We start from the raw sequence: 576,716 nt of genomic DNA, 5'->3' as shown, positions 1-576,716 counted from the left end.
CATAAAATTGCAACTTTTTTTGATTAAAAAGAAGCTGCCTGCATTTGCTTTATGGATGATGCAATCATTGCTTGATTGTCAACAGGCTCGGCCAATAGCATTAGACGACCCGCCCCTTTCTCGCTCTCGCAATCTGGCGCGCAGGAAATGAATTTGCTTGGGTGGTGTTTGGTCGTCCGCATTAAGCCGATTAACCTCGATAACGCGCGGCATGCTAATCTCATTAAAGCTCGGCTTATCGTATGAATATCGGCCATTATTCTTTTTAGGGCTCGCTTATGTAAGAGCGCGGGTTCCGCAAAGGTCCCGTTCCACTTTACGGACGCTTGACCTTCTTTCAACTTTCAACTGACGCTCATGCAATTCAATTTGCAGCGCCACGAGCTAACATGCTAATGTAGCTTTGGCTAGTTTGGTTCCAGTCACATGATCCCATTCTGCTTTAAAAAAAAAAAAAGTTGCTTTTTCCTAAAAAAAAAAAACAAAATAAATAAATAAAATATGGGAGAGGGGGCCTTCTTAAACAATCTTTGAGTTTTAAAATGAATGTTTGTAAAAGAAAACTCCCAAGACTTTTTCCCTTCAAAAAGCTCCTTTTTGGTGTGGACGACTCGATTCAAAACATGACGTTTACCCTCAAAATTATCTTTCTTAATACAAATAAAATTTTGTAATGTTTTTATCATTTTAAACAAAGTGTCTTTGTAAAAAAAAAAAATATATATATATATTTGTCTTATCATTTACTGGAAAACAAGAATATTTATTAAACAAGTCCCTAAAAAAATGAATTAAAAAAATCGGAATTTTCCACTGTTAAAAAAGAAGCTGTTTTTGTAGAAACCTTTCAAAGAGAATCTGTCTGACTTTTCATTTGGGCTGAAACTCTTCTCTCACTCCTGCCACTTTTCTCCACCTGTTCCAGCCTGCCTCGTTACGCTTCTTCATTTCTTTCCCGCGCTCTCCATCGCTCTGGACTGTTGAGCCTCAATATTTCAACTCGTCCGCCATCTTGGTCTCTTCTCCCTGTAACCTGCGGCGAACCTTCATTTCCGTCCTTTCCAGGGCCAACGCCTCATTAATCTTTTTTTTTTTTTACATTTCAAGGTGTTATTTAATCTCTCTAAAGAAAATGACTTTTCCCCTCCAAAATTGCCTTTTTCTAAAAAATTTTTTAAAATATACACTTTAAAAGAACTATTTCCACTCCCCAAAACGACAACTTTTGAGCCAAAATCCGATTCTTGTGTGTTTTCCACATGAAAGAATCCCTTTTGTGTGAGATTTCAAAAGTGCGTTTGTGTGAGCTCGCATGACTTGTAATGTTGTTCATCCTATTATGATAATCATAATAACAATAAAGATGAGGCCGGGCTCATCCTGATGAATCACACATGAGGCTACGGTACATTACAATCGCACGCGCGCACGCGCACGCGCACGGAAATCCCATTTGATGTCGTTATCCCGAAGCGTTTGGGAATTGGACGAGCGTCGCTCGACGTCTTTCGTGATAAAGCGACGTCGTTGAGCTTTGACGTTAAATGACGACGTGACAGAAATCAAATGAAAGGAATGAGAATGTGTCTTGAATGGCTTCTGGTGATGTGAACATTGAAGAAGAAAAAAGAAAAGCTTTATGCATATTTGTAGGCAAAGGAGGATGCAACTGCGTTGACGTTTTGTTTGGAGTGATGTCATTCATGTACATGAAAATGTCTCCAAAAAAAAAAAAAAATCATAGTCAACGACACTAATATGCAAATGAGAACGCAGACAGACAAAGCAAAGTAGGCCGTATTGTGTGGACGTGGACGAGTTTATGATGTGGAAAGAAAGTAACGACGTGAAGACGCGTCCGTCTTTGAGATTCGCGAACTCCGACGACCGCCGCGTGATTCGTGACGAGCCACCAGACGCCATCTGAGAGAGATTTGAGTTGCGCAATCGCACGTATGTCAAGTTGACACAACAGTAAAGCAGCGAAAACATCGCATTTCAAATCAAAACACTCACAGGGGAGAAAGCCAGAAAAAAAGTGGCCCGTTTGTCTGGTTTCAGGAACACAAAAAGCCCATCAAAAAAAAAAAAAAAACACGTCGTGTAAGAAAAGCACTTCACTATTTCATGAAACATTATGACTTTTTTCTTGAAAAAAAAAAAATTGACCACTACTTTTTCCTCCATTTTTATGTAAATAGATTTTTTTCTCAAAAAGAGGTCAGAACAATATTCCTTTAAGAAACTTAATTTAAAAAATATATATAAATTGTATAAATTAGAAATCCCAACAATAGACTAACTTTTTAAAGAAAGGTTTACATTCCCCCCCCCCCCAAGTACTACTTGGTTTCTAAAAAATAAACTAAAATTAAAAAAACTTTTAATCTTTAATTATTTTTCTATAAAAACAAGTCTAAAAAAATGCAGCGCCATTTCCAGTAGGATTATTAATTTTTCTCAAAATAACAAAACATTTTCAAGATTACTTTTCCCCCAAATACAAAATAAGCAAAAAAAAAATCAAAAAAATTACAACAAAATCAAATATATCATTCTTGAAAACGTTTTTTTCTAATCTTTTTCATTTTTGAAAAAAAAAAACTTTCTTAAAAAAAAACGCACACAACTCATGTGAATGTAACATAAACGTTTAAGTTTTAACTGCACACGCCCGTGTGTGTGTGTTTGTGTTATGCGGCTCGTTTCCAGGGTGGTCTTGGCAGATCTTGGACCTCACATTGGAACCTCCAAACCACTCGCTGACTCTTTTTTTTTTCTCTCCACATTATTCACATCATATACAAACACAGGAGTCAGTCAAAATGGCTGCCAGCCAATGAGTTAAAAGAACTACCAGCGGCCGCAGGTCATGAAACGCGACACTGGACAAACTCAACGACTTTGAATTGAACGGAAATAGCCGAGACTCGAGTGAGCATGCCGCCACGTGTGGTCATGCCTTGGTGACGCAGCATGTGGCTCATTGCCCAAGGTTATTCTTGTGTGCTGAGTAACAATTGAATGTTTGCGATGTCCTATTCCAAATCGACCCTGAAGTGGCCACTTGTAAACAAAACGGTAGACCTCAAACAACCCCCCCCCCCCTCCTTCCCATCCCCCCCAACTACCTCGCATGGGGTGGAATGTGTGCCTCCGAGGTCACCGTGACGACCCCCCAGTCCCTCTTTTGGCAAGTGAGGAATGTCTGCTGCCCCTCAGGCCTGTTTTTTTTTTTCTCTTTCTGCTGGTAAACCGATCCTGACCACACATGGAGGAGATCTCCTGTGGACCCCCTTTCTACTACCTTGTCTGGTCCTGAACTATTCCTCCTTACTGGCCTAAGGTCTGGGTTGTGACACTTTTCCTGGGCCAGACCTTCATCCTGCCAATGTCCTCATCCTGATCTCATGCTGGTCTGCAACTTGCTGGTCCTGATCTCTGTCATGGTCAAAGCACAGATCCTAATCTCAGCTTTGGTCCCAATTGAGGCCTGGTGCCGTTATATGCCCTGGTCCTGCTCTAAGACCTATCCCTAGTCTATACCTAAACCCTACTTTAGGCCCTGGTCCGAGTGCATCTTGCTGGTTTTGGTATCGGGATCTTGTTTTCTCTGTGCCCTCATTCTGATCTATGCCTTGTTACTGGCCTAGGTCCTGGTCGAGGCCCTGATACTGGTCTTATGTTGGTCTCAGCCTTGGTCCTCATCCTGTCCATATCCTGGTGCCGTGCTGGTCCAGGCCCAGGTCTTATGTAATCTTTGGGGTTGTTTGTGCCTCCTAATCCTGATCTATGTCCTGGTCCTGAGCTCCGTCCTGCGCTAGCTGCTGATCCAGACTTTGGTCCTAGTTGGTTCCTAGACCCTTGTCCAAACTATGACTTGATCCTGCCATTGGCTCTGGTCCCGTTCGAGGTCTGGTACTGTTCTACTTTAGTCACTTGTTCTAGTCAAGGTCCTGGTTCTGTCTAGGATCTGGTCCTGCTGTTAGTAGAGGTTACTGGATTCAGTGTTCTAGGTCACTTCGCACACTTTACCACTGAGAACTTTGACTCGTTTGTGGCGTCCTGCTATTAGCAGGAATTCTGACCTCTGGCTACTGATGGAATGTGCCGACCTACATTCCTTATTCACGTCAAGGCTATTATGTAAGAAACAATCTTTGCCTCCGAAGCAAAGACCAAACATGGTCAGTTTCGGTGCCTGGTGTGTAAATTTAGAACGTTTGATTTCCACTTTTAGCCTCTTAAAGTGCTTCCTGTTTTCAGCACATGAGGAAGTGAGACGTTAAGGTGGAAATTCCTATACGTAGTCTTCCAGACGAGGTGTGTTCGTGTGTGTGTTCGTGTGTGTTCGTGTGTGTTCGTGTGTGCGTGTGCTTGTGTGAGAGACGAGGGGTGTGCAGTCTAGTATTTAAAGCTTTGTTCCCGCTGCCTAATGAAGATGTGAATTTCCCGCCTTTTTCCTTTGTAGTCCTGAGTGAATATCTGTGACATTAATTGTCCCTTCAAATAATATAATATAATATAATATAATATAATTTTGTAAAAAATTGGAGTGAGAATCTTTGACCGTCTCACAATTCAATTCGATTTCGATTTTTGGGTCTGCGATTTGATTCAGAATCAATTTTCAATTCAAAGAACGATTTTTGAGTCAAAATTATTTGATTTAGCAGACAGCAGTCAGTCCTGGTATCTGTTTCACCCTGTTCCATTTCACCAGAGGTGGCAAATCAAATCCAGGTCCAGAAAGTCAAAACCCTGCCACAGTTTGGCTTTAGCCCCTGATGCTAGCTAGCTAGCTAGCTCCCTAGCAGGTAAACGAGCACCATGGGAGCTAGCTAGGGCGCTCGCTAGCGCCTGAAAGTAAAAACCCTGCCACAGTTTGGCTTTAGCCCCCAATGCTAGCTAGCAGGTAAACGAAAACCATGGGAGCTAGCAAGCTAGCACCGGAAGCTAAAGCCAAACTGTGGCAGGGCTTTTACTTTCTGGACTTGGATTTGCCACCTCTGGCGGTGTGAAGTTTAACACCTGACAGTTTCCGAACCCGACCAATGCACTTGACACCTGTTCAGAGCTTGCTTTTCATGGGCTCTGTGGCGCAACTGTGTGGCGTCACTTTTATTTATTGCAGATTAATAGTCGCTAGTGTGAAAAGTCACAAGTTTTGAACGTAGCAAACACACTTTGAGTGTTAAAAATTCCGCAGTTGTCAAGTTTTTAGCAGCTGTTGCGGACAGTTGCTTTTCTCAACTCTGAACTCTCGCATTTGTACAAAGAAAAAGCACAGCAGGAAATCTGGATTGGAACCAGAGACGTCCGGATCTTTGCCACAATGATGAGAAAAAAAAAATGACCCTGACGTGATTTGAACACGCAACCTTCTGATCTGGAGTCAGACGCGCTACCGTTGCGCCACAGAGTCAGTGAAGTTGTCGTGTTGGGATCTGGAAGAGTTGCAAAGCCGCTGCAGGTCAGGCCCACAAAAAGTGATAGACATGAACAGTCGACAGTCTCGAGTTTTCTTTCTTAACTAACTGTGAATTCATGTTTTCATTACAACTATGGAAAAAAGAGACATAGGGGGCATCCGGATTTGAACCGGGGACCTCTTGATCTGCAGTCAAATGCTCTACCACTGAGCTATACCCCCACGCTCTCATTTGTGCATAATGGCAGATTAAGTTGATAGGACAGGAAGTGGAAAAGCATTCTTGATGACCGGCCACAATGTAGTGAGGAAGTACACGTTGACATCAGCAACACCACAATGAAAAGAGAAATTGAACACGCAACCTTCTGATCTGGAGTCAGACGCGCTAACGTTGCGCCACAGAATCAATAAAAAGTCTTTTGTGGTCAAGTATCAAGTGCAATTGGGTACATATTGGATGACTGGAATTGACTTATTGAATAATAATAATAATAATAAAATAAAAAGTTATTGATCAAAATGCTCACTTTTTGTATTTTCCATTTTTATGTACTTTAATGTATACCATATTATCCTTTTTTTAATTTTACTTTTGATTTTGTAGTTCCCCCTATTTTAATTATTTTTTATGTTTTTTCTCTTTTACTGATAGAAAAATTTAAAATATTGTTTTACTTCATTTTTCATTGTTTGATTTTTTTTATTCGTAAACATCTACACTCTAAAACTATTTAGCTTTACATCATTTATTTAAGTGATTACATCAAACATGAAATGTAATTTTTTTGGCAGAATGTATGTTTTGGTTTTCATCTTAAAGTAAATCCGGGCCTGGCAAGGAGACGTCACTTCCCCTGTAGATTACAATTGCCTTGTGGTGTTGCCTTATAATTTAACTTCACTCGTTCATGCGGTTTGGTTAAGCACATGAAAGTGTTTCATATGAATTTTTTTTTTTAATGTAGATTCTCATGCTGATGATTGACATGTCAAAGGTCAGCAGAACAAAAGCTGAATGGTAAACATGCAAATGTTCCAGCAGGAGATCAGACATGCCTGCACCCCCCACACACACACTAATTGGGTGTGGAAAGAAGGGCTTGCTTTGGGGGGTTGTGATGCTGCAAGTAGGGGGTCGCAGCAGACGGGGACACGTCTCAGAAATCTGAGACAACCTGGAGGAGACGTTTCCTCCGCGCGTTTCCTCCCTTGATATTCAAAATACACATTCTGAAGTGCAGGCATGCATTTCACACAAAGCAATGTCAATACACGTGGCTGGCATCGTTGTGGCTCTACACTGGAAGTCATTTCCTTCCTGAGAGATGTCTGTAAAATTTTGACAATAATGTATGAGAAAGAAAAAGCTGAATTTTCTCATCTGTCATTTTCTCATCTTATTGCATTCTGCCTACAGAATGACAACTAATTGCAACTGCATTTTTTTTAGTTACATGCATTTTAAAATATATTTTATTGAAATAATGCATTGGTTTTATACAAATATATTTATATTATATTATATATTAAATATATTTTACATGTGTACCTTTAACATATTACAACGCAATTTAATATACACTAAATAAACTATATTATAATTTATGCTGAACAGTTGAACAAAGTAAAGCGTGAAATATATTAAACACGAAACAATACAAAATATGGCATGACGATTTGAAAAATGCCGAAAGAACTTTAAAAAAAATAAAATAAAAAATAAAAAATACAGGTTTCCTGTTTGTAAACTTTTAAGCAGAGATGAATACTGATTTATGAGAAACATTTTTGTATGGGTGTGCGATGTTTTCTGGTCCCGTCGCCCGTTTGATGACGTCAGATGATCGCCGCCCTCACCCGGAAGTGGCTGCGCTGTTTACATTCCTCGCAGCTCGCAGTCCAAAAATGAATCTGCCGACCATCAATTCCACAACTTCTGTGTCCACCACGAGACGTAAGAATGCTTTTTATTATTATTGTTATGATTGTAAACCTTACACTTTGTTTGTACTGCCGACTTATATGACGCCAGCTAACCATGCTAACAACAGCCAGCACCGCCACTTCCTGATTAGTTTTCTTGACATTTTGTGATAAATATTGAATCATTACACCGCGAACGCTTTATTTAACGCGTTCGAGTGCTAACTTAACTCCGTGTTTGATGAAGTTTGAAGTGGGTGTTTTCCTTTGAAAAATGTTTGCGAATACTGTGCTAAATTACTTGGCTCGGAGTTGTCAGCAGCTTGCAGAACAATTCGTCACATTTGGAATAATGTCCACATTATGATATGGCATGAGTGCGAATATTTACATTCCGGTATTGCAGCTGTTTGGTCAGGTCTTGTTTATTATATTGAACTAAGGGTGTGTAGTCATGACTTATTGTTCACGTGAGAGTGGAGATGCGTTTCACAGCATCACTCGAAAAAACGTTTCCTTAACGTTGTCTAAGTTTTGACCATAGAATGAACAAATGACAGCACACCTACTTAGTAAAAGGTAAAACGACGGCAACAATTTATGAAACAGTGCACAACTGACTGTTAGGTAGAATGCGATCAGAAAACGACCTAATGATCTGTGGGTTAGAATGTACTTTTTTTTCATTAGATACATTTTTTAACAATCCTATATATTTTGACAAACACAATTGTTGAAAATTTGAAGCCTTTCCAATGCTAGTCAATAAGATGTTTTGAAACTTTTGAACGGTACAGCATGCAAATTCTCAGCTGAGTACTTCTATTATATTAAATTAGTTGACTTGATTAGTGAACAGGTTTTTTTTTTAGTTGAGAAAAGGCAGCAGTCAAAAGTCAAGAGACGTTTCTCATAGAATAACATGGGAAAAAGTTTTTAAACTGACTTCTCACAAATGTTTAGTCAAATATTTAGAGACACCATTTTCTATTCGTTCCATTGTTTCTGTAACAAACATTTAGAAACATTTTTCCATTGACTAACATGGAAAAGAGTCCCTAAACTTTGGACCATTGTGTATTGTAAATGTCATTCCGTAGTCTGGACATATCGACTTTGAATTCAAAGAAACGTATTTGCATCCAATTTGAAAATGTATGTTTTATTCCCTTTTCATTGTTCCACCCCCTTCTTGCCAAGGCAAGCGGGAGGCCGAGCGCTCGGTCAACTGGACGGCAGAGGAGACGCAGGTGCTGCTTTGCGCCTGGAGCGACCAGCGCGTCCAGAAGAGTTTGTCGGAAAACCTGCGCAACCGCCACGTCTTCAAGCACCTGTCGGCCCGCATGAGCGACGCGGGCTTCTCCCGGAGTCCGCACCAGTGCCGCCTTCGCGTCAAAACCCTCAAGGCCAACTACGCGCGGGCCAAACTGCAGAGGAGCTCGGACGCATCCCGGATGTGCACCTTCAAGTATTTTGAGGAAATGGACGCCGTGTTGGGGAGGCCGGCGGACGGTTCGCCGGTCGCTCCTCGCTTCCGGGCCCCCATGGCGCAATTTGGCAAACGCATTTTAATCTCAGAGGGAAGAGAGCACCCGAGCTCCTCCGAGGAAAATGGAGGCCGCCCTCCATGGCCGTTGGACTTCCACGTCAAGATGGAGAACTGCGAAGATTCAGAATTGAGCGACGGCGGATTCCCGGAACCCTCACCAGAGAGACGCCAGGATCATTCTTTGACTGCCGGTACGTCTTCCTATGCTTTTGTGAAAAACAAACAAACAAAGAAATTATGTTAAAAAAGGAGATGCAATGATGATGTCAAATCAAATGAACAATACTGAGCTCTAAGGGGGAAAAAAAAAGAAAAAAATTATGTTAAATGTTAAGTTAATAATTAATCAACTAAGTAATCATCAAATTAACTCAATCAAACCCCAAAACGTATAAATACTTTTTTTTTTAATACTTTGTCCTTCACTCTCAAAAAGGTATTTGTTATTGTTTTGTTTAAAAAAACATTTTTTTTAATGCTAGAGCATACAGAAGGCTTTGATGCAGGCTCTGACCTGAAGAGGTCGCTTAAAGCAATGGTAGTTATGACAAAAAAACGGCCAGCGGGTGGCAGCAGAGTATAAGAGATCAACCAGGGCCATGTTGCAAACAAGCTCTTTTTGACAGTGTTTTCAACAGGTTTGTGAATAATGATGACACTTAGCAATATTCTAATGCTAAATAATTGCTGCAAAACGGAAACAGATACAAATATACTTTTTTCTTGATGAAAGAAGAAACTCATCTTTCTTTTGGTTCCATGTTTTTAAAGAAATAGAACACAATATTCTGTGGGCCTTGTAAAATCAGTCAAAATCCAGTAAAACAGCCGGGAGCGAAGGGGGTTTGCTTCAGAAAATGGCTGGGAATGAGTTAATCTATAATTATTGTCCAGAATCGAGTAATTGCTTAAAGACCTTGTGGACTAAAAAAAATTGTCCACATCCTCGGAATTTCAGCTTCTCAACCGTAAATATGCTCTGATTTTTTGAGTCGTCCATGAAAGCACACAGATTATTGTTGTGTTGTATCAAAATAAAACATTAGCCAACATCTGCTTTTACTTTGGAAAATGATGATGGAAAATGTGTGCCTGTTTTCTGACATGTTATGGGCCAAACAAGTAACTGAATCATAATTATTTTTGTTAATTCGTTCTCTCCACTACCAGTTTTTCAATAAAGGGATGGAATCAAATTCGATTAGATTTATTTCCAAAATAATTGACAGATTTAGTGATTATTAAAACAATTGTTTGATGCAGCTCTATTTATGACCCTTTAAACAGCGGACATCGAAAACATTTCAACCGTACTTACTGGCATTCTTTGTCCTCTGTGAAGAGCAACATTTAAATTGAGATTCTGCAACATCTGGACCAGTAAAAATGGTGAGGCGAAGGTTTTGCGGTATGTTTGCGGTATGTGACCTTCTCAATGGCAACGTGACACATTTGATCCCAGAAGAGACTCTGGGCAGCAAAGTGGATCGTGCGGATCCTAAATCTCCAGCAGTGTCCGGTGCACAAAGCGCCGACGGACCGGGTTAAGGAAAACGACGGTCTACTTACTGTTACTTGGAACATTTGCTGGACATGACCTGTTTAACGAATAGCCAACGTACAAGGCTCTGTTGTCGATGACAACATTCATAACAAATGATGTCATCAGTTTTGTTAGCGATGACGTTTCTGTTTAGGAAAGAATTAAAGCACTCATCATACTTATAAATAGCGTAGCCATTACAAATCCGTAGGAGTAGCATGAGGACGACGGACATGATCAGAGCTAAGGCGAAAAAGCTTGGAGCCGGCACTGGTACGTGATGACCATTTAGTCGTAATGTCGACGTTAACTGTGTTGGTGATTGGTCGCGTGACACGAGAACCTGATTAAGCTTTTATCAATCGACGTTGCCACTCTCACTGCGGGCTGAAAAAAACAAGATCACGCATACCAGCCACCAAAATTGTGTAGCGGGTTTTCAAGAGGAACCTTGTGTCAAACTCCGGTGTTCGAAGGCCGCATTCCTGATGTTTCCCTAATCCAACACTCCTGATTCAAATGATCAGGCTCCTGCAGAGCTTGCTGGCCAAGCTGATCATTTGAACCAGGTGTGTTGGAGGACGGAAATATCAAGAGCATGCCTGATAGGGGCCCTCGAGGACTAGAGTTTGACACCTGTTCCTTAGAGAAATCCATTCAAGGGGGCTCAGACTACAGCCACTGCTCCTCCGCATCGAGAGGAGCTAGATGAGGTGGCTCGGGCATCTGGTTAAATGCCTCCTGGGTACCTCCCTGGTGAGGTCCTCTGGGAAAATCCATCCCATCATCATTTTATTTTCCACGAACGCCCCATAGAGACAACCTAGGGGTCCCCTCTGGAAGAGTTGGATGAAGTGACTGGGGAGAGGGAACTCTTTGATTCCCTGCTGCCAAGTGAATAAGGTTAATAGGCAGAGGTGGCAAATCCAGGTCCAGAAAGTAAAAACCCTGCCACAGTTTGGCTTTAGCCCCTGGTGCTAGCTAGCTAGCTCCCTAGCAGGTAAACGAGCACCATGGGAACTAGCTAGCTAGCTAGCACAACAACTGAAACAATTAGCGATAAGGGCTAACGTCAAACTGGCAGAGTTTTTACTTTCTGGACCTGACCTGGATTTGCCACCTCTGTTAATAAGCAAGAGAGAGGACAAGCATTTGTCCTTAGTTGAGGTCGTTTACACAAATAAACAAGGTAGTTAAGATCTGCCTTATGCAACTGCTTTGCCTCACTGGGAAGCGATACGAGAATATCAACTAACGACCCGACCCGTTGGTAACCTTGGTATCCTGTCGCAGTGCCAACCCTGGAAGTTGCCAGCTCTCCTCCACCATCTTCACACGTGGCTACCACACTCGACGACGGCGCGGCGGCCTCGGCCCACCTCGGCGATGACGCCTCCGGCCGCATCGACCCCGCCCTCCAGCACCTGGCGACCTGCTACCAGCAGCTGCTTTCCGAGACGCGGGCCCTCCTGGCGCAGCTGGAGAAGCAACGGCAGGAGCAGGCCACCTGGCACCAGGAGCTCCTGGGCCAGTGGCTCCAGCGGCAGCGCGAGTCGGCCGAGAGGGAAGAGAGGCGCGAGAAGGCCCACATGGAGCACCAGATCCAGGTGCTGGAGCTGCTCACCTGCCTGGTCCGGGAGCAGTCGTCGTGCAAATGCGGAGGCGGGGCCATGACCACCAGCGCGCGGGCCGCGGAGGTGTCCACTGAACTGCATCACATTTTCACCAAAGGCGAAAATTAACATCTGAATTGCAATTGTGAAGCCAAAAATGTCAACGTCAACACTTTTATGGACATTAAACAAAAACAAGTTCCACTGTCTGTTCCTGTGGTTTTGTTGCCATCGTCATGACTCGATCTGGATCGGATCTGGATCGCACTTGTGTCATGTAAACACGTACTGGTCGGTTTTGGCCAGGTGTCAGCAGATCCGGTTGACAAGACACATTAAGTCTGCCATTTTGGTTTGCGGCAGCCATGTTGGGGTCCTTTTCAGGGGTCCTACAATGACAAAGCTCATTGGGAGTATTTGAAAATTCAGCCCACCATACATAGCCAGTTTCATGAAGCAACTTCAAGTTTGTTAGGCGTGTCTGTCATCAGTAGACTCACAAAAGTCGAGAATCCATGTCCAAAAACAATTGAATTGGTTTATTTTCATCTGTTTCCAGCAATCCTTACTGACGAGAGGACTTACATTTGTTACGTGTGGCTCACATGACATTCGGTGGTGAAGCCTGTGTGGTCATTCCAGACGGATTCATGGCAAAACTTCCATCTTAATCCCACTTTATGTAACACGTACACTAAATGCATGAATGCTCCTCTTAAATATGAATGAGATGTGTCAAAATTAGGATTAGGATGGAAACTAGAAAAAGTTAACCATAATCAACATCAACTAAAAGTATCTCACTGTCTCTTTAAGAAAAATGCACTTTCACGCACACACATTTGCAAATCATCACATTTGTTTTCCAAAGCAATAACAAAACAAACATGGCTTTTTCATTTTATTTATTGGAATTATTACCATTTTGTAGATTGAGTCTTTCAGAAATCAAATTCATTTTCTGTGAAACAGAAACTCGTACGTATAGAAAAAGGGTGTTGCGAGAGTGGTGGAAAAACCAACTGGGGGGGAAACGAGACAATAGAGAGAAAGAGAAACCAACTGGAGACAAGAGGGGGCGTGGCTGGGCCGCGCGCCTCTCTTCTGATTGGCTGCCGGCCTCGCACTTAAAAGTCGACATCTTCGCGCTGAGCTCCGAAGCTCAGACGGAGCCTGAGAACCGAACAGGGAACGTCGCTCACTCACGCCGGAGATCACGCGCCTTCAGCGGCTTCCACTTCGCGGTCACCCCGCTGTCTTGTCTGGATCTTTCTGGTTGCATTTTCGACCTCTCAAGTTCTTTGACGCTGACGTGAGGCGGACAAAAAGTATTGGGACGCTTGGAGGGATTTTTTTTTTTTGTGTGGGAAAGAACGCACGCGCACCTGGAGCGGAGGTAAAATTAATACAAATGTGTGTGCGTGTTCGTGCGTGTAAAATGATTTGGAGGCAAGAAAAACGGCAATAAATTGAATGTAACAGAGTGGAGGAAAATAGAAATAATAGACTAATAATAAAAAAAGAAAATTGTGGAGGAAAATAATTAAGAGAAAATTGTGACAATTTATAGTCTATACTCATGCTGTTTATTTCCCTTTAGTTTATTTAAAAAAAAAATCCCTGGTTGGTACATGCTTTATTTTATTTTTTTATCTAATTAATTTCTATTTAAAAATTAACTAAAGGTAAATAAACAGCAAGAGTGGAGGGGAAAATGTAACAAATAAAGAATGATAATAATAATTATTATTTTAATAAGCTAAATCAGAGTGTGAAATAAAAAAAAGTGTTTTTGTTTTGTTTTTAAGCAAAAGCCAATTTAGTAGCATGTACAAGATTGTAGGGGGAAAAAACAAGTCCATAATCAAATCATGGATTTTAAGCACCAGGTGGAATTAAATAAATAAAGGGTTTTTATGTGCATTTATGTATGTTCATTTATGTTTATTTTTCATTTTTTTCCCCATACAATAATAGTAGATATTATAAAGTGCTTTTTTGTTGACTCAGGGCCACCGTAGTGATCGCAACTCACTCTCCCTACGCGCAATTCACTTGAACTGATCGACCAACTTCACACTTGTACTGTAATTTGAATCAATGGCCGTGTATTTTCAATGCTCGTGATTGTTTGGCGCCACACACACATTTACACACACATTTACACACCTTATGGCTAAGAGGATTCCCGCCGCCTCTCTTGCAACTTAATCGAGTTAATCCCTAACGTCCTCTTGACTTGGCCACATTTCATTTTTGTGGTTGCAAAATGCTCAAGATGTGATCGTCCACCTCCGCATTTCTGGTTTCGGTTGTCAAAAGTTAGCATTTCTATATTGCACGGCATTAAAAAAGTGCCATAGGCTGTACCTAATGTTGTGACCTGCTGAGCGCCACGTTGTCATTCACCAATCACCATGTTCCAAAACAAGGATCGGAATCGAACTTTGAACGTAATCCAAATGTGCAATGAGCCCAATGCATCATATTTGTCTTTGTATGCAACGCGATGGCTCAACACACAATGTAAACAAAGTCCCCGCTAGCTTGTTTGTTTGTTGACTCTCATTCTGACACTCAATCAACGGCAGTGTGCCAAAATCACACTTCAGTCAATCTGGCTCTCCCTACAGAAAGCCGCTCACCCCACCAAGCCCACGACCTCTTCCCGAACCACTACAATAGACACCGGGCACTTGCATGCTAATTAGCTCTCGTCTATTTATTTGATTTTACTGCCAGTTGTAATTTTTCTTTTTTTTTTCTCCTTTTACTGCATAAGGTTTGAACGAGCATCAATTTGTCATTAGCACAAAATATCAGTCTTTTATTACTGAATTAATTGACTCGGCGCTATTGATCTCCACTCTCTGATCCATTGGATCAAAGTACGACACCTGATCCAATCCAAAAAGCCCTTTTATCGTCCCATGACATCATCTCACCTCAGGCCTTTTGCGATTGTTCCCGTTTGTTGTCCGGTGATGTCACACACCACATTCCCGTTTGGGTTGCTTCACTCGGCCTGATTAAACGAGCGGCGAGCACCTGACACCTCATCCCAGAAAGCATTTGGGTCCGAGAAAATTCCGTCCCCGGGGCCAGTTTCACTTGGCAGCATGAGATTCGTTTGGCATCGCAAAAGTCTCAGGAGACTCGACGCAAAAGACGCAAGAAGTCTGATCATTTGCTTTGAAGCGGCCATTTTACACTCACTTTTAGAATTTCAAGGGCTCCTTTGATTTGAATGTTGAAAATTCAACCCTTGAATCTACTGTTGTTTCCGTTAGAAACAGGACATTTGGTAGAATATCTATCATGAGTAGATGCACAAAAAAAAAAGTCTCAAGAAGCCGTGCTCTAAAAAACACAGGAAGTCTTAATATTTTAGTTTGAAGTTACATTTGCTTCAAAAACAACTGAACCTTCAACACAAACAACGTCATGAAACAAAGCAACACACACACGCGACTCACATCTTTAGTTTCACACACGCGCCCTCACAAGGAGTCCACGTGCGTCGCCGCTATTCATCACAAGTGCGGGACATTTCCATGAGAAAAGAGAGCGAGGCGGCGGGAACATCTGCCACGCCATGTGGCAGCCACCATCACACAAAAAGATGAAAACACTTCATGCAAAAAAAAAAGAAAAGAAAAGGTCCATCTTTGTTTACATCCTAGCTTTTAGCATGTTAGCATAGCCAGATCACAGACAGGGTTAACTTTAACAAAAACAAAAAACGCTAGATGCTCATTGTTTATTTTTTTTTAGCTAGCTAGCAATAATTGCGTCTTCCTAATGTTGCTTATAAAGGCCAGTTTTGTTTTCTTCTTTGCTTTGCTAGCGATCAGCATTACATACACATAAAAAACAGAAGAGGAACCGATTTCACAAACTTTTAGATGTATTTTTTGTGGCGCAACTTTAGAGAAAAACATTATTAGCATTTTCTTTTGGTGTGTTTTAGGTTCCATAGCAACAAGTAACAAACGGTGCTAATTAGCCGCACTGTTGTCGGTCCTGATTTTCCATCTTGACTGTTTTTTCATCTTTCGTCTTCAGCCTCCTCATCTGTTTTGTCTTCTTTCGGGGCGTCGGCTGCCTTTGGCTCGTTTAGCTCCCTGCGGTTCTCGGCGAGGTCGTGGCGGGTTCAGTTTAGCAGCGCGTCTCCGAGGCGTAAACGTGCTCATCTGTAATCCGGTGCGGCATTCCTTGCTCTTGCAGACCGCGGTTTTCCTCTCCAGCGCTCGCGTCCAAACAAAGCAAAGGCGAAAGGCCGTTAGCTTGAAAACGCTGCGCCGTGCGTCCCAAACCAAAACGTCGACGCTGGCTTTTCATTTTTGGACCGTCCTTGCGTCAGCGTCTGCGGTTCTGACCCGGCTTGTCTCGCTTTTGCAGGACAACAACAACATGCCTCAGACACCGCACAGCGCCGGAGGCTACAACAAAAACTTGTACCAGGCCAAGGAGGAGGTCTACTCTGGACTCTACTACCATGACAACAACTTGGCGTCCGGATCCTTGGAGGCCCTCATTCGACACCTGCTGCCCACCCTCGACTATTATCCAGATGTGAGTATGGAAGATTGTTTGAAAATCCAGCCGCGGAAGCCTGTTTGATTTAAATAAAATACATTTAGAAAAGACAAGGGAGGTCTGCCATCTTGATCTGAAATTAATGAATGGAGTCCTTTTCAGGATTTGTTGATGTCGCCCCCACATAGCATCATGATGTTTGCTAGGCTTGCCTATCATGAGTAGATCGACAAAAAAGTCTGAAGAAGACACGAGAAGGCGGCCATTTGCCCTGTTTGTGACCCCATTTGTGTTTCCCTCCACAGAGGACGTATACCTTCACATTCCTGCTGAGCTCTCGCCTCTTCATCCGCCCGCACGAGCTCATGTCCAAAGTGTGCCACATGTGCGTGGAACAGCAACGACTTTGCGACCCGCAAGCCGACAAGGTGGGCAACCGCGCGGACATTCCCGTTGAAGCAAATCCGACACTCACGCAACTTTTTGCCGCCATTCCAGATACGACTAAGGAAGATGGCGCCAAAGATCCTGCAGCTGCTAACGGAGTGGACAGAAACCTTCCCGTACGACTTCCGGGACGAGCGGATGATGCGCAGCTTAAAGGAGCTCACGCATCGGCTCTCTACCGGAGATGAGGTGGGGACATGAAAAGATAAAAACGGATGCTAATGCTAAGCTAGCCTGCTCACCTAATGTCTTATAGCCCTCTAAGAAACCGTATTCTTTCCTAGCTTCAGAGTAGTAGCAGCGGTGAGCCACCTGTGGGTCAGCTGTTAGCATCGTGCTACTAGTTAGCATAAGACCCGCTGGTGTGTTTCTATCTTGGGAACCGCTTGTTTGTTTATTGCGTGTGTTTCGGGGGTGTTGGATGCTAACAATAAAGCAGCAGGAGGAGCTTGTAAAGAGCAGATGGGGAAGGCAAACATCCATCTGTCCAAACGGGAGGCCCCTCCCCCCCCCCACGCCCCACACCCATTAGCACTGCCAAACTCGCCCCCTCCCTCCATTGTTTGCCGTGCAGGTTTCACATGACTCGCCATTCGTATGGATCCCCGTTTAATCTCGAAATCAATACGTGACACATTAACAGTGATGTCATGAGATTGACTCGCATTCCCTAAAACGCCAAGTTTGTCTTTCTACATTTCACGTTTTTATCATATACATTTGAGTTATACATTTACATTGTATTTGATTGATATATTTTTTGTTTTTAAAAATATTTTTACTTTTGTCGTAAACTTTTAATTTTTCCAAGCTTTTAAATTGTGATTTATTCTCATATTATTTTAAGTCCCCATCCCCCCAACTCACATCTTTTAATTATTATTTTGTCTATATAATTTTAATGTAACTATTTTTACTTAGTAGAAAATCCTATTTTTTTTTTTTACCTTTTTGGCACATTTAAACATAATCCATCTTTAAAATAAAAAAAAGAGTTATACTACATTTTATTTGATATAATTTTAATTTATGTATTTCTAAAAAAAAAAAACTATGAATTGTTTGTATGTTTCATATAATATTTAACAATTTAGCAGAATTGCATTCACTTTAATTTAAAACTGAAACATGTATTTATTTTTTTTAAATACTTTTAAGTATTATTTTCACATATTGTCTTAATTCCTCCCCTTTATATTTCATATATATATATATATATATATATGGATAAATAATACAAATTCCGCCAGCACATTGACTGCAATGATACTTGAGGTCCGTCCAATCAGGCGTTCGTGGAAAAGTGATGCAGCTTAAAAAAAAAAAAAAAGTCTTGTAGTCACAAGACAAGTAATCTGAATAAAATAAAGGCGCCTTTTAGAAGACGCGCTCCACGGACGCGAGACGTCCCTAGAGTTCAAAGTTAGCCTGGAGCAAATCCAGCACATCACATTTGTGCTTGTTGTGAACTTTTTGGAACATTTTGTGCATCTTGCGGAGGCGAAGGAAGGATTGCGCAATCCAACATCTGCTGCCGCTGGCATTGCGGCCTCGTAATCGTCTGTCATTAGCGACGCAGAAAGGCAGAAGGCAAAGGAGAAGATTGGCGCTCCGTTGGTGGCGTTGCTCCACACACTTCCTACTTCTTTCTTTCAAGTCAAAGAAACCCACGTGTACACTTTTTGACTTTGACTAATCTTGTTTTCTGGGACCGTTGGTAGCCATTGATAGGATTTTAAATTTCAAATCTGACTCTAATCTTGTAATATTCTGACTGTCTTAAATACGGCCACGCCTCCTTAAAAATACAACATTAATATTGGAAAACAAAAACATGAAAAAATATTTTAACATTACAAAATGAAAACATTCAAAAATTATTTTAACATAACTTTTTTTCTTGGAAAAATAAGATTTTAATTCTGTAATATTGTGACTTTTTTTTTTTTTTTTACTTTTATATAATGACACAACTTTTATTTTCTCTAAATAAATAAAATGTTAATCTTTTTTTTTTTTGATATAATCCTGACTAAGACATAAAAAAAAAAAATCTTTTCTGTGGAGTTCAGCTGGAAGTCATCGATTGTTTTGATTCACGGCACTGGAATGGCTTCTCACCGCGCCCGATTACTGGCTGAAAATGTCATCACATGGTCGCACCCTGGAAAAAAGCTGCGGCGGTTCCTCCCCGGTGGAGGTTGTTGTTGTTGCAAGGGTTTGTTTTTGCAGACTTTGGAAGCCTGAAACTTGGAACGTAAAGTTGTGCAGGATGTGGTGGTGAGAAATCCACAAAGTCCAACATATGTGCGCCCCCACCCTTTGGTTTTTTTTTGGACCGCCCCCGTTATGTAACCAAGTTAAGTGTGTCAGTGCGGGATTGATTATCTAATGTTGGCCTCTTCAGAGTCCAGGCCAGCGGAGCCTGTTTGGCCCCCGAGGCCAGGAAGCCAAAGGTTCCGTCTGTCCACTGGAGAGGCCGAAGCGATCTCGACGGGAAGGAGCTTGCGTAAGCGAACCCGAGGACGTCGTTAAACTGCACAAACACGGGCGGCGGCGTGTTGTGCAAGTGTTTTTTGTGGTTTTGGCCCAGTTCGGTTCACATGTCAACGCTCTCAGAGTAGTTGGGGGGGGGGGGGTTCAAGGTTCTTTAGCAAGCTTTTACCATTAGTCTAAAACAGCTCGGACGAACCAACTGGCTGCCGTCTGAAAAGGTTTCGGATCAGCGCAAACAGAAATACAACCTTGCATACATACACGACTCGCCAAAAGGTTTACATCCAGTCAACCTCGATTTTGCGCAAAAGCAAATTGTCTTGGTCGTAGTTATTTTTTATTTTTTTTTTAAGGGACTTGATGAACGAAATTTCAGCTCTTGTATCCTGCCATCTGTTTTCCCGACGCTTCCTGGGCAGTGACGGGTGATCCATGGAGGGCGCTAGCGTGCCCCCCCCCCCCCCCAAGTCAAAACCCTGCCACAGTTTGGCTTTAGCCACTGTTGCTAGCTGGCTAGCAGGTAAACGAGCACCATGGGAGCTAGCTAGCTAGCACCTGGGGCTAAAGCCAAACTTTACTTTCTCTACTGGATTTGCCACCTCTGCGACAGCCAGTTAATAATGTGTAAAGTTCTTTCGATCATCTTTGTTGTCTGCTTTCATGACGCACTTGCGGTTCTTCTTCCAATGACCGTCATCAAAAGTTTGACAGTTGCGACGAATCGGACCACGGCTCGGCACAAGCGCTTGACGGACTGCATGCGTTTTGCCCTCTGTCAGATTTACAGGAAGGCGGTGAGCCAGCTGAGCCAGGGTTTGATCCGGAGGCTGACGGTCCTCAGCCAGTACCAGGAGGCTCTGGTCAAGATCAACGCCACGGCGGCCGAGCGCCTCGCCGTCCTCAAGGCCAAACCCCAGGCCGCCATCCACAGGGACATCATGTCCATCTGCAACGATCCCTTCACCGTGGCGCAGCAGCTGACCCACATAGAACTGGTGAGAACCAAAACCGGAACACAGCAGACTATCAGTTCCCATCTAGAGCCGTGGGGGGGGGCAGTTGCCTTCAAAGTGATCATTTTGGCGCAATTTCTGTGGTCTGGACACTTGTCACGTCCTGAAGTTGTCCATTCAGTTCCTGACCCAGAAAACCACCAAAATGGCCATCCAAGGTTCTGTTGTGGCCCTTGGTTTCCCCCACATGATGTTCCTGTTTTCTGTAGTCCAGAGGCTGAAAACAAAAATCTTGTCTAGTCCATTTTGGGAAGCCTCGGATCACCAAAACCCAAAAGGTAACTGGCCACCATTTTTGTCTCCGGTCTTAGCCACGGTACCACTGCTGGTTTTCGATGACCTCAGGAACAAGTTGGTCACAAGTGGCCTAAAACTTCTGAATGCTGTGATTGGGACCTGGAACCACATCCAATCACTAAGTTGAGCTCTGAGACCACCGATGCCCCTCTAGTACCTTCTAACCCAGACTTCCCCAATCCTGGTCCTCGAGGTGTCCGTCTTCCAACAGACCTGATTCTAAAGATCACATCTAAACATCTAAAACCTGCAGGACTCCGGGAGTTCTCGAGGACCAGGATTGGGAAAGCCTGCTCCAAACCTAATCCCCTAAATGTTGCCCTGTTTTGATGGGTTCTGTCAACACCCCCCGTCCGTGCCTCTCTTTTGGACCTCCCAACACAACCGCACACCGTTCTCGTACCCTAATCGCGATGCTTTGAAACCATCGCTTTTAATGCCTATTTTGCTACAATTCGCTTTAGAAACCGAATGGGAAACAAATACAAAGACCTTTTAGATGTTTGTGTTTTATAGAAGGATTTTGGTTTCTGTGTCGAAAACGTTCTTGACCTGGAAAACCAACACAAGATGGTTGATCCGTTTCCTGGCTGTCCTGAGGCTGAAAACAACCCAAAATCGTGAACCCACTTGGAACCGCCTCCCAACCCCCTCCCGCCCTCATTTTTTTTACCTCGAGCTTTCCAGCAAGACTACGCATGCTTCTTTCTCGTACCCGAACCCTTGACATCAACAGGGAAAAAATGAGTTCCCAGATGTGACTGTGGCTTTGGTTTTAGCACCAGTTTCAAATTCCTCTTGAAACAAACTGAGATACCCATAAAAAGACTTTTGTTTTTTTTTATTTAAGAATTCAGGATGTTGTTCTTCCTTTTCTCAGGAGAGACTCAGCTACATCGGACCCGAGGAGTTTGTCCAGGCATTCGTCCAAAAAGATCCGGTGGACAACGACAAGGTAAAAAAAACAAAGTCTTTCCCTGAATAAATCAGCAGATAAGGCATCCATTATGCAATGTTGTGGCTGCGGTTTGACCCACTTGTCGGGGTCCAGACGGATTTGGCGTTTACACAACGCGGGGCGACCGCCTCGGGTTCACGTCGGGGTCAGGTGACACCAAAAGACAAAAGAAATATCCGCTGCTGAGCTCGTAAAAATAGAAAAACACAAAAGCAATTTCCTTCAAATCCCGGCGGGATCTCGGATTCGATGATGCATCGCTTAGCAACCACAGTTGCCGCTGGACGTGGACGGGGGGGACGGGGGGGGGCGCTAGTCTGGCTCAGGCTCTCAGGCTGCTAGGCAACAGGCTGATTTGGGATGCCAGGTAATGAGGGAGGAGGCAAGATTGCCATTGTGCCTCGGGCCAGCCTGCCACGTACCTCAATGGGCCCAAAAAGTGGAAGCCCCCCCCCCCCCCAAGAAGAGGTGAGTGGCGTGAGGCCAAAGGAATGTGTGGAATTAAATCAAGCGGCGACCTCACACAAAGGAATTACACTGTTCTCTATTGTTCCTCTGATTGCACTCGCTAATGCTAAGCTAAGTAGCTTAGCGGAAATTCAAAGTGTTTGTTGTCGTTTTTGATCCAGAGCCACTTCAGTGACCACAAGAAGGCCGCCAACCTGGAAGCCTACGTGGACTGGTTCAACAGGCTCAGTTACCTGGTTGCTACGGAGATTTGCATGGTGAGTAGCTTATAGTGCTAACACTCAATGCTAATGGTCAATGCTAACTCATTGAAAATCTTTTTTTCCACCTCCCAAATTCAAATTGGTGTTATGTGACCTTGTAAGTTGTGGCTAGTGTTAGCACATGTTTCGCATTACCTTTGAGATGTTTGCCTTGGAGCTAACGGTCAATTGCGTCGCTAAGTAGCCCAAAAAACTTTGATTCATTCAGACTATAACATTTTAAATTGGACTTTTTACCCGCTTAAATGTCTTGTATTGACATATCAGTCATGGTTAGCATTAGCAAATAATCAACATAAAGTCTTGGCATTAGCTTTGAAGCTAATTACAAACTTGATTGCTCAGTAGTCGAACAAAGGCTTTATTTTCAAAAAGCATTTTTTAAAATGTTGCTGTTTTCACACTTAATTGTTTAATATTGACATTGACTTCAAGCGTTATCAAACATTTAGCATTAGCTATGAAACATTAGCTTTAAAGCTAATGGCTGAATCCAGTGTTTTAAATATGATTTTGTTTGTGCTTAAATATCTGGTTAGCATTACCGAGCATTTAGCATTAGCTTTGGATTGTTAGTACAGTATCGCAGTTTAAGGTGGTTTTATATTCGGCAAGTTGAAAACCAACCTTGAAATATTTCAACGTTAACTTTATTTCTCCTGCTATGTCTCATATTGACGTATCAGGTTGTAGCGTTAGCAAACGTTTAGCTTTGAGACGGTGACTTTGATTGCGAAGGTTTGTCGCTAGCATGCTAGCTCTTCCTCTGTTCAGTGTTTTTGTGTCGTTTTCTCGACAGCCCATGAAGAAGAAACAACGCGCGCGGCTGCTGGACTTCTTCATCGACGTGGCGCGAGAATGCTTCAACATCGGCAACTTTAACTCCCTCATGGCCATCATTTGTAAGTTTTGCTTGTTTGGCATCTGGTCAGCCTGTGCTATGTGGGGTGGGGGTGCGCAAACAATCAAAGCAGATGGTCAACACTGCCCGGAGAAAGTCCGATCACATGGAAGAAGGGGTCAAGATGTTTTTCTTTTTTGGGTGTCGAGTGGAGGCGGGGCCATTCGGACCCCAGCTGTTGTCGGACCATTCGTGGCCGAGTGAGCGAGACGCAAGCAAAATGTCCCCTGGGTTCCAGGAAGTGTTGAACAAAATGTGTGCCAATCGGTTTTGCCCCAGACTCTAAATGTTTGAAATTTATTTTGTATATATTTTTTAAAACGGGATTACTGCAAGCGTTTGACGCGCGGTTGCCATTTTTCCTTCCAGCCGGCATGAACACGGGTCCCGTGTCCCGCCTAAAGAAGACGTGGAGCAAAGTCAAGACGGCAAAGTTTGATATCTTGGAGGTACGTCGTTTTTGTCGTTGGGGGGGGCGTCCCAAAACTTTTGTCGACAAAGTGCATTTGTCACGCATCCCCGCAGCACCAGATGGATCCTTCCGGAAACTTCTACAACTACAGGACGGCGCTGCGTGGTGCCACCCAGAGGTCCGTCACCGCCAACAGCAGCAGGGAGAAGGTGAGGACCGCGTTTACACGTCACTTTCAAAATAAATAATACAGAGCAAACGTTACGGGGGTCCCTTTTAAGTGTCCCCCTTTGGGATCGTAGTCAAGCTCTGTTCTCAAAAACGGAATTTTAAATAAAGTTTTCAAGGTGATTCTCGGCTGCACATGACAAGTTGGGCCGAACCATTCTGGTATGGGGGAGACGCTGGCTTTTTAGGAAACTGAATTGAAAAGTCTTCGGAATATAGGGTGGGACATTTTTGTATCTGGCCTTTTGAATCAGCTATTTTTTTTTAGTTTGACATTTTTTTAGGGTGCGCGTGAAAAGGGGTGCGCCATCTCATTAACCTGCTTTGAAATAGGGCAATTTTGCTTTTTTTTTTTGCTTTTTCAAGCTGTGCAAAGGTTCAGGGGTGTACACCATCTGTATTTTCCTCCCTGACTTAGACCCGCCCCCCCACCCCCCCACTATGAAATGAGTGTTTTTTGTTCTTTTGCTTGTAAATGGACTTATTTGATATATTTGTGAGCATGTGCGAAGTGAGGGAATATCGAGTGGGCGAGGGGGCGCGCTGTGCCGTTCTCACCGCCATCGTTCTCGTCCGGAATGTCCCGCGCGAGGACAGCAGCATGACATAAGTTTTAACAAACGGGTCACGCTGCGCTTGGTGTGGGAAAAACAAACATGGCCTCCCTCCGGATCACGTCGCCTTCTCCGGCGCCCGCGACGTGATTTCGATATCCCCCCCCCCCCAAGAATGTGAGATGGGGTTATGCAAGCAGGACAGAGGTCAAGGGTCGTCAAGTGGAAAGTTCCAGCATGTGTGGTATGTTCCTGTTCCCGAGGGAGGGGGGAGGGGGGGGGGCGTTATGGGGTTCAGTGGACAGTTGTTGTTTTCTTCTTCTCAGTTGGAAGTACAATTAAAAAAAATGTAAAGAGAAAAAAAAGAAGTTATATTTTAGAATAATGCTGTTTTGTTTTATAATTAAAGACTTTGATTATTATTTTTTTAATTATTATTATTCCTAATATTAATGTTAATCACATCCATATTTTTTCAATGTTTACCAATCAGGGGGGAAAAATTCTAATGCAAATTTTCCCCAAAATGTTGATTTAGTGTAGAAAGCAAAAAATGCTAAAAGGAAAGTTTTGTGACGTTAATGCTTACTTTTTCTCGTCTGCGCTTGCCGACTTTCGACAATCCGCACTTGCTCTGTTTGTCGCTTGTTTGTTCGGTCGTTCGGCAACGGCAGGACGGCCGCTCCGCTTATGCAACGCGCTGTCCTGTCAAGCTGCCTTTTCGTCATAACAACAACAACAACATGGCTCTCAAACACGCACGCACGCACGCGCACAACGCCGCGTGACAGACCGCGTGACTTCAAGATTTCAAGCTGGACACTTGATTCGATCTTTTAGTTTTGTTTTGAGAACATCGTGCACTCGCGGAGCGCAACGTAGCCCACATGCTTTGCCGTTGATGGTTTGTTGCTGCATGTGACGATTTTTTGTTGATTTGTGCGTCCAGATTGTCATCCCGTTCTTCAGCCTGCTCATCAAGGACATCTACTTCCTCAACGAAGGCTGCGCCAACCGGCTGCACAACGGACAAGTCAACTTCCAGGTGGCTACAAATATATATATATATTAAAAGGGGGACTTTTATTTTGGCGGGTGGTGGTGGGGGGGGGGGTACTCCAGTTTCTTGAAATGTCAACTTCCCTAAAGAGTGTCTTGTAATAGAAAAGAGAAGTAGTTGAGTCACACTTTGGGTATTTTCCGCTCGTTTTGGGGTTTTTGTGTCACTTGTCGTCATGTTGCTAATGCTAATGCTAATTGCTGCAAAATGGAAAACAGATACAAATCGACTTTTTTTTTCTCCTGATGAAAGAAGAGACTCTCTTCTTTGTTTTGGTGGGTTCCACGTGTTCATAGCAATAGAACACAATATTCTGTGGGCCTTGCAAACTCAGTCCAAATCTAGTAAAACAGCTGGGAGCGAAGGGGGTTGCTTCAGTGAAAATGGCTGCGAGTGAATGAGCTTATTATAGAAACCAGTGAAAATACGTTGTCACTTACAAGGTAGTTAAATTAGTAAAATTATGAGCAAAATGTTCTATTTTTATGAAAAACATTTTTTTACAAGACAAACGTCTCTTTGTAACCAGAGGAGTTGTGTTTATTATTCTGTGCGATTGTTCTGGATTTGTGACTTTGCAGAAATTGTGGGAGTTGGCCAAGCAAGTAAGCGAGTTCATGAGCTGGAAGTCCGTCGAGTGTCCTTTTGACAAGGACCGCAAGATTCTGCACTATCTGCTCACGGCGCCCGTCTACACCGAAGACGGTACGCGAGCGCACACACACACACACATAAAAAGTCTACACACCCCTGTTTGTGTGATATAATTCAAAGAAAAGAAAATCAGCAATTGAGTCTGGAAAAGCCTCCTAGAACAACTGACGTTGATTTGGCGTTGATCGGAGGCACTCGAAGTGGTGTCCGGCGCGTGCTGACATTTTCTTGTTGTCGTTTGTAGCGTTGTACCTGGCGTCGTACGAGAGCGAAGGTCCCGACAACAACATGGACAAGGACAGATGGAAATCGCTCAGGTAATTGCGATTACAGAGTTTTGATGTCATTTCATTTTTTAAATACAATTAAATGCCATAGTAACGTCTACTAAAAATGTGTAGCACTTATTTGTTGAATTTAGCTGGATTTTTTTTCTTTTTCTTTTTGCAGATCCACGCTGCTAAATCGAGCATCAACATGAAGAAGACACAAGACATTGTCTATAAAGCAAAAGTATCCTCCATGTCTGCGAGGAAACCACAAAAAAGCTACTTTTTGTGTTAGCATGTTTTGCTACGACGCTAACGGCGGCTTTTTCCACCTCTTTGTAAGACTTTTCTAGTCTTCTTTTCTACATTGTTCTCTCTTTGAGTTGGCTACACGCTAGCTGCTGGTTAGCTAGCACGCGCCACATCGCTAAGCTAAAACTAAGGCTAGCTGTTGTTTTTTTTTTTCTTTCTCAGTTTTTTAATGAACAAAATGCGCGGGCTGCATTGCAAAGACGCCTCGGATGCTAACTTGGCATGTTAGCATTACAACACAGTGGATAAGCTACATGCTTTAGCATCTTATGCTAATTGTAATTGTCATGTTTTCACCTGCTCGTTGAGTTGTTGAGGAAACATTCTTAATGTATGTAAAGTTGTATTTATGTGGACTCACCATGTTATTGTTGCCCTTATTTAATTATGACCTCAATGAAGAGATTATGATTTCACGGTCAAATTCCTGTGAATCTTTCATGTTTGTGATGTTTTCATCTTTATAATGTGTAATTTTTCCCTTGATTATCCTCACAAATGTATAAATGTGATTTTGTTGTCACCAAGAGCGAGTTCATTAAAATGATTTCATTCATTAAATGTCATTGATCGTTACAATAGGCCAATTTAATTATACAGCCTGTGTTTTGTCAGCAAATTGTTTCAGAAAATAGAATTTATAGCTAAGTATTATTCTTACAATAGTCACAACTTCAAGACAGTTATTTAATTGTGTATTATGTGCAGTGCATCTTCATTCCATTTTATTTTATATATTTAAAATTCCTATTTTGGTATTTATAATTAGAACATAAATATGTAACATTCTCAAAAGTAGGTTTCTTCTTGTATCATAGTTTACGCTAAATCCACATCTTATTTGATAGATTTAAAACACATTGAAATGTTTGTTAATTATGTGAATACTGCGAATGTAGAATTTCTTAAAAAAATAATTAAAACAACTTTGAAATAGAAGCGAGAGTATAGGTTTGAACTTTGAATAGATAGACGGCTATCTAGCGCCCCCTGTGAGGCCAAATGTCGTCACTGCAACAGTCTACTCGCCACCGGTTCCCAGTTGAAAGATGTCGCCGTCTGCTCCCCTAACGTTACTATGGCGACGATGACGTCTTCACACATCGGCACATATTTAGTTTGAAAAGTCTCAAACACAAGTGGGGCTCTCAGGTAGGAACCAGGGGTCAAAGGTCGACAAGCGGCTTACGCGCTTCAAGACACGACCTTTAAAAAACAGACGAATAATATTTAAAAAAAAAAAAATATATATATATATATATATTTGAAATAACATTAAACTGACATCCAGCCTGCTGACCCGCGCTAAATGTCACCTCACTTTCACATGTAGCAAACAAGCTACATGCTTGTTCTTGTTCCTGACACGTGACTTCAATAACTGTTCCTTTCCCCAACATTCGAGGTCGTTCGTTCTTCAACGTTCACAAACTCCTCACAGTTCTGACAAGCGATGTGAGCAAATCAAGTTGCTCAACATTCGCCTTGCTGGCCTGCCGCTGTTCAGGCAGGCAAGTATTGATGAGCTCCTCACATTTGGACACCTGCCAGCTTTGGTGGCCTCAGCCAGGGAAATGTCTGCCGGGCACACACACAGGCAAACACACACACACACACACGCACACACAAATAGATAAACACAACGCAATTGTCGTGAGCGCCTCAAATCCGAAATACTGACAAAGTTCTGTTATTGTTCCTGGACGTTCTGCTTTTTTTTTTTTTTCTGGAGAGCTCAGTATTGTTCATTCGGTAATTTTACCGATTTGACATGTTCTGCTTCTAAACGCACGTGAACATCCAGGCATGCGCGCGGGTGCGCGCGCGCGTGAGCGTGTGCAGCCCCGGCACGCAGTGAGCATGCGAGCGGAGTAGAAGAGGAGAGAGAGAGAGAGAGAGAGAGAGAGAGAGAGAGAGAGAAAGAAAGGAAAGAGCCTTACGCCGGTGGAAGGGGCGCACCGGCTTGTAGCGGCCGGGACTCGAACTTGGATCTCGTCACTGGTCGCAGGTAAGGCTTCCGGTTGCCGTCACGTCGTTTTAGCGACACTGTGTACATAAATTGCACGCGTGACGTCATCAGATGGTGGAGGCTCACGTGCATACTGAGCGGGAATCACTTGGCAGGAACAACACTCTTATTGTTTCTGTGGAATTCCTAATTGTGTACGCGTGTGTTGGTCTGTGTGTAGGTGTGTGCAAGTTTTGTGTAATTCTGCGTGCGTGCGTGTTCGTCTATGTGCAAATGGGGCGTGCGAGCGCGCGCATCTGTGCGTGTATAAGTCTGGCTCTTATTTTGTCACTGTAAGTGTGCGTGTATTTGTGTGTGTTTTATTGTGTGTCTGTGTGTGTGTGTGTGTGTCAGGATTTGTGAATACGTGTATATCTGTGCGTTTTGTTGGGGTGTCTTTGTGTGTTTCTGTATCTGTCCGACTGTGTGTGATCGTGTGTGTGACAATTTGTGCATCTGTGTGTGATCATTTGCCGTCCCCGAAGATGACATCACAGTTGCTCAGGGCACAGAAAACGGCCAATCACGGCTCACCTGTTGATTTGGGTCATGTGACGATGGCAAGCTGAGCCCGTCCGGCACTCGTGATGTCATTTTCAGTGGACATGCGGCAAAACGTGTACGTGTGTGTTTGTGTGTGTTCGCAAGTCCTGATTGATTGTGTAACCGAACACAATTATGAATGACAGCCACGCTCCTCTTCTTCGACGGCTTTCTCCGATCCCGACGTTCCTGTTCCTGCTCTTCAAGGATGGGCAACGGCTCGGCCAAAGGCAAGCGCCACAAGCGGCCCTCGCCGGCACCCCTGAGGGCGCGCGTGGAACAGCTGGAGCAGGAGGTGCGCAGGAAGGACCAGGAACTGGCCGCCCAAGAGCAGCTGCTCAAAAGTCTGCAGGAGAAGCTCGCTGCGCAGGAACAGGCTCTGTCGCACCTCAACCCGGAGCTGCGGAAAAAGCAACAGGATGAGGTCAGGAACGTGAATGAGAACCGAACAGCTGTTGGTGTCCTGGGGGTCCACAACAAAGAGACGCTCAATAAGAGGAAGGGCGCCAAAGCGGGTGTGTCTGCGGAACCGACATCCCGAACCTACGACTGCAGCCACCTGCCAAAGTTCTCCTTTGACAAGGCCCAAGTACCCAAAGAGTCCAGGTGAGACGCGTTCATCAACACTTTACAGAAGTTCTTGGAGATTTGAGCAGAATTCTTTTTCCAAACAGTAAACCTTCGCAAAGTCCTTGTTCCTGACAAGTGACTTTACCGCAGTTCTTGTTCCTGATAAATAGTTCTGCAACAATCTTGTTCATGACACTAGGCATGAGCTAAGTCCTTGTTCCAGGCAGCTTATGTTATCGCATCCTTTGCTCCAGACTTAAGGACATTTTCCTAACACACGACTTCCCCAATGTCCCTGTTCTGGACAAGTGATTTTTGTAAAGTTCTTGTTCCTGGCAGGGGACTTGAATAAAGTAGTTTGTGACACACAACTTCCCCAACGAGCTCATTCCTGCCAGCTGATTTTTCGAGAGTTCTTGTTCCTGATGTGTGACATTGGCAAAGTACTTGTTCCTGCCAATTGAGGTTTACAAATTTCTTCTTCCTGAGAAGTGACATTAGTGAAGTTCTTGTTCCTGTGAGGGACAGCCATAGTTCCTAACTGGTGACTTTTATCAGCGTTCTTAGTCCTGACAGTTGACTCTGCAGTCAGGTGAATTTAGCAAAGTTCTTGTTCCAGACAGATGATGGAAATCACGTACTTATTCCTGCAAGAGAATAATCTCAAAGTCTGTGTTCCTGATGGTGATTTTAGTAATGTTCTTGTTCCTGACAAGTGTTTTCCCCAAATTGTGGTTCCTAACACACGACATGTCCAAGATAGCGGCGCACCTGCACGTGAACGCAGGTTGCGTTATCACGCAGGAAGTGACGTCACACAGGAAGTGACACCTTCCTCCCACCACGGCTGTGATGACTTTTTAATTTGAATGATTGTTTTCTTTTTTTCGTGGTCGTGGGTTGTGTGTGTGTGTGTGTGTGTTTTCACAGCAGACCAAATCTTTTCTCCAGCGCCAAAGAAATGTTGAGTCACAGCGACGTGGGCGACCAATCAGTCGCCAACGACATCCAACTAACTCCTCCGTGTTTGTTGCGCACGTTTTTTTTTCTATGTGTGTGTGTGTGGCAGTGTGAAGAAGCAGCTGGTGGAGGCCCTGAACAGGAACCAGTACCTGAAGCGTTTGGAGCCGCAGCAGCTCCGAGACATGGTGGAGTGCATGTACCTGCGCAAGTACCAGCAGGGGGATTACGTGGTCCAGCAGGGAGAAGCTGGCAACCATCTCTTCATCCTGGCAGGTAACACTCCGTTCTTGTTCCTGACTGTGCCCAAAAGCTAGGGTGGCTTCAGCAGAAAACCTGTTCCTGACAGATGCTTCTGTCAACGTTCTTGTTCCTGACAGGTGACTTTCTAAAAGTTCGAATTCCTTACAAGTAACTATACCCAAAGTTCTTATTCCTGGCCCCACTATGTACAAAAACAAGATCACACACACATGCACACAAACACACACACACAGGTTTTTTTTCCTATCTTTGTGGGGCCATCTCATTAACATAATGCATTTTCTAGCCCCTCCCCCTAACCCCAACCATGAAAAATGATTCCTATTCCTTACCCTAACCTCAACCATAACCCAATTCAAACCAAAACTCCAAAACCAAGTCTTGACCCTCAAAAAGAGGTCTCAACTTGTGGGGCCCACGTGGACGGGTGGGCCCCACAACTCTGTGAAAATCTCGAAAAGTTGGCCCCACTATGTGACAAAAACAAGATCACACACACATGCACACAAACACACACACGCACACACACACACACAGGTTTTTTTTCCTATCTTTGTGGGGCCATCTCATTGACATAATGCATTTTCTAGCCCCTCCCCCTAACCCCAACCATGAAAAATGATTCCTATTCCTTACCCTAACCTCAACCATAACCCAATTCAAACCAAAACTCCAAAACCAAGTCTTGACCCTCAAAAAGAGGTCTCAACTTGTGGGGCCCACGTGGACGGGTGGGCCCCACAACTCTGTGAAATCTCGAAAAGTTGGCCCCACTATGTCACAAAAACAAGATCACACACACATGCACACAAACACACACACGCACACACACACACACACACAGGTTTTTTTTCCTATCTTTGTGGGGCCATCTCATTGACATAATGCATTTTCTAGCCCCTCCCCCTAACCCCAACCATGAAAAATGATTCCTATTCCTTACCCTAACCTCAACCATAACCCAATTCAAGCCAAAACTCCAAAACCAAGTCTTGACCCTCAAAAAGAGGTCTCAACTTGTGGGGCCCACGTGGACGGGTGGGCCCCACAACTCTGTGAAATCTCGAAAAGTTGGCCCCACTATGTCACAAAAACAAGATCACACACACACGCACACAAACACACACACACACGCACGCACGCACGCACACACAGGCACCTGTTATATAAAAGCATGACTATGATGTGTAATGTAACGTGTGTGCAAGTGTGTAATACAATAGTTTATTGTCTCTCTCTCTGTCTGTCTCTCTCACACTCGCAGATGGAAAGTTGGACGTGTTCCAGCAGGACGCGCTGGTGTCATCGATGGCGGCGTGGACGGCGTTTGGCGAGCTGGCCATCCTCTACAACTGCTTGCGTACGGCCTCCGTGCGAGGTAAACACGCTTTCAAGCTCCCTTTTAGCTAACGCTAACTTGCTACCGGGTGACGTGCGTAAAGATCCCCGTTCCAAATAAAAAGTACAACGTAATTCTGTCCACAAAAACCTGCCAAAACCGGCTGAGTGTCTTGTGTAAAATGCTGAAACAAAAGTCTTCACGTCCTTCCGAGTGATAAGCTCATGGGATCGTTAGCGGTTAGCACAAGATGCTAGCAAACAGTTAGGATAAATTCAAATCATCAAGTCGTTTCTTTCAAAACCAGTCAGACGTACGTTCCCTGTCAAAATCCTGTCATAAAAAAGTGTTCCAAAACCGCTCGCACAAGATTTTCCAATCATGGTTCGAATCCAAATCAAATGATTTTATTCGCAAGTTTTTTTTGCACAAAAGTTTCAAATATACCGTTTTTTGTATTCACAAAAAGTGTTTCCATTTAAAATCAGGATTTAAAATTGAGTGTCCTTTATTCAAAAAACTGCTGACTTTCAAAAGTCTGGAGAGATCTCAATTAAAAGCAGATACAGAAAATCGAGATCATTGTTCTTTGTTCCCCAAAAAAGTGTTTGTTTGTTTCCCGTCTTTGTTTCCACGGCAGCTGTGGACAAAGTGTGCACGTGGGCCCTGGACCGCGAGGCGTTCCAGAACATCATGAGGAGAACGGCCGAGACGCGCCACCACCAGTACAGACACTTCCTGCGCAGGTTGGTTAGCGCCCCGGGGCTAAAAACATCCACCTCGGTATGAAAAATATGACCTCATGTGACAGACGCATGAGTTTCTGTACATTACGTTCACACTGCCGCTAAATCTGAATCAGATCTGGATTCATCTTGGTTGCAGTAGGGTTTTATGGATTGAAATGAGGGTTTTATACATGCTAGTTAGCTTGCTACGTTTAGGGTTGTAACCAGTTGTTCAATTGGCTTTTACATGCTACAATGCAATCTGGATCAGATCTGGATTCAATTTGGTTGCAGCAGGTTTTTATGGTTGAAAATTAGGATTTGGAAACAAGGTTTCTATTTAAGGGTTGTTATCAGGTGTTCAATTTACACTGCAGCTAAATCGGGATCAGATCTAGATAAAACTTTGATATTTTTGTGGTTGTATTTCCATCAGTGTGTCACATTTACCAGAGTTACGGGATTCAAATTAGGGTCCTGGATTTAAGTGGGGGATTCAAGACTGTTTGGGGTTTCAAGTCTGTATTAGGGTTTCAAACAAATTCAAGTTTTAATCAAGGATGGAAAGCCATCTTTAAGGTTTAGTTAACTTTTCTAACTAGGATTCCAAGCCAGGGTTAAGGTTTCAAAGTAGGGTTTCAAACAATTTGAGTGATTCGAGGGTTAGGTTTTTAGGCCACGTCATGGTTTTAAGTGAAGGTTTCAAGTTTGCCTGAAGAAATCAAATCTTTTTCTTCCTTTTTTTTAAGTTTTAAAGATTGAAATTCTAGATTAGCGTCATTACAGGTTACAGATACAATGTGGCCAAATCGGAATCAGATGTGGATTGAATTTAGTTTGACATTTTGTGTGTGTGTGTTTTGTCCCCGTCAGTGTGTCACTTCTGGCTAACCTGCCTGACGACAAGCTCAGCAAGATCGTGGACTGTCTGGAGGTGGTAAGGTTCTCACGCAGCATCAACAAGTGCTTCACGTTTGACCAATGAAGAAATCGCACCTGCTAACGGAACAGAAACCACATTTTTAATCCAGAATTAGAATCCCAACATGGGTTAGCGTTTACAAGGGTTAGGGTTCCAAATAAGGTTTTCCAACTGGGTTAAGATATTCAAATCAGTGTTCAGGTTTTAAATTGGGGTTAGTGTGTCAAACAAGGGTTACAATCCCAAATTAAGGTTTCAAGCAAGGGTTGGGGTTCAAGGAAAAGTTTCAAGCTTGGGTTCAAGTTTCAAAGTATGGCTTCAAGACAAGGTGAGGCTTTCAAACAGTGAGTCGATTTTCAAATTAGGGTTTCAAGCCTGGGTTGTGACTTCAAATTAGGATTGGCGTTTCAAACCAGGATCAGGGTTTCAAATTCAGGTTGCACATTTTTGGTAAGAGTTACAAAGTAGGGTTTCAATTTGTGGCCTAGGTTGGTGCGTGAAACAAGGGTTAGGGTTTCAAATAAGCTTGTAGTTTCAAGTTGGGGTTTACGTTTCAATTTAGGGTTAGGGTCTCAGACTTGGATTAAGGTTTCAAAGTAGGGTTGTTGGTGTTGTTTTAGTCTTGATTCCTGACCTTTCCCTTCCCGTCAGGAATACTACAACAAGGGTGACTACGTGATCCGCGAGGGCGAGGAGGGCAGCACCTTCTACATCATTGCTCAAGGAAAGGTAAGGCGTCTACTGCTTCTGCTAGCAATTTCCTGTAAACACCCTAGCATTACTAAAAGCTTCTTTTCAGGTGAAGGTTACCCAGACCACGGAGAACCGCAAGAGTCCTCGGGTCATCAACACGCTGGAAAAGGGCGACTACTTTGGGGAGAAGGCGCTCATCAGGTAGCTGTTAGCTTCCACGTGCTAATCACTAATGCTAATACTAACGCGATCGTTTGCTTTAGCGACGACGTCAGGTCCGCTAACATCGTTGCCGACGACGACGGCGTCGAGTGCCTCCTCATGGACAGACAGTGAGTCAAAGTGCACGACATGCTCAGGTGGTAGGGTTTCAAATTGGGGTCTACGCATAACGTTAGCCGTTTGAAACTAGGGTTTGAGCTTTGGTTTTAGAGCTCGGGTTAGGGTTTCAAATTTGGCTTTCAAACCATGTTGGGGTTTCAAAATAAAGTTAGAGTTTCTTTCTATATTACGATTTTTTGGGGTTAGGGCTTTAAAATAGGGTTAAGTTTCACATCTGGGTTTCAAGCTAGGGTTAGGGTTTCAATCCAGTGTTAAGGTTTTGAATTAGTTTTTAAACCAGGGCTAGGGTTTCATATTAGGGTATAAAGCCACAGTGAGTGTTTCAAATCCTGTTTTAGGGTTTCAAACTAGTGTTTTAAACAAGGCTTTTAAATTAGGTTTTGAGTTTCAAGACAGTTTTAAGGTTTCAACTAACGGTTTGGACTTAGGGTTTTTAATTAGGGCTAGGGTTTCAAATTGGGGTTTTAAGCCAGGGTTGGGGTTTTTAAATTAGGGTTCCATTTAGAGTTACGGTTTCAAGGTTATCTTCAACAAATGAAGGTGATAAAAAATGTATACTTCGATTTATCATAGCGACTGCTAGTAAGCATGTCCGTTAGCGTGCTAGTTAGCGAGCATAATGTTGTTGGTGGTTCCAGGACTTTCAATCAGACGGTGGGAACCTTCAACGAGCTCCAGAAGTGCCTCCAAGACTACGTGGCCACGCTGGACCAGGACGACATGAAGCGACACGCCAGGTACGGCGCTCGCTCGATCCCTCGCGCGTTTGTTTTACCGCCGCGCCCACGTTAGCTCAGCACGGCTGCCGTCCCGCGCAGGAAGTTGTCGTGGCGGCGCCCCAGTCAGACGCTGCACCCCGACGTACGACGTCTGAAGGAAATGGCGGCCGCCTTCTCGCCGTCCAGACCGCTCGACCACATGGACGTCGTGGCCACGCTCGGCGTCGGCGGATTCGGTCGAGTGGAACTGGTACAACCGCACGCAACGAGCGCACCCATTGGGAATTTTACGTTAGCTACAGTCGGGTTTTTGGAAAGAAAAAATATTGTTTTTAAATAAAAAATAATAGAAGATTGATCAAATAATAAAATAGTAATCTTACAAGATTAAAGCCGGTTTAGGACAATATGGCAACAATAAGATAAATTTTTTTTTCAATATCATATTTTTCAGTATAATTTTTCAGTGAATTTTGGGGCATTTTAAATATGTTTTTTCAAGGATTTAAAAAATGCTTGCAAATACTGTTGAAATATACAAAGATTAAATTCTGAGAAAAAAAAGTAAGATTTTTTTTAATCCCAAAAGAAGTCATCTAAAAAATTTGAAGGAAAAAAAAAATTCCAGCAAAAATTCCGGTTTTTAATTTTCTTTAAACAATATTTTTTTTGTGTGTGTATTTCTAGTCTTTTACGTCGATGATAGTAAAAGTTGTCTTTGGTCATGCGTCAGGTGAAGGTGAAGGGCGAGGACGTGACCTTTGCGCTGAAGATGATCAAGAAGAAGCACGTGGTGGAAAACCGGCAGGAGGAGCACATCCACTCGGAGCGCCGCATCCTCGCCGAAGCCAGCTCGCCCTTCGTTGTCCGGTCGGGATCGCGTCGCAATTTTCGCACTCGCCAATATTTGCACTGGCAAAATTCAGGAGCCAGATGGACATGTGGTCCTTTTTAATTGACACTACATTGGTGCCTTGATCGACATCTTCAATTTATTGTATTTAGTTCATTTTTTGTTTTATTTATTATTATTGTATTTATTATTTGTATTTTTCATTGGTTATTAATTTTATTTATTTTAATTGAACAGTTAATCGGTACATATGAGCTTTTTTTTTTTTAAATGGGCAAAAGATGTGGATTTTTGTTGTTATTGCCAATGTACATATGAACACATTCAAAACACAAGGCAAAGATAACAACATTCAACCAGTAAAAAGCCAATCAAGGACGCCAGCGTCACCTTTAGCGCCATCTAGCGAGCCGACAGACTTTGACTTTGTGATTCTTCTGCCCCAGGATGTTCCGAACCTTCCGAGATGACAAATACGTCTACATGCTGCTGGAGGCGTGTCTTGGAGGGGAAGTCTGGAGTCTTCTCAGAGACAGGTAGGCTCGCAGGTAGATGGTCTTTGTTGGCCCTTTGATCCAGTCGGTCTCCACCGGGACCCTCTTCAGGGGGAGCTTCGACGAGACCACCTCCAAGTTCTGCGTGGGCTGCGTCACCGAGGCCTTAGAGTACCTGCACCGCAGGTCAGTCCTCTACCGAGACCTTAAGCCGGAGAACCTCATGCTGGACTGTGAAGGCTACGTCAAGCTGGTGAGTGGACTGCGCGGATTGGATCCGAGAGGAGACTGCGGGCAAAGTTGAGAAGGTGGAATAGCATCCAGAGCTAAGGCACAGCCACAGCCTAAGAAAACATTGATGTTAAGAGTGGTTAAGGAGACACATTGTTATCCAAGTGGAGAGTGAGGGCAAAGTGCAGCCAAGTGGAGACTGTGGATGAGCATCGAAAGCCAAAGTACAGCCACATGATAAGCTAATGTTAGCATGCGTTGCCATTAGTAGACCCCAAGACACATTGTTATCCCAAAAGAAAGTGAGGGCAAAGTGCAGCCAAGTGGAGACTGTGGAGAAGCATTCAGCCGTAAGGAACAGGAACTCTGGACTAATGAGTAACCAGTAACAGTTAACGGGGGGAGACAGAAGGCGAAATACAGCCTAGCGGAGACTGTGGAGCCTAATATTAGCACGTCTCTCTAGGTGGACTTCGGCTTTGCTAAGAAGATGCGCGGGGGTCAGAAGACGTGGACCTTCTGCGGGACCCCCGAGTACGTGGCCCCGGAGATCATCCTCAACAAGGGCCATAGTCTCAGTGTGGATTTCTGGTCCCTGGGCATCCTGGTGTTTGAGCTTCTGACGGGCAGGTGAGGTGCGCACCTCCAAACGGCCCCGCCAAGCAAACCCCCAAAAATGAGTTTGTGCTGTGCGCCGCCAGCCCCCCCTTCACGGGAAGTGACCAGATGACCACGTACACCGTCATCCTGAAGGGCGTCGACAACATGGACTTCCCCAAGAAGATCGCCAAGCGGCCTGAGGACTTCATACGCAGGCTGTGCAGGTCCCCCGCGACACGCCACAACCACCACAACAACACGCGCAAACGCGCACGCACGCACGCACGCCAACCAGCCGCTTGTTCTTCTTGCTCGTTCGTCCTCAGGGGGAATCCCGCGCAGCGGCTGGGAAACATGAAAGGCGGCATCGGGGACATCAACAAGCACAGGTCGCACACGCACACGCACATTTGGTTGAAGAACAAAATTTGAATGTTGTGAGAGTAAAGTTGTAATATTAAAATATTTTAAGAAATGAAAATTGTAATTTACAAGATTAGAGTTTTTTTTTTTAAAGTAGTATCACTTTGTGACATTTTTATTAATAAAAACAACAACACATTTTTTTTTTTGGGGGGGATGAAATGTGTATTTTTTGCAAGATTTAAGTGTTTTTTGGGTGGGGAGTATTATTTATTTATTTATATTTTTTTTTCTGATTTTTTTTCTTTTCGGGATTTAAGTGAGTTTCCAAAATATTTTTTTTTCAGAAAAATTAATACCTAATAAAAAAAAATTGTGATTAAAAATTAATATGAGATTACTTTTTTTTTATTTTTTGGGGGATGAAATGTGTATTTTTTGCAAGATTTAAGTGTTTTTTGGGTAGGGAGTATTATTTATTTATTTTCAATCAGAAATGTGATTTTTTTCAGATTTTTTTTTTTCGGGATTTAAGTGAGTTTCCAAAATATTTTTTTTTCAGAAAAAATAATACCTAATTAAAAAAAATTGTGATTAAAAATGAATATGAGATTAAAGTGTTTTGAATAGAAAAAGTTATCTATTTTTATACTTTTTTAAAAATGAAAATTGTAATTGACAATTTAGTGGTATTTTTGTTAGAGAAAAAACGTAAAATCACATTTCAGATTTTCTTTTTGAAGAAAATAGGTATAAAATAAGTGTTTTTTAAGAAAAAGTAAGGATTTTTTTTAAAGTGAAAATTGTACTATTACAAGATGAAACAAGTGTTTCTCTTTTTATGTACAAAAAAACTAATCACATTTTTTATTAGAACTTTTTGATGAAAATTGTAATTGACAATTTTTATGTGTTTTTTAAAAGAGAAAAAAAGAGATACGTGGTAAAAACAGTAACATTACAAGATGAATGCTTTTTTTTTTTAAAGAAAAAGTAAAGTAACATATTTTGAGAGAACAGCATGATAAAAAAAAAAAGTTATATTAGGAGATGATTTAATTTTTTTTATTAGTCATCCTGATGAAAGTAAGCTTGTGTGCAGGTGGTTTAACGGTTTCGACTGGGCGGGGCTAAAGGCTCGGACCCTGGCGTCGCCCCTCAAAAGACACGTAAGTTTGCCTTTCTCCGTTTTCAAAACTTATCATGTACTCATAAGGTGGAGAAAAGTTCCAACTAGTCGTCGGTGTAAGCACAAACTTTCTGGATTCCGCTCTGGAAAAATAAACAGCTGAACTTTGACATGCATCCCAGGCACTCGAAAGTGTGGCAGGTGCGCTCGTACTGACACTTAAAAACACTCAGAATGGGCTTGCTGACACCCAAAAGGGAAGTAACTGTAATTAAATAAGTACACGAAGCCGTAACAAAGTAGTCGAGTAGATAACGAGACAAGAGTGGGCCAACGAAGGGCAAGCTGACCTCTGCTTGATGCGTTTCAGGTGTCGGGTCCTCTGGATCACAGCCACTTTGACGTTTATCCTCCCGATGACAAAATCCCCCCCGACGAGCTTTCGGGATGGGACGCCGACTTCTGAGCGCCGACGGTCGTCCTCACCTTCCTTTGCCAAAAAGTCAAAAAAAAAAAAGGGTTATTTTTCTTTTTGCAGATAAATGACTTTTTTTCCACAATAAATACAACTTTTTCCTCCCATTTTTGAGCAATTCGACTAATAGTAAATCTTTGATAAAATACATTTTTGGAAAAAGAAAAAAAAAAAAGCACACAAAACAAATAAAAAAAAATCTGAATTTTTTGGGGGAGCAACTTCCTCCACGAACACGCACACATGCACGCGCACACACAAGGATTTGAAAGTGTGGTCTTTTGCATCCTTTAATTCCGTTGCGAGTTGGCGGAGTTGCCCGTGTTGGGAGGTCATGGGTCAAATGTCCGTGACGTGTGAAGACCCCGCCTTCCTCTTTTGTAGGCCACGCCCCCTCCACCAAAAAGACCAAAATAAATAGTTTCAAGACATTTCCATATACAAATATACTTAAGCAAGCTTATTGTACAAGCCTTTTCTAACATTTACAAAAAAAGAAAACAAAAAGCTTGCATGCATCGCTAACAAAAAAAGTACAAAATGTATAAAAAGTACCCCCCCCCCCCAAAAAAAAAAACCAAACCATCTATTGACACAAAATAAATGTCTCTGAAATATCAAAATTATTTGAAATATATTTCTATATTTTTGAAGAATAAATTCCACAATATCTTTTTATTACAAAGTTTCCCAAGATTTGGAAACAAAAGGCACTTGTCAACAAACAGTGGTCAGCTGCAGTATATACACCAAAATGTACACCACGGCAAAGGTTTGGTCTGCATAAATACTTGTTTTGGTTCTTCAGCTTTCAATTCAACCTGAGGATGTTTTGTTTTGATAAAAAAAAAAAACAACACCACCTCAGAACCACACGTCCGGTTGAAGTTGCACAATTAAGTTACATAACAATTAACAGTCGCGCCAGATATGAGGAAAATTGAGGTGTGCGCGCACCTCCAGAAATTGACTTTGTTTTGACCTTTTTTGAAGGCGGTGCGTGGCTTTAGAAGTTAACAATCATGGAAAAATGGTTTATTTTGATCATGTCAAACGTGATAACTTTAATATTTTTTTAGGGGGTGTGCCAACTCTGTGGCTAAAAGGGGTGTGTTGTTTCAAAAGCTTAGGGATGGAAATGAATTTGTGACTTTGGGGAAAGACTGACATAGCTGATATGGTGGAGCGCACCCCCTTAGCGGCATCGGCTCACCTTTTAGGATCAATAAAGTTACACGCTAAAGTTATGTCGTGGAAATGCACAGCAACAGAGGGATAACTGTGGTACGCGCACCCCCGGAGGTGCGTATGGAAACATCGTCATTTTAATTCCATTCAAACACATGATTAAACACGATGCCTTTGAATTTGCTTTTTTTAAGAAGGGGTGCACGGCAGACCAGGTGTCTTTTAAGGTGGTGCGCCAACTCTGTCCATTGTGGTGAAAAAGTTTAGGAATAAAAAAGGGTGTGTGGCTTGTAACGTTGAAGATGGAAGGAGGTGCATATTTTCAAAGGTTTGGATAAAAGCTGTCATGGCTGATGAGAAGAGGTGCGCCCCGTCAAAGGGATTTATCCTTCAGTGTTCCTCCTTCATGTGACCACAACTTCCTGCCGTCGCACCCCCCCCATCATCTGGAACTACATTGTGCACCCCCTTCCAGTGCCCAGTCCGTCGGGTCCTGTGTCGATGTGAGCGATTTCAAAAAACAGAAGAGCAAAGCATCTTTTCTGGACTTGCTTCCAAAAAAAAAAGGGGGGGTGCGCCAAGGGAACTATCGGCATGCGCACGAATCCACCGTCATGTTGGGGTAGACCTTGAGCACCACGTTTTTGTCCTCGTCAAAGAAGAGGATGCTGAGGGAGGACATCTTCTCCGGGACGCAGCACGGCTCCGGGATGCCGGGCACCACGCCCACCGCCCGCACGATGCTCTGGATGGTGGCGTGGTTGGAAGGCTTCAGCGCCTGAAAGCAAAGCGCACCCCCAACAACAACTTTAGTGACAGGAAATTTCACACACACATTTTGTTCTTTGTAACAACTCAATAAAAAACCTTTCTGAAAATAATTGAAATACAGCCTCGAATGCAGGGACTTCCGCACTGGGATGGTGCGAATGCCCTTCAGGGGGTGCGTAAGATTAAAAGTGGAATGATGGTGTGGTTCACGTTAAAAATCCAAGGGTACTATTAGCTGAACTTTGAACTTTAATGAATACTTTGGAACTAAATGGTACTCAAAACGGTCTTGCGCGCACTTCTGGGGGTGCGTTTGAAAATGTCCTCCAAACAAAAAATGCTACTTGGTCAGTGGCATCTTTAAACATGACACCTTTAAAAGGACTTTCTGTGTGCCCGGGAGAAGGGGTGCGGCAATTCTTTCAGGACGTTGAAGGGGGTGCGCAGCTTCAAAAGTTTGGTTTTTGCTTCAGACTACAGTACAAAATTTTGTTTTTGTCAGTTTTGCGTGGTCAAGAAGGAGTACGCCAACTCTGTTGAGATGTTAAATTTTGAGCAGATTAATTATTATTATTTTTTTTAAAGATGTGCAAGGAAGAAGGGGTGCAAAAACTCTGTTGGGATGTTTCAGGGGGTTCAAAGGTTTGACATCTAAACTTTTTTTTAAAAGGTGTGTTTAGGGAACAAGGAGGTGTGCAATCTATCGAAGGGGGGTGCACAGATTCCAAAAGTGTTCGGACTGAGACAAGTCATAGCAGACTTGTTTGTTGTGGACTGCGTTGTAATCTGCTGAAAATCGGTGCTGTTATTACACATCGTTCAAACATTTAGCATTTTTCACGTGTTCTTGCATCGCCACAATTCCGATCAATGTTGCAGAATGCTGCAAGTGAATCTCGCCGTCTTTTCCCGCACTTTGAAGGGGGTGTGTCCACCCTTTGAAACAGCAACCCCTGCAGGCGAGGAGGAGTGCGACGCCTCAGGCCCCTCCTGGGAATAATTAGTGCGCACTACAAAGGCTGGGAATGCCAAGAAGGAGTGAATTGAGTGGTGCACATTCCGGCCACGTTTCGAATGTTTGCCTTCTTATCAGATCGGAAGCAAGTTTGCGTTTTTTTGACATACCTTAAATAGAAACATGACATGATGCCTTCAAGGAGCTTTCGACTACGTTGATAGCATCTTTGCTGTTTGCATAATTTGAGCCACATTGGCTATAGGAAGGCTGTTACCGTTAGCATGATGCTACGTGCTACTGGATCAGTGAAAGCATCAACTAATGTTGATCTGAGATTGAATTTTTTGTGCGCAACGCTGGTGGGAATGGTCCAATATGGCAGCATGAATATATTGTTGTTTTGTACAAAATGCAAACATTTCTGATCAAATGTGTGACACGCATAATGCTTTTATGTAGCTACGTAGCATCGTGACATTGTCCCCTGAAGGTTAGTTGGCGCAACTTTGACCTACCTGCCAACCTACCCACATAACTCCGTAGCTACTGGACTGTCTGACTGAACAAACCGCCTTCCTAGTAAACTAGCTAGCAAGCTCCCCACCTACCTGCCTATCAAATCTACCCGGCCGCCGTCATGTGACATCAGCAACGCAATCATGTATCCACGAGCATTACGACGTAAGGTGACGGTAGGAATTTAGCAACGCTCGGTACCACCTTTAGACTAACCTACCCACTTGCTAACCACCTACCGACTCAAACGGAAAACTATCGAGCTACTCTGGACACCGCTAACGTTTACGTCCCTCTTGTTATTGTCACGTATGTTTCTGTAGTTGTTTCCTTTTGTCAAATTCGTTACACAACCGCCGCACACTGAGCGCTGCTTCCCGATAACAACACCAGGACTTGCCGTTTTTTCGCTGCAGAAAGTTGGTAGGCGCGCGACGGTATTTGTTTGCAATGGTCTCGTTCAGCCGAATCGCTCGGTGTGTGGCAGCTCTTAAAAAAAAAAGACATCGTCGGTAGACTGTTAAATAAATCCAATCTAGACAATAAATCAGACAGGCAGGCAGACGGGTCCCAACAAGGCGTACCAGCAGGGACACGAGGAACAAGCAGGACCCGCAGCATCATTAGTAGGAGTACCGAACTACCCACTAAGCTACTCAAGTACCTACCTACACCAAACAAGGGTTCGAGCAACTTTTGGATCTACCAAGAACTCCTACCACGCCTTTTGGACCTCTCTAGACACCGACTGACTGATGGACCTCGACGGTCATCCAACAAGCATTTTAGGCACAACAATACCAGGTCTAGACACTAGAAGGGATGTTAGATCCAGAAAGATCCCGACCTTGGCCATGGGGAACTGGCAGGATCCGGCACAGTAGTAGGCGTCAAAAGACTTTGGAGAAATAATCCACTCGCTCCAGCCGATGTCAGCAAAGTCCACCTTGAGGTAGCGCCGCGCGCAATTGCGAGGCTCGTTCCACTGCTTCTTGCGAGCCTTCTTGATGGTGTGCTCATCGAACTGCAGCAGAGGCATTTTGTGCCTCGGGTTCTTGCGGCTCTTTTTGCGCGGCGGCCGGCGGGCTTGCTTGCTCTGGAAGGGCTCGTAGGGACTGGACTCGTCCCAACCGGTGGTCTCGTAGGGATACTCCGGGCCAGGGAGCTCGTTGTTCTGCAGGGGGAGCAGGACATTGACAGAGCGTTTGGGCCTGGAAGAGCTCCTCTGCTGCCCCGTGGCATTCTGCCCAGGTTGCCCCAACGTGGGGTCCCCCGTTGAGGGGTTCCTCCTGAGGGTGGCCACCACGCTCTCGGGCTCAGAGATGGCCGAGTCGTTGGCGTACACCAGGATGTAAGGGGAGCGGTCAGCCAGGAGCTCCTTCCAGGGCCGGGGTCCCCGCGAGGCCACCTCGATGCCGATAAGGAGCTGGTGGTGCGCCTTGGCCTGGTTGACCACCCGGGTGACGTCCTTCCACTGCCAAGAGATAAAGTCCCGGTAGTGCGTGGACACGTTGATGCGGAACTGGCCCAGAGTCCTCATCCGGTCCACCTCGGGGGCGAAGCTCCAGATGACGGCGTGGATGTGGCTGTGCCTGCGCGGGCCGTGCAGGACGCAGCCTTGGGTTCGGGAGCAGGACCCGCTGCCGTTGTGGAGGTCCCCGATGTAGTAGTGCAGCGTGGCAGAGAGGACGTCCTCGGACTTGGTGAGGGACGTCAGGTTGAAGATCTGAAGCTGCTTCTTGTTGATCACGCCTGAAAGTACAAAGCAGCTGATAAGAGACGACAGCCAGGACTTCAAGCAAGCGACTTCAACTTCAAAAATGTTGTGCTCCTGGATGACGACCTACCTACTACCTGTACACAGAGTGCTGACCAACTACTCCTACCTTCTTATCTGGCAACCAATTTTAGGACCAACCAAGCACCAACCGACCTACCTCATACCTACATTTCTACCCATATATAACATTACAAAATCAAGACAAGATTATGACTATACTAATAATGACCATAATAATGACTTTGTGTTATTAATGATTGGAAATTGGTATCTTAATTGTCAGTGAACAAGACAAACTTACATTAGTATTACCTTTAAGAGGACACTTTTCCCCCATAATTGGATGTTAGAGAAGCAGCTGTCCCTAATGAAGTGGCTGGCGGGTGCATGTCTCCTAACGTTCAACAGGGGGCAGCAAAAGCCCACAAAAGCAAAATGAGCTTTCTCTACTGACTGACTGTCACAAAACGCAATATCGTAACAAAATATTTAAAAAAAAGATTAAATCCAACTGAAGTCAATTATTAAGCAGAAACATTTGATTTAATGTTTTGCAGGGGAAATAACATGAAAGTCTTTGATGAAAAAATGAGAAAGGTTTGCTGGCTCGACAGTTGTGCTGAAGGCAACAAGCTGCAACAGGTGGATTCACGTCCATTTCTTCAGACTTCGTGCACGTTTCAGGAAAAGTCAACTTTTTGAGCATTTGCGCACCGCAAAACAATTGCATGGCGTGTGTGCGTCAAAATGAAGCTTGTGCCGTACGTACCCCAGTGCGCTTTGAAGCTGCGTACCGTGTTGCCGTCCTTGAAAGCGAATCCCGCCTTGTTGTACTTGTCGTACAGCATGTGCATGTGCTCCGTCACCGTGTCCTGGGACAGACGCTGGCGATCTCCCGCCACCGCCGCCTGCGTCAAACCCTCCTCGGACCGCAGCAAGGCGCAAAATCCGAAACGCGCGCAGCAGCTCCACGCCGACAGCACGAGCAGAAGCAAAAAAGACATCCTGAAGCACTTTCTAGAATCTTCAGACAAGTTCCCACAAGCGCTTCCTATCTCCGGCAGGATCGGGCATCACCCGAGTGGGGAAGCATCACAAGCCGGGAGAAGGCACGGCAACGTCCAGTGCAGGTGGCCGCAAAAAGAGACGCGAGGCTCGGCTGCGAGGAGCAGGCAGCTGCGCGCTGATTTGTGAGGAGCGGCGAGGCGGGCAACAGGTCCGAGGCTGTCGAGCTCGCTATTATAAGGCTGCTGGAAGCAGCCGGGTATTCCTCTCCCTCTCTGGCACACACACACGCACGCACGCACGCACGCACACGCACACGCACACACGCACGGAAAGAACGCGGGTTTCCTGTTCAGGAGAGTTTTACGCACAAGCACGTCAAAACCATGGAAAAAAAAAAAAGCAGCTGATTCCTTAAGTTGAATTCCATGACATTCCATACATCACTCTTTCCAGGATGCACACCCCTTTCCAAGAGTTGGCGCACCTCCTTTCCTATCTATCCACACACATTGTTGTGCAATTTTTTTAAATCTTAACAAGAGTTGGTGCACCCCCGTGTCTCCACACACCCTTGCAAACATTTGGCGCACCACTTCTCAATCTTCTATAAACACCGTTCAACTTCTTACAGAGTTGGCACACCCAACTCCCCCCTGCACACTCTCGCAAACATTTGGTGCACCACCTCACATCTACCATTTACACAGACCCTCAAAAGTGTCTTTTGTGAATCCCCTTTAACATCCTGACAAAGTTGGCGCACCTCTTTTCCTATCTCTCCCCACACATTATTGTGCACACAAAAAAATCACAACAAGAGTTGGTGCACCCCCTTGTCTCCGCACACCTTTGCAAATATTTGGTGCACCACTTCTCAGTCTTTTATAAACACCATTCAACTTCTTACAGAGTTGGCACACCCAACTCCCCCTGCACACCATCTCAAGAATTTTGATGCAACACCTCTCAGCTACCATTTACACAGACCCTCAAAAGTGTCTTTTGTGAATCTCCTTTAACATCCTGAGAGTTGGCGCACCCCCTTGTCCACCCTTGCAAACATTTGGCGCACCCCCATTTCCCCGCACGCAACCTCGAAAAAATGTTTGGAAGTTTTCTTCCAAACTGTTCAACTTCCTGACAGAGTTGGTGTAGCCTCATTTACACTGCGCACCCTCCATATAACATTTTTTGAAGCTGTGCACTCTCTTCAACATCCAAATACAGTTGGTGCACCCCATCTCCTGGCACACACCCTCAAACTCAACAAAAGTTCGAAACAAGGATCTTTATAGGCAAAAATCATGACATAACGTAACAAAAGTCGCATGTGTTACACCAGACTGACAATACACTTCTAATCTCTCATTATGGCCCCCCTCCCCGCCATGGATGAGTCTTACATTAAGAGTACGAGCCTGCAGACAGACCCCCTCGCCCCCCACCGCCCACTCCTGACGCGTGTGAAAGCTGTAGCTTATTATCCGCATTAAAGGCTTGGATTCCCATTTAACGCACCTCAATGGCGTTAAGCACACACATCCTGTAGCATCACGCTCCCGTCCGGATGCTGCCCCCCCCCCCAATACAAGCCACCTCCCACCCCCCACGACATGGCGATCTCTTTCAGGGGCGCTGGGGAGGAAACGATTGAGGCCATTTCTCCGCCTCCGACATCTGATCGCAATAATTTGAACAAGCGACGTCGTCCACACACTGAACGCGTTTAGGACCCTTGCATGGGGGGTGGGGTGGGGTGGGAGGGGGTCCAGCTGGAGCAACTCAAGAACATCCGTCAATGTTGTACAACAGCGGAAAGCCACTCAGCTTGTGGAAAATATGCCTGAAAATGTCACAATAAAGTACACATGATGTCACCACGAAGGCTCGAGTTCACTTCAACGATCAATTCTGCCTGGGTGGTTTTTGTTCTAAATTTTTTAATTGCAAAGATGAGACAAGGCCAACTTGGCTTTCAAACTAACTGGTAAACTGACAAACTAACCATGGAACAACTAGATAACTGACAAACTAATAAATTAGCAAAGTAACAAACTAGCCAACTAAGCCACCAATAAACTATTGAACTAACGAGCTGGCAAACTGACAAACTAACTGTTGACCTAACTAGCTAACATAATTAAATAGCTAGTAAATATAAGAATGACAAACTAACACACTAGCTAACAAAAGAAAATAACAAACTAGCTAGCTAAATAATGAACCAATTTATTAAAGAAAGAAATGACTGATGAAGTAATGAAGTCACTAATTGACGGAAAAAAACAACAGACTAAAGACAAAGCAACTAATGATTAACTCGTAAACACACTGCTGGTTAACCAATTAGGTAGCTCAGCAACAAACAAAGAAAGTGACAAACTAGCAAACAAAATAACTACAATGAACCAAAAAACAGATGAAGTCAAATCGAATCAAGTGAAAAGGTGAGTTTGTCTTGAAGAGAAGCTAAAGTATGCGTACGGCATTTGTCATCTTGTCATTAGCATCACCTCGTCAAAAAAAAAAAAAAAAAAAAAAAAAAAAAAGGTGATAAAAGCAAAACATGTCAATGACTTTATTGTCCAATCACGACTACTTACAGACACGTGAGACACGCTTTTTATGAGAAAACAACGCTAACGACCTGCCGACGCCTGTTAGCCACACCGGCGCGGGATTTACAAAATGCCCAACAAGGAAATGCCAGCACGGACGAGTCCTGTTGCTGCAGTTTGCCGCGTTATTCACTGAGATTGCGAAAAGCCGTTGAATGCAAGATCTTGAAAACCTCAAAGGACAGAGGAGAAAACCACTAGAAAATGATGTCACGCAGCCCATATATATAAATATATATATATATTTTTATATATATATATATCTAAAAATATATATATATTTTTATATATATATATATATAAATATATCTATATATATATATATATAAATATATATATATATATATATAAATATATCTATATATATATATATATATATAAATATATATATATATATATATATATATATATATATATATATATATATATATATATAAATATATATATATATATATATATATATATATATATATATATATATAAATATATATATATATATATATATAAATATATAAATATATATATATAAATATATAAATATATAAATATGTATGTATATAAAAGCTTTCATTTGAAATTGAAAGCACGTGAATGCTGTGGAAGTGTAGATGTGCTCCGCAGTGCATGCTAATAACATGCGGAATGCTTCAACATTCTTCTTATATCAGGCCAGAGGCAGCCTGGGGGGATAGGAGTGAAAAGTAGACAGACCCCCACCTTGCCCATTTAGCCAATCTCACAAACGTCTTTAATTTGTTTAGACAATTTAGCGGAACACGGCAGGACGGAAGAACAAGACAGACGGGACGGAGGAGACGGATCATTGCGCTTGCAAGTCACACACACACACACACACAAACACACACGCAGGCACGCACGCACGTTATCGATTTTAATTATTGGCATTAAGAAATCTACTCAAAATTGAATGACACTCATTTTAATTGCATTGCATAGAGTCATATTAAACAATGACATTATAATGAATGAAAAGGTTGAATGGAGTTGTATAATAAAAAAGAAATAGAAATAAAAATGCAAATTGAAGGCATTACTAATAACAATTTCAGAGTGGTAATGATGTCTTTTCTAGTGGTCCTTCAAAGATGGCCGACTCTTTGATACTTTGCTACCAAATTGGAACTGCATATACGCTAGACAGATTTACAAAGCAAAATTGCCAAGGTTGCTCATTTTTGTCATTTCATAAGCTCGGAGCGTGGTGGTGAAGTCGATCAACTTGAAACACTAATAAGTCAACCACAATCTTTTTTTGTAACGAAATTCAGACCCGTAAACCTGTTTTCCATCGGAACATGACATTTGGTAGGCAAGTCTATCATGAGTAGTACCTCAAAAAAAAAGTCTCAAGAAGCCAAGCCTGAAAAAGGAATAGGAAGGCAGCCATTTTGGGGTCACTTTGAGCATTTTCAGTGGTCCTTCAAAATTTTGGGGGGAAAATTCAGCCCCAAAGCCATTTGATCATAGTAACATGAATTTTGGATTGACATGTTTATCATGAGCAGATGCACCAAAAAAAAAAAGTCTCCAAAAGCCTTGCCTGAAAAGACAGAAGAAGTCCGCCATTTTGCTTTGATGGGGCCATTTTGTGGTCAACTTGACGACATTGATTTAACATACCTGAAAAGACACACAAAGTCTGTCTTTTTTTGTTTGAAGTAGCCATTCCAGGGGTCCTGCAAGGACAAATGTCCTATAAAGATTGCTACTAAATTGGAGTGTCGCGGGGGAGCTTTGATGACTTTCTATAAAACACACAAGCTAACTCCACAGGGTCAGATTGTGACTAAAATAGATAAATTGAGCTAAAAAGGGTGAAAAGATGAAAGGCAAGCAAGGCCGATTATAACTTCTGACATTGTGGAAGCAACACTGTTGATGATTACGTTGATAAGCAAGTTAAAAAGGGAATGTTGATGCGCCTCCGCCCAGATGGCAGACGTGATACGTTGGCTTCCCCGCTGCACTTTGTTGCCCCCATCAAATTACAGCGAGAGAGTGTGTGTGTGTGTGTGTGTGTGTGTGTGTGTGTGTGTCAGACATTTGCCATGTAGTGGTCCAGGATGACAGCGTGCCTGTAAAGGCTGGACTGCACCGCGGTCCTGCGCGCGTCCTGGCCGTGATCGACCTGAAACGTAAACAGGAACGACGAATGGAAATGAATTCAAACCAAGCGTAAACGGTTTGCAGTCGCACGATTGCTGTACTAAAAAACGCCTGCAGATGACAAACATACAATTGTTGTGCGGAAACAGCTTCTTGATCAAACGTGTACCTAATCAAGTTTTTGGCTCCAGAACACCCCCCCCCCCCACCCCACACAAATTAATAAATACATATTTTAAAACCCTAAACTTGATTTAAATAATTATGTGCTATTAAAATGATAACATTTTATTTCTTATCACTGCCACTATATTTATAGTCATTAAAATAATGCATGGATGAATAAATGTATTTGTGAGGGTTTAGTTTGAAACCCTATCTTTAGGCTGAAGCCCTAATACAGGCTTGGAACCATAACTTGAAACTCTAACCCTATTTTGAAACCACACTTTAAAACCGTCACCCTGGTCTAAAGCCCTAATTCGAAGCCCTTGCTTAGGCCTTAACCCTATCCCTGATTTGAAATCTTAGCTCTTTGACTGCCAGACGTTTTCAGAAAAGGGATGCCGTGGGTGCCAGCCGATTTAAGCATTTTGACTGATCTTTCAAGGTCCACAGAAAATTATGTGTTTGGACTATGGAAACACACATACTACCAAATGAAAGATTGGACTCTCATCTTTCATCAGAAAAAAAAAGTTTGTTTCTACCTTATTCCGTTTTTAATTTCACCTCTGTTTTGAAACAAACGTCTTTTAACGTCTTTGGCACTCCTCCCTAGGATTTTACTAAACGTTATTTAACGTTTTTGGCAGTCAAAGAGTTAATTTTAAACTCAAAACCACATTTTAAACCCTAACCCTAGTTTGGAACCCAAACTAGGCTTGAAACAATAAAATTGGCTTTAAACCCTACTTTGAAACTCAAACCGTGCTATGAATGAATAAATAAATAAACAAATACATTCCTAAAATGAAACGCTAACTTTTAACACTCTAAAAACAGGTTGGGTCCAAAATAACCCAACCTGGGACCAACCCGCTACTTGGGTCAATTTGAGCCAACTTTATGGGTCGTTATGTACGACCCAAGTTGTGGATTGGTCACTTTTTCATCTAATTTGGGTTATTTCTGACCAACTGTTTGTTGATTTGAAACCCTAATTTGAAACCCGAATGCTAGTTTGAAAGGTGGCACGAGTTGCGTCTCATTCACTGCCATTGACGACGTCAAAGATCCGTTTGGACTGAACTGGCAGTGAATCACTTTTTAAAGAAGCATGCGGGCCACCAGCTGATGCTAAGGAAGTTAGCATTAGTGTGTGTGTGTGTGTGTGTGTGTGGCATGACAGCCACCTGCGGGTCCACATTGAGGACGTTGCCGTCCGTCTTCCTCTTGAAGAGAAGAGCGTCTGGCTGCTCGTAAACGACGTCGTAGTTGAAGCTGCAAGTGGAAGCTGACATCTGATTGGTCCAATTGTAGTAACTACAAGCAAGTAACAAAACAAACACTCACTCGAAAAACGAATCTAGTTTGAAATCCGAATGTAAACCCTAACTTTGGCTTGAAACCTTAAAAGGAACCCCGACTGTCATGACAAGTTAATCAATATTATTTAATTGGTTGTTACTAACATAACTATGAGATTCTTTTTTCAACAATTATTTCCAGTTGAATACATTTTGTAGAAACTTTCTTTGGACGTACGCTGCCATTGTTATTTACGTCGCAACGCATTTAGTGCGTCGTGACGTCGAATGGCGGCGGCTCGCAATGCGAAATGGCTATAAAGAAATTAAAGTAAGCCTCGTAGCGTTCCTAAAGAAACAACATGCGATGGGGAGAGTCACCCTCCCCCACGCCGTGCTCGCGTCATTCAACAGACGCGTTCTGATCATCCCTTGCTCGAGTTGAAACCATTTTGAAACCTCAACCTAGTCTCTTCAGATTGCAAACTGAAACCCTACTCCAGGCTCGGGACCCTCATTTGAAACCCTTAACCAGCTGGGCTTTAAAACCCGAACACAGGTAACTTAGAACACAGGTTTGAACCATTTATTTTGGGAACTCAACTTTGACACCCTAAACCCTGTCTTGAAACCCAAATTTGAAAACTTAAACTCATCTTTGAAACCCAACACTGCAATACTTCTTAATCTTTATTTGAAACTTTAATTTTAAATCTGAAAACGTTTTTTTTTTTTTTTTAACCTTGATCTTTTACTGAAATCTGACCCCAAAACCCAAACTCTAGTTTGAAGACCCTACCCCTCATTGGAAACCTAGTTAACATGGTTTTTGCCTGCGTGCGTCTCAAGTTCATGCCCGTGTCAGTCGGCCGATGGCGAGCCGCGTGAACTGCCGACCTCGCACGTGTCAGCTAAAAAATCCCGTCAGGTGGAAATGCTCGAAACTTCGAAACATCTTTTTTTTTTGTTGCGAGGACGAGCCAAAAAGCGTCCGACACATTCCGCACGGGAACGCAGAGCGGCCCGACGCCAACATCTCGCTAACCTGCTAAAAATCCCACCGAGGTCGAGTGCCAGTTGACGGCTCAGAGTTCAGCCAGACGACAGGCACGCACACACACACACATTTAGCAGTTAGCCGCTAGCCAGACCGCTGTTGATTTTGGATGAGGTCGCTGCTGCTGCTTTTTGTCCACTAGAAGAGTTACATGGTTCTCACTGTTTCGCAAGTATCCCTTGATACCCTAACCTTTGTTTGTAACCTTAATTTCAAACCCAAAACCTGTCTCAAAGTTCTAACCCGGTTTGAAACTGTTGACTCACTTGAAATCCTAATTCCAAACCCTAACCATGTCTTAAAATCCTTACCGTGGTTGAAATCCTCACCCTTGTTTAAAACCTAACATTGAAAACCCAACCCAGGCTTGAAACCCTATTTTCAAACCATAAGCCAAGTTCACCCTTCTTTAAAACCCTACGTTAAACCTTGTCCAGGGCTTGGAACCCAGGGACGATACCCTAATTTAAAACCTTATCTTAAACCCCAAAACTTAAAACCCTACTTTGGAACTTAAACCTTAACCCTAGTTTGAAACCCTCATTTGAAAGTGTGGTTTAAATCCCTAAATCTAGCTTGACTCCCAAAATTGAATCCAGTCTTGAACCCTAATGTTCCCATTTGTTTGAACCCAACTTTAAAACCTCATCCTTGGCTTGAAACCCAGACATAAAATCCTAATTTAAACCCTACCTCTTTTTCATACCCAGTTTAAAATCTTATTAACCCCCCTGCAAACGATACCAGTACTCAATTTTATATCTATAGATACAGTGTACCGATACCACAAGTACTTGATGCACAAAATTGAAATCAACACAATGACAGGTACTTGTAAACAACGTCTCCTCGTCCTTTGTGACGCACATGACGATTCACCAACGAGTCAAACCGCTGCAGTGTCGCCCCAACTACTGCTGAGGAGGACTTCCTTGACATCAGATTTTTTTTTTTTTTTTAAGTATCGTGAGTGGTATCAAGCAGCCTTCACGAGTACCCGATACCTTGAAATAAGGTGTGTAACAAGCTGGTGTCAAACAACAAATTAATTGTGGAGAAAATGAGGACATCTCTCAAATGTTTTGAAATTGAGTTAATCAACATTATTGATCGTGAAGTCGATGAATTGTGGGAAATGTTTAGTCATCATTCTTTCTTCTCCACCTTATGTTCTGTCCTCTTTCCATCACTCCCATGTTGCCCCCCCTCTACGACAACCCCCCTCTGTGGGGAACAATAACAGGCAGTGTGGTTGGCGCTAAGAGGGAGCAGATGCTGCTGGATATGCTGGAGCTGCTGCCCACTCGCTGCACTAAACTCCACCAAACCACACACACTCGCAATCCTGTCCTCCTCCTCCTCCTCCTCCTCCTCCTCCTCCTCCCGCTGCCACTAAGAACACAGAGCGGTAGCCACACCGGCGCGGTGGAAGGCTGGATCGCTTCACCACCGACAAGCGCATTGCCAGCTCGTTAGCCTGAGAAGCTAACGTAGCAGTGTTCAACTCGGCTCGTAAGCGGCTAGTGGATCAAGCTAACTCCATAGCAACAGTTTTTCCAAGACAACAGGTACGAAAGTAAGCGGTCGCAGCTCAAGGTATGACTACGGAGCTTGAATGCACAAAATCAGTCGAAAAAGAACCCACAATCTAAGTCTAAAAAGCTGCTCCACATACCAGCTGAGAATTCTATTGTACAGTATGTGGCTAGCCTGAAACGCTAACATACAGTAGCACTGTACAACTTGACTTGCTGCTCCTTCTTTGATGAACATCACTGACAAGATGGACTCCAAATCACCACCAACATCGAAATTGATGTTCTTAAGTTCACAAAAAGTGGATTCCACATACATTGTAAGCGGCTAGTGCATCAAGATAGCAAAAAGTCAGAGTTTTTTCAAGCTAACAGGTACGAAAATAAGAAAGGTCACAGTTCAAAGAATGACTCAAAATGCACAAAATCAGTCGAAAAGAACCCACAATCCGAGGCCTTTGTTCACAAAAAGCTGCTGCGCTTATCGGCTCAGAATTCTATTTTAAGTGGCTAGCGTGAGAAGATAACGTAGCACTTTACGACTTCATTCGCTCTTCCTTCAAGATCAAGATGAACTCAAATGCATCAAACCGCTCACACAAGATCCAAACCAGTCACGTGGTGTCATTTTTTTCTTCCCCAATTGTGAATCTTTTTTGCATATGTAACCGTAAGCCATTTTGTCTCCAGCCTGCCGAACGCAAGTGCTCCTCTCATGACTTAGTATGTGTCTATCATCAGTGTTGTGTCGTCGGTGTTTTCTGACCCTCTAGCCAGCCAGTGGGCAAGCGGCGGGTCACACCCACGTGGTTGTGCTGCGCTTAAAACCGTTTCTTTCTGAGCAAACAATCGCACCGCCGAGTATTTTGGTCTCGCTTTGAAAATTCTGCCAAGCAAGCAAAGAAAAACAAAGCAAAGTAAAGCGATCTCTATGAGATTTCTCATATCTCTGGGTTGTCGGGAGTGGTGGGAAGTAACTGAGTACACATACTTTATTACTATCAAATGGTACCTTGACTTACGACCAAGCTCATAACAGTTTTCATATATCCCAAATCAATTCCCATTGAAATGAATTGAAATGCTACGAATCTGTTCCAGGCCTTCAAAAAGCATTTTCCTGTTTTGATAGTCTTTCACTTAGGAGCATGACATTTGGCGGACATATTGATCATGAGAAGACCCACAAAAAAAGTGTATAGAAACCATCATTGAAAAGATACAGGGAGGCAGCCATTTTGTTTAAAGTGGCGATTTCTGGGCATTTCTTTGTCAAATTTAGCGCCAGTTTTATAAAGAAACATGAAACTCAGTAGGTCAATTGTCAATTGTCTACCATGAGTGGAACCACAAAATAGTTTTTAAAATCCATGCCAGATAGACACAGGAAACTTGAGTACCACCAGACGCCACCTCTGGCTAACTTTGGGCCACTTACAGCTCTAAAAGCTTTGACATCATCAAAACTCAACTCAAATAAAGTCCATCGTTATCATCTGTACAGTGCGGTGGTGAGCAAACACGGTCCTCGAGGGCCGGAGTCCTGCAGGTTTTGGATGGTATATGATCAGCTCACCAGCAAGCTCTGCATAAGCCGGAATCAGCTTGTGTTGGAAGAGAGAAACCTCCAAAACCTGCAGGACGCCGGCCTTCGAGGACCCCTGGTAGATGGGTTATTTTTAACAGCGAGTTCAGTATTCTGAATCAGAAATAGTTGGAAATCATTTCTAAAACTGGCAATGGATTTTATTTCCTATTGCAAATCTGTTGGACAATTTCATGAACATTGTTTTGAAATTCTCTTGGATCCAAACTCGTCTGATTTTGGGGGGGAAAGTACTTGAGGTGGTTTTTAGAGATGTTTTTAAAAAAAAGAAGCTTGAGCCAGTGGGGGGTACATACCCGTGCCACTGATCAGTTTGGGCCCACCTCTGCCTCAATTCGAGCCGGGAAAAACTTTTGCTACTCTATGACAGTGAAAATTGGATGTTGGCCTGCTTGAATAAACGGGACTTGACTACCTGCAAACGGGTTGAATCGATATTTCTACTTTTTGTATCAAACTGTTCTGCTTTAGCGTGTGAGTACTTTCGCCACTTGTGGTTGTTAGGATCGGTCGGGGGTGTGGGGGTGGAAAAAAGGAAGGAAGGCAGCTCACTTGCTCGGCGTGAAAGTTGGCCGCTGCCAAAGAGCACACGGCCGCAGTGCACCTGCGTGCGTGCGTGCGTGCGTGCGTGCCTGGCTTCGTTGCGCGCTGTGAAAACATTTGCAGCGCTGTCCTCTCGCATTAACGTCGCAAGCCATCCCGGATCCCGTGGGACCCCGGCGTTGTGCCACGGCATTAATGGGAACTTGCGGCCCACTTTGTGGCCCCCGGACTGATAAATATTTGCCGGGGAGGTGTAAATATTCCACATGCGGAGGAGCCTACGAGTTTTGCCTTTGAAGGCGAGTCATCAAACTTCGTGCCATGCTCCGTTCACACGACACGATGAAAAGTCAACAGTGTTTGTCATTTACTATTGTCCATCCGTCTAGTATGCGCGGTTTACATTTGGTAGCAGCCTTTGAAGGATACTTGGAAATGATGGCTTCAAACCAAAACGACAGATGTCCAGTGTCTTTTTGAGCACGAGACTTTATTGTGGCCCGACTTATGCTGCATGAATCAAATTTCAGTTTTGGCATTTTCAAAATCTTCATAGCTTGGTTTTGTGGGACTAAAGGGGATGACTGAGATATCGTAAAATGGACACTTCAAACACAAATTGGGGACTTCCTGTGTCTTTCCAAGCATGGCTTCCTGAGACTTTTATTTGTATCGCTTTGTGATAGACATTTCTACCAAATGTCATGGTGGTAAATGAAACTGAAAAAAAATAATAATAAATGCGGCCGACGCTATTGACCCAATTATTTCCAGGCACTAATAATAGCCTTAGAAGCTCTGGTCAAAAACTACATGAACATAACCCGATACATTTTTTATACCATTTATGATTCATTTGTTTGACACCATCCAATAGTTGACATTGGCTGCTAAAAAAAAGCAGTGAAATAAATTTGTCCTGGCATTTGAAACGATAACGCTTAGGAATCCTTTGCGTCAATGTTTCCGCCGAAACGTTCGCCTCACTTTTTTTGACTGCCGCATGTGTACCGGGTGTGTCACCGCTCAGCCGCCGAAGCGTTCCGGTGGTTGCCAGGGCAACACACCGTCCGTCCAAATGCCTTGCGTCGCCAAAGCGGTTGACCGTAGAACAAAAGTAGTCGGCCAGAAAAAATGTGACATTTTGGTAGATTGAATGTAGAAGTATGCGTGCATCCGTGGATTAGTCACAGACAATATAATTTTCCTTTAAAAGGGGAAAACCTTAATTAGTGTTCCGCAATTGGGCCGGTGCAGTGCAAGCGTTCTATTCCCAAGCCACCCGAGCGAGTGCACCGGCCGAGCCAACTTCTGCTAGCTTATAATTTAACGCATCAGTGTGCTGTGTCAGCATTCTGCGTCCTTGCCATGTTTTAACATTCTGTTTCAGCTTTCTTGGAGTTCCACTGGCTGGAGGAATCTGGCCGTGTGGAGTGGACTTGTTCGGGCTTTGCTGTTTTATGCCGAGTCATCAAGCTTTGCCGCCATGCGCTGCGACCACAAACAATGACAAAAACTCAACGATTTTTCATACTTTAAATGTGCTAGCAATTGGACAAAGGTCTTCATAGGACCACTGGAAATGACCACCATGACCGTCATACGGCGGCTTCAAACTAAAATGGCTGACGTCCTTTGTCTTTACAGGCATGGCTTCCAGAGACTTTTTTTGTGGGTCTCTCTGGTATAGAAATGCCTGCCAAATTTCATGTTTCGGAGTCAAACTAACATCTATTTGCATTACTATGTTCTCTGTTTTTATTTAACTATAGGCTACATAAGTATTTTTTGTGATACATATTATTTAAATATGATGTGTGATGACGTGTATTGCTGCTGGTAACGCTGTGAATTTCTCCACTGTGGGATAAAAAAAAGGTGTGTCTTATCTTATCTTTGGGGTGGCATTTTCAGAACCTCTGTAGGACCCAGCAATGATGTGTCTTCCTCTGCTGTGTCGCCAAATGATGAGAAGGTTCCAGAAACAAAAGTGGACGAGAGGGAGAAGAAGCCTTTCATCTTTCAATAGTCCCCGCAAGACTAATACAGTTTTCTTGAAATGGATCCAGTTTGGTCGTACAGAGATGATGAAACGATGAAGCAAGATGGAGGCAGTCCAGAGAGCAGCTGGTTATTTCTTTTTATGACCATGTCTGATTTGTTGCATGGACCTCATTGTCGCCAATGGGGCTGTGTGCGAGTATTTTTTGGGTGTTGTGAGGATGTTTGGGATATTTTAGGAATGCTTTTAGGGTGCTTTGAGGATTTTTGGGGGCGTTTGTGTTTTCACAGATGTTTTTGGATGCTTTGGGAATGTTTTCAAGGATATTTTTTATATTGTTTCTGGATGTACAGTGGACCTCCATAATTAGCTCATTTGCTCCCCAAAACGTATAAAAACGTTCTATTATTTATAAGTTGTTGTTTTTTTAAATGTGAAAAAAAATAATAATTATGCTAGCGCATACAGAAGGCTTTGATGCAGCCTCTGACCTGAAGATGTCGCTTAAAGCAATGGTAGTTATTACAAAGAACGGTCAGCAGGTGGCAGCAGAGTATAAGAGATCAACCAGGGCCATGTTACAACAAGTGTTTTCAACAGGTTTGTGAATAATGATTAAACTTAGCTATATTCTAATGCTAATTGCTGCAAAACGGAAACAGATATAAATAAAAAAAAAAATCCTGATGAAAGACGAGACTATAGCAATAGAGCACAATATTCTGTGGGCCTTGCAAAATCAGTCAAAATCCAGTAAAACAGCCGTGAGCCGTGAAAATTGCACGCTTTGCAATTTGAAAATCACATTCTACTAATTACACTGTCGATTTGAAGTTGATGAATTGTTGGGCCCTACTAGCAGGTTTCCAGCGGCGGGCCGTAAACTCCAGGCCAGTTTATTGAGCAATGGGAGCCTTTCTTTGGTTTCATGCGCTTATTAGCCGCAGCTTAGCTTTAATGCTCGCCGCGCTCCGGCACCAAATTGGAAGCAGACCACGTTGTGACCTCTCCGTGCAACCGAGCGACCTGCCGCTGCGCCGTACCTCTGCGCCGTACCGCGCCGCCGTGCCGCCGGCCCCTTGAATGAAAAGCGCAACCAGCGGCGCGATGAGGTAACGGCGTCACGCTGAGACACGAGCGCTCCTTCGCTTTTACTGCTTCAAACAAGCGTGAACTCAACATGAACTCACATGGGACGCCATTAAAAGAACGTGTACACATCCACACATAAGTTTTGAGTTTCGGAGTAGGGTTTCAAGCCACATTACGGGTAAGAGTTAGTGTTAAGGTTCCAATTTCCAAATAAGGTTTCAAGACAGTGTTATGTTTTCAAATGAGGGTTGCAAGACAGGTTTATGGTTTCAAAGTAGGGTTTCAAGACAAGGTGAGAGATTAAAATTAGGATGACAAATCAGTGGTTCCAAGACTGGGTCAGGATTATTTTTAGTGTAGGGTTTCAAGCCATGAAAAGGGTTTGAAACCAAGGTTAGGGGTCACATTAAAGTTTCAAACCAGGCTTTCAAAGTTGGGTCTCTAGCCAGTGTTGGGGTTTGAAATTGGGGTTTCAAAGACAGTTTTTGAGTTTCCAATTGGCGTTTTAAAGACAGAGCGTGGAGGTTTCAAATGTCAAATCTATGGTTACGGTTTCAAATGTTGCTCCAACGCAGAGTTAGAGTTCCAAGACAGGGTTAGCTTTTCAAAACAGTTTAAGCATTTGAAGTTACTGTTGAGACATGGTCAGAGATTCAAATTAGTTTCAAGATATAAGCTTTCCAGCTAAGGTTAGGGTTTCAAAGTAGGGTGTCAATAATGACCAGAGATAGGGTCACATTTTTAAGAACTCCTCTTTGTGTTTTCTCAGTGCCGAGGCCGAGCGCTGTCCAATCCTTCCTTCAAACTGAATCCTGACTAATAAGATTTCCTTGCTTCCCTTCAAAGTCCACTCGCCACCCACCGGCCCCTGCGGACCCCCCCCGTCCTCGTCCAAGCAGGACTCACCATAAATCCCGGGGTCCTGGCACCAGCTTCTTTCTCCCGCTGAAATATGGCGCAAAGTCCTGCATCTGCAGTCTGTGGGCGTAGTCGATATAGCCAGACACTTCCTGTCCCGCGGCGTTCATGTCCCGGATGAAGATCAGCGACTGCCGACACGACACGCAGCACAATCAGAACGTTAGGAGGGGCAAGATGGGACAAGAAAAATGACAAAAAGACGACCACGGGACAAGAAAAGTGAAAAAGGATGATTAAAGACGCAAAAAGGAAAGGAAAACGTAAGACGGGAGATGAAAACAGAAATAAAGAAATACTGTATGGGGGGGGGCAAAAAGAAGATGGAAGAAGAAAAATCTAAAGGAGAATGAGGATGGAAAAAGTAAAAAAAGAATCACAGGAGAAAAAAAGAAACAAAATACGGGAGAAGAAATGGGAAAAATAAAAAATAAATCATAGGATAGAAGAAGAAAGACAGAAAAAGGAAAAGACAAATAAGAAAAGGAAAAAAGATGGGAAACGAACAGAACAAAAAAGAAATACGGGAGAAGAAAAGTTAGAGTAAAAAAGAAAGCTGGAGAAAAAGGATAAAAGAAGGAAAACACAAAAAATAAAGAACAAAAGAGAAGAATAGATGTGGAAAAGATGAAAAGCTGTAGAAGAAAAAGACAAAAAAAGAAGACAGAAAACGTCAGAAATGCGTCTGTTCCCGAACGTCTGAGGAAAACCTGAGAAAGAACCCGCAGGCCCACGATGGAACATCGCGAAGGACGTGAAGGAAAAACGATCCTTCCCTTCCTTCCAATACGCCCACCTGCTAACAGGCATGGCATTTATTAAAGGCCCTGCTCGTCATCACCGAACCCGCTTCAAGACTGTCAGGACTGCGAACAAGGGCGAAAGTCTCACACAAAAGTCAAGGGATGCGATTTCAAGTTAGGGGTTCGCACAAGGGTTAGGGGTTCTAATTTAACTACTGACCATTAGAAATGGTAGAAATTGAAGTTGGCCCACTCTTGGTGGCCAAATTAGGGTTTCAAACAAGGGTTAGGGTTTTGAACTGAGCCAAAAAGAACTAAAATGGATTTACTATATTTATGGTGTCCATTAATGTATGCCAGCCAGACTTTTCCTGCAGTTTTGCAGTCTTCTGCAAAAACGACAAAAGTGGAGTTAGCCCACTCGACTGACTTGTCAGCGGCTCAATTTGTGTTTCAAATGAAGGTTTGAGTTTCAATTTAGTGTTTCAAGCCTGGGTTAAGGTTCCAAAGTCGGCGTTCAAGCCACAGTTCGGGTCACGGATTTAAGCTTCGTTTAGGCCCAAGGGTTGAAATAGAAAAACATTTACAAAATGGATTACCGTTTTATGAACAAATGCAGCTAAAGGCCTCACTAAGAATATTTTGGAGTCATTCCCTGTTTTCTGGAGCTCGTCGGGACCAGTCTGGCTCGCATATGATGACTTTTCAAGACGGGAGTATCCGTCCTTCAATCGTCCGTCCGCACGTGCGTCCTTGCGTAGCTACGCTCATAGCATCTGTTGTAAAGGACGGACGGCTCGTGTCGGCCAGGCTTCCGCACGTGAAGCGCCGCCATTTAAAAAAAAAAAAAAAAAAAAGAGGATTGTGGGGGTGTTTAAAGGTGTCTAAAGTGTGTTGTGGGGCAGATTTAGGGATGCTATGGGAATGTTTTATGGGATTTCTTGGGAAGTCATGCACCTTTATATTTGCCGATGTAAAATAACCCGACATTTTCAAGGGGATTTTGGTGATTTTGTGTGGGTGTTTTGAGGACATTTTAAGGGAGTTTTTAGTGGGGGGGCAGTGTTTTGGGGATTTTTTTTTTGGGGGGGGGGGGTGGCTTTGCTTCCCATGATGTTTTCGGGGGGGTTTTCGGAATGTTTCCAGGATTTGGGGGATGTTATAACGGTTATTTTGCACATATCATAGATTTGTTTTCAGTGTATTTCACTAAGGTTTTTAATCTGAATTGATCAAAATCGCAATCAGAAGTTTTTGTTTTTTAAATTCTTGCTCAGAAGTCTTACCAAATTCACATTTGTCATCCAAATTCACACTTCACAAGTTTTTGTTACCCACTCAAGCTTACAAAAGTGTACAATTGGGTGCTGATCCCAATCAGGATTTTTTTTTGTTGGCCTTGGCTGAGGTCCGCAAAGCAAAACAACAGGTTGGGATTGTACACCCCCACCCCCCTCCACCCCCAGCCATTGAGGAGGACCCCCGCCCATCACCACGGCAACAACCCTTACGTCACCTGGCAGCAATTAACCCAAACAGGTGCAGTGACCTCACAGAGAACAACCCCCACCCCCACCCCCTCGCCCCTCCCAAGGCAGATGCGTGTGGACTTCTTGCTCTTTGTGATACCCAATACAAGATGGCCGCTCGTCTTACACGCCACGGGGCCGTGACCTTCAAGATGAAGGTTACGTAAACCCGAGAGACAGAAAGAAATCCTACACTGTTGATTTGTGAGGGGGGATAATGGATAACAAAAAGTTATTCATTCTGATAACAGTCTTGTGAACTAAATTTGACATGAAACCTTCTAAATTGACCTGTAGAGAGCAAATTTAGATAAGAAAAAATTTGATAACAAAAAGTGTCATTTCAGATACAAACTTGTAAGCACAAATGTAGATAACAAAAGGTCTTAGATATAAAACAATTTAGATAACTGACCCGTGAGTGTTATATATATAAAAAAAAAAAATCCTTATACACGTTTTGTTATCTGAACTCACACTATTGGTGGTTATCTAATGTCACACTCACAACTTTTTGTTATCTAAACTTGCCGGAGAAGAGGATGGCTCTCTCGGGCTGACAGAAGCGTCAAAGAATTCAGAGTGAGTCTTTTGTCAACACTATGTTGTGTTAGCCTCCACATGACTACACAAGCAAGTTTATTTTTTACATATACAAACAAATACAAGAATGTGGCTTGCATTGTTTTACTCGCAGCAAAAAAAAAAAAATCTGGTCACTCTAAAAGAAAAGAATTCAAGTATTTGAATGACCATCGAATGTATTCTGCTTGTGTGCGCTCGCCGGGAGTGCGGAAATAATGGGAAGCCATTTTTAGCCGGGCATTGGTAATTACAGGGTGTGTCAGTAGACAGATGTCTTGGCAGCGTGCAGAAAAAATGCGGACAAAAAAAAAAACGGACACTTCAAAAGGACCTCGTTGCTCGCTGCAATGCGGTTGCCATACGTTTTATCTGCTTTCCGCGCGCGCGCAAACGCACGCACGCACGCACGCACACACAAAAACTTGCACACAAATATTCAAATGTGATCCTTTCTTGTTTACATCAAGACAAGCAACACTACTTGTGGCGGGGCCTTAAAAGTTTTGGGGATAGAAAATTATGCAAAAAAATAAAATACAAATCTGCTATTTTATTTAACAAATTTTGGTTAGCAAAATTCACAAGTTTTTAATTAAAAAGCATTCCCACAAATATGTTACTTAAATTGACAACTTTCTGTTCGCTAAATTCACATGCTTTAATATGTAAATTAGTGCTCACGCCAGGAGTTTTTCTTTTTAAATCTTTGTATTTATCTAAACACACATTTTATTTCCCAAATTGGTCACACACTCATTTTTATTTAAATTCTCAAGTTTTGGTGATGCAAATTGTTTAAAAATTGTTATCTAAATTTGCACTGGCAAATCTTGAAGACCTAAATTCAAGTTTTTTTTATATCTAAATTCACAATCCCAAGTCTTTGTTATCTAAAGGCTCAAGTTTTTGTTATCTAAATTTAAGACTAGATTTAATATAAACAAAATTGTCATTTACAGGTTGTTTTTTGCAAACTTGCAAGTTCTGGTCAAAATCCAGGCCCACAAGTCTACTTAACTCACAAATCTGTTATCTAAATTCACACGGAATTTTTTTTAAAAATCTAAATGTACACATGACTTTTAACTAAATTCTATTTTACTAAATACATACTCCGGTTTTTGTTATCTAAAATTGTGCTTGCTAGTGTTTATCTCGAGTTTTCTTATCTAAATTCTCTCACTCAAGTCTTTGCTAGGCAAACCGACACTTACAAGTTCTGACCAAAATTCTATCTAATCTAAATTGACGTTTTTGTTGTCTAAATTCAACAAACTGCGCTCGTCCTTTTAATGACAACATAATAGATCCGCTAACTTTATGGTAGCGTGTTTTGGTAACCGGTAGCGCACTTGTGTTGTCCATGTGTTGCGTCTGGCGGGCAGGTGTCCGCCTCATGAGGTTGCTTTGCCTGCAGGGCCGTCGCCGCGCATACCAAAAAAAGCCGCTCGGTGCATCAGGACCCGGTCCTTGCCTTTGAGCGACCCATCAAGTCGCGGTCAGAAAATAAGAGGCTTGAACCCACGCACTCGAAATTACAGGCCACTCGCAATCACTAATTTCAAGACTGCCTTTTTTTCTTTTTTTTGCTTTGCAATTTCCAATAAAACTTCCTTAAATCCTTCCTCCACCTGTCTTACGTTTTATGGGTCCACTTGAACAATTATGATAATTTCGTAAATCCATTTTATTACAACACATCAATACAGTACTCTTGCAATTGATGTCTTAATAGATTTAGTATTTGATGACATCATATCAATACGATAACCTTGTAAGTCCACTTTATGTAAGCGTCGATATGATAACGTAAATCCCTTTTGTGACAACATATGTCCACGTTTGGATCATCTCATAAATTCACTGTATGACAACAGCAATAGGATCTCGTGAATTTATGGAAACATATTCATATGATAACCAAGTCAAACCTCCTTGTGCAAACATATGAAAATGATAACCACGTAAGTCCGCTTTATCACAATAAATCTACCTATTGACAAAATATTATAATCTCACGAATCCACTTTATAATGTTAAGAACATGTCAATGTCGTAATTCCACTTTTGTAAACATCGATATGATAACCACGTGAATTATGGCAACTTAACCGAAATGCCAACCTCGTAAATCCACTTCAGGACCACATATGATAATCTCATGAATCCACTTTTATGAAAACGTATTGTTATGATAATAAAACCCCTTTCTAACTACATATTACATACGACAACCTTATAAAAAACACTCATGACTACATATGAAAACCTGCTAAGTGTTTTTTAGTTGCCGAATAAGCTGTCACGCTGACAGGTGGCCTCATTTCCATTCCAGCACTTCACAAAAATAAAAATAAATAAAAAAAGAGGGTGAAAAAACTGTTCCCGCTGCAGTAAACGTGTGGCATGCCTGAGTCGGGAATAGCAGGCGGCGCTGGCGCATGCGGTCCCTGCGCAAATGCGTCCTACGCCATTCGCCGCCGTATCTTTTTTCCCCCCCGCCTCCAACAATCATTCCCACATTCCGCTGGCTTTTAAATTACCAGTGGGAAGCCGAATACGAGTCCAGGGACCAAAATACCCGCTCCGCGGAAAAGGGAAGGGAATTATGGCGGACTTTTTTTCAATGGATTTTCCCGACGTGTGACCGGGCCGCGCCTTTGCCTTTGAACTTGGCGGAAAAGAGCGGGAAGCGCGCCTTTGTCCCGCATGCGTGTCTGCCACAAACATGCAGCGCAAATACCTCTGCCAAGGCCAAATGAAAGACATGCAGTTTGTCACTTTTTGGGGGGTCGAAAAAAGGCCTAAAAATGGAAACTGCCCCGGGATCACAAACGTACAATTGTTACTTGCAACAAGGATCACAAACATTTATTATGGAAATTCAATAGGTTTGGTTCCCTCAACTCATGCTCACAAGGCTTTATCTAATTCGTGCTAGGGTTCAACTTTTTTTCCCATGAGATTTTGGCGTGCTCACACAACTTATGTGTTTTCTGGCTCCTTCCACCCTGGTACATGCATGTGAAAAAGGGGGCGTTGCCAGGCAGGTGCCGCGCTGCGGTTTTTGACGTCGGCGTCCGTCATCCCGCGGACCGAACTTCCCAGCACACGTGGACGACAGGAGCGGTCGCGCCGAGACAGAGAGAGAGAGAAAGAGAGGACGACTGGACCTCGGTCGTCTTTCCTGGCTCGCAAACTTTATTGACCCTGCGAGGGTTTCAAGTGGTCTCTTCCTACACATTCTTTCCTTGACGTGTAGCTGCATTAGTTTCAGTGCTGTCGGTTTCCACGCAACTCAAATATTCTCACACAAAAGAAGTCGCTTAGGATATTAAAAGAGAAGATGGCGGCATTACTTTCAACACTTTCTGCTATCAATAACCTTCACATGATGCAACTTTTACCTACTTGAATCAATGCACCTTGTCATAGGTCCTCTTGAGGTCATTTAGGACATTAGAAATGGTAAGATTACTCTTATTGACAGAATGAAGTTCAACACAGGTCCTGTTAATTTGTACAACATTATTTTAAAGTAGACATAAATACTGAATGAATAATACTGACCTCTAAAAAAATAAAATAAAAATAAAAGTAGAGATAAAACTTTTCCTTTTTAATTATAAATAAGTGACTAAATAAAATCAGTAAGACCTTCCCATGCAAGTCAACTCAACTACGCTACAAAACACAAGTTAACTACTCTTATTTTGGGTTTTAAAACAGTGTAACCGCTCAAAAAAATAAAGAAAAGGAAAAAAAAAAACTTTGGATGTACATTTCAGAATTCAAACTAAAGTTGCGCAAAACCTCATGAACGATGATGTCCCACTTGGGCTTCTTGTGTCTTTTTTGGGGTGACATTCCAGAACGAACTGTCTTGAAATAACTTGTTTGTTACGCATGTCAGTGTCACCTCATGGACAACACGCTCATAAAGCCATCAGTTGCACTTACCCACAATGCAGCAGGGCACAAATTACAAGGTGGCACCAACACACACACACACACACACACACGCACTCACGCACACACACCGCAAGCAGTGCACTCCCTTCCTGTTGTTGCAGCAGCAGATGTTTTGAGGCAGACAAATAGCCGCTAGATTGTTAGCCGCGGCGCTAAAGCTCGCTAACGCTCGCTAACTTCAATGTAAACACATTCCAATCGGCGACCAAGAATTGTTTAAAAGCGTGACCTATCAAGTGAGGAACTCCAATTGGGAAGGTCACCTGGGAGCAGTCGCCGCAACTCAGGAAGTTTGTCACTTGCGGGATAACTGAATTGAGTCGGCTATGACACATCAAAGACATCCATTAAAACCAGGAAGCTTTAGCCAACTAACACCGATACAGTGCTCCTCTATTTTAACAGTACATGTTAGCGTTAGCTAGCTAACATGACCACAGTGTACCTCTATTTTGCATACCGTATGCTTTGGCCAGCTAATATACCCACGACACACCTCTATTATACACAGACTAGCATTAGCTTTAGCCAACTATAATCCATTTCTCGATATCAAGAACGCAAAGTACAGTCTGGTGAACTTAGCGAGAACATTATTGGCAAGAACGGTCTGAAAGAGCGTGCTTCCTATGAACGCTAGTCTCGTAATTGGAACGGCTACGTACTTGCGAAAACGTTAGCATTAGCGAGGTAACATGACCACAGTGCAACTAATTTGAATTCAAAGCTAGCACTCGCCATGTAGCAACCATGGTGCACCTCTACATTACATACATGTTAGCATTAGCTTTAGCCAACCACATGACCACAAAGCACCTCTATTTTCACCTGTCCACTGTTAGCATTAGCCGTAACTGCTAGTCACTGTGACCGTTCATCTTTGAAACACGATGACCTTGCACATTTGTGGCATTTTCCAACGATGATGTTCTGATGACATGATGTTATTACGATGACAGCAACTTTTCTGGCATTTGCCATCTTGTAGCGAAGGTGCAAAAGCCTCCAAACGTTGGCCAAGCGTAGGCGGACCGCAACAGTTTATGTGAGAAAATGTAGGACAAACAGTGCAACAACGTGAGGAAGGCAGCCAAGGTGTAAAAATCTTCCCTGGAGCTCAGGTGTGGAAAACAGAAGCAAAGAGAAAGAGGGGGAAAAAACAGCAGCAGTGATGGGAAGGAGTTGACCCGCGGTTGACCCGCGGCTGACCTCTGTTCAAACACGGGCACTACAAAGCTCCGCAAGGTGCGCTTCTTTGTCTTGGACTGCGTTGTGCGTCAGTCAAGACTTTCAGGATTTAAGGACTTGAGTTCACTTTGTTTTTACTTTGTAGATGACTTAGAAGCTCAACATGGCCTTTCATTATTTTTTATTACAAAGTCGTATCTGTATGAGTGCAAACACACAAATACAAAATGAGAGCACGCGTAAGGAGAATGGAGCAGAGGTGAGAAATGGCCAACCGGGCTCCTGATGTCGCTCACTAGGCCATGCAATGTAAAGGCAGAAAGGCAAACTTGGTCTAAAGGCTTGTGATCCAAAGACTATTGGACCAACCACCAGGTCGAGTGATAAACTGCTTGCTCCATAGACTCTCCATTTGGCCTGTACAGACATCCTGGAGTCCAAGAAAAATGACCAGTTTTGTCCAAAGACCGATCCTCTGGTCAGAATACTGATCCCCTGGATTCAAAGAGCAAGTATTGGGTTTGTAAATCCTGCCGTGACCCAAAACAAATCCGACTTCAAAGAACGTGGGCTTGGTCAAATTGCAGAGTGAATGTTTTGGAGATTATCCAGATGATTTCAAATTGACCGAAACATCATTAACACATCAAAGTGGCTAGCTTAGCACGCGCTAACTTTTCACACTACATAACGTGTCTCTCTCACAGACACACACAAAAAATACATACATACTTCATTGATTACCACTTCATCACTATGGAGGACCAAAACTAAAATTCCAAAATTCAAAATAAATAAATGACTACAAGTGAAAATAAAAACAATACGAGATATGAGAGGGAGAGAGAGAGAGAGAATTATTTTTCTTAACGATAACTCAAAATCGGTCTTCTTTTTCCAAACCAAACTATTGTACAGTTTTAAAACATAAATAAATTATTTCATAACAATAGTGCTATTCCTTTTTTCAACGTATATGGAAGAAGAGACAATACCCAACTTGAATGAATGAGATTTTCAGAATAAAACTCTCATCATTACTGCAACCTAAAATAAGGTCACCCTTGTTAAAAAACAAAAAAGAATTTCCAAACTAAAGTCTCATTTAAAAAGAAAAACAATAAATGTGTGAAAAAATATTTATAGCTGCACAATAAAAGCATCTGCATTTTTACAAAACAAAAAATGCAAAAAACAAAAACAAATTAAAAAAAACCCATAAATAATTCATAATAAAAGTACGCTCTTTTTTGCCACCCAACTTGTGGTCACACTTGTTGAAAAAATGTGAATTTCAAAATAAAAGTGTACGCCCTGTAAAACAGCCTGCAGCGCGGTGGCACTGGTGAAAGCAAAAACAAACAAAGCGTGAAAGAATGCTAAGTGTCCTTTTGCGGACAAACAAGGAAATGTCAAACATACCAAAGCGAGCTGCCCAAAATCAAGTCAAGTGTGGGCGGCGCCTCAAAACAAAGGCACTGAGCTCCAGGTTAATTCTTTTGACCTGTCGCTATGGTGACACACGCATCTGCGTTGACAGATGCTTTAGCTTTAGCCTTAGCATTGCAGGCGTTACGCAGCAAACAAGTCACAACATTGACAAAAATCCAAGCTCGGACCACCAAGATGTGGAGAAAAAGACGTCTTTATATTACTCAACTGCAGACGGGAAGGCCTTTCTATACATAGGGAATCACTGGAATAACAACGTCAGCTTTGATGCTTAAGGGAAAAAAAAGGAGGCTTGGTCCCACTTTGGCATTGGAGACAAAATTGTCTTTGATGTTTACACAAAAGCAGACTGTATCATGAGGGTTCGTTACCCCCAAAGAACTCCCCAACGGACATGGTCGAATGCCTTCTCCAAGTCCACAAAACGGGGGGGGGGGGGGGGGGGGGGTCGAAGTATTCTTTCCAATGATTCACAGCGTCCCAAATCAAGGTCAGCAGCAGAGCATCTCTACTGTACTCAGCGTCGGACGGTGGACCAGAATTTCCTTACAGTTGTCTGGAATTCGTTTTCCATGGCCTCACCAAAGTCCTCCCATGCCCGAGTGTTTGCTTTTTGCAGACGATGAGGCACGGACGGCTTCATCAGGCCGTGATCTCCAACACTCACTGGAGCAATTCGCTGCCAGATGAAAATCAGCACCTCCAAATCTGAGGCCATCGTCCTCCATCAGAAATAGGTGGAATCATAGGTTGGGTTTCCATCCACCCATTTTTATTCAAATTTTCAAGAAACGCGAAAATAAAACTGAATGGAAACGTTGAAAATTCGAAAAAGGGCTCAAAATCCCCCAAAAGGTTTATACGCTTAGATTGGATTTTGAAGCATATCGAAAAAAGGAAAATGCGATTTTTGGTAATGGAAACAGGTTTTGCAAATAACCGCTGACAAGACCGGATGTCAGACGATAAAGTAAGTTATGTTTGAGGGACGATGAAACGGAAATCTTTTTGAAATTAATTAAAGAAGCGAATATTAATGCTATTTTAGATGCAAAAAAGCAAAGAAACGATCAAGAATTACAAAAGAAAACTCATACGACGTCATCACACGGTGCAGTCGCTTCCTGGTCTTCTTTTTATCTTTTAAATTACTGGTGAATCACATCTCTGTGGTGTATAGCGCCACCTACAGCGGCGGTGTCCCCCTCTCAATATTCGCAAAAGAAGTTACATGCCCATTTTGAAAATTTTCAGTGAATTTGCTTAAAAAAATCAAAACAATTGGATGGAAACCTGACTATAGACTGTAAATTGTATTTAGTATTTGTCTTTGATGTTTACAGTAGTTTAAGATTCTAAATCTTCCTTGACGTTACCATAAACGTAGATCCGGTTCATTTAAGACCATCGAATTGTCCAGGTCATGTTTGTAAATGAGAAGTAGCTCCCATACATTGTAACTGGTTAAATAAAAACAACAAAAAACAATTATTTTTTTAATTTAGGTTAGATTTTTTTGTGTGAACAAAAACATTCATTGATGTTCACCAAATAGATTGTAGGAGGAGTGACGCTTCACTTAAAACACAACACGACTTGAGTAATGCGACGACTCATGGAAGATCACGCCGCTCAGCTAGCCTTTTAGCTACGACTGACGCCATTTTGTTTTAAAGCAGCGGAATGTTTATTTGGAGTAGCCGCTATTAGCGGTGTTTATCCGAGAGCCCCCCCCCCATCCCTTCTCCTCTTCCCCAGAGTTAAAACGTTACATGGCTGGTTGAACTCCCTCTTAACATGGGGCTTAAGTTGCAGCGGAAACATTTGCGTAACAAACATTTGCGTAACAAGCTCCACGAGAGCGAACACCAACTGGAGCTCTCTGGACGCCGTTGTTTATCTTAGCAGAGGGAAGTGAAAGCAGTCAATGACAAACATTTGCACATTTGAGTAACGGACGGCTCGCAGCTGAAGTCTGGAGAGGGTGGAAAAAAGGTGATCTCAAAAGTTAAAAAATAATACGATTAAATGAAACTCGTTGGATGGGTTTTAAGCATCTTGTAGACTATAATTCATATATAGCAATAGACTTTGTGATTATAATTAGTCGAATGTTAAAGACTGTCAATTGTCATTAAGGTTTACAAAATGTTTGTTATTTTTGTTGAAAACTGTCAGTTTGCGAAAATGCGTACAACAATAGGTTTGTCATCTCTAAATGTTCTTTATAGACAAACACGCATGGGTGCTGAAGACACTAGATTGTCTTTGATGTTTACAAAAACACTAGTTAAGTTTGGGAGCTATGGCGATCATCTTGTCTAGTTTTTATTTTTATTTTTTTACTTGTTCATTGTAGACAAAAAGATGGGACTCAAATTTTATGACATGACTCGAATGAATTTGCATTTGATGAGGTTCATTGATTGTCTGGATCTTACAAAAACACATAAGTTAGCTTTGGTGAAGCCTCTAAATGTTGTTTTATGATGGTGATTAAAAAAAAAAAAAAAGTATTTGTTTACAAAAATAACTGTCTTCATTGTGAGCAACGAGCAAAGCAACAAATTGTTGCTGAAACTCCTGAGTGACGTCCACTGATGGACGGCCGTAAAGTGAGTGTAAACAAACGCGTGGCGGCCATTAATGAGCGGCTTAAAATTCTTTGGGGATTTGACCCGACGGTGCCGTGTCAAGTGGTCCCACCTCTTGAGCAAACACAAGATGGCCGCCCCTCAGCGTGACACAAAGCAGAGCGCCTCGACTCGACGCCGCCACCCTCGTAAATTCTCTCGTCCGGCATCATTTTATGATCGGCTACGAGTCGGCTAATGAGTGTCAGCTACGAGTGTGTCGGGAAAGGAAACACGGCCTTTGCGGTGGGCCTGCTTAATGTAGCTTAGCTCTTTGATGATCTACGTCAGGAAGTGTCAGCTAAACCTGATTCTCCATAATGATCCACAGGAATTTTTAATATTCACATTGTATTTTTTGTTTTTGATGTTTACAAATACACTTCCATGAGCTTTGATTTGTAAGAACAAAAAAGGTTGAAGTTAGGTTCTTTGAAGACATTATTATTAACATAGCGTTAATCATTATTAGCAGTTGTCTGTGATGATTACATAATACACACGTCGTGATTCTTGAAGACAAAATTGTCTTTGATGTCGACAAAAACACGCATGTTGGGTTTATTGGAAACTATCTCAGATTTTTACAACATGCATTAGGTTCATCGAGATGAGTGGTCGGGTCGCGGTCCGGACTGACGACTATCATCTTTGATGTTTATGAAAACAGGTATTAGGTTCACTGAACACGCTATTGTTTGAAGGCTAATAGGATTTAAGGCTAAATGGTCATTGATGTTTACATAACGCACTGGTGTTCGGCTCATTTAAAACCCCTCACGTCTTTGAAAAAGAACATTTTCATCTGTGCAGTAAAAAGCAGCACTTTTCTGCACTATTGCGGAGCACTCGGGCATGACGTGCCAGGCAGGAGGCCTGCAGTGGGGGCCTCTCTCGCACGGAACGCCGCCAAGGCAAATATTGTCGCCTTTACACGGCTAAGGGGGGGGGGGGGGGACCCAGCCGGCCGGGCAAGGACGTCTACTCTGCTGGTTGTTTATTGGCATTGTCTTGATACCTCTATATTGGAAAAGTAGCATTAAAAACGGAGATGTGAGTGAGCCAGTAAGAGGATAGCGTCTTTATGTGAAGCCTGGTGTCCAAACACAATTAGCTCAGCCAAGCACCAAGCGAAGAAAGCATTATGCAACTATTACTCATAAACTGCTAGCAAGAACTAGCCTGACAAGTAGCACTTTAATTCTGGTAAAAATAAAATAAAAAAATATAAAATCATCAAAGACCGGAAGTAATTTTTGGGGGGTTCCAATCAATTAGCGCCAACATTTTACGAACACGAAATACAATTTAATTCAAACCACATCATATATGAACATGCAAATATTTTCAAACATCAATGTTAGAATCTTCAACAATCTTACGTCAAACTTTTTGTAAACATCAAAGACTATTTGGTCTTCTTGAATGACTCAAATTTATCTTTTTTTAACCACTGATGATTGATGAACGAAACAAGCATTCTTGTAAACGTAATTTGATAAATGTAAAATTGAAGGCCTTTTGTTTTTTAAGTAAACATCAAAGTTTATTTTGGGTCTTCGACAAAACAAATAAACACAATTTAAATGAATGAATTTTGTCCTGTGTGGTCTAGCAAAATAAAAGACAAGCATAGTCGCTCGCTGATGCTAAACTAACGACAAAACCTGATATAGCTTTTTGTAACGACTAGCATAAAGCATATCTCTCTATCTCGCTCTCTCTTTTTTTTTCTTATCAAACACAATTCTGCTTCTTTAAGCATACATGATTTTGAAAGCGTAAACAGCTTTTTATCTTGTCCTTCCTGGTCTATCAGCATTCGGATGGGGCGAGCAACGCACAGAGATAAACGTCGGTCGGGATTTCCATGCCGCGAAGGGCTGCCGCCGTTCTGCTATCAGCGAGCCCAGATGCCGTCTGGAGCTAACGCTGCTGATAAATTTGATGGAAGCAGGACAGATGAGAGGTGGGAAGCGCTCAGGGCTTTATCTGGAACGGCAGGTGGCTTGTGGGAGGGAAATTGGCAGCTTTTCGGTGTCAGAAGTGGGGAAATATCAAAGGCGAGGACAGAGCTGCGGTCCAAATATTCGCGCAAATGTCCAAGATTGCACCAAAGTGCAGGACTTCCTGTTTGAGGATTCCTGACAGGATGTGTTTGGAGCAACGCGTAAACACCACATGAGAGCATCTACAGATGCACTTTTTTTTTAAGTATATTTTTGGCTTTTTAGTCTTTAATTGACAGGACAGCTGCTGTTGACACAGAAAATACAAATAGATTTGTGTGGTCTTATATAGCCTTTTAGTGAACAAACATGATGTAAATGGCTAGATATGGTCTGTATTCCTGGAACTAGCCTGTTTGGGGTAAAATATGAGTCTTTTCAATCTCATTATGACATTTTATGTGGTCAAATAAATATTTTTTTGTGAGCAAATTGTGTTATAATGGCAAACGATGGCCTTTTGTGAAAGAAAGACAAAATATACAAATCAATTCACAGAACACTATACCACCACATGCTATTTTTCATATTATTGGCAATAATCTTGTAAAACTAAATGTGTTTTTTTGTGGTCAAGTGTGTTTTTAGTCCAGAAACTACACTAATAGAGCAGAAATCAAACTTTGTTATAACAGAATTTGATCATTTCTAATGCACAATATAGTAAAGTCTTTGTTGACCAGTGTTTTTTTTTTTGGTCTTCCATTATGGCCTTTTGTGACCATAGCCTTGTGACCAAATGTCGTTTCCCCAAACGGCCGGTCCATTTTTGGACTGGTCGCACTCAACCACCCAGATGTCGGGATAAATATTTTCCCGGGCGCAATTTTGTTCCCAATCCATCCCCGATGGCAATATTGCCCATGTATATCAAACGAGTCATTTTGTTCTTAAATCCAGTAAGCCTAAATATATGTTTTTGTGGTCTAAAGAGTTTTTGTGTGATATACAGAGTGCACACATGATTTGGTTTTGAAGGACTAGATAAATAGGTGACACATTGTTGCGGTGGCAAACACAGGCGTGCGCGATTCCAGCCTTATCACAGCTCATTGGAAGTAGATCACTTTGAAAACTCTACTTCAAACATAACCTGTAAAGCCAATGTCCTTTTGTTCTCAAACACAATGCAAACAATGACAGAGGCTAACGTAGCAAAGAGAGGCTAACACATGGCAGATTGAAACGCAGCTAAGCAAGGCTAGCATAAGGTTAATTCTCTTCACCGTGTTTTCACCCATTTTAGCCTCATGTAAGCCTCTTTTAGCAGTGTTACAATGTGCGACCAGTGCAAGGTCAACGGCGCAGCTACCTTCGGGACAGAGCAAAAAAGTTGGGATAATAGTGAGTGCATGGACTTAAAATGAGGTGAAATTTATTTTTAAACATGCCGGGTTTTTAATCTTCAAAATCTGGTCACCCTAACTACAATCTATGTTTCAATCTTTTGACTATGCTTAACCACGTTAGCAGCTCTTTGCTATGTTTTAACCTAAATTAGCCTATTTGAGCTATGGTTTTAGCCAATGTTAGACTGCCTCAGCTGGACTTTAGCACGTTAGCCTCTCTTAGGTGTGTTTAAACCATTCTAGCCCCAAGTTAGCCTCTTAGCTGTGTTAACCCAGGTCAGCTTCTCTTAGCTATGTTTTAGCCTACCTATGTTAGCCTCTCTTCGCTATGTTTAACCCATATTTGGCATCTTTCACCTTAGCTTCTATTAGCTGTGTTTGAGCCTGGTGTCACTCTAGCATGGCCTGTGCTTGAGTTTCGCAGAGTCATGGCGGCTGAGCAAGTTGAAACCTATGAAGGAAACCATTTGGGGTGAAAACATTGACATCCAATCTGCCACCTGAGCCGCTGTGGACAACATATGGAGTGCATTCTTGGGAATCCTCTTTGTTTTATCACCGCACGCACACGCGCACTGGAGTGTATTATTCCACCTGAGTAAATAGTGCACAGCACCGCTCTCTCTTAAATACACTCGCTCATCTCACTAAAAACACACACACCTCTCTCTCAAAACACACACTCGACGCGCGCCCGCACACACCTGCTACTGACGTTGTCAGGTGAATGGCGGTGCACTTGTGCTGAAATACCAAAGATTTGAGCTAATGGTTTAGCTTTCAGATTCCCGGCGCGTTTGCTCATCACCGTCATGAACGCTAACATGTGGTCGTGAGGCAGATGGTTTCGCTCCGCTGATAAATAAGACATTCCTCCATTTAGTTTTTTTTTTTTTTTTTTTTGGGGCAGTCGTCTACTATGTACATGGGTGCTTAATTACACTACGTGTTCAAACTGTTTGCCTTTGGAACCAATCATTTGCCATGAAAAAAATACAGGAATAATCTGTTAATCGGTGTCATTTAAGAGGTCAAAATGATATGCACGTCCAGGAAGGAGTGCAAAGCAGAACATCAGGAAGAGAGCTCATCGAGGAACGCCAAGTGGCGTGTCGGGCAGGGCAAAGTGGCCCTCGTCGAGGATCGTAAAGAGGCACCAAAGCATATAAAAGCACCTTTAATGACATATGCTAATCCGTAGCATATTGAAAGTGAGTGTAAATGAAAGGAAGGCTAAAGATAACAAGAGGCTAAACGATGATGGATTGCACCAACAGAGGATTTAAGACTACATCTGCAAGCGACCTTTATGCGTCCGGGGAAAACGTTCCGCCAAAAATACGTCGCAGGCAAGCCTCCATTTTCCCTTCAGTTCCCGAGGACACCTGAACTTGCGGGCCAGATGCACATCAAGAACATTGAAATCTCTCAAGGTGGAAACACACAATCCACAATCACGGAACACTTTTTTTCACCCCTGTGGGACATCATGGAAATGGAAATAATTCAATCCACGGTCAAACTATGGCCACATGCATTCACTGTACGGGACAGGCACGGAGTTCACTCACATTTCAGCATTTATGTTATATTCATGTATTGAATAGTTTTTGAAAGCTTTTTGCCCTGAAAACTGTGACTTTACTATCCTTTTTTTCCTAATAATAAATATTTCTATCTTGTAACGTTCTAACTATTTTCTCTGGTGACTACTTTGAAATTATTAAATTTTCTTGAAAAAATCTTGTAATTGTGCGACTTATTCTCTAGAGATATGACTACTTTATTCTTCCAACGTTGTTTACAACTAATGCTCGAAACATTTGAATTAAATCTAGAATAAAATAAAAAAAAACTCACAAAATTATAAATTTGGTATATTTTTAATATTTGTACTTTCCCCCTCAAAATAATACTTAAAAATTAAGCAAATAATTCGATTAAAATATTAAAGAATTAATATGAAAAATTATTCTAGAAAGGATAAAAAAAAGAAAACTAAAATTGTAAACAAAAGAAACCAGAAATTACAATTATTACATCACATTGAAAAGATAATTGAAAAAAAGAAATTCATATAAAAAAGAAAGCTAAACCATGAAAAAAAGTTATGATAAATTTAAAAATATTTATATATAAAACAAAAAGAAAACAAATGAAAAGTCAATAAAAACTGAAAAAGACAATGATTATTATTTGTTAAATTTTAAAGTAAAAAAAAAAAACTCATGAAAATAGAAGAAAATAATACAAAACAAAAAAAAAACTAAGTAGGAAAAAGAAAACAACAGAAAATGAAATGAAAACAACAGAAGATGATTTTAAAATGTGTTTTTGTTGTTGAGCGGACACGATGCATCCCGCTGCATTTCTGCCCCCCCCCACTCTCCTCTCTAGGGTGACTTCTTAAAGCCATTCGAGTCAAGGTCACATGATAGCTCAGCACCTTCTCGCCTTTGAAATCAAACTTGCCCATTGTTGATTTTTTTTACTGCCCGTGGCCGCCACAAAGGACACACACACACACACACGCACGCACGCACACACACACACACACACACAGGCAGGGGCGTGTAATGCAATAGCTCTGGGAATTCCTCTTTAATTTCAATGCTACACTTGATCTGCGGGCCGCATGAGCGAGCAGCTTATTATCTATAGTGACAGGAGCTTATCAATACACGACTGGCCACCGGGCGCACAGCCTCCCCCAAAGACAAACACTTCCTTTATGTGCCGCGTCCCCTCAGGGCACGGGACGCGCTGTGCAGGCATGGCCGACAAATTCCTCGACGGGAGACCAAAAATCACTGCATTGGCCCGAGCAGAACACGATTGCGGACCAGGCTAAAATACATTTTAACTGTAGAGAAATTGGCACCAACCAGGATTTTTGGAAAATTCTGTCCCTGATGCCAGATAGCAACATGAAATTTGGTGGGCATGTCTATCATGAGTACACCCACCAAAAAAGTCTCAAAGAGCTGCGACTGAACAGGCAGTGTGACGTTTTGTTTAATGCAGCCATTTTAGGCTCATTTGATGACCATAAAATTTGGTATGCGCAAATAAACGTACAATAAAGTCTTCCACAAAACTCAGAGAAAGTCTTCCGTTTTAGGTTAGTGACAGCTTTTCCAGGGGTCCTTCTAAGATGAACATGTCCAAGAGAGATTTTGAAAATTCAGCCCTGGAAGCCAGTTTCACCAGCATAATGAAATTTGGTGCACATGTCTATTATGACTAGAACAACCCCCGCCCCAAAAAAAAGGTCTCAAAGACATATGACTTATGACACATGAAGTCTGCCATTTTGGATTGCAGCAGCCATTTTAGGCTCATTTTGGCAGTTTTCAGAAGTCATTCAATGACAACCTCCAGCAGAGATTCTTAAAAAATGTTTCACACAGCACCATGAAATTTGTTGCTCATGTGTATCATGAGTAGACCTTTAATAAAGTCTCAACAAGTTATGCCCAGGGAAGCCTTCAATTTTGGGTTAGAAAGCAGCTTTTCCAGGGGTCCTTCTAAGACGAACATCTACAAGAGAGATTTTGAAATAGTGTTACTTGACTTGAGGAAATTTGATAAAAATGTCGATCAGGAATAGACCCAGAAAAAAAAAGTCTCAAAAAGCCCTGCCCCGACAACTGTGACAAAACACAAGAAGTCTGCCATTTTCTTTTTAAATTGCCATTCTCAATGTTTGGGCCTCTTTCGGGGCCCTTTGAAGACGAACTCTTCTATGTGAGTTTTTAAAAATCCATTTAGAGTAGTAGAGCCGCACACACAAAAAAAAAATAAAATAAAATGTCTCAAGGAGCCTTGCCCCAAAATAATTTTGGTTTGAGGCTGAGCTGCTGTTCAGGTGTTTTTCAAAGAAATGGGTTTCTGAAAATCCCGTTTGACTTAGCAACATGAAGTTTGGTGCGCATGTCTATCATGAGTAGACCCACAAAAAAATTCAATGAAAGAAGCCATGCTGGGAGAGATAGAAAGGCAGCCATTTAAGGCTCAATTTACATGTGTTGACCACACTTTACTAAGGCTATTCAGTGAAGTCGAACCAGCTTTCAATGTGTCGCTCTGTGCTGCTGGGCGAGCACACCTTCAGTTTCACACGTGCACCCCCGACAACAATGAACTGCCCCCTCGGGCGCCCTGTGCAGGTGCAACCTGAATTGATTTTGAGAAAAGTAGCGGGGGGGACTTCTTTTTTTAAAGTAACTTGTCAACTTGCGCAAATAAAACCGATGCTACACAGGTGCATCTTTTGTTTGTGTGAGACTTTCGCAAGTGAGTCAAAAATAGTGGCGGCCGAAGAACATTGATTATGATACAGTATGTACATTAGATATCATATTATTACATATGATGCATATACATACATTAGTGCCCACAGACCAGAATTATGTGCTAGATATCAAAAACCCTGGATTAGAAATGATCAAAGAATCTTAAATGCATACATTAGTGATCATTCACCATTAGATTTGATGTCGATTTGTACATCAGAGATTATAGCCCATTAATATGAAGTAGATGTTTGCATGAATCTTTTACCAGGAATGAGGAGGAGGGTGCGGGGGCTGCACTGAGGCGACAGGTGAACTAACAGGTGTAATTTCAAGCCATCTTGTTGAAAGGCAGCGGCACAAAAGCGTGACGAATGACACGCAGCGGCACAATAGAAATGTCCTCAGCTGCGAGGAAAGACAATCATTGTGCTTCAAAGTCCTTCTTTGTGGACACTCAAATGGAGGCTTCATCTCACTCTGTCACTCCCGTGAGTGACGGATGGAATGGACACTCGACACGCTCGCCGCTTGGAATTTACGGAGGTGAAGATGGGGAATTTGAAAATCAGAGAAAATTGTTGGAGAGAAAAAAGAAAATGATTACTTAGATTATTAAAAACGAAAATAAAAGCAAATCTATAAACGACCTCTTTTACATCGACGGGTTTACACTGGGAACATCTAAACAATGGTGGGAAGGTGGGGAAGGGTGTGTGGGGGGGGGGGGCGTATTCAGTTCACCTCTTTTGTGCACTTCAAGTGAGCTCATCATTGCAATTTCCACAGGGGCAAATGAACACGTGAAATATCACAGACACCTTGCAAAATGAGAAGGGATACGACGACTTCACACACGAATCCACACACAAACTAACTCAAACTAAACTAAATCTAGGCATTAAAAAACAACCTAAAACTAACAGAACCAAGCTGAAAACTAATTAAAACTAACTAAATTTAAATAACAAAACACAAAGCAAAAATAAAAACTAACTAAAATGAAAATTCCCAAACTACAAGAACCTTGGTGGTAACCACCACTTTATAGAATAGAAATAGGGAAAGTTACTCAAAATAATTAACAAAGTCAAATAATAAAACATAGTTAAAGAGAATAAAATTCACACTGCAGAATAGAAGTTAAAAAAAATGTATCCAAATAAACTCTCACTTGTCAGTTAACGGCTACGCTTGACTTGCGTCAGGAAATCTCCCGCCACCCGGGAATGTTTCCGGAATGTGCGGCGCGTACCAATAAGTGGCAGGCCACCTCTAATGTCCCGTGGCTCGTCCTTGTCCCAACAGCAGCTTTTCAATGTTATTACTGGCCGCCTCAAAATATGCGCCGCCCCCGCCTCTCGCGCCCGACATTCCGCCTGGACCATTTCCTCCAGTTGGACGCGTCCCGGACATCCCGAGCGGCGCACCAGAAGCGGCACGCCACAAGTGTTTCCTTTAACGGGACGGGAAGTTTGCGACCGCGAGGTGACTCCACCTCCCTGCTACCAACGCGCTCCAATGCTAAGCTTGCATAGTTAGCACTGAGGCTACGTCGGCCTTGGAACCGCGCTTGAGCCTAGCACATACGCGGGGCTAGCATGCCTGTAGAATTCAAATCAAGATGATGACAGCAAATAATCTTCACTTTCGGCACACGCTTATTCACTTATTTTCTTTTTAGGGATGTTTGATATCACTTTTTTTAAGACCGAAATTTTACTCACCAATACCGACACCAGGTGCCGATACCATTAGTACTTTTGATACATAAAATTTCCACACAAAAAAAACAGACAGATTTTTTTAAAGCCCTATATATCCCAATTATAGCAAAGTTCCTTAAAATTGCTTGACAGTAGAAATTATATTCTTTGCTCATAAAAGTAATTTTGAATAGAGCACACAATTAAAATTATTTTTAAAAAAAAATAGATAAATAAAATGAAACATAACATCCCAATCAAAATATGTGGTTGTACAACTTTCTTTTAAAGAATACAGTAGGGCTGCAACTATAGAGTATTTTAGTATTTGAATACTCGACAAAAAATTATAAGGGGATTTCACATTCAATATTAAAGATTTCATATTCAGCAAAAACCACACTGAGCTTGAAATACTTCCCGTTTTCACTTTTCTACTTTTGAAATATGCACCATCTAGTGGCCAACAGTGAAATTATACCCAAAATAAAATAATAGTGAGAAGAAAACAATCTTTTTAGCAACCCCACACGCCCAACTCCCCAAAAACAATCTGAAAAACGAAAATGGTGACATACAGTTGAATGCTATATCTCAAAAATGAAATGCTACATAGTTTAAATAATCAAAATTTTAACAACAACAAAATATCTAAGAATACTAATATAAATGCACTCACTGTCATTTTCCCAGTACGGTTGGCTTCCTCACGCTCGGCTAGCGCTCCGAGAAATTTGTCCTGGATGTCACATCCCGAGCTTGCGAGCGTCCTGGAAGGAGTTAGCATGTTAGCACTTGATCAATTCTCACATGATAGTAAAGATAGTAAGCAGCTGAATGCTCGCCCTCCTCACAATTATGGTGACACAGCATGTGGTTCGTCGTCGCTCACGGTAAATATTACAACTGTGACTGCATGTTTTTAGCATACGTGTGACAGCTGCTGTCCTACACCTGCTTATTCAACTTGTCATTCTTGTATTGGAAAGAAGTTCAACAATTAATACATTAAATGTTAAAAAAAACATTTTCAAAATGATGGCTCATGAATCAATTTTCCCTTCCAAGTCTTGTCTAAAACAATACCTATATGCTGCATTTTATGAACCATAATAGATAACAGACATGCAAATTGAAATACCCACATTTGCATTAAACTTTAGCACATTAAATCAATGCATTCGGAGTTATAAATAAATTTAAAAAAAAAATTGGGGTGGGCATGTTGAATTTTGGGGCAGCTATCTTGGAATTTTGCATGGCCAATAAAGCTTCAAAAGGAACAGATTATTTGTCCATGTGTGTTGCAAGTCTCAGGCTGGTTAAAAAAGTAGAAAGAAAGAAAGAAAAAGTGCAGGAATAGCTTAAAGTTGCAGGCTGCATGCGTACGCCATTTTGTTGTGGGTCACATGGGGGCTGGTGGGGGTGCGTCGGGTAGTGCTCCAGCGGCCCCAAAGTAAACACAGGTGTTGAGGAGGCATTGGGTGCGGGGGAGGGGGGGGGTGGTTACACACACACACACACACACATAAAGTCACGGCCAGTGAATGCCACTGGAGCAAAACCGCCTTTGTCTTTTTTCTTTTAAAGCCAAGCTCATTTAGGCCCGTTTTGTTGTTATTAGCATTATTAGCAGCTAACGACTTGCTAATTAGCTTGCGCCGCCATGCCGTTAAAGCAGATGGCCCGTGAAATTATTACGAGAGGGGTGGAAAAGTGAAGTGAAGTCAACTGAAGTCGACGCCATCTGCTAGTCTTCACAAGTGTGCAGGTGCCGTTCAGCTTGAGGTGGCAATAGTGACAGTTTTCCAAGAATTATTCAAGAAGAAGAGAAATCCTGTTCCCTTGTCTGTGAACTACCGAAATTTTGTTTCAAACTCTAATTTGAAATCCTAATCCTTACGTTGGGTTCAAAACCTTCCTTGAAATCCTAAACATTCTAAACCTTAAAGCTGGCTTGAAACCCTAACACTGCATTTTTTTTCTAGCACTGACATTAAACAACTGTGCTCATCGGACTGAAAGTGAAAACCTTCCCAAAGTTTCTTCAATCTTTCCTTTTGAGTTGATGATTTGACTTTTGAAGAAACAAATCTGATTTGGAGCAGATATGCGGCGGCCATTTTGTCCCCACAATCAGTAGAAAACAAAAAAGGTAAATATTAATCAACCCACAAAGCCAGTCAATCACAGCAACATCCAATCCAATCCAACCAACAATTTAACCAGACAAAACCAACCAAATGGCCAAACAATCGTCCAATCAACACCATCTGATCCAACAAAACCATCCAAAAAAACAAAAACAAAAAAACAATCAAAATATCGAACGAACCAAACAAATCAGTCAGAACTTCCAACCAACCAACCAAAACAACATCCAACCAACCATCAACGAAACCAAGCAATTGGCTAAACTATACACCAAAACAAACCTCCCAAGCCAACCAACCAATGAAAAGTTTTCTTACCCTAACGTAGAACAATTGCCTTTAAAATAAATTTGTTAAACCTTATTAAGTAAACATTTCTTGAAATTTTCCATTTACTTTAATTTCACTGACGTTTTGTCTTTTCAAGATCTTTGAAGAACCAAACAGGATTTACGGTGTACGGTAAAACTGAAAAAAACCCAAAATGCCACTAGATTTGAAAGATTTCAAGTCAGGATTTGAAGTGTAACCCTGACAAAGTGACGCGGCCCCACGTAAAAGTGGAGGCTGCCTCACAGATGTTATCTTTGCGGTTTTGCTCCTCGTCGGCTCGTTATCTGGCGAAACACATGATTTCATTTAGAGCCTGATTAAAAAAAAAACGGTCTTTTATTGGCGGTCACCCCCCACCCCTTGCCCCAAAAGGCCAACACTTGAAAACCAATAAAACAACAAGGTGGCAATAATTACGCACGACGTCAATCCGTCATACGCCATCAGCAGCACTTGAAAGACAAAACGCAGAAGAGGCCGCTGACGCTCGTCCATTATAAAGATGTGGAAACCGCTTCCTGCCCTTCATCCAGACCGCTGAGGCCGGCGCGGGCTTGCGGGGGCGCGCGGGGTGCGGGGCTTTGGATTCTGCTGATTTAGGAGGCAGGAGGATTTGAGAGCCATAAAAATAATCCCTGCTAAATCACTACAGAAAAAGAGGGGGAGAAGAAATGGAGACGGACAAGTGGAAATATGACAAAGGACCTTGAAGAAACACAGATGGAACAATCTTGCCGACCATTCAACATGTTATTGTCAATCATGAGGAATCTGCTGCGGGAGCTTCTTGACAGACCTGCCGGAGATTGTAAGTGGAACATCTCAAATTGAACCCCATCGAGAGTATTCTGGGTCACAGTTTGGATTTTGTGTCAATGACATAACGATTACGACTTCCAACGAAACGTGAACTGATTTCACCACTGCCTGTTTTACTGCCACTTCTCCTCTCTCCTCCCCCTCCTCCTCCTCTCTAGGTGGGCTCGGGTGGCTATGATCAAAGTGAGGCTGTTAAGGATTCCGCATCGAAAGACTGACACAAGATTTAAGTAGGATTGCTTCCCCAGAGGAGGAGGGTCAGCCGAGAAGTCCAATCTCGGATTGAGGAGGAGCAGTGTGGTTTTCGTCCCGGCCGTGGAACAGTTCTACACCCTCAGGAGGGTCCTCGAGGGTGCATGGGAGTTCGCCCAACCAGTCTACATTAGTTTTGTGGATTTGGAGAAGGCGTTTGACCTTGTCCCTCGGGGAGTCCTGTGGGGGGTGCTTCGGGGGTACGGGATACCGAGCCCCCACCGATACAGGCTGTTCGGTCCCTGTACGACCGGTGTCAGAGTTTCGTCCGCATTGCCGGCAGTAAGTCAGATTCGTTCCCAGTGAGGGCTGAACTCCGCCAAGGCTGCCCTTTGTCACCGATTCTGTTAATAGCTTTTACGGACAGAATTTATAGGTGTCGTCGAGGCGTTGAGGGGGTCCGGTTTGGTGACCTCAACATTGTATCTCTGCTTTTTGCAGATGATGTGGTGCTGATGGCTTCTTCAAGCCGTGATCTCCAACTCTCACTGGAGCGGTTCGCAGCCGAGTGTGAAGCGGTTGGGATGAGGATCAGCACCTAGAAATCCGAGACTATGGTCCTCAATCGGAACAGGATGGCGTGCTCTCTCCGGGTCTGGGATGAATTCCTGCCCCAAGTGGAGGAATTCCAGTATCTTGGGGTCTTGTTCATGAGTGAGGGCAGGAGGGAGCGGGAGATCGACAGGCGGATTTGGTGCAGCGTTACTCGGATGGCCTGGGAATGCCTTGGGATCCCATCGGAGGAGCTGGTTGAAGTGGCTGGGGACAGGGAAGTCTGGGCTTCCCTCCTAAAGCTGCTGCCTCCGCGACCTGACCCCGGATAAGTGGTAGTAAATAGATGGATGGATGGATGCTTCCCCAAAGGCACTGCTGTGGCGGAAAGCTGAACTGATTACACCAGTGCCTGTTTTATCGCCGCTTCTCCCCTTCCTTCCCCTCGCCTGTTTTAATAACATTGTAGAGCACCATAACATGCAATCAATGTTGCCCATTCTGCCTCAATTTCAGCCTGGTCTTCCAACTAACCCAAGAGTAACCAAAATAAAATAAAAAATGTAAAACAAAAACAAAAAACGAGTGCATCAAAAATGCTCAAATGAAACAAACACCACAATCCAATCCAACCAACCATCCTACTCGAGGCAAACTAACCCTGGCTAGAAACCAACATTTGAAAACCTACAGGAGGCTCAAATCCCTAATTTGAAAACTTTAACCCTTGTTTGAAACCCTAAAACGGGCTGGAAACCCAACAAGTGACTTGCCCAAAGAGGCGATTATCCGATTATCCTGTGGCAGCCTGCTGGACTCAATTTCCATGACACAGCAAAAAACTGCTGGGGAAGAAACGCGAAACGTCAGTCACGCTAGGTGGTCTCCAGGTTGAACGTGCCTGGATAAAAGTCAGCGGTATTTATTTAATTCCAGCTCCATTTCGGGCTCCCATCCCGAGTCGAAACAGTGGATTCCCGTCGCAGCCCTCCTTCCTTCTTTTTTTTTTGCTAACCAAATAAGCACACAACGACGACTAAGCATCCCATTCATTCCCTGCTATTGAATTTCACTGCACTGGAAGCTTCTTTGTTTTGTCTCTTTTTTTCCTTCTTCTTCCTCCTTTCTTTAGCGCGCTAGCAAAAAAAAACAAAAAAACACACGTCGTCCTTGAGAGGAGAGAAGAGGCGAGCCGGGCCAACGGCGGGGCAACGTCTCCACTCCCCCGCGTATTTTATTACCACAGGTGCAGGGGTAAAAAAAAAAAAGAGGGAGGGAGGAGGGGGCGCGCACGCATTGATCAGATGCACGCTACGGGCCGACTTAATTGAAAACAGCTCTATTTATACACCTGCAGGCACTAAAGGTCTCCGGGAGAGCACGATGGATGGAAAGCAAAGGGAGCAGAAGGAGGAGGGGTAGGAAAAAAACTGTGACAGAATGGTGAGAAAAGACACCAGGCTGGAAGGTGAAAGACGTTCCCCGAACAGCAGGGCGGAGGAGGGCGAGGAGGAGGGGGGGGGTGCTTGTTGGGCTTTGGTGTTTGCAGGTGCAAAACGCTTTACAACAACAACGTGGACGCGCAGATCCATCAGGAAAAAGTTGTCTTTGTGTTAGAGTGCTTAGTGATCCACTTGGCAGGTGCTACGACGGAGCTTTGCTGCGAGGACAATGAAAAAACAGCACTTCTTCCACAATAGGAATACTGTACGGCGAACCCACGCGGTATCGCTGGTGCGGCCGCTTCGGAGCCGTCAGTGCCTGCATACCACTGTGAGAAAGGCGGAAGTGTGAGATGGGGAACGAAAGGGAGAAGTGTAAAAGAAAAAAAGAAAAGAAAATCCTGACTTGACAGCCAGCATGTGGACTGGGCGCGCTGGTTTGGCTCCTTTAGAGCGCCTCGTTGTCTTTAAGTTGATGAATTTTCACAGTGCAAACAGGCAGAAGACAGATGTTGGACAAAGTAGCATCCATTTTTTTCTTAAAAGGTATTTATTGATAGGTGAGCGAGATGTGGTTTCAGTGCATTCAGAGAAAAAAAAAATTAAAGCTTCATTTTACACGCTTGATGATTTCATCAACCATTCAAATTTAGCAGACAACCCTCATCTCTGTGATGTGTCAAATTTACACGATTAGGTGGCTTTTTGAGACTGAGTAAAATTCAGATAACTGATTAATTAAAAATATAGAATGATTAAAATAAAAAAATGTTGGTCCCTTCCAACTTGTATAATAAATATATAAATTACAGGTAGCAGATCTGACAATACTTTGTATATGTTCAACTTTAAACCAGAAACAAATATCTTTTTTTTTTTTAAGTCATTCCTTGTCTTATGTTGCAATGTGTTAAAAGAGCTAATATCGACAGATTAAATTATCCATCTGATTGTTTGGTCCGGCCCTTCAAGACATTTTTATTTTCACTTTACAAGCAATCGTTGTTAATGGATATATTTACAGTTTACAGTAGACTTACGTGTTGAATTCCTTCTGTTAAGTTCGTAACTCGATCTACTCGTATACATCGACCAGCATGTGACAGTTTTGTCTAAAGCAGTTTCTCAAACTTTTTACACAAAGTCCCACCTAGAATAATACTTTGCTCTTCAAGTACCAGCATCATGACCAGCCTTAAAATAAGATGAGCTGGAAAAAAAAAAAAAAGATGATAGGCCCAAGTGTTTTGTTCCAACAGTAAAAGCCCGAATGTGATATGTAACAACGTAAACAGAAAAACTAGAAAATACCCACCATAAGAACTCGCAGTGACAAGTACGCACTTGACTTGGTCCTGTGGTTCTGGCGAGAGAGCGCCACAGCACGGAAACGGCGATTTGCGGCGCCTCCTGTTTAACCAAACAAGCGCTAAAGGCTAATTGATGGTTAAGGTGCAGCTGTAAACCATCGCGCTGATTAAAGAAGCAATAAATTGACTTCCTGTGACGAGTGCGAGCATCTGGAGCTTCATCAGCCTGATTACAGTCGCGGACCAGACACAATGCATCGTGGGAGATGTTAGCTTCTACTCGCACGAATGCCGGCAACTGCTGGCGTGATAAGACCCTAATGTGGACTCGGCATGACTGCAATTTGTGTACATTCGATTGCCATGTTTGATGAGGAATACTGAGTGGAGACTATGTTAGCTTCTCGTGCTAGCTGAAGCTAGGAAAGATGACAAAATGGAAATTAGATCAATTAACCAACTAACCTGAAGAGCCAACTAACTAACTAGTGTACTTACAATCTGAAAACAAAACCACATCGCAAAAGTTGAATTAGAATAATTCTGCTGACTACCAACTAGCTGCGTCTCATTTAGCAAAAAGCTGTAGTCTTTGAACAAATATGTTAATGTATCTTATTGAAACAAAAAACAAGTTAATTATTCAGTTGGTTTACAACTGAATAACTAACCGAAAGATCACCGTGTGAAAAAAAACACTTTTGTTTGTACACTAACTAACTAACTAATGAACTAACAGAACAGAACCATGCGAAAATCTGTAGTGTTTTGACACTTATGCAAAAACTAATTAAATCAACCAACCGGTAAGCCAACTTACTGACTCAACAACTGACTATCTACTGTACCAACCTACCGACATTCTTAACTGACTAATTCACTAATTAACAGACTGATTGACTGTCTGTGAATTAAAACGTTAATAGTAAAAATCTGACTTCACAAAAAGTTGTCTTTGGATCATTTTGATAATAATCTAACTAACTAACTAACTGACTGAACGAACATGAGAACCATGAACCATGTCTCACCTTGTGAAAATCTGTGGTCTTTTGACACTTATGCAAACTAATTCAACAATTCTTACCGATTCAACAACTGACTATCTACTGTACCTTCCTAACTGACACTTAAACAGTCAATCAGTCAGTTGGTTAGTTTGCATATCTGTGAATTCAAAACCGAATAATAAAAATATGACTTTACAAAAAGTTGTCTTTGGCTCGTATTGATAACTAACTAACTAACTAACACTAAGAGACCCAGACTATGTAATAGTTCGTGCATACAAAGGGCCCACAGTCCAAGAGTGTTTTGGGATATTTTGCATTAATGTCAAAATCACTTTGTACGTTTCATGTCGTGCGACTGGATTTGGACGTGAAAACGGTTGCGGAAACTGATACCCGGCAGCTTCCTGCATCCGCCGCCACACACGCACACAGCCGCATAAAGCCTTCAGAGCGTGAAAGCGCTTCCAGATATGTCGAGGGCGGTTTTCCGGGCGCAAGTCACAAGGCGTGCGACGCCTGATGAGAGAGCAAAACTCACGTAGGCTGGTTCCGGTGGCAGTGGGTCGCCGTTGCCGCCGCTGCTTTCTGCTGCTCAAATTCCTGCCGACTCAGCACTGTGCCCTTGTGTCCGTGCTCCACCAGCTTGCGAGCTGACTCCTTGTTCTGGAAGAGCACAACATTGTCCATTTGGGTCTGCAGTTACCAAAACATTATTCTTATTATTTTTAAAATGACTCCACTGAAGCTTAAATCAAAACGTTCACTGATGAACGAGATTGAGGTTTTATTTGGTTGTTGTGGGTTACAAGCGACACTTGGGACAATAGCGCCGGTCGAAGACTTGTCTTGTAATTCCTTTTTGTTCCACAAGAGGTGACAGAGAGTCACAGCATCCTTATCAAATCAAACGGTATTTGTATAGCACTTTTCATACAAATCTAACTAGCTAACTAATCAAATGCAAACTAAACATCTCATCTCACAAATTGATCTATTATTGAATAATTCTGCTAGTTAGTTATCTACTTACTACAGCGTAAGTAAGTAGATAACTAACTAGCTAACTTTGTCCAGGCATTTCTCACGTGTTCTTTGGTGGATTGCACTTTGTAAACCACAGACTGAGTTCCAACAGATGAGTATCGCCACATCGGAGTTTAATTATCGGAAAACATTTGCTCATTTTCAATGTATTTTCCAGAAGTGCTGAACACTGAGCATGACAATTTTTCCTTTTCAGACTGCAAGCACAAATAGCCTTATTTTTCTTAAAAACTGCCCAAAATGGAGCACTTTGTTCGCCATTGGTTGATTTTTCTAGTTGCTAAAGCATCATTGTTTGCAAGTACATTCGAACGTAATTAAATATTTTCGAACGTACTTTCAAATATGTTAATACATACTTGCGGGTACGTTCAAACGTACATGAAGGCTAAATGGTACAAACACAGCATAGTTTCCTATAATGCCAGAGTATTATTTGTGCATGCGCGAGTGGAAAAAACACATGCTTTTTTGGGAATTTTCCCCACATGATTCAGATATGTTTGAAAATGAAGTAAAAACATTGTCTATTCGTAATTTCTATGATTTATTATGTCTGCAGTGGATGATTTAGGTACAGCATTTCCCCCCATAATGCAATAGGGAAAATATGCTGTTTGTAGCCTGTAGCCTACAAGTACGTTCAAACGTACTCGCCAGCCAAAAAATGTTTACTGAACATTGGCAGTTCCATGCTTCTGTAAGTTTGCAAACTACTTTTAAATGTATGTTCTTTGGTCGATTGCTCGAGTTGCTAAATCTTTTTTGAAAAAATATTTTGCCATTTTTGGCTCAATTCATATATGTGCTAAACACACTTTGAGTTTTGCTTAAAAAAAAAAAATGTTAGTTTGTTTTTTTCATAATCCACGCTCAAATAGCGCTATTTTTCGCACAAACTGTACTTTCAAATCCTGAACGGAGAGCTTTGTTAGCCTTTTCGTGCAGGTGTTCTTTGGGCCAAAGCGTCATTGACGTCGGCATCCAAACTGCAAACCGAGCTGTCAGTTCGTCCGCTGCGGCCTGTCAGCTCGCCGCTCACGTCCGGAAACCCCGGAAACCCCGGATTCCCCCCCCCACACCGCTCTTTTGATGCGGCCGGGCAAAAACGATCCCCTCGTCCTAAAGTTGGCCCCAAACCTCCATCTCATCACGATGGACGCGTACCCGCAACATCCATCCTGGCGGCCGAGGTGATGACTTTGTAACGTGACCTCTCCCACCATCTGAAAAGCCCCAAACAGCGGCGGCCAGGAAAAACAGGTTCAGGCATTGGAGCGACGTATCAGAAGCGGGCATTCGTTGGCCTGGTGGTGACCCGGCCCGACCCGAGCCAGTGAAACAGTGATTGACGACAGCTGATTAGCAGGTCAGATATGGCCTGTTGGTGCCCAGTGTGGACACAGGTGTTCAAACAAAGTCAACCACTATATCATTCGCGAGTGCGCTAGCTAGTGGTATTGGGACTGCACTGTAAATGTACTACAAGAGGAAGTCGCTCTATAGTGTTGCTTTTTTGAACGTCACTTGTCGGTTGCTTCCCTCTAGTGTGTGACTCCAATCACTACATCAATAAAACAGAGTCTCGTCGCCAGATTAGGGTAAAATTTGGGGTGATTTTACGTTTGCTTCCAAATTTGTAGCGTGTAACTAATTTACTGTGTACCAGTAAAATAATTGCACCATCTTCTGCCTCCTTTGTTCAATAAAGCATACATTACACGATGATTTCATGCTAATAAGGCAACTAACAATTCTGTTTATCTAGTTCATGCCCAAGGCCTGATGCCGGAACGGAAACACTTGTAATAAATGTCTCGTGTGTGTGTATGCCCCACGCCGAATTGAAGTGGGTGTTTTAGCGAAACGGTCGTGTTAATTTACTGGACATAAGGTGTATGCTGCGGGAGATATTACAAAACCTGTCTTGAATCCGCAGTTTGCTCAACGCAGTTTGGTTTAAGCAAACAAAACAGCATAAAAAAAGAAACACACGCGGCCAACTTGACGAATACGAAGCAAACTTGACTCACTGTAAGGAAAAACAAATCCATCGGCGTCACTTTCGAGTCCAGATATTCTTCGTAGTCTTTAAAGCGGCTCACCGGGTCGTTATCATTAACTTTGTTTGAATCCATTTTACCGGTGTTGTAAAAGTTGCTAGGGCAACACGTTACTTTTTTTTTTTTTTTTTACGACACTTTACCGGAAGCGGAAGTTGTTTTCACCTGTGCTAATCAGAATGCTTGAATGAGGTTTTATAAATGGTCGACTAGCCTGAAACGTTCTTTGGTAAGTTTAATCAAACGATTTTTAAATATATGTTGTTTATTCTGTTCATTAACTGAACTCATATTTATTTTGATATTGTTACATTGTTATCTGCAAATGGCATATGAATAAACTAGTGGATTTTATTTGCGACCGATGGTTAGCATTAATCCAGGCCCTTCTTTATACTAATAAAGAGTAATAATTAATTATCATTTTGATGTTTGTTGTTTTATATAGTTGAATCCAAGAAATATTCACTCTATCTTGAAGAACGTTATTCAACATCTTTCATGTTTCTTATGTCTTTGATACAATGAGTGCCATGGAGGATTCCTGCAGATTTCCGGGTTTTCACCCATCAATTTTGTTTCCGTTTCCGGTTTGCGACGTGTGGGCCGCGTCCAAGTACTTGCGCTTACGCCTTTGTGACCCTCGGTTGCGTGTTCCCGTCGACGGGTGCGAGGCCGCGAGTGTGTAGTGTCTGTCTCAGTGTCCGAAGCATTTCAGATAGCCGAGACGCCCTCCCGCCAATGAGCAGAAGCGCGCGGTTGGGGTGTGCAGGAGTCGGGGTGCGAGTTCCGGAAACGGCGCTGATGTGTAAAATCCGGAAGTCGGAAGTCCGTGGATTCTACCCCATTCACAGAATCCGTTTGGTCTGTTTTGTTTTTAGCGTTAAGCAATTTAAAGGGATACTGGATTCATGAGACCATTTTCATTTGATAACTTCATTATTTTTCATGTAGAATTAATACCTTTAAAAACAATTTTTTCCCCACTTACTGTTGACTGAAGATGACATCACCTGTGCTGAGGAAGTAGGTAACAACCAATCATGGCTCCCCCATTTTCTGGGTCTGGTCAGAACTTTAACTTTAAAAGACATAAAATAGTATTGCTTTTCTCCTTGAGCTGTTTTGTGGCTGGTGGGCGACATTGTGTAGCCAGGAAGACCCTATACAATGTTTTTTAAGGTGATAGCACACTTGACAGTTTTTTTACTCAGTTAAGCAATAAAAATACAAACATGAAATATTTGTAGATAATATACACAAATAACACTTTTACTTCTTGAGGAATCAGTGCAACACTTTTGTTTTCAAATCAGAGCTACAGCACGTTTGGACGCAATCGTGTCCGAACCTTCCCCAGACTGCCGAGAAATCGGAATAATTTTTCGCCTTAAGAATTTGGTACAATCTTATAGTACTACATTTGTCTTGGAAAAATACACATCTTTAATCTTCTGAAATATTACAAAATTAAATTCATGTTTATTTTCTGGACTAAAAAAAAAGTCAGAAATTACATAATTAAGTTGAAAAAAAAGAGTTATAGATGACAGGATTAGTCACTTTTTTTTTTTTTTTTAAGGAAAACAATCACAATATCACATAAGAATATTGCTGCCATACCAGGTAAAAAACAAACAAACAAAAGAGTTAAACATCATAATGTGTTAAGGTTAGCTTCAGGATTTGGCTAAAGAAATTTAAACAATTCCTTCGGGCTTAGGTCACTGGCGGAACGTAAACATGATAAGCCGTATTATTTCAGTGAAAGAGGTGTCACAATCCAAGAATTTTTTTTCTCGCCCAAAAAAAAATCGCCCATTTTTACGATCGGAGAGGTAAATTTCTTGAAATGCAACAAAACACTCAAAAAACATAGCTAGCGTTTAGACGTCAGAAATCCTCAATATGAATTAAGTTTTTTTCCAAAACATTTGAGTTTTTAATCGAAGCTTGAGGATGTCGGGAATGCTGTGAAGTTTTTCTGATGCAACGCGTTCTATCCAAAACGATACTTGGGCCAGTACTTGACCTGTCTGGGCCGCGTCCCCTCCTGGACCTTTGCTTTATGGGTTGGCGGCGCTTTGGGCGGCGGCGCTTTGTGCCGCCCATCGCCTTTCCCGCCTGTGACGGCGAATCCGCGTTCGCCGCCCCCGCGGTCCCCCTCGCCGATCCTGGGCAGGAAGTGCGTGGAGACGTGCTGGGCTTTGACCCGCGGGCTGGAGCCCATCTTGGCTTTGCCTCGCTTGTTGAGGGCCACGAACCACTGGCGGCCGGTCCTGCGGTTCCAGTGGAGTACGGAAGCGTACGTGTTGTAGCTGTTCTCCTGGAAACGCTCGCGGAACTTGCAGTCGTCCGTAAATGACTCCTACGCAAGAAGACAAAATGGGAGTCAAAGTTGTAAACATTAGTTTAGAATCAGATTTTTCAGAGGAAAGAAATAATAATATCAAAGTCACTTTTATCATTGCAATCATTACAAGTAGGCACGGGCTGATTACCGCTTTGCTCTGCCTTTAAAAAGTCAAGTTTTTAATAACCGCTAATACTAGCTGTCACCGGTAATGAGCTCTTTTATTTATTTTTTCTGAGGTGACTTCTAAGTAAGGCACAAAATGGTGCCGGCAGTCACTAGTTAGCCCCAAGGACACCATGAATAGCCCACAGATGAGTATAACATGCATAAATAAAAAAATATAATAGATTGTGTTCAATGAGGACAAACATGATTTTTTTATTCACCCAAATATTTGTAGAGCTGTTATTTTAATATCGTGATACCGCAATATTTTTGCTCACGGTTGTCATACCGTCACAATCAAATATCGATTTATGCCTAAAAATTTGCAAGATTAACAGTTCTTAAGAAAAACAAAAGGAAATCATAGTACTAGACTAGTCCGTCATATTTGTTTTTCCTCTTTTAGTTGTATTGTTTTTAATATTTTTCCAGAAAAGGTATTTGATAAAATCGTAAATTTTTTTTCTGCAAAAATCTTAAGAATTGCAAAAAAAAATCTTGTCTTGCAATTTCACAACTTTTTCTATCAAAGAAATCCATTTTGGAATGTATCGCTTTAAAAAAAATCAAGTTGACTTGAATCATGTAAAATTCAGTTTAAAAAAAAAACTTTGGATTTTTAAATTTGCAGTATTTGCAGTTTTGTTGTTTAAAAATTGTCTTTAATCTGTAATATTCAAACTTATTCTTGAAGGAAATACAGTACAACTTTAATGTTGTATCTTTACAACTTTTTTCTCAAAATAAATGACTTTTCTCTAATATTATGAAATTTTCATTGCAAAATTTTATGGATTAAATCTTGTAACATTATGACTATTTCCTTTCCAAAAAATAACTTGAATGCAACTTTTCTTCTCAGGAATTCAACTTCTTGACTTTTTGTTCTCATCGTCATGTAATCATGTTTTGTTTACACGCCATCTCCAAGTCAGGGAAAGACGACGTCATAACCGGCAAATTTACGAGGACATGTCTGGAAACTACCAGACACACTTGCAAACGTTTCCCACGTAATTAACCCGTATTAGGCTAATTATCTCGGTTTGTAAACTGAAGCTAATTGCACGCTGGGACACGTCAACGACCCGCTTTTAACGCTATTTAATGCTAAAGTGTGCTAACCGCTAACACAAACCGCTAGGATCGTCCTGCCGCACACTAATGTTCACTACGCTCCTTGTTTGGAGGCTAAAAATAGCTCTGGTGGGAACCAAACCAAACTGTGGGTGTTCTTGCCATTTTGTGCCGCTGTTCCGAAACAAAACAAACGTTTCCCGCTCATGTGCAGCGTAGTGGAAAAACTGAAGCCGTGACGGCGGCGGGGAAACATGGCCGTCGCATAAATACTAGCTTTGGCTGCATGCGAGATTTGAAAGAAATTATATCACAAGACTAGATTAACTCTTTGACTGCTAAAAACGTTAAATAACGTTTCGTAAAATCCTATGGAGGAGTGCCAAAGACGTTAAAAGACGTTTTTTTCAAAACAGGTGAAACTAACCATTTTCTATTGTTGATTACTCAAAAACGGAATAAGGTAGAAACAAACTTTTTTTTTTCTAATGGAAGATGAGAGTCCAATCTTGTTTTGGCAGTATGTGTGTTTCCATAGTCCAAACACATAATTTTCTATGGACCTTGAAAGATCAGGCAAAATGCTTAAAATCGGCTGGCACCCACGGCATCCCTTTTCTGAAAACGTCTGGCAGTCAAAGAGTTAAGTGCAATTTCTGCATAAATGCTTTCAGCATTCCCACGCAATGCTAATAGCTGAATGCTAAGATGAATGCTGATGAAGTAAATCAATAGATAAATTATGTGAAAATTCCAAAGTATTAATTGTAGTTGAAAGATAAATAAATAAAAAGAACACTTGAACCTGGAAGGCGTGAATTTTTGAAGCAATTTAGTGAAGTTTGTTTTGAAAATATTTTTTTCCCGTGTTTTTAATGTTTTAAATAACCGGATTAAAAAAAAAAATTCCAAGAAAAAACACACGAGTCACTCTTTTATTTTATGGAAAAGAAAAAGTCGTAAAAAAAAGATGAAATGGTAACATTACAAAAAAGTGTTACAAGATGAAAGTTGTACTTTGTACAAAAAAAAGTGTTTTATAAATAACAAAAAGTTTAATTCATAAAAAATTGTATTATGATGAAGTCATAATATTGCAAATTGTAGTCATTTTTTAAATTCCTAATATCACAATTTCATTTATATTGTTTGGGACCGTAACACATTACAATTACAAGATTTGAGCTTAATATTTTGGAGAGTAAAAACTTACATATTGAAATTGTATTTGAGGGGAAATAAATTGTAATGAAGGATTAGAAGTCGGATTCGAATCACAGCCTTAAAATCAGTTTTAGGAGAGAGAAAAATGCAGCATAAGAAGAAAAAAAAAGTTGTTTTTTTTACATTTCATACCATCCGAAGATAAATGTTACATTTTTAACTCTGGGAAACTGTGTAAAAAAAACAGAACAAAAAAACAATGGCGACGTTGACGTTCCATAAAGTTTGTCCAGGTGAAGTTGCCGTACAAATTTCAATGAGTCGTCGGCTTCATTTCAACAGTTCCAATGACTTTGAATTGTCACTTAACGACTTGACTTCATGCCGAATTGTGACTGGACTGGTCGCCTTTGAAGTGGCCGCTTGGCTCCCGGCTGACGGGATTTGCTGAAACAAAAGCGGGGTCCTCGTAAAGGCTCTTGGGGGGCCCCCCTAATCGCTTTTACTCCGTATTGATTTCCACTTCAGCTGCGCCTTATCAACCATCCCAGACAGGACTTAATCTTTCTCGCCCGCTAATACGCTCTAACCGGGGGACCGCCTCCCTGACAATGTTCCCGTCGTTATGCTACGCTAAGCTACCTTATGTTACATGTGGTTTGAAGCTAAACTGGAACATTAAACATTCATCAATGAGGTGCAGGGATTCCACATTTAGAACACTTTTCTTGGGTTACCGGTCGCGGTGCTAAAAAATGGTTTTAAGGCGGAGTTACAGTTTCAAGTTGGGGTTCAAGGCAGGGTCAGGGTTCCAAAAAGGGGTTTCAAGCTATAAAATAACAAACTAGCGATCAATGTGTTTTCAGGGAATAACGGAGAAAACGATGCAAAAATACATCTTCAGATTTGCCAATGCCAAACAACGAATATACGAGTGGAGTGACTATCTGATGTAGCATGTTAGCATAGCATCGTGCTAGCACTCACAGTGGCGTGGAGACGTCCTTTCTTATTCATGGCCAGGAATCTGTTACTGTACACTCCTCGGATGCCAATCACGCCCTGGGACACGGCAAATAGCTCCAGAACGCCTGCACACACAAACGATTGATTCCTTGATTTATGAATTGATTGATTGACTGACTGATTGAGTGAAGTCACACCACATTATTTCTAGTACGACTGATCAAATGCCACTGCTTGACAATATTGCTCTTTAAACACCTGCCTTGTATTGTACTAGTTTTTTAAAGAAAGATTGCTTTAATTTTACTTTAAAATAAGGATGTTCAATACCACTTTTCCAGACCGAGTACAAGTATTCACTCTTTGAGTACTCACTAAGTACTGATAGCTCGAGTACTTTTGATATATACAATTTCATTTAACACAATGACAAAAGACAAAGACCTTTCTTTCTGATGCAAATAATGATTCGTCAATGTGTGAAACTGACTCAATACAGTGCTAATTTATTTGCCTTAAGTATCGGTTGCTGGTATCAGCAGCCTCCATAAATACCCAATACCTTAAAATAAGGCCAATATCGTCCTGGTACCGATAACTTGCCCATCCCTTGCCTGTACAGTTGCTTAATTAAGGTTGTATGGGATTTTAGGGTTTAAAACAAATATTATGCTTTCAAATATTTCAAGTCTGGATTAGCTATTGAAAACAAGAAGTTAAGGTTTCAAAGTAGCATTTCAAGGCATGGTGAAAACTTCAAATTTAGTTTCAAGCCTGGAATAGCTGTAACTAAAAATTTAAATTTGGGTTTTAATGCAGATGTAAGGCTTTTAAGTAGAGTTTAAAAACAGAATTAGTGCTTCAAACAATGGCTTGGGTTTCAAATTAGGGTTTCAACAATGCAGAGTTTAGAGTTAAAAAATAAACAAACAGTACTGCTATGGATTAGCGTTTCAAATTAGGGTTTGAAATGAGGGTTTCTAGCCTAGGTGAGAGATTCGAATCAGGGTAGGGATGTAAATATGCAAAGGTCAGGTTCTCAAGAACCGCCGTCCTGCCTGTTTTAGACGCCACACACAATTCGAATGATCAGCTCATCAGCAAGAAGTCCGATAACGATCTGATCATTGAATCAGGTGTGTCGGTGAAGGGAAACATCTCAACTGGGCAGGACAGTGGTTTTCGAGGACCATGGTTCGCTGCCACTGCAGTAGGGTTTCAAACAAGGGTTTGGATTTCAATTTCAACTGACTCTGATTCTAAATTCGGGTTTCGATATAGTTAGGGCTTTGAAGTAGGGCTCCAAACCGCTGTTAAGGTGTCAGAGTAACGCTTTCTGCCAGAATAAGTGATTTGAATGATGGTTAGAGGGTTTCAGACTTGATTAAGTGTTTCAAAGTGTCTCGAGACGGGAGAAAAAAATGAGGGTCTCTAGCCTGGATTGGGGTTTAAAAGAAGGGTTCCAAATCCGGGTTAGGACTAAATTGACCCCAACTTCTAGTTTCATATTAGTGTTTAAATCTGGATTATGTTTCATATCTACGCATGCAGAAAAAAAAACACCCGCGGGCGCATGTCAGGCAAATCGACGCGCGTGCACGCGGGCACGTTGCGCGCCGACGTATAGCCGACGTGCATGCACGTAAACTTACTCAGACGGTCGGCCTCATGGCTGCCGTTAACTCTGCCGTCCGGGTGGATCTGCAGGTGGAAGCCGATGCCCACCCTGCAGTAGAGCCGGCACGTCCTGCGCCCCGAGCGGGCTTCCGTTTCCGTTTCGTCCTCCTGCTCGCCCGCCTGGCCCGGGCGACGCGCCGCGGCCACCAAGTGCGCGACGGCGAGCAGGTACAGCCGAACGTTCATGCTCGACCACCCGCCACTCGAACCCCCTCGCATTCCCGGACGAAATCCTACACGCGCGCGCGCGCACGCTCGCCTGACGAGCCGCCGCAGGATATTTTTACCGCCGATGATCTCACCGCTCCGGGCATGCCTCCGACCGCGATCAGCGACCACCGGCGGCCACTGGAGCGACGCAAGGCGCGCGCGTCTGAAGCGCCCTCGCACCCAGCCGGGACGCACGAAGCGCGCCTTTTACGCACACGCCAGCGGGAAGGCGACGAGACCGTGCGCGCCGCTCTCGGTTTCATTCGTCCACTCCTCCGTGTGTGATCATGTATGAACTGTAGAAAGTGCGACTGCAACAATTCGCACTCAATGCGGCACAGGTGTGAAACGCTTGGAGCTATACAACTTAAAGTATAGCCTCTAGCTTTCAGGGAAATTTAGAAAACTTCAAGCATTTTCATTTTCTGCAGTAAATGCTCACAATGAGCATAAGGTGGCAAATGCAACAGAGGTTTGAAGTAATTGCATCAAACTGTGAGCAAATATGATTAGTTCACACAGAAAAACAGAATCATTGGGGATTGGTCCATTTCTGAAGTGTTTCAATTTGTAAAGAAGTGCGATTGATACATGTGTGCCATACAACGCAGGTGTGAAGCAATTACCAATAAAGTGCGCTGATTAGGTCATGAGAAAGCAAAGTCTTCAATATTTGTTTTCTGGTTTGTGCAAAGAACTGCAAACAAACTGCTTCTACAACTAAATATTAGTTCACTTGTTCACAGGAAACCAACACCTGGGAGCATTTGCAGTAAATCTTTAAGTTTGTACTGAGGCAAAAGAAGATAAATGGATCCATGTAACACAAGTGTGAAGCAGTTAAAACAACCCTCATGTGGCTAAATATTAGGCCAAAGGTTCACGGAAAAGCAAATTCTTTATGCATTTGTCAGTTTGTAAAGTAGTTGAGTTTGTAAAGAAGCACAAGTAGATCAATACACGATGCAACGCAGGTTTGAAGCGGTTGCCTATCATTCGTTTTACAACTAATTATTAAAAGGAAGCAAAATCTGTGAGCATTTTTCAGTTTATATAGTAAATACGTTTGTAAAGAAATTCTGGTCACATGTATGGATCCGTGAACTCCATGCAACACAGGTATGAAACACTAAATATGACTTTAAGAAGCATTCAAGCTTTTTTCACATTATACAGTAAATGTCTGAACCCAAACGTCCTAGAGTCCAAGTTGTAGACTGCATGCAACACAGGTGTGAAACAGTTGCAAGAAAAAAGTATGCAACTAAACATGTAACATGTCAAGCAGTTCTCTGAAACTGTTTACTCCCTGTTGTCATGTTTGAAATGATTGCGCAATAGAGTCCATTGGCTCTTGGCTCGGTGATAATTTTGAGGTACCATGCAACACAGGTGTGAAACGGTTGAAAAAAGAAGGTGACAAACCACATCAAGTCATATCTCAAATTAAAGGCAACGACAAATGCTTTCTAGATCTGAAATTAAGTACAACATATGACCTTATATGATGAATTAATCACCAAAAACGTGATTTGCCCCCACCCCTTAACCAAAAGACCATCGTGTAGTTGTTACAAGTTCTTCAAAGTGGGTCACACCAGCGCTTTCACCGTTGCCAGCCAAGCTTCAATCTCCCCCCTGCGGAGGATTATGAGCCACAAAGCTAAGCTAATTGTCTGCAGCCAGCTGAGCTCGGGTCGGGCTGGGCCGGCGTCGCCCGCTGTGTAAACAGCGCGCCACTGTTCCTAATGTAGCGCCATTCCGTTAGCCCACCAGCTAATCCCTCCCCAGTCGTATAAACAAGGAGCGGCGTCCCCGCTTGATCCCGCCTTTTAACACCCTCGCCATCTGAGCCTCTGGTTGATCAGCCAGCTGTGTTGTGCTTTTTCTTTGCCTTGTTTTGTGTGTTGTGCTTTTTCTTTGTCTTGTTTTGTGTGTTGTGCTTTTTCTTTGCCTTGTTTTGTGTGTTGTTGTTAGTGTTGTAATGCTATCGTAGAAAGCTCATGTCGGGGCGTGTGTAAGGGAGAACTTAGAGAATATCATCCAATCACATTAAGTCTATTGATTTTGAAGGATGTTGATGCGTTTCAAGTTGCTTGCCGAATCTTTCCAAGTTAGCAGACTTTTTCTTCCGCTCTATATATATTTAAAAAATGGCACCGTCCAAGGGTTGTCGGAGGGAACAAATGTTACACAAATCTCCCGCCGGCTTTCAACGCCATGCCGGAAATTCCGGAGCAGGAAGCGCAGTGAAGACAGGTAGCATATTTCCCACCACTCGGCATGACGGCTACATCTGTGAGTGGGCGACAGTTCACAGTCTATAAATAGATAAATGCTGCCAGTCAATTTTTTTTTTTACAATCAGGAGAGATTAGGTCATCCATTTAAAGCATTAGGATAAATATCCCATCAAATCCAATAAACAAGTCATCATACTCAAGAAATGATTTGTCATTGTCACTTTTTAAAAAAAAACAACTTACATTTCCTCAGTGGAGTGTGTTTTGTTGGTTTAAAAGGGTCCAAGACATTTTCTAACAAAAGTAAAAAAACATTTTTTTAGATGAGTCAGTTTGGCCCGATGAGTAATTCATGTCTACACACCCCTATTCAAATGGCAAAGTTATGCGATGTAAAAATACCAGAGTAATACAAAGCAAAACAAAAAACATCCACCATGAATGTGATCTATAGCAATTCCAATTAGCAGTCCCTGTTAGCGCAAAAATGTTCAGGCTTATGCTAGAAAGCCTACTAGAACATCAGAACTTTATTTGGGGATAATCAGAGGGACTTTCATGGTGTCAAGTGCATGTAGAATCACATTTAACATAAGTTTGAATGGGATTGGTTGATTTATATAACAGTTATAAGAGGGTGTGCACACTTATGAAACCTGTTATTTATTTTTACTACCCCTCTTTTTTTTTGCAAAAAAGATCCTTCTTTTGAGTTATAGGTCACATAGCGGTTTTTGAACAGGGGTGTGTAGACTTTTTATAACCACTCTAGAAGAAATTTCATACCAAAAAACTATTTTAAAGTTATTTATTTTTCAGTTGTTTTTTTTTTTTTAAATTGAACTTTAAAGTGGTCAGCTTGACCTGGGTCATGTACCATAATCCATTCAGAAACCACAAAAAAAAAAAAAATACCAAGAAATTGTCAGCCAAACAAGGGTAAAAATGTAGCATGAGTGGCAGGGGTCGAGGTGGGCGGGGCCAAATGGAAGTTGCACCTTAGCACAGAAAAGTGTCCTTGTGTTGGCCTGCCCGTGCACGTGCGACCGTGACGCAAGCCACAAGGCATGAGATCGCTAAATGCCACTCATGGTCTGCTCACTCAGTATTGTGTGTCCGTGTCAGTGTGTATTTAAGTGTGTGTGTGTGTGTGTGTGTGTGTATATGCAGTGTGTGTTTGTGAGAAGTTGTTTTAAAGTGCATGTGCATGAGAGCGGCTCGGATTACTGAGCAGTTCGGCGCGTTGACGTGAAATGCGTGAGATGTAAACACACCTTGGATTGCCCCGATCATGTGACCGTCAAGGCCTGGCCTCCTATTGGCCTCTCGTCTCTTTCCCGCGGACTCGACGCTCGCCAAAAACTCAAAATGGCGATATAGGAAATACAACAAGTTTTGTATTGTGTGTGTGTGCATTGAGATGCTGCCATGAGATTGGCTGAATAGAAATTTGCATTACGAGCATTTGGACAGGTGCGCCTAATAAAGTGGCCGCTGTGTGTGTGTGTGTCTCGGGGGGGGGGGGGGGGGGGGGGGGGTAGATCGATAGATAGATGCTAATTGTAAATTGCAGCTTCCCATTGACATTTTTACATTTGCTCTTTGGCAGTACTTCCTTTTCTTGCCACTTGATGGCGGTGTTGATCTGTTTTTCAACTCTTTCCCTCCTTTGCTGAGCTCGCCAAGTCCGTCGGCACGTTTATGCCCTTTTAATGTATCAAAATGTCTTATTATTTTCTTTACGTGCCCCAACGCTGTTTTAATATAGTGCATAAAATTAAACAATGTCTCGATATTATTTATCATAAGTACCAGACGCGACTTTGCATTTAGTTATAATGTGAGGGGAAAAAAATGTGTACTAAGCGTCAGGTATGACCATATTGCATTTTCCTTATAAATAAACATAAACATGGAAATGTTTCATGTTAAGTTGTGCAACCTGCCTTTTATGTTTTTTACGAATATTTAACAATAAAATTATATGTACATATAAAATAATAGTAATAATAATAAATGAAAGCAAGAAATGCAAAAAACACAGACTAAACTGGCACAAACTAAATTGTCTTACGAGACAGAAGGATGCCAAGAAGAACATAATAAACATGTTTAATAGTATAATAAAGACCTGTTTCACTCGCAGATTTTTGACGGAATTTGTATGTGATAAACTCTTCTGTGCTTAAAAAAAATGCTAATGATGCTCAAAATTGAATGTAACGTTTTCAACAAATATTTCATTATATATTTAGATCGAGATTTATTGCATCATCACGTACAATTATATGATCACATTTAATGATTGATCTTTGAAGTCATATTTTTGATATATGATATTTTCAATTGTACATTTTGAAAGAACAAATTGACAAATGGTTGTTGCAACCTCACACTAATTCTCTTTGTCGCAGCCTGTAGAATTGTGATTAAACCCAATCATGATAATATTGTGGGGATTTAAAAAAAAAAACATTTTACACATATATTTTAAATCCCTCCCTTTTTATGCAATACATCTCAAAATGCTTGTAGCTGTATAATTACACCTAATTATACATAATGAACAAATCAAATCCAATGCAACATTTTTTTCATTAGCCCCAAAGACGTGCAGTGTAATTAGCTATAATTAAGCAGCTACAGACTACAACCATTTTCTGATTTTAGTCATTAACAATGTAATGGTTTACCTTGGGAATGAATTGTTTATAGTAAGTCAAGAAGGTGTAATGAATAAGCTGCATTTATATTCCTTGGTACAATAAAAATGAAAAGAAATATCCATAAATGTGGACAAAAGAGGACAAAAGAGCAGTGCCATTTGAAAATAAAGCTATTTTTTTTATTGTCATTGCATTCAACATGATTAGATCAACTGTCATACGTAGTAAATTTCCCCGACAAACGCAAAAGAAACACGAGAACCCCCCCCCCCCCCACACACACACACACACACACACACATGGACACAAAATAGGATTATTGTCATTATTAATATCATTATCACATTTTGTATTTCAAATCAGAAAATTTTGTATTTACACATGGTCGGCATGTGGAGTGGATAAGATTTCTCGTCGTACGCACGCACACACACACACACACACACACACACAGAGTGTCTAGTATATTCGTGTAGGATATAAAATACAACTCACTGTACATTTACACATATTTCCATCTTCCCTTATTACACGTGTAAGTGCTTCATAAATAGATTCATTTCAAACGAGACATTTGTTCTTTGTACACAAAAAAGGAAACTTCCAGAAAAAGGAGTGCAAAGGGGAGAGGGGGCCAGGGGGTCCGCCAGGGGCGCCGTAAGGGGAGCGGTGAAGTCAGTGATGATGACTCTAAGGCAGAGGTTCTCAAATGGAAGTGCCCCAACCCCAACTCGGGGGCCCGACAAAAGCGGACATGCTGAAGCTGAACCAATGACCGTAATGTCTTCAGTGAACCACCAGGGCTAAACTTGGCTCCTTTTTGACTGTTCCCAGAGGTCATTGCAATTCCCCCCACGGCAATTTTTTGAAAATTCAGTCCCTGAAGCTCGCTTTATTTATTAAGTAGCATGACATTTGGTAGACATGTCTATTATGAATAATCCCACCAAAAAGTCTCAAGAAGCCATCACTGAAAAGACACAGGAAGTCGGCCATTTTGGTTTGACGTGGCCATCTTAGCCTTTTGATTAAGGGGTCGTTTTTTTCCCCCCAAGTCAGCCCACAGAGCTCGTTTTTTTAAGCAACATGAAATTTGGTTGGCTTGTCTACCATGAGTAGACTCACAAAAAAAAGTGTCAGGAAGTCTGCAATTTTCCCTATAAGCGACCATTTTAGGCTTATTTTGACTGCTTCTAAAAAAATCAACCCCTGAAGGCCTTTTCACTCAGCAACGTGAAATTTAGTAGCCATGTCGATCATGAACAGACCTACAAAAAAGTCTCAAGAAGCTTTGCTGGAAAAGACACAGCAAGTCAGCTATTTAGCTTCAAATCAGGTTTTTTGGTTTCCTCCTCCAAGAGGTTCTTCAAAAATTCAGCCCCTTTAACCAGATTGTTTTTGCAGTGTAGTCAAACTGGTTTCAGCTGGACGTATGTGCCAGGGTACAGATAAGAAGATACTGAGCCAGGGTAGGCCACAGTGACACAACAATGTGCTAGCTCAAGTCACCTAGCTAATCGTATGTGCCAAAAGGCCTAAACAACAATCCGCGTTAAGGGTTGCGCAACTAAACTTGAGCTCGTGACTAAAAGTTTGTAAATCTGGAGGCTCGTCCGGGATTGGCCCAAGGAAGTACATTGAAACGATATATGTATCGCAACTAGCTTTGTATGTCGGGGGGAAGTTTTGCCTTGGTTGTTAGTAAAAGACATTCGGAAAAGTCTTTGCTACTTGAGCAAATCCAATCCAATCAGATGTCATTTTGAAAGATAATGTTTGAGAAACTCTACTCTTAGGGAACATGACTGACAAGGGGGCCTTTGAATATTTCCGTTATTTTGCCCCCCGCCCCCAATCCCTGACGGCACCCCCCGGCATCAGGGCCCGAGCCCCTGAGTCAGTTGTGCGAGGTCATGTGACGTGACAAATGGTGGCGCTCTCGGAAGGACTCGTTACAGATGGGACACTTGAGTTTCTCCTCGCGCCGCCGCTTGACCAGGGGCTCCATGGCAAACTCCTTCTTGTGGTGCGAGCGCATGTGATACACCAGGTCCGAAGTCATGCGGAAGGAGGCGTTGCACTTGGCGCACCAGTTCTGTGCCGGCAAGCACAGGGACGTGAATGAGGGCGGCAGGAGTGTGAGCGCCGACGGCATCTGCAGCTGGACGCTGCCGGAGTTCTTGGGCCAAAAGGTGGCCGCTGCAGCAGCGGCGGCGTACACGAAGGGACTCTGCTTGGCCACGCCGCCCGGCACGGGGCAGTTGGCGCCCAGTTCGGCGCCATGCAGCTTGGCGGCCAGGTGGTCGGCCTGGTAGAGGCGACTGGACGAGATGGCGTTTCCCACCGCCGGGTGGCAGTCCAGCAGCTTGGGCGGCATCACCAGCGAGGAGATCTGGGAGTAGGCGGATCGGGCCGGCTGGCTGAAGGCGCTCTTCCGCTCGCCGCCGCCGTTGCCGCCGCTCACCGAGGTGAAGGCGCTCGCCATGGGCGGCGTCTGGGGAGGCTGCGTCTCCGACAGAACCTGACGGATGTTCAGGTGCTTGTCCGAGGGGCTGCTGCTGGGACGGTCTTTGTTCTCGGAGTTGGCGGCTGACAAGCTTTTGCTTCCGCCGTGGTTCTTGAGAGTCTGAACCGACTTCTTGACTTCGGTGAAGGCGCTGCACTTGGTCTCCGAGGAACTGGACGAGGAAAGCGACCGGTGGTTCTCCTCCAAGCCGTACACTCCCCGGTAGTTCTGCGCCGATGTGGCCAACTCCTCCTTGGACTTGGACTGCGGCAGGCCGGGTCGTCTGCACTCCCGGTCATCCACCGCAGAGAACTTTCTCTTCCCCGAGCTCTCGCTGCACACCTCCGCCTCCCTGTCGCTCAACGGGCTGCCGGTCCGGTTGTTCTCCATGTCCCGAGCCAGGTTGTGAAAGTCCGTGGAGGGTTTGCTGCCGTCGCCCTCGGAGCGGCCGTGCTTGGGGCTGCTCCTGGTGGGCGTCGCGCTTGGTCGGTCCGGGCTGCGCTCCCTGCCGGGCTCCTCGTCCGCTGCCGTCAGGCTCTGCAGTCTTTTGGTGCACCGGAAGCGCAAGTGCGCCAAAAATGGGAACTCAAACTGGAACCTTTGGCTGCAGTCCGGACACGAGTGGTGGGATGAACCTTTTTTGGGGAGGAAGACACAATCGTTACTTTCTAATGAGACATCATACTTTCACAGACCTAACTTGTAATTTCTCCTCAAAGAAAGCGCTTCTTTTGCCAAAGTAGACTTTTAGAATGCACAGTGATAATCACAAATCTGAGATGAAACTCTTTTACAAGAGGAGACTTTTACAAACACACTGCAGCAACATCCCAAATGTTCTGTGGTGATCCCAAACTCCCAAAACTACGGCCACTGGTATTTTTTGGCTCTCAAAGCTCTAGAGTTTCGACCTCCCAAATGGATTGCATTGACCACAAACAACCACAGACAGAAACCTCCAACTGTATAATTTGAGTGGATCTAAACCAGTTTTCACTCTTCATCTGCAAGAGATTGTTGGTGGCTCCGTATCGCACCTTTGCTCTTGGCGGGCACCCTGGCGGCGGTGAGCAGCAGCAGTTCCACCAGGTCCTTCCCGTACCACACCAGCAGCTCCTCGTCCTTCTCGATGCGCCGGAGCGAACGGTAGAAGAGTTGACCGTTCTTCACGTACGCCTCCAGATTCTGCTCGTCCTTGTCGCGGGCCGACTGCACCAGGCGGAGCCACATCAGGCCTTCCGACGTGCTGTTGGCTGCCGACGTGTCCACCTGACAAAGACGGCGGAGACGTTAGCAACGTCGTTGGGGAAATTCACCTTTTAGCTGGTGGTTTGGGGAGAGGGAATCCGAGTCCCTGTTTATTCATGTTTGTTTGAACTTGACACCCATCTCATTTCCTTTTTCTTTTTTGTCGTTACAAAGAATATTTTTCATCGCGATTTGGGCTGCGCACCCATCGGTGGCGACTCAAATTGAGTAGCACTAATAACAAAGGCCAAATCTGAATTTTTGTATGCGAGTCAAAACACGTCATATTGTCATCGGAGAGAAATGTTTGAATGACACGTCCGGCGAATATGTTGGGGAGTGCACATGCGTGAAAGCTGCGTGAAAGCTGCGTGAAAACTACAAACGCGCTACATTTAAAAAGTCAAATACGTATTTGCGGATTTTTGCTAGTGGCGGTTGTTTTTCTGCCACAAACAGCAGCGGGCTACTTTATTGTTCCAATAGCTTTTAATTCTTATTTTGTGCCAAAATACTGAATAGTACATTTTGAATTTTTTGAAGAAAAAGTTGCACATTTTTAGGAATGAATACACAATTTTATAAAAATCTGAATTTGAAATACATTTTCCAACTGTCAGGTTCTGAGCACAAAAGGTAAAATACATCATCTCTTTTAATAGTCCTCATTCAATATTACTACAGCAATTATTTAATTGTTCGCTATACAAATCATTTTAAAAACAATTTTTTTAAATTGATAAGCGTTTCTACAAAATGTGAAATAACTTCAGTTATCTTGTAACAATTGCAAGAGAATCTTAATTCATTTTCCTTTTTTTTTTTGCACATTTCTTCAGTAAAAAAAAAGTCTTAATTTTCAGTCCAACAAAATGTAAACTTATTTTTTGTTTATAAACTTTAACTACAAAATGTTTTGCATTCAGAGTACATTACACTAAATGTGGAGTGGAAAATTTCACATTTTGTCATTTTCAGAAATTATTTGTGATCCACTTTAGGTTCTGATTAAAATGTCATCAATTCAGTGTGAGCACATTGCGCATGTTATTCAATGACAATGTTATCATTATAATAAATTAGCTTGTATCCAGTAGTCTTTTTTTTTTAAAATAAAACAAATCAGAATACATCCCTTTTTGTGTTCACATTGCTAATTGAAAGTAGATTTGATTATTTTTGGTCCATTTCATTTTCTGACAACTTCTCAGTAGAGACCAACACCGGATCTCGATATTGAAGCTGTTAGCATCTTTTGTGTTCAATATGACACCAATTTTTGCCGTCACTTGTCTTCTGTAGACAAGTATCACAATAGGCCTTCCATGCCCCCCCCCCTCGATATATACAGCATAAATTACTACATAATCACTCTATTGTGATATTGTTGGCAACATATCGCAGTTTCATTCTGTTTCAGATTAAAAAAAATTTTGATAGGTCATTGATGTTTTAACTTACCACGTGAGAACACAAGTTGTCAACAGTTTACGACTGACTTCCGGTTTAGGTGACTGTAGAGTCCTTTTTGTGTCTTAAATCAAAGTTACTAGCTAACTAGCCTTTCTGCTCTTACTGTGAAAATAAAGATTTAGGATTTAATAATAAAAAGAAGACCCACGAAGGAACTGGAAAGAATTGCTTCGGGTTTTTTTTTTTTGTTCTGATGCGGAAGCTGTAGTTATCATATAATTGATCACGTTAGCACGTGAATCTCATCATATTCCATACAATGTGATTGAATTTCATATCGAACACCCCCCCCCCATGACGTCATCGCCATATCGCGTCGTCGCCATCTTCATCAAAGATCTGAAAAATGTTATCTGGCAGTGTTGCTTCTTTTTACCCGGAAGATGTACGGAGCGGTGCGCTTGTCGGTGGCCTTGAGCGCGATGAAGGCGATGCTGTCGTACATGGACGTGTGGCTGAGCACGCACGGCCCGAAGATGGCGCTCTCGGGCACGTCGCAGGTGGTGTACACGCTGGTGAAGATGTCGGTCAGACACTGCTGCACCGCCTTGGCGTCGCCGTCCCACAGCTGCGCCTTGTGCTGCGAGCTCGACTCCTCCATGGCCGAACCCTGCAACGCGGACAACCGCACGGTCATTAAAAAAAAAAAAAAAACTCAACTCAACAAAACAGTAACGTGCGCCTTTGCGCGGTCACGGGCTCCACACAGGAGAGAGAAAACAAATGTATATTACATCTAATTAAGCAGCTAAAAATTGCTTTTATTTCTATTCATGATTTTTTTCTTCTTCTTCATAAAAACAATAATCATAAACGATACATTTAAAGCGCTTTTCAATACGCCCATGACGGCTTTTTCTATTTGTTTTCATATTAAGACAAATAAACGTCATGACGATTTCAACCGCAATATGGATGTAATTCATCTTTTTATCCTATAACAATATTCAACATTAATTTAAAACCATAGTATTATTACTGTCAAAGGCATTGTTTTCTGTTTTTGTACGTTTTAAAAAATTCAAAAATACGCACCTTTGCAAACAAACAATAGGCCTCCTTAAATCACAGATGTAGATTTGCTTCACGTGCGAGGTTGCAAATAATAAAAAATGATTGGAGGCCCACACACACACACACAGTACATATTTTCTACTACATTCAAAACAATATTCTACAGTAGGACAAGACAAACGATTATAAAATAACATTGCATAATTATGGCGTGAAATTCGAAATAAATTGCCTATAGTTGCCAGTGAACAAAACATTTTTCAATTAAATTCCCGAATCCTTTTCTATTTTAATTGTAATATTTTTATGTGTAGGCTATATTATAAAGTACGAGGTTCCGTGCGGTGTTACAAAAGCAGCTCCGGGATTTTAATTCCTTTATTATAATAAAAAGAATACAGCGTATTCTTGATCCCGTCATAAAGTCATCCATTCTCTTTTTTTTATCCTCTTTTCCTCGCTTCTTACACCAGCCTCATTTGCATAATCCGCCACTTTCCACCCGGCATGGGAGAGAGTAATTAAAGCAGCACGAGCGCTTCATTATTATGATGATGATTTATTTCTTTTTCTCGCGCTTTCTCTCCCTCGCGTAAACTCGCACCTGACGCACGATTAAAATGTCATAAATAAAAGGGATTTTTTTTCACCTTTCAAACCAAACAAACAAACGAAAGACGCTTTATTTATTTGGCTCCATTTTAAATGACAACTCATTTGAATTGCGTGAAAAGTATAGAAATAATGCGGTTTGGTGAAATTTGCTGTTTTGAGACGATTTGGGCACTGGTGGAATGTTTTAGGCTGAAAATATGTCTATTTAAAATGCAATGCATGAGTAAATAAAATACTCCCATTAAAAAAAATGCTAATAAGTGTAACCCCTCTCGCCAGCTTTGACAACAAACCAAAATAGTAAAAAAAAAAAAAGGAAAAATATTTGCGATTTTAAATGAGCTCGCACGAGACCTCATTGCGTTTTTCGACTATTTTACGAAAGCTTCTCCGGCGCACCGCAGCCGTGCTCGGCTTAATCGGTCTCGCGGTGGTCGGTGCTCGGGGGCGAGCCGGACTCCTGTTCGGCCCATCTGCCAACACAACAGCAGGCTTTTAAAGCCCCCCTCCAACTCGATCCAACCCCTCCCAACCCCCATTCTCATCACATTATTATCATTATCATCATCATCATTATTATTGTTGTTGTTCTAATTGTGTTGTCTTTAGCTCCTACCTCTTGCGCAGAATCGGAACCAAATAATCCACAAACCGGAGTCACAAGAAGCGACGAATGAGAAAGAAGAAAAGCCCGCCCAAAAAATAGAAAGGCAGAGGGAATGTTGCGTTGTCGCTTTCCTCAAAAATGTGTCAGAAGCAGGACGCGTCCCGCTCCGGCCCGGTGTTGCGCGCGCCGCCGACGTGTTCCGGTGCTGTGGACGACTCGCAGGGCGACGCGCGCGTTTTGTTGGCGCCACATAATCTCCCCAATGAGGCGTGTCACTCCGCGTCTCCTCCTTTTAACTCTTCACTAGCCGACTGCCGCTTGACGACTCTTATTATGGGACCCCCCCGGACCCCCCCCCTCCTTCCCCAAACCACTCACCCATCAAGCCACCTCCCACACCTCATTATTATTGTAATTCTCATCAAAAGCCTTGATGCTTCCTAAAACCCACTTTGGGGAAAATCCATTTTTAAGTCTAATTTCACCCGGGAAATGTCTTATTGCTCTTATTTATTCATGAATACAGACCCAAATAGACCTTTTATCAAATGACTGTACAACAACCTTGTCCTTCGCACCAGCCACCATGGAACGGAAGCCGGCTCAGGTGGCTCGTCAGCCGGCATCGTTCCCGCGGGACTTGATGGCGGAGGTCCACGAACTCGTTTCTATCTCTCGAGTGCGCGCATTACACGTTTCATTCGGTCAAACTGCTTGCCAAGTTCACGGAGTCTTGTTCGATCAAGCTTCTCCGCCTCCAGGTTCCATATCCGAAACCCCGAACCGTGAGCCCGTGAGCAGCAACCGGCTCAGGGGACTCCTTAAGCGGCCCGACTCGGCTCAGCTTCCCGCGGGACGGGAAGCGATGGCGGCGGCTAACTGCCCCCCGTCCTGTTAATTTGTTTTCACGTGATCACTAACAGACCCGATTGGCCTTCGATCACGCTCAATTTGCCTCAAGTCACAACAATCTTCACCTCCAGTTTCCCAGCCGGCCCAGGAGCCTCTGCAGGAGGTGGCGACACGCAGGGCCAAGTTATGTTGGTCCACCGCCTTCCTTAATCGTGACCTCAATGGATGTTTGACTAGGATCGATCAATATGCCCCAACCTCCCCTTGCACCTCATAGAACAGCGGCTCATTCCGCGAGCAGGAGCCGACTCGGACGCTCCTCAGACGGCCTTGCTCACTTCTGCATCTCGACAGTTCCCTGCTCTCTCTAGATTTGTGTTCATGTTTCAGGTCAATGTTGAACCAAATGCACCTTTTATTACACACATCGATGTTCTAATTGCCGAACAACCTTCTCCCCCTTCCCCAGGTTCCACCTCCGCGCACCGGGCACGCCCGCGAGCTGCGGCCGACTGAGGAGGCTCCTGTTGCGGCCTTGCTCGGTTCAGCATCCCGCCGAAATGATGGAAGCGGCGGTCCGCTCTCCGGCAATACCCCGAGGCGCACTCAGGGGGCGCCAGCGTATAAAGCTCCCGGCTGTGGCATGCAGGCGAGTGAGGCTTTTTTTTTTTTTACCTTGATGTCAAGTGCATGATTCATAAGCACTTTTAAAGGCAGGGATATGATGACAAATTGATGATGGTATTAAAGTGTAATCACACACTTTTTTCGCTCAATAATTTCCACTCAAGATCCACTTGAGGCGACTAATGATACAATTTGAAGATGTCTCGTCCTTTTAGGTGTTTGCCCTTGTGCTCCATCATAAATCCATCAGATCAATGGCGGCGCTGTATAAACAAATAAGACCTTCATCTTTTTGGATTATTCTAAATAAATCAAAATGGCCAAACAAACACGAATGCTCCCGAAAGCGACTCGTGTGGTTTTAATTAACTGCTGCATAAAAAAACAACAAAATAAATAAAAATGCTAGTTCATGTACCGACATTCTGTTTCAATTTTTATGATACATTTATTATGAAATAGTAAATTTGTCTTTTTCAACATAAAGTAATTATGAATGTGATTATATTCACCCAGGCCTTTGGAGTTTTTTTTTCTTCTTTTTCTCCAGAGATAAAATGTAATCGGCCTAACCGTGTCAATGTCATGAAATAGGATAAAGGGCCTGGAAGGAACATTATTACTAGCATTCAATATGCAATGCAATAATGTGAAATATAACACACACACACAAAAAGATGCACACACAACAACACGAATACATGCACAATCTCGCACACAAAGATAAAACGCATACACAAACCAACATGTAGCACGCGTTAACAACAAGCAAAGGAACGTTCAAAAACGCAAAGACACAAGAGTAACATAAACACAACACAGCGTACGATAACAAATGATTTCTTTTATATCTGAAACACGCATACACAACGTGTACACTCACGTACAACACACCCCACACAACAGACAGAGTACAACACAGACACACACATTAAACACACACATGCAGTGCAGTCAAAATGCATTTACCCTCATTTTTTTTGCATCGTTTCCCTACTTTAATGTTTAAGATCATCAAATGAGAGACAAAATTAACCCAAGCCAACAATAAATGGCGTTTTTTAAATGCTGATTTGAATTATGCACAATTTGCTTTCCTTCAACAGCACTTTTTACAATTTCAGAGCATGAAATTGAGAGCATCCTTTTTGAAGGTCGTGTCACGACATTTCCTTTGGATCAGTCCAGACCAAAACTTTCATTCACAAGTTGACTTGCCCGTGTGTTTTTTTTTTTTTTGTCCTGCTGCGGGGTCAGCTTGAGGTCACAAGCTGATGATTGTTCTTCAGGCTTTTCTGGTTAAAAAATAAAAACAAGAATGCACAACATCATTAACTGCAAGTCGTCCAGGTTGTGGAGTATCAAAGCAGCCCCAGACCAAAACACATACACACACACACACACCAGCATATTTTATGATGTTCTTTTTCTCAAATGATGATGTATCGAGACACACACGTGACAAAAAGTTCAACTTGCACCTCCACAGTCCTTAGAAAATTCTTCAGAATCATGAGGATGTTTTTTTGTTGTTGCAACAAACACACTCAAAAATGCACATACAACAGACACACGCCCGCACACATCAAACACATACACACAACTCACACATACATTTACTACACACAAAAAACCACATAAACAACGTCGTACAGATTATTATTATTATTATTGTTATTATTTACACTACACACATAAAAAACAAAATCCTTAAAACACACATCGTGTTCATACAGCAGACACACACGAACAACACCCGCGAGGTAGCCGCCTTACACAATCAATTAGTCGAGTACTAATTGAACCAAATGTGTACAATTATGAATTAAGGAGTTCATATCGCCGATTTAACAGCAAACGCTTGCGTTTGTTGTGCGTACAAACAGGATGAATCCACCAAGAGTGACTGGCAGTCGTGTCAGGCAAATAATACCTCAAATACCTCAGATGGAGAAAAAAAAAAAACGGATAACAAAAAAAAAAGATGAATTAATAGTGAGCCCCCCCCACCCCATTTAAAGCGCCAATTTATCCAAAAGGGGGACGATGGCCAAGAAATATTGTGTAGGGCACATATGGCACTTCAGCTGCCATATGTGCCACTTTTCACTCAAATTGGCAAAGATGTCCGTGATGGTCAGCGGCGACTGCCAAAAACACAACCAGGCCCCAGCACGGTGGGGTGGGGTGGGGGGGGGGGGCGCTTGAGGAGTGTGGAACGCTGGCGAGGGTTCATATCACCACAGAAGAAGAAGACGACGATGATAGGAAGGGGGTGGGAATGAAAGATGGTCAACAACCTACGTACAGTAAGAACACACAAATACCACACACACACACGCGCTACACAAATGCAGCACACAAACACACACAGCATGCAAAAATAAGAAAATAAGTAAATACAATTAAAATAATGTACATATTTTCACACTCTCTGACACACATATACAACACACACTCTCACAACACAGACCCAACACTATATATATATATATTAGGGGAGCCCTGAAACCTATCAAATGAAAAAACTAGGGGTGTCTGGCAATTTAAAATTTTAATCTTAATTAATCGCATGCAATAGTTAACTCAGGATTAATTGCAAATTTGATATCTGTTCTAAATGTACAATAAAATGTAATTTTTTTCCTAAATATTCATACTCTTGTTAACATAAAAGTGGCAAAGAAATGTTAAACTAATAGAAATATGGCTGCATCTTTTTGTCAGTGATACCGTCATTTCCTAATAATTAATAAAATAGATTTAAAAAGATGTACTGTATTGTTAAAAAAAAAAAAGGTGTGACATTGATTTGCATTGAGGTTATTTTTCTGCCACTAGATGGCATAATTGCATTTGTAAGACATTGGTGACAGCTCAATACATTTTTCTTTTTATATGAATAGCGATCTAATCTTTAACATGAAATAACTTGTGAAATTCTGCACATTTTTCAAATGGTAAAATACAACTTGACCCCAGTCTCCATAAATATATGCATTATTATTACATTTATGACTGCTAAATTTTGACATGGATGTGTCTGCTGTGTTGCAACTCAAATTCCCCTACTTGGAAAACCTGCTCATTAATCGTGCTTTAAAAAAATGAGTTGTGTTAAAGGAATTTATTAACTCAAAATTAACACACAAATTTTAACCCCTAATAAAAAAAAATGGGTCTATTTGAGACAAAATCACCCATTTTTTTGTGTTGTTTTACAAAACAACCCCATTTTTGTTTTGTTTTGTGCAAATAGTTGGAAAGACAGATGAAGTATATAAAATTGTGACTGCCCGAAACAAGAAAAGTCTACATTTGAAAAATATGAATATGTAACGTTTTTTCAGCATAGTTTGTGGTACATGATGCAAAATGATTGTATCCTATAAAGTCAAGAGTGAACAACGCATATAAGGACCTTTTTCAAGGTAACAAACCAACCCCATTGTCCTCTTTTCGACTTCCCTTTCTTTCTCAAGACCCGAACCTCCATCCACTCCCGTGCATCCCATTTTTCCCAGTCCAGCTGCCAGAGCAGCTCAAGGCTGAGGGGTGCGCTGAGGCGCCGTGGCAACATTTAATGCCTTCAACCCTCTCTGGCCTCGGGCCGTCCTCCATAAAACACACAAAAACACACGCGTGCGCACACACACCCAAAACGCGCACGTCTGCCTATGTCGGGCCGGCCCGACCGGCCCACCGCTGCCGTCCACTCGTCTGGCACAAGTGGGCCGATTCGCTCCGACTGCGTTTCAAACTTTCTTCGTCAATGCCTTGTAAGGGGGCGAGACACCAGTGGTGGGAAGGAACCAAGTACAAATACTTGAGTACATCTTGAAGGGGCAACAGCAGTGTAACCGTAAGTCCTTCATCAAAAGTTCAGCTTTCAAAATAAAAGCATGCAAAAATAATGACACTTTCAATACGCTTTATTTGGCAATTTGATGGCTTTTAGAGCGGTCGCACTCAAAACCATTTGGTGCAACTTTGTTGTGTGCGACTGTTAAATAAGTCACAACATGACCCAGGAAAGTCTGAAGCTGAAATTGTTATTATATCGCATGCTTTTATTTTGAAAATTTGACCTTTTTTTTTACAGGATGTTGCCCAATCTTAGAATTTTGATTAATCACGATTAATCGCTTAATTAACTCATTCACTGCCATTGACGGCTATGGACGTCAAAAATTCCTTTGAACTATTTCTATTAGTTAAACATTTTTTTTGGACTTTTGTTAACAAGAGTATGAAAACCTAGGAAAAAATATTGTACATTTAGAACAGATATAAAATTTGTGATTAATCGTGAGTTAACTATTGAAGTCATGCAATTAATTACAATTAAAACATTCAATCACCTGACGTGATTTTTTAAAAAAAAGAGAAAAGATGATTAAAAATTAGGGGCGTCAGGTGATTAAAAATTGTAATCGTAATTAATTGCATGACTTCACTAAATTTTATCTCTGTTCTAAATGTACAGTAAAAAAAAAATCTAGGTTTTCATATTCTTGTTAGCAAAAGTGGAAAATAAAGTTAAACTAATAGAAATAGTTCAAAGGAATTTTTGACGTCTATAGCCGTCAATGGCAGTGAATGAGTTAAAAAGGCTTTTTTATCAAAAATTTGTGAATAATTGATTACTTTAACTTTGATAGCACTCATTTTATTGTACATTTAGAACAGATACAAAATTGATGATTAATCGTGAGTTAACTATTGAAGTATCATTAAAAAAAATGATAATCACCTGACACTTCTATTATTGATATTTCTTCATAATTGCGACATAACATTGTTGGTAGTATGAGATGCATTCATTTGCATAATTCCCCACTGAAGGCGCAGGTACCAAATGCACAGCCAACCAAAGGTGCAAGTGGAAAAAAAAATGGAAAAAATGGAAAAGCCACGTATTAATCATGGCTGCGGGTGATCAAAACCTGCCAGCTTCTCGTTGTCCCCGTTTTGTGTAGCGTGTCACGTTGCTCGGCTCATTTTCATGACAAAGCCGCTCCCAACGTGTCCGGCAGGACCCGCCCGGCGCGCCAGGGCTTGTTTTTGATGTGGTGCCGGGACGCCGCGTGGCACGTGACGGGCCGGACGGGCCTACGGGAGGGGCTGGCGGCAAGAAGCCCCCCCACCCCCCAAACCCCCCTTAGCATACGACAACAACATCGGCTGCCCCCTAGCCGCACTCCGCCCCTGGTAGCTTACCACCTCGTTCGAACCCGCCGATCACCAAAACAACAAATCAAAGCCAGCAGACACACACACACACACACACACACACACACTAGCTGCTGGCTGTTTGTGGTAGGGGCTTCCTTTACAACAAACAGTGGACCACAGCTGTTAAGTGGGGGTGTGGGTAGAGGGTGGGGGGGGGGGTGCATGGTGTGTGTGTGTGTTTTCGTGTTTGTGCACATCTCCATACAGCTGTTTGTATGTGCGTGATCCGTGTGAACGTGTGCTTGTGAGTCCAAACAGTTCAATTTTGGACTGTAAATAAATAAATAAATGTAAAATGTGTGTGTGTGTGTGTGTGTGTGTGTGTCCCCTCCCAAGCTCCCTGAGCTGTGCAGGTCTCGTCCTACCACAAGCACTTCAGCAAGTTTGATCAGAAAGAGACCAGGAAAAAATGTGTGACAGTGAATTTTCAAAAAAGAAGCAAGAAACATAAAAGAAAAGTAAAAAAAAAAAAAAAAAAAAAAAGTCACAAGGGAGGGCAAAAGTGACACACGCTCACATTTGTGTTCATATTTTGCAATCGGGTGTGCAGGAGTTGTTTTGACATAACCGTGTAGTCCACTGAGGGACTGCATCATTCTTGAGATGTCAACACACACACACACACACACACACACACGCGCACACACACGCGCACACACGCGCACACACACACACGCACACACACACAGCTGCGTTAGCGTGTTCAACGTGAGTCACGCTGCGGTGATTGTGAGCGCATTTCACGAGCTAATTGTTGACGTGCTGACACGATTGTTTTTTTTCCCGTCCGTTGTGCTCCACACGTGTTTCTCTTCAACCGTTTCACATTCTTCCCAGCTGTCGTATTTTTCATCCTTTCTTTTGACTTTCTACCAAAAATCATCAAATCTTCTTTTTTTTTTTATCAACAACAATTTTCTTCATTGCCCGAAAACGATCCTGAGCGATTATCATGCGGTGTACGTTGAGAGATGAACCTGTAGTGTGTGTTTAGCTTGATTATTTTGTGGTGTGGCGTGTGCCAGGATCAATTATTGCATGGGGTGGGGTGCGGAGTTTTAAGATTGATTAACCTGTGGTGTGTTAAAAAAAAAGAATTGTCCTGTGGTGTGGGGTGTGTTAGTTTTATTATCTATTAGTTTGAGTTTTGTTTAGTTGATTATCGAGAGTTGAAATCAATTACCCTCCAATGTGTATTGATCGATTATCCCGTGTTAAACTTGATTATCTTGTGGTGTGGAGTGTTTTGATTGAGCTTCCTGTGGTGCAGACAAAATTGATTATCCTGTGGTGTGGGGTGTGTCAAAACGGATCATCTTGCAATGTGGGATGTGCTGAGCTCAATAATCTGTGAGGTGTTTTTAGGGATTATCTTGTTGCGAGGAGGATTTTAAGATTGATCATCCTGTGGTGTGAGAAAAAGTTACGTAAGTGTCAAACAAAAACCCTCAAATTATGAGATTTGTATTTCTAAGCAGATGATGGACAAACGTGATTAAATGATGTTAATCGATAGAAATCACATTGAGGAAAAATTTAGTAATTTTACATTTTTCACTTATACGTGAATCAAGAAAAGGAATTTAAAAAATGGTCGATTTTTTCTGCTATTTTCATGTTCGTAAAACCATTTTTGGTTCAAATATGTCAAGAAATAAAAGTAGATCTCCGGGAAAAGGTTTTTACCTGAGTCATGATAAATATGAAGTAAATCAAGATGATAAAAGAGTATAAGAAACAAATCAACTTGTGGCCACTTGACATATTAGGCAGTGCAATCAAAAAGGCTCCTATTACATTTTTTTGTTTTTTTTGTGGGACATCTTGAATTGTTTTGGTGTCAGTTGAGAGCCAGAACTGCAATCGGACACTTTCCCGTCATATTTTCCCGTCATACGGCTGACGGGATTGGAAAGCGAGTCAATCCGGAGGGATTTGGGGCTGTTGGTGTGGCTTTAATGGGGGCCGGCAAGGTCAGGTGGCGCGGGGGGAGGAAGGGGGGGGGGGGGGCGGTCTGCGCACTCACCGTCTCGGGACGGGACACGCCGGCAGTCACCAGGGATCCTTTAACTTCTGACCCTGGCCGACATGGATAGCGTCGTCTGATGATAATCGCCCACAATTCCCGCCCCCTTTCCTTTTCTAGCGGGGGTGATCGTGAGTGACCTCCCCCCTCCCCGGAGTCTTAACGAACCCCGCAATAGCCCCGCGGCACTCGGGACCCTCTGGGGGTCGGGCCTCCCCGTGCTCGGGACCACCGCGACCTCATTCCGGGACAGATTTCACAGCAGATTTACCTCACGTGCCGCCGTCCCGCCTCCCGTCATGCCACCCTGCCGTCTCCTTTGTCCCGCTAAATGAGGCGGAGAGTGGCCGAGGATGTGTTAGCGGGAAGGGCGCCAAACCCCGGACCTGCTCCCGATTTTAATTGCCCGCATATTCTCGGCCTCCTCCAAGGAAAGTGTCAGGAAGGGAAGCCTGGGAGTGAATGAGTGAGGCGGGAGATCAGATTCTTGCCGGGTTTGAATAATCACCATTCAACAGTTGGGAAAGAAAAAAAAAATCAGCCCAGCATGAAATTTGGTAGGCATGAGGAGACCCACAAAAAACTCTTAAGAAGCCGTGTTTGAAAAGAAACTCCAAGTCTGCCATTTTGGTTTGAAGGGGCCAGTTCAGGGTCATTTTGGACATTTCCGGTGGTCCTGAATTTTCAAAAATGCAGCCCCCAAAGCAAGATTCTCTTAGCAAAATGAAATTTGGTAGAAATCATGAATAGATCATCGAAAAAGTCTCAGGAAGCCTTACCCAAAAAGACAGGCATTCGACCATTTTTTTTTCAAAAGAGCCATTTCAGGGCCATTCTGGCTATTTCCGGTGGTTTTTGAAAATTTTGAAAATTCAGCCCCCAAAACCAGTTTCGCTTAGCGGTATAAAATTAGGTGGAAATGTCTATCATGAGGAGACCCACAAAAAAGTCTCAAGAAGCCATGTTTGAAAAGATACTACAAGTCTCCCATTTTGGTTTGAAGGGGCCAGTTCAGGGTCATTTTGGACATTTTCAGTGTTCCTTGAAAATAATTTTAAAAAATCCAGCCCCCAAAGCCAGTTTCACTTAGCAGCATGAAATTCGGTAGAATTGTCTATCATGAGGAAACCCACAAAAAAGTCTCAAGAAGCCATCTTTGAAAAGTTTCCGAATTTGTTTTGAAGAGTCCATTTCAGGGTTATTTTGGCAATTTTTGGTGGTCCTTCAAGAGAATTTTCACAAATTCAGCCCCCCAAGCCAGTTTCGCTTAGCGGTATAAAATTTGGTGGAAATGTCTATCATGAGGAGACCCACAAAAAAGTCTCAAGAAGCCATGTTTGAAAAGATACTATAAGTCTCCCATTTTGGTTTGAAGGGGCCAGTTCAGGGTCATTTTGGACATTTTCGGTGTTCCTTGAAAATAATTTTCAAAAATCCAGCCCCCAAAGCCAGTTTCACTTAGCAGCATGAAATTCGGTAGAATTGTCTATCATGAGGAAACCCACAAAAAAGTCTCAAGAAGCCATCTTTGAAAAGTTTCCGAATTTGTTTTGAAGAGTCCATTTCAGGGTTATTTTGGCAATTTTTGGTGGTCCTTCAAGAGAATTTTCACAAATTCAGCCCCCCAAGCCAGTTTCGCTTAGCGGTATAAAATTTGGTGGAAATGTCTATCATGAGGAGACCCACAAAAAAGTCTCAAGAAGCCATGTTTGAAAAGATACTATAAGTCTCCCATTTTGGTTTGAAGGGGCCAGTTCAGGGTCATTTTGGACATTTTCGGTGTTCCTTGAAAATAATTTTCAAAAATCCAGCCCCCAAAGCCAGTTTCACTTAGCAGCATGAAATTCGGTAGAATTGTCTATCATGAGGAAACCCACAAAAAAGTCTCAAGAAGCCATCTTTGAAAAGTTTCCGAATTTGTTTTGAAGAGTCCATTTCAGGGTTATTTTGGCAATTTTTGGTGGTCCTTCAAGAGAATTTTCACAAATTCAGCCCCCCAAGCCAGTTTCGCTTAGCGGTATAAAATTTGGTGGAATTGTCTATCATGAGGAAACCCACAAAAAAGTCTCAAGAAGCCATCTTTGAAAAGTTTCCGAATTTGTTTTGAAGAGTCCATTTCAGGGTTATTTTGGCAATTTTTGGTGGTCCTTCAAGAGAATTTTCACAAATTCAGCCCCCCAAGCCAGGTTCGCTTAGCGGTATAAAATTTGGTGGAAATGTCTATCATGAGGAGACCCACAAAAAAGTCTCAAGAAGCCATGTTTGAAAAGATACTATAAGTCTCCCATTTTGGTTTGAAGGGGCCAGTTCAGGGTCATTTTGACTTTTTCTGGTGGTCCTTCCAAAGAATTTAAAAAAATGCAGCCCCCAAAGCAGGATTCTCTTAGCAAAATGAAATTTGGTAGAAATGTCTATCATGAGTCGATCATTAAAAAAGTCTCCAAAAGACAGGCATTCAGCCATTTTGTTTCAAAGCAGCCATTTCAGGGCCATTTTGACAAGTTTGTCAAGAATGTTTTCAAACTTGGTAACCAAGTGACAAATCAATACAATTTACATGCAATCCATCCATCCATTTTCTTGGCCGCTTTTCCTCACAAGGGTCGCGGGGGTGCTGGAGCCTATCCCAGCTGGCTTGGGGCAGTAGGCGGGGTACACCCTGAACTGGTTGCCAGCCAATCGCAGGGCACACAGAGACGAACAACCACACTCACATTCACACCTAGGGACAATTTGGAGAGTTCAATTAACCTGCCATGCATGTTTTTGGAATGTGGAAGGAAACCGGAGTACCCGGTGAAAACCCACGCAAGCACGGGGAGAACATGCAAACTCCACCCAGGAAGGCCGAAGCCCGGACTCGATCTCACGTCCTCTGCACTGGGAGGCGGACGTGCTAACCAGTCAGCCACCGTGCTGCCTTACATGCAATCGTTTTGAAAAAGTTCCTGCTCTACATCATGACATCATTAGAGAACGCTAAAGGAGTGCGGAATGCTAAAGTGGGAGCCCGTCAGACGCTCACTTTCCCCGCCCGAGTGTCCTCCATCAGCTAACGAGCACCCTCCCGTCCGACTTGGCTCACTTTTCTCCCATCTCGGTCAACTTTTAATGCGATTTGCGCACCACCGAGGCCGACGCCAGGCCGAGGCGGACGCCAGGCCGAGGCGGACGCCAGGCCGAGGCGGCCGCGGCGTCCGTTTTCCCAAAAGCCAACATAAGAGCTTGGGATGGATGGATGGATGGTTGCACCCTCCCTCGCCTCTCCGTGCCCCCCCCCCCCCCGTCTCCAAAGGCTCGCTAATGTCACATTAAGGGTCTGCGACAGTGCTGATGGGTGGGCCCGTGTGAGGGATTAATGGCCGCACTTAACGGTACCAGCACGCCCGGGCCAATCTCAGCAATATTTTGCTGGACGTTGAGCCGCCGCACCGCACACTCAAGTCGCGTTAGCTCAACGACAAACGCCACTCTGCCACGACCAGGGGGGGGTTGGGGGGCAACGTGTGCAGTGTGTGCGCTTGCGTGGTGTGCGGTGGAAGCATTTGCTACTTCCTAAAGTCCTTGGCTGCAACTTCCTCCGGCACTTTGGTCTCTTGTTCGACTTGATGCTTGCTGAAGCAGCATGTGGCTCATTGACTCAGCTCATTCTCACCTTGTTCCGTAACAATTATATGTTTGTCATCATGAGGGGATTTCATATTTTTGTGTAAGTGGAAGTATATGGTTGAATTTTTTTATGGTTAAAAAATAAATATTTGGACATCTGCAAAAGTTCACCCTAAAATATTTGTTTCCAACAAAAGAAATGTCAGGCTTCCTGCTTCTTTTTGGCCACGGCTTCTTGAGACATTTTTGTGGCTCTACTCATGATAGACATTCATTCATTCATTCATTCTCCGTACCATGTTGCTTCATAAAAATTAGTCTGCATGGATTTTACACAAAAATCACAGCATCCTAGGAAATGACCAAAATCAACCTTAAACTGCCGCTTCAAATCAAAATGGTCCCAAAGACGTATTTAAAAGTTAAAAAAATAAAATAAAATTTTTAATGCTAGAGCAGACAAAAGGCTTTGGTGCAGCCTCTGACCTAAAGAAAACGCTTAAAGCAATGGTAGTTATTACAAAAAACGGCCTGCAGGTGGCAGCAGAGTATAAGAGATCAACCAGGGACATGTTGCAAACAAGCTCATTTTGACTGGGTTGTGAATAATGATGAAACTTAGCTATATTCTAATGCTAATTGCTGCAAAATGGTAACAGATACATATATACTTTGTGACTAATGTTTTTTTTTCTTGGTAGGTTCCGTGTTTTGATAGCAATGGAGAACAATATCCCGTGAGCCTTGCGAAATCTGTCAAAATCCAGTACAACAACGGGGAACGAAGGGGGTTGCTTCAGGCAAAATGGCTGCGATTGAATGAGTTTAATGAACCCTTGAAAAGCCTCAAATTTCAAACAAAATGGCTGTTTTCCTGTGTCTTTTAGCTCCGCGTAAATATCACTGTGGGTTCTTGCATGTGTTTAGTCAAGTGCAACGTAGTTGAATGCGAGGTCAGCCGAGAGAAGAACAATGCACCGATGCCGACTTGGTGACAGGCTGGCAAAAACATCGGCGAGATGAAGCTGGCCCGAGGCTCTCGCACTGGAGGTGACGAGCTTCCCAGGATTCTTTGCTGCCCATCCGAGCGCCTCAAAGACTTCCTGCTTGTCTTTAAAAAAAAAAGAAGTCCTCTGGGCCCCCCGGGGGACAGGAGGGGACGGCGGTGGCGGTGGCGGTGGCGGTGGCGGTGGGCCTCCTCAGCAATCAGCCGCCATCAGCGCGGCGCGTTCTTGACACGTGAAGCCACAGCTCATCCGCTTTTTTTCCGCCCGCCAACTCCTCCGTACTCATTCAGTCAAACACACATTTGCGTTTACCAAAGTCTTGCCTTGGTGTGTCTGTGCGAGCCAACTTCAGGCCCGTTGAGGGATAAACGAAGTTTCTGCCTCGAGGCCAAAGCCGCGTCGCTGCCTGTTAGCAAATTTAGAACATAACACTCAATATACACAATGTAACTATTAGGGGTGTCAAAATGTGTGTGTTCATTTAAAGCCACTACATTTTTTAACGCACGATTAATGAGGGCACTTTACTTGGAAAAGCCTGGAGTGGGCGAATTCCATTCGCAACGCAGCAGACACTTCCACGTCAAAATTTAGCAGTATTTATTTCATAATAATGCATATATTTGTGGAGACTGGGGTCAAGTTGTATTTTAAATTTTTTAAAACGTGCTCTTAATATCAAAAAGAAAAATGCACTGAGCTGTCACCAATGTCTTACAAATGAAATTGTGCCATCTAGTGGCAGAAAAAATGACCTCAACACAAATCAATATCACACTCTTTTTTTTTTACAGTACAATACATCTTTTTAATTTTAACTCAATTTGATGAATTATTATGAAATCACTGTATCAACTAGACAAAGTGCAATTTCAGCAGAAATGGAAATGCTGAAAAGCTGAATGCTAAGATTTGAATGCATATGCTTATGAGGTCAATTGAAAGATAAATTACTGAAGTACTAAATTGTGGTCCAAGCTGGGTTTGAACCAGCGGTGGCGGGCAATTGCTCTGAGCACTGTGCTAACGTGACTTGTTCAAATCCATGTCTAATGGCGTATTCATTTGGAAAAGCTAGCATGCATTTAATCATTTCAGTGAAATCTTTATGTATTTCTTGATATGGCAGTCAGTTGGTATACATAGTGTTAGCATAATGGCCATTTGCAATGTACAGTCGAAGGTGGGATTCAAACCCGCGACCTCCTGGTTACTGGACGATGCACTTTACCAACTGAGCAGTATCGGACAGGTGGTAATGATGATCAGCTGTATGTGTGGATGTGGAAAGTGGGACTTGGAAAAATGTCGATGTCCGTCCCATTGAAAATGAATGCGGAAAAGTTGATATTTAACGTTAAATTGTGCTAATACTGTAAGTCATGTGAAATCAGACGACGCGGTATATGGGAGGCGTGAATTTTCGAAGCAAGTTGAAATTGGAAGTATTATGTGGGAGTTGTTACGCGGCAAAAAAAAAGTTTGTTTTTTTTAAAGTGTGGAGAATAAAAATCACAATAACTAAAAGTTAGTTTAACATTTTTTCCATTTTTATGTTAATAAGAGTATGAATACTTAGGAAAAAATATTGTACATTTTATTGTACATTTAGAACAGATATGAAATTTGCGATTAATCATGAGTTAACTAATTGAAGTAGTGATTAATTGTGATTAAAAAAAATTGACACCCCTAGTAACTATAAATAATTATCTCATTCACTGCCATTGACAGCTATAGACGTCAAAAATTCATGTCATGAAATCAATTATGATAAAAAAAAAAAATAATTAATTAATAATTAATTAATTGCCCTCATTTTTAATAATCTTTTCTTAAAAAAAAGGATTAAAAAGAAAGAAAAGATTATTAAGAATTAGGAGCGTCAGGCAATTATTTTTTTTGTAATTAATCGCATTACTTCACTAGTTAACTCACGATTAATCACAAATTTTATATCTGTTCTAAATGTACAATAATTTTTTTCTAAGTTTTCATACTCTTGTTAACAAAAGTGGAAAAAATGTTAAACTAATAGAAATAGTTTAAATGAATTTTTGACGTTTATAGCCGTCAATGGCAGTGAATGAGTTAAGCGTCACCGAGAGGTCAAGATATCCCAAACGGCTTTGACGTGTCAATCAAAAGTGAACAGTATTCGGAAAATGTATTATTTGTCACTTTCCGTGACTTTCGTTTCAATGCGTAGGCTTTTATTTCCGAGTGCTTTCAGGCAAGCATCCGGAGAGGCAACATTTCAGACACTTGTCAATGCGCGGGATCAAATGTTTCCCTAAATCGCTCGTCGCCACGGCAACAGGGAAGACGGTAATTTGGCGACGACTTCATCACCTGTGCACCCCCCCCCCACCCCACACCCCCTCCCTCGTCGGGTATTAAACGGCGCCGACTTCCCTCAAGTCCAATTTATGACGAGCGTGGCTGTCACCGGCGAAGACGCGGGGCCGCAAAAAGAAGCTTCCAGACAGATTAAGGCAAAGTCCGTCCTTAATTTGTTCATCACGAGGCGACCTGTCAGCCAGCGCGTCTTCATCCGCCCGCCCGCCGCCACGTCAGGGGGGAGTCGAGCGTGAAACACAAAGGGGGAATCAAGAGCAATTACGGGAGGGGGGTTACGTGGGGGGATTGGGGGGGGGGGGCGTAGACGTCAGACGGCCACTTTAATGGACGCCGTTTTAGTCCATTCTCCACGCAAATGAAAAGACTTGCCAGGGTTCTTCCGGGGTCAAAATAACACAAGGAGGAAGATTCGCGGCACATTTGTCACCCTCCATTTTGTGGAGGCGGACTCCACTTGTCTCATGCAAAGGTGCCACTGCTCACCTGGCTGGCCGCCCTCCACTGCGGGGTGTGACCGTCAACCTGACAGGTTTTTTTCCCTTTATATTTTTCATCCAATTATATCGATCTAATAGTTTTGTACTATATAATATTTTTGTATTATTGTTTACCCCCCCCCCAAGTGGTTAATCGCTTTTTTACTGAACATTTATATATTATATAATATACTATTACTATATATTATATATTTACATATATTTATATATAATATTTATAATACTTTTATCCTAATAATTATATTTTTCATCATTTTTGTGCAAGAACTGTTTTTTTTCAGCCAATCAATAATTTTTGATAATATTTCTTTTGTGTTGGGATTTTTAAAAAAATATAAATTATTTTCCAATACTTTTGTTGGTGTTTTTTTAAATCAAATATTATTCTTACTTTTTTGTTTCTTTTTCTTTTATTTAATGTGTTTGTATAATTTGTTGAAATGATATTTTTCAATATTTTGGTATTTTTTAGCATGTATTTTTTTTGGGAATTTTTCATGTGATGTTTTTGGATTTGTCTTAGAATCTTTTTTTTTTCAATATTTAGTTGTTTTGCTTGTAATTTTCATTGTGTAATATTTACTTGTCTTTTGTGAAAAATCTAACAGAGAATGGTTGTTTTATGTCAAATGTTGGTATTTTGGTCATTTTTAAATGTCCAGCATTTCTATAGTGTTCCTAAAATTCTGTTGTTGTTTTCAAAAAAAAAATATGCGGAATATCATTGAATGTTTCATCATCATTCTACATTTTTGTTCATATTTTGCACATTCTATATTATTACATGTCGGTTATCAGATAGCGGCGATTCCACTCTGTCAAGCTCATCTGTGCATCCAAGAACACTGCTGCTCTGCTTTGCTCTTTTACTTTGACAAGGGCTGCACTTTGCCTGGGCCGGGTGACGAAAAGTTCTCCGTTCACAAGCGGCGAGGAGTCGCAAAACAAATATTAGCTGCGAGGACAAACCGTAATGACATCCATATTTCATAATTAGCCGCGTGGCCGTTATTTTCCAAGCTCCTTGGAGGAAAACGCTTGTTTGTCGCTAACGACGTCTTTAGTTGAAACAGAAGAGCGCAGTCGACACATTAACGCCATCCATCCATCATATCTGTGCGTGTGTGTTCACCACTCATTAGCAGAGCTCAATGTTGGGTCTGCTGTGCTGGTTGATGCTTCCTTTGCATTCAGCAGATGTTAGCACTCCGCTAACTAGCTTATCAGGCACTAACACTAATGTCAGGATTTGGAAAGCCAGGGGGCGTGGCTTAAAAAGTTGACGTTTGATTTTTCACTTCTCAAATATATAAAATATCATTCAAAAAAATGGTTAAGTGATACCTTTTTAATCAGTCTTTTCATGGTTACATTTTCGTGAAATTACAACTTTTTAAAAAAATTGCAATTTTTTTCAACAAAAAAAGAAATTATTGTTATTTCTTCCCAAATAAATTTCTTTATTTTTATTTTTTTAAAACAAGTATTTCTCAAAAAATATTGTTAATGATGTAAGCATCTTCTATATTCTCTTAACATTACAACTTCAAGAAAAAAAAGCAATTACAAAAAAATTGAAATAGTGTAAGTGAAAAATCGGAAATAAAAACACACTCATTCTGATTTTTTTTTTTTTACAAAATTCTATCTTAATGGAAAAAAATGAAATGCTGAAAATTTTGGGCGACAACAAAAACTGTTTGCAACCATTAAAACTGTTTGTGAATGTTTGCTGATTGTCTTTGCAACCTTTAACAAACCTTGATTAAAAACCAACATTGGCTGCGTTCGCAAACACACGCATCTCTTTGCCGCTTGGTGAGATATCGCCTTAACTAACTAACTTCCTATGTGCTAATATTCTTAAATGTGATCAACTTGGTTGTCATAATTGTTTTTTGGGGTTAAAAAAAAAGTAATAAAAAAAAGATTGAATATATGATTTGATTGTTGTAATATTATGATTCTCTGTCCTCAACAAATAAGGTCAAGTATATCCTGGCTGCTCATTCCAATACAAGCTGAAGCTGCAAAAAAATGGCAGCGCTTGACCTTTGTCAGTGCAAACAAGACACTTTTGAACTACAACTAAACAATTTACAAACACAAAACATTCACTTTGAATTTTGACTTGAATTGAACTCATTTGGCTGCCGTGCCGATCATCTCTTCCGCCAATCGCGTGACACGCTAACACGCTAACACGCTTTGCCATTGTTTTTGTTGACTTTTGCTGTGGTTTTTCCTTCTCAATGAGTTTAATCGGCTCAGCGCTCGCGGGAATTAGCAAAAGGCCGTAAGAAACGCGCGCGCGCACAGGCTAGTTTGTACGGCGGCGCGGTGTCGGCGCTTCCCGCTGAAAGCAAACGGCGTGCAGAGGAATTAACATTGTAATTAACATCCAATTAGACTTTGATTTGCCAGATAATTATACTGCTGTGTTGATGTTCACATTTGATGAGGTGTGTTAGCCGCAATTAGCTGCGGTGGAGGTGCGTGTTGGTGTGTGCATGTGTGTGTTTGACAACTCGGGCGCAGCAGAGAAGAAGACAAAGAAATCTGCAGTGCAAGTGTTAAAAGAAGTTCAGCTAACTGATGCAAAACGCACACGTTTAGCATAATCAAGTCTCATAGGATTTCATGTTTTGGAAATTCCCGCTATTTTCGAGAATTCATTATATTCTCAAACGTTCATTTTTTTACTCTAAGAATCAAATTCTACATGTTTCTTAAAACAAGCTGCTTTTCCCCCTCCAAATTATTTGGCTTTTTCACTTTGCAAAAATCAGTCTTTGTTCTGTAAGATTTCAGCATTCTGAGACCTAAAACATGATTCCCTCACACCCAAAAAACAGACCCAATTCTTGCAATGTTAAACCATATCAAAATCAACGACAAAATCTCACTTTATTCTCTTAAGATTCGGACTCATTTTTATTTATTTAAATAACGCTTACTTTAAATAAATAACTTAATTCTCGTAAATTATGATTCAAAAACATTCTACATGTCCAATGTGATTCTCATAGCCTTTTTACATGGTAATTTACTATTTTCTTTAAAAACAAAACAAAACACTGAAATCTTTTAATTCCATCTAATCTGTAAATGAATTAAAAAAAAACTATCCTCAAATAAAAATTGACTTTAGGAGACGAACTTTGACTTAATTATTGAAACATTACATGTGTTTTCCCTTCCAACCCCCCCCCCCCCCCATACAATTTCTTTAAAAGTAATAATTTGACTTTTTTCCTCCAAAACTTTCTTGTAAGATTCTGCAATTTTCATGAAAAAGAAAAAAATATGTTATTTACCCCCTAATAAATCAGACTTTTTTTTTCACCTTGGACATTTTTTTCCTTGAGAAATCAGTCCACAGTGGATTTGACTCACAAATGTGACGTAATCGAACAATGTGGCCAATGTCGATGTCAATCCAACAGCAAACAAACTTTGTGTTCTTTCACTTCCCCTTTTAGCCACTTGACAGTTCAGATTGAAAGCAGCATCGAATGTGCTTTGAGCTTCCATTGGATGAGCACATACGCACATGTGTGTTGAAATCCGCGTTTTAATTCCGCAGCCTGGAGTCACGTCTTCTTTTATCAGCGTTGCCAACTCGTGTTTCAACAAGATGGACGAGTGATAACATTCTTGGAATTTCCTGTTTGAAAAGCACCTGTGAGGAAAGGTATCTGACTCATGAAGTCGATAACCTGAAGGGATGGATGTTATGCGTACGATAAAACTTGTTGCTGCATAAAACGTCGTGAAAAGTAACCAGGAAGCACATTTGTCACGAATTTCGCCCGCCCCCCCCAAACCTTGAGTAAATAAAAATACAATTCTCAAAAAAAAAAAAAGTTCGTGTGACTAATTAAATTAAATTAAATGTTGTACAATTGGGACTTTGCAAAAATAAAAATAGGAAAGTATTTTTTTCTAAAAAATCCACAACCCAAAACAAAACTTTTTTGGGGTGAAAAAAAGCTTATCTCAAAAAACAAAAAGACTTATCCTCAAAATAAGCGCCCTCTGAGACCTTGAAAGTTGCTATATACCTCCCATTAAAATGTGTTACTTTATTGACATTCGATTGACGATTTTAATGATGGTCATCTTTCCCAGTTTCCATGAAGGGGCTAATCACAAATCCGAGCGTCTCTGAACGCATCACAACTAAGTTCGACTTCATCCAAGTTTTGTTGTGTGTCGTAACGGCTCTTTTCCTCAAATTTGCTCACATTTGCTCCGTTTTTCTCCCAAAGTGAATCTCGGAATTCGTTTGGGGTTAACCGAGTGTGCGAAGTGTGAGTCAACGGCGATGACGCCTTAGCGCTCATTTCCTGTATTTCACATTTCGCCGTGAACTTAAAGCGGTGTTTTTTGACATGTAGCTCGTCACTCGTCACTCGTCGTCGTCTTCCCCTTCCACGCAAACGACTCGAGACGAACGTTGGAAAATGTCCAAAAAGTGTCCTGACTTCTCCCCGGCGAGTCCACTTTTGCCCGGGCAGCGTTGGTGGCGTGCGGCCGCCCTCGGCGTGCTGTTGCTGGGCGTTTTCGCCTCGACGTGCTGGGCGGAGGAAGCATCCTGCCACGGAGCCTACGACCTCTACTTTGTCCTCGACAAGTAAGACAAAGCGCACTCCATCGGCTCTCACTCGTTTCTTGTGTGATGAAATGACATTTCAAGGCGGCAGAAATGTGTTGATTACTAGCCGATACCATAACAACACCAGGTACCATGTAAATATGCCCCAGAGTGCTTGTGACCAGCTGTGGATGGCATAACAATATGGCTTTGTTGAAAAAAAAAAAGTCCAATATTTCCCTTCCAATAAGTGAGTGGACTTGAAAAAAAAAAGTAGTAGCACACCTGTCCTGAACTAGCTAAATGTTCTCCTTTTGATTGCATTCAAATCCGTTAAAAGGTGGAGATGCTAATGCATGCTCAATGTCAATTTGCATAATAGCTAAAAAATGCTCTTGCTTTGATGATTTACCCAAACACAAAATGAATCGACTGCTGGCTAACGTATCACGGCATTTCAAAACAAACCCAAGGTAGCAGACAAATATGCCTCACGATGTAACATTATTACCATTCATTCCTAGATGGCATAACAAAAAAAATAAAAGTCCAATGTTTTCCTTGCATGGACTCCGAAAGGTAGCAGCACACCTGTCCCAAACTAACAACATTTTGTCTTTTGGTTGAGTTCAAATCTGAAGGAGGTACTAGTAAATGCTGAATGTCAACTAAAATGATATCGCTTTGAACGGCCCAAACACAAAATTAATTGAATTCCGCTTAACGCGTCACATCACTGCACATCAAAACAACCCAAAGGTAGCAGGCAAATATGTCCGTGAATAGCCGTGGGCAGTAACATTGCATGCATGGTGGCGGCCGCGGCTCAGGGTGTAGAGACGGTCGTTCAGAAAGCAGAAGGTCGGCTGTTCGATCCCCGCTCGTGTCGTTGGGCAAGGCACTTGACTCACACTGGCGTATGGAAGGTGCGAATGTTTGGGGATGGTGGGAGGGGCCGTAGGCGCACACTGGCAGCCACGCTTCCTTCCGTCAGCCTGCCCCAGGGCAGCTGTGGCTACCTAAGTAGCTTACCGCCACCGCAGTGTGAATGTGTGAGCGCACAAATCATTTGAGTGTCCAAAAATCTCATCGTTTCGACCTGGCGTCAGCCGATATTCCATTTTAACGGTACCGTAACCGTGAGCAAAAAAATATTGCGGTATTAAAATCACAACTCTCTTTTTGGAAATATTTTGGGTAAATCAAAACATTTCCCCCTATTGAACACAACCTATATGATTTTTAAACAAAGTCTAGGATGTTAGTACAGAAAAAATGTGTATCGTGTCATATCTGTGTTTGCAGTATATTGTATTGTTCAGCGTCACTTTTTAAAACCACGGTAAACCGTCAAACCATAATCGGCCCGTGCCTAATTTAGACTGATTTTCATTTTCTGCCATGTAACTTCCCAACCCCCCTCGCCTCCCCAGACCAGCCGCCGAAAAACATATTTCCTTTAAAAAAAAAAGTGATTATTTTCTAGAAAACAACCCCAACAACTTTATTTACTGTACTAGTCTTTTTTTTCTTTTTTTTTTCCTCCCCCAAAATGGTGTGCTGAAAGTTGGCTTTGTAATTAATTATTAATGAGTCACAGGACAATGTAACTTTGTGAGGTTTCAAGAAAAAAAAGTTGGCACATGGTCGGCATTCTCGGGGCGGGACGGCCAGCTGGCGTCCGTCCACATGGCGACGTGGACGGTCGCTGGGCTCGGCTTTGGCTTTGGGGCCACACGTGATGATGATGATGATGATGATGATGATGATGCAAACACAGGCAGGAAGAGTTGCATCATCATGCAGAAAAGGCTCAACTTCCTGTCCAAGAACTTGACATGTTTTTTTGATTTCATTTGCTGGTGATCTCGCCTTCATGACTTCACAGAGTCGCTTGCGTTGAGCCTTTTTTCTTCTTTTTCTTTTCTCCTTTCCGCAAAATGACAGGACGCTGACACATTTGCTGGACATTATAGTCAGCATGTTTGTAAAATATATTAGTTTTATTTAGTCACTAAGTTTTCGATAAAGGCATATTAAGTCCTAGTTTTTTTTAGATGCATTCTCAAAACATATTTTTCTCCGAACCTAATTATTTAATATGCAAATAATATAATTCATGTGAGTTTTTTTCTGGATGCTTGTGAGTGTTCTCAAAATTGCAAATCAAATTGAAATTCAAGGGGAAAATTTTTTCTTACAAGGGATTTTTTTTTTAGAAATTTTGACTTTTTGATTTAAAAAAAAAACACTTTTTTTTTTCTAAAAAACTTTATCCTTTATTTTTATTTTTCATTGTTATTGTTGTTATTACTATTACTAATATTTAGTTGATTAAAGTAAAAACAACAACATTGACTTTTTTTCTGGTAAAATTACAAATACAAATCATTTTTTTCCCATTTTATCTTAATGTTATGATTTTTTTCCCCACTATTTTGCTCCACCAAAACAAACGGTCTCATGACGTCCAACGTTCTGCCGCTTCCCGTTCTGGTGAATTTCAGCCTCCCTCTCTTAGTCTTCTTTTTACCTTTCTTGGATTTTGCTAAGTTTCTATAACAAATGAGATTTTTGCTGACATGTGCCACAAGATGAGCTGCAGTGTTGTTGTCTCCTTTCAGGTCAGGAAGCGTCTCCGCCGACTGGTTTGAGATCTACTCCTTTGTCCGGAATCTCACCGACAGATTTGTTAGGTGAGTGGCCAAACTCGCACGCTTTCACCAAATACAACACTCTAAAAACAGTTGGGTCAAAAATGGACCAATCTTCTATTTGGGTCAAATTGACCCAACTTTGAGTCAAGAAATGGGTCTTTTCAGTGTAAAACAACACATAAATATTGGTCAGATCCTTTACTTGGCTAAAAAAATGGGGTCATTTTTTATAAAAGAACCTAGAAAATTGGATGGGTCCATTTTTTATCCACAATTTGGTTACTTTTGACCCAAATGTTTTTAGAGTGAACAACAACTTTTCTTTGTTTTCTTGTGTTGTAGTTTTAACTTTGAGAAGCACATTGAGTTACTTTGCGTACGAAAGCCTCAATAAAGTTGCCTTGCCGATGTCCGCCTGAAACAAATCCGACTTAAGGATGAACTTTTCTCCTACTCGATGAAGTCTCGTCAATGTTGCTAAACAATTGGAGGCTGCACAATCCGGCACTTTTTGTTCCCGTTTGGAACCGTGTCACGCTTTCGCACCTTCGCTGGCCTCTGAAAAAAAACGCTGGCGGCTCCTTTCCCGACTTAGGGAGGACCAGGCCGCGCGTCCTCTTCAGACCAAAAAATTGTCCGTCTCCGAGGTGTTAGTGCCGGCTGCCAGCTCAGCTTCAGGACAGACGGCGGCGGCCCCGCCAGAAGCGCCGCTCGCTCTCTCGCTCACTCGCTCACTCGCTCACTCGCTCGCCCGCCTGAAGAAAATAGCAAAGGCAGCAGGTGGGAGTGGGTGGCGGAGTCGGCCGCTCTTATGGGCTGCGAGAACGGCCATTTGCCACGAGAGTGGCCGCCACACGTACACCCCCCGCCGATCACACCCCCACCCGCACCCCCACCCCACCACCAAACTATCTCTGACGGCCGGACAATGTATACAATAAGATCACTGCTGGACAAGCCACTGACTTTTCGCCATGTTCGAATCCTAAAATATAGGAATTGATTCCAGAAATATTGTGACTTTATTTCGAAACATTCTACTGCTTTTTGTTGTTGTTGTTGTAAAATTCCTGTTTTGTACTCCTGCCAGTGAAAAAAATAAATGTATTATTATTTTTTTTAAATTATTCTTAATGTTCTTGTCAATTGAGTTTATTCTCATTTTTTTCTTATAAAACACTTACCTTTTTTTTTTTTTTTTTTTTTTTAATTCTTTAAGGATTATTGTTTTTTAAAATATGATTTGTCATGGAAAATGAAAAATCTGTATTCTCGTAACTTCCAAATTTTTTTTCTCTCAAGTCAAATCACATATACTGTATATATATATATATATATATATATATATATATATATACACACACACACACAGTAATAATATCAAATAAAGATGTCTTAGAAACGGTTTCAAATCACGCCGTGGTCCTTTGGGAGCACTTTTCTGCTGAGCCTTCCCCTGAATGTTTTCGTGTTGAACCCAGAAACTCTAAATACAAGCGCCCCACCCTCCCGCTGCACCGCGACGTACATCAAGACGGCTGCGAGGCGTGGGACAATCTGTTGAAGATTCCCGCACACCGGGAACGCTTCTGTTCCGCCATGTGTGGCTAATAGCTACGCTACGTCTGACCAATCCCGACAGGAAATCATCCATCCCATCCCCCCCCCCCCCCCCGCTGCTGCGCGTATTGGCATCTACTTCACGTATACAATGGCCGACGTCATTTGGTGGATGTATATGCGACTGTTCCGTAGGTTGTCGGATTAGCCGGATTCCGTTGGACGGCGTCCGTGTGCAACTTGACGCCAAATTCAAAGTGTTTGTGGCCACATGCTCAGTTCAAAACACTTCTTGTCTTTCTCTTTGCACCCAATATGTCCCCTGCTCAAATTCAAGAGCATTTTAGGACAAAGGATCACAAAATAGGCGTCTTCTTTAAAGAGAATTGCAAAATGAAGCCCTTGCCGTGCTCCCAAATCTGTCACTTAAAAGCCTTGGAATTTGTATTTATTTATTTCATTTAGATTTCCTATTTTTTAATAATTAAATAAAAGTCATAAGCTTACAAATATCTAAGTTATGTTTTTTCTAGATAAAATGTTCATTTAAAAGGTAACAAATGGATTTTCCAAATAAAATGCAAAATTTTTTTCAAAAATAAAAATTCCAAATGTCTCAGAATAGCTATTTACTAATAAAAAAAAAACTTGTTGATTAAACTTGAAACTTGATTGTAAAGCTTGATTAAGTGTGAAGGAAAGAAAGAAATAGAGGGAAAGAAAATTCTAGAAAATCATTATCATATGAGAACAAAAGTTCTTTTTTTTCTAGAAAGTCATACTCTCAAGCTTGACATTTGTTTTACTTTTTTTTTTTTTTTCAAATGTGTTTTACGAGCTGAATCATTTTGAAGTCTTAATCTCATCCGTCCCAAGACACAGTCCCTTAAAAAGTGTTTCTATGTGTTTATTCCAATATAAAGGCCTTCTTTATCCTCACAAGTGAGATTTTACATCCGAACAACAACAATGTTGTGATGTCGGGTTGAGGAAATGAGGAAAAAGTGTGCAAAACCAAAATGTCCAAACTTAAAATGGAAGAAGTTTAAAAAGTGAAAGCGAGTGCCAAACGTGTGTAGCTTATGCTCCCACAAAGGCCTGTGGGAACACTGCAAGTTGGCCGCTGTGCTTTGCGACTTCACGCCCGGCCGGCAAAGCGAAAGTCTCACATTTTGTCTTTCCACCCAATATGTCCTCATTTGAAATTCCCTTTTACACTTTGAATACAAAGGAACAAAACATACAAGCGGACCCTACTTTACGACATTTCCAAGACACTCATTTATTTATTTGTGTTTTAAAGGGACATTTTTGGTCCCTAAACCTGAAATACTCCATGCACTCTTTGCTTTATTTTCTTTGGACATCAAAAATAATAATGACAAAATTGGCAAAGGATTTGTGTCGAAATGACAAATATTGCAATATAATATTGAGCCCCGCGTCACTCGCTCCCCAAAATTTGATCGTCACCAGGAAAAAATAAAATAAAATCTGGTGCACTTAAGCCTGCAGATAACATGCAAAGAACAACTAAATAAACATTTTAAACATCCAACTGAATAAAAAATTGTTCACATTAACATGAAATATGGATCAAATAAACTATAGTTAAGCTTTAAAGCAAAAAAAATTGGAAAACAATACTTTGTAGTTTCAATTGATATTAGCATTTAAAGCATACCGGTATGCACACTTTTGTAGAATTATAATATGCTCAATTCTTCCAATCTACTTGGCTTTAACTTTTTTTTTCTACTGCCGCTACTTCTAGTACAAATAACTTCACTGTTATTTTTAGAGCGGAAAACTAAAATAAATAATTTTTTTTCCACATATGTAAGGTCACGAAAATGCTTAAATTTGATGGCAAAAAAGGTGTCGGAACAACTTAAGCTGCATGATCTAAATTTGGCAAATCCCAAGATCCTCTTTCCAAGTACAACTTGCCATTTGTCACCTTCCAACGTGTGAATGTCCTTTAAAAAGTAGTAAAAATGACATCAAAATGTAGTATGTACACATACGTATGCAACGGACTTTATTTCTCTGGAGGTGGAGGTTTTAATTTATACAATTTAGTCAGCAAATGCAGCTCGTGTTGTCATTAAAAGTGTCAGTTCCAGATTTGTGTCCAGGACGTGACTCATATCGCAGCAACATGTTAACTGCGACTTCCTTCAGTCAGACACAAGCTGCGTATACAAAAAAAAAAAAAAAAAGACGCTAAATTTAGTACTATGCTTACATCACGTGTAAAAAAATATTGAATTCATAACCATCTGACACTGCAATTGGCCTAGCCATCACACTGCCTGATAATAATCATAATCATAATAATAAACCAAGCCACCCGCCCAAATGCTTTTTTTACCGTTAAGAAAAGCAACCAAAATACTTTCGCTGCAAAAAATCTTTGCCAGCCCTAAAATAAAAAAAATGAAAAATCCCACTCAAGAATGTGCTTCTGCCCAAAAACCACCATAAATATTTTTTTGCTTCATTAAAAATCCCCCCAAAATGTTTTTTCCACACCAAATACCCCCACCTGTATTATATATATACATATTATATACATATATATATATATATATATATGTATGTATATATATATATATATATATATATATATATATATGTATGTATATATATATATACGTATACGTATATATATGTGTATATATATATATACGTATATGTATATATATGTGTATATATATATATACGTATATGTATATATATGTGTATATATATATATACGTATATATATATATATATATATATATATATATATATATATATATATATATACGTATATATATATATATATATATATATATATATATATATATATTTACGTATATATATATATATACGTATATATATATATATGTATATATATATATATATGTATATATATATATATGTATATATATATACGTATATATGTATATATATATATATATATATATATATATATATACGTATATATGTATATACGTATATATGTATATATGTATATACGTATATATGTATATATACGTATATATGTATATATACGTATATATGTATATATACGTATATATATACGTATATATATATATATATATATATGTATATATGTATATACGTATATATGTATATACGTATATACGTGTATATATATGTATATGTATACGTGTATATATATATACGTATATATATATATATATTTATATACGTATATACGTATATATATATATATATTTATATACGTATATACGTATATATATATTTATATATTTATATACGTGTATATATATATGTATATGTATATATATATTTATATACGTGTATATATATATGTATATGTATATATATATATATATATATATATATATATATATACACGTATATATATGTATCCCCTTTAAAAATATTTCCTCTTCACAAAATATTACCCCCAAAAAGTATTTATCCCACTAAAAAATACCCACAAAAGCTCCCCCTCAATATTTTTTTAGCACCAAAAATCATCCCGTCAGAAAATGGATTTCCCCTTACAAGAAAATCTTCACCTAAAAGTTTTCACCCCAAAAAAAACAACAACCTTTTTCTTGTTGAAGTTTTTCCCACCCTGAGCAATAAACGCAAATTATTGATCAAATCAATGAATTGCTCAAACCAAATTGTTAACACGTTATCAAAACTTTCACATCACATCTTGAAAATTCTAAATTCGTATTAGTTGTCCATTGTAGTAGCAAAAATGTTAAATCATGTAATGATGTTTTTTTTTTTTTTTTTTTTTTCCACTCTTCAGTCCCAGGATGAGAGTTTCCTTCATTGTGTTCTCGGCCCAAGCTCACGTCCTCCTCCCGCTTACTGGCGATCGGTAAGTTAGCAGTCTGTTGCTAGCATGTTAGCATTTCAAGCTCCGGTGCCTGCCGTATCAGCGGTAGCTTGGCATCCAAAAAGCATGTTTTTGTGTTTCTCAGGTACGAGATCGAAGAAGGCCTGAAGAAGCTGCGTGCCGTCAATCCGGCCGGCGAAACGTACATGCACGAGGGCATCAAAGAAGTGAGCGTACTCTCTCTCGCGGCGCTGCGACAAATGAAACTGACCTTTTTTGTGTGCATGTTTTCGCCCCGTAGGCCACCGATCAGATCCAGAAGCAAACCATAAAGTCGTCCAGCATCATCCTGGCGCTGACGGACGGGAAACTGGATGTGTTTGTTCACGAGCTCACCGTCAAACAGGTCCCGTCTTTGTCCTGTTCTTTTTCCAGGCTGAGATTTTGCTATGCCGTCATTTATGTTTTTTTAATATTTAAAAAAAAAAAAAATGTTTTTGGGGGTCCTGAAGGCGGAGGAAGCACGGAAGTACGGCGCTCGCGTCTACTGCGTGGGCATCAAGGACTTTGACGAGCAGCAGGTGAGAGAACAATGAGCTCACACAAAATACAAAATGCCGTAGATGGACAAACAGCACGGCTGTCATGGTTATTCTAATGCAAACAGCGTTCCACAAGAATCACGTTTTTGGGGGGGATCACATTACACAGTGGGCTTGCCTCTTGGCCCCATAACAAAATGGCCGCTTTTTGCTCGGTACCAGCACTGGCATCAGCTCAGTGTGAAAGGGTCGATGAAAAGAGCCTCCAGTAGGTTCGCTCCCTTGCCGCTCGGGTGGCCTCCCTGACCCACTTCCACGCACCCCGCCCTGCTCTAAATGGGCTGAAATTGCAGGATGTCACGTGAAATCATTAAGGCTCGCTTTCTTTGCTTCCCACCGCAAGATCGCAGAGAAGAGAGATTGAGCTTTCATTCACTCGTTAGCTCAGGCGTTGCCTTCAGGGATGCTCTGAAATTGTAGATTTTCTCACAAAGCACCCCGAGCGGTTGTTCCAAATATCCGAAATTGTTTGTTACATTTCCTACTTCTGACCAACCTACTTACCTACGTACAGTATATATCGTACCTACCCATTGACTTTCTTACCTACCTACAAACCTACCCGCCTAATTACATGCCCACCTACCTAAAGATTCACCAACCAACCTACTTGGCCTAACTTCCTAATTTTGTAACTATTGACATATGACTTTGCTACATAGCTAGTATCTACCCATTCCTACAACCTATTGACCCAACTAACTAACTAACTAAAAGTGTCATATAAGTTTGATTCTATTATTATTATTATTATTATTATTATTATAGCTAACTACTAGTACTGACTGACCAACTGTCTGACCGATCTACTTACTTAACTACCTAGTTACCAAACTCATTTTGACCCATCTCACTCTTTACCTCGCTAGTTACTAACGGACCAAGTGTCTAACCTAGCTACCTAGCTACTACCTAACGGACTTACCACCATCTTGCAGACTGACCTTAAAGCTACTTGCATGTCTACTACCCGACGGACGAACTTACCTACCTAACTACCTACCTCCTTCCTTCCTTAATAACCCACCGACTGACTGCGTTCTCAATGTAACCTTTTCCACTGTCCAGACATGACTGAGCAAGAACTTGATTGATTTCATGATTTTCTTTCCGCTGACTGGGGCCAAAGGTCAAATGGGCACATTTGGACCCAATTCTTTTGAAGATGCCCGATTCATTCAGCGGCAGGCGATCTACAAAGTAGCAAACCCTGCTGGCCACACTTGGCCAACGCGGGGCCTCCGACGCGGCGTCCTGTGCCCCCCTCCGTAACCACGGCAACCATTGCTAACCATCCGGCGCCTGTTAAGTCCCAAACAAAGGCAACATTAGTCTCCCTTTGCGCCACCGTCGAGCGTTTGCCACAGTTGGGCCATCTGCTCCGTCGCCTGCCGCCGCCGCCCGCCCGCTCGCTCGCTCCAAAGCTCGGCTCAGTCCAAAACGGACGGTTCCATTCTCCTCTCAAACCGTTTCTCCCACTTGCGCATGCAGCTCGCCGACATCGCCGACACCAGGGACCAGGTGTTTCCCGTCAAAGATGGCTTCCACGCGCTCAAAGGCATCATCAATTCAGTAAGTTGGGCCTCCTGCTTCTTCTTCTTCTCTGTTTTGGTTCTTGTGTTTTATTTCAAAGTCGGAAACGGCTCATTTCCTGTATCTGACTGCACGCTGCGAAAGGAAAAGCCAGAGTGAGGCATCAAACACGCACACATTTGTTTCTGTAGTGTCTGTGTGTGTGTGTGTTTGAATAGTGTTTGTGACAGCTAATAATTTGCGTGTGTCAAAGTGTTTCAGGAGTGTGCGTGAAAACATTGAAGTGGTGTGCATGAGACTGTTTCGATATCGTCTAAGAGTATTTGGGAAGTGTGTGTGAGCGTTTTTACTACTTTATGTGTGAGAACGTTTCAGTTGTGTTTGTATTCGTGAATAGTTTTTAGTTATGTGTGAGTGTGTCTGCGAGAGTAACAGTGTTCAATGTCGTAAATGTGTGAGTGTTTCAATAGTGTGTACGTGTGAGCTATTTTGTGTTTTTTTGTGGGGTCAACATTTTTAGTAGAGTGAATGTGAAATAATTTTCAGTAGGCTGTGAGAGGTTTCGTTTGTGCCAATGAATAATTCAGTAGTGTGTTTGTGAGGTTTTTAGTAGAGTGTGAGAGCCTTCAGAAGTGTCAGAATATTTCAGTAGTGTGTGTTTTTTTTATATTGTGTGAGCAGATTTTTCAGTTGTGCGTGAGCAGCAGTAGTTTGTGTGAGCAAATAACTTCTCAATTAGTGTTTGTGTGAGCAAATATTTTGTGTGTGAGAGCATTTAAGCAGTTTGTGAGAGCAAATCATTTTTCAGCTTGTGTCTAAGAGCGTAACAGAGTGATATATGAGAGTATTACCGTCTGTGTAAGTGTTTCAGTAAGCTGAAATTGAGTGTGAATGTGTTTCAGTAGTGTGTGAGAGCATTTCATTCATCAATAGTTTCGTGTGAGTGAATAAGAGGTAGAGAGAAATAATTTTGTGTGGGGTAATTTTTGTGTACGCGTGTTTGAGAATAATTTTTCACTTGAGTGTGTGTGAGAGCAATTTGAGGTACAGCAAAATACAGGCACGGTTGTATTTGGGGCCGCAATTTGTTGCTCACTCTCACACACACGCACACGCACAGGCAGAGGCAGACTTGGTTTCTGTGCTGTGTTGGAGGCGAGGCCAGAAGGAACATCTGCTGGAGATGTTGCAGCTGTGTTTAGGCCAGGACGGACGGACGGACGGACGGACGGACGGATTTGCCACGTGTGCAGCCGGGAAGACGCGAGGCCAAAACGCTTCTTTTGACTTTTGTGACCGCAATCTGAGAGCGTTTCTAAACTACTTTTCGGGGTGAAATTGTGACGCTATACGGGAAAAAAAGTTTGAAAAAAAAAGTGTCAAAATTTGTGTGTTCATTTTGAGTACATTTCAAGTTCCTTTAACAGCACAACTTTTTTTTTTTTTTAACGGCCCTTACTAGGGAAGCCTGTACTGGAATTCCAGTGGCGACACAGCAGACTCGTGCACGTCCAAATGGAGTCCTAATAAATGTCATAATAATGCGTACATTTGTGGAGACTGAAGTCAAGTTGCACTTTACAATTTAAAAAAATGTGTAGAATTTCACAAGTGACTTCATGTTAAAGATTCGATTGCTCTTAATATGAAAAGAAAAATGCAATGAGCTGTCACCAACGTCTTACAAATGCAATTATGCCATCTAGTGGCAGAAAAATGACAGATTTAAACTTTGCGATGAGTCGTGAGATAACTATTACGATAACGAGGTCATGCGACTAATTACGATACATTTTTTTATTTCATTATTATTACACCCCCTAGTAAAAAAAATGTATCTGACAAAATCACAAATTATTGTTGTAACTTTAATGCTGAAGCTGTCAGCTGTCATGATTTGTATTTATTAAGAGTGAGTGATAGTTTGCAAATCTGTAATTATTTTTTGTATGTATATTTTTTAAAATACGTACTTTTAAACGTTAATATTTTAAATGCATTCATTTGGTTAGTTAGAGCCATCAAATTTAATTGCTTTTCTGGTAAGTTAGGAAAAGATGGCAAGATTTGTGGAGGAGGAACTGCTGGCATGTTTAGGAAAGTGGCTTGCTGAAATATTTAGAAAAAATTGAAAAATTTAGGACAGGGTGATTGCTGGTAAATGTATAAAAGGGAAGATTACTTGTCATATTAGGGAAGGGGGGGTTTCTAGCACATTTAGGAAAGCAGATATTATTTTGTTGCTGGCATGTTTCGTAAAATGGGGGATTGCTGATACGTTGAGGGAAGCAAGCTAGCTCGCTGCTAAGCATTCCTGACAAATGCAGTGGGAAGCTTCCACCTGACGGCAAACAAGGCCGACATCTTTGGTCTTCATCTCCACTCTGCCAAGGAAGTCATTACCCGAAAATAAACGCCGCACTTCCTTTTTTCTTTCCCCCCCCCTCAAATCGTCTCCTTTTTTTCTTTTTTTTTTTAATGCTTCCATATCCCGCTGTCACATTTATTTGCCACACTTGGCAGTAAATACTCGCCGCTCGTCAGATGGAAGCCGCGAGCAAGCTGTGCTGAAAGGTCCGAGCGCGCGCGCCCGATCTGCTTCTTTTGAACCAGGCGCCATTTGCATACTTTGTCCTTTTGTTGATTTATTGGACGGCGACGGCGGGACCCTCGCAAGCCTCTTTATATGTTAATGGCGCTTTTTCAATACAAGCGGCGGATGTCATCGCCTCGCATAATTCCCCCATAAAAGCCGGCGCGCACCCTCCCGAGTCGGACCCGAGACGTTTGTCAGGTGTTGCGCCGAAATGTGTTTTCCAAAGCTGACGCGGTCGATAAGTGACGTTCTTCTCCGCCGGCAGATTTTGAAGCGGTCCTGCACGGAGATCCTCACGGTGGAGCCCTCAAGTGTCTGCGTCAACGGTGAGTGCATTTCAACCCCACTCACTCGCTAGCGCCCCCTGGATGGCTGGAGCCATTTCAGCATGTTCAACTCGAGGATTATGACGATTTTTCGGAACCTTCCTTACCGGTAAAATTACTAAAAGGTTAAAATGCCGGCAATTGTCGGAAAAGGTGGAGATTGCTGGTAAATTTAGGAAAAGGGGGAGAATTCTGTTTAGTATAAGTGAGATTATTGGTAAATTTAGGAAAGGCGGAGTTTGCTGGTATGTTTAGGAAAGTGACAGTTTTGCTGGTAGCTTCAAGAAAGGGAAGATTTCTGACATGTTTAGGAAAAGGTTCAATACTGGCATGTTCACAGGTAGTTGAGCCAAATGCTGGTCAAATGACTGAACTGTTCCCACTCCAGAGTCGTTTGACATCGTGCTGCGCGGGAATGGCTTTGCGCTGGGCCGCAGCAGCGAGAGCGTACTGTGCAGCTTCAGCGTGGACCAGCAAACCTTCAGTAAGTGCGCAGATCAATAACAGCACAACATGCTCGGGGCCACGCCCATTTCAATAGCATTTCAAAGAAAAAATGCAAATCAGCAAAAATGAGTTGATTTTTTGGGGTCTATTTTTTATGTTTGTCTAAATTCCGTTATTGTCTTATGTCGTGTGTGTGTGTGTGTGTTTGTCATTATTTTTGTCTAATGTTATGTGTTAATATGGAAAAGAAATTGGCAAAAATTGGCCGATTATGTTGTAATGTGTTAATGTTAATTTCCTCAATCGATTCGATTTTGATTGAGAAGAGTTGAGTTTAATTCGATTTAAATTTTTCTCGATTCGGTTCACTTTAGTTCAATCCAATATCGATTAGTTGCGGAACATCAATTCTTCTTAAATGTCAAGGATACGATAAAAACTCTACAAATATTAAGTTCCAAAATAAACTTTGCGGAGGCAGTAACTGTTCAAATGATTTTAGTTTATTAATGAAAGTAACACATGTTATAACCAGTTAAGTTTTATGTTAAGGTTTTATGAATCGACATTGGGCTAGAAAAGGAAAATTGATTGATAATTCGATTTTTTCTTATTATTTTTTTAACCCAGCCCTAGTGGAGGGAAAAAAAATCTGAAAAAACAACAACTGCGGGTTAAATTAGATAGCCGATTAATCGGTTGGGCCACAGCATACCAAAAGAACTTCATTTAGAAATTCATCATGGATGAATGAAAACCAAATAATCCGATGCGATCAAGTACAATATGCAGCGTCTGCAGGTGCGCGGCGCTTCTTATTTTGGGCTGCAATCTGTTTCCGCCGCGCTTGGCTCATCTTCTCAAACACTCGTTCGGCTCCTTGTGCCAATGCCAACAAGTTATTTTCTGACTCTTGACTGAAATACTTGTACAGCATATTTTCTCTGCTTTTTTCCTTTTTTTTTCTTTTCTTCTAAAGATTCAACTTGTCGTCAGCAGATGTCCTCGTGCGTGTCCTTTCTCAGTTTCCGACGCCCACTCGGGGGGAGGCCCGCCGTTCCCTCTTTTTTTTTTTTTTTTTTTACATTTATTTTTGGCTCCCCGCATGTGTTACTGATGACCTTTTTGACAGCGGGGACCACATTTTTAATTACGGACGGTGGCGGAGCGGGGACGGGTGGGGCGTCTCGACGGCTCTCGAACACGCGCCGCATATGCCGGGCAGATGCCACCGTCTTGTCCGTCACCTCGGCAGTCGGAGGGTCAAACAAACGACCTCGGTGGCCGGAGACTCAAACACACGCACGCAAAATGGCGCAATTAGGGTAGTGTCATGCCTTGGAATGTGGGCAAGGAGAGCAACAACCGATACTTTGCACACACAATGCAGCAACACATACAAACACAGCATGCAACAATTCTCCCATGTAGGGATGGGCAACTACCGATACCAGGTATGCGCATCGGGCTTTATTTGAAGGTGTCGGGTATTCATGGAGGCTGCCGATACCAGCCACCGATTTGTATGTCTGTTCTTAATTTTCTGTTTCAAAAGTGCGAGAGGTATCGGTAAGTACTCGAAAAGTGAATAGTCATACTGGTGTCCGTCTGGAAAAAAAAGTGCTATAGAACTTCTTAGTGATCTAATAAATGTAATGTGAACGTACGTCTCTATTTATTTTTCCCCCGTCAAGATCACAAGCCGAGCGCCGTGCGTAACGACTACCTGCTCTGTCCTGCGCCCAAGCTCGACTATGTGGGACAGTAAGTACGCCGCCATGATGCTCTTGTGCTTGTTGACAATTTACAAGGAATCGCTGTTATTTTTGGCATATAAAATAGACGATTTTTTTCATTTGCGACACTGGAGATTGTTAGTAATAGTTGGAGATTGTTGAACAGCAAAGTTTTGGAATGTAGTGCTTTTTTCCTTCTTTTTTTTTTAAACCCTCCTCCGATGTTGATTATTGGCAACAGCACAAAAATGGCTTGTGGGTCATTGTGATGATCAGAAAAATTCAATCTTTTTGCAGATTTAGAATCCATTATTTTTCAAATATTTTTTCCAGGCGGCACCAATTGGCAATGTTCATGGAAAATGCTTATTTGAAAAATTCTGAACAACAACAACAAAAAACAGTCTTGTATTGTGGGTCGACGATGGCACATATTATGGCAAGCCACAAAATAAATCGGGAGTGGACATGTTTTTTGTGGTCTCCGGTGCTAATCCCCAAAGTCACCGCAACGCACCGTTGAGTGCAATCCAATCAAACGCGTATGATTGTCAGCAGGAATGCCCGATTATCTCTCATATTTATACTTGCCGTTGAGTATTACGCAATAATCCTCTGATCTTGAGGCCTTCTGATTCGGAGAGAAATGATTGGATGAAAAGGGATTTGCAGCAGCCATGTGTTTACAGCACAGGTTACATTTTTTAATTGGAATATGTTTGTGTTGTATTTTAGCGCAACGTGGAACCAAAAACAATTTCAGTGTCTTAAATTGTTCAACAAAATGATGACATTTTGATCTTTTTCGCGCCGAACGACTTTGCCGTACAAATCGGGCAAGCGCGTTGACGTTGCGGGCTATTAAAGTAGCAAACCAACATCTGCCGCGCGTCCGCTCGCTCACCAAGGATGCCGTAAACCTTTTTTTCCTGGAGCGCTGACATCTGTAAAGCTGCTCTTTCCCGCCACGCCGCCGCCCGCCGCTTAATTAACGCTCAGCGGCCCCATTAAGGCGCTAACTAGTCGGGGGGGGGCTGACGCTAAACACATCTGCTGGTGGGGCTTGAAAATGGTTGGGAGACAGATGCCACCTTTTTTTTCTTCCTCTTGCATTCTCTTCATTAGCTTGTTAGCACAGCAGATGCTAACCACAAGCATACAACCACATAGAATTATCCAGGGGTGAATTTCAGAGACAAATGCAGGCGGCCATATATTTATATTTGTGAATAACTACATAGCTTTATTCCAAACCAAATTGTTATACAGACAACAACCACATAACTTAACCCGGAGCTAAAGGCTATGTGAAAAACGGAATGGCGTTACCCCAAGCCAAATGGTTATGCGGATGGTGGCATAGCTTTATCCAGAACCCCAAAAAATATTATGCAGACATCCACATTCACATGTGGATAATTTTGGGCCAAATGTGGGCATCCGTCCACATAGTTTTAACTAAAGCCAAATGCAAATGTACGCATAGCTTTGTCCTGATGTACGCATAGCTTTGTCCTGTGCCAAAAAGTACGCGGACAACCTCATGAACTATGCGGACAATCACACAGCTTTATCCCAAGCCATAATAACTATGCAGACAGTTGCATAGCTTTATCCATAATGCGGATTGCTGCATAGCTTTATTAAAAGCCAATTCTATACGGATGGCTGCATAGCTTTTTTCAGAGCAAAATGCCATATCGGTGTCCTGAACCAAATGACTTTGTATGACCGCATAACTTGACCCAGGCTAAAACAACTATGCGACAATTGCATAGCTTTAAACCGAGCCAATTGCTAACAAATGCGAAGCTTTAGGTTGAGCCAAATGGCTATGCGGCCAAGCTAACCAGTCTGGGAGCTGTGGCGTAACCACACGAGCTGGCTTACGGTTATCTTTTCAGAAAGTTAAGCTTGCCAGATGCCAACCTTTCACTCTCTCTTTTTTTTTTTTTTAACTAAATAATTGAGTGCTCACAATCCCGGCAGTGTCCACGTCCTGCTTCCCGCCCGTGCCGGCACCGCCGCCCATCTGTCGACCGGCGTCAGCGCTGCCTGTAAAGTCCAACTCCAGTCATGTGAAGGAACATGCCGTTTTCTCCCGCCCTTTTTCCCCGCATTCCCGGGGCGTCACTTTGGACCCGCCCTCTGCCCCAACAGTTGGCGGCCCCACCTCCAAACCTCCCGTCTGGGGACCACGGAGCGCCCGTTTGGAGGGAGGGGCCCCCCCGCTCTCGTGTCCTCACTCGGCGTTTTCACAATGGGGGCACAGAGTAAAAGATAACAGAGGGGCGCCTTTGACACCTAGCGGATGCAATGCTAATGCTAACGCTAGAGCTTGTCAATTATTTAGAATGCCGGCTTTGGGCGAGGGATGGACAGCTGCTCCCATCTGCTACGTGAAGACATTTTCCGTTCATGTGTGTTCTCCTTTGTTGTCATTCCGAGCATCTGTGCTGTGCAACTTCGATTAAACGACAGGAGCACTTAGCTAGTTTTAGCCATCCGCAGAGTTGCTTTTTCTGGATAAAGTTATGCGATTGTTTCCATAGTCATTTGGGTCCCTATAAAGCTATGCGGCCGTGCCCGTTGGGCACTAAATACAGTAAAGCTATGCAGTTGTCTGCATAGTGTTTGATCTCTGTGGACGTGTATAAAATGGATAAAGTCAGAGTCAAAGGACTACGGACGACCGCATGGCTTTATACAGAGTCAAATGATTATGCGGACATTAACCACATAGACTTTTTCCAGCACTAAATAACTATGCAAACAGCTGAATGGTTTTATCTGAAGCCAAATTACCATGTGGATAACTAGTTAGCTCTAGCCACAGGCAAAAGACTATTTGGACCACTGCATAGCTTTATCCCTACCCCAACTCTGTGGATGACCACATAGAGTAGTCTAGTAACAAATAACTATGTGGACGACAGCATAGCTATATCCTTATCTTGAACCAAACAACAATGCGGTTGATCACATAGTTTTAATCCGGAGCCGGCTTAAGCGAATGACCGCATGGCTTTATCCCTGTCATGAGGAGGAACGTGAGTGGTTGAGGGAGGACGGACCCCAAATGCAGGAAAACAGGAATCAAGTGCAAGGCCTGGTATTTTATGAACCATAGCAGACAGACAGAAAGGTGAGCAGACAACCATGACTGGACGGGACGCGAGTGGACTGGTCACCACGACTGGAACGGAGCGTGACGTGACCTGCTTTGCTTTGCCGTGACTTGGCTGGGGCAAGGACGACTTGGCTAGCGGTGACTTGACACACAAACTTAACATAGGAAATGCACCGACTGGACAAACACAACAGACTAAATACACTAATGAGACACCTGAGGAAAGGAAGACACACACAGGTGGACGTGGTTAGACATAACGAGACAAGGGAAGAAACCAGGAACACAAGACAAAAAACACCAACCTCAGACAAAAACCACAAGAACACCCGTGACAAACAAAAACATGACAATCCCACAAACTGTAGTCGTAACTTTATGCCGCATAGCTTTGTCCAGATCTAATGGCCTTGCGTTTGTTGCGTTCCAAGTCGTTTTTTGTTGTTGTTGTTTTTTGAAACATTTGAAGCAGAGGCACTCCAAGTGCGGCGCATGTTCGACACTGCTGAGCGCCGTACCATCTGTCAGGAGTCCAAAGCGCACGTCCGTCAATCGGGAACATTCTGGAAGTTCTCCCAGCTGTCAGCAGAAGTCTCTGCCGAGTGACGCCTGCCGACGGCTCCCGCATATGCTCCGCCGTCAATTATTCAGCCTCCTCCATTTTCCCGTCTTTACGGGAAACTTTGAAAGCCATTAGCGCGTTCCCGATCCCTCGTCGCGGTGTCCAGATGGACGCCATCGGCGAGGCTCAGCGTCTTCCCCGCCGTCCCGATCGTCTCCTGTCGCCTTCTTGACGGATCCCTCGGCGGGCCGACTGGGCCGACATCGCTCAAAAACACAACCTTGCAGCTGTCGTCTTCCTGCGCCACGCTCAATTATTGACACTGTTCAGAAAGAGTCTCTCAATATAAATGTGCTTATGTCACATTCGGAAATGAAATGCTACACCGATGTAGGACAACACCAAAAAAAAAAAACCTCGATTTTAACTCGGACAGCGGTAATGTGCGGGGATCACTGAAACCCAAAAAGTCTGCATTAAAGCACATTGTAATTGAAAGTGTTTCCATTAAAGCTAGCTCGAAACTGTAGTATACCAAAATGGGAAAGAGTCCGTATTAAACCACACTATAGAGAAAGCTCGCCAAAATTTGAAGGAGTCCTCATTAAAATTGAAACAGTCCACATTAAAGCTCTCAGAAATCAAGAGTCTAAACAATACATTAAAGCTTAAAGAAACAGAAAGAGCCTGCATTAAAGCTCACCGGAATAGTAAGAGTCCACAATAAAGCTCCCCGGATTTGGAATGAAATTAAAAAGACTTGACTTGAACATGTACTTAAATCACAACAATCCACATTAAAGTGTGTTAAAGCTCACCCACAAGTAAAAGTAAAGATTTAGATCACCCAAATCGAAAGAGCCTGCATTTAAGTTCACTAAAAACCCAAAAAGATCACACACCTCAAAATCTGCGTTGAAGCTCACATTAATTGGAAAAAGAGTTTGCTTTAAATTCCAAATACCGTCTATGTTAAAGCTCATGGAAATTGAAAGAGTCTACGTTAAAGCTCATGGAAATTGAAAGAGTCTTAATCAAAGCTCACAGAAATTGGATTGAGACCTCACTGAATAAAGCTCACCAAAATTCTGGAGAGTGCATTAAAAACTTGACTTGAACCAGGACAGTCCATATTAAAGCTCACAGAAATTTGAATTTGAAAACAGTTTGGATTAAAGCTCACCAAAATTGGGAAAAAACTTTGCATTCAAGATGACCAAAATGAAAGCAGCCTGTATTAAAGCTAACAAAACTCCAGACAGTGTTTGGTTCTTATTCCACAATTATTATTTTTTATATATATTTTTTTGCAAACCCGTAAATGTGAAAATGAATTTCAAATGATGATTGCATTGTTGTTGTTTTTCTAAACACGCACGCGACATGAGAGCATGTTCAAGTATTCCAAATGATTCTGCTTGGATTTCTTACAGCATCTCGTAAGGTTGCAAGAAAAATAGGATTGCAGGTGATGCTTGCGTTTCGGATTTCCAGCTGTGACGGGAGGAGGTGGTCTTTCGTGTTGAGGGGGTCGGTCGGGGGTGGCAGGGTTGTTCATCAGTGTTTCTCGCATGGGAGCCCCCCCCCCCCCCCCCCCCCGCCTGATTAATAACCCGCCCGCCATTATCACCCATTCAACTGAAATTGGCTAAATGAGCTTCTGCTGTCACGTCCAACACGGAGAGCTCAGATTTGCTTTGCATGCCACAAAGGGACGTTCACCTCCTCCTACACTCTTTTGGATGATCTGCCCGTATGTCCTCAAATATACCATTATATATTTGTCTTCAATCTACTGGTCAGTTTGACATGCAGCGTAACAGGACGATTAAATAACAATCAGATGCGTTAGAAATAACTCTTTTATCCTAAAATGCTAATATTTTTTTTTCAATGTTATGTCAGGATTTTTTTATACTTCAAAATAGGTTGACCTGCCTTGGCTGCCATATGTCATGTATACTGCTTTTTATTTTTTACATTTATAAAAAAACATTTATCAAAATTCCTAAACTTAAAAAAAAAATTTCTTCAAAATTTTAAAATGTATTCAATATTTTTAAACGTTAAAACAGGCTAATCTAAAAAACAAAATGCTAAAAATAAAAAATAAAAAATAATAAAAATAAATAAAAAATGGGCTGAAAAAAATATAAAAAAGAAAAAATAAAATATCATAAAAATATAAATATAAAAAAGATCCTATCATTTCGTTATAAAAAAAATGTTTTTCTAGTAAGCAAGCTGTCTTCACTGGTATAAAATCATTGCAAATGTTTTAACATGTTAAATATTGATAATGTGGTAAATATGGACAGTGATGATGCTGAAGCAAACTTTTTAACCTCATTGAGGCATTTGGCATTTATTTTGCTTCTTTATGTCACTTGATTTGCAAAGCCAAGCGCGTGAAAAAAGCCAGATGTTAACGTGGTGCGCGGTACCGAGCCTCCTTCTTTAGCTGGGTGGGGGGCGAGCGGCGTAATGGCCCGCAATTAAAACCCTAATGATGAACGGCACCGCAATTTCCATATGTCTATTACGGCCCGTCCAATTACCGCCGCCTTAATGAGAATTCCGGATCGCTCGGAAACGCCTCAAATCCTCCGCCTGACAAAAAAAAAAAAAAAAAGGCCGAGCGGAAGAAGCCGAAGGAGAAAGAAGGCGTGCTGTCGGACGGCGAGGGCCCGGCCCGCCTGGCGTGCGGAATACTAACAAGGAGAGGTCTCTTTGCTTTTGGATTTGGCCCGAGGCGGCCAATCCTCTCGTGGATCCCAACAGATGAGCCAGCAGACCATGTGTCCATTATGCCCCCCCACCCCATAAATATTCCGCTGCCTTCTTGGCACCTCGCACCTTATTTACCCGCTAAATATTTAAGCAGCGCGCGGCATCCTGACCCCCACACCCCCCCTCCCCCCCCTGCCTTCGCTTCCCAATGCACTCTGGTGATTATTCTTTTTTTTTTGATTGGCTCAACTTGTTGATGCCTTTCAGTACTTCCTGTAAAATGAACCTTAGGAGGGTAAACCCGATTCTCGATTTGGCATAAAATGCAAAATATCTGCCGATCAGATCCGTGTAAAGTCAATTTTTTTTATTCTATCAGCTAAAAGATTATTTTATTTTTTTTAATATTTGATATACTGTATTTAAAAAAAGTGACTTTTTTTTCTCTCCTAGCACCGAAAAGGAACAAATCCACCTTAAATGATCACTAATTTTCTTCATATATTGATGTCATTTTTTTAATTGTAAGGTGGTGCTGAAAAAAGTTTTTTTTTTTTTTCCCTCCCCTCCCAAGTATGTACTAATTTGTGTGTTCGCAGGACGATGGACGTGCTCATCAGCTTGAACGACGGCAAGTCGTTCATCTCCAGCGCGTACACCGTCACCGCCTCCACTTGTGTGAGTCACTTCATTTCATCATCACACAACAGTTTAACACACGTTTAAGAAGAAATGGATTATCATGTTGGAATAAATAATCAAGAATAAAAAAAAAAGAAGTCAATTTTGCCAAATGATGTCAAATTTAGGGTTAATTGGATAACAGAATAAATCTGCTATTACCCTGTTTAAGATCACTTGCCAAACTTTATGCTGACTTAACCAGCCGTTGCCCCCTGGTGGTTGGCTGACTACTGGTTGTGAAGTCCTCTTATTAGATATGCAGCAGAGCCTGCATTCAAATGCAAACACAGTTAATTGAATTATAGCTGGCAAAATCGGGATCATGATTTCTATCTTTTTTTTCCTGCCACCTGAAAGTATAAAAGCGCAAATGGCCTGTGCCATGTTTACAGTCCAACGGTCTGGTGGTGGCCATCGTGTTCCTGGTGCTTTTGGCTGTGGTGGCTCTGGCCCTCATGTGGTGGTTCTGGCCTCTCTGCTGCACTGTGGTGAGTCGAAAACGAAACAAAAAAAAAAATCATTATGTACTGCTGGCGCGAAAGGGGCTGAGGGCATTTTCATCCTGCAATCACGTCAATCTCCTTTTGAATAATACCTCCAAAGGTGGAAAATTGTTGGCTTGACGTTGATATAACGCATCAACGTTGGGAAAAAAAAGTAGAAAATGTCGGCAGGTGGGGTGAAAAGGGGCTTTTTGCTGGGTCACATTCATTCCACTATTTCCGTCTTGAAGCCTTTCACACAGAGTAGCGACAACTGGGAAGGAGAGGTAAGTCTGAGGTGTTAAATAATACTGTGTACCGTTTAAAAATATTTAGACTTCTAGGGCCCGGTTGATTAATCTGCCGCCGATTATTTATTGACACATAAATCTATACAATAACCTTGTATATTTCATGGAATGTGTTGATAAGGTCAAACTATGGACTTGTCATTCAAAGCAGAAAATCTTAATAGCAAAAGTTTGTGCCTAAATGACACCCATTGAGAATATTTTTTTGGGGGGGGGGTAATTGTATGTTTTAAATAATCGGCAAAAATTGGTATCGACATCGGCCTCAAAAAAATGCATATCGGTCCGGCCCTAGACTTCATGTGAGAAAACGATGACAAATACGGCTGCCCCTTCATTGAAATAATAGACAGCATGAAAGGGGGTTTTCTGCCCAGTCATATTGGTCTCCGTGTTCCATGCCAGTGCCTTTCACACAGAAAGGGACAACTGCTTTCGACACAACAAGATGGCTGTCGGTCAGTGGCGTTTACACCCGATAGTTTGAAAAGCGTAAAAGAAGCCGCATCAAAGTGTCTTTGGTTTCTCTTGTCCTCGCATTGCGACCGAGAAGGTGCGAATGGCGGGATTAGCAAACACACTAACAACACAACAGCGTAGCGGCGGCTGCAAATCCGACAAAAAGCACCAGCAATCTCCTCGCTTATTATTAATCGCATCGGTCCCCAGGTAGTGCCGTGACGCCGGCGCCTCGCAAACAAAAGATTTTCTTCACTTGTGCGCAATCTGTCGCTGGCGGGCCGCTGCCATCTTCACTTCCTGTTTGAGCTTCTTTGTGTGCCGTTGCTAAGCGATTTTAGCGGCCAGCCGGCTGCGCTCCAAACAGAGAGGCCATTTTGTTTCCCGTGACCTGCTTTGCTGTGGTTATTGGGTTTGACTTGTGCCTCAGTCGATCAACTGACCAAAATTTGGAGCAGTTTTGCTCGCCAAGGATTAACACGGCTTGTGTGCTTGCTTGGAGAAAAAAAAAGGCGCAATGACGATTGAAGCGACTCATCGATGTGATGACGATTATTACAGAAGAGGGTTCGGGCCAGTGAAGAGAGAAAAACAAGTTTGGCAGGATTCTGACTATTCTCAGAATTCTGACTTTAAAGTTAGAATAACGAATAAAGTCAGAATTCTGAGAATAAAGTGAGAATCCTGCCAAACTTTTTTTTTCTCTCTTCACTGGCCCGAACCCTCTTCTTCCGTAAGATTATGTTTTGAAGTCAATTCAGTCTTTTTTGGGTGTCAACAACATGGACGCCTGACTGAAATCAGCAGGTGGTTGAAGAACGCAAAAAGCTATCCGGAAATATTTTGCTTACAGAACATGATGATAGCTAGTTGGCTAACTGCTAGCTAGAAATGAGGCAGATGATCTCAGCCAGTGAGTATTTAAGGCACCGAAAACCATCCCGGGTTCTACCTTTGGCCACGGTAGGATGGCTTGATGTGTCCGACTTGCGGGTTTCACACATCAGCGTCGTTTCCGGCCACTGATGGCCGCGTTACAACCCCCCCCCCAAAAAAATACCCGCCCATCGGCACTCTCTGAAATGCTTCGGACAACGGAGACACACACACTACACATTCGCACCCGTCGACAAGAAGGCGCAACCGAGGAGCACAAAGGCGGAAGCGCAAAAACTAGGACGCGGCCCACACGGCGCAAACAGGAAACGGAAACAAAGCTGATGTGTGAAAACCAGGAAGTCGGAAGTCCCGCCTCCTCCGTGGCATATACCCCTTTGCACACGAAAATAATAATTATAGTCTAAATATTATCCTCTTACTGCTGAAAATGGCTAAATGAGTCATGTATCCCTTTAAAAAAAAAAAGAAGAAGACCTTAATAGGCGAAAATCACTTGCCACATTTTTGATGCGGAGAGTCTGACAGTTGGATTTTGTTTAACAAAGCAGCCTTTTACACAAATGTGTTGTTTTAGCCGGCAAAAGGGTTACTGTGGTTCTGACGTCGCTTCTTCCCACAGCCCAAAATCTCACCGACTAATGTTTTGGGTCGGGCTGCGCATCTTTCCAATAAAAGGCAACACGCACCTTGATAGCGTTCTTTTTGAAGTGAAACGATTCAATATGGAGAGATGGACGGAGACAGACATAGAGACAAACAGAGAGAGACATAAGAGAGGTTCGATATGGTATGTAGCAATGAGTTTCCTGTTGCCATTTTCGAATGAACTTGTCCGTACTGTACATGTGGCATTTACGCAGGATCAGGAATCTGGATTTCGAGAGCGATCAAGTGACATCCCATCAAGGCCTTTTTTTTTTTGCCAATTCCAAAGTTGCAGCTCGCCGCCCCCATTTTGGGCAGCGTTGACTTGCGTCGTCGTCATTTGTGTGCGAGTGCGGCCTCAGTCCTCCATTGTTGTCTTTGAGAGCGGCTCGTACTTTGTGCGAGAGCAAACTCTCGCCGCACCCTCGGGCCCTTTGGAAAACACTCGCAGCCACTTTAGCAAAATCCACAACAGATTACCGGGGACGGGGGCCCGGGGGGGGGGGGCACAGATGGCGCTCTTTTCTCCCCGGGTCCCTGCTTCTTTCCGTGCCACCGCCGCAAAGCCCCTTCACCAGAAATGATAGACGTCACCTGGCGTGGCTGGAACCTGCAGGGACGGCGTCCAGCATGAGACGCAAGCATATTTTGGAGCGGCAACAAAGGCATTAAAATGTAAACCCCCTGCAGCATGTCTGGCCGGCGCCGTGTTTGTCTTGGTGCGGGGAGCTGCTGTCGCCTCGCACCCGGGGAACGCCGCACAAGAGGAGGGCCATGTGTGCCTTGTTAATATTTAAACCCGCATCCCCCACCCACCCCCCGCCCCCTTTCCTTTCTCGCCCTCGCCAGTCTGCCAGGCTGCGGAGAGTCGGGATGAGACGCAAAATCCCGGCTGGGCTCGGAGCCAGCCGGGGGGTCGTGCTGATTTTCTTTTGTTGGTCGTTTGTTTGGGGAAACGACAGGCAAAATGGCGGCGGAATCAAAAGCTCAGTCCGCTCGGATTGCAATTGGAGACACTTTTGGAAATGTTTGATGAGTTGATGGCGGCCTTACAATGTCTGTGTCGCTGCTCGGTGCGGTTGATTGAAGTGTTTGCCAGGATGCTATCATTGATGCTAATTTCTGTTAGCATTAAGCTAATGTAGACTGAATATAAAGGTGCTACGATTAGTCCACTATTAAGTGGCTATCAAATTAACTGAGAATTATTTGTGATAATCGAGGAATTGTTCCGATCTTTTTTGCAATTGTCAAAAACGTCTTAACAGTAAATATTCTCCAATTTCTGTAATCCTTTATGAAAGTACGCTTTGTGTTGAAGCAAAGAAAATCATTTTCTTTTACTTTGGAAAACAACGATCAACTTTTTTGCCTATTTTTCCGACATGTTACGCATACGGAATCGTACGTAATTATGTTTGAGCATTTTCTGCTCTGTCAATTTGAAATAATGAATTACAATCCGTTTTATTAAAGTCGTATTCATTGACGAATTGACCACATAATCAACAGATTGTTCCGTTTCTAAAATGGTTGTTACTGATGGTTGTGAATATTTTGGTGTTGAAATATTTGGGCTGTAATAATGCACCGATGTTAAGATTCCATTTGTATCTGAATTTCTGACCCAAGGTTTGATACACGATTCGATTTTTATAAGAGATCAATTCCTATTAATCATTTAGAGTAATCGCACAATGTATTTATTTGTTAGGAATGTTTCATGATGAATGATTGACGATTGGCGTAGCCTATTGAGTGTGCACTCTGAACTCTCTTTTAATCCAGATCCAATCCATTTTCAGGCTCGGTGTGAAAACAGTGATGAGAGTTGTGTCTTTAAGTGTGACATAACGAAATGTGGGGAAAAAGTGAACGAGGTGCGTCAGAAAGTATTCACAGGGCTTTGCCTTTACAAACGGTAAGAATTTAGCCAATTCGTCCCCTGCGTGTCTCTCGGTTTTTTGTTGCCCATTAATTGAGCGCCGCATCTGTCCAGCAGGTATAGCCGGGAAAAATATTTATCCCACAATATGCCCCGAAAATCTGCTGGTGTAATTACTCGGGAGGAGCTAATCCGGCGAGCGTACGGCGGCGCTGGGAACGACGCCGGGCAGCGTATGGAAAGGTCGCGGGATTTACCGACGAGCGTGTCAGAGAGGAATTAATGAAGCCCAATTGATGACTTTCTTTCATTATGCTAATGACGGCACCGTCCCGCCGTTTTAAACGCGATGAGCAAAACAGCTGTTAGGGTCGATGCTAACTTTTTTTTTTTTTTTTTTTGAAAAATTCCATTTCAAGCCAGGAAGAAGAGTGAGTTTGAAGCCTTTGTTAGGGTTTCCAAACTTGGGATAGGCTTTCAAAAAGGAATTTCTTGGAAAGGTTAGGATTTCAAAGCCGGGTTTTAGTTTTCCGATCAAGGCTTGGGCTTTTAAAATAAAAAAGGGTTTTAAGTGAGGTATGGGTCTCAAACAGGAGTTGGATGACCATGTTGGAGTTTCAAGACAAACTCAGGCTTTCAAGTGAAACTTGGGACGATCTCAGTTTTTCAAACCAGATTCGGGTTTTAACTTGTGGCTTCAAGCCAGAGTTGGTGTTTTCTAGATTTTCTAGGATTAGGGTTTCAAGACAGTTTTATTGTTTCATATTAGTGTCTTAAGCCTGGGTTAGGGTTCTAAATGTGGGTTTCAAGCCTGTGTTAGGGTTTTTAAAAACAAATGTGGGGCTTTCTAGACATGCTCCGTTTCCAAGTTAAGGTTTCAAGGCATGGTTGAGGTTTCACAATAGTATCCCAAGACTTTTTTTAAGGCTTTAAACAAAGTTTATGGTTTCAAAGTAGGGTTTGAAAGGAGGTACCGGGTTTGACAATAGGTTTTTGAGAGGATTTCGAGTCTGTGTTAGGGTTTCTAGTTGGTCGTTTAATTTCAAGTTAGGATTTCAAGATTGGGTTTTGAAATTTGTCTTTGAAGCCTGTGTTAGGGTTTCCGAGCCAAACAGGAATTCTTTAAGCATCATTGATGAGATTTGTTCTTTTCCACTCTGCTAATGAAAAACAGCTGTTCGTGTCTTCCTTTCCCGCCCTGCAGAACTTCATCTCGTAAATACCGTCTTGGGTGACTCGGGGACAAAAAGGTGCGACTCGCATTTTACGGCCTCGCTGACGAAATGGAGAGCACTTGAAAAGATGTGCCGAGGTTGCGCGACGGACGTCCTCCACACCAACAGGGGGCAGCGCCTCAGCGCAAGACCCGTTTGGCCAGCGCATCGGAACGCTTGCGTCCGCGACGGAGGTTTTTTCGCCGCGTTGCAGCGCAACAAAAGAAGTGCGAGCGGCGGCGCGCGACATTTTTGGCTTGCATGGACACGAGTCAAATCTGATAGAGGGGAGGAGCAACTCTTACTCCTTCTTTTTCTACTCGTCTTCCTCATCCTGGTCATCCTCCTTTTCCTCTCCCGCCTCCTCTTTCTTTTCCTCCTCATTGTCTTCATCCTGAGCCTCCTTTTTTCATCTGCCTTCTCTTTCTCCTCCTCCTAGTCTTCCTCATTCACTTCCTCCTCCTTCTCCATCTCTCTCCCTTTGCTTTCTTTTCGCACATCTTCGTCCCGCTCCTCCTCTTCCTGCTTTACAACCTCTCCCCCCACCTCTTCCTTTTGATCCACCTTTCTCTAACTCTTCCTTTTCTTTTTCCTCCTCCTTTACCTCCTCTTAATCTTCCTCATTCTCCTCCTCTCACTCCCCTTTCCCTGATGATCCTCTCTCGCCCACTCATCATCCTCGTTCTTCTCCTCCTCCACGGCCCTCTTCCTCATCTTCCATTTGCCTCCACCTCCTTCATCTCCTCTTTTTTGTCATCCTTCTCCGCCTCCCTCATGCTCATTCACCTCCTCTTTCCAACCCACCTCATTTTCCCCCCTTGACCCTCCATCTCTTCCTTTTTCGTCTTCCTTTTCCACAGCTTGCTCCTTCGTCTCTTCCTCCTCCTCTTCCTCTTCCTCCAACTCCTCTTGGTCTCCTGTCTTATCGGAGATAATTAACTCGTCAGGACTTTCGGTCCGCTCGGGTGCGTTGAACCTCGTCCAATTAATTGAAGACGTTTCCCCCGTCAACAAGTTGATTGTTCATTTTTCACGGGGGGCCCTCATGTTGCAAAACAGGAGCACTAATCAGAGTCAGCGGGTTGGGGGGGTGGGTATGGGGGTAAGATATGGAGGTGGGGGAGGGGGGTATTCTTTTTGACTCCGTGACCTGTCAGCCGTCAAGCTCCCGTCACGGCGGTGGTGGACGTCATCTCCTGACAGACTTTCTGCTGACATATTTTTTTTCTCTTCCTGCTTATCCAGGTCATCAAGGACCCCCCGCCACCGCCTCCCCCGTCAAGACCGCCACCACCTGTGAGTACGCTTTCAAAACAGCGTTGCGGCTCCAAACTAATGATAGACCGATATGTTTTTTTCAAGGCCGATACGGTTATTAGTTGTCAAGGACATTGATAACCGATATTTTAAGCCGATATTTTAAGCCGATATTTTAAGCCGATATTTATTTGCGATAAAAGAGTAAATATTTAAATTTGTCTTTCAAGCCTTGTTTATGTTTTCAAGACAGTTAGCATTCCAAAGCTAGCATTTGCATTTAGCCTTTTGCATTTAGTCTGTTAGCTTTTCAAGGTACAGGGTTTCAAGACTGGATTTCAAGCTTGGGTTGAGGTTTTATACCAGACTTAAGGTTTCAAGCACGTGCTAAAGTTTTAAGCAATATTGGGGAAGACAAGTTTAGGCTTTCAAATGAATCTTTCAAGCCTTTGTTAAGTTTCAAGGTCGGGTTTCAAGACGGTTAGTGTTTCAAATAAGGTCTAATGTTTGAAATGATGGTTTCAAGCCTGGTTTAGGGCTTGAATCGAGGATTTAGGCTTTCAAAGTCCGGTTTTGAGATGAGATGAGCAAAGTTTGATTTTCAAGGCAGTCAGGGTTGCAAACGTGGATTAAGGTTTGAGAAGCTTTTGAAGGGCGTGAAGGTTCCATTGTGTGGCGAGAAGGTGCGGCCTCGCTAACGGCGTTTCCATTTCAGGAGCCCGAGCCAGCGGGCAAGAAGAAATGGCCGACCGTGGACGCCTCCTACTACGGAGGAAGAGGAGCAGGAGGCATCAAACGCATGGAGGTCAAACAGCACACACTTCGTAGAGAGAGACCTTCCTCCGCTTTGTCTTCCTCCGCGTGCTCCTCCCTCCTTTTCTCCTCATGATGTTCTTTTTCCTCCGCCTCCTCATTTTTTGTCTCCTCAAACTCATTTCCCCCCTTTTTCTCTTTCTCCCCTTTTTTTTCTCATCTTCTGTTTCTCTCCCTCCTCCTCCTCATCTTTCGCCTCCGCCTCCTGCTCCTTTCCCTCCTTTTTCTCATCTTCCTCCTTCTCTTTCTATTCCTTCTCATCTCCCTTCTCCGCTTAGTCCTCTCCTCCTGCTCCTTCTCATCATTCTCTTGCTTCAACCAAAGTAGTGACCTCATATAAAAGTCCGACGGTGGTGTTGGAACGCGACGTACGTGTCATCGTGTAAACGCAAAGCGGGACAACAGAAAAGCGCTTACGCTCGTTTTTTTTTCTCACTCCATCCGTCTGTCCATCCGTCCGCCTTTCCGGCCGTCAATCTGCGCCTTGACAACTCTGACGTGACAGGCTGTCCTTGGTCGTCCCGTCCCGACGCCGTCACGTCATCGCCGCTGTCAACATGTCTGCCATCCTTACCGCCACCCCCCCCATCCCCCTCCCCCACATCATCTGTAAATCATCACAGGGATTTCACAGCATCCTCGGGGAGCGCCTACCTCGTCGCTCGCTCCCCCGCGAGGACGCCGGAGCGGCGGGCGCTCGATACCTCGCCTCTAGTCTTAGCGTTGCCTCTTGATTAGCCTTGTCAGGCCACGTCGGCGCTTCTCCTGTAAGGGAAGCATCCCTCCCCCGCCAAGGTCTCAAGACATCTGCCTTGAAACATCCTTTCAAGTCTTCCAACAGTCCGCTTTCTCATAAAGATGACATTGGCTCACAAAAGTGCCATGTTTTTGCAAACTTGTTGTATTCTGCTACAAAAACAGCAACATCGGGTCTATCAAACTTGTGTTACTCCGGAGGTACACTTTAACCCAAATTAGAGCTGTCAAAATTCATCGATTATCAAATTAATCGACAGCTATTGCTATTGCTATCAAAGATGAGAGTTTCTTCCCTCACCAGGAAAAAAAATAATATTTCTATCTGTTTCCATTTTGCAGAAATTAGCATTAAAATCTATTATTCACAAATCTGTTTAAAACAGTGGGGAAAGAGCTTTTTTGCAACATGGCCCTGTTTGATCTCTTATACTCTGCTGCCACCTGCTGGCCGTTTTTGTATTAACTACCATTGCCATTACCATTCTCTTCAGTTCATGGGCTGCATGAAGGCCTTCTGTGTGGTCTAGCATAAAAACAAATAAAAAATAAAAATAAAAGCATAAATACGTCTTTGGGAGCATGGTAATAATTAAAATAGAACGTATTTATTTTTATGTTTTTGGAAACAAATTAGTTAATAATCGAGTAATCGTTTGGAGCCATTTTTTAATTTAAAATGGTCTAAATCCAAGTAATTGTTCACTGGTTTTTGAGTTCTTAAGGAAATCATAATAATACATTTACAAACATCGTTTTTTACCTTAGAAAACAATGACCGAACTGGTAACATAGTACAACATCAATCCACCTTTTTTTTTTATCGCTATACAACTGCGAAGTACGAAATAGCCACCAATCACTGGTTGGAAAGCAGCAATCTAGTAAAAAATTGCTTTTGTAATACACTTGAATTCAAAATTAAAATCAATCTGATTCGTCGATTAACCGGTTGATGAATCCATTTTGAAAATATTCAACAGTGACAGCACTAGCCCAAATGTAAAAGTGATGTCGTCGTTCGTGTCTTGCTTACCTGGCGCCCCCGCAGGTGCGTTGGGGCGAGAAGGGCTCCACCGAAGAGGGCGCCCGGCTGGAGAAGGCCAAGAACGCCGTGGTGTCCATTCCCGAAGATGTGGAGGAGCCCCTGGCGAAGCGGCCCACTGCCAGGTCCGCCGCCGCCTCCTGCCAGCGCACGGACAACAAGTGGTACACGCCCATCAAGGTGAAGATTTGATTTTGAGGGCGCTTTGCAAGTGAACCGCAAGAGTTTCCAACGCTTCCGTTTGTCCATCAGGGTCGTCTGGATGCTTTGTGGGCGTTGATGCGACGGCAGTACGATCGAGTGTCCCTCATGCGGCCCACCTCTGCCGAAAAGGTGCGTTTGTTCATTCACAATAGTGTTATCTTGTTGCGTTGGGATTTTAGTTGTGGGGGGGGAAAAAAACAAGAAAAAGAGCCAGAGGTGAGTGAGTCAGTCACTGCGTGGATGGAAAACTTCTTCTCGACTGGAAGTGAATGCGGCACTCGATCCCAAACAAGTCAAGCGGCATCAAATGAACTAAAAATGGCTTTAGGTCAATCCGATCCACTGCGTAAACCAAAGTAAAAAAGAAAAACGACACGGGTCGATATGAGCCGCAACAGCCACGAGAACGGAAACTCGCGCCATTGCGGTCAAACCGAAGACGAGGCCAAATCCCTTCGGAGCAACAAAAACCAAACCACACAAAGCGACTTTAGCCAGATGGCCTTCTCGTACGTCAGCGGGAGACGTTCAGCAAACAAACCGCAGCGGCTGCTTCCATCTTCCATCCTTATTTTTCTTGTGAAAATCCTTTCAAAGTTAAAGTGCAACATTTTTAGGGCCTAATTAACACACTTTGTGAGCAAATGTCGTGTTTTAATGGCAGAAATATCAAATTTACACCAGAAAAGGATCTGTTTGGGAACAAATGTAGTGTTTTACAGGCATTTTCATTTTCAACCCCCCAAAATTCTGTTTGTGGTTTAATAATACAATTTTTCTTAGCAAAATGTCATTTACACTGAAAACTAGCTAGCTAACAAAAACACCTGAAAATTAGCCTAAATAAAAAATTGCCTTTACACTAAAACTAGCCTGTTTAATTGGAACATTTTATATGGCTAACTTGTGGTGCAACGGATCACAAAAGTCACGGTTTGGATTGGATCACGGATTTGAGTCTTGGATCGGATCGTTTTTTCAGATCAGCCCCCGCCAAAAAAAGGGTTTATTTTGTAAAGCGCTTTTTCCATTAAATAAAGAAAAAAAAAAGTCTAATAAAGCCGTGTAGCATTTAGCGTCTTCATTTATTTTGCTAAACGCCTTTTCCTCTTAAATTTTTTTTTTTTTAAAAAAATCAATACAAAATGTCTAATATAGACGATTAGTATTTAGGAGCACAACTTTAAAGGGCAATATGAGGCAGAAAACATTCTTATTTTTTCATGGTTCATGTGTAAAATAACAAGGTATTAATGACTTAACATTGTTTTCCTATAATTTAAACAGCTAAGTTTGACATTTTGAGTTTTTTTAATGGGCAAAAGTGTTTTATAAAATAAAGACAAAGTTCTATTTATCTTTTATTTATTTTTTAATGAAAAGACATAAACGTGCAATTTAAGGCACTTCCCTTCCTTTAAACACGGAGAGTGAATTACAAAGTAGCCTGCAGGTTCCACAATATTGAAAAATAATTCAATTGAGATGTCAAACTTACTTAGCAGCCGGCAGCCCGACAGTCGTTGGTCATGCTAACAGCTAGCCGCTAGCCACTTGCGTCGGAGACTTCTGCCGTGTCGTACGATGACGATGTCATTAATTAGCGGTTTCTTAGCGTCCCTAAATTAGCGATTGAACATGAGTTTGGGAAAGCGTTGACGTTGGTCGCAACTACAACGTCACTCAAAGAAACGACGAAAAGGGAAGTCAAGCAAGCCATCACGCCACGACGTGGGCCAACTTCAAAGTAAAAGTCTACTAAGGCTATTTGCTTTGCGGTCAATGTATTACCGTATTTGGTCAACTTTATTGTGAAATTAGGCTTAGCGTTGAGTATGTTTCAGCTTCCTTGACATGTCAGAATGGACTGTGAATGCGCACTTTGTTTTGTTTTTGTGGTGGCGTGATCCGAACCGAGCACGGATCAATGATGAACCCGTTGCACCACTATGGCGGCCATTCCATTTTTGTGGCCTATTAGTGGCTTTTGTGTGACGAAAATACGGTCATTTTCCGATGGCTACATGATCACATTCACACGTTCTCTTGCTTGCTTCATTGACATGCGTGTCGTCTCGCCAAAATGAACACGGCGGGATCAAACGGGCGGCACATTGATGGGAGGTCGCAAACGGACCTCTTGTAACTCATCCAAGACCTTTAACTCGCAATCCAAACGGGAATGTTCTTCTTATGCGACGCAGCAGGTCACAAATGTGAAGAAAAAAGGACAACCGCCTCAAGGACCCACCCGGCGGGGTTGGGGGTTCAAGTCTGATTTCACTCAGTCTGCTGTGGGTGGTTGTCCTTTTTGGGGGGGGGGGACATTTTGGTTCAACCCCTTTTTTTGTTACCTGTCTTGAGTGGACATGAGTCGTACAGATGCGATCAAAGCGGCAGGAGTTGGCGATGGCGAGGGCGGACGGAAAGCCTCTTGGGTCATAAATACTTTAACAAACGTTTGTCTGGTACTTGTCAGGTATAAGGAAGTAAATGGCTTTATTTTGTTGTTGTCTCTGTAGCGCCATCTACTGGATAGCGCGGCCCTCACTTGGCACCTTTTTTATCAGGTTGGCGGACAGGAATCGTAATTTCAACAAATCGACTTCTCTTTGTTGTTGGATACCATACATAGTTGCGCCATCTACTGGATGGTGCGGCCTCTGCGCTTGGCCCCCGATGCAAGGGGACTGTAACAGCTCAATATGAACACGACAATAACGTGACATATGGCCAAGCCTATTTCTTTGTCACTGCTATTGTCCTTTCTCCAATATAAGTTTTTTTTTGTCTACTATATCGTGAGATTAGCTTTTATTTTTATTTATTTATTAATTTAGCTTTTATTTTAATGTATATTTTATTTGTATTAATTTTTTATATCGCCAACCTCCCCACAATATCGTGCTAATTATCGGATGGTGAAGTTCATACCATGATATTTAGCAAATCGTGATGTTTGGTTATCGTTACGTCCCTAAAAACAAAGGATATTTTCACTGTAATTGTAGTGAGTTTTAGTTTTGCAAATGTAGTAAAATGAGTTTGAGTTAAAAAGCTAAAAGAACCTCGTTTGGTCCGCGATGTCGTTGGTGAGGCCTGTTTTTGATTGTGAGGAATTGCGACCGTTTCAAGTGCCAAAGGTTCGCCCGTCGTTATCGATTCGTCTGCTCTGCAACGTCAACCGCCTCAAAGTACTCGCGAGCAAGTTTTGCGCAATAGCAGTTCATTAGTTGTGATTAGTTTTCGTCACCCCAACATGCCGACTCCTTTACAGGTGGCTGTCAAAGGTGGGAATCGGGTGGGCGGGGGGGGGCTTTTTGATGGCGGACAGGAACCCCCCCGGGTCATGAATGTTTCAGCGAATGTTTGCTCGGGTTTCCGTGCAGGTGTAAGGAAGCAGGTTGTCAGCGACATCTGTTCGGCGCGGGTCACCACCCTCCAACCGCTCCCACGGCGGTAATGAACACCCCCCAAACTCCTAACCCCCCCCCCCCCGCAACGCACACGCACTGGCAAAGTCCAATTCCGTGGCGCCGCCCTGAGCCACTGCTGCATTTTCCAGCAGATGCAGATGAGCGAGACAGGAAATGAGAGGGAAACTGTTGTTTTTTTTTCCGGGGGTCTCACATTTAGCGCCCGAGGGCCTTCGACACTAAAGGTAGGTGGCGGCGGCGTGGCGGGGGGCGGCCACAGCTGCGGTGCCGAACTGGCCCCGGGCGCAAATAAAGAGATCTGATGCGTTTTGACTGTGTTGTCGGGCGAGCGCTGGGAAGCGGGGAGGCACTTCAGAGCCAACTTGGCGCTCGCAACATCTGCCGCCAAGTTTTGCCGGCATCGGCTGGGGACGGCAGGTACAGCAAGATGGCGGGATGGGGGGAGGGGGGTGGCGGGAGATACTTATTCTGGAAGCCCCTAGCAGCTGTGTGTTTAAACATGGCGGCTCTAGCGCGAAGCAACCTCTCCAATGCCGGCCGACAGGAAGCTGAGCGCGAGTAGGCGAGTTGCGACCAAACAGGCGGCGTGCGTGCGTTTGTGTGTGTGTGTGCGTGCGTGCGCGTGTTTGTGAGTGGGCTTCCAGTTGGATTTCCATTTGTTCCTCTCGCTTCGCATCTGTTCCTCACCAGGGGGACGAGTGGGCCGAGTGCTGGTGGAGGTTAACGGTACGAGCTGCCGGACCTCCACGCTGATAAAATGTCGTTTTTGTGTGTGCGTTTCTGTCCGTACGTGGGAAATCTCTTTATGTAATTGTCTTTTTTTTTCTCTCTCTCCACTGTTTGAAATTGTTCCATTGGTGCGGATCCTTGCTGAAGTTTACATGAGACGGCGGGAAAGTTTCTCGGCATGATTGTAGTGAGCAAAATTCTAAAAAATTTCAAAATGATCTCAAAAAGTCATCTTAAATGTTAACCCAATAAATAGTTTACAGAGCGATAAAAAAACAAAAATGCACCGGATTTGGATTAACCCCAAATAAAGTTGAGATTTTCTTGTAGGCTTTTCCTGACATTTTTATGCTTTTTTTTTTTTTATGGGGAAGAGCTTAGCTTGTGCTGTAAGACGTAACTAGAAAAATGTCAGGAGAACAGCTGAACTTTTTTGTGAGTGTTAATCAAAAGCAGATGTGCGTGAACATGAATTTGACTGTGATCGGTTCATTGTCAGCACAAACACATCCTCACTTATAAGAGGGTGTACACACTTATGCAAAAAACATTGTTTCTGGTGTTTTTCTCTTTTCCTCCCCAAAATTATGTTGTTCAGGTTATAGGTCATACAAATGACAGTTTTGAAATAATCTCCATCTCATTTTTTTAACACACAAAAACCTGGTATTTGAGCATGGGTGTGTAGACTTTTTATATGCGTGCATTGTAAACAGGTTGGTGTTAAAGAGAGCTGTATGTTGGTGGCCATGTTTACACTGAAACTAAGACAATAATCTCATAACGCGGCGGCACGCGACAAAGCCTTGAGACTTGACGGTGGAGAGCTTCGAGACTTTTCCCGTGCAAAGACTTCTGTTCTCTCTCGGAAAAAAAATATGTCCCGCGTTACGGCGGAGGACAAGCTGTCGCCGGGATTTTGTCATCTGCTACCAACGTTCAAATGTGGAGGATCGAAATATGTAAATAGTAGAGTACCAACAGAGGCACGGGCTTGCTAATCAAGGGCTTTTTGTTGCCCTTACAAACAAACAAACAACAAAAACCCCAAAAAACTGACATTTTTTGAAATTAGATGAATATAAAAGAGGAATTGATCATTGATTGAATTGTTCAATTATTAGGTATATTGTGAAACGTGTAATCTGAAATCAATAAAAATGCCATTGATGGCATTAAGCAGTCATATTACATAGGATGTGGTCTTGGTCTAGGGCCTTGTCCCAGTCTAGCCGCTTCGGTCTTTGGTCCTGACTGAGGTCAAGCCCTTTAGAACTTGGCCTTGGTCTTGGTGTAGGCTCTAATGTCCTAGGCCTTGGTCCTGTCCACCCCTGGTCTTGCTCTAGGCTTTAGTTATGTTCCGGGCCTGTAGACTGGGATCTTGGACTTGGTCTTGGTCTAGTCTCTGGTATTGGTGTAAGCCTTTGTCCTAGATCTGGTCTAGTCTTTTACGTCAATGTCTTGGCCCCCCCTGATCCATTTCTAAGCCTTAGTCATGAACTAGGTCTTTGTCATGGTGCTACTGCAGCCTTTTAAGACCTGGTCTAGACCGTTGTCTGGTGTCCTTGCCTACAAACAAACTGGGATTTAGATAAGGACCAAATGATCTAGACCGGAAACATAGTCTAGAAATGGATTTAGAAATTGACCAGTTCTTAGATGTGGACCAGGGTGTAGAACTGGCCCAAGAACAAGACTTCTAGGCCCAAACAAGGGGTTAGGGTAAGACCAAATGGTCAATTAGGGCCTACAGTAGATTTGGACCAAACGTTTTACCCGCATCAAGTCATGTACCAAGACATAGACCAGGGCCAGGACCTAGAAATTAAAAGGTTTAGTCCTGGACAAAGACCAAGATCAGGACCTATAGAGCTGAAGGCCATAGACCAGGCCCAATTCCTAGGCCCTGACCAGGGGCTAAACCCGGCCTAATGACTAGAACAGGACAGTTGCCAGAGCAGGCTACCCTATGTGATCAGATTATCGTGTCTTGAGACTTGGTGAAGCAGCATGCGGTTCATTGCCCAAGCTTCCAAGCCAACAACACGCGTCTGTTTGTTTGTGATGACGTTTTTACATTTTCCACCTCTCAGGACTGGTCCGTGGTCTCCCGACGCTTTATTATCTGTGCCGCTGCAGTTTAGTAGCAATTAGTCCCGTTAATTATGGGATGTCATGCTCTCTGAGCCATAGGTGCGTCATTAGCTAGCTTGTTTACTTCCCATTAAAAGCCTTTTATGGGGGAATTAGCGCTACGCGGGCTTCACGCGGAGGTGCGCTCACTAAACACCTCGCCGCCACCACCGCTCGTGTTTTTGTTGTACGTCAACTCTTTCTTAGAGCATAAATTAGCACCGCATTAGCATATTGTCTCCTCACACGTGTAGCTAGCTAGCTAAAGACGTGGGCGAAACCTTTAAGATGTGTCATCTGAAACAATGGCACCTTTTTTTTAGACAAAAGGCGTGAAAGGACCACTACATCTGTTAGCGCTTGGTGCTAACAGTAGCCAGCAAATGTTTGCATTTGGAGTTCATATCATTTGCATCCAGGCGTTAAGATGCTGGTAGCACTTGCAGTGTTCATGAGGCTATCATTATTATTATTGTTATTGTTATTATTAAGAGTGCTTTGCTAGCTAAATGGGTCCAAGTGTGTAATTAGCTGTGAAATTGCTATTACAGCATTGTGAATTCCAAAAAGAGACGCACATTACCTTTAAACGATGACCTTTTCAAGTATAACAAAGAATTCAGGAATTAGCATAGCAGTTGTCGGTGATCCTGGTCCAGGACCACTTGTCTTGACCTAAGCCCTAAATTGGACTCGGCCCTGGTTTTGGTAGACTGCAGCTTAGTTGCAACAGTCTTCGTTTTTCATCATTAATCTATATGAGGGTCACGGCTGAGGGTTCAAGACCCATGAACAGTGAAAATACAAAAAAAATCAAAAAATAAAAATGCTTAGAAATATACAAAAATATATATAAAATCTGAAACTGGGTGAGTCCGAAAGTGCCAAACTATGACTATGCAGGCATCCGCGCCACTGTATTTATATTGTACTGCCCCCTGGTGGCCAAGGTTTGCACACCTGAAGGAGTAGCTCAATGCCCATTGAAATGAAGCTTGAATTCATCATCCCAATTTTTTTAAAATTGTTACTGTATGTTTTCATACAGTACAATACTTAAGTGTGACATTTTTGTTATTAAAAAGCATGTTTAAGTGTTTTGTATAACGGATGTCTTTGAATTTGTCCTCCTTAAACCTGCTGTAAACAAACCACAAATTGCTAATTGTGGAATGATGTGAAAATGTGATCGTTGAGCCTTCAGTGCGGCTCTCGTCGCCACCCAATAATGCGGCTTGACCGGCTAGCCATATCGCGGCGGCGTGCTAGCGGTGCGGCAAGCCCTGGGCCTCATTAGTTCTACGAGTGGACCTGGGCCTCATTAGTTCTATCAGCGGACGTCCTCGTTAGCGCTAACAAGTAGCCAGCTGACAGCTCCGTTCCGTCGCCCCCACCCCCCCGCCTGCGCCGTGACAGCTTTCACCGCCACGGAAAAAGCAAGCGGCCGTTTACGAGCGCCGACCGCTCTCTCTTAACCAGATGACTTCTTTTTACATGAAGCCAGCAAAAGTAGGGCAGATGTCTGTGTGACTGGTTGTAAATTTGATAATGACCGCCATGTTAATCCTACCCCCCCACCCCCCCCCCCCCCAGCCCGCCTCCCCTCCTGCTCCGGACCTGGCTGGTAACAGGATTAACCCCATAAAGCAGGAAGCTTTTTGTTATTGCTGACTGCTGATTGGTTAGCCTAGCAAATTAAAATAATACAGCTAACGCAAAAGCCAAGATTTCAGTGCCCAGGCTAATTAGCACAAATGCTAGCCGCTACTTTGTACCAAATCAAGTCAGTGTTGCGCTTGCAGCACTCAAAGTACTGGATATCTACAGTATGTGTTGCAATTCATAGCAGGTCATTCTTGTAAATGTTAGCACCCTTGCTAATTAGCACTAATGCTAGCAGTTATTTAGGATCAAATCAAGTCAGGTTGCTGCAGTAAGTACCGGCTTGTTATGAGTTGCAAACCTGTTTTATAGCACAACACGTCTCTTGATATACGACTCCTTTACACACAATAGTAATAAAAAAAAAATATTGTAGTTTTTTTGCCTTAAAATTCAATGAATTAAAAATACAATCACATGTAACAAATCTAGTTCAAAGTTAAATTCTTTATTCTAGATAAAAATATTTAGGAATGAAATAATGTAAATTAAACATTGAAGTTTACACTCAATTCAAATATACTTAGCATTAAAATGCAAAAAATAGCCAAAATACAAAGAAATTTGAGTTAAATTACAAACAAGACATTGAAATAAAACAAAATTAACAATAAAGGCAGGCTTGAATTTAAAATGTAACTGAAATTAAAATGAATATAAATAAAATTACATTAAGATTAGATACAAAATTACATTAGATTTGATTTTAGAATTTAAAGAAATAATTAAACATTAAAAATGTGAATATGAGAATAAGAAATTAAAATGAAACTAGTCAAATTTTAACTTGAATTAAAATTGCCATTAAAAGTAAAATAAAGAGTAAAGAATGAATGCATTAACATTCAAATAAAAAAGTTTCCCGTGCTCTCTAGATTTTGTTATTCCGAGTTGTTTTCTTACTCTTGTCAGTATTTTATCGTGAGCTTTGCATTTCTCCACTTTGTTGTGTCTTCACGCTATTGCACTTTGGTAAGAATATTTCGACAAAACAAGTTTAGCGAATGTTTTTTCCAAGTTGGGAGCAACAACAAGTTTGATGAATGCCCGTGTTAAACGTTAACATGCATCCAGATTTAATGTCATTTATTTGTGATCCCTTCTTTTGGAGTTTGGGATTACTTCTTTTAAATCTCATTGCTGGCCGAAGGTTTTAATCCCAAATATGTTTTTGGCCTTCTCGTTGTTGTTGTGCTGCTTTTCGGACCGGCGGCCGCCACTCGTCTTTCCTCTCCATTAGCTGATGGCTCTTGTTGTATCTGGGTGGTCTGGGCTGGTACCTGCAGCCCGGACAAAGGCGAGGGGAGGGCGATGTGGTCGGGGGGCTAGTTTGGCGGCCCCCCGGCCTGATCCGATCTGAACTGATGTACTCGCACCCCCCCCCTCCTCGTCCTCGCTCGGACCGCCGCTCCTCTCTTGGCTTCTTTTCTTCATCGCCTATTAAAATCAAAGCGAGGAGGAGCGGCGGCGGATCTTGCCTTTAATTAAATTACATTATTGTTAACGTCAGCGTCGCAGGGGCCGACTCGCTCGCGTGCGCTCTGCCTTCCTCCTCCTCTTCCTCCTCCTTCACCTCCTGACAGACGTATAAAGAAGGAGGAAGGAGGAAAAGGGGGCGGGGGGGGTGTCACACATCCTCTCCGTAATGTATTCTAATGCTCCCCTGCGTCGATTTGAATTTTTAAAAGGGTGGAAGCGGGGACGTCATGTTATGCGGGGAATATGTTCACAGTGAATATTCAATGAGCGCGTCCTTATTTTGTATACATGAATGTAACAAGGTGGCCGCGCCGCTTAATGCGGAGTGAAGGGACCTCGCGTGCACGCAAAAAAAGCGTTTTGAACGCTACCGACACGGCGTTATGAATACACATGCGGACGCCGACACGTTGCCTTCATTGCGTCTACAAGCTTCTGTTGACAAACGCGCTTTGCACTCGTTATGGGAGCAGAAGGCCAAAAGGCCAAAATAAATATCGTTACTCCCATCGTTAAAAAAAAAAAAAAAAAGGAAAAAAATCTGCCCTGAATCTTGATCTACTTAGTAACATGAGATTTGAGTTTCAGTCTCTCGAACCCATGCCTGAAAACACACAGAATGCCTGCCATTTTTGTTGAAAGTAAACATCTGGGCCTCATTTTGGCCATCATGTTTTGATTCCATTCTGCTTTCAAAGCCACTTTTACTTCGCAGCATAACATTTGGCAGACATGCTGATCACAAGAAGGCCCACAAAAAAATATTTTGCCTGTTTTCTTATGACAGAGAATTTTTGAAAATTCAGACCACGAAATCCATTTCACTTCGCAACATGAAATTTGGTTGAGTCGACACCAAAAAAAAAAAAGGCTCAAGGCTAAGTCTGCCATTTTGGTGTTTTGCCCGTTTTCAGTAGTCCCCCAAAGACAAATTCGGAGAGAGAGTTTTAAAATTTAGCTCTCATCACTAGTTGGCTAGCATTGGGACATTTGGTAGAAAAAAAAAGAAAAGGTTATTTTGACAGGAATTTTAGGTTAATGTTGGCTATTTCCAGTTTTCATACAAAGATTACATTTAAAATGCGCCCCCCCAAAACTTTCCCCAAATTTTAGTTAACGAAATGAAAGGAAGACATGTGAATCACAAGTCGACACACAAAGAAGTCCATGGAACCCATGTTTGACAAGAAACGGCAAGTCTGCCATTTTAGTTTGAATCTGGGGTTAATATTGGCCGTTTGCAGTTTTTGAGCAAAGACGGAATTGTGCAGAATTTCCAAAAATCGAGCGCCCAAAGCCTGTTTAGGTTATATTCAGTTTTGCGGACATGTCTCATAAGTTGACCCACCAAAAAGTGTCAACAAGACGTTTCTTAAAAGACGCAGGAATTTAGCTTTGAAGTGGCCGTTGTAGTTTCATGTCGGCCTGTTGAACTTTGCGTTGATTTGACGGTTAGCGCTGCACGTAAACGCCGCTGGTGTTCCGTTCTGGTCCCGTAGCTCGCCGGCCGTCGCTTTTATTTACAGCAAACAAGCTGGTCGTCGCGGAGACTCGATGCCGGAGCAGATGTCGTCTTGAAGGATGTTTCTCTTCTTATGAATAAATCACTGCCGTCCATAATTGATGATGGAAAAAAGATGCAGATGTGACAATAGTTGGCGCGGCCGCTGGTTTAAAACGCCCTTGGAGCCCTTCCAGATGTGCTTGTCGTGATCACCCCCCCCCCCCTCCGACCCCTCCCCCCATTATAACGCCGCATTTCAACTTTAATTCTCTCCATTTGCCTTCTTTTTTGTCTTTGATGGATGCTGGTGGAGTTTGTTAATAACGCAGCTTATTAACCTTAATGACAATGTGATCTTTTAGCATTGATAGCTTGTCTGGGACTTAATTAAAGATGATACACTTTTAATTAAGCGCTCTCGCCGCCGCCGCCGCCGTCACGGCGACCTCTCCTCCTGCGGTTTGTCGTTAAAAAGCCGACGCGGCGAAATCAAGTCGACCGCGACGGATGCGGTCCTCCATTTGCCGTCTTTAGCGAGTTAGCCTGTCAGCCGGCTAGCGTCACGGCTCTTTTGGACTTTTACGCTCGACTCGCCGTAGAACTCGTTTTAATTAGCTTCTCATTCCGCACGGTTCATACAGGAAAATAGATGTATTTATTTATTTGTTTTCGCTCCAAAGATTGTCAACTTGTGTCACCCTGGAACATGCATGTATTGCTTAGTATATAAAAAACAAGCCTATCAAAAGAAAGAGGAGAATCTTCTTTCACCAGAAAAAGTTTTGATTTCACAAACTGAGGAAGAAGCTGTCAAATGAAATTGACGCAAAATAAATAAATGCACTTAAATGCACTACGGAAGAGGATTAGGGCCAGTGAAGAGAGAAAAAAGGGTTGGCAGGATTCGCAATTTATTCTCAGAATTCTGACTTTAATCTCAGAATTCTGACTTTATAGTAAGAATTCTGACTTTGAGACGTAAAGAATGAATTGTGGGGGGGAAGTCAGAAAGTCAGAATTCTGAGAATAAAGTGAGAATTCTCACTTTGAAGCCAGAATTCTGAGAGAGTCAGAATCCAGCCAACCTTTTTTTTTTTTCCCTTCACTGATCCTTCTCCTCTTCTGCGCTGCACAAACTGAAGACAAACTTGAACATTTGGGACAAGCTAAGAACGTGACGAGCGCACATGCAAAAAATCCACCAAATGAAATTGAATATGAAGCCTAGGCCAAATAAATAACGCCACCTCAGCGCGTTTGGCGCGGCGGCCCCGCCGACCGTCCGGGTGGCGTCCGGGGCGGCCTGTCGCAGTGCCCGCGCGTAATTAAGACGTCGGCGCGCGGGCGGCGGGTTTGTGGTGAAGGTTACGCTGTCTGTTGTGGCGGCAAGTCATGAAGAATGGCCGCTTTGATGACATGCGACGTTTTCACCGGGATGATGCAAACCGTCGCTAATGAAGCCGCCGCGATGGGGGGGGGGGCAAGTGTGCGTGTGTGTAGGATTGCAAGTCTATTATATAGTGTGTGTGTGTGTGTGTGTGAGTGTGTGTGTGTGTGTGTGTGTGTGTGTGTGTGTGTGTGTGAGAGTCAAATCAATAGCGTACAAGCAGTTCTGTTTCGTTTGTTGCCAGAGCTTTAAAGCTGCTAAATCCCCCCCCCCCAACCCCTTTCCCGCCAAGCACAAAAGTTGACAATCATCACACAACTTGGTTTCGGTGCGAGCATCTGAGCCGCAGTGTGACACGCTCACACACGCTCACACACGCTCACACACGCTCACTGGGCCATATGCAAGCTTTTTCAATCAGCTTTTCCGTCAACAAACCCAAATTCGTGTTGTGGGAAAAAGTCCGATATTTACATCCCCATCAATGTTTGGCCTCAGAGTGACGAATAATAGCACACGTGCCCCTCGCACGCTCTACATTTTGTTCTTTGATTGCTTTGAAAGACATTTTGGGGAAGTCAAGGACAAATTTGTCAAACACGGCTAATTGTGCTTAATATTGCGTTTGAGAAATATGAATGAAGCGGCAAAATCCAGCTGTTTTTTCTCCATCTCGGGGGAGGCCATTTTTTTTGCCACTTGCCGACGACCGGAAATGGCGTTAACGTTGCGACCAATTTGCGGCTCAGCTTGCCGACATCACATGACCAAACTCTGAAAACGGTTTAGACTCTCGGGCCGAGAACATTATTGTAAAGAACATTTTGGACTTGCTGAATCCAATTCTTCTAAACATTCCGTTGTCTACCAAAAGATCATATCGACGTATTGCCGGGGAAACATTGACGGTGCTAATACATATCGATATGCTATCATGCCATCCAACAGATAAAATGCAAAAGAGAAACATAAAATGACACGTTCTTGGGGGGAAAAAGTTTGATTTTTTTTTTTTAGCCGATACATATTTGGATTCCAAAATCTGTGCATAGATGACACAAATAAACGGTCAAACCGGTTTAGTACGTGTGCGCCTGCTAAAAGATGCTAGTTTCAAGATGAAATGCCAAAATAAGAAATTGATGCCATAAAATAAATCCTTAAAAAAAAAAGGATCGACTGTATATATATACTAGGGTGATATTAATAAATGTAATTTGCAATTTGGATATTTGTGAAAGTGATGTTTGGTATATTTCGTTTCCCACATCAACCACAATACATACTGTATAGAGAAAATATAATCATATTCACCACTACTGAAGCAGTTGTAAAATATACAAAGTTACAAATGACAATGTTGCAATCAAGTACGTTTTGGAACAACACAAAAACGCGCACACGGTGTCTTCGATCTGCAGCATCGCATTCGAGCCAGCGTGCATTATTAACATGCGGCTCAATAAGCATATTCTCCTTTTTTCACATTTCTCTCGCCGGCGCTCGCCAGCGTTGCTTTACAACCTCGTAAATAACAACAACTTTTCTGCATGTCGCAGATTTAAAGCAGCAACTTATCTTGTTGCTTGTTTGTTTTTTTTGCTGCAAAATCACATCCAACGCTGATGTATGACCACGCAAAAGTGAAACGCGAGTTGAAAATGAATGTGAGGACGTTTTCTGTCCCAAAAAAATTCTGCAGTCAGGATTAGGAATGCATATGATCACCAATGAATTGATCGTTTATATATTATTTTGTGTATATTCACTTAGAAATACATATTTTATTTTTAATTACATTAATTGATTACATGTTTTAATGCAAAAATGATTACATTTAATATTTGAAGACAACTACTTCATCCTCATTTTAAAATTCATCTTGTACAAAAACAAACTCAAATGTTTAAAAAAGTGTTTTTATTAAGTTCATTTAATGACATTTTTAAATATATTTATACTTTTATTAATATTCACACAAGTAATTTTTTTTAACTAATTAAATGGTGTCCCTATTGTTCATATTTTCCCCCCAATTATTAAAAACGTAATTTTGTAATAATTTCGCTTTATCAACACGTGTTGCTGTGTTCTGACTTCATGCCAATCAAAAGTCCAACTTGCACGATGATCAACTGCTGCGCATTCCTCATCACGTCCGTTGTGTGTGTGATGATGAGACAACAATCAACTATTAACGCTTTTGTGTGTTACTTTTTTTCCCGACTCATTTCCCCGCCAATCTTTTCATTAGCTAATTGGTTGCTAACATCCGCGCCGAGACGACAACAACAAATGGCGGCAGCTCGCAACGCGTCACGTACTTTATTTACGTCAATATATTTACACGAGCAACTTTTTGGGATCAAATGTACTTGTTGGAGGAGATTTAGTGCAACATACTTGTTAGTAAGACGTTTTTCAATAAGAAAAGTATACAGTAGTTAAAATATGTTGGTAAAATAGTTTGCGCATCCTAAAAATGAAGGATGGGGGCGTGTCGCTACCGGCCTGATATGAGCCTTAATCCAAGGCAACGCGTTGGCACCCACGACTGTCTTGCACCAGCAAAAGAAAACAGCACATGCAGTAAGTCCTCCTCGCCACTACTTGGCGCTACAGTGCAGCAGTTTGACACATCATATATATATGGTGTATATGTCTTCATCTATATCTTTAATTATGTTGGACACATCGCATTTACGCCTCCCAAAAAATAATTTGTAGTGTAAATATTAGATCACATCACAATAATGACACTATTTTACTTACCACCATTAAAGGTGCGTTGTGCAGTTTAAAAAGTTAATATTGTCGCTTTTTGGACATCATGCATGCTCCACCAATGCCCAGATGAGTACAAAGAGCCCTGACTGTTTTACTCTGACTGCACCTACCAGATTTTATCTTCCCTTTTATAGTAGTGTTCGCGAACCCGCACACACTCCGCAGTTTCTTTGGGGACGGGCGGAGTTTTTCTTACCTCATTTGAAGTCACGTCTTCGTTTTGTCAACTGCGGCTCTAAGATCGTGCACGTGCTCGCACACGCGCCATGAACGAGGCTGACACAGATGCTGCAGTTATGCTTTTTTTTTTTTCCAGAGGTGGCAGTCATGAGTACAAAATAATAATAAAAAGGGACAAACTGCACAAAGATCTTTTAAGACAGAAACATATTTTTGGAAAAATTTTAATCAAAACGGTGTGCCGGGATCTACAATTACGATTCATTTAATTGTTTATTTTACACAATTTTCTCCCCAAAAGGGAATACTGAATCATAAGATGACTTATCCGTGATGCCAGAAGAACGTTTTCTGAAGTTATTCATGAGCGATTTTGCCATTTTAGCACAATTAGATCAAAGTAGTAGAATGTTTTGTAATGCTTTATTTTTATTGTACAAAAGTCGCACGTTTGCAGTTTATCATGACTATTATTGTCAAAACTCGCACATTAATGTCACACCCTTCCACTAAACAGCCGTCTTCTTTTGAATGTGTTTCTAATCGTCTTTTCTATTGTATGGCGAGTTCCTGCTGCTATTAGCAGCATGCGGGAATCTTCGGAATATTGTTGAAGAGCTGCAATTGCTTGTCAAAGGTCTGGGAATGCTGAATTGCGTGTTTTTATTAGCACGCCGTCACGACGAGTCTTTTATGGCGCCTGCAGACACGCGAGCTTATGTTTTTTTGCTGCACTTCGCAAGCGCTTGTGACATCTCCGGCGGGGCCGCTTTGTGATGCCCACGCATAATTTAAAAGTACACATGAGCCCGGTGGCCCCCCCCCACCCTCGACGCTGATACGCCCTGGCACCCACGGGGGGGAATTAACAAAATGTCCGCCCGTCGCCGTTTGTGTTTTGTTGTTGTTGTTTGGAGTTGTTGCGTTTTGCAGACGGCGCAGCTTTGGCGACACTGAGCAGCTGCGTGACCTCTGGCTTCATTTCTTTGGGCTGCTGGGAAAAAAAATTTGTAACACATTTGAATATACTTCTTTTTATTACAAATGGGGAAAGGGGAAGTAAATGTGAAAATAATAACATTCACTTGATGCCAGGGTACGAGCGATCATTTTTTATTTCTAATTGCACAGGCGATCATCTAAAGTGATATCATTTGTAATTTGTTGTATTGATTCTCATAAAATTCTGACAATTTTTTGGGACTTTTTTTCTTCATATTTCAAATTAAGTGTCATAAAAAAAAATTCTTGCAATATTTCGCCTTTGTTCTAGCAAAATGTACAAAATATTTTAATATATATTAAAAAATATTATGCAATTACCACTTTTTAATTTCCCTGAAATGAGTACATTTTTTCTCATTGTGACTTTTTTGTTGCAATATTAGGACTTCTTATAATTAGTACTACTAAACAATTATTATTATTTTCAAACAGGCTAGCTAGCCTCCTGCGCATGTAGCGCTAGCATACATCTGCTTGCCAATTAGCCGCTAAGCTACTTGCACGAAATACAACAATCTTTTTTTTTTGTCTGCCTACGCCCGCCTCGACGCCGCATATGATTATTTCATGCTCTTCAATTCTTGATGCGCGTCTCTGCGGCTATCGAAGCGGGAGCATCCGCGTTGGCCCTACGCGGCGTTCACACCGCGCGACGATTTGGACGGCGCGGCGGCGCGGCTCCGCCCGGGTCCCCTCGGTTGGATCCCGCTCGTCCATTAGCGCCATCTGTGCCGTCCCCGCGCCGTCTGCGAGGCCTCCGCCGCCCGCGCCAAAACTATTGGCATTTCTCTGGAACAAGCGCAGGGACGGCGCCCAGAGTGCTTAGCTGCCAATGATGTGCACTTATTCGCACACACAAAAATACAATTTGAAAAAAAGGAGAGCAAGGGAGGCTTGAACTCCAGGGAAGCAGATGGGCACCGAACATCTGCAACCACTACAAAATGGCGGCAAGTGGGCTCCGAGTTTTCGTGAGACGGCGCTGATGCGGGCAGGTCAACATAAGGTGACCACATTTGCCACACCCTGAAATCCAAATTGGCCAATCAGAGATCAGCATATCAACTCATAGCATGTTAGCATTTTTTTATGAAAATGCTATCCAATATAAACTCCATCGATGCAGGTTGCTGTGTGTGCTATGTTAGCATCACAATTGCTAGCATCTTCGCATTTTCTCTATCTTCTGAATGACAGTTTAACAAAATGATCCTAAAATGGCCACTTTGAGCCAAGATGTCCGACTTCATGTATCTTTTGAGCATGGCTGCTTGAGACTTTGCTCATGATTAACCAAATTTCATGTTGCTAAGAAATGAACTGGCTATGGGGGCAACATTTTCAAAATTTTGCTTGGAGGGACCCCTAAAAGAACCCTTTAAACCAAAAATGGCTGACTTTTTCTTCTTCTCTTGCGGTTAAAAAACAAAACAAGTCCACCACCAGCGATTGATCGGTGCAGACGCTGAAGTTCAAAGATGCTTTTTCCAGACTGCTCTGCATATGCTGCTGCCGTTTGCTAACTTTTTAGCGCAAGCTGTCGCCGCTGATCCCGGGTCAGCTGATTACAGCTCCGACGGCGACATTCCGCTCCGTCAGCTTCCCCCGTTCCGAGTGTTTGATACTCACGCACTGCATCACAGGCCGACGGTTTAATACCCGCCCGTAAATTGTGGCGCTAACTCGGGTGCCTGCATCAGCGCTATCTGTTTGTGGTTGCATCTGCTTAGCATGACGCTAACTCAAAAATGACTGACACAAGGTCCCGCCGTGGACATGGACCGTTTTAGCAGTTCTCATTAGAAATGGGACAACAGGGTTACACGGGAAAACCTTTTTATGCTGCATCAGCACTTAAATTTTTTTTATATATATTCAGGTTGTTATCAACTGTTAAAATGTTAGCCTTTGATAACTTCTCATTAACTTTTACCTGACTGCATGATTTTAAATCCTTTAGCACTTTTTCTGCTTAAGTGATCTGATTTTATGATCGCACGTTTTTCTATTAGCACATTAGCATTCTTTCCATTCCCGCTATTTTACGCAACAGTTACGTGCAGCAACAAGCGTTTTTCAAAAGAAGAAATGTCCGAGCGGTCGCTGATTGTGGCGCGTTTGGCCGAGTCTCAGGTGGCTGCCATTTCCCAGCAGGCCAGATGGCAGCGCTGTGTGGGCAGCAGCATGTCGGTGTGTGCGTGTACGACGAGGGGCTAGCGTCAAGATGGCCGGCAGTCTTGTGGACGAGGGAGGATTGCTCACACACGCTGTCCTTTGCAGCTGCGCTGTTTCCACCTCCAAAATCGACTTGCAATCACCGAAACCTCGCAATTGTTCGCTTTAAACCAAAATGGCCGCCTTCCTGTGTCCCTTCACACATGGATTTTTGAAACTTGTTTGTGGGTCTACTCTGACATCTCGACCAAATTTCAAGTAGCTACAAAACAATTTCAATCTACACTTGTAGCCCTTACTATCGCTAAAAAAACAATTCTTGTGAACTGGAAAAATAAACAAACTCTGAATATCGACCAATGGTCTAACCTCCTCATAAATCACATTTTAATGGAAAAAATATCTGCCTCAAATAAAAACCAAATATCAAAATTTATAGAAACATGGTCTACGTATATAGAATTTTTTAACCTAATTCCGGTTACTTAATTCTGTCTGTTAGCGAGAGCCACTACATCGTGACAACTTACATTGATGTTTCTGCATTTGGCAATTTATTATTATATTATATTATTAGTATGGGATTTTTTTTTAATGGGCTTTAGGTGAACTGATGAATACACACACGCTCGCACGCACACACACACACACACGCACATACACATACTCACCCACATACAAAAAAAAATAATATATATATATGTGTGTATATGTATATATATATGTATATGTATTTAAAAAAAAAAAAGAAAAAAATAACATTTATTAAAAAAATTTTAATTGATTTGTTGGATTTTTAAAAAAAAAAAAAAAGGAGAGCAATGATGATGTCAAATCGAATGAACAATACTGAGCTCTATAAAAGAAGAAGAAAGAAAGAAAGAAGAAAAAAACAAAAAACAAATTTCAAGTAGCTCCCCTCAAGAGTAGTTTGTCCCTGTAGGACCAAAATGACCCTAAAAATGGAGACTTTTTTTGTGACGATAATTATGGTAGACATGTTTATCAAATTTCATGTTGTCAACTTTGGAAAATAAATTTTCACAAACACTGTAGAAGGAATTCTTTTTTTTTTTATTTTATTTTTTTTTAGTACCACTGGAAAAATTGAAAATTGCCCAAATTTCTGTATGACTTCTTAAATATGGACATGCCTACCAGGTTTCGTGGGAAATGAAACGGATGTTGCTGAATTTTCAAACTACAAAACAATCTTGGAGGGACCACAAGAAATGATCGTTGGACTCTAAAATGTCAGTTTGGAACCAAAATGGTTGACTTCCTGTGACTTTTCCTGCATGGCTTCACGAGACTTTTTTTTGTGGGTCTACTCTAGCAAATCTACCAAATTTCATGTTGCCAAAAACAATAACAAACAGATTTTTCAAAAAGTCACACGTAATCGTGAATGACCAAAATTGTCCTAATGTGGTCGACTGCTCCCAACTCGTGTCTTTTTGAGCGGGACATCTTGAGACATTTTTGTGGATGTGCTCAAAGTAGACCTGCCAGTGCCTACCAAATTTTAAGAAGAAAATGTCCACTTGGAACCGAAACGGCCAACTTTTTTAGGTCCATTTCGGTATCAGAGCTGGTCGTAAACATGTTGGCCACAGAAAGAATGTTTGCAAAATGAAAATCGCGTTTAGTCAGACAGAGCGTCGCAGTCGGACTTGTTAAATCCCAGATTAGCGCAACTGAAAAGTATCTGTGGTACTTTGTAAAGCCGGCAGCTTATCGCTGCAAAATAAACATCTTGCCACTGGATTACACCTCGATTCTTTCCACGCCGCAGACGGACGATTGTTCCTCGACGATTCCGCCACGCTTTGTTTTGCGATCTATTCGGTGCAAGTAAAGCATCCATCGGTTCACTTGACGCGCCAATAAGAAGCGGGAGGGAAAAAAAAACAAAAAAGCGTTTGGATGGCGTCTAAGTCGCCATCAAGCTGTCGGTGCGGCAAGCAACACATGGCCGGCTAATTTACATTTTGTACTTTTGCTTTGATTTGTCAAGCAGGCGGGATTTGTACGAAAGCAGGAAAGTAACAAAGTTAACTCGACAAAGAATTTGAAGCAAATGTTTCGTTGTCGTGCGCGCTTCGATCGCACTGACGAGCTCGTTTTGACACGGCTCGTCATTAAAAATGTGTCCGGAATATACAAATAATATGTAATAATAAATGAGATATTTTATCTATTGTTTATAGTCAGGGCTGCTCGATTATGCAAAAAATTATAATCACGATTATTTTGGTAATAACTGAAAGGTGCAAATGTAGACATTTAAACAAGTCAAAATTATTATTAATCTTTTTTTGTTGTTGCAATTATGCCGATTTTGTAATTGTGGAGTTTAATCATTGAAATTGTAATTGAATTTCGATTCATTGCACAGCCTTATTAGTATTATTATTGGGTTTATATATATATATATATATACAAAATGTTTTTTGTCTTTAAATTATTTGATTAATTAGTTATGGCTGCTTGAATTTTTTAAATTTTTATTTATGTTAATTTTTAATTAATCACTGCCATGATCTGTAATAAACAACCTATTAATTCATTTTAATTTTAAAATTCTAAATTTGAATTAAGGACTTTATAATTAATTTTATATATTTGATATATATATTTACAGTACTGTATTTATTTTGTCTTTTTTTTCCCCTATTAAGGTCATAGTTTAAAAATTCTTTGGTGAATGCATTTAAATCGAGACACCAAAAGTGACAATTGAAAAGTAAATATTTTCCTAAATAATAAGATTTATTCCTTTCTCTGCTCCTTTTCGTCCACACTTTGTGTTTTCATATAAACATAAACCAAAAATGTTTTTTTTTCCAATTAGCAGTCACTTGTGTTTATTGGAGACACGCACTTGATTCATGAACAAATTCATCATATTCCCATCACCAGCGCAGCCATTTATGATTATTATTGTTTTCATGTTTAAAGTATTGAATGAACAAGTGAAGTAACCAGGGTGGTCCTGGACTCCTCACGTCCCCTCAGCCGTCCCCTCAGCCGTCCATCTCCCGTCCTGACTCGTCGTGCTGACGCCTTTGAATGTTTCAAGTGTGCCGTTAGTTGAGCCATGCCGAACCCGCTACCAGTTCATCCCGACATCTGCCCCCCCCCCCCACACACACACACACACAATTCACTCTGATGGCCTCTGATGTGCCTTATTTGTTGACCTGCCGCCTGCCAAATAGTGAGCCAGCCGTGGAAGATTCCAGAATGCGGCGAAAGCCTCCGCCAAGGCTAAATTGTCCTATTTTGCCCGAGGCTACCGTGAACCCCCGTTTATTTAAATTGTATATTTAATATATTTTTGGGGACTAGAATTTGCACCAGTTAAAGGGATACTCGACTCATTGAGCCATTTTTTAGCAAACTCAAGTTAATATTTTGTCCAGAATGAATTTGACAACTCACCTGTTTTCTGGGTTTGGCCATCAAATGAGCCATGATTGGTCGTTACCTACTTCCTTAGCACGTGATGTCATCTTCCGTCGACAGCAAATAGAAAAATTCACTTTTAAAGGTATTATTTGTACATGAAAAATAAGGAAGTTACCAAATTGATTCTGGACGAAATATGAACTTTTTGCTGCTGAAAATGACTCAAGTTTCCCTTTCAAGAAATGCATCATGAAGAAAGAAAAGAAACAAGTCACGTTTTGGGGGAAACTTATTTGACAAAAATCAAGACCAAGAGCAGTCAAACTTGGACTCGCATCCAAAATTCCCGTCCCATAATTGTGACAAAATCCGGATTGCCGATCGCATTTCTGCCCGTTTTGCCTTCCAACCTTTCGGTCGTCGTCAGGCCGTTTTCTTGCTAGTGATCGCAGCAAACGCGTTCAACCCTCGAACCCGGTGTCTGGTTTTTGCTCACGTGACTTTCTCGATCCAAACGCAAGGGCTGTAATGACGTTCGTTCCAGCCAGCAGCAGAGGGTGACGTCACTCAACTTACAGCCGTCGTCATCTGTAGGCAGGAAAAGCAGGACTGAAGAGGATTTCACATTCAAAAGTCTTCAGCAAAAACGAGGACCAGCTGAAATACTTCCCGTTTTCACTCTTCTGCTTTCAAATTCACATTGTGTCAAACTCAACAGTGACCTCTAGTGATCCAAAGGGGAATTACGGCCCTGATAAACACAAAGTGGAAAAAAATCTGAGTTGTTACAAGAAATGTACAAAAAAGCGTTTGAGGACGGTGAAGATGACGAAACTGTGTTGACTCGACTCGCACAAATAAAGCAGCACGCGTTCATTTAGATGAGCAAATGCCACAAAGTCGTTGTACTTTGTGACTTGCCACCACGAGAACCGATTCCACGTTCGCCTCACAAAATGTCCGCCGTGTGAACCACGACGCGACACCGGGCCGTCCGTTGTCTGCTTCCAAAGTGTGTGCTTGCGGTTCCTGTGTGTGCGCGTGTGTGCGCGCTGCTGAGGGATCGGCAGTGTGAGAGCTCCCTCTTGGTGTCGGCCGGACAACTGTTGGCCAGCGCGCGCACACACATTCACACACACCAAGATCAAGACATTTATGCTTTTCATCAAATATTGTTGGGATGGATTTTGGACATTTTTTTGTCAATAGTTCCGTTGCCTCATGAGCTAAAAGGGAATTTTATTTTCAAATGTATTATCAACAAAATGAATATGCATAAACTATTTAATTTGGTGTTTGTGGATCAAGTATTTGAAATGAATTGAGATGATTTATTTATTTATATCTAGTGATTTCTATATCAGATTGGCTTTATTTGTTCAAATGTATTGTAGACATCTTTTCATTGCCTTTTTTTTTTTTACATAAGAAATTATCTTTATTTGAAGTTTAAATTGGTTTAGACAATTTATAATATACTATTTGTACTATAGCCATTTTGATAATATATCATTTGTATATAATAATAATAATAATAAATGTATAAAATGGTATTACACGGTCTAAATAAAGACATGATTGAGTAATCCAGTTTTTCAATCATATATTTTAAAAATGGTATTTGTTTATAAAATTGTGCATTTATCATATCGACTATTTCTATGTTTTTATAACCATTTTTAAAATCTATTATATATTATAATAATAATAATATATATAATATATTTTTTTAATCATTTACAATCATACTTTAATAATTTGACTATATACCCTTTTTCAAATTCACATTTAATGGTAGAAATATTGAAATGATTTAGTCTGTCCTTTATAATGAACGTTTTTTTTTTTTTTCTAATCTCGTCAACTAAATGTATTTTGTTTGTGTTGCCTTCAGGGTCGCTGCGTAAACTTCAGCCGCATTCAGCGTTAGAGGACGACAATGACGACGACGAGATGTTGTGCGCCGTGAACCAGAGAAGAATTTTACACTTTTTTTCCCCAATATTTATGTTTACTTTTACATTCTGCACCACTTTTAGTATTTTTATTATTATTATTATTATTATTATTATGATCCCGCAATCATTCCGGGACACTGAATGCATCGGCGAGCATATTGCAGGATAAACAAAGAAGAGTTTGCCAGAACAATCTCTCGGGGTGGGGAGGTCACGGGGCGGGGCCTCCCGAGGGGGCGGGGCCTCCCGACTATCCCGCTCGTCTTCCTCTCGGCGACGTCTCGTCAACATGGAACTCGCTGGCGTCTGTTTTTTTTTTTTTTTTTTCCTTTTCACGCATGACGGGCGGACGACAGGACGGACGCCCCCGAGGTTTTCGGACCCCGGCGAGACTTTGCCCTTCCCGAGACACCTTCCCGCCTGCCCGCCCGGCGTCAGGGAATTAATAGAGCGTAGCCCCCACCCCGCTGTAGCGTCGGGGCTGCGGCCAAACCCGGATCATTATTTGTCTTTCTATTGTCCAAAAATCGTTCCAATTGATTTCAAAGAAAGTTGTAAATGCACTTTTTACAGATTTCCGCCTTGAAATCTTTTTACCACCAAAGATGAACTATTGAATGTTTTTTGTATTCGCTTTGGCACACTTGACGTCAACTTCCGCGTCATTTACTTGCCAATCAAAAGAGCATGCGCTGTTATTTTACGACATTGTAATCAGTGGTTTACTTTTCTTTCTTTTTTTTTTATGGAGTTTTGTCATATTTTTATATTACAAAAATATTTTGGAAATAAATATATTTGTTTAGTTAATTACTTTGCCTTTATTTTTTTTCATAAAATGCATAACAGCTTATTTCTTGAAGAAAATTCTATCCTTCCATCCAAGTCCCACATTTTTTTTGGTGTACAAAACTTGACATTTGTATGAATAGTTTTGATTCAAAGAGTAAATATTTATTACAGCATTTTTTTCAAATATTTTTATGTAATTTTATTATATGCTATATAAAGAACAGCATAAATTATTTATATGTTTAGTTATGCATTTTTTTTTAAAAATTCAAATTATGAAAGGAACTAATAAAAATTACTTGCATAATATATTATATTATATAATAATTGTATAATAATTATGCAAATTCTAGAAAGATTATTATTATTATTTTTAAAGTGTTTCAAGTCCGATTTTTTATTCAGAGCGCACTTGTTAGAATAAAAAAAAAAATGTTGGAATGTATTTGAGGACGAGACGTTTGGCCTCTCAGTTTGTCGTCAGGAAATTAATAGAGCATATTTGGGCCGGGGGGGCCGCCCGGCCGACCTGACTGGGCGGAGGGAACGAGCGACCGGGGAGGGCGACGGACGGACGGACGGACGGACGGACTGACGGATGCTTGAGATTTAGTTTTGAAGGATTGATGCCTTGAATTCTCTTGACACGTGCTGGTGCTCGGCAAGGCATGAACTTGTTTTTTGTTTTTTGTTTTTTTTAATGGACAACAAAGAACAGAAATGTTCATTAAAATAATTTGATGCCCGTGAAGTGACTCCTCGCTGAAACATGGGGACGTGTGATAGGGAAAAAAAAAAAAAATCTTATATTGACTATATCTACACACACGCATACATGTGTGTGTATGTCTATATATGTATAAATGCATACATATATTATGTAAGAACAGTATATATGTATACATGCATGTACATACAGTGTATATCTATGTGTGTATATTCTATGTGTACATAATATATATTACTTAATTTACCTTTTGACGACAAATTTAGGACATTTTAGTTTTTCAATTATTTACAAAATATTTTTGACATTCGAAGTCATTTTTATTGCAAAATTTAGAATGTTTAAAAAAAATATATATATTTTTTTACATTGCAGTTTGAGTTATGACCTTTGAACTCCTGGATTTTTGTTTACATTTGAAAACATAAACGTCTTTTTCCGTTCAAAATGGAACTTTTCTTTAAATGTGAAGAAAGCGTTAGAAAGTTCATTTCCAAGCGAAATTTCCAGGGTGCTCCATTGACTTTGTCCGCGTCCCGAAACCTGCACGACGGACAACACAAGCAAACAGATCAAGAAAAAAAAAAAAAAAAAGGGGGCCACGCCTTGTCGTGGAGCGCGTCCGCACCCCAAACGCAAACTCAAAGCAACGGATGCGACGGACGGATAAGTATTGTTCATTTCCAGAAATGATGTAGCCTATTTTTGCTTAGCGATCCCAAATGACGGGGCGGGGGCGAGCCGGGGGAGGGGGGGGGCGCTTGTGCTTGCTTGTGTGTTGGCGGTCGGGGGTTTGGCTTGTTGTTTCTTGGTCATGTGAAGAAAAAAGGCCGAAACGACGCAGTCACTTTGCGATGGGGCCGCGTGGAGATTGGAGTGGAAAAGCTGACAAGGCCGCCGCCCCTTTGACGGCGAGCGCTATGGACAATGACCGGTGGCGGCTGGCCGACCGCCCCCTCGCCCGACCGCCCCCTCGCCCGACCGCCCCCTCGCCCGACCGCCTTGGCGCATGACACCAAAAATAAGTACAAGTGCCGTCAACGCCGACATACCCGTCTAATTATTATTCCTTTGTTCGCCACTCGTCGAGACGCCCCCGACCGGCGTCGGCTTCTACGGCTGACATTTTCTCCATTGTCTATAAAAGTTACAAAATAGACCTTTTTGATAACAACAAAATATTTTTATTTAAAAATTTGTATGAAATATGACATTTTTTTGCAGTTTATATTCAAAAGACTCATTTTGACCATTTTTTAAAAATGGTAGTTTATTCCTGGAATTTTTCTTCGGTAGTCCAAATTCAATTTTTGGGGTAAATGATCAACGCCATTTGCTCAAATTCTCCTTGGATAAAAATCACTATTGACAGTTGTTATTTTTTTCCAAGAAGAAAAAATAACATTTTAAGAATTTTCTGCCGAAATTGCGTGGGAATGCTGAAAGCTGAATGCTAAGCTGAATGCTTTTGACAAAAATGGAGAGATAAATGATGTGAAAATGACAAAGTATTAATTAGTAGTTGAAAGATAAATGAATAAAAAGAACACTTGAACTCGGAAGGCGTGAATTTTTGAAGCAAGTTGAAATTTGTCAACCGGAATTATTATGTGGGAGTTGCTTCAATGCAAAAAAAAAAAGTGAGGAGGATAAAAATCACAATAACATATTTTCCAAACGTTGAATGCCAAAATGTCTTTACCCAAATTCGCTTTCATAATTTGCGACATGTTTTCGCAACTTGCGAGTTCCCTTTTTTTTGCTATTCCATGAAAACGAATGCAAATGCGTCTTAAGGTTTTCAAAGTTTTTTTTTTTTCATGCGGTCCATCTTAGTCACTCAATTAACATTAATCCTACAGAAGAGTGCCTCGTTATATTGTTGCGATACACCAGAGGGATCTGTGAGGCAAGGCAGCCATTTTTCATTCACACAATTGCAGATAACTATTATATATTATATATAATAGTGTAATATTTATATTATATATTTTTTTATCTGTTTTGTTTGGTTTCCCAAAAATACAATGTCTTGTAGGTAATAGTTTTTATGCATTATTTATTTATATATTATTATTAATTATTATTTAGAATTATTTCTTTGGCGATTTTTTAAAACTGTATTCAATAATTTCAATTGACAATCAAAAATCAGGTACATCGGACAAGAACCTGAACATCAAACAAAAACACAAGTGGGTTAGAAAAATACATGGCCAATAATTTGCTTTTTTTTTTTCTTACAATATCTAATTGACAAAAGATAAAGCCTGAGTTTGTTAATGAAAACCAAAAAAAGATGGAAAGACTCATGCATGTGAAATGTTGCCAAAATAAGAAATCATTTAACCAGTTCCACATTCAACAGTTTCCATGGCGGACATTTTGTCAACTGTCAAAAAGAAGTTGTGAATTAGTTACACAGTACATACAAATAAGTCATGTCTTTGCTACATTGTGGGGCCCATACGCGCCTTTTTTTCCCAGGTTTAACTACCATTGTGGGGACCGACTTGAAATTGTGGTGGTCCCCAAAAGTTCAGACCTCTTTTTGAGGGTCAAGACTTGGTTTTAGCGTGTAGGTTTGAATTGGGGTAGGCAATCATTTTTCATGGTTGGGGTTCGGGGAAGGGGGCGGGGCTAGGAAATGCATGATGTCCATGAGACGGCCCCACGATGATACAAAGACATCATGTGTGTGTGTGTGTGTTTTGTTGTTTTGTGTCCATATTTACACGCATGTGCTGGTGGTGAACCCGCTAAAGGGGATCTTTAATTGGGCCCTCGCAGATTTATGCGGCCCGACAGCGAGCGCCATTATACACTGCTGTTTGTGTGTGTGTGTGTGTGTGTGTGTGTGTGTGTTTGGACGGAGTGGACAATGTGCAACCTCTCCCTCTGTCCAGTCACCGGAGGCGTGGCACGCACACACACACACACACACACACACACACACACACATATGCACATACGATCCCTCCAAGGTCTTCATCGCCTCAAAAATCAGGTCTCGCGTTTAGAAAAAAATATGCATTCGCGCACCTTCTGCTTTGTCCGTGTTTGCTCGCTGCGTGCGTGTGCGTGTGCGCGTGCGCGTGTCTCTTGAAACCCTAAACCTGCTTGTAAATCCAACTGTGGCCTTTCAAACTGCAGTTAGGGTTTTAAACTAGTGTTAGCTTTTCAAATTTAAAGTCCTCTTATTCCCAATCGAAGTGTTTCACGTTATGTTTTCAAGTTAACTTTTACTTTGGGTTTCAGATGATGAACTTCAAAACAGGGTTAGGGTTTGAAAGGACTGGCGACCAGTCCATAGCTTTTGTCTGGAGGTGCTCAAAGTTTGGCAGGAGCGTGCCGGTGTTTACCCGCCTGGAAGCCAAGCAGCACATGAGGGCGGCGGCGGCGCGCCGGGGTCTTTGCCGCCGTCTATTTTCACGGCGACGCAGGCGGCGCGGCAGCTAACAGCTAGCCGCTAAATCCGCCGCTGAGCCGGTGCCACAAGGTTGTGTTTTGACAGCGCGCCGCTCCGCCTCCTCCCGCCCGCCCCGGCCGTCTGGCTCGCCGGGTTGCCCTCGTTTGCACAGGTGCCGGCGGGAAAACCAAACTTGGCGGACCTCCGCCAAGGCAGAGGGCCGCGGTGCCTTCCAGCGCCTTAAGAGTTGTGACGCAAGCGGTAGGGAAAATAATGACACCGATCGTCCATCTGTTTATCATTCTTTTTTTTATCGTCCATCCATCCATCGTCCAGCTAAGCTAGCCTGGCTAGCTAAAGTTGCTTAATACCTGCCTAACGTTAGCATTGCGCAAACAAGCTAATAGTGTATCACTTAGCTTTAGATAGATGAATTTAACACAGATCCATAGATCCTAGCTTAGCTAGCTCACTTTAGTTGTATAAAGTTATAAGCATTTTAGAATCCAAGCTAAAAGCTAACACAAGCACAGTTTTCTCCACAACTAGTAAGCAGAACTTGTGCTAGTAGCATACCGTAAAGACTGTATGACTCTTTTGCAGATAATAGGCAACTGGAGCTAGCCTTGCTAGCTTAGCTGGCTAAGACTTAGCTGGACAATGGACAGCTGGATGATAAAGTTGTCAATTGAAAGATCGATGGATTCTTCATGAATTCCAACACAAGCACAAGCTAGCTTAGTTGTCCAAACTTGCCAGTGACCACAGATAGTAAATCGGCCTCGCTTTAGTAGTATCAAGTTGAAAGTATTTTGGTTTCCAAGCTAACAAAATTATTTTTACCATCCTTCGTGCTATCCTTCATAGCTACATGCTAACAGTGTTATTCAGTCCATGCGTTTGTAGCGCTCGGTGAGCTCAGCTGCTGTGGCGGGGATGTGTTGGAGGGGGCGTGAACGCTAATGCTAAAGCTAAAGCTACAACATCCCGTGGCCTGTCCTTCAGCTCCCGGCGGGCCTCGTTTGCGCTCGTTTGCGCCCGTCTGAACCCAAGCTGAAGCGAGCAGGCAGCTGACGGACGGGCCTGAGAGCCAATCGCACGGCAGGGAACGCCGGCAGTAGGCGGGGAGGGCGTCTGCAGTCACCTTGCCGGAAGCGCTCTGCGTGGCGCTTTAATGAAGGCGGAGGGGGAGCGTGTCCGGAGGTGTTGTTGATGAGGATGAGGACGAGGATGAGGACGATGTCACGTCGAGCTGGCGCGAGAGGCAGCAGATCGCTTCTGACTCGGTCAGCAGATGTTTGGAAATGGCGCTAATGTGAGCACGCTGCCGCCTCGACGGGCGGCGGGGGAAACTGATTGTGAGCACAACTGAAATACAAACAAGACTATTTTTAGCTGCTTGTCGCTGGCCAATGAAACGCAAGAAAGAAATGTGGACGTTAGATAGCTGTGGTTCAACATTTCAACCACCAAGACTTTTTGTTTGGAAATTCAACCCCCTGATGAATTTTGGTGGCTACCACAAGATCATCCACAAAAAAAGTCTCAAGCTTTGCCTTTAAAGGCACAGGATGGCTGCCATTTTGGTTCCAAGTGGCCATTTTGAAGACAAACTCCTCCGAGAGAGACTTTGAAGCCCGATTCACAAATTGTAGTTACGTGAAATCTGGTATTCATGTCTATCATCCAGAGACCCACCAAAAAAAAAAAAAAAAAAAGTCTCAAGCAGCCATACCTGAAAAGACACTCAAATCATACGTGACGTGGCGGGATGTGAGCAAGGGTGAGAGGCGTCAAAACAATATAAAGGAATTGTTTCCGTATGCCGCCGCAATTTGCTGATGGACCCAATCTGTTTTTGACGGATGAAAAAAAAAGGAAAAAAATCCGCGGATTAGCGACGCTTGATCCTCAGCGAAGGGCAACGCGGGTGAGAGGTGGCGAGCCACGCCGGCCTCCGATTGGCTCGTCAAAGTCAAGCCTCCGATGGTGACAGGCAAACGTGTTCGCCTTCAACTGGTTAATCTGACCGCTAGCCATTAGCAGCGCGCGCTAGCATGCCGACTGATTCTAAAAACGGACATCAACACGTTTGTCACCTTGGAAGCAAAACGAACCGAAACATGTTTGAGGATGAAAAGGTGCCAAATTTGCTGGGTTCAATTAAAGGACTTAAAAGCTTACTGTGTATTAACGAGGGGAAGGTTTGTAGAAATGATTTGAATGATTATGTTTGACTTTGTGTGAAATGTCAACAAAACACGCTGCTTGCATTAATAACAAAACAATTCTTATTTCTTTGAAAAAAAATACAAATATTAACTGTAAATTTTGAATCATCAATATACATAACCACCATTAAGAATGCTCAAATGGACTCTTAATACATTTTTTGTTGATGCCAACAATTTGACCCATGAACAGATGAATTCCTCAAACAATTCAAAATGTCATTAAAAAAAAAAGATCTTTATATTTACCTCTTTTTGACTGGCATTGCAAAAGTGATAAACAAACAAAGAGGATTAAGTTTCCCCCCCCCCCCATGTTTTTAAGCAATGTAGCAATGTAGTTCAGTGTTGCAAATTATTAATGATGTAGATTAGCAACATAGCTCGATGATGTTGCCACATATTTTATCAACGTATTTTACGTTAGCTTAGCGATGCTGTTTAGCGATGTAGCTTAGCCAAATACCGCAATGACACAACTCAATGATGACTCGTTTAGCAGCGTAGCTCAGTGAGGTAGCGACATTGCCGAGCGACAGCAAGCTAGCTTAGTGTCGTTGTGACACAGCTTAGCTTCGTCGGGTTGAAGCTTCGTGATGTAGCGTAGCAACGTATCTTAGCAATGTAACTTAGCGACGTTGCGTCATAGCATTGTAGTGACAGATTAGCGAGATGGCTGAAGTGTCTGCGTTTTCCGACCCCGTACTTCCCGCAAGGTCACCTGACATCGTTTTCTACGTGTTATGTCTTTAATAATCACTCCTTTTTCCGCTTTTATATATCATGTCTTTAATAATTGCTGCGTCTGCTGGTCATTTTTAATTGAGTCGGGCCTTTTAACGAGCCCGCGCCTCTTTAAGGCATTCAGTAATCGTTTTCATTTGGCCCAATGTCGCCGATCAATCTTGACACGCGACGCACGACACTTTTTTGACGTCTTTAAACGAGCCATCGTGAAGTATGCTCGACATTGTTCAACCATGTCGACTTTTTAATATTGCCCAACACGGTTTTTTGCACTTTGGGGTAGTTGAAGTCATATTTTGCATCGTGACAAAATGAGTTTTTATGTGAATTAGTTTCATAAAATCTGTTTTTTTTTCTAAATTGAAATATATATATATATTTTTTAACATCAACATTGTTTTTAAAATATTTTTTTATTGAATTATTTTCTTAAGTAAAAATATATGTATAATTTCTTTTCATGCTAGATATTTTAAAATTCTTTTTTTTTTAAATAAATAAAAATGTTACAAATGAAAATAAATAAGTAGTTAAAAAAAACCTTTTAGTCTTCTTCCATAATACATAAATATTAAAATATGTAAAAAATTTGCTGTGTTATGCTTTTTTATCATGAGTACAAATGGTGTTTTTATGTCATTAAAAATAAATAAATGAATAATAATGTAGTTCCTTCCTTTTATGTTAAATAGGTGGCATACACACGCACACACAAACAGATCGGACATCGGGGCTAAATCCTGCCATGCGGGCCCGGCCCCCTTTCGGCTTTTGGTCAAACAATCATATTTGAACTTGGCATCATAATTGCGATGATGTTGATGATCCCGTTTGGCCAAAGGAGATTCCGCTGTGCAGGATTAGCGGGAAGTTTGGAGGCTTGGCAAGAGAAAACAAAACAAAACATTAAAATCAGTCGTGTTCAAATGAGATTGCAAGCAGAGGATCACGTTTTGCTTCAAACGAACTTTGGACCGCAGCCTCAGTTGATGAGGTCACAAAAAGAGCACCAACAACTTGTTAACAGTGATTGTTCCATCCCCAAAAAATGACAAATGATTTGCATTCAAATGAAGTATCATTTGAATCTATGCATTCGATGGTGACATGATTTAACAAGCATGTTTTTCAATCGTTGATATTTATAATAGCTTAAGTCCATTATATAATAATTCCCACAAAAAAAAGCTAGAGGCCAATGGAGAAAGAAACGAAATATTAAAAAATATTGGGGAAAAAAAAAACAAAAAACTGTGAATATGCAGATTTGTGTGCCGAACTCAGAATATACTTGACGGTCGTTTGGAGTTGTAATATCACCATTCACCACTAGACGGCAGACATGGCTTAGTTGTGCTTACACTTGCCCAATATTACGACATGTGAGGCCAATTATTATTCTTTTTTTCGTTGATGTGGATTTGGGATAATATGCGGGACAAGTAAAATACCGCAATCATAATTAACATTTTATTTTCATTTTTTGGTGGAAAAAAAATGAACGAAATCTGAACGTATTTTGCTCATTTTTGCACATATTTTGTTCATATCTAAAATCGCGTACACCAGGTTAGGAAGTCTTATGTGACCTTCCAGAAATGCTGATGAAAAATTGTTACATTGACACATTTGACTTACTTTATTCGACCAAAGCTATGAAATCCTTTTGGCATTATTCATTTATACTTTCAGAATCAATCGAAAATGACGTATTTTTTTAAATACCGTACTGCATGCTTTTTTTTCTTTCTTTCTTTTTTAATCAAACAATCAATCTCCCAGAGGAACGCGTCACGTTCTTCCCAAATGAAGAGACGGGAATTCAAGTGTTCAAAGTTAATAATAGCCTGCAGTCAACAATGAGCTTGTTTCATAAAAACAACGTCGCGAAGCTCGAAGCCACTCGTTGACTTGGAAAAATGTTTTGGCCGACTCGCTTTGGGCTAAAACAAGCCGCCGTGAAAAGACATCATTAAAAAATAGGCGCACTTTTTCCCGCAGGCGCCTCACGGGGACAAGCTTCTGTCAATCCCAAAACGGGGAAATCCTCCGACAAGACGCATTTTTGTAATTATGTGAAGTCAGCACATGATTAGCTTTACATCGTACATACGCGTGCGCGATCAGCAACTTCCGCAGCTGAAGGACGTTTTTCATTAGCGACGGACGGGGGTGACGGCGTTCGTTCACCAAGACGAGAAAAAAGCCTCGACGTTGCCGTCAATTGAAAAGACGTCCATCGGTCTCGTCTCCACAGACGTCTCACATTTGTCTTCAGACGTCAACTTAGGGAGACGAACACAAGCTGACCAAGTCAAAAAACACAACGTACAGAAATGCTTTGTGACAAATGACAAATATTCAGACCAATGTTGGTTTGTTGCGAATATTTTGAAACATTTGTTGTGGATACAATAGACAAATGTTTGAAAATGAACATCACAGACAAAAATATTGGATGGAAAATGTCAGTTCGGGAATGCATGTTTCATAAAAACTATTTGAACATATATGTACAAATACTACACAAAATACGTATACCCCCCCCCCCCCAAAAAAAAAATACAACAAAAAATATTACATTTAAATAATATAAGGAATACCATTACAACTAATATGAGTAATTAGTTATGTAATATATATATTACAGCAAATAAAAACAGTAAATATCATAATAGCTATATAACAAATTTAAAAAGAATCCAGAATATTCAGAAAAAACAAAAACGCATTTCAGACAGAAGAAATAATTATAGAGAAAAAAAATATGTAAGTAAAAATGCGCAAAAAAGATTTAGACACAGCTAAATAATAATAGTAAACGATAGACAAAAATACACAAATATTTCTAAAAGAATACACTAGACATTAATAGCTAAATTTTTATTTCAAATGTTTTGTTTTAAAATGCAAAAATATTAGGGAACATTGAAAAAAGACAAAATATTCGAAAATTTGTAAAAATGAAGTTTAAAAGCACAAATTTTTTTATGACAAATGCAAAACGCAAACATATGATACAAAAAGACCCCCAAAAATTAAAATATACAAATACTACTTAAAATGACATTTAAAAAAAACTATAGTAAGTAAAAATAATCAAATGTTTTGATACAACTACAAAACATTATTAGACAAAAAGAAAAAATATTACATACAAAAAATCCGAAGTGCAACGTGTCAACTTTTGCTCCTGCATTTTGAAATGTTAAAAAACGACCACAATCATTTCTCAGTATTCACGTTGCCAACTCGCACCAGTGCCATTGCTCCCTCGTTGCCACGGCAACAGCAGCCTAACATTGCCAACATGTGCTGATGTTTAACGCCGGCGCCGTATTGGCACACGCGTAAGTGACATCGCGTTCACGTTTCATTTCCTCCCAGCGTGAGGACGACGCGACCAGACGTCCTCTTCATCATCGTCATCATCATCTTGGGCGCGCTCCTTTGGCGTCACCCCGCTGTGGGGCGCCGGCGTTGACATTGAGAGCCTGCGACAAGGCCCGCCCGCCCGCCTGCTCGCCCGCTCGTGCTGGCCGGCGACGGACGGCGCCCCCTGCAATATTAACTCTCATTTGCGCAGCAGCTGTGCCGAGCTGCGAGCATCAAACATTGAAGGAAACAGCTGGCCGGCATCTGCCGCCGTCGCCGCCGCCATTAACACGCCCGCTTCCACCCCGCCCGCCCGCTCGCCACTGCCACGCTACATACTCTGACCGCGAAAAAGAAACCGCTGTTTCTCAGTGTGCGGCGGACAAGCGCGACTTTCCAACGTATTTGCAGTGCACACGCTCTATGACTGTCATCCAAGGCATACCACATCATGGGACCGTAGAATGACAAGCGCAAAAAACTCTTAAATGTGATTTCAAATAAAAATAAAATAAATTAAATATGCACATTGGAGATGATCATAAACAATTAAATAGGATGCACAAATGTGAATGGGCTACTACAGACCCTTCAACGTGCACATTAGAAATCAACTCCCTTTTAAATTGAATGTAAATATCTAAATTGGAGAACTTAGAAAATTCAATTTGTACATTAGAGATCATCATATACCCAAAATTATGATGTAACTATGTACATTAGAGATATTAAATAATGATTTCTTTATTGGAGATCTTCGACATAGACCATTTTACACACACACACATATATATATATATACATGAGAGACCACCATTAGAGATTATACCTTTTAAATTGAGCGTAAATATGTAAATTGGAGATCTTAGAAATGTCAATTTGTACATCAGAGATCATCATATACCAAAAACTGTGATCATACACCATTCAATAATGATGCAAATGTTTTTATTGGAGATCTTCGACAGTAAGTATGTACACTAGCGCTCATCATAGACTGATAAATATACATGAGAGCCCACTGACCCTTAAACGCATACATTAGAGATAAATACTTTTAAATTGGATGTAAAAAAATGTATATTGGAGAAATGAGACAATTCAATGTGCACATTAGAAATCATTATCATCATAGGCTGTGTACATTAGAGATCATCGGTCCTAACCCAAATGCACTCGAGATCTGAATGAGGATGACGTCAATTGACATTAGCTTCACAACATTTGTACATTAGAAATCATGGACCTTTAAGTATGTATACATATTTGCTTATATATGGATGCATTGGAAATCATGGACCTTTCAATTTCACAAACACAAAAGATCGCAGACCATTAAATGTGCACATTCGAGATCATCTAAAATGCAAGATCCAAATTTGTGGCGTCACTTCTACCCAAACGTCTCTGAAGTGGCACATTTGCCGGACGACCTAAAGCCGCGTCCTCGGGGGTCGCGCTAATACACTTGATCTCCAACGGGAAGTAGCACCAGCGCTATCGGGGGGGCTTTAAAGGTGGGCTGTTCCTGTTGGTACGAGTGACAGCTTGAAAGTACGGCGCCGCGACATGGCCTCAACCTCCACTGGGGCCCGGACCTCCTGCTGGCTCTCGTCACATGTCGCTGATGAATAATTGAGCAGTTGATGACATTCATACTCAATATTGTTTGAAAGGCTAGATTTGATGTTTATTTTTAAAGGCCATATAGAAAGAATAACATTGAAAAAATAAAAGTACAATTAAATGGTTGGCATGGTGCATGTCTGTATGTTGCATAACATAGTGCTCATTTGTGTTTGGGCTTGAACCACTAACTGGCTAATAGCCAAATGTGCTAAACAATTGCACCACAGAAAGCTACAAGTAGTTGAAGTATGATATGATACATTTTAAAATAAAATGCACACAATTTGGCCTTGTAATCAAATGAGCTGCTGAGGTTGTTGTTTGTTGCTCCTGCTGTGCACACCTTGGCCTCTTCGGGGCAGTGTGGCGCGCGCACGCAGGTAACACACCAACATGACCACAAGAAGAAAATGGCAGCCAAGACACCAACGAAGAAGAACTGGGCCGCACCTGCGTCGGCACAAGAGGTCGAAATGTTTGGATAAGAACAATGGAACGAGATAAACGCTCTACAAATGAACTCTTATTTATTTTTTTTTTAAGACCAAAAAGTAAAACAAATTGTGTGGTGCCGCTTCATGGAAGGTGAGGACCAACAATGGACACGATGAAAAAACACCAACCGAGTCGGCAGGTAAGCGCATTTGGGCTGTGAATGGTACGAGAGGGAAAATGAAACGAAAGTGAAAGTGAAGGAAAACGACAGGATCAAGTTAAGTTCATTGGTACAAGACTAAAAAAAAAATTAGAACGCTGAGCTCAAGAAAGGGAAATAATTTGAAAATGATTCAAATGCAAACAAAAATCAAATCAAGTTTGAGTGTTGAACTTTCTATTCTGGAACTTAATAAGAGGAAGTCAAGATTTGTGTGTTTTGAAATGTGCGTACAGTATTTTTTTAAAATAATATTTTGGTGATGTCTTTAGTTTTACAGTACAGCAGCAATTTTACACTTCGTGGCCATCTTTTTTTTTTTTATTGGCCTCGAATTCGAAAAACCTTTCAATACAGTTGCAGTTCCAATATTTAGACGTCATCTTTAACATGATGGAAGTACATTTGTGAAACGTTACATGCGTAATAAGAAATCTGATGACATGTAAAGTAAGACATCATTTTTAACAGTATGATATGTAGGAAGACATTTTCTTATGACATAATTTTTGCTATGATGTGATGGATAGCTAAATATTATTTCAATGACATGAGTACGTAATGGGAAGAAATAATTTTTTATTATATTAGTAAGAAATATTTTTTATGAACAGTTGACTTTTTATAACATGATGTCTAGTAATTTTTAAATTATTTTTATTTAGTATGATGTTTATGTACAGTAAGACCTTTTAACATGACATGGTGTACCGGAAGAGATCATTTTAATACGCATGCTAATTTTGTGACATGATTTAGATAAGAAGTCATCATGAATATTCTCTTGTCTTTTTTTAGTTTCACTTTAATCACAGTATTTTACCGACTACAGTCTACAGAGGGCGCCCTTGACCCCTGAGCGCTGCTATGATGAATGAAATGATAAATGTGGAATGAGTCACAAGACATACGTCACACGCAACTGGAAATAAATATGAATATTAAAGTAGGTATTGTAATCTTAATCCTTGGAATGGACCATTCGGGTCTAATCTGATAATCATCATAACGACGATAAATTGACAAATCTGCGTGCACGCAGTCAAACAATAACACAAATGAACATCCTGATGTTGAGTGCTTTTCATCCACGTCTTCTCGTTAAGGGAATTGAAATCTAAAATTCATTTTTTCTATTAAATCCAAAATATATAAATGGAAAATGTGAGTGAACATATTTAGCAACAGCAACAGGAAGCGCCACGCTCAAAGTAATTTAGCTTGCACATGCTAGCGCTGCACAATGATGTTTTGCTTACGTTTTGCACTTGAAACCCGAATGTGGATTTTTAACCCCAACCTTTGGTTAAAGTCTCAACTCTGTCTTGAAACCCTAATTTAAATTCATTGTTTGAAACCCTTCTGAAGATAACCTGCTTGTTAAACCCTCAATATGTCTTAAATATTCCCTAATTGAAAAAAAAAAAACCTGGAACCTTGGAACTCTACCCAGGATCAACACAAACTTCAAACCTTAACTTGAAACCTTAAGCCAGGCTTGAAAAATCAAATTTCAAACCTAAACACTGCCTTAAATACTTCCTATAAACCCCAACTCTATTTTTTAAAGCCCCAATTAAAACCCTAATCCAGTCTTGAAGTTTTCACCCTGTTTTAACATAATTGCAACCCTAACTCTGGCTTCAAACCCTAACTTCTGCTTTAAAGCTTTTCCCCTTCGTGAAAGAAAAGACGCTTGTCCGGCTTTCTCATCCGCATACCAAGCTGCAGTTAGCATAGCGTCCATTCGCCCTATCTGAATATCTGAATTCTCCAAGGTTATCGCACCTCGTTGACATTGTGATCACAATTTTTATGGCGTGAAAGCAGGATTAAACAGGTCACTGGTAAATTGTTCGTCACTCAGCATGCGAGTACGGATAAACCAGGGGGTGGTCCCCCAACCAATACCCCCCACCCCAACCCCTCCCTGTTAGCGACACGCTTTACAGTAAATGGGGATTAGCAAGCGAGATCCATTTGAAGCTTTTGTGTGCTAAACAATTGAAGACAGCGCTTATTTATACAAATCCAGGTCCAGAAAGTAAAACCCCTGCCATAGTTTGGCTTTAGCCCTGATGCTAGCTAGCTCCCTAGCAGGTAGCTAGGGAGCTAACTAAGGAGCTAGCTAGCTAGCTAGAATCTGAAAGTAAAAACCCTGCCACAGTTTGGCTTTAACCCCTGATGGTAGCTAGCCAGCTAGCTCCCTAGCAGGTAAACAAACACCATGGGAGCTAACTAAGGAGCTAGCTAGCTAGCTAGCATCTGAAAGTAAAAAAAACTGCCACAGTTTGTCTTTAACCCCTGATGCTACCTAGCCAGCTAGCACCCTAGCAGGTAAACAAGCACCATGGGAGCTAGCTAGCACCTGGGGCTAAAGCCAACTCTGGCAGGGTTTTTACTTCCTGGATTCGGATTTGCCGCCTGTGTTTATACGCTTGTGATGTGGCAGGCCGGGAAGGTATGTGAATGGACAAACATGTTTACATTATATATGCAGACATTTGTGTCAGTATGTGAATGGACAGACGTGGTTGCTCTGTGTACCAGTATGCGAAAGGACACACATTTATATTTACTTTGTATGTTGGTAAACAGATGTTTAAATTGCATGTGACTGGTCACCCAGAGATGTTCATATCTGTTGTACGTGAATGGACAGATGCAAGCCATGGCGGCTTCGGCAATCTGTCGCTATTGAAGACAAACATTAGACGAATGATAAACAGGAATTTGTTGAGCATTAGCATCATTAGCGTTTGTGAGGGGGCGGGACTAATGAGCCGCCATTCATTATTCAGCACAACGGCTCATAAACGCTAACGAGCGTTTTGTTTGCAAGGTGCAAAAAAAATTAGAATTGAAAGACGTTGCCGTCAGTTCAGGTTTTAAAGGCGCAAGGACTTCAAAGTTGGCTTTCAAAGACACAATTTTGAACAGCTGTTACAAAATGGAGTAGAACTATTCAGCTGTCGGAATATGTAAAGATGCCAGGACTTCCAAAATCGGGTTTGGTTTCCACGAAGGGTCCTGATTTTTAACAGTGCTTACAAAAAGTCTGAAAATGTTGCCTGAACAAGATTTGATTACCACCCACCCGCCATTTCCAAAGTTCGGGGCGCTACCTACAAAATTCAGCAGTCAGAATGTGTGACCTTGGGTATGTTTCCCGTATGTGAATGGATAGACACGTTTGTATGTAATGCATGTATGTGAAGACAAACTTTAACTTACAATGTGTGTGGGAATGTAAAGTTGTACAGTACAGTAAGTAAACATAGCGGATTTAGCAAATGTATTTATTTATTTTGTGCATGTGCACGAATGGACAAACTCTGCGTGTGTGGCGAGCAAGCGTGAAAACATCTGTCGGCGGATAACAAAGAAGTGCTTGCAGATGTTGCGCCAATGCGACCTGTGGAAAAGAAAGCTCACCCCACCCACGACAAAACGTGGCATTAAACGCCACCTTCTGCTTTCATCCCCACACAAGATGGACTCTAATGCATATTTAGCCTAGCTTAGCTTAGCTTAGCTTAGCGGCGAAACGAAAATGGAAAGTGTAACAATAAGCCGCGGATTTATTTGCAACAATAGCGGCAGCCTACATTTGACTTAATCTTCGCATGGATTAGCGTGCGTGGCTAACGACCGAGGATATCAAAATGCTTTTTTTTTTTTTTTCTCAGTGGTGGCGGGATCACGTCGACAGATTTTTTTCCCGACTTTCTTCATATGCTGCTGAATTACCCGCCCGAATGGTCGCCATTAAGGTCTGGGATTTCACGACTTTTGTGTGCTAATGGACTACTTGTGGTTACAAAGAGCTTAGCTTACGTCCGATTGTGTGCGTGTGCGTGCGTGTGTTTGTGTGTGTGTGGACAGACACATAATTGCGTGAAATAACTCAAACTACAATTGAAAAAATATTTTCATTAGCAAGTAAAGTAAATTAAAAAAAAAAACACTTTAAAAAAAGAAACAATCCCTACCTAAAACTACATCTTGACCCCTGACGACACGTTCTGACGGCTGAATTTTTCCATTCATTTTTTTAAACAGCTGTTAAAAATCGTGACACTTCATTTTTAATGCATTTCGGTAGTCGGTACAGAAGAAATGTTACAAAACACTCAATATAGAAATAAATAACACTAACAAAACCTAAACTAAAGGAAGAATGAAAAAAACGAAAAAAAAAACAACAAACCTGCTCTAATAATTAATTAAAATAATCAGAATTTACTAAAATTGAAAAAAAATGAAAATGAAAAGGCTTTAAAAAAAAAAGAAGCTATCCGAACCTACATCTTGTGTTATCACAATGCCCCCCCCCCCCCCCCCCCGTATTATTTGTGAAGAAACAAGGTCAAACTAAATCGTTTGAGAATTGTAATTTACTTGACTTTATTACACTTTAAGCTTTAATTTAACACTTGGTGACCTTTTTTTATGCTACACTCAGGAAATACGCAACATATATTTCACCTTCCTGTCGTCTTAGTTTCTTAACAATGTCCATGGGTGAACGTGACCCGATCAAACATTTAATCATTAAAAAAAAAAATTTCCCCAAGCAGGTCAATTTGAGCCGCAACATACTGTAACAGGAGGGTTAGGAAACGGTTTCAGAAAATACATAAGACTAAACTAAGAACCCAAAAACTTGCTCTAAAAGCTAATTAAAAAGAACTGGATAAAAAAAAAAAAATCCAAACGAAATTAAAATGAACTGTAAACAGACATTCAGATGTTTACAATGTAAGGGTCTGTGAATGGATAGACCGATGTTTGCATTTTGTGTGAATGGACAGACACCTTGTGTTCTTCCTCCATATTCAAATATTTTGTCATCGTTGCTAAGCTAACAAACGTCCATCTTCTCTCCCCGCTAACTGTCCCCTGCGAGCTAGCGAGCGGGAAGTCACGGAAAGGACAAGCCGCCGCGGCTACGCTAGGCTACGCTACGCTAGGCTAATTGCTGTTGATGAATCAAATGGGCAGCCCTCTCCCCTTATTATTACAAGTAGATAAATTGTGCCCACAGCACGAGGCTGCCGGCTAGTGATAGCAGCGCTAGCGGCGGCCTAGCATCCGTCACGCTAAATAGCTCGCTTGGTTATTGCGCCGCGGCGTCCATGTTGGGTCGATAAGACGCTGGGGTTGGGGAGGCAGTCAGATGGCGAGGATTCCTTCTCGCTGACGGCGCAGAGCCAAGGGCAATGACAGATAAGTAATGTGTGGATTATTGCAATTAGCATGGCAAAGTACTTACAGGGATCAAATTAAAAAATTCATTAAGGCGCACAGTTAATTAAGGGAGACTTTTGGGGGCGTACGGGATAAATTATGACGCCTATTAAATGTGTGACGGGTCGCCCGGGCTCCCTGGTGAGCTTAGTAGGAATAACGTTAGCCTTCCTACTTTTTTTTCTTTTCAAGTCAATCTTTTGATTTCTGCAAGGTGGCGGTTATGACGAACATTTGGCAAAAAGGAGTGATTGCGTGCCAAATTTGACGAGCACACCCGACTTGGGAATGGGAGTTGCTGAATGAGGAAAAGTCACCAGTGCAACGATTGGCTGCCCCCTTTTTGTCAACAAGTGCAAATTCCACCAGCATTCGTCTGATGTGTTGTTGTTTTAAAACCTGGCCTTCAAACCATAACCCAGGCCATAAATCCAAAACTTTACTTCAAACCCTCATTTGAAACCTTAATCCTGGTTCCAAACCATAATTCTAAAGGCTTAATCTTGGCCTAAAACCATAAATTGAAACCCTAACCCTTGAAAAACCAACACTTGATGGAAACCCTCATTTGAAAGCTTTGCTTCTAACCTGAATTTGAAACCTTAATGGTGGCTTTGAACCCTAATTTCAAATCTCAACTTTTGTCTGAAAGCCAAACCCAGGCTTGCAACCCTACCTTAAAACCGTAAAAGTGGATTTTGAACCATAATTTGAAAGCTTTAAATTTGTTCCAAGCCATTATTTGAAACCCTAACGTTTGCTTGGAACCTAAATTTGAAGCCTTATCTGTTTTAAACTGTAATCCAACACTAATTTAGAACCCTAAACTTGGCTTCACGCTGTAATTCAAAACCCTAACCCTTGGTTGAAACCCTAATCCTGGCTTCACAACACTGGCTGACTAACCCAGTCTTAAAATTCTAAATCTTAACTAGTCTGGTAACCCCAATTTGAATACCTGACCCTTGCTTGGAACCCTAACCAACGCCTGAAACCATACGATAATTTGAAAGCTCAATTCGTGTTTGAAACCTGAAACTTCACCCCAGAAATGTAAGGCCTTAACCTCATTTGAAACCTTAAACCAACGATGGCTTGAAACCCTGATTTGAAACCCCAAGATTTGCTTCAAACCAATAATTGGAGCCCTAAAATTGGTCAATTTAAAACCCTAACTAAAATTTGAAACTCTGACCCAGACTTTGAACCCTAATTGGAAGCTTGAAACCCTAATTTGCAATCCCCAAGTCTTTAAGCTTAACTTTGTCTACCTGAATAAAAAAAGTCGTTTTCAAAGCTGGTCGGGTAAAAAGTTGTTTGCTGCCCAAGTGGATCAGAGTTGACTTTAAAGCGATGTGGCGAGCCGTCAAAACCGTAGCGAGCGCGCGTCGCCTGGGATCCGTCACGGCATGAAAAGTTTTGCGCGAGATGAAAGCGGCGCAAGCTTTTGTTGCCATTTCCCTTCCGTCTGTCCGTCGACCGCGTCTGCTCTGTAATTAAAGTGCTGCGGCATTTTCTCTAATCCTGACGGCGCTTCCTCATTCATGCGCATTGTCTGAGTGCCACAATGCGCTTGCTCGCTCGCACATTGTCCTTAAATGGGGAGATAAAACTCGCCTAAGCCTTTGAAATCGGCCCCGAGCCGCGCCACTAATGGGAGTGCGCTTTCGGGACCGCAGAGAAAGAGCGAGTCTGGCTTAGGACGGTGCGGGACGGCCGCCGTAATTAGAATGCGTCCAAGTCGTCATCCCTGACATATTTCCGAGGCGGAAAAACGTCACGGAGCGCCTGCAATGGCGACGGGACGGGATTAGACACAAAAAAAAAATAAAAATAAAATAAATCTTCCCACCGTGGACACGCGCTCGCTAATTCAAACAATACTTGACTTTAGGGCCACTTGTGCTGATTGTTCTCACTTTGATGGGCAACAATATAGAACATATAAGCTTTTTATTCCTCTTGTTATGTCGTGGGTCAAAGTGACCCACTTTTAAGTTCAACCGTTTTGCCCCAAATGTTAGCTTTTTGCTATCGAGATGGGGCACCAAAAGAGAATTTAAAAAAAACGCTTCATTTTGATCATTCGAAACATTCAGCATATACCGGGTCAAATTGACCCAACACATTTTTTAGTAGGTAGTTCCATGTTTTTATAGCAATACAACACCATTTTCTTTGGTCAAAATCAGTCCAAATCCAGTAACACATCTTGGAGCGAAGGGGGTTGCTTCAGTGAAAATGACTGGAAGTGAATGAGTTAACTCATTCACTGCCACTGACGGCAAAAATTCATTTTAACTATTTCTATTAGTTTTACATTTTTTCCCACTTTTGTTAACAAAAAAACCCCTAGATTTTCTTTGCATTAGAACAGATATAAAATTTGTGATTAATTGTATTTATTTATTATACAATTAATTTTTGATTAATTTTAATATTTAAAAAAACATTTAAAAAATATGTTTTAAATTTAATTTGTGAGTTAACTAGTGCAGTTTTTTCTTTAAAAAAAAATTAAAGATTAAAATTGAAAAAAAATTACAAAGAAAAGATTAATAAAAATAAGGGGCATCAGGCAATTAAAATTTGTAATCGTAATTAATCGCATGACTTCACTAGTTAACTCACAAATTGTATATCTGTTCTGAATGTACAAAAAAAATTCTAGGTTTTCATACTTTGTTAACAAAAATGGGGGAAAAAAAGTTAAATAAAAATAGTTCAAATGAATTTTTGACATCTATAGCCGTCAATGGCAGTGAATGAGTTAAACGTAGCCTCAGCCATTTTAAAGCTGAAGATACAAATGAGTAGCTTTTTTGCTATGAAAGTTCTCATCAATTAAAATAGTTCACTTTGACATTTTCAGATGAAATGGTTGCTCATGTTTATTGGAATGTTTTTGGAACAGCTCGGGTCAAATCGACCCGTGCTACTAATAGGACATTTTATGGTAGCATTTTCTGATGAACTTCGTTAAAATGTATTGGGTCAAATTGACCCGGGTACATCATTGCTGTTCCTGAGAAGCCAACCTAACAGGAGGGTTGAAAAGCAACTCAAATTAACTTCTGGAATCACAACTTTTTTGAAGAAAAAAAGTCAAATTCTAGCAGGAATAACGCCAAAAGAGATTTTTATTCCTTCAGAGAAAAGGTCCGAATTTAGCGTATTTCATCATCAGTGATGATCAAAATGATGTCAATATGCCCGTATCAATACGCTTCATCACCGCGCCGCCACCTCCTGCGAGCATCAATAATGAGAGTGGCAGGTGGCCCAAAAAAAAAAAAAAAAAAGTAAAAGGAGCCATCTGTTCACCACCAGGGGGGCTAAGAAGCACGCTAACATATTGTCACTAACATTGTGATATACATGCTCAATAATTTAGCCGCTGCGTCATCAATTATCTGCAAAAATAAATGAAAAATCTCGCATGCAACTTTTTGGCACATGCGGAAGTCACAAAGTCAACGTCTTGCCAGATTAGTTGCGTTTTATTCTCAAAGATATTTTTGAGAATCGGGTCATGTTAGCCTGACCCCAATCAAATTATTTTTTTTTTCAAAAAGAAAATTCTCTTTTTTTCACTATTTTTTTTCAAATGAAAAAGTAGGCTTCAGGTTTCAAAGTAGGGCTTGAAGCCAAAGTTAAGGTTTTCGAGGTTGGGTTTCAAGGCAAAGTTTTCAAATAATTAGGGTTCCAAAACCGGCTTGAGGTTGCAGTTCAGCTCAATTTGTACTTGTGGTCAAATATATTTCCCATTTTCTATTTGATCCTTTGAATAACGTGTCGGTCGGTCGGTCGGTCGGTCGGTCGGTCGGTCGTGCTTCCCGCCTCATGGCCCCCTCATGAGGCGGCTGCGGCGCCAAGGAACGAGCTACAAGGTTATATGGATGTTGATGGGGAGAAGCTGCATAATTAATTTGTATATTCTAGCATGACAGATGTTTGATTTTGGCCCTAAAAGTAATTAATAATAAGAGAGTGCGGCGAGAGGCAGATTGCCGCAAGATTATTTATGAAGACTCCTCACGGAGCAATTGGAGGGTGTGTTTGTGTGTGCGTGCGTGTGCGCCAGCATCACCTGCTCCCTTAGCGGTCCCAGCTGTTAGCATAGCTTTTAGCACTGCCATCTACGCGGGTGGGAGGGGGGGGTTTAACATCACGAAAAACAAGGCTCTAATTGTGGAAACGGTGTGGCTGGATTTACACGAATAGGTTGTAAAGACGCACATTAGAAATCAGATGATATTAAAAACAACAGACTGATAAATATAAAGCACATGTTGTGCATTGAAGATCATTTCCTGATGCAAATATTTTTCAAGACGTAAATAGGCCATTAAACACGACGTCGTCAATAGAATGAATTAGAAATCATAGACCATTAAAATGATGTACATTAGAGCTGAGATAGCATTAATTACAAGCTTACATATAATGTCAATATGGCGAATTAGAATTACATAGAAAATTGAGTATGATGTAAATATGTACATTAGAGATCATACACCATCCCTTTTCATGCAAATACTGCTACATTAGAGATCACAGATACGATGCAAATATGCACAATAGAGACATATTGAGCATTAATATGATGACACATGAACATTAGAGATCATAGACCGTTGAATGATTCAAACATGGTAAATTAGAAATCATACAGCATGAAATACGATGCAAACATTTACAAAAATTCCATTCAACCTGGCAAATGTACATTAGATATCAGATCGTTTACAATATATGTACATTAGAGATCATAGACCTTTAATAAATAAGAACGCCTTGCCTTTAAACTCGATGTCAATGTGTATATTGCAGATCATCAAAGATGATGTAAACGTGTACATTAGAGATCATAAACAATTAAAGATAGATAATAGATCGATAATTCCGATATACAGTAAATGCACAATAGAAATCATAAACGTGCAATATGATGTAAATATACTCTTGTATAATTGCACGTGGCGATGCAGTATTGGGCTTTTTTTGTGAACGTTGTTATTAAGGTCTTGAGATGATTAAAAAAGAAAAAGGAAAAGCAATGGATGCCAGAGTGTTGACAAAGGGGTGAAAGTCATCTCGTTAACGAGGCTGCAAATCAGCCGCGGAGGCCGTTAGCGCAAAGTCGACTTGATTGTTTGAATGTGCTGCGCTGATTGAAGCCGTCACGCGGCGTGACACATCGTGTAACACAACAACATTGTCTTCGCCGCGCAGCCCGCACGCACTACATTATTTTTATGACTTGATAACGCCTTCACTGCTGAAGACTTCATCGCCAGCCTCCCTCGCGCTCTCGTACGCCGTCAGAGAAAATCACTTAGCAACGTGAAATTTGATAGACACGTTCATCATGAGCAGACCTACAGAGAAGTACCAGGAAGCCGTGCCCGAAAAGATAGAGGAAGGCGGACATTTTTGTTTGAAGCAGCCATTTTCATGATATATGGGCAAAAAGACCAAATTCTTTGTGAGTCCAGCTTTACTGTGCCTCATGACATTTGGTAGACATTTCTCATCATGAGCAGACTTACAAAAAAAAAAAGTCTCAGGAAGCCATGCCCAAAAAGAAATCGGCCATTTTGGTTAGTAGTGTTGATTTCAGGCGGGTTATGTTAAACGTTCTCAATGGACCCTCAAAAGATATTTTTTTAATTCAGACTCCTAACCCAGTTTCACTTAGCATTGTAAAATCTGGTAGAGATGTCCATCATTAGCAGATCCACAAAAAAAAGTTTCAGGAAGCCATGATTTAAAAGGCACATGAAGTCAGCCATTTTGGTTTGGTTTTAGGCGTCATTTTGGCCGTTTTGGGGGGTCCTTGAAATGGGGACTAGTCCTAGAATTTCTTTATGCAATGCAGTGCATGTGGCCGATGCATGGCAGCAAACTTTGATGACGCCATAGATTGCGGAAATTGCAAACAAAAAGCACGCCGTCATCCACATTTATTTCTAGATCAATCTCTTGCATTTAGCAGCTGGTGTCGAACCAACGATGAGCGATTTCATCAGCGCAGATGAACAAATAAACAAAACGGTATAAATCAGGACAAACGATTGTTCCTTTGAAAGTGTGACTGTTTCACAGTGAAGGCTTGTTTACGGCGTATACTTCTATACGGTATATGAGCGGCCATTTGCATGAATGATGAGCCGCTGCCTCGTGACTGTTTATGACAGATTAGAGGCCCGCATTTCCATTCCACTTATTTTGCCTTTAATGCATGTGTGAATCAATTAATTTCGCCGTAATAAAAAGGAAGGCCGCCGTAAAGTGTGTGCCGCAGTTAATGAGTCCGGCATTACCACATCATTACACCAGCTGGCATAACCCAGCATGTGTTGTTTGTCATAATATGTGCTGACACGCTTAACAGTCATAAATTGTTTGCTACGCCACGTTTGGTGACAAAGACGGAGGGCCTCGCGCGCTGATTTCAGCGGCCTGCGTAACCCCGCCACACGGCCAAAATGAGCTCGAAGGAGACGCAGACAAGCCCGACCACCGAAATGCTCACCATACAATCACTGATGTCACGTTCGTCTTTAGAGACCATAAAAATCCAGTAGTTCATGTTAAAACCTAGAAAAACAAATCGTAAGAAAAATAGAGTACAAAAGCACCCGCAAAGAAGTATAAAAATCCAGCCCGGAAGCCACTTTCACTCAGCATTATCAAATAAAAAAATATCAACAAGAAATTGCAACAAAGTCGGCCATTTTGGTTAGATTTCTCTACCAACTTCCTTCGAGCTTTTGAAAATTCAGCCCCCGAAGCGCCTTTCGCTTAGCAATGTGTAATTTGGTAGATTTGTTTATCATGAGTAGACCCACAAAAAAAGTCTCATGAACCCGTGTCTGAAAATACGCAGGAGGTTTTCTACTTTGGCTCGAAACAACTCTTTTAAATGCTTCCAAGTGTCCTTCAAAAGTGGACTTGCTGCTTGGACCAGATGTTAAAGAAAACTAATACTAAAACTAAACCAAAACTAAGCATAAAAAAACGCCCTGAAAACTAATTTAAAAAAACAAATGAAATAAACAAAACTCAAAACTGAAAAATTCCCAAACTATAATAACCCCGGACCATCCTAGCAAAAAGTAAATCACTTTTTCTTGGAAAATCTCTGTGAGAAAGATCAACACATTTAATCAAAGATGGATTTCGCATTAAAAGAGAGTTCAGGCCGACCGGGTCGTTACTTGCAATGGAAGCCATATGTTTAATAAGGATGCGCTCGCAATCTTTGAGATGAAATGAGGGATTTATGTTAGGAGAAAAAAAAAATCTCCATATTGAGGAAATGATTTTCATCTCATGCCCCCGTGATGAATTCTTTAATCCGCGTCTCATTGTGACGAGCCGTGTAATTACATACACCGGGATGAATAATCCATCTTTTCAAGCTGCTTGTAGTAGCAGACGCGACATCAGTGGATTACGCCGACTTTCACTCGTAGAGTCAGCATGACGCGGGCGCTCTTGACCCGGAATTTTTCCTGCATTCTGAGGTACAAAGCCGATTGTGAGTAGACCCACAAAAAAAGTTTCAAGAAGCCATAATCAATAAGACCCCGGCCCGGATGGATGACGTCTTGGTTCGAAGCAATCTTTTCAAACCCTGATATCGTATCGAGATATTGTTTGGAAATTCAGTCAGTCCCAGCATCAAGCTTCACTTAGCAACTTCAAATTTGGTACACTTTGTTTAACTCTTTGACTGCCAGACATTTTCAGAAAAGGGATGCCGTGGGTGCCAGCCGATTTTAAGCATTTTGACTGATCTTTCAAGGTCCATAGAAAATTATGTGTTTGGACTATGGAAACACACATACTGCCAAAACAAGATTGGACTCTCATCTTCCATCAGAAAAAAAAAGTTTGTTTCTACCTTATTCCTTTTTTGAGTAATCAACAATAGAAAATGGCTAATTAGTTTCACCTGTTTTGAAAAAAAAACGTCTTTTAACGTCTTTGGCACTCCTCCATAGGATTTTACGAAACGTTTTTTAATGTTTTTGGCAGTCAAAGAGTTATTGCGAGTCAAGCCACAAAAAAGGCTCAAGAATTCATGCATGCAGAGACACAGAAAGACTGATGACGAGGTTCCTCGAAGACAAGCTACTCGACTATTCAGTCCTTAAAGTTGGCTTCGCTAAGCAAAATACAATTTGGTAGGCTTGTCTGTACTGAGTTGACCCACAAAAAAAGTCTCAAAAAAAAGTCTGTAAACATACAGGAATTCTTACATTTTGGTTTGAAACACTTTTTTATTTATATAATTTGGATGTATGTTATTTTTTTGTTTTTTAAATCAGCCCCTGAAAGCAGCTTCACTGAGCAACATGAACTTTGGTAAACTTGTCTGTCTTGGGTCGACCCACAAAAAAAGTCTCCAGAAACCATGCCCAGAAAGATACAGGAAGTGGACCATTTGAGGTCATTTTGGCGATTAGCGGGGTGTCCTCCAAAGAAGAACTTTCATTTGCTTCCATCTCTGTCCACGTGAAGTGCAACTAAGCGACGTGGATGCCAGCACTTTTGAGGAGTCGCGTCCCAAGTGCCGCACGGCGACTGCAAGAAGCAGATGGAGTATCGCGGTAGCTCGCTTGTTCGCCCGCTCGGTCAGCGCGGCTCATAAGCTGCTCAAGATTTCATGTCTGGGCCCATCCTTGTCACAGCTTGTATCACCTCGGCGACAGATGTCACCGACAGCCGATCTAGCCAAGCCCCCGCCCCCGCGCCCCCTCCGCCCTAATCATGTGTGATGATCCCGGCGTGACACGGCGCGGTGGGAAATATGTCTGTCAATATTTCCGCCGCGGGCAGATGCACCGGCATAACGCCTGCCCGTCTTTTGAAGCGCTTACTGCGGTTTCTTCTTCTTGTACTAACGTAGGATGACCAGGCAGGCAGGTGGGCCGGTAGGTGGGCCGGCAGGTGGGCCGGCTGCCAAGCGTTGTACTCTATGTAATGCACATTGACATTACTGCAGCAAACTTTTCGCCAGTTGTGACCCAAAAGATCGCTTCTGCTGCTCACTGTCGAACCTCCAAGTAAAAGCAAGTTATTGTTATATTTTTCACTGTATTCTCTCATGTTTGCCTAATATTGAGTTTCCTTTTATCGTCATTCTTATCCTATCCCATCATATTTCTTCTCATCTTCTTTTCAAATATTTAATAATATATTAAATGTTTTGTGTATTTTTTTTCTAATATATTTTCTTAATGTATATTTCTTTTAAATATTATTTTAGAATTTTTTTTCCAGAAAAGTTGCATACATATTTGCATTGTTCCTAAATATTTTATTATTTTTTGTCAAATGTTTTGCATCCTAGTTTCTTTTTAAGGCATATTTTATTTTTCGCAATATTTTCATACTTGTTTAACAATTGTGATTAACCCCCAACAACCCATTATATTGTATACATGCATTTCTTTCATCGTTCCTGTATTTTTATGAATTATAAAAAATCAAACGTCTATTTTATTTCCATTATCATTTATTTTTCATGTAATATTGCTTTTTTTGTCTAAAAATTGTGGTTAGTGTTAAAAAAAAAATCCTTTTCATCAAATAATTTTGAGTGTAATTAAATATTTTATCATATATTTTCCTTGTATGTCTAAAATATTTGTATTTTTTGTCCAATATTTACTCCCAATATATATGTATTTTTTTTTTTTCCCAGATAGGTTATTCTAACATTTCTGTACTTTTTAGATGTTTTTTTTTTTTTTAACATTTGGAGTGTTATAGTGTACTTTAACTACAGTGTGCAAATCTTTACACATTTCTTTAAGAAGTATTGCGTAATCCTGATAATCAGCACAATTTTGCAGGTTATAATTGTGAAGAGAAATTCTTTTGCCGCAGTCTTTCCATCTATGCAAATATGGGTCAGAGTCGAGGGGGGGAGGGTAAGTTGCACGGAATTTGCGTTTGCCTTTTTTTGCTTACCTTGCGCTTTGGGACAGGTCACGCATGTCCTGTGACATCCTCGTGGGCGTGTTGCGCCACACAAGCACGCCGTCCCTAAAACCCAATGTGGCATATGCTCAGCTAAGGTGGCGACGTCAAGCATTGTTGCTGAGCTCAGCGCCATAAAGAAAGCCTCCGGGCAAAAGGTTTCCAAACTATTTCCCATCTCGGACAATAAAGTGGGGGTGGGCGGGAATGCTAGCGTTAGCGTTGTATATTGTTGTGCGTCACTAGCTAGCGAGCTCGCTGATGAGTAGCTTCTGCGTTTCCTTGGCAGAGGTCACCTGGGAGTCCCTATTTCAAGGACCCCAGGAAATGGACAAAATGACCCAGAAAAAAAAGTTGCTTCAAAACAACGTGCCAGGCTTCCTGTGTCTTTCCTCAGATGGTTTCTAAAGACTGTTTTTGTGGGTCTATCCATGATGATACATATGCCTACCAAATTTTATGTTGTTGAGTTAAACTGACGGGAAATGGTCAAGAACCCAAAGTGGCTGCCTTCCCCGCATCATTTCTGACGTGGAGACTTTTTGCGAGTTCACTCAAGATCGAGATTTACCAGAATTTTTCACCTCCAATGGCTACGTCCAAGCAAAACGGCAGACTTCCTGACACTTTTTAGCGAGTCCACTCATGACAAACATGCCTACCAAATTGCATGCTGCTAACATCAAATAGCTTTGAAAGCTGAATTTGAACGATTCCTAGGAATTGATTAAATGGCCGCCTGAAATGGCTGCTTCGGGAATGACTTCTTGACTTTTTGCTGGGTTTACTCATATTACACATGCCTACCAAATGTCATGTTGCTTAAAGTCAAACTAATAAAAAAATTTTTTAATTAAATTAAAAAAGGATATCAGTCAATCCCTGGCCAAAATTCTCACAAATAATCACTTCAAACGAAAATGTCCGTTCTGAAATGACTCCCTGAGACATTTTTTGTGGGTCTTGTCACGGTAGGCATGCCATCTAAATGATGTGCTCCTAAGTCTAATTGTCTTCGGGGACTGAACGATTCAATCAGCCCTAAATGGGCTAAATTCCCCGAAATGGTCGCTTCAAATGCAAATGGCCGACTTCCTGTCTCTTTTCGGACATTACTTCCTTAGACTTTTTTTGGTGGGTCTTCTCAAGATAGACAAGCCGTGTCAATGATATGTTGCCAAGTCCAGCTGTCTCCGGGGGCAACATTTTCAAGGGGTTGTCTGTCCAGGAGCTGGCGTCCTCCTGTGTAGCCCTTCTGACATATGCTGGCAAGATAATAAAAAAGGTGGCATTAAACATGGCAGCAGATTGAGTTTTGCTGGGGTCCTCCACGCCGCCAGTCCCTTCCTTCCCCTCTGGAAAGCTTTTTAATATAAGGCAGTTAACGCCGGCGGCCGTGATGATGATGATGTGTCTTCCACACTGTAATTTACAGCCACCGATGCTCCATAAATGGGGGAAGGCATTGTTAAATATTTCCATTATGCGCTGAATGTCGGCGGGTAGTAGTAAAAAAAAAAAAAAGAAAAAAAAGAAGAAGACGACTTTATCCCACCGCCTTTACGGCTCTCAATCTGTTGTTGTTGCCAGCCATTTTGAAATCTGTTCAAATTCAGTGAATATCTTAATGTGCGCGTTAAATATCAGCGAGTCTTTTTACAAAGTGACTCCGGGGGCCGCCGCTCTTTGACCGGGTATTAAAAACACCCGCCGGCGGCGACTCTTCTCCCCATAAAGACTGCCGACTTTTTACGACCCCCCCTCCTTTCTTTTTTTTTTATATGCAGAAATGATACATCTTTCTTTAACGGTGCCGTAAAGGTTACACAGTCATTTAAGCAGCAGTTGCGGCAGATTGATGTCGATGTCGCGGACGGCGGCCAATGAGAAGCGAGCGCCCGAGCAGACTGGATGACATTGGAGATACGCGAAGAAGTCAAAGTTGGCCGCTTCCAAGTGCTCCGATAAAGACAAACGTCTCTTTTGGCAGTTTGACGAGCTTCGCCGAGGGAGCGTTTGCTTCTTACGCACTTAACTTCTTTGTCTCGTTTATGCGGTTCAAATTCAACCTAGCGATCGGATCAAATCTCTCGCGGTCCGTTGTTGAAGGATACCTGGATATGATCGAAATGGCCGCTTCAAATCAAAATGGCGGACTTCCTGCCTCTTTTTCAGCACAACTTCTTGAGACTTTTTGGGGGGGGTCAACTTCGGATAGACGTTCCATGTCAAATTCCATATTGCAATAGACTTGCTTCTGTGTCTATTAGAGCGGCGATTCTTAGCCATTGGGCCGCGAGTGCCATCTAGTGGGCCGCAAAGTCATTTCAGGTTTATAACTCTTTTATAACTCGTTTTGTACGCACATGCAGCAGGGTATTTTTAAACCAGAATTGGTTTAAAATTAAATTGACGTAGCTCGAGATTATTTGACGATTTTATCTGGGTCACGTCGCGGACATGCGGCGCTCGATAGCATAGCTAACAAGCTAGCTATTTCACAATAGCCACGCTCGCTCGCGTTTTTCCTGCACCCTTTGCGAGATGCGCCTCAACAGCTTCTGACTGATTTAAAAAAATATATGCATTTTTTTGGGGGGGGGGGGGGAATGTCTCAGCTGACAGTCCCAACAGTTTTGGAGAAAAAAAGATCAGTTCTCAAGAATCCGGATTTTCATTCCTGCATCAAGCTTCGAGAAAGCTAGCCAAAACAAGTTTTAAAAATGAGTTGTGCTTTAAATCTGAAAATTGTGAATCTTCTCCAAGTTTGTGGTGGGTCACCTGCCCCAAGCGTGCAATTGTGCCACCTCGTGGATACGTTTCAGAATTTTGACCTTGTGTTTATTTCCTAACATCTGTCCCATGATCCTTAAGAAGCAATAATCCCAAAATGGAAATATGTCTCATAGCGTCTTAACGAAGAAGACCCCCAAATATCAACAGCAAGACACCCCCCAAATCCCAACATATTTATTTGAAATGAATTAATGGTCACCTACTTTGGGGGCTTTAGGGATCAGGCATATGCGAGACGTCTACTTGACGTCCAATTTGTTCTATTTGGAGCAAGGGAGAAATTGCATAGGCGAGCACAGAATGCAGTTAACAACAAGGCCTTCTGAGTCATAATGTTAAACCCTAATGTTTTGGGAAGTCAAATTTGGAACCCCAACCCAGGCTAAAAACTCTACATTTGAACCCCCTAACCCTAATCCTGGTCTAAATCCCCGTTTGAAACAATTTCTGAAGATTTTGTCAGTCTTCATGTCTGGAGCCAGAACCAAATATTCCCAGTGAGTGTAAACATGCCCATAAAACCAGATTACTGCAAAATTTATTACACGTAAATGTGTCCTTGCCTATTCCCCTCAAAACTAACCCCCCGCCACACACAAACGTGCACACACACCTCCTCCACCGACCCCCCCCCCACCCCCACCCCCCACTATGCCCCCCATTAAAATGATCTCTTCTATTGTCTGTGGATGCATCAAATGCGGTTTCTGGTTTCACTTACTGAGCGCAGCGCGGATTAAGAGCTCAAACATCACTTTAGTTAAGGGTCAGCGGATTACGGGGGGGAGTCCCATATCTAATCTAATCTAATAGCATCACTACCCCTGACACCAACAATGACATCTTCATCATCATCATCATCATCACTATAATCATCATCAGATGTCTTTTTAACTACAGTATATAAAAATACCATTTGAACTCCAATATGATTCAAAATGAGCATTTTAAACCCTAACCTGGTCTTGGAGCCACAATATGAAACTGTAACACTTTAAAACAAATCCTTAACAGACTTGAAAAATGACCTTCATTTTAAACCTTAACGCTGTTTTGAAACCCGAACCCAGGCTTAAAACACCCATTAGCTTCAAACACCAATTTGAAATGAATCCAAATTATTTTTTGGGGAACCTCAACCGAGATTTGAGACCCTCCCTCAGGCTTACGACGCACATTTGAAACCCTAACATTGTCTTGAAACCCGAACTCTTGGTTGCCACCTTAACCACGTCATTTCAAACGAATCCTAGCTCTTGTTTTGAAAGACTTAAAACACTAACCTTGGCTGAAAACCCTCAAGGGAAATGCAGCAAGAAGACCTTCACACAGGAACTAAACAAACACTTCCAAAAAAAAAAACAACCAAAGAAACATGGTTGTGATGTGATTTGTATTTATTTATTTTTTAAGAGCCACTAAATTTGACGAATTGCGCACGTGCAATTAGGAATGCTAATGAAGAGTTAAAGAGGCGTTTTAGCATTAGCGTAGCATGTGGGCATATCAATGCGCTCTTAAACGCCACCGACTAATTTACACAGAGGCAGAGTTCTCTTCTGTTTCGTTAAATGTAAACAACTTTTTATCTTGGGGACCAAAACAATTATTTTTGTCCTTTCTTACATTTTTCTTTCTTTTTTTAAGTACGTATTATTTTGGGGGCTTTTTTGCCTTCTCATTTTTTTTCTTCAAAAAATCATCATGCATCTTTTTGCCTTTCTTTATTCATTTATTTATTTGAGAAAATACATCTAAATGAATTCCTAATCTTTGCAACTTTATTCTGACAATAATATAATTTTCCCAAATATTATTATAATACTATTAACCCTCTATGAACACAAAAAAAAAAGACTTTTTTGTTGTAATAGTCCACCTGTATTTAATATCGGACTTTCCTCTGATTACATCCTGACTTTCTCAGACTTTAAAATTATTATTATTTTTTTAAATAGGGTTAACCTTTGCGAAATCTCCACATGTTACTCTGTGACGTTGGGCAATGTCATTTCCCACCAAATCTGTCTGTTCCCTCATCACGTCCAAATCTAATTCCATTATCATCACCCACCCCAAAAAACTGTGCTGATTGGATGCACGGCAAGCCATGTAATCCAATCTAAAGACCACCTTGGAAAAGATATTGCATTTTGGATTTTTAAGCTTGTCGGAAGGTCAGTGAAAATCAGGTTCTTAATTGTGACCACAGTGTGGAAAAAAAAACAGGAAGTTAACACAACAGGATGAAGCGTAATGTCACGTGTTAACAGGTGGTGAGACATACCAGTAATTTCAAAAACATTTTTTAAAACTGACTATAATGTGAATTGTTATCTTTAGAAAATACGTCTTCTCATATTGACAAATAGAATGTTACAATTTTACTTGCATTTGAATGTTTTCATTTTTAAAAGACGGCTTTATTCTCGTAGTAATAAAACATTTTAAAATCATTCATTACAAATGTTACCATGAAAACCACGTCTGTTTCTTACTCTATTTTCTTAATCCGACTTTTTGATGTTTTTTTTTGTGTGTTTTTTTTCTCTTCTAATATGAGTAAGTAATAAATTTCCAAGTGTTCCAGCAATGTATTTTGTAAGCTTCAACTGTGCTCAAAGCAGCTGCTCCGCTAAGTGTGGAGCTAACGTAAAAAAAAAAAAAAAAAAGCGAGGCAAGGTCTGACGTTGCCGTGAGGGAAAATGAAAAAAGCGCCCGTGAGGTTGATTGATGCGGGACAGGAGTGAAGGTCTTGCACCTGAAAGCGAGCCGCGGGTGAGAGTGATTCTTAGCGGCGTGATTAAAGTTTAAAGTTGTAAGGACACATTAGCGCTTTCTTCCCGGGATTTACCGCCGCGTTCCCTTGACTTGACTTGATTTACAGCTCGCCGTTGTTAAATAAACATCCTGTGAGGTTTCATTAAACGCCCCCGAAAGGCGGAACCAAAAAAAAGTGCAGTCCAGTTTGTCAAAATATTTACGACAGGCCAAGGATAAACGCGTCGTTTCCCAAATGACCTCGAACATCAACAATATAAAAACACTTCTTGCGCTTACCACATTTTTTCATGTTCAAAAACTGCAGCATTTGAAGAGTAAAAATTTGGAGATGGCAAAACCTGAAAATATTTAGAACTGCTTATATTAATAGTTTACAATCTAAATATAACCCAAATTTATACACCAAAACATAAATAACTTTGTCTTGAAATATTGGAATTCCTTGCTTTGACGTTGCACATTTAATGCTGAAAGTTGGAGCGCAGCAAAAGAAAACACCAGATTTAAAATGGAAAATAATCCCTCAGTGTTTGAGAATTGCTTGAAAAATAACAAACAAATCATGCTCAATATTTTAATCTATCTTCAAACTTTCTTAGCCTAGCCAAGCATGCTATAACTTTATAAACACAAGATAAGAGAACATTGGCTAGCATATCATTGTATCATGTCATTACGTAGCCCAAAACAACCCAGCCTGGCATTTCATATCCTAACGTACTGTAACGCTGCGTTACGTATTGAAACGTATCATGACTCGACCTAACCCGATCACACCTAGTATATCATAGCGTAGCATAACATAACATGACCTTGCATATCATAGCTTAGCCTAGCATAACATAACCCGACCTAACCTAGTACATAACATAACAGTCCAGTGGTAAACAAATAAAGAAGAATCTTTTTTTTTTATGATACAAATATACATTCAAAACATGAAATGTAATCCAAACAGGCCAGAGAATGAAGGGCGATATAAATTAAATTTGCACGTGCTTGTTGCCATACGTAGCATTTAAAATGCTGCATCACTGTAGCAGGATCAGACAGCAAACAAATGAGCTCCACCAAACTCTTATTGTCAATCTGCGAGTCAACACGGTGGATCAGAAACCTGATATAAACAAGCTTAGCATAGCCTAGCAGAGCATATCATAATCCTTCATTCGTCCCAAACTGGAAAGATGTATACTAAAAACACACTAACAGCAGACGAGAGGCAAGCAGACATACACAGTCAAAGGGTTCAGTTGTGTTTTTTTCTTCTCTTTTCTTCTTGTTTTATTTAACATTAGCATACGCTAGTCGCTACTCTCACCGCTATGTGCGTGTACCCAAGCGTCCCAGGTGAGGGAGCGTGCGCTCACTGAAGGGTGATGACCATCTGCCAGGGCCCTCGCTAACATGCAGGTGCATCGCTACGTAGCTTAGCACGCAAGCTACAAATACACATAAGGTGTGTGTGGGGGGGGGCATGACCCTCAGAGAGTAGGGTGTTAAGTCAGACCTCATGGTCAAGTCATGTTTCATTTAAGGCGGTCTCAGGAGAAGCAAAAATGATGACTAAATGTGGACTAAAATGACCCAGGACATGAGCTAACGTAGCCTAGCATAGCATTGCAAAGAACCGTTGAATCCCAAGGTAGCAGAGCGTGGCATGGCATGAAAATGGTGGCTGAGAGGTGACAAGGGAGGTATGATGGGGAAAAAAAAGAAGTAATAAGGCATTTTTCATTTCAATTTCATTAAAGCCTAACCTCATTTGAAATCATAAAACCCAATTCTTACTAAAAAAAAAAAAAAACATTTAAACTTTTTGTCAAAAAATATAACTTTACTCTTTTATTATTGCAACTTTTGTTTAGTGGTGGTGTTTACAGCCAAAAAAGATGAGACTTGCGTCCATGTCCCAAAATTTTGGATCTGACCGTAGCAAAGCAAGCTAGCGCTACGCCATAGAGGACACATGCTAAACCAATTAGGCGGCCGCTCTGTCCTAACTCTCCTCCTTTGATGAAATGTCGTGCAGATGTTAGCATGAAGGCGCGCTCTAATCCCGTGCATGAAATTAAACAGATATGCTGATCTCAAATATTTAATAAAGAAGCATATAATCCTAATATGGAGGGATTGTGCTTTAGGGGGTTTACGTGCGGAGTCTAAATCCAGGTGTACGAGGTCCTAAGTCAGGCAGGATTAGCATAAAGGTTATTGTAATTTTTTAAATAACACAAAAGCAGATTTGGTTATTTAAAAAAAAAAGGCCGAGCAGACCATCTGCAAGTTCGTGGATTCATGTTGTTGTTTTTTGTTGTGTGTTTGACTGCAATTATGAATATTGTTTTTCATCTTGCGGGGCCAGCTGGGCTCGTGCAGAATGATTGACTGATGTCCTGAACGCAGGGCATGAGCCCAAATACAGCATTTACAGTAAACAGTCACGTCTTCAGAGTTTACGTTATTTCGCAGAGGTTTTTTGTAGCTGGATATTTTTTTCTGCGAGCCGTTTATGTTGGTGTAATTCCACTGACGACCACTAGAAAGCCGCTGATTCTATCATAGCGTAGCACAACCTGACATATTATAAACAAGTATAAAATTATTCTAGAGAACATACAGTATACTAAATTAGCCTAGCCTAGTATTAGCTAGCTTAGCCTATCTTGGCATTAACATAGCTTAGCATTAGAAAACAGTGGCTGCTGGATAGCCAAAAGTATTGGGACACAGGTCTTTCTTCTTGTGTTTCTGTTCAATTTCCATCGCAGACACAAAGCAGCAAAGGCACACGAGGACTAGAAAGTGCTGACAGAGTGACGCACTGCTGTTGTCGTGTTGGCCCGCCCGCCCCCCATGCCGGCGCACCCCTGGGCAGACTAATGTGACACCAGCCACCTCGTTTTTGAAGCTAGGCTCGCAGCTTTGGGTGACAGGTACGCCAGGCGGCATCAGCGTATCCCGCCTCGCCGCCGCCCGCCCGCCGGCACTCAGGTTCATGCGTTGTGACGGATATTCTCTGCCGCTCGCCCGCCCGCCCCAGGGCACCGCCCCGGCCGCCGACGCCCAAATGCAAACATAATGATTTGGTGGGGAGAGGTTGTCTGCTCGACAAGAACTGGAAAAAGGAGTTGTTTTTTCCCGCTTTCCGCTCACAAATATCCTGTTGATTCTGAGACTTAGAATAAGGGAAATAGCACAAAATAAATTCTACACCAACTGATTCCGGGTAAAATATGCATATGTGAGTATTTCTAATTATGTAAATATTTGAAACGTCTGACAATTGTGTTCCACTCCAATCCTGTAGGCTGCAGTATTGTACAAAACAGTTACATTGCAAAACAGTGGGTCACTGCCTTACTTTCATGGAAGTCAACTAGTTACTGGATGCAGTGCACTTATTTTGGCTCCTTTTTAAATCGCAACTTTATTCTAACTAATTAACTCAATGTTTACAGTTATATGAGTTAGAACCTTACTAACAATTAACAGTGGGATTTTGTTCTGTGAGTGAAAATCTTATTGTGGCAAACTGTCCCTTTTAAACTTGTATAAGCTTTTGTTCAATGCCAAATCAAGAATCTTGTAACTTTTAACTTCATATATGTCTGTGTTCTTTTTTTTTAAATTTTTTTTTTAAATATATATACATATATATATATATATATATATACACACACATATATATATATTTTTTTTTTTGTATGTGCGTGTGTGTGTGCGTGCGTGTGTGTATTCATCAGTTCACCTAAAGCCCATTAAAAAAAATCCCATACTAATAATATAATATAATAATAAATTGCCAAATGCAGAAACATCAATGTAAGTTATCACGATATAGTGGCTCTCGCTAACAGACAGAATTAAGTAACCAGAATTAGGTTAAAAAATTCTATATACGTAGACCATGTTTCTATAAATATATATATTTATGTTTCTGTTCTACTGAGAACGTCACTTTAACAAAACAACACAAACCTGACTGACTAATCCATTTTAACTTTTGTTTTGTTTCGTCAGCTTTATGTTCAATGCCAAATCGCTAAACTTGTTGTGACTTACGACTAACTATCTTGAGTAAAATAAAAAAAACGTCTTGGCATTTTGTTCTACATCGAAATGTCTCTGTTCTAGTTTAAAGTGACATTCTCACTGTAACCAACAACAAACTGACTGACTAACCCTCTTAAGCTTTTGTTTACTTTTATCAGATTTTGTTCAACGACAACTCAAGAACCTTGTTGTAATTAACACAACCAACAAACTAGCTTTAGCTCCAGAGGAAACTCTGGTGGAGGCCCGCAGCGGTCCTGACGTGCAAATCGGTCGTCCGACCCGGGTATAGGGGCGAAAGACTAATCCAACCATCTAGTAGCTGGCTCCTTCCGAAGTTTCCCTCAGGACAGCCGGCGCTCGTCAGCTTTTGCAGTTTTATCCGCTTAAAGATAAAACATGTTAAACCAAGTCACTCGCTCACTAGCTAGCTCATCCTCTTAAACTTGCCTCAGCTTCTGTTTAATGCCAAATCAAGCACATTGTTGTAACTAACTTAGCAACTGTCTTTGATTTTCAAACTAACTAACCGACCATCAATAACTGACCAACCGACTAGCCTACCTGGCTTTTTAAATCCTGTTTGAAAACCTAAAGAACCTTTTATTCTAGCTAACTTAAGTCTCAACTCATTTCAAGCATTAGCGCTATGATTTTTATGTGAATAGCTGTTGAATGTTGTTGATGTAGCGTAACAATGAAACAGCGTTTTGTGTATAGTTGACCGCGCGTGCGGCGCTCGAGTGTGTCGTTAGTCAGGTTGTATTTGCGTTTATTTTTGGTGTGACCTTCTTGTAGCTTCGCGAGCTGCCACCTTACACAAGTGAGCATGGAATTTCCCACAATGCACTTGTGTTGATCGCTGATATTTACAGTTGATGAGCGCAACACAGCGGGGGGGGGGGCCGCACCTTGAAGTATGTGCGCAGTCACGGTCGCGCGCTCGCGGCCACCGAGCGGTCGGCGGTCTCCACGCTCTTTTTTTTGGGGTGGGCAGACAAAGGGTCACTGGGTCCATTGGTAATTGAGTTAGCCGCGTGACCTTTACACCACGACAACAGAAGTCTTCCGTTGACCTTAAACACCCTATAAAGTCAATTTAGAGATTTGTTTGTAAATACATACATACAAGAGTATAAGAAGTTAGCCACCTTTGTTCGCAGCAGTGGATATCCATTGAAATTGTGAGTTAATTATTACTGCTTGGCCCTTAGCTGCTACGACAGCATGCAGTTAGCTAGCTAGCTATGCTACACCCCCGTAATTGCATCTTCAACTATTAGAAGCCTTTTGCTTGGTGAGTTTAGCTACAGCTTTCACACGCACCCATAGCTTTTGAGAGTTTGGTTTTAGGGTTGGGTTTGCGATCATAGTCGGGATTAGTCGAGGTAAAAATGTATTCTCGAAAGTGGCTCAGGCACAGGACGAAGTTAATGCAATGCAAGTAAATTTAATACTGAAAAGATTTGCCCAAGCTTAAAATATTTATTTTTTTTATCTATTAAAGTGGCAAAGGCAGTATATTAATATCTTAAAGATTGATTACCCGTCATAATAGTATCAACTAAACCATACATGTCAACCCATAAGGTTTGTCCGTATTTCTTACGGATTTTTAAGTGTTGCAAAAGCATACGGGCGTATTTGGAAATGAATACGGATTTAACTGTTTTCATGAAAATAATAATATTAGTATATATTGCTTACCCTTTTTAAATTTATTTAGTATTTACTGTGGGCTACGTGCTACACGTGTGCATAAGCTCTATTTAAACAACAACCGGTCACAAAATCTCGTCTATCGCGCGAGACTTCTAACAGTTTCCTGACATGCGCAGTTAAGAAATTTGTGTTAGCGCGAAAATTGCGAGTCGTTCGCAGTGGTTGAGAAAATGGGGGACAGGCCGGCCAAAAAAAACAAGATACACCGGACGTTTTCGTTCGGAATGGACGGATTTATTTAAGGTAATTGGTCCGTCAAAACTTGGAGAAGAGTATGCATCATGTTCGCTTTGTTGACGGGACATTAAGGTTGCGGCATCTGGCATTTACGATGTCAAAGAACATTTGAAATCAAAGTTGCACGAGAGAAATGTGAAGCAACAAAAAAGTCAACCGTCCCTGTGATATTTAGAAATCAGTTTTTTCTTTGTGCAATAAAATGTCATTTGGAACAAGATACTGTCAATGTCTTCATATAAGAAAGAAAGTAAGGTAAGATTAATGTTATTGCATGAAACAGCTTTAGTATTGATAAAACTGACATAAGGATTTTTATGGGAAAATAAGGATTTTATGGGTTCGTAATACAGGTGGGACCAAATTAGGGTTGACATGTATGCTAAACTGTTAGAAGTGCTTTATAAAATCAATTCATCACATAGACACACGTCATTAGTAAAACAAGTGGTTGGTCTTGTCATATAGTTGGAGTTGAGTCAGAATTACGTTGGGGTTTGAGTTAGATTTAGGGTCGGGTTTGGTTTAGGTTTTTCAAAGGTGAGGATTAGGGTTGGAATTAGGTTTAGTTTAGGGATAATTGAGCCTGAGCCAGCTGCATATGAGTCACAACAAAACACAACACAACCAAAGGCCTCTTAGATGAAGGTGTTAACATGGAGGGTTACGGTTAAATCTGGGGCGAGGGTTTTGGGTTCTGGTTTGGTCTTAGGGGAACGCGTTAAGACTACTGAGCTGCGTTAAATTCAAGTCAGGAATGGGAAGCACTACACAACCAATGGGTCTATTGACTAAGTTTTTACAGTTCCAGCATTTCCTTCATGTGCCTGTCCAAGCATCTTTGTGTCCTTGGGAACATTCCGGAAGATAGCGACAGATATCCTGCATGTGTGTGTGGTTTGTAAGACAGAATTAATTATCACCACAACAAATGTCTGCTGTCCTGCTCTGTGGGAGGATGTGCTCGTGTGACGCTCAGACATTTGGAGAGGGAACACTTTCGCAGCGTTTCTTTACACTTCGGACTTTTGGCAGGGAATAATATCCTCATTCTTCCCGCGCAGTGGCCAAATGCGACGGAAACAAACGGACAAGTTGCGGCCGCAGATGCTCGCCGCTGCCGAGTCTGACGGCTTTGTCAGTTCGCACCTGTCAGGTGCGTCGTGCCAACCGTGTCGCACTCAATCACTTCACTACAAAAACTCCTTTTAATCACACGCCGCACATTTTTAAAGCACATGCCAACGCAACAGGTGGCGCTATAACCAAATCTCCAAGTTAATTTCAGCAAAAGCATTTCATCTCTTCATACCAAAACTGAATGCGGTCTTCATTGATCAAATGCACCACTACAAGGTTGTAAAAGAAATAAATGATACTGTATAGCATATTACATAACCAGCTAACCAAGCAATCTGTCAACTGATCCAACCATTGGCCAACCAATTAGCCAGGTAACTAACCCACTAACTAACCAGCTAACAGACCAGCCGACCAACTATTCACTCAGCAACCAGCTCAATAACTAACCGACCAACTGGCAGACTGCCGAAACAACTAAAAGTGCATCTCTATCAACCAACCTACAAATCCGCTAACTAACCATCTAACTACGCCAACCAAGTACATACCTTAACTCACTGACAAACTGAGTATCAAGCTACACAGAAAATACATTAACTAACCAACCACACATATAGCTAACAAGCTAACTAATTAAGTCACTAGCTATCAAACCCATCAATACACCAACAAACTGATCAATTATCTAAACAATCACAACTGACTAACCAACCAAAGGAATAACTGCTGGCCTGATAAACTAAAATAACACTCTTCTAAACAACCTAACACCTGTCCACCAAACAACCAAAATAAAACTCCCAAACATGTGACTGGCAATCTAACTAACCACAAATGACCAACCAACCAAGCACAACTTACTATCTATACCAAACACCACCAAACAACCAACCGACCAACCAAGTAAATTATCTAACAACCAAAAACTGCTTACCTGCTTACTGCTTACAAAGAACCTATTGATCCACCTAACAAGAAACTAAACAATTGGATATACTGACAGACTAACCATCTACCAAACAACAAACTATCAATCACCCAAGAACAGCTGACTGACCTGTTAACCTACTAACTCATCAACCACAACGGGCCAACCCACTTGGTAACAAACCATCTACCAAAACCAACTAAGACTGCCCAACTAACCACACAAGTCAACTATTGCCGGAACAACTAACCAATTAACAAACAATCATATTAAGCCTAAACCAATCACAATGCTTGCTACAGTTGAACCACAAACACCTTACTCGGCACTCTTTTATCTAAAAAAAAACAAACAAAAAAATATTATTATTTTTTTTAATCCTCTCTTCTTTGACCCTTTAACCTGAAGGTTACTCTCAGTCATTTAGCTGGTTGGCATGAGAACACTGGCAGGGTGGGGTTTGGGTTCGGGGGAGGGGGGGCTGCGAGGCCGGCTGATCCTGACCAGGTGGGAGATGTTAGCCAGTAAGTCTGCTGAGTGATGTGCTGATGGATATAAACAGCTGTTATTCTTGCTAATGGAAAGCAATTAGAAACATCTGCACGCTTGGCGGCCGGCAATGCAACCCCCCCCCCCCCCTCCATCCCCAAACTCCATTCCAGGTGCTGCTGGGAAATAATTACATCATCAGGACAAAAGGAAAGGGGGCGGGGCTGTTTGGACCAAGCTGTAAGACGGCTGATGATCTGTGAAGAGCAAAGAACTACTGGGTCGGCTACAAGGAAGTACTTCACCTCAGATTTTAAAACATTACATCCATGCAAGCAAGAGGTAGGGTTTCAAATATGAGTTTCAAAATTAGGTGGACAAAATATGGTTCGAATTTCAAATGAGTTTTAAAACAGGGTTAGGGTTGAAAAAAAAAGGGGGGTTGGTAGGTTTTACAAGGTTTAGTGTTTCAAGTTGGGGTTTCAAATAAGGGTTAGAGTTTCCAAATAGGGTTTGAAGACGGGGTTGGACAGGGTTATGGATGTTTTCATATTTGGAATTGGGGTTTCAAGCTTTAAACTAGGGTGTGGCTCCCAAATGAGTGTTCCAAGCCTATATTAGGCTTTCAAACAGGCCTCAGGGTTTCAAATTAGGGTGTTAAGCAAGGGTTAGACTTATAAGTTAGGGTTTTTCTAAGGTAGGATGAGGTAGGGTTTCCAGCCATAGTTTGGGTTTCATTTTATAATTTGAAATACGGTTTTCAAGGCCGTTTGAGAGTTTCAAGCCAAGGTTAAGGTTTCTTGTTATGGTTTTAGTTTAGCAATACAAGCCACAATTAGGCTAACAAAGTAGGGTTTCAAGTCTGAGTTAAGTTTTTAAACTGGAGTTCCAAGTCAGGATTAAAACTCAAAGTCTTGGTCAAAAGCCAAGTTCAAGGGTTTCAAATACATATTTTTAGGCAGGACTAGGATTTAAGTTTTTTAAGTTTAAGGGTTAGCGTTTGAATTTTGTGTTTCAGGCAAGGGTTAGGTTTCAAGTGTGTGAGTGTTGTGAGTGTGACGCTGTGCCAAGGAGAGCAGAATGTCATCAGCGCGCCATAACGGCGACGGGGAATTCATCAGCGCCGCTGATGATGCTAATGGACTCGGCCACAAATGACTTTGGATGAGCGGCGCCTCATTTCTGCCGCTGGCACGCCGTCATGTTTGTGTCGTACCTCGCAAAGCTGACTGCAGGCAGCCAGCTGGGGGAGGCTGTGATGATGTCACCAGCCATCGGCCAATCAAAGTCACTCCCATCCTTCTTTTTGGGGTGAAAACAAATCCTGGTTTGGCGTTCAATGTAGTGTTTGAATGCAGGGTTCATGTTTGACCATTGGGATTTCGAGGTAGGGTTTCAAGCCTGGTTTTGGGTTTCAAACAATGTTTAGGTTTTCAAGCGTGGTCTGGGTTTTCAAATTAGGCTTGGCGTTAATTGGAGGCTTCAAATTAAGGGTTTCAAACTAGGGTTAGGTTTTAAGGCAAGTGTTAAGAGTTTCAAAAATGGTTCAAGGCTTCAAGCTAAGGTTTGGTTTTGAATCCCGGGTTAGAGTTTAAAGAATTGTTTTTGAGGGAATTGGTTCTTCAATTAGGGTTTAAAACACGGGTTGGGTTTTTGTGCAAGGTTTTGAACGATGGTTGCAAATCACAGTTAAGGTTTTAAATTAGGACTTAAGGCCTGAGTCCATCCATGCATCTTCTTAACCGCTTGTCCTCACAAGGGTCGCGGGGGTGCTGGAGCCTATCCCAGCTGGCTTCGGGCAGTAGGCGGGGTACACCCCTGAACCGGTAGCCAGCCAAAGGCCTGAGTTAAGGTTAAGTCAAATAAGTGTTTGAGTTTCAAGACTGGGTTAAGTTTTCAAGTCAAGGTTTCATGTAAGTGTTACGGCTTCAAGTTTGGCTTTCAAGCCTGCATTAAGGTTTCAAGCAGTGTTGATATTACTAAGTAGGGTTTCAAGTCTAGATTATTGTTTCAATTTAGAAGTTTTAAGTGTGGGGGTTTCAAGGTAAGGTTTCAAATTGGGGTTATGAATAAAGGTTAGGGTTTTAATTTCAAGTTTGACTTTCCAGCCTGCATTTAAGATTCAAAATATTGATTTCAAGAATTTTAAAATAAGATTTCTTTCAATTTGTGATTTTAGTGTAAGGGTTTCAAATTAGGGTTTGAAGACTAGATTAAGGTTTCAAATTAGGATTTCAATGTGAACACCATTTTACCTGGCAGTGGTCACCCTGGTCCACAGTCCAATGGGGCTAGCACTAACGAAGCTAACACAGCTAACGTGATCAGTCATGTAGGTCACGATGGCGCTTTTAGCCAAACGTATGCATATTAATGCTAGCCCTCCCCTTGCCGACTCACTTTACTGCGGGGCGCCTTTCCCAAGCATATGCAATGCAAATTGAGATGATGGCTAGCTCGGGTCCCCGCTAGCGCCATTTATTTTTTCCTGGGTGCGTGTCCTGAAAGAAAATGCTTTAAAAAACATTTTTTTTATTCATGTTCTGTGCCCACCACCAAAACAACACCTTTGGAAAAGATTGATAAGACCTACAAAAGTGGGGGGAGGGTTTGTGCCATCTGTCCAAGTGTTGAATGGGTAAAGGGGCACCAATGTCATCGTAAATTCCAAGGGGGTATTTAGCTTACTTTTGAATTTTCTTGTTGTGTGTTTGCAGGGCAGAAGTTGGTACGTCACCTCTTGTTGGGAAAATTCAGCCCTAAAAGCCAATTTTGCTTAGCAATATAGAATTTGGTTGGGATGTTCACGTTGAGTAGAACCACAAAAAAGTCATGTCCACAAAAACACAGGAAGTCTGCCATCTTAATTTGAAGCCGCCATTTTAGGATCATTTCCAGGGGATCCTTGGAATTTTTCAAAAATTCACCCCTGGGAGTCAATTCCACTTAGCAACGCAAAATTTGGTCGTCATGTCGATGTTGAGTATAGACCTAAAAAATTATCATAAATCTAGGATGGCAAAGCGCACCATTTTGGTTTGAAGCAGCCATTTTAGGATCATTTTGGTCATTTCCAAGGGTTCTTCCAATTGTTTGAAAATTCACCCCCTGAAGTCAGTTCCTCATTTAGCAACACAAAATTTGCTAGCCATGTGTATGTTGAGTATTTTGACCTGCAAAATAATTCTCATGAAGCTAGGATGGAAAAGACTAGGAAAGTCCACCATTTTGTTTTAAAGCAGCAGTTTTAGTATCATTTGTGGCCTCCGCAAAAACCGTTTCAGTTGGCCTTGTTTTGACTTTTTTGTCAGGTGTGTGCGGGTGAGCGTGGGTGCGCCAGCTGCGTCCGGCTGAGACAAACGTGAGCGGTCAGGATGTTGTCATGAAGTCTCGCCACCGCGTGGCAGCCATCTTCAGCTTAGCCTCACCAAGCGTCTGTCGCCATGTCAGTCAAGTCTTGTTTACGCGCACCCCCTCGCAGCAGGCGTGATGCATCGTGGGTAATCGGATAAGTTGGGTTGCAGCCTCACGCTTTCCCTCCAAAACGCCAACCCGGCGTACGCTCCAGTGAAAGCCAGAGTGCACGTGTCAGGAAAGATGACACATGATCGTCCACCAATTAAAATGGCACAGCAGGGTGCCCATTGGCAATATGCGTGACGAAATGTTGAGAAATCGGTGCGCTCCTTTTTATACCTTGTGGTTTGCTGCATTTAAACACGCATTTCACAGCCGCTGAATTGTTGCTTCTGTTATACTAACTATACCGCTTCATAATTATACAATGCAGGCCAAATATACACACACAAAAAACAATTTAATCAGTAAAATTATATAATTCATTGTTTCACATTAATTCGGTATTACTATTCAGCATAAGTAAAATTAAAATAAATAAATGATAATGAATTATTATCCCGTTTTACCCAGCAATTTCCCTTATTTCTTCAGAATGCAGTGATGAACAAATAAAAAAATGAAAAAGACAAATTCAAATTAAAGTCTATAAAGATCAACAACAAAAAAAGCAAATTTGTAATCTGAAATATTTATTTAAATTTAACACACAACTAAAATTAATATATAATTTACAAATGTCCAAAATATTGATATACAAAATAATACAAATAAACGTATGCAATATATTCCCAAAATAGATGAAAAACTGAAAAAAAGTATAAAAGTATAACACATAAAAACAATAGTCAATTAAAAAAAAAGTTTACAATTTTAAAAATAGAAAAGACAAAATAGTTATATATATAGTATATAGTTAAATATATATATATATATATATATATATATATATATATATATAAAACCACTGGATTAAATAAATTACATTTTCGAAATGTTGAAAAAAAAATAATGAGCAAGTCATAATTTTACTACCAAAAAAAACGTTCAAATTACGCAATGGAAGCATATAACAATGTCTGGGTCAAATGCAGACAACTGAGGCAGAGTTGATTTCTGATCAAGTCCTTTCGGCCAACGCGTGATTCCAACATAACTTTCTTGCCTTCTGAAAGCACCGCTCTGCTTGCGTTTTGCTGCCACCGCCTGCAGCCTGTGAGGCTCCAAATTAACGTAGCATTTTCCCGCATCGTCCATCCCCCTACACCACCGCCCCTCCAAAAAAAAAAAAAAAAAAAATAGAAGTGCTGCGGGTCCAAAGTGTTGTTGACGCTCACTCCCCTTCCGTCTCTTCCGTCTTTGTCAAGGCGCAGATTAGCATTCCCGATGCTAGCGGACAGCTGCTGCTGGCAGGCCTCTTTTTCCGAGCGGCCCGGGCGGGAATCTGTCAGCCAGGCGGCGTAGCCAATGTGCTCCACACGCCCCCGCGGTGGAGTTGGGGGGGGCCGGGGCGGAGGAGATGGTGTGGAGGCTCGGTGCACAGCAATGAGGGCAGACAGATGTAAAAGTCCACTGTGGTTTTTTACAGCCTCAGTGCTTTCCCCGCTTGCCATCATGCAGCACTCTGGCAGGGGCGCATTAATGCTGTGTGAGTGGACGCCTTCGCTCGGCGGCGGCGCGGGTCCAGCCGCATTGCGCCTGCCGTTGTTGACACGAGCAAAAATAATGAGAGCAAGCCTCTGCGCGTGTTTTGAGGAGCCCTGACATGGGAAGTCTGCCATTTTGGTTTCAAGCGGACATTTTAGCATCATTTTGACCATTTCTAAAAGTCCTTCAAAACATTTATTTATTTATTTTTATAACCCCGCTCGGCTTTGATATTTTGGCCAATTGCTGCTACCGAGTTTGAAACGCGTAAACTAGACAGATGGACGACACTGAATTGTGAACATTTTCATCATGGCGTGTGGGCAGGGTTTGGTGGTGAAACGATTCGCCATAAAGCACAAGATTCACAAGAACTGTTTTACAAATTCGGGCCAAAAACTCTGTCGCCTGTCAACATGACGTTTTGTCGACGTGCAGTGTTTGTGGCAGCCATTTTAATCTTAGTCGTAGCTTTAGTCTTCTGGACTTGGTTTCAGTCACATTTTGAAAGTGGCGTGTTTTTGTTGCTAACGATCAGAAGCACAACTGACAAAAAAAAAAATGTAATCATGTATTACCAACGGTCTTATGTCTTCATTTTTTCATAGCACTTTCAGAGTAGCATGTATGAGCGCTATGCTAGCTTACACCGAAAGAAAAGTCATTAGCATCTTTGGTAACTGCGATGTATTTTATTTCAAGTTTGGATGTTTTCTCATGTTTTGGGATGAATATTGAATGCAAACTGCCATATTGTTCTGTACAGGGTTCGGCGTGGTTTAGATTGATGTTGGCACAACAAAGCTAACTTTAGCTTGAAGCTAGCTAGTAGCCATTTCACACCAATGGCATGTGGCATAGCAGTCATGATCGCAGGTGTCAAATTCAGCTGGTCATGAGTACTGCATGTCTCAAGAAGCCATACTTGATTAAACGCAGGTCGTCTGACATTAAAGAGGCCATTTTAGTGCCGTGTTGGCCATTTTTCAGCGTCGTATGAATTGTTTGAAAATTCACCTCCTGAAGCAACATGTAATGTGCTCGGCATGTCGAGCTTCAGGAAACGCGCAAACGGTCTCAGGAAGAAGCTAAGAGCTGAAGGAAACAGAAAGTCTTCCATTTTGGTTAAACTAGACCATTAAGAGTCATTTGTTATACTTTTTTGGAATTGTTTGAAATGATGGCCTTCAAAGCCACATTATGGTAGAAATATGACATTTGGTAGGATTTTCTAACATGAGTGGCCCAAAAAAAGTAGAAGTCTGCAATTTTGGGTATGTTGGCCAGTTTCAGTGCTCCTTTTGCGTTGTTTAAAAATTCAGCTCTCTGTCAGTTTAACTGAGCAACATGAAACTTGGTAAGAAGGTCTAACATAAGAAGAGCCACTAAAAAGTCTCAAAGCGGTGCCCTAACACATGAAGTCTGCCATTTATTTTTAAACCAGACAAATTGGGGTTATTTTCCATCGGTCCTTAGAGTTGCTTAAAATTTCAGCCCTCCAAGTGAGTTTAACTTGGCAACATGAAACTTGGTAAACAAGTGTAACATAAGCAGACCCACAAAAAAGTTTCAAGGAGCCATGCCCTAAAAGGTACAGGCAGTCTGCTATTTTGGTGTAAAGGCAGCCATTTAGTGTGTCTTTTCCAGCCACTGCCAATTAGCATGAGATTTGCTGCATTGTGTGAGAGCACCATATAATTATGTCTCATACTTTTTCCATGATGAGCTGTCAGTTTTCACATCAAATTGCTGCGTCGCGGGGATTAGTTAGGGAGCTAAACAATGATCATTTCGTGGAATAAGCGTAGTTAGATCTGTCAATCAAACTGACTGCTCACAAAACGTCGGTACGGGGGGACTATTGGGGGGGGGGGGTGCATTTTGACTGGTCGTGCAAATTGGCCTAGCGGCAATATGGACACCACTGGCTAGCTTAGCAAATTATGCTAAGGCCGTCCTAATTGTCTTCCTCCAAGTCACGACACGAACGGAGAATTCACGGTTGCGTGGTATAATCCATAAATTACCATGCTAGGTTGCTACCTGTTAGCATTAGACAAACGAACAGCGCTAAGATGTAAAAAATGAAACTAATGTAAGAAAAAAAAAAATGAAGCAGCAGTCTTAAATATCATTAAAGGCGACCAGCAGATGGAATTAACTAACCAAATTAAAGTCCTTAATTTGTACACAAAAATATACTCAATACCGGTGCCAAAATGCTAATGTAGCAGCATGCAACCATCGTCTGTAGTTTGTCTTTCTTATCAAAGCAGGCAGATTCAAATGCACAAGGTGGTAATCAAAGTTTTTGTTTACAAGAAACGTATGAATACAGCCGTGTAAAAAGCTAGCAGCCTTCATTTTCAAATCTACAAAAGCGCCTTCTTGACAAATATCACAAATAGTTGTGTCAAAATTCACCACATCAGTCATACGAAGAAGAATGAACGCAACATCCTTTGATAGCAATAAGTTGCGCTATACTGGCACAAAATGCTAATATAGCTAGCTAAGCTACAGTAAATATTTACTCAAGCGCTCCTTTTTGTCAAACATCAAGTAGACTTAAATGCACCACACCACAGAAGATTGAAATCAAATTCCTTTTTTTTTTTTTATATACAAAAAGCTGCTGAATAAATACTGATACAAAAAGCCAACGTATCAGTCAACATTTTTCATTCAAAAGATCCTCCGAGGCAAATCAGTCATGTGCAAATGACCCAAACACAAAATCAACATCAAGGACATTTGTTTACAAAAAGCTGCTCAATACAGTACAGTGTGAAAAGCGGAGAAAAACTTCAAGTGCTGTTTGTTGTCCAATATCGGTTTAATAGGCCACAGCAGTTTTACAAGACTGAGATCAATGCGCTTTGTTTACAAAAAGCTGCTGGCTGAGGCGCTCATCAGCCTCCTTGCGGCCGACTTTGGATTGGAGTTGACAAATGGGAGCCATTAGGTGCTCGCTGCCTTCATGAAGATGGACTCCTCTGCAAGTGACACTATGAATCATGGGGGCACATTAGGACCCCCCCCCCCCCCCCCCCCCAATGTCCCCCCAATCCAACCCCAAAGGGCCCACCTAGCCAAATGCTAACAATTAATGACACTGGAAGGCGAAAAGCAGCTGCAGACTTTTGCTTAACAAACGTGCACGGGAATCACATTGCTGCGATGTCATTGGTCGGCATACGAGTCGCTGGTGATGCGTCATTGGGCCAAGTGCTTGTCAATCATTTTAGTTGAGCCACTCATTGGGCTTTTCATTCTTTTGTTTATTTTCCATTTATTTAAATGTAGCGTAATTCAAGTTTGAATAAATTTGAAAAAAATTCTAACAGACTTCAAATGTATTATTGATAAATTGACATTTTATCCATTTAAAATAAATGGTGAGCTATCTGGCAGAACAATTTTTTTCCCAAACTTATAAAAGTAATTACCATTTAAAAATATCATAACAAATATTAATTAAAATTGATTATGAAATAAAAGTACCTTTAGTAAAAAATAGACTGCAGTCATTTAGGCAAACCCAATAATTGGCCTTTCAAATAAAATTTCAATTTAATTAAAAAAATCAATTATAAGGAAACTTACATTTTCAGTTTGCTTTTATTAAAATAGTTTTTTTTTCTATTTAACAATAAAACATCAATCATTGTAGCAAAACTGCTTCAGAAGAACCATTAAAACAAGTCAAATTTAACATATTTTAATTTTTTTTAAGTGTGTTTGAGTTAAAAAATAAAATAAAAATAATGACAAAGCATTTTAAATGTAAACTGCACTTTAAATTGGAATTAAATAAAATGAAACAGAGTACACTCATTATTCATTTAATAATTTTTATTCAATTCAAACTAAATTATAAAAATGTTTTATTTATTAGTAAATGATTTAATTTATTCGACATTTTAATGTAACACAAAATAAACTTCAATCATTGCAGCAGCACCACGGATTGGTCATTACATTGTTATAAACAAAAATGTAGTTTAATTTGAAGTTGCTTTTGAAAAATTAATTGCAGAAATTAATTCACGTACTTAAGAACTTAGGAATCATTACAGATCGGTCATGATGTCACCCGGTGTTCGTGTGAAGCATGAAGCAAAAATGTATTTTTATTTTTTTAGACGCTAGGCCAAACTCCATATTTAAATCGCTAAAGCTATAATAATAAAAAGTAAGTATTGACATTGGGGCTGAGCAACTTGCGACGTTGGCAGGCTCCCCAACGGCGCTTGGCGGCGCGCGAGCGAGAGCGGCCGGCAGGCGTTTTGTTTCCAAGCATGTGATGACCACTCGAGATGATGAGCGGGCTCGCACTTCACACATTTGAGTCCCTGGAACCGGCAGCCCTCAAACCAGATCCAGAAAACATGCTCCTTTGGACACGGACGCGGCCAGGACAGATGGCGCCGCCGTCTTTAGGGGGGAGACGGACGGAGATGGGATCGGATCCTTCGAACCGGCAACAGCGCTACATGAATAGTCCCATCGGGCTTCATTAACGCCACTTTTTCAACTTACGAGACTCTACTTGTAATAGAATGTTAAGTCACTGCAAGACTTCCCACAATCAGGATTTTGGGGGCCGATCACTGATCTGCTAGATTTAAAAAACACAAAAAAAAACAATCACTGATACGATCACAAGATGGCGCAATAACGGGATCAGGCCTATAAAGGAGTCCCAATGAGCCAAATTTAGTTTTGGCCAAATCAATAAAAAAGTGTGAGATGCGTGCACAGCAGTCGACCAATCGGAGGCCAGTATTTTGGGGTCATGAACCGCTAGCATAACAACAGTTGCTATTCTAGAGTTGACGGGCATCGTTTACAGAAAATCCTGCCGATTCACCGCCCAGTATTAGCTCATAATGACGTCAAATTATAAAATGGGTGCAAAATTGGCAAAAGGCTTTTCTGCTGTCTGTATTTGGGCAATTCCTCAACGTGGCGTTCTACGGTAATGTAAGGAAGATAATCAATTGTTTTACTGACTTCTTTGTTGAGAACGTTTCACAAAATGCCAATTTTTGAACTCTTCAAGATGTGTCGATCATGAAAACAAAACTGAGTAATTGATGAAAGTTGGACTTACTGAAGCATTTTTGCCTCTTATGTGCGACTTTTGACCCCTTTTTCTATGCCGGGTCACGTACATCTGTTGAAACAATTATTTACTGCGTAACAGTAGAAGCTCATATTACGAACTTTGAGCTTGTTTAGAATCGGAAATGTCCGTAAACTAAGGTCAAGTTTCCCATTGAAATGAACAGGATTGTGATCAATCCATGACAGACCCAAAATGAAGCTCTGCTTTTTACTAAAAACAATTTAGCGCTATATAGAAATAAATGAAAATACACTATGAGAAAGAAATAAAAGACGACATCAACATAAGTTGCTGATTGGACGTTTTTTTTTAGGTCTACTGTACGGTAAACAAACAAGTTGTTCAAATAGTTCGGCCCATCTTCTGAACAGATCACTGATCCGTAATGATTATTTTCCAAACCCCATCACCGATCGTCTCCCAAATCCTGATTGTGTGAAGCCTATACTGATTGGTCACGATTCTATCACTGCGCATAATTTATACCTCATTAGCGACAAACTGATTGGCCGCAGAAGGGAGGGCTGGTCCGGTGCTGATTTGCATGTTCCAATATGGGCTGCAATTGTGAAAAGAAAGTATCTTCAAACACTTGAGGCCACATCTGTGACGAGCTCGGGGGGGTGACGCATGACTAATTCATTTTTGTGCATCACAATGAGGGTACGAGAAGCCCCAGCCGCCCGAGAACCCCCACCCCGCCTGTCCCTCCCGTCCATCTTGTGCCGAAATGTGCATCGCGGGGTGAAATGGGCAAGATGTCTGCTAATTTTATTTTGAATCTCTTTTTCTCGTGGTGGTGGCGGCGGTGCGGGGCCATCTTGTGAAACGTCCTCGCCTCTTTGATGGAAACATATTGGGGCGGAATGCGCCAGCTGTCGGCCTCCTCTTCCCCCGTCTGCCGCCATTATCCCGGGGCCCCGCCCCGCCTTATGGCCCGGCCCCGCGCTGCCAGCCCAGCCGAGCCTCGGTCCAAAATCAAAAGGTGGCTCTTTTAGATTCAGGCCTCCACCCTGCATGCGTGCCCCCCCGCCCCCCGCCGACTCCCCCCTCTCGCAACCAGCCGTGCGTACAACCTTCAGAAACACGCCATCCGTGTTTGTGGCCGCCACGCGTATCATCACACGCGAGGCTTTTTGGCTCTCAGGCAGCTCGTCGTGCCTCTCATGTGACCATATGCCAACTTGTATGCCCCCCCCCCCCTCGCTCTTGCCCTCACCCACCATCACCCCATGTGACCCCCCCTTCCTCATCCCTAAACATGAGAAATCGTGATGGAGCGACTTGTTTTTACAACCTTATGCGTCTCCCTGATACACTTTTTTTGCCTTGCAAGTTGACCACCGTTATACGAGTCCTGCCCGTGAATAGCAAAAAATGGCGAATAATTATAAAAAAAAAAAATAATAATAATTTTGGGGTGGTGGGGGGCGGGGGCTGCATAAAGGGGTACTTGACTTATTGAGCCATTTTCAGCAGTAAAAAGTTAATAATTTGTCCAGAATGAATCTGATAACGTCATTATTTTTCTTGTACAATTAACACCTTCAAAAACAAATGTTTCCACTTGTTGACTGAAGATGACATCACCTGTGCTGAGGAAGCAGGTAACGACCAATCATGTCTCACCTGTTTTCTGGGTTTGGTCAGCAACCTGAACCACGATTGGTTGTTACCTGCTTCCTCAGCACAGATGATGTCATCCTCAGTTAACAGCAAGTGGATTTTTTTTGTTTTTAAAGGTCTTAATTGTAAGTGAAAAATAATGACGTGATAAAAATTTTTTTTTACTTTTTACTGCTGAAAATGTCTCAGTGAGTCAAGTGTCACTTTCAATTTGTAAAAAAAAAACATGGATAAACTGTTAACAAACATCCACAAAAAAAGTCTGGTTGGCTCCCAAAACAAAAATGATATATTTAAAAAAATTAAAATAGTGGGGGGAAAAAAGATAAAAAAGAATCTGCGGGTTCCGAACTACAAGTATGCATGACTTCACGGTATATGGAAATAATTTAAAATTAGGTTTATTTTTTTGTTTTTTTTTATAAACTCAACTTTTTTAGTGAGCACCTTAAAAAACTGTAACAAAGTGATGTACCCAATGTTGCACTTAAAACACAATAAATATAATAATACTAATGCCAATAACAGGAATACAATAAATTAATAAATAATTTTAAAAAATTCTCTCAATATACACGAGCTTGCACGTCTTCAATCGCATTGGCTGCAGCATGTTTGAATGTAAACAAACAACTGCAGTTACAATGAAGAAAAAATAATGCTGGATTTAAAATGAAAAAAAAAAAAGTTAAAAGTTGCGTAATGAAGCCGACAAGCAGACACACCTGCAAACATCAAACACAATTTAGCCTTTTCAGAGAACATAACGTGCGCGTTTTGGAAAACATCAAAGACGTTTTCAATTCTACGGCCGCTTAGTTTATTTTTCTGCAATTGTCAACGACAATTTCATGTCTTTCATAAAGCTAACGTTCAACTTAGCTTGGCCCCAATCAGCCTTAACAAAAGCAGTCACGAAAGAACGTTAAGTCCAAATAAAAGCAAATTCAAAGTTTGCTTCCCTCCAGTCAGACTGGCAGGAAGTAGCAGCTTGTCCGCGGATTAAGTCGGGGGAATTCTCTTGACCTTTTCCCGTCAAATGTCACGCACTTTCAAGGTGTACACGCTTAATTGGATCCAATTTACATTTTAATCTTTATTTTCCTTTACCGATTGTTGTTGTTGTTCATTAGCGGTGGGACGCTGTCATCTCGCTTCCCGGCACTGTCCTCCATCTTGCTTCCAAGGGAGCCCCCCTGGAACCCCCCCTCCCCCCCCATTAATGAGGCCTTCCCAAGGTCCGCTCCAGTGACGCCAGGATATTAGCGGAATGATGCGCTCTTTCTCATTCTGACCAATTCCCGGTGACATTTGCCATTAGCTCCTCGCTGAATTTAACGGCCGACAAAAGGCGAAGAAAAAGCTCAAATCATTCCCAATTAACGGGGAATCAAAGATGAGGGGGGGACAAAGTGCGACCTAGCAGGAGACTCGACGGCCAGCGCCGCGAGAAAGGTCACAAACAAAGTGGCGGCGTTTTGTTACGACTAATGAGCGCTTTCGTTAGACAAAATTAACGATTGGACGCCAGCCAAACGGTAAATAAATAACACGCGCTAGCAGGATGGAATGACGTGGCAGGGATCATTTTCTTCAGCCAAACTAAATTATGTTTTCGGAAAACATGAAAGGCATTTTAGTACATGTTTTCAAATACGTCAATTTGTTTTGGCATTTTCGGAACGTCAGACAATTTTGCATCGTCAACAAATCTGCAGTACGCGTTTCTGTCAAACAACAAAGACGTCACCAACAAACCTAGCGTGAACGTGAAAATGACAAACTATTATGTAAACCAAATGTATGTTTTTTTCAAACAAAAGCTAGCATCACTTTTTTCTCAAGCAAAAAAGGCAATTTCCAGTGTGGAAATGCCTCCAACAATCACATTCACATCTTCTTTTTCTTCTTCTTTTTTTTTACTTGAACAAGTGCTCTCTTTCCTGGGGGCCCCCGGAGAATTCCCCCGCTTGACGACGACTGTCTCCGCGACGAGGCAAGCAGTCAGTCAAAGGGCACTCAGCTCGTACCCTGGTGACAAGGCGCTTCCAATTGCAGGCGACGTCCAATAGTGACAAGCGTGTCACAGAGGAGGATGGATTCCATTAGAGAACAACTGGGACCCCCCCATCATCCCCCCGCATCCAATCTCCCATCATGCGCCTCCCCCGAGCCCCGAGCAGCATATGACACGAAGCCCCGGGCCGGTAAGTCAGACTTTCATCATCCACTGCTAGACCAACACATCAAAATCAATCACTCGCTCTCTTGCTCTTTGCTTGAAATCGTTGACTTTACCTCGTTGCGGCCGTTGTGAATAGTCGTCTCGCACCCAAAATCCAACTTCACTCTTCGTTTACCGTTTAAGTCCCAAATCACCTTCAAAAACTTCCTAAATGTACTTTTGCCCAGAAACACGTCAGTCTGAAAAATAAAAAATCCGATTTGAGCGTTATAGTCAATGGGGTGCGCTTTTATATCGGTTGCACGAAGCGCTTTACCAGACGTCAGATTCACTTTTTTTGAAAACATATCCGTGTGTACATATCAGGGATGTGATTTTTCCGCTAATTCGCAGAATTCCGCTTTTTTTATCTTCCCCCCCTCCCCCCCAAAAAAAATTCCGATTTATTTTTTATTTTTTTTATTTTTTATTTTTTAGTAGTAGTTCATCGTGTATGCACATGACTCCGACAGATAACATCTTCTGCTATAACAAAGACATTTGTGGTATGCTCTAATATGAGTTACTTTTCATTTGGTCACGATACAATTATTTGTTCATGAAATTTGAACTCTTCAACATTATTTATGTGTTAACTTAGTAATCACATTAGTTAGATATGATGATATTCTCAGTGATAGTTTTTAAAAGCAAAGGCAGTCCAATGTTTTTGAGTTGACTAAAACTGCCATTTTATATGGGATAGTTCAATATACATTGAAAATTTATGCTGTTGTTTTGTCTATTTCTTTGTCATGTGAGTGCATTGAAAGTACTTAAAAACACGGAAAACCCATGAGATCCTAGCCAGCCAGCGGCCCCCAGACCCCCGGCTAAATTTTCAGATAATTTCACTTTGGTCAAATCACATCCCTGACATATGATGTAAAAGTTGAAATGAACTCACTAATAGCTAAATAACTTACTGGCTTTACACTGGCCGGCGGCAGGACTCGAATTTTAAATCTATCCGCTTGCGTCATACCAGCTGCTAGCTAGCGCTAGGCCAACAAGTTCTGGTGGGGGGGGTGGGGGGGGTAGGTAGGGGGTGTGTCAATCTACCGATAGAGAGGACTCAAAATATATTTTTTTCAAACCTCGACTTCAAATACTCCATTTTGTTTGATGTGGGGGAAAATGCACGTTAAACATTATGAAGACTCCAAATGGTGTTCCGCCTTCGCTTACACAAAGTTTCCTATAATCTGCTTGAATCATGTTTTGTGTCAGAATGCTAAGCGGCTAACAAACGGCTCTAAAACCATAAACCATCTCTTGTGTTGTCTTGTTAGGAAAGGCCTCAGATTGCACTCATTCATCCACACGCGCGCTCATGTTGTTGATTTCCGTCCCAGCGACTCCGAAATGTTGACGGGCCATTTTGAAAATGTGCTCCTCGCCCATCATGTGCTGAAAACATCGTCTGCCACTGAACCGATTGCACTTTGTCACCGTTAATGCGGGGAAATGTGCCTGCGTGTGCGTGCGTGTGCGCGCTTGTGTGATCGGAACAAGCTTGATTAAAGGGAGACGCGCGTACGCCGCCGTGAATCCCCCAAAATCAGAAATCAATGTGGCGGACTGTAATCCCAGCAGGCGGCCGGTAAACAGCCCATTAGAAATTTCCCAGCATGCTCTCTGCTTCCGACGCTCCAGCAAGCCGACTTTCTGCTTGACTTCTGCTAAGATGTGACGCTAAATATGTCGCGTTATACATCCGCGCCTTTCCCCGGGCGTGGGGGTGGGGGCGGGGGGGGCTGCCATATAAGAAAATGTGTTTGTCAGCATGCTTAATAAGTGCAGTGTGTTGACGGTGTTGTTGGGTGTCTCCTCTAAGATGGTTCACCATTCAACGAACCTAATGTAGGTTTTTGAGACATTTTAGTTTTCAATAAAGCTAATGCACACGTTTTGAAGACCATAAGACCATTTTATAGTCTCTAACAAACCTTCTTTAAACCTAAAACATCAAATACATTTTAGCTTTCAGATGAACTCATTTTGTCTTTTTGTAAACATCAATGGCAATTTAAGGGTCTTTAAATGAAGCAGGCAAGCACGTTTTTGTAAAAATTGAAAACTATTTCAAATCTCCAACAAACCTAAGATTGTACTTTTTCATAAACATCAAAGATAAATTGGCGGCTTTTTTTCGCACGGACCAAATGTACATTTTCTGTAAGCATCAAAGACAATTTAGTTTTCAATTCAACCTATGCATTTGTTTTTGTAAGCATTGAGGACTAACGATATAACTTCTTTGACTGCCAAAAACGTTAAATAACGTTTCGTAAAATCCTATGGAGGAGTGCCAAAGACGTTAAAAGACGTTTTTTTCAAAACAGGTGAAACTAGCCATTTTCTATTGTTGATTACTCAAAAACGGAATAAGGTAGAAACCAACTTTTTTTTTTCTGATGGAAGATGAGAGTCCAATCTTGTTTTGGCAGTATGTGTGTTTCCATAGTCCAAACACATAATTTTCTATGGACCTTGAAAGATCAGTCAAAATGCTTAAAATCGGCTGGCACCCACGGCATCCCTTTTCTGAAAATGTCTGGCAGTCAAAGAGTTAATATAAATGTGTGTTTTTTTCATAAACATCAAAAAACAATCTCCCGCCAACTGACCATAAGTTTTTCTGGGTAAACATCAAAGACAATTCCGTCTTTGAACTAGATGCATTTTTGCAACCATTGAAGTGCATTTGGTTTTCAACAAACCTTACGTGCTTGTTCTCGAAAAAATCAAGGGCAATTCTTTCGATAAGCTGTGCATTTATGTAAGCATCAAAGATCAAAACCTTGAAAGAGCAGAACATGCATGTTTTGGTCAACATCTATGATGACATGTACATGGCATTAACAGATTATGTTTTTCATAGACATCAAAGACAACTTTGTGTCTTTAATTCGCCCAATGTTTGTTTCCTGTGAACATCAAAGCAATCCAGTCTTCAATTAACCTTTCATTTTTTTTTTAAATGTCAGACAATAAAGGCAATACACTTGTTTTCATACAAACGTGTTTTTCATAAACGTGGCAAACATCAAAGACAATTTAGTCTTTTGGTAAACATGGAAGGCAATCAACTCTTTGATGACACGTACATTACGTTAATAGGCTGCGATGATTCTGTTTTTAAGGGACATCAATGACCTTTAAGTGTCTGATGCGCCCGACGTTCATTTTGTGTCAACTTAAAAAGACAATTCACTTACAAAATGTTTTTGAAACATCCAAGATCATCATCAATGGGCGTGTCTCGTCCACGCACGAGTCAGCGGCTGCAGCACACGGTTGCCCGGTTGTGCTTTACCACAAGATTAACTCCTTCACATTCAACTTTCATCATAATTCACATTCCTGGTGAAAACATTGACAAAAAGAGCTTGTTGCGACATGGCCCTGGCTGATCTCTTATACGATACGATACGATATACTTTTATTTTCCCCGTGGGGAACTTTTTCCTGGACTCCGTCCAGCTGCAGTTTACAGTAAGGAAAAAACAATATATATATATATATATAATAAATAAATAAATATATAATATACTCTGCTGCCACCTGCTGGCCGTTTTTTGTAATAACTACCATTGCTTTAAGACACTTCTTCATGTCGGAAGCTGCATCAAAGCCTTCTGTATGAATACGTTTTTGGGAGTGAAGGACAAAGTATTAAAAAATGTATTGACACGTTTTTGGGGTTTGAATGAATTCATGTGTGTAGCCAACCCCCGTTGCCCAAAAATTTTGGTGTATGTCTGAAATTCCCAGGCAGCATTTTGGCCCCAGTACGTCCCTGATCGTCAACAAACCTAACGGCTTTGTTGGTTCCCCCCGTAATCATTCAAGACAATTTGGAGTATTTCTACGAATATTCGAGTGCGGCGTGTTACGGGTGTTGTTGTAAAAGGTAAAAGCCAGAGTTCGTCAGCATGCGTAATCAGCTGGTGTTGACACGGGGTGTCGCACCTCGCTCGCCGGGTGTCACTTCGCCGCCACGTCTCCTTCAAGTTGATTCGCCGGAGACTTAGGCGCACCCCGGCGTGCGCTTTGGTCCGCATCATCATGGCGGTAGGCGGGGCCGGGCGGCGGCAGCTGGACCGCAGCAGATGCACGTTAAAGCCCAGAGAAGCCTGGCGGACGTTCCCGCTCGCGGACGTTCCCGCTCGCGTTCGTTCCCGCTCGCGTTCCTCTTCTGCTGCGCGTCCGCACGAGCGCGCGCGTCGGCCCGGCAGGCTTCGCGAGCGGCAGCTGAGCCGCTCGCGCCGGCTCGGGGGCTGACATTTCCAGAGGTGCTAAGTCACTCGGCATCTCGTTACGCCCGCTGACAAGTCGGGAGGGGCCCCGGGGGGCCTGGCGGCGGGTTATCAATAGCTCCCCGCCCACCGCCTCCGCCCGCCGGAGGTGGCGGGCTCTCAAGGTGTTTACAGGGGATCGGTGGAGGTGTCAATCACGCCGGCGGACCGGCACGCTAAAGCCCTGGTGGGTGCCGGTCAGGTGCCGAACGGGGGCGGGGGCGGCGCTGTTTGATGGAGGGGAAGGGCATCGGGGTGGCAGCTCGGCGGTGTCAGCGGTCAGATTGCCCAAAACCAAACTTCATGGCTGATTTTCTTGTGACACAAGTTGCCGGCGCCCGAGGTCTCGACGGAAGCTTGATTCACTTGTCATGTTTGTCGCATCGCGTGGCCGACAAGTCTGTCACACCAACGGCGAGTGAGCGGACGCTACGCGGAAAAGGTCACTTGACTGCTGAACTGCAAGTCGCAGACGCGGTCGCTCGTTACGGCATTACGTAAATGCCGTGTTTTCAATTGGACACTTTTGGCAGTCTTGAAAAAAAAAACATACGATAATTTCCCGCAAAAAAATATGCAATTTTGGGGGGGGGGGCAAGAAAAGGATCCAAATCCAGGAGGAGTATTATACAAGGGTCCAGAGCAAAAAAAAAAATGTACGGAGGTGTTTGTTCCTTACGGTAAGTGTTTGTCTCGCGTTGTTTAATTTCCATACATCACAAATTTGTATCATCAATGACACTAACCGAACTTGCACATTTCTTAAAAGCAAAACCATTTGATGAACATCAAAGACACATTCAGCCTTCAGTGAACCTAAAGTTGTATAAAGACAATTTAGTGCTCAATGAACGTGTCTTGGTCAATACCAAACTTGTTGCTGGGTTTCTTGGCCGATTCAGAGCATTCAACATTCCTAACTAAAGACACTTTAGCATCTTTGATGAGCCTCATAAAAGTTTTTACCAACACAATTAAGGATGACGGGTTACGTAAACATTAAAGATGATATAAACTCTATTGAACATAACATTAGCATCAATCAATGACTGCATCAAAGGCAAATCTTTGAAGTTGCTGTCCCCTTTTCATCAACATGATCCGTTTCGACTTCAGGACAATTAAGTGTTCAATGCAGCAAACGTGTCTTGATCAATACCGTACTTGCGGATTTTCTTTTGACACAAGTCGCCGCCGCCGGAGGTCTCGACGGAAGCTTGATTGACTCGGCATGTTTGTCGCATCGCTTGGCAAACAAGTCTGTCACGCAACGAGGAGTGAGCGGACGCTACGCAGAAAAGGTCACTTGACTGCTGAACTGACAAGTTTCTGTCGAGGAAACGCGGCCGTTCATTAAGACAACTGCTGCTTGTGCACAAGGCTAGCAATGACGCTAGCAATGACGCTAGCAATGAAGCTAGCATTTTATTTATTTTTTTAATTAGCTTTGAAATTCATACAATTGAAGCAGTGGACAATCAAGAGGCTTCAACAAATCATTTTCAGAAACATCAAAGACAAATTTTCTGCGAATTTAACGTAAGGTGTTTTAGGTGTTTTTTGAAGACTTGTCTTTGATTTTTTTTAAATTGATGTGAAGTTCATTGAGAATGTTTATGAGACAGTTTGTTTCATCCAAGACTCCAAATGCTGTCCATTGGCTTTGTTGAAGACTAGATTGTCTTTGATGTTACAAAAAGACCGACAGAAGGTTTGGTCAAGACACTCTTTTGCCAATGATGTTTACAAAAATTGAAGATACAAAAAGTTGTACTTTACGTTAACAGAATGTCAAAGTTGCCCAACTTAAGACGTGTCTTTGATATTCTGAAAACGTGTCGGGTCAGTTCATTTTTGATGTTTACAGGACGTTTGACACTAAACTGCTTTTGATATTAACAAGAAAGTGTTACATTGGTTGAAGACCATAACCAAAACTTGTTCACAGAATCGCGTACGAGGACTTTGAAATTGTCAGTTAAGTTTACAAAATGTCCCAACTGCATTTCTTTGATTTCTCTAAAAACATGCACATTTCATTTAAGACTCTGAATTGTCTTTGATGTTTCCAAAAATATACATTACATGAATTATTGATGTCTACAAAAAGCCGGTAATCTCGATTGGTTGTCATGTGACTGAAGACTTGTCTTTGATATCTACAAACTTGATTTTAATGTGTACAGAAACATAACTGTCTTTGATATTCTTAAGTTTGTTGAAGGCCCGGAAATTTTATTGACAAAAGAGTATGTTGAGGACCCTAACTTCCTGTTTGTACTTTTTCTGCAGCCCAATTAAGGCAGGCAAAAAGTTGGGAGCCGACACTGGCGCCCTCTGGTGGTTTGCTGCCATGACGCTGCCTCTCTTACGTCGAGCCTTTTTTTTTTTTTTTTCATCTTTGGGGACGTTGTCACATTTGAAGCCTGTTTGCTCCACTTTTAGTCTGAGCAAAGCGAGACAACAGCTGTAATTTGACGCCTCCCCTTCGCTAATTCCTTTGAAGCCAACCCACCCGCCATGAAGGGGGGGGGCTTTCTATTATGCATGTGCCGCCATTAGGCCTGTCAAGGTGGCATCGTGAATTAATCAAACCGCATCAGAGGTGACTTTGAATTTTCCCTTTAAAAAAAAAAAAAGAAAAGAAAAACACTTTTAAATCACACTCGCAGTCTATTTGGAGCGCGGCGCTAATTATTTAAGCGGAAGTTTATACCGTGCATTTAATGGCTCCATTTGAGAACGACTTTGTTTGTTTTTGACTCGTCTGTTTTTGCTCTAAAAATGATCCATTCATTTTTAGGATTCATTGATTTTGTTCAGGAATGATATTGGATTCAAAATGTGTATATGTATATAAATATATATAGATATTGGATGCAATATGATTTGAATTGAGATACGTGGCTGACTTTATTTGTTTAGCTTAATTTTATTTATTTATTTATTTATAACTTGCTTCATTTTTCTTGCCGCGTTTCCAATTTGATTGGCTCATCTCGATCAATATGATTTGAAGTATAGAAAACAATGTTGAAAGCCATCTGTGGTGTCAATTTGTTTCAACAACAATACTTGCTCATGTAGGATTATAAGAATCAGTTCAGGGACGATATCTTGCATTGCGAACAGTATTTTACGATCCAATTGAATCGAATGATAACCGATTAACAGTTTTTTTTTAACCAATGTTCCAATTTGATTCAAGAATATTTGATTTATCAAAAGATACGATTTGATTCACGAGTTACATGTGGCACATCTATGATTCAATTCATATTTTCCTTGTACTTATTTATTTATTCTGGTGTGTTTCCTTTTTTGATCGCGTTTCCGAGATTGATGGTTTGGCTCATGAAGAACAAGCGGATTCATGAGTGCTGCGTACTTACATTGCTAACTTTTGTATTTGTGCTCTTCAGGCATTCATTTCGAAATTCAAGCCTAACCAGGTCAAAGGATTTGAAAATGTATTCCCATAACGTTCTCAGAGTTAACGACACACAATAAAAAACGCACATTCTTTTATGTTTCGTTTTTTTTTTCCCGCTTCACAATCCCTCGCTTCATCCACTGTGATTTTATTTGAATCTTTTTCCCGTTTTTTTTTTATCGCTCTGGCCTTTGAATTAGCGGCACTGCGCAGCGGCCTGGTGGAACATGTCACAATTAGCACTCGCATGCAAATATTCGTCTTTTCCAAAACATTAATTTGGAGAATGAGACTCAGCCACGTGATAACTTTGGCCCAAAGATGTCCTCTCACAAAAAAGAGAGAGAATTTGCAGGCATTTCGGTCATTGTTAGTCTTTATGAAAGGATCGTTAACACAAAAGATCATTCAAAACGTTATGGTTTGATTCAACACCGACATTTGACTCGTCTAGAAAGACGCGTTTAAAGAAGTACATTTGCATTATTTAAAATTAGATGATATTTGTCTCATTTAGTTCAGTTCAAAAATAGTTACTGTTCTCATCAATCAAATCGTATCATTCTGGAAACAATTTGGAAATATGGGAAATCAATCAAAACGTTAAACATTAATCACAAGTTCAAATTTGATTCTAAAAAATGGGGGGGGGGGGCATTATTGATCAGTTGTTTTTCAGTCAAATTATAGCATTGTCAATGAGCCAAAAATATTTATCTTGACTTCATTCACATTGTTCTTAATCAACCAGATATCAATGCTGAACCTGACTGAGCCTTTCAGGTGAGAAAAGTTGAATATTAAATCAAACCTGCACCAAGACTCATCTGACATTAGAATGTATCGTTCTATATGTGCTAAACAAGATTCTTAAATCAAATTCTACAGTTCTAGATGAGTCAAATATCATTTTTTTTATTGAATCATATTCTAGATAAGGCAAATCTCAGTCTTGAATTGAATCAGATCGTTCTAGATGAGCCAAATATTCTTGAAACAAATCCTATTGTTCTGTGCGAGCCAATTATCCTTCTTGAATTGCGTTGCGTCATTCTAGAGTAGCCTTGAAAAAACACAAAGTGTTTCTATGTAGAATTGAAAACAAAATGTTCCCGTGACATTCTGTGGCCTCGTGTTTGTCAGACATTTTTTCCTGTGATCATGTCCGACCGTGTCCTTTTTGTTACTCCCTCCCCTGGTACGACAGCCAACCCCGCCCTCCCCGCTCTGGCTCCCGCTCAGAGAGCCTCGTTTTGGGGGTAAGGGGACGCGAGTAACAGCTGGGTCTCCATCTCTCGTCGCGGCGCTAGCGTGAGCCACGCGGGGCTGACAGGAGTGATGCACGCCGCCTCGTCCCGCCTAATGAGCAGCGCCGTTCTCCGTCATTATGGGCCATCATTAGGAAATTAGGGGGACAGAAGGTATTTACTGTAAAGCTGCCACCTCCCGAGGAGAGATAAATAGCGGCTGATGAATGCCACCCGTCCATTAACCTTCCCGTTTTCCCAGCGCCAGCATATGCGTACAGAACAATCATTAACAGTCAGCTTAGCAATCATTAATAGTCGGCTTGGCAATCATTAATGTGTGGCTTAACAATAATTATTAAAAGGCATAACAGTCATTAATAGAGAGAGGGCATAACAATCATTAATAGTGGGAATAACCGTCATTAATAAAGTGTATAAGAGTCATTAATAGTGGGCATAACAGTCATTAATTGTTGGCTAAACAATCAATATGTGGCTTAAAAATCATTATTAGTTGGCATAACAGTCATTAATAGAGGGCATAACAATCCTTAATAGTTGGCATAACAATTATTAATTGTTGGTTTAATAATCATTAGTAGTTGGCACAACAATTACCAGTAGAGGGCACAACAATCATTAATTGTTGGCTTAACCATTATTAATTGGCATAGTAGTCATTAATAGTGGGCATAACAGTCATTAATTGTTAGCTTAACAATCATTAGTTGTTGGCACAACAATCACCAGTAAAGTGCAAAACAATCATTAATAGTGTGCATAACAATCCCAATCATTGTTGTGGCTTAACAATCATTATTAGTTGACATTGCAGTCAATAATAGAGGGCATAACAATCATTACATTTTGGCTTAAATGATCTTTGTGCAGTTCATCACTTTTTTACAAAAAAATGGAGTGTGGAGAACGGCACAATGCACCTTTAACAATCATTAGTAGTTGGCATAACAATCACCAGTAAAGGGCACAACAATCATTAATAGTGGGCATAACAATCATTAATTGTTGGCTAAACAGTCATTGTGTGGCTTAACAATCATTATTAATTGGCATAGCAGTCATTAATAGAGGGCATAACAATCCTTAATAGTGGGCGTAACAATCAACGGCATCATGACACTCATTAATAGTTGGTTTAGCAGTCATTAATAGTGGACATAAATATCATTTATTGTCATGTTAACAGCGAGGTCGCCAGGCATCACCTTCACCATTGAGGTGGGAAACAAAAAGGAGGAGACATTTTCCTTGAGGAGCACCGACATCGCTCTGCCACGGTCGCCTCCGAGTGCTCCGTGTCTGCCGACGCACGTCTGCCGACGCACCGCTGAATTTCAACGGCGCCAACACAACAACGTTGATGGAAACTCACAAGCTTCATTCAAGAAAACCTACGTTAGGTATGTTGAACACACAACATTTTCACACACACACACACACACACACACACACACAAAAAAGTAAGGTCCGTTAGCTTCATTGGAGACATTTTTTTCAATGTTGACAAAACACACGTACAAGCTTCCCTGAAGTCTGTGTGGTCAACAGAGCTATTCCCGAACATATTCTTCACACCTATGCCCAAACTCTATCACCTGTCACACACACACACACACACACGCACACACACACACACACACACACACACACACACACACACACACACACACACACGCGCACACACACACACACACACACACACAGTCTCACTCACAAGACTTCCCGGGTATCCTTGGAAGTTGCGCTTGGAAAGGAAAAACAAAGATTCCCCTCCGGCCAGTGTCCATCTTGCGACTCCTAATTGACTTTGAAGACTGCGAGGTGAAGTTGCACAGAATGCAACACAGCCCCTTCTCTGTACCCCCTCCCACCTCCCCCCCCCAACCTCCAACTAACAAAAACACCGACGCCAATGCACCGCGGCAATTAGCGCTTGTGCTAATGATGACAATTTGAGGCATAATTGTGAAACCGCTACTTATGCGCGCACTCTGTCAATTAGCGCATTAGCATGGGCCACAGCTGCAGCCTGCCACGTGCTAATGTGTGTATGTGTGTCTTTGATGTGGACAGGAACCATACATTAGGGTGTGTCAAAGACATTAAATAATCTTGTAATGCGTACAGAAACACTTTATTGAACACTACGTTGTCTTTGATGTTTAGACTAGTCTTTGAGGTTTATAAAAGGAATGTAAATTGGCCTTGAATTGTGTAGCGCTTTTCTACTTTCCGAGTACTCAAAGCGCTCGTTAGTTAGACGTCTAAATTGTCTTTGCTTACCTCAAATTTGGGCGAGGTGCGTCAAAGTCACTAACATATCTTTGGGAAAAAAATAGCTGCATTTAAGACTTTGTTTACAAATAATTGATATTAGATTCAGCAAACATTAAATTGTCTTGGATTTTTACAATGAAATGTTAATTGAATACTGTAGGTGTCTTTGATGTGGACATAAAAGTTGCATTGGAACTGTTGAAGACTTGTCTTTGATATTCATGCGAAATCTGAGGCTTGACTCTAAATGATCTTTGATGTTTATCAAATGACCTTCACTAAAGATTTGTCTTTGAGGTTCTGGATGCATAAAGACAATAAATGTCTTTGACATAAAGACTGAAAATGTAGGTTAAGACAGTTAATGTTACGTAGACTCATAGGACACTTGTCTTTGATGTTTACAAAATTGTAGATGCGTGAAAGACAAAAATGGTCTTTGCCTACAGAAAATGTACATTAAAAATTCCCTTTTATGTTTATAAAAAAATATTGTTTAACACTGTTGTCTTTGATGTTTACAAAATTATGTTCCGTTCACTGAAGATTGTCTTTGAGGTTTAGCAAAAATGTGGTACGGGACAGACACTAAAATGCTTAATTTGTTGCTTCGAGGGGAAAAAAGTGCAACAAAAAAAAATGCACTGAATTATCTTTGATGTTTAAAATCAAAGTATGCTAGCTTAGATGAAGACATTTCATTGTCTTAGATGTTTCCGATAAAATGTCAGCTGTTTGAAAAGCATTTCATTGTCTGTGATGTTAATGAGGGGAAAAAATGCTAGCATGTGCTGTAGACTGAAAATAGTATTTCATGTTGTTTGCAGTTGACCACACGTGTGTCTGCAATGTTTACCCCACGAAATCCTCACATATTTAAAAAGAAAAAAAGTAAATACGAGTGCAAAAGTTGTGGGAGGACGATTGTCTCGTGGCGTTTGCATCTTGGCTTGCAAATTCCGCATGAAACATTTTGTCTTTGCCGTCGTGATCCTCCAGAGGTGACTTTGTTTAGTTCTTAGCCGTGTGCGTGACATCATGGCTGACACTGTGTGTGTGGCCTTGGAGGGGGGGGGGGGGGGGGGGGGGGGACTGTAGACGCCCCCCATGGAGAACAATCGACGTGTCACCTTGACGTCTTTGTCCTCCAGAGACGACCGGCCAGTTGTTTTCATCTCATGGTTAAAGCACTGGAATTCATGAAAACCACAAAAGTCCACACACACAAAATCCAAGCAGAAGGTTTTGGCTCTGGGAGGCGACAATACTTTGAGATCAAACCTTTGGTGAGCAAAGCATCACGTGACCGGTAGCATCTGTTGTCTCACCGCCGTCGCCGTGGCGACCGTAGTCGTCAAGATGTTTGCTCATCTCCGCCGCTAATGTCTCACGGAGGGCGACCATCTGCTTTTGACGGGACGGGAGGCATTTCGTCCTTGTCCCGGTCGGATGATGTAAGACCAAGTCAAGCGACTCGGAGGCCGGCGCCCCCCCTGTGAGTCCCAGGTGTCCTCACAGCTGAGCAGATGTGGCGTGATGGGGGCAGGTGAGGGGTGCGTCTTGGCGCACCCCCACTTGCCTGACCCCACTCATCCTCTTTCACCGCCTGCTCTGTGTGGGCCCACCACTTTCCTGATCCCACCTTTTTTTTCCTTCCATTCCAGCCAGACAACTGCCGCCCCTCCCATCAGTCCCACCTGGGACCAGCGCTTACCTGACCGCTTCTTAACCCCCGCCCCCCGGCAGCCCTCTGACCTGCCCCACCTGCTCCACACGAGTCCATTACTTGTGTCTCCTTTCCTTGCCTGTCTGGCTCTCTTTTGCATCTCCTCTCTCGCCCTTCCTGGTATAACCGCACCACTTGCCTCACCTCTCTCTTTCCCAACTGCTGCCCCTCCCACATGGGCCAACCACTTACCTGACCCATCTCTCTCCCACCTGGACATCCCCCCCACCCCTGCCAACTGCCCTCACCTCTTCCCTTACCCGTCTCTCTCTTCTTCATCAACACACGCGCCATTTGGTCCAAAGGGGGTCTCTGTCCGTCGGCCTTCTATATCCCTTTTTGTTTTGTGTGTGTGCGTGAATGCGAGTTTGTGCTGTTTAATAAACCTGAAAGCTATTATAAATCGACGACCCTTAACTGGCTACTACAGTGTCCCGCCATAGTCGTAAAAGTTGGCAGGAGACCAGAGGAAGGATCAAAGGAAGGAAATAAGCCAAGTGAAATTCAACCCCAACCAGACACCACCCTCCACCCACAAAGTTACAAATCCAGAATCTTTCACCAAGCCCAGATACATCTGAATTCCAACAGGATTAGGGGGACATCAAGAGACCAGAGGTAAGACTAAAGGAAGGATAGATGAAGCAGAGGATCCGACAATGGGCCACGATTTTGGGGTATTTTGGGGACCTGGTGACCCAGGGTCGGACTTGTTTACCCACCCAATTTTTTATTTTGGGGTAACGGGCTCCTGATCCCACCCTTTCCCAACTACCCCAACCTCAGGGATGTGATTTTTCCGCTAATTCGCGGAATTCCGCTTTTTTTTATCTCCCCCCCCCCCAAAAAAAACCTGCCATTTTATATGGGATGGTTCAATATACATTAACAATTTATGCTGTTGTGGGCCCCCAGACCCCCGGCTAAATTTTCAGATAATTTCACTTTCGTCAAATCACATCCCTGCAACCTGCCTCAAGTAACACCGCCACTAGCTTGACCCATCTCTCTTGTCCACATAACCGGTCCGTTGAACCTGCCCCATCAGGTGGGCCCCACCCTTTTCTACACTGACAACTGATGACTATCTCATCGACCTCACTCTTTTTCTTTTTTTTTTCTCTCCTGCCCCACCTTGCCCCGCCCCTCCTTGGCCCGTCCTCTCCCACTGCATGCGGTGCGGCCGCCTACTGCTTCCTTTGACAAGCCAAGCTGTCGGCTGACCGCTTCATTTGTGATGTTGGCAGCTGCGTGCGCGCACACGCTCGCATGTAGCGGCTTGCAGGGAACGCCATCCAAGAGGATGGGCCGCTTCCAAGTGACCAAACACAGGCTGCTCCCCGAGTGTTTGCTTCATCTCGTCTTTGTTGTCTGGAGGTCTTGTGGCGTGTTTGTCTTCTTCATCTTCTTCTTTATTGTTCTCCGCGATTGTCTCATTGCCTTCTTGGCGGCCATCTTGACTTCCCTTAAGCCGCCGCTGTCGTCCTTCTGATGTTCCTCGCGCACGTTTAACCCCCCTCCCCCCCAACCAAATGTCCGTTTCTATGGAAATGTGGTGGGAAAAAAAGCGGAATTTCTTAAGACTACTTACGTACTCTACCCTAAATAGATACTACAAATAAGTCTATTTAGTGTTGGATTTTATAATATTAATTATTAAATTGTCAATTGTATTAACCACATTCTGGAATAGCTGGAGTTGTGACGTGGGTTAAAAAGATATATCTCAACCCATATTAGTACCCCAACCCTTAGTTATTGATCTGAAAGAAATATTGTTTTCAAAAGATGTATGAAGAAATACTTTTAAATAAAATATGTAACCCCTCCCAATTTGCTGGTCAGATTGACATGACTTCAAGTTTTAAAATATATTTCTCTATTTTTAAATCTATTTATATCTATTTAAAACGTACCCCAAAAATGAAAATAAATTAATGTATTTTAAAAACTGTAATATTTGTTTTCTTTTGATATTAGAAAATTATTTTATAATTTTAATTGAATTACTGTAAAATAGAGATACATTTAAACTGACCAAATTTAGGGGCAACCCATTAGAAGACTAATTGGTATGATCATATTCTAATATATTGTATTATATGAAGATAAAAAGACATTTTATTGGACTAATTTGACTAGTTTTAAAAAAAACATCTAATTCCACAAATATTATAGTACAGTTTTTTAAAATTCTATTTTAGGGTAATAAAATGTAAGCACATTTGAAGTGATCAGTTTTAAGAGGAAAGGTCTAACTAACCGCAACCAATTTGACGGGACTCTTGCCGAAGCAAACGGCGGTCGGTGATGCGTTCCCAGATTTCCGTGACGTCGAACGGTGAAAAGCACAACTTGTTTCTCGCAGCCGCCCGAGGTGCGTCTCGTCCCGGTGACCCGTCGTAGGAAATCAAGACATAGAGCAGATTAAACGGCGGCCATCAGCGTGACGACAATTACCCCGTGCGTGGTCTGGTGTGGCGCGGGGGGTTAGGGAGCACTTGAACCCTCCTTCAACTCCGCACGCTAGAGCACGGCTGCTTGTTTTAGCTCCGTTTCACCCGCTAATGCCGCCATTAGGCTGATGTACGGCCACGTCCCAAGGCCACTTGCAAAGATGCTCCTCCACGCTGCCCGCCTCAGCACTCACTCACTCACTCAGCTGACAAATGAATTAACAAACAAGCTAACTATCTCACCGACCTACCTATCAGCCTTCCTGACTTCCTATCTACCAACCAACCAGCTTGTCTGCATACTAATTAAATAACAACAAACTTACCTCACTCACTCATTTACTCACCTAGCTACCTACCTAGCTACTTTTTTTTTTTTTTTTACCTGTCCGTCTACCTACTTATCTGCATACTTACCGACTTCCATCTGACTAGTTACTGACCCATAATACCTATTCCTACCTACCAGCCTTCTTGACTAACAATCCTTCCTACTACTGACCATTCCTATCTACCTACCTGGGTCCTTACTAACCAATCCTACCTTCCGACTGACCAGTTCTCTGCCTACCTAAATGACTACTTACCAACCCAACCGATCCTACCTTTCTTACTTAGCAGCCTTTTTGACTACCTACTGATTTGACTACTTACTAACCAATTCTGCCTATTACTGCCTACCTACATGACTACTGACTAACTAATCCTATTGATACCTGCTGAGCAACCCTACGTACCTACCATCCTGACTACTTTCTAACCAATCCTAAAACCATCCTAGCCCCAGGTGCTAGCTAGCTAGCTAGCTCCCTCGGTGCTAAAGCCAAAGTGTGGCAGGATTTTTACTTTCTGGACCGGGATTTGCCACCTCTGCTAAATACCTACTTACCTACCTAACTTACCTACCTACCCTTTTACCTGCCTATCTATACATACTAGCCTGTCTACCAGCAATCTACCTACCTACAAAGTTGCATTCTTACCTTTTTAACTTATTGCTTATTAACTACCTACCGACCGACCGACAAAATGATTTCCAGCGCTTTTAGCATGGAAACGAACGTCAGCTGTAGCAACCCCACGTCATGCAGCAAGGTTACATCAGCCGTGAAAGAAAATGGAGATACTGCTGATTTATACAGCAGACGGAGGGCTTGGGGGATGCATGGGGCGGGGGTCGAGGGGGCATCGAGAGGGGGGTGGAGTTGAAATTATCCGGAAAGGTCATCCTCAATTTCTGTCCAGAAAATGATCTTTTCCCGCTCCGTAATAAACATTTATCTGATCCCTTTATTGGCTTTATGAGAGCTGACAGTTTAGTTAAGCCATTTGCCGCCGTTTGCCGCCGGCGCGGGTCGGGACAGTTAACGTTCCATCGCTGAGGGGAGGGGGGGGGGACATGGGCGGCAGGTCCCAAATGGAAAAAATACGATTTTTTTTTTAGCCGTGCTGCGTTTAAGGTCGCTGCCGTCGTGGTAACAGCTGCGCTTCAACACTTCACGGAAGGAGCAGCCCTCGTCAAACTTCATTTCAGCATCCGTTCACTTCGTTTCGGTGAAACGTGCAAGAATTTTGCCTACAACTTCAACTCACGCTCCAAACATTTGCATCTCAAGTCAGCTTGTCCCATTGAAATAAATGCAAATGCCATTCATCCGTTCCAGGAAGCCAACAAGCAACAAAAACGTCTGGAATTGCAACAAATTTCAATTCAATTATGGGTACTTTGGAATAAGTTTAAATTTAGCAATAAACTTAACTTTAACTTTAATAACAATAGCATAATACACTTTCAGTAACATACACTTATAAAATAGCTAATACTATGAAAAACATCAAGACGTGAATATAGTAGTAAGACATTACTTACACTATGGGCTTTATTTTCATTCCCAGCGCAAGTCTGGCGCAAAGGTCAGTCTAACAGTGCGCACGGATGGAGTTTTCTTTTTTGGGGTATTTTCATAGATGAACGCAGGTCAAAGTGGGCACTTGCATCGTTGTGGGAGGGAACACAGCAGACTCCTGGCCAATTGAATCGGCTCCCCTCATTTCCTTTAAATTCAGCGCAGAGAGTCTACGCGGCAAGTCGATGCAGCAGATTCACGCACGCAAAATATATTTGAAAAGAAATGCACCAAGATGCCCACTATCATTTTTAATATGATAATAATTATAACTCATTCAATAATTTATGTCCACACGCCCAGGCGGAGCACCTAATCTGTCTGCCCGCGCCTTGATCAAATCCACCAAAATTGTGTTTCACGGCCTGCGCCACAACGTAGACCGGCATTTAGCTGGTCTAAAAACGACTCTGTTTTGGTCTCCAAATTGTCAGATAAAAAGAAAATAATTTCATTAATCTTAATGTAAAATTTTTGGGGGGAATTATTGTACTACTGTAAAAATATGTTTGAACAGCAAAATTAAAAAAAGAAAATTGTAACGTATCTGTTCATGTAATTTTATTTCTATAAGTAATGACATCATAAATGGTCAATAATAAATAATTGGACATGCACAAAAATGTCCGTTCATAAAGGTGGAATAAATAAATAAATAAAATATTCATCTAGTTATGTTATTGCTATTAATAATATATAATCAAGTAAAAAAATACTTAAATCATCAAATAAGTTAGAAATATTTAAATACAAAAATAATATTGTTTAAAACAACTATAAATGAATAAAATATGTAAATTGTCTATGTCATTAGTTTCATTTTAATACATTTATTAGGTCTTATTGTTAATGACAAAGGTGCCACAATTTTGTTCATTTTTTTTTCTTTTTATTTTACATTGATCATTCCAAGTGTAAAAAGAAGCGAACTACTTTCTTATTTAAACCTTGGGGTTGATTTGTGTGTCTTTGAAGGATTTTTCTTCCTGCTTCTTAAAACAAAATTACGCGAAGTGAGTGCCGGCTGGCGAAGCGTGCCAGGCGGGCTAAGTTAGCGCGCAAAGTGAACTTGTCACTCGGCGGCGGCGTTGAAGCTTGGCGTGCGGGAGGGCAAAGTCGGGAGCTTCGCCTCGCCATCCAGACCATCTGCGGCCCCAGCTGGAGCGCCGGCGATGGTCTGGCACTTGTACGCCGCCATATTTACAGATCTAAACACAAATGGCGACGGCCTGATTGTTTCACGATTCATTAGTCAGACAAGCTCGGCTTGCGCGCCAGCCCAGCTGTTCCAGAGTAAACCTTTATCGCTTCGGAGGGCCGCCCCGCCATCAAATGTATTGATCTGTGGCCCGGCCCGCCTCGGGGGAGGGGTCAAAAGCAATGCTTTATATAATATAGTCCTGCCTTGACTTTTGAGTTGATTTCGTTCTGTGTCCACACGCCTTTCTTAGAACTGACAAGCCGTTTTTAAAGCTCTTTTATTTATTTTTTGGACTGACTGAATAATGTCGCTGTTCAGTCTATATAAGAAACGGACCTTCCAAAAGAAAGTCTCTTCATCAAAAGTTTCTTTCTACCTCTTTCCGTTCTTTGGCAATCAGAAGTGGAACATGGGCTGGTTTCACCAAAAACATGATTTCTGGCAAAAAAAAAAAAGAAACATGTCAACCACAACAGTGACTTTGACACACACACATAATAATAATAATAATGTCTACTTAAAAGAGCCCCAGAAAGAAGCAGAAGAAGAATCGGTCCCCGCCTTGGGTCAAGTCGGCGTATTGATTTCCCGTTACTGCCTGCAAACAATTCACTGATGCCTATTGGCGTTCTGCCACTGGGCTTAAACGGCGCCATTGATCCCGCCGCGTCGTGTCACCGCTCGCGAGAAATTAGCCTCGTTAAGGGCCGAGGTGGGCGGGGTCAGGCGGCATGGGGGCGGCGGTCGGGTTGTGTGTCGGGTTCCCCAGAGAGCGCTGGGACATTTAAATGGACGTCGTCGGGTCTCCTCGGGCCGCGTATGCTACGATGAGCTTAGCACGCCTCACAACTGCCTGATTTAATTAACAGCTTATTAGCTAATTAGCATGTTGATTAACGCTCTATTAATTTGCGGCGAAGCCAATTGAATCTTCACTAGCTACGTTGGACATTAACGTGGCAAACGGCTAATTAGCAACGCAGGCACCCATGCAGGTGGACGCCATTGAGAATCACAAGGGGTGGGGGGAAATGATAGCAATGTGAAATTTGGTAGATCCCACAAAAAAAGGAAGTCTGCCATTTTGGTCCAAATTCAATCTGGTCTTTTTTGCCATTTCCAAGAGTCCTTCGAACTGTTTGAAAAACAAAGCTACTTTCATATGGCAACATAAAATTTGGTGGTCGTGTCGTAGAAGCCCAACAAAAAAAAGAGTCTCAAGAATACATGCGTGGAATGAGACTTGAATTCTGCTCTTTTGGTTTGAAGCAATCGCTTTGTTGTGGTCAATTTGTCCATTTCCAGGACTCCTTTGAATTGCTTGAATCCCCCAGCGCTGGTTTCAACAAGAGATTTGCTAGGTATGTCTATCATGAGTCTCTAGAACCCATGCTCAGAAGGACACAGGAAGTCTTCCATTTTTGGTTTGAAGTGGCCATTTTAGGGTCACGTTGACCGTTTAGAGCGGACCTTCCAATTGTTTGAAAATTCAGCCATCAAAGCCAATTTCAACTGGCATCATAAAATGTGGTGGGCTGCCTACAGTACCGTGATCAGTCCCACCAAAACATCTCAAGAGGCCATCATGTCTGCAAAGACAGCAATTCTGCTATCTTGGTGTGAAGCGACCATTTTAGGCCCATTTGGGTCCATTTCCAAGGCTCTTACTTTCATATTAGACACGGGCAGGTGTTCCTAAATATTGTGGCACGGTGCTTTGAACATCTGGCGAGTGTCACGAGCGCCGTGCAGGGCCTCCGCCAGACGCCAGGTCATCCATCAGGACGCTGACAGCGCCACACGCTGTTCAGAGTGAGATCTTCAGTATGGCTGCTTGGCACATAATTGATGAGGCCATGTTGGTGTTTTTGAGGCTTTTTATACACAACACTTTGCTTCAGATAGAAAACTATTACTGTGTAGATTCTACTAACCTAAAGAAAGAATATTATCTGTTTACTTGTAGTTTGAAACTTGTTTAAAATGCATTATGGAATTCTACCTGCTAACAAAATGTGAATATATTTAATATCTATTGAAAACATACAACTGGAAAGAAATAACTTTTTTTCTTTTTTCTTTTAATGTCATCTTCCAGGACACTCACGAAGAATGACGTGTTTCAACGTGGCCAGCATCTCCTTGTGATGCTAAATGCTCCCTGAATGCTAGCAAAAGTCGAGCCATAAATGTACATTCAAAATCTAATGCTAACTGCTAACTCAATGCTAACAAAGTCATGAACGGTCATTCAAACATACAAATTGGATGCAAAACTATCTTTTGTGTCCTGTAAACATGTCATCTTCCGGGACCGGCGCTTATTGGCGCCAAAATCCTGTGTTTACATGTAGTCAGAAACTGGTTTGAAACTTGCACTGGATCTGATGCTAACTGAATGCTAACAAAGCCAGGAATGTTCATTCAAACATACAAAACTATTTTTTGTGTCCTGTAAACATGTCATCTTCCGGGACCGGCGCTTATTGGCGCCAAAATCATATGTTTCTATGTAGTTTGGAACTGGTTTGAAACTTGTGATGCTAACTGCTAACTGGATGTTACCAGTATCTTAAATATACCGCGGAAAAGCGTAAAATGGACGTGAAATTATCTTTGCTTCAAATACTCATCTTCCGGGATTGACTTCTGTATGTGATGCTAAGAAGTAGATCCACGGAAAGAAAAAAAAAAAGTCTCGAAAAGACATGTCTGTAAAAACACAAGATGTCATTTTGGTTTGAAGCAACCATTTTAGGTACATTTTGGCCTTTTCCAGAGGTTCTTTGAATTGTTAGAAATTTTGATTTAAAAGCTTGTAACCGCATCATCTTCGAGTTCCAACATCTGCAAGGCTAGCTCAAAACGGCGCATTTTCAACACGCCAACATCTGCACTCCAAGGCCTCACTTCTGCTTTTTCTGCGTCGCCGCCCCCTTGAGTGGCGCCCAGAGCCCAGTAGTACGCCTTCCCAGCAGATGGACGGCAAATATGGCCTCTCCCTTTTTTTTTCTTTTTCTGGGCGGGCGAGAACGCAACAGTCGGGCGAATGTGTGCAGCGCCCTGGGGGTGGGGGTGGGGGGCGGCGAACAACAGCTAGCGCGGAGGATGCTAATATATTCATGAAAATGTATTTGCAAAAAAAAAAAAAAGATAATTGGGATCAGAGCAGCGTTTTTGGCGGTGCAGAGGATGAGTCGATAAAAACGCTGGCGAAATAATTGACAGACGCCTGTTATATGGACAGCACCCGCCATAACAGATGGATGTGGGGGTGGGGGGTGGGGGTGTATTCAGGGTGTGCGCGTCATGATCACGCCATGGGGGAAGTGTTAAAATGTTACACAACAATCGTTTCTTTCAGGCGAGAGTTTGCTGCCGATTTGATTTCGTGTTCACTTTTGATGAGGTTGCAAGTGATGACATCACGCACGCGCACGCACACACAAACGCACACTACGCTTTTTGTTCCCACCTTTACTTGAACGCGGCTCAGACTGAGATGAATGTCGGCCATTATCGCAGGCGGCCATTTGTGCTGGTATTTGACTCGCTAATGATCGTCTTCCAAGTTCATCAGTTGATGTGCGCACACACACACACACACACACACACACACACACACACACACACACACACACACACAAAGCTAATTTGTTCCCTCGTGTTGATCATTTCCTGTTAGCTGGTTTCTTAGCGGACTTAGTACTGATAAATACTCCTCAAACGGCATCATTAGCTTAGCATGAGCATACCTCCTATGTCATAATTGGGTCAATTTCATGTTTTTCCCACAAATCCATACAATTGATCAGTCCACACGTGAGGGTGTTATTTGTTTACAAATTGCTGACCAATCTGAAGTGTTGCAAATGGCTTGCGCTCTTTGATGACGCAACGTTAAGGGTTGAACCAAACGTGGCGTTTTTGAAAAATGCGGGGTTTTGGATGTACGAAGATCCCGCCCAACCCAGCGTTGTGCAACGGCCAAGTCTATTAAAAGTCTCATACAAATCTCAAGCCACTTTTTTTAAAAATCTTAGGCAAGTTTCAAGTTTAACAAATGTCATGCAAGTATTTTGGAAATCATGGTAAAGTCTCAGGTCATCTTTAACTCTTTGACTGCCAGACGTTTTCAGAAAAGGGATCAGCCGATTTAAGCATTTTGACTGATCTTTCAAGGGCCACAGAAAATTATGTGTTTGGACTATGGAAACACACATACTACCAAATGAAAGATTGGACTCTCATCTTTCATCAGAAAAAACAAGTTTGTTTCTACCTTATTCTGTTTTTCAGTAATCAACAATAGAAAATGGCTAGTTTCTCCTTTGTTTTGAAACAAACGTCTTTTAACGTCTTTGGCACTCCTCTGTAGGATTTTACTAAACGTTATTTAACGTTTTTGGCAGTCAAAGAGTTAAAAGTCTCAAGTAAGTCCTAAGACGTTTTTACAAGTCTCATGCTCGAGTACATTAGTCATTTAAAAAAAAAATCGAATATAAGTCTCAAGTCGTTGTTTTAATCTCATGTGAGTTTCGTTAGTCTTATATAAGACCAACGTACTTTAGAAAAGTCTCGTGCAAGTCTCAAGTAATTTCTAATGCATTTTTTTTTAAACCTCATGTGAAATGAAAATGATTTTTAAAAAATGTACATGAGAGTCCCGAGCCATTTTTAAAAGTCAAAACAAGTCGTTAGTCATAATGTAAGTTTCGATTAAGTTTTATACGTTTGTTTTTTTACAGGAATAATTTCTTGCTCATGTTGTTTTAACATATCTCGTTAAGTCACATGTAAGGCCCAAAACGTCATTTTTACAAGCTGCAAATGTCACAAAAACTATGCTGATGTTTTGGGGGGAATTTGGGTCAAGGTTATTGGTAGCGAAAGACACGCCACGGGAAGCGAAGAGATGCTTCAGTCAACGAGCGCGACGCAGATCTATGAGGAAATATGAATATTTCATTCTTGAAGTGTTAATTATGCATCAAGGGTGGCACTTTGCGAACAGACTCGATTAATTATGTTGATAGAATTGGACTAAATGTGCGTGCGTGTTAATATAATAACGTTTGGGTAATATTTGACGTCCTGTAATGGATTGTCAGCCATCACTTATTCATTAATGAGACGGATGATCTAAGCCAGCGAGGTCGTTAATGGCCATCAAGATTAGAGCACTTAAGACTTGAGATGACTTGATGCGCTCGCGTCACTTTTGGAAGATGTTTGCCCAAAGTCACAAATTAGTTTGAGCGGGACTATTGTTCGCCTCGTGCCATTTGTGCAAGTCCCACATCATGCCGACGTCCTTTTTGACAAGTCTTATGAGGTCATTAGTGGAAGGCCCGAGACATTGTAAAAGTCTCCGGTCGTGAGTTGAAGCCTCATTCAAGTCTGAAGTCGTTAGCGTCGAGTCCCAAGTCCTTTTCAAAAGTCGCTTGCCAATCCAAATGTACTTGGCAGGACACGTGCAAGTTTCAAGGGGTTTCGCAAAGTCTCGTTCAAGTCATTTTTACAAGTCTCAGGAAAAGTTGATTTTTCACAGACTCGCGAAAGTCTCTTGCACTTCTCATGTCACGAGTTGTTTCATCTGCTTTGTGCACCATCGAGTCCAAAGTCATACTAGTCCGTTTTAAAAGTCATTTACTGTAAGTCTCACGCAAGTCTCAAAAAATCCATGTCCATGTTTGTTATCAGTTGTGCAGTCTGAAGTCATTTTTTTTCTCAAATGGGCACGTTCCAAGTTATTTTCGAAATCGTATTCGAGTTGCAAGTTGAATTGACAAGATTCATTTTAACAAGCAAGTCATTCTTTTAAAAGTCTCATGCCGATCTCAAGTTATCAGTAGAAGTCTCATCGTTGTTGTTTTTTTTGTTTTCAAGTCTCAAGTCATTTTGTCATCCAATCACTATCAACAGGGATGTGATTTTTCCGCTAATTCGCGGAATTCCGCTTTTTTTTTAATCTCCCCCCCAAAAAAAAAAATCCGTTTTTTTTTTTTTTTTGTATTTCATTGTGTATGCACATCATGACATGACTCCGACAGATAACATCTTCTGCTATAACAAAGACATTTGTGGTATGCTCTAATATGAGTTACTTTTCATTTGGTCACGATACAATTATTTGTTCATGAAATTTGAACTCTTCAACATTATTTATGTGTTAACTTAGTAATCACATTAGTTAGATATGATGATATTCTCAGTGATAGTTTTTAAAAGCAAAGGCAGTCCAATGTTTTTGAATGTGACTGATTTTGAGTTGACTAAAACTGCCATTTTATATGGGATAGTTCAATATACATTGAAAATTTATGCTGTTGTTTTGTCTATTTCTTTGTCATGTGAGTGCATTGAAAGTACTTAAAAACACGGAAAACCCATGAGCTCCGGGGGGCAGCCGGCCCCCAGACCCCCGGCTAAATTTTCAGATAATTTCACTTTGGTCAAATCACATCCCTGTATCAAGTCCCAACTGGTACGAGTGGTTTGCGATCACGATTGTCTGTCCTCTTGAATAATCAATACAGATACATATTTTGAGAATGAATAGAAATAGATCATCGGGTCTGTCATGAATGAAAATACAGCACCAGTTTCGCTAGCAGTAAAAAGCTTCCATCCGTCAACGTCCACTTTGCCGTGCTTCTTCGCCGTCGCACTTTCTCGCTTTCAAACTACACCCACTACACCCACTACCCCCCCCCCCCCTTGCTCTACCTCTCCCCTTCTCCTTCCCTCCGCCTCCCTGACTGATATTGGCTCATCACACTTAATCTGTCCTGAGATCCGCCGTTCTGTGCTAAATGACTCGCAGCCTTCGGGCCGGGGCGCGCGAGCGACACGACGAGGGGAGATATTTATTTTTCTCAGGGCTAATGACCTGTCGCCGGGCCCCGCCCACTGATGGTTATTTACTGGGGCCCAGATGCTGGCGCTCAAAATGAGTGGTCATGTCAGCACGGGCCGCCATCCTTCACAGTAGCCCCCGCCAAAGCCGGCTGCCCCGCCTCCCCCGGCCCCCTGATTGAATCCCGCAGATCCCATTGACATTGACTCTGTGACTTTTAAGGCCATTACCTTCCTCCGCCCACCGTGATCACCTCGTCGTGGCCGCAGAACTGACAGCTGATTAGCAACAAATTACAGACAGGAGAAGGCTGTGTAACATGAGTGTGTGTGTGGGGGGGGGGGGGGTGCTGTGGGATTCCGGGGGCCCGTCCCGCCGCGCTCATGGTAATGTAATAAGCACGGAGAGGCTCATATGTTGACGCTAGCCACCAGGAGGACACGAGCAGCTGCTGCTCATTGGTGGAGAGCCATCGCACTTCCTGTCTGGTCCATAAACGGCCCACAACAAGGGGTATGCGGGGTGAAGGATTGGCCGCCAAATCTCAATGTAGGCGGGTTTATGAATGCAAATCAAACACGCACGCTACAACCCTTCCCGAAGGCCGCGGGTGCAAAAACAAATCATGCTAGATGCTAACCTAGCATACAGAGTGAGCCTCATGGAAGTCCCGTACAGTTCTCGAGTCACTTTTAAAAAAATCTTTTGGAAGTCTCATTATGTTTTTTCTCAAGTCTTATGCAAGTTTAGTCATTTAGAAAGTCTGAGAAGTCACAATTCAATTTTAACTCTCAAGTCTTATGTAAGTCTCCTGTCATTTTTTTTAATTCTCATGAAAGTCTCAAGTCGTTTTTAAAAAAATCTCATGGAAGTTTCAAGTTTAAAATTCTCATAAAAATCTCAAGTCATTTTCAAAAGTCTCATGAAAAACTCAAGTCATTTAAAAAGTTTTGGGGGGGAAGTTATTTTAAAAGTATCATTAAAATCTCTATTTTTTAAGTCTTATGCAAGTCTTAAGTCGTTTTAAAAAGTATTTTGAAAGTCTCAAGTCATTTTAGAGTTCTAATGCTAGTCTCAAGGTTTTTAGGATCTTCAACTTAAAATATTTGAAGTGTCTTAAGTTGTAAAAGTCTTTTGCAAGTCTCAACAATTCAGTCTCATAAATCTTAAGTTATTTATTTAAGTATAACGCAAGTCGTAAATCTATTTTTGGTGCCTCAATTTGTCTTAAGTAAAGATTTAAATCATTTCTAAAAGTGACACACAAAAATGTCAAGTTATTTTTTAAAAGGTGTATTGCAAGTCTCAAGCATGTTTTAAAGTCTCATGCAAATCTTATTTATTTATTTTAGAAAAGTCTCATGGAAGTCTCAAATCTTTTCAAATCTCTTGGAAGTCTGAAGTCATTTTTAACGGTCTCGTGGAATTCTCAAATGTTTTTTGAACCGTCGTAGAAGTCTGAAGTCATTTGAAATGTCTTAATTTATTCTAAAAGTCCCACGTAAAATCTCAGTCATTTCAAGTCAGACACAAGTTATTTTTTTTATGACAAAGTCTCATTCAAGTCATGTCTCAAGTTCTTCATTTGTGTTACATGAAAGCTTTGTAAATGTCTCACACAAACTGTTTTAAGTCTCAAGTTATTTTCAAAAGTCTCATACTAGTCTCAAGTCATTTTTTTATTTTCTCATACAGAGCTCATTAGTGCCTGCAGGTGTCGAGTCATTTTTAGACTCTTATGTAGTAAGCGTGAAAGTCATTTTTACAAGATTGACAGTTTATAAGGTTGAAGTCATTTTACAGGTCTCATGTCGTTTATTTTTTTTCATGGGGGGGGGCGGGCACCCTCGTTAGCTTAGCTGGGTTAGCATTATTGTTCTTGTTGATTAATTTTTGCTTATTTGTCTTCTTTGCACACGTCACTTGTTATCAAAGTGATGCGAGACGGTTTCACTCGCATTTCTATGGCCGCAAAGAAATGTTAAAATGTTACTAAAGATAAATCTTGTGCACTTAATCATTTTTTACGGATAAAATGTGTCAAGCGTACACCACCCACACCAAGCGGTGTCTTCTCTTCATTTTGACATGTCAAGAGGCCCCAAGATTAACAGCCCCCCCCCCCCCCGGGCTCCTCTTCTCCCTCACACGCTTCCTTTTTATCCCCGCCGTTCCGGGGTGCCACGCTCATTTGCATAACCAGATAATCCTTGATAAAAAATTTCCATTAGACAAAGGTGAAATGGATCAATTTCCCGCTGCCAAGATAAATCTCGGCTTTTTGCACCGACGGGGTCATTACACAAGCCACATTTGCCGAGAGAGCAGGGGGTCCCGGGGTCCGATAGCGCTAAGGAGGGGCTCCATTTCCCACTTTCCAATTACCTTTAAGAAAAGCTTATTCTGTGGACAATAAAGCACATTACGGCACAATATGATACAGTCCATAAAGATCAGCGTGTTTGATGAGAGCTTAGCCGAAAGCTCAGCATATTTCCGACGCTGGCTCGGGTGGGGCAGGGTGGGCTGCAGCGGTGTAATCGCTGACGCGTCGCCTGTGCTCGCCATGCAAATGTGCTATTAGGGAAAAGTCGCCATGCATTAAGACGCTATGCGAATTACACACACCAGGAAGAAGATTGGGGGTGGTGGTGGTGGTCTTGACAGGACGGCGAGGTGTTCAGGGGCACGTACAACGGCGGGAAAACTCATTACTTTGCTCGCCCCATTTTGCCACTTTGACCTTCAGACATGCACACACACCTCACCACCACCTCCTACACTTTGAGATGAATTACTCACAATTTTGTTGTATTAGCAGGAAAATTCGTCATTTGCTAAAACAAAACAAAAAAGCTACACTGGTTGGAAATGAAGTCCGTTGACTTCAAGTTTTTATGTTTTCATTATGGTTTCGCACTTTATGGCAATGTAGATAGCTAAACAATGTGCTAACAAATGCTGGCAATGAAGCTACGCTGTCGTTAGCTGAAAATGCTCACAAAACAATGCAAAGTCATTTCAATCCAGTCCAAATTCAACAGGCTGTGCTTAAGGAAATGTCAATTGTCATCTATAGCGATTTCAAAGTATGGATCGCACAAAAAAAAATCTACACAGTGTTGGCAGTAAAAAATGTATTTACTAAAAATGCTAGCCAAACAGATAAAGGCGCTAATACACATAATTACACGAATCCTGTATGAAAACGCCAGGCACGCTTTTGGTAATTGCGACTTCATTTAGCTACATAGCGCTTTCCCACCTTTCAAGGCCCTCAAAGCGCTTTACATTCGACTACCCATGGCATCCGGAGGTGAATGGGGGGTTCAGTATTCTTGCTCAAGGGTACTTGACCTGGTCACAATGGCATGAGATCAAACCCACTACCACTGAATGGGGAGACCACCACCATACCACTGAGCCACGCCGCCCGCCAAGGTACTCTCCCAGCTAGCTCTTCTTCTTGTTAGCTCCAAATGCTAACACCGCTACAAATGACTATCTGAGGTGTTAGCAAGCTAAGCTAGCTGCATGCGCCTTTTTCGCCGCCTACTCAAAGCCATGGGGGGAAAAAAAAGTTTCTACTATAGTAATAATAATCAAAGTTACCTCTCCAAAAGGCAATTTAGTTGCCTTAACAAAAATAATAATGAAATCTCCCAAAAAGGCATTTAGTCACTGTTAGCCACATAATAATAATAATAATAATAATAAATAAATAAAACCCTCCGAAATCCAATTTTGCTAGTTTAATAAAAAAGCAATGCGGTTAGTGCAGTAACATTAAGAGAAGTGTTGCTGAAATAAGAATTAAGGCTCATACACAAAAGGAAAAATTTTGTTGCTGTACTAAAGAATAATGATGATAATTAAAGCTTCCATCCAAACCAAAATTTAGTTGCCATGAAAACATAAAATCTCAGCCCATAATGACAATTAAAGTCAGTTTTGTTGGTGAAATAATTTTTTATTATATGATTGTCATTTTTTAACCTGACAAAAAGGTGATCAACATACCGGAATCAAAAATACACTTATTATAATTAAAGCCGCCCAAAATATGATTTATTTGCAGTGATGATGATAATTTAATTAACATAAATTCCGAGTCTGGTGGTTTTAATAAATGAACTGAAAGGTGAAGAACATCAAATATTTTTCTGTTTGGACACTCCAAACGTCATTGCAAGTTATTCATCCTACCATCCATTTTTTATAATAACCAAATCTAAAATGATAAAACACATCAGTTATTAGCATCAGCTAATGCACTAACAATTAATAAATCATCACTACTTAAAAGACTGCTCACTTTGCATCATTTTTATTCACAAAACCACACTGCACTCCTCTGTCTTCTCACATCTTCTTCTGTGGTTTATTTACTGCGTGGTTAGCACACGCTAAGGCCAGCTAGCGTACTCAGTTGGGAGAAGGGAAAAAAATGTGTCAAAATGGATGCCAGGAGCACATTAGCAATAATTCACATGAGTGAGTCCAGCAAATGGAGGAGGATGTGATTTATTTCTCACGGGTGCAAATGTCACACGGTGGACACCGGCACCGTTAGCATTTAGCATTAGCAATAACACATACCAATGATTTTGGTCCAATAACTGCTGATCTATTTGGTCATATTTCTGCTTTTTAAAAAGTGAAAACGTGTGGCTAAAAGTTAGTCATATATGTTGTGAATAGAAAATAATAATTAGGGTTTTTTGTTTGGTTGGTTTTATTTGACACGTTTTAGTTATTACGCCTCTTTGTGTTTAAAAAGAATAAAAAATATGACATTAAAACATGCATATAAATACATGCAACAGTATGAACACGTAATTATAGAAAAAACATTGAATTGATTTGTGTGTATCAGCAATATTAAAACAAAAAAATAGCAATAATTAAAATTTTTTGAAGGTTTCAATAGTTTTTCTAAAGTCCAGTAATATAACATTAATAATATTTTTCATTGTAACGTATAACCTTTCCAAAAAAAGAAAGACAATGAAAACAATAAGCGCGTGTTGCCGGGGTTCTGTGCAAAGCAGGTAAACAGTGACATCTGCAGGCCGAGCGATGAACTGCACCCCACTTGCTGCTCGTTACATACTGTACACCTGCAGATGATTTAAAATAAAATACAAATCGTTCGTTTTTGTCCACCTAAAAAGATGAGACTTGTTTGTGTTTTATGTATTTATATTATTATTATTATCATTTACTTTCTGGGGCAGATTGACTATATTTGAAACAAAAATATATATTTTTTCAGTTATCCCCAAAAAATGACAAACGCAGCCATTAATGTTAAAAACGGCGACAACAAAAGTGAGTACACCTCTAGGTGAAAAATTTATGTTAATGGTCACTGGAAGTTCAAAAAGGCTCATGGCAAAATTGTGCATAATGTTACAGTAGCATAAACTTGCTTGAATCCACAACCGTACATTGTTAAGCACAGTTTATTTGTTTTCAATTTATTTGGCAATAATTAAAATTTTAAGAACTTTTTTTTTTTTTTTACTTTGGTTATGGCGGTATTTATAGTGTTTTTGGAGGTGTAAAAATTGTGAGCACCATTTGCCTGGAAATGTCCTCGTACCTTCCGTAAATATTGAGCAAAAAAGCTGCGGGCCGTCGTCAGCTTTACGAGATACTGCAGCATTCTCGTAGCAGTGCTAAGCTAGCCTGTGGTGTTAGCGCCAGGGAGCTTGTTGTTGCGACGCTAACGCGACATGTCAGCATCTTTATGTATGGCCAGCAGACATCTGCCTCTGTCCTCCACATGTCCTCAAGTGACCGCAAGACGCACGCAGGCTTCACGCTTTGTCTCGTCTCGTCTTGTTTACGCCAAGCCAGAGCGGCCACATTCGCTCGTTGTCTTCAGTCTGCTCGCCGCACGGACCAGACGTCTGACGAGACCTTTCGCCCTCGTCCTCCTCTGTCTCGCACCACGCGCACTTCCTCGACTCGTGGTCTTCACCGCAAGTGTCTTTGACACAAAATGGCGGCGACAGCGCGAGAAGAGGAAGTGGTGGGAGACATTTTGTGTTCCTTAAAAGAAGCAAGTGAGGATAACACCTTCACCAAGAACTTGCGGAGTTTCGTCTCGTCTCGTCAACGTCCAGGGTTAACTGCGGAAAGGAGCGGCTGGAGCCTCGCCTGATCAAAAATATGTGTACAATTTCCTGAATAATGTTGATATTCTTTTGTCCATGTGGTGTTTGTGTCTTTGACTGTTAATCTTTTTTTTTTTTTACTTCATGTGTGGTGGTGGCCTATTACTTTAGTCCATTAAATGTGTGTCTTTTGACTGTTGCTGTCAAATCGCCTTTCGCAAAAAGCGTCCCAATATTTTTGTCCATGTGGTATGTGTCTTTGATTGATAGTCAATCACTGTCCAAATACGTTGGATGTTGTGTGTCTTTTACTACTGTGAACCATTTTTACGTCCTGTGTTAAATGGTGTCCTAATATTTCTTTTAATAAACGGCAACATGTGTGTCTTTGATGATTGCCGATGTTTTGTACTAATGCCAATTATTTTGTCACACATCCCCACTTAATGACTTCATTTCCCCCATTTGGATGTCCAAAGACTTGTCCTATTTTCAATCCGTTTTTACTTCCAGCGTGGTGTCCTGTTACTTTAGTCCATATGTGTCTTTGATAATCATTGTCAATGACTTTTCACTTCCTGTAGGTATCTATGTGTTTTCGATTATCTGTCCACTCAATGAAACTTCCTGTAGATGTCCCATTACTTTTGCCCGTATCTGAATATTTTCACCCTTCACTTCCACTACGTCTCCCAATACATTTGCTTCACGGTGTCTTTGATGATTGTAGATCATCTGCACAGACGTTTCCAGTGTTGTGTCCCAATACTTTTGCTCATGCCGTCAATCCTTTTGTAGCATCTGGCCTCGCTGAGCTCTTTATAGCTTAGCGTGTCCTTGTACCTTTTTATTTAATTTTTTTTTATTCCTTTATGGCAGTAAAAGTTTCATCTGTACAACAATATTGAAAAGCATTGGTAGTAGTAATCGTAATAATCTGCAGGGCATCTTTTGGACTCCGTCTTAGGAGATACAGCTGGTTGCCAAGGAAAAAGCGGCGAAAACAAATTTGACAAGAGCTCCGGGATTAGCGCAGATTAATGTTATAGCGCTTGCACTTTTTGCAGCTGGACACGAAAAGAAAGTTGCGGCTAATCCCTGAGGGATCAGGACGCGTAAGACAACAAAAGCGCACACTTTATCGGAACATTTATTAGCGAACAGAGCGTAGCTTTCCATGCGCATATGCGCCGTGATCCGCTTTCCCCGTCCGGGTTACACGGTTCACAGATTGCTTTTCTTCACTTGCTCCAAAGAAGATTGGGAACATGTTTAGCTTTTATAAATCCAAGAAAAAAGGCTTTTAGTGATTGTTACGTGTTCAGCAAACCAATTGTTCTCTCCAACTGTGCACGACACGGCAAATGTTTTTGGTGACATGCAATGAAAAACTTTTTTTTTACGTTAAGTGTCATAAAAGTGACAAATGAAGTTAAACACTGCTATCAGTACAATATATAAATACAATTAAAATATATTTTCTGCTAATTAACTATATAGCTAAATGTGATATAAGAAAAAATGTGTTTAGTGTGGTTTTTTTTTAAGTAATTGTGATCATGATTTCTCTTTTTTTCAGTGTAACTGACTCGCTAGCTGCTAGCTAGCTAGCTAGCTAACAATCTAGCTGATCACCACTGACCAGAACTGAAACCATGACATAAAGTTGTGTTAGCGTTGCGCAACTTGCGCTATCAGATATACCAGAAGATTTAAGTTTGTCTAAATCAATCCATCATAAATGTGTTTTAGCAGTTAAAAGTTGTCAATCTGAATCAAACTAGCGTCTTGCTGTTAGCACAGAGAGTAAACGTTGTCCCGCCTGATGGAGACGTAATGTAATGCCGCCTTTTCCCCATCATTTGGTGGCGACGCGCTTCCACGCTTCCGACAGCGCCGCCGGCGTAGCGCAATCATCGCACGCGCCATATTTTGTCATCACTTCCAGCTTTTTACGAGAAACATTGGGAGGGGAAGCGGCTTCCATTTCATGTTCCATTACACGCCGCCTTAGCGCGCAATTACATCCTCCACGAGCAAAATGGATGACGGGAACGAAAGGTGCAAAGAAGCAGAGCAAAGGTGGACGCTGAATAGGGATGAGCTGTCAACTGGATTTTTTTTTTTGTGGGCCGACCTCAACCCTCAATCCTTAATATCATTTTAACAATAATATTAAACAATGATACACACAGCATTAATGCTAAGCCTAAAACACAGTATTGTGCACTGCTTCAAGTGGCCACTAGAGGCTGCCAGAACTGGAAATCCAACATTTATTCCACTTGATGCTGGCCTTATAGGTAACAACTACTATTTTTATTTAGCTAGTTAGTTATTAAATTAGTTGATTGGCTATTTAATCCGATGTTTAGACAAAGTACTGCTAGCCACTAGTGTATATTTGTCAGTTTGTTCATTAGTTATTCCAACAGGATAGCTTTTAATCAAACAGAAATTCAGGCAGCTCATTTGCTTGTTAGTCACTTTGACCACGAGTTGGCCAGTTAGTTTATCTATTTAACTAGTTAATTATTCAGCTATTTGGTCAACTATTCAGTTACTTTGCTAGTCAGTAATTGGTTAGTCAGATAGATGGTCAGCCAATTAATTAGTCATGGTAGCAATTATTTAGTAAAGCAGTTAAGTCAGCTAATGTGTTGCAATTTGTCATATGCTAATTTGTAATTAGTTAGCTAACTAGTGATTCATTAGTTAGCTACTACAATTAAATTGCAATTAGTTAGTCAATTAGTCTGCTAATTTCTACATCAAGTAATCTGCTATTTATTTGATAGCTAGATAATTATACAGCAAATTTGTCAGTTGGTAAGTTGATTTTTTTTTGTGTATGTCTGACAGACTATAGCTTAGTTTGTTAGCTACTAAAATTTGTGGGGACAATCGATCACTTTCTGGCCTGCCATATAAATATATATTCAACAGCAGGCCATTCTGTTTTTTTCTGCAGATCTTTGTTGAACAGAAGATTGGTCATTTTGAAAACTTTGTCTTCTTTCAATGAAAAACAGCGGATGTCTTTGTGAGCTCATGCAGTGAGTGTGTCTTCACTTTGTCAAAGCGTGAGTGCCGAGAGGTGAATTAGACGTGATAATGAACAACACTCCACCGCGAGACGCTTCATGGCGGTGAGGTGTAAACATAGTGTGAGGGAGGTTTGCTAGCTTCTCCTGAGGGAAGCTTTCCACTGACGTTTTTTTTTTTTCACATCTCAGACGAACATCACTGCTGCTGACAAACCCCAAATGTACACAATTTATTCTAGTCCAGTTCAGTTAGTTAGCCAGTCAGCTAGCTTGGCAGATATCGAGTAACCTAGATAGCCAGATAATGAGTTATTTGGCTAGTTACTTCAGCAGTCATCTAGTTAGACAGCTAGTCAGCTAATTCACCAGTTAACATGGGGGGATTGTGAATGAAATGGAAATATGATTGTACCCCAAAGATTTATTTTCATGATTAAAAAAAAATTCCCAAATAATTGTTCCCCCCTCCAAGAATTATAATAAATCTTACATTTTCAAATAGTCGTCACTGTAATGAACTGAATATTAATAAAAAACTTAATTTTAACAAAAAAAAAATCATTTGTTTTGCTTGTTTTTAAACCTTTTATTTGATCCACACCAGATTCAATGATCAGCTCATCAGAAAGCTCAGCAGAAGCCTGATAACGAGTCTGATCATTTGAATCAGAGGTGTTGAAGGAGGGAAACAACTAAAACATGCAGGATAGATAGGGGCCCCGTAGGACAAGAGTGGGTGACCTTTGAATATATGTATTTTTCACAGGCACCTTTTGAAAATATATCTGTGTTGCTCTTGTTCTTTATTTTGTTTTTTTGTGTGTGTGTATATATATACTCTGTGTTTTGCATCTTTTCTGTACTCCTCTTTTCGTTTGTATTATTATTCGCACAAATGCAAGGGAAAATTGCGACTTGTCTCTTTTTATTCAGGCACTTTTTGGACGCTCTTGTCTTGTGGAGGCGACACGGGAGACGAGGTGGGTCCTTTGTTGATGACGTCAGTGCTGATTTGGAAGATGGATCTGAAAGTTGAACGTCGCGGTTCTGAGATATAAGTTACGGTTCAACTATTTTACTTTTAAATGTATAGCGCGTTTTATAAGACCCCAAATGGAACCAAGTGTACATATACCAAGTTGAAAGGTAAGTTAATCTTCACTTATGTTGGCGGAACAAGTCGACAGATGAGCTAGCTTGTTGTAGCTTGTTGAAAAATCCCACATTAAGAGCCATTCGTCGCCAAACCCAGTCGGAATTTCTTCACATTTACATACTCTGTAATTATGGAGGCTTGTTGTAATAAATATTGTAATTCAAGTAAGTTTTGAATTAAATGGGATGTTCGGACATGTTCGGCAGTTAGTTGTTGAGCTATATGTCGGTTTAATGACACATTTGGTGGTCGCTGGCGGCTTAAACCCGCTTAGTGAACGGTTGTTCAATTGGAGTTTATTTGAATGGAAGTTCGGACTCCCGACCTGATTTCAATTGTTAGACACAAGTGTTACGCTGATAAATGTATATGTCACAAAAAGATTGCAGGTGGAAGTATTTAAGCAAACTTCACCCAAGTAAAAAAAAAATGTCAGAACACATCTCAAAATGTTGATTACAATGAAATGATGACAATAGTTGTTTTGTTTTGTGACATGCTTTGCCTTTTTGTGATCCCCACCTTAGGTCTGAAGAAAGCGCCCCCCGCCATCGTCATGCCTCAGAAGAGTGCTCAGACCACCCACTACATCGAGTTGGGGGGCTACCAGTACTGGCCGGTGCTGGTACCCCGCGGGATCCGCCTGTACACCTACGAGCAGATCCCCGGGTACCTGCGCGAGAACCCTTACATCACGGACGGCTACCGGGCCTACTTGCCCGCCAGGCTTTGCATCAAAAGGTAAGTGGCAGGTGGGGGAAGCGCTTTTGCTTGGTTAGTTGGTTGGTTAGTTCTCATTCACTCAGCTCATCAGCTCGTTAGCCTGCCAGTTAGTCAATTAGATGTCAGTTAGCTAGTTGGTTAACGGTAAAAACAATATCAAGACAAGGCTGCATACGTTTGTTAGCTTGTCAGCGAGTTTGACAGCAAATTAGACTGACAGTTAGTTATTCAGGTAGTTGGTTAGTTTATTGGCTGGATCCGAGTTGACCGTTGCCTAAACAATCACAAACGAACGCTACAACAACGTCTCTGTAGTAACGTTATGCCACTTTTCTACATATTCAAATAGTTGTCAAAAGTGTAAAAGACATGTCTGTATTTTTCTTGTCTTCTGCTCCCATGGCCTGTCGTTTCCATTCACAACATTAGCAAATCCCGCCCCTTTGAGAGCGAAGTGACACACCCCTAAAACAGACTGTTTTCAACGCAGCGTATTTTTTGGGCTTGATTGAGGGGCAACAAAAATATTCGATCCAAAGTCTGTTTTGACAAATGCATGTCACAGACATGTCTTTTACACATTTGAGCCGTCTTTTAGTTTGTGGAAAAGTTGAATAATATGAGACCTTTGACATCGTTTCCCTGCTGCCAAGATGTGGTTTGTTGTTTTGCTGACGTGCCGTCCGTCCGTCCGTCCGTCCGTCCGTCAGCCTGTTCATCCTGTCCAATGAGACTGTCAACATCTGGACGCACCTGCTGGGCTTCTTGCTCTTCTTCTTCCTGGCCGTGTACCACATGGCGCAAGTCCTGCCGCAGCTGGGAGTCTCGCGCGAGGATTATGTCATCTACTCCGTTGGACTCTTCTGCTTTCAGGTAAAAACTGCAGATGTACTGGATTTTTTTATTGACATACACGGATATATACTTCTCCGTTGTTCGCTTAAACTAAACCCGCTGGTAGCCACGTGGTTGTTTTTGTGAAACGCCACAAGATGGCTAACCCGTCGGTCACCGGCGTGCGTCCAGCTGTGCCTGCTGTGCTCGGCGGGCTATCACGTGTTCTGCTGCCACCGCTCGGAGAAGACCAGCCGGCGCTGGATGGCGCTGGACTACGCCGGCGTGTCTGTGGGCATCCTGGGCTGCTACGTGCCCGCCGTCTTCTACGCCTTCTACTGCAACAACGTGAGGACGGCGCCGCACGACTAAACCATTTTTGCATGTTTAATGTTTAATGTTTTTTTCTTGAAAATGCTATTCACATTTTCTTTGTAATTAGAACAAGAATATGTTATTACGCCAATTTCTATCGTTGTCATGTGAAACTTTCTGGTTGTTTTAAGCATATTAAAGTAAGAAATGAAAAAAAGAAGTTTGGTAAATATGAAAAAAATGTCAAATGTTGATCCTTATTGTGTGTGTGTCAGTATTGGCGCCAGGTGTACCTGGTGACGGTGCTGGCCATGATCCTGGCCGTGTTCCTGGCGCACATCCACCCCAACTTCCTGAGCAAGCAGTGGCGCCGCCCTCGCTGGCTGGCCTTCTGCGCGCTGGCCTCCAGCGGGCTGGTGCCCGTCGCACATTGGGTCTGCGACGCCGGCGGCTTCTCCTCAGAACTCGTGCAAGTGAGCCCGCCCGCGCGTCGTCGTCTTCTTCCTTATTATTATTATTATTATTATTAATGCCGATCTCCCTCAGGCGTTCATCCCCCGTGTGCTGGTCATGTATTTGATGGCGGCGTTGGCGCTGCTCTTCTACGTCTCCAAAGTGCCCGAACGATACTTCCCAGGTCACACGCCAAGAATTCCTTCATTATTTGCTTACTGTGCAATCGACTGCATGCACATTCGTTATCACGAACCAATATTTTTAGAATCGATTCATTTTAGTTTTGCTTTGTTATTACAAAAGCCTTTTTTTTCTTGATTACTGTTTGTTTGGTGTTTATTTTGTACTTCATATTCGTATAGTTATTAAAAAATAAAGGGGGGATTGATGTCGTACCGTCAAGTGTTTTTCAAATTAAAAACATGTTTGCAAATGTCTTCTTTTGATTAAACACAGACGATAATCATTCTTCTTTCATGAAGAAAATCAGCAATTACTGTTGACATGCTGAAATCAAAGCATTTGGACCATTTTCAATAAAAAAAAAAAATGATTACTCGATTATTAAAATAGTTGTCGATTAATTTGATAATCAATTACTTTTGTCGACTAATCAATTCCTTTTGACAGCTCTAAATAAAAGTCACAATACAAAAGACACAAAAATCAGTAATTAAAAAAATACTCCATTTTCATTTAATTCTTGGATTGAAAAAAAATATTTTGTTTGTTTTCCAGGTAGTTTTTTTTTTTTAATAACACATTTTGGGAATGCAGCTTTTTACAAGACGTTCACTTTTTTGTTTGTTCTAGTGTAAAAATCCTTTTAATCCTTTTTAGCAGCAATCGATACTATAGCATTTTTTTCCTGCTGAAATGTTGCTCTATATCTTTTTTATTTTTCCACGTCTTTTTTTGCCCTCCCCGGTGAATGTTATCTGCTGTGTTGTTCGCAGGCCAGCTGAACTACGTGGGCTCCAGCCACCAGCTGTGGCACGTGCTGCTGCTGCTCATGTTCTACTGGTGGCACCAGTCGTCTTGCTTCATCATGGCCTACAGACACAGCCAACCGTGTCCCGCCGACCTCCTTGGCGCCAACGCGCACTCCTAGCCTCCATGGAAGACAACTACGGGACTACAGGATGCGCTTTATGGTAAGAATATACTGCGCCGCTATCCTATACTCGTCTAGGCCACGATGACACTCGACTCAACCATAAAAGTGGACGACACTATCATACCCTGGCCTGGATTATGGAAAATCTAGTAGTCTAGTCTATGATGATAGCCTGGACTATGTAGACTAGGCTACAGTGGACACAATCGTACTTCCTCTGTAAGATTCAAGTTCATTCTTGTCTAAACCTGTCCTACCTTGTACTAGACTGAAGTAGACGACACCACAAAACGGTTCTCCCTTTCCTAGACAAGACTCCTACTGCACTAGACGATTGTCTGAGCCGATGTCGTTTCTCTCCAGAAACAGCTCATGTTTTAATGCCCTCCCCCAGCATGCACGGCTGCTGCAGAGGCGAGGACGCCACGGCCGCTGCATCATGTTAGCATTTCGTATGCTAGCCCGTCATCACGTAGCACTTTGCAATTTGCTTGTATGTTCATTGAGGACATCGACTCCCAAAAAAACAAAACAAAGTGATTGTGCGCATCTGATTAGTTGCCAGCAAGTTGATGTGATGCTAATTCCAAGTATGTCGTTGTTGGCCGGCAAATGAACCGAAGAACTGAGCGACGTCACAAAGTCGCCAGCCGCTAACACTGGAGTGACGATGAATGTTAGCATTTTCTTTGTATTGTAGACTTTTTGTAGCTTTGGAAACTAGTTGGAAGCGGCTTTTATTAGGCGGACAGTCGTGTTAGAAGGTTTGAGAGACTCTCTTCGTAAAGGGCTTGTGTATGCGAAAAAGAAGACCTGGTGCGAAACCCGGGGAAAGGGGATTCGAGTCGATGTGTGGAACTTTGTGACTAGACAAAAAGACGGAAATTAAAACTTGTCTACTAGATACATCCATCAATGTCTTGACTACCGCAATCTAGTTTAAATAAGACTGTCTAAAACTATATCACAATTTGAGACTGTACTATCCCTACATAGGACCAGAATAGATTCTAGATCAGGGGTGGGCAAACTCGGTCCTGGAGGGCCGGAGTCCTGCAGGTTTTGGATGTTTCTATTCTCCACCACAGCTGATATATGATCAGCTGATCATATGATCAGCAAGCTCTGCATAAGCCTGATAACGATCCCGTTGATTGGAATCAGCTGCGTTGGAGCAGGGAAACATCCAACACCCGCTGGACTCCGGCCCTCGAGGACCGAATTCGCCCACCGCTGCTCAAGATGCAATCGGTGAACTAGACCACCCCATCCAGTCTTGTCACAAGCTGACAAGCCTAACCGAACCTAGACTATGACTTCACTAGACGATGCCATCCTTGTCTAAACTTGACCAAACCGTTGCAGTCAGTCCGAGACTAGGCTACAACTCTACTATTGCCAAGCATATCCGCTTGTCCTCTTGCTGTCCTACAAAAGCCGACGACGATGCCAATAGACAGCGACATACGACCAGACATACATGTCTCATCTGGACTGGGCCACAAGGATGGCGGAGGAGTCCGTCAGGTTTTGGAAATTTTCCTTCTTCAACGCAGCTCTTCTGCATAAGCCTGACAATGATCCTGTTGAGTGGAATCGGCTGCAGTTTAAGGAGGAAAACCTCTAAAACCTGCAGGACCATCCCTGAGCTACAACTTGCCATCTGAGACGGAATTATTACAATAGTAGACAATGCTAGAGTAGTCGAGCATAGCGGTTCTTCGCCTCGAGTTCTACTAGGGCCGGTTTGTGTATTTATAGTCAACACTTTGCATTAGTGTGTGCTGCAACGTTTTTGGAACGAATGTTTAAACAGAAAAAGGAACTCATTTCATGTACGTTATTGTATTAAATTATTCTTATGTAACTCCAAGTAAGAAGTGTGCGTTCAAGAACAGGTTCTGGTGTGCAAATAAAAAAAAAACACATCTCTGTCACATTTGTCAAATAATATATTTGAACTCAAGCATTTTCCAAACATAATCAAAACCAAAAACCCACATCAGCCTAAAAATATTGGATTGTGTCTTACAATCAAGAGAGCACTTTGTGTTGCAGAAAATGTGTCCAAGTTAAATAATAATAATACAAATAATAATCAGCATGGTTGGTTCGCAGAGCTAACAAGGAAGAACAAAAACAATCCCTTCTGGTCCACGTTGGTAACATGCATAGAAAGAGAAGGGGGGGGGGGGGTTGTTGCGGGGGGGAGCTCAAGAACAAAACAAAAGTGGTTAACAAGGTTTTCCCGAGGTACTGTGTAGCAAAAGAGCTCCCGTAGAGAAATGCTAGTAAGGCTTTGCGGTGCCAAATACAGCGGTACCTTGACTTAAGAGTTCAGTTGGTTGTAATTGCTTAGAAAAGGAAAGAAAAAAAAAAGGCTGCTCTCCTTGCCCACGTGCGAGGGCATTACAGTACCTTGGTTACTCAAACTCTGGCTCGCAACAAAGTACACAAAAAACAAGTGACAGTTAACTAGAAAAATGTTAGTGAACTCACAAGTCAAGGTACCACTGTAATAAAAAAACAACACGTGAGCAGAACAGTCGCACATTAGAAATCACAGTTTGGAGAAGGTCGCTTCTGCAGCATAAAAACAGCCAGCTCAACGATATGCGAACTCCAGAGTCCCTCCACAGGATTTAGAGGGCGTAACTTGGCAGTGTTGCTTACGTCCCACCCAGAAAAAAAAAATAATAATAAAGGAGGGGGGCTCAGGAAGACTTAGCAAGAGTGAGTCACTACTTGGTGAGAACCAGTTCAGAAGAGAAGGGACCTGGACTAAAGAGTCCCCGGCTGAAAGTGGGGGATGCCAAAAATGCCCCCGCCTACATTCTCTCTTGTGCCAGTTCCCCAAAATCTGTCCATGTTCTTACACTTCCTCTGTGAAGAACTGTCCAGTCTGTCCTGGTTTCAGAGAGATGTAGACAATCCGGTCCAAAAGAAAAATAATCTTTGCCTATGGAAAGTGGTCTCATGTTTCAGTTCTGTGGAAGAAACGAGCCCAAAATCCATCCTTAGTTTGATATTTCCTGTGAAGAGCCACCCGGGACTTCCCACTGGTGGTCTCAAGAGAAGCCAAAAATCATCTTGGCAGTCTTGCATGCTCTTGTCAGTGTTGCGGTGCTACTTTCTAAATGAAAACAGACTGGTCAATCAAGACCAGTAGTCGTGCAACAGTCGCACATTAGAAATCAGAATGAGAGTTTCTCATGTTTATGGGGTACGACAAAAGAACCCTGCCCGCAAAAAACTTTCAGTCAGTGGTTTTAGGGAGCCGCTCAGGATTTGGGATTGCGGATCAAATTGGGTGCTGCTTGCTAAATAAAATGGGCCCAGAGTGGAACGGTTGCATATTAGATATCACAGTCAGAGGGTTGCTAAGATTTCTCAAATGTAGGGAAGGACAGCGCGCCAAAAACGTCCCACTTGTGGCACCATGCGGGCCTCAGCGCAAACTAATCCAACACAATCTTGTTTCTGTGGAAATTAGGCTTCCGGTTAGACCAGTAGTCGTGCAACAGTTGCACATTAGAAATCACATTTTGGGGTTTGCTAACAGAAGTGCCACCCGGGACTTTGCCGGTGCCTTGGACCCAAAGGATTCAAAACGATCTTGGCAGTAAGTACGGGGTCACGAGCAGCAGGTTGTTGTTAGCAACCCCAAAATCATTGTTTTGTACTTTTAACAGGTTTTTGTCACAATGCCACCTGCTGCTTGCTAAATTAGAACTAAATAAAAATGCTCCATTAGAAATCTCAATTTGTGGGGTTGCCAATGTTTCTCGAGCACAATAAAAGTATGTCACCCTCAAAACGGCAGATTGGAGCGTCGCCGTGCCGCTTTTAAATACAAAGATACAAGTTGTAAGTGGTCGCACATTAGAAATCACAGTTTGTTGGGTTGCTAACGTTTCTGCGGCGTAACGATGCAGCATAAAAACAGCGAAGCAGACTGAAGTGGTCGTTAAAAGTCCGACCGTGTGTGTTCCGCGACAAGAATCTCGGGGCTACGTGACAGCGACCAGTCGGTCATGACGGAAGACGTATGAGACGTTAGAGTCACTGCTTGGATGGAAACGGTGCGGCACCAAATGGGTCCAGTTCCACCGGTTGCTGCTGAGGTCCGCCAGGGACCACCACTTCCGTGAAAGGCACTGCCCCAAAATCGTCTGTGGTGTTGCGATCCCCGTGAAGCGCCACCGCCCAGGAGGTCCCCAGGTCGCTCTTGCTTTCAGGGAGACCCCCCGGGTAGCCGCCTCCCTTCCTCCCTCCGTCCTGAGGATGAAAGGGTTTGGCCCCGAAGGGATCCAGGATCTCGTCCTTTTGGAGTTGATCACTGTTGTTCTTCCCTTCCGTGATGGTGACGTCCACGCTGATGTTCTCTTTAGAATCACTGAGGAACTCGTTGCTACTCTGCGAGTCCCGCCGGCCCACTTTCTTGTGTCTACGGACCCGCTCCGGGGTACGGAAGGCAGTTTTGGCGGGTTTGCCAGTCTTCCTTCCACCTGTGGGGGTGCCGTGGTGCCGCTTTGCGCCGCCCGTCCCGGTGGCGTCCTGCTTGGTTTTCCTCTGGCGCCACGACAACTTCTGTAGGCTGCGCTGTTTCAACCTCTGCTGCCGCGGGGAGTATTCCGCCGACGGTAGAAAAATGTCCTCGGCACTCCTGGACGTGGTAGGAAACGGGGCACCCGGCTGGAAGGGGCCGAAGCCAAAGATGTCCACACCCTCGGGGGAAACGGGTGGTGTGTGGTCGCTGGCGTTCTTGGAGAGATTCCGGCTGAACGGCGCTTTGGTGAAGACGTCAAAATCGTCAGCCGGTGGCTCTTCGAGGCTCACTTGCCGGAAAGGCGCTTTGGCAAAGATATCTCCCACGGTGGAGTCTCTGCCAAGGAAAGGAACGGCACCAAAGACGTCCACTGAGCCCAGGGAGCCCCGAGGGTTCGTCAAAACTGGCTCCGCATGGCGGCCCCGGCTGCTCGTACTTTCCTTCTTGGAGAGATTCTTCAACTTGTCCTCAGAGTCCGAGCCCAGCTTGTCATCGTCCTCGCCGTCTTCCTCGGACTCCATCAAGAGCGGTCGCTGGCCCAGATTCTCCGGCTCGGTGTCGTCGCCGTGTTCACTGATCGGGCCTTCGTCCTCCTCTGGCTCGTCGGGTTCTTCCTCCTCCTCGTCCTCCTCGCTGCTTTTGGGCGAAGGCGGGTCAGACTCAAAGTCGCTGTCCGAGTCGTCGCCCCTCTTGATTGTTTTGTGCTCTTTGGCTGCTGTAAGTGACAACCGATCGTCGGGGGAAGCAGAAACCGGAACGACGACATCTGGTGTCACTGAATCGGCTGCCGCCACGTCGGAACCTGCCGGAATGACACAAACATTCACGTTTGTTTTATTAGCCAATCGCAACATCTCAAAGAGTGAAGGCTAGTTAGCCACTAGCTCTTCTCCAAGATTCGTTTCTTTCTTACACTTTAGCCTACTCGCTAAAATTAGTGCTCGGTTTAAAACTATTTTAGGGTCAACAGCCAACTTTGCAAGACAACAATCGTAGATAAAACACAAAATGACAAACTGCGTTTGTTTCGGGTCTAACGCTAGGCTACATGTTTTCACATTTTTGGTTATGGTTGTCATACGGTGCAGCCCAAACTTTGGTTGACGGACGAAACGGCTCGCAACGTGCTCTTGGCGTTACGTCAAACTCCGAAACTACGGCCCACAAACTTGTCTGCGTTGTTCCTAAAAATGAAGGCAAACTATTTGCATTTTACCAAAGAGAAGAAAAGCTCTTAAAAGAAGCTTCTGAAGAGGGTCTTGTGCCCACATTTAGTCATAACGGTTTTAATTTCCTTATTTCCTCTGTAGAACTTTTTTCTGCGGATGTGTCTTTGTGAGTGTTGTCGCCATTTCTGCCAGCATGTCGGGGGGGCCTCCTCTATTTCCACAACAATGGGCCGTTGTCTGTGGTTGAAGTTAATGTGTTAGTATGATGTCTTTAAAGTATCTCATGTCCGGTGAACTCCGGGTGGGCTGTTTGCTGGGGGCTTTGTGGTACCGCCCTTCAAGATAGTATAAGAATGTTGTAAGTCCTCTGAAATCTTCGCACTTGTGAGAGGCTGCAGCCATTGTCTGGAACTCACTTGTGCCCGGAATATTCTGTAGAAATAAAAGCTTCGAAGTGACTGTTCATCGATCTCCAGCCTGCATTCGGATAACCAACATTCTCACTACCCCAAAGAAAACGAGCACGCGGAAGAAAAAGAAAGTTTCTTCAACACTTCACTGAAACGTTACGACATATAAAATAAAAGCTGCCATTTTACAACATTCACCCAAAAATATTTCAGACACATCTCGTGGCAGAAGCTACAGAAAGAAAGAAAAATCTCTTACCTCCACCAGGTCCACAAGTGCAAAAGGTGTCATTTTGATCAGCGCTTGTTTGTTGGCGGGATAACGCATAAACTACCCAACCCATTTCTACAAAACTGAAGACTGGTGGATGTGTGAATTTAGATTTGTATTTAGGGGTGTTACGGTGTTTTGCTGTTTGTTAGCAGGAATTAGCAAAAACGAAATGACCAATTTCCTTTCAACTTTTAAGCGTTAGGATACTTGACTTTTCCATTAGATTGAAATATTGTTCGAGGGCTTATCATTTTTAAATTGATCTCATAGTTATGTTGGTAACAACCAAATAAATAATGTAGAACAAACTTTTCATTACAGCGGGGTTCCTTTTAAGACCGCATTCAATAAAATACCTTTTTCCAAACTTTGTAAACCTGTTTTTGGTGCAAATGAGATTTTTATTTATTTTTATAACTTATGGTCTGGACAACTTTCATTGGGGCTGCAAAAATTGGGCACATCCAGCAGATGGAGACTTAAATTTACAAGATTTTTGAAACACAAACATGTTTAGGATCATTTGGCCTTGGTGGAGGTCTTGTTTATTATAATTATTATTTTGACGTAGACTCCTTAGCAGGATTATGCAAAAACTGATTTTCCATGAAATTCTGTAACTGGATGTTAAGTTTGGTTCAGCTCAGGGAGTGTCTAATTATTATTATTTTTTTTTGTAAGCCACTTGTTTATTTAATGCAAAAACGACATGATGGATTTCAGTAAAAGTTTGTGAACAGGTGGCACATGCATAAGATTTTTTCTAAATCATGCTAAGCATCGGCCAGCCGGCTATTATGACGTTTTTTTTAAAGTCAAACAGGCAAAAAAGCGCAACAAGTATTACTTTACTTACTGTTTTTGTTTGTTTAGCGAGGTAATGCGCAAAAAAAAAAAAGTTTCATATTTTTTTGTTTTTTTTATGTCCGTCGTCACGTTGGCATGTTTCGTTTAGTAATTAGCTGGATTAGCAAAAAATACTCGATCGTGTCCCAAAAAAACAGTTTCACACTGATTTCCCAACCAAACATATCAAATTGATGTGTTTGGGATCGCTCAGTCTTGGTGTTTTGTTGTTTTTTTTCCCTTTTTTTGTTTGTGGCTTATTACCATGGCAACAGAACGACAGCCAAGCGAACACGTCAGGAACATCTTGTTTCAGTGTGTAGTGGTGGAACATTCAAAAAAAGCAAATCTTTTTGTTTGTTTGTTATTTTTTTCAATGTGTTTTTATTTCTCAGTAACATTCTGTAAGAAATACAGCCACGCTCACAATAAGACACACGAGATTTTGGGATTTTTTTTTAACAAACAAACAAACTTATAAAAGGCATAATTTCTTCTTCTACAGGCCACGTACCAGTTCCAGTATGCTTTTGGAAATGTTTAGCTTTTTCTTTTTGAGCTTGTGAAAAAGGGGGATAAAGCAACAAAAAAAAAAAAACAGACATAAAATAAAATACAAGACACAAATGTAAACAGCAACACGTGAGTTAATCTAGCGAAATGTTTTCATGGCTCGTTCCTCTAGAATCTTCCACCAGTACACGAAAACAAGATGTTTCTGAGCGTGGCTGCCGGACGCATGCGAGGAGAAGCAAATGATAGTAAAAAAAAAAGAAAAGAAAAAAATATGCCGCAGAAAAAGCAGGCTGAATGATGAGGAAACAATGGGACTTACCTTTGGGGATAAAATGGACGGACGGATGGACCGACCCCCCCCCAACACTAACACTCATACAGCCCTTTTGGATTGTATGGACGGCCACAACAAGAAAATGGATATTTTCCACTAACATGCCATCAGACCATTAGGGATAAAAAGTAGCCAAAAACTCAGTTACATTAAGTGCGCAATTCCGTCATTGGTCCACTGAATAAAAGGCACTTTAGAAAGACAAATAAATAAATGCAGTCAAATAAGAGGCAACTTTGGACATTTAGCAACATAAAATTTCACTTTTTTTTTTTTATTTTACTTTTTTTTTAAGTAAACTTATAATGCATATTTTTCTGAAAGTTATCTTAAGAAATAAGTTTCAAAAATAGTTTGAGACCAATGACTTGTTAGAATTTGCATTTCCCTCCCACTTTTTTGTCATCATTTGATTTGAATTTTTGATCTTAATGGCTTTCAGAAATTCTCAGCAACTAAACCACAGAAGCGAGCAACGGCCAACGTACTGTTCCAGCCTTCTACAAAAACATGCAAGACATTCATTTGCGAGCCTCGGGCATAAAAATCCATTCATTATTAAGATTAAAAATGGTGCCAAATTGTTGAGTAATTGCACCTGGAAGCAATAATGGGTGTACAATAGCAATCAAATTAACATGAAAAGCAAGTAGTAAATAATCGAGTAAATTGAGCCGATATCTCTTGAAGCGACTAAATGATGGATGGACTAAATTCCGATAATGGGGGGAAAAAATAAAACAATTTAAAAACAAATACTTGGAGGGGATGGGAGGATCTCACGCTATGTTATGAACTCGTATTTAAATACAGTCAAGTCGTAACGCTCCATTTTGCTTGCACCATCAACAGAATTCTTCACAATCAACGCATCTTATCAATTTCCGCCTCAAAATCCTAAAAGTGATGTTTAGAGGCCACAGCAAAAGTTCCTGGACTTCTCCAAAGAAGCCCTGAGGACTTAACGAGGACAATTACTTTCTGCTATTCAAACATCCTATTTTATAACGGAGCGTTCCAGAAATGGCTCGTTCTGGTAGAACTGACGTACCGATGGCGCAAAAAACAACAAGCAAGCACAAAAATCAAACAAATTGCAGATCCAAAAATGATCCATTTTGTCACACACATTTTTCTTGGCCAAAACATTCCCACGCCGACGTTCAAGTGCTGACAGGGTTCTATTGCATCGCCAAATCGACTCCAAAAATGATCGCTTACAAACGAAAGAACAACAACCGGCTGTCGTAAAAAAAAAAAAGAAGAAAAGAAAAAAGTTGACCTTCACATTGAGAGCAGGAAGAGGCACACGCGCTATTATTGCTGCCGCCCACCCAGAGAAATTCACATTGTGGCCAGCGTGGAGGGAAGAGCGGAAGATGTCGGCTTTTCAAGTCAAGGGTTTGACACAAATATTGGACGAAGTTGGGAAGCCAGCTGGAGTCGATTGCCGTGAGAGGCTGGCGGCGATTGGAGCATTTCACATCAGGCTACATTCTCAAGGTTGTTAAGCAACATTGCCGGCTCGTCTCGTTCATCCCGTAAAGAATGAGCTCATTAGCACGTAGCTCGGTCGGACTCTCGTCAGTTTGGAATGTGGAGCAGCTTCAGATGGCGACGCGTTGGTCAGTTATTTTACAAACGTACAACATTTGTTGGCGCACAACAACAAAAACTTCCTAACGTGCTGGAATGTAAAAATTCACATTTGAAAGCAACTTCATAAAATTAGCGGCAATAAACTTTGACCAGGATGGACCCCATTTTCAAAGTTGAGGTTCAACGCAACCTGCAAGCGAAATTTGAAAATGCGGGAAAGATTGATGACGGCCAAGCCAACCAAATTAGCTCGAATGGTTCTGGCTGGCCTACATTTTTTTTTTTGAAAGATCGCCTCTTCCTGTTGACCTATAAGGTGAATTACAATTAAAGCATTCACCGTCAGAATTGCGATTAGAATGAAAAAAAGTAAACGAAAAAAAATGTACATGAGCTGCTTTTCCTGCAATCCCCAGCGGAGGCGCAAGTGAGTCAACTTAGCGGGAAGACGAGCACGTTCATCTAAAAGCAAAGAATCTCCCGTGGACGGTCAGAGATGTCTGGCTCCGGGGAGGCCACGGGGGTTTTTGGGGTCCTCCTTAAGACTTGCCTGCATTGGCCACAAACGGCACCGAGCCAAACAGGTCCTCGGTCGGGAGTCGCTCGGCGGAGGCGGTCGGGAGTCGCTCGGCGTCCGCGCTTGCAGGTTTGTCTGCATGGAATGACAGGCAAAATGAAAATGAGCGTTCCTTCCGTACCGACCATTTGCAGCCTCCTCGTATATATTCAGCAGATTCAGTTACAGTAAATATAGTCTTTAAATATGCAACAGATATAAATAAATGGCCAGGTAGCTCCCGCCCCTGCATTGTCATAATAATAATAGCGAGCGTTTGACGTGACTGGCGCACTTTGTTGCCATTTTGCGAAATGACCGAGACCAAGCCCAGAAAGCGTCACTTGCTTGCTCGGAGCATGTCGAACTGCCGGTCGATCAGCTCCTCCTCGCTCAGCTTGGAGAAGTTGTCCTCGCCGAAGGGGTTCCAGCGCGACATGTCGGGCGGGTGGCTGGCCGTCTGGGAGGGCGGGGTGACGCCGTCCGAGGCCAGCATGGGCGTTCTCCACGGGGGGGCAAACAAAATCACTTCATTTTATTACCTGGTAAGTCAACTTTTCATTTCTGTCAACATTTATTAATGTTTGCAATTTCCCCCCAATATTTTTCTTGTGAAATTTTTGAATTCTGTCCAATATTTTGATTGTGATGGCTTTCCGTATCTAATAATATTGTATTTTAGTAAGAGATAGTTTTGAACTTTTTTCTAATATTTCACGGATATTTTCCCGATATATATTTTTGAAATTGTTCATAGTAATTGTATATTTTTACCTAATATTTGTAATATTTTTCAATACTGTTTTATTTGTTAGTCTAATATTTATGTATTTTTGTAAAATGTTTTTTTCTTTTTTACATATTCTGTATTTTTCTTTTCATGCGTACTTTTTCTTCTTTTTTTTTTAAGTTTGGTTCAAAATTTCTTCTAATATTTCTGTATTATTTAAGTAATATAGTATTTTTTTTCTATGAGTTTAGTATTTTTGTAATGCATATTATTTCCATAAATTTTGTAGTACTTTTTAACTTTACATTCCAAACACTTAACCCAAAAAAAATCATTTCTCATATTTGTTGTGTATTTCTCTTTTCATATATTCTATTTTGAGTTTTAATTGCTGAATTGTTTTTTTGTCAGCATCTTTGCTTTGCCCGTCTTTATCCGACTAACATTTGACCATTTGTCTATTTTGACACCTTTTTCAAGTTGCATTAATAAATGGTAACTTTGTGGCGGTTTTACCTGGGATTGGAGTAGGTTGGCTCTGCAGGCGAGGGCGCCCCCATGTGGGCTGTTCCTGTAGTGGGCGTGGTGGCGTTGTAGGAGCCCAGAGACACCTGCAACTCCAGTGGGGAGGACATGTAGGTGGGGAGATGATGATGATGATGATGTTGTTGTTGTTGTTGTTGAACGAAAGCCTGCTGGTACTGCTGCAGCTGGCAGGTGGAGGGGGGAGAGATAAGAGAGGAGGGCGGGGGACGGGTGGAGAAAAGGGGGCGTGGCGGCAATGATTTGGTGGCACGCGACAAGATGGTGGAATGCTGTTAGAGACCGGTTCTGGATTTGGGAAGCTGGGGGTGCAAGGGAGGGAAGTGGCGAGGGGGCCAAAGTCACACAAAGTCAGCTTCAACTAGTTGTTTTTCTTTTCAAGTTTTGTTCCATTATTTTTTGAATTTTTTATATCGAGATCAAGTTTTTTTTATTGTATTGTAATTTTGCATTTTCCACCAATATTTGTGAATTTTGGTATATTTTTCCCAATATGTTTCATAATAACTTTATTTAATGTTCCATATATTTTTTCCACTATTTTCAGATATTAATATTCCATGTTATTTTCTAATATTTTTTTATATAATAGTTTTTTCTTTATTACGTTTGTGTTTTCTTCAAATGCCGTTTTGTTTTTTATTTTGGTCATTTCAATTTTATCTAGTATTCTTTGTATATACGTATGTATATACGTATATATATACATATATATATATATATCCGTATATATATATATACGTATATATATATATACGTATATATATATATATATACGTATATATATATATATACGTATATACGTATATATATACACGTATATATATATATACGTATATACGTATATATATATATATATACGTGTATATATATACGTATATGCGTATATATATACACGTATATATATATATATACGTATATATATATACGTATATATATATATATATATACGTATATATATACACGTATATATATATACACGTATATACGTATATATATATACATATATATATACGTATATATATATACGTGTATATATATACGTATATTTATATATAAATATATACGTAAATATATGTATATATATATATACATATATATATATACGTATATATATATATACATATACGTATATATATATATACATATACGTATATATATATATATATATACGTATATATATATATATATATATGTATATATATATATATATACGTATATATATATATATATATACATATATATATATACACATATATATATATACGTATATATATACGTATATACATATATATACGTATATATATACGTATATACATATATATATATACGTATATATATGTATATATACGTATATACGTATATATATACATATATATACGTATATATGTATATATGTGTATATATATACGTATACGTATATATATATATACACATACGTATATATGTATATATGTGTATATATATACGTATACGTATATATATATATACACATATATATATATATATGTATATATGTGTATATATATACGTATATATATATATATATATACGTATATATATATATATATACGTATATATATATATATATATATACACATATATATATATATATATATATATATATATATATACGTATATATATATATATATATATATATTACAGTATATTATTTTGGGATTATTTATCCGTTTTATTTTCCTGTATTATTGTTTGTAATATATATTTTTTAATTTGTTTGTATTTTTTATTCTAACATTTCTGTATTTTTCTTTTTAGTATTTTGTCTAATCTATTTTTCTGATTAGAATTTTTTTCTACAACTCTACTATTCTTCCCAATATTTACTATATATAACGAGCGTCACGTGGTTAGTGTTTAGGGAACAAAGTCTGCGTCCTGTCGGAACGTTGCGGCACGTCGCGCATGGCGGGAAAGCCACGCTGGCTTTTCACCCTCTGTTCAATCCTCTCGCCGCCTCGTCGCACCAGATTGCTGGCAGCCCAAAACAGATGGCGGACGCTGGCGCGGGGAACGCAGCTAAAAATTGCCGCCAGTCAACAGTTAAGTTTGAGCGTCTGCTGGCGAACGTGCAGTTGACGGTTTGTGTGGCGGGTTTCGGGAGGACAGAGACGGCGTCATGTGATACACCGTTTACGCCAAATAGCTAAACTCCGCATTCCCACCATTTATTTTTTTTTGGGTGGGGGTGAAATGCACATAATATATATTTGATTTACACGGCTCAAATTTCAACTTGCTTGGAAAAGGGGCCACTGCGTGTTCTTCTGTGAGGACTCACCATGGCGGCGTATTGGGCCTGTGCGGCTTGAGCGACTCTCTGCTGATACATGGGCGGCGGCTGCGGCTGCTGCTGCTGCTGCTGCTGCTGCTGTTGCTGCATCATCATTTGCTGCTGTTGCTGAAGTAAAGCCTGGTGCTGCTGCTGTTGCTGATGCTGCTGTAGCTGTATGGACTGCTGCACAGCTTGTTGGTACTTAAGGGGTTTAAAAACCAAAGGTCAAATCATTGCAGTCCACGACGCCATGTGGTGTTGTTGTTACCTGGAGGTATTGCAGTTGCTGTGCGTTAATGTGTTGCTGCTGCAGAGCTTGTTGTTGTTGTTGTTGCTGCTGTTGTTGCTGCTGCTGCTGTTGATGGTGCAGCTGCTGAAGGCGCAGGTCGCCCGGCTGCAGCTGCTGCAGCACTCGGTGCTGCTGACTGCCAGGCTGCGGCTGCACGCAAGGCTGTCCCGAACCTGGGGTGGGAGCTGGTCATGCAAATCACACGACAGTTACAGCACATACACAATATTGATCTGGACATTTTGGGGGGCATTGTTTTCTTTTTGCCTACTATCTTGTGTATTTTCTTCTTTTTTTTTTATGGGAATTTTTGCATAATATATTTTTTTTTTTTTTTGGCATACATTTTCTGTCCATCCCCCCAGTATTTTTGTATTTTACACATAATCTTTACTACGAGTACTTTTACTATTATATTTCACAGTATTTCTATGTGATATTTTTCATATTTGCTACTTAAAACAGCAGGATGTCAACAATGTAATGTTCTCTTAACACCAGCAGGTGCCACTAGTTTGCACCGTTCGTTTTTTTTGTGCTTGTGCTGTTTTTGCCGCACCTTTGTGACCGTTGCTGACGGGCGCAGAAGGCCCCGCCGTCATCTTGACGGGCGTGACGGTGGCGAGCGGCAGGACGTTACTGTTGGCCGCCTTGGGCCTCTGTCGGGGGGCGATGGAGGTCTCCGTCGGGCCCACCGAGTCGCGTATTCTGAATCAAAAAAATAACATCAAACGTAAGCTGCGATTTTTTAAAATATTTTTGGGGCTTTTAGCCTTTAATTGACACGACTTAATCAGGTTATCTAAATGGTTTCAGGAAGCTCAATGTTAGACTTTTTAAGACCACTTTGTTCAGATTTAATAACATTTTAAAGTTTTTGCAACACTATTTTTAATATATTACAGAAGTATGGAACATTAGTCTCATTTGTTGTGATTTTTTTAATCTAATCTTTTTTTCTGGATTCCCTCCAAATTATTTATTTATTTATTATTTTTTAATGAAATATTTGTAATAAAAATAATGCATCAGATTTAGATGGCACTTTTGCGATCGCAAACTCAAAGTGCTTACAATGCATCCATTATTCACATACTCGCACATTCACACTCTGGTGGCAGCAAACTACGACATACTGACGGCCGTGTGGCTGCCAGTGTGCGCCTACGGCCCCGCCGACCACCACCAAACACTCACAACAGCCATACGCCGACCGGTGTGAGTGTCCATTTATTTCCAGTACAACTATATTTTTTGTACAAAATATTTCCCTAATACTTTTTAATTTTTTAAAAGTACAACATTATTTCTTTTAATACTTCCGTGGGGCCCACTGAGCATTTCGTATCTTATTTTGTATTTCTTTCTGTTTTAAATAATTGTGTATTTTTTTGTCAATTATTTCCTTGTTTTCTGATATATTGTCGGTGTTGATTCTGTGCGTTATGTTTCCCAAATTTTTAATAGTTGTATTTTCTAATGGTAGTGTATTCTTTGGTGTATTTAGATTTTTTTTTCCCCAATGGGTGCGTATCGTTGTATTCAATATTTTTCTAAATATTAAATATGTATGTTTTTTGTAGAATAAAAAATAATAATAATAATAATTCTTATCCAAGTTGTTTATGTTTCTCATTAATGGTGTATATTTTTGGGGTGATATATATACATTTAATTAATTGTGTTTGAGTTTTTTTTTTCTCAATACGTGACATTTTGGAAGTATATTTTGTCAAATATTTATCTATCTATCCCTAATATTTTATATTTTTTCTTCCACTTGCATATTTTCCCTTCAATCCTTTTGTCCCAGAAAGCAGCAGCACCTTGCTTTGGTCACACTCTTCTTGGCGGCCACCTCGCTGGCCGTGAGAGGCTCCGGTAACGACGTGGGGATGGGATCATTCTGCAAACACAATCATTCTGTCACCCTCCGTACATTGGAAATATAATAAAACGTCTTCTGTGCTGTCCTTACAAAGATATTTGGCACGGGACAGTCCCTTCTGGCAAATTTAAAGGCAAAGTAGGACACTTGGTAGATGTCTGGTCTCTTCTCCTGGTCTGGTTCGAGCATATATCCTGCAGGAAAGCATTGATAGTATTTGACAAGTGTGGGATGCGCTTCCCCTTCAGGCCACTTGATGGCGCCATTGTTCCACCACAGTCAGGTTGATGAGAGAGAGTGGAAAACAAGCAAGCAGGCAGACAGTCCTGACTGGTTTCAACAGGCTCAACTTGTGTACAGATGGCTTTGTGCGAGAACACTCAAGCAGTGTCACATGCACGTTCACAAAATAAGGCTGAGTGTGCAGATGAGCTCATAAAAACAGCCTCAGCCCACATTCAGTCAACGGCCAAATGTTTTCCAGTCAATATAAAAGGACTTACGGATTAAGCAGTGTAACTTGAGGGAGAACTTGGAGTTGTCGGGAATGATGAAGGTTCCGTCGCATATGGCAACTTGACTCTCCCCGAACGGAAGCGTGAAGAAACACAGCTTGTACAACAAGCAGCCCAGCGCCTGCGGGAACAAAACATTGGTGGGTTCGAAACTCGGCTTGTGATGCTGAGCGGCGGACACAACAATTGGAGGCAAGAGACACTTGGGCCGGACCCCTGGAAACGGACCCCAAAGTACCTGCTTCAAAACAAAATGTCAGACTTACAATGTATTGCAGGCATGGCCTGTTGAGACTTTTTTTTTTCCCCAACATGTACTCATGATGCTTTCATGTTCCTTCATGAAACCGTCTTTGGGGGCTAAAGACAAGTTAGTGTAAACTAACTAAAAATGGCAGACTTTCTGTGTCTTTTGTGTGTGTAATCGTGATCGGCATGCATATGAAATGTCACGTTGCCAAGGAAAATGTGCTCCGAAATCTTTGGGAGGATTTTGTCTGTGAAAGTTGCCTGGAAATGGGAAAAATGATCCAAAAACGGCTGCTTTCAAACTCAAATGTTAGACTTCCTGTTCCTGTGTATTTTCTCTTGTGGGTTCGACACATCTTTATGTGTGTGTGTCTACTCTTGATCAACATGCTGGGCAAATTTCATGTTGCTTTATGCTTTTGCGGGTGAATTTCCAAAAATATTTCTAGATCCAAGTTTGCCTCAAGAATGCTCAAAAGTGATCAAAATGATCCTCAAATGTACGCTTTACACAAAAACGGCAGATTTCCATCTTTCCTTTTCGGCATGGCCTTTTTGTTGGTGATAGAAATCTGATGTACTGCTTTGCATGTTGCTGTGTGAAACAAGCATCGCGAGTTGAACTTTGAGAAACTCTCTTGGAAGACTTTTGTTTTTGAGGAATGGCAAGAACTGGTCCCCAAAAAATGATCCCGGTACGGCGTCTAGATAGATTTTTTTTTTTTGCTTGATTGGCACGCTACTTAAATGTCATGTCGCTTCGTGTAACAAACAGCTTTCAGGGGCTGAATTGTGAAAAATGTGACGAGGCATCTGTGAAATGATCAAAATGGTCCTAAAATGGCTGCTTCCAATCAAAAGGGACCTCCTTTGTCTTTTCAGGCAAAACTTCTTGAGACGTTTTTGGGGGTCTGTTGACAATAGACACGCTAATCACATTTTAGGTCGCTGCATGAAACCAACAAGCCTGGCTAGGAAGGATCCCTGGAAACAACAAAAACTCAAAATGGCTACTCTAAACCAACTTGGCAGACTTCCTGCATCTCCTTTTTGGCTTCAAGAGACTTTTTGAACAAACTGTCATGTTGCTTGAGGTTGGCGGCTTCAGGGGCGGAGTTTTCAAACAAAACTCCAGGCACAATTCAAGCCACTAAGCTAGCGCCGCGAGCAATATGGCCGTCCAAACAAACAAGTCTGCAGGCTGCTTATGAATGATGCAATGAAATGTGCTGACGCTGCCGATTAGAGATAAACCACTTTGGAGTCAGTCAGCCGCCTTTAGGGCTTGCGGGGCCGCCGAGCTCTCATCTTGTTGTGCATCGAACAAACACGTGTGCATTGACACGCGCTCTAAACATAGAACAGGAAGTAAGCGTGCTGGCGGGGCGGCTGACAGGAAGTCTGGAGGCTGTGGTGGAGGTGCGGGATTTGTTGCCCAACACTTGCCCTTACATTGTGAGCTTTGTTTACATGCTCAACTCATCATTTGAGTTGTATCCTGCTATCCCAGATAACTTATGAGGCAGAGGCAGGATACACTTTGGACTGGTCGCCAGCCACTCCCAGGGTATGAACAGACAAACGGATTCACAATTTTGGACAATTTAGTGGTAATGTTGGAGGGATACTCACGCAAACATGTAAACTGAGATTCAAAGCCACAAATCCGGACTGTGAGGCAGACGTGCTAACCACTAGCACACAACGCCGCCCAGAAAAAAAGACAAATATCGACACAAATACCCGATACCCCGCCTACTGCCCGCAGCCAGCTGGGATAGGCACCAGCGACCCCCGCGACCCTTGTGAGGTACAAGCGGTTAAGAAAATGAATAGATGGAGTGCGGAAAAGATTAAAGGCATTTGATTGTAATTAATGCAAGATTGGGGAAAATGAATTGGACAAAAGAAAGATGAGTTGTGAGCTTGATGATGGAACAAATTAAACTGATAAGTCAAGGAAGGCACAGTACGTCTGCGTTATAGTAGGAAGAGGATAAGTTGAACTCTCACCCCTGACATTGGCTGCGCTCGCCTTCAAATCAAACAAAGTCCTCACCTTGTCCTCATTTTCTCAAAATGGAGGCCTGACATTGTTGTTGCCAGAGACGCTCCGCAACGTTTTTGTTGGTCGTTTGGTTTTAACGAGGGGTGGGGGGAGCAAAAGGTAAACAAGATTTGGGCAAAACTGCAAGGAGGAAGAGGAGGAACCTGTCGGGGGAAAGAGGAACGGCAAGAAGCACACAAGCGGGACAAACCAGCCCGGCAACAATGCAACACACACGCACACACGCACACACGCACACACACACACACACACACACACACACACACACACACACACACACGCACACACACACACACACGCACACACACACACACACACACACACACACACACACACACACACTTACCCATATATCAGCCTTAGTGGTGATGGCTTTCCCGGCATACAAGTTAATCATCTCCGGCGCCCGGTACGAGAGTGTCGTGTACCTGTTAGAAGGAGGCGGCGCTGAGTGACAGGAAGATATTCGAATGACAAAGCAACTTACTAATTACTGGTCATAAACGTTAGTGTTGTTCCGATATCGTTTTTTTGGCCCCTGATTCCGCAGTATCGGCCGATACCGTACCGATACCTAGTTTTTTTTTTCTCAACGTGAAAAAGCTGTCCTGCCATTGGTTCAGTGAATTCAAAGGCCAATACAACATTTTGGCTCGGCATGCAGTGAACACGTCACACGTCAGTGAATGTCGTGCACGAGCACGAGCACAAAATGCCGCATCCAAAGTTCTGTATTAGCGTCAGAAATAATAGTATCGGCATGTTACTTGTTAGTACTTGCTGATGCCACTGTTATAATGCAGTATCGGGCCTCTCTCGATACCAGTATCAATAACACTAACAAAAATGACATTGAGCACCAAAAATTGGGCATTTTTGTGTGCTCATTTTTTTAATATTGTGAAATGTTTAAGTGGACATGAATTAGGTTTAACAGAATGCCAAACGTCACTTGTTTGAGGTCACGGTTCTGTTGGCATTTGCTACGATGATTGCTTTTTTTTTTTGTCTAAATAAGAACAGATGAAATGGAAACGAAACAAAAAGAACAATGTGCTCGAGAGTTACATAATGCATTCCGACCACGACGTATTGTGCGCGATTGCACCAGACAGACACCGGAATGTGTTTGGACGCTAATAGAATGTGTTAAAAACAGTTACAGAATTATGTGGACCGAAATGCGACGTGACCAGAACAGTTATTGGTTTTCTCAACATGCTAGACAGTAACCAGGACGGGCTAGGCTAGATAGTTAGCGGTTGTCAGAACGTGCCAGACAGGCTAGCCTGTTTTCTGCGGAATTCGTCAAGATGAGAAAAAAAAAACACAACAAAAAACCTGCTGAAGTCTTTGTGACATCTTTGAAGCGACTTTTCCCGCTGAAAGCGAGACGGCGTGTCAGGTAAACGTCACCTGGCCACAGCCGCTTTCTAAGACTTATCAAACTCACTTCTTGATCTCGTCCTCCACCGCCGTCACGCCGTCTTTGTGCGGCTGTAGAACTTTGTGGGTGGCGCTGCCAAAGTCGCACAGAACGTAGCTGCCCTGGTCGTTCAGCAGGATGTTCTCCACCTGTCGAGACGCAACACGCCGGTCGCTCGCTTGCTTACATCACAAGTATTTATAGGATAGCGTGAGAAGACTACGTCGGTGTACTTAATAATGTGCCCAGTTCTGTTCAAGGGTTTAAGGGTTAGTGTGGGGGGGGGGGGGGGTGGGGGTAATGGGGGGGGACATAATACCCGATGACATTCATTAAAAATGTTCATTTTGATGACATCAACTGTGTTCCTACGTGATGCTCCTCCAGAAACAACCGTCAAATGGACGCACGTCCACCAGATTTCACATTGCCAAGTAAAACGGACTTGCGGGCTTCAGACCCAAATGGCACACGTCCTGCATGTTTTTGGGCAAGACTTCTTGAGCTTTTGATCCAGATGCCTTTTTATTTGATGTCACTAAGTGAAACAGTGGCAGCGTCTGGTCTTACGAGAAGATTTGGAAACAGACAAAATTCTCCCTAAAATGGCCACTTCACCTCATTTAGGGTTGGGAGCGTGTGACCGCGCTTCTTCCTTTAGAACCCGGGAGAGCAGATATGTTTTATGTTGTTTTGACCAATTATTGCTCTCTTAGCCGATTAAATGAACCAGAATATGCACGAGAGGGTGACGTGGGCCTCGCAGCGTGGCCTTGAATTTTATTTTGAGCGTTTATGGTTGATGCAGATTCGCGGGAGTTATGAAATAAATGACGCGATTGACGACGGCGCGGGAGGAATTGCAATCAGTTGAGAGGAGAACGAGGAGCGTGTGGGAGGCTGGTCGGGGGTTTCTCCACCGGAGGAAGGAAATGAGTAAACAAGCTGGCAAAGGAAGCAGGAGGAGGGGGGGGGGGGGTCGGTGCACAAGAGGAAACGGAGGCGCTCCAGTTATCTGGAAAGTTGTTGTGCTGACCAAGCACGTTTTAAAATTCCGTTCATCTCCATCTGGGACCCATGCACAAGTTTCACCCTCCTGCTATTATTTACATTTTAGGGTTCGGCTGGGGAATTCATTAATTAATACTCTGTTGCTCAACAAAACAGCAGCACCTAGAGTGTAGGTGTATATATTAATTTTTGATGGCAGAAAATAGTCCGGAAAGCGTGGTTCTCCAGAAAAGAAAAAAATAAAATAAAATAAAATAAGGGAAAGCGTGGTTCTCCAGAAAAGAAAATAAGGGAAAGCGTGGTTCTCCAGAAAAGAAAAAAATAAAATAAAATAAAATAAAATAAGGGAAAGCGTGGTTCTCCAGAAAAGAAAAGAAAAAAATAAAATAAAATAAGGGAAAGCGTGGTTCTCCAGAAAAGAAAAGAAAAGAAAATAAGGGAAAGCGTGGTTCTCCAGAAAAGAAAAAAATAAAATAAAATAAAATAAAATAAGGGAAAGCGTGGTTCTCCAGAAAAGAAAAAAAAAGAAAATAAGGGAAAGCGTGGTTCTCCAGAAAATAAAAAAAAAGAAAATAAGGGAAAGCGTGGTTCTCCAGAAAAGAAAAATAAATAAATAAATAGAATAAGGGAAAGCGTGGTTCCATGCCTTTAAAGTGTGTCGGAGGGGTAAAACTATTTGAAGAAATGTTTTCTTAATCTTCTCCACATTCTGGCTTTTGGACCTACCACAGGCGGGTCTAGAACATGTCGGATTAACTTGGGAGCGATGTCGAGAGTTAACCTGCCTCAGTTGAGTAAATCATGGCGTGGCAATTTGCCGTCTTACCTTGAGGTCCCGGTGGATGACGGGCGTCTTGCACTGGTGCAGCCGCGCGACCGCCTCGCACGTGTCGCAGAAGATGTGCAGCACTTCGGCCTCGCTGAAACCCACGTTCAGGCGCTGGTTCATCTGCTTCACCACCTGGCCCGCTAAAACACAACAACAACACAGTCGAGTTTCCACACGGAGGCGCCATTTTGTGGACAGGAAGTACCTTTGCAGTAGTCCATGAGGATGAGGACTTCCCACACGCTGTCTGACACGGTGTTGACGGCCGAGTCCAGGTAGCCCACGATGTTCTTGTGGCCCGACAGCTCCTTCTGCATGGTCAATAATGATCAGAATAATCACGTGAGAAGCTTTTGGCAGCACAACTTTTGTACAAAATGGCCGACCGTCATGCGAGACGTCATCCTAGTAAGCGTCTAAAGGATTATAGCCGGTACTTGCCCATAAGTTCAACTGAAATTTTACCTGAATTCATGTTTTAAAAACAAACCGTTCTAAAAAGATGAAATAGAAATTTATTATACTTTTACTCCAGAACCATTAAGAGACATCATTTTTGCTGGGATGTTCGATTTGTGTGACGGTTCTGTTGACTGCAGACTGTAAAGAAGAGTTTAACCAAAAGCAAAACACATCTGAAGTGTGGAGGGAGGAGCTAAAACTAGAAATAATTGTGTCGTCGGGGTACAAATGGGCAGGGCAGTTACTAACAGCATGTTAGCATAGCATAAAACATTTTTGACGGCAATACTGAAATGTTTTGGACGCTGGGGGACACCATTGAGAAGCCGTAACTGGTCTGAGAAAAGACACTCCATCTTCACTGGCTGCATGTAAAGAGCAGTAAAGCAAATCTCTGAGAGGCCAATATCAGGTCATCTTTCAAGTACAACGTTTTGGTTTTTGTAAATGGTGACGCTCTCAACTGGATTGTTCCTATTTTCAACAATTCCTATCAGGTGAAATGCATTCTAAATTCAAACAAATGAGGTGTTGATCAGCGTCCCTTCATTGTATAGAATGAAGTGTGACAAGTTCTTCACACCGTTGCTGTTATGACCAAACTTCATTTAAAATTCAGGAAGATGACATCAAGCTGCGACGTAACACTTTGAATGGACCTGAAAGCGTGTGCGGCGCGCGGCTCTCACCATGATGGTAACCTCCCGCTTGTGGACGTTGAGATCGGGCACGTTGTTGACGTACATGCGCTTCAGCGCGCAGCGGATTCCGCTGTGCGTACGCGCCAGGAAAACCACTGAGAAGCCTCCTGCAAACACAAACAAAACCTTTTGACGCATTTGGCTTGTCTTGTGGGCACACAAACGCTGTTTCGTTTGTACAGGACAAACTTGTGGTAGCAAGATTTTGTATATTTATTAGGGCCCGACCGATTAATCGGCTGCCGATTATAATTGGCCGATTATTACCCTTCAAACTGCCAAAATAATCGTCCCATTTCGCCTAAATCAGGTAACTGCCAAGCGAGCTCGACAGTTTGCTAACTTGGCTCGTTGTCGGAATCACGACAAGTTCATTGAGATTGCAAAGGAGTCGACAACGGTACGTTTGTTGTGCAACAAGTGAGCTCAGGTCAGCTTGCCGTTGCTTGGGGGAAGACGGAAGATGGGGGTTGCGTAGCGTTGAGTCACGTATGCTCCGGCTAGCAGGCAACGTTTAAGGAGTTACTGCTCCACGGCGACGGCCAACCGGATTACAAAACACGCAAAACGGCCGCGAACGCACCACGTGATGTTTTTATGAGCGCGAGTCATCAAACATGTCGTAAAGATCAAACCGCAGGCAGGAACGGATGCAATCCATACGCTGCTGCAGGCCAACGGCAGAAGCAGTTTGTTAGAAAAGTGCTGTTTGTTGACTCACAGCGTCAAACAGAAGCTCGGCTCCGACTAGACTTTAGAACGCTGAGCATCTCCGTCAATATTGAGATACTTGTTTATTGCTTGTAAGCAAATATTGGATTATGGACGGTTAACATAAATGATGATCCATCCCGTCGGCAGGTTTAAAACAGCTCCCAGGTCTTCTTTTGAGGAGGCGGTCCCATCTCATGCAAATGAGTCACTGCTCAGCCAGCGAGCTGCGATCATACACTTTAATCATCACAGATTTAAATCCTTGAAATTGGAGACCAATAGAACAAAAGGTCGATTTTAACTATGGAAACTATATTTTAATTGTGGAAATGACGGAATTGCATTCTAGAAATCATGACTTAATATTTGTAATCATAAAACTTGCATTTTAATCAAAACATCATAGAATTGTATCATCGCGATTGTCTTCATGCCAATGATCCACGGCTCGCTCAGGCCCGTTCGACTGCAGGCCGCTCCAACTCGCAAGAACAAAAGTAAGCGATCAATCGTGGCAGCAAAAGTTGCCCTCAACTCCGAGACACCAGCGGCTAATCCTCTTAGTTTTTTTTCTCCAAATTTGCGATGTAAACAAGTTACGCAGTTTTCAGTCCAAACGGCCAAATAAAATGTCCATTAGAGTCCATTTAAATCCAATAAATCGGGTCTACTGGAGAGTGTTCATAAATACAAGGCCGAGATGTGTCCACTTTTGGTCAACGAGTGGCGTCTCCGAAGGAATTCCAAGAGAATGCCGTCACTCTGACTGGATCACAGCCAGAGTGACGGTTTTCAGTCCGTGGTGAGTCCTCAGTTCTGGTTTGTGCGAGGCCACCTGCTCCAGGATCAGGTTCTCACTAGATCGCCGCCCCGGGGCTTTTGTCACCTCGCTAAGCCAACTCCAACCATGCAGTGCCTGGAAGGAAACGGGGGGGGCCTCACGCATACCAACGTTGCAGACAAAGGAGGGACCCCTCACAACCCCGCAGGACCCCTGGACTGACTGTACGAGACTCTGAACCGCCGACTGTGACGTCAATGTTGACCTGCCAAGCACAGTGGCCGCTGTTGTTGTTGTTGTCGTCCGACACGCGACGACGCCAAGGACAAAAACAAAGAACGGATTCATTCCGTCTTGTCTAGAAGTCCTCATCTTGGTTATTTGATTAGCGAACGTCAGCCGCTTGTCATACAAGGCACCGACAAACACACTGGGGCCAACATGGCAGTCGGGAAAGGACCAAGTAGGGGAACTGGACCGGCAAAAATGGCCCAGTTGAATGCAGTCACACAAAATGGATGCCGGCACTGTGTCACGTTATTTAGTGCATGAGGTGAGACAAGCAGCTTCTCTCTCAAGAAATTGTATATTTGGAAAATCGTGTATTCGTTAACATTGTACATCCCAATGACAAATTTAGGATGTTAAGAAATCGTTCATTTGTATTGAATTAGTAGAAATCATGGATTTTATTCATAGAAGATTTCAACCGCATATTTTAGTCTTGTTTCGTTTGAATTATAAACTGCAGCAACTGCAGATTTTTTGTGTAAAAAACAATCAAAGAACTGTACACTTTAACCACAGAATTTTCAACTTGTGCGTTTGAATCAGAGTTGAGCTTTGCAGCTGTTCGTCCTCACAAGCAATTTAGCGCACCAAACGCCGGCTGGATACGAGAGAAAACGCCGGCTGGATACGAGAGAAAACGCCACCCGGCCCCGCCTGTGACTTTTACCTTTCAATGCTCGTAAAGGGAAATTCTTGCTGACTGAAACCGCTCACAGCCGATTTCATTTCAATATAAGTCCGTTTGTAAGTAGCATTTGTCAACAGCTGCCTGGGTTACATCACGCCTCACCTCAGGAATGGCTTTCCAACCTCGGGGGTCCTTTTGGCCGGCAGCTGCTCGTCGCTAATTAATGCCAACGACTTTTGGATCGACGCAAATCCTCCTAGAGGATAAAGAGCACCCCAAAAACAGCCCAACGCGGACTGTGGGTACAAAAATGAAGGTGAGAGGTTAGCTCAAGCATTTGAATTGTTAGAAGGTGTCGGAAACTCCAGTCCTCGGGAGTCGCTGCCCTCTCCCTCCTCCAACACACCTGACTCAAATGATCATCTCATCAGCAAGATCTGTAAAAGCCTGATCATGATCCTGATGCTGCATTCGAGGATGGTCGCAAGTCTGACATATCCGAGTTGGTTTTTCTCAGCTCCAGCCTGAAAGCGTTCGAGGCGAAAGTAAACAACCCAAATGGCGGATAGTGATAAACAGTTTTTTTATTTTGGTTCTCAGAACTCATTTTGACCTCAAGCAAACTTAGCATTTATTGTTTTTATCTTATTTCATACAGTTCAGTAGCTGAGCGTATAATTTCCTGCAGGGAGACGGCGGCATCCTGTCACGTACGTTGTGTCACGTCAAGTTATGTCGAATATTTAGGAATGAAGAAAGCCTATCTGGTTTTATACTCGAGTAAATTGTGTTTTTCCATTCACGGTGTGTGTTTCCAAAAAGGGCTCGCCATTGTGAGTGACGTCACGTCCTTTTTTTTTAAGGCAGATTTCAATTAAATGAGACTAAAAATAAAAATGTCGTAAAATACAGAATTATTTTGAAACATATTAAAAGAAAATACTACAAATATGAATGATTTGGTATTAAGAAAGTTCAAATTAACTTCATGATAAAAATGATTAAATATTAAGTTAATGATTTAAAAATTGCTTTTATTTAATTTGCACAAACAACCCGTGAACTGAAACACCATTAAATAAAAAAAATTAAAAATGCCTTAAAGTTGAAATTAAAGAATTACGCAATGAATACAAATTACAAATAAAAACAAAATTAAATACAAAAGCTTTTTCAAATGATTGTAAACATAATTCACTGCCAATTCGAAAGTCTCATAGACTTGTCAATTACATTCTTTTCAGCGGGGCAAGATGGGGGAGAATCTGATTGTACTCGAAATGTTAAAACTTGGAAACAACTTTACGGATGCAAAACCACCAGTAGATGACATCATTGCCCCATTTTATATGCAATAAAATAAAGAAAGTCCATGAGAGTAATGGCTGCATTTTGTGCAACCAACATTTTTCCACTGTCAATTATAAAAGAATGAGGCGAGGCAAAAAGGAGAGAATCGATTCTGTCATTTGGCAGATTCGGCTTATATATAATTATTGAACATAATATTGTGTCGATATTGAAACGTTTTGAAATGTTCTAAAATGGCTGGCGGTGAATGAGTTGAAAATGTATGTTTCCGGATATCGTAGATCAGTTTTAGGTTTGTTTTTGTTTTTTATTCATTGCTTTACATATTTAATAATACCAATTGAATTGGCTTTTTGTTGCTTAACGGCACAAACAGGCCACCGTAGCAACGGGCTAGTCCGTGAAGGCCTCTGAAAGTTATGGACTAAAAAATGATGTCACCACTTTGGGAGTCCATTCAAATTGAAGTAATTGTGTGGCGTCTACGAGCGGCCGGCGGTCTGCAAACGTGACCCACTTCAGCTGCCTGCCCAACGCTTTTGCCTTCAGGCCTTTTGACAAGCGAGTCTCGCCACACTGACAGTCCGGATGCATCAGCGGCTAAAAGTTCCGGACATCTAAAAATAGACATTGGCTGACGACACATTCCGCACTTTAGGGGCGACGGATTGTCACGGCGGCCTCAAAGCGTACATTTCACCGTAAACCGTGACGGTGTGCTGTTGTCGTGGCAACAGGGTCAAATTCTCAAACTTTAAACTTACCAAAAACAAAAACTTTGAACTATGATGGAAGTGCACATATGTCCGTTATGTTCATACGATGAATGTTCATAAGTTGTATTGCGCGGACGATGAACTGCAAAATAGCAGGGGGACGCGTTACACTTAGCTTTAGCATTTGCTAGCTAACATGACGAAAGCAGACTTCTGTTTTACATGGTAGCACATCCATCGGTTAGTGTCGGCTCCCTCTTCAGATGAGCTCATCGAGACCGATTGGCTTGTCATGTCAATGAGCTGTCACGGGAACAGAGACTGCGTTTTTGTTTTCTTTTTTTCCACGCTGGCATTCTATGAGTCGACAAAAGAGGCACAATGCTGCCATTGATCAGGCGTACAGTATGCTAATCGCGGCCATTCGCAACGTTTCTACAGCACACAGGGACGGACGGCCAAACCGGTTTACTCACGACAACATTAGTCTGTACACACACACGCACACACACGCACACACACGCACACACACACACACACACACACACGGACTTGTTCAGTGGCTAACACTAATGCTAACTGTCAAGCAGGGTTACGTTTTGTTGGCTTTTTTAGTGACACACTAACACACTAACAAGCATTGTAAAATAATACAATTGTCAAATTGCAGCTTTTTGTAAAATAAAGTTACGAAACGTCTCATTTTTTCTAGACAAATTTCTTCTTTCTTTTTTTTCATAAAACTTTTTTTTGTATTGTTATCAATGACTACTCAAGAATTGAGTACTCATACTGGTAAAAAAACTTTCAAACATCCCTACTTTTTAAAATGAAAACGACAGCCTTTACTTGTGCTCCTAACACTGTCAATAAAAAAACAACCTCTGGCAACTTTTTCCATCCGAATTTCATTAGCAATCCCCTCTGGAGCTCGCCACCAAAACGTCGCACTCTGCCGGCTATTTGTGGCAAGCAGTCGATGTTTGGTATTGAACATGAATGGACGAGACGCGACATTAACAACGCCGATCAGTCAAAGGTCAGCCTGAAGGGGGATCTTGTGATTTTCATTAAGCAGCCAAATGGACGAAAACATCACATGATCTCTTTTAGTACGTTGACATCAAGTGGCGTGAGGCGCAACAAGCACACACAGGAAGACGTGCTGTGCTATTAAGCGCAAAATAATACAGTTGAGAAATAGGCTCATAAAAATAGTTTCTCTCGCATAACACAACTTTACTCTAGTAAAACAATGACTTTTTTTTCTTGTGCAAATTTCATCTTCATTTCCTCAAAAAAATTTTATTCCCTAGTAACTTTGTACTAAAGTCTTTTCTCTTGTAAGATTTGAAATTAATCCTTCAAACAGACTACAACTTTTTTTTTGGGGGGGGGGGCCCAATCTTGTAAGTTCTCATACAATTAAAAAAATGGTCGTAAATATAAATTATTACTCTATGAAAACTACAACTTCTTTTTTGTAAAAATGACAACTTCCTTCGCATAAATTTGACCTTGTTTTTTTCTTTTCTTTAAAATTTTAAATAAACTTTTTTCCCGACACCAATTTCTTTTCTTTCTTTTTTTCCTTTTACAAACTACAACTACTTTCTGGTTTTATTCTAATTACAACTTTTATCCTGACAAACTTTTCTATGTTTTTCTTGTAAGATAAGACAAGTTTGGACAAGTTTTTTTTCCCCTTGTAAAATTATACTTCTGTCTGTCTTGTAAAAAAAAATTCTTCATAAAGCAATCCAAAAAAATTACATGGAAAAGTAACCTTTTTCTTGTAATATCACAACTAATCGAAAGAAGAAAATAATGCTATAATGGGGTTGATGCCACGGACTTCCGACTTTCACACACCAGCGTCATTTCAGGCCACTGATGGCCGCGTTCCAACAGTCACCCCCCCCCCCACACGCCTGCCCCCCCCCCCCCACCCCACGCCTTTATCTAAATTTGTCCAACCAGCCGCTAAATAAAATGTACACCGCCATCCATTAGTTGAACATTATCGAGAGGTAATTACAATTAATTAACTAAGAATATATTGAGTTTGGTTATTTTGCTGCATGATTTTTTTTTAATTCTTTCATTGCATAATAAAAATGTCATTTCTTTAGGTAAATGTAAAATATTGCAACAATATCGACATCGCTATATTCAGCAATTACATTGCAAATCGCATGATTTTCCAATATCGTGCAGACGCACCCCCCCCCCAAAAAAAAAACTGACATCACGTTGCCGTGGCAATCGCCAATGTTTTTTAGTTACAGTTATTACATATTTATTTACACTCCAGCACAGTCTGACAAATTGTGCTTTTATTAGAGATGAGTTCCTTCTTGGCTGAATTAGCCCCACAAAGAGAGAAAAGGAGAAGCTGCGGGTGGCAGGCTGCCACTTCCACCTGCCTGTCGACGCGTCACATGACGGAAACGTTGCATGACTTCTTCTTTTTTTTATCTTTATGGCATTGCACCACATTCTTTTCTATCACTTCCTGCTTGGCTACAAAACACCAACAGAAATTTGGACATTTTAACTTGTCGCGCTGTTGATATGGAGATTTACCACCAAGGATATGCAATGCAGGTGGGGCCTATGCAGGTGTAGTAACCAACCAAAACTTGGTCAAAACTGTCGGGTCACATGACCACATCATCATGTCACAAGTTTAGTCCAGGAAGTAAGCAGGAACAGGTTTACCATGTGACCAAACAGCATGTTTACAAGGTTACGTTGGGACACACAATTCAGGAAAGTGACCAAAACACGGCGTGTAGGCTAATATGCTAAGCTACACGGTGTCACATTTTTACTACTAACTTTATTCTTGCAAAATACATTTTCTCTCATCCTATTACATTATTCTTTAAAAAAGTGATGCTTTTTAAATGGATTTGAGAAGTATGTGTTTTTCTCTAGCATGAAATTTTCCTACTTTTTTTCTGGTGAATTTACAAATCCATTCTCAATTTCTGATTATAATTGATCTTTCGCAGATATTTATCACAAGGTTTGAGAATTACACTTTTCTCAATGTTCTTTTTTTTCTAACAACGTTTTGGGGGTAAATTACAACTTTTTAAAACTCAATTTCCCAAATTTACAACTTTTTCCTGAAATATTACAAACTTTATTTTGGGGTCATAGCATTTTCCACTTACCTCTTTCAATGCATTTTCATGAGAAATAACTGTTTTGGATAGTAAAATTAAATACTTTACTCTAGAAAATTCTAAAACTACCACAGATTTATTTACACAGTAGCATCAGTTGACATTTTGAAAGGTTTCTAAGTGTGTATTTAAGTGCGAAGAAATACAATAAATACAAATAAATCACTTTTGTGTTTCAAAACTGTGTCAAAGTGCAGTTTGCATGTCAGTTGTAGCGAAACCTTGACAAAGTGCTTGTTGACACAAGAGGCTTGGGCGTTGTTATCGCTGGTGGGGGTTTGGGGGGGCTTCAGCGGAGGACGCTACAGCTGTTGCCGATTTTTCTTGGGAGGGGAACCGTTTCTAAAGTTGCTCAAAGTTGATGTGTGTTGTGTGTATGGGCGGCGGGTGTGTCTAGCTGACTTACCTTCGGCTACCAACTCCTCCACGGTCACTTGATACCGGCCGACGGCGAACACTTTTCCAAAGTAGCTGCTGAGCCCGGAGCCAGATCCGGACGCTCCCCCGAGGCCCCCGCTCTCAGACTTTGGCATTCTGGAAAACTTCTTCATTTTTTATGAGTCCAAACGACAATGGCGCTCACTCCAAATGGTAATAAAAATAAAACAAAAACTCGAGCTAAGGTGCAGTCCTATCTACTTATCTCGGGTCTTCTCTCCTCCACCACGGAGCCTCTTTTGGCTCTCGGCATCGGGTAGGGAACCGTCGCCCGACCCCGACTCTCGGGCAAGTCGTGCGGGTGACAGCGTCCACCTTGACGGGGACGACAGAAGCCAGACAGGCTGGGTAGCTTATGTGACACTAGCGGCTAACTCGGCGGGGGCTCTGCTTAAAAAATATATATATATTAAAAAAAACAGCGAGAAAACGGGGAAAATATTATTAAAAACATGTATCCGCTTAAATCCTCCGGTGGTTGTTCTATATCCAGCCTGGTCGTCCTCCGAATCGGTGGCGGCGACGGTGGAGTCGTGGCGGGGCTTTCCACGCCGCGGCGAGGTGCTAGCCACCAGCTAGCCAGCAAGAAAGCTAACAGGCTTCGGCAGGAAGATTCTCCCGCACACCGCGCGAGCGAGCGCAGGTGAGCCAAAGGAAGCCACGAACGGGGCTCCTCTCGGCCGGCGTAGCCTCAGGCGAGGTGGCGTGAGGCGGGCTCGTCCGCGGCGTCACCTCCTCGCTTGTTCCCCGCTGCCATTTTCACTCGTTCGTGGCGGACTCGCGACGGCGGCGGCTAAAGTTGTCATGAGTCCGAGGAGCCCTCCGAAGTACGGTAGTGGTGGAAGAGGGCCCTCCGTAATGTGATGGGGAGTGGGAGGCTGGCGGGGTTGACCAATGACAGACAACCGAACTTGACGTGGCCACGCCCCCTTCTTCCCAGTTGTTATGGCTAGTTTGTAAGAGCGGAATGAATGAACGACGGCATGAATAAATAAATGGCAAAAATCGTGTCATGATGTTAACATATGTTGAATTCTTGCATTGAACTTTTTTTTTTAACGTTAACATTCAATGAGGGGAAAAGGTAAAACAAATAAGATTTTTTGGGGGTGTAAATTCCCAATAAAAAAGTTGTCATTTTTCTTTTTTGTTGTAATCTGCCAGAATATAAATATATTAACTGAATAAAAATAAATAATAACAGTTGACTCAGAGTAAAGTGTTAAAAAAAATGAAATTGTGCAATAAAATTTTTTTTTGCAAGTGCAAAAAGAAGTGAATCAATTTATTGTCATATAAATGTAAAGATTCATCATCCACTCTTAATATCAAAATGTAAAATAAATAAAAAATACAATATCCATCCATCCATTTTCTTAACCGCGTGTCCTCACAAGGGTCGCGGGGAGGGGTCCTGGAGCCTATCCCAGCTGGCTTCGGGCAGTGGGCGGGGTACACCCTGAACTGGTTGCCAGCCAATCGCAGAAAAATACAATATTCTTAAACAAAATAAAATTGTGTGCAGGATGCATCTACACTTTTTGCAAACAAACTGTCATGCAAATGTAAAAAATACATGAATCACTGTTAAAACCCGTGGCCGCTATTTTATTTTGAAATGGCTTGGTCAGAACCATCAAAAAGCCCAAAACGGGTCACAATACCGCCAAGTGAGGATAAGGTTCAGAGAAATTCTTGAGTGACAAAGATGTCAAGTAAAGTTACCTTGCCTCACACATCTCATTTTTCCATCATTCGTCACTGTCGAACTTTTGGGGGTGAAAAAGTTCCAGATGAACACAAAGGAGGTTAGAGATGACGAGGCGAGCACATGTGTGACATTACATAAGAGGGGGCGGGGCTCAGTCAGGTCACATGACTTTAGCAAACTTCCATGTGCGCACACATTTCCACCCTGCACAAAAAGAAAAGGGGAGGCTGCTGCTTTGGTATCGTGGTGGGGGGGATTCTTCCCCTCTTTTGACACTTCTTGCAATGGCTGTCTGGGAGGGAAATGATGACGCCTGTTGGTCACTTCGTGCAACTTCAACTTATTGGATGCAGGATGGTTGAAATATGCAGCACAAGAATATCGTGTATTGTTTGTCATTTAAAAATATACAAAATATTTGACGGTGCTGTTAGTGTTAAAGTTGTAATATTGTGGGACCATTTGAAAAACACTGCAATTATAAAAAAAAAAAAATTAAATAGAAAAAGGATAACAATATTTTATGAATAAAATTACAACTATTCCATGCAAAATGTATGGAAAAAAAGTAATTAATTTTTCAATAAATTCTTTTTTTTTTTTTAAAGACTACGGTACCATTTAAGTCTTAACTGTATGTCTTGGAAAAATCTATTATGAGAAAATATTTTATTTTTTACGAGTTGTTGAAGTAGATACAAAAAAAGAGAGGTGTTTTATAAGAAAAGTTAAAGCTTTCCAGTAAGAAGTATACATTTTGTGTGAAAATTAACAAACCTTCCAAGCAAAAAGTTGTATTTATATGAGAATAGTATTTTTTGGAGAGAAAGTTCAAATGAAGGTGCGATTTAAAAAACAAATGTATGAAAAAAAAGAAGAGATTTCACACATTATTTAAAAAACAATATTAGAATTTTAGGGTAAAATTATTATTATTTTTACAAGAAGTCATGAAAAAACAGTTGAAATCTTAAAAAAATGACATTTATCATTTTTGGGAAAGAAATGTTTATTTTATGAGAAAGGTGTAAAATTTTGTGTGAAAATTTTTAAGTTCAAAATTTTGCAATCAGAGAAACTTGTCATTTTTGGAGAAACATGCTGACATTTTACAAAAAGTTGTAGAAGGGGAAAAAAAGATTTTATTAGCAAAGTTCAAACCCTTTTAAGAATAAAATTGTAGCGTTGTAAGATTTTTTTTGTTTTAGGACAAGATGTAACATAAGCTCAACAACTCTAAACCAAAGACACAAGATGAGGCATCACGACTTTCACATTTTCTTTATTGACTAAAAAAAGGCACCAAATGCAGGCATCTGTCCGTCCGTCCTACCAGCAAAATCAGTATAGCACCAAAAATACAATGTGAGAATTTCTCATTCCGGAGACGTTTTTGTCCCTCCACGTCCCCCGTAGGCACACAGTTAAAAGGAGACAGCAAGTGAGAGTTTGTTTTGTTTTTGCAAGTGCCGGTTGGTGTCTCACACTTGACTTGGACAGCAGTAGTGTCACATCAAACATGGTCAACAACAACAAAAAAAGCATAGAAAAATGGGCAGGAAAAAGAGAAAGATTCCAATATATCTTTGGGAGGACCAACACACACACACGCACGCGCGCACGCACGCACACTCACTTGATTGATTGTTAGTAAGGCGACACTTTTCATTGGTTACAATCACGCAGGAAAAAAAACCCACTTGATTGTTTCTCAAATACTAATCGGCACTTGTTGATATTGGCAGCGGTCTACAAACTAAAGCGGGGGAAAAATAATGTCATTGTACAAATGTGGCTTAAAAGACTTGAAATGAAATCAGGAAAAAAAACATGTTTCATATCAACATTTCCAAAATCCAATGATAAAAATAAGCAATTGTACATTCACTCACAGAAATATTTCAAGCCTAACATAAGGTTGATGTGTTTTATTATTATTTCATGTATCAAAAAAAAAGTAAATGGGAATTTGTCATGTAAATAAAGTTACATAAATCTTAAATTAAGCTTGAAATATTTCTTTGAGTGATATACGCGGTGGGGGGGGGGGGGGGGTGAGCTAGGCGAGCATACAGTGACAAATGTACTACAGATTCGTGAAAAAAAAAGTTAGCTACGCAAAAATGCAGGAAATAAATTATGGACGGGCAATCACCGATCGGCCGATATCGGCCTTATTTTAAGGTATGGGGTACTCATGGAGGCTACAGACACAAGCCATCGATAAAAAAAAGTCAAATCTGACACAGAATAAGTCAGCACTTGGCGCTATAATGCGGCAGTTTGACACATCTGCAAATTATCATCTGTGTCACAAAGAAAGGTCAAAGTTCATTATGTTCAATTACATTTAATACATCAAACGTACTAGCGGTATCGGTTAGCGGTATCAGTGAGCACAGAGTGAATACACGTGCTGGTATCGGTCTGGGAAAAAAAATGGCATTGAACATCTCTAGAAAAATCATTTGAGCTTTTTCTTCTAACAAATCAAATGCGAATAAAACATTGGACATTAGCTTATATGTTATGTTGATATCAAACATATTTTTTTGCATTAAAATACAGAAATAATCAAAATCAATAAAGCGATTGATCGTAATGGCACAAAGGATGATTTCTTAATTGCACTTAAATCTCATCAACACTCAGCAGCATATAAATGACTAATATTACGTGTGTGATCCAATATTTTAGATTGAACAGTGACATGACTGGATACAGTAGAATCTGAGCTAGCAATCACCAATTTTGTGCTTTTATATCCACACGAAGAAGGAAATTTTTTTTAAATAAACAAACAAACAAAAACAAACCATTTTTGTTTGTAAAAAAAACAAAAACTGCGGCGGCATGCGGTCAAGCGTGCGTCAAAAGCAACAGCTGATGCTCGATCCAGAGAAAAGTTGGCATTTTACAACACAGAAGTTTGCACGAGGAAAGAAAAAAAGAAGTCATTTTAGGACAAATAGTTACACATTTACAAGATACAAAAATGGTTATTTTGTAAAAAATAAAGTTGCAATTTCACAAGAACTTTTTTGGATTGGAATTTGATGTTGAAAATGCTGATATTTTTACAAGACAAAAATTAAAACTGTACATGAGAACGGTGACATTTTAGTAAAAAGTTTAATATATTTTTTTACCAGAAAAAATAAATAAAATTACCATACATTTTATTTATGAGAATTGTTTTTGTTTTGTTTTTATGTTAAAAAGGAATTTGAAATTGTATGAGCCTTTATAACCAATTTAGGAAAATCATCTTTTTCTCATAAACATGTCAACAAGTTGTTGCTTCTTCCTAAAACTTTCATTAGCAATTGCAAGTATAGTGTTAAAACTTTACAAGTTGTCATTTTAGTTGTTTACAAAATAATAGTAAACATTTTATTTGAAGATTTTTTATAAGAAATGTTATGTTGCAAATTTAATATTAGCTAGTGATTGTGAGTTTGAAATTGGAATTTCACATACAATTTTTGACTACAACCTTTTTTAAAAAAAAAAATGAGATAAATGTTGAAATTTCTAGGAAAAATGTGATACTTTAAAAAGGGAAATAAATGTAAAATTAATGGGGAGAATTGTGTAACATTATGTGAAAAAGTAGACATTTTAAAAATTGCGACAGAAGCCAACCAGCCTGGCAAAATAAACCTTTGTCACAAAATGAACTACAAAGAGGAAAAAAACAAAATGTAAAAAATTGTCCCAAGCCAACTTGCATGTCAAATATTATATGTAATATGTGAACATTTGAAATTACATTTTAAGATTGCGACGCAAGCCAACTAGCCTTCCGGAAGAAAGTTTTTTGAAATTTTGAATGAAGCATCCAATGAAGCTAACAACAAAGGACGTTGGAAAAAAGAAAGACAAATAGCCATCTTGGTGTGAACAGCCAACAGGTCCATCAAAGACAACGAGGTTATCTTTCGAGTGCTTTGCAGATATGTGAGGTAGCCCAGTTGAATGAGCAAAACAAAACAATAATAATCATAATAATGCCGCGCTCTCAACACGTCGCATGCTTTCCCTTTTGGTACAAAAATACATTAGCAAATATGTCATTCTTGTAAGAAAATAGTTTCAAAAACAAAGACATTTTAGACCTCGGTGCCGTCGCTGAGGTTGTTGTGGAGTTTGACTTCCAGGTTGACTTGCTTGACTTTGGCCTTGTTGGCGGCGGCGGCGGCGGCGGCGGCGGGCTCGTGGTTGCGGTTAAACACGTTGACGTTGGTGACGGTGCAGTGCTTGCTGCTGAAGTTCTTCTCCACGCACTTGTCCATGCACACCTCCACCTTGGTGTTCAGCGGGTACTCCTCGTACGCCTTCTTGCCCGCTGCCTGATGGTTGGTGGTGGTGGGGGGGCGGGGGGTTCAACCAGAAAAAACGTCAGCATTTTATGAGGAGAAAACTGGCATTTGTATAAGAATTCAACCATTTTTAGGATGACCAAAGTTGAAATGAGAATTTGGACCATTTTTCATATAATAGAGTTTGAATTTTATGAAATTTTGGTAATTTTATTAGAAAATTTTACAAAAAAACATTTTGTCTTTGATTGAGGAAAAAGTTATATTATTTAATGAGAAACAAGTTAAAATTATTTGTTTATTATTTATATAAAATATTTGACAGAAAAAAAGCGTAGTTTTGTAATTTAACAAAGATTTAATTATATGAGCAAAAAATACAATTAAAATATTTATAAAAAGTATTTACTTATAGAGAAGATAAAGACAAGATTAAAAAAAAAGCCATTTTAAGAGAAGGAAAATTGTAATGAAAAAAAATACGGACATTTAATCCAAAAGTAACAGGGATTTTTGGAGAAAAAAAATTACAACTTGATAATTATGTTGTTTTTGTAATTTTATGACAACAAAAAAAACTCACTATTGCAAGAATAAGTAGCATTTTCTTACAAGAAAAAAAAGTCTAATTTATGCACCAAGACTTTTTTTTTTTTAAAGCAAAAGTTGTTTTTCAGAATAGGCACGTTACACCAGCTCTGACAAAGGCCAAAGTAACAACTGAAACTGATAGCAAGGAAACAAGGGAACGTTTCTTTGCCTAAAAATACCCACAAGAAATCTTTTTTTTTTTTTTTTTAAAGGATAATAAAAATAAATTTTTTGACTTTTTTTTTTTGGACTTATTTTGTAATTTTACAAGAAAAACTTTTCTGTGTGGTTTCTTGTGACTCACTTTGGCCTGCCGGTGGCACCGTCGGAACAGGAGGCAGGTGGCCAAGGCGGCCAGGACCAGGAGGGCCAGCGCGGCCACCCCGCCGCCCACCGAGCGGCCCACGTGGGCGTGGAAAGTTCCGCCGGGCCCGCTCTCCAGACGCAGGGACTTCATGTTGGTGCCGTTCTTCACCTGGTCGCCCTCGTTGTCGTAGATGAGCGACTCGTCCAGGGTCAGACGCCCGCTGCGGTCCACCAGGTCGCGCTTGGGGCGGCCCAGCCGGGAGGCGAGCGAGCGCTCCATCCTCGGGCTGGACCGCGACTCGGGACTGATGACGTAGATCACCTGCAGGTACCACTGGTGGCCCGCCTCCACCTGACAACCAACGAGGGCGGAAGTATGAGTCATCACAACTTGAGATCAGATTTGCTCTTATGTAAATCTGTGTGGAGTTGACACGCCCCCCCCCAAAAGGTTCGGAACTGCCGACAGATGCCACAAGATGGCTGCAAATCGATTGGAGAACACAGAAGACCAGCAGCTTTACAGACCTTGTAGAGCGCGTCGACCTTCATGGTAAATCCGTCCACTCCTGGCATGGCGGCCAAAGAGTTCAACTCCGGAAGGTCCGAAGCAAAATTGGCCTCAAACGGGACGTCGTGGAAATATTTGTCGCACACATCCGGCTGCTTGCGGTCCTGTTGAGTGAAAAAACTTTACTAGGTTTCTTCAAGTAAATACTTGTTTTTTTTGTTTTGTTTTTTTGACCAGTGTAAGGAACAGAGAACCCAAAGAGGTCTATGAGATCCAAGGCAGGTTTGGATACCAGGAGCAGGAAGCGATGCTTGAGGTGCTTGTTGGGCTGGATGCAACCGTACTGCGGACCCTCGTTGTACAGGGTGCCCGTCGGGTCGAAGAAGGGAACGTAGCCGTCCCTGCCGGTGCACAGGTAGACCTTCTCCAGCTGTAGTTTGTAGGCCGCATTCAGGGACTGCTCCGGGTTCCACAGCACGCGGCCATACAGAGTCTGACCTGTAGGGACCAGCAAAGAGACCGGAACGCCAAATGTATCATATGTGGTACTTGACTTTTTCAGAAGGACCGGTTCAGTCCAGTTTTAAAGAATTTTCCGTCAGTTGCTTAAAGGTTTAAGCTCAGGTCAAAGGAGTAAGTAGTTACTGTACCCATGGAGAAAGCCCCCTTGTAGTCCATCTCCGCCATTGAGACATCGGTACTGGCCGGGTCCATCATGAAGACTTTCTCGTTATTACACAGCTGGAACGCCGTGTTCAATGAGTAGACCACGGGGACCGGCCGGTTGGTCTGTTGGAAGGCGATAGGAACCAGGAACCTGACGGAAGCAGGAGAAAAATAAGAAAACAATGAGTTTGAACTCCAAAGGGTCTACGTTTGGTTCTCCAAAGAAAATACTTTTCTGGCGCGTGAGCTGTGCAAGACAGAGGTTTTTCTCCCGGGTCGATCCATGGTTGCGTTGGCTGTACGGTGCATGGGATCAGGAAGACGGTGTACTCTCCGGAATAATCCTTCCTGTAGGGTGCAAAACAGGTCGGGTTTGTACCTCCAACAAGGTTCACTCATTCAAACGTATAAATACGTTTGAATACTTTGTCCTTCACTCCCCAAAACTTATTTATACGTTTTTTTTTAATGTTTTTTTTTTTTAAAGCTAGAGCATACAGAAGGCTTTGATGCAGCCTCTCAACTGCAAAGAACGGTCGAGGAAATGCTAGTTAATAAATAAATAAAAACGGCCAGCAGGTGGCAGCAGAGTATAAGAGATCAGCCAGGGCCATGTTGCAAAAAAGCTCTTTTTGCCAGTGTTTTCAACAGGAATATGAATAACTATGGAACTTATTCTGAGCTCGTTTTTTGTCTTAAATGTCCGACTAATGTCATTCTACGTAGTTAGCTAGTTTCCCTCCCCCCAAAAATGAGTTCTCCTTTGAAATATACCGGATATACCTCGATGCCGACGCTCGACTTCCTGTCCGGCTCATGTCATTTCTTCAGCTTTGTGAAAATTCGCAGGCGGCATCCGGAAAAATAGAACGCATGCGGATCCCTTCCGCACCGCATCCGCACCGCAGTCAGTGGGAATTGGGAGTAACATATTTATGATTCAGTCCATGGATCGTTACTGTTGGGAATAGCTTTTGAGTGAAATGTCCTACAAGCAAAATCCTAACTTCTACTCCACATTTTTAGTGGGAAGCGTTCTGACATCCTACAACATCGAGAAGTATCAGCGATGCTGTTTATCCAGTCCACAGACTCGACTCCTAATTCTTGTCCAAAGTCTTCCCGGTCTTCTGTTTCTTTTGCCTGCGGGATGTACGCGCAATCCAACCGACCCCCTTGACTTGTACCACAGTGAACCTCGCAAGACTAGATAGGACTCAGGAGGCTGACCTGCTGTAGGAGCTGGTGGCCCTCCACAGCTGGTAGGGCGAGTCAAAGGTTTGAGCGCTCCAAAGCAACTGGATGTCGAACTCGATGCCTCCCAGGTGGTCCGGGGCCAACAGGTGGGACTTGTGTCCGGGCAGAGTGTGGTGTTCTGGGACAAACTGGCCTAAAGGAAGGGAAGGCGAAACCAAATAGTACATGCTGAAGAAGCCAAGACCCTCAAGTTTTATTAACTGACCTCTAAATTTAGCATGTGTTTTAAACTCGATGACCAGCCGGCCATCCTCGCGGATGTAGATCCTTATGATCTGAAGTCTGGCGGAGAGCACGCTGTCCGTCTGGATGCCTGAGAAAGACAAAACAAAACACAAAAGATCAAGTCAGTATATCACACCAGCCGGTTTTGGTCCGACTAAAAGCGACTGAAACTAGCCAACCTGTCCTCCAGAGCACCGTGTCGTAGAAGAAGGAGAACTCCATCTCTGTGTGATGCTCCAAAGAGGCCCAACCTCGCGGAGCCGTTACGTAGATGTAGGACACGTAGAGCGGAACCTGAACCGTGAGGAAGGACTGAGCCGAGTCTCGGACCTGGAAGATCAGAAAAGCTTCAAGTTGAAAGTCTACCGTTTCCACGTTCACAGACATTTACATTGAAGCATCCTCCTTCGCTCCCGTTTTTTTTTGCTGGATTTTGACAGATTTTGCAAGAACCACAGAATATTGTGTTCTATTGCTATAAAAACATGGAACCCTCCAAAAGAAAGATTAGAGTCTCTTCTTTCATCAGGAAAAAAAGTTTATTTCTATCTGTTTTGGTTTTGCAATTAGCATTAGAGTTAAGTATATATAGCTAATTTTCATCATTATTCACAAATCTATTTAGAACTGTGGGGAAAAGAGCTTTTTTGCAACATGGCCCTGGTTGATCTCTTATACTCTGCTGCCACCTGCTGGCTGTTTTGTAATAATTACCATTACTTCAAGCATTCTCTTCAGTTCAGAGGCTGCATCAAAGCTTCCTGTATGCTCTAGCATAAAAAAACAAAACATACAAAATGTCTTTGGGACACTGGCGATATTTAAAATAGAACATATTTATACGTTTTTTGGGAGTAAATGAGTTAACAAGCAGACGTATCCGTCCGAGTGCCAAACTGGCTGACAAATGACCAGATTGTAGGAAAAAAGAACGTCTGGCAGGTCTTCAGAAAGTCGCGAGTGCAGCTACGTTGTGCACGAGTCGTCAGGCAAATTGAGGCATACCTGAAAGTCGGCGGTGACGGAGCCACCGCAGACGTCAATGAGTTCCGTCATGTCGTAGAAGGCGTCGAAGGTCCAGATGCAGCTCTTGAGGTTGAGGTGCTTGTACAGCTGGATGCTCCTGGCCTCACGCACGTTGGGGTTGAACTGGTACGGACGGTCGTAGCCCGGACCCAGGGAGATGCTGTCGTAGGACACGTCGTCCAGGAAACCCGTCTCTGCGGGGACAAAATGAGGCAGAGGCAGGGTTGATTGAGCCCACCCTAGTCATCAATGGCTCAATTCGACTTATGACTTGTTCAACCCAATTAATGACTCCATTTGCTTTGGACTTGCTTGAAACTTGATGGCCAAGTCTCAAAACCGACTCGTGACCTGCAACTCGCTCGGTTTTGGTTGGCGAAAGGATTTACCGGAGAGACCCTGCAGGTCTTTGAGGGTGACCAGGTTGGAACAGACGTGCTGCTGCCGGTAGATGGACTCCGACAGCAAGAAGTGGAGGTTGTGCAGGGGCATGGTGGACACCAGGGGGAGCATCCCGTCCTGGTGAGGGATCTGCACCGAGATGTGGATTCTGGACACAATTGGACACTTGGACGGTCAACAGCAGGAGTGGGAAAACTTTGTTGAGTTTTTTGCCTTGAGGCAATCTATATATATATATATATATATATATATATATGTTATATTAATTTTACATTAGTGGCTTTTTTTATTGTGGATAAAAGAAAAATGAGTAAAATTAAAGCATATTTGATATTTATTTTCTATAATAATTTTAAGTAATAATAATTTTTTTTTTTATTGATTTGAATTGAAATTTATTCAGACAGCACCACATAATATCACCACAAAAATCGTGAAAAATACACACAGAAAAAAACCCTAACATCAACAAACATATATGTACAATATTCACATACAAATGGTATTATGGTTAACTCATTCACTGCCATAAATTCATTAAAAAAAAGATTATTAAAAATTAGGGGCATGAGGCGATTAAATTTTTTAATTGTAATTAATTGCATGACTTCACTAGTTAACTCACGATTAATCACAAATCTGTTCTAAATGTATAATAAAAAAAAAAATCTAGGTTTTCATACTCTTGTTAACAAAAGTGGGGAAAAAAATGTAAACTAATAAAAATAGTTCAAATGAATTTTTGACGTTTATAGCCGTCAAAGGCAGTGAATGAATTTTTAAAAAAAGAGAAAAAAATTATAAAAAATTCAGGGCGTCAGGCGATTAAAGTTTTTAATCATAATTAATCGCATGACTTGCGATTAATCACAAATTTCATATCTGTTCTAAATGTACAATAAAAAAATTCTAGGTTTTCATACATACATACAAAAAAATGTTAAAAATAGTTAAAATTAATTTTTGACGGTAATAGCCGTCAATGGCAGTGAATGAGTTAATAGCATTTAAAAGAAGAGAGAACAATTATTTTATTTTTGAAATTAGCTATTTTTCATAATTATAAAAAAATATATATTTCAACCTCATTTGCAAATGACGCGTCCCATCTGTTTGTTTTAGAACTCAAACGTGGCTCCTGCGCAAAATCCGCCCCCCGACCCGTCCACGTGAACCAACTCCAAACCGGAAAGTTGTCTCTCACCGGTTGGGATGTTCTTTGTGCTTGACGTCCAGATATTTGAGCGTGGCGACGAAGGACTGCGCCTGGAAGCCCCGCGCGGTCCCGGTGGTGACGGGCGTGTGGCAGATGGAGCCGTCGGTCCCCACCGTGGCGACGTTGCTCCGCAGCGGCGTTCCCAGGTGACCCGCTTTGTCGCGGGCTTGCGCCACGCAGCGCACGTGGAAGCGGCGGCTGAAGTAGATGCTGTCCAACACCTGACAAGCACAATTGTTACGCATAGATAAAGTCTACACACCCCTGTTCAAATGCCTGGTTTTGCGTGTAGACCAAGATAAATCATCTAATAGCACTTTTCAGCGTTCCCACGCAATTTCTGCAGAAATTGCACTTTGTCTAGTTTTGCAAATGATTTTCTATCACAAAAAAAAAAAAGCATTTGAGCAGGGGTGTGTAGACTTTTTATATCAGAGTTTTGGCAGTGTACGAGTGAAGACTCGAGACGTAGGACTGTCCCAAATGTTTGGGGTGGTCTCACCATGTGGTTGACGCCCGTGTACGGGGTGGTGTCGGTCACCGTCTCGAAGGGCGAGCGTGCCCCGTTGGTGTCGGTGGGCGCCGCCACCTCCCAGGAGAAGTGCACCTGGGTTTGGTTGATGCCCGCCTCCTCGCAGCGTTCCTTCATCAGCAGGTACTTGGGGTAGTGCGGGTCGCAGGGCGTGACGCACACCAGGGGGTAACCCGGCGAGGGCGTCTTCTTGCTGCCCTCCCTGGTCACCTCGTGGACGTGGTCGTAGTCGGCCAGCGAGACCACCTGAGGACCGTGGCGGGGTTCGTTTTACCCGAAAGTTTCTCATCGCTTGACAGCAAGTGAGTGAGAACACGTGCCGAGGCGTACTCGGGACGTAACGATATCCAAACATCACGATACGATTTTAGCACGATATGAAGGTCACAATGTGATAATGATCACAATATTACGGGGAGATTAGTGATACAAAAAAATAGCTCATACTAAAACACACACACAATATTGTGCTTTTGTACATCACAGCAATGAAGAAATATTATAAAAATATTATTTATAAAAAAAATATATATATATATAATATATATGTTGAGGCACTTGCTAATACACGCACACATTGAGTTCCTCCACATATTGACTCGCTTCACAAGCATATGACGTTCCTCCTTCATCTGCCCATTAGTGTGGATTTTAAACATAGAAGGGCCAAAACATGCCTTGTGAAAATTAAATTGCACTAAAAAACTAGCCACCAGAGGGTGCTACAACTGCACAAATGGAAGTCGAACCCGGCTTTTCTAACAGATGTGGCTGCTTTTAATATCGTGACATGACGACGACGTTATATTGTGGCAGTTTTAATATTGCGATATCACGATATTGCCGATATCGTTACATCCCTGATACTTTACAAACGTGTCCTCTAGTAGGTTTCAAAGTGATTTAAAAATAAATAAATAAGTATTTCCTCTCAATATCACAGGTTTTCGCCGCAAGTTCTCCTTACAATGGGCGGGGCCGGAAGGATGAGACTGCCGGCAGCTTCCTGGTCCAGAATGGTGACGGTCGCCGTGGTGATCTCGCCCAACACCGCCTCTACGGGGTCGTCGGGGCCGAGGACCAAGGAGAAGGACTCGTGCCACTCCCTGTCCTCATTGGACACGATCTCCACCTTGAAAAGGACGTGGTCCATCCCTGAGGGGACCCGACATGTGAACACACAAGGACATTCTAGCATTACTCATGTTTTTTATTTCCCCTTTCACCCACCAGGGGTGAACTTGAGGACCCGGCTCTTGGGGTTGTAGTCCACTCCGGACTGGGCCGAGCCGTCTCGCGTGCTGCAGCGGACCTTGGAGGTCCGGTCCAGGTCGCCACGCCGGACCACTTTGACGTTGAGGACCTCCATGCCATCTGGTCCGGGAGGCTCTCGGACTTGATAGGACGCCTGCTCCAACTCGATGGTGGGAGCTTGAAATGACAATTATTGTTTTTTTTTTTTTTTAATTTGATAACATTTCAATGAGACAAAAAATGTTGAACAATAAATAGTTTCAACCCCCCAAAAAACCCTGTAATGCTTAGTGCAGCATTTAACTCATTTGCTCCCCCAAACGTATAATTACGTTCTATTTTAAATGTCCCAAAGATGTATTTATACGTTTTAATGTTTTTTTTGTTAGTTTTTTTATGCTAGCGCATACAGAAGGCTTTGATGCAACCTCTGAACTGCAGAGAACAGTCGAAGAAATGGTAGTTATTACAAAAACGGCCAGCAGCTGGCAGCACAGCAAAAGAGATCAACAAGGACTATGTTGAAAAAAAGCTCATTTACTGGAGCTATATTCTAATGCTAATTGCTGCGAAACGGAAACAGATAGAAATATACTTTTTTTTCCTGATGAAAGAAGAGACTCTAATCTTTCCTTTGGTATGGTCCATGTTTTTATAGCAATAGAAGACAATCTAATGTGGGTTTTGCAAAATCTACTAACGTCAGTGAAAATGGCTGCAAGTGGATGAGTTAATGTTTAGGCTTAATATTAGTGACTAGTATTTTTTTTTGTAAATGTGTAGCCACAGTAACAATACATTTAATTTTTAATGATTAAAATTTAACAATTAAAACACTTTTAGATGTTCTGTTACTACCGAAATAAAAAACAAATAATAGTAATAAAGATACTTATTTCACAGCTACAAAACGTTTTAGAAACTTTAATATATATATATATATATATATATATATATATACATATATATATATACATACATATATATATATACATATATATACATATATATATATACATATATATATATACATATATATACATATATATATATACATATATATATATATATATATATATATATATATATATATACATATATATACATATATATATACATATATATATATACATATATATATATATATACATATATATATATATATACATATATATATATATATACATATATATATATATATACATATATATACATATATATATATACATATATATATATACATATATATATATACATATATATATATACATATATATATATACATATATATATATATATATATATACATATATATATATATATATATATATATATATATATATATATATATATATATATATATATACATATATATATATATATATACATATATATATATACATATATATATATACATATATATATATATATATATATATATATATATATATACATATATATATATGTATATAGATATACTACATTTATTGACACTAAACAAGTAAAACGTACTTTTAACATATCAAGATGAAATCAAAATGAAGTAATGAAAACACAATTTGTGCCACTCACCGTCTTCATCGTTGGTGATGGTGACGGTGACGACGTCCCTCTCGCCGATCATGGCGCCGCTCCAGTGGTCCCCCGTCGGCGACCCCAGGTGAACCTGGAACTCTTCTTCGGGTTCGAACACCGAGTCGTCCTTCACGCGGACCGTGCAGTTCTTCACCTGTCGTGCACACGTGCAGAAACACTCACATAAGGTGGGTGGCAAAAGTCTACACACCCCATAAATTCAGATAAATTTTTCTTTTCTACCACATCGCGACATCATGTAATCTACACAACTCAACTGAAAAGGAATTTAAGTTTTTTTTAATAAAAATAATATATATTAAAAACCGAGATAAGGTCCAGCTTCAGAATGAACCGGTCAAAAACGAAGAAGGGTAACAACTAAGTAGGTAACTGTGACAACATAATGCTACAAACTGTAATCACTTTTGTCAAAGTAAATAAAGTGATTGCAACAAAGTAACTAAAGTAAATTAAACAAATACATGTCAGGACTAGAACAGATGAACTTTTTTTTTAATGTCACGAAAACCTGGCTTTTGAACAGGGGTGTGTAGACTTATTCTATCCACGGTGCGGCGGGCGCTACCTTCTCCCCGCGCAGGAAAGTGACGCGCGACTCGTCCACGTTGGGGCGCTCGCGGAAGTCGTCCATGACGGCGGCCGACATGGTGCGCGTGAAGCAGCGCGCCGACGAGGTGAAGGACAGGTCGCCCGTGCGCACCACGGGCAAATGCAGGTCGCCGTCGCGCTCCTTCACCGTGTAGGCGCTCTTCGCAAACTGCATGCTGGGGACTGAATTCCAAAAAATAGCATTCAAGTTACATTGAAATACAATCATGATAAACGTTTGAACATTTGCAATATTTACAATTGAACAATTGTTGTTGTTATACGGTACTTGTTTTTTTTGAACTCATTTGTTCCCCAAAAACGTTTAAATAAGTTCTATTTTAAATATTAGCATTCTCCCAAAGATGTATTTTTTATACTAGAGTATACAGAAGGCTTTGATGCAGCCTCTTAACTGAAGAGAACGGTTAAAGCAATGGTAGTTATTACAAAAACGGCCAGCAGGTGGCAACACAGCAAAAGAGATCAACCAGGGTCATGTTGCAAAAAAGCTCTTTTCCCACAGTTCTAAATAGATTTTTTTAATAATGATGAAACTGAGCTATATTTTAATGCTGCAAAACCGAAACAGGAAGAAATAAACTTTTTTTTTTCCTGATGAAAGAAGAGACTCTAATCTTTCTTTTGGTAGCTTTCCTGTTTTTATAGCAATAGAACACAATATTGTGTGGGCCTTGCAAAATCAGTCCAAATCCAGTAAAGCAGATTGAGTGGATGAGTTAAAGATGCAAAATGCGGAAGAAGAATGGGTGTGGACGTACTGTCCTGGAAAGTGTCGGCGATGACCACGTTGGCCTCGTAGGGCTCCTGCAGGACGGCCCCTTGCGGAGAACTCAGGAAGACCACGAAGGACTCGGAGCCCTCGATGGACGGATTCTGCACGTCGTCCAGGATGGTCAGACTGCACGTCTGCCGGGAGAAAAAAAAAAAAAAATCACGCTCAGGCTGACCGACAGCTTGGGCCGATTCCCGAGCACGGCCGGTTCTCACCTCCTGGGTTCTCCCGGGCTTGAACTCCACCTTTTTGGAGCTGGGGATGTAGTCCACGCCGGGGCTGGCCGACGGGGGGTCGGCGGGCCGGGTGGCGCACCACACCGACGTCACGGAGGACAGGTCGCTGCCGTGGCGCAGCACCGGAATTTCGATGGTGCCTGTTAGACAATACGGTAAAAAGGAAGAATAAAATAAATAGGAGTATTTGGAGACGGCTCTTTGGAATACTTTTGGCTCCTAAGATGATCGTATCTCCCAAAAATATTCTACACTTAAAGACAGGTGGGTCAAAAATACCAATTTCGGGTCATAAAGGGACAGATCCACTACTGGGGTCAATTTTAGCGCACTTGCTTTCCCCAAAATTCGTTATATACAAAAACAACCCATTTTTTTCACAAAAACAGTTGGGTCAAAAACAAACCAAATTGGGTCAAAAAGGTACCGGACTTTTTGTGTAATTGCTGTAACACCCCCCCCCCCCCCAAAAAAAAAAAAAAGAGTCAAATGAATAGTTAAACAGCCAAAAATGGGGTTGTTTTGCACACCAAAAATACAAATTGGGTTGTTTTGTGGGTTATTCAGTGACCAAACATTTTGGGTTAAATGAATAACCAAAAGGTTGAACAGAGAAAAAAATTAATTGGGTTGTTTTGTGGGTTATTCATTTGACCCAAGTTTTGGGTTAAATAAATAACCCAAAAAGTTGGGTGATTCTATTAACCCAACTTTTTGGGCTATTCATTAAGTGAAATGAATAACCCACAAAACAACCCAATTTTGTTGCTTTTTTGTGTACCATTCTAAATGGACACAATCGTGATAAAATATGGCATAAATAAATAGCCGAGGGTACCGGCGTCTTCGCCGAAGGTGAAGGTGTCGTTGCCGAGAGTGACGGCGGAAGCATCGTTGGGCCCGTCGATGACCACCTGGGCCACGGCCACGCGGCCGATGCGGGCGTTGTCCGAGGGTTCGGACAGCGCCAGCTCCAGCTCCTCGGACAGCTCGTACTCGCTGTCGTCCACCAGCGTGACGTCGCACGTCGACATGGCCACGCCGGGTCCCAGCACCACGCGGCTCTCGGGCCCCGCGCCGCGACTCTTGTAGTCGGAACCCGACTCCAGGGCGTGCAGGCTGCTGCCCTGAGCCGACTTGGACACCGTGCGGCACAGGGCCGACACTGTGCTGGACGTGTCGCCTGGGTGGAGGGAAACAACACAAATAACATTTCAGAATAATGCAAACGACAGTTTGAACGTTGGGCGCCGATTTCAACGTTAATTTTTGTTTTTTTATTTTAAATGATCATTTTCTGATTTTATAAATGTACTCAACTATTGCTCAAAAGAAAATGTCATTGAATCAAATATATTTTATTTTGTTTCTTAAATCATCTAACTTCTAAAATATTTGATTCGTTTGAATCAAAAGAAAATAGTCAAACTGTCTTTTTTTGACATTTCATGATATTAAAATATAATTGATTTAATAAAAAATATTTTATTTGATTAGTTATTTTTAAATAATAGTTTTCATTTTATTTGATAAATTTGAAGTAGAGTAGGTACCTTTTGACCCAATCTGGGTTCTTGTAACAATTCTGAGAACATTTTTGGGTTGTTTTGTACAAGATAATCCAGTATTTTGGGTTGCTTTGAGAGTTATTTGTTTGATCAAAATTTTGGGGTTAAACGTGTAAGCCCAAAAAGCCCAAAAGTCTTTTTTTGACCCATCAAAGTGGTTTTCGGGTGTACCTTTTCTCTCGACGGGCACACGAACGACACCGGCGCTCTCGTTGACGTGGAAGGTCTTGCGGTGGAACTCCAGCGTGGGCTCGTCCTCGGTGTCGTTGATGTTGACGAGGGCGCGCGTGTTGGGGCCCAGCAGGGCGTAGACGGGCATGCTGAGCTCCACGTGGAAGCTCTCCACGCCCTCGAACAGCACGTCGTCGTTCAGCGCCACCGTGCAGACCTTCACGTCCTCGCGCTCGTCAAACTGCACCTGAAAGTGAAAATGCCGTCCAGAAGAAAGAAATCAGCTGACATGAGAATAAGCAAGCAATCAATCAGAAAAGAAAATCATTGAAAAAATAATAATAATTGAGAAGGTGAAATATAAAAAATATATATTTTTTAAAAAGGGAAACCCCCCAGGAGTATATAAAAAAAAAACTTAAATATGGCATTACAAATACAAAAAAAAAAAGCCAGTAAAATAAAAATAAAATAAAAAATCTATGAAATAAGCAAGTGGAATTCAAATAATATAGCAATTATAAAAACACCCACGAAAGCAAAAAATAAAAAATTAAATAAAATCTAAACAAACTAAGCCTGGGGAAATAAAAATAAAATAAACAATTATAACAATAAAAAAGAAAAAAAAAGAAAATAAGCCAGTATAAATATAAATAAAATAATATTCAAATAGGCCAGTAAAAGGGAAAACCCAGGAATATAAAAAAAATAAATAAATATAGCATTAAAAAAAAAGCCAGTAAAATACAAAAAAATAAACAAATAAATGAAATAAGGAAGTGGAACGCAGTGGACGTGCAAATAATATAGCAAATATAGATCATAGATCACCATATGATTCCCGACTGCTGCAACAATCAGTGAACAATATAAAAGCAACAACAACAAAAAACTAAGCCTGGTGAAATAAAAAAAAAACTAACAATTAGAACAATAAAAAAGAAGAAAAACTAAGCCAGTATCAGTATAAATAAAATACAAATAGGCCAATAAAAAGTACACATAAAATGATAACAAAAATAGAAAATACAAAACAAAATGCTCTTGTAGCAGTATACTGAAGAAAAAAAAAACTCAGCTCATGATAGTACAAATAAAACAAAAATAAAAGCTAACTGTAACCCTAAATACAGCAGAAGAATTTTTTTTTAATCTTGTGGCGTTTACCTGTCCGGCGTATTCCACGTAGTCGTACTGCCCGGGGCGCGATCCCGCGCCGCCGCCAGAGGTGGCGCTGCCCTGCTCGGTCCGACACAGCACGATGGCGTACTGGTTGAGGTTGCCCGTCCTCTTCACCGTCACCGCCACCGTGCCCGCCTTCTCCGACACGTTGTAACTGCCGCCGCAACACAATTGGGGTCAAAAACGGGAGTTTTCGAGTCCCGGTTCAGATTTGCACACCTTTTGTCTGCTACAAGCAATTAAAAAAAACAAAAAAAACTAATGTTTTTGATTGAAATCAAGTTTGATGTATGACGAAAATATTTATTTGCTGTAGTTTTTTACAAATATTTTGGATTTTACATTTAATAAATCCAAATTTCAGACTTCTTTTTTGCTTCCTCAAAGTGATGAGGTTATTTTGTTTGTTTAAAAAAAAAATTTTTGTTTCAATCTCTAAATGAAATGTATTTGTTTTTAATCAAAGTAGCAAATAAATTAAAGAATTAAAAATTACATTTCAGACTTATTTTCATGACCTCAGTGATTTTACATGATCTAAATACATTTTTAAAAAAAATTCCAATTGCTAGTAATGTTTAATTTGAACATTTTAAGACGTTTAAATCAATGTTCAAACTTCTTTTCATTTCTACAGTTGTAAGGATTTAAATAGATTTGATTGTATCAAAAAAAAAAATACTTATTGTTTGCTCAATACAAATATAAATATTTAATTGAAATATATATATATATATATATTTTTTTTTCATTTATTTATTATATTGATTTAAAAATATATCGATTAAAAAATTTTAAAGTTAAAGTTTCCTCCCGGTGACGTTATAAGATCATTTCCAGTGCAGGTAAGAAATACTTCAAATCCAATCAAAGCAAAAATGTAAACGAGCGTCGGCCGCACGGTTGTGACGCAAACCTTTGGTGCTGGAAGCTGATGAGCGACCACTGGATGTGGAAGACGTTGTCGCCGACCACGTTGGGCTTGCTGTCCTTCACCAGGAAGTGGAAGTTGTCCATGGTCTCCTGCGCGCTCTCCTCGTGCAGCACGTAGCGGATCAGGCCCAAGTTGATGGCGGCTGAAGGGTTCAACGGGTTCGCAATCTTTCAGTCCATTTCAAATTGCTACCTTTGAAATTCCTGCTGATTTGTTTCAAGATTGGTCGCCACCTTGCGTGAAGGAGCTGACGCGGGCGCCGGGCGCCGCTTTGTTCTCCAGGAAGCCGCGCTTGGGCTCGCTGCTGACCTCGTACACCAGCTGCTCGTCGTCCGTGTCCGGGTCCACGGTCAGCAGCTCCTTCTTGGTGATCAGATTGGTCGCCTGCGCAGGAAAAACAACAACGACAAACACAGGGAATACAATCAAAGGTGAAATTGGGTTGAAAAATGTCAATGAAAAGACAAAGCTCTTCTTGTACTGAAGTGTTTACACCAGCAGGGGGTGCTGTAACACAAACAGTGTGATCTTTACTGAGCCTCATTGCAAAGAAGAAATGAAAAATGAGCGTTGTAGAGAGTTAGGGTTTCAAGATAGGGTTTAACACTGGATTATTATTATTATTTTTTTAGAAAGTCAAGGTTAAAGGTTAAAACTACACTTTCGAGCCAGGGTTAGGGATTGAAAGCCATGTTTTGAGCCGATGATAGGGTTTTTAATAACAGTAAGGGTTTCCAACAAGAGTTAAGGTTTGTAGCCTGTAACAAGGATTAGGGTTTCCAAAATTATGAAATAGGTCTCTCAATTGGGGTTTCAAGCCAGGGTTAAGGTTTTAAACTAGGTTTAGGCTCCCAAATAGGGGGTTTCAAGTTAGGGAGCAAAATAGTTTTCAAAAAAGGTTTTAAGCCTGGATTAGAGATTCAAATGATGGTTTTAAGCATTTGTTAGCATTTCAAAGAAAGATCAGGGCTTCAAGCCAGGGTCACCGTTTTCATATGAGGGTTTTAAGTGTGTTTTAGAGTTTATGTAAGGATTCAAATTTGAAATCAGGGTATGTGTTAGGGTTCACAACTGGGTTAGGGTTTCTCACAAACGTTTCAAAGTGTGTCAAGCCAGCAGAGGTGGCAAATCCAGGCCCAGGAAGTAAAAACCCTGCCACAATTTGGCTTTAGCCCCAAATGCTAGCCAGCCTAGCTAGCTCTCATGGTGCTTGTTTACCTGCTAGGAAGCTAGCTAGCATCAGAGGCTAAAGCCAAACTGTGGCAGGGTTTTGACTTTCTGGGCCTGGATTTGCCACCTCTGTAAGCCAGGTTTGAGAGTTCAAATTTGGCTTTTAAGCCTGTGCTAAGATTTCAAATAAAGGTTAGGATTTTACATGGAATGAGTTAGACTTTTAGGGTTTCTAACAAGGGGTAGGGTGTCGAGCAAGACATGGGCTTTGAAAACAAGGTTTGGGTTTTTAATTCAGAGTTTTAAAAGTGTTATGGTATTAAGTTTCAAGTATGGGTTTTGTAACAAGTGTCGAGGTATGAAATGAAGGTTTCCCGCGAGTCTGACCTTGTTGTCCATGTACTCCAACCACTGCAGTCCCAGGTTGGTGACGATCCGCGGCGTGCCGTCATCCACGGGAAGAATTTCAATCTTGAACTTCTGGGGGGCCGCCGTCACGATCTAAAAACGCGCGCACACACGTTCATCATTTTTGAATTGCCTCTGAAATTGACTCGTACTCGCCTCCTTGCCGTGGGGGTCCCGCAGCACGAAGAGCAGGTTGGTGCCGTCGGCCAGCGTGAAGGCGAAGCTGTCCTGCAGCGAGTTGGAGCCGTCGTGGTTGTAGCTGACGCGGTTCTGGTAGACGTCGTCCATGGTGAAGGTGGCGGTGGGCCGGTAGTGCTGCCCGTTGCCCGTGCGCTCGATGGCGCCGTGGCGCGGCGGCTGCACCACCGTGAACACCACGGACTCGGCCTAATGACGGGCGACATCACACACAAATTTGGGGGGGCAAACTTTGCGGCCGTCTCCTCCTTCCTCGGAACCTTTCACACATCCCCCAAAAAGGTTTGGGTACGCGCCACCAACCTCCGTGTCGGCATCGGTGGCCTTCAGCTCAAACTCGGTGATGGTTTTCCTCACGCCCTCCTGAACGCGCATGCCGGGAACGTGGAGGAGGGGTAGCGAGTCGTCCACGGGTCTGATGGTGATGTAGAACGTCTGCGCCACCTGGAGACCGCCACCGCGTGAAATAGAACAATCAAGGAAGAGAACATTTCTGACCTCGTTACTACTATTACTTTTAATAGGCTTCATTTTTGCTGTTTTAGTTTAGTATTTTTCGATACGTAACTTTTAAAATGACCTTTGATTACATATTTCATTTTTACATTTTTAATCTATTCTAATCTATTATCTAAAAAATACCTCATAAAGTTTCATTGACATTTTCCTTTTGATGAACAAACATACCCTTCAAAATTCAATTTATTACTTTTCAAAACCAACTTAATTTTTTTTTTTTTAAATGCACAACCTTTTAATATGATTACAAAAAACTTTCACCTTCATATTGTCTTATCTACACTTTTTATTTACTACCTTTTAGTAGTAAAAAAAAAACCTATTAATTAAGTTCAATACCTTTTAATTTGTACTTTAAGTGTTAATAATTAAAAAAAATCATTACCTTGAAAAATTCCATATTTCACACGTCAATACCTTTTAATTGCATATTTTCTTTTGCACGCAATATTCACTGACTACTTTTCCTTTTTTTTTTTCATTTTCTTTTTTTTTTTCTCGGGAGAGCTCAGTATTGTTCATTCGATTTGACATCATCATTGCTCTCCTTTTTTTTTTTTTTTAAAAAATCCAACAAATCAATTAAAAAAAATTTAATAAATGTTTTTTTTTTTTTTTAAATACATATACATATATATATTATATTTCCTTTTTTTTTTAAAAAACTTTTATAAACTTTTTAATTAATTTTTTTTAATTACCTTTCCTTTTTTAAGACAAAAACCAAACTTTTTACTTTTTTCTATATAAAAAAACCCTTTCACAATTACCTTTCATTACTAATTAAATTCTTACATTTTTCATCAACTAGCTTTTAATGCTACCATAAAAACACCTTGCAAAATGTCATTGATCTTTTCCTTTTAATTGACTTTAATTTTTTTTTTTTGCTGTTTTGATTTACTTTTACTTTAACATAAAATTTAAAAAATACCTTTCAAAACTCAATGTATTACTTTTCAAACCTTATAATTTCTCTATATTTGTCCTGCCTTTTAATATTACTTATAAAAAATATTTTAGTACTTAAAATTGTTTTATACATTTTGAAGCCATATTTTTCAAAAATGATTTAGTGTACGTTTTAGTGCTAATAATAAAAAACTTTACCTTGGAATTTTTGTTTACATTTGAATCCCTTTTACTGGCATCTTTTTTTCTTCACATTAAGCAACTACTTTTTGGCATGAAACAAAACAAGAAGGCTTTGTGGTGACCTCGTTGGTGCCATCCGACACCGTGAAGGAGAATTGGTCGGCGTGCTTTTCTTCTTGGCTGGTGTGAACGTACTGGACGCTTCGGGACGCCAGGTCAGCCTGCGTGAAACTGTCAATTCTCACGCCTGCAAGATGGAAAAAGCAACAATCGCTGTTCATCTGGGCGGGATCCAAATTCACAAGAATAACATAATCCTGCGAAAAATTCTATTTCATACGTTTCAATACCTTTTAATTGAGTTCATTTTTGAAATGATGAGATCAATGTCTGCTTTTCTGTCTTCTTTTTTTACCAGGTGACAAAGTTCTCTAAATCTTTTTTTTGTAGTTATGGTGCTGATTTTGTGGGCAGAAGACAATATTTTGCGGGTCCCGAAAGAAGCGCAATTTTTTTACTCCCCACCCCCCTCGTTTGCAAATCAATTGTCGTCCGTGTCCTTGTTTTTTGGCGCCTCCCGTCCTTCATCATCTTAAGGAGACAATAAAGTCGTCTCCGACTAAAAGGAAAAGGCTTGCTTATTAACGAGCCAATTTGAAAGAATAATCATCTCTAATTGTGATTGTAATGACGCCGCATCACTCTGCAATTTAGTCGCAAGAGGCTACAAGAGACATTAAGCCTTTTTTCACGGCCGGTAATGAGCTGCAGCTGCGTGCTGAAATGTGCTTTTAGGGAGCGAAGAGATACTTCACATTATTTATGGTTGGCTCGTACCAGGGAGCCAAATGAGAAAAGACAAAGAAATGAGAGAAACGTTGATTCCAAGCCGCTCATTCTCAAAAGCTTTGCAAGATCGAAACAGTTCAACGTGAATTCTGTGAGGTTTTATTGTCAGCGCGACTGTTCCTTAATTTTCAACCTTTTGGAAAAGCTCAACTAAGCTAAACCTAAGACACAATAAATACCCAACAATTGACAAGGTCTCAACTATTCTTGAAGCCCAGAAGAACGCAAACAAAATTGATGTGAGATTGTCACACAGGTGACGGGAGAAAGACCCGAAACCTTTTCAGAACCGTTCAATCTTCCATCAGATGTTTCCGTGTCTGGATGGTTTTGCTCCCTTTTAACTTACTGGCCTAATGACCAAAGCGAGTAACATTTGGAATCGGAATTAATTGCATGACTTCAGTAGTTAACTCACAATTAATCGCACATTTTATATCTGTTCTACTGTTGTACAATAAAATGTACAATAAAGTGTTCATAGTCTTAACATTAAAGTGGAAAAAATGTTAAACTAATAGAAATATGGTTGCATCTGAGTCATTTCATAAAATTCATCAAACTGAGTTGAAATGAAAAAAGATGTACTGTACTGTAAAAAAACAAAAAAACAAGTGTTGAGGTCATTTTTCTGCCACTAGATGGCATAATTGCATTTGTTAGACATTGGTGACAGCTATCTAATCTTTAACATGAAGTAACTTTTTTTTATTTTTAATTGTTAAATACAACTTGGCCCCAGTTTCCACAAATACATGTATTATTATTATTAAATGTATTAATCGTCAATTTCGACGCGGACGTGTCTGCTGTGTTGCGACTGGAATTCCCCCAAAACGGGGCGGGCATTAATCATGCGTTAAAAAAAAAAATTGTGTCGTTAAAGGAACTTTGAAGGAACTCAAAGTTAACACACTAATTTTGTCACCCGTAATTGTAAATAAACCTAATCGAGTATTGCACCGACCAGGGTTGGTCGCGTGCTCCAAGTGTCCGAGGCCCGTCTGCTTGGTGACGCGGTAGAGAAGCTCGCCGGGTTCGCTGTCTTGGTCGCTGGCCGACAACTGCAGCGTGGTCAGTTTCTTCACCGAGTTCTCGTCCAGGACCAGGCCTTTGTTGACCACCACCGATGGAGGAAGGCGGTCCTCTGCAGCGGCAGACGCACGGGAGACAAAAACGTCAGATTGGACAAAATGGCTGCCACACGTTTGAAGGAGGTCGAGGTTACCCATACGTGTTATCCGGACTTTTTTGTAGCTCTTCTTACGATAAGACATGTCTGCTCAACTTTCTTGTGGTAAGTAAAACTGGCTTTGGGGGCTGATTTTTTTTTTTTTTTTTAAAACTGTCTTTGAGTGACCTCTTTATAAACGGCACTAAAATGGATGCTTCAAAATCCAATGACAGACTCCTCGGGGCTTTTGTGGCGTAGCTTCTTGAGATGTATTTGTGGCTCTACTCATGATAGACACATTTTACGTTGCTAAGCAAAACCGGCTTTGGGGGCTGAATTTGAAAAAAACTGAAGGAGGAATTCTTTTTTGTAGGATTTCTGGAAATGACACGAGAAGAAGCACAATAATGCGTCTTTTGAAGCACGGCTTTTTGAGATATTTTTGTTTACTCATGAAGGACATGCCTAACAAATTTCATTGTGCCAAGTAAAACTTGAATTGTCAAAAAATCAATCAATCAAGGGTAAGCCCACGGTCCAAAGGATTCCAAGATGGCTGCCAGAAACAAAAATGACAAACTTTTGTGTCAGACAGAAATTAGGTTCCGTGTTTTGATAGCAATGGAACACAATATTGTGTGGGCCTTGCCAAATCAGTCCAAATCCAGTCAAACAGCTGGGAGCGAAGGGGGTTGCTTCAGTGAAAAATGGCTGCGAGTCAATGAGTTAAAAGGACAAAATTGACCCCAAATTGCCTCTTACAACTGAAATTGAAGACTTAGTGTGCCTTTTAAGGCGCGGCTGCTTCAGACTTTGGCGAGGCTTTGCTCATGATTGACAGGCCCGGCAACTTTCATGTTCTTGAGGGATATTGCAATTTTGAAATCATCTCGGGAGGCCCGACGGAGTTGGAGTAAATAGAAAAGAAGTGAGAGGGAGAAAATAAATGTGGACTGACACAATCTGCACAAAAGCGGAGACGATGGATGCCGGCAAAGACGAGCGATCCGACAGACGCGAAATTGCGAGCGCGTGCCAGGAAGAAGAACGCCAGCGAGGAACGAGGCAATCAGTTCCAGGAAGTTGCGCTGAGGCAAGCGGACATTTCAACTGGACCCACCGAGCACACTGACGAAGAAGGACTGGTCGATGAGTTTGTTGCCTTCCGGGTCCACCAGGTTGAACTTGAACAAGTGGCTGCCTCCCTTCTCGCCTTTCTCATGGCTGTACTGCACCAGACCTGCAACGCAAAACGCAAAAAAAAGACTCGCTGGAGGCCAGTGGCGGAGCAACATTGCCCCCCCAGGGGCCCCAAGCAAGAAGATTGGGGGCCCCAGCGGCCATTTATAGCATACATAGTGCCTCATTTCAAAATCTTCAATAAACAATCGCCATTAAAGTGACTTTTGTTTTTGTTTGTTTAACTTGAGCAAGAGCCAGAAAACAGGAAAACAAAATGACAAATGACATGTTTGTAAAAAATAAAAAACTTGAATATACTATAAATAAATATAGCCTTTTTAATAGAAAAAAAAGCCTTACTATACATGCTCTTTTTTGAATAAAAGCATTACTACTATTAATGATCATTTACAAAAATAATCATACAACCCTACTATTGTTTTTTTTGTTTTTTTTAAGACCCATCCCCCCACCCCCCACCTGACTTGTCATTGCTGCACCGCTAATGTGAAAGATATGCGGTTTGTGTCAAATCAGTGGGGGCCCCTGCTATCTAAGGGCCCCCTAAGCAATCGCCTGCCTTGCCCGAAGGCTTTGAACCAACCTTTGTTGACGTCCTCCTGCGTGAAACTGCGCACGGGACCTTTTGCGGACACTTTGTGTTGGCCTCCGCTGGCGCTGAGCTGGACTTTGCCGCTGGGAGGATCTTTTGTCAGGACGTATCGCAGCTTCAGACTGTCCGAGTCCACGTCGGTGGCCTTCAGGTTCTGCTCGCTTATCTTGGACGAAGAACCTGCAGGAAACGGAGGAATGCAGCACAGACTTTTTCTGGGGACTCTTTGGAATATCGATTTTTTTTAAAAATTTTGTTTGGACTTTTGCATCTTAAATTCCGTTTTCATTTGTTTTATAGCATGCTGATTTTTTTTTTTCAATTTTAGCCTTGGTTATTAATAACCTTGATTTTGGTGCAACCAACTTGGTGCATCTCGAATTTGGGTTCATTTGGGCGAATTTCCGACCAGAAGTTTGGAAGTATTGCTTGAGTCCTGGAATTCGCCCCAAATTGTTTGCTTCAAACCAAAATGGCCGACTTCCTGCTCAATTCCAAGCAGGGATCTTTGAGACTTTATCCCGCTACGATAGAAATGTCCACCAAATTTCCGTTTGATCAGTACAACTGGTGTCGGGGGCTAATTGGGTACCAGAATTTGACTTTTGAAATGTCTGCTTCAAACCAAAATGGCCGACTTCCTGCTCAATTTGGTCATTATGCGTCACATGGCCACCAAATGTTATGTTAATCAGTAGAATTCATTTTGTGAGCTGTTTTTTTTTTTTTATGATTAGCTCCCAATACTTATCCAGGATTTGCCTTCTTCAATCCAAAATGGCTGACTTTTGCTTGACTTTTTGGTAGACACGCCCACCAAATGTCCTGTCGATTGTTGAAACGGGCTGACTTCCCCCCCCCCAAAGCGCTTTTCCCATTGAACTGACCGGCCGGCAGCTGCAGGCCCCTGTTGACGGTCATCCGCGGCCCCTCGCTGCGGGTGACGTCCATGGTGAAGCGCAGGCGTCCGCCGGCGTGGGCGTGGACGCCGTCGGTGACGCTGAAGGCCAACTCGTCCACGCCGCCGCTGACCGTCTCGGGCGTGTAGACCAGCAGGCGGTCCAGGACGTCCTGATAGCTGAAGGTGGACCCCTGCGTGAGGACGCGGCCGTTCTCCAGCGGCTGCGAGTAGAACTGACGCCGGCGGAGTTTTCCTGAGGGCGGGGAAAGAAAAAAGGAAGACAAAATGGATGCCTTTTTTCTGTGTCAAAGCCAAATCAATGTCCTGTGTGAAAAATAGCAACAAGGAATGAAGGCTTGAAAATGGATGCAATGTCCTCCTTTGCTGGTTTCCGTGTGAAAAGGCAGCGCTGCACTGTATTGCTGTATTTTGTCTTTATTTCAGGCAAGCACTTTGTTTTGGTGGCTGCCGCTTTGGCAGGCAGGATTGAAAGGACAATTTGGCGGCGAAAACACAGTGTTTGGAGGTCAGCTCATTTGAGTGCGTGTCATGCTGTGTGTGCGCGTTTGAGAAACGGCTGCAGTCAGCTCGCAACCGACGTCTTATTTTCAACTTTGTGTGTATTTCTTAGCGCTGCCTCAGTCTTTAAGCGTCCACACTGTAGAAACTTCACAGCAAAGGGAATGTGAGTGTGCGGACAAGAAAAAGTCCAAACGGAACTGTAGCTGCGTTGTTTTATGAACGCAAAAGGTAGTACGTCGACCTCCGCCAAGGCTCATCTGAATCCTATTTGTTTTTGGAAGTGGCAAGTTCAAACCTACCCGTGTTTTTTCAGGCAGTGTTTCTTGAAACTTTTTTGTAGGTCTGGTCATGACGGACAGATGTACCAAATTTCATGCTGCTAATTGAAACTGGCTCCGGGGGCTGAATTTTCAAAAACTCTCTCAGAGGAGTTCATCTTAGCTGGTAAATGATCTTAAAATGGCGGTTTGAAAGCCAAAAGGCAGACTTCCTGTGTCTTTTTGGATCTTGATGCTTGAGACTTTTTTGTAGGTCTGGTCATGACGGACAGATGTACCAAATTTCATGCTGCTAAATGAAACTGGCTCCGGGGGCTGAATTTTCAAAAACTCTCTCAGAGGAGTTCATCTTAGCTGGTAAATGATCTTAAAATGGCGGTTTGAAAGCCAAAAGGCAGACTTCCTGTGTCTTTTTGGATCTTGATGCTTGAGACTTTTTTGTAGGTTTGGTCATGACGGACAGATGTACCAAATTTCATGCTGCTAAATGAAACTGGCTCCGGGGGCTGAATTTTCAAAAACTCTCTCAGAGGAGTTCATCTTAGCTGGTAAATGATCTTAAAATGGCGGTTTGAAAGCCAAAAGGCAGACTTCCTGTGTCTTTTTGGATCTTGATGCTTGAGACTTTTTTGTAGGTCTGGTCATGACGGACAGATGTACCAAATTTCATGCTGCTAAACGAAACTGGCTCCGGGGGCTGAATTTTCAAAAACTCTCTCAGAGGAGTTCATCTTAGCTGGTAAATGATCTTAAAATGGCGGTTTGAAAGCCAAAAGGCAGACTTCCTGTGTCTTTTTGGATCTTGATGCTTGAGACTTTTTTGTAGGTCTGGTCATGACGGACAGATGTACCAAATTTCATGCTGCTAAATGAAACTGGCTCCGGGGGCTGAATTTTCAAAAACTCTCTCAGAGGAGTTCATCTTAGCTGGTAAATGATCTTAAAATGGCGGTTTGAAAGCCAAAAGGCAGACTTCCTGTGTCTTTTTGGATCTTGATGCTTGAGACTTTTTTGTAGGTCTGGTCATGACGGACAGATGTACCAAATTTCATGCTGCTAATTGAAACTGGCTCCGAGGGCTGAATTTTCAAAAACTCTCTCAGAGGAGTTCATCTTAAAATGGCCGTTTGAAAACTTCCTGTGTCTTTTTGGCCGTTGATACTTGAAACATTTTTTGTAGGTCTACTCATGATTGACATTTCCACACTTGCAAGTGAAATGAGCTTCAGGTGCAAAATTTGCAAAGCCGTCCATATTGGACAAAACCACCCAATTGCAACCAACGACGGCATTTTCAGTTTTTTCATGCAGTTTGTTGCGGTGCTGACCGTAGGACGGCTTCCTTACGACGGTGAACACAATCTCGTTCTCCGGCGTGTCCTGGTCCAGGACGCTGAGGGACGCGTTGGTGATGACGACGCCGGAGTTCTCCTCCACGTGGATGCTGCTGACCGACACCAGAGGCTCGCTCGGCATCTTGCCCTGCCGAGCGAGAGAGAGAGAGAGAGAGGACGGCATTAATTCATCCGGACGGCTCGGTGGCGACGTTCATCAGCGGCGCCGACAGGCGGTGATCACTCGCACGTTAGCGGGAAGGTCACGCTTGACAACATGAATGAATGAAGGCACCTCCGCCAAGGCCGAAACATTCGTCAGCGCCGGAATCGATGAGTGGCGAGCGTCTTCCTTCATTTGGGAACGCAACGCAGACAGAAAGGCGTGAGCGCCCTCGCGGACAACCGCAAAAATAAACCGCATTCTTGATCAAAGTGCCAGAAAGGTGCCACAAATGTCACCCACTTGGAAAAAAAATCATCTTGTTTTCTTGGAAAGTGTTCTGCGCTTCTTTATTGTCACAGGACACGATATTGTGAGGGTCTTAAAACGATCCAAGAAGGCTGGCAACAAAAAAAAAAAAACGGCAACAGTTGCATTGCGCTTACATTGACATTGCTAGCAGATCGGGCTCAGATCTGTATCAAGGTTATGTGAGTTAACCAAAACAACTAACAAATGACCAAAACTAAAAGTCCAAAAATATTTCCGTTCACGAAAAAAAAAAAAAAAGTTTTTTTTTTTTTTTTTTTAACAAAAATAACAAACCACATTTTACATTTACAAAACTAACTAAGCAAAAATATCTTTGGTTTTAGTCTTTGGTAATTCATTTAACACGTGCGCCTTTGGGGTTTATTTTCAATGTGATTTCTTTTTGGATATTAAGCGGAAGAAGGACGCTTGAAAGTGACATCATCTCGCAATAGCCAATCGAGTTGCATCTTCACATGACGACAACTTTGTGCGTTTTTGCCTGCTTTTACATTCAAGTCAGCCCAAATGCAACGCTAGGTAAGAAATGCAGGACTTTTTTGTCATTTGCCGTTTATTCATTCTTTTATTATTGGTGGCGGCCGATTGTCAAACATTTTCATTCATCTTTCAAGGCAAACTCAATATTGTGTACTTTGACTACACAATTTTCTTTCTTTCATTAGAAAGAAAAAGTATGTTTCTACCTCATTCCGTTCTTTAGTAGGAGGTCGTTTGAGTGACCTTGAGTGAAAATTGAAAAGATAAGGAGAAAACGAGCTTTTTGTGAAAAGAGACATTTTCTGCACAACAATCACATTCACACAAAAAAAATTGTTTTGTCAACGCGACGCCATTTAGATTTAATGTGACAAACGCTTTGATCATTCGTTCGATTTCCTAAGCTCCGCCATGTTTTCATGTCATTTGATACCAAAGGAGCCCATTGAAAAGAGATACAATGCTGCCATCTGCTGGCCATAGTTAGTGGCTGTTTTTGGGATTTTCACAAAAGCAGTGCTGCAAAAGACGTTGAGAAAAACTAAACAAAAACGGAGTTAACGTCTATTGACGTTATTGGCGGTAAAAGAGTTCAATATTGAACACAAGTAATACACTTAAAACGAAAAAACTAAAACAAATACTGAAACTAACTAAAACTAATAAAAAAAACCACCAGAATCACCTTTAAAAATACTTAAAACTAACTTTAAAAAAAATCTAAACTAAATAAGTAAACTAAACTAAAATGAAAATTCCCAAACTATAATAAACATGATTTGGATTAACTCATTGACTGTCATTTTCACTGAAGCAACCCCCTTCGCTCCTGGCTGTTTTACTGGATTTTGAGTGATTTTGCAAGGCCCACACAATATTGGGTTCTATTCTTATAAAAGCACGGAACCTACCAAAGGAAAGATTCGACTCTTTTTTCTTTCATCAGGAATAAAAAGTACATTTCTATCTGTTTCCGTTTCGCAGCAATTAGCATGAGAACATAGCCAAGTTTCATCATTATTTACAAATCGGTTTACAACTGTGGGTAAATGAGCTTGTTTGCAACATGGCCCTGGTTGATCTCTTATACTCTGCTGACACCTGCTGGCCGTTTTGTGTCATAACTACCATTGCTTTAAGCCACCTCTTCAGGTCAGAAGCTGCACCAAAGCCTTCTGTATGCTCTAGCAGCCCCCCCCCCCCCCCCCATAAAAACGTCTTTGGGACACTTGAAGCATTTCTAGTGTCCCGCGCGTCAGCGAGTCTCACCTGGATGTCCACGTCGACGCGGAAGGCCTCCGTCTGGCTGTGTCCGTCGCTGACGTAGAAACTGAAGGCGTCCTGCGGCGCCGACTGGCCGGCGCGTTGCACGTAGAAGATTTGGTCCGACGTCAGCTCCTCCACCGAGAACGGAGTGTCGGGCGTGACGGCTCTCGAACCTCCCGCCGATCCGCCTGCTCGGCAAAATCACACCAAGGAAGACTTCAAAAAAAATAAAAATCTCTTCATGTCATTATTCTAATGAGTAAAGTGTTGCTCCGCCTCTTTGTGATGCATTTTTTAGGATATAGAACTACGTATATATAAATTTCCGTATATATATAAATATACGCTATATATAAAAGAAGACTCCAGCCGCCGCTGTTGATTGTCGGAAGCAATGCTGAATAAGTCGGCATTTATCAGATACTCCCACGCCGGAATGTGTTCCGGCATCTGACAGCCGGAACGATGGCGGCCTTCATGCATCAGTTGGCGGGAAAACCGCCGCGGCTCGGTGTCGCTGTCTTGTTTTGACACCCGCTGCCGCTAAACGGCAACGCGGCACGTTGCACTTCCATCATCATTTGACTCGGAGAAGGTGAGCGAGAGGAGCGAGTCTCTTATCTGAAGAAGAAGAACCTGCCCGGAATCTCAATCAGGACCGCTGAGGCGTTGAGGGAAGTCAACGGGGCTGTTGGGGGGGCGGGCCGCGGGTTCCGAGGTCTTTGGAAGGACGGTGAAAAACCGGGAATGGTTGCAAGCTCCAAATTCTCAAACCACAGACTTTGGTTGACTCTTTGTCAACGCTTGCTTTGCGGACGTCATCGTGATAGACGTGTCCACCAAATTCCATCTCAGGAAGTCAAACTGGTTCTGGGGGCGGAATTTTCAAAACTTTAAAAGAAATCACCAAATGAAACCTAAAATTGCAGCTTCACAGCAAAATGGCCGACTTCCTGTTTCTTTTCGGGCATGACTTCTTGAGACTTTTTTGTGTCTACCCAATTTCATATGTTGCCAAGACAAACTGGTTTCACGGGCGGACATCTTTTATGGCCAGACCTCACTTCAGTGTCATTTCTCCAATTTTTTCCGATAATATTGTGATTGGACTTCTGGCCTGTCTTCGATATATTCCATGTTCAGTAATGCAATCTTTCCCCGGTGATGGACTGTTTCACCTTTAAACTAATGTCACATATTTTTCTCCCACATCATTTTTGTGGACGATGGAAAAGCATTCAGGGAAAAGTGAGCTACTGCAACGCATCATGTCGCCATGACAGACGACCGAGAGGGAGGCGGGGCATTCGGATCGGAAATTGGATCGCGAAAAAAGAAGATCGTGAAAAAAAAAAAAAGAAAAAAAAAAAAGGAAATTGGATCGGAAATCCCTTGAATCGTATTCAAATGTCGAGTGCTTTACCTTGCTTGGTGTTTTCGATGAATCCGTACTTGGGGGGACTGACGAGCCAAACCAAAAGGTTCTTCCCGGGCGTGTCCAGGTCGGATATGATGATGTGATTGGTTGACAGCTGCACACGACCGCCCTCCTGGACCTACACCAAAAAAAAAGAAAAAAGAAAAATAAATTGTTACAATTTGTCAACGAGTGTCTTCAATACGGCTGGGTATCGATTCCAGTTTTCCCAATCGATTCGATTTCGATTCACTTAGTTCAATCCGATATTGAATAATTGAGATAAAGAATTATTGGGCATGAGATGAAAATGTTTTCATAATTCTAATTCAATAATCAAAAATATAAATTAAAACAATTCTGAACTGTCATGAAGTGCAATAAGTCAAGTCTTGCATAAATGTAAGAAAATACTTTTAAATTGACGTAAACAGTCAATTTCAAGAATACAGTAAGATGCAACACAACTTGGTCTTTAAAATTCTATTTTGTTGTTAATTTATGGGGAAAAAAAGAGCTATTAAAATAATCGATTTATGGTTTTATAAATCGATATCATGCTCGAAAAGGAAAATCGATTCGATATGAATGATTCGATTTTTTAAAACCCAGCCCTTGTCTTCAATAAAATAAAATAAATACACCCGACAACAAACATTTCCAGTAATAAAAGTAATCATCTGAAAGGTGCACGCTAACCTTGATTCCGCCGCGCACGGTGACGGCGGGCGGCTGCCTGGCGTTGGAGGTGATGGTGATGGTGCACATCTGGTTGTCAAGACGATTGTTGTCGCCGTCGTAGACGACAAAGTGGAAGATGTCCGTGACGGGTTGGTTTCCCGTCTCCAACGAAGTGATGTATCTGGGAATTGACATTTTGAGCGCAATTGTCCAAATTTCTGCATTACGATTTTAGCGTGCCATCGAGTCACTTTAGATGACATTACAAGTAGTTGCGATGTGTAATTTGTTTTTTTATTTGGTATTACAGAAGCTATTAGAATCGTAACTAGTGCTGTCACTATTGAATACGTTTAGAATTGATTAATCTATCGATTATTTAATTGATTAATCGACTGTTGATAAGATGAAATCAGAGGGTTTAGACAATTTAAGAAAATGGCTCCAAACGATTATTCGATTATTAAAAAAGTTGTCGATTAAGTGGAGAATTGACTACTTGTCTAATTGTAGTGAATCGTATCGTATATTCTGTCATTTTTGTTGTAGTAAAGCATATCGTAATTAGAGTGAATTGGATCGTAATATGAGTGATTCATAAATCGTAAATGGAATGAATCACATATCGTAATCGTATGGTAATTACAACTAATCGTCTCATCATTGCATAGAATCATGTTCTTGAGATATCTTGACTTTCAAGTTCGATTGGAGTCGTTTTGTGTCGCAAGCCCAAAATTTTAGTTACAGGCAAATTTTCGATGCACGGCCATTTGAGGGATTATTTATTTATTTTTTTAAAATGCAACGCCCTTCCTTGCATGTGGGAAAGGAGAGCCACACTGACCGATGCATTCGCAGCCAGATATGAAATGAGCACACATGTAGATGCGAATGAGCACTTAACGGACTTGCTGCAAAAGAAAAGGATCAAGCTCATAAAGGGATCGATCGGTTGGCTGGCTCTTTGCAGTGTTTCAATGTTTATGGCCGTCGTGGAATTGATTGTGGATTAACAAGGACACAACACTTGAATCCCTGCATTCAATCCATACCGATGCCATCGTCTCTAATCCGATGTTAATCCTCATACAACAATTAGCTACTCTGGTTTTTCTTAGCCAGGCATCCAAAGTGATGCAATCGATGTTGACGTTGAGTCACAAGCATGAGGAAGTGAATCGGAATCGGAATCGGAATCATCCTAACTGGGTGAGTCAAATCAAACTGCTTCTAATTGAGTCAATCTCATCGCATTGTAATTGACGTAAATTGTATCGTGCCGTCATCGGCCAGTGAATCATCTTGCATTGCATCGTCAAAGTGAAATCATGCCATATTGCAATCGTACTGTAAATGGAGTGAATCGTATCTCATCGATCTTGGAATTAATAGAATTATTTGATACTGTATATGGAGTGAAGCAATTTGTTTCAGATTGTTGCGAATCGTAGCGTGCCGTATCAGAAGAGAAAACAATATTGAGTAAGTCTTATCAGAAGTCAATCGTATTGTAACCGCAGTGTAGCGAATCGTAACCGCATTGAAGTGAATCATATCGTACAGTAATTTGAGAGAATCGGATCATTTCGTAACATTTCGCATTGAAAGTGAATCGTAGCATATCGTTATTGTACTGAATCATTTTGCTTTACAATATTTATCGGAAATGGATCGTAATTTGTGAATCGCATCATATTGTAATTGGAGTATAACTTATCATCATCGGAATGAATTTTAGTGTCATGTATTTGGAGTGTCATCTAACAAGTGCATCGTATCAAACCGCACGCTAATCGGAGTGAATTTTGTCGTATCGTGACACGACGCATGGTTTTGGCGCCGACCTGATGGTTCCGCGGTTGATGTCGTCCATGGAGAACGTGGAATATTCCCTCAGTTCCTGTGGTTCTTGCTGGTCCGGAGTCCTGGTCAGGATGCCGTACATCGGCACCGACACCAGCTGGATGCCGATCTGCTCGTCCGCCGATGAATCGTCCTACCACAAGGAAATGACGGGAAAATTACCTCATATCATTGTACATATGTTAGTGTGATTTTTATTATTATTATTTTTTTTATTATTCAAATTATTTATCTTTCAACTTTTAGCATTCCCACGCAATTTCTGCAGAACTTGCACTTGGTCTAGTATAATATATAAATTAGGGGTGTTAGGCAATTAAAATATTTATTTGTAATTGATCACATGACTTCAATAGTTAACTCACAATTAATTGCAAATTTTATATCTGGTTCTAAAAGTACAAGAAAACGTTTTTATGAGTTCAAAAAATAGAAATGTGTCTGCATCTCCTAGTCATTGATCCGGTAAATTCATAATAATTCATAAAATTGAGTTAAAATGACTTAATTTAATGATGTACTGTACCGTAAAAAACGAGTGTGATATTGATTTGTGTTGGTCATTCTTCTGCCATTAGATGGCATCATTGCATTTGTACGACGTTGGTTTTTATATTAAATGATTTCTAATCTTTAACACGAAGAAATTCGGCACATTTTTAAAATTGTAAAAGACAACTTGACCGCAGTCGCCACAAATATACGCATGATTACATTTATTATGACTACATTTTGTCGTGGACGTGTCTAATTCTCCCAGTACGGACTTTCCAAGGACGGGCGCTCATTAATCGCGTGTTCAAAAAAGGAGTGAATTTTTGACACCCCTAATATAAATATAAGAAAACATAATCCGATCAAACTCACGGTGTAGGCCAGATGCGGACGTCTGATGACGGTGCTGCTCCTCTTTCCCACCTCGAGGGAAAGCGCAGCGTCGGGGTCCCGCTGGGGCCCGTGTCCACCGCCACCGCCGGCGCCGGCGCCGCCCAGCACCGCCACCTGCACGGCGACGGTCGCCATGGAGATGCCGTCGCTGACCGAGACGGTGAAGGCGTCGTCGTGGCGGGAGAGGCCGGCGTGGCGGTAAAGCAGCGAGTTGCGGGTCACGTCGGCAAAGGTGAAGACGTCGCCTGGCCGAGGGGACGAAGACAAAAGGTTTTTGGTGAGGAGAGTGCACGAGAAGGAGGTTTTTGCGGCGACGGTCTCACCGTTCTTCAGGGTGACGTGTGCGCCGTCGTGGGCGCCGGCGCGGCTTCTCAGCAGCTCCCCGTGGACCGGAGCCTCCACCAGCTCGAACTCCAGCTCGTCGGGGGCCGTGTCGGCGTCGCTCACCGCCAGCTGTCGGCCGCCTGCGAGCACCAACGACGTCAACGTCCACAGTTGGAAAAAGCGCCGATGCAAAACGCTGAAGGTTCTTCGTAGAAATAAAAACACGCTGGTGGAAATTGCTTTCAAAATGATGAATACATTAAACAAGAAATCAAAACAAACAAACAAAAATATGCATAAAATCATTGTACATTTTATTTGAAAAATCATATAATCAATTTATTGAATGAATTTTCGCAATTCAAATTTTGATTTAAATGTTGCAATTCATTTTCAATCCAACTTTGCATTTATAATTTAATGAAGCACTTCATTTATTTTTATGTATATAATTAAGTATTTTTTACATTGAATTAGTTATTTTTAGTCAATTATTAATGTATTTGTATTTATTTAATGGTTAGTAAAAAAAAAATAATTTCCATTTTTTTTAAATTAAACATTATAAATGTTTAAATTTCACATTTTTATTTCTTACATTCATTTAAGTTTTTTTTCCATTTAATGCTTAATTGAATTTTTGACTTGGATTTATTGTTCAATTCATTTTTGTATTACTTTTTAATTTAAAAGACAACGATTTTTATTGAGTTAAGCGTCTAATTTAAATGTATGTTATTTTAAAGTAATCCTTAGACTTAATTTATAATGTTTCATTTAATAATGAATTTAATCTTTCATGTAATACTTAATTCAATTTTTAATTACTTTTCATGTTGAATTCACTTTTTTCATTTATTTTCTTAAATTAAAAGTTGCATTATTTTTATTTAAATAAATGTTTGACTTATTGTGACTTTTACGTATTTTTCTGAATGAATTTTTTTGTTTAACGTTGGATTTGAAGTGTAGCTGTTAATGATTTCATTTTTAATTCTATATTAAATTCACGTTTTTTTAAATGTACCCAGTAATTTAATTGTATTTATTGTTCACATTAATTTTATATTTACTTTGAATGTAATGTTGATTTTTGGCTTTTTGTGGATGGGACAGCTCAATATTAGACACCAAGGAATGAGATTTAGGAACGAGGCACTTGGCATGGGAATCGAACCGGGGTCGCTTGCTACGAGGACACAAACTTTGTCTTTAGTGCTCTTTCTTAACATATTGACTGTCCAAAAGTCTTGTTTTTGCACCCGCGCGCGCGTTGCGGCGTCTTACCCACGGCGGCCCGCCCCCCCATGCCCACTTCCAGGATGGGGTCCAGAACCTGGAACATCGGCGGTTGCTGGTGGTTGGACAGCAGCAGGATGGCAAAGTCTAACTCGGGAGTGATGTGCTCGCCGTCCGACACTTGACACGCACACACAAAACATTCATTGGGTTCAACTGTGCCCTTTGTGGGGCAAAAACATTCTCCGCCCACTTGCAATGACAAAAAGTACAATTATTCATCATTTCAGCTCGGCCATCGTCTGCGATGCGTGCTTTGAATTGAATCAAAGTCAGACAATATCTTGCTTTTGAAAAAATCCTGGAATGGCCAAAATCAGCTGAAAATGGCCGCTTCAAAGCAAAATGGCCGACTTTTCCAGCATTGAGACTATTTTGTTGGTTTACTTATGATAGACATGCCAACCAAATTTCCGGTTGCTACGTGAAATTGCCAAAATGTATCGATTAATCGACAAGTAATCGCTTATCAAATGAATCGACAACTATTTTAATAATCGATTAATCGTTTGGAGTCATTTTCTGTGAGTTCTGCATGTCAACAGTAATTGTTGACGGATTTCTGTCATCCTTCATGAAAGACGACTGATTATCTTCTGTGTCAAATCCAAATGAGACATTTGCAAACATCTGGTTTTATTTTGGAAAAATCAACGACCCAACTGGTAGCACAACATTAATCCTCCCCTTTTTTTAATCACTTTACGAATCACCAATCACTCATTAATAAAAAGTAATTAGGGGGAAAATTCATTTAAAAAAAAAATACATTTTAATGCAAAATTAAAATAAATCAGATTAGTCAATTCATCGATTGAATAATGGACAGATTAATCGGTTTTAAAAATATTCAATAACGCTGGGGGTTGGATTTTCAAACAATTCGAAAAAAAATGATCTGAAAATGGTTGCTTTAAATGAAAATGTTGGATTTCCTTTGTCTTTTTGGGCGTAGCTTCTCAAGACTATTTTTTGGGCAACTCATAGACACACCTACAAATTCTAGGTCGCTAAATGAAACGGGATTCGCAGGTTGAATAATAAAAAAACATCTTCCAGAAAATGCCCATTTAAAACACCAATTTGTGATTTCTTTCTATCTGCCCTTCCGGGAAAGAAACCTTGAGGTGAAGGCGAGACGAGAAGAAAAAAATGTCAAAATGGGTCAAATGAGAAATTTGGAGCGGGGAAAACGCAAGAGAGCAGCCGGGATGAAAGACGAGTCGAGCTGAAAGATGAGCGAGAGAAGTCACGAAGGATTAAAGCGACACCAAGGAAGAAACAAGACATAGGAAGGAGAAGATGAAGATGAAGATGAAGATGAAGGTCGGGTGAAAGCAAACAGCAGGAGGCGCTCTTTTTGATTTCAGCCCAAAATATTTACCTGTGAAGAAGACACTCAACGATTCGGGCAAACCTGCGGGAAATCATACAACACATTAACATAAAAAAAAATGAAATATCTTCACTCATTTGTGATGAAAAAAAAAACATTTTTAAAATGTATTAAGGGTAAGAATAAAAGTAGTGCATATGCAAAGTTATTGCAACAAACCCTCATTATGAGCGTTTGTTGCAAGGTATTCCCTTTTGAAAAGTTTCTCACTGAGACATTATTAACATTTGACTTGCATCGGACTCCACCTTGCTAGCCTAGCATTAGCATTTCAGAAGCAGTCGTGTCACAGCAAAAGGCAGATGAAAGGCTTAATAAAAAGCCGATTAACATGCGGAACCTTTGCCAGCAAATATTCCACAAAACCACAGCGGGGATGAAAATGAATATTGATGAGGCGATTTAACACCCACAAGTTGGAATGTGATCAAATCCAAGAGATGTATTCAAAAAGCAGCAAAAATAATGTTGATTTTTGGAATTGAAATATTTTCCATCCCATGCAACTCAAATGCCTCATGCTGACTCCTGCTTGTAATATTTACCCGTTTTGGTATAAGAATGGGGACATAGGAAGCACATAAGTCAGTTCAACAAAAATGATCATTAGCTCTCTAGTGCCATCTGGTGTATTATGACTTTTATCACCCTAAAGTAAAAAATAAATAATTCTACGTTTAGTTAATGCCCCAGTGAAGGGATAAATTGGGTCATCGCGGGAAATGCACTATAACACATCAGGTGTACAGTGCATCAAAAATTCTGATTTACAATGGGAGTTAATGGGACAAAAATTGGACATTTTTACTCATGTGTAGTATAAAAATTTGTTTCCCACATAAAATAATGACAATAATAATTTGGAAATTTTGGACGCTGCCATTTTGAACTTCAACATGTGTTGGACAATTGGGTGCTCACTCAGTGATTTTTTTCATATGCTTTATATTTTATACTAATATAATAAAAAAACAAAAAGCCCAAAATTGTGCTCTTTCCTTGCGAGGGTTTTTAGGTATGAAAATATTCACCAACGAAGGAGTACTGGTAGAGTTCTTGTAGGTGTGAAGGGGCCTGAGGGGGCCTGTAGATGATCTTGCTGTTGTCCACGTCCGCCTGCGTGAAATGTTTGACCGCCGTGTACGGCCTGTCGCGATGCTCGATGGCGCCTGGTGACCATAGAGGGAAAAAAAGAGAGATTATTATGGAAATATGCATCGGGGAAGTGAGTGTGCATGTGTGTCAGAGGTGGCAAATCCAGGTCCAGAAAGTAGAAACCATACCACAGGTGCTAGCTAGCTAGCTCCCATGGTGCGTGTTTACCTGCTAGGGCGCTCGCTAGCTAGTTTGATAGCTAGCATCACGGCTAAAGCAAAACTGTGGCAGGGTTTGTACTTTCTGGACCTGGATTTGCAACCTTTGATGTGTGTGTGTGCGTGTGTGAGTGTGACCTTGTCCAGTCGGTAGTGGTTTGGTGATGTTGTAGATGAGACGATCACTGGGCGTCTCAGAGTCCACGAAGGAAAGAGCTGAGGGCGTTATCTCTGTCACACGATCCTCAAGGGCCTGTTTACACACGCGATCAATTTGGAATGAGCTTTTTTTTGTGGCGGAGTCTTTTGAATGACATTTGAAGAACCAAAAGCAGAGTCATGTTTGCCCTGACCGTGATTTGGAGATCACAGTCCGGGTGGAGTTGAGGGAATCCGGGGATTTGCGGCAAGACTCCGATGGTGAACGTCTGCGGTTCACTTTGTGTGACGGCAGCGGCCTCTGTGGACACCTGAGGAGATGCAATGAAATATTGAACACAAATATCTTTAGACAAAACGTCTCCTCGAAATACAAAATGATCCTTTTAGGACTCCTTCAAACCAAAGCAGATGGCTTTGTTTCTTTTCTGTGATGGCTTCTTGAGACTTTTTTGCGCATGTTAAAACATACTTGCGATTATGTTCAAAATGATTTGCTAGTATGTTTGAACGTATTATTTGCGAGTATGTTCAAAATGTACTCGCTAGCATTGTAGTAATATACTGTACTAGCTAGCATTGTAGCTAGCTTTGTAGTCACATACTGTACTAGCTAGCATTATAGCTAGCATTGTAGTAATATACTGTACTAGCTAGCATTGTAGTTAGCATTGTAGTAATATACTGTACTAGCTAGCATTGTAGTAATACATTGTACTAGCTACCTAGTTTGGATTCATGGTAAAGAATAATTTTGTAGCGTAGCAGGCCATAGGAAAAAAAATGATTTTGAAAGGAAACTCGCGAAGGCATTCAATTAAGACACCTTAATAACTCTTGCCGACAGTGTCGAGCACGATCATCTTTGCAACCGCTGAATTGATTGCTTTGGATGGACGGCTGCTTATTGACTCGTGCAGAGCATTTCAAAATCATTCGATAAAAAAAAACAAAAACCTCCCTTTAATCACCTTGCCTTTTAAGCGCAGGCGAGGCTTCCAGGAATTTGATGGCGTCAATTTAAAGAGTCGCTCGAGATTTGTCGTCTGAATAGCGTCAGCGAGTAATTAAAATCAATTTGTGGCAATTGACGCAGCCAAAAACGAGTGTTGGCAGACGCTTGATTGGACGGAGCTGCAAAGCTTTTTTGGCTGCTTGGACATGTTGACAATGAAGAGACTGGCAGGAATACACTGAGAGACCGTTTGGAATGTGGACACGGTCCAGAACCAAGAGAGGTCTACAATGTATTGCCTCGGAAAATTGGCACTTCACTGTACAAACACGCTTTGTACTTGACATAGTTTTCACATAGTCCAGTTTTCGAAAAAAAATAAAATAAATTTGTCCTGGCTTATGTGCATCCGCTTGGTTTTGGTACGGCTAAAAACACCAAACTCATCCGCATGCTCGTCTGATAGTTCCAGAATCGGCCACTGTTGTTTACTGGCGCTGTGGTTCAATCAACAGAAAGATACTCGTGTTTCCATACAGTCAGCACAGACTATATCAGCTATCAGATGTGCTAACGTGGCGGCCATGTTGGCTGGGGCAATGTATATATATAGAAAGAAAGAGAGAGAGAGAGAGAGAGAGAGAGAGAGAGAGAGAGAGAGAGTGAGAGAGAGAGAGAGAAAGAAAGAAAGAGAGAGAGAGAGAGAAAGAAAGAAAGAAAGAAAGAAAGGAAAAGAAAGAAAGAAAGAAAGAGAGAGAGAGAGAGAGAGAGAGAGAGAGAGAAAGAAAGAAAGGAAAAGAAAGAAAGAAAGAAAGAAAGAGAAAGAAAGAAAGAAAGAAAGAAAGAAAGAAAGAAAGAGAGAGAGAGAGAGAGAGAGAAAGAAAGAAAGAAAGAAAGAAAGAAAGGAAGAGAGAGAGAGAGAGAGAGAAAGAAAGAAAGAAAGACAGGAAAAGAAAGAAAGAAAGAAAGAAAGAAAGAAAGAGAGAGAGAAAGAAAGAAAGAAAGAAAGAAAGAAAGAAAGAAAGGAAAAGAAAAGAAAGAAAGAAAGAAAGAAAGAGAGAGAGAGAGAGAGAAAGAAAGAAAGAAAGAAAGAAAGAAAGAAAGAAAGAAAGAAAGAATCTGTCAGCGTAGCGGGGTACACAAGTCTCTCCGACCTGGAAGCGGAAAGAGTCGGCCGGGGTCCCGCTGCCGTAGTGCCGGTACCACACGGTGCCGTGGTCCACGTCCTGCTGGGTGAACGAGGTGGTGGCGGTAAAGCTTCGGTCGTCCGTCAGCATCGGGTTCCAACCTTCGGGCGGGCCGTCGGCAGGCATGGACACCAGCACAATTTCACCTGGATGGAAAAAGCGTACCAATTGTGGTCCACATTGAAGTTGTTTTTTCCCGGGTCAATTTGACCCGCAGGATAACAGGAGGCTTGTAGCATATTCTTGTTTGCTAACTGTTTTCTCTTTTTTTTCCTTTCTTACCATATTTGGGCTGCCCGTCAGAGACCAGGATGGTGTAAACGATGTGGTCGGCGCTGACCCCCTTGTAGTGCGCCTGCAGTTGCCTGCTGCCGATTCTCACCATGCCGCCCTCTCTCACCCACGTTACCGGGACGGACCGCAGCTCAGGCGAGTCGGCCGCCTTAGAGAAGCACACGCCATCACAAAAAACGTCTTCAACATATACCCTGCTTTTTTTGTGCTTGAATCCAGAACTCTCCCAAATGGTCCAGATGGTTAGCCTTTAAAAAATAAATAACTCCAGAGTCGAACCGTCTGCTAGTGTGCTAGTGAATGTAGCCTAGCATATGGCATGCGCTGACATGTTGTCACATGGAATGTTCACGACGCGAATGAGCAGGAACAACTTTAAACCAATCAGGACGAAGCGGTCTTAAGAGGTTTCAAGACACAAGTAAACGTTATGATTGACAAATAGGGTTTAAAGAAATAGTTAGGGCTTCAATTTTGGAAGTCAAGAAGAAGTTAAGTTTTACAATTAGAGTTTCAAGAAAGGATTTTTGGTTTCAAGACAAGTTGGAGTTATTTAAGGTTGAACACAGAGTTAATGTTTCAAGCAAAGCCTAGATTAAAGTTTTAACACAGGCTTAGGGTTTCAAGAAAAAATTCTCTAGCTCTCTAAAAAAAAAAGTTCTCTAGCTACCGCCCAAGGTGTTTGTTTACCTTTTAGTGAGCTAGCTAGCTAGCATCAGGGGCTAAAGCCAAACTGTGGCAGGGTTTTAGTTTCTGGCCCTGGATTTGCCACCTCTGTAAATCAAGCTGATATTAGGGTTTCAAAATTGGTGGGTTTCAAGCAAAGGTTAAGTTTTAAAATTAGGGTTTTTAAAACAGGATGGAGGTTTAAATTTGAGGTCGGAGGTTGGGCTAGGGTTTCAAGTCGAGGTGATGTTGTCAAAATAGGGTTTCAAGACAAGGTTTGCTTACAAATTTGGCTTGGAAGCTTGGCTGAGCGTTTCCTACCTTTTGACTAATGTGCACTTGAAGCAGAACATTCTGGTAGCTGTGTCCATCGTTGACCTGCAGCACCAGGTGGTCCTGCGCCTGCCGCGACCCGTCGTGCACGTACTGCACGCGCTCGCGGGAAAGCTCCTCCAGCTTGAAGCGGCTGAGCGATCGGTCGCCGTGGACCCGCGTCAGCCGGCCGTGACGAGGAGCCTCCAGCACCATCAGCAGGACGTCCGCCGGGTTGTCGGGATCGTCCACCAGGAGGGCGGACTTGGTGATGGTCCGAGCCAAGCCGGGACCCTCCACGGACAGGGGCGCCAACACCAGCACCCTCGGAGGCTACAGGTCATAAACAGGACGCGGGGGGGGGGGGGGGGGTATTTACCAAATGCGATAAAACACTCGGGTTTCTGCTGTTGGCCAGCGTACGACGAGGCAGCTTGGATGCTAAAGTAAGTTATGCTAAGCTAAAAAGGAAAACCTTTCCAAAGGTTGACACGACTGCGTTAGCATGTCTCGTTATCTGGTTGATCTGTATGACGTCAAATTGGTCGATAATTGCCGATAATAATCGGCAGATTCCTTTATTATCTGGTTTATCTGACAAGGGTTATGGTTAGGGTTAGCGCTCGTTAATCATGCATAAAAAAAAAATAGTAGCGTTAAAGAAAGTTCAAATTAACTTCAAATTAATGCACTAATTTGGACACCCCTAATTTATAGCATATATATATATATATATATATATATATATAGATATTTATTTATTTTTTTTATCCTGGTGTTACCCCTAATTTCCCTTCATGTATCTTAGTCATTTTCCTGATGTCGCCCAGTATTTTTTTTTATTGTCATTTTCCCTTCCCGATGCTTGATTCCGAGTGTTTCTGCGTATTTTTCCTGCTGATTTGCGAGCGCTTTCCCTGCCGTTCCCAAGTCATTTCCACTGTGGTGTAAATGTCTCTTAAATCCTGGCTGAGCTCCAGCGGGTGGCGGTGATGACAGCTTGAGCAAAAGGTTCACGCAGAGAACAACAAGCTGGCGCCACAGAGGACGATGATCACACACAAACACACACACACACACACACACACATAAATGCCGTCTGACTGAGCCACTAAAGAAAGCTGGAACAGAGTGAAGGTCCGGTGACAAATTTCTTCACTTTGGAGCAATTATCTCCAGCAGACAGACAAGCGAGCCCCTCGGGCGACCACCCAAATCTCAACTTGTCTTCTCACTGCAGCAAAACAAAGCGTGTGTCAATGTGTGTGTGTGTGTGTGCGCCGACTCGGAAAAAGGCAAACAAGTAAATCTCCTCCCGAGGCAAACAAACACTCAATGCAGGAGGCTCGACCTTGTCTTGCAGAGCTTGCAGGTAAAGTGAGGGAGGGAGGAGGGAGGGCTTGACGTTTGGGAAAGAGCCGTCATCGGGCCTCGTGGGGGGGGGCAAAATCCTTCCTGCGCGAGCTGCCGGCTTCCCGGGATGTTTGTTTTTCTTTCGCTTTCAAGCTGTGAGCTCTTTGAATGCGCTGCAGGACGACTGATTCATTTGGTGCACTTTGTGGTTACCACGACGACACACTGCTAATAAGGACGCACGCAAGCTAGCTGAGTTCTCGCGGTATTTATTTGTTCACAAATAATACGAGAATCCATTTTGTGCCGCTCCCATAAGAGTTTGGCTGCAGACGCCGGGCAGACACGTGACTTCGAGCTTTAAAAAAAAAAAAAATCAACTTTATAAATTAAATATTTAGTTCATTTAAACAAAACAGGATACAAAACATGTAGACATTTTTAATACAAACAACACAACTCCGACGTACTTAACATATTCTGTGCGTGTTCGTCCTCAAATCATATAAATGATTTATTCTTTAAGGTAAACGAACGTTTTAAAAGGACATTGAGGAGGTATAAAACAAAAGCAAGCCTCGCTGGTATTTGATCATTTCAAGAATTTTTTGTCTGATTAGACCTCTTTTATGTTTTCTTTTCTTTTCCTTTTGTCTTGTTCGAATGCACGGTTCTATGTTATGTTGTGTGCTCAGTTTGCAATTCTCATGTTCTATATAGAAATACTTGGATGCTGGTTTTTTGATTAATAATGGGCGGTGGGTGGGGGGGGGGCAGTTCATTTTCTCAAAAAATGTCAAATTGTTTGTGTATTATTACACTATCTTGCCACTGGGTGTTATCTTCAAACTTGTTTTCATTTGCATGTGGCGCGTTATTCATTTGTTTACACATAAATAAAAAGTTAGGAGTACTGAGTACTGAGTTATTATAAAGTACTAGCTAGATAGCTAGCTAGCTTCCATGGTGCTTGTTTACCTGCTAGGGAGCTAGCTAGCTAGCTAGCTAGCACCAGGGGCTAAAGCCAAAGACTGTTGCTAGCTTATCAGATTCACAGATCTTTTTATTCCTTGACACACTAAAATGGCTGCCGGCAAAGTTTCCGATGGAGATTCAAATCGAGTCTTTCTTCTTTCTCAGCTTTCTTGTTGTGTTGCGTCTTTTATTTTCATTTCTGCATACATATAAATCTTGGCTACGGCCCAAGGAACTTTCTATAAAAAGTTGACCCTCATTACACGAGCCCATTCGCATCCTCGAACTGGCCGGCCCGCATTTACATGCCAAGCCAACACGTTGACTTTTTTTCTTCTTGTGCTGAAAATATCAATAGAAAGACGGCGGATAAGCTTCCTCCACTGGAGAGTGAAGGTTGCATCAGCGTTTGTGATGTGGGGCGCAAGAAGCGCTCGCAAACCTCCGCTGAGGGTAAACACACACTCATGGAAAAGACTTCCAATTGGAGAAGTCGACTTGAATTGTGTGGTTGAAATACTGTAAAGCAAGAACCATCTTTGTGGTGTACAGTATGCAAAAGAAAAAAGAAGGGAGAAGCCATACATAAATATTCACAATATATGATTGGATCCATTTATTTGATTCCAAATATTCACACCTTACCCATAATTCCCAATTTTGTACACTACTATTCCCCATCCATTTCCAATGGCAGATGACACATTTACATCATTTCAAAGTAACATTCAAAACATTTAACTTATTCCTTTCACTTTAGGGATGAGCTCGCTACACCCAGGATTTTATTTTTGTGCTATTTTTCTTCCTTCAACTGATTCTAGATTTCTGTATGAATTCAAACCATTCCACTTTTAGCATGTTCAGCTCATTCCAGGTCATCTTATATCATTCCAAATCCTCCCACAGGTTTTCATTCAGCCTTATTGCCTTCACACTCTCCAGAAATGGCATTTTCTAGTTCCTAATGGGAATTTTATTTTTTCATGCTTCACAACAGCAACAAGATAAACTAAATGTGTGTGTGTGTGTGTGTGTGTGTCTTACCTGCATTGAGAGTGCTTGAACTTGAATCGTTTCCGCTTGAGAGGCCAGCTGAGGGTCGGCCACTTGCAAAGTGAATTCGCTCGCCCTGCAGAGGATGAAAAAAAAAATACATGAAAATGTACTAGTTCAAGTGAGGAAGAGAAAAAAAAACAAGATTTGGCCAATTAGTGAGAAGGAAAGTACACATTTAAGTACGTCAGGAAGAAATGACATTAATTCACCTGTTCTGGGTTTGGGAGAAAAAAAAATCGAAATTTGTTCAAATATGGTCAATTCAATACTTTCCCCCCCCACAAATCAATAGGGGAATTGATTTTCCAGTTCTAGTGATGAGGAAAATTCACAATTTTGCCAGTTCTAGTGACGGTGGAGGATATAAACAAACTTACTGGTTCAAGTGAGGAAGAAAAAAAAAAACATGAATTCACCAGTTGTAGTGATGAAGAATTCATCATTGGTTTAAAAAACATGACTTCACCAGTCACAGTGATGAAGAATTTATCAGTTGTCGTGATGGAAAAATAAAAAGAAGAATCTTCCGGTCCTAATGAGCTTTGGAAAGTTGAGCACGGTTGGCCTCACCTCGCTTTGTCCTTGTGGTGTTGGAAACGCACTCGACCGCTCGCCAACTGGGCCCACGTGAAGGCGTCTCGCTCGCGCAGCTCTTGTTGCCCCGCCTCCTCCTCCTGGTCCTCCCGCCCCCCTCGGAAGACGACCAGATGGCCGTTGGTGGGTCGCCGGACCAGCCGGATGACGAGACCCTCCGGCGGGCTGTCGGGATCGTTCACTTGCACCAGAGTCGGGTTCAGCGGCGCCGAACCACCGAGAGGAACCTGTAGGGAACCGTTGATGTGGAGTGTGGGGGGGCTGATGTTTGCTGAAACATAGATGCCATATTAAGCATTTATTTCTACAATTGTTGGATCATTTTAACAGTTATTATTAGCACCAACTCACACGTGATTCAAATCTACTAGCAATCGGACCCAAATTTTAGGAGTAGATTGTTTTCGAAGGATGGCTGATTTGCTGTACGTTTTCAGGCATGGCTTCTTGAGACTTTTTTGTGGGTCAATTTATGATACACCAGCCTACCAAATTTCACGTCGCTAAGTGAAACTGGCTATCGGGGCTGAATATTCAAAATCTCTGAAGATTGAGAGTTTATTGTTGAAACAGCCTTGAAGATGAAAGCAAAGCAAAAATATACTTTTTTTGTGGGTCTCCATAAATACCTGCCAAAATTCATATTGCTAAGTCAAACAGTATTTTGGGGGGGAATTTTCCAAAACTTTCCTGGAATGTTTGTTTTTGCAGAATACTAGAATTAACACAAAAATGGATGATTGGAACAAAATGGCAGACTTTGTGTGTCTTTCTGTGCTTGACTTATTGAGACTTTTTGGTGGGTCTACTCATGATAGATATGCCTACCAAATTTTATGTTACTAAGTGAAACGCACTTCAGGGACTGAATTAAGAAAAAAAAATCTCTTGGCGAAAAATAACCCAAAATTAGTAGCTTGAAAACCAATTGGCAGTTTTCTGGTACCTTTTCCGGCATAGCTGCTATCAGAATTTTTGGTGGATCTACTCATAATAGACATGCCTAGCAAATTTGTGAAACTGACTTAATGGGCTGAATTGTCAAAAACTCCCTGGAGGTCCCGCCGGAAATTTCCCTAAAATATCAGCTCCAAAACCAATTGGCAGTCTTCCGGTACCGGCTTCTTGAGACTTTTTGGTGGGTCTACCCTTGATGCACAAGCCGACTAAACTTCCTAAAGCGAAATGGAATTTTTAAAAACACTCTTGGAGGCTGAAAATCAATCTTAATTGTCTTCTTCAAACCAAAATGTCAGATTTCTAGCGTCTTCTCAGGTATGGCTTCTTAAGACTTTTTTTTTTTAGTCCAATTATGATGAAGACACCAACCAAAATTCATGTAGCCACGTGAAAGTGTCCCATGGTGCTCTGTAGGAGTTTGTCTCCCTGGAAATCACCCTAGAATGGATGATTTGAACCAAAATAACAAACATCATGTGTCTTTTCGGGAATGACTTATTGAGAATTTTTTTGTGGGTCTGCTTTATATATGATATATATATATATATATTATATTTCTTGTAGATTAAAAAAAACAAACATTTAACAGCTGACTTCAAGTAAGATTTGAACATCATTGACAGTCATCCGCATTCCCGTGAGAGGAAGTTGCGCGCTCTTGAAACCAGCGACGAGCGGCGGCAGACGCTAACGCAGCAGCCTCCGAATGTTGCTCTTTAATTTGTACTCTCTCAGCCAATCAATACTTTTGATTTATTCCACGAAATGACAATGGCGGGGAATTCATTCGGTGGCGTCCTCAGCGCGACGTGTCTTTAATAGCTATAGATTGAGCATTTTTTTAATTGATTATTTGGGGTGGGCGGCGACGAAATATTCCCGCCGCACTCCCCGTCGTTCAGGTTTTACGAGCGAGGTGATGCGCAATTTGTTTTTCTTGCTGACAGTGACATTGCTTGATTATTTGACGCCACGCGCACACCGCACGCCTGAGCTAACCTGTCCGTCAACCTTTTTATTTCTTTTTTCATGTGACGTGTTGAGGTCGTCTGAGTAATTTATGATGGCGTCTTGATTAAATTTGCATACGCTGCATCATGACTAACTAATGATTTGCCATCGAGTGAATTACTGTAAAGTCCCAACAAATTTCAGGCACTCGCAGAAGACAACGGAAGATAAAATCATAGCAGCATCAAGTAGGAGTGATGTCATTTTTCCCCGCTACTTTTGTCTTTGCAATGTTTTACCTTAAAGGCTGCGGGAAGCCACGGGGAACTTCGTTTGTGGGATGATTTATGACATGTTACGCAACGTAATTCTGCCGGAGAAATATACAATCTTTCACTGTCTGCTCAGGGAATGGTGAAAATTTGTCAGCCTGCGGCCTTTAAATAACACATCAGCTTAAAAACACAGGAGACTTTCCTTTCTTCCTTTCTTTCTTTCTTCCTTTCTTTCTTTCTTTCTTTCTTTCATCAGAAGAGGAGTGTTTGTTGATGGAAATATTCTCCTTTTACATGACATTACATGACTGACAATGTATCTGGTGTTGAAAATTCAGCCCCGGAAGTGTGTGTCACTCAGCAACATAACATTTGGTAGGCTTGTCTATCATGAATAGACCCACAAAAAAGTCTCAAGAAACCGTGTCCAAAAATACACAACAACTCTGCTACTTTGGATCAAATCATCTGGTTGATGGTCATTTCCGGTCTATAAATCGAAATACTACATTTTTAAAATGTAGCCCCCGAAGCCTGTTTGACTTAGCAACATAAAATGTACTCTATCATGAGTAGTACAAAAAAGTCTCAAGAATATAAAACAAAAATAAATAAAAAATTGGAGTCGGCCATTTTTGTTTAAAGACAGCATTTTAGTCATTTAGTCCATTTCCAGGAGTCCTTCAAAGACACATTCCACCAAGAGAGTTTTTGAAAATTCAGCCCCCAAAGTGCGTTTCACTTAGTAACATAACATTTGGTAGGCTTGTCTATCATGAATAGACCCACAAAAAAGTCTCAAGAAACCGTGTCCAAAAATACACAACAACTCTGCTACTTTGGATCAAATCATCTGGTTGATGGTCATTTCCGGTCTATAAATCGAAATACTCCTGGCAACATTTTTAAAATGTAGCCTGTTTGACTTAGCAACATAAAGTGTACTCTATCATGAGTAGTACAAAAAAGTCTCAAGAATATAAGACAAAAATAAATAAAAAATTGGAGTCGGCCATTTTTGTGTAAAGACAGCATTTTAGTCATTTAGTCCATTTCCAGGAGTCCTTCAAAGACACATTCCACCAAGAGAGTTTTTGAAAATTCAGCCCCCAAAGTGCGTTTCACTTAGTAACATAACATTTGGTAGGCTTGTCTATTATGAGTAAACCTGCAAAAAAGTCTCAAGAAGCCGAGCCTTAAATAAACACAAAGCCTGCCATTTTGGTTCAAATCTTCCATTTTAGGGTCATTTCCAGTTTACAAAAACAATTCCTCTGAAAGTTTGTGAAAATTCATCACCGGAAGCCTGTTTGACAAAATCAAATCAAATTTGGTTGGCATATTCATCATGAGTAGACTCACAAAAAAAGTCTCAAGAACACATAGTGTAAAAGCTACAGGGAGGCCGCCATTTTGGTTGGAAGTTCCTTGGGTATTCTCTCCCGTGAGATTTTGAAAATTCAGGCTGTGAAATACTTGGCAACATAAAATTTGAACGTCCGTCTAGAGTAAGCCCACAAAAATGTCTCAAGAAGCCTTGGAAAGGACATACACACACAAAAAATCAACCATTTTGATTTGCCCTTTAAAGACGGACTCCACCAAAAATGGAAAAGTCAGCCCCCAAAACCCATTTGACTTAACATAAAATCTGGTAGGCAAGTTGATCACAAGTAGACCCACAAAAAAAGTGTACAAGATGAACTGAATAAGTTTATGGAAGCAAAGGCTTGATGTAAAAGTGCTGTTACCGTGGCAGGTTCGACTTTTTTGATGGGCGTAGTAACCATGTCCGCAGTCGGGGGTGCAGTATCCCTCCATCAGGTAACTCTGCGGCCCGCAAGCTCGGCAACGTCCGACTCCGTCGCACAGCGCGCAGTCGCTGGAGCACGCTGAAAACCCAAAGGTCAATCATTTCAAAATGGCGTCTTGTTGCGGGGGAAGCTCTTACGTTGGCAGGAGTTTGCGTCGGCATCCAGGAAGTAGTTCCTGCCGCACTGCAGCACGCATTGACCGCGCAGCGTGGCGTGGGGGGGCTGGCATCGCAGACACCGACCGGGACCGCCGCACTCCACGCAGGCGTCGTCGCAGTCTGGAAATGGAACGCGGCATTCGAGCGTCATCGCGTGGCGGGAAGGAACAACCGTGCCGACCTCCAAAAATCGGCAAAAATAACCAAAATCATTCATAGACATTTGTTCTGCCGCTTTGACTTTTTGTTGTCTTTATGCCCCTCACTACAAACATTAAAAGAAAACCGTCATAACAATAAACTTCTGTTTTGCAAAGATAAATAAATATGCAAAAATTTAACGATTAACGGTTATTTTTTTCTACCCTCCAAAAATACATTAATTAGTCATCTTTCACTTATTTTGTTTTCTGTTTGGTTCATTATTTGTGCTCATAAAAAATTGAAGTTGAAAAAATAAGTTAGGAATCATATTTAAAATGTATTGTAATGTTTTAAAAGGAGAAATCAGATTTTTTTTTTAGGGGAGAAAACCTAATCATCTAAGAATAAAAAAATAAATTCCATTTTTTTTCAAGGTCTTTTCGCAGTCGTACTTTTCACAGGAAAAAATATCAGTAATTTTGCAACATTATTTATTTAATAGAAAAGTATCTTACGAGAACTTGTTCACATTTGGTCAGAATAACGTCTTACTATGCTTGAAATGTTATTTTTCTTTAGATTTTTGAGATCACAAAAGTGTTCCTGTGTTGCACATTCGGTTTTGTGCCTTCCGGTGTCCGAGTGTTTAGTGAATGCATCGCATGTCTCGCGGGGGAGAAGGGACTCATTGCTAAGTGTTGTTGTTAGCTCGTGTGCTAATTCGGCTCGCCATTTAGTTTCTTAGTTTCCGGTTTAGTTTCTGCGCCAACAAGCGACTACTAGAGAAATAAAAAGGGGAGATTGCCAACCACGTTGGCTGGCGGCGTTCTTGTGAGACGTCGCAGTATTTTGTTGGCAACTTCAGCGTCTTTCCAAAAACGCAATTCTCAACCGAACCTTAAATGAGACTGAACTCATACTTAGACGTTATCCTGGCGACATTTGCTTTATTTGTGAAGCTGGCAAAGCACAGATGATGACGGATGCGGTCGGCGCGCGTGCCAACTGACCGAGGCATCCGTCTCCATCCCGGTAGGATCCCGGCGGGCAGCCGTGGGCGCAGACGCCGTCCCGCAGCACGTAGCCGTCCATGCACTGCAGGCAGTCGGTGCGCAGCGGCCCGCGGCACGCGTTGCAGCTCCAGTCGCACTCTGCGCAATCACGTTTGGGTCACACACAAAAGATACACACTTTCGTTCCAATATGTTTGCCAGTTAAAAAAAAATAATACAAACATTCAATGGAGTATTTCAGTGATGATTTGAAATTTGGCTATTGTTCTTTGAGCTTTAAATGGGAAGTTTAGCGAAAGGTTTGCCACCGGTCAAAGTTACCTGTGCAGGTGCGCGTTGTGGCGTTGAGGTAGTACTGCTGGGCGCAGCTTTCGTACTGGCACTCGCCGAACAGCAGCACCCTGGCGGGGTCGCGGCAGGAAGTGCAAGCGTCCCGCCCCTCGCACGTCAGGCACTGCTGCTCGCACGCTGGCACGTAAAAACAGAAGATGAAAAAAGATCTTAAATCTCACAATAAAAAATAAAAGCACAATAAAAACTACAAATATGTTGTTTTCTGAGAATAAAGTTCACTTTATTGAAAAAAAAAAAAGAGGAGTAATTTTACAAGAATAAACTCATATTTTTGGAGGGATTAGAATGTTTTTTAAAAAAAATTTAAATATCTTTTGAGAGTAAAATATTTTAAATGTCAAATATCACAGTATGTTCCGAAAATGATCTTGTATTTGTTTTTTGAAATTTGTAATAATTTTATGAGGATAAAATTGTGGATTTCAGAGAAAGCAAGTAATATTAATCTTATGAGAAGAAAATTGAATATTTTAGAGAAAATGCTTTAATCTTACGAAAATAACATTAATTTTTATCAAGAAAACAGGTGCAAATTTGTGGAACAAGGAGCAATCCAAATATAGGATTCACTTTTTTATGGATTTTTTTATTTCATTTTATGAGAATAAAGTCCGTTTTTTTTCTCACCAGACAATGTTGTGTCTTTGAGGATAAAAAGTTAAATGTTTTCAAGAAACGCAAATAACGTTACGAAAATTAAATCAATTTTTTTCCCCAAGGCAAACAGGACATCGTTGTCATGTGTCAGAAATTCCTGCATATCATTTTTAATCTATTACTTGTGCAAAAGGGAACGCATGGTGGCCCATAAGGGACAAACGGGCACAAACTGGTCTAATTACGGGGACGAGCCCCCGATGGGTCAGACAGATTGTTTGGACTGACCTTCGCAGACCCTGCGGCTGTTGTCATAGTAACCCAGCGGACACCGGGGGGCGCACTCCCCGGAAGGCAGCAGAACGCCAGGGGCGTGACAGGAAGTACAGGCAAGAGGCCCCGCCCCACTGCATGCCTCACATGACTGGTGGCATCCTGTTAAAACAAAATGGGATTCATACACAAGGATGAAAATAAAGGCAAACATATTTTAAAAACAGTCATATTTCCCCCCACCAGTTTAGTCATATTTTCTTGAGAAAAAAGCATCTTCCTCGAAGAAAGACAGATTTTTTTTTTCTCCCCATATTTCTTCTGACGATGATGTCACATTGTTTTGAGAAGAAAATCCAACTTTTAGAATAACGTGAAGGTTCTTACGCATGCAGGCTCCGTGCCAGCCGTAGTGGTCCGTTGGACAGCGGGGGACGCAGTGGTCGCCTAGCAACAAGGCGCCAGCGTCGGGTCCTTTGCACCACAGGCAAACGCTGCCGACGCCCGTCTGGAGGTCGGCCGTGCACCGCTGGCATTCGGGGCTGCACTCTGACAAAAACCCACCAATCACAGCAGTCCAGGTGAGTCCAGGTGAGTGTCACCAAGTCAAACCTGATTAACCTTGGCTTCAAAACCTCATTTGAAAAAACCTAACCTGATCATAAAAGCCATGTTTCAAACTGCAACAGTGTTTTAAAACCAGAATTTTTAACCCTACCAATCTGAAACGTTAACCTTATCTTAAAAACACAAAACAAAGCTAAACAAATAAAAGATACAATATATAAATAGAAAGTTTCCTGAAAAGGAATCAAGTAGCTGATTGTTTCTTTTTTTGACCCAAATTGGGTTATTTTTTGACCCAACTGTTTTTAGCATGAAGTAGATTAAAGGTCCAAACTCTTTGAATGCCAAACCAAAGTTTCAAAATACAATTTTAAACCCCAATCCTATCTCGAAACTTTAATGTGAAACCTTTAACCTTAATTTAAAACTCTAACCCTTGCTTCAAACTGTCTTTCCACCTGAATTTAATGCCTTAACCTAATTTGAATCCCAAACCCAAATTTCAAACCCTCATCCTTACCATGAACCTTACTTTGAAACCCTAAACCCCCTTTGAACCCCTAATTTAAGTCTAAACCTAGTTTCAAACACCAACCTGGTCTTCAAAACCCAATTCAAACCATTACCCTAAATTGCACACCCTAATTTGAAACCGTAATCCTTATCTTGAACGTTTATTTAAAACCCCAGTCCTCCTTTAAATCCCTAAATTAAGCCTAACCCTAGTTTCAAACCCCAACCTTGTCTTCAAATTCCAATTTGAAACCATAACGCAAGTTTCACACCCTATTTTGAAACCACAATCTTGTCAGGAAACATGAATGTAAAATACTAACCCTAGCTTGAAATCATATTTCTAAAATCCAACACTGTCTTTTCACTTTATATTAAACTGTAAATCTGTCTTTAATCTCTAATTTCAAACCTTAACTCTAGTTTTCAACCGTAACTGATTTGTAACCTTTCAAAACCCAAACTGAAAGCTAATTTGCTACTTTCAAATAGCTTTTGAATTAGCTAGCAAGATGGATAGCGCGCTAGCTAGCAAGATAGCTTTCAAATTACGTTTTGAAAGGTTAGCGTTATAAATTACAGTAGCTAGTTAGCCATCTATAGATAGATTCGACGTTTGTGTAAATTGAGAAGGAAAAACAAGCGGGATAATTAACACAAACTGCTGCGTTGAAAATAAACCACAATGTGACGAGAGGATAATGGAGTGCGTGTGTGTGCGTTCGTGCCACTGGAGTGTGAAGGTGGCGGCGGAATAATGGCTGCTATACTTTTATGACCCCACAAGGCATCTTTTATTAAGCAACACTTTGGCTGCACTTGACCCTGGGCGCGATCTCCCGACGCCAGCGCGCGTCCGTAAATCTGCGCAGGCGCATCGCTTAACCCGGCCAGAACAACGCGTGTCATCAGAAAGTGTCATTAAAAGTCTGCGACCCGCTCACCGCCCACCACCACCGTCCTGATTCTCCTCAGATTGTTTTTCATCTTCAGCAAGCAGTCCTGATAGTTAAAAAGTCATTTTTTTCACCCAGTGAGGATGAAAACAACAACAGCAGCAGGAGGAGGAGGAAGCGCTAATGCGGCATTTTCATTTCCATTTCATTTATTACATGATTGTTTTCAAAGGTGCTAAAAGTATGCTCATTCTGACAATAGGAGTCGTCTCAAACATCGCTAAGTGGTTGAAAATGCTGCCGCTGGAGCACGTAAGAGGGAGCGCATACGGAAAATCGCATTCTCTGCACACTTTAGAGTTCTTTATCATTTGGAGAAAATCTTGTACAAACAATCCCTGTTTGTGTTTACAGTAAACAAATCCCATTTTTTTCCACCGAACCAACACATAATCTCACAATATGCATCGATAATCTTGCCCAAATACATACTTAGACACAGCAAGCTTCAATCATTTTAATCCATCTTCACAGAGGATAAAGAATATACGCGAGTATTATATTATCTGTTGACGTATTGTTCAAGTATATAAGCGTTGCGAGCCTGCCACACACAGTAGATGCTATTTGTAAGCACTGTGTGACATTTCCCATTAAATGTTAGCATTAGCATTTAGATAGCAGTCTTAGCGGTACACTTAAAGACAACGATCTTACCGAGGCACTGGGCAGTGGAGGCGTGTAGGAAGCGGCCCTCCTGGCAGCTGGTCCGGCAGTGGCCCGCTCGAAGCTCAGCCAGCGGAGGGCACGAGGTGCAGTCGGCCTGGGAGGCGCCCGTGCATGTCTGGCAGGACGGGTGGCAGGCTGGTGGAGTTCAGGAACCCGGGGAAGAAAACATCAAATCCTGATTTAACCTCACGTTGAACCCCTAACCCAGTTTTAAAACCCTGATTTACAACATTAATCCTGGTTTTATACTCTGATTTACAACACTGAACTTGGGTCCCAACCCTAATCCTTTGAAACCCTATCCAAGGCTTCAAACAGTAGTCCTTGCTGAAACCTTAATTTTGAAACCTTAAAATAAGCAGGAAACTCTAAGATAAAACCTTAGGAAACCCTCATTTCTAACCCTAACATGATCTTCAACCTTTAAATGGAAACCCTAACTCTTGACACTAAACACTAATACAAGCTCGAAAACCCGAAGATTGACAAATCCAAAGCCTTAACTTTAATAATCCCCAAACCAAGATTAAAATCCCAAATCTTGTAAATCTCACCACTGAGTTTAACACCAAATTTGAAACCTTAACTAACACTAACTAGCAAATAATCAAAATTGATTTAGTATTTGTTCAGGTCAACAAGAGCAGAAGTTTACAATGAAAGCGCGGCGGGTCATTTACTTTGCTGTCCAAACAATCGGATTCTTTTTGGTCTTTGGCCAAAGTCCGTTTGGGAGTGTCAGGCGAACATTTAGCTTTCTTCTTTATCTTGTTTTTTTTTTCAGATCAACAATAAGCCCTAATCGAAACCCTATTTGTGGCTTCGGCCTCTAAATTGAAAGCCTGAGCCTCTTAAAAAAGCCTAACCCTGGTTCGAAAGTGTCATTTGAAAGCCTAATGACCTTGACACTGGCCGTCCTGTACGAAGAATCCAAGCGGGCACGCGTGCACGCATTGTCCCTCGTGTAGGATGGACGACGAAGGACAGGACGTGCAGTTGTCCGCAGACGGTCCTGTGCAGTGCCCACAGGACGCGTGACATTCTGTAAGAAGAAGAAGATTAAAAAAAAAAACTAACTTACGTGTTTTCATAAATATCAATGTCGATATTTCTACATGACATCAGAAAAGTTAGTTTTCAACAAACCATACATTTTTGTGTAAACATCACAGACAATTTAGTCGACAATGACCAGAGATGGTAAACCCAAGTCCGGAAAGTAAAAACCCTGCCACAGTTTGGCTTTAGCCCCAGGTGCTAGCTAGCTCCCATGGTGCTCGTTTACCTGCTAGGGAGCTAGCTAACTAGCTAGCTTGGTAGCATCAGGGGTTGAAGCCAAACTGTGGCAGGGTTTTTACTTTCAGGCGATAGCTAGCTAGCTTCCTAGCTAACTCCCATGGTGCTTGTTTACCTGCTAGCTAGCTAGCATCAGGGCTAAGGCCAAACTGCGGCAGGGTTATTACTTTCTGGACCTGCATTTGCCACCTCTGACAATGATGCTATATTGTAAAGATTAAAGACACTTTAGTGTCACCATTCTACATAATCCACATTTTTAAGATCAAAGAAGCAACTTTTTTGTAAACATCAAGTCCTCATTTGATGTAATGTGATACAGAGAATTTAGTCTTCAATTAATCACCACCCATTCTTGTAAACAGACAATTCGGTCTTCAATTAACCTCATTTACATTTTGCAAACATCAAAGACAGAAAAGAAAGTGTTATTAACAAACCTGACATACATTGGAGTGAAAAAAATCAAATACACTTTTAAGGTTCTTCAATGTACATTTTGTATGAAACATTTTTGTAAACAGACAATTGATTTCAGTGAACCTGATGTATTTTTTTTTTGTAAACAAACACAATCAAACACAATCAAAGACAAGTTAGTCTTCACTGAACCCGACTCACATTTCTGTAAACATCAAAGACACTTAAAGCCTTCCATAAAACTAATGTCGATTTCTACATGCATCGACTAACATATAGTTTAGTTGCCCGCAGTTTAGTCGTCCGCAATGTGTTTTGTTAAAAAAATAAAAATAAAATAAAAAGACACATGAATTTTTGTTCCATCAAATAGCATCGTCGGTCACACTTGGATACATTGGCAGGTTGGATTCATTATTTTGACCAAGCAGATTGGGTTGAAAATTAGACTCAGGATTTGATTCGTATTGATTAAATCTTGGGTCAAATCTTCCATCCGATGCGCTGGATAGAACCAAGCCAGCATTGGCTGTGTTCCTTGAAACGAAAGCTTCCAGAAATGCAAAGCAAACCATTTGTCTTTTCTTGGATTGCTGTATTAAATGGAACATTTCCAGATGTCAAGCACGAGCTTTTGATTCCTCGGTGCGCTCTCGTCTCGCAGTAAAGTTGCAGCGCGCATTGATTAATATGAGCATCCCCTGGCTTGACGCACTACATTATCAAGCTCAGCCTCTTGCACACAATCAGCTTCATTACTCACTTTTCTGCTGATTCGGGACAAATTTTGCCAGTCGATGAGGCTGATTTTGCCGCAACGATCGCAATGATGCATTGAGTTCCGTATCGAGGCGGGCGGCGCTGATTTATACTTTTTCAGCCGCAGAGGAGAGACCAACTCGCGATGAAACATTTAGTGCAGGTTTCTCTGGAATATCAACCACAAGTAAGTCTTCCAAAAAGTCGATGCTTTTGAAAACATCGGAGACAATTTGGTCTTCCATGCACTAAATGGACATTTTGTCAACATCGAAGCCAAGTTAGCCTTCAACTTAGCCGATATTTATGTAAACATTAAAGCTAATTTAGTCGTCAAACGAACAGATGTTTGGTAAACGTGATATGCCACTTGAAGTGAATCCTGTTGTAAACATCAAAGACAAGTTAGTGACTGAAACAAATGTTTTGTAAATATCAAAGACAATTCCGTCTTCAGTGAAACGAGCAGGCATGTTTTCAGAAAGAACTAAGACAAATACACTTTCAATGAAACTGCTATTTTGTACTCATCAAAGACAAGCTAGTCTTCTAAAAATTCAGTTTATTTTTGTCAAAATCAAAGACAATTTCGCCTTCCTTGAATTTAACATTTTGTAAACATCAAAGACATACGGACGTCTACAAGAAAAAGAAAAGAATCCTGCAGTTTTGGTAAACCTAACATATTAACACAAAGATAAGTCAATTAAAAAGATGTGGTTTTTTTTGGTAAACGTCAAAGAAGATTAAAAGTCTTCCACTGTATGTGTTTTTGGAAGCAAAGTATTCAAAGTGTTTTTGTAAACATCAAAGGTAATTTTGTCTTCAGCGACCGTAGTGTACATTTTCTGAACAACAAAGACGTGTGTGTGTGTGTGTGTGTGTGTGTGTGTGTGTGTTAGCAATAATTAAGACAAACGTGCATTTCTTTGTCTATGGCAGGAGACGAGTGTGACTTGTAATCTGGATTTTCCGTTCTCTGGCAATTTATCATCTCCAGCTCTGTGTGTGTATACCTGCGCGTGTGTGTGTGTGTGTGCGTTGTGTGTATACGAGTGTACATAAGTGTAAATGTTGGAGTCTGACAGTCTGGTGTGCGTGTTCAAGGCGCCATCTATGTACATCGCTTCAGGGCAGTGGAGGAGGACGTGACGCACGCACGGCAATACGCACAACTCTATAAATCAAACAAATTAATAGCAAACATCAAAGACAGCCCGTCAATGTTTTTGTCTTGGATGACATTAATATATTTTTTTTAAGCATCAAAGGCAATTACATGAACCTATTCAAAGTTTTTGTAACCATAAATGACATTTCCGAGTCTTGGCCAAATCCAACCTACGGGTTTTCATAAACATCAAAGATTATTCAGTCTTTAATGACCCTAACATGTTTTTTGTTTTTGTGGTAAACATCAAAGGCAATTTCAAATCTTCAATTAGCCATCATTTACGCCTCAATTAATTAACGTACGTTTCTATAAAGACCAAACAATTCAGTCCAAATCCATGTTTTCATCTGAACTTGCATTGCTATAAAAACATGGAACCCACCAAAAGAAAGAATTCTTATATCTGTTTCCATTTTGCAGCAATTAGCATTAGAATATAGCTAAGTTTTATCATTACTCACAAATCTGTTTAAATTGTGGGTAAATCAGCTTTTTTTCAACATTGGCCCGGTTGATCTCTTATACTCTGCTGCCACCTGCTGGCCATTTTTTTTTAATAACTACCATTGCTTTAAGCAACCTCTTCAGGTCAGAGGCTGTATCAAAGCCTTCTGTATGCTCTAGTATCAAAAAACATTAAAAAAAAACGTATAAATACGTTTTTGGCACCATGACAATATTTAAAATAGAATGTTTTTGTGAACGAATGACGTGCGAGCAAAGATGAAGGCCATCATTTGTGAATTTTGGCCTCCCTCCATCACATGTGAAGGACTTTTATGCTCTTCCACAAACAACAACAATTGAATTTGAGGCCCCGCTGGCAGCGCTTTTGCCCCGCGAGGTCACCGAGACGAATGAAGGCGAACAAAGCCAAATGCTAGCCATCGATTTGCAATTATTCCCGCGGCACACGGCCCCGCTCGCTGCCAGAAAGAAAGCCGTGACAAACAAAACACCCACACATACGCCACAACTATTCGTTTGATGGAATAATAAAGATAAGCGTGTTTTTTAATGATAATAATCAACGCTTAAGACAATTTTCCTTCAATAATCTAAAAGGACAGAATATGTCAAACAAACGTTACAGACTTGTTTTTGTAAATATCAAAGACATTTTAGTATTCCATAAACCTAGCTTACATGTTTTAATTTACACAATTAAACGACTGAGACAATTTAGTCTTTAATGAGCCTAACAAATGTCTTTCAGAATCTTCGTCAAACCCAACAAACATATCAATAAACATCCATTTAAAGTCTGTTGTTATGTTCTCAAAGACATCAAAGACATTTTGGAGTCTTTGAATGTGTGTGTTTGCGAATTACAAATTTGTTTGGCTTTTTGACTCAACATGTTTTTCTGTAAATATCCAAGACAATTTAGCTAGTAAACTTTTTTTTTTTTTTCAATTTTTAGGAACACCAAAGACAATTTAGTCTTCAATACGTGTCAATAAAGTGTGACCCCAGTATTTTTATTTGCGTAAACATCAAAGATAATTTAGAGTCTTTGAAAAACGGAACATACATGTTTTTGTGAACAACAAAAGGTAAAAACTTTCGATTTGCAACATTCCAATGTAGTCCTCCAAGACTGCTATTGATTTTGGACTTCCTCCGGGCTCAGACACAAAACAAACATCAATGAGTCAAGGCGGGCATAAAAAAAAAAAAAAATAAAAAAAAACTTTGGCTGGCAAAAAAGTGTGCTGCTGAACGCTGGATGACCCTCAAAGACGGAGATGGTTGCTAAGGGGATATAATTTCACACCGTCACTTAGTGGTCAACGCAAACGCATCACAACCTTTTCCTCTTTGTTGTCGTCCTGCTGAATGTCTCGGAGAAAAGACTGGCAGTAAGAAGCCGCGTGTGCGTGTGTGCGTGCGTGTGTTTGTGTGCGTGTGTGCGCTGCGCACTAAAATCACCTGAAAATGGGGCCATTACAAACAACAATTTCACACTCACAAACAAACCCATTTTCAGCATCGACATCGCCCGGCAAGTGAGGTCTCAAAATGTCTGCCTTCCTATAAACAAACCACTGCTGGCACATTGCGTGGTCGTAGACAACAACACTGCAGCCCACCAGATTTTCTCCCGTTTCATGAATGAGGATGGTGAGCAACGCATAACACCTCAACACGAGGATTTCCTTTGAACTGATGAACCGGCCTGAGAAGCCTCGCCTGGCAATTCTTAAACAACGGCCGCCTCACTCACTTTTCCACTGACGCAGACGTGAGTACTCGATTAAAAGACTTTTAATGGGGTGTCAAAATGAGTGTGTTCATTTTTAGTTCATTTTAAATTTCTTTAATGCCACTCATTTTTTTTTAAACACGCGATTAATGAGCGCCCCCTACTTGGCAAGCCTGTACTGGGGGAATTACAGCCGCACAGCAGCAAACGCGTCCACGTCAAAATTTTGCAGTAATACCTTTTATAATAAATGCATATATTTGTGGAGACTGCCGTCAGGTTGTTTTTTTTACCACTTTACTTCATGTTAACTCATTTGCTCCCAAAAACGTAAAAATATGTTCTATTTGAAATGTTTGAAGTGTCCCAAAGACGTATTTATACATTTTTTTATGCAAGAGCATACAGAAGGCTTTGGTGTAGCCTCTCAACTGCAAAGAACGGTTGAAGACAAACAAACGGCCAGCAGGTGGCAGCACAAGCCATGCGATTAATTGCGATTAATTGCGATTACAAATTGTAATCGCCTGACACCCCTAATTTATACGTATTTTGTAAGACAACTTATTTAACCGCGAATGGAAGAATAGTGACCACTAAGTAACGAACAGATGGATCAGTTATCTGACCAATTGTCCGGCGGACATATTAACTAACCGACTCACTGACTGAAAAAGTCCTCCACTAACTGAATTACCATTTGACTGGTTGACAGATGATCGGATTACCAAAGTGACTATAGCTGTCTGATTGCTCAACTAACTGACTAACCAACTGACTGAGTGACAAACTAAAGAACAAACTGACTCACTGAGTCACTAACCGAGTGATTCAAATGAACTCACCGACTGACTGCGACACATTTACTGACCAACAAACTAAACTCTAACTAACCAAATAAATGACAGCTTGAGCAACAGACCGACCGACTCAGCTAACAAAGAGCCTGGACGTGCGTTTGTACGTTACCTGTGCAAGCGCGCCGGTGGTCCATGAAGGTGTTGGCGGCACACGCCGCCGCACAAACCCCACGCGGCGGTTCAAGTGACTGCGGAACCAGCACCTCGGCGGCTTTGAGGCAGCGCAGGCAGTCCGAGGCCAGAGGGCCCACGCACCGGCGGCAGGACGGGTGGCAGTCTGCAAGTATGCAGGCTCACGTATTACATCATACCAAGTCCTAATAAGCGATATATATATATATATATATATATATATATATATATATATATATATATATATATATACTGTATGCACTTACTGTGGCAGGTGTGGGAGTGAGGGTACAGGCCCTCGCCACACACCTCCACACACTGCCCCTGGTGGAGGAGGAGGTCTTGTGCGCACGACGTGCACTGAGACGCCGACGGACCCCAGCATGACACACACGAGCTGTGGCAGCCTGGAGGCACACCGACAATAGATTCAGAAAAAAAGGATATATACGGTATGTATGTGTGTGTGTATATAGAGTAAACATTTATTCGCAATAAGGAAAAATGTGCGATAAAGAGACTATTTATATATATACGGTATATGTATATATGTATACCTCTGCATCTGCTGCCGTGATCGCTGTAGTGTTGGCCGGGGCACGCCGACACGCATTTCCCACGATGCAACACGGCGCCCGGCGGACAGCTCGCGCAGTCGGGCTTGTCGGGGAAACAGGAGGCGCAAGACGGGTGGCAGGCTGGCAAAGTCATCAAAAACATCAAAGGCACACGTTAAAGGCGAAGACCATTGTCCACCTCCACGGCATCAATTTCAGCGGAGCCGTCGCTCATTTTTTGCTGAGGGTAATTGCAAATTTTGCAAAATTGACGTATGGCGTCGGTAGCCCCCAAGTGATGAGTGCGGAAAGTTGAAGCACGTTAGGAATGCCAGTCATTTATCTGCATGTGGTCATTTCCCGTCCTTCTCAAACTTCAATCTCCCTACCAAGATGGCAGCTACAAAATGGAAGCAGTTCATTCAAGCTGAAGGTCACGCTGGCTAATTGGAAACTCCAAGAAAGTGCTTTCTGGAAAAGACACAAATTAATTGCTATGTCCAATTTTTGTCTGTTCATTACGTCCACGACTCCCTGATTCATTTAGGATGAGTGTAGATTGTGATTACTGGTTAAAAATAGAAGCCAGCCACTAAACTAATAAAGTACAGTAACTGACTAACTAACCGACTGGCTGACGGAAATCAAAACTCAACAGTTGATCTCAATGAAATTGACATATTGTGCCAGACGGGGAGTAAATAATTGATTACGTGGCTAACCAACTAACGGACCGACGACCGTATTCACTCACTCACTCACTCACTCACTCACCGTGGTCTCACCGTGGTCTCACCGTGGTCACCCAAAGTGCGTTTTCTGTCTGGTAAAAGTCATTTGGGCCGTGGAGCAAAAGGTGAGAAAATAAATGTGGAATTGAAGTTTTAATAGGAGTGGAGAGTTGAAGTGGTCGCGGCCTCGGAGGCCCCGAGGAGGACAAAAGTCAAGAGGTCAAGAGGTCAAGAGTCCTCCCGGCAGGCAGCAGTTTGTGACATTTTGGTGGCGACCGCTCAAGTGACTGATAACTCTGACCTTTGGGACGGGCGCTTGCACACACGCACACACACACGCACACACACACTCACAGTGTGTGTGACGTTTGGAATGCAAAGCATAGCATTTTTCCGGACTTTTCACCCTCACCTAACTGAAATGTTTTCAAATACAACAAAGCATCACAGGAATTTCGAAGCATTGCATCATCAACATTAGAAAATATTCAACTTACCAACAGACTAACTGCTTAATAACTGACTTACTAATAAATAAGTGACTGACAGACAGACAGGTTGACTGACCAACTCACTGCATGAAAAACTACCTCTTTTTTTTTTTAACTGACTAGGTAACTATCAACCATAAGTTATCAACCAAATAACTACCTAACATACTAAATAACCAACTGAATGTCTGGCTGCCCGATTGAACTGTGACTAACTTTTCAACTGACCAAATTCCTACTGTAATTTAACAACTAACTACCTGAATTCTGAACTGACTGACTAACTGACTGAGCAAGTGACTGACTAAGGTACGACCTAACTCTAAATTGCCAACTGGCCAACTACCTAACTTACCAACTGACTCACTGACTACCTAACTTACCAACTGATCAAATTTTTTTGAACATCTGACTACTGTAACTAACTGATTGATTTAAAAACAATGATATTGCCCAACTGACTAACAACCCACATTACCAACTAATTGACTGACTCACAAGACAACTGACCCTAATTGACTGACTCATTAATGACTCAACTAATGATGCAACTAACTACCCACTGTAACCTACGAATTGAGTGACTAACCTAACACACTAAAAAACTAGTTTTGACTGATAAACTGTTTGAAATGCTAGCTAATTTACTAAATAACTGACTGGCTGACTACTACTACTATTACGACCAAATAACTGATGGACAGAATGATAAATGGACTGACTATTTAACTAACTGTTAGCTTACAAACTAACTAAGCAACTATTTTATTTATTTTTGACAAACCCAACTAATCAATCGACTGCACTACTTACCTACATAACAATTGGTTAACTGATTGGCAAATTCCCTCACTTATTAATGACAAACCACCAACTGGACTGACTAGCTAAGTGCGATCCAAGCACAAGACACGAAAGACTTGTTTAAGCACCCGTCCCCCCCCCATCCCAAGAGAAGCCTCCAAATCCTCCAAATAGAAAGCATCCATATTCATATTCATATTTGGCCTCCTCATTAGCGCCACAAAGATTTTCCAGCTAATGGCTGTTTGCTTTTCACATGTTTGTTTTTGGGATCTTCGCTGACGTCGTCGTTTATGTGATTTTTTTTTTTGGGTGGGGGGGGGTGGCGACATGGGCTCCACAGGGGATGCCAACCCGCTTTTGCGCCTGCGCTTCGCTGCTAACAATGAAGCCTCAGGTTTGCTGCTTTCTACCATCCGGAAGGTTTTCTCGTCAGCGCATTCACATGCTGACTTAACGGCACTCTGACGTGTATTTGAACACATTTGTTAACGGTCATATCCAAAAAATGTCAACATATATATTCCGTTTTTTTGTTTATTTGAATATTGAAAAAGTTGCCCACATTTTTTTTTTTTGTGTGTGTGTATTTTGCAAAGTCTTTGTATTTTTGTTTTATTTATTTTATACATTTTGTCGTTTGTTTACATTTCTAGAAATAGATCACATTCTGTAAATATTTGTTTTGTATTTATTCAACACTCCAGTCTAATTCGTGGGTGCGATGCCGAAAGCCGTGAATCCAAAATCCTGATGTCAAGTTGCTGTCAAGGTCTTCTAATAACCGCCTGCTAGCTTCCATCAGCAGGACGTAGCGGGCGTGCAGACGAGGGGGGTGAGCCACACTTACCGCCACAGACGCCATCTTGACTGTAGAAGGCGTCGCCGCAATCGGGAACGCACTCGCCGTCGTTGAGCAAGGCGGCCGGGTGGGAACACGACGAGCACTCCCGCGGGCTCGCACCCGCGCACTCGGAGCACGATTCGGAACAACCTGGTGGAAAAACACAATAACGTACTTGACACGCATTCAAAGTGACGTAAGCTGCTCAGCTCCAGGAAGTTAACTCATCTGCTCCCAAAAACATATAAATACGTTCTATTTTAAATGTTTTAAGCGTTCCAAAAACGTATTTATCCGTTTTTAATGTTTGTTATGCTAGAGCATACAGAAGGCTTTGATGCAACCTCTCAATTGCAAAGAACGGTTGAAAAAAATACATCATGACAAAAGCGTTGTGTTTTTTTCTCGTAATCGTGTCTCCTTATGATTTTTCTCACAATCATTTCTTTCAGGATATTTTTTTTTCCGTCATGCATGATGCAATTTTCTCATAATAATGTCTTCTTATGCTATTTTCTCAGAACGGTCTTCTCATAATTGACTTTTCTCGTAATGTCCACTCATGAAGCTCTTTTCTCTTAATCTTGTCTTCTTATTGTCTCATGATTTGCTTTTCTTGTAATGACGTCTACTTCTCATAATCGTTTCCTGACGTTATTCACTTTTCTCACAATCTCCTGATCATGATGCTCTCATCTCATCTCATCTCATATCACGTCTTCTTGACAGTAAATTCGCCAGTCAAGTCTATCATGACAAGATGCACCAAGATGCCTCAGGACCCACGTCCAAAATAGAAGAGGAAGTCAGCCATTTTGGTTTGAAGCTGGGTTTGTTCCAGGGTTCGTATTTTGACAAACTTGACTGGAATGAGCCCAAATTCGTACCAGGTATCTTAACTCATTTACTCGCAGCCTTTTTCACTGAAGCAACCCCCTTCGCACCCGGCTGTTTTACTGGATTTTGACTGATTTTGCAATGCCCACAGAATATTGCTATAAAAAACATGGAAGCTATCAAAAGAAAGATTAGTGTCCTCTTTCACCAGGATAAAAAAAAAAGTATATTTCTATCTGTTTCTGTTTTGCAGCAATTAGCATCAGAATATAGCTAAGTTTCATCAGCTTTTTGCAACATGGCCCTGGCTGATCTCTTATACTCTGCTGCCACTTGGTGGCCGTTTTTGTAATAACCACTGCTTCAAGCATTCTCTTCAGTTCATAGGCTGCATCAAAGCATTCTGTATGTGCTAGCATCAAAAAACCATATAAATACGTTTTTGGGAGCATGGCAATGTGTAAAATAGATTTTTTTTTTTACATAAATTTTTAGGAGCAAATGAGTTAAACAGAAGGGCGACACCAAATTATGAAACTTTTTCGCCTACGCCATTTAAGGTGTGCAAAATGTGATGATTGCATAAAAACAGAGCGCACGAGGGCCTGCGATCTTTAATATAATATCACAATGTATTATTTACGACCGTGTGTGCCTGCACGCTCCCCATCGGACGTCGGTTGCGGCCCACGAGGGGGATTATTCGTCCTTTACCTTGCCCCCTTTGCAGGGAAAGCAATTTATTTTTCCTGTGCAGCTGGAATCTAAAACGTTATCAGCATGTGTAATCTGAGTAGGCCCAAAGCCCCCCCACCAAATTATCCTGGATGAGGCGAGGACACAGGATTAGACCCCCCCCCCCCCCCCATCCACTATCACCACCACCACCACTACTACTACTACCACCACCCAAATGAATCTCTCATAATAAGATCAGAGCTTGGCCTATTAAAGCGAGCGCAGACAAAGCAGCTTTGGAAAGAGGATCAGAATCAAACCACAATCATATTAATAACCGGGATTTCTCTTTTCCTGACAGAACTGAGGACTTTAAATGATGCGAGAATGTGCAGGCGTGTTTTGCTTTTTCGTGGGCTTTTTTGTTTTTGTTTCTTCGCCTTGCTGTCTTCTACGTGGTCTGCATCCAGCCCGAGGTTTCTTGGTCGAGGTTTCTTTGTTCGTCACGTGTTGTCTTTGACGACATCTGCAGACTCGACGTTTTTCAACTCCCAAGTCTTGCATTTATGTCCAAATTCCGTACCTCACGTGACACGCATTCTTACAAAATTAAATGATTAAAGTTTTTGTTTTGTTTTTTTCAAGAAAAAAATCTCAGAATATCTGAGAAAAACTGCTTATTTTTTTTGCAGATTAAAAAAAAAAAAAAAAGTACATAATTTATTTATTTTTTTGGGGGGTGGAATGACAATCTTAGGATAAGTCGATTTTTATTTTTAGGATATTTCTGTTTATTGTAATTTTTTTTTTTTAATACCTATATATGTGTGTGCATATATATATAATAAATTGTAGGTTTTCAGAAAAAAAACTCTATCTTTTTGTCCTAACTGTCCAAGAAATAAAGTTGTACTTTTGCATATTACAAGAGAGAACTCGCATATCACCCGCGGTACTCATACCGGACTTTGCGAATCACAATGCGTTCCTGTACCTTCAATAATGAATCACAACATTACATGAACCACCAACGTTTTTTTTTTTTTTTTTTTTCAAGAGCAACACGAGTTTGCCTGCTCAAGAACAAAAGCGAAAGGTGGCTTTGTGAAAGTGACTGTCAGCATTTTCACCTTGAAGCCCATTGTTGTGTTTTCTGTGTCTTCTTGCATTATTTTGTTGATTCGTGTGAATCACCTGACATAAAGGGGCCATGTTTGAAAGCCCCTCTTGGCCCAGACCTTTGAGATATTGCGTCTCTAGATCGAATTGTCTGAACTCTTTGCAAAGAAGATCACCTGCCAAGTTACGGTGTGTGGCCAAGTGTTCGCTTTCACGGTGTGGAACTCTCAGCAAAGGTACGCAAGTAGGCTATCGCTGTTGTTTCAGCTTCTTTGTGACGACACACATTCTTTGTCTTCACATTTGATTGTTTTTCAAATAAAAGCAAATAGAATGAGCGCATTTTGATCTTTGTTGTTGAGTAAAATGAAGGCCAACGAGGCCTCCAGTGACTTGTCAACTGTCACCATCAAAACTGGCAAAGTCGATGTTACGGTCCCGCGCTCATTTATGCAAAGTCAAAACATTCAAAAAATGACGTCACCAAGACAAATATATCAAAGAGGCTTCTTCTTCCTTTGGAGGAAGTCACTGCGGAGGTTTTTTGTGCTACTTTTGCGTCGTCTCTGGGAGTTGCACTCGCAGGTTTGCGTTTTCTACTTCCCACTTACTTGACTTTTAAATGAATGTCACCTCCAGTTTGCTTCCTTTTCACCTGCGCTCAGTACATGTGTTGCCACCAGGATAATTATAGCCCTCACCGCTATAATAGTCTACAGTTGGTTAGTCATGTCAGGAGGTGAGGAGAAAAGAAATCAGTGGAGTCACAATGAGGAAAACGCCAATGATTTGCAATTTAATGTTATCCAGGAGTCAATCACGCGTGGTTACAATTTTGTAGGAATCGGCAGTTTGCCTTCGATGGACTCCTGGAAAGAGTCGAAATGACCCCTAAATTGTCTGTTTCAAAACCAAAATGGAAAACGCTTTGCGTCCTTTCAGGCATCTTCTTGAGAATTTTTTGAAGAAGAGGAATAAAAGAATTTTGTCCTCTTTGCGTGTTCCAAAAATGAGGGTAGGTTTAATGCAAGAAAAATACACCTTTGCAAAAATGATTTAATAAAAAAACAGAGAATCTCTGGACAAATAACGCCTCTATCATCACTTAAACATCGCGGGATTCAGAGCGTCAAATGTGGCTCTTCCGCGTGTACAATAGCTTCTTATAGTTAAAAAGACCTCCTCCTTTTCATTTATAGACTAAACACACTCTCTGGTACTTTTCCGTGAGCAGATGTGGGTGTTCAAAACAGATTCTGTTCTCAAGGACCAAACGTGTTTTCGCACAAAGCGCTGAGAAGGAACTTTTATTAGACTAAATAATATGACCCACTTTAAGGTCATATTATACCGAAATCAACACCATCTGCTCTGCACTGGACACAAAATATTTCGTAACAATAGCTGATATATGAAATTAGGTATTAAAAATGTTATCTCTTTGACTGCCAGACGTTTTCAGAAAAGGGATGCCATGGGTGCCAGCCGATTTAAGCATTTTTGACTGATCTTTCAAGGTCCACAGAAAATGATGTGTTTGGACTATGGAAACACACATACTACCAAATGAAAGATTGGACTCTCATCTTTCATCAGAAAAAAAAAGTTTGTTTCTACCTTATTCCGTTTTTCAGTAATCAACAATAGAAAATGGTTAGTTTCACCTCTGTTTTGAAAAAAACGTATTTTAACGTCTTTGGCACTCCTCCATAGGATTTTACAAAACGTTATTTAACGTTTTTGGCAGTCAAAGAGTTAAAATATCTTTCATTACTCATGTTGAACATCGCCACCAAAGTTGATGTTGCCAAATAAAAGCTGCATTTTCAAAACCTCTCTCTGTGAAGGAGATTGATTTGTCTTTGCAGGACTACTGGAAATCACCCCAAAATGTCGGATTCAAACTTTTTTTTGTGGTTCTATTCCTGACAGATATCCCCACCAAATGACATGTTGCTAAGCGAAATAAATCAGGGCTGGTTTTTCAAAAACTCTACAAGATAATTGTCTTCAAAGGACCACTGGAAATGCCAAAAGTGAGCGAGGGCCGCCTCAAACAAAAATGGCCGACGTTCTGTCTCTTGAATGGCTCATTGAGATTTTTTAAAATGCTTTTACTCATAATAAACAAGCCTACCAAATTTCATGTTGCTATTATAAGTATAACTGCCTTCGGGAGTTGAATTTTCAAAACCGTTGAGGCGATTGCGTATCTTTGTAGGACCACGAGAAATGGCTGAAATGACACATATGAAGTGTCAAACAAAATGGCAGACTTCCTGTTGAGACATTTTTGTTGATCTACTCATGATAGACATGACTACCAAATTTCATGATTTAAAGTACAAGCAGCTTTAGTGTCAGAATTTCCAAAAACAAAAAGGAGAAAAAAAAATAGACGACTGTCAGTGAAGTACCGTGAAAATGGCGTGAGTGACGTCAAAATGGCTTCTTCAAACTAAAATGGCAGACTTCCTGTTCATTTCACAACGTAGCTTCTTGAGGCATTTTTGGGGTCTCCTTATGATAGATATACCTGCCAAATTTTATGTTACTACTTACTTTTTCTTTTCTATATTTTTTTATACTCTGGAGATTATATGCAGTATTTCTGTTTCAGGCTCCTACACGCTGTTGCCGGGTAAACCCTGGGAAAAATCACACCAATTTATTGTGTTACTGGTCTACCTGGCCAGAGGGGGACATGAAAAAAGCCCTTATCCAAAGAACAAAAACATCTCCAAGGCGACGCCTCCTCAGTGTCATTAACATGCCAACATTGTTTACGTGCAGCAGCAGGAAAGTGTGAGCCAGCGACAACCACACCATGGGGGGTCTTCCATATGAGAAAGTCTTTTTTTTCCTGGGTGGTCCTGCTCCTCTGCCAAGATAAGCTACAACCTGCTGGGAACCTTTCCAGACGCTTCCTCTCACACAGCCACAAACCACAAGGCAGGGCAAGACTCTCTGAAACTATCACTCCACATCAAAGCTCACTAAAAAAGTGTCTGCATTAAAGCTCTCCAAAATTTGGAAACAGTTCATATTGAAGCTCATAAAGGTGACAGAAAGCTCACTGAAATGGAAAGAGTCTGCATTAAAGTTTACAGAAATTGAAAGAGTCTGCATTAAAGCTCTCCAAAATGTGTTCACATTAAAGCTCATAAAGGTGACAGAAAGCTAATTGAAATGGAAAGTCTGCATGAAAGTTTACAGATATTGGAAGAGTCTGCATTAAAGCGCTTCAAAATTCGGAAACAGTTCACATTATAGCTCATAAAGGTGACAGAAAGCTAATTGAAATGGAAAGTCTGCATGAAAGTTTACAGAAATGGAAAGAGTCTGCATTAAAGCTCTCCAAAATGTGTTCACATTAAAGCTCATAAAGGTGACAGAAAGCTAATTGAAATGGAAAGTCTGCATTAAAGTTTACAGAAATTGAAAGAGTCTCCATTAAAGCTCTCCAAAATTTGTTCACATTATAGCTCATAAAGGTGACAGACAGTTCACTGAAATGGAAAGAGTCACTATTCAAGTTTACAAAGATGAAAGAGTCTGCATTAAAATTCTGAAAAAATTTGGAAACAGTTCGCATTAAAGCTCACAAAGGTGACAAAAAGCACGCTGATATTGAAACAGTCCACATTAAAGTTGACCAAAAATCATTAACCCCATTTCATTGAACTTAAAAGGAGATTTCTGTGTGGTTTACTGAAGACCAGACTCCTTCAAAGTTTAGCCAAACTGCAAAAGAGAAAGAGAATCACTCAGAAATGAGAGGAAAGCTCAATATTGTTAAAGTAAAACTCAATGAAAGCGGAAATAGGCCGCATGAAAGCTCACCGAAATGGTAAAAAACTTCACCAAAGTTGATTGAAATCGAAGCAGTTCTCATCGAAGCTCACAAAGCTGCAAGGTCACTAAACGAAAGGAGTCTGCAATAAAGTTCACCAAATTCAAAGGATCATTGCAGCTCACCCAAAATGAAAGAAAGCTCAGTGACACTGAAAGAGTCCACATTAAATCTCAGAACTTGAGAAAGTCCAAAGCCAACCAGATGGTGTTGGACCTTCGGCGGCTGCACGGATGGCGTGGGAGTGCTCGCCAGCGTATTCTTTTGCTCTTAGCACAATATGATCCGCATTAAAGGCGGCTCAATGAATGCCGGATTAGGGCATGAGCGGGGAATTGCGCCGCAGCATCTGCATCATAAATGCTTGACGCGGCGCAATGGCAACGTGAGGCTTTGTACGGGAAATGCAGCGTCCGTCTTCTCGTCCCGGCCGTGTCGGAGGTCGTCGCCATCAAGCTCGTTATGCTGTGAAATAGAGCAGCGGCGTCGCCTCCCGTCTTTACTTCCAAAGTCGCAGGAGCCAAAGCCATTGGGCGCGCGTTAGCATATTAGCACGCCCACAGGGGCTCGTCCTCCACCACCTCGGCCGGCTTTTACTTATCGCCCCTGGCCGCAGGGTACGAGCAGACCTCCGAGGCAGATTGCCTGATTAATGGCGGCTCGGACGGCGCGAGAGCAAATGAGTCTCCCGCCTCTCTTGCCACCACCTTCTGTCGAGGTTTGAGAGCAGATCCATCATGCGGGGCTGCTATTTTACTGTTGCCTTCCCTGAGGTTTAGTGCGGGAATTCAAGCAATAATATTTAATGCCGTTAAGTCATCCAACATTAGATTGGACTGCATTATTAAACACGCTCAATTCTTGGCCTGTGCCTTTCACGCACAATCCAAGTGGATGACCGCCGCCACCGCGGGCGCTTTCACGTGGCCCAACGGCATCGCGGGTCAGACTACGGGATAGCAAGTAAATCATATGAAAATCCTTCAATCAAAATACCATATCAGAACTGACATTTGACATTAACTTGAGAGAGTGTGCAATAAAGATAGCTTAAATTGAAACAGTCTGCATTAAAGCTCACTATATTTAAGACCTCTTGTGTTATACCTCCTTGAGGACAAAAGAGTCTGGGTTTTAAGCTCGCTAAAATTGTACAGTCCACATTAAAACTGAACCTTTTAACATTGAATTGAAATGCAAACCCTTTGCTCTAAATAGAATAGAAATAGTCCGCATCAAATGTTGAAATCTAGAGTCCACATTGAAGCTCACTGGAATTGAAAGATTCTGCTATAAAGCTCACCAGAATTCAAAGCATCTGCATTAAAGCTCACTGGAATTCAAATGGTCTCATTAAAGCTCACTGAAATGGAAAGAGTTCAAATTAATGTTTGCTGAAATAAAAAAAAGTCGATATTAATGCAAACTGGAATGGAAACAATCTGCATTAAAGTTCACTGAAATGGGTCCAAAAGCGCACGTAATTAAAAGCAGCTACATCAAAGTTTGTGAAAAATTCAAAACATCTACATTAAAGCTCACTGGAATTGAAAGAGACTGTATTAAAGCACAATAATTGAATGAGCCTAAATTAAAGCGTTCAAATTCATGCTCACTGAAAGCTGCATTAATGCAAACTGCAAGAGTCCACACATGATAGACTGCATAGTAAAAGCTCATGCAAAGTTCAGATGGAAACTTTCACCGGTTCTGAGTCCACATGAATCCAAATGCTGAAATTGAAAGAGTCTGTATTAAAGCTTGCTGAAATGGAAAACACACTGCGTCAAGGCACTTCATGGTGCCGTAGGGTCTCACCTCACGCCCTTCCTTCTGAAAGTTGTTGCTAATGTACGTACGTCAAACGTCCTATTTTCAAAAGAAAAAAATGTGAAGATCAATAAATGACGTCGGGAAACCCGGCGGGCGAATCCATAAGCAATCAATGCAAACCAAACAAGTCGCAGCAAGTTTATGTGACTCATCCAACCACTGGCTCCCTTTTTGTGAAAAAGAATTTAAAAAAAGAACTCATCATGATTAAACAATCAAAGGAGAGCGAGGAAAACCGAGACAAACATGAGGCGAATGCTGCGCCGAGGGAAAAATCAAAAACGGGACTCACGTCTACATTGGCTTCTGTGGTTGTCCTGGTAGGTGCCGGCGGGACAGGTCGCCAGGCACTGGTCGCCGTCGGCGCTCAGCAGGGGGCGTCCTAGGACGCACGACTGGCAGGACCACCTGCTGCTGCACGTAGCGCAAGATGGAGGGCAGGCTGCAAATACAAAAAATGGCAAAATGGAAAGAGTCCGCATTAAAGCACTCGATGACGCTGGAGGAGCCGGATGGTTATCAGATCGGATGCAAGTCCTCAGCTCAGTGAGCTTCAAGGATAAGCTGTTTTTTTGGTTTGTTTGTTTGTTTTTCTTCTTTATTGACACACGACGGAGCAGATCAGAAGTGAAGTACAAACAAGAACATTTGTAAAATAATATGAATTAAGAAAGATATATAAAAAATAATAACATTACAATAATAGAAATTGATAATGATAATAATAATAACGCTAATTAATAGCAGTGATACTAACTATTATGGAATAAATATCTTAAAACTAAATAATAATCCTACTTTTGAAACTCGTGAAACAAATATTAAAAAAATTGTTTATACTGTATATGTTATTATGTTATATTGTTTATATATATATATATATATATATATATATATATATATATATATATATACTCTTCCAGAAACAATTACACATTCTAAAATGATAAAATAAATACTACTACTACTACTGCTACTACTAATAATAATAGTAATAATTACCACAAACAATCACAAAAATCACAAAAAATACTGTAGCATCAACAACAACAATGCTAATTGTAATGATAATAATAATAATATTAAGGATAAAGATGCGCCGCATAAAGCTTTCGATTTTGGAGTTATTATTTCTTGATTGTTGATTTTCCGCGCTTATCAGCGGTCAACTTCTTTTTCTGAAAACGACACTTTTAAGATGATGTCTTTTCCCAAGATTTCCTCCGGGTGCAATTTGGATTTTATTTGGAAGTGTAGCAGGCCAAGATGAAAACTTGTGCATCTCGTCTTCAAACTTCTGACTTTTACGATGCATTTAAATCGTCTTTTTATCGGGTTTATCCGCGCCGGCGAGCGGAGCCCACAGCCATATTTGAAATTTAGTAGTCAACAAAGTTCACCTTTTTATTGATCCAAATTTTACCCCCCCCCCCCACGCTCCCCGCCACCACCCGAGGTGCAGTTACACTATTTCAGAGCTGACATTTACTCTCCAACAAGTTTAGTTGAGAAAAAGAAAGATTCTGCTTACATCAGAAAAGCGCAAGCAAAAAAGAAAGCAAGCAAAACCAGATGCCCCGAGATGAACTATTCCGGTGAAATATCTGAATAATGTTGAGTGGAAGCTCGTGTGAGGTGGATCAGCAAGTAAAGTTATTCCCATTTGTTCTGGTATCAAATTTAAAAAAAAAAATTTTTTTAATGAGAGGCCACATTTTTTTGTCAACTTTTACTATGCATAAAAAAAAAATGAAGTAACTAACTTTTTATGTTAATATGATGGTACAAGGCCATATTCTGTCTGTTTAGGACAACACGTGCATAGTATGTGCAAAATGTGTTCCCTTAAAATATTACATTTTTCACAATACATTTTTCAATCAAGCCAACAACAAAGCATTTGCAGCAAACAACAAAATACCCATAGAGTGTGATTTTTGTTTTTTTTCTAGTTCAAAGGGCTGTCGCATGAAAATCACCCTTCAAGGATGGCACAAAACACAGAAAATGTTGTTTTCATATCGTAACAAATTGTTACTAACAATGTTTACATTTGTATGAGCACGTCGTGGGGATGCAGCTGGAAAAATCAGTCGGCGGAAACGATTAGCAAAACGTTGCTGCAAAAGCGGCTAAATCACATTATTATCGCTAACATTAGCGGCTTGTTCTCTCATTTGCGAAGGCGTTTCCAGTCTGATAGCTTTTACGGCGCTGCAATTTATGCCTTACTGGCTCATAAAAGTCAAGAGAGCTGCTCAATAAGGTGCAAAAAAAGAAGAGAACTAAAAGATACCATGGGTCAAGGTGGGACGTAAAAAAAAGCATATATTGAAAAATAAATAAAGAAATATATAAATGTATATATATATATATAATTATTATTATTTTTTATTATATATATTTTTTTATTATATATATTTTTTCCGACCCGACATACTTCTGTAGCACGTACGCATTCCCACAATTTCCCTTTTGAATGTTGAAGTCAAAAGTTGAATGTTTTCTGGTTGAAGGTAAACTGCAAATCAGCCCTCTTTGATGTTAAATGAATAATTGAAGGCCTCAGCCAAGCATGATGGATTCCTAGTTAAATGATGACTTAAGTATGTATTTATGCATATTCATAATGTATATAAAACACTTGGGCTTTTTTTATTTTTCAAATTGCAAATGCACTGACATGAAATGGCTCAAATATGCCCATGGCAATTCCTATGGACTTCGATGAGGATGACGAATGTAGCAAAAAAAAAAAAAAAAAAAAAAGGAACAATCTAAAACACATGACTTAATATGTAATGTATATTTTTTATAATTCAAATTTTGAAAGGGTGGGGGGTGAATTTAACAGAATTTGGAAGTAGGCAGTAAAGTAAAAAATGACCTGCACATTGTGGGCCGTCAGGGAAGAATCCGTCGGGACAGAAGGCAAGACAGCGGCCAAGATGGAGGACGGACTTCGGGTCCTTGCAGCTGTCGCAGTGGTCGGGTGTTCCGGAACACGATTGGCAGTCGGCGTCACACGGAGCTACAAAGGAAAATCAATCAATCGGTCAATCAATCAAGCAATCAATAAATCAATCAATCAATCAATCAATCAATCAACCCAACCAAGAAGCAAAACCCATTCAAACTATCGACTAACCAAGCAACTAATCCTTCAAGCAAATAAACGACCAGACAACTTGCAAACCAACCAGACAATCAAACAACCAACCGTTTTCAACCAACAACTCAACCAACCAATAAAATCACTGACAAAAACAACCAATTAGACCAAGTAACTACAGTAAACAAACATACAGCCTAAGATTGAACAGATCGTCGAATCACTCAACCAACAGTTAATCAACTAACCAAACACTCAGTCATTAAATAAGCATTAAATACAGACTAATTCAAACCACTCAATCCAACCAACCAACTTAACTCAACTCAACCACTCAATTAACAAATTGTCTAAATAAACCAACAACTCAACCAACCGCCCAACACAAACGAACTAGTGAGCAAATATCCAACCACTCAACGAATCAAGCAACCAACCAGCCAAGTCACCAACCAACTCTAAATAATCCACTAACCAACTACTCCCCATAACTACCCATCTTGCGGCCCACTAATCAACCCACTAACTAACCATCTAACAAAACATGACATTTTTGATTTGGCAGAAAGAGTACAACTTAAAAAACACACGCACACTTCAAATGTTGGTTTTCCTTTCGAATGTTCGCCCTCCAGTAGCTCTTGAGCAAACTAGGATACATTTTGTACTTCAACTAATTTACACGTGTGCGCGCGCACACACACGCACACACACACACCTGAAAAAGGATCCCTGGCAAGCGGGTAATAGAAAACTTTGGGATTATTCATTGAAAGCTAAAGCCTGTCAAGCTAAAGCTTCCCAATTAGGGCAAATTAAATGTGCATCAAAATGTCAGAGAAAAGTCTCGAGGAGAAATGATCAACAGTAGGTGATGTCAACAATCGGCCATTAGTGTAAGTCGACACTACAGCAACTAAGCCAATGAATTACAGGATGAACACACTTCATAGTAATGCGTTTATCCAATATATTGCGGCTAATTCCATCATCAGAACGTTAGCGCAGCGCAACAAAGCATTTATTAGAACACTAATGCTAGGACATGCTAGACAGTTGACAGAAATTGTGTGTTAGTTGTGTGCCAAATTGTATTACATACTTGCAGTCATTGGAATTGATCCTAGACAATTACTAGCACATGCTTGACAGCTACTGCGATGTCGGAATGTGCTAGACAGTTACGGGAATGTGATCAACAAAAAGATGATCACTTCGGAGGAGACAAAAGGAAAAAGAAGTGGCAAAGCAGGAAACAAAATGTAACGGACAAGCTCTTGTTGTGAGTCACAGGTTACGATACGATACGATACGATACGATATACTTTTATTCAAGAAAACGACAAGAAACTGACCTGTTACCAAAAGTGGAGAAAGGAGCGCCCCATTGAACAAAGTGCAGGGATAGCACTGGTGGGATTCATTTGCATTAATAGTATACGCACTCATGCTACTATGCTAACATGCAAAGATGAAGTCAAACGTTTGTTGCACGTTACACTAGCAAACATTAGCTTTTTTATTTATTTATCTTTAACTAGGTAAAAACGTTTGACAAGTAATTCTCATTTACAAACCTGTAATATGTTAATGCTTAATATGGTCATGCCAATGTGCCATGTTAGCTGCATGTACGCTAGCTATTAGCTCAGCCATAATGCTAATGCTAAACTTGTACGATTTTCAAATATCAGTTTCATGCTACTCTAGTGATTTGCATGAATTGGCACTTAGCTTGTCATACTAATGCTAACATTGCATGCTAATTGTCAATGCTAAGTACCATGTGGCCTGCAAATGTGATAACGTGGGGCTATGCTAGTCTAACTTTAGCCTATTAGATTGTGCCTCTGCCATGTGTGCCAATGTATGTTTAGGAATTAATTGCAATTTGTTTCATGTATCAATGGCGAAGTTTATCTTCTGCCCAGATTTAGTCATAACTGTTTTAATTTCCTCATTTCCTCAGTAGAGCTTTGTTCTGCGGATGTATCCTTGTGAGTGTTATCGCAATTTCTGCCAGGTGCAGTCATGACTGAATAACCTCCTCTATTCCTCAAATGGGCTTTGGGTTTGAATGATGTCCTTGAGTTTTATCTCATGCCCGGTCAACTCCGGTTGAACTGTTTACTGGAAACGATGCGGTACCGCCCTTCAAGATAGTATAAGAATATTGTAAATCCTTTGTAATCTTCACACTTGTGAGAGGCTACAGCCATTTGTCTGTAACTCACTTGTGCCCGGAATATTCTGTAGAAATAAAACCTTTGAAGGAACTGTTCATCGATCTCCAGCCTGTATCCAGTTAACCAACGTCTCAATTCAAATAAAATTATAAGGCAGAAGAAAATGTTACTGTTGTTGACTGTTTTAAATTAAGACAAAGAATGAGTCAAAACTTCAAATAACTCGACAGTGCTAGACAGTTACTGGGTACGAAACTATTCATTACTTTCACTAAAATCTTTTAGCCATCTAGAGGAAGAGTAAATAAGTGAGATACATGACTCGGCAGAACTGACATCAACAAGCTAATTGCTCATGAACTTTTTTTGTACATGCTCGCTCTCTGTCATGGATTTTCACCTGAGTGTTTATGTATCTATCATATGTTCGGGTCTTTTTCCGCATCATGCCGAGCACAAAATAGAAAATGTGATACGGAATGAAGCCCTTAGCCAAGCATTGGGGGGGTTATTTGCCTCAGGTGTGATGTCGCTGACGTGACAAATGACAAAGAGAAAGGTCACACGCTGTTTATGTGTTGGCACGTTATTTGTTTTTGTCATTTGTTGTCGCTACAAGACTGATGAGCAATCATAAACACAACAACTTTCAAAACTTGGCCTTCAAACTCTAATATGAAAACACAACTCAACTTTGAAAGCCTAACCCAGGCTGAGAATCTCACCCGGAAACCCTAGCAATGACTTCAATGCAAGACCTTTGTTTGAACTACGCAACAAAGCCAGCTTTGAAACCCTAACTTGGTTTTCAAACCATAACCCTTGTTTGAAACCTTACCCCAGGCTGACTTGAAAGCCCAATCCTTACATTCCAGTTTAAACCCCAACCCTTGTTCGAAACCATCAGTTCAAACCACGACCCCAGACCTGAAACCCAAACTCTATCTTAAAACCCCAATTTATAACCCGACCCGAGTGTGAAAGCTCGGAACCAGGCTGGAAACTCTCAGTTAAAACCTTAACCTTCGCTTTAAACGAGGGGTGTCAAACCTACAGCCCGCGGGCCGGATCTGGGCGGCAAAGGGGTTAAATCCGGCCTGCGAGACGATTTTGTCAAGTACAAAAAATGAGTAATGTCGGACCAATTCATCAGCCGGCCACAATCAATGCATATCAATTCATAATTTCACAAGCAATCCACCGATGAGCAATGCAACTTGTACACAAGAATATGCAAAATAGGTGGACGTAATGTGCCCGGAACGCATACGGGCCAAAGTGTTGCCGCGTTCTATTTGCATTCGTGTTGTTTTTTTGAGGACAATATATTTACCGTTGCGCCCTGAAAATTTAGGGCTGGCCCGCAAATATCCAAATTGACGGCAATTGTTTTTAAATGATATACCATGATTTTACCGATCCGGCCCACTTGGTAGTTTCCTCCATGTGGCCCCTGAGCTAATATGAGTTTGACACCCCTGCTTTAAACCCTAACTTTAACCCCTTTTTGATGCTTTAACTCTGTGTTAATGCTGCTTTGCTTGGGTGCAAATGAACATATCAGTCACGCATGCATGCAAATTCTGACATACGCTCGCAGTCCATGCGTGATCAAATGTGACTCATTTGCACACATCATGCTCTAGATACGATATCCCGGAAAACGTTATGTGCACGTAACTCACATTTGAAATAAACGTGGGAATGAAGAGTACTTAACATTACATAATGCTGCATTTATCTACCGTTTAGCATTTCCTGCCCAATGTGATTGAAAAACAAACTTACTGTACATATAATAAGAGAGTCCGTTAATGACCAATGAGGATTGCTGCATTATCAGCTGAATAAATCGGCACGTTGACGCTTCGCCGAGCCTTTCGCTCCTAAAACAATACGACGCAATATTAGAGAGATTTTGCCTTTTTGTTTATTTCTCGTAATCAGGCTGTGTTTAGCTGTTGAAGATATGCAAATAAAGGCGCTAATAACTCTTACAACCAAATAAGCCAGAATATTCATGTGGACGTTCTAGTACGGTTGTGACGGATCGCACCATCCCCCCCTTTGGAAATAATTCAGAAGAAATCATTAAAAAAAATAAAATAACAGTACGGTATATAGTGCACATGTGCTAGACAGTTAGTAGAATGTGGGAATGGGTTCGAAAGTTACCAGTACGGACTAGATAGTTACCAGAATGTGCTGGAGAGTTACCGGAACATACCTCACCAATTAGTGGCACATTCTAGCTAGACGGTTACTCAAATGCTCGACACAGTTACGAGGAATTTAATAAACAGTTACTGGATACTAAACAGTTAATGTACCAGAACGTGCTAAGACACATTTTAAAAATGTGGAAAAAATTCACTGAAATGTGACTGTTACTAGAAAGTAGGAATGTTCTAGACAGGGTGTGTTTAAGTTATAAATAGTTACTGGGTGCTACAACAGGAATATGCTAGCCAATTATTAAAAATGCGGCAGTGAGTTATTGGAATATCAGTTACAGGGTGCTAAACAGATTCTGGAACGTGCAAGACGGTTAACGTAACATACCTATGCAGTTACCAGCACATGCAAGGCAGGTCATGGAATGGAAGTCTATGCCAAAGTCTGAGCCGAATGTGATAGACGGTTACCGAGAACGGCCATTACTGTAACTAGCTAGACAGTTACAACTCATTCAATGCGGTTACTGGCATGTGGTAGGCACTTCTGGAACATACCGGGACTGGGAGGCACTAGACATTTACCATAAGTACATAGAGAGTAACTAGCATGTGCTAGACAGCCATCGGAATTTGCTAGACAGGTACCGAAATGTGCTAGTTATCAGAACCTGACAGTTGGCGACTGGCGTTGGACAGCTACTAAAATACGCTAAACGGTTACTGGAAAATGCTACTAGAATGTGGGAATGTGCTAGACAGTATGTGCTGTTACCCTAACATGCTTAACAGTTACCAGAACATGCTAGACATTTACCAGAACAAGATGTACTTGACATTGACTGAATTGTGGGAATGTGCTAGACAAACACCAAAAACTGCAGTTAGCATTCCATGCTACAGAATGCCACAATACACTAAAAGGTTACTGGAAAGTACTTGACAAGTACCAGACGTTGTGCTAGAAGGTAACATGAGCTCAACTGCGGGACAACCTGGCCTAGTTGGCCCCCTCCTCTTTCTCGTCAAGGACAATTGTCTTATTGTGTGCGTTTTATCTCCAGCATCAACTCTACCCAACGACATCCTTTTATTTATCCCGCCAGCTCTTCTCTCTCAGCTCTCTCACACGCATACCCTTCTCTCACTAAGGTTATTTACACTTTTTTGGATGGCGCTCAAAGCAGAAGCAGGTGCGCAGGCACACACACACACACACACACACACACACACACACACACACACACACACACAAGCACGCACACACACACACACATGCACACTCCTAATATTCAAAGCATTCCAGTGTAGCGTCTGATAAGATGCAAGGTTGAGATTTGAAATGGAAAGTTTGTTTTTCATCTTTTAATGGGAACTGACTGACAAAATGCGCTGACGCATCCATGCGCACACACACAAACACACATATTAAATATAATAACAATTATTTTTATGGTATATAACTCTTGTGTTTACTATTGTGCTTACCAAGATCATGTTAGCAATGGCCAAAAGGTGCTGGTTACAACAGCTAGTTACTATATATATATATATATATATATATATATATATATATGATTTTTGCCTTTGACTGAAAATCCCACTAAATGATTATTTGTACTGCATGCGAGTGCCTGGTAAACTTGCCGTGTTGCCTTCAAACGACCTGCTTGAGCCTCGTTGCCGATGCAGGAAATCAGCACATTTACTGCGCAAACAGCAAATATGTAAAGTCGACCTAATCCCAGGACGCGCGCAGGAAAGTTCCTCTGGATTTTCACGTGCCGCGACTATCTATAACGGCACCGACCTCCTTAAAAGCCTCATCGTTATTCATCATGTCTGCTGATTTGCATAACAAAACGAGCGGGGGTGGGGGGTGGTGGGGGTGGGGGGGTATCGGCTACCAGACGAGAGACCTTTGGCTGCCAAAGTCAACTTGATAGACAATCCGTTGTGACGCACACGCACGCACGTTACACGCTGATGTGCAATTCACCTTGGTGACACTGGGGGCAGCACTGTCCCTCCTGGGCGATGACCAAGGTGCCCGGCGGGCATGTCGGGCAGGACGGTAGGTAGCACGTCACCCGGGCGTCGCGGCACTCACACTCGCCGCAGCTGGCGTCGGTCCAGCGAGCCGAGTCCTGAGGCGACCACAGGAAGATTAAAAATGGATATATCGAAAAATAGGCTTTAACAGAGAGGAAGGTCGGAGACAGTTACCAGAATCTGCCAGACAGTTACAGGAACACGAGTGACAGTACAAAGGACCTTGCTAGACACTCACCCGAACATGATGGACAGTTATCGGAACACGTGAGACAGCTACTAGACAGGTTCCGGAAATGCGAGCTCGTTACTTGGATGCGCTAGACAGGCTCTGGAAATGCTAGCTCGTTACTTGGATGCGCTAGACAGGTTCTGGAAATGCTAGCTCGTTACTTGGATGCGCTAGACAGGTTCTGAAAATGCTAGCTCGTTACTTGGATGCGCTAGACAGGTTCTGGAAATGCTAGCTCCTTACTTGGGTGCGCTAGACAGGTTCTGAAAATGCTAGCTCCTTACTTGGATGTGCTAGACAGGTTCCGAAAATGCTAGCTCCTTACTTGGATGCGCTAGACAGGTTCCGAAAATGCTAGCTCCTTACTTGGATGTGCTAGACAGGTTCCGAAAATGCTAGCTCCTTACTTGGATGCGCTAGACAGGTTCTGGAAATGCTAGCTCCTTACTTGGATGTGCTAGACAGGTTCTGGAAATGCTAGCTCCTTACTTGGATGTGCTAGACAGGTTCTGGAAATGCTAGCTCCTTACTTGGATGCGCTAGACAGGTTCTGGAAATGCTAGCTCCTTACTTGGATGTGCTAGACAGGTTCTGAAAATGCTAGCTCCTTACTTGGATGTGCTAGACAGGTTCCGAAAATGCTAGCTCCTTACTTGGATGCGCTAGACAGGTTCCGAAAATGCTAGCTCCTTACTTGGATGTGCTAGACAGGTTCTGGAAATGCTAGCTCCTTACTTGGATGCGCTAGACAGGTTCTGGAAATGCTAGCTCCTTACTTGGATGTGCTAGACAGGTTCTGGAAATGCTAGCTCCTTACTTGGATGTGCTAGACAGGTTCTGGAAATGCTAGCTCCTTACTTGGATGTGCTAGACAGGTTCCGAAAATGCTAGCTCCTTACTTGGATGTGCTAGACAGGTTCTGGAAATACTAGCTCCTTACTTGGATGCGCTAGACAGGTTCCGGAAATGCTAGCTCGTTACTTGGATGTGCTGGACAGGTTCTGGAAATGCGAGCTCCTTACTTGAATGTGCTGGACAGGTTCTGGAAATGCGAGCTCCTTACGAGAATGTGTTGGTCAGTTACTGAAAAGTGATTCACACTTACTGGAACATGCTAGATTTTTACGTGAAATAAATGGCGAGATTATTACAAGAATGTGCGCTGGACAGTTAGTAGAACATGCTAGCTTACTACGTGGATGTACTAGACAGTTACATAGACGATGCTAAAACATTACTAGAATGTGCTAGACAGTCATTATACAATTAACTAAGGCATGTATTGATCTTTTCCTTCCTTCCAATTTTTTGTTTTGAGATCTTACAACAACAATTCAACATGTGCTAGATCAATAAATGGATTTGCTGGATAGTTGCAGAGGATGTGCTAAATGTGCTTTAGATTGATTGGCATGTGCGAGACAGACAAGGGAATGTGCTGGACTATTACCAGAATGTACTTGATAGTTACTGGAAAGTTCTAGACAGTTACTAACTAACAAACATCGTTTCCTCATTGTTTTAGCAATACGGTGCATTAGAAGCCTCAGTAGAGAAAGTTTGGGAGGTCTCCCGAGGACAGACCACTCAATTTTAGGACGTTGTGATAAAACATGCCGGCACTTGACAAACCAGAGCGAAAACTCACAGAGGCGGATACAACAGAACAAAACAAAACCAGAGTGTCTTGTCAGGCCTGCAGACGGACGTACGAGCACTGAAGTGAGGCGGAAGACGCACTACATTATTTGTTTATGCCAGCAAGATGGATTTCTCCAGGGATACGTTGGAAGAAGATGAAGAAGCTACTGGAAAAGAGATAACAGCTCCCTTCGCTTTGGGCCTTGGCTGACCTTTTCTGCAAAGTTGGACGAGCTCAGCTAAAGGCGGAGAAAAGAAATGCGCAGATTTGCATTCTGGCTTTTTACACGTCTTACCTCACAGTAATGAGGAACATGAAAATCAATACTATTTTGGAAGAAAAAGGCTCAAACTTGAGCCTCAGAAGACAAACTGGAGTTTGGAAACATGCAGACCGTTACCGGAACATGCATGAAAGTTACTGGAAAGTCTTAGTCAGTTATTAGTGCCTAAGTAAGTAGGTTAGTACTAAGACAGTATCCAGCACGTCCGCGAGCGTTACCGCGACCTAAAATGTGACCGACAGTTACCGAAACATGCTAAGAGGTTACAGGTACGTGCGAAACAGTTACGGGAAGGCATCATACATTCTTTGTGTCCTGGTCTGTAAACAAATTACTCATACAGTACAGAGCTTGTCTTTTTACCTTGTACGATTGTCCTTTGTGCAAACAGGACATTTTCTGTGAGGAACACTGTGGACAGCACATTCCTGAAGGCTGAACCTGCTCCGATCCCTAAAAAAAAAAAAAGCACAGTTGAGGAAAATGTGAAAATTAGAACGCAATGAACGTGTAAACGTCAAGTCAGTGCAATGTTAATGACATGACATCCTTGTCATTAACGCCTCCAATTTGATGGTCAGTTGGTTGGATAATCATTTTGTTGGTTAGTTGGTTAGTTAGTCCATTTATTTTGCTTGGATGTTTTGGAGTTGCTCGCTCGGTCATTTGGAGGCTTGGCATGTTTGCTTTGCTTGCTAGCTAGTTTGGTTAGTTAGCTAATTGTTTAGATGGTTGGTTAGTTGTTAAGTTAGTCAGTTCATGGTTGGATGGTTTTGCCGTTTTGTCAGTCGGATGGTTGGTTGAATGATTGTTGTCAGCGGGTTAGATGATGAGTTGGACCTTGAATGGTTAATTGGTCTGTCAATCAGTTGGTTGGCCAGTCAGCGGGGTCCCTGATTGGATGCATAGTTTTTAGAATTCTTAGGTTAGAGCTTAGAGAAGCTAGGTGGTTTACGCTTGGTCCCAAGTATGCGGGTACCGTTTTACTGGACACGCTTTCATCACAAACGTGAGAAAACATCATCAAACAAGTGTTAACAACAGCAAGTAATCAATTTGTATGTGGACAAACTGATAAAAGAGCAAAAACTGTACTTAAGACTTATTTTACTTCACTTTACCACAAAAATTTCAAGCAACAAGTCAGTTCTGATTCCTGATATTTCACTTTGCGCAGATGAAGGAAAACTCACCTTTCTGAATGTACAAAATTGCTCAATATTTGCTAACTGTGGGTTTGTGAAGCCCTTTGAATGTTTTTGTGATTAAGGGCTATAGAAATAAACTTGACTTTACAAAACTTTGGAGGAAGCTTTGACTTGAAACTTATTTGCTTTTGCCAGCTAAAACTAACGCCTTACTTACAATAATTTATGGACTATAAGGCGCACCTGACTATAAGCCGCACTAGCTAGATTGGGGGAATACTGGAGTTTGTTACTCATATAAGCCGCACCTGACTATAAGCCGCAGGTGTTTTAATGTTACTCTACTTTTTTTTCCATAATGAGGGCACAAATTGTCTGGCTCCCGTTCTGTCTCTCTTACTTTATTTGGGCTCACTTGGTTTGTTTTGCTCTGCCTGACGCTCTTGCGCTTCCTTTATAGTGCGCCCCCTTGTGATATGATAGATAAGCCGCACCTTTGTATTGGCCGCAGGGTCGAATGCAAGTGAAAAAAAAGTTATAGTCCAGAAATGACTGTCATTGTCTTAACCCATTTGTTTATTTTTCCTTGCTAGGCCACTTTAATGACGCTAAACATCGTCTTCATTTGCGACTGTTGGTGATTTGGCCGATAAAAAGACACACGGAAAAAACATTAAAAGCTCAGCACACAAATGATTTTGTGCTACCTAATGGGCTTTTTCGGATGAAAGTCTGGTTGATTTCCTCCCACGCTGCCCACCCAGCAAGCTGACACACACACACACACACGCACACGCACGCACGCACGCACGCACTTCATCCGGTCTCTCCATTTGCGTCACTTTGGCTGAGCTTAATTAGCCGAAGTGGAAGCGGCCAAGCGTTTAAGTGCAAATGATTCCCCGTCCGTCAGCCACCGTGTAACACGGGCCACATATCACGGCTAAGACTGAGACCATAGACCATTAAATATCATGTCAATATCACACGTTGATGCATTAAATATGATGGAGATATGACACATTATTGATCCATTAAATATGATGTAAATGTGTATAAAAAGTGAGTACACTAACCAACCAACCACGATACACTTAAATAACCAACCAACTAACTCATTGGCAGGTTTATCAACTAACTAACTTACAAACAAACTGAGCGATCAAATGACAAACAAAAGGGCAACCAACCAACTGTCCATCCAACGAACCGCCCAACTAACTAACTAACTGCTTTGACATGCTTATCAACTACCTTTTACATTTACAAACTAACTGAGCAATCAAATGGCTAACTAAGTGATCGCCCAACAAGGCAACCAACCAGCTGTCCATCCAACTTATGAAAAAATGTCTTAATTATGATGAGGTGTACAAACGACGATGTAAAAAAAAAAAAAAAAGTATTGAAAAGCATGAAAAAGTTTGTTCTCTCCCCGAGGACAAAGAAATAAGTTGAATTTGGGAAAGTGAATGGAAATGTTCCTTGAGCAGGTCTTTGGTCTTTGTGGGAGTCCTTGGTGGTATGAAACGTAAGCACGATTATCACGGAAAAATAGCGCTTGAAAAGCAGCAGCTTCTTCCTGATCTCCTTCATTACATAGTTTGGAGGAGCGTCATAAAGGTGCACATTATCTCTCTCTGGCAGTCCCACAACTATTCAACATATTTAATCTCACTGGACACACATTTCAAATACTATTAACATTCAATTGACATAATGTGACCTGCACTACTGGAAGTTAACTTTAATTTATGAAGCCAAGGTCGTATTTAGCATTTAATGCAAATATGCACAATTATGCCAAGGCCTACCAATCCTAAACATGGAATTACAGAATTGTTTGACGTTCAATCAATAAGTAACCAACTATTCAACCAAGCAAACAAGCATCTGTTCATCAAACGGCCAAGCACCCTCCAACAAACTGACAGACTGACTAAAAAAACTACGTAAGCAGCCAACCAAACACCCAGCCGATCAAGTGACGAACTAACCACACAAACAACAATCCACCCAACTAAATAACCAACCAACCAACAACCACCTAAGCATCAAATGCACCATCAACCAGCCACCCAACTAAATAACCAAGCATTTAACTAGCTATCTTCTGAGAAATTTGACTGACAAACTAACTAACCAGTCATTCACGCAACCAAGCATCAAGCTAACTATCCAACCAGCTAATCAACCAAGTCAACAACCTAATGTTCAGACTGACAAACCAACTAGCCAAGCAAAAATCCAGCTACTGACTTTCTACCTAACCACTAAAGTAACCAACCCAAAAACTATGCATCCAATCAAGGACCCCGCTGACTGGCCAACCAACCACTCATCCAAACAAACAGCCAACTAATTGACTAACCAAGAACACTGATTGACAGACCAATTAACCATTCAAGGTCCAACTCATCATCTAACCCGCTGACAACAATCATTCAACCAACCATCCGACTGACAAAACGGCAAACCATCCAACCATGAACTGACTAACTTAACAACTAACCAACCATCTAAACAATTAGCTAACTAACCAAACTAGCTAGCAAGCAAAGCAAACATGCCAAGCCTAGCGAGCGAGCAACTCCAAAACATCCAAGCAAAAGAAATGGACTAACTAACCAACTAACCAACAAAATAATTATCCAACCAACTGACCATCAAATTGGAGGTACTGCACTGTTTGTACTTCACACAATTCATATCATTATGATTTCCCATTTAAATGCATCTCAATGACAGACGCTTGTTCAGTCACGATGCAACCAACGGGAACGTTAGCGGTCGGTATAAAAAATGGATGGAAGTAGCAAAATGTACCTGCGGGCAGCGCAGGCGCGCGCATTCCGCCTCGTGGCAGACGACTTGACCGCGGCTACACGTGCAGAATTCGCAGCCGCTGGCGTTCCACATGTCGCCGTGGTAACGCACGATGCCCTGGTACAGGCAAGTTCCCCGGGCGGCGGCGCACTCGTCGCAGCACTGGCCTGCGCGCCTCACTTTGCTCTGACCCTGCGGAGAGAAAGAAAGAAAGAAAGAAAGAAAATCCTCCTTTGAGTGACAAAAGTCCAACAAAAAAAACGCAGTCGCATGAAATTACCCCTGAAATATCTTGGAATGTGATTCAGTTCAGTTACGATGCCATTTAGTGCCGTTATGATGCAAAATGAGTGATTGCAGTTACAATAGCATTCGCTCCAGTTCGGATATTATTCAGTCAAATGTGAAGGCAAGATTCGAATCAAAAGTGATTCAATATGATTCGACTCTCAATAGGATATTAAATTCCTATTATGGAACGATTCACTTAAATCACAATACGATTCAATACGGTTCACTTTCACCTCCAATTCATTTATGATTCAATTCCGTTATAACACGATTGCTTCCAAATACAATGATTCACTTCAGTTCAGAAATTTTGATATGATTCAAACCAATGATGATATTATTTATGCCGTATGACATAACAATATGATTCACTTAAATGAGGGTTTTCGCTTTTTTTTTTTTGAAAATTCGAATAAAAAATGGGTGGATCGAAAAAATGATAATATGATGATAAAGCCAGATTTTCAGACATTTACAATGATTCATCAAAGCATCTTGTGTTTTGTCTTCTTTTACATGCCTAAAGTGTAGTAGACGAGACAGTGAAGTACGGCGACATTATTAGAACTTCTCCTCACAAACTCGTCACACACTTTTGATGAACGACAATTGCGGCTGTCGCAGCGCCGGAAAGAAGAAAGCGAGATTGAAGTCGATGCACAGCATGCGACCGCGTTGTGAATTTTGATCAACGGCAGCCAGCCGGGCCGGCCGGCGGGCTTGCGAGCTTGTTAGCGGCGCACCCCCGCCCGCCTCTGATCTCATCCCGGAGGATATTTTCACGCATGTGTTCCACATAAAGAGGACATGATTTAAGTCCTGCGCTGACTTCTAACCCAGCGTTCCTACTTTGTCGCTTTGGTATGAGTGAGACGGTACATAAAGACGGCGCTCTTTAAGGACAATCAGCATCTTCTTTAAAGATGCATCAAGTGACAGTCAATTATTTATATTCTATAACTATAACTATACAACAGACTATGTTGGTTACCTTATAGAGCTACGCCACAAAACCACATGAAATATTACAGCTCACAATATCTCACAGTCCAAACTATCTACCAACCCACTGAGCTACTGACAAACAGTAAAAAATAACCAATCAACTGATCCATTTTCCAACTAACAAGGTAACTAGCTATATAACCCAGCATCCAAAAATCTGAATAACAAACCAAACAAAAAAACGGCCCATCCAGTGAACAACTGATTGACAAATTAACCCAACAATGCAACCAAACAACCAACTAACTAACAGACCAACTAATGACTGAGTGAGTAACTGATCATCTTTCTTTCTATCTATCTATCTATCTATCTTACCATCTAACTAACTAAGTGACTGACTAACAAACAAACACAAACTCACTAACTAACTAACTAACTTAGTGATCAAACAAACTGACTAACACACAAAGCGACTAACTGAGGAGTGTATTTGAGGGAGGCGTTTTTTTTTTTTTTCTTATCTATTTCCCGATCCCGAGTGGCCTTGCAAACGTCGGGTCTGGACTCGGCAGATTGATAAATAATCCAATGAATAAAATTATGAATCATGAATGACTGAAATCCGCCCCGGATATCAGCGTGTCCGTGTTTCTGTGACAATACGTAGAACCGCCTCCCTGTTGTAATTGCGTCTTTTTATTACATTTTGATCGCGTGCTCGTCAGCGCGTGTGCGTCGACGACCTCCTAACGAGATACCGATGCTGACTAAATTGCTTACAACCGGCGAATTAAATGTCAACTGTTGCGCAAGTGAGTGTGTGCGCGCGGGTTTGCGTGTGCGAGTGTGAGCGTCCGCGTGTGTGCGTTCGACAGAAACAATTCCACAAGGTCTTGCACAGCAATCTATTTGCGGAGCGTCCGCGCGCATCCAAATGTACGAGGATCCGCTCACTGCGGAATGTCGATCTGCATGCCAATATCTGCGTGTGCACGAATGTGTGTGCGTGTCCGTCTGTCTGGTAGCTGCTTGGCACATTCCGGCTTATAGTAGCCAGGTTTATCGAAACCAATGGCAACATAGTTAGTTTGGTAACTGTCTAGCAAGCTCTGCTAGCCGATTTGGACGTTTAGGTGTGTATCTGGCACATTCTTTTTTTTTTTTTATATATATATATATTTTCCCCCTTTTTTTTCTGGAGAGCTCAGTATTGTTCATTCGGTAATTTTACCAATTTGACATGTCATCGTCATTGCTCACCTTTTTTTTTCTTTCTTTTTTTTGTATGTGCATGTGTGCGTGCGTGCGAGTGTGTGTGTATTCATTAGTTCACCTAAAATCTATTAAAAAAATAAAAATAAAAAATAAAAATATCTGCCACATTCTGGCATTTGTCCAGCACGTTGCGATGACTGGCTAGATCATTCCGTTTGATCATTCTCCAGTTGAGACAAATTAGTTAGCTGGTTAGGGGGGTCAATGTCTATCATGTAACTCATTTGTCTGATTTGGATGCTTTCGGTAACTGTCTAGCGAGCACATTCGGGTAACAGTGAAGCAGGCAATAATCATTGATTAGCACTTAGCACACATTCTAGTTACTGTCTTGTTTAGCACATTCCTGTCGCCATCTAATACCGAGCGTTGTGCTCGACGTCTCGCATGCTCTGAGAACTGCCTTGGAAATACTTGTCTAGCACCCTCTAGTAACCATATAACTCATTCTGGTAACTGTTTACTGAGGATGTCCTGGCAAGTGTCTAATTCTGGTTTGGCATCACTCAATTCAATCCAAATCAAACAATTGACTTCCTTAATTTCGCTGTCGTGGTCCGGCATGGCCTGAAAAGGGCCTTGTAGACACTGGTGACTATCTAGTACAGGGGTGTCGAACTCAACCTATGTGTGAGCTGCCCCGTCAAATATTCCACAACAAGAAGGCTTCAAGTATTCCAAAAAGCACAAAGAATCCAATTTTTCAGTTCACAAGATAAATCTTGGAGGGCCCCACAACTTTAGTCCTCTTTTTGAGGGTCAAGACTTGCTTTTAGAGTTTAGGTTTGAATTTGGTTATGCTTGGGATTAGTTGGCATGATGTCAATGGGATGGCCCCACAAAGATAGTACCTCAAACTTGTGTGTGTGTGTGTTTTTTGTTGAACATACATTGCAAGGATAAACAATAGCCGGATTCATGTCCGTGTAGGACTGTGTACTCACCTTATCACAGGTGAGCGGCCGGCAGGTGTGTGTGTGACATTTGGACTGACCGCGCTCGCACACACACGCGGCGCAGGCGTCCTTTTGCCACTGCTCGCCGTGCTGCCGACACACACAAACACACGTTCCATTTACCGACTGTCCTGAGGCGTAGCTAATGACGTGACCTCACCTGGTACTGCTTCCCAGCAGACAAGCACGGGTTGGAGACGCAATGAGGACAACACTGACCAGGCTGGATCACCAAGTTTTCATTCTGATGGAGAGCGGACGTTTTTTGTGAACGCAACGCGACGGTGTGAATCTGCGACCAGCATGGCTTTGTCTTCTAATTCTATTGATGTAGAGGAGCGTGTGATGGGGGGCTACGGGAGCGTGTGATGGGGGGCTACGGGAAGCTGTGCTGGAGACTCACAGGTTTACAAGCCACTCGTGGACACTCGGCCACCGAGCATCGGACGTCCCCGTTGAAGCAAACGCATCTGGAACACTTGCTGGGATGCCACTCCTCGCCGTCCCGGTACTCCGAACCCTCCCAGGAGCACGACTCTGACACACACACACACACACACACACACACACACGCACACACAAACGTGGCCATGAGAAACATGGAATTTGCTCGTTTTGTCTATTGTGAGTCGACCCGCAGTAAAGCCAGGCCCAAAATAGCGCAAGAAGTCGGCCATTTTAAATACAATATAATATACAATATAAAAAACGGAAATTTTTTACATTATCTACAAGTTAAAAATATGATAAAGAAAAAAATTCCAACACTTCGGGGTACGCTCCAACCGCCTGTTTTAGCTAAAGATATTAACAAGCTTTCTCCGACAACAACAAAAAAACTTTCAAAAATATATAAGTTACTTTCATATACTGATAAAATGTCTTTACCCATCTCGAAATGGGAGACAGACTTGTCTATAGCACCGGAACCTGACTTTTGGATTCAAGTTTGTGAGAACGCATTTAAAATGACAAAACACACAAATTTACAACTTATCCAATATAAAATTATTCACAGAACATACATTACTCAATATATGATGAAGAAAATGGGACTCTCAGACTCCGACATTTGTCTCCAATGCTTACAAAACACTACAGACACTTATGTTCATGCTTTATGGTTATGTACTCCGGTTATGTATTTCTGGACTAAAGTCTTAGAAAAACTTTCCGCTATTTTGGACTGTAGGATACCTTTATCTCCAAACTTGTGTTTGCTAAGTGACCTAACAACAACTGACTTACCACATAAACAATTTCAATCTACACTTGTAGCCCTTACTATCGCAAAAAAAAAACAATTCTTGCAAACTCTGAATATCGACCAATGGTCTAACCTCCTCATGAATCACATTTTAATGGAAAAAATATCTGCCTCAAATAAAAACCAAATATCAAAATTTATAGAAACATGGTCTACGTATATAGAATTTTTTAACCTAATTCCGGTTACTTAATTCTGTCTGTTAGCGAGAGCCACCACATCGTGATAACTTACATTGATGTTTCTGCATTTGGCAATTTATTATTATATTATATTATTAGTATGGGATTTTTTTTTAATGGGCTTTAGGTGAACTGATGAATACACACACGCTCGCACGCACGCACGCACACACACATACTCACCCACATACAAAAAAAAAGTATATATATATATATATATATATATATATATATATATATATATATATGTGTATATGTATATATATATGTATATGTATTTAAAAAAAACAAAACAAAAAAAACATTTATTACATTTTTTTTTAATTGATTTGTTGTTGTTTTTTTAAAAAAAAAAAGGAGAGCAATGATGATGTCAAATCGAATGAACAATACTGAGCTCTCCTGAGAAAAAAAAAAAAAAAAAAAGAAGTCGGCCATTTTGCTTTGAAGTGAACGATCGGGTCACACTAGCAATTTCTGGGATCCTTCCAAGTGTTTGAAAGTTCAGCGTCTGAAGCCAATTTCACTTTCAGCAACGTGAAATTTGGTAGACACCTCTACGAAAAAAAAAAAAAAAAAGACACCTCTATGGTGTGAAGAGCCACAAAAAAGTCTCGAGAAGGCACAGAAAGTCTGTTATTGTGGTTCAAAGCAGCCATTTTGGGGTTTGATTGATGGAAATGTTTGTTTCGAATATTTCAACATTATTTCAATACATGAATAAGTGGCAATAATCAACGAAAGAAAAGAAACAACTAAAGAAAACAGGCAATGAATATTCGAAAAGGAGTGAGAAGAAGTCAAACTTATTTACTTCTCCTTAAGTAAATAATATAACTTCCGTCCTTCTCTACAAATATTTAGAAAATTCCGCCCCCTGAAATCCGTTTCCCGTCACGACATGAGATTGAGAACGCTCGTCTATCGTGAGCGGACCCCCAAAAGGTCTCAAGAAGACGTTTCCCGAAACGACGCAGGAGGTCGACCATTTTAGATCGAAGCGTCCATTGAGCAGGAAATTGCTTCCTCGTGAGTCATTAAAATGTTCTCAAACGATCTTAAAAGGAGCAAATGTGCATGATTCATCCCAACAAAGATAAGCGGAGCTGCTTCACATGCAAATGACGGACGGCAATCGGAAAGAAAGTTCAATCGCAACCGTTGTTGTTGTTGTTGAATGTGTTGTTGAAACCCTCAAAGCTATTTTGAGAGCAATTTCACGCACTCTCGTGAGCACGTGAAATTTGTACAAAGCCGCCTCCTGCCTCTTCCTGCTATTAGCATATAATAGCTTGACTTTGACTAAGAAACATTAAAGTGGTGCGAGGAAACGAATGTATGCAAACATGCGTCGTCTGGGGTGCGATTTCGACGGCCCCAGCAGCACTTCGCTGGAATAAAGGAATATTAGCAATGTGGTTCAAGCGCTCTTCACAATGAACAGCCTCAGTGGAAGAAAGCAGAAAACAGACAAACGTATGATGACATCATCAAGAGAGGATTCAGTCATGAGGGTTCGGAGCGGCGGTGGTTTGAATCCAAATCAAAGCTTTTCTTTCGCTTGCCATTTCCCAGTTTCCGCTTTGCTTACCTCCGCTGCGAGCGCACTCGGGGCAGCATTCCCCGGCTGGCGTGAACGGCTTGCGGTTGTCGGGGCAACTGAGGGCGGGGCAGCGGTGGGGGCCGCAAGATGCGACGCCGTCGGAGCACTGGCATAACGTGCACGGCGAAGGACGCCATTGGCTGTCGTGCTGGGAGAAGCAGACCACACCTGAGAATGCGTCGTTCCAACTCGTCGAGTGTTGTTGGGACTTACGGCGTAAGTGACTTCCTGGTAGTTGCACGAACCCTTGACGGAGGAGACGCACTCCGGGCAGCATTGATCGGCGGGTATCCTCAAGCGTTCGCCCTTTGGACAACGCAAACAGCATCACATGGTAAATATCAATTTGGCTAATATTGACATCGCAAGACTTTTCATCGAAGAACCACACAAACCTCCAACAGGTGCGTCACATTTCAATATATTGACGAGTCAGGTGTACTCAATAAAAAAAACAGACAGCAAGAACATGTGAAGCTGAGAGGTCATGCTTCGGTCCTGATCGAGGTTTGCATGTTGGTCCAGGCCTGAATTGGGTTCATTTCCAAGTCTGTGTCTGGTTTAGCTTGTCAGGTCCAGGTCTGTAAGATGGTATTGGTCCAGGAGTCCATCTACGCCAGAGGTGGGCATCAAGGGCCGGAGTCCTGCAGGTTTTGCATGTTGCCCTTCTTCAACACAGCTGATATATGATCAGCTCATCAGCAAGCGCTGCATAAGCCTGATAACGATCCTGTTGATTGGAATCAGCTTGTGTTGGAAGTGAGAAACCTCCAAAACCTGCAGGACTTCGGCCCTCGAGGACCGAGATTGCCCACCTCTGATCTACGCCTTGGTCTTGGTCTTTATCTTGGTAATGGTGTTGATCTGTGTCCTCCGGCTTTAGTCATGGTCTAAGGTCCTGCTCCTTGGCTAGACTTTGGACCATTTTATGCTTGATCTTGGTCATTGCTTCGTTCTATGTCTTGCTCTAAGTAGGATTGTTGTTCTATGCCTTGATCCTGTTCTAGATCTGGTTCTTGGTCCCAGTGCAAAGGTCTAGATCTTGGTAATGGATTAGTCACTAGTCTCAGGTCTCTGGTATAGGCCCTTGTCCTTGGTCAATGTCCTAGACCTGTTCTAGGCTTAGTCCTGATCTACCCGGTATTGGTCTAGGCCTTGGTACTGGTTGAGGTCTCACACAGAAGAGGTTTTCTAGATTGGCCAGTTGCCTTCCAGTGTAGTAGTAATGCTTTTCATGCCCAGGTGCTGAACTAGGCCTCAGTTCTTGTCCTCGTCCAGCCCTTTAGGTCCACTTGAAGGTGTCTGTCCTGGGGTCGACCCTGCCCTTTTTCTAGCCTTTTGGTCAATTTCTAGGTCTGGGCTTGCTCTTGGTACTTGAGTTGGTCTGTTCCTTGGTTCCGATAGTGGTCCTTCTCTTCTCTAGGGCTTGTTCCACATCCTGGTCCAGTCACTCTTTGGTCCTGGTCTAGGCCTTGTTCTAATGTTTGGCTTTTGGCTGGCCCTGGTTTTGTTTTAACCCTTTAAATTCTGATTCAGGGTACTGGTGCTGGTCTATGCCTTGGTGCTGGTCCTGACCGGAAACTTGAACCTGCTCATTGTTTTTGTCGACGCAAAACCTAATCTTGATCTTCTTAAACTGCGGTGCTATAATGTTGAGCTTATGGTCACATTTATTAACATTTTCTTCTCTTAAAGCTGCTGCAAATACAACTTTGCTGTGTAGCATCTTTTGCAAGCGCAGTATTTGCTCCATCCTATCAAATATGCAATCTCTGCTACAATGTATATTTTGCATGACACTGCATTCTATTTGTCACAATCTCCTTTTTCCCATTAATGAACCGAATGGAATGTGAACGAGACGGCAGAGCCGCTCAAGAAAAACTTCAAATAATAATGATGATAATAATAATAATAGCGATAATAAAATGAGACTAGGATGGCAAAACAGGGGGGAAATGAGGGATGCGGACATTATTGGGGGGGGGGGGGGGGTTAATTATATGGCTTGATGTCAATTTAACGGGACAGCAGACAGAGCCACGAGAGAATTACGCGAGAAAATAAAACATGATTGCATTTCGGCACCGTAAACAGACAGCCGCATGTTGTCATGATAAAAAGCGACATATTGCCGGAATACATCAATGGGATAATGGCCGGGTGTCTTTTTTGCACTCTAGCAGCGATTTTTTATTTGTATTTTTGTTGTCGTTGTTTTCACAGGCGTTTTCGCCTCCTCTAAATTGCGAAGTTGGCAATTGATTTTTTTCACGTAATTGTCGCCAATAAGAAAAGGATGTAAAAATGATTTCCTGTGGAAACCTAAATGTATTCATATGAATCGAAATAAATCGAACATTCATGTAATATTATGCATTCTAAGAAGTAATAAATAATTGATCATCAAAAATGAATTTGTAGTCATAAACAATATTGCTATTAAATAAAAACTCCTGTATTATTATTATCTGCATCATTATTATTGTTGCCATTATCATTAGGAAGGGTCTAAAACTAAAAATTAACTGGTCAATGTATCCATTTATTTATACAGATATATTACTCTTATTATCATATAATAAAAACATTCATGTTCAAACAATAATTTATTTAAAAAAATATTTTAAATGTTTTTAAAACAATGCCATAGTAAGATAATAATTTGAATATGTTTAATAAGATTACTAATAAAAACAATTATTCTAATATGGTCATTAGATAAAATACATATATACATAATATAAACACATTATTTTTAATGCCAATTAATGAAGGGTTGAAAAAAAAAAATAAGTGCAAGGATAGAAGTTAACACACGAACAAGATTTGGCGATCTTACCCGCTGGAAGTTGCACTTCGGGTTGACACATTGGACGGGCACGCAGACGACCACGTCGTCGTGGCACGTGCACTCCCGACACGGCTGCGGTCGCCACGACGACGTGTCCTGTTGGGAAAGAAAACAAGAACAACCGTTAAAAACAGGACTTTTGTTTAGGATTCATGACGACGACGTACGCTCAGCAGGTGTTGATGCAACACGAAACGGCAGCTCAGAACGTTCTGAAAAGTTGCTTTTTTCAAGTCAGCGATAACTTCTCAAACGACTTTACAAACGTTTTAGAGCTATGAGTGACAATAAATAAAATGCTGACAAAGCTGGCTTGACTGACACTTCCTTCTGCACCGAATCATTAAAGTCTACTAATTTTAACAAAACAGGAATACTCAAAATCGATCTAATTGAACTATTCTCACTCTTATTCTGTTAAAAAAATTAAAAATAAATTCATTCTTGAGTCAACAAAATGCCACAGGAAGAGAAGTGTCGTAGTTTTGAGACGCTTCGCAAACAGTTCAAGAGTTAACAGATTGGTTGACATTCGTTCATATTGAGTCAAATACCAAAAACTGCAGGCACGCCATGGACAAATAGTCGATTTGTAACAGAATAATGAAATGACCATATTTGGGCACAAGGTTTTGTTTTTTATTTTAATTTTTTTAAACTAGCCTCCTGCCACATATCAATAGCTCATCACCGCCGAGCTAGCGACGCGTATACGGATAGCTTGAAGCCCCAAACGTGGACGATCAATATTCTAGCGCATGTAGAAGTGCAAAATACATAAATCACTTTACAATCTTAAAATATGATTTCACCGCTCGATCAATAACGCCGCTCATGACGGCCATAATTCTACCTTGCGGACTTCTGTGATGGACGCCGTCTCTGCTGGGCGAATAATCGTCTCAAATCGACATGCTGGATGACCAAGTTGGCAAACCTCCGCCAAGGCCTAACCAGCCCCCTCTTGGATCTTCATGTACATTTTATACTGACACACAACATGCGTGTGCACAGATGTTCACCCTCAAACACGCAATTAAAGCCCACGTTGGCGTGTACAGAAATAGAACGTATCACATTAGCTTCCCCTCTACCGGCTCGGGTCCAAGATTAATTGCGCCTTGGGGCGAATCGAAGAATGGGCCGCAATCGTAACCGTTTGCTCACAGCTGCCGTTTCTGGAGTTGTCCTCATCCTTTTTCAAATTGCGAATGTTACGGAAGCGCACTGGACACGCCAGAGAAAGAAATTCTATATCACCGTCAAATTATATATATGTTAAGTTTGCTTTCTGTGTTCGTCAATTCCTTCCAGTTTAGGTCACTGGCTGAGCTTAATATAGGCATGAACAATTTATATTTGAAAATGATCACGTTAAAACTTCAAACCTACAACGTTAGGGTTAGGGTTAGACCCGTATCCCACTGAGAGGCGAACGTTAGCAACGCTAGCAAATGTGGATTTCTCGTCTGGTGTAAAGACAACGTTTAGCGAACGCTGCGACCTTGAACGAAACCTGACGAGAAATCAAACATTTGCTACCTTGACAAACGTTCGCCCCTCGGTGGAAAATGGTCTTAAAAAGTGAAACATCGCGTTAAAACCTGAGTTTTACAGTGAGGGTTTAGGACTCGGGCTAATGTTGTGGTTAGCATTTAGGGTTATGGTGAGAAAAAGGGAGAGGGTTGAGATTAGGGTTTAGGTTAGTGCTTAGAGCTAAAGTTAAAGAGGGGGGCTCCAGTTCTACCCGTAGGGTTTACAAAAAGTTAGGGTGATGCTTTAGGACAGGGGGTGGCCAAGTTGGCTCCTCGAGAGCCACTTTCCAGCCTGTTTTGCATGTTTCTCTCCACCAACACACCTGATTGATGATCAGGATCGTTATCAGGCTTCCGCAAAGCTTGCTGATGAGCTGATCATTAGATTCAGCTGCGCTGAAGGAGGGAGACATGGAAAACAGGCTGGATAGCGGCTCGCGAGGACCCAACTTGGCCACCCCTGCTTTAGGAGTTAGGGCTAGTTTCAAGTTATGAGGTAAAATGTATTATTTTTAGTCCACTAGATTATATTTACATGATTAAAGTAACCCTTACTGGATCTCGGGTTAAATTTGATGGTAAATGTTTTGGGTTAGAATGGCGTCGGATGGATGGTCGGATGTCTTCAGACGTACCATTTTCATATGCACAAAAATTTGAGATGTGAAGCCAGGATGATTATGTCATCAAAGGCGCGGAAGCCGCTTAATTGCATAACGAGGTTAATAATAAACTCGCCGCTCGTGAATCGCTTTCCCGCCACGCCTCAGTGGTCTTATGTCAAATTAGCGCCGCGGCTAACGGCAGGTGACCGCCTGAGAAAGTCAATCCATTACGGACAAAGTCTCCAGAGGACAGCGTTCCGATTCCTTTCCCTGCTGCAAAATGGCATTGACCCTCAAGTTGACCGCAAACACGGACCAGCAAGCCGCCATCACGGGGGGGGGGCTAGCGGGGGGGCCGTAGAGCGCCAATGTGAAAGGCCATTCGCAGCTTGCGCCCAATTAGATTGTCCCCTCCTGGGACCCGTTGCCGGGCTGCGTTGATTAAACGTCGTCCAGGGTTCATTTCATTCCCCACCCTGAGGACCATTTCTGGCTCCCGCTTGATTTAGAAGAACGGCCGCTCTAACAACGCGGATCCGCGTGGATACGATTTCCTTGGGCAAAGCAGCTCGACCAACATAACATTGTTTACAGTTTCTCGTGAGAAGAACAAAAGGCCTGACCAAGACAACGTCATTTAACATAAATAAATCGTTTGAAATTATTTTTCTAGCTGTCATGCTATTCATGCTAAACGTTAGCCACCTGGTGATGATAAACATACAATTGTTGATCATTACAGACAATTCAGTTTCAAAAAAGATGAAAAGACAACAACACAAGCTCAGGTCGCTCACGAAAGGCGGGCAAATCACAAAAATAAGCGAACCCGTCAGTCTAGCTAGCAAAAATCCAATCGGCCCAAAATTGCGCGCAGGTACCTAAAGTTATTACTGAAGCCAATTCAATCAGGGGAATGAACGGGCAGCTGAAACACTCCAGTTTCTCCCTGAGGAAACATTTGGTCTGTCAGTACGCTTTAACTTGTAGATCAATGTTAGCAGACTGAAGCTCCAAGAAGATACGTCTCCATACGGTACAGGGACAAAAAGTTGTTGTCAGCCCGTTTAGGCAGGAAAGTTAACTGTCTTTCTATTACAATTTGCTTGGCAACCCTTCTTGTCGGGCCTGAACATATCCCGCCATTTGCCAAGTGATAAAATCCAATATGCTTCCGTTTCCTTCCGGCTATCTTCGCTCTCGTCTTGTTTACCTCCTGGTCCTGGCAACCCGTCTAGGCGGGATGGATGGTATGAAGCTTCAGCATCAAGCTTCTAGATCATCTAACAGGCGCTGGAGGTCACCCATAAAGAACAATCTAAAAAAGAAACAAGTCCCTGCCTCATAAATAGACTTGAGGAGCGAGATGATTAATTCAGACGCTATCGTAGTGAAACATCTGCTGGCGTGGTCCTATCAAGTGTATTTATACCGGCGCTCTTCACTGGGAGCCACAGAGATTATTCTGGTCCACGTTAACCCATTTACCAGGACACAAATAGACACGCTAGACAAGCCCACCCGCCCGCTCACAGCGACGGATGCGCGGCGCCTCCTCTAAGTCGTCTTATTAGGGAAGGATGGGACGAATGACACGACGACCAACAGGGGACACACACAGAAGAAGAAGAAGAAGAAGAAGAAGAAGAAGAAGAAGAAGAAGAAGTCCACATTCATCTTGGGAAATACGCAACATCCAACACAATTAGTGACATAGGAAAATATTACTGTGAAGAAAAAGAAAAAAACACTTTTTTACCCCCCCAGCAATAAACTCCTTTATTTGAGGAAAAAAATTCATTATTCAAGATTAAAGATAAAATTGAAAGAAAAAGGGTTAGTATAAGATAAGAGCTTATCAAAAAAGTTATTTTTTTTGGTCAGGTGATTATAATAATAATTTAAAAAAAAATAAAAAAAAGAATTAAAGAGCAAGTTTTTCCATTGATATTTTTATAGTTCAAACCAAGAGTTCAACTTATTCTCATAAATTTGCGACTTTTTGCCCCCACAAAACATTTTTTTAATGTAAAATTGCAACTTTTCCCCCTAATTTAAAATCCCCATAAGAAAATGACATTAAAAAAAAATACTATTATTAAGAAAATATCTCATATTTAATACAAATTATAAAGAATAATATTTCTTTCTGGGAAAAAATATTTACGTGTACTAGAAAAAAAAAATGTTTTTTTCATTTGAATAAAATAACTTCTTCCCTATTTTTTTCTTTAAAAAAAAAAGGTAATCTTGTAAATGTATTACTTTTTTCTGGAAAATAATATTCTTGTCAAGTCTTCCCCTTAGTTTTTTTTTCAAGTAAATATTAATGTTATTTCTCATAGTAATACAACTTCCTTTCTACACGCACGCACACAAAAAGTATGGAAAAACACACAAGAGATTCGTCTTCACGGTCACAACCCGTCTGAAAAACACGAAAAAATACAAATAAACTAGCGGTTCACTAGTTAGTGCCCCGAGTTATTTAAGTGGAAAAAATTTTGATATGAGGAATGAGAGAGTTACAGAAATCAAGGCCCAATCTGTGCTCATCCTGCAAAAATATGAACATCACATATTAAAAAAAAAAAAAACTATACCCGTCCTATGGCCATTCTCTCTTTCCGCTTACTGAGGTATTGACGACTCAGGATAGCATTTATACCAAGAGCCAAAACTCATTTGGAGCCATTTGAATAAGAAGATGTTGTGTTTGGACTAGTTTGTCGCTCACCCCCCCGAAAACGCGCCACCTCCACCCGCAGGGTGACTTATCTGGCAAGCAGCTGCTAGCGTTTAGCTTTTAGGGCTAACAAAACAAAGGCTTCATTATTCATCCGCGCGGGGAGCCTTTCAAGCGTCGTTTTTTTGGTCGTCAACTCCGCCAGCACACGATGCATCCGAGATGGCCCTCGAGCCCCCCCTGCTCTTTAATAATGCACGGCCCTGCTGCTGCTGCTGGGTTGCGCGAGGCTTTGCAGCAAAAGTTTTTTCCCGACTTACTACTGTGTGCCAACCAAGTGTTTTTTAACGTCGTTGAGGTCCTTTCTGACCTCATTCCCAACCGATTTGTCAACATCAACAACTAGGATGTATCATTTCCTTTGGGAAGTTTGGTAGTCCCGCCTCCATCGGGCGGGTTGCGCTCCGGACCACCCCTGCAATAAGACAAATCTGCCTTATTGAAATACTCCCTGCAGGGCACGTTTTCACAGCAATTATGGCACTTATTTGTTTTTCCAAGTCATTAAACATACTTTGGAATAATACAAGCGCATTTAAAAGTATAATTTATTGGGAGGAAGCAGACCAAAATATTGTACAAACAGTTTTTACAGTAGGGCTGGGCAACAAATTGAATGAATTGGTTTAATTCGTCATTTTAACAATCAAATTGTTGAAAATGAGCCAAATCGTGATATTGAGGTGTGATTTACTCTCTCGTCTTCTTCTGGATAATTCATATCTGTTGTTCTTTACTTATTACATCCAAAGGTTAACGTGAGTTGTAATTTTGCACAAGTGTCAGAATGTGGATCGCAAGATGTGTTACGAGAACGACTTCATTGTGGCATTGAAGCGGTCATAAGAAGTTATGCACAAGCTACGAATAGCTATTTTGTACAAGCTATGAAGTTTACATGATGATTTCAAATCAGTATTCGTTATTGTCTGAACATTTTGTATTTTGGAATAAATGAAATATTTCAATAAATGTATGTTGGGTTTATTACTGGAAATCAATTAAAATTGTAATTGGCCAGAATGACTGAAAACAAAAAAATCTAGATAAAATTTTTGGGCCGTATCGTCCAGCCTTAGTTCAGAGTAAACAAAACCCTTTTCCCCTCAAATTAAAAAACATATCATCTCACAAGACATTTCAACAATCGTGTCCAAAGATTTACGGCCCAGCTGTCACTTTCTGTAGGCATAAAAAGCAGGATTACATTGGATGACATTCAGCAAAAATGGTCAGAAAAGCAAAATGTCCTGCTTGACATTTTGCTTTTCATCTAAATGCTCTTTTTTTTCTTGTTTTTCACTCTTAAAAGAGAATTGTTGACCAATTTAATAAAATTGCTTTAATTGGTAACACACAATTGAATTAAATTAATCCAAAGTGATTATATTAAATTCAAATTAATTATAAATTAATTAAACTTAATATACTCACTTGAATTAAATTAATCTAAAGTGAATATGTTAACTCATTGACTGGCAGCCATTTTCACTGAAGCAAACCCCCTTTGCTCCCTCCTGCTGTTTTACTGGATTTGGACAGATTTTGCAAGGCCCACAGAATATTGTGCTCTATTGCTATAAAAACATCACACCTACCAAAAGAAAGATTTGAGTATTTTCTTTCATCAGGAAAAAAACATATATTTCTATCCGTTTCCATTTTGCAGCAATTAGCATTAGAATGTAGCCAAGTTTCATCATTATTCACAAATTTGTTTACAACTGTGGGTAAATGAGCTTATTCGCAACATGGCTCTGGTTGATCTCTTATACTCTGCTGCCACCTGCTGGCCGTTTTTGTAATAACTACCATTGCTTCAAGCGTTCTGTGCAGTTGAGAGGCCGCATCCAAGCCTTCTGTATGCTCTAGCATAAAAATAAAAAACGTCAACTGATATACGATAACAAACAAACGGAAAAGTTAGAAATAATTGAGTCTTTTTTTTGTGGTAGGTTTGTTGCTGATATTGTCATAGAAGAAAATGCTGTCAATCGGCAGGCAGCCAGCAAACGAGTCAACTTCTTACCTGGCCTTCTTAAATCTGTCTTTCCTGACAACTTTCTCAAATCCGTACTTTGCTCACATCCCACCCTTCCTTCTTAATCCATCTTTATATAATTTGCTTCTCGCCCTCCTTCACAACTTCCTATCTTTCCCGCCTTCAATCGGTCCTCTCTCAACCCCCCCCACCCCCCACACACACACACACACACGAAGGCATGGCCGTCGCCGCCGACGTACTGTACATGATCATTAGCGGCGCGAGAATCAATCGGGCTCCCAGCGGATCAACACCTTACATAAGCTCAACACGCTCTGGGCGCTTGAGGGCGAGGCGTTTAGGAGCGGACGGCGGATTTGCATAAAAAGCGGGCACTGAGGATGGATGTGGAGCTGAAGGGGGGCGGGAAGTCTTCATAGGAGAGCGCTAAGAGGATTAAACACACACATTAACGTTGGTACATTTGTGCGCGCAAACACACGCACGCGCGCACACACACCGCGTCGAACCCGATCCTTCCTTCCTGAGGGTGGACTGTACACAGTGAGCGATGATGTTTCGACATGTTTGCGATGACGGGCCAAATACGCAAACGCATCCGGTATTTGGCCCCGAGGGGCGGTCCACATATAACCAGAGTGGCACTTGAAGGAGACCTCCGCCAAGGCAGCTAAATCCATCTGTGTCCAGTTGGATTGTGATGAAGATCCGGGATTTATGCAAATGGTTGGTTGCTTTGTTTCGATCAATATTGTGATCACAACTATTACTCACAACGATTCATCATGTTCGGGACTTTTCAACAACTTATAAACATTTTCAGTTCAAAATGAAAGTTTTAAATATATTTTTTTCAATTAGCCAAGAATTTCAAATGTATCTAGGGCTGACTGAAAAAAAAAAAAAGATTATAGCTTGTTTGATGTCACTTGGAATGGAATAGAATTGAGTTTATTGTCATTGCACGTCACAAATACAGAGCAAGACATTAAAAAAAAACAAAAAAAACAGCAACGACCAATAGAGGGAGACAGAACAGCAAGCCTGACGGTTTGCCAAATAGTGTTCTGATTTCCCTCGATGAAAAAGAAAACTATACGGAAGAGCGAAGTCCCACACTACGCTCCTTCAAGGGAGGGGCACAGTATGGGTTTGGAAAATGAATTTGAATAAAATACACAACAAACAAGCTGACTTGTGTGTGTGAAAGTTTCGTACTTTGGAGGCACTCGCTCCTCGTCTCCAATTTTAGCTCGACTTTCTTCTCTCAACATGACTTTTTATTTTATAGGCAGTTGAATGAAGCCTTAACCGTGCATTCGCCGCCTCCGTTGCTGGTTGGCTACTGGCTGACAAAGCGCGTGGTTCGACAGACGGCAGAGCGTGCGTCTTCCTTGTAGATATCGTTGCCGATCGGGTTCGTTGAATCCTGGCAACCAAAATCGGGATCGCAATTGAAATTGAAATAATTGCACATCTGCTGTTTGCAGCTCGGTAAGAGGTTGGTCGATTTTTGCTAGATTTAATGTTTAGTCGGTAGGTTGGTTTAGAAGGTAGGTAGACGGGTCAGTTGGTTGGTCAGTCGTTGGCTAGTAAGCCAGTTTGCATGGTTGTTAAGTAGTAGGTTGGTAGGTTTCTAGGTTTTTGCTAGTTGGATGGTTGGTAGGTAAGTAAGTTTGTAAGGTAGGACGAGTTGATTGGTCAATAAGTTGACTGGTAAGCCCAAAGTTAGTTAGTTAGTTAGTTAGTTAGTCAGTTTTAATGGTTGTAAGTAGGTGGTTAAGGGAAGTAGGTAGCTTTGTAGTTTTTTTTAGTTGGATAGTAGGTAGGTGGCACCAGTCAGTTGGTCAATAAGTTGTTAAGTTTTAATGGTTGTTAGTAGGTTGTAAGTCAAGTCGGTTGGTCGGTTTTTGTAGTTGGTTGGTTGGTTTTTGCAGTTGGATGGTTGGTAGGTGTGATATGTTTGAACAGTAGGTAGGTAGGTAGGTAGGTTGGTAGGTGGGTGGGACCAGTCAGTTGGTCAATAAATTGACTGGTAAGCCTGTAGTATGTGGTTTATGTTCTGGTAGGTGGACCAGTCGAAAGGTTGGGGGGTTTCATGTAGGTAGTTAAGTAGGCAGGCATGTAGGTCAGTCTCTAGATAATTAGTTAGGTAGGTTTGTTTGTACAGTATGTCGGTTGCCTGGTTGGTTGGTGGAAAGCCAGCTTGTCGGGTGAAGTCCAATTACTGATTTCATTGTAAAAAATGACACACAATTTTCTGTCTCCTGTGCGCCCTTTAAAAGTCATATGAAAGTTCTCACTCAGATGAAATCAACACGCATAGGCTTCACTTGGTCAGGATAAACCTTCACTCCGCCGCCAGTGGGCCGACTTCCTGCCGAGAAGGCTCGCAAGCTTGTGGGAAGTCAGAGGAAAGCAAGAATGCGAGTCGATGAGCTCTCACCGTAAAGGTCATCGCCTCGCGTCCGTCCGTCCGCCGGGAGCAATTTACGGCCGTCACATGTCAAACACAACCAACGAGGAACTAATTGGAACGCTCCTCCTGAAACCTTCAAGGCACGTTACATCTCATTCAATTTCATTTCATGGCATTTATTTTAATATACTGATTGTAAAAAAAATTGCTGTTTCACAAAGCATTTGGTTAAATTATAATTTGACTTGATTTATCGTCTTAAACTCTTACATTTTATTTTTTAAATCTTTTCACATGTTATCTTTACATAGCAAGCTAATGTTCTTAACTGCTTAAAGTTGAATTAAATGTATTGATTTAGTTCATTTAAATGAATATTTAAAAAAAGTTAAATGATTATAATACAAATTATTAAGGTGTTTACATACGGTACTCATTTCCCATTCCAGCTTTTTATTTAATGTAATAATTTAATAGCAATTGAATTTAATATTTTATTTCAATTTTTCAAAACAGTTTTTTTCCCCCATTTAAAAAATCTGTTTAACACTTTATATTTGATTGAAAGTGTTAATTTAATTTGAGAAAGAATTGCTTTAATTTCGCTCATTTTCTTTTAAGTTAAAAAAAATAATAATTTTAATTAGTATTTTTCTGTTCTTAGATTGACTTTTTTTTTTTTTTTTTTTACTGCATGAGGTTGACGGGCTCTTAAAAAAAATTCCATTAGTCGTACTTTTTAAAATGTTTATTTTAAAACATATTTGCCATGTAAATAATTAGTTTCATTCCTTATGTGGTGTATAAAAAAATTGTTCACCGTAGTTTAGATGAAAAGGTGAAAACAGCAAAACAGCTTAACACGCAAGAAACAAAGCCAAAGAAAAAGGCAAAGCGTGCGTGCGTGCGTGCGTGCGTGCGTGCGTGCGTGCGTGCGGACAACGCGTTGGTAACACAACACCAGCGCGAGTGAGCCTCCAGTAAATCAGACAAGTGCTGAGTGAGGAAACAATGAGGAAGAGGAGGAAGGGCTTTTATTACAAGGCAGGAACAAATGAGGATGCATTAGTGCCCACCAAAAAAGGTGGGGGTGTAAAGAGCTGGTGGGGGGGGGGGGGCATATTATGGCCTCCGGCACAGGTGGAACCAGGTTGTGATTAAAAAAAAGACCAGAAGTGGACTTACTGATACTACTTCTCTGACAATCTACTACCCCCCAAATGGGAACATCTCTGAGTTGCCCCCTCATTCAACATCAGTGCCTTTCACACAGACAACAGCATAGGGGGGGTTGAAGGCTTTGACTAGAAGTGTAAAATCGGCACTGAATCCTGCTCTAATACTGACTAGCTCCCAAAGCGGTCGATTTTGTCCCCTCATTCCATGTTGTACCTTTTACACGGAGAACAGGAAAAAGGGCTTTGACTAGCTGTGTGAAATCTGGCTACCGACACATTACACTCGATTACCTCTGAGGCGGCAAAATTGTCATGTCAATTCTGTCCATCAATTTTTCATCCGTGCCTTTTACGCAGAATTTATATTACAGGAAAACCACCAACTTGGTCTGTGTGAAAGGGGCTACTGACATGTCATTCCTTTCTGATACAACTTCTGTGCTACTCAGCGCTCTCCAAAGAGATGACATTTGTCAAGTCTCCCTGCCAGGTGTCCCTGCCTTTCCATGTCAGTGCCTTTCACACAGAAAACAGGGACACGGGTAGAAGATGGCTTGAAATGGCAGTGTGAAAGGGGTATTGACATAAAACCCTGTTCTGATATGACCCCTCTGACACTGTCTAACCTCTGAAGCCATAAAATTGACAGGTTTCTGTCGTACCCCAATTCTGTGTCAGTGCCTTTCACACAGAATAGTGATGCGCAAGAATCCAGCCTTTGCAAGCAGTGTGAAAGGGGCTACTGACACAACATCCTGCTGTGATATTCTATTACCCCTGACGCCAGGAAATTGTTGGATTCAGACTACTTCACCCCCACCACCCTTTCCAGGTAGGTCACTTTCACACACACACAGAAAAACGTGACACATGAAAAAACAGCCTTCACAGACAGTGAGAAAGGGTCTTCCTTGCAAAATGAAATCATTTTTACAGAAACGATTCATCTTGCTGTGTATCGCATCTCTATTGAGAGCAGTTGCTCCTGTGACTCCATGACAGCGGCGTCCATATTTAGCGACGCTCCGCTAACCACGCCGGATTATTTTAGCGGCGCAAAACAGCTGCAGGCACCGCCGGCAGCTATTTTGACTTTGTAATGGAATATGAAGGCGGCCACATGGAGGCAAAAGGCAATTGTCCACATTTTTGACAACTTGATACTCCAACACGACTATTTGTGGAGCCCATAAAGGAAATTGCTTCTTTTTTTCTTTCTTTTTTTTTTAGCACCGGAACAAGCGAGAACATGAGACGATGCCTTGAAATTGTCAGACTACAGCCGAACTGAAAACTGAGGGCAAAGTGCAGCCAAGCAGAGACTGTGGAGTTTGGCATCCAGAGTTAATGCACAACAACTTGGTCGGCTAACGTTATCCTTTCCAGGGTTAGGCTGCGAGTTCTAGCAACCGCCGATGGTTTAATGTAACAGTTTTTACTGAGGAGACTGAGGGCATAGTAGGCTACAGCAAAGTGGAGACTGTGGAGTGCAATGCTGTGATGTTAAGGCACAAGAGCATGTTCAACTACAATTTGTATTTCTAGGGTTAAGTTGTCATTTTTACCACACAGTGACTCTTAACGTAGCATGATTTATTGTGGAGGAGACTAAGGGCATAGTACAGCAAAGTGGAGATGTTGCCATTTGTTATTTTTATTGATATTTTGACAGTAAAATATAAATGATTTACCGCTAGGCAATTCCGATAATGTTTGCATATAGAATTGCCCGAGTCATTTTTAACTTAAAATACTGTCAGCAAATTTTAAAAAAGTGCTTGCTAAAAACAAAAAACAACAAAAAGGGTTTTCTTGTTTTTGATTTTTAGATTTTCTATGGGGGTGGGGGTGGGGGGGGGGGGTCCCTTGTTTTAAACTTAAATAGTGTGACGTGTTGCTATAAATGTTATGGTCCAAAAAATAAGGCCAATTAATCACTAATGGGAATTTTATTTTTCCATATATGGGAATTTGCATCAGCCCCCCCCCCCCCCAAAAAAAATAAAACAAAATAAAAATAATCAGTCAGGCCCTGGTTAGTTAGTTCGTTTTTATTAATAACCTTGGCTATAACAACAAAGCTAGATTTTTAACTTGTCTATGGCGATTTGCTTTTTTTTTTTTGTTAGCATCATGCTAAACTAGCCAAGAAATTGTTCACAACCTGAAGACCCGCTGCTTGTTGTGAAGTAGCTTCAAAAAACTCATCATCATCATCATCATCATCATCAAGCGTAGCCTCTTTAATGAAAAATAAGGTAATGGGAAAAAATGAGCTCTCAGGTGGCGTTGTGGGGCAAGGGGGGGGTGAGGGAGGGGGGTTCCCTTTTAAGTCGTGTGGGGAATAATTTGAGCCCTTCTAAACGAAGGCGACGGCCTCGGAACGGAGGAGATGAAAGCGGGGAAATCTGACGCCGGCGTGTGCCCGAGTTCACGCGGAAACTGTTTGAACAGCCGCCGCCGCTTTTCAAAACGTGGGGGGAAGACGCTGCATGAAAGGCAGGGAGAAATTGGACAGAGGAATGCAGTACGTAAGGATTTCGCTGGCACCAACACGGCAGCACTTACACTCCACATCAAGCCACTATGTCCTCTTCCTATTTCAGTCGCTACAGCAGCCCATTTAGGCAGCAAATTAAGTTAGGTCCTTAATTTTGCATTATTTAACATTTTTGTGGGTAAAATGTTGCCCCCTGCTGGCATGCATGGGAATCACTTTACTGGCTTGCCTTTTCAAAATGTCATGCGGCCCGTTTAGGCAGCAAATTAAGTTGGCATGTCCCAATTTTCTTATAGTGTCACACACTTAACAATTGTGGGTAAAATGTTGCCCCTTACTAGCATGCAGTACAATCACTTTGCTCTCGGCCTATTTCAGTATCTACAGCAGCCCGTTTAGGCGGCATTTCCTACTTTACTTTGAATAAAGGATGGAGCTTCAGTTTAGGGGTAAATGTTACTCCTTTATTGCATGGAGGCCAATGATATTATGATCTCTCCCTGTTTTTGACATTAAGGCAGCAAATAAATTGAAGTTGTTCTTTTATCCAAAGGGTATGATTCAAAACAGCAACAAACAACAAATTGATATCAGACTTGTCATGCCTGTCCTAGCAAGTCATGAAAGGTTAAAATTGACAAATTCAAAACACATTTTTGTGACTATCGATTCCAAACGCTCACCAAACATTGCTCACTTGCTGATTATTGTCTTTTTCCAGTCCTACCACAGCCCGCTTAGGCGCCTTTTGAATAAAATAAAAAAAATCACCAAGAGTCACTCTGATTTCTTTGACAGCCCAATTAGGCGAGCCGCAGATGCTTCAAGACATTGCAACTACACTGCACCACTTTTGTTGAAAGGCTGAAATAAATTCACACAGATTTATGATGCCTGTCCGAGCAGGTACCACATTCGGGCTAATTCACAAATGTACAATGACTTGTTATTTTTTTTTGCCAGGGGTTTTCTTTGGCTCTGAATTTAGAATGACCAAAAATATGCAGATTGGGTAGCGCAGTGATATATTTTGTGAATTTGTACTGTGCTAACATCCCCAATGGAGCATGGAAGCAATGACTTTGACTCACAGTGCCGACATTCAGTACAGTATCTGCCCGACTAGGCTTCCCCTTCAACTGTGTGTGAACTTGACTTGTCGGCACGCTCTCGAACCGGCTGACGTGTCTGCAGGCTACGTTTTGAAATCTACTTGCAAACACTAAATCTCAAAAAAAAAATAATAAAAAATTCAGCATGGGTGCAGAAATAAATAATAGTTAGGTGTACAGCAGCCCGTTTAGGCGGCAAATTAAGTTTGAATGATTTTCTCTTCTTACAATAAAGGCAGACAACTTTTCCTGACAAAATGTTGCCTTTGCGGTCTTCGTACTGCTATTTCACTGCAGCCCATTTTGTCATGATTAGTATCAGCTGTGCTGTTTCAGTTGCAGTTGCTGGGGAGACAGCTGGTGGGCGGAGCCCACCACACTCACCTGTAACCCGTTAGCTCATCAGGCCAAGTTAAAAGCCTGAGAGAAACAGCAAGGAGTGTCGGGATATCCCTCTGTGACACTACTCACTTGACCCGACTGGTAAACGCTTATCCGAGAACCAGCTGCTGATCTCCATGACTTACCTTTTTGCTGCCACTGTGCATGCTTTTGTGTTTGTTTGCTATCCGCCTGTGTGCGTGAGTTTGTGTTTCCTTTTGTCCGCCTGTGTGCGTGATTTTGTGTTTTCATTTATTACTATTATTAAATCTAAGTTCTCCGCATCCCTGCCCTGGCTCGCCTTCCTCTCTGCATCTGGGTCCTCCTTTCTCAAGCCGTGACACATTTAGGCGACACGCATTTAGAATGACTTTGTTTTCTTACAATAAAGCAGACACTTTTTTTGTTTTCTGGTTATATGATGCCGTCTACTGGATTGGAACACAATTTGCCGTCTTGCCACTTCAACATTTACTGCAGCTTGTTTAAGCAACAAGCAAAGGCTAGTGGCCTCCTTTTTTCGCCCCCCAAAAAGGTAGAAATTTTTTTTCTGGTAAAACATCGTATTGTTGCCTCCACTGCACCCTATTTATGCAACAAAGTTTGAAAGTCCTTTTTTTTTTTGGAAACACTTGGCTTTTCTAATCAATTGTCGCTCTTGACTGGAGTGGAGGAGAATCATTTTGCTCTCGTTTTACTTTGACCTCCACTGCATCCTGTCTAGGCGACTAACAAAGTTACCATAAGTTCTTTATTTACAATAAAGCAGACACTTGATTTTTCTTGGTAAAATATTACATCTATTGGAAAGTAGAACAATCCAATTTCTAGAATTTCTTTTACTGCAGCCCGCAAGAAATAAATGCAAAATGTCCTTGTTTTTTGATAATACAGGCAGAACATTGAGTTTTTCTGGTAAAATGTTTCAGTTCAGTTTACTCGCAATGACAACAATCACTTTGCTCCCTTCCTACTTTAACCTTCACTGCAGCCCGTTGAGGCGACAAAAAGATAGTAGAGCATTTTCTTACACCAGATGTTTTTCTTCCTGGTAAAATATTCCCGTTTATTGGAATGGAGGACAAAAATGTTTCCCTTTTCCTATTTAGGCATCAATTCCAGCCTGTTTAGGCGACAAACAAATTGAAACAGTCCCTCTTTTCTTCCAATGAACCAACATTGCTCATGGCACAATAGCTGTCAAACTGCCCTGGCCCCTGAAAGAGGCCCCGGGGCTACGGGGTGAACATCCTAATCCGTCAAGACCATAAAGCCATGAAAAGAAAACACAGCCTTCCCTCCTCACTCTTCCTCCTCGTCGCTGCGTGTCTTCGGTCACGCTCCATAAAAGCCAAAAGTTCACCTGTTCCACTGGCGCGGCCTTTTGTTGTTTGCGGGGGCAGTTGACCAGCAACCCTGGCAGAGGTCAACTTGTGTTTTATGGGAGTCCGGAATTCAAACTGTCGGGTCTGTCAACCGGAACCGAGCACGGGAACTCAGACACATGCACAAATAAATTAGCCGCGAGTTTGCTAACTTTTAGCATAGCGTGCAATAGGCAACCCATCCCATGAAAAGAGGCCAATACTAACGAGCGTCAAGCTGCACAAAGCTCTAAATATGCGCCAAATATAATGAAAAGATAATAAATCGATCATCAAATGTCAGGAGTTATTCAATGATCAAACAGGTATGATTCAAAAACAAAAAAGAGGAGCTCTAAACAACCTGCACGCGTTGTGGCGACCACTGACATGGAGGGAAATCACTCTGCTCTTTTCCTGACTTCCAATCTTTTCACATTGACCTTCTCAGCAGCCCGTTTAGGCGGCAAGTCTGTATCAATTCTTTTCATGCAAAAAGAGCAAACTAACTTCTTGTAGTAACATGTCGCTTGCTTACATGGAGGGCAACCACTTTGCTTTCTTCTTCCCTCTTAGTTTCTACGCAGCCCGTTTAGGCAACAAATGAAGTTAGTATGTACTTTTCTCACTATTTAAGGCGGATACTTTGGCTTAACCTTTTCCATATGCAAGACAGGCAGCACTGTGTTCTCTATTTCAAACTAAACTGCAACCCATCTAGGTAACAAATTCAGATAGTCCGTCCTCCTTCCTTAACAACAGAGGCAGACGCCAACTTTTTGAGTAGAACGTTGCTCGTTAGTGGTATAGACAAAGACGGCTTTGAACTCTTACCATTTCAGCAGCCTGTTTAGGCAGAAAAGGAAGTTATTGTGTCCTTAGTTTCTTTCAATAATGGCTTACAATCAATATCTGTGGAGAAAAGGTTGCCCCTTAGTGGCATGCAGGAAAATCATTTTGTTCTCACCACAGACCTTTTAAGGCACCAAATTAAGTTAGTGTCGGTTTTTTCTTACAATCGAGCAAAACATTTTGTGTCACTTCTCTTCTGACACAGGACAATTGGAACTCAATTCCATGTGTATAAATCTCTATTCTTATTTCAACCTCAACTGCAACCCATTTAGGCAACTAATTAAGTCAGTATGTCCACTGACGGTGACCGAGAGTGATTCTGGGGGGTTAAATGTCGAACCCAACTAGCATGGGAAAACTTTTTTCGCTTCCTATTTTGACTTCTTCCACTGCCCGTTGCGGCAACAAATGAGGTCGGCATGGTGTTATTATCTCACAGTATAGGAACACTTTATTGTTTTGGGCAAAATGTTCTGTTTCTTTGATTGACACGTAGGACAATACGTTGGCAGTCCTGCCATCTAAATCTCAACTGCAGCCCGTTCAAGCAACACATTAAAATAGCACGTCCTCATTCACTTAAAATAAAGGCGGACATTCGATTTTTTAGGTCAAATGTTGGCCCTGATGGATGACAATGACTTTGCTGTAGTCCTAATACGACAACCACCACTGCCCATTTAGGCGACAAATCAAGTTATCAAGTCCTGACAAACACTTGATTGTTTTGGGTGAAATATGACGTCACAGTCAAACAGACCACAAACCATTTTTTTGTTGTCTTTCTTTTGCAGTTGGTTTATGCGACAAATGAAGTTTGAACGCGCTTGTTTTCTCACATTTCGGGCAAAGACGCGACGGCACAATATGAGAGGGATACAAAGTGATTTGTTAGCGGGCTGCCGGCCGCCATATTGAAGCCTTGAAAGGTGGGATGCCTGCAGGTGGCCTCCTTCAACAAGTTCCCGCTCGGTAGCATCTGGAAGGATCTGAAGGACGTTATCAGCATTAGAGGCATCAAAAGTTCTCCTTAAACTTCCCCCAAAAGTCCTCCACGCTCTGATCGTCTCGTACTTTTTTTTTCTTTTTCCCAAAGTAAAAAAAAAAACTTTTCCCTTTCATCTTTTCTTCCCTCGTTTGCACTTTTTTTTTGGATGAGCCCAAAGCGATTTTTTTGGTGAAGGAGCAACGTCTTCTATCCCGAGTGCGCCGCCAGTTGCCAGGGAAACAACGGCCCGTTCCCCTCCTTGTCTCCAAGTCACCTCATTTCACTTTATTAGGCACCCTTGAACAATCTAATGGATCCAAGACAAGAGCCGCATGTAAAATTCATCCGTTCCCAGCATCAGCTTTGTCTTTTTTTCTTCTTCTTCACACGCGCGTGCGTGCGTGCGTGCCATGGAGGGCCACGCTACGTTACGCCGTAATGACAGCGCAAGTCACCTTGTTTTTAACGGCGCAAATGACAGTGGAGCCCACCTGAGAGGAGGCGGGCTCCAGATGTTGCGCACGGGCAAACGGCCTCCATGGCAGCGCTGGGAACCGCATGAAGCGCTCGCAGGTGGCCAAAAACACGGCATGGAGATGGCGGCGAAACAGCACAAGAGAAAATATCACAAGGACAGGAAGAAAAAAAAAAACTTTTTCTAGATGGGTGGCAAAAATAATTAAACATTATTCCACAACAATTAAATATTCAAAAATAACATACAAAAATAAATATTAAGAGTTATTATTCTTATGTAATTATATGTATTCATTCATTTATATTTACTTTACTTATGTATTGTACTTAATAATTTAACATTTTTTATTACAAAATCTAAGAAAAATAAAATTGACATAAGTAGAAATAGAGTATCTCATTTTAAAATATATTTATATTTATATATTTATTTTATTTATTATTTATTTTATTTTTTAACTGATTTGTATTTCATTGGATTATTTCTATTTATCTTAATTAAAGATTAGTTTTTAAAATTAATAAAACTAAGACACACTGAAGAAATAAATTTAACATAAGGAAGTATGACAAGTGGTAGAAAAAATACTTTTAAAAAATCCTTATTTATTTTTTAACTTATTTGTACAGATTTTATAGTATTTACATACTTCAGAAAAGTTAATTAAATACAGAAGAACATTTTATTCCATTTTCATTTATTTTACAAAAATCCTTCAGTGGAATAACAACAAAAAAGGACAAAATGTAAGTTTTTTTTATTTTTATTTTTTTTACGTAAGCTATAAGAAATATTAGGAAAAAGAAAATATAGGAACATATTATGACTAAACATAATTCAGTGGAGAAAACCTTAAAATGGAACAATTGAGAAAAATAAATATTAAAAAACAAAAGTTATGAAAGCTAACACTTTACTGCAAAAAAATAATAACGATACAAAACAAAGTGTAATGACATTTTTTGCATGTTACTAAATATTATATATATAAAACTGGTCAGACCTGGTAAGATTGTACATATTGTTTACGAGGACCCAGACAACAAACGTTCCGGACATTGTGCAACTTTTTTGTCCCACCACTTTTAAGCAGGCAACCGGCAGCAAGACGTCCGTCCCGGTCAAGAGGACGTTTGCTGGGACGCTCGGCTGCATGTCAGGACGCATACCAGCAGCGCATGCTTTATTCATCGTTGGCGTATTAGCGGCCCAGCGCTAGGCTCTTTTGGAAAACCTCGTGAGACGGCCGCGGAGGGAGAAAAAAAAACCACTCAAGTGAACACGACCATGACGACGTGTCTTAGCTTTGCGCGTGTAACGGCATGACAACAAAAACTTTTCCGTGACGGCTGCCTGTGTTCACCTTTGGGTCACATTTACACCCACATGCTCATGCTAATGCTAAGGAAGATAGCATCTGGGTAGCCTGCTGCAAATCTGAACATGATGTTGTTGTGAGCGTCAAATATCATTTTGATGTCGACATCAAAGACAATTTGAAGTCATTTTGTAAACATCAAGGACTATTTTGACTTGTCACTTGACCGAGCATACGTGCTTTGTAAACATCACGCAATTTTCGGTAAACCAAACAGACGACTTTCGTAACATCCAAGACAATTGTAACTCTTCGATTCACCTAAAGTACGCGTTTGGTAAACATCATCAATAATAATAATAATAATAATGAAATACAATGTACGTGTTTTGTAAACAGACAATTTTGTGTAAACATCAAAGACAAAAATAGATGTGCTTTAGTCAACATCAAAGACAAATGTCTCCGTCAATTATCCTTGTGAATCATGTTTTATCGTCATCAAAGACAACGTTACGTTTTGCTGAACAGACCTGACTTGACTTCAGTCATTATCGAACCTAGCGTGCATGTTTTCCTAAACATCAAAGACCTTTTAGTCTTCTATGAACCTAAACATCAAAGACCTTATGAGCTGCAAACAAGTCCAACTTACGTGTCTTCCTCCACATCAAAGACATTCCGTTGTCATTGAACCAAACGGTGTTTGGGCAGACATCAAAGACACTTGGATTTTCTTAACGAACACCACGACGACGGTCCAATGCGCGCCCACCGCAGGGTGATCTCGACCGGATCAATAACAGCCTGTCTTTGACATACGACAGCGTTGCCGTGGCAACCAAGCATTGCAGGGGGTGGGGGGGGGGTGCAGGCGGGGGGCGTAATTGGACGACAGGACTGATACGGCGCGACTCGCTGTTAGCGACCTTTGCGGCGCTGCTGCTAACGGAACATCGGCGATAAGAGTGACGGTGACAGCGATGACGTGAAAATTGTTTGATGTTTTGATTGTGGGAAAGCGTGTGCGTGTGTGTGTGTGTGTGTGTGTGAGCGCGCGCCCACAAAAACACGCACACTCGGGACATTCATTTCACGCTCTGGCTGCGAGACAAATGGCAGCACTCCTGCCTGAGAGACCAAACTGCTTATCATCCACCTGTTGGCTTATAAAGACGAGAAGGCAAATGTCACACGCAAAAAAGTGTGCGCGCACGCACACACACGCACGCACGCACAACATTCAGCATCCGGTCGTTAGTCATGTGTTTGGTATTTTATATACAATACAGAGCAGGAAGTGAAGTGAAATGAATGCATGTGGCTCAGTGAAAGCCTCATTTGAAACCTCATCCTCAGTTTGAATGACTTTGTTTGAAGGCTTCCTGATTTGGGAACCTGAACTTAAAACCTTAAACCTTGTTTGAAAACTCAACCCAGGTTTAAGACAACAATTTAAAATCCTAATCTTGGTTTCAGACCCTAATGTTGTCTTGGAGCGTTAATATGAAACCAGAGCAAATCCTTGAACCCTTACCCCAACTTGAAACACAAACCCTTGGTTGAGAGACCCGAACCCGATCTCAAAACCCTCATTTGAAAGCCCAACCCTGTCTTCAAACCTTTAACCATCTCAAACCGTCTCAAATCTCTAAATTGAAACCGTAAGACTAGTTGAAAACCCCAGCAATGCTAAACCTGGTTTTAACACCCTCATTTGAAAATCGAACCCTTTCAATCTTCGGAAGCCAAACTGCAAAGTTATGGGACGAGCGTTGAATTGTGTTGCAGCTGAGCGAAGCGCCGGTCGGTTGCCGCGGCGACGGACGGGTCAACACACTGCAGTCTTGTTCTGCGACCCAGTTGCCAAAGGTTCTTTTTCAACGCCTGACCCGATGCCGGCACCGACACGACCGCGAGTGCAAACGCACACAAAAACACAACAAAGAGATTCGTTCAATGTTCAAACACGGTTAGGGTTTCAAATTGGGAAACCCTAACCGTGTTTTGCAACTCAGATTTGAAAGGCTAATCTTGGTTTACAACTCAAAACTGAAGTTCTAATCAGGACTAGAACTCTTAACCCAAAATCCTACAACTTGAACTTGAAACCACTAACCCTGTCATCAAACCCGAACCCAGACTTGGAACACTCATTTGAAACCCAAACCTCGACTCGACGCCCCGAGAAAGGCCTTTAACCCAGACTCGAACCCTGAATTTGATACCGTCATGCGTTTCCTTGTGTTAAGATTGATTGAATCGTTTCGCGCATTCATCGCGTCAGCATAAAAGTGATCGGAGCCAGGAAGCAAACTAGACGCCGCATCTGCGGCGGCGGCGTCGGCGGCACACTTTTAGCCGAGTGAAAGCTTCTTCTGTCTGTTTCTGCTGAGGGACGCCAAATGTTGGCGCGCTGTCAGAATGAAGTCATCAGCATCCCGACTTGGGAGCTTCCGACGTGCAAAAGCGCCCCGAGGCCAACGTACGACATCCACGCGCATTCCCAAGAAAGACGCTAAACATTGTTTACATTCTTTCATTTGATTTAAAATGCTTCTTTTTTTATGTTTATATAAATAGAGGAAAAAACGGACTCATATTCGTGTATAGTACGTTGCACATATTACGTTATTGACATTTAATTGAATATAATTTTAAAGAAAACTAATTGTGGGAATGCTGGAAGCATTCACACATATTTATTATTTATTTATTTATTCTTCAGATTCTTTCATATATTTCAGGCACATTTTACCATCAAACCACTCCCTACATAATACTTCTGATTTACAGCGTTCAAATTTCAACTTGCTTCAAAAGTTCTCGCCTTCCGGGGAATTTATCGACTAATTCCACATTACTTACAGTATTGGCACAATATAACGTTAAATATCAACTTTTCCCATTCATTTTCAATGGGACTGACACACACACACACACACACACACACACACACACACACACACACACACACACACACACACACACACACACAGACAGAAGGGAATGAACGGGGGAAGCGTTTGTCCTTGAGGACGTTCTCCCACAATTGAGGACGGAACCCCCGGCGGGGACGAAAGCCGGAAGAAAGGGTTGCGCAAGACGTGCACAGAAACACTTGTAGCCCAGACGTAGCCTGCAGGCACCAACGAAGAAGACGACGACGACCGAGCAAGGGAAACTAAACGAGGACCTGGGGGGGTTGCTGGGGGAGGGGGTCGCTCGAGGCTGGCATTCCCAGATAAGACGATGAGCGGTGCGAATGAAGTGAGACACACAAAAGAGTCGGAATGGCCTGCAGGGTGAGTGGGGGGGGGGGGGGGCGGTTGGTTTCCTTGTTTATCCACCCACAAGCTGGTTGCTTGCCAAAGGACGCCTCGACGGGGACCCCTAAATGGAGGCGGAATGGCAGGGGGGCTTAGTTCCAGTCCAGGGAGCATCGGCGTGCTGGTGGGCCTCCCATGCAGCCGCCACAAAAGCAAAACAGACACTCCAGACCTTCTTTTTTTTTTTTTTTTGGTGCTTTCATCATCTGAGATTGAAAAATCCAAACTGTTTTCATTCCCTCGTTTCGATGTCGTGCTGGGAGGGGAAAAAAATCCCGTCCACTAGAACAAGTGAACTTTCTTTCGTGTTATTCAGAAGCATTTCAAATGACTTTGAATGCCATTGGTTAATATTAAAGACACACAAAAAGTTTGTAACTAACTAGTCACTAAGTTTAACAAAGTCAAGTAACTGAGTAATTAAAGTAACAAACTAATTATTTAGTAGTATTTAGTTACAATCACCACGATACAATTCCATAGTAAGTTAATAATTGTCAGGAAAAGCTGAACTCTATTTGGGGTAAAGTAATTGTAACTAAGTAACTGAAAATAGGACTATAAATTAATGAATATTTTAGTTACATTTTTTTTTATAATAAAACGATATATTTTTATTCAAAGCTTTTGAATATTTAATATATAAATAATATATTTAAAAAAAATGATCTTGAAATGTTTTCTGATGTCATATTTGAGATTATATAATCTTCGTAATACTTCCAAAATTTATATTTTTAAATCTCAAAATATATATTTTAAATATTGCATATTTTCTTTTCATATTTGTTCATGTGTAGAAGCAGGTACAGTTGCAATTCAGTGAAACATTTTTTTTTACTTCTTAAACTGTCTACATCGTACTATTTATTTATTATTTGTAATATCTTCAAATGAAATCATCCTTGTATCTTTTCCCGCATTAAATTGATCGGGCTTCAACAACCTCTGCACATTTACAGGTTGAGACAACAACAACAAAAGGAATGTTCATTTCCTTTATCGCCAACTAGTGGCCCGGCATGCACACTACAGCCTTTTTGGTTTGACGTGGAGGGAACGAACATGGTGAGTTTGGAAGCGATGGGAATGTTGGGCGAGCTTTGAAAGCGTTTGCAAAAAGAGCGCAGCACTTCACAGCCTCTCGACGCTTAATAATTCACTTGCGGCGACTCGCCGGTCCTCAGATGATCCATTTGCGTGCGTGCGTGCGTGCGTGCGTGCGTGCGTGCGTGCGTGCGTGCGTGCGCCGGACCACTTTAATTTTTTCTTCTTCACAAACTTGCTCTCAAAGGAGCACACTGCAGCATGTGTCGTCTTGTCAACTAAAAAAAAAAAAAGTACTGCGGTAACTTGAGATACAAGTTGAATTTGTTGCGTGACCGTGTTCGGAACTCGGAATGCTCATCTCAAATCAACATTGTCCTCTTAAATCAATGCAAATGGAAAGTGAGAATTCGTTTTTTTGTGGTATTTTTCCCCTTCATTTACTAGACATTGCGACGCTCCCTCTGGTGTGTGCGCCTCGGCCACCAGGGGGCAGCATAGCACAGAAATACTGATATACATGAAGAGGAAAACTGCAGTAATAGTTGTTCTTTGCAGTGGATAAAGAATAGATATCTGTGAGTAGTGTTATATTATTCATCAGTTATGTTTGAATAGCCGTCACGTTAAGAATGAAATATTTTTGCTAGCCCGCGTATATTCTTTCGCATTGTTTGCTAGCATCAAGCTATGCTCTTAAGGCAAAGTATGTGATTGTGTTGAATACACTCGAAACATGCTGGCTCAAATATAAGCCAATGTTGGTCAAAAATTGCACCGACCTGCGATTTGGCTCAATTTGACCCCACATTTTCGGCATCTTTTCATGCAAAACAACCCATTTTTATTGTACAAAACACAAAATGTGGGTTATTTTTGATACAAAACAACGTAAAGTTTGGCAGTGGGTTGTCCAACAAAATTGATGAGTCATTTTTGACTAAGCAGTTCTATTTCGTCCGTTTTAAAGGTATACGTGGCATTTATTTCACTGTTTTGTTTTCAATGTTTTGTTTACAAGACTAAGCAATAAATAAAATAAAAGCTGACAAAAATCAAACGCGGTCTTGCTTAGATTTTGAACAACAATCCTTGGAAGCTTCAAGAATTTTGAAAAAAAAATCTGATTAGTGTTCAAATCAGTGGCAAAACAATCTGCCCGTCAAAAATGATACTATAGCACGTTTAAGTACCATTTTATCAAAAGTATCACCATTTTGAAATAATAAAGATGTAAAAATCCAAATCCAAAGCATTGGAAATGTTATGCTGTTAGCTTTGATGCCGTTTCAGGATCAGTACTTTATGTAGTTACTAAATATTAGTTCTGATATGATTTTTGGCCCGAGCTATCTAAAGCACATTTATTCAGAAAGTCAAAATCAATATGGTTTCTCCAACAACGGAAAAAAAAAAATCTTAATAAATTAGCATCCAAAGTGGAGTCTCATCAAAGCCATCCGGAATTGCTAATCTGGCCCAGGAGGAGCAACGCAAATGAACACTTTTGACTTTGTGGATTTTCTTCCCACAGACCTCCGCTTTTCCCACCGGAACTCCGAACCACTAATGCGGTTTCCCCTCACTTGGCCTTCGCCGACTCGCCTGCCAAATTTCATGTTGCTACCTGACAAGATTGGTTTCCGATCTGACCTTGTGGAGCACATTGAATTCAATTCGATATTTATTTGTCATTGCAAATAAGATGCTTAGAATTGACTGGACGGCTTCGGGGTTTATGGCGAGTTTTGCTGCCATTCTTCAATCAAACGTAACAAAAACTCGGAGCCCTGAAAACCTCCCAAATGGCCAAAAATGATCCTAAAATGGACTCTTCAACGCTAACTTAGTTATCGTTCTTCTATAAGACTTCTTTTTGGGTAGCCTGATGATAAACATGTCTACCAAATGTCATGTTGCTAAGCAGAATTGGCTTTGGGTGTTGAATTTTCAAACAATTTCAAAAACCTTCAGGTAGCCGCTTTCAACCAAAACGGCTAACTTTCTGTGTATTTTCCGTGAATGGCTTCTTGAGACTTTTTCGGTGACCTCATAACATCCGTACCAATCGAATGTCATGTTGTTAAAGAGACAGTGTGTGTTATTTAGTGCCATCTAGTGGAGAAGTAAAATAATGCAGCGATTTTGAAACATACGCACTACGGTGCTTCCCGGTTAGCAAGAGCGGCGAGCGTGAACTCACTGGAGAAGCTAACAAGAGCGGCTAGCACAAGCTAACTGAAGCGGCTAACAAAAGCAGCTAGCAGGAGAATCTAGCAAAAGCTGGCGAGAGCAAAGCAGACCGAGACAAGCATCCTAATACTGTATTCAAGCTCAAGCGGTAGACGCTAACTATGCTAGCGAAGTTCTTCTCCTACGGGTATCTGTAGTACAAAGATGGCGGTAAAACATGGCAGCCACCTGTAAGGCGTAAAATAATTAGCGATTACTAGACCTGCGATTTTATCAAAGAATGTTGATGTGATAGAACGTAACATATTTTGGGGGTATTTTTAGAATTAATAGTGTTCTTTTAAATGAGGTCACCACTAGATGGCGCTAAATAATACACACTGCCGCTTTAATGAATCTGGCAACGGGCTGAATTTTCAAAAACCATCAAACAGACATTCATTTTTGTCATGTTGTTAACACAGACTTTCCACCAGTAAGCAAAAAAAAAGCGTACGAAAATAAAAAGCAAACATCATTGTTGATCAATCAATATGTTCAATCCGGTAATGTGACACTTTTACAGTCTAGCGGGAGAAGTAACGACACGCGACGCCGTGCCCGACGCCAACGCGGAGGAAAAGAGAAAATGTGCTCGTAAAAGCCCCACTCAGACTTTAATGGCGGCGCAGCGTCCGTCGCTTCATCACATTTTACAGCCGCCACCTTGTAAATGTTGCACGCGTGCACGGACGCCGCCGACGCGTGCGCGCAAAACAAAAACAGACCCCACGGCAAAGTCGGCTCCACCCCGTGTGAACTCGCCACTTCGGCGTGCTCAAGGTCGTTTCGGGCTTCTTGTGGATTTTTTCTTTTCCGTTTCTTTCTTTCTGGTTACGTGAAGTTTTGATGTCATTTTGATTTGGAATGAAGTGAAAAGAAAATCCTGGGTTAGCATTTTTAGCGAGCGCTGTGCTAAAATGCAAACGATCTCGTCCAGTTTGCCGAATCCTGCTACCTTGCTAATAAATAGAAACATCACATTTGAATAAAAGATTTTGCCAAGCTTCGTTATTATTTGTCTATTTTCTTTCATGTGATTTTTTTTTTTTTTTTTGCACGTTGTAAACACATTTTGTTAAAGCACCTTTAGCATGACGTAACGCGTCGTAACGCAAAATGCTGTAATGTTTAATGTGGACACATTACTTAAGATGTCTTAATGTAACGCAGTGGAACGTTACACAAAGTTAGCTAAGCATGAAAAGTCATTCAAAGTACACGTACCATAACATTACATAAAATAAATACGTTTGCTACGTTCGTATTCTACGTGTGGTTTGTACAGATTAAACAGGCAGAAAGTAGAAACAAGGATTTTTTTTTTGATTTATCCACAAGGACAAAGTGTTACTTTGCTCCAATCAGGCGCCTTTGCCGGCACGTCGCCGCCATCTAAACCGGTTGTGCATTTAACATGTTGTACATGTGTTGTGACAGACATCATCGCCGCCGCCACAGCAGCTTTGGCAGCTTTAGCAGCTTTAGCATCATAGCGCTACGTCCAAATATATCAGCCAGCCCTCCGGGCAGGAATTCCTGGCATTGCGAGTCGGCGCTCCCGTTACGGCATTCAAATGGGGGCTGCGACGTAAACTGGGTGTCGGGTGCAGACGCCACAAAGGGGCCTGGAATTGGACATGACGTCACTTCCTGCTTGGATGTGTTGCTGCCACTGATGTAGATTTATGACCGGTGAGCCCATACACGCCCATGCGAGCCGTTGAAGTCACACGGCGGCCATCTTGCTCCTCCCACCTCGCCAGCAGATTACTGTATAAACTATACGGCATACGTACAGATGAAATGTATGAAGCTCGTAGGTAGTTAGTAGAAGGCCGGGGGGGGGGGGGGTTGGGTTAATAAATTAACAAGTGGACGGTATGTGCTGCTTTGAAGACCCCCTTTTTCTTTTATCGCTCAGTTCCTTAGATGCCAATATTAGATTAGGCAGAAGCATCGTTTGTTGAATTACAGTTATAATTCATTAAAAAAAATTAAAATAAACAAGTTTCCTCCTGTAAACATCATTAAGCATGTAATGTATACATGTATTTAAGACAAGATTAAAACTTAAAACACCATCAAACATAATGTCTCAAATATTCTCCAATTTCAATACTGTAAATGTAGAGGATCATATGCTGGGAAAACGTTTCTTGGGAGGAGCAATATGGCGGCCGCGCGGCTTCCAGTCATATATTCAGATCGGTGGTTGCTGCTAATCTGTGTGCGCGAAAGTAGTTCGTCGGACTGCAAAAATGCTAAATTCCGCTAGCTATGACGTTTGTCACGACATGCTAGCATTGTAGCATGTCATGACAAAATGCCTTGAAACATAACGCGGAACAAAACATTTTGTCACGAGACGTGTCGTGACGTAACGTGACGTGACGTAGCGTAACGTCACGTAGCGTAACGTCACGTAGCGTAACGTCACGTAGCGTAACGTCACGTAGCGTAGCGTAACGTCACGTCATAACAACCGTGGCGCAAAAATGTGCGTTTATGTGACGGTTGCGTTGCTCGTCAACTCAAGTTTATTTGTATAGCGCTTAATCACAAAAGAAAAAGTCTCAAGGCTTTCACAAGCTCACAGTTCATAAATATTAGCGATATCCCCTGATTGGACTGGCGAGGAGGAACTCAAAACACCAGAAGAACCCTTTGAAAGAAACACAGATCGCTAGAAGTAGTTCCCATTTCTGATGAAATCGATTTCATATGATAACGCGTCCACCGGCAAAATAACTGAAAATCCGTTTTGCCACAATTCCGTGCTACATATTTCGACACTTTTGATCTTCAAAGCCGTGTTTGGAAACAAACGCGTGAATTGACTTTACGTGCCATCTAACGTCGCCAGCGATTCCGTTTGTCGTTGATGAACTTCTGAGGACTTGGCTCGGCTTGCATCGACATTCATCGGGAAGTGGCTGACATTTTGCGCAAATGTCAGCGGATCCGTCTGAATGCAAAGTAATGACTGCCGCCAACATCTGCGTTTCCTCCTTTCAATATTCCACAGCATCCTGTGATGTTCCACCACTTTCATCTCCACTTTTTGGTTCCCATCCGCACTTTCAGGACCGCCGCAGGGTAAAGAAAAAAAAAAAAAAGGCTTCTTCTCTTTGAACTCTAGAATGGCCTTTTGGACCATGTCGGGACATGCTGGGACATCCCAACTGCATCCCTTCAACACCCCCCCCCCCCCCCCGCCCCCCCTCCGGAAGAAAAAAAAACACCTGGAAACAAAAAACCCATTGACTGAACATGTTGGCCACAACAAATGATCCCCTTGAAATCGGGAAGCTTTCAGTGGCAGGTATGTCGTGTCCCGCCGTTTCCGCCTTTAATTACACGGCAAAGGAGGGGAGGTGCGAAAGGGGGCGGGACTGCCCCCTGGGAACGTCTCTTTAGAGCCCCTTTTACACTTCGATTACGAGTTGTTGTGCAAGACACGAGCGATGTTTTTCTACACGCGCAAATTTCACGGCTGTTCACAAAATTAGAAGCACTAGAAGAAAAACGCGGACTCATTCATTGTCTATTTTACAAAGAATCAGAATTTTCTCTCATATATTTCATGCTTCAGGCTTTTTTTACAGGGTTAACAAAGAACCGCAACTCTTGACCAACAGCAGACAGCTGCTCAAACATCAATAGTATATCGATTATAAACATCATGTCTAGTAAAGTTTGACAACCACATATGATGCACTTCCTGATTTCTGACCAATCACAGCAGCTCAAGTAGCAGAACAGCAAGTAGGGCTAAATTGCATGCATTATGAATGACACTCGGCCAATGAGCTCGTCCGGCACACTCATCTACTTCCTGATCCCATCCCAAGCCGACACCCCCTCATGAATAATTGATGAGCAAACCCAGAGTTTCTTTTCAACACACAGAAATTGCCGTCTCAATCCCGGCAGGAATAAAAATAGGGAAGAGGAAGAGGAACCTACCGGGTGGACGACTCCCTCGGAGACGCACACTCCTACACACGCGCACAAACACAGAGAACGAGAGGGAACATTAGCATCAGTGCACATCTGGGTCATGTTTCCATACGCGGGGATTACGTTACATGCAGGATTGGGATTATCACACAGGTCAAATTTACAGCACACGGTGGTGAAATCATGACCTCGTCACGGCCCGCCGATGTCACGCCTCCGACGTCTCCTTCTCGGACCCGCAAGCAATTTGGGGGATTAAGATTCAATTTCAAGCATTTCTTAGCTACTAAAATCCAATAGAAATACAAGAAATTCCACACTAATCTGACGAGATTAGACAGAGATAATATGAGTGTTAAAATTGTCCGTGTAAAATTTCACTTGCTCGCCCATGTACAATCTGGATCAAATCTGGATTATACTGGATGTTTTGACATGACACTAAGTGATTCTGCATGCAAAATCCGATGACATATGACAATTTTACATTTCAGTTAAAATTTTACATTACATTGGGTCCAAACGCACAATCTGAATTTCTTGATCAAATCTGGTTTGAAATTGGTTTCCATTACAGCCACCGACGGTGCCGACATGTAACAAACGAGGTGTAAATTTGATGAGAACAGGATTAGCAATGTTTCAACTATATTGGCACTAAACATGAAATCTGGATCCGATCTCAATTCAATTTGGTTTCACATTCAAGTCTGTAATCCAGCATTGAGATTCTGATGCGATTTGACGTGTGTGATCACGACGGTGCACATCTCGCTCAAATCTAGATTCAATTTGACTTCATGTTACAATTAGTGAAGCACAATTTGACGAGAGTTGACACATTAGAGAGCACGTTAAAGTAGAGATTGCCAACGTGTCATTTCAATCGGCGCCAAAAACGAAACCAGGATCAATTTTGGATCAAATGACTTTACATGATCGTCATCAATCCACTCGGTGCGGCAACTTTCCAAGATGTGAACTCGTATTTAAAAGATGACTCGTTAGCAGATCCAATCTTTCATTTGTAGTCTTCTTTTTTTTGACCGACTATAATAATTTTCTTTCTTGCTTTTGTGTGCATTTAAGGTCAAAGTTTGTGGATCGTTATGGCCAGGGTTTGTGCTCTCAATTAATATGCCCAGAATGTGTGTGTCCATTTTTTACACGTGTGTGCACTTTTCACAATTTGAATTGAACATGTTTGTCTCGTATTTGTGTAGTTTTAGTGTCCTTTTTTTGGCCTCTTCTCTCTTGATGAGCTTTAGTTTGCATCGGTTCGTGCATGATGCATTTCGCCAACTTTCCTCCACTTTCATGCCAAATGTTCACTGTCAAGCAAGGAAAATTGGGGGATCCCCATCACATCATTTGCCTGCATTCATCCACAACTGCACCACCGAGAACGACATTGGGCTGCTAACTCTTTTTTTGTTTTTTTCCTCGAAGGCAAATCTTTCAGATGAAAACGGATCAATCGAAATCGAGTGCTCATGTGACGACCGACCATGGCTCCGTTTGCTAATGTCCCATGACCAAACCCAGAAGACAGGTGAGCCGCGATTGCTTGTTACCTGAGCTCCAATCACCTGTGATGTCATTAGTCAGGTTTCCATCCAATTGTTTAGAATTTTTGAAGAGAATTTACTGAAAATTTGCAAAAGGGACGTGCGACTTCTGCCCGTTTCCATCTGTTCTTCTTTTGTGAATACTGTAAGGGGACTCCGCCGCTGTAGGTGGCGCTATACGCACCATAGAGATGTGATCCACCAGTGATTTTAAAGAAGAAGAAGACCAGGAAGGGATAAAAGTGTTTCCTCAAAAAGTCTGCATCGAGAAAAAAAAAAAAAAAAGTACACCAAAAAATCCTTTATCACTTTGGTATAAAATCCGCCAGGTTTTATCGCAGCCATAAAAATTGAGAATGACATCAATGAAGTTCACCCTCTCTAGTTCTCAAAATTCAATTCAGCTCAAATGTTTTTTCTATATTCCAAGTAAGCAGGTGTAAATTTGGCGAGTGACTTTAATTATTCTGTTCTTCCATATGCAATCAAAACTTAAACAAATTAAAAATGCCTTTTTGTTGGAGGAGACCAATTACCTTTTTTCATGTACAGTACTTTTGTAATTCTTCTATTGCATTTGATTGTGCCCCCCTGCAAATTTTGTCCAATAGTTTTGCAATGAATTTCCATGCAAAATTTTGCTTCGCAAGTTTGTTCTTTCATGCAAGCAAAGCAAACAAAAACATTACAGTAGCCGCCTTCAATCTACATTCATCCACAACTCAAAAACGCTGCCACTTTTCCATTACACGAGCGAGCAGGTGTAAAGTTAGCGAGTGACCTCCCCCAGGGTGCACGAAAATGCCCGAAAAGTCTCCCGCGGGGAGCCGCATCCCACCCTGACCCACTTCACAAGCGCCAGCTGAATACAGATCAAAACACCCACCGTGTGCGACGGCCAGGGCTGCGGCCAGGACGCCGAGCACCATCCAGCGAGCCGCCATGGTCGCGCTCGCGGCTTGTAATCCCAACGCAGTGCCGGCAGTCGTCTTGTTGGAGCTGGTGCCGGTCAACGGGGTCTCAAGGGGCTCGTTTCCACCGCGCCACCAGCAGGCGCGCGCGCTCGTCCCGCGGGGCGGCGAAAAGAAGAAGCTGTGGGGGTGTGGGGGGTGGGGGGAGGAAAAAAAAAGTCCACCGGTAGGTTGCGGAATGTTTCCCTTTTCCCCGAGCGAGCGCAGCGTCCGCGCTCCGGCCAGGAAAACTGGCGAGGTCCGAGGGAGCCTGCAAGTGGGGAAGCGCAGCTCCGCCCCTCCCTTTACACGCACTCCGGGGGGGGAAGAAAAATGTGAAGCTCGTGCACATGACGAGTAGGCTGCACCGTCCTGCAAACATGCACCTCCTCCAGGGAATACCTCCCCCAAGGAAGCGCGCTGCACTTTACCTACTCAATGCCACTTCTCCCCCCCCCCCCCCCAATCAGCTGTTCTGGCCTCTGGAGACAGCAAGTAACCTACAAAGTGAGCAATTAATGACACTCACCTCATCAGGCATACCTGCTGCACGCTATAAAGGCGGCTGCAGGGTTAAACGCTTCCATACTACTATTGCAGTGGATCCCCGCTGGCCCGGTGACTTTTTTTTTTTTAGCCGCGAATAGCAAAAATCAGCAAATAATTGATTTCATGTTAGCATAGAAAAAATATATATTTTTAAATATATATATATATATATATATATATATATATATATATACACACACATACATACTCAAAAAATATTGCATCTTTTATTTGTAAAAAAAAAAAAAAGGGGGGGATCCATGACGAGGTGAATCTGCGGATGCCAAACCACAAGAATGCAATGGCCCACAAAGGAAATGTATTCTGAAAAATACAAAATAGGTAGTAAGTGGGAAAACACATCATGCTAAAATGTTTGTGACACTTGAAGCTTCAAGTTTCTTATTTTTGCAGCAACAAGTAAATCACATCTTCACGTCGGAGCAATACTGCCACCTGGTGGCCAAACGTGCTAGGACACTAGAGACACCACTTTGATGAGTCCCAAAATGTTGATTATTAATAAGTACAATATAGATGCAAGGGAAGGTGTTTGTAAAAGTGGATAAACTTACTTTGCAATTAAAGTGAGATGAATCTGATGACAGCTGATTGCATTGAACTTGTGTGATCATGTTTATTGTTGATAATAATAATAATAATAAGTACATTATATACAAGGGATGATGTTATTGGTGGTTGTCGTCTTCAGGTGTTTTTGCTAGAAGGTTTTCACTGTCGAACCACAGAGCTTCACTGGTGCGACTGCACACGATGGCGCGCTCAATAAAAGGCCCTGAAAAATGGCAATAGGAAAAAAAAAGCCTGTCAAATTTTGATCTATTTGTAAAATAGATTCCAATAATTTTCCCCAATATTGTGTATTCACAGTGTTTTTTTTTTACAAATATTTTGTTATTTTATCTTACTACCATTTGGTGTACTTAATGTCAAATAGGCTGGCAACCAGCCCAGGAAGTATCTCACTTTTCAACTAATATGATTGCAGCAGTTTTTATGTAATTCATTTGTTTTATCCGTCTGGTTTTTATACCGTATGTCTGTATCTTTATTTTTTATTTTTTACACTTGACTTTTTATGTAGCTATGGTTGTTTTTAAAATGCTCTATAAATAAAGTTGAGTTGAGTTACTGAGCTTAGTCACTACTGACCTTATGGTATGTATTATATTACTGTTTTATTATGAAAAACATACTGCCCCCTGGTGGCCAAAGTCCATTGTCCATTGCATTCTAGCAAAACAAATGTTAGTAAATGTTGATTTAAAATGGGGTCGGTTAAATCCAACACAAAAAAGGTTGACTTTTTTTTTTGCTTCGCCGACGCCATTTTTGTTTTACCACTTTTTTATTGATAGCGAGGTTCACGTTGACCCCCCGAAAAGCAGCTGGATTATCTTTTGTTACCCATGTCGGCGGGCCGATGTGAGCGCACGTCGGCGACGATGCTTCGCAGGTTGTCGAGGATGTGCTGAGTGGGAAAGTCCAGCTGTAGGGAAAGCGGAATAAACGGCAATGAAGCTCCGCCTACTTGAGCGGTACGAGCGTTGGTGGCGGCGGCGGCGGCGGCGACGTACCGTGGCCACCTGCGTCCTGACGAAGCACTCGCTCTCCACCGCGTACTCGTGGCCCGTCTGGAACAGCGACAGCATTTTGGGAATGTTGAGGCCGACCGAGCCTGAAGAGAAAAAACACCACAAAGCTTGTTAGAAATGTTATTTGGATTTGATTTTTTTTCATTTAGAAGGACGTTTCGGTGCACCTCTCTTGTTCTTGGGAAACTTCTTCCGGAGTTTGTTTTTCAGTGGCGTAAGTTTCGACACGATTTCCGGCACGGCCACGTAGAAGTCGGCCACCACCTCGTCGTCTAAAATCTGAACAGTTTTTGAGCATTTGTCATGAAAAATATTGTGATTTTTTTTGTGTGTGTATTTTTCATCTGTGTTTCTAATCTTTTTTTGTCACAATATTTGTAATTGCTCGTCAAATGTTTGCATTTAACCATCACATTTCTTTAATAATATTTTAGAAGTTGTTTTCTAATATTCAATTTTTGTCAAATATTTTTTTTAGTATTTCTTTGTAAGCATTTCTTTGGCAAAACTAGATTTTCTAATATTTTTGTGTGTGTATATATATATATATATATGCTACATTTGTGTATTTTTTCTGAAATTTGCATACAAGTATCCAATATATTTCTAATATTTTGTGAATTTTTGTCCTCCATAATATTTTTGTATTTCTCAGCATCTAATCTGTATTCTTCCAATTATCCCCAAGTAAAAGTCCATCTAATATTTTCCATAAAATCTATGCATTTTTCAATTAATATTTCTGGTAAATATTTTGTCTATTGTTTTTGTCATTTTGATTCTGTTTTATCTCAAATATGCCACTTGTTTTTTTGTGTATTATTTAAAAATTTTCACTATTATTATTTTTCATTTGAATTGTTTTCCCTAATTGTATTTTTCAAAGTAAGATGTGGAACAGATTTTGACATTGTAAGTATTGTTTGTTGTCTACTTTTTTGAGTTCTTCGTTTTCAGCTAATAATGTTGCCTTTTTTGATATTTAATTTCTATTTCTATTTAATGTCTTATTATTATGTCCGTTTTTCTCCCTTTGATGAATCTTTTTGAATGATATTTTGTATTTTTTTCAATTGAATATTTTTTGAATACTTATTTTATGTCTTGTATAATAAAAAAATCCCAATGTTTTTGTCCAGATATTTATTTCGGTCACTTCCTAAAAAAAAAAAGGTTGTTGTTTTTTTTGGTCATGTTTTGAGCATTACAGCTTTGTCTGTGTTGTCAGCTCAGAAAGAAATCGACTTGTATTTGTAATATTTCCCCCGATGGGCCGGCAGCAGCCGCTATTTGTATCCAATCCATTAAAAATCGAAATGTTTCTGTGACATGCCCCCGTTGAAGATGGAATTTTGACGCCTCTTAACGTCACCTGTTGAATGAGCTCCGTGCCGCCGACAAACGCAGCCCCGCCCTCCTGAGCCACTCGTGCTTGATGAGCATCCTGTCGTGAAAACACACATCTGCTTGTTACATTTTAAATCATTAAAATGTCATCAATTATATAAAATATATATTCACCTCAGTAAAAACCAAAACTTTGTTTGCATCAGTCTTGAAAGGATGCAAAAGATTCACCGTGTTGACAAACGGCTCAATCTTTTTCTGGAAGTAGAGAAACAAACGAAAACGGCGACGCGCTCAAGTCAAACATTTTCCCGACAGGAATTTTACCCCCTGGAGTAGCGTTATGCGTTTCGACCGTGGGGAGGACCGTCTAAATGTAGTTTTTGGGCCAAAAGTTCTTGTTAGTACTTTGAAAGGACCAAGAAATGTTATTTCCTGGAACAACAAATGACCAGTTCTTACAACGCTGCTTTGGAGGACTTTGTGCGGTAAAATTCATCTAAATTGAGCTTCAGTGTAATCACAGAATTTCCCAGAACCTCCGATTAATTCAAACCTTTCTGTTGCCAGACCGAAAAGTATCAAGCAGTGAAAGTAGACCCATGCTCACCTTCTTCTCCAGTTTCATGTCCAGCTTGAGATCCACGTAGACGGGCTGGTCATGCGCTGTGAAGTCCAACGCCTGGAAGCTCTTGAGCAGTTCTACGGCGTCGGCGGCACTATAGACGGTCCTGGGGTAGAACCTCAATATGTAGACGTCATCCACGGGCACCCACGCCGTCTTCCCGAAGGGCTTGTGTCGGCCCGTGTCATCCACCACCTTCTTCACTTTCTTCACCTCCGGCGGCGCTGCTGCCTCCTCCTTCTTCACCTTCTTCTTCGCCCTCAGGGGGAAAAAAGCCAATAGATTTTTAAGCAATTGCTTTTTATGTGCGGGGTTTTATGTGTTGCTGCCACAATTGTGTTAACAAGCTTCCGTTAGCAGTTTCACATTATTGGTTAGCGTCAAGCTAGTGGACTTTTGCTTGACAAAATTAAACTGCGTGGTCGAACATTTAAATATCCAATGTTAAATTATTTTATTGCTTCTTGACTGCGACTGCGTTGAATTGAGGGGAATGGTTGTAAAAAAGATCTAAAGGTCTATTGGTTTACAGATAAGATCTATATTATGGATTTTGACCAATCGTGGTTGGGTTTGCAACAGGGCTTCACTGTTCCTTTCAAAAAATGTAAATAAAAGTGGGCAAAATGGTCAATTGATAACTCACTTGAAGGCAGCAAAAGTTCTCATGGGAATGTTGTTGGAGGGAAAAGCAGGGGAGGAGGAAACGCCGCAGTTTAGGAGCTGCCGTCGACAGCCTGTAACAACTGCAGGGTAGAAAAAAACAAAAACAAAAGATTGATAGCAGACAAAAAGTACCATAACAATTGTAAACATCCTGGCAATCAGTTTCACTTCAGAGGCAAAAACTCAACAAACGTGCGAATAGAAACACAAACGTGCACATTTAAAATGTTATATTACATATGCCACAACTAGTCATATTCAAACTGTAAAGCACAAATAAAGCACTGAGAAAAATAGGTATTGCCACCAGATTACAACGACCATTTATAAGAAAAATAGCGTTAATAAGCTTAAAAAGTGCTTAAATATATTTCCATAACACATCAATGCCACTAAAAATAAGATTCAGATTGTAAAAAGGAAGCTAATCGAAAGATTTCGTAGCTTTGGCTACCAAGTTCAAGAGAAATAGCAGGCTTGCTACCAGGCTACGGGGACAACAAACATAGCGCCGATGACCTCAAAAGTGCTAATCTACATTTTTCCAACACATACATACAACTAGTAATAAAATGCAGATTGTAAAAAAGGAAACAAAGACAAAACATAGCTGACCTTTCCATAAGGTACGCGTGCCTGTCGCCATCTTGGTGAAGACGGAAGTGGTCCGGGTGAAACATGAATATGCAACAAGGTTCCGCTCGGGAGCTGACACCAAACTACGTGTAACTTTTATTACTAAGAAGTAAGCACGATCGATATTTAATACCTTGGAGTAGACTTTTCCAAACATTGTTCATTTTGTTGTCATATTGTTATGAATGCAATAATTGTCCGTCAGTTTTGACACTTGACGCGAGAGTTCGGAAAGTAGGAAACAACCAATCAAACAATTGGTACCGCCCACCATCTCTTGTCAAACCAAATGAATACTGAACAGTACATAAAATAAACTACAGTAATGAAAGCTCATTATGCATAAATTATTTGCATAAAAAAGAGAAAAAAGACAAACAACAGGCATAGAACTTTATTGACCAAGTACAGTCACACGTTTATTTTTTATTCCACATTTTCTCTTTAAAAAAAATACTTGCTGTAAAATATGTCTGTTGGTTGTATTTCGATGTTATTCCAACAAGAAAGTAAAATGTGAACATATTCAGTGCCTTGTTGAAAAAAATTGTGTGGAAACGTCAAATACTTCCCAAAATTAGGCATTGTCAAAATGGCAGTGGTGTTTTATTCCTGTTATTACAAATAAACAAAAACATTTTGAAGTGCCGTGAAGACTCACGTTCCGTAGTTTACTATGTTGAAAATGTCAGCGTTAAAATATTCCATCCAATATTCTGTCTTTAAATGCAACTTAGTTAATACTTCACATTTGGCTTAAAGTGACAACAATGCAATTTGAAATGACACATTCGAGAACTGTCATGAATAACAGAACTAAAGAATATTAAGGCCACACTGAAAAGAAAACATGTACCCTATATAACTATCACAATCAAGTCAAAATATTATAAGATTGTTCATTTTATTTTAGAAAAAGTTATTTTCTTTGGAAAAAAAAAGGTGGAATTTTACAAGAAAAGCTGAATTTTCTAAGAATGAAATTTGCAGATTACAAACAACAAAAATGCATCTATTCTTATAACAATTTGTCTTTTTTTCCTTGTAATATTATATTTCTGGTTATGTTACAACTTATCGTCCCATAACATTAAGACTTTTTTTCTTGTATAATCATAACTTTATTCTTGTAATTTTATGGGTTTATTCTTGTAATATGAAGACTTAATTCTTGTAACTTAATGACTTTTTTTTTCTAGTAAAAGTATACCTTTTTCCAGAAAAAAAAAACATTGTAACCTTGTTCTTGTACTATTCCGCCTTTCTTTGTAACTTTGACTTCTTCATCCAAAAATCCAGCTATACTCTTGTACAATTACAATTCATAATACAATTTTATTCACGTACAATTGTGCCATATTAAAAAAAAGACAATTCTCATAATATTAAGACTTTACTCAAAATTTTTATTTTTTGTTTGTGTAATTTCTTCCGTCTCAATGAATATGTCTTAACGTTTGATATTTTTCTTTTTTTTGGGGGGGGGGGGGGGGGCTTGATTCCTGTAACTTTTTACAATGGCTTTAAGAAGTCTACACACCCCTGTTCAAATGCCCTAAAATATATTTTTAAGAGGGGAAGTGATTGCACAAGTGTGGGGCAGAGTACTTCTTTAGATTTTTTTTTAAAAATAGATTTGCACAGGCCACATTAATAGTAATAGTGGGTAAAAAAAAAATCAAGTGTTGAAATCATTTACGGTACCTTGGTCTCATTTTTTTCCATCACAAAAACCTGGCATTTAAAAAGGGGGTTGCAGACTTTTTAAAACCACTCACAACATTATTGCTAATTTTTAAACTTTGGTTAGCGTTTTTTAACTGTAGTGTTTTATTTAAAAAAATAATCGGGTTTACAAACTATGATCTGACTTGTGTCGCGTGGTAAAGGCAAACAGCGTTTTTACAGCGTTTCAAAAATATTACTGAGGTCACTGTGGCAACATTTGGTTTTGAACGGTTATGAAGGGGAGAAAAATCAAAATCAAAAAATTTCAGTGTGCAACATCAGGCAAATGACTTCCATGAGAAGACGTCTTGATATGAAACTGTACAAGGTCCTTTTAGGCGGGGGGGAGGGGCTTAAAAAAATAAAGGCCTTATCTTCCACTTCTTTAGGCAGCACTACCTGTGGACGCCGGGGGGCAGGTGGAGGCCGTTGAGCTGGCGCGGCGGTGGCGACGTGGAGGAGGGCGGCGGCGGCGGCGGCGGGGGTCGCAACTCCAGCTGGGCCAGCAGGGAGAAGTGGTCCGAGGGCACGTGGGGGTGCGGGCAGCCCGTCAGGTTGTTGGCAGACAGCCAGCGGGCGTCCAGCGGGCCCAGCACACCCAACGCGCTCATGTGCGTGCATGAGAAGAAGATGTAGTCGATCACGCCCTGGGAGGAAAAAAAAAAAAAAAACTGAATCGGGAATAAGGCGTACACTCCACAAATGAATCGGTTTTTTGCTCCTACAACCTTTTAAGTGACAATTTAGGTCTGTTCATTTTCACACACTTTTTATTTACATACAGTATAACATGCACGGTCTTACCCTGATCTATATTTATACTTGGAATTTTATATTTAGCTGTTCATGTTTGCAACATAAATATAAAACATAGTGTTGCAAAAAAAAGCTAAAAAGCAAAGCTGTTCATTTTTGCCACGACTTGCAAATGTGAAGCCCGACGACGCCGGTTACCTTGAAGTCGTACGTGTAGTTTGTGTAAGGCATGACGTGGCTGTCGTAGGCGCTCTTGAGCTGGAAGCTGTGCGTGACGCTGCCACCGCCGTTGCCGGCACCGACGCCGACGCCGCCGTTGCCGTTGCTATTGCCGGCGCCGTTGCTGCAGCTGAAGTTGCTGAGGCAGTCGTTGTAGCGCAGCTCTTTGAAATCTTTGTGGTTGTCAGCCACGCCGCCGTTGCTCAGGTACTCCACCACGCCTGCGCCGCCCCAAAAAAAACATTAGCACCGTTCAAACACACATTTTACCGCAAAAGTTTGGAGTTGAAATCATGCCAAAACCCCACAAACACGCAAAACGTGATTTACTCAGTCCTCCTGTTGACTTGAAAAAAGACGGAAGGGAAAGTTGTGGCTGCCTTAAACTGATTCAACAGCGCCACCTGTTGTAAAGTTTACAGCCAGGCATTTGTTTGCGGACCTGCTCGGTGGAATATTAGAAGTCACGCGACAGTGGTAAGATTATGCCAAAAGTCACGTGATCGTTATCCGTAGTTATAGAATTGCTTTTTAGCTAGCTCCCATTGGTGCTGCTTTACCTTTTAGGGAGCTAACTAGCTAGCATGATGGGCTAAAGCCAAACTGTGGCGGGGTTTTGACTTTCTGGACCTGCATTTGCCACCTCTGGCTCTTGTTATGAAACGGCTTGTTGGTCCAACTTTAAGAAATACCGCAACGGAGAGTCTGTCAAATTGAGCTCGACGGCGTCCCTACCAGAGTCGGGCAGCGAGTTGAGGTCGGCGCACAGCACGATGGGGATGGAGGACGCGTCCGACTCGCCCGCCGCCCTCTCGCCGATGCTCTTGAGCTCCGACAGGAACATGACGGTCTGGATCAGCTTGACGTCCGAGTACTCGGGGTCCCAGTGCATGTGGGCGTTGGCCACCAGCACCAGAGGCCTCTCCGGCGCCGTCTTGGCGCCTAAACGTGGACAACATCAAACGCTTTAGTCTTGATTCATTTAAACAAAGTAACGAGGGTCCTTCTAACCTCCGGAGTACAAGTCCCTGTTGACCTCCAGCAGCACGGCCACGCCGATGTTGTCCTTCGTCATCACCCTGTTGAGCATCACCTCGGAGCCCTCAGAGTTTGCCATGGCCACCTGGTTGAACTCCACCGTGTGTTTCTGGACCAAAGTGAACCTGCGCACATCAATCGCTTCAACTAAACAAAAACAACCCAGCATGACGACGCGGGACGGGACGACGTGGGACGGGACGGGGCGGGGGGAGGGGAGGGCCCCTTACTTGTCCGTCTTGAAGAAGATGGCGCAGCCGTCCACGTGCTTCCTCTCCTGTTCCGACACCAGCTTGGCTCGTGATTTGGGGCAAAAGTAGCCGCCGTAGCCTCGCGACTTTAGCGTCTCCAGGAAGAAGGCGTAGTACTGCTCCGTCTCCACCTCCTGGACACACAAGACAATTACAATTACTGTCCACGTCCAGTTGTGTGTCAAAAACATCCGTCGTCCTCATTACTTTATAATGGGGATGGGCGAGTACCGATACCAAGTATCGGTATCAGGCCGATACCGGAACAATTTCATGGTATCGGTACTCGCGACGGGTATCGATACTGGTATATATGTGGCCGTTTTTCAGGTCAGGAAATGACGGCTGAAATTGTTATTTTGCATTTATTGACTGCCATACTGTAGGTACCTCAAGTAGGAAAAATCCGAGAGCTTTTTCCTGCCTAGAGTACTCGTTTTTTTTTTAAGGCTTTAGCGTAGCGGAAACACGGGCTACTTTTTTGTAAATTGCAACTTTTATTTTTAAAATCACAACTTTATTCTAGTAGGTTCATAATTTCTTCTTCTAAAATTAACATTTTTCTCAAAACCTTGAAAGGGAATCATATAACTTTTATCATATTTGTATCCTCAAACATACTTACTTTTTTTTTTTAACTTTGTTTGTAAAATATTGCAACATTATGACTTATTCTTGTTAAGATTAACACTTCTTTGTCATAAATTATGGCTTTTATTTCTTAATATTACAACTTTTTTTCCCTGTTAACTGCATATGATTTTTCCTTCTAATATTAAAACTTTCTTCTGTCGAAACAACTTTATTCTTGTAAATGTATGATTTTTTGCAATATTATAACATTTTCTTGATTCTTTTTTGTTTTAAGTTTATGTCATATTTTTGGTAACTTGCAACTTTTATTTTTTAATGTCACGACTTTATACAAAGGTAGCTTCACAACTTTTTATTTTTAATATTATTTTTTTCCCCTCCAAATATACAACATTTTTTCCTCAAAAATATATTTAAAAAGAATTTTACAAAATTCTAACTTATTGTTTTTTTTTTGTCACATCTTAACTCTGGTAGCTTCACATTTTTTATTTTATTTCTATTACAACTTTTTTTCCCCCTCCCAAACACACACACTACTTTTTTACCTCAATAACATACAACTGACTTCTTTTTTTTTTTATTTTAGGTTTAATATTACATAAAATTCCTTGGAAATACATATTTACTCTTGCATTTTTGTGACTTTTTTTCAACAGCTGCAATAAATCTGATACCGTTTACGTGCTTCGTCAAGTGCTGCTGGTTTGGCTCGCGCCCATCTGGCCAAGGTCTCACCTGCAGGCTGACGATGTCGGCGTCGCAGCTGCTGATCTCCTCCATGATGCCTTTCTTGCGGTACTCCCAGCCGAGGGCCCACGAGGGGCAGTAGCCGTACAGCTGGCGGGTGGCGTACTTGTCGCACAGCACGTTGTAGCACATGACGGTGAAGGCGGCTACGACGGGAAAGGGCGGACAGACGGCGCCGTCAGCGCGACATTAACCGACAAGTGCGGCTTTTGAGCGGCGCGCGGCCAACCTGTGGGGACCGACTGGTCGCGCTCCTGCAGGGTGACCCACGGCCTCTGCGGGAGTTGCTCTGGATGCACTGCAAACACAGCGGCGGGTGAGACGGGACAAGACCAGCTCAAGTCGACAAAAATGCCAACAGGGAAAGAACGAAGCACTGCGAAATTAAATGTCCCAATTTCACAACGCTTTCGGTGTCAGTCTTTGTTTTTCATTCGATAAAGTGAAAATAAATCTCACGGGCTCCGTTGATTATTAAAATAAAATAACACCGCTCTTGGCAATATTGTGAATGTTTGCTCTCACAGTGAAAATAAACTTTTGTTCATCATCCGCTTAAAACATTTCAGGAAAATCAGTTTACAAACACGGTTGATTTTTGAAAAGCTTTTGCCACCTTTTGTTCATTAAAACCCCAAAAACGATATTCAACCTAGCACTTGAGTCTCCATTCTTGCAAAAAGAGTAAAATCCTCTGCTTAAAATTTGAAGTGCATTTTTCAATGTTGTTGTCACGGTTTATTGAGACAAAGTAACAACATTCAGCTTCCTGCTTGGTGCGCTCGAAAGTCTTATTAGCTTATTAGCATTAGTCATTTCAACTTGGGCTGCTGTTCCATTATGGGAAAAATAATAATCAAATTATTTTGGTAATAATTGAAATCAAAATTACTCAATTATTTTTGGGGTAAAAAACAAGAAAATGTTTCAACATTTAAAAATATTAAGACAAATAAAATGATTTGAAACACTATACAGTAATTATGTAAGTTCCAAACAAGTTTCATTAAATTAGTCATTTTAAAATAAAATATACATTCTAAAAACTCAAAATTAGTAATAATAATCTGTTATTTTGGTTTACTATTATGCCGAATAATTGTGGAGTGTAATAATTGAAATTGAATTTCGGTAAATGACACCGCCCTAATTCAAACAGTGATGAAAATATATTTCTTTTTCCATCATCTGTTTACTTTTCGAAGACAAGCAATTCATTAATACTTGGAACTTTGGTTCATTAAGACAAAGTAATCACATCTATTCTATGTTCTATTGCAAGTTTTTGCTCTTCATCCGTTTACGTTTGATTTTTGAAGATTGTCATCAGTTTGGTTCATTAAGGAAAAGTAACGGCACCAGCCAACATTTTATTTTATTTTTTACAGTATTGCGAGTCTGTACCTTTCATCCAAAATGGTGAATAGTTCTTTATGGGTCATTTTATTATAATGATCACAGATATATATATATTTATTTAGATTTTTTTAAAATGACATTTTCTAATTTTAACATTGTGTTGGTTGTATTGAAATCATTACATGTCATTTGAGGAGGGGAAAAAGAAGTACAAATAAATGTTTGATTTGCATTTACCGGCTAGATTGTCAAGCATGTAGTTTAAAAGCTTGCGTGTTCCGTCGGGCTCTTGGTACAAGTTGAGGATGTCTTGTGACAGGGGGTTTCCTGCAACAACATCAACAACCGCCACAGATAAAAGATGACTTTTCAGTCCCAGGTGAGAATGCAACGGCGCGATCGACTGACTGACCTTTCAGTCCCAATGTTTGTAACTGGAAAAGCTTCCCAAGTTCAAAAGGCAAAACTCGTAAAAGGTTGTTGTTTAAAAGCAGTTCCCTGAAATTTAAACAAAAACAACAACAACTGAGGTTTTTGTTGAGTTTTTAGCTGACATTTGTAGGGTTGATGTAATTTTCAGGATACTTCAAAGCCATGAAAATAGCGGGAAACTTCACCACAACGATTCTGTCTATTGCACGACTCACATTTAGTCCATTATTGCTAAATGGCATTTTTGTGACTCTTTTGGCGGCGTTTGCTTAAAGCACGAATTTAATGCTTCTTAATCTCATTTAAGTTTTCAATTTTCCGGAATTCCATGATAACTTTGAATGACCTGCGAAAACCCTGTGGTCGTTTTCAGGCTGAACTTCTTCACACGTTTAATGTCGACCACATTTTTAAGTGACCACATTTCGCCAAAACCACTCCGTGCCAACTCATCACGTGACGAAGGGAACTCAAAATCACTTACACTTAGTTTTACACAGAAGACCAATACTGTGGATGCCATTTCAATGATCCATTTGAAGTTACAGTAGAAGCTTATGTGCTCATTTCCATAACATAAAACAATACTTAAGCCAGTGTATGCGTCCCTTCAATATAATTGCAGAAACTTGGATGAAGGATGAGAGCGGTATGGATTTTGAGTAAATAAAAATGGCGGTGGGGTGGCTTTATAATATATCATGTGGATAAGAAATTGAAATTCAAGGTACTAGAAAGGATGACATTGGTGGCGGATAATGTGTTGGAATGTGTCACAATAGAAAAATCATGGAAAAAGGAAAAACGGTTTATGTCAGTTGTATATCTCGAGCCCCGGGCGCCAATAGATGGATTTAAAAGCTGGATGGAAATAATTTACACAGAGAAAAAAAAAAAAAGATGTGGTCATTTGTGATGACTACAATATTGATTTTCTAAACCCAAACAATCACAAAGTGACAGAAGAGTTTATTAATACAGTATCTAGCCTCAACCTTTTTAGGCAGAATGACCAGACCCGGCAGAATCAGCGCTCACTGTGCAACATTAAGAAGAATAATAACATACCGACTAATTTCATGCATAGCAATATGATGAGTGGAGTTTTGATAAATGGCATCAGTGACCACTTGCCTATATTCACAATAAATGATTGCAAACACACTAAAAATAATCAAGGTAACAAAACGCAATACAGACGAGTCAGGTAGGTTTTCAGAGAGACGGGCGGGTTATGGTTCGAAGGGGAATTCATAACTTAAACAAAGTATTCCAGAGCAACAATGTCCAAAAGGAAATCTAAAATCAACATTTTTGAAAAGTATGGGGAAGAAGAAGTGCTTTTCAATTAAACCTAGCACTGGTTGATGTTATTATTATTATTATTATTGATTATTATTATGGGACTGCTGAGCGTAGCAAGCAGCACATATTACTATCCTACAAAAATGGGTTTATTGCGGTTATTATATCATCTTCCACGGATTTTTCCGCTTAAATGCGGCCCGTACCGTAGATCGCACCGGGACAAATGAGGTATCGAACGATGCGGCTCGATCTGACTCAGTGCGGCATTACTTTTCTAGGAATTCCGAGTTACCATGGCGACGCAATTCCCCAAAAACTCCCAAAAAACTCCCATAGGAAATGAATGGAGAAAGGGGGAACAAATGACAGATCAAGCACCTTTTTTCAAGACACGCTGCGCACGCATACGTTATCCGACCGATACGAATTTTAGCGCATTTTGTAGGAATTTTTCCCATCTTTAGCTCAGTGTCAAAATCTTTTTTAAGGAATGTAAGCTCTGTGCGGGTTCAAAGACAGTGAGCAAACAGCAGACAAATAGCCTTCTCCCATTGTTGTGTATTGCAAGTGCCAGAGTGGAGCAATTAACTTTAGAGTGGCGGGAACAAATAAATGTACTTCCAAAAGTTTCACTTCAACTCGTCACCATGGCCACAATCTTTGCTCACTAGACATCAAATTCTCACATTTTGTAGTCACGAGTGTCTTCTTTCAGACAAACTAACTTTTATTTGGCTAAGGTGTCATTTAGTACCTTTATTTTCACTTTAAGCTCGGACAAGTCGGACGAACTCGCCTATCTCTTCCATGTTAAATTCAGGCGCCTTTCGCTCTTCATTTCTGATAAATCATAAGTTTTCAACCTGCTATCATTTGGTCATTTTTCATCCGATTAAAAAAATGAGAACATGCTCGTGTTCCCCAAACCCTTGCCGTTCTAACGAGCCATTTCTTGAATCTGTATCTCAAATCGTTAAGTCGTGAGAGGCTTTTGTTCAAGGGGTGCGTCTCTCATACAATCTCAATGGAATGTGGGGCGCGTGACGGCTCCAAGTCAAAAATGTGTGTGCGCTCTTAAAGTGACAGTGAGATATTTTTAATTTCTGTTGATTATGGTTAACTTCCACATTTCTTGACCGATTTTTGTCGTTTAAATTTTAAACTCTTCAGCTCATTTGCATTTTTTTAAATACATTTTCAGGGACAGTGAGATACTTTTAGTTGATGTTGATTATGGTTAACTTCCACATTTCTTGAGCGATTCCAGTCGTTTAAATTTTAAACTGTTCAGCTCATTTACAAAGTCAAATGTGTGTGCGTGAAAGTGCATTTTTCTTAAAGGGACAGTGAGATATTTTTAGTTGATGTTGATTATGGTTAACTTCCACATTTCTTGAGCGATTCCAGTGGTTTAAATTTTAAACTGTTCAGCTCATTTACAAGAGTCAGCAGTCCCATTGAAAATTTCCGCGGGAATTTTTCTAGTTTTTAGTATTGTTGCTATTGATCAGGAAAACATATATGTATATGTAAAAGTATAACATTTATGCATAAGGCACGCTGTTCAATGTCTTCACTATTAATAATTACTAGAATAACCTTTGTTAGAACGAATTTCGCTCCCACGTCGGTGGGTGTGACAATCAGTGGATCTTATCTTATCTTATTAATAATCAAGATATATTAGCTGTATACTAGCAGGTTTTGTTTACTATAAATACCTACTATTTATTGTGCAACGGATGTTAAAGGGGCAACCTGATAAGTTTAGACTTCTTCCTATTCTTTTTCCATTCAGAATCGATTTTCAATTCAGAATGATTTTTGATTTAAAATGATTTGATTGACAATGATTTCTGCTTCAATTTAGAGATGTGCAAAGAACGGTCGCTAATGCCAATGAGCGCGCTACTTGCGGCACTCAAAAGAACCGCCGTTTATACAAAACGCTTCAGAAATGTTTACAGAAAAGAATGTTAACATTACTCACTGGCATTTGCTCTTCCTGCGCTGCAAAAAAAACAACTTTTATTGAAATAACTTGCTCGGGACTTTTTCCTTCTGCTCTCTAATGTGGCTTCAACTTAACAGGTTATCAGAACACGCGGAACCACACTGCCCCTAAGTGGCCAAACCATGTACAACATGAACGGCGCTCCCAATAAAGGCACACACAAACGAGGGGCAAGACACCAAGACAGTATCAAATAATTAAAATAAAATAAATTTGGGGACATTTAAAATCCATTCTGAATCGTACTAAATGAGAACTGCGATTCTCATGATACTCGATTTTTTTGCCACACCCCTAAAAATGTCACTTCTAGGAAAAACAGTAGACTTGCTGTGTATTTTCTGGGACGGCTTCTTGAGGCATTTTTGTGTGTCCACTCATAACGACCACATTTTATGTTTCAATCCTCCATAAATGTGATTTTCCTGTGAGTATTCTCATTCGTCTCGTTCACTTCATAAACAAAAGGAGGAAGGCTGAACAAAGTCCATAAAATCCGAAATATTGCTGCGATCTTTATATTTTCTGACTATGAATTAGGCTGCATGCGTATAGATGTGCACGTACATTTTGGTTAGGGTTGGTCATTGTGTTTGTACATCAAGTGCCATCCCCCCCCCCCCCCCCCCCCTATGAGCCGACATCAGTGGCGTGTTCCTTTAAAGGAGCCTTCAAGTTGCGGTCCCAAATGAGCCTCAACTTGCTGAAAGGTGCGCGTCCTACCTGAGAGAGACCATATTGCCCAGCTCGGCGGGCAGGCTGCGGAGCTTATTGGACGACAGGTTCAGGTAGACCAGCAGGGGCAGCTTGGCGATGTCGGGGGGGATACGCGTCAGGTTGTTGTCGTTGATGTGCAGCGCCGTCAGGTGTGTCAGCGTCCACAGCGAGCTGCTCAGACTCCGCACTCGTCCTGACACACAAATTGCATTCAACCTTCTCATAGCTTTTGCTGAACAACTACTTGAAATATTCTTCGCACATATCAATTGTATGTTAGGGCTGTGCTATTTAAAAGAAATTCAATTTTTACACTCCACAATTATAAAATCAGCATAATCGTCAAAAAAAAGATTAATCACAATTTTGAGTTATTTAAATTGATAAATTTTCACCTTTTTATTTGAATTATTTTTAAAAACTAATTTCCGTCCAAAAGAAACTCGCATAATTATATAGTGTTTCAAAGATTTTTATTTTGTCTAAATATTTTTTACATTTAAACATTTTCTTGTTTTGTGTCAAAAAATAAATGATCGTCCTAATCGCGATTTCAATTATCATCACAATAATCATGATGAATATTTTTGTCATAATTGAGCAGCCCTATTAGTTTGTTGTTGTTTTACTGTAAAGTGATTCCTCGCTATATCACGGTTCATCATTCGCGGCGGCGCTGTCAGTGTTACTAACCGGAAATCTCTAGCTCCGCCCACTGAGACTTCTTCCCGTTAGCCGCCTCCTCGGCTGACATGATGGTGTAACATCGGCGAGGATCTGGAGGATCATATTTGTCCTTTGGCATACCGCTCAAACTGTTAATTAAAACAAAACAAAACATTTTAACAGTATTCAGGAAGAATAAATCTGACCCCGGATGCTGTAAATAGGATCACATAAAAACTGGGTAAAAATCTGTCAACAACAACAATTAACAAAAACATCACTATGCAAATTTTTCCAATTTTGTTAGCCAACTCTAGAATGAAAAATGGTACAATCCATTTCGTATAGATATGTGTCATACTCAGTACTAAAAAAAAAGAAGAAAAAAAGAAGAAGAAAACTTCATAGCCTGCTAGCAAACACATAAATCAATCAAAAAAACAAAACATGGCATTGTTTTTTTCCACTTTAATTTTTAGTCAACTCCACCATAAAAAAACAGGGTACAATCCAGTTTGTCAAGTTGTAATATTTAGGGCTGGACCAATTTATCGGTCGCCCAATTTTACCGGCCGATAATAACCCTTAAATAATACATTATCCTGATTGGCTCAATGTACTGTCATTACGGAAGTTGGACCAATAGGCCACCACTTCGAAAGCGATTTGACTCCTTGAGCCATTTTCAGCAGTAAAACATTGAGATTTTGTCCAGAATTAATGCGATAACATTACTTTTCATGTACAATTAATACCTTTAAAAACTAATTTTCTATTTGCTGTTGACATCATCTCCTTTTAAAGGAAGAAGTTGATCAGGTTTTGTAGGCTACTACATGTATATTGGTTTAGTTTACTGTCTACGTTGTAAGTGGATTAATCAGCCGCTCTGTCTTAATTGTGGGTCAGTCTACTGGAAGGAAAAACAACCAAAAAATGATATCAAAGCTGCTCCAGAACAGCAGGCCTAGCAGGCATTTCCCCACTATGCCCGACGGTCAGTCCAGCCCTCGATCCAGTGAATCCAGTTCTCCACGTCTTCTGTGAGCCAGTTAGTCGGTTACAAACTAACAATTTAACCAACAAAACACAACATGCTGTCTTTTCCACGCAGCTCCAACTCCAGCAATACAATTTTTCAAAAGTACAGTACTGCTCCCATTTCTCCAGTCCTAAAAAGTCATACAACATCATCGTCTGTCAACCAATCAGCGAAACTAACATTTAAATTTTTCCAACTTTAGTGTCCCACTCAAGCTTCTTCAGGTTTTCGGAACGTCAACAAAAATAACATAACGCCACGTGGTTGCATAGTTAGTCATGCATGTGATCACGTAGCTGCAGAAGCTATGAGGTTAGCTGGAGGTGGCAAGTTTGCACAAAGTCTTACATAACCTGTTGACACACACACACGCGCGCGCGCGCGCGCACACACGCACACACACACACACACACACACACACGCACAGACACACACGCACCTTGAAGAGTTATTTGGATAAGAGGGAGCAAAGAAAAAAAGAAAGTAAAAAAAAAAAAGAAAAGCTAATGGAAACTATGCAGCGTGTCTATCAGCTGGGGCAACAGCTGAGGCATGCATGCACGCGTATGCGCATGCGTAGGAGGATCCAAACATAGCTGCCCTCCACGTGACCACCAGCTGTCACTCACCTGGCAAGGCAGGTATGGCCGCGCCCTCGAGCCGGGCAAGCGACTTTATTTATACGAGTAGAAATAAAAACATGTCGAATAAAGCACTTAGGAGTAACCGAGGGGTTCTCAAGTGAGACATTTTTAAGTTGTAAAACAAAGTCAACCAGTCTGCCATGAAAGAGCAACACAGGCGATTTTACCGGCCGACATGTGAGTGCTGTACATGTACAAGGCACCAGGACGACGTCGACAACATGGCGGCATTAAGCGACAAATTCCACCAGTGAGAGTCTACCTTCATTCGTGGACGGTGGCAGGCGAGTGGGAATGATCGGCGTCCGCGTCGGAAGCGACATGCAGACGCGGCTGGTGTCTGTGGGAGCACGTCCGTCAACAGCAGACCCTGAACGTCTCGGAAACAGGAGAGCGAAAAATAAACGTCACTTCCGATTCCTTTCCGCTTGTTTATACGCATGCGCGATCGTTTGCTGCAGTGAAGCTTTTTTGTTGTTGTTGTGGTTTTTTTTGCTGTATAACACATTGACTAACAACCTACCCGTCATGTAAAAAAAAACACTTTAAAAATGTTGTTGGCATTAATGTTGTAAGGATATTTTTAAGCAGGTAGAAGCAGCATGCATTGCTACGGTCAGCGAGACATTAATTTTATTTACCAGCTGACGAACTATAATTATAATTAAATACTTGAAATGCATGTAGTAGTTATATATCAAACATCGTTACAGGAAGGCAATTAAAATAGTTTAAAAAAATGGTATGTTAGAATATTAGGGATTTTTTTTACCCATTTAAAAAAATGTATTATCGAGCAATTATACACAAACAAATAAGGCACACAAAAATAATTCCAGATTGCTCCAGTTTCGACCTCCAAGCACTTTTGAACTTGCTGCCATGTGTCAAGTTGACCACCTGATGGCGCTACATGCACAAAGCTTGGCCCTGGCCTGTCAGAGCGCGAGAATAAGTATCTTTTTAAATAAAATTAGGTGAAGTACAAAGTGCTAGGAGCGTAGTGACTAGTAATAAAAATAGAAGGGAAGGTTGTCGGGGTTTTTTCAAATGTTCTTTTAGGTCCTGAGTGGTTTGAACAGTCTCCAAAGGCTACGTTGCCCCAAACACGGCACCTGCGTCTCCCTGGCAGCCAACGAGCGCACGCACGCACGCACGCACCCTACCCACACACACACACACACGCACACACACACACACACACACACACACACACACACACACGGATACTTGTACTTATGTAATTGTGAGGACATCCATAGACATAATGCATTTCCTAGCCCCTTCACCTAACCCCAATCATCCAAAAATGATTGCACCCCCCCCCCCCCATTCATTACCCTAACCTCAACCATAACCCAATTCTAACCTAAACTTGACCCTCAAAAAGAGGTCTTGAGTTGTGAGGCCGGGCCAAAATGTCCTCACTTCACAAAAATGTCCTCAATCTGTTGGTTAAAGGCATATTTTGGTCCTCACAATGTAGTATGTACAAGTACACACACACACACACACACACTCACACGTCCATGCTGTCGCGTGATGCTATTTAGTGCCCTTTTTTTGTGTGCAAGCGTTTCATCTTTCTCGCCCCCTTTTAGCATCTTTCTTCCAGGCGATTTAGCGCATCCTCCATTTGACGTAAATGTCAGGCCGCCGTCGACCTTAATGGCGATCCCACTTCACATCGTTGAAATTCTCATCGCATTTGTCACCGCGAGTGCACCGGCGACACCTAAAATGTCACGTAAACGCAAGACGAGGACGGTAAATGTAGTGTGTTGGCTGCAGAGGACTCAATTAAGACTCGGGTTCAAGCCCGCAGGCAAGGTAGACTTTGCCGCCATGACGCACGCACTCCCAATTGGGGTTGGCCATACCATATGTACCTCGATATCGTTTGAGACACTTTGACACAAATTTGAACCCAAACATCCAGTGAAGCTCATGGTTCCAGGGATGAATTTCCCAAAACTGTGGGCAGGACCCTTAAATGGCCAAAAATGTCCATTTCAAAACAAATGGCAGACGTCTTTTGTCTTTTCAGGAGTGGCTTCTTAAGGCTTTTTTTTTGTGGGTCTATGACTCAAAAACTGTCTTGGAAATGAACCTTGGAAACAACCAAAGACAACCATAAAATATCCCTTTTAAACAAACCCGCAAAATTTTGTGTTTGGGTTTTTGAGCGTTTCTTATCATAATAAACGCAGAATGAACAAACTGTTGCGGTGGCAAAGGCTGATGATTTTTCAAGAAACTTTCAAGAAACTACCAGAGTTTGAAGTGAGCTTCTTAAAACAATCCCGCAGCATTTGCAGCGGGTCCTTTTAATTGGTCACATCAGCGACCAAACTGTCAGGCAGATTTTTTTTGGGTCCCAAATCCATTCAAGCACAACATAACAAATACAACATTTTTTTCACAAACGCAACCTTTTCATGAGAGAAAAAATCTTGGCAATTTAAAAAAAAAAAAAACAACTACTACTCCACCCCCGCTCAAAACATGACACTCTTGTAAGAGCAGAAATGAACATTTTGTTTGTGTAGCCCGGCTCGTCCTCAGCTAATATTGACATCGGCCCCAGATGAGTTTTTATTCTTTTGGGTCGTGTTAATGTAAGTCAAGTGCCCAAATAACCAGATTTCGAAAACACCTCATTTATTTCTATCGGAGCAAATAGACTACAAATGATCATATATCAAAGTTGTGAAAGTTGAAATTTGTGATTAAGAGAAAAAAGAAAATACAATCAATTTACCTTATTGAATGAAAAAAACCCAGACATTGCACTTAACAAGCACACGTGTGGACTGAAAATAAGTTATTTGCCAAATTGTGACTTATGACGTTTCGGCCCAACGGCAGCGATTTGGAAGAAAAAAAATTGGGCAAATTACTTTTTGTTTTGTTCTTTACAAGTAATCTATTTTTTTTTAAACTAAGATTAGGACTATTCCCGAAAAAAATAAACTATTCTTGTAAGATTCAAATTTATTTTTGGAAAAATTACGACTCTTGTAAAATTTGTTTAAAATTGTTTTAAAAATATAACTATTCTTGACTAAGGCTTTTTTTTCTGGAAAACCTTTGACTTTTAAAATGACTTTTTCATTTGACTACAATTTTTATTTATTTATTTATAAAAAATGATAATTCCTTTCACAAAAATGCACCTTATTGGAAATAAGATTACAAGTATCTTTTAAAATACCACTTACTGTATTCATAAGATTTCAACTTCTATTTTTGTAAGATGGTCTTTTTTTCTCAAAAAAAAAAAAAAAGTATGCGGTTGAAATGTAAACATTGCCACAGTGGTTGAAGTTGTCCTTTTAATTGGGCCACTGCACACGGCGGCGACGAGTTGTCAGCCCCCAAAGACTTTTTTATCCCAGAGTCATTAAAGCATAATAGGAAGTGTAAAAATGTGTAAATATGCCTCATAATGTCACACAGAAGATGCGCGCTGTCTGAATCCTCCGCAGTGCTTCAAGCAGCTCATGTTTTATTCATAGCGCTGAGAAAACAGAAGGCGCACACGCCTGTCATTTGCATGTTCACACCTCAACTCGACGCCCCCGCCCATACTGGGAGTCATTTGTCTTGCATACCCCCCCCCCCACCCCCCGTCTCCTCCATGTATGTGTGAGAGAGTGGCTTGGATGCAATTCTTGGCACAAAAAAAAAAGTCCTACAGGCGAGATAAGTGTTGATACGCGATGAATGCCAAAATAGACTTTGCAATGTTGTCAGTTAACTTTTTAAATGTGCAAACTTGTAAACCGCAAAATGACCCTAAAATGGCCGCTTCGAACCCGTACGGCTGTCATGGTCTCATGAGACTTTTTTGTGGGTCTCCTCATGACTGATATGCGGAGCAAATCTCATGTGGAGTCAAACGGGTTTTGGGGGCAGAATTTTTTGAAAAAGTCATGAGAGTTGATGATGTTTTGTGGCTATGGGACAACTCAACGCTCGTAGAAAATGAAAAAAAAAAACGCTGCTGTAGGTCACAACTCGCACCCGGATGCTCACACTGAACTAACCTGCTCCAGCTCCAATTGTCACTTGCTAGGCCACACCCCTTAAAGTGTATTTTCTTCACACTCTCTGCCATCACATTTGCACTCGATATAGTTGCTTTTCTTAAAGAGATAACGCACATCGCTTTATTTTGAAAGGATTAATGGCACTTCGGTGGATTTCAATAGGGACGTGCTAAAGTCGATGACGCCGACTCTCTACTTTTTTTGCCGATTTTTTTTGCTGCGTCGGTAGCTATTATAATGTCAATATCACTTACATATAGCGCATATTTCGAGTCGATGATGCGTCTCCCGCCGCCTACACGACATTTGCATGCGAGGATAAACGATGTGGTCGACGAGCGGTGGGCGGAAGATCGTCTATTCGGTCAAAATGTCATGACATTTTCGCAAATGGCGACACGTGTCGCGACTCCGACCACTTGATGTTGACTTGGTTCACGTGCCACGTGGAATCGTTACGCGCCATTAAAAATACATTTGAAGAATTGATTGACCGTGACAGTTCATGAAATTAAATAAATAGAATGTTTTTAACGTAACACAAAAGAATGGGGGGGGGGGGGGGCACACACAGTGCATTGAAATCAGTCTATATAGCCGAGAAATCAAGAATCACATCAAAGTTATAAAATAATTCATTTTTATCAAATTATTAAAAAAAAAAAGAGGTTTTCTCATTTTCTCGAGCAAAACGCTGTAGAATTAGCATCGACGTTCAAAACCTTCAAACAGCTTCTACTTAATGCACGTAACGCAGCAACACATACAAACTGAGCATTCAACAACATTCACAGGCATTCAGTTGATATGTAAAAAAAATAAAAATAAAAATAAAAATCAACACACCCCTGGTCAAATGCCAGGTTTTGAAAGTTAAAAAAATACCACAAGATGAATCACTTCAAGAATTAAAGGTTAAGAATAAAGAAGAGATAATGTGATTGCACAAGTGTACACACCCTCTTCTAATGGAGGACGTGGCCCTTTTCAGAATCAAGCAGTCACATTCAAACTTTTCTTCGATGAGAAGAAGCAAACACTCACCGAAACAAAAGTCCACTAGCTTGATGCTAACATTTGATGTCATGGCAACTAGCATTGATGTCACTGTCATTGTAAACCATCACGCAAACTTTTACACGCACGCAGAAGCTCCTCCCCTCTCTTCAACAAAGCACCAAGATGGCGCCAAAGCACTACTATTGTTTTCAACAGGCCTTTGGCGCCATTTTGTGGCATGTTTGCTAATTAAAGAAATGTACAAAAACAGCAAAATAACCGAAGAAAGCAGAGACGCCTGGAAATCACTTTAAGGGCAGTAAGAATGGATTTGTACATGGTTACTTCCCATTACTGATGCTAATTATGATTAGCATTACGCACTAATAAAAGCGCCTTTAACGCTGGCAACACGCCGCAAATCAGCGTGCCACGCAATCACAGCCAATTACGCCACTTGCTGTGTGCGTTCATGGGTCTGTTTTAGCCTATTAGCAAGTGACGCCGCTGATTAGCCATCGACGCTAATGCCGACCGTCGCGTCGGCAGAAACAAAGCATAAGAAACACACACACTAGCACACAGAAAGTTAATGAAAACAAAACAATCAAAGAAATCATCAGTATAAAAAAAAATACTTTTGTTGACTTTGTTTTGCTGGATTTCTTTTTTTGGTCTAAATTTCTTTGTAAAACAAAAGTGGCATATATATATTTTATTTTATTATAAAAAAGAAAAAGAAAAAATAATGACGGTAATTCAGCCACTGACAGTAACAACAACAACAAAAGCACATGAAACACGTTAGCTCGCAGGAAATCCTCATTGTAAACTAAACAAAAAAGCAAAAACAAACAAACAAAATAACAAGAAAAGGATTTAGTTGAGAAATAATCACCCATGATAAATGTGAGTTCTAGGTAGACATTTATTTTTTGGGAGGGAAAAAAGGAAAAAAAAACATAAATAAAGACGTCACATCTTTAAAGAATTGATTTAGATTCATGAAAAAAATGACACATTTTAAATTCACTTACGTGAACGATGTTGTTCTTCTTCCGTTGAACTCTTCTTCTTCTGACATTGCGCAAACCAGCCGACTCGAGCTGACGACTGCCACCTGCTGGCGGAAAACATCCCGACTCACGATCAGTGCAGACAAAACTTTGGGCTTTGCGAAGTGCACCGGACGGTCGGTTGTCAGCGACGCACGTCGAGAAAAAAAAAATATCTGCAAAGCCACTAATGATAATAAGACTTGCGTTGGGGATGATCGGCTTTTGACAACATTGCTTTGTGATCAAAGCTCGTTTGTGCGCCAAACAGACCAAGAAAACAACAAGTCAGTGTTTTGAGGAGGAAAAAAAAAGGTGGTGTCAGTAAAAAGACAAGAAAAGAGAATAATAAGGACTCATTTGTGTGTGTGTGTGTGTGTGTGTGTGTGTGCTCATAATTAAGCAAAGCGCTTTGAAGGAGTGCGACAACGTGCGATAATACTTAATATTATGGGCTGTTTAAAAAAATATTTGTATCATGAGCGTTTTATTTCGAAGCCTTAATTGGGTAAGTGCTCGTCAGTGTTGAAGGTCCAAGAAATGAGTGCGCTCCAGAAGCAACACCGTGCGTCAATGTTGTATTATAGTTCAAATTTGTTTACTTTCTAAAAATCACTTTTGAAAGAAATAAAAACAATTTTTTTTCATTTGAAGAAACTTATAAAAGTTGTAAAATAATGATTTCAAATGATTTAAAAATAAAAAGAACTCAAGAACATATCCAACTAAATCATTTTTGTTTAAGAATAAATATTTAAATTTTTTAAAAGTTTGAGGGGGTGGTTGTGAGATAAAAAAAATAAAAATAAAAAAATGAAGTAAAAAGTCATAATTATTTCATAAGAAGTCTTCTGTTAATTAAATATTTAAATAAATAAATCGATTTTTGGGGAGGAAATCATTCATTTAAATTTAAAAAATATATATTTCAGTCAAGTCTACAAGTCCTTTTTTCTTTGCAATGGCATGTTGTGCTAAACACGGCATTCTGATTAATATTACTTTTGGGGAATATAAATTAGGCTGCAAAATCCTTTTTTTTTCCATCTCTGTGGGCGGCCATTTTGCATTTTGCTATGTTGATTAAAAATGGGCTCAGGCAGCAACCAATCACAGCTCGCCGACGTGTTTGTGGCGGTTTTATCTTGAGTCGATTTTTGCCGGCGATGTTGTCGGATTGACGAGGCGGCGGCCGGACTGTCGATGACGTCGAGTCCGCTCGCGAGCGACAACACGACGCCGGCCGCGCGCTGCGACGGCGACAAACGTTTGCCGTCGTGCGGCAGGTGTACTCGGCGAGACGATGTCGCTCACGTTGACACGGCGGCGAGGCGAGCGTCGGGTTCAACTTGCGATCTCTTTATTGACTTCCTCCGCGCAAATCTGCTTTGTTGCGGCGCGGCGGGAAAAACAACAACAAAAAAGCTTCTTAGACTTGTGACTGACAACTTAAGGCGACTTCAATTCAGACGTTTTGGTAAACAAAACATTCAGAGCCGCTTGGTCACTTTCCAGTAGGCTTCCAAAGAAGCAGTAGGGTTTCAAAGGAGGGTTTTAAGCTAGGGTTCGGGTTCACTGTAGTGTTTCAGAGTAGGAGTCGGGTTTCAAAGGAGGTTCACAATTTAGAACAGCGGCTAAAATGACTGGTTATAAAATTGAACTGTCAAAGTGATGTCATTATTCAAAGTAGGGTTTCAAATTATGTTCAGGGTTTCAAATTTGTGTTTTGAACTATGGTTAGGGTTGGAATTGGGACCGCTGTCAGGGTTAGCAAAATAATTAAGGTTACGATTAGGTTTATGATAAAGGTAGGCATTTGGTTCACAAGGGTTCGGGTTTGAAGTAAGCAAGACTAGCTAAGCGTTTGAAATTAGGGTTTCAAGCCTGGGTTATATCGTTCTCAACAAATGGTTGCATGTTTTAATTTTAAGGTTCGAAGACAGGCTGGGGTTACAAACAAGGGGAGGGATTGGCTTTCATGTTGAACTTTCAAACCCAAGGTTAGAGTTTCAAATTGGGGTTTCAAGTCAAAGTTTGCATTCCCGGCAGGAGTTATGGTCAGTGCGTTAGGGTTGCAAAGTCGGATTTCAAGAAATGGCTGCTTTTTCATATTGGACTTTGATCCCAAAGCTGGGGTTTCGAATTAGGGCTTCAAGCCAGGGTTACAGTTTGAATCTGGGCTTGATCTAATTAGGATTGGACCTTCAATGTGGAATTAGGGCATCAAATTAGGGTTTCAAAATTGTGTTGGGTTTCAAGATGACGGTTTCAAATCATGTTTTGAAAGCAAGTTCACTTTTTAGTCTGCGGATTTTCAAAGATGTGTTCGGGATTCAAAGTCGGGTTTCAAGCTCATTTTGTGACTGCCGTGTCATGAGGAACGCGCGGTTCGGAAAATGCATGGATGGAAGTAATAACCATAAAGAAGCGACTCGTGGTTGGGTGAGGACAAGCGTCACGCACACTAACTCATTTCAACTCCTCCTGACTTCCAGTGCACCTGCGCACCCTCTCTTAACACCCTACCCGTCTGCGCACCCCCCCAGGTGAGGTTACGACCACTCATTACACATGAAAGCAAAGCTGCAGGCGGCCGTCAACAAAGCTGAGATCTTGAAGATCTTCACGCTCCTTTTGTGCCTTTGCATCCGCTCGCCTTCACCGCGGCGTCGAGTCCTTACGCCAGGCGAGGAGTTAAGCAGAAACGCACCCGAAGGCTTGAACGGGGATGCAGCTGTTAAATGCCCTAAATGGCTGACGGTGTTTCGGAGGCAGTACCGAGCCAAACAGAAAAAATAACAAACTTCCATTTAACGAATCGCGTGCAACCCGACCCACTGATAAACCATGGAGAAAAAACAGGGTCTTTGCCGTTTACTTCAAGGTCAAGGAGACTAAGGGCAAGGTGCAGCAAAGTGGAGACACGTCAGCGTCTTGAGCTAAGGGACACGAACAAGTGAGGCTGATGTTAGCAAATGTTGCTGCTTATTTTTCATTTTCTAGTCTTGTATTCTCAAACAATGTGGCAATTTTAGTCAACAGGAGGGCAAAGTGCAGCAAAGTGGAGACTGTGGACTGTAACAATATGCCACCTGGAGCCAAGGGACACCAACAGGCAAGGCTAACTTGAGCCTGCACGTTTATTTATGTATATTTTACTAGCCTTATATGCTCAAAGAATACAGCAATTTTATCCAAGTGGAGATTGAGGACAAAGTGGAGACTGAACTGTAAGACAGCGCTATCTGGAGCTAAGGGACACCAACAGGCAAGGCTAACTTGAGCCTGCACGTTTATTTATGTATATTTTACTAGCCTTATATGCTCAAAAAATACAGCAATTTTATCCAAGTGGAGATTGAGGACAAAGTGGAGACTGAACTGTAAGACAGCGCTATCTGGAGCTAAGGGACACCAACAGGCAAGGCTAACTTGAGTCTGTATGTTCATTATTTTTTTACGAGCTCTGTATTCTCAAACAATAGAGCAATTTTATCCAAGAGGAGACTGAGGGCAAAATGCAGCTAAGTGGAGATTGCGGAGTACAACATTAGAATGTGTGCCTGCATCTTTGCTGTACTAAATATTTCCTGGACTTTATTTGTTGTGTGTGTTTCCACGCTTTCCTGATTCAACATTTGTATGCCGCTTGTGTGTGTGTGTGTGTGTGTGTGTGTGTGTGTGTGTGTGTGTTGAATGTGCGTGCGCGTCGGTGTGTGCGTGTGCGATGCAGGTCACAGGCTGTCAACAATGTCGGGAGATGAGTTCCGCATGAACGCTTCAGCACCTCGCTTTTGGCTGGCCGTCCTTTTTTTTTTTTTTGCCTGCCGTTGGTCTTCGTCTGCACGCGTCTTTGCTCTTCTGTTGATCTTTCGTCTTACGAATGATAAATCACGCTTTCAACATTCATCTCGTGCGGGTTTGCCTTCGCTGTTGCATGCCAAAAGGTGCGATAAAGAGACTATTTTATATCAATAAATATATATATATATATATATATATATATATATATATATATATATATTAGTGTTGTGAAAGTTAAAGCATTAAATAACATTAAATATTTGCTCATGTTACAATATTTGGGTCATTTAAAAAAAAAATATTATGCAAGTTATTAACTGATTAGAGTTTGCAGTGGATCAAAAAGACGTCCTCATAACATTAAATGTCGCAAGAATGAACACATAACGGGTGCCCGTCAAATTTGGCAAGCAAAAATGTTGATAAAAAGCCTTATTAACTCTTTGACTGCCAGACGTTTTCAGAAAAGGGATGCCGTGGGTGCCAGCCGATTTTAAGCATTTTGACTGATCTTTCAAGGTCCATAGAAAATTATGTGTTTGGACTATGGAAACACACATACTACCAAAAACAGATTGGACTCTCATCTTTCGTCAGAAAAAAAAAGTTTGTTTCTACCTTATTCTGTTTTTCAGTAATCAACAATAAAAAATGGTTAGTTTCACCTCTGTTTTGAAACAAACGTCTTTTAACGTCTTTGGCACTCCTCCATAGGATTTTACTAAACGTTATTTAACGTTTTTGGCAGTCAAAGAGTTAATTAAGCGATTCATCGTGATCGTGATGTGCTCAATCTGATTGCAAAATTTCAAAGAATGCCCGCAAACAAGGTGCAAGCTATTAGAATAATATTTTTTTTACAGGATGTGTTCAAGGCTGGGGGTGCACCGACTCTGTCGGGATGTTGAAGGGGGGGGGGCGTGTCTTAAAAAGTCCGGGAAATGAATCGGGGATTACAAAATCAGTGATAGTGATACCAGTGGAGGTACGGGAGAGTAAAATGATCTCTTTTTTTTTTTTTAGGTTAGGAGCAAAGGAGAGGAGGTGCGCAAGGTCAATTTGGATTCTGAAGGGCATGCGTGACTCAAAAAAAAAAAGGCAGATGAAAATCTGGGAGCCATTTTTTAAATATGCGAGTTGGGGGGGGGGGGGGGGCGCCAAGTCAGTAGGGATGTTTAAAGGGGGTGCGCAATTGGAAATGTTTGTAAAATGAACAGATTATTTTCTCCGTGCTCTCTTTCCTACATGGCAATGACGCCGTATGAAACCCACGGTAGGAACACACGCACGCGGCAGGAAAATAACTTTCGCCTCCATCTTTCATTCCCATGTCGCGCACACACACTTGCGTCGCCATTTGTGTGCGTGTGTGTGCGCTTTGTTTTGCGTTGCTGCACTCTGCACGACCACACACACACACACAGACACACACACAGACACACACACACACACACACACACACACACACACACAAAAGACTCAAGCGTGACATGCTCTCACACTTCGCTACATGAAAAGCCGAGCGACAACCACAAAAACAGAACCATTCAGAAACAATATTGATCGATTGGGTATTATTTTGTCCACATGAAAAACCAGCTGGAGTGATACTTGACTGTTTTGGCCACTGGGTGGCAGTAGAGGGCTTTGGGAATGCCGCGTCGATGAGGTACAGTAAAACCTTTCCGTGTGTGTGCGTGAGTGCGCATGTGTGTGTGTGTGTGTGACCAATGGCGAGTGTAAACGTAAATGAAAGCCGTTGTCGCCCTGTGAAATTGAATCTCGAAATGTCCTGTGATGTGGAGTCCACGTACTTTATATATCATCCATCATATTGTACAAAAGCCGGCTTCACTTCCATAACCAAAACGGGTCAATTTAGCAGCATCAAATTGTCCAAGTGTGGTGCGCACTCCTCCTTGGATTCGCTCTTTGGCTCTGATTGATTCACGTTGGCATGACTGAACCTGATGGGGTTTTTTTTTAGGTCCAAAACAAGCTTGATTTTGTTTTGTTTTCCAGGGTGTGCAGGGGGTGCGCCAGTTCTTTTGCGATTCTAATCAGGCAAGCAACAAGTCAAAATACGTTACTTTGATTACGGAATGCGTTTCGTGTGTGTTTAGGGAGAGGGAGTGTACTAACTTTAATAAGTTCTCAAAGGGGGTGCATATCTAAAAAAAAAGAAATTGGGGACGAGGCTAGTATACGGTCAGATTCTTAAACAGGCTTTATTTTGGCATTTTTGACGATCATTAGGAGTTGCGTGTCTTATACTGTAAAAACTTGCTAAAAACTGGAAGAAAGACAAGTCCTAAACCATGGGTTACCAAAGTATAGTACGCGCACACCCCCCCCCCCCCCCCCCCGATTGGTCAATTTCTAGTATGTATGTGCGACGTGGGGCGGCATTTAAGCGACGACTGCCACCGTCCACGTGCATTATTTTGCTTACGTTTGATATGATCTCGTCATTTTAAAAGTCTGCGCTGGGGAGAAGGGGTGCGCCTACTCTTCCGGGGGCGTGCGGCTTAAAAAAAAAAATGAGGGAAGGCAGCTTTAATGACTCATCAACCAGGTTGTGTGGCGCACACACTAGTCTTTTTAATGCTCTATTTTTTCTTTTGTGTGTGCTTTTTTTTTCTTCTATTCTTTGGGGATGTTAGAGGGTGAATAAAAAGGTCTGTCACTTCCACTGTGAGCAAGCGTGTGTGTGTGTGTGTGTGTTTGAGAAAGGTGCTAATGCACATAGGTGTGATTAACACCTCAGCACATGGCCCGACGGTGCGAGCCATACCGCTAAGCGCGCGATGCTCGCCTCCGCATGTGCGCGTCGTGCGTGTAGATACGAGTGTGTATGTAAGCGTGTGCATGCGAGTCCACTGAATGGCGACGCCCTTGACCTTGAACGCACCGTCCAAACTTGAAAGACTCATTAATGAAAATCAATCAATTCAAAATGACTTGAACAAGGCACGACAAGGTCGTATTATCTTGTCTCCATTTTTACATGCGTGGAAAAGAAGACGCTGGACAGCAGAAGTCATTTTTTTTGTCAAAATAATCTGCCGTTTCCCGTAAAATGTCATTAATCTCGCACTTCATGTTATGAGAGTGTAAGATTTCGAAGGACTACCAGAAATGGTCAAAATGACTCAAATGTGAGTTTCAAGCCAAAATGGCCGACCTCCAGTATCTTTTCAAGCGCGGCTGCTTTTTTTTGTGGGTCGAGTCATGATAACACATTTTCCCACCAATTTTTGTGAAAAATAAAAGTTTCTAGTGCTGGATTGTCAAATACTAAAATGCAGCCTAAAATGAAATAAATAGTCACTTCAATCCAAAATGGCTGCTTTCCTGTATACATACAAGCTTAGCTTCCTGAGACTTTTTTGTGGGTCTATTTATGGTAGACATTTCTATCACATTTGATGTTGCTTACGGAAACAGTATACGGAGGCGGAATTTTCAAAAACATTCTCAGGAGAGTTGCTGTACAGTTCGCTCGGTAGGTAAAGTTCACTTTCGGCGGCTTTGCTGTTTTGCGAAAAAAATGTCTGTGCAATTTTGCATGCTTCTTTTTTTTTTTTACAGCAATGTATCTATTTATAAAAGATATGAAGGTTTGAACAATGAAAATGAGCAAGAGAGAAATGTGAGAAAATGCAAACGCCTCAATGAGAAAAGTGTATAAACTGTGTGGTGAGCAGCTTTAGAGCCTTAAAACATTTAGAATAAATGTAAACATAAAGTTAACCACTTTGCGGATTTCATTTATTGCGGGTATTTTTTTCCTCAGCGGAAAACGAGGGAACGCTGTACTTTAAAGCAGGGGTTCCAAAGTCTGGTCCTCGAGATCCCCTATCCAGACAGTTTCCTTCCACCAACACACCTGACCCATGATCAAAATCGTTATCAGGCAAAAGCTTGCTGACGAGCTGAACATTGGATTCAGCTGCGTTGGACGAGGGAGACATGGACCAATTGCTCCTCATGTTAGCAAAATTGCTAAATGAAACACGTTTTGGGTGCTGAATAAAAAATGCAAAGTCTCACACCTCCAAGTTCCTTTCATGTAAATTGATGAACCAACATGTTTTTAACACAAAGGTGTTAAGAGGACATTTAGGGGACGATCCGTGGCTGCATAACATCACATCAGCAACCCCCCCCCCCACGCGCAGTCTCTTCGCCGAGTATTCCGAGAGAAATAATTTGACGCGAGCGGCCCGCTGTAAAAGGGCGCTTGTCACTCGGCGTCCTTGTCAGCTTCGCGTCAGAGTGTAATTAGCAGGCTGGCGACGGACGAGCGTCATTTCACTTTCAGACCAAAACCGAGCCGCTGCGAGGGTGTCATTAATGAGACGACTTCCTCCGTGCGTGCACGGGAATTGGACTTTTGGGAGAGGGCCACGAGTGCCTGCCGGTAATTGCAGGGGAGGGAGAGGGGAAAAGAGCGAGCAACTTGAAATATATATATATATATATATTTTTAAAGAAGAACGAAATAGTCGTTTGCTTAAGAAAGCGCAGCAGTCATGAACTCCCTGAGTGATGAACAACGTGTGTGTGCGCATTTAAAAGCTGTTTAAACACATCCACTGAGAGTGGATCTACTAAACACACAAAACGAAAGCACTCAGAGGCATAACAAGTCCAGGTTAGCCATCTACAATCTTAATAGCTAAAATAATTGGATGGAGATCGTAAATAATCCAGATCCAAATGCCTGCGACAACAAATGGAATTCAGATTATTTTTACATTGTTGCCAAATTTTGGTCGGATTTGGATTAGCTTTACTTTGACTTCATGATTTGTGACACTACAAACACACAGCATGTGGGATTCAAATTGGAAATAATAATTAAAAAAAAAAACATGCCCAAAGATGTCCACTTAAAATGAACCTACAGCTGTCACTTTCTGTAGGTGTAAAAAGCAGGATTGAAGAGGATCGCCTATCAGTCATCTTCAGCAAAAACTATGATGAGCTGAAATACTTCCTCTTTTGACTTTTAGTTAAATGTACAAACTAAATGCTGTGCTGCCATCTAGTGCTTGACAGTGGAATTACACTAAAAAATAATGGGCGGCAGAACAAAATAGAGTCGACCCCCCCACTATTCATGAGAGATCGAGACTGAGCTAGCATGCAAATGGTCAAAATCGGCATAGAATTGACACTCATTGACATGCGATGGGGAGGAAAAAAAAATAGTTTTTTTTTTTTTAAGAGACCCCAAAATCCTCTAGAAAACATTGATAAATATATCTATAAAATGAATGAGTAAATAGGGAAAATATATAAAATAAAATGTAAATACAGTGGTACCTCGGAGTTTGAACATAATTCGTTCCTGTGAGGTACTCAAAGTTCGAATTGTTCAACCTCCGAAACATTTTTTCCCATAGAAAATAATGTAAATGCAATTAATCCATTCCCAAGCTCCCAAAACACAAAATTCCGATTTTAATTTGTCTTTGTTTTTTTTTTACATTTACACCCTGTACAGTAATTATTATAATTTTTTAAAGTATTAAAACAATAAAAAAAATACCTGACCTTTTTTGTTGTGGTGTGATGGCATCAGTGGATGAAAAATGCTACGTTAATGCTAGCTTTAGTTCAGTGCCGAGTTGGTGTATTTGACATTGGACATATTGGTAGACTACTAAGGAGTCCTTGTCTGCTGTTTAGCGTCAGGCACGTTGTTGAACAGCTAAGAGGGGGTCCTCGTGCTGTTATTTACAGAAGTCGTCACGGCAGTTACAACGGCGCGATAATCCCCTTCCTAAATCCGCTGCGGTTCGTACCACAACGTTTTTCGTTGCTGCCATTGGCACTGCTGTCTTTCTTTGGGCCCGCGGTGACGAAAATTGTCGTGGAAAAATCCAAATGCCTCCGGGAGTGTTCACGCGCTCCGACTGGAAATGAGCAGCGTTTCGTCTCGACCAGCGCCACGCGAGCATTCGGCATCGCTCGGCTTCTTTCGGCTTCCCGTTCAAGCTACGTTCCGCTTTGCTTGCTTTGCTTGGGTGTTCAAATTCCGACGACGAGGTCACACTCCCATGCATTTTTGACTCCGATTTTTTTGGTTCACGTCCGATTTGTACGAGTTCCGAGTTGTTTGAACTCAGAGGTTCGACTGTACAGCCACTAGTGACCACGTAGGGGTCGACTGCAAACGTATGAAGTCGACAATAAAAAGGCGAGATTAAAGTGCAACTGCAAACACGGAACCTGCGATGGAGTCGGCTTTAATGCTGCATTCGAAGATGGTCGGAAGTCGGACTTTTCCGAGTTCAAACCAGGAAGTGTGTACGGAACGGCCCCTTGAACTCGGAAATTCCGCTTGCAAAATCGGGGGGGGAAAAAGGACCCCGACTTCACCGACGGACTTCACGTGACGTCACTCACAATGGCGGCCCCTTTGGAAAAAGACCGTCAATGGAAAAACGCAATTCACTCGAGTGTAAAACCAGATAGCTTTCTTCATTCCTAAATACTCGACGTAACGTGACAGGATGCCGCCGTCACCCTGCATGAAATGATACAGTCAGCTACTGAACTGTATGAAATGCTTGTGAAATAAGATAAAAATAAATAAATAAAGCAAAATTGCGAGAAGGCAAGCGTGCTGGAGGTCAAAATGAATTTTGAGGACCAAAATAAAAAACAATAGATCACTATCCGCCATCTTGGTTGTTTACTTTCACCTCGAAGGCTTTCAGGTCGGACAATTCTAATACATCCGACTTGTGACCATCCTCGAATGCAGCATTAGCCCTCGATAAACCAATCCGACGTCGGGAGTCAAAAGTGGCGGGCGTCACGACACGTTGAACTGGCGTCGGACCGCCGTGACATTTGATCGCTCTGATTGGCTGTGACATACGCGGAAAAAAACAGGAAGCCAACTTGCACATTATCACCCTTCGCGTTTGGATGTATAAAGTCTTTCTTGGCAGAAGATCGCTTTTCACATCGGAAGTGAAAGTTTTTGTCTTCAAACATTTGCTCAATCCGAGCCATAATCCTGCTGGAGGGAAAAAAAAATCTCCTATAACAGCTAATGTTTCTTTGATGTTGTCCATGCTTGGATTTCGTTGAGTGAATCAACTTTTATTGATGACATGTCAGGTCCCTCGTGGACTTAAGTGGGCCCTCGGGCCCCCCATATCTGTCTTCATTGGATGGAAAGGACCTGGAAAATGAAATAAAAGCCAAGAAATTCAACATGACATTTTCAGCGTGCGTGTGTGCGTGTGTGCGCGCGCGCGTGTGTGTGTGTAGAAAATAGCTGAAAGTAGGCGGCCAGGCAGCAGATGTTAAATCAGCATGGTGACCTCCGTATTGATTTGGACACGCGTCTTCTGCTGCGTGTTGACATGATGACAAACCGCTGAATGGCTCGCGTGCGCGTACGCACGCACACACACGCGTGCGCGTACGCACACACACGCGTGCGCGTACGCACACACACGCGTGCGCGTACGCACGCACACACACGCGTGCGCGTACGCACACACACGCGTGCGCGTACGCACACACACGCGTGCGCGTACGCACACACGTTTGCCTGCGCGTGTGAGACGGCAGCGAATGGCGTGCAAGTGTCAGATTGCTGACCAGCTTCATACATTTTGATGCCATCTTTGCTCTTCTTCCTGCCGCCCGCCCGCCGCAAACATCGCGTGTGACATCACTCATGCGCGCACACGCACACACGTTGAGACGGGAATTCCTGTTTTTACTTTCAATTGAAAAAGTTATATCACCTTCACGTTGCTCTTTTTGACCGTACTGGGAAAAATCACACCTCATTTTACAACAAAATAAAAAAAGCTTTTTTTGTTTTGGATTGAAAACAAAAATCACCACTACATATATGTACTGCTCATTTTTACGACGCGTGTTAGGGCCACATATAAATATATATATATATATATATATACATATATATATATAAATATATATATATAAATATATAAATAAATATATATAAATATAAATATATATATAAATATATAAATAAATATATATAAATATAAATATATATATATATATATATATATATATAAATATATAAATAAATATATATAAATATAAATATATATATATATATATAAATATATATATAAATATATATATATATATATATATATATATATATATATATATATATAAATAAATATAAATATATATATATATATAAATATATAAATAAATATATATATATAAATATATATATATATATATATATATATATTTTTTTTTTAGAAAACTGACAAATTTGCCACTTCATAAAGTGGCAAACTGACGAGAGAAAAAAAAGGGGCAAATTTGCGAGTTTCTAAAGTGGCAGACATGCGAGAAAAAAAATCTGAAATTTACGAGAAATATACATTGCGTACTATTGGGATGTTTGTGCCAACACTTTTTCGGTCGTGTTTTAAGATGAGGCGATCGCAATTCATTGCTTTAGCAGAGATGAATTACAACATGTAAAGCATTTGCAATTTGAAGCGTTGTTTTCTGCCAGCGACAAAGACGCCTTGCTTTGCGAAGGTCTACACCCTGAGGAGCAAGCATTTAAGTTTATTTGTTCAAATGTATATTTACTTGTACATTTATGTTTCCAGAATTATTATTAACACATTCATAAAAAAATTTTTTTTTTTTACTAAGTTGATGTGTTGAATCTGCTGTTCTCCGCCATTCACTTGCATTGACCTAAAGTATGCTAGCTTGTGATTGGTTAGTGCTAGTCAGCTGATCAGGAAGTGTTGTCGCTCCAGCTGCCGTGTATGACGAGTAAAGTTTAAATTAAGAAGAAATCCGTCTCCATCCTGACTTTTCATTTTATAAACAGCGTTCCATTAACCACCAACAATCCTTACGTTAGCTCCTGGTGGACAAAAGCCGCCACCTCGTCCAGACTATAAGCTACGCTTTGTGTATTTCTCGCAAGTTTCTGAGTTGTTTTCTCCAATATCTGCCACGTTATAAAGTCACAAATTTGCGTCTTTATAAAGTTTTTTCTCGTAATATTAGCCCCCCTCTAAAAAAAAAAAAGAAAAATTGTAAAAGTGGCCCTAATGCGTGGCATTAAAACGCACCGAGTAAAGCCATACGATCATGTTAGCGTCTCCACGCTAGCAAGCTAGCCGCCGACTGGCGAGCTGCAAATGCCTGTCACTTCATCTCCAAAAGGTCAAGTGTTTTGTGTATGCTTCACGACCCACACGGCGTGACCAGCCAATCAAATGTCATCAGCAAGACAGGAAGTGAAATATTGGCGCCCTGCTTAATGACATCACACGACGTCCCGCTTCTCATTTAAAGGCAAAGCGCGAGCAAGACGAATGGATGGACTCGGCGCCCCGGCGCGCCTCGTCGCGACCCGTCGCCTCGACGCGGAGGCTGAATGATCGGACGCTCCGACGGGCTCCCCCCGGCATCGGAGAAATGTACTGACGCAAACACCTTCTCATCATCATCATCATCATCCTCCTCCATCTGGACTCCAGCGCAAAACAAGTCAGCCAGCAAAAAGTCAAATAAAAGTAATAAACGTGAGTGTGCGCGTGTGCAATCATCACTCAGCGCGCCGCTAATGAAAGCGGAGGCCACCGAGATGATCTGCAAATGAGCCAATCAGTCAGCTGGGAAGAAAAGTGAGAATTAATTAGAAGCGATGATGATGATGATGATGATCACGAAGATCAGTCAGTCACAAAAGTTCCATGTTTCACTTTTAAAAGTTGACTGGGTCGGCCCACGCAGCCACGTGCAGCAACAGGAAATCTGCTCGACATGTCGATGATGAGCAGACCCACAAAAAAGAAGCCCGAAATATCATATATCATATACAGGAAGGCGGCCATTTTGCTTTGAATTGGCCACCTGAAGCTGATTTTGATTTCCGGTGGGCCTTCAAACAAACTCATCCTTGAGAAACTCGAACATTTCAACCCTTAACTCCATTTTCAAGCTTGAATAGTTTGGTAGGCATGTCTATAAAGAGGAGACCACAAAAAAAAAGCCAGCCCGGAAAACAAACAGGACGTCAGCCATTTTGCTTTGAAATGGCCGTTTTAAGCTCATCTTTGGCCAGTTCTTGTCATACAGAACTTCAATATTCAAGTGTTTTGAAAAAATGCAACATTTTTCAATGTTCAGCCCCTGAGTCCCGTTTCATTTATCAATTTGAAACTTGCATATCTATTATGAGTAGGCACACAAAAAAAAGTCTCAAAAAGATACGAAAAGTCGGCCATTTTAGTTTGAAGTGGCCATCTTGGGCTCATTTTGGCCATTCTCGTTTGTACTTTAGCCAATCTTGAAGTGTTTTCGAAAATTCAGCCCTGGGGCTCTTTTTACTCGGTCGTCAAATTTCAAATGAGCAGATCCACTAAAAGTTCCCAAAACTCAGCCATTTTGTTTTATTGATTTTTTTTTTTCAACATTTCCAGGGGTCCTTCCAACGCGATGCACACGATTGATGAAAGTCAATTGGGAAAAATGTGACATTTTGTCATTTAGCGCGTGTGGGAGGAGCACGGCGGCAAAGTCTGATGACTCGCCATAAAACAGGAAACTCTCAGAACTCGAGCAACTTTGTGTTAATCGCTCCTGGCTTTGACTATCTGACATCTCAGCCGAGCGTCGCCTGAAAAGACTCTCGTAATCGTTCCTTTCAAACGTGTTAATTAACGCTTCTTCTTCTTTTTTTCCCGCCCGTCTTTTGACAAAGCGGCGAGCGGGATGCGCGTCGGCGCTGCCCTCCCGCTTCCTCTTCCCGCTCGCGTCGCACTCGTTACCCTGGGAATCATCTTCATCATCATCAATTTGTGATGAAGAAGCCAGGTCCTTGTCAGCTATATATATATTGCTCTACCCATCTAGCTGTGACTCATAATGTAATCAGATATTTAGGCATTAAAGAACATATGTGTATGGACACTATTGAAATAAATATATGGTGAGCGTGTCTTATCGTCATTTTTTAATTCCAGTACAAAGACAAACAAAAAAAAGAGGAGAAAAGCAGTGTCGTGGCGCACTAATTGGAAAGTCTAATTGTGGCGATGGCATCTTGCTAATTGAATTAACAGTGAGAGGAGGACAAAAAAAACAAAAAAAAACATGGATGTTCGCTGGTGACATTGAGAGAGAAGAAGAAGGTGAGGATGAGGAGGATGAAGGAGGAGGAAAAAACGATTTCACATACCGGTACATTCATACACGCTGTGCACGAGAGACTGTCAAAATAACAAACTTCAAAATGACTGATCAAGTAACTAGATAAAGAAAATCAAATACAATTACTATCTAATGGACTCACTAACTGACTAACTAACTAAGTAGCGTGACTAGATAACCAGCATAATGTGTTGACTGTCTGACCAACTTGATAATGAACTAAATACTAGGGATGGGCGAGTTCCGCTACCATGTATCGGTATTGGGCCGATACCAGCACAATTTCATGGTCGGTACTCCCGACGGATGTCGATGCTGGTTACATACATGTCAACCCATAAGGTTTGTCCGTATTTCTTACGGATTTTTAAGTGTTGCAAAAGCATACGGGCGTATTTGGAAATGAATACGGATTTAACTGTTTTCATGAAAATAATAATATTATTGCTTACCCTTTTTAAATGTATTTAGTATTTACTGTCGGCTACGTGCTACACGTGTGCATAAGCTCGATTTAAACAACAACCGGTCACAAAATCTCGTCTATCGCGCGAGACTTCTAACAGTTTCCTGACATGCGCAGTTAAGAAATTTGTGTTAGCGCGAAAATTGCGAGTCGTTCGCAAGTGGTTGAGAAAATGGGGGACAGGCCGGCCAAAAAAGCAAGATACTCCGGACGTTTTCGTTCGGAATGGACGGATTTATTTAAGGTAAAGAGTATGCATCATGTTCGCTTTGTTGACGGGACATTAAGGTTGCGGCATCTGGCATTTACGATGTCAAAGAACATTTGAAATCAAAGTTGCACGAGAGAAATGTGAAGCAACAAAAAAGTCAACCGTCCCTGTGATATTTAGAAATCTGTTTTTTCTTTGTGCAATAAAATGTCATTTGGAACAAGATACTGTCAATGTCTTCATATAAGAAAGAAAGTAAGGTAAGATTAATGTTATTGCATGAAACAGCTTTAGTATTGATAAAACTGACATAAGGATTTTTATGGGAAAATAAGGATTTTATGGGTTCGTAATACAGGTGGGACCAAACTAGGGTTGACATGTATGCTGGTACCGCCCCGCTCTTGTGGGGGGGGAACAAAACTTTTGTCCCGTCTCGTTCGTTTCCCGTGTGTTTCCTTATGAGGTAACACTTGTTCATTTCGTTGCACATTACTGATAATAAGTAAGAACTCTTGTTGTGGTTGATTTATGTTTGTAGCTCACTTTGCTGTGTTTAATTGCCTCGTTGTGCTCTTAATTGACTTGTTAACTGTCGGAGCTGCGGTTTCTAAAAATAGAACACGACGTTGCCGTCAGACCTGCAGACGCTAATTATAGCTCTTATACACACTGCATGATATTGGCAATGTAGCTTTTTTGTTTCCCTCTGGCTTTTATGTATACTAATTCCTACACAGAGCAGCCTTCCAAATTAAAAGCATGGATTTCCAAAAGATATACCGTAACTAGCATCACACACTAAACAGCTTGAGGAATTCTTAGCGTGGTAGATTATTGGCGGCCGAGGCTCAACGTGGTAGAGACGTTCGCTCAGTAAGCAGAAGGTCGGCTGTTCGATCCCCGCTCTCCCCAAGTCATGTCGTCGTGTCCTTGGGCAAGGCACTTGACACACATTGACTCCTGTGCAACTCACACAAGGTGTATGGAATGTTTGGTTGGTGGTTGGCGGGGCCGTAGGCGCACACTGGCAGCCGCGCTTCCTTGCGCTTGCCTTCCCCAGGGCAGCTTGTGGCTACTTAAGTAGCTTACCGCCGCCACAGTGTCAATGTGTGAGTGCATGAATTATGAATCCATTCCTCTGTAAAGCGTCTTTGAGTGTCTAGAAATGTAAATCCAGTGCATTATTATTATTATTACTAAATTAGGCTACTTGAAGCCCTACTGTTCAGAATTGAATTATTTGCACTTCACTCACAAAATAAGTCGTGCAAGCACATATTTTGATTGGCACTTTTTTTTCTTCTGGCCACTGGATTATTTGTTTCATTTTATTGTTTTTTTTTATTTTATTTTTTATTTTTTTTATTGTGTGCTCTATGCAAAATGACTTTTTGAGCACATTGAAAATATATAATTGGCATTTATTTCTTTAAATTTTAATGAAATTTGCTATAGTTGGTGAAAAAAAAAAAATCGGTTGTTTTTTTGTGGAAATTTTATGTACTATAAGAACTTGGTATCGGTGAGTACTATTTTAGCTGATTGGCTAACTCACTATCTGATATCTAACTAACTGAGTGACTGATAAAAAGACTAATTAACCGGGTAACCGGTAAAGTGGCTGGCTGATTGATTGACTAACTCTCTGACTAGTGAACTAGGTGGACAATAAATGGACACTTGACCATGAGACTGACTAACTGGTAGAAAACTAGCAAAGGGACTAATTAGCTGATTGACTGGATGACTAAAGTGACAAACTAAGTGACTAGCTAATCAACTCAAATAAATAGTTGGAAAAAAATAAAGAGTGTTTCTAAACATGACACAATGTTGAGGCAAACAAAGACACCGCAAATGATATCAAAAGCTACATTTGCATAGCTTTTACAAAGAAAGTGATCCTGGTGAGGAAAAAAAATGGAAAAAACATTTGCCAGATGAATACAACAAATTATGGAATAAAAAATAAATAAAGTGAATTGAAGAAGCAACTCCAGAGATGCGGACTTGTTATTCGTGCCGGTGACGATCACAAATTCTCTTGTTATTAATCGCAATTGGCAATTTGCCCGACGGGTCGTTCGGCGCAACTCGGCATTAGCGTCAAGAAGGTAAACAGCGAGCGCGAGCACCCGCACGACTTCACAAATGGCCTCTTTTGTCAACAAAATTGGCTGCGGAGAACACAAATTCGCACGCACGCGCGCGCCCTGCAGCGTGCGCAATGAAAACATCTCCTGCCGCGAATGTTAATCAACTATCGAGCTTTTTTTTTTTTGTCCTTTCAAGATCCGCAAAAGATAATAATGACAAGTCGGAGGTTAAAGAGGATATCAACACTTGAAAGCTGCTTCACAAATTGCACTTTTTTTTAGTTTTTTGGTTAATGTCGTTGGAAAAGAAAATGCTGCTTCGTTGATTGACCAAGTTGAGATGTTGGGGCTAATTTAGGGCAGAAAAGACTCCGCCCTGTGCCCGAAGCGCCATCTGCTGGAGATGGTGAGCACTGCAACATATTTATATGTGTGTGTGTGTGTGTTTTATGTTTCATTGTTGGGTGGCACAGATTGCAAAACAAGGGACTGAAAAATGAGACGTTCCCACCAGCAGGCGACAATTGATCAAGCCCAAAACGTTTTTTTTGTTTTTTTTTTTCATTTCCTCATCCTCTTCTCATTGTTTCCATTTCCTCCCTCCATCTTTCTCCACAAGGTCTTCATCCCGCTATCACGCCGTGCTGCACTTTCATCTCTTCCGTCTCCTCCCAGTCAGGGTGAGATTGCAGATGACATTGAACGCGACTAACATTCACGCAGTTCATCTAGAAAAATAAAATAAAATCTGAATTTTATGAGGCCAGGGTAGACTTCAAAGCTGCTCAATGCAGGAAATTGAAATTAATCGCTACTGCCACCTGTGGCCAACAAATGAAACTGCACATTCCCTTATTCACTGCACACACACACACCCAATGTGCAGGAAATTCAAACCCGAATCCAGTCTGAAAACTATTGGCCAGAGGCTTGCGGGAGGACCCTTTGTGAGCAGATAAAGTGTTCACCGACAAATTAGAAGATGTTTCGGACATAAATGCTTATGCTGACTGACAATTTTATGATGACATCATCATCATCATCATCATCGTCGTCGTCGCCTTCTTCCTTCTCACACTCCTCCTCTTCTTTTTCTTCTTTCTTTCTTCTTTTTCTTTTTTCTTCTTTGTTTTTTCTTTTTCTTTTTCTAGTTTGTCTTCATCATTGCCATCATTGTAATTTGTCATTACTAAAACTTTGACAATTGAGTTCATTACGATGTCTTCTTCCCACCATTTATTTCTTATTTGTGTCCTTTAGCTTCATATTGGCAACGCTACTTAGCGTGACATCACAATAAAACACACACAAGTCAAACTAAAAACAGCATTTTGAAAACGATGTCACGCTCTGCACGAGATGGGATTAAACCTACAGTATGAAATGTGTGTGCGTGCTTTTGTTTACTGGCCTGCATATTATCTGTCAGGTGCACATTTTTTTGCGAGCGCGCGTCCCAGGTGTGGCGGATGCGGCGTGAACGCTAGCGGCGGTCGCTAGCGGCGGTCGCTATGCTAATCAAGCTCATTTACATCACAACACGCACGCGTTTGGCTAGAGGCGACATTGCATAGTGCAGACGCACAGCACAGAATGCAAGTTCACATTTAACACCGATGGAAAGTGTACAATTGTTTGCAGTTACAAAGAGGTCATAATAGGTTTGGGAAACGAGCCACATGCTGCTTCACCTAAGACATGACATATAAATATATATAAATATATATATATATATATATATATATATATATATATATATATATATATAAAAAACTTTTATTGTAGTAGAATGATATTATAATGTTACAATTAATTTCAAAGATGAAGACTCCATTTTGAATTTCATCCATTTTGAGCTTTTACTTTGATGGAGTCGTACGTTTTAAATTTTGAGTACCTCAGAAGAGTAAATAATGAATCACGATAGTATGACTGTAGACATCCATTAGCATCCCCAAAATAAAAAGCAGTCTATATTTATTCAGGAATGTTTATTTAAAACACACACACACAATGTCAAATTATTGTCAGTGTCGTCAAAACCAAGACAAGGACATCAGAAATTAATCACAACCACATTATTTTTTTTTTTTTAAGCATTCAATGCAACTTTGCTGCTAAAAGGAAATAATAACAAAGTCAAGAAGTACAAAGCACGTGAAGAAATAATCCGACCTGACCAAGTTTGAGCAAAAGTGAACTTTTTGCCGCGCCTGACGTTTGATGAGCGCCATCAAGTTTGCCGCTCGCAGCGGGAATTCCTCAAATAAATAAATCAACGCAATGACATCCAAATCAAGACGCAGGTACGAGCTTTCCATTTCCTGTCATCGCGTCGCTTTCACTTGCATCCCAAAGTTCTGCGTGCACATTCGCTCGCGCGTGCGTGCGTGCGTGTTTAAGGCTGCGCAGGTGTGTCGTACGGGGGGGGGGGGGGGGGGGGCTTTGCCGAGTCAGCAGAAAAAGAATTAAGATGTGGTCACACACGCACGCGCCTGGGAGGGAAATAGGATTAGATGAAGCTCAAGTTATTACAGGAAAGTGTTTTTGTTGCTCTGCACTCTCACAGGTCACACTGTCCTGTGTGTGTGCGTGCGTGTGTGTGTGTGTGTGCGTGTGTGTGCGTGTGTGTCCTTGCCTAAGTGACATTTTGTGCATTTTGTGACGATCTTCCCGTGTTGTGCTTTCAGAGTCACTGACGTCATTCGCACTCTCGCACCCACTTTTCAGGTCCCAAAGAAAACAAATTTGAAATGTTGTTGATTTGATATTTTGCGCGAGCAGTGCACATTTCCAATGCGCAGGGGGCCTCCATTTTGAATTTCGACTGTGTAGTATTTCATTTGAATTTTGAGTGTGCAGGATGAACATTGAATTTTAAAAGTGTGGCGTCTCTTTTAAAATGTTCTGTGTTGAACCCATTTGGACCCTGTAGGGGGCATTTTAAATTTCAACTGTGCGGTGTCACAATTGAATTTTGTGTGTGCAGGATACAATTTGAAAAGTAACCTGCATGGGATGAATTTTGAATTTGGCGCGCGCGGGGACCGTTTTGAATTTCAAGTGACAACAACACAGTCGCGCTAATTTGAAATGAGCTTGAAGAGGCCATTTCTTGTCCATTTAGAATTTGGGAGTGTTTATGTTTAGAAAACATAAACATCAATAGAAAAAAATACACAAAATCAATAGAAAAAAATACACAAAAATATTAGCTGAAGTTAGTAAAATTTTAATCCTAATTAATCGCATGACTTCAATCGTTAACTCACGATTCATCGCAAATTTTGTACCTATTCTAAATGTACAATAAAAGTTTTCATACTCTTGTTAACATAAAAGTTGAAAACAAATCTTAAACTAATAGAAAAATGGCTGCATCTTTTAGACATTGATACAGTAATTTCATAATTCATAAAGTTGAATTAAAAAAATGAAAAAGATGTACTGTAAAAAAACAAGTGTGATATTGATTTGTGTTGAGGTCATTTTTCTGCCACTAGATGGCATCATTGCATTTGTAAGACATAGGTAACAGCTCAGTGCATTTTTCTTTTCCTTTTAAGAGTGATCTCATCTTTAACATGAAGTCACATTTTTACAATTATAAAATACAACTTGAGCCCAGTCTCCACAAATATATATTTTAAATATATTTATTATGACTAAATGTTGGCGTGGACGCGTCCGCTGTGTTACGACTGGAATTCCCCCATTACAAGCTCTCCAAGGAAGGGGCGGTCATTAATCGCGCGTTAACATTTGTTTGTGGCGTTAAAGGAACTTTAGATGAACTCAAAATCAACGCACTCATTTTGACACCCTTCGTAAATATTCTTCAAATGTGCTCAACACGGCACCGACCCACTCGCATCTCATCACTTGTGAGTAACGAGATGACCCGCCTCACATTCCGATACGTCAACTTTGCCTCGTCAAGTATTCGTTTTTAATAGCGTAACGAGGCTCGTTAGCGTTGTTGGGTCACGGCTAATTAAGCAACTGACGAGCGGATGACGTCACTTGTCGTCAAATACCAAACAAACGTCTCCGGCGTTGGTCAGCGGCGCCATGACCTCCGCCAAGGCCAAAGTGGTGACAACGAAGTGGGTGGACGCCCTTTGCCCCTCCCTCTTCTGTGTAAAAAGCCGGCGTGTATGCTTGGTGGAGGTAATGCAATCATGACAGTAAATTAGGAAGCGCTGCTCACATCAATATGTTGGAGGCGTCCATTTAGTCACGCTTAAACGAAAATGGAGTTGGAAATTCAAGCGACTACGCTTTTTTCTCTCTAGCTTACTGGGGCTCGAACCTCTACCCTTAACAGGGGACACGTTTCTTTTGTGGGGACATTTTGTCATGTCCCCACGAGAAAAGAAATGCAAACATAAGCTTCTTTCAGCCCATTAGTGTGTGTGTGTGCGTGTGTGTGTGTGTGTACATGTGTGTGTGTGTGTGTGTGTGTGTGTGTAGGCCCTAATTTGATGTCTAAATAAGTGGTCGCTGCCTTGCGGGGCTTTCCTGGCAATACATCACGACGGCAACAATGGAGGCACCGGCACGGCGGTCCCCGGGGGAGCCGCCGCTTGGCTACTCACGCACGGCCTTGTGGGAAATGCGAAGAACGCTAAATGACACACACGCACGCACGCACGCACACACAAGGTGCGTGTTTTGGTCTTTTTGTCATTAGTGTGTAAGGAAGCCGGCGCGAGTCGTCCCCACAAGAGCGAGCGAGCGAGCGAGCGCGCTCATGAATAATTCAAGTCTCCTTCATGTCAGCGTAAGTGACACCAACAGGAGACATTTAAGTACATACGCACACACTCCACGTTGTAATGAAATGTAATCGAGTAAAGTTGGTAGAAATGGATACATCCGCCTTGTCAACGCTAACTCGAAGGCTCGTTTGGGGATTTCATGACACGGGAAGTTCAAAGATAGAATTACATTTGCCCGGCGTCATTGTTTTCAATGACGTTGATCATTTGCGCCACATTTCGCCGCTCAAACGGAGAAGAAAGTCGAACTGGTTACAGCACGATAAAAAGTGAAAAAAAATCCAACGATATTTTTCTTCAAAAAGTCAGCCTGCAATTCACAAATTTGCAGATTCGTTTTGGGAATTCACGGAGAGTCTTGTTTGCTATAAATGGCTGCACATGACTGTGACTACGTTGACACGGCGCGGCGCATCCAAGTCGGGACTACAGAGACCAGCATGCTTTGCCAATCAAATAAGCCAAGAAGAAGAAGAAGAAGAAGAAAATAGCACAGCCAAAAACATTGCCCCGATCGATGGAGATATTCCGAATGCGTTCATGTGAGCAAGAATCCTGGTTATGAAAGAAGTAACCCAGGGTTCTTATTCGGGATTTTAAAAATACCAATAAGAGCATAGTCGGGTTATTGTGGCCTTACAAAAGCCGAATATTGGCAATATTCGGCTTTTAAAGGTTTTTTTGCCTGCATGTAAACGTAGTGATTGGTGTTAAGGATGAAGCAGAGGAAAGCATCCATTTTGGTCCATCTCAGGGGGCCGCCATTTTGTCATGTAGCGCCCCCTGCAGTCACTTGAAGTTGACGTCACGACTGCCCTCGGGCTCGCATTGTCAACATCTCCACTCAGGTGTTTTCGGGCTTTGCACAACGCTTTTAATTCGTTTGAAATACTTCCACTATTTTAGAATTTTTATTTTGTCTAATAGTTTAGATTCCCTCCTAGTATTTCAGTCTAAATTGGTTTCTAATATTTTATGTAAAAACATATTAATTTTTGTCTTTATCCCCCCTAATATTTTTTTTAAATTTCTTCCAATTACTCATTAAAATAATAATTACTCTACTATTTTAAAGTAACTATTTAAACAAAGGTTGACGTATTTTCCAATCCTTTTATATTTTTGTATTTGGCCAATTCCATTTTATTTGTCCCTGGTATTTAAAGTCAAAACTCTTCTCTCTTCCAAGAAATATTTGTAGTTTATTTTTAATATTGTTATATTTGATAAATCCAATAGATTTAGTTATCATTTCTGTATTTTTCCTAATATTTTTTTTATTTGTAGATTTTTTGGGGGTGTCCCGTTGGCTCTTCGTAACATTGTGTACTTAATATTTTGATCGATTGAACTGTTTGAATTTTGCTCATCAACTCAAAGTCCCCACTGTCTCTTTTCTTCTTCTTTATCATCCTCTTTTTCGTCTTCTTCTCCTCCTCTGCTTTGTTTAACGTTCAATCGGCGCCGTTGGTCCGGCGATCAATTAGCGTGCTGGGAAATCAATTAAGGCTGCCGGCAGGCAAAGCAGCTATTTATAAAAAAAAAGAAAGGCTGATGGCGTTCATTAGCGTTTTAACACGCGTAATGGACACGTAATGAAGACAGAATGAAGAGGTACGAGCGCCCAGACGGCGTTGACGCTCCTCGGAGACGTTCGTCGGGCGCGAGCGCTTCGTCTCCGTAGCAAACCTTCCAAAACGGGTGCGTCGGCAGGAAATGACTGTCATGCGCTTCGAGTCCATTTGGAAAAAAAAACAACTCAATCTACTTCAGTCATGTAACTTTTCTTGTCAGAGGTCAAATTTTTGCTGAGGTCATCAGCAGATTTTCATACACGGCAGCTGCAATTTGTGATCTCGTTTGGCTGCAAATCTCACCATACGTGGCCGCATTCATTCTTTCCTTAACGCAGACCAATCGGCGGTCCCCACAAAGCATGATGACCCGATTGTGTTCTTGAGATGCAACTCAGCCGTCTGGAGGTCATCAGGTCGGCCCTGCGTCCTTCTGGGATTTTTGATCACCGTTCTCGTGGTCATTTTCATCCTACCGCATCAGAGCTCACGTTGAGGCACAAATCGTCCGGTGACCAAATACTTCTTTTCGAAAGTCATAAATACTTGTAAAAAATTCTACCATTGTGATTTCCAGGATTTTTTTTTCTCTTTGTGTCTCTCACAGTTGAAGTGGACCTATGACGAAAAGTACACAGAATTATTGGCACCGTTTTCTTTCGCTTCTAATGAATTCCCTTAAAAATAAGACACATTTTTGTTTGCTTTTTTTTTAAATGTTTTTTTTAAAGTGGAAAATCCAACCTTTAATTCAAGTGCATTTATTTAGTGGGGGAAGAAATATTTTTTTGGGACATCAAATCATGTGTTAGCTCTGACGTTAGCCCCTTTTGCCAACAAAACAGTCCCTCCCCCATCTTCTCATCTGATGTTTGACAAGATGGGAGAATGCAGAAACGGGGATCTTCCACTAGCCCCCCCCTCAAAATCAGCCCTCTCCTCGCCGCGCTCCTCTTTCAACCCCTCCACAGGTTTTCAATGGGGTTGAGGTCTGGGGACTGACATGGCCATGGAGGAGCTTGTTTCTATGTGTGGGCAGTAATTATGGAGGGCGCTGTGTATTTACATGTTTAAAAAAAAAAAGTATTTTTTTCATGCTAGCTTTTGAGATTTCTTTCCCCAATATTTTTGTCTCATTCCCTTTTTTTTCCTGTATTTTTCTCATATTTGTCTATTTCTTGATTTATTTTTTTTAAACAATTAATTTCAATATGTTTTTTTTTATTCATGTATTTCTTGCTCAGTACAGTATTTTTCCCTTTTAGTCAAGTAATTTATAATATTTTGTAAGGCCATTTTTGGTTTTCTTTTTTTTTTTCCTTCCTGTTTTTATTAATATTTTTAAGTAGGCAGCAGCGTGCACTTTCTTCCCATCTGACTTGAAACGCTCGCTTCTCAAAAGGGAGAAAAAAAAGAAAAGAAAAATTTAACATGGACTTGCGTAGAGCGCCACTTTGTCAGCAATTTTTTCTTATTGTTTTTTTGTTCCTATCCGAGCGTTGGGTTATTTAGCCCACTTTTCCGTGCGGTGGTCCCCGCGTACGGCATTAATCTTTCATGCGATTATTTTTCTGTGAAGGCAAAGTATTCTCTTTTTCATCTGTCCTCTTTTTTATCTGACACGCTGCTATTTTTCTTCTTTCATTCTCCCGCCGTTTTACTACTTCATCATCCGCCGCCGCGTGACAGCCACGCATTAATCCTGCCGCGCGCGCGCGCACGTTCACAAGCCCGCACACACACACGTAACGGAACGGGTGACACACTCACAGGTAGGCCTATGAACTACTTTCAAGAGATGCAGAATATGAATTTTCTAATGAGACGCAATACAAAATGAGCCACTCAGAACAAGAGTGGACCAACTCTCATTTCTGTTGTTTTAAGATCAGTGGTGTAAATTAAAGCTCAGTTCCAATTTCCTGTCATGTAAAATTTGCATTTATTTTCTGATTTGTGTATTACTTGTACTCCATTTTGTCCAGTATTTTGCATGTTTTTGTATTATTTTTACATTCTTGCCAACATTTGTGAATATTTTATTAGACATTTTTGTTCACCTTGTGTACAATTTTCTTAATTATTCTAATTACTATTGTAATAAATATCCATTGCGGGTTCCGGGTTTGCGGTCCTGCCATTTTTGCAATCTATTCTGTTCTGCCCTCAGTTTATATTGGGTGTAATTCAAGTGGTGAACACTAGTTGGCAGCACACTATTTAGTTTGACTAAAGAAGCAGAAAAAAAACAGGAAGTTGGAAGAAAAAGAAAACAGGAAGTATTTCAACTCAGCCAAGTTTTTGCTGAGGTTTGCTGGCTGTTAATCCTCTTCAATCCTGATTTGTATGCTTACAGAAAGTGAAGGCTGTAAATATATATTTTTTGTCTTATCCATTGTTTTTGCACTCTCTAATATATAAAGCTCTAAACGTGTTTACATGAGTATATTCTAAAAGTGTGAGTGCAGATATTATTTACTGCAGGTGTGGTTTTTGTATCTTTATATTTTTCCGTATCTTAATATTTATCCTCAAGCATCATTTCCGTGCCCACGTTGAAGTTTTGTCGAACTCAATTCAATTTTTGCGTCATCCTTCACATTAGCAAACAAAAGCCAATGAAACGGCGGCCTCCTTGGCAGAGGTAACCAATGATCCTCTGCGCGAGGACAATAAGACAATAAGTGTCCCGGCCAGCATTTAGTGAAATTCCTTCGAACCTATGGAGGAGAAATGGCCTCCATTATTCAACGGAGCGTCTACACAAACACATCGACACAGCGTGACCGAGTTTGGGTCGGAACCGCCGCGCTAACGGCCGTCATTGTTTGTTTCCGCATCGACTTGATTAAGCCGCCATCATTATCCTGGTGGGGAGAGCGCCGCCGCAATCAGCGTCCCTGCAGACTATGTCTCGGATGCGAGTGGGCTGCCCAAATAAAGCAAATACACACAAAATAAGGGTGTGTGTGTGTGTGTGTGTGTGAAAAAAATCAATGCGACGCAGGGGGAGCGTGGAGGAAAATGGCCGTGTTTTAAACAGAGAACAACAACTAGGCCGCCTTCCACCTGTCCAAATTGATCAAAATCTCTAATTGGAATTCATTTTTAAAGGGCCACTGGAAATGTCCTAAAATGGCTGCTTCTAACAAAAATGGCTGACCGTGTGAGTCTTTTCAGGCATAGCGATTTGAGACCTTTTGCGGGTCTATCAAATTCCATTTTGCCCTACTGGGTGTGGCTTCTCGAGACTTTTGTTGATCTACTCGACTCTTGCTAGACGTGTTCACCAAATTCCACGTTGTCAAGTGAAACTGGCTTTGAGGGCTGAAAATTCAAAAATGATCTTTAATGCGTTCATCTGTAAAATGTCCAGGAAATGGCCATGACCAGAAAATGGCAGCTTCTAAACACAATTACTTACTTGCGGATTCTTTTCAGGCATGGCCACTTGAGACTTTTTTTGTGGGTCGACTCATGTTACACGTTTGTCTACCAAATTTCATGTTGTCAAGTGAAACTGGTTTTGAGGGCTGAATTTCCAAAAACTCTGGAGGCGCTAAACTTGCCAGAAACAATCAAAAATAACCCCCAAATGGGCTACTTCAAAACAAAATGGCGGACTTCCTTTGCCATACAGTATCTGACTTCTTGAGACATATTTTTGGTGCGTTTGCCAAATTTTGTGATGTTTGTGGAAACCGGCAAGGAAAAGTGGATATTTTTGAGCTGCTTCAAACCAAAACGTTTCCTTTCCTGTGACTTTCCTGGCATGTCTTCTTGAAACTTTTTTTGTGGCTCTACTCATGATAGTCGTGCCTACCAAATTTCCCGCCCGAAACGTGTTTGCGTTTAGCACTATGGACAGAAAGAGGATGCGTGCCAAAGCCTTTGAATTGTGATTAAGACTGCTCAGGCGTGTGCGTGTGCGTGTGCGTGTGCGCACCGTCGGCAGGAAGTGCAATCCCAGGTGCAGCTGGCGAACCTCTGGGTAGCCGGCGGAAGCTCCGACAAAACCTTCCAACTTCCCGATGCGAGTCCAGATTAAAAAGCCGCAGGAGTGACCTCAGCTGTCATTGACACACACGCGCACGCGTGTGCACGCACACACCTCATTCATGCATATTGAAAGGAAAGTCCATGTACATACGCTCCTCGCATAAATGCATGCAAATAACACATAAGCAAAACATATGGAGCCGTGAAAACACATTATAACATATTTACATATAATAATGTGCTAATCAACACGCACGCGCGCACGCGCACGCGCGCACTAAGGTGTTAATTAAACATTGTGACAGGTGATGTGGTTTCCAAATACCCCATCAGAAGAGAACCCACCGTGTCAACCAGCTGTCATGTCTCACACACACCAACACACACATTCAGGTGGTATAATAAAACATATTCAAATCATTTCAGACATTTTTTCAAACAACTTCATTCCTTTGTAAATGTATTTTTTTTTTTTTTAAAGAAAAAGAAAATCGTTTTCTTTTGTAACCACTTCTAACAATTTATCAGTGACTGTTGTTCTAAATTACATTAGAAACCATTTGTTACATTTAGGGGGAAACTGTGAAAAGTAATTTTTTTTAATGAATCATTTTTAATGGAAATATTTTTTTCCAACAATTTTTTCAATTGATCAGTTTTATGCTATTCAATTAATTACAGTTGTATCCCCCCCCATCCAGCTGAAATTTACTGGAATTAGAAAACATTTAAAGATTCAAAATAAAATATTTACTATTAATTTCTTTGAATAAATTATTTTCCAACGTCAATTTGTCATTGTAAGTGGTACTGTTTTTTTTTTAATCATTGTTCAAAATTAGAAATATGAAAAAGTGTAGTTTCTATTATTTTTTAAATCAATTGGAAAATGTATCAAAATTTTAAAAATACATTTTTCATTTAATTTTTTAACTCTAATTTATTTTTTGAAAATGTAACAATAACATTAGAAAAATACCAATGCATTCAGAAAAAATATTTATTTAGTTTTTTGAGAAACGTCTAATTTTTCAATCTCTCATAGTGAAATTATCAAAATTTGATCGATTTTGTTCAAATTTTTGGGAGAAAAATATGCATCATTTTAAATAATAGGTCCCCCCCCCCCCCCCACAACTATTTCCCGACTTCTCAATGATTCATTCAGTGATCCAACTGGAATGATCCAAGCGTATGAACTCAATTCATTCAAGTTGACTTCATCCAACAACGAGAGAAACAAGAGCGAGCGAGCGAGCTTGTTGTTCTTTCCTCGCTGCGAGCTATTTACATCATTAACATTTCTGCCTTCACAATCAGTCGTGTGTGTGTGTTCACGTGTGTGTGTTCATGTGTGTGTGTGTGTGTCGAGGCATGCTGCAGGTTGTCTTTTAAATAATCTGCTGGGGGATAATCATAAAATGAATGATGCACCTGAATCCCGGAGCTCATTCAAGCTTGCTGCCAAACAAACTTTCTCCCGTCTTGGCCGTCACATTACGGCGGCGTGCGTGTGGTGAGTGTGCGCGTGCGCGTGCGTGCGTGTGTGTGTCGGTGTGTGTGCGCGCGTCCAGGTGTGCGTTCACACCTCTCCATGTTAATAAAGCCGGGCAGATATAGCCGTCAGCTCGCTCTGTTGATTCAGGCTGGAGGCCAAAGAGCTGCCGTATCGTGGCTGGCTGCCTGTCGGGATCCATCAACGTCTTTCCATCTGTCCCCACGCCACCACCGTCCGTCCCCCCCGCCTCCCGTCCCTCAGTCCCCCTGCCCCGTTCGCATCTGCTCGTGTGTCTGCACCGGTATCTCCGATCTGTCAAGGATAAATCCAGGGGCTTACGTTTTACGAGAGACGCCGCTTGTTTGCTACATGGCGGGCAGCAGATAACGTTTAGGGCCTTGGTGAAGCAGCATGTGGTTAGTCCAGTACATGCCGCTCTGAGGAGGTGTGAAACTATTGGATGCTTGTGATTATCAGGTTAGTACAACGATATATATATAACGATTTTTGACCCGAGTGAGGATAAATTGGTTCAGAAAATGGATGGACATTTTCCCCAAACTTCATTACATGTAATAAATATTTTGCAATAATAATTTATTTCTTATAAATAAATAAATGAAAAATGCTCATTATAAAAGTAGAAAGTCCAATATTTTAACAATTGATAATAATTGATTTTTCTAAAACTGAAAACCGAACTGAACCAAAAACCATGAGAACAAAACCGAACCGAACGGTAAAATATATATATATATATATATATATATATATATATATATATATATATATATTTTATATATATATATATATTTTATATATATATTTATATATATAGATTTTTTTTTTATATATATATATATATATAGATTTTTTTTTAGATATATTTTTATATATATATATATATATATATATATATATATAGATTTTTTATATATATATATATATATATTTTTTATATATATATATATATATATATATATATATATATAAATTCCACAAATGGTACAAGTTTCTGACCAAAATACAACAAATATTTCTGTGAACAAGCTGCCTTCCGTCCTTTGTGGGCTCTAACATTTGTGTCTGATGCCATATCGTCATTTGTATGGGAAAATACAAAAATGTCCACTTTCACATACTGTAAAAAAAAAAAAAGTAACGGCAACTCGAAACTTGAAACTTGAAAAAAAGGAAGCTAGCCATCTAAAATGTTCTCACTTACTGATGAACCATTTTCTCCCTAATCATGCCGGACAGCGACATTTTCTCCCGTCCCGGCTGCCGACTGCGATTCTCCCTGAGTCGAGTCCATTCAAAGAAAATGTTTAAGCCAGCAGACAAATGTCAAGTCAAGAGAAGAAAAGTGTTGCGTTCAAGGGCACTTGTTCAAAAGTCCACTGGAGCCGACGGGACGAGAGCCGTGTTGTTATTCAACCTTGCCTCGATGGCTGTGGAGAGGCGGCGGCGTCAAAAGTAACGGCAACTCGAAAAAGGCTGAACAAGTCCAGACGCTAATGGATGGAATCGTGGCTCCGTAAGATGGCGCCATCGATTCAGATCACACATTTTGACTACAGAATGCGAACTGGTACAAAAAAACATTCAGATAGTTAATTTACAAGATTTTCAAACGGAATAAAAGAAATGAGTTCTGGGGGGGGGGGGGGGGGGGGCTGTATGCGCTCCATCTTATGTCTTCTAGTTAAGCGGCAGCATTTTGAGCCAATGGAGACCTTGAAGGGAGGGCTGGCTGACTCCAAAATGATGCGCGTTACGGTAATCCAGTTGGGATGTAATGAAGGCACAGGTTACGGTTTCGGAAAATATATAAATAATAAAAAACATACACAACAAAAATATAAACGCTACACAATGTTGCTCCCATTTTTTACGAGATGAACTCCAAGATCTAAAAGTTCTTCCACGTACACAATAATCACCATTTCTCTCAAATATTGTTCACAAAACAGTCGAAATCGGTGATAGTGAGCACTTCTCCTTTGCCGAGATAATCCATCCCACCTCACAGATGTGCCATACAGCAAGATGCTGATTCGTGCACAGGTGTGCCTTAGACTGCCCACAATGAAAGGCCACTCTGAAAGACGCAGTTTTGTTTTATATGGTGAAAAATCAAACCGTGTCACGACTCTCAGCAGGTACAACAACAACTTCCATTGGGGGTTTTGGAAGTCAATGAAGAGAAAAACAAAACAAAAAACAAATGTTTATCCACTTAACGAGGTGTTGCTTTTTTTCCTCGCTCCGCATTTTCTCCTCATTTATTGACATATGCGTTCTTTTCACCTTCTTTGTCAACAAGTTGCCCAATCAGGTGTGTTGATTTTGTTCTCTTTCTTCCATCTAAATGAAGCTGTGATGCGCATTTTCCGTAGGAAGTGAGCAATTCCAAAAACCCAAAACATGTCGCTGCCTAAGTCCTGTTGTACGTCTTTCCCAAATCATTCGGATTTGGCATCAGAGCGACGATGTCCGCTCCGTCTACTTTCACAACCAATGTGAAAAAGTGGATGGAAACACGCGTGCGTGCGGATAAAACTTTTGGCTTGAACACGTGGCCATTCGATCCTGCTCAAATGCGACTTTCTCTCCTCCGGACTTTACCGCGCTCAGCCTTTAATGCCTCCGAGTGGCTCCCGAGGATCAGGACATTCTCAGCTCTCGTCATCGACTCCACTCGGCCGACACTCTCCTCGCTCGCTCGCTATCAGATGCCGGCCTGGCGTTGCTTCGCACTTCATATCAATCTCCCACTCCAACTACTTTTCTCTTCTCATCATTCCTGCTCTTCAACGTGTCTGACCTTGGCTACAACATGGAGGTTTTTTTCCTCCTACGTGAGTTACAAGTTTTTCCCAGTAGTGAGTCGTTGACCGATCCACCTCTGCTTCTTCATTGGGTCATTCGATTGGAATTTGGTTGACTTAGTCCAGTACTTCTTGGTAGATTGTCAGTCGTTCAGGTCATGTCAATCTGCAGAAGGTGAATGGAGGCAACCGGGCTCTTGGTTGACGCTTTACCGTTATTTGAAAAGTCCAAAAAGAGTCCAGTGGCTTCCAATCAACATATGGAATAATCCTCTACCAACTTCAGATTTGCTAAGACTTTGTCAGATGCTGTGAAGTTCTTTTCAGGTGTTGTGAAGTTGGTTTCACTCCTCCTGGTGCGGGACCTTACCCTGACTACTTGAGGATCTCCTCCAAAGTTTTCTTCGGCTGGTTTCTGATCGTGCCCGTTACTTGGAGAGCTCCTTTGGGTCTTTAGTTCTCCTCCGAGATGAGGCTACATCGGCATAAGACGGTGACAAGGCCTTCCACAAGGATGTTGTCTGTCTGAGATTTTGAGATTCTTCTCAAAACCGGTATCTTCTCTCTTTCCGGCGTAACGGATCTCGCCTTCAACGCAGATCTCGCCCTCAACTCAGATCTCGCCTTCAACTCAGATCTCGCCTTCAACTCAGCTCTCCCGTACCTCTGAATCTCTTCAGCCACATGTGACTTTTTCAAACGGCCATCATGTTATCGGGAAGTTCTTCCGTCCTGGTGTTGGACCTTGTGGCGAAGATTTTGTTTCCCGTCTTGTAAATGATGGCTCTTCCTATCATGGTTGGAGGTAGGACCATGTGAGCAACTTCTTATAAAACTTCCCGGGAATGTTGTTGAAGTGAACACTTCAGATATGTATAGAAATGAAGCGTTTCAAATTGATATTGATGTGTTTCCTGCCTTGTTAAGTCAGCAACAGGGTCAGTGTGTCCCGCTTACATAGCTCTCCTTTCATCCATTTTCTATCGCGCACATCTCGGCCAGGATTGCGTGAAGCTGGACTCACTGGAAATGGGATTAACTGGAAACTGAGGCAGACTGTTCTTTTGAATGGGGCACCGCAAGGTACAAGTCACCACAATTAATATTCATGAGTCTAGCGAGGGGGTCAAACTCGGCGAGCCAGTCGTGCTAAACGGATGTAAACAGTCTACTAGCAAGATGTCTTACCGCGCTAAATCTACTAATTCTGTCCAAGAATGATATCGCTGGTGCCAAATGTTCCATCCCACATTTATCCCTCTCAAGTTTTGGCGTCAGGAAACGAATAAAGAACACATCCTTCTTATGCGGACGGTCGTAGTGACTCTGGAGTCGTTTTGCAAGTTCCATAACGGCATGTTTTTCTTCTTCCGGAGATAAACGAGAACAAAACAAGCACGACTTGCTTTGCTCGTTCATTTTTTACCTCCTTCCGGTTTAAACTGCTGAAGTCACGTGACCTTGCGGTCCAAAAAAAGCATTCGTGCGGTACCCCATTGGAAGATGCACGGGACTTGGGGTGAACGGCAGACGACACTGTGGACTGCTTGACGGTCAATCAAAGGGACGGACAACCGTTCGCAATTAGTCACACGGCAACCGAGCAGGAATTGAACGCGCCGTGTCTACAAAGTCAAACTAATGAAGCAAACGCCATCGGCGACGAGATGAATAAAATATACTGAAAGGAAATTTCAGCAAGTTTGTTATTTTAGATGTTTGTATCAATCTGGAAGCCCTTCAACATTAGTCACTAGCCAAGAAGTAGCTGCCATTTTTAAAAACGGTTATTGACTCCTGTCCCAGATCTTTACTCAGATCAGAGAGTCGTTGCCTTTCCGTTTATCTTTGTTTATCTTGTATCTCATGTTTCCTTTTCCCAATCTCCGCATTGTTGCATCGATGTTTTAAGTTTCCCCACAACGAAACAAATCGATTTTGTGGAGCTCTCGTTCTACAAATGCCCACAACTTGTAAATCTCTTTCGGTTTTTGGTAGTCTCGGTCAAGGTTTAGATCTTTATCAGTTATCAGATAGTGACAAAGCATTTGTCATTTCCTGACTTTGATCTTTTTTTTTTTCTTCTTCTTGTTTTCTGTCTTCTCCCAACCAGGCCATCTTCTTGTGACTCGGACCTTGATCCAACGGGTGTTCCTTGCCCAGCCTTAGGACTCTAAAAGTAGGAGTTTCTGGAAATGGGATTTGTACGCGTCTTGAACCAAATTTTCCTTCTGCGCGAGAGATTTCCTCATGTCTGATCTTGCCTTCAAATTGGAGCGCTCTTGTTCCGGGATGTGGATCTTATGAGTGGGGCTTTGTGTTTCTTCTTCACAAGCTTTGCCTTGCACACTTTTCTTGAAGCTCTTAACTTCCTCACGTCTGACCTCGTCTTCAACTCGGAGATCTCCTCTCTCGGATGTTGGTCTTCCTTCTTGTCCACCTCCTCTGTCTTCATTTTCTGTGTAAATCCCCTCTGATCCACTCACAGTAACAACTGGTCACACCCCACCCCCTTGTTCTCTCACCATGGATATTTGTTCTTCGCTGACCTTTCTATTTTTTGGCTTTTCATTCATCTCTTGCACTTTGCTCTTTTTTTCCTCCTCTTCTTCCCTGAGCTCTGCCCTGGAGAGTTGTGGCATCAACTTAACCAGCAATGTCGCATCCCATCCAATGAAATATATATGCCCCCCCCCCCTCTTTCTCCTCAATATGTCTCCCATTTGCACAGGAAAGAAGAAGAAGAAAAAAGGCGAGGAGGATTGTGATGAGGCGATGGCCAATTCCTGGGGATGACACGCATGTTTGTGCCACACGATTGCCGTTTGCTTTTCATCTCGCAGATAGATTGGGCTCTTGACCCAACACCACTAGCCTGCGTCCTTGCTCTTTTTTTCCCCCGCCATCTTTTGGTCATCCTTTGTCATTGTTTGCCGATGGATTGGACAGAGGAATTGAAAAGTGTGAAAACTATTTTTGAAAGGTTTTTTTCTACAATAAAATATAAAGGACGGTTGGGGATTAATTGGGGATGATTATACAAAACAATTTGTGAACAAATCATGTCTCAGTGAAGCAGCGTGTGACTTATTGTCCAAGGTCATTTTTAGACACCGTTTCAAAAAGCCGTAAACAGAACCACATTTGGGTTTTGAATGATGTGTCAACAATTCAGCTCCGTTGATTGGCCTTTGCTTGACTCTGCCAGTCAGCCCCGCCCACCTTAGCCACTCTGCTCACCTGGTTTCAGAGGTGCTTCAAATCAGCCACCAACCACTATTTAGGCCTCTTCGGTTCACTCGCCCTTTGCCAGATTGTTGTTTTGCTCCCGAGCAAGACTCTCCGGCGCACTTCTTTGGACTGACCTCCAATTTTCAACTCTGCATGCCTGTCAATTCCTGCCTTACTTTTTTCAGCCTTCTGTTCTCGGCGATGAGTTCTACCTTAGCTCTTCCTGCTTTCTGTTTGCCTGTCCCCGTGGCTGTTTGCAGTTCTTTTAGAACAACATTGCACCGAGTTTCTCAGCTCACCTCTGTTTTTCTCTCAGGCCATCACATCGGACATCACAAGTCATTACCAGTGACTTTTGTGGTCTGGTCACTCTTACCTGTGACAGGTGACGGGACACAATTTCTCACTGCCAGAGTTGTTATCCGCTCAGCGTTAAACTAAGTGAGAGGTTTTCAATCAGGTCTACTGTTCGATTCTCGACTTTGGCCATCATTCTCTGCATTTGACCCATCCCCTGAGGGAGCGGTGAGCAGCAGCAGGAGCTGCGCTCGGGAATCATTTTGGTGATCTAACCCCCAAATTCCAACCCTGAATGCTGAGTGTCAAGCAGGGAGGCAAATGGGTCCCATTTTTATAGTCTTTTGGTATGAACCCACGACCTCCCAGTCCCAGGGTGGACACTCAACCACTAGACCACTGAGCTGGTTTGGTCACATGTGTGTTGTTTTAATAAACCACCCTTTTAATGACAAAATGTGTTTTTGGAATCGCTGATTACTCTTCCAAAGATTGACTGACTGTGTAATGTCGCATATTCTTAAAAAAGATAAATAATAACAGTTGTGACTTAAGTGACTCTGACGAGGGAATTTGCACAAATGAGCCCCAGCGAGAAGCAGGTACCGTAGACAGATGGTCGGCGCTACATCATGAAGCTTTCTGAGCCTGCGCCATCCAACGTGGGCGCTCAAGTTTGATCATTTCAAGGATTTGCCACGAAAAAGTGGCAGCGAGGGCACGTCCATCACCGGCTGCAGCTTCAAGTTGCTTTTTGTGTTTGTTTGCCGCGCGCCACCGTGTAATACCGCTCTAATCGTCCATCTGCGTCCAAATAACACACAAAGTCTCTCCGACAGACGCACGCCATGAGCCAAAAGCAAAGAAAACAACACTTGGAGAAAGGCTGAATCAGTATCAAGCGGAATGAGCATAAAAAGCCGGAAATAAAAGAGCAGACGTGATGACCGGTCGCCCTCTCGTCTTCCTTCTGGCCTGGACGTTATCTGGCGTGTTCTGGACAAATTCAAGGGAATTTTTCATCCGCCCACTCTGGGCTGCCGTGTGCAACAGGCGGAACCGCACACTGTCAGCCTGTTGGACACACGCTGTCAAGGCCTTTGGATGCTTTCGCTGTCGGAGCACAATTATTTCCAGCCATGCAGATGAGATCGCTCCGCGTTAACGTTTGGCTTTTTGCACGAGTGACTTAAACATGCATTGATTGTGCGAGTGAGAGGAGCTATGACGTGTCTCAGTCATGTCAGTTTTTAGTTCAGCCCAAGTTGAGGCGAGTCCGAGTTGTTCACTCAGCTCTACGATTTGGTTACCGATTTTGAATATATCGGGGTCATCAATCCCAACCAATGACTTTTATTCACAGCAAAACGTATGCCTGCAAATTCAAATGTTAGTCATCATTTCAAAGAAAGTTGGTACTTTGTTTTAACAAAATTGCCTTTTACTGGGACCACTAAAAAAAGAGTCAAGAATGAATCAGGTTGTTGCTATGTTGCGCTTGTTCTGTCCTGGCAGGGGTGTCGACGGCTCCCCTCTTTGGTGGAAATTTTCTTGCATGCCAGATCCACCACACCGGCATCTACCGAAACGCAAACACAATCTGCTTCTTCCTCTGGTCGTTGAATCGGTGGAGGCCGATGTCTGTGGATCTCACTCTGCTTCGTCTGTCCTTCCTTCCTTTCCTCAGTCTCTCCTTTGGTCTCTTGAGGTCTGCCTAATTTGTTGGAATTTAGATGTTTCTGGGGTTGGTAACCCGGTGGGTGGTAGGTTATGTCTGGTCGGTGCTGGATTGCACTTTCTTTACTTTGATCCTTCCTCGGGTCTCCTGACAACCTCACGACTCTAGCTGGATTCTGAAGTATTCGGTTTAGGTGAACGGTATGGGATTTTTTTGATTTTTTCTTTTAGGTGAACTATTGAATACACATACATACTCACCCACATACAAAATAAAAATTTATAAAAAAAAAAAAAAAAAAAAGAGCGCAATGATGATGACATGTCAAATCGGTAAAATTACCGAATGAACAATACTGAGCTCTCCAGAAAAAAAAAAGTTTGTTGCTATAAAACGGTTTCTTGAGTCACAATGCCGTCAGATTGTTATTACTTTGTTTTAATAAACCACATTTGACGACAAACTATTAAGAGTCACAAGACTGTCAAAAAGATCTTCATATGTTCTATTAAAAATGTTTTCCGACAAGACATGTAGAGTTGCAACGCTATTGAGAATGGATCAGGTTTTTCTTACTTTTGGTTTTAAAAGTGTCGTAGGGTGTCTCAGAACTGTCAAGAACAGAACTTATTGTCATTTGTTGTAGTAATCTGCCGTTTCCAGACACGTCACAAAACTGTCAAGAAGGGAGACAATCGCAGTTACTTTGTTTTAACAAAACCAACCACTTTGCCACAAAGCAAATCAAGTACAAAGGTTTTAATAAACTGTGTACTGACAAAATCAAAAGGTTAATAATGACGCTTGTTCTTTCTAATAAATATTTCTCAAGTGGACCCTAGTACATTTTATTCAGGACCGTTGTTACTTTGTTTTAATGTACCGACTGTTCCCTGACAAAATAAATGTACGTCATAATGCTTTAAGAAACATTCCTGAAGTGGATGCTTTTAACATTTGATTGAGGGGCGTTGCTGTCGGCTGCTGTTACTTTGTGTGTGTGATCTTTACAGCGGGAGGTTAATCTTAGCGTACGACACCCTGGGCGACGAAGAGGGAGAGAGAAAGAGAGAGAGAAAGAGAGAGAGAGAGAGAGAGAGAGAGAGAGAGAGAGAGAGAGAGAGAGAGGCGATGACGAGCGGAGTGGAGTCGCGGTGGGACTGCGCCGGTATTTAATTAGCCTCGGATGACTAACTGACTGGCTGGGGAAAGGAAGGGAAAAAAAGGGAAAGAAGTCCACTTTCGCTGCCTGTCAAGCAGCCTGTTAGCCAAACCCTCCGGAGAGTGACGGATGGCAGAGGAGGAGGACGGATGCTGACGGACGGGCAGAGAGGGGCCGAGTGACAGCAACAAAATGACAAGCAGACCACAGAATAAAGAATGGATGGCGCCGACGGGGACGCGATTACAGGCACGACCCGTTCCGATGTCGGCTGCTCGAGCTGTTGCTGCCTTTGACAGCGCAAGGAGAAGTGGAACATAAGACCTCTGAACAGAAACGTGGATTTGGAAACAAAGGAAAAGCCACCACTGACTGGCCATTCCACATCCAGTTAGCAACTGGCTAGAAACCAGTTAGCTAATACCATTTAGTACCACTAGCAACCAGATATTAGCAAGTCAGCAAATACCTCGCAACCATTTGACATAGATTTAAGAAGCAGCTAGAAAGCAGTTAGCTGCTCACTTGCAAACCATCAACATAGTTAGCAAATAGCTAACAACCACTCAGGAACCACTTAACATCCAGTTAGCGACAGCCACTTGACACCGGGCTAGCTTGCTATGAATGAACATCTTGTTAGCGACCAACTTGACCTCAGAACAACCACTCAACAAGCAGACAGCATCGAGTCAGTAACGACTCAGCTAGCAACCATTTAACAGTCATTTGGGACCTGGCTAAAAAAAACAGTTAGCAACAGGCTAGAAAACAATTGGCTGGTCACATGTAACCGATGGCAACTAGTCAGAAAACAGTTAGCAGACATCTTGAAACCAACATGTAGTATATAGCGACCCAGCAACCACCAGCTAGCAATGAGTTAACGCCAACACAGCAATCGACTCCGTGCACCATTAAACAGCCAGCCACACTGGACCCAGTGAGAAACCAGTCAACAAGTCGCTAACAACAACTTCCAGTTAGCAACCAGCTATCAAACAATAAGCAATTGGAAGACCTTGCATGCTGCATTCCTTTTGTGCTCGGAATCATTTCACCACAATCTCTCCTGATTAAAACTTTGTCTCCGTCTTGTACGATTGACGGTTTGTTTAAAATGCGACATACCCTGTAAATCATCATTCTTCAAACACACCAACAAAAAGGTTACAGGGCCATTAAGGAGGATCTTCGTCTTCTTGTGTTGTCTCCTCGGGGAGAACAAACTTTCACATACGCGGCGGCTAATAAATCTAAAACATCTTTTATAGGATTTTGGGGCCGAGTGCTTCAATCCAGTTGAGTGGAGCAAGATTTAATCTGTGAGGCCATCGCCGCCATTCAAGGTAATATTTGCTGACCATTTGCTTTGGCGGCAACAACAAAAAAGCGTGTTTCTCTTGTTTATGAAGGGGGCAATTTGAGATACTCTTCCAGCGAAGCCATTTTTGTTTTCCGCTTTATAAGATAGGAAAAATAATCAAAATGGTTTCATTTTCCGTTTGAAACGCACGGACGGACGGGTGAGAGGTTAGACAGTTAAAGGGGATCGCCGTAAAATGGCTGACTTGGCCCCTTGGTTGTCTTTTCACGAATGTCTCTTTGAGACTTGTTTGTGAGTCAACTCATGATAGTCTTGCCTGCCAAGTTTCATGTTGCTCAGCAAAACGGATGTTGGGGGCAACTTCACGAGACTTTTTTTTTTTGCGAATCTGCTCGTCACTGAAATGGGAGACTTCTTGTTTCTATTTAGGCTTCTTGAGACTTGTTTTGTCTTGACATGATAAAAGGGTCTACTAAATGTCATGCTGCCAAGTGAAACTTGTTTTGGGCAACACATTTTTAGACAATTCTGACTCCTGAAAACGGTCAAAGTGACCCTAAAATCAGCGTTTCAAACCCAAATGGCTGACGTGCTGTGTCTTTTCCGGCATCACTTCTTGAGACTTTTTTGTGGATCTACTTGTGATAGATATGTCTACCAAATTTCATCTTGCTAAATCAAATACGCTTCAGGGTCTAAAAACTTGGACGGAAATGACCAGAATGTCCGTAACACGTTTGCTTCAGATCAAAATGGCAGACTTCCCGTGTCTGTTGCAGTTTGATTTGTTGACTTTTTTTGTGCGGCAACTCACGGTAAACACGTCTGCCCGAGTTCACGTTGCTTTGTGAAATCGGCTTCGGAGGCTGAATTTTCAAAAATTCTCCCAGGCAAGTTGGCCTTAGAAAGGCTACTAGAAATTGCTTCAAACCATCAATCTCAGACTTCATGTGCCATTTTTCGGCTTTGCTTCTTAGGACATTTTTGCGGAACTACTGATGATAGACACGTGGAGCAAATGCCATGTTTTTCTGTACAAATGTGTTTGTCTTGTTCCCCCATCTTGCTTGTGGCTTTTCAACCTTCCTTCTTCCCCGTCTGCTTACCTTGATAAATAAAACGGCTTGTTTGGTAATACACATCCTCGGGGGGGGGGGGAGATAAACATCCGGATTGAGTGTTGGGGATTCGCAATCTTCAGACGGCAGCCCAGATGAGCGTCTTCAGCCCCCCCGAGGACACACTTTGACGCTCTCATCGTCTTCCTTGTGCTCGTATCTGAAGACGGTTCTTCTTACGTCAAGTGTCCTCCGATCCTTCAAAGTCATTCTGTGCACTTCTGGAAGCTTTTCAGTCACTCACATTGGATTGACCCAGACTGGCAACAAAAATCTTCTTTTAACTCTTTGACTGCCAAAAACGTTAAATAACGTTTAGTAAAATCCTATGGAGGAGTGCCAAAGACGTTAAAAGACGTTTGTTTCAAAACAGAGGTGAAACTAACCATTTTCTATTGTTGATTACTGAAAAACGGAATAAGGTAGAAACAAACTTTTTTTTCTGATGAAAGATGAGAGTCCAATCTTTCATTTGGTAGTATGTGTGTTTCCATAGTCCAAACACATCATTTTCTGTGGACCTTGAAAGATCAGTCAAAATGCTTAAATCGGCTGGCACCCACGGCATCCCTTTTCTGAAAACGTCTGGCAGTCAAAGGGGGAAAAAAAAGCTCCTTTTTCATAATTTGTTTAATTTTCTTTTCGGCGTCCCCGGATTCACCGTTTTGTGGATTATTTTCTCAATTCTTTTAAAATTGTTTAGCGCTTCTTATTGTCTTGACGATATATTGCCGCATATTCATTCATTTTTTTGTGTGTTAAATGATCAGTTTTAAAATGCAATTTTAATGGGCATGAATTTATACGCCGATTTTTGCCCATCCACGGGCCGGCCCAGTCTTTATTACACGTGAATTTGTGTGTCCACTGTATTTCCTTGCGATGAAACTATGTTGTTGTTATTTTAGCCATACTTAGTGGGAGAAAAAAAATGATTCAAGTCATCGTTTGAGGAAAAAAAAGCGGCAATTTTCAACGGTGCAAAATTGACCTTTTGGCGATCTGGCTGATATTTTGCATTTTATGCACAATCAGTGATCCACGGAAGTATTTTAATTTGTCCGATCGACCAATGACGTCATTGATCGTCTCCACGAAGTATGACGTTACATGCTATATTTAATGTTTATCAGCATTTTGAAAATATTTTTTGGCGGTTTATCATGATTCAAAATGCATTTCAATTGGCGTCAATGCTACGTTGGTTTTTGCTATCCATGGGCCAGGGTAGCTCGAACCTATCCTTCACAAATGATGGCAGTCAGCTTCAAAAAAAAAAAATAAACGTTGTTTAAATAGATAATATGGCTCATCCTGTGATTGAATCAGTGATCTTTTTTTTTATTTATTTTAAGCTTTTTGGGGAAAGGTGCTATTTAGACCACAAAATGTATTTATTTTTTAGAAGTGCTACTACTATTTTTGTTTTTAGAAAAAAAAAAAGTCTTTTTTTTTCACATTACGATCAAATATATTTCCTGTAGTATGACTCCACTGCATCATCCATACAATTTAGTCATTGCAACGTATGGATCTTTCTTTTTTTTTTTTATATTTATTGTCTGACATAAGGTCACTTTAACAGCTGTTTGACATTTTTCAAAGGACACTCGTACCTTGGGGGTCACACACACTTGCACGCACGCACACACCGTAGCAAGTAGCGGGAATGATTTTCAATCTGGGAAGGTAAATAGTCACCGTGTTTAGACGGCTTGCAATCAGTGTGTGTCATCTGAGCAAGCGCACACACCTGCGCATGCAGATAAGTCACGCGCAAGGATATGCAGCGAAAGGTGTGTACTGACGCGCACATAGTAATCCATTAGAGGCTCATCAAGACGCACTCAAACAACGAGTCCAAAAACGACACTTGCGCTCAAAAGTATTTGGACAAACATTATTTCTGTGTTTATGGTAAATGCTACTTCTTCCAAAAAGTACTTTTCAAGGCCCTCAAAGCGCTTTACGTTCAGTATCTTGCTCAAGGATGCTTCTACGTGGTCACAATGGCACGGGATCGAACCCACAACTTCCGGGTTGGGAGACAACCACTCCCCCACTGTGCCACGCCGGACGCCCTATTATAAATGTATGCCTTTGAGGGGCGTGGCTTAGTGAGTGACAGCGGGAGCTCAAGTCACTTCTTGCGAGCTTTCTTCTCATTTAGTTGTGTTTTACAGTTTTTGGCTCTCCTTGCCCCCCGTGTGAGGGCATAACATGAACCTTCATTGCTCCATTTTTATATATTTTCGACGCAATTTTAATATTATAATGGATGGACTTATTTATTCTGAAAATTTCAACGCATTTCTACGGGTTTTCATCGTATTTTTTTCCTTGAAATCTGGCTGGAGGTTGTCTTGTGTCACTGCCATGTACGTTTTTCTAAACAAAATGAGACTTTTTCTAGGGTTTCACATTTTCTTTCTTTCTTTATTGTTTTTATTATTACTATACAGTCATATTACATTAGTACCATCACCATAATTATCCCCCCCAAATTGTCAAAAGTCTTGTTTTTCATTGCCTGCCCTCATCAAAAGTGAGGCGGAGCAAGCGTAAATATGCATTTCAAGCAGGAAATAATAAACAATGCATATGTAAGCATGTTGATAAAGTACCGTTTTTTTCCCTTCACTTTCCATACATTGATAAGAGAAGGCATGAGCAGGCGTCCAATTACATCAACCCACAATAAGCTCATCACTTTTATTCTTTATGTGCGCGAGCGCGCGCGCGCGCGTGTTTACGTCGCTAACCTTGTTAGCCGCGTATGACTTTGATGTACGAGTCGCCGGGTGTAAAATAAAGGCCCAGGCTTAAATTAGGCGAACACTGGCATAGCTACGCTAGGTGCTATATCACCATCTGACTTTATTAAGTCGTAAAAAGTAAGCCAGCCGCTATCATGTTAGCGTCACTTCTGCCCGCTGGATTTTCTACCACTTTTCTTAGTGGTCCACAAAGTGCTCATTTTCAACTCCATTTTGAGAGCTTGAGGCTTATTCTTTACATTTCATCTGCATGCCGTTCTTTTGTATCAAGAACTCCGGGAACGGATGCCAACTACAGCTGAAGTATGTTAACTCTTTGACTGCCAAAACCGTTAAATAACGTTTAGTAAAATCCTAGGGAGGAGTGCCAAAGACGTTAAAAGACGTTTGTTTCAAAACAGAGGTGAAACTAACCATTTTCTATTGTTGATTACTGAAAAACGGAATAAGGTAGAAACAAACTTTTTTTTCTGATGAAAGATGAGAGTCCAATCTTTCATTTGGTAGTATGTGTGTTTCCATAGTCCAAACACATCATTTTCTGTGGACCTTGAAAGATCAGTCAAAATGCTTAAATCGGCTGGCACCCACGGCATCCCTTTTCTGAAAACGTCTGGCAGTCAAAGAGTTAAGAAAGCTCACTTCACGTACCTAACAGTTTGCTAGTGGCTTGGATTGTTTTAGCTCAGCAGTGCGATGCCAAGCCGGAGATGATGTGGCGGCATTAGCAAGTATTTCTGTATTTTGTGCTAAAAAAAAAAAAAAAAAAAAAAAAAAAAAAAACACTTCAAACTCACGAGCCCCTAAATTTTGCTTAAATTGCAAATCGCACAACCTTAGGGGGGGTGCTTGAGTTTATTCCCGTTTAATTTTTCAAGTAAATAATAAGATGTAAACAAGTTCCCCTGCACGAGGAAGCCAATTAAAGAGAAAAAAATAAACAAGCCGGCGCTTTGCAGAAAGGGAAGGAACGACAAGAAGGACGCCACTTGACGTAATTACCTGTGGACTTTCTCTTTTCACGCTGATAATGAGCAAAAACACTCAAGCACACTCAGTACAGATAAAAAAAAAAGAAGAAGAAGAAGCTGCATTTGACACGTGCACGCGCGCGCGCGCACTCACACAAGTCTATGCGTACACAAATGAAAAGCCCAGAGGTGCGCATTTTAATTGAACTTTCAAGCCCATCTGGCTGTTGTTGCTTTCTGCCCTCATTCATTTGGTGACGAGCTCGCAGAGGCAAAAAGGTGGCGAATGAACACGAAGGATATTAAATGGCCGCACGAGTTCAGACGAGAAGCGGATGTCAAACGCAACGCAGTGCAGAAAGAGTCAATGAGTTTGGAACAAATCAGCTTGCCTGCTAAAAAGCTAAAAGCTAGCGGCTAAAAAGTAAACACATGGTACAAATAAAGCCCAAATCTTGTAAGAATAATGTCGGAAGGAAAAACACTCAAATTGTTGTAGGCCTACGTGGCTTAAGGAAAAAGTTTTTAATTGATTAATTTTACAAGAAAAAGTCTAATTTAATCTGGAAATTAAACAAACAGTAATTGTAGAAGTAATTGTATTTTTTCTTGGCAAGAAAAAGGAAATGTTATAGAGGGGGAAAAAAAACTATTTTTGGCCAAAAAAGTCATATTTTATCCACCAAAAAAGATTTTAAAAAAAAGAAAGGATTACCATCTGAAGAGTCATAATATTAGATTTTTTTGAATTTTTTTTTTTATCGTGATCCCCCTGCCACGCACCCCGTTAGATGCTCGTCATCCAAGTCGCTCAGTCAGGTTTGCACTTGTAAGGCCGTGCCCAAGTTGATTCCGTCCCACAGCCTTGGTTTGCACTTGCACTGTATCAGAATGCCGCCTGGCGTTTTACTCACCAACCGGCATTACAGTGGCGATGCTCGCTCTCTCTCTCTCCTAGTCAAAGTCATGCTCGCTTGCCCCCTTCGCCATAAAGAAGATTTATGGGCGCGAGTATCTGCGCGGCGTCTGAAATATGAACGACGGCGAGGAGACTCTGGAGCCAATTAAAGAGAGGAGATGTCGTCTTTAAAGTGATTTGTAAAGTGCTTTACGGCGTGTTGACGCCACAGCTTGCCTTATAACCTCGCCACACATCTCATAAACACACACACACACACACACCTTTGGAGGAAAGAAAAAAAAAGTTACTTTAAAGGTCACTGGAATGTCTACACACTGTACACCAAGCGCAAAATGCCAGGGAGGGCCATAGAACAGGAAATGCAGCTAATAGCTGCTATGCTAACACGTAGCAACATACAGTATACTTCAAGTACAGACACCCCAAAGGCAGAGGATTTAATATACTGCTCAGTGGTCACTGCCTTTTTCGATGGATTAACCCAATGTGCTAACACGCTTACAGCAGCAGAGAATAGCTTAAATGTCCTAATGCTAACATTAGCTAAAATAGCAAGATATCTTCAAGTACACAAAACCCAAAGGCAGAGTGATAAGTATTTAATTAACATATATGGATTATTGCTAAAATGCTAATATGTTAACAGTGACAGAAAATAGCTAAAAAAACTAACACTTAAAATGGTGTACAAATGCCAACAAGATGGCTGCCATCAGCCGTAGCTCGTGTTCATCATTTCTCCTTCATTTCCTCTTTCGCACGGGGACTAAAAGGATTTCCGGACGCAAACAAAATGGCAGCCGAGCGGGAAGTGTGCGGTTGAGACGGCGACGCGGTGAAGGAGGGTCGAGCACGAGTCATTCACAGCAGCCATTTTGTGTCACTTCCTGGCGGCCATCAGCGCGGGAAGCTAAGAAGCTAATCCTGTTAGCCGCCAAGCTGGCGGCTAGTTCAAGTGCTGACCAGGCGGAAAGACGCTCAAGTGGAGGTGAAGAGCAATTACACACACACACACACACACACACACACACACACACACACACACACACACACACACACACTTTGTCAATCGTCACCTTTGCAAAGTCAGACGAGAGAACGACACTTGCCTCACTGGACACTTTTATTAAATATTTATTTGAATATTACAAGCTATTCAATTCATTATTTATTTTATCTTTTTGCATCTTTGAATCAGTAATTTCATAAAATAACTTTGTTTAAATTAGTTTTCTTATTAATATTTTATTTTATGCAATAAATCAATTCACCATTTTTTCCCCATGAGAGCAAGAAATAATTAATACCTAGAAAATATGTAACGTTGTTTCAGTAGAAAGGCGGCAGGTAATCTAATTTATTTTATGTAATGAATTCTCATGATTTCATTGTATTCATTACTTAATGCAATTAATACATTTTGTACATATTTAAAGTAGTTTCTGCTTATTATGTTATACAATAAATTTTGACCAATTATTTCATGAGGTACATAAATAAAGATGAAAATAGTATGCTTTAAATAAAATAATCATCATGTAATGTATTTGTAAATGTAATTTTACCAATATTTGTTTTTTTTTAAATAAATATATTGAATGAGATAAATGAATACAAATGAAGGATCACTTATAAAATCTATAATTACAGTTCGTTTTAAGAATGCAATAATAAATAATGGTCCTGCTTTTAATTTATTCTAATTTATTAACCAATTCTTAAAAAGGTGTACAATTGTTTTAACTATTTTTATTTGATTACTTACAATATATTATTGAACCATATTTAATAAGACAAATGGGTAATATGTAAATATGTAGTTTATATTAACAATTGAATATTTAATTGTTTTTTTTAATTACAGTAATTAACCAAGTATTTGATCAAATAAATATTTAATGCACATGTAAATATTTTATTTGAGCAATATTTTTATTGTGTATGTTTATTATGTACTATTTACAATCACTAAATGACTTGATAAATGGAATTCTGAGAAAGAAAGCGTTTGTAACGAAGTGCGACACAGCATATCATTTGCGTTTCTTTTATCCTGATGAACTCGTTTCTAGACTTTGATAACAAAAACAAAATGATTCATCCAAATGTTGCCTGTTCAGATTGAATACAGAATTTAGCAAAAAAAACAAAGTGCTTCTTGGGCCAACGACAGCCTTGTGGACGACATGTCGCTGCGTTTTCAATTATTCATGCGTCCATCCATCGTAAATATCGTGACATGACAGCAGTGATGTTGCGGCTGTTTCTTTACATTCCGGCTGACGCGGCCTTCGATCCGAGGTCGATAAACATTGATTTTATTAACATTTGTCCACGCCGCGCCGCACAATAGCTTGACATTTTGAAGAAAAAAAAATGGGCGCAGGGAGGGTTGGGGCGCGGGGGGTGTGTTTGAGTGTACGACATCAATGAAATATACTGTAACATTAAAAAAAATGAATAAATGACATCTAATATCGGAGATTAGCGTACCACTTTTTAATGCATTGTTGTTGCTATTGTAACCATGGCAACATCACTTCACAGTGCATTGTGTGTGTGTGTGTGTGTGTGTGTGTGTGTGTGTGTGTGTGTGTGTGTGTGTGTGCGTGTGTGTGTGTGTTTAGCCCTGTTTTTGTGTGCGCTACTTCATTCACAGTTCCTGGTAATCCCCTATTTGCTGTCTCTTCAAATCCACTGCAGCCTCTATCATCAGTGGAAACAAATAGCTTCACATTCCCTAGACACACACACACGCACGCACACACTTGTTTCTTGTTAGACTCGTGGCCCATATTGCTTTTTTTTTTCAACGTTTTACGCCAATGCTCCGTCATGTTTTCCCAAGCAACGTAAATAACATATGGACGCTCCAGTATCTTTTTGGACACAAATCACTTGTTTGGCACTTTTTAAAATGTATTAACTCTTTTTTTTTTTGCGTGTGATTTTTTTGTGGCAACGGGGAGCGTGAAGCTGGAGCTCTGATTGGTTGCCACGGTGATAGATGCCCGGCCAGTTTTCTGATTACTACGTTGTTCGATCTCCCGGGCTCCGCGTAATCAGAATAAATGTCCCCCCAAGGGTGGAAGATGTGTTTGTGTATCTGTGGGTGTGTGCGTGGATGAAATAGAAAAGTGAAGCAAAAGTAGGTAATAAGTGCAGTTAGCCAAGAACGGAACATAGCTAACTAGCTAGCATATGTTTACGCTAACGATTCTCATGAAGGCACAAGTTGAAACGCCATCATGCTAACATTGCTATGCTAACATTAGCTCATATAGCAAGATATCTTCAAGTACACAAAACCCAAAGGCAGAGTGATAAGTAATTAACATCCATGGATTATTGCTAAAAGTCTAAAAAAGTCTAGTCTCATCTGTTAAAAATGATAAAAGCATCCCCTAACATTACTACGGATAAACTGCAACGGGTCATAAATCACTCATTTGTTAACATTACTGGCTGTGCATGTTTCGTACAAGTTATTTTTTTATAGTCATGTAAGTACTTTATATCAGCACACAAAAATGCTATGAATCGTCACCAAAATTAACATTTTAATGAACAGTACCACACCAATTGTCACAATATTTGGGATTTTATGGGCATGAAGCCTTTTTCTCACCATACAATGCGTGCGTTGTTGCAAATTATCTTTGTGTTGGACTTTGGCGGTTGTCATCACGAGGGACACGTTATGTTGACGCAAAGCATTGCATGATTGATTTATGTCTGAATATTTTTGCCACTTTCAAAGGACATCAGATTGAATTTCTTTCTTTTTTTTTTTTCTAGTAAGCTAGACGATTTAAATAGATTTTTAATGAGTGAAAGTCATCACAGTTTTTGACGCGGCGGCTATTATTTTTCTCTATTTCCTGGCGACGGGAGCGTCCTCATTCATCATGCGTCTGCAGTCAATTTTCTTATGAATTCAAAAAGCCGTGCATACAGCCGTGCTCAGGAAATTGTCTACAGGCGGTGAAAGCGTCCCGGACATCCATCATCAGCAAGAAGAAGAAGAAGAAGAAGAAGCGGCACCCCGAGTGACTCACGCAGAGTGTCAAAATGAAGTTCGCGGGACGACTCGTCGTTTGACCTCAAAGTTTCCTTGCTGTTCGTTTCACAACTCAGTGGGTCAAACTGGCAACATCCTGATAGCTTGTTCATAGCAAATGTCATCGGATCAACTGTCAAATGTTTTTTTTATGGAGGACCAAAACTGCCAAAAAAATAAATAAAAAAACGACTAAATGAATAAATTAATAAAACTAAAAACGGATAAAAAAAGTATATAATTCGAAATAAATACAAAAGCAACAGCGGAGCCCAACCTAAGACACGCTTAGGACCGCCCCCTCATTTGAATAACATTTAGACCAGACAGAGCATCTGCAGCATGAAATAAATAAATGTGAGTGCAGAGCATTTTTATTTAATGACTGATATTATATATATATATATATATATATATATATATATGTATATATATATATATATATAGTTGTTTTTAGTTCCATTTATATGTATTTTTTTAATTACATTTTTTATATTCGTTTTTATTTTCACTTTTATTCATTTATTTAGTCATTTAATTATTTTTAATTTGGGCAGTTTTGGCCCTCATAGTTTTTATGCTGACTGACAACAAAATAAAAGTCCCCAAAAACTCATAGTTGACCTTAAACTAACTGCTAGGACACTAAAATGACTTGTTGTAGATTGGTTATCACTAGTCAGTTGGTAGGAAGGTACAATACGTAGCTAGTTGGTAGGTAGGTAAGGTGGATTGGTATAGGTGGGTAAGAAATTGGATAGCTGTCGAGTTGGTAGGTAGGTAGGTACATAGCAAGGTTAGTACAGAGGTGGGTTGATGTAAGTAAGGTAGGTGGCTACGTAGGTAAGTGCAAGGCTAGGTAGGTTGGTCAGTGGGTTGGTGGATTGCTTGGATAGGATGGTAGGACCGGTACCGGTAGGTAGGTAAGGATGAAGGTAAATACATAGGAAGGTTTGTGAATAGGTTTTAGATGGGTTGAGAGGGTAGGAAGGTAGGTAGGATTAGTCAACTAGCTAAGAATGTAGGTAAGTAGGTAACTAGGTCACTAGCAAGCAAGTATAAACCAAAATATAGTTGAGATGGTGGATAAATTGATGGATTGGTAATAGTAGGCAGGCAGTTAGCTGGTTAGGACATTCAAATCCATTGAAAAGACTTTTGGGGACGTGTCGCTATCAAACTCTTCAGTATCAATCAACTGCACATCAAAAACGCGTTTCCTTTTTCAAATCGCTGTTGACGTCGATTCCCCTCCAAGTGTTTCCTATTCCGACTTTAGTTAGCAGCTGTTTGACGATCTGCTCAGTTTGCGCGTGCGCGTCTTTGTGCGCGTGTGAAAGCAATTTAACGAGCGCTTTGAATGACCCATTTGGACAAGATGATATTGTTCAAGAGGGACTCGATCACATTCTATGGCGACCCCCCAAGGCTTTCCAGACTGGACCCCTGAGGTTCCGAGAAACTACTTCTTACTCACAGCTCCGGTCTTCTCCTGCAAGCGCGCGTGTGTGTGTGTGCGTGTTTAAATCTAAATCGGAGGCCATCATCTCAGCTGGACTCCTCCTGCCATGCTGTTTGTTATCACACACTTTCAGCACAACATTCATATAAAAAAAAATAAAATAAAAAAAAGCGGAAAGAGAAAAATGTTGATGTTGGACGTGAAGGTCAGAGAGAGGTTGAGCTTTGACTTAAACAAGTTGCGCCGGGAGCAAAGCCACCGTCTTCCCGTCAGGATTTAAGCCGACTCTTTGGAGGAATTGAAGTCAAGAGAGCAGAACGGACATTTGGGCTGGACACAACAGAATGCCGCTCAACCGGCCACTTTCAGCTTTTGTAGCCAAAAGTACACGCTCACAGCTTCAGACTCATCAAAAGACCTTTTCTGGATCTTTGTCAACAATCCATTTGAATTTCTTTCAAAACAATCCAAGTCCAGCATTAACCTGTCGAGTGGACCACATGATTGAGAAAAATCGCGCACATCCGTAATCAATAATCAATTAAAACCGAGCCTATGCCCAAACTGGACTGCCCTCCTTTCTGTGGCGAGGGTGCGAAGCAACATTCGGCGGTCCAGCCTGCTGTGACGCTGATTGAAGACACGGGACACCCTGATTGCGTCCGCCAGTCGTCCGTCTGGAAAAGTTACGGCGCCGCTTCGTCCGACGACACTCGTATTTTACACTCTCGTGTCACTTCACCTTGTTGTAAAATTGGCCCAATTCGCTTCATGTATTATTTTTATTTTTTTTTTCCCCTCCTCGCGTTGACATTTGTGTATGTTAGTTGCCAGGCTACGGTATAAATCTTTATTGATGATACGGCCGTCCCGGTGGGACGAGGCGGATGAGAGCCAATCCCGCTGCCTATTGACTGCTGTAGAATTGCTTTTGTAATATTGTTTGGGAAGACAGACGACTGGAGGGGGAAAAGGACGGGGGGGGGGGCATTCTACTGAGGTGTGATTTTTTCCCCCCAGCTTCTTTTATTGTACCTTTCTTTGGCAGATGTAAAAAAAAAAAAAAACTCTCAGAGGGCTGAAGAGATGAGAGATGACAGGAAGTGTGGAAAATTACAGTGCAGAATCAATAACAAAAAAAAAGGGGAAAAGATGGTTGCAAATGGAAAAAAGTTGAGCGATAGAAAAGGTGTGAATTAATATACATAACAAGAGGTTAGTGGTTGCCCGCACGTTGAAATAACACCACACTAAGCGTGGCTGCTTCCACGTGACCACATGACTTATGACAAACACGTCAAATATGATATGACGTATGCGTCTCACTTTATTCTTGGCCAACCGTTGTGGTTATTCTTGCTCATTTATTTACATGAATGTCAAGTCAAATTTGATTAATTTGACCATAAATCTTGAAAGCGCCCTACATTATTATTATTATTATTATTGTATTTTTTGACTTAATTTTTTTTTACATCAAGACTTCTGATGTGATGGATGAGACTCAGGAAATCTGACAATTGTGAATGCTAATCTGCTACAAGGGCGATCATCATTGAGATATCAGAGCCAATAAGGAAACCAGCTGACAAATAATGAGAGTGCCCATCAAAAGTGGAAAACAATATTTAAAATGACCAATTCTTTTGTGCCCCGTGTTGACTATCTATCATGTCCCCTCAAGCAATCTGCAACAGTTAAGCTAGCCCTTCTAGTCAAGTCAAGTTTGTCATTGAGTTGGAGGTCCAATTATGGAGGGGGTGGGGGGGGGGGGGTCGTTCAAGCCACATCAAATGTAACATTCAAAACAAAATGTCATTTCATTGCATCCACGTGTCCCTTCCTGTCATTGACAGATGCCCCTATTTTCAATGAGTGCTTTATGATGTGACGCCTGGAAAAAAAATGACACGGACTGACAAGGACGTCTGTGCTGACCCGGTTGGATGGACGAAAACCTTCTTCAGTCAGTGTTAAGTCGCAGTCCATTTTTCATAGCTTTTTGTCATCAAGCATTCGCCGAAAATGTGAGCATCCATCAACGACTGGAAGGAACAAGAGACAGAAGATCTCGTCTGATCTTGAAAAGTGCTGTCATCATTTGGGGGCCACAAATCGGCCTCTGCTCGGAACCAATCCTATTCCGAACCATTCGCCAACTGCTCCACGAGAGCCAACCTAACTGAATCCTTACTTTACACCCATAACAGAGTGAAACCCTAATCCTGTCCTAAACCCAATTCTGATCATCCAAGACAGTAAGATCCTCAGCGGAACATACCGCCCGATCCCAAACCCAAACCCTCAACCCTACCCGCCAAGCACACTATAGATAGCATTCACGTGACGTCATGTGCCCCACATTGTGTGCCATTCACGGGTCCGGAATTGCAAAGATTAATTGAAATGATTTCCAAGCGACAAAGTCCATTTTGATGAAGGCAAGTGTCATTGTAAGATGGTAAAAATGCTTTTACCATAATACGATCGTGACATGTGTGAGCTGCTAGCCGTGGCTAAATCTGGCTAAAAATAGATCTGGTGGTCAAGATGTTCGATTTTGAGATCTCTCCAAATCCCCTCCTTAAGGTCTCTTATTTTCCTTTCCCAGCAGTCCAAAAGTTGAAATTGTTATTAAAGCGTATGAAAATAAGTGATGAATCATCAATAATGTTGTTGTTTTTGTTGTAACATTCTAGCGCTAGTAGCTAGCGCGGTCGGGAAATGAGCAATATTGGTTTAAAAATAACTCGAGATTGTTCACCTGGAATTCACAAATGGACAAATGGACATAACAACCAATAAAAGCCAAAAGCACAGAAGACACAAGAATGTCCGTGTTTTGGGACCTCAGAGCACACGTGACGTTGCCGTGTAGTCCGGTCCGAGCAGTAACGTCGGCGAATGTTTGAAGTCCAATTGATTCCACTAATCAAACGTTTCACGCGTAGCGCTGCAAGGGGCGTTGAGCTAACTCGCTCGCGATCCCGTGACATCACTAAGTACTATCTATAGAAAGTAAGACCCTGACCCCAATCCAACTCTAACCTATACTAACCCTGACCAAACCCTACTGGCTAAGACTCTAAAGAATTGAATCGTCCAAGTTTGGAGACAATCTGCATTGGACCAGGCAAGCTAACAGCTAGCCTAGCATCTCTTTTGTTTTGTTTTCCGACAGTCTGGATGCTCTGCCAACCTGTCCCCGGTCAGTCCCGCTCCTGCGCTTGAGGTTTTAGGGGACGGGACTGTTGATTGTTGGTCGATGGCTCGTTAAGTGAAAAGTGTGCCTTGACGACTTTCAGTGTGTGTTTACCCTGTTTAAGTATAAGCACTTCCTGTCTGGTTCCTGAAAACTTTCAGCAAGACGTCGCTGTAAAATGGGTAGATTTACATCCAAGGGGGACCCAGCTTTTTGTTTCTAGAATGCGGCGGATAAAGCAGAGTTATGTGCCCACAACGCACAGACACACACACACAAACACACACACTGGCAGTGCACAGAATCTCCAGCTATTGTTGTTGTTGTTGTTGTTGTTCCTGTTGGAACAATTGCTCTGTCAGCACAAACTGTGAAAGGCGTCTACAAGCTGTGTGGATAAGAAACAAGGCAACGAAGGGAAGACAGGGAATCGTGTGTGTGCGTGTGCGTGTGTGTGTGTGTGTGGCCTTGTCTCGCCTCAGTCCTGTCATGTGGATTCATAACCCAATCCCTGCACCAGAACCTTCTGGAAAGGCTTGACTGCAAAAGCATTCTGCACTGCCACAAAATTCATATGCTGAAAAAGATGTTTATGGAAGCGAGACTACCTTCTATCCGAAGCCTATTTTGTCCGTACCGAATTAGCACAAAACCCTCGGTTGATGTTTGCCGACATAAAAGGCCCAGGGTGAGGACGGAGAAATGTAATTTTGCCATGTACAAGATTGCAGCATTGTGGAGGTTGCGGATAAACGGCGAGGTGTAATCAATGGCGGCGGCGAAAAGGGAAGTAACAGCACTCGATGGCGCAACACTTTTTACAATCACACGCTGGGGCGCCATCATCGCCACATTTTCCGTGTAAACAAGCACAGCGGTATGATGGCTCGCTCGCTTTTTTTTTTTTAACCTGGTGCAGCAATCACACACACACACACAAGGCGTGCGTCTTGATGTCGTGCAGTTGCACTCCCAAGCCACAACATTACCGACAGAATCTAATGAGCTGTGTCGGCCTTTTGTGAGATAATAACGCTGCGTTTATTGTGAGGCCTTTGCTGCGTGCTGTTCAACTTGAGTGCAAGACGCAAGGAGCTCTTAGCAATACATGGACCCTCTCATGTAGGCTCTCCTAAGATGAGTAAAGACTGACTTTTGGAATTGAAATTGCAGCATCACAACACCTCTGCGGGGGCCTGGCGCTTGGGAAGTGGCTTGGGGTCGGGCCATGGTACGCAATCCCACCCACAATTGAAATTTGGAAACCAGATTCCATGGTTGAGCTCCATGGGATCTCACCACCAAAGTTCGGCTCCAAAAATTCTTACATCTTCCAAGTCACATGCACCTTCAATGGGTAAATCCTCGCCCTACCAATAAGAAAACCTCAACATCAACCCCTGAACCTGCTAATCCCAACTCAATTCTAACTAGCTAAGAATCGAAAGAGAGCGAGAACCCAACAACCCGATCCTTAAACGCCATCTCTTAATCCAAACCCCAAACTAACCCTAACCAGATGAGAAGCTAAAGAATGGTCTTGGTTTAGGGCAGAGGTGGGCATCGAGGGCCGGAGTCCTGCAGGTTTTGCATGTTGCCCTTCTCCAACACAGCTGATATATGATCAGCTCATCAGCAAGCTCTGCATGAGCCTGATAACGATACTGTTGATTGGAATCAGAAACCTCCAAAACCTGCAGGACTCCGGCCCTCGAGGACCCAGATTGCCCACCTCTGGTTTAGGGCTTGGTTTAGCGTTGAGCGATCTGAGAGATCTCTGGTTCCAGATCCTAACTGATTACACAACTTTCACGAGGGTCGCTCCGTCAGATGACACCTTTCTGTGTCTTGGTCCGGGAAAGACGTCACACCGCAAGCCAAACGGCCCCTCGGCGCAGGTCGTCATGGAGATACGCTGCATTAAAACAAGTCAACATCATCCACCATATGCTACGTTGGTCACATGTCTATGGGGTGGAAATCGGGCTACATTTGGCTCGTCTCACCATGGAATAAATCAATCCCATAACGCACTGGTGTCCAAACTCGGCCCTCGAGGGCTGGAGCCCTGCAGGTTTTGGATGTTTCTCTTCCCCAACACACCTGAAGCCCGTCAGCAAGCTCTGCATAAGCCTGATAATGATCCTGTTCATTGGACCAGGTGCGTTGGAGCAGGTACACATCCAAAACCTGCAGGACTCCGGCCCTCGAGGACCGAGTTTGGACACTACTGCCATAACCAAGACACTAAAAAAGGTGAGACCTAAAGCCAAAAGCCAATCCTTTAACCCAAGACTCAAAACCTACACCGGCGAAAATCCTTATGAAAGTATAACCGAAACCCTAAACCAAATCTAATCTGAAAGAAGACCCGAGCCCAACCCCCTTACCCAAAGCCTAAACCAAACCTCCAAACCATAACCCCAAGCATAATAATCCCAAATGGCCAAGACTGGAAAGAGCGTCCATCCAGAGTGTGAGAGCAAAAGGTGAGTGGCAGAGTCGTCGTTTTCAAACCATGACAACAGCACGGCCAGCATTTGCAAGTAGTACAAATGGCGCTAATACACGTTGACGTGAATGAGGCTTTTCAGAGAGCACAGATAAAATCAGCAAGGTAACAACAACAACAACAAAAACAGTAAATGTGAGCGAAGTGGGGGAAAGCAAGAAAAGCTTTAAAGGCTTTTTGTAATCTGCCATTAATTTGGCTTGCAGCAAACCACGAGGGGATCCTGGGAAATCAATGTGGGCTGATTGCTACATTTACACAGCGGCACAAAAACACACAAAGCTGCCCGTTTCCTTTCTCTGCGCTCACGTCGCCGCAGTTATTTCTCCAGCACGGCCGGGCCCGGCCGACGGTGAGTTGAGGCAATATTGGACAAATGCGGCACGAGTCGCTCGACAGCTCAATGTTCTTATTACCGTCGCCGCTGCGTGACTGATTGCAAAATGTTGGATTGAGTGCGCGACTTGCGGTGAGGAACAAAAAGCAGCAAATTCAAGTTTTAAGCCGCGGACGCAGCACATTTGGACGCCAGGGGTGGCAAAAGTCGAAACCATGTCCGATGGCAAAACCGGCAAACAATCCTCTCCATGTCATTTCACAACGACGGAGACATTAAAAAAACAAAAAAACGGGGAATCTGCTTCGATGAGGATTTTAACCTTCAAACCGACTCTTGCAGTTTCATTTATATTTCAACAGATATTTTTGATTAAAAAAAATGGTGGCCAGACAACATTTTCTACCGAGTACCTGTAAAAAAAAAAAAAAAAAAAAAAAGAATCTTCCTGTAAATTCAACTGAGCAATATCTATTCAACTGTAGCAGCACAAATGAACCAAGCAGAGGATTTCCGCCACATTTTGCGTGTGGTTACAGTTAGCATGTGCCGGTTCAGCCACCTTGTAGAAAGTGCTCCATTGGCTACGCGTTGGTTCCTCTTTTGCTAGCCTGCTCCATCATTTTTTTTTTTGCCTCTTCTCGTTGTGGCAGCTGTCCCACAACAGCTGTCAATCTTTATTCAAGTGTGCCGTTTGCCGTTTACTCAAAGTGGCAGACGCGTTTTCTATGCTGCCAAAATGGCTTCGCTAACGGCCATTTTGAGAGGCGTGACGTCAACTTGCAGATCTCTATTGGTCTTGCCAAGCCTATTTCATGTACATAGTGTAATATTGGTGTGTTGGAATGTGTGCCTTCAAAGGGCGTGGCCTAGTGCCTGCCAAAAGCAACTGGATTCTGCGTGAGCGTCTGAGTGCGAGTTGTGGCCTACAGCAGGGTCGCTCCTTGCCCTTTACATTACAGTAACTTCATTTCTGCATTTTTTTCAATTAACTGCAGCTGCGGAAGAACACAATTAAACTCTTGATGGGTGGCCAGACACTCCAGGCATGTCTATATAAACAATAAAAACAAGTTCATTTTTCATAATTTGTCCCTTTTAAATGTCGAGACGTCGTAAAAGCCAATAATTATGAAAAGTTAAAAAGTTGCCTTCGTCGGCCCGGAGGCTTTGGAGTCAAACGGGAGCGTGCACAGCTTCCTATTTTCGATGTTTACGGCAATAAACGCGAGGGCGGCGGCGGGAAGCGATGCGCCGCAGACGCTTTCACACTTTTCATCAGGAATTCGCCTCGCGTGGGGGCGGGAGAGAAATTACACCCAAACGCATCAGTCACATTTACATATATTCATCGTTTTTTGGGGGGGGGGGCGGCGGACGTCTCGCACGGTCGTCCACAACTTCCTCACTTTTTCCACACACGCAACCACACACACACATTTGGCTGCATCCCGGCCATTAATTCCAAGCAGCGGCCATCGAGCTTTAATGTACGCAGATGAGATTTAGTGGCCAGCCTCCCCCAACAAAGAGTCAAAAGGACAAAGCGTGGCCATTGTGAGCTCGGCCCTGCAATGAAAGCATTAAGATAACTGTTCAATATTTATGAAAGGGTGCTGCTGGCCGTCCACGCACGCACGCACGCACGCACGCACGCAGGAAGAGACAGCAGACAAAGCAAAGCGCTTCCAGTTGACTCATTCATTACACGAATTGATTTAGTTGAAGTCTCCCTGGTGGTCCTTCGGTGTTATTAAGCTTCTTTATTCCATTATGTGTGTGCGCGCGTGTGCGCGCGTGTGTGACCAGAGGAAGTAGCTTATGAATGTCAGTTTGAGTCATATCAGCAAATACACTTGCTTTGATGTTCTTTGAAGTGTTGACGATAAAGGATAAAGCTTGTGGGCCACAACATTAGGTACACCTGCATTTTTGCAACAACAAAAATAAAAAATAGCCACAATATCACTTGGCATGAATTTAGCGATTGAAAAAGATTTGGGGGCTTGTTTTGATGTTAGCGTGGCATCCGATCGCAGTCCCATCATTCCCAGAGTGCAATTCTCCTGTCAGCCACTAGATGGCGGTGACATGTTTTGTTTGACACGGTGTGTAAAGAAGTCGAAAGGCAAATGAAAACAGGAAGTATTTCAGGACAGCCCAGTTTTTTGCTGAACGCTAATGAATGTGAAATCCTTTTCAATCCTGCTTTTCCTGCCAACAGAAAGCATCAGCTATAGGTGGTTTTTTTTTATAATCTACATCTTTGTCCCTGTTTTTTTTTTTTTTTATGTATATTGTCAAATGATGCTGTAGGTGTCACTATCTGCTGGATGGTGGGTCACTGCCCCAATTGGCCTCAAGGCAAGCGGAATGTATTGGACACAGAAGTGCCAATGTCATCACAAATGCTTTCTTTTGCTAGCTAGCTCATTTCCACAAAATGGCTGCCAGGGGTGTTTGTTCACTCAACTGCTGATATTATGCTTGTGAGTATTGTTCGACACTCTGTAAGCGTTGCTGCTCCGTTTGTGTTGCCATTGCAGTCGTTTGAAGGTTCTGAATTCCTGGAACATCGAAGCTAATTTCTGCTGGACTGTCAATGGAATTTTGCATTACAAATGAAGCCAAGATTATTTCAAGAAATGACGTGGTTGCGTCGAGCACGCGAGGTTCCAGGAAGGCAGAGTATTGCGGAATGCCCAAATGCCAAATCCCAAAGCCTACTGTTCCAATTGACAGTACAAATAAACCAAGACCGTGTGGAATGTTGTTTTTGTCAGCGAGCTCATAAACCAAGGATACATTGGTTGGATACTTGTGAAAGCTTGGCAAGGAAAATATCCAAAGGTGCATTTCATGCTATCATGGGATTACGACGTAGATGGTGGGAAAGTAAGAAGAGAACAGCCGTTTCGACGTTGCTGCCTTTTTCTCTGATAAAAACAGACGTGGTCAATATACACCTTGTTTATGACCACTGGTTCGTATTTGCCTGTTTGAAAATGCACAAAATGGCCAGACATATTTTTTTGATGTCTGCCGTTTTAGGAGTGACTTATAACTGTTTCCGATACTGTGCTGCAATTGCGGTTCAAAATGAGGCAAGTTTTTGACGCACGAGCTTTTCAGGGTGGAGAAAAGCTAGAAAAACTCTGAAAATTTTTGACGACAAAATGGTGACAAACCTGCGACGCAAAACCGTCCTGGCTTGTCCGCATCTCCTCCCAGCTCTCCCCGTCACACTGCTTTTAATAAAATAATATATATATGTTGTGTGTGTTTTTACAGCCGCATCACTTAAAGTGCCTTCTGACTCAATTCCTGCTTTGCCGGAGCGCCGCGATTTACACCCTCATTCCAGGCGAGACGCAGCGGGGCAGGGTGGGGCCGCGGCGGAGGCGGAGGAGGGAGGGGCCTGATGGGATGCGACTGGGGCCGGGATGAGCCATTACTTGTCAGATTTACAATCCTCCAGACTATCTCCCCTCCATCCAACCTCTGAAGGGTTCAAGGTTCAATTCCATTTGGAACCTGTTTAGCTAGAGAGCATCCACTCGCTTCTCACGCGGCGGTCGGAGTTTTTTACGCCCGGCGTGATCGGGCACGTACGTCTTCGGCAGCTGCCAGACGCCGCGGCGGGAGATTTACGAGGCGCCGCTTGGCGGGGCAGGGCGCGATCGTTCGATCCCCGCTGTCGTTTTTTACATCAGGACGCGAGGCCAAGCCTGTGCTCCCGTGAAGGAATTAAAAGGAGGAAAAACACAAATGGGAAAATGAGAATCAGGAATGATGACTGGGAGAAGGAGTAAAGCTTTCAGGCATTCATCAAGCCAAGTGGTCGATGAATTGATGAGTAAATCAGACAGCAAACAGTAAGTCCAGGCTAAAGCTCCATTAGGGGAGCGCTATGTCATCATTACACGCCACAGTCCGCAGGCCCGTGGCGAAAAATCGGCCATTTATTTCCAAGCGGGCCGCGAGCACGGACTGTCAATAACGCGAGAACTGGGACACTGAGTTTAACTTACGTCCGCTCTGCTTCGTGATGGATTCCGTGTCAAAGAAAGCACATTAAAGGCCAGCTAAGTAGTGGGAAAATATGACTAACAATCAGATGAGAAGACATTACTCAAGTATCAGAGTAACTGCACGAGGCCAAACAAACTGTCCGCACATTATTTTATAGAAACAACCACCATTCAATTAAAAACCAGCACACTAAGCTAAAAAATTTGCATTCTACACATCAAAACAGAAGCTTAGTTGTAATCAAGGAATGTTAGTATCTCAAACTAACATTTGTCTTTCTATTTTTAATAAGCTGTTAACACGACATATCCACTATTGAATGTACTGCACAGTTCTTAACATTTTAGTGTATAAAAACAACAACTAAGTTTTAGCACAGCTAGCTAGCAATGCCATTAGCCAATTGACACCTATTTTTTTTAACATGTGTCACCAATTCTCAACGTCTGATTGGTTAAAGGACTTGTCCATCCAACAGGTGGCTTTGCCTGGCAACAGAGGGCTGACATTTGATTGGCTAAAGGTTCCAAAAGCCCGAGCTTGTTAAATGAAGCCACAATACACGCAGCAATCGCAGTGACACATTTAACACACCGGCAAGATAACTCGGAATCTGATTGGTCAAGTCACTGAGTCGACACCAGACAGAAATGAAAAAAAAACATTTGTCGTCCGATGACCAAATCAAAATCTGATTGGTAGAAGTACCGGTCCATCAACAAAACACTTTACCTGACAACAGCGGGTTGAAATCTTATTGGATAACATCTTGAACGGTCTAGGAAGAAAAAAAAACGAAACTTCTACAACAACAAGAAGAGACTCTAATCTTTCTTTAAGTAGGTTCCATGTTTTTATAGCACTAGAACACAATTTTGTGTGAGCTTTGCAAAATCAGTCAAAATCCAGTCAAACAGCCCAGAGCGAAGGGGGTTGCTTCAGTGAGAATGGCTGCGAGAGAATGAGTTAATAATATAAGATGTCTTAAATATCCAGTACACTATTTACTTCTCCATATTTTCCCAGCCTTGTGATCAAGATTTAAAGTTGGAAGAACATTTTTTTTTGGAATGAGATTCTACCTCAAACAGGCAGCAATAAAAATCCTTTAGTATGGTATGAGCAGTATTTGATGGCAGTGAAAGGGAGAAATTTAAGTATAATAAGTATAATCATTGATATATAATTTACATATGATAATAATAATAATCATCAAATGACAATAATGCAGTGCTTGCAAGTATTTTGAGGCCACCAGAGAAGGCCCGGCTGGTCCCGTTTGTGTCCACTGACGCCGCGTTTGACTTCCATCCAATACAATACATGCAGCAAGCCAAGAGGATTTTGCATTGCTTTGTGTGTGTGCGTGCGTGCGTGCGTGCGTGCGTGCGTGCGTGTGTTTTTGGCACTCCAGGCTTGTCATCCAATATAAAAGCGGACACCTTCTCGCACGGATATATTGATCATCGCATTAAACAGGATTTAGAGTTTAAGGGAATGGGAATGTGCTGAGACAGTTTCTGCGCGTTGGCTAATGGACTGTATGACTTATATACACACACACACACACACACACACACACACGCGCATACAGTGTATAGAGTGCATATGTATATAAAAGGAAGCGACAGCTGCAGCTCTTATGGCTGCTGGATGCTTCCTGAGGGACTGCTTAGCCCAGTGATGATGTGCCTTTTTACATTTTGCATAAAAAGCGTACAGTGTAATTGATGAGCGTGAAAGCGAAAGCGAAAGAGTCGATCGCAGCGATGGGCAGTTTTCATCTTGTTTACTTGCGTTTAATGAAATGGCAGATTTTGTCCATTTCCTTTGTCTTTTGCGTTCGGCCTGCCACCATCTGTTTTGGTTTCCTCTCCGATTGGCCTCCATCTCCCTTTCGGCCGCGCCGGTGTCTGCTCGCGGTGAAGGTGACCCGAGAAGCGGGACGACTATTGGGGGGGGGGGGGAAGTCAGCGAGAGGCTGACAGCGTGAATGGCACACCGAAATACGTGTCAAACTACTTTCTCAGGAGCGGAGAAGAGATCCACGGAAACGCTGCTTTTGTTTTAATTCTTGTGTTTCGTTAGCTAGAAGGCGACTGCGGTGAGTAGCCGTTGCTGATGATGTCATAAAATCAGTCAGGTTAGTAACGTGAATGTCATTTTGTGAAAAAGCAAAGGTGGGAACATGCAAGGAAACTTGGGAAGAAGTGTTCCCTGTTTTACTAAGTTTGACACTTTCCTAAGCTAGTCAGGCAATCAGTTAACTAGTTACTCAATCAGTCCATTTGCTCCATTTTAAGGAAGGTAAGGCTTGTGTAGTTTGTCGGTCATTCAATCATTAAGTGTGCTGGTTAGTTATTTGGTTAGTTATTCAGTATACAGCCAAGTCAGTTAGTTGGGCAGTTACCTAGTCAATCTAGTCAATTCCACTAGATTAGTTAATTTGTTATTAGATTAGTTAGGTGGTCAGTCATTTGTTTGGTCAGTTATTGTATTGGTTAGATAGTTGACCATCCAGTTGGTTAGTTGCTCAGTAAGTCTAAGTTGGTCAGTCACCCAGTTAGTCCGTTTGTTGATTAGGTTTAGTCAATCACACAGTCAGTTAGTTAGTTGGTCCAGCAGATACCCACTCTAGTCACACTAGTCCCGCACAACTGCGCAATCAGCCAGTTAGGTGGTTGTTTGGTCGGTCAGTTAAACTGTTGGTTAGATAGGGCTAGATTTAGGGTTAGTTAGTCAGTTGACCGCCCGGTTGGTCAGTTTTTCAGTCAGTAAGTAGGACAGTCATCGAGTGACAGCTCATTTGTTAGGTTGGTTAGTCAATCAGGTCATTTAGTTCGTCGATCCAGCAGTCACCCAGTTAGTTAGTTAGTCTGCCGGTCAGTCATCTATTTGCAAGCCAACATGTTGTCTGTTGCTTAAGTAGTTAGTGACTAGTCCCTTAGGTCTGTCAATCTGTGGCTCGATCTGTCATGTAGTTGGTTAGTAATAGCGTATTTCCACTGGAGCCCAGCACCGCACTGCTCGGCTTGCTGGCGGGTCAGCCCAGCCCAGCCCAGCCCAGCCCAGCCCAGCCCAGCCCAGCCCAGCCCAGCCCAGCCCAGCCCAGCCCAGCCCAGCCCAGCCCAGCCCAGCCCAGCCCAGCCCAGCCCACCCACGCACGCACTGCGTTTCCACCTCCAATGTGCATCTGGGATGCTGGGCGGAAGGAACGCATAACCGGCTGCGACACAAAAGTCGAGCGGAAGAAACAACACATAACCAAAACACGGAAGCCATAGAGGACGACTCTGCCCGGTACCGCTTGCTCCTTTTTTGTAACGCTTCAGATGTGGCGCTTCTTCAAAGCTCGCAACGCAAGGAGGATCGCCGCCGCAAAAAAACGATGAATTAGCCCTCGAGGCTACACACGCTGATAGCAGTGGGAACCAAGAAGAAGAAAAGGACACAGCTGCTAAGTTGTTTTTTCCCCCTCGCCGATGTCCATTACTGATGACATCACAGGACCGCCCGCCCAATCAACTGCCGTGGTGTTTTATGTCATGTCCTGGGCTCGCTCTGGCCCAACGTAGGCGTGAGGGCCGCGAGCAGCTCCGCACGGTCCACTCCCGACACGATAATGGAACCGCTCGCCAACGCCGTGCTGGACTCCAGTGGAAATACGCTATTAGTGACTTAGCCGCTTGGTCAATTATTTTGTTAGTCTAGAATTGTTTTTTTCCTAGTTTGCAAGTTTCGTTCTTTTAATTTTGAGGGTTTTTGCAAAGCATAACTTCGTTCCACGTAACTCTCAGGTCGTCAGAGCGATCCACAGATCTGTCCATCCGTGCCTCCATACCATGACACACATTTCTTGCACAGAGGTGTTTAATAACCTGCCATGCTGGCAGCGGCACAAATAACGCGATCGGCGGAACACGAGCATGTTTGCGCTTGTTGTTTTCCGCCATCTCGGGAGAGCTCGAGCTTTAAGTGGGTCGAACACCAAACCCGATATCCCTTTTCAAACACCCCCGAGGGACGCTATCTGCGCTCCATTGATACTGTCTGTCTGTCTCTCGGCGAGGCGAGGCGAAAGGAAATAATCCTGTTGTTGTCTGGGAGCTCACCTGCGTCAGTGGAATTAATTAGCCTAAACAGGTTTGCTTTTGAATTCACGCTGACGGCCTCACACTATATTTTATGTCAAATATGTTGCGCCCGCTGGACGTTTTATTAGGTTTACCTGCACAAGTTGGCCCGTCTTCTTATCATCGCGCGCGCGCGCCTCTGCTTTATCGCAAACTGAAAGCGCCCTGTCTTTTTACATTGCGCCATCTGTCATTGGTCCGAACTTTTACAGGAGCAGCAAACAACAGACCGAGAAGACTTTTAATTGGCCCACAGAGAATAATGGGCTCGTTGAAGGCAAATAAAAAAATAAATCAAAAATTAGAAAGGGGTGGGAAAAAAGACAGCAGGTGTTAATGCTGGCTCGCTAGCTCTGAAGATTACCGTGGCCCCCCGGGCGTCCCCTGGGGGCCTGGAGAGGGCGCCAGAGGGTCGGCGGAAAATATGCCAAATGATGTTGTTTAATCTTGTGGTGTTTTGCTCTGCAGCGAAGCTCATCATTTGGAGCGTTCCCAATAAGACTGCACACCTTTAGACTAAGCAGCCTGAAAAGCTTCTTATTTACAGTCACGCCTTTCAAACTTAAATGCATCAAAAGTGGCATGATTTTTTTTTCTTATAGTTTAATCCAGCATTTTCGTTAAGGAAAAAAAAAAGTTTTTTTTTTACAAATTCATTTATTTTTCATATGTTTCATTCTATTAATGCTTTTATATTTAGTAGCTTTTTCTACATCTTTTGTTCCCAATCAAGTTAGCTTAATAGGACTCTCAGCCTGGTATATCGAGGAGTTTTTGTTTATTTATTAAAGAATTATTGTGATATTATCTGTCTGGTCTTGCGCAGATGGCTTGCTAGGACGCTCATAATAGCAAATCGGGGAGTTTTTACAGATTAAATCACTCTGATTTGAATCATGTTGATTTTTGTTGTGCAATTAATTTGATAGAACTCGCCCGGTACATCAAGGAGTTTTTAGAGACTAAACCACTCCAAATTTGGATCTGGTGTGACTCATGTGCCCGTGGCTCGATTGAACCCTCAGCTTGGTGTATGGAGGAGTTTTGGGGGATGAATGCGCACTGACTTGGATCTTGTGTAACTGGTTTTGTTCAATTGACTTTTTATTTTTATTTAAAGCGCTCTGATTTGGATCAAGCCAATGTGGCATTTGGTTTGACAAGACTCTCAGGATGGTATATTGAGGATAACATTAGAATTGCTTGTATTCGGATTTTAAAGCACTGGTTTGTATTTGGTGATTGCTATCCTGGTATATTGAGAAGTTTTTGGTGATGAAAGCAATTTAACTCTTTTCTTAGCCTGGTAGAATTGAAGAGGTTAAAACAATTTTTTTAATAAAGGACTCCGAATTGTATATAGCGCGACTGACGAATTTCAGCTGATGCTAAGTTAACCTGTAAACGCTAAACTCGCTAGCCACAGACTTGCTAAGTGCTGTACATATTTTTCCCTTGAAAATAAGTTACGAATATTTCCTGTACTACACGTAGAGACATACAAATGCAAACAAGCGCAGTTGAAACCTTTTGGCCAATGGTTGTGCGTTCATAGCATTAGCATCGGGTGAAAAGTTAGCTTTCAAAAAAGTGATTGTGTTGCGTTTCATGTTGTGTGAAGTGAGACTTGGCAGGGGCGCAAACGACGGCCAGACAAGTGAAGCCGAGCCAACTCTGCCACTCTGACATGTTGCCCCGGTAAAAACACAACAAAAAAAACAGCTTGAATAAACATCAGCAACATCAAATGGAAGCAAGCGGCGGACGGCACCGTCAGCGAAAACAGATTTCAAGCCAGTGTAAACAATAGATAACAACAAAGACTTACTTGAGTAGACATTGCCTGGCCAAATACAAGTCAACAGCTGGATGAACTCAACACATTTGAGTTGAAGGTATCCATCTTCTGTTAGTAGTAGTACCAAGACTGACCTGTGAGAGGCAGTATAGTGACATAGTTGTCAAGTTTTCACACAAAACTTTCGGATGTAAAATAATGACTAAAATAACTTTTTCACCTGGTTGCATTATTTATCACCCCACACCCAAATTATTATTATTTTTTTTTTCCCATGTAAAATTACACGACATGACGTAAAACTATACTTATATGTAAAATTACTTTTCTCATTTAGCATTGCATTTTAGAATTAATATACTTTTATAATAATACTTTTCAGCATTTTTTTCCACATATTTCTTTGCATTGTGTTGCTTTAATGTTGTGTTCGTATATGTTGTCTTTACACATGTACTTTAATAACCACACTGTTTATATATATATATATATATATATATATATATATATATATCACAAAATCATGTTTTTAAAAAAAATCCACACCATTTCACAGAAAATCTTTTTATGTTTGTTTGTGTGTTTTTTGTTTGTTTGTATGTTTTTATTTCCCCCAATTTTTATGTATTTATTTTTTTACACATAATATTTTATTTTCAAGGGAAATTGCAACATAAGCATTGTCTGGTAAGAAGGGAGTTTGATGTTAAAAGGTAAAGCGAAAGTACTCCTGATTGCCACACCCACCTAAATAGCCCCTCAGGTGTCTTTATAATCGCAAGGTTGCTAAGTGCTAAGCGCCACCAAACGAAGGCTTTCTGTTCAGTCGTGGCTTTTTGGGAAATTGAAGTCTCGGATTTGCCTTTTAATATCCGCTAACTGACGATGACAACGAGAAGGATTGCAACCTCTTGGGTGAAAAATCTTAAACGTCTTTGCTAAACGACTGGAGAGAAAAAAAAGAAAAGGTCTCATTCTCTGTGCAATTTCTCACACCGTCGCCCCTGCGCTTCTGGCGGTCCGTCAGCCACTCGGCGGCGTGTCGGTCACGTGCCGACGCCCGAGTAATCCCGCCATCGCCCGGGCTGTTAAGGGGCTAATTACAGACTATATTGGCCGTCACGGGCTCCTAATCCTGCCGTGATGTTCGCGTTGGCCCATTAAGGACCTCCGGGGATTATGCTAACAATCGCCCCGGCTCTTTGATGCCGTTCGGGGGATTAGCATGAAAGTACGTGGCCGGCGTCCCTGAGGCGACTCGTACATTTGCGCAAGAAAAGGTTGTGACACCAGAAGTAAGCCGGACGACAGATCGGTCGCAGGAGTCGCCCGGTGCGCTTGACGCTCGCTCCGTTTAACACGGATCAGGACGCGTCAGCAAAAGTTAACAAAGTCGTTTTCCGCTTTGAGAGAATTACCAGCAGAATTGGTTAATCCCGATCGGGTTGGTGGCGGTCGTGTCACTTTCAATTATTCTGTCGTTTGTGCCATCAAGTTGGAATTGTTACACATACATTTAAAAAGGTGTAAATTGTCTTTTCACATAAAATTACTTTTTTTCAAGATAAAATTCTGACTTTACATGAAAAAAGGGGGGGGGGTAGTTTATCTGAAGCCATTTGTATTCCATGTAAAAAAGTTTCATCAGAAAACAAATGTTTGTGTGGAAGAGGTCATTACGACTTCTCCCCGCTAAAATGACCAAATATTTTTACCCATGTGACATGAAGGGCCTAATTTCTTTATATTTGTACGCACATCTTCATTCCCATGAATTATTACCACGCTACGCCTCAGTAGGCATTCCGGCGTATTAGGATGCTCCCGGCACATCTGGAAATTTGGCGATAAAAAGTCGACGCAGGAGATTTTGATGGATTTATTTGGATTCTTAACGAGGGGAGCCGCTTTGATTGGCCGGGAGTCAGCTGCATTCCCTCCCACACAGCAGAACAAATTCTCTTTTCTATCTGCGCTAGTTTAGTAAAATAACAAAAAGGGAAAAAACGTCAACCATATAAACAGTTGAACTGTGCTTTGTGCTAGACTTGTGTTGGGCACAAAAATGGGGCCCAGAATGTTTTCACATAAAATATCTTATGGTGATAACTATCTAAATAAAAACCTTTAGATAATTATCACATGGAATACAGATTTTTTTGTGTGCATAAAATCATCAATTTGTGGATTTAAAAACAAATTCTATGTGTTCTGTACTGCACTTATCGTATTTGTCACATTCTGTGATTCTTTTACTAAAACTTCATTTTATATGCGAAGAGTGAACATTTAACAATGAAAATAATGTTGCATCAATTGAAAACTTTCTTCCCATAAAAGTACCAACTTTTTGAAATGGAAATAACTTTCCCCGCATCATTTTTGTCCTTGCCTCGTGAAGACAACACAAAATGACGGCGACTCTCAACAATGGCGACACGTGATGTCAACGGACGAGAAGGTTTCCGAAGTTGGCTTTTAAAGGCACTTCGTCACTCCGACTTCCGCGTCAGCAAAACGGAAAGTGCTTAAGAAAAGCAACCATTTTGAATGCAATGAAAACTCATCGTCCACACGCGTTGCCTTTCCTTACACAATAACAAGTGTGATGTGTGACAGGAAGTGAGAGAGAGAGAGAGAGAAAAAAAAAACATTCCCACAACGCACCAGCATCGAGGAGGAGGCGGAGAGCGAGGAAATCTTGGGAGGAGCAAAACTAAAAAGTACGCAAGGCAAATTAGGGATGGAGAGGAAAAGTCAGAAAGCTCTTTCCCTTCCACACGGGACGAAGAGTAGCCAAGCAGCCGGGCAAAATGTGCAAAGAGGAAGAGGAGGATGAAGAGGAGGAGGAGGTGACTACAGACTCTCGGGTGTCCTCCATCTTTGATCTAAATGTACTTTGGCATCTGCGCTCACACGCAATTAGAGTCCTCGCTAGGCCAGCACGCGCACATGAAATGGCCGCTTAATGACTTCCTCGGCAACGGCGGCCTTCCATCTGGAGCGTCTTGTTAACTTTCCTCCTCCTCCTCCTCCTCCTCTTCCTCCCTCCATCTCCTCGTCTATTCCGCCACCTCCTCGCCGTCACGTGAGTCGTGCATGTGCGCGTGTTTTACGGGCTTGGCCGGCCGGCCGGCTCACTTTTGAACGGGTGGCACATCAAAGTCTTTGTAAGCATTTTTTTTTTTTTTTAACACTGTGACATATTACAAAAAAAGAAAAGAAAGAAGCGGTGACAGCGGAAAAGTTCCCAAAGTGAAGTTTGAGGAGTATAAAAAAAAAAAAGAAGACAAGTACTGTACATGTTTGTTGTTGGCAGGTTAAACCGAACACACTTTTTGTCACATCAACGTACTACACGTGCAGCGTTTTAGTGCGTTGGCCTTTGTCTTGCACACACACACGCACAGACACGCACGCACACACACGCGCACACACACACACACGCGCACAAACTGTCAGTTGTACTTTATTGTGCTATTTGTCTCCAGTTTATGGAGGCTCACAAGAGAGAATGACAAGCGTGTTCACTCAACAATTCTTCCCATGGAATTTTTTTTCTTTCTCCTCCACGTTGAGAGGAACCAGTTGAGGTGGCTCGGGCATCTGGTTCGGATGCCTCCTGGACGCCTCCCTGGGGAGGTGTTCCGGGCATGTCCTACCGGCAGGAGGCCCCGGGGACGACCCAGGACACGCTGGAGAGACTATGTCTCTCGGCTGTCCTGGGAACGCCTTGGGGTCCCGTCGGATGAGCTGGCTGAAGTGGCTGGGGAGAGGGAAGTCTGGGCTTCCCTGCTAAAGCTGCTGCCCCCGCGACCCGACCCCAGGATAAGCGGAAGAAGACAGACGGACGGACGGAAAAAAAATTTTCATTCTCGGCTTCATTTGTTGCATTTGTGTAAAAGTATCTGGTGGAATGGGAAGCTGTTTTTGCCAAGGAACGGACATTTCAAGTTTGTTGATTGCTACACGTTTCTCAATTCTTAGTTCCTGCTATTAGCTTTGTTTTTGCCTTTTATTCTGTTTTCTTTTAGCTTTTAACAGTTTTTACAACATGGCCCTGGTTGAGCTCTTATACTCTGCTGCCACCTGCTGGCCGTTTTTTGTAATTACTACCATAGCTTCGCCGGTTCTCTGCAGTTGAGAGGCTGCATCAAAGCCTTCTGTATGCTCTAGCATAAAAAAAAAAAAACGTTTTTAAAAATGTGTGTTTTTGGGACACAAACATTTAAAATACAACATATTTATAAGTAAAAAAAAAAAAGGTTTCTTGTAAAAAAAAAAATCTTTTTTTTTTCTATTTACATGAAAACTTTTGATTATGTATTAATAAGTTGCAGTTATGGGGAAAAAACGATTTCATTTTTGAAAAAAGTTATAATACATTTTTGGGTGATTTTTTTTTCCAAGTAAAAATATGTCTTTGTTAGATCATGTTTTGTTTTTTTTTGCACCATTTTTGTCTCATTTCACCTTGCTTGTGTAGTTTTGGGGAAATGAAGCTTCATGAAGCACTTGCAATATTTTTTACTCCTCTAGATGGTGCTCTTGACTTCAAGATGCAGTGGAAATGTGACCAGTGTCCATTAAACAAGCCTTAATGTTTAAACCCAAAAGCACCTTCAAATTTGTCACAAGTGCTTCATGAAGCTTCATTTTCCCATCGCTGTTGGTTTCTCTGATTACACCCCAACCTTGCATCTTTCTTTGCGATTGCGCAATGTGGCGTTGTAAAGGCGTTGCCTTTTTGCGTACGGCAACTTGCGCAAAGGCGTTGGTAGCGACGCAAGCTCGGGAAAAGGCAACAAGCCGCAAGATGTGAAGGCGGAGTCTGCTCGACAGCCGTCTTTTCATCAGCGCGGCGAGCGTGGGCGCCGCCGCCGACGACGCCGGCGATGTCGACGCCGTCTGATACTGCCACTCGCTGCCGCTATTATTAATACAGTCACACTTTTATTTATTCATTAGCGCGCTCATATTTTATTCATCCTCTCTTGCTTTTTTTTACGTTTATTTACGGCGAAGGATGCAAAGCTGAAAAAGTCGACACTGTCAGTGACGGAGTTTGATCAAACCACGGAGATGGTTGGTGTGTGTGTGTGTGTGTGTGTGTGTGTGTGTGTGTGTGTGTTTGTGTGTGCGTGTGTGTATCAGTTGAAGGGATAAAACGAAAAGAGCAGTGACGAGAAATGTAAGCAAAGTTCCTCCTTATTATGGACAAGTTGAGAGAAATCAGCGATACTTTAATTTATGAAGACGAAATGCATTCATACATCGGAATAAATGAAAATAAAATCTGACACAGATACATAAATGATGAAAAAAATGGATACGATTACAAGAATATATATTCAGTAAATAACATTCATGAAATTAAATTGTGCAATTTTAAGTAGCACACTCACAATACATACGCTGGAATAAATGACAAATGCTTGAGTAATTATACAAATGCATGACAAATAAATGAATACAATTATGCAAATGAGTGTAAAATACATAACCTAACAAAAATAAATTGTGTGGTAGCCTATGTCTATTTTATACAAAATTTGTGAAGATAACACATTAAGTAAAATACATTATTAATGATAATGAATGAATATAATTATACATAAGGAAAATACAATACTAAATATAATACTAAACGTAACTCCCACCTCATGTCAAATATGAACATAAACAATAAAACAAAAACATATATCTATGAAAAAAATTAAATTAAGTGCATAACTCCCAACAGATACTAAAATAATTCTAAATCAATTTAAAGCCATTTTGACAAAAAAAAAAAAAAAAAAAAGAGCCAATAATCTCTTTAGGAATAACCAGAAAGTGACAAAAGCAAGATCATGCGAGACCCCGTTTGCCATCATCGCGTCCCGAAATCATGTGACGTGGATTCAACCAATATCAGCAACGTGATGAGTTCAAAGGGTTGCCAGACTTTTTTTTACAAATTAGTCAAACTGCCCCAAAGGTGCTGTAAATTTTTTCCCCATCTTAATAATACTCCATTTATTTATATATTTTAAAAAAACTAAAATTAATTCTTCAACAAATTTTATTTCTTTTTTTTTTAAACATGCAAAATTGCTCTAAGAACTAATTTAAAAAAACGTTGTTTTTTTTTAAAGTTAAAACAAAATAAAAAGTATAACCAACAATCCCAAATAAATCCAACCCCGATTGGCACCGATACCAACACTACTTTGGTTATCTGCAACCCGACTTGTAGGAGACCCACTAACACATCCTGTACATGTTCACATGTACGTTCACATGTCCGAAACAACAAGCACGTGAACTTGCGTGACCCCTTTTTCCACTTGATTACATTTGCACTTTTTCCTCCATTTGGACTCATTTTGGATGCACTCAATGAAATGAGTAATGACTCCGCCGATAAAACATGAGCATTGATTGGATAAAGCGCGCGCGCGCACGCACTGACACGCGCACGCGCGCACACGCGCAGATCAATGGCGTGCGAGCTAATGGGCTGTCATGACCCGTTCATCGAGCCGAGACCGTGAAGGCCTTGATGTGCGGCGAAAGCCTCGAGGGATCAAACCTACGAGCAAATGGCCAAGCGCGCATCGTTTCAGTCTCAACATTCCTGCTTCGCCATTTCTGAGGAATCTTAAAAATGGTGGCCATAAATCAAAATGGTCGACTTGGTTGAACAGCGCTATTTAAAATGAACTTATTTTCTTTTTTTTAAATGTTTTTTTTTATTTTTTTTTATCAGTTTTAGTATTTTTTTTCTTTTAATAAAAAATTAAGAGACGTAGAGATGAAAAACTCAAAAGCTCTTGTATTAAATTAATTGACCAAGATGAACACAAAGCACTTTTTTCATTTCTGTAATTTTAGTTAGTTCATTTTGTCAACAATGTAGTTTCAGTTATTGTTTTTTTTTAATCATTCATTTGATTTCATTCATGTCAATTTTGTTGGTTTTCATTAACTGAAATAAACTTTTTCCAAACAAGATGAGAGCTGTAGCTGTTAAATTTGATAAAGATCCTACAATCATGAGCTTTTCTAACTTTCTAGGGGGCGCTAGTGAGTGAGTTTTGGAGGTGTATGTTCGGGACTCCTAAAGTGTCAACCGCAAAATTGGAGTTTTCAGGCATCACAAAATCCACAACTGTGACTTCCATTCACGAGAAGAATAGCATCACTTGTTGCCAGGCAGAATTCATGGGGCTCAAGCGTATTTGCCCCGTCGGCCAATAGGAGAATTGAAATGTTCCATTTTCATCATCCTTGCTGCTTGAATGACAAAAATGGGCTGAGAAAGACGTGACCCTGGCAGCAACATCAAGTCAAAAAAATCACAACTCTGTATGAAATATGGAAGACATATCGGAAATAGGGGCCACGATTAAAATGTTTCCATTTCCTTTACTGGAAGCTTCCTTTTTTTTTTTTTTTTTTTTTTACCCGCCTCCCGCACGGCGGCGATTAAATTTAGTAGCCGTCAACAATCCGGATGAATAATGCAGTGTCATAATTGAGCTGTGGTGGTTGAAAAGCCCCAAAATGCTGCTTGTGCCCTTTGGGAGGTTGCCCTTCTCCGGATAATTACCTCCACCAAGGAGCTTATGTTTTTGTCACCTTGGCTTTGCGTCCCCAACTTCCTCCTCTTTTCCGAGCGGGATCATCTTGGTGATTGTTGTACTTTTGGGGAACACAACACGATTCGACGCTGGTGGTCTTTGCTTGAATGGCAATCGATGTGAGCGCCCCAGAAAATTAAAATAAAATTGAAAAAAACACCTGCATCGCACTTCTATTTTCTTTCAAAATTGTGCATCTGATGACTTTGGCCTTTTATTAAAAAAACAACGACAACATTTCAAAAAAAGTTAGGCAAAGCTCACTGAAATTCTCCCATACTTTTATAATCACTTCTAATTAGGGCTGGGGCTATTTCATATTTTTTAATCACTCATTCTACCAATCATTCCATCACTTATTCGAGTAATTGTATTCAAAAATGACTGCATAACACCAACGCCACGTCGCTGTAGGTCTCGTTTGTCCCCCACTTCAGGTGGCCTTTCTCAGGTTTTGCACTGTAGCATCAGCGACTTTGATTATGTGCCACTTTAAAAGGCGTGGCCTGGCCTGGTGAGTGACATGGGTGTCAGCGAATGACAGTGTGGCGTTGGCTGGTAGAGTTGGTTAACGCGCTAACTCACTAGCCAATGTGCGCGTCGAGTGCACGTCGGTTGCGACCGCGCAACTCGTGTAGGAATGAGCTCGTTAATAAAGAACTTTGGACATTCTGTCTTTTACGTACACTTTCCTCCTGACTTGCGCTGTTGAAGTCCGTGTGGAAAAATCAACTCATCAATATCCCACTATATAGCCCGAGGGCATAAGCAGTTCTGAAATGGATGGACGGATGAAATGATGTAGAAAATTTTAATCTAAGGTGAGTAACGAATGTATTGGATTTCTTGTCAGTCGGTGAAATTGGTGTAAGGAGTCCATTTTTTTTATTTTTGTTAACCTTCCCAGGAGCACTTGAGTTCATTTCTTCAAACTTGCATCCGAGACGCATTTAAAACAATTTTGCGATTATCATGAAATGTGAAAATCAGGAGAGAAAAATGCATTCTTAAGCCCTGGGCGTTATTTGACCATGTTCTGGCTTTTTGTTGGTTCTGACCAAGCCATTTCAAAATAAAATAACGCCCAGGGGTTGAAACGCTTTTATTCATCTTAAGGGGCTGACATTTTGCGCTGCTGTCTGCTGGCAACTGACATTGCAAACATTCCAAACCCAAACCCAGAATCGCAATGCGAACCCGAGGACACCGATGTCAATTCCGGTCGACAGTAGGAGGCGGTAACCCGAACCCACAAAATGGCAGCATCCTGAAATGAATACAAACTAATGGACCAGCACAACTAAGACTATTTTAGGTGGAGTGCGGCTGTTTTCCAAGTTCGGAGAGTGCTGGCAGTTCGATTCCCATCTTAAAATTTTAAATTGCTTCATTGGATCATATTATACATTCAGAAATTCAAGAAAATTCTCAATAAGATTGTGTTTTCTTGCTAAGATTGCAAGATAACGCAAATGTTTTTTTTGCGAGGAGACGCAAATTAATTTAAAAAAATGTCAACAAGTTGATGTACTTCCGGGTCAACTTCTGTCAGAGCAAAAGCGACGAATATGGAGCATCCACAGCAGTGGGAAAGCTTAATTGAATTTTATTTTGAAAAGGTACTACCATAGCCATCTATGGTGCCGCTGCCTCTCACCCGAGGCAGTATCCAAACTGACCCGGAAGTACATGAACGCGCAAAAATAAATAAATGTAAAAAAAAAAAAAAGGCGTCCACTCACGGAAAAAACTTTGATTTATTGCGAGGGAATGCAAATTATTATTTTTTCCTACCGTGTCACCTCCGTACCTGAACCAATCTCAAGGAGCTGCCATTTTGTCCGCTATCGCCCTCTGCTGTGCAATGCGAACCCGAGGGCACGTTGACATCACTTTTAGTCGACAGCAGCGTCGTGCGCCCCCTACTGTAAGTGGACAAAACGGCAGCATCAGCACATGAATGAAAACGGATGGATTGTTTACGTTAGCCTCGAGTTCCCCTATAAAGGCGCAAAAGCAAGAATTTAACCAGCACAAGAAACTAAGACTGTTCCATGCGGGGCGCGGGTGCTTTGCGGGTTTGAAGATCATTTGATGCCTTGCTAATTGCGATGAAATCCCCGTGCAGGCCTCCCTAATGAAACGATGCGTGGCTTAGCCGACGTTGACGATGCCAAAGATCGGACGACGGCTGCCCCCGTGTCAAAGGACGCTCAACGGCAACACGAGCGCCGCCACCAGAATTAGGGACGGTTCGAGAGACATGAAAAAATTAATCCCGAGCGCTGCTTTCTTTCTTTCTTTTCATTCGACGCGCTCGCCTCCGCCGCGCGTCTTCCTTCCGCCCACGTTTGTTACATCTCGCCAAGCAGGTGCGGAAACAATGAATAGAAAAAGACAAGATGAAGAAACTCGCCGACATCCTGCAGCCGACCATAAAAAGGCCTCTCAGCGCTTCTTCCCCATCCCGATCCAATTTAGCTTTGCGACTGCATCCCCCGCCCCTCCATTTTTTTCTCTCTTTCTTATGACTTCCTCCCTTACCTCCATCTTCCCCTCACCTGCTATCTTTGGCTAGCAACATGAAAGGCGAAGCTACGCGCCCATCGCCAGGGGAGACGCGGGGCAGAGAGTTAATTAACTTGCAATCTAGCGCTCACTCTTAGTGCGAATTGGAACGCTTAATATGAGTACACCAATATATTAGGGCACCAGTTATCAAACTGGGGGTCCTCGAACCCCCCGGGGCTGTAAAAATAATTTGCGATATAGTGAAACCCTGCGAGTTATTGGCGCCCACCCAAGAAGGTTTGTAATTGCCTACACTTGTACTTTATTTCTGTGGTGTAACAAAATGAAACTCCTCCCCTCACTTAGCATAGTTCCTCAGCCACAAGATGGCGGCGAAGAGATTTTTAGATTAGAAATGCCTTTTCAGAGACTTGCGAGTTGCCAGAATATTATTTTCTCAAAAAGATAAAGAGAATCAAAGAAATAAACTGCTTTTATAAATCGTAATGACTGTACGTTTACATGTTGCGGGTGTGCCTTTAAGGGGTGTGGCCTAATGCATTATGTCAGGAGTTGAAGTCAGTATGATTGGTAGCTTAATCATTTGAGTGGAAGCCTTTCGCTTGTTCACTTTTCGGCGAGTCTATGGCCTGATTAAGCAAAATTCCACAAGATGGCGCCAAAGTACTACATTTATTGCTTTGGCCCGAGTTATATACACACACCGAACCTACCAAATTAACGACGAGACTCTCTCCTTTTACCAGCAAATCAAAGTTTGATTCCGCCTTTTTCCATTCTTTTACAATCAGCAATACAACAACGTCAACCGTGGACTCAAAGTGTGCTGATCTCGTATCTAAAATGGGGCAACGATGCCATCTACTGGTGGTTGTGCGTCAGTAAAGTAGTTTTAAGTTTGAGATTTACAGTGGAGCCGGATCAGATGCTCAGATGCTGTTGAAAAATGTAATTGACGAGCATACTCGTCAGTGGCAGTGAATGTTAATGGAGTAAAAAAACATATATCATTTTTTTTTCTTTCTTTGTAATATTGACTTTTCTCAAAACGGGGTAACGTTTGAATTCATACATGGGTTTATGATTAACTGGTGTTATATGAAGACCCAAAGTTTGTGAACCCCGTATTAGGGAGCGCTTGCATTCAATAATCCTCTTGTTGGGGCTCGGTGAGAAAAAGAAACGTGGGTGTGGGGAGGGGCGGGGGGATGACAGCGCTAGCACCTCGGCAAGGTGTCAGGTGTAATTTCACGCGTTAGAAGCCGGAGCCCACCTCGTTCCGTCTGCCGTCCCTCTGGCCGTTTTCCTCCCCGCGCCGCCCAAACCCTTTGAAGCCAACTTTTTCTTATTAGCCTGGCACAAAAGGGAAGCGAGGGACGCGCTTTGGCGAACGCTCGCCGCCTCGCTTGTTCCTCCCGCAGGGGGGTGGCGAAGGCGGGGGGCGGCGAAGGCGGGGGGGCGGCGAAGGCGGGGGGCGGCAAAGGCGGGGGGGTGGGGGGGCGAAGGCGGGGGGGCGGCGAAGGCGGGGGGGCGGCGAAGGCGGAGGCTCCAATGGAAATCGTCAGATGCTTTCCCCCCCCAACCTCGCTTAGCTTTTCGCTGACGAGAGGGCGCGCTCGATTCATCTGCGACGGTTTACATCTCGACGTCTGGTTGCGAGGCCTGACAGACGCCCGGGAAGTGTTTGCCCTTTGAAGTGAAATTGGACGCTGGTAGGGGGGCTTGGCGTCGTAGTCGGGGGTGACTACGAGTGGCGGGGGAACTGCTTGAACGAAGGTAAAGAGCAGCGGCGGCGACAAACCGCTGGCAGAGAAAAGTCAAAGGCAGGAGGGCGCGTGCTTAAGCGGCTCGCACAACATTCCATTTCCATTCCTCCGCTTCATTAGAGCAGACGTGATGCCTTTTTTTGCACCCACAATTTACAGCAGTTCCCAGGTGGCGTTGAGTGGCAGCCATTTTCAAGCATTGTGACTCATCTTTCATATATGCACTGAAAGAAAGTCGACTTTTCAGTCACCAGAAAGCTTGTTTTATTCTTTTCAGTAATCAGCGCACTCATTGGAAGGATTCGGACCTTTATTTGTTCATTTTATATATATTTTTTTACATATCATATTACAGCCAAAGACAAAGATAAACTAGATGTGTCAAAATGGAATTGATTAATTGACAATTAATCAATCATTAATTTATATAATCGGCAACTATTTGGATAATCACAACATCTTTTTCATCATCGTTTAACCTGAATTTGTCCAAATTGTCTGATTTCGGCCTCTCAACAGCAATTATCTGATTTCTGCAGTCCGTCAAGAAAGCAGACTGATTATGTTTTGTGTTGAATCAAAATAAGACATTTGCAAACATCAGTTTCAAAAAGGCTGGTCGCCACGTACATCCAAAAAGTTTGATATTGTGTCTGTCGATCCGTTTCCATTTTGCATTAATTCGCATTACAATATTGCTAAGTTTCATCATTATTCACAAAGCTGTTTAAAACAGTGAAGAAAAGAGCTTTTTGCAACATGGCCCTGGTTGATCTCTTATACTCTGCTGCCACCTGCTGAATGAATGAATGGGGAAAATTGGGGTTCAAACCAGGGAATTGTGGGTAAACCGTGACTTTCCGGAATGAGAAAAATGCAAGCCCTGCGAGCGTGAATTTTTGGAATATGTGGAAATTGGAATGGTGAGAATCGGACAAAAAAGGGTGGACGAAGTAGCAGAAAAAAAGAGGAGTAAAACTGAAGAAAAAGAGGAAGAAATTGAATTGGTGTCGAATAAAGAACGTATGAAGGCTTTAGCCTTCAGACAATTAGCAAGTCAGACGAAGAAGAAAAGGCCGAGCGGCACTTGTCATGACGGCAGCGTCGTCAAGGTGCGACATGAGAAGAAAGAGGGCAACGCATTGGTTCCTCCATCAGCAGATTTGAGAAGCTCGGGGCCACCGAGGTCCATGTCCGCATCGATCGGCGATCAATGCTCCGGTGTCATCCGTTACGCGTTCCCTTTTCAACCTCACGCACACACAACTTTCTTTTTTGCACTCCAAAAATTACCCGGCGCGCTACATTTGATCTCAGAGAACTTTCCGCGATGGATGTGTAATGAGCCGGCGGGCCTGCAAATCAGTGAAGGCAAAAAGTAATTTAAAACGGCGTCCTGCTCTCAAGTGCCGATGTGACACGATTTCCTCGGTGACTGCAAACGTACACGCTGCTTTCATTGGACTTTTCCTTAATGGAATATTTGCTTAGCGAGGACGGGATGACGAGCAACACAAAACCGCAGCGATCGGGAACGCAACGTTCAACAGCAAGCAGCAAAGTCGCTCCGATCGACCAATCGTCCGAGACGGGCCACCGACATGGCGACGGCGGGCACCGCGTGGCTCCCGAGGACCGCACGAGGCGCCCGCACGCCTCTTAAAAAAAATAAAAATAGCCCCCCCAGTGGTGAGACATTGTGATTTTCTCAGAAAGTTGTCAACATAATCATTTGAAAATGTAAACAATGATAGTTGAAAGTACTACAAAAATTGCTACTACAATTTCTTCTACAATTTTCGACCAATTCATTCCAACTTCAACATGTTCATGCTCATTGTATATCATTCCATGTCATTCAATATTATTCCACAATTTGCTATTTAGTCTTTACACGTTATTCTAGACTATTAAATTTTTGAAAATATAAACACTGATAGTTTTATAGTTTTACTAATTGTTGCATATTGATATTTGTTTCCTCGTCATCACACACGTGAATATCATTCATCGGATGCAATGCGGCTCCAACAATTACAACAAATTTGTTATTTCACATTTCTGTGGCTGTGGGTTCGAATCCAGGCTCATTCCTGTGCGGCGTTTGCGTGCTTGTACGGGATTTCTCCTCTTTGTACGTTTGCCGCTAATATTGCCTTGCAACACAAAGCCAAATACAAAAATATCAAAATCAACTGAGCAACGGCTTTTTCAGTTTGCCAGAAAGTTGAAATGAGAACAAAATGCAGTTCTTGCATATTTTATATCTGGATTTAATCAGATAGATTTTCTGTGTCTGTTTTACGTTTGAACTTTCAAGGTGCTTCTGCATCAGCTGCCTTTCAACTACAAAAAATATATATAAAAAATCTAATATCTATTCTGTTGAATCTCCTTGGAAGCAAAACTTTGAAGCCCTTCAAATGGCGGCGTAATGTAATTGTACATCCGGGTGGCATTGTTGCCGCCGCACCATCAAATATTCGCCGCTTTTGTCTTTGCGATGCGTCGTCAGCGTTTGAGGCAGACGGCGTGATGAATGAGAGTGATTAATGCCGCCGCTGCCGTCGACGACGACGGCGGCCCCCCCCCCTTCAAAAAGACTTTTGTTCCTGTTAATTATTCGAGCGGCCCCTTGAATAACGATAATGTCATCAATTCTTTATCTTTGTGCTAGAAAAGTGAAAAAAAAATGACAAATGCAAGGTGAACGTGCGGACAAAAACTTGGAAAGAAGCACTCGTAAACTTTCTGGGCGGCAGTTCCCGTCTTGATTTCAAATGATTTGCAAATGATTTCGAGATTGGATGATTTCAGCTCAAGCGGTCCTTGGGCTTGTTGCTTACAATTATTGGGTTAGTATTCGCTGTGGGGTTTGAGTTATGAACGCAAACGTTTTCAAATGAGACCTCCACAATCCCCACCAGCAAACACGCAGGATTACAGACACATGCTGTCACTTTCGGGGGGGGGGGGGGGGGGGCAATCCATCCATGAAAAAAATAAAATAAAATCACATCATTAGGGCCACATATAAATACATTTCTTTTAGTGGGCGAGAAAAAAACTAGCCAAATTTCCCCTTAATAAAGTGGCAAATTTGCAAGAAAAAAAACCTTACGAGTAACACACGTAGCGTAGCCTATAATAGTCAAAGTTGAGGATTCGTTGTTGGTTAATGGGACACTGTTTATAAAATCAAAAGGCAGGATGGCGACGGATTCATTCTTCATTTCAACTTTAACCGGGCGGCAGGAGCGACAACACTTCCTGATCAGCTGACTAAACACTAACCAATCAGAAGCTAGCATACTTTAGGTCAATGCAAGTGAATGACGGAGAGAAGCAGATTCCACACATCAACTTCGCTACTTATACAAAAAAATACCAAAATGTATGAATGTGTAAATAATAATTCTGTAAACATAAATGTACATTTTAACAAACTGACTTAAATGCTTGATGGTGCGGACCTTCGCAAAGCGAGGCGTCTTTGCCGCTGGCCGTACTCAACGCTTCAAAGTGCGAATGTTTAACATCATATGGTTAAAGCCTCGAACCCGACCGAAAAGTATTGGCACAAACATCCGAGTATTACGCTACGTGTATTTCTCGTAGTTTTTTTTTTTCTGCCACTTTATAAAGTGGCAAATTTATGATTTTTTTTCTCTCGTAAATTGGTGACTTTATAAAGTGGCAAATTTGCGTATTTTTTTTCCCTTTTGAATATTGGCCCCGCCCACTACAAAAAAACAACCCTAACCCGTCAAACATTAGGGGCCACTGTGATCCTGACTAGAAAACACCCTTTAGTGTGAAAGCCTAACCCAACTTTGTAACCTTCTTTAAAAACATTGAAATCCTATTTGAAACTATACTAACTTTGAAATTCTACTTTGAAAACCTAAATTGGACGGTTGACTTATGAGGCTACTTTAAAGCATTACTTACCCCGAAACAGCAACTCTGCAATGAAACCCTACTTTCAAAACGGAGGTCCCACATTTTGACTCCTACCGACCTACTTTGAACCCGAACCCTACTTAGAAATTCTGCTTAATAACTGAGAAGCGCGTCATATTAAGACAGCGGGTTGAGGTGAGGACGGCGCCGGGAAAGAGGAAAGTCGGGCTCAAGTGCCGATTGATTCTGGCACGCCGGCCGACGTCGCCGTACTTTTGGAATGTCTCGCATCCTCTCTTGGCTCTGCGCGGGTCCGCGGATCACAAGTTGGCAGGCGAGTGGAAAGAAGGATCTGAAAAGTGGGAAGCTCGTTGGCCGCTCTTGTCTTTCTCAACAAACTTTTGATTTGAGCTGTGATTGAACTAAGATGGCCGCTAAAAGCACTGAAGACACAAGCAATGATGATTGCTATTCTTTGTTGTTGTTTTTAAACTTCCCAATCATGTTCAGTACACATAAATATTCCTCTAATTATCAATTTAGTTGCCTTGTTCATTCATTGGTTAGCTCATTAGCACCTTAAATGGACTATTAGCTCATCCATTTAGCAGTTAAGTACCATTAGTTGGTTAGTTTACTATTTTGTTAGGTAGTTCGAACGGAGAACTTCCTAACAAAATAGTGTTTAAAGTTAACAATCATAGTTTGTTAGATTGCTAGTTTATTTGTTATTTTTCCTAGCTAGTTCATGAGTTACAGTATTTAGCTAGTTTCATTTATTGTTTTAATTAGCTAGTTTTTCAGTTTCATAAGTTTAACTACTTAATTGGTTTCATAGTTCATTATTAAGTTTTTACAGTTCATTAGCAAACTGGTTCCTCAATCGGTTTGCGTTCTCAGTTTGTTATCAAGCTAGTTTTAGTGTTAGATTAGTTCATTAGCCATCTGGTTAGTCAGCTACTAGTTAGCTAGCGACTGAGTAGTTGTCTTGTCAATTAGTCTCCACCTCCATCTCGTTCGAATGTTTGCTCATTATTCATCTACTAGTTAGCTGCTTCGCTTGTTAGCTTGTCAATTAGTTAAATCGATGTCTTGTTTGTATATTAGTTAACTCCTTAGGTTGTCATTTGGCGAATTGATCGTCTTTTACTACTACCATAATTTGTTAGATATATACGTATCTTTGTTAGTGGGATGTTCATTTGTTATTTTAATTTGTCAGGTCATTTAATAGCCAGTTGATTTGTTATATTAGTAAGCTACGCATTTATTGTTTTACTAGTTCATTAATTAACTGGTTTTGTAGTTCTTTGGTAGCATTCTCACGTCTTAGCAAGCTAGCTTGTTAGATTAGTTCATTAGCTAGCTGGTTGGTCAGTTAGCGATTTATTAGTTATCTGCTTTGCTTGTTAGCCATTTCTTTTGCTTGTTAGTAAACTATTTCACAACCTTGTGAGTTAGCTGGCTACTTGGTAGTTAGACCATAAATTAATGTCGATGTTTTTGGTTAGTAAATTTGTTAGTTAGATAGATAGTTAGCTATCATGTTACTTTAAGTTAGCTAGTTGATTGGGTAGAACCACATGGCATGTGCCTTTATTGTTTGGCCTTGTTGAGGTTTTTTTTGTCGTTTGAAATAGCAGACATACACATTAAACGATTAAGCTAAAAAAATGTTTCTTCAAACAAAACGTGAACTTTTCCTGTCCTTTGTGTTGTTGTTATTTTTGTAATTTCCAAACAAACGCTAACGCTGTGAAGCTTAGCGTTATTTTCTTTTCCTGAAGTAATGCCATAAAAAGCCGTCCCAAACTCTTACTGGAGTGATAAATGTAATCCTCTGTGTGCCTCCTAAGTGCTTTATCACAGATTGCAGCAATTAACACTCAACAAGTCTTACGTTCTCTAAGGCTTGATAATTATGTTTCAAGACCAATGACTGTTTTATGATGTGCGTGTGTTGGGGGGGATGAGGTGAGAAAAAAAAGGACTTGGTCTATTTATGAAATAGTAAATGTAATATTTTTGTCGACTTGGACAGTTAGTTTTTTGTTGTAATTTTTGAAGTATTTTGATGTATTTTTATAATTGTAATAGCATATTTTTCTATTAAGTTTAGTGCAACGTTTTCTGTTTTGTAATGGTTTGCGATTTTGTTTATTTTTTTGCAATATTTTTGTTTTATTATTTATATAAGTCTTCATCCGTTTTTTTGTTGTTGAGACTATAAAGCATGGTGATTAGTTGCTTCCAAGGTAACGCTATGTGACCGTGCGTGTGCTTAAGTGAGCTTGCATCAAAGCCATAACGGAGCACATTTCTTCTTGGGGTCTAAAAATAAAAGCACTCAGTGCGCCGCGCGGAGTCGTTTTGGATCAAATTGTCTGCTAAATAGCATTTAGCATATTGTATGGCCGCCATTAGTGGCTCGCCTGCCATCTATCTGTCCGCTGAGCGCCATTTAGGCCCCAAGTCGTCAGGCCCGATGACGTTCGGACACTCAGCGGCTCGTTAGCCGGGCCAAGGGTGAGACGGCTGTGAAGGGGACACCAGCTTTGCGCTTTTACTTTGAAAGTATTGGCAAACTGCAAAATCCAAATGGCATTGAACGCAACTGGTGGACAAAAAAACAACAACAAAAGGGCCGCTAAGAGGAGACTGAGGGCAGAGTGCAGTAAAGTGGAGATTGTGGAGTGCAAAATTGCATCTGAATATTTTTGTACTTTTGCACAAAAGGCAGTATTATCTTGCAAACAATTAGGAAGAAATATTCGAAGAGACGATATGCACATAATGGGAAAAACAATTGAAATACTTTTTACAATAGTAAGTATGCAATGATATCCAAACATCCCGATATCACAATATGAACATCACGATATGATAATTATTAATTATATATGCACACACAATATTGTAGCTTTTGTACATATCAGCAATGCAAATATAAACCTACAATCTCTAATAACACTTCATATTAAGACACTTGCAAATCCACGCACAAATCGACTTCCTCCACAAATGGACTCAAAAGCATATTACGTTCCCTTTCATCTCACCACTAGGGTGGATTTTGAACATAGTAGGGCCAAAACATGTCTTGTGAAAATTAAACTACACAAAAAAATAACCACCAGAGGGTGCTAGAACTGCACAAACGGAAATCGACTTGATGTTCTGCTTTTAAAATCGTGACGATATTGTGGCAATTTCGCGATGTCACCATATTGCCGTTATCGGGAAATCCCTACAAAATAGACAGGTGGGAAGTGAAAAGCAAACATATCGGAAGAAATAGGATGAGGAAAAAAACCTTGTAAAAGTAAAATTAATTTGCTGCCATTGTATAAACAGAAGGAATAGAAGAAACTGTTCAACTATAAAGTTTTTTTATTAAGAAGTGGATGTTCTGCTTTTTTCCTATTCTAATCTCATTTTTCATATATTTTCTTAATCCTGTCGCTTTTGAAGTTGTTGAAACGTTGAGGTGTCTCAGTCAAGTGGCCAAAAGCGCTGAGAGCATTTTTCTTCATACTTTCTTTTCTTTCTTTCTTTTTTCATACATACAAAGAGATGACAATCCAACACGGCTCACCGGCGATGGCGGAAAGTGCAGGTGAAACACACACACAGCCCGCAGGCACCTCAACACGCACGCACGCACGCACGCAGGAAATTGTCAAAAGATAAAATTATCAGCGGAATTTCACGTCTGGAGATGACATTAACTCCCCTTGTTTGATGTCTGCTTGCCTGCCAGGAGGAAGAAAAGCAAGTTTGCAGCGGGCGCTCCTTAAAACTTTGGAAGATCATTTTGAAACGTCATGAGACATAGAAAATGGAAATCATATTTTGTTTCATTATTACTCTAATATTTGGATTTTCTGTCGTGTTTTTCGTTGTCTTCGTTTAGCCACTTGAGGTGCTGAACATGCGCAGCAGCAGCAACAGAAGTCGCCACCCGCGACTCAAACCTTCTCTCGCCCATTTGAACGCCATCAGCATCAATTGACTGTCAGCTCCTCCCGCGGGACAATAAATCATCCAATTAACACTCAGCTAATGGGCAGCAGTGTAATTAGAGCTGTCAGCGCCCCCTCATGGCCCGCCCACCCCCTTTCATTATTCCAACGTGCGGACTCAACTTCTCGTTTAACGCGACTCATTCCGTCCTGCTGATTGCAACTCCTCCGGGACGTGTGGAAACACACTCGCTGGCGCGCACACACTTTTGTGGGATTAGCATAAAGGAAGTAGCGACGGGGGAATGCGGCGTTTAATGACCGCCGCTTGTAAACACGACCATGTTGGCGCGTCACAGACAAGACACTTTACATATCACTGGATTGCGTTTCTATTAAAAGAGAAACGACCATGAAAATATACTAGCCAAAAAGGGGGGGGGGGGGGGGTAACAATGTTTAGGCTCAGCTGAATACAGGTGTGGTGACTTACCCGAACGGCCGGTCAAAACCCGCCCAACCCCCCTGACGAATAGTAATCGGCCAAATTTTTGTCCCCGACTGATAATCACCAGGAAAGCTGAATATGAAGAAAAAAATAATAATCCCTATCACGTACGATTATATAACATTTTGGTTGTAAGATTTATCTCATGTTTGTCTTACAGTGTGTTTGGCTATTTTGGCTAGCAATTTTGTCACAATATGTTGAATTTTTTTTTTTTTATACATGCGTGTATACAGATTTTTCTAATACTTTTATATTTTTTCTTATACTATTTTTGTTTTATTTTCAAATACTTAATACTTTTCCAATATTTTTGTTTTTGTGTAGTCATTTTGTCATATTTTTTGAATATGTTTTTTTTTGCATTTTCACATCAGTTTTTCCAATATTTTTGTTGAATTATACTGTTGTGTTTTTGATTTAAAAAAAAAAACGTTATTTTCCTATGCATTTTTTCTAATCCCCTCCATTTGTCATAGCATTCTTTAGCTGTATTTGATTGACTTTAGCTGCTTACTTTGTGATGCAGATGAGAATTCGCCAATGTGTCAATCTGTCACACTATAGCGCCAACTACTGCCGAGGAGGACTTCCACAATGTTAAAAACCATCGCACTGCTATATTAAGAGGAGTCACTTTTGTCTGCGTTTTCACTGAATGGACTCGCATTTGTCCAAAAAGATTTGCGTAGTTTGCGGAGGTGCCACAATGCAAAAAGCCACCCAGGCGCTAACACCGATTAGCTGATAATCATCGAAGAAGAAAAAAACGAAGCCCCGGGTGAGAAAACTCAATTAACTGCAACGTGACTTTTTTTTTTTTTTTTTATCTTTTCGTTACAAGCCTGAAATGTGTTGGAGGTGCTGCCAATCAATCTTAAACACTTCACATCAACCAAGAAACACATTTAACTCCTGTTTAGAAGTTGCTCGAGCTCCACCAAGGCCACAAAATGTTCCCTCTTTTTAAAGTCTTTTTTTTTTTTTTTTACATGAAAACCATTATTTTTCCCATGACACATTTAAAAAAAATATATAGTTTTTCATAAATAAAAAAAAAAGACATTAAAAAGCTTTACTTTGTAATTTTCAGAGGGGGAAAAAATATAGAATTTAATAATTTGTTTAATTTAGAAAATTTGATTTTTATTGTTATTTTTTATTTTTATTTGAAGGAAATTGGCTCTAAGAGTTTAATGTTTTTTGTTCACAGAGCTGATTCCAGTGGAAGAGAGAATTAAAATGAAACATTGATTAATGGATGGATATTTTGGATATATACAAGTTATGATATTTTTTAAAAATATGCCTTTTCTTTCTATTTTTTTAATAAAACAATTTTTCCCCCAAGATATATTTTAAAAATGGAGGGGGGTGGGGGGGGGGTTGTTGTTTCAAGCGGACTGGACTGTAACAACTGAATTGAATTGCTTGATATGTACTTTTATCCAAAGAGGCCTGAACATTTTCCAACTTATTCCTGAACATAAGAACATCTACTTTTGAGTTTGTTTTTGCCTTGGTGGAGGCCTTGCGCTCACCAGATTGTCCTGACAGTTCATTTGGGAGCCCGCACGAAGCGCCGCCGTCTCGCGGTCGGAATCAACATTTGCGGCGAGTTGGGCCTCATTGTTTTGACAAAAACACACACCAGCAAAGATGTTTTATTCATCAAGTCGACTCACTTAAGCAAAACAAAAAGTCATGAGAGCAATCGCTTGTGTCAGTCGCGCATGACAAAATGTGGGCTGCGTAGAAAAACATACTCCCGCAAAATTAACATGCGATACGCGCCTGGCCTGGCGGCTGTACAAAAATGTCCTTAAAAAAAAAAATACAAAAAAATTCTGAGAAAAACAGTCAAATGATTTTTAAGATTTATTTTAGGGTGGGCAATTTTCAAAGATTTTTTCCTTTTTTTTTGGTATAGAAAATATAACTGTGTCTTTAGTGATGAAGCTTCATGGACCACTTTAGTTTATAATTTTTTATTTTATTTTTCCTTCTAGATGGTGCTCTTGGTATAAAGATGCAATGGAAATGGATTCAATTTGGAAATTGATCACATTTCGATTGCGTTTTTTTAAGCCAAGAGCTCCAAATAACAAATTCAAATGGTTCATGAAGCTTCATTTTGTCATCACTCGTCTGCATTGTGAATAACGTTTGATGAAATGAATTGTCATAAATGTTCTCGTAAAAAAGTGTTTATACACAAATGAGTAATTATTCAAAAGTGAAATAAGTTTTTTATTCAATTAAGTTAACAAGTCCTAATTGTGTCATTTGGCCTGCAAAAAAGCTTTCATTTTTCATGTTAAAAAAAAAAAAAAAAAAAAAAGTTATTCACGGGATTTTACACTAAGTCTTTTTTTTTTGTAATGAGATGTCTCCACCTAATATCTGATCAATTATTTACATTACTATTAATGTAAGGTTGTGGTGGAGAATTTCAGCCATAAATATTTGCTGTTCCCTTTTAAGAGGACACACATGACTTTTTCCTTCACTGATATTCAAACGAAAGGCAATTTCTCATTTTCCTCTCACATCTGCTTGCTCGATTAAGTTTGCTCGTATGACGCAGGTGTTCAATTACGACGATCAACGTTGCCGCTTTTACCAGATCAAACGAGCGGAGTTCATGAAGTCGGGTGAAGTTTTTTTTTTTTTTTTTTTTCTCCACAGACGTCAGCTATGAAACGAAAGGAAATGAGAGATTTTGTGAACGGCAAAATCCTCATCAGTAAAACCAAATACGAACTGAGTGTCAAAATAAAACGATAATCTCATCCATGCCAACGCGAGCCAGGCTGGAAATGAGCTTTACTTTGAAAGAGCAATTCAGCAGGAAGTGATTGGTTTCATGTTGCGTTTGCCCCAAATGCCACATTGATTTTTCTACACCTCATTATTCACAATTACGCTTGACGGCACTCGTTTTTCTCTCTCTCTCCCTCTAACACATTTTTATCGTAACGATCGATGAACTGTCGATACATATGAAGCAAAGATAGATCAAATATATTTACACAAAGTGGAAAAAAAGAAAATGTTGGCTTTAATTTTGAAAACGGGAAATGATTTTGGAATGGGAAACAGACTTTGGAATGGTTTGAAGCGTCCACAATTTGAATTGATTTTTTATGAAAAAATGGAGAGCTTTTATTTTGAAACTTTTGACCATTTCCAGAAGATGTATACCGTAAAGTGAACAGGTTGAGGTTGGAATGGTCTGGATTAATAAAATAAATAAATAAATCAATAAAGAAGTGTTCAATGTGGCGGTATATGAAAAAAATAAATGGTAAAAATCTTGGAGTTGATGGATGATTTTTCATGTGTTGCTTTTAAAAGAAAATGACAACAATTATGAATATGAACCAGCTAAAAGCTTTTTCTTGAACATCTTCTGTATTTTTTTTTTTATTTGTTTTGAAAAAAAAAAAAAAAAAAGTTAGCTTTTTTTCCCCGTCTGTCGTGTTTCATTGGGCTCACTTTTGTTAACGAGAGACATAAATGATAAATAAAGGACTTGAAAGTCACTTTTCTGCTCGCTCACGCAGCATTTGTACTTCGCAAAGACGACGTCTGCAGGCTGGCCTGGCATTTTAGCGAGGATGGGAAAGGATTTTGGCATGGAGGTGATAATTGATCAGCCGGGATTGGATTCATTTGAAAAAGGACAAAGCAGGATTTGGAGGATTTTGCATTGAAGCGAAGTTGAGCACTCAAACGCTAATAACCGCCCCGAGAAATGTTGTCCAATGGCTACTAATTTTAAACCGCAAACACGCCACAGATGGACAATGCTAAATTGCCAAGAACTTGAATTTACGTTATTGCGTTTGTGGGCAGAGCATGACGGCAAAGTTTGATCCCTCGTCCTAAAAAGAAAACAAACAAACAAACAAACCTCAGTTTCAGAGTAAAGTTCAACCCCAAACGCTGGTTCAGCTTTGTACATTTCATTCACATGTATTAAAAGTTGTGCTATAAAAATCCAAAAAGCCATTTTGGATTGTGGCGCCATTTTAGGGCTGATTACTAGACAAACTTTTTCTTGAGAGCTTTTGAATATTCAGCCCCTGAATCCAGTTTCATTTAGCAACAAATGAAATTTGGTATGCACGTCTATTAAGAGTAGAAACACAAAAAAAGTCATGCTGAGAAAGTCTACTATTTTGGTCCGAGGCAGCCATTTTGCAGTCAGTTTGACCATTTCAAGGATAAACACTTCCTTGGCAGTTTTTGAAAATTCAGCCCGCAAAGCACGAATCACTGATCAAGATGAAATTTGTCTATCATGAGTTGAACATCGAATGGTCGCAGGAAGTCGGTCATTTTGGTTGAAAGTGGCCATTTAAAGGCTTATTTCTTATGGTCCAACTAACTCTGATAAACTCTTACTCCAAACGAATTTGAAAAAAAAAAAAAAAGCTCCTAAACCAAATTTGACTTTGCATGCTGAAGTTTGGGTTTTTGGTGGACTACTTGTCGATGAAGAATAGTCCCACAAAAAGTCTGAAGAAGCCGCCGAGCTAACCTTGGAAGCTCCCTGAACATTTCTAACAGAAATTTAAAAGGACTGTCTATTGCGTAAGATAAAAGATAAAAAAACGTGATTTTTTTTTTTAAATTGCTCACTAAACATGTTTACAAATTTACAAAGTAAAGATTGGCATTTATATTTGAAAAAATGTTGATGCCAATATTTTTCTCCTTCTTTTTGCTGAAAAAGAAAATGGGCTCCAAATATCAGTTTTCGGTCTCCTTGACTACAAATAGTCGGCATCGGTATCGGCCCTGAAAAAAACATTTTGGTCTATCTCTAATTGATAGCCATTGAAATGTGTTGGGAAAATTGGTCAAACCATTTTTTTTTGCCACTCAGCGTGGGCGCAGGCCATTTTTGGCCCACGGGCCATCCATTGGACAACCATGAATTTGGAAGATCCAACCTGACGTATTCATTTTGTGTTTAAACAGCAAAATGAAAGCGAGAACAACACATGGCGGAATATCCTGTAAGGGAAAGCCAATTAGTGATGCTTCCCTTCTTCTGTGAATACAATATTTTCTAGGTCAGGGATGAACTTAAAAAAAAAAAAAAAAAAAAAGGTATTGAATATTTCTTGCGGTATTGTCGAGCTTGGCAGTGCAGGATGATGCGATTTCAAGGTGACTGCACGGTGATATGGAAAGCAACCTTTGAGTGGCTCAACCTTCCCTCCTCCGACCGTGTGTGTGTGTCCGTGTGTGTGTGCGTGCGTTGGCCTAAAAATAGGTGCCACCATAATCCAATAGAAAAGACACAAACACACCTCTCACTGTGTGTGTGTGTGTGTGTGTGAGAGAATGAAAGCAGCGGCATACTGTATACGCGGAGGAGGGAAAAAGTACAACGGCAGTCCCAAAGCAAAGATTTTACCTCCTTCAAGGTCTCATTGTGGTCTTGACGGACAAAAAGAGACGAGCTTGCAAAACGAGCGGGACGATTATTCATCTTATCGTTGTTGCCGTTTTTATTTTACTAACGGATTTTCTGTGGCGGGAGTGATGGTATTTACTAAGTATTTCAAAACTACGGCGGCGTATAAGGGCCACATATAAATATATTTTTTAGAGGGGGCAATATTCGGAGAAAAAACCTCACAAATTTGCTACGGCCAGCGACAAAGACGACTTTGCGAAGGTCCGCACCCGCACGATCAAGCATTTTAACTTCATTTGTTCAAATGTGTATTTACTCCTACATTTATGTTTGCAGAATTCTTATTTACACATTCATACATTTTGGTATTTGTTTTGTACAAGTAGCTAAGTTGATGTGTGGGCATCGGTTGCTCTCCGCCATTCACTTGCATTGACCTAAAGTATGCTAGCTTCTGATTGGTTAGTGTTTAGTCAGCTGATAGGGGATCAGGAAGTGTTGTCGCTCCAGCTGCAAAATGTATGCTTTGAAATTTCAGCCCTCAAAACTAATTACACGTAAAATGACACACAAAAATGTCTCAAGAAGTTGAGTGTATTTATCCCCCCAATTTTTTTTTTAGCTCTAACAAAAAATGTATCACCCATCAAACGTTATCAATTGTCTCTTTGAGACTTGCCGCCCTTTGTAATTTGCATTTTCTTTACCTTTGCTGCGTTTCGTCATTTTAACCGAGCATTTTATTGCATTATCAGTCTTTAAGTCAACCTTCCGCAATTTGCAAACACGTTCCGTTCAGTCGCTTGACCCCAATTGGATTTTAGGCGCACAGTTGTGGCGTTCCACGTACCTCGTTGGCCGGCATCCGCACGTCTTGACGTTCCCGGTTCCAAACGGCAACAACATCCAACGCTGTCCTCAAGATGGCTGGAAAAGCGTCCGCTCCGTTTTGTCCTCAAGTTGTAGCGACCCCATTTGCCTTTCAAAGCGGGTCACCAGGGGCGGCGGGGTTCAAGCCTGAGGTTGTCGGTTCGATCGCGGGCTGTTGTGGTGGCGTTGCAATATCCTTGAGTCTGACACTGAAGCCGCAGTTGCTCCTGATGCTGCGTCGTCAGGAGGCGAGTGAGTCGTCAAAATGTAAAGCGCTTTGAGGGTCTTGTGAGGTGGAAAAGCGCAATGTAAAGAATACCATTTAGCGTAGCTTGCTTTATTTTGACGCTAAATGTCCACTCAACTGGTTTCGACTTTACAATGGACTCATTTCACTTTTGTTGACTGCTTCAAAATAAATGTTTCCAATACAGACCAAAGAGCCGATTCCACAAACACATTCCATGAGGTCCAAGACCACATTCTAAAACTATTTGCATTCCCTCACTAACAACAGCTGAGACTCATCATCTCATTGATGAGGTAGACGTTAGGGCAAATTGGCGCCACTGCTCCCCCAAGTGGTGGGAGGTTTAAATACACAACAATAACAAAATCCATTTGAATGCTTTGAAACGTCAGCACTCGAAAAACAATTGCACATATCAACAATAAATTTGTTCATCACGTGTAGACCCACAAAAAAGTGTCAAGACCCCACACCACACACAAAGTCAATCATTTTGGTTTGAAGTGGCAATGTTAGGCTCACTTTGGCAAATGGCAAAAAAACGTCTAGAGTTTTTGAAAATTCAGCCCTAGAAACCTATTTCTGTTAAGAACATGACATTTTGCAGACATATCTATAAAAGTCTAAAAAAAGACGTGTCTGAAAAGACAGGAAGTCTGCCATTTTGGCTCAAAGCGGCCATTTTATGCTCCTTTCAGAGGTTTAGGAGACAATAATCTTTTAGAGATGACTTGGAAATGTAGCCCTTGTAGTCAATTCCATTTAGAATCACGAAATTTGCCATCCATGTCGATGATGATCCACACACAAAAAAAGTCTCAAAACACACAGGCAGTCTGCAATTTGGGCTTGAAGTGGCCATTTTAGGCTTTTTTCCAGAGGGTAGAAAAACAAATCTCCTACAGTTTTTCTTTTCTTTTTAAATTTCGTCCAGCAAATGTCACGTAGCAATATGACATCTTTGTTGGCACGTTTATCACGAATTGACCCACAAAAAAGTGTCAAGAAACTACGATTGAAAAGTCTGCCATTTTTGCTTGAACTTTTTTGTGCCATTTCAGTTCTTTCTGAGCCATTTTCACCGTGACTTTTGCCATATTTTCCGTTGACGTAGTTTAACGATTCACCATAAAACCCGAAACTTTAACAAGTCATCCCCACAAGGTCAGATCTTGAGCGAGCGCAAGTCGCAACAAATCTGCCAGGTTGCGGGTTAGCAAACACTTGGCGGCAGGCCCGCTGCAAAACCAGCTGTAAAAGCAAACCGGTGAAAGGATCGAGCCAATGGGTCCAATTCAAAGGAAGATACCAATTGATTCAAATAAAAAAGGTGGGATATAAAGGTAACAAATAGACGGGGGCGCACAGAGGATGACTTGCTGTGACAATAAAAACTGCCGACAGGCGCACAAATCGACACACAATAGCCGTGGCGACAATCCACCTCGTAAACCGCACACACGCGCCCACTTTTTAACGCTAACCAGGGGAGAAAAAACAAAACACAACATTTCACCTCTTTCAGGAAAAAGTCTTAAAAACAACCAAGACCCAACAGGATTTGCAAAATGAAAAATGAAAATTAACAAAATGTCTGCATTCCTAACATATTTCCTTGTCGTTTCTCTGCGATGCGGCGAAGTGGACACTTCTGATAGATATAAAAATTAAAAAAAAAATGAAATTGTTAAATTTACAAGGATCCAATTAAAATGTATTTTTAGAAGTTGCAATATTATTAAACAAACAACAAAAAACGATCAGATTTTTTTTGGATTCTTTGTGGAAAAAAATCGCTTAAATAATATTCTCAAAACAGTTGTATATTATCTTGTGCATTTTAGCAAGAAATAAAAAGTCACATTTTGGGATTAAAAGGGATTATTTTGTCGTGGAAATAAAAATGTCTTAGTTCTTAATTTTTTTTTGCACTTTAAGGGAAAATACTGAGTAGTTTATGAAATAAAATGATTTCTAAAAAAATACTGTAAAAACTTGATATCAATTTTAACCCTTTTTGTCTTTTAAAGACGTAGTCGGATTATTTTGTAAAAATAAAAGGTGGGTTATTTTGTGAGAAAAAAACTTTTTGGGTGCATTTGTGATTTTTTTGGGGAGATTCTTAATAGCGTTTTATCAAGGATAATTTTTTGGGGGTTGGTAAAAAAAAGTCATATTTTACGGAATCATATTTGTGTTGAATTTTTGATGCATTTCCAAAAAACAGTCGTCCGTGGAATGTTTTGTACGCCGAGGTTTGTAAAGTTCGTCGTCGGCGTAAGCACGTTGCGCGCATGAGTAATTGGCCGCCCGCAATGTTAGCGCGCCCTTGGTGCCCTGACCCCGATCAATCTCAGCAGGAAGTGTTGGCTTTAGCCCCGCCCACCTGCCAGGGCCAAAGGAATAAATATTAATCAAGCATCGATTCCGCCCTGAAACACTGACCGCACGTTACTCACCATCTATTCATCCTTTTATGTGCTCCTCTTCCTCCTCTTTTCCATCCGCCGCAATTTTCCCCGTTTTTTTCCTTTTCTTTTAGCGCCATTATCCCATTATCCGTCATCAGCCGCCTCGCTTCTTCTTGTTCTACATTTACCCTCTTTCATTACACTCTCGCTCTCGCTCCATCCTTCGCTCCCTCGTTCATCCATTCGTCGGGCCTTCTTTACAGCCCGGCGCAGGGAAAAGAGAGAGAATAAAGAAGGGAGGTGGATGAGGAGAAAGGCTCAATAAAACACAATGGCCCATTGTTGTTGTGTCATTCCATTAGTCACCTGGACGCCACGATGGAGAGTGCCGGGACTTTTGGGACTGAATCAGAACAAGAGTGAAAGCAAGAGAAAGAAAGAAAAAGAGAAAGATTTTGTGTTCTTTAAAAGCTGACCTGCCCGCTATGTTAGCGACGTGCTAATATCGCTAATTATGACTGGTGACAAACACGCTTGCGTGATATAAAAACAATCATGTTCAGATTAGCGATGATCATCAACAGTCGACCTTCAATAAGGTCAAACGTAACCGCTAATTGTTTTTTTTCCCGTAATGGAAATAGAATGCAATTGTTAGCATCATGTAGCTTTCCATTCATTTTTTTATATTTCGGAACGGACTCGGGAAAAAATGGGCTCATCTCACTAAATAATCCGCTTTAAAATATTTGTGTGTGCGTGTGTGTGTTATAAGTCAAAGTTACCAGCTACATAACAATGCTGCGTTTTTTATAGTACTGTATCAATAAAAACAAGTCAATGTGGAAGTCATACTTTTCACCTTTTAGTCTTAAAATGTGAGATTTATCGCATTATAACGTAAAACACAACATTTGAAACGTATCACGTTAAAATGTGAAACTTTTCTAAGCACGTTTATTCTTTTGCTT

General features: G+C 41.5%; 13 protein-coding genes, 1 long non-coding RNA gene and 2 other non-coding genes across 31 annotated transcripts in view; 5 read left to right on the top strand and 11 right to left on the bottom strand.

The window, feature by feature from the left end:
* The window catches only part of rasgef1ba (RasGEF domain family, member 1Ba), a 29,975-nt gene extending 2,481 nt beyond the window's left edge, over nt 1–27,494 (top strand). The window contains exons 1-14 of one of the 2 annotated variants that reach the window (XM_077561452.1): nt 13,205–13,458; nt 16,464–16,637; nt 16,907–17,029; nt 17,100–17,237; nt 20,324–20,539; nt 21,735–21,809; nt 22,442–22,537; nt 23,343–23,445; nt 23,814–23,893; nt 23,970–24,065; nt 25,588–25,683; nt 26,280–26,403; nt 26,597–26,669; nt 26,803–27,494. In XM_077561452.1, the coding sequence (XP_077417578.1) occupies nt 16,476–16,637; nt 16,907–17,029; nt 17,100–17,237; nt 20,324–20,539; nt 21,735–21,809; nt 22,442–22,537; nt 23,343–23,445; nt 23,814–23,893; nt 23,970–24,065; nt 25,588–25,683; nt 26,280–26,403; nt 26,597–26,669; nt 26,803–26,833 (1,413 nt within the window). In that variant the 5' untranslated portion in view covers nt 13,205–13,458; nt 16,464–16,475 and the 3' untranslated portion in view covers nt 26,834–27,494. Of the gene's footprint in view, nt 1–13,204; nt 13,459–16,463; nt 16,638–16,906; nt 17,030–17,099; nt 17,238–20,323; nt 20,540–21,734; nt 21,810–22,441; nt 22,538–23,342; nt 23,446–23,813; nt 23,894–23,969; nt 24,066–25,587; nt 25,684–26,279; nt 26,404–26,596; nt 26,670–26,802 lie in introns of those variants that run through there. The other variant, XM_077561451.1, reaches the window with a different exon arrangement.
* Nucleotides 4,986–12,264, top strand: LOC144048946 (uncharacterized). Its single transcript, XM_077561453.1, has 3 exons — nt 4,986–7,388; nt 8,558–9,097; nt 11,743–12,264. Exons 1-3 carry the CDS (start codon nt 7,238–7,240, stop codon nt 12,189–12,191), a joined length of 1,140 nt encoding a protein of 379 aa, XP_077417579.1. The 5' UTR covers nt 4,986–7,237; the 3' UTR covers nt 12,192–12,264.
* trnaw-cca (transfer RNA tryptophan (anticodon CCA)) lies at nt 5,354–5,425 on the bottom strand. The gene has a single exon. It is a non-coding gene; the product is annotated as a tRNA-Trp (tRNA).
* Nucleotides 5,582–5,653, bottom strand: trnac-gca (transfer RNA cysteine (anticodon GCA)). The gene has a single exon. It is a non-coding gene; the product is annotated as a tRNA-Cys (tRNA).
* Nucleotides 27,495–28,677: 1,183 nt separating the features above from the next.
* prkg2 (protein kinase cGMP-dependent 2) lies at nt 28,678–40,728 on the top strand. 3 transcript variants are annotated; one of them, XM_077560406.1, is made up of 19 exons: nt 28,678–28,941; nt 29,692–30,090; nt 31,124–31,290; nt 32,543–32,656; nt 33,258–33,363; nt 34,219–34,282; nt 34,919–34,996; nt 35,067–35,161; nt 35,224–35,292; nt 35,941–36,039; nt 36,121–36,271; nt 36,755–36,891; nt 37,321–37,410; nt 37,480–37,621; nt 38,066–38,229; nt 38,301–38,423; nt 38,526–38,588; nt 39,665–39,731; nt 40,062–40,728. In XM_077560406.1, the coding sequence occupies exons 2-19, from the start codon at nt 29,693–29,695 to the stop codon at nt 40,155–40,157; spliced, it is 2,223 nt and encodes a 740-aa protein (XP_077416532.1). In that variant the 5' UTR covers nt 28,678–28,941; nt 29,692; the 3' UTR covers nt 40,158–40,728. The 3 variants fall into 3 exon arrangements, with proteins under 3 accessions (XP_077416532.1, XP_077416531.1, XP_077416533.1); XM_077560405.1 differs by having other exon boundaries at nt 29,631–30,090; XM_077560407.1 differs by lacking the exons at nt 28,678–28,941; nt 29,692–30,090 and adding an exon at nt 30,942–31,017.
* Nucleotides 40,443–47,729, bottom strand: bmp3 (bone morphogenetic protein 3). Its single transcript, XM_077560411.1, has 3 exons — nt 46,149–47,729; nt 44,447–45,351; nt 40,443–42,132 (listed from the first exon to the last, which is right to left on the bottom strand). The coding sequence occupies exons 1-3, from the start codon at nt 46,381–46,383 to the stop codon at nt 41,941–41,943; spliced, it is 1,332 nt and encodes a 443-aa protein (XP_077416537.1). The 5' UTR covers nt 46,384–47,729; the 3' UTR covers nt 40,443–41,940.
* Nucleotides 47,730–49,882: 2,153 nt separating this feature from the next.
* On the bottom strand, nt 49,883–93,885 carry cfap299 (cilia and flagella associated protein 299). Of its 3 annotated transcripts, none has more exons than XM_077560413.1 (6): nt 93,707–93,885; nt 91,168–91,292; nt 83,495–83,585; nt 61,343–61,485; nt 52,488–52,617; nt 49,883–51,154 (listed from the first exon to the last, which is right to left on the bottom strand). In XM_077560413.1, the coding sequence occupies exons 1-6, from the start codon at nt 93,809–93,811 to the stop codon at nt 51,062–51,064; spliced, it is 687 nt and encodes a 228-aa protein (XP_077416539.1). In that variant the 5' UTR covers nt 93,812–93,885; the 3' UTR covers nt 49,883–51,061. The 3 variants fall into 3 exon arrangements, with proteins under 3 accessions (XP_077416539.1, XP_077416538.1, XP_077416540.1); XM_077560412.1 differs by lacking the exon at nt 93,707–93,885 and adding an exon at nt 92,841–93,125; XM_077560414.1 differs by lacking the exons at nt 52,488–52,617; nt 93,707–93,885 and adding an exon at nt 92,841–93,125.
* antxr2a (ANTXR cell adhesion molecule 2a) lies at nt 93,859–191,557 on the top strand. 2 transcript variants are annotated; one of them, XM_077560410.1, is made up of 18 exons: nt 93,859–93,965; nt 115,045–115,224; nt 137,159–137,230; nt 142,554–142,625; nt 142,729–142,810; nt 142,885–142,989; nt 143,096–143,164; nt 144,677–144,757; nt 147,580–147,640; nt 148,029–148,124; nt 149,782–149,851; nt 156,845–156,923; nt 157,322–157,417; nt 164,071–164,121; nt 164,798–164,887; nt 166,703–166,876; nt 166,949–167,029; nt 190,684–191,557. In XM_077560410.1, exons 2-18 carry the CDS (start codon nt 115,136–115,138, stop codon nt 190,717–190,719), a joined length of 1,404 nt encoding a protein of 467 aa, XP_077416536.1. In that variant the 5' UTR covers nt 93,859–93,965; nt 115,045–115,135; the 3' UTR covers nt 190,720–191,557. The 2 variants fall into 2 exon arrangements, with proteins under 2 accessions (XP_077416536.1, XP_077416534.1); XM_077560408.1 differs by lacking the exons at nt 93,859–93,965; nt 115,045–115,224 and adding exons at nt 134,098–134,250; nt 134,338–134,573.
* On the bottom strand, nt 95,736–101,506 carry fgf5 (fibroblast growth factor 5). Its single transcript, XM_077562299.1, has 3 exons — nt 101,117–101,506; nt 99,486–99,589; nt 95,736–96,104 (listed from the first exon to the last, which is right to left on the bottom strand). Exons 1-3 carry the CDS (start codon nt 101,358–101,360, stop codon nt 95,736–95,738), a joined length of 717 nt encoding a protein of 238 aa, XP_077418425.1. The 5' UTR covers nt 101,361–101,506.
* prdm8b (PR domain containing 8b) lies at nt 106,535–113,979 on the bottom strand. Its single transcript, XM_077562463.1, has 4 exons — nt 113,733–113,979; nt 111,864–112,097; nt 109,804–110,035; nt 106,535–109,401 (listed from the first exon to the last, which is right to left on the bottom strand). Exons 2-4 carry the CDS (start codon nt 112,086–112,088, stop codon nt 108,158–108,160), a joined length of 1,701 nt encoding a protein of 566 aa, XP_077418589.1. The 5' UTR covers nt 112,089–112,097; nt 113,733–113,979; the 3' UTR covers nt 106,535–108,157.
* Nucleotides 191,558–204,090: 12,533 nt separating the features above from the next.
* On the top strand, nt 204,091–303,663 carry paqr3a (progestin and adipoQ receptor family member IIIa). 9 transcript variants are annotated; one of them, XM_077561906.1, is made up of 11 exons: nt 204,091–204,291; nt 247,347–247,410; nt 247,473–247,621; nt 257,830–258,043; nt 283,172–283,218; nt 283,922–284,135; nt 284,828–284,990; nt 285,144–285,299; nt 285,542–285,739; nt 285,813–285,903; nt 286,679–288,776. In XM_077561906.1, the coding sequence occupies exons 3-11, from the start codon at nt 247,510–247,512 to the stop codon at nt 286,831–286,833; spliced, it is 1,350 nt and encodes a 449-aa protein (XP_077418032.1). In that variant the 5' UTR covers nt 204,091–204,291; nt 247,347–247,410; nt 247,473–247,509; the 3' UTR covers nt 286,834–288,776. The 9 variants fall into 9 exon arrangements, with proteins under 9 accessions (XP_077418032.1, XP_077418035.1, XP_077418031.1 ...); XM_077561909.1 differs by lacking the exon at nt 247,347–247,410; XM_077561905.1 differs by having other exon boundaries at nt 247,347–247,621.
* On the bottom strand, nt 288,774–319,021 carry bmp2k (BMP2 inducible kinase). The gene is made up of 16 exons (XM_077561900.1): nt 318,142–319,021; nt 310,089–310,207; nt 309,143–309,248; nt 308,935–309,077; nt 307,125–307,246; nt 306,018–306,099; nt 303,343–303,475; nt 302,930–303,033; nt 302,778–302,857; nt 301,511–301,659; nt 300,931–301,136; nt 300,669–300,863; nt 298,339–298,532; nt 297,441–297,595; nt 297,087–297,188; nt 288,774–292,190 (listed from the first exon to the last, which is right to left on the bottom strand). The coding sequence occupies exons 1-16, from the start codon at nt 318,284–318,286 to the stop codon at nt 290,902–290,904; spliced, it is 3,324 nt and encodes a 1,107-aa protein (XP_077418026.1). The 5' UTR covers nt 318,287–319,021; the 3' UTR covers nt 288,774–290,901.
* Nucleotides 319,022–321,150: 2,129 nt separating this feature from the next.
* Nucleotides 321,151–454,314, bottom strand: fras1 (Fraser extracellular matrix complex subunit 1). 2 transcript variants are annotated; one of them, XM_077561359.1, is made up of 74 exons: nt 453,871–454,314; nt 451,423–451,454; nt 421,350–421,457; nt 418,721–418,813; nt 418,496–418,655; nt 415,859–415,992; nt 415,616–415,699; nt 415,444–415,545; nt 411,986–412,177; nt 408,375–408,464; nt 405,802–405,949; nt 399,218–399,361; nt 396,623–396,772; nt 388,017–388,160; nt 385,141–385,281; nt 384,850–384,990; nt 384,561–384,728; nt 378,638–378,778; nt 377,725–377,871; nt 375,419–375,580; nt 375,047–375,193; nt 374,129–374,275; nt 373,805–373,945; nt 372,630–372,770; nt 372,430–372,570; nt 368,469–368,763; nt 367,887–367,971; nt 364,521–364,844; nt 363,522–363,681; nt 363,207–363,385; nt 361,292–361,408; nt 361,077–361,191; nt 360,657–360,794; nt 359,614–359,646; nt 358,218–358,349; nt 356,930–357,070; nt 356,586–356,851; nt 355,700–355,851; nt 353,871–354,033; nt 353,178–353,310; nt 351,758–351,942; nt 349,507–349,660; nt 347,365–347,631; nt 346,469–346,657; nt 345,803–345,922; nt 344,476–344,655; nt 342,782–342,906; nt 341,349–341,489; nt 341,004–341,234; nt 340,827–340,940; nt 339,503–339,653; nt 339,252–339,411; nt 338,321–338,489; nt 337,151–337,397; nt 336,250–336,594; nt 335,391–335,551; nt 335,162–335,309; nt 334,357–334,562; nt 333,765–333,921; nt 332,169–332,369; nt 331,906–332,093; nt 330,909–331,184; nt 330,395–330,627; nt 329,178–329,338; nt 328,768–328,982; nt 327,942–328,092; nt 327,743–327,850; nt 327,511–327,670; nt 326,512–326,628; nt 326,265–326,431; nt 325,907–326,112; nt 325,632–325,778; nt 325,102–325,455; nt 321,151–324,236 (listed from the first exon to the last, which is right to left on the bottom strand). In XM_077561359.1, exons 1-74 carry the CDS (start codon nt 453,926–453,928, stop codon nt 323,997–323,999), a joined length of 12,063 nt encoding a protein of 4,020 aa, XP_077417485.1. In that variant the 5' UTR covers nt 453,929–454,314; the 3' UTR covers nt 321,151–323,996. The 2 variants fall into 2 exon arrangements, with proteins under 2 accessions (XP_077417485.1, XP_077417486.1); XM_077561360.1 differs by lacking the exons at nt 405,802–405,949; nt 415,444–415,545; nt 415,616–415,699; ... (4 more) ...; nt 451,423–451,454; nt 453,871–454,314 and having other exon boundaries at nt 411,986–412,159.
* Nucleotides 454,315–455,095: 781 nt separating this feature from the next.
* Nucleotides 455,096–459,451, bottom strand: mrpl1 (mitochondrial ribosomal protein L1). Its single transcript, XM_077561625.1, has 9 exons — nt 459,353–459,451; nt 458,718–458,817; nt 458,057–458,330; nt 457,621–457,704; nt 457,472–457,543; nt 456,267–456,378; nt 456,082–456,182; nt 455,912–455,993; nt 455,096–455,279 (listed from the first exon to the last, which is right to left on the bottom strand). Exons 1-9 carry the CDS (start codon nt 459,381–459,383, stop codon nt 455,173–455,175), a joined length of 963 nt encoding a protein of 320 aa, XP_077417751.1. The 5' UTR covers nt 459,384–459,451; the 3' UTR covers nt 455,096–455,172.
* A 301-nt stretch (nt 459,452–459,752) lies between these two features.
* On the bottom strand, nt 459,753–474,177 carry cnot6l (CCR4-NOT transcription complex, subunit 6-like). The gene is made up of 12 exons (XM_077561483.1): nt 473,154–474,177; nt 471,233–471,354; nt 470,546–470,732; nt 466,481–466,566; nt 466,306–466,395; nt 464,939–465,007; nt 464,698–464,855; nt 463,345–463,499; nt 463,088–463,239; nt 462,812–463,018; nt 462,056–462,297; nt 459,753–461,748 (listed from the first exon to the last, which is right to left on the bottom strand). The coding sequence occupies exons 2-12, from the start codon at nt 471,342–471,344 to the stop codon at nt 461,497–461,499; spliced, it is 1,710 nt and encodes a 569-aa protein (XP_077417609.1). The 5' UTR covers nt 471,345–471,354; nt 473,154–474,177; the 3' UTR covers nt 459,753–461,496.
* A 14,156-nt stretch (nt 474,178–488,333) lies between these two features.
* On the bottom strand, nt 488,334–573,791 carry LOC144048966 (uncharacterized). Its single transcript, XR_013293461.1, has 3 exons — nt 573,065–573,791; nt 546,515–546,618; nt 488,334–490,005 (listed from the first exon to the last, which is right to left on the bottom strand). It is a non-coding gene; the product is annotated as an uncharacterized LOC144048966 (long non-coding RNA).
* Between the last annotated feature and the right edge of the window lie 2,925 nt (nt 573,792–576,716).

This window comes from Vanacampus margaritifer, chromosome 3, assembly GCF_051991255.1.
Source record: "Vanacampus margaritifer isolate UIUO_Vmar chromosome 3, RoL_Vmar_1.0, whole genome shotgun sequence".
Classification (NCBI taxonomy): domain Eukaryota; kingdom Metazoa; phylum Chordata; class Actinopteri; order Syngnathiformes; family Syngnathidae; genus Vanacampus; species Vanacampus margaritifer.
The sequence above is the reverse complement of the archived record's forward strand: the minus strand, read 5'-3'. Positions and strand labels throughout refer to the sequence as shown.

Excerpts from the sequence above, each read along its gene's own strand:
- antxr2a (XM_077560408.1), top strand. The coding sequence starts at position 134,404 with ATGTCCAAAAAGTGTCCTGACTTCTCCCCGGCGAGTCCACTTTTGCCC. Across the intron at positions 147,641-148,028 it reads CTCAAGTGTCTGCGTCAACG|AGTCGTTTGACATCGTGCTG; the intron begins GTGAGTGCATTT and ends TTCCCACTCCAG. Across the intron at positions 166,877-166,948 it reads AGTGGTACACGCCCATCAAG|GGTCGTCTGGATGCTTTGTG; the intron begins GTGAAGATTTGA and ends TTTGTCCATCAG.
- prdm8b (XM_077562463.1), bottom strand. The coding sequence starts at position 112,088 with ATGGAGGAGTCGAGCTCGCAGCACAAGGCGCAGCTGTGGGACGGCGAC. Across the intron at positions 110,036-111,863 it reads CCGCTCCGTACATCTTCCGG|GTGGACACGTCGGCAGCCAA; the intron begins GTAAAAAGAAGC and ends CGTCTTTGTCAG. Across the intron at positions 109,402-109,803 it reads GGTGCCCGCCAAGAGCAAAG|GTTCATCCCACCACTCGTGT; the intron begins GTGCGATACGGA and ends TCCCCAAAAAAG.
- fras1 (XM_077561359.1), bottom strand. The coding sequence starts at position 453,928 with ATGGCGGCTCGCTGGATGGTGCTCGGCGTCCTGGCCGCAGCCCTGGCC. Across the intron at positions 415,700-415,858 it reads CACGAGTGGCTTGTAAACCT|AATGAAAACTTGGTGATCCA; the intron begins GTGAGTCTCCAG and ends GCTCTCCATCAG. Across the intron at positions 328,093-328,767 it reads CCGTCACCGCCGACTTTCAG|GTCCGAGACTCGGCTCAGTC; the intron begins GTATGCCTCAAT and ends CTGATCTTCCAG.
- bmp2k (XM_077561900.1), bottom strand. The coding sequence starts at position 318,286 with ATGAAGAAGTTTTCCAGAATGCCAAAGTCTGAGAGCGGGGGCCTCGGG. Across the intron at positions 302,858-302,929 it reads GTCCCGTGCCAAATATCTTT|AATGATCCCATCCCCACGTC; the intron begins GTAAGGACAGCA and ends TTGTGTTTGCAG. Across the intron at positions 297,189-297,440 it reads GTTCGACATGCTCCGAGCAA|ACAAACCTGCAAGCGCGGAC; the intron begins GCAAGTGACGCT and ends CATTCCATGCAG.
- prkg2 (XM_077560406.1), top strand. The coding sequence starts at position 29,693 with ATGGGCAACGGCTCGGCCAAAGGCAAGCGCCACAAGCGGCCCTCGCCG. Across the intron at positions 37,622-38,065 it reads GTGAAGGCTACGTCAAGCTG|GTGGACTTCGGCTTTGCTAA; the intron begins GTGAGTGGACTG and ends ACGTCTCTCTAG. Across the intron at positions 39,732-40,061 it reads CGTCGCCCCTCAAAAGACAC|GTGTCGGGTCCTCTGGATCA; the intron begins GTAAGTTTGCCT and ends GATGCGTTTCAG.
- cfap299 (XM_077560412.1), bottom strand. The coding sequence starts at position 92,972 with ATGCCCGCTTCTGATACGTCGCTCCAATGCCTGAACCTGTTTTTCCTG. Across the intron at positions 91,293-92,840 it reads CGCCAGGATGGATGTTGCGG|AACAAGGAGTCAGCTCGCAA; the intron begins GTACGCGTCCAT and ends GTGCTCTTCCAG. Across the intron at positions 61,486-83,494 it reads ACCGTACTGGGAAAATGACA|TCGCTGATCTTCATCCGGGA; the intron begins GTGAGTGCATTT and ends TCGTGTCGGCAG.
- cnot6l (XM_077561483.1), bottom strand. The coding sequence starts at position 471,344 with ATGCCAAAGGACAAATATGATCCTCCAGATCCTCGCCGATGTTACACC. Across the intron at positions 465,008-466,305 it reads CATGCTTGACAATCTAGCCG|TGCATCCAGAGCAACTCCCG; the intron begins GTAAATGCAAAT and ends CTGTGTTTGCAG. Across the intron at positions 463,019-463,087 it reads CAGGGACTTGTACTCCGGAG|GCGCCAAGACGGCGCCGGAG; the intron begins GTTAGAAGGACC and ends GTCCACGTTTAG.
- mrpl1 (XM_077561625.1), bottom strand. The coding sequence starts at position 459,383 with ATGGCGACAGGCACGCGTACCTTATGGAAAG. Across the intron at positions 456,183-456,266 it reads GTTTCCCAAGAACAAGAGAG|GCTCGGTCGGCCTCAACATT; the intron begins GTGCACCGAAAC and ends TTTTCTCTTCAG. Across the intron at positions 455,994-456,081 it reads TCAGGACGCAGGTGGCCACG|CTGGACTTTCCCACTCAGCA; the intron begins GTACGTCGCCGC and ends CTTTCCCTACAG.
- paqr3a (XM_077561904.1), top strand. The coding sequence starts at position 247,510 with ATGGATTCCATTAGAGAACAACTGGGACCCCCCCATCATCCCCCCGCA. Across the intron at positions 247,622-257,829 it reads TGACACGAAGCCCCGGGCCG|CGAGGTCGCCAGGCATCACC; the intron begins GTAAGTCAGACT and ends TCATGTTAACAG. Across the intron at positions 284,136-284,827 it reads GCCAGGCTTTGCATCAAAAG|CCTGTTCATCCTGTCCAATG; the intron begins GTAAGTGGCAGG and ends TCCGTCCGTCAG.
- bmp3 (XM_077560411.1), bottom strand. The coding sequence starts at position 46,383 with ATGTCTTTTTTGCTTCTGCTCGTGCTGTCGGCGTGGAGCTGCTGCGCG. Across the intron at positions 45,352-46,148 it reads CAGCTTCAAAGCGCACTGGG|GCGTGATCAACAAGAAGCAG; the intron begins GTACGTACGGCA and ends TTGTACTTTCAG. Across the intron at positions 42,133-44,446 it reads GCCAGTTCCCCATGGCCAAG|GCGCTGAAGCCTTCCAACCA; the intron begins GTCGGGATCTTT and ends CTTTGCTTTCAG.
- LOC144048946 (XM_077561453.1), top strand. The coding sequence starts at position 7,238 with ATGTTTTCTGGTCCCGTCGCCCGTTTGATGACGTCAGATGATCGCCGC. Across the intron at positions 7,389-8,557 it reads TTCTGTGTCCACCACGAGAC|GCAAGCGGGAGGCCGAGCGC; the intron begins GTAAGAATGCTT and ends CTTCTTGCCAAG. Across the intron at positions 9,098-11,742 it reads GGATCATTCTTTGACTGCCG|TGCCAACCCTGGAAGTTGCC; the intron begins GTACGTCTTCCT and ends ATCCTGTCGCAG.
- fgf5 (XM_077562299.1), bottom strand. The coding sequence starts at position 101,360 with ATGCGAGGGGGTTCGAGTGGCGGGTGGTCGAGCATGAACGTTCGGCTG. Across the intron at positions 99,590-101,116 it reads CCATGAGGCCGACCGTCTGA|GCGTTCTGGAGCTATTTGCC; the intron begins GTAAGTTTACGT and ends TTGTGTGTGCAG. Across the intron at positions 96,105-99,485 it reads AAGGACGTCTCCACGCCACT|GAGTCATTTACGGACGACTG; the intron begins GTGAGTGCTAGC and ends CTTCTTGCGTAG.